At 46.9% G+C, this 538,209-nt stretch overlaps 1 protein-coding gene and 3 long non-coding RNA genes across 5 annotated transcripts; 2 read left to right on the top strand and 2 right to left on the bottom strand.

Moving 5' to 3' along the window:
- Nucleotides 1-39,266: 39,266 nt before the first annotated feature.
- Nucleotides 39,267-168,010, bottom strand: ZFHX3 (zinc finger homeobox 3). The gene is given in 11 exon segments (XM_050311187.1): nucleotides 39,267-42,633; nucleotides 42,636-43,904; nucleotides 46,234-51,681; nucleotides 52,164-52,266; nucleotides 59,573-59,773; nucleotides 59,965-60,098; nucleotides 68,901-69,008; nucleotides 96,945-97,176; nucleotides 120,852-121,348; nucleotides 123,377-126,123; nucleotides 167,817-168,010. Coding segments are annotated over 10 exon segments (10,986 nt in total). The 5' UTR covers nucleotides 126,078-126,123; nucleotides 167,817-168,010; the 3' UTR covers nucleotides 39,267-42,340.
- Nucleotides 168,011-169,143: 1,133 nt separating this feature from the next.
- LOC126637753 (uncharacterized) lies at nucleotides 169,144-173,421 on the top strand. 2 transcript variants are annotated; one of them, XR_007628421.1, is made up of 3 exons: nucleotides 169,144-171,266; nucleotides 172,200-172,464; nucleotides 172,567-172,784. It is a non-coding gene; the product is annotated as an uncharacterized LOC126637753 (long non-coding RNA). The 2 variants fall into 2 exon arrangements; XR_007628422.1 differs by lacking the exon at nucleotides 172,567-172,784 and adding an exon at nucleotides 173,130-173,421 and having other exon boundaries at nucleotides 169,144-172,464.
- Nucleotides 173,422-183,076: 9,655 nt separating this feature from the next.
- LOC126637756 (uncharacterized) lies at nucleotides 183,077-444,927 on the bottom strand. Its single transcript, XR_007628424.1, has 4 exons — nucleotides 444,802-444,927; nucleotides 367,612-367,716; nucleotides 236,897-237,007; nucleotides 183,077-183,234 (listed from the first exon to the last, which is right to left on the bottom strand). It is a non-coding gene; the product is annotated as an uncharacterized LOC126637756 (long non-coding RNA).
- Nucleotides 230,215-233,103, top strand: LOC126637754 (uncharacterized). The gene is made up of 2 exons (XR_007628423.1): nucleotides 230,215-232,124; nucleotides 232,452-233,103. It is a non-coding gene; the product is annotated as an uncharacterized LOC126637754 (long non-coding RNA).
- Nucleotides 444,928-538,209: the final 93,282 nt, after the last annotated feature.

Below are 538,209 nucleotides of genomic sequence, written 5' to 3' on the forward strand. Positions count from 1 at the left end.
AGCAGTTAGACACAGGAACCAGGCAGAGAAGGCAGGATTAATCATGTTATTTAATTACACAGCAGTTGTGGATTTACATAAGGCTAAAATACACCCCAGTGGGTGTGAGGAAGAGTTCGTGCACCTACGTGACAACACAGGGAGCTTCCCAGCAGCATCACACAGGGTTTTTACATTATTCTATGTCTTTATGTCATATTCCCTCTTGAAAGGTTCATATCAGTTTTTAGGATTCAAATTGTGGAAGATCTTTGTGCCATGGCCATCATCCCCATCCTTCTCTGAACATCTAGATCAGCAGTCTCCAAGTCTCCATAAGTAAAAAAATCTTAAGTGTGCATGCCAATGTCTGTATATTTATCTATACGTTATCTTCATGTACTAATCCATTATATACTTTATAAAACATACACAAAAATAGACATTTACAAAGGATAAGGATGAAATAAACATAATATAATTTTTTAAATTATTAACTGTAAAAAATGTTAAATATTAAAATATAAGAAAATATTAAAATTTTAAAAATATTAATTGTGGAAAAAAAAAGATAGTCTTGTACATCTCATTGTGAAGACCACTGATCTAGGTCCACAAGGCATCTACAACCTCTTCTAAAGACTTCTGTGCAGGTACCTCAGATTCCCTGAAGGGAAGATGGCATATTACTGAAGGCTGAGCCTTGGTGATGTGGCACAAGGGAATTGCCAACACTGGCATTTATAAGGAGCTAAGACAGGGCAAAACCTGTCCAACCACCACCATGCAGAATGTCTTCAGGAGCTGAACAGTGCAGTCATGTTCTCAGGTAAGGCTCTAAACAAAATCTGCTGTCACAACAGGAGCACTGACCCCAGAGCCTGTGGTGAAGCCAGCTGTGGAGAGAGGCTCAGTAAACTCCAAGGTTCTTTTGTGCTGAGCATGATATAGGATGTGGAGCAGTGCCAGAGAAACACTTGGTGCTGGATGTCAAACCATCCATCTGCCTCAGCCCTGGCAGCAGCCAACTCCCCAGAAAGCTGCTGAAGGTGAAAAAGAATGGGACCCCTTCCAAGTCTACCACTTAGGCTTATCACCAGACAGCCAGAGCCAGAGTTCTCTGACACAGCGCCAGGCAACCAGAATCAACACTCCCGAAATTCTGAAGTGAACCCTGGAGTCTGGGAGCCCTCCAGGCAGGCACCTGAGAGCTGGACAGTAGAGGGACATCAAGATGTTCTATCCTGTTTCTCAGTGGAACCCTCTGGTTCTAGGGACACTCACGGGGTGAAGGAGCACGTTACCAAACTATTGTTTATGAACACCACCCTTTGCTACAAGATTGGGGTGGAACTTCAGCTGAGAGAAGCAAAAGCTTGATCAAGGCACACTCACAAGGGGACTGCCCACCTGCATCCTCACAGAGCCTGTATCTCTGACATTGAGGGAAAACGCTGAAATACATCTGTGTTGTGCCACCGTCTAACAAGTCTGCAATGTTTGTTGGGCATGTGACAATTTTCTTTTCAGGGCTGAACTGTTCTACATCTTCTAATCCAATTTCAGTTGACTCAGTCAATGGACTTTCCATCATTTCCTTCATACTCCCATCATGATGGGTCTCATAAATCTTGCTAATGGAGGATATTACCTGATATCTGAGATACATTTTCCTTCTTGCATTATGATCACAATACATTTCATTTGCATTCCTTAGGCCCTGTCCAAGGCAATTCTGCTCTGTGGTTTCTGTTTATGCTCTTCATATGCTTGTGGACAAGAACAACACTCTTCATTTATTTTGCCAAGTTAAACACATCTAATTCTTTTCATATTTCTTCATAAATCATTACTTCCAGCCCTTAAATGCAGCTTTACTCAGAAAAATTATTTTAGAAATGACATTGCCTGGTATCCACACTTACTAATCTCCCAGCAACTGTTCCATCATTTTTCCGACTGCCAGTGCTTTGCACTAATTTCACAATTTATTTTTTTTGTCTGGGTGCTCTACAGAACAGCATGGGGGAAATCTTAGATCTGATCACCTTTTCCTTCTCCACATCATTCACTTCCTTTTGAATTCACTTTTGCCATCTCACATGCAGGAATTTATATAAAAATAATTGAGAAATTTACATCCAATTTGATGGAATTCTGCAACATTGTCACTCTTTTCAAATACAATATAATCCTTGATCAGAAGTTATGGATGAAAATATTTTATTTATTTTTGGTGTGGCACCTACAATGTATTAGATGTTTGAAAAAACCCTCTTCCTGTAAGTGCAAACCTCATGTTCTTTAATGCAATGCTGGTACCTGAGACTTCCATCAGGATTTATGTTCCTGTGGCCGAGTAGACATTAATTCTGTTGAAGATTCACCAGCAGAATAAATTCCACCTGGGTGATCCAAACTTACAGAAACAACACACCTTAAACAGGAAGCTATTTTACTTCTTTAGGTACCTAGTCATCCCCACTTACTAAAAAAACCGGAACAAGCATCCAGGCAGCTCTGTCTGCAAGCAGGAGGTACCTCAGCAGAGCTGCCCAGGTGGCAAACACGATTCCAAGAGGAGCAGCTTTTTAGGGAATATGCTTTGCAGATCATGAGCCAGAAAAATTTGGACAATATTTCACCATGTACTGAAATACTGACTTGAATCCCTTTTCTGAGGGGAGGAAAAGGAGTGTCTTGCATGGTTTCTGCAATTCCTTGCTATCTCAGCAGTTTATTATCCTCCAAATTAATTTCCCAAGTTTTTGGGGAAAAAAATTAATTTCTTTAACATGAAGGACACATATTATGGGTAGAACTGGTTTTCTATTTAGATTCTTCCTTTCCAAGTGTTCTATTAGCATCCCGCATTGCAAAATGTCTCCATTACTCACAGATAGCCTTGTGATGCTGTGTTTTCCCCTTTGTCAAGGCCCATTTATGAAATCAGTTCAGGGCTCATCCACTTCAGATTCCTGGTTGACTCTCTGTTTAGTAATGACTTCTTTAATTTCCCCCCTCATACACCATAAGCCATTTCTTATTTTGTTTTACAATTTACTCAGCCTTTTTGCTTATTGTCCCTCTCTCTATATTGTAAATAATCCTCAGTATTCTGATTTTTTGCCCTATTTCCTTTCATCGTTTCAAGTAAAGGCGCCTTTGTACCATCAAATCTTTGAGCTACATCAATCACCTCTTGTGTCTTGTATCTTCCTTTATCAGATGAATTAGTTGTGATGTGCTTATGATATATTTAAATCCTTGCCTGTTTTTCTCTCTACTTATGTTTGTTTTCTTTTTAAATATTTCTTGCACCCATTTCTCTGTCACTAGTTGCTTAGTTCCTTGAAATTTATCAGACTTTTTAACAGTCTCATCTTTCCAGTTTTGTGCAACTTCCTCACAAACAGCAAATTCACAAATTTATTTTGTTCAAGGCTGATGTAGAGCTGCTCTTTCCCTGCTCAGACCCCACTGAGCTCAGACAGAGCTGCAGCTCTGACAGGGAAGTTCTCCCTCTTTTCATTCCCTTTCACAAATCTCCCAGCCAAGGAGATCAGCGATGTTCTATTTCCATGCTATTGTTCTGATCAATTACTCCAAAGATCCTACTGATACAGATTTGAAAGAGCAAGAAAAACAAGAAATTCTCTTTAATTACCAAGGACAAAATGAATACTGACACTTCAGCTGAGGATGAAAAGGATTGTTTCATGTTCCACCTCAAATTCCTCATCAGACATTGAAGTTTCCACTAAATTCTAAGGAAATCAGGGCTGAGAAGGGTCTGCCCTGCTTCTGATCATCTTAAACATGGCTTGTCTGTCACCACGCAGTGAAATGTGTGCCCTGTGCTTCCAGGGATTCCTCGGGTATGTGCTATCATATCTTATCAACACACAGTACTTATCAAGTGTTGATGCAAAAAGCCCGAAGGAACATGTGTAAACTGACTTCAGAAAAAGAAATCATGAGGAAGACCTGAGGGAGTTTAATATAGACACCAGGAGTAAAATTTGGTATTAGAAACACTCCTGTAATGCTGAAGGTATCCCAGTGACCAACAAAAACCCCTGTGCACTTGGAGAGGGACAAAAGAGCATCAAGGCAAAGCAGGGCAGACTCTGAGGAGGACTCTGCCAGAAGACTGAGCAAGTCAGAAAACAGCGTCAGGCAAATTGGTACCTTCGGTTCAGTTTGTCAGAAATAGGGCACCGTGGCACATCGGGGTGGCGAGAGCAGGTGAGGGGAGGGATTGGCAAGATAAACAGAGCTGCAGTGCCACACTCCCTCCTATTCATGCACTCAGGGTGGTGTTTTTATTAGCACATGCATCAGGTATTTTGAGTCACAGACAGACACAGCGTTTATGAGCTGGTTAAAACCAAAACACTTTTGCAAATTTAAATAAATTAGAAAACTTAAAAGAAAAAGAAAGGTTGAAGTTATTTATGATGCCATGTAACCAGCTCTCACCCTGCTCACTGCTGAGTGCTGCCCAGGGCAGATGGCTGTAGGTTTTGGCAGGCTCCTAACTCACACAGGAAGACACCAAAAGCCAGTTAAGGGCTCCTCTGGAACATTCTGGCTGTTTTTTGAAGATTTAAAAAAAAAAAAAAAAGAAAAAGAAAAAGAAAAAGAAAAAAAGAAGAAAACAGAGAACTCTACCAGCTGAAGCTGGTATATATATAGAAAGAGAACAGGACCCTCCAAGAAGTAGGCTATATATTTCCCACAGTAAAATCTGTGCATGGAGAACAAAGCTATAATAAAAATAAGCATCCAAATTGCAGTTTATTGTGCCTCAATGATCTCCAGAGGAAATCTGCTTAGTCTGCAACCCAGAGGAGGATTTTCCCACCTTCTAGCTATGAAAATCTGAAACTAATTCTGTGTTCTCTGGCCACTCATAATACAGGCTCTACAATCAAAACATGATTAACAACACTGCTGCTGCTGCTAATGAATAAGCTAGAAAAGAATCTACCTCACTCTTATCTAATCTTAATTTTCCAAGAAAAGGAGAGAGAAAGGCAAGGATGACAAAGTAATATTTTGAGGTCAAAGCAGGCAATTGCAATTCCATTCCATAATGCCTTCACTTTCTGAGTAGAATGAGCTGTGATTAGCAAAGGAACCTTACCAGGGGGGAAAAAAAGGTCCGTCCACCTTTCAGACCTTCCTGTTTCTGAACTTGACAAACAGATATTACCAACACCTGCATGCTGGCTGAAGAATCTTTCCCAGCTGGATCCATGAACAAATTGTCACAGGCAGCCCAACACATAGAAACACCTTTGAAAATATTCCCTATTCATGCTCAGACCATTTTTCTCTAACTTAATAGTAGTTACAGGAAATTAAAGACTCTTTCCCCATTTTTTCCATGACTTCTTCCTCAGTTCTCTCTACAAATCCAAACTCTCCTGTCTCCCCAAAATCCAAAACAGAAAGCACAATATGTTTCCCTTCTCTCCACCAGATCAGCACAAGCTATTCTCAACATCAGGTCAATAGCAACACAACGAGGAGAAAGCTTTTCAATATTAATTTTTTAAGTTAGTCCAATTAAAGATAACACCTTCAATCTCCCTTATGCTGCATTTTCCAAACATTTTAAAACATTGGATACAAAATGCTGATCTTGGAAGAAGCTGAAAGCTAGCTGCTGAGCTCTGCCAGGAGGAAAAACTTTGTCCCTAGGGAACTGGCCAGCAATCGGCCACGTGATCCAGCAAGTTACACCAACCTCTGTCCTATTCCAAGGGCTTGCTTTAATCCAATTGTTTAGATACAGCTTGACATTATTATCCCAGATCTCATTACCACATTGCAGAGAACAGTCTGTAAATCCTGAACTGAGAATAAAGAACAGGCTGCAAAATACACTGCTTTATTCCTGGCTACACCAAAACCCCTCTGCTAACAGCAACCCATCTTCGCTTGGAGCAAGGGACAGACAAACACGATGGATAAAGCAATGATGATGTAATATTAAGAAACTACCAAAAAAGGAAAGTCCAATGCTCCTCTCTTCCCCTCAACTTTTTTGGTGTAGTTTGGAAACACCCACACTTTCACAGGAAAGACAGGGCAAGTGCCAAACCCTGGTCAGAGACCCACCTGTGCCAGGAAACAACTAACGTGCCCTCCACCTCCAGTGGGCTTTTAAGCAATTATGTGTTGTACACAGGTTATCAAATTACATTTTTCACTCTTGAAGCACTGTCCAGAACTATCTTCCATCTCTTCAGTTTGAGGGACCAGTGCAGTATTCTCTCTTCCTGAATAATTTGAGTTGGAACTAAATTTAGCAGGACAGCAGAAGATGGCACCAAAATCTGAGTGCATTAGTACCTGTGCACACTATTCCTTGGAATTATCATTTCATATGATGATTTCTCACCATCTGATTCTCAGGCCACGGAAATTGTGGCACAAAAATGCATTTATGATTTTGGCCCTTACAACGAATTCCGTAAATTTTACTAGATGTTGTTAAAAAGTATTTCCCTTTCTTTTTGTAAACCAGTTGTCCTTGGTTGGTTCCTGCACCAGAATAAGCAGAAACAGCAGTTACCTGTTCACATTCCTCATGTGCCACAACCTGCTCTCCCTGTGCCACTGACACAGGGACTTTTCCCTGCGCTCAATGTTATTGGCTGGAGTGTGGCAACAACTTCCAGTCCCACTCTGCAAAAACACTGATAAAAACTTGGAACTCTGAGGATGAGGAGAAGAAAAGAAGATAAATATACACACACAAAATAAACAGTGGGTGTAATTGTCTGCAAGGCTGCTATTGCAGCAAATCCCTTGATTTTGAGAGCTGCTATTATGATAAAACTCGGTTATAGTCCTCTGGAAAGTGGCAACAGACTGTCATGATATCCACCATGGAAACTGATGTTATTGCTTGGCATCGAGGCAGCTCCACCAACCCAGGCCAGTATTCCTTCATAGCTGAAACAGTGATTTAGCTCTCAGCACCATACTCAGTCAATTATTTCCACTTCCTCTTTAATACATCAATTTTTTTGTATTTGTTTAAATTCTAGGCAGCAAGAATGAGAAATCTTGTCATCTTCTTCCTGAAGAGCCTCACATACTGAGCACCACTAAATATTTGGCAAGATAAATGACAGAACTGCTCTAAAGGAGTCATGCATTCTAGAAAATAAAAAAACCCCGTACATCTGTTGTCTCTTTTGTCATTGTGAAAGGTGAGCCACGTAAAACATGGAATGGTAAAACACCGAGGAAAGACAGAATACATGCCTATGTCAATTTAGGTGTAAGGTTATCCCATTTCCTCTCATTTCTGAGGATGTGACATGCTTAGTTTTTCAGAAAGTTGTGCAAGAGACCAAAGTAATGGTTATTGGATCATGCTGGCCTGAAATCTAGGAAAAAAAGCTACCAAACTGTTAGCTTTGCAGACAGGTATTGTTGGATTTGACTCTGTTGGGGACTCAGACACAACCTGGAAGGCTCAGATGCCCATCACTGGCCATCAGAACATTCAACCTTTGCAGCCAAGTTTATAGGGATGTGCCACAGCACCACCAGCCCTTTGGCCAGTGAAAAGGGCACAACTTCCAAGTCACGCCCTCCTTGAGACCGTACTCCTGTGCTGCACAGGATCCCACAGGGGCTCAGTAAAGCAATGGAGCAGGAGGGCCAGAACATGGAGTTTTCTGACCCAGAAGCAACGTGAATGGCTGGGTGAAGACTTCTGTATGTAGAGATCAAGTGGGGACACCTCCCTCACCGCCAAAATGGTGCTGCACACCAGAGTATCCCATTAGCTCTCCCAGGCGGGAAAATACTTTTTTTCCCCCTCAATAAAAGAACAAAGACCATTGATTTTTCTGTTTATAGAGAACAGGCAAAAAGAACTCAGGCAAAGTCCTCCTTCTGCGGTACTTGTCTGAGATACAGTGTGTGACTGGGTTTTTATAGCTGAAACAATTGCATCTCAAACTGTGAGGCCTGAGTGTTCTCCAGCTCACACCCACAACAGTGGCAGGGGGGATTCTGAGGGACAGAAACCTCTTTTCTGGAGGAGGAGGAGGATGGCTGGCACCTGACACAACTGGCCTTCAACTGAAAGGAAGAGACTGCAAGGCTTTGACACATTATCTGATTTACACTATTATTGATAATGCCAAAATATTCAAAGTACAAAACAAGTATTATTTCAGCTCTTTCTTGGATGCACTTTGTAGCACATTCAATGACCACCTTAACCCTTTGCAAAGGGTGGCAAAGACATTTCATAAATGTTTACTCCAGGATTAAAATATTTTTGGTTCAGTTTGCATATGACTCACTAGCAGGCTCTCAGGTTCGTCTGGATTATTTGTTGCATTTGTTGAAAAGTACACATGTACACATACTAAATTCACTTTAAAAGGAAGGATACTGGAGGACTGCTGTTCAGTAAACAGGAATGCCAATATCCTCCATGCTAACAGCCCTGACTGAAGCAGTTTACTTAAGAGGAGGAATTAACTCCAGGGCAGTTATTCTGCTGAATGTCAATAGACAGCAGCACTGAGAAAACTTCCTTTTTTTTTTTTTTTCCTGATTTGGGAAAAGGAATCTTTGAAAGTAGAAAACAGCAAATACTAAAACTAAACACAGCAGTCATCAATGGATGAATTCTAACATCAATTACTAAAGATAATTCTAATAATTGTCTCCCAGAATATGGACTTTTCACAGAAGAAACGGAACAGGAACATACCCCAGACCCAGCATACTTTCCCATACCCACTGCAGTCAGTGGGACAGGACACACTCTTCAAGCTGAGCAACTTTCCACTGAGGCATTTTTCTGTCAGCGTATTGTCCAACACGGAAAGGCATGGGGTGGGGGAAGGGCCACAGGCATTTCCCCCTCTCAGATTATCTCAGCCATTTCATTCTGCAGACATATCATAATGAAAGTGTTCAGCCTCAAGACGGGGCCCTCCATGCGGCAGAGCCATGACTGTGACCATGGCCATTCCCGACGGAATCTGCCGTGTGCTCCCTGTATCGCCCTCAGCGCAGGCGAAGGATCTGGAAATGCGGGGAAAGTGCTCCAGGGTTCCCTGGCAGCCATAAGGGACAGCAGAACGGGATCCCAGTGCACATAGACACAATAATCATAAACACAGACATCCAAGTAGTAAAAATATTCTGAACTACTTCAGAAGTAAATATTTTTCAGGTAAATTTCAGTGTAATATTTACAATGCTGTCTGCTGACTTAGAGCTCCTTGGTAGAGTACTCTGCACTTTAATTGTGTATTTCTATATTAACTTAATATTAATTTCCCATTGAGTTTTCAATCAAACTGTGGGACTCCGCTTCTTTACCATCAGTAATATGGTGAAGAGTTTTGAACCCCCTACTGTGTTATTTGGTTCCATCTGTTGATGTTTTTTTCCTTATCACCTTGTCCCTCCAAGCTTGCCAGTATTCCTCCCTTGCCATCCATCCCATGTTAATCAGTCCCTTATCCTCACTGCCACCCCACATCTGTCTACCCTGAAGAAAGGAAGAAATAGGGGGAGGGGCTTATTGAGGCAGCAGGGAGACATGGAAAGAGCCTTCAGATACTGAGGATGCTGTGACAAAGAGTGAAAACCTTGTCCCATATTCATGGAACACAAAAAAAGTAGAAGTAGATATGAAATGCAATAAGGGAGATTTAGATTAAGTAAAGGAAAAACCTAGTCTCAAATAAAAAGTATAATTAAGCACTGGAATACATTTCCATAAGGATATCAACTCTCTCCAGAGATGGAGGAACCTTTCATGGTCCTTTCCAGCCCTAATCCAGTGATAAATCCTTGACATCCCTTTCCCTTACCTTTCAGACTGTTCTTCACTGTTACCTTGCAAGATAACCAAGTTTGATTTTTTCATTTAACAAATGGTGTAGGGTTACTAAATCTTTTGGTATAAGAAATTGCTTGTCTAAGGCACACTAGTGATCCATAAAGGCTGACAGCCTGTCTGCAAGGGCTGCCAGCAGCAGTCTGGGGAGAAGAAACTTTGCCGGAGAGACTTGCAGAATAATCTGTCTCCATGTGCCCTCCTGGTCTCCAGCCACTAGAGTCAGGAGAAACGGCAAACTTCATAAAACTGTTTTAAAGGAAATTATCAGAACTTAAAATTTTCTTTCTACAGCTCTGAATCTTACCATATTCTTCAGCTGCAAAAACTAATCCTAAAGGCTAATTTTAAATTAGGGGAGAAAAAGAGTTCAGTTTATTAGTTTTGGTCTTGAGTTTTGAGTTGTATCAAGAGTTTTTCTACTTGTTGATGCAACAAATACCAAATAAAAGTCTCTTTCATATATTGTATTTTTGTGCACTGACAATCCTTCAGGCAAGCTCCAGTTGTTTTGGCAGCTTACAGAATGATTTATCTGCAAAGGAAATTCTCTCGTTCAATGGGACACAGAGAGGTTCTACTGCAAATTCTTTTAGAGGAATTGCAGGATAAGCAATGGAGATCAGTATCTGATCCAAGATTTCAGCACCGTGGTGGTTAAAACAGTGAGAGAAAAACAATGTTGTTTGGCACTTAGAAACCTGTTTCTAATCAGCTGAGCTACTCCTATGGGGTCAAATAAAAATGATTAGCTTATTAAAAGCATAGCTTTGCTATTTAATAAGCAAAAATGATTGAAAATTCTGTTCCAGATCCTGATAATTTTAGTGTTTCTAGTTAAGCCTACAAAATTGCATTCATTATTAGTGTCTAGATTCATTAACAATTCAATTTATAGATATTAATGCTTATAATGCATGCTTCACTTGCCAAAACTTGAAGAGAAATTGTTTCAATTAGCTTTCATGGATCATGGATCCTACCGGCTGGGTATTTTTAGACAAAAGATACAAACACATCCCCAAGCAATGCTAATGCACAGCTGGAATCCGTATGGAAGGTCAGCTAACGGTTTAAAAGGAAAACCAGTAAATGAATTTTACACAGAACAGTGAGACAGGAACAGAAACAATCAAATATTTGCAGATCACACCTCTCCCCTTAAAAATGCCACAGTTCTCTGGGCTTTGTGCTGGATTTTTAAAAATAAGTGAGCCCATGAAGATATAAGCTGGTGACCGGATTAAGGGATGCTTGCCAGGCTGTGACGACGCGTGCCAGGTATGCACGGGCCCAAGGCAAACTGCTCCCTTCTCATTCAAACTACATGATTAAAGTCAGCAATGAAGCACTGACATAGCCAAGGACAGAACTGTGATCAACATTTTATCTTTATCCTTTAGGTCTATTGGACTCAGGGAGAACAACCCCAAATCTATACAAACAAATTTGCGCTACACCTGCAAACTAAAACCCCACAAGGGGACAGAATGGAACACCCTACTGAGCTGGCCAGGTGCAGGTTCAGGGGCGAAGTGCCCAGTGCTGTCCCTGTGAGAACAGGAGGCCTGGGGGTAGCAAAGCCATCCCCAGTGTCATACGGACACTGCAGCAGCAGGAGCTGAGCCCTGCTAGGCTCTGAGCCATGCACAACCCAGGGGAAACACACGGCCTCAGGACCAGAGAGTTCAGCTGAGCACTGAAAGGACACACAGGATCACTTGGGTCCACACCTGGACCGCATTAGTATAAAAAAGTTACTAAAAGTTAGCCTTTGATATTGCCAGTAATCCATTCCCTTCCTTCTCCTCTGCTGAACATTCAAAACACCAGTTGGACTGTGGTGGGATTTTAATGCAGCTACTACATAGCCAGTATCCTGAGGTACATCAGGTGTCTCTAAAGGCAGTGCAAGTCACCCGCAGTCCAAGTTCCTGCTTCCAGAGCACAGCGTTACCTGGCACAGCAATGTCAGCTGAGCCGAAGCCCTCAGTCCATCTGCTCATAGCACCACAGCTTCTCTCCCATCTGCACATCTGCCTCTGAGATTCAAAGAAAATTGGTGTTTCTGCAAACAAACAACTTCAGTTTGTGGCTCTCCTCGCTGAGAACAAGGTAAACTAAATTCCAGGAATATCAAAGATACTCAGTATTTATCCAAACAGCCTAGCCAACCATTCCTTCATAAGGCTTGTCTTTGTTTCAGAAGTGTCTAGACTATACAGATCAATCAAGTTATTTCTTTTGAGTTGGCTTATTTTCGGAGAGCAGCACTCTGAAGAGTGCTGACCACAGAGGTGTCTCACAGGCATCTCGCTGCTGGGCTTGAGCACATCTCTCTCATGTTTATTTGTAGGGCAGAAGTCAGGCCCACACTAAATTCTTTGCCAGTGACGTGAGAGCATGTGCTCAGCTGGAATTTCTCTGCAGAGAAAAGCAATTAAGAAAAAGATTTAGAGGAGTACCATCAGCCCTGAAGTTGGCTGGAGCCCGCTCTGCAGAGCGGCAGCATTAGCACAGACCCACTGCTGCTCGAGGCGGCTTCGTGGCCAGCAAGCTCAGAGGTACATCTTGCTAAATAAACATTTTTGTGGAGTTAGGACTTCAGTCAGGATAACCTTGTTATAACTCAGTGAAGGCAAACTCAAATGATCCATCTTCCAGTTTGACTTTACCCTAAATTTGGTACCAGAGAACAGATTGGTGCTCCGTTCAGGCTTGTGCTTTGGCAAAGCAGACAGGATGAAGAAGTCCCATGGCCACTTGTACTTACACCCAGCCTATTGTAGGACTGTAGAATTAAAAAAGAAAAGTCATCTAAACAACTATTTTTAATTATGTGATGTGTCTTCACCTGCACGAAGCAATAAGGAATATAAACTCACAGACCTTAACCTGCACTATCCACGTTCCCAAATTCATTAATTCAAGATTACAGCTTGAACACTATTTAAAAAAAATCAACTCATTAAATAAGAAAAATGCCTCACAAACCTATCAGCAATGCAGTGGCAGTGGGAGCCTGACTGCCAGCAGCTGTGGTCAGCAATGAGGTCATTAGCAACACCGCAGTGCTGGTTGAGACCATCATTCATTTGGTTTTGAAAGCCCACAGAGGCCTGACTTGCTCTGCCATGGAAAAGAGACAGCAAACAGATTCCAGTTATGGGAAGATCCTGTTTATCACCTCTCCCACTTCCTGCAAACATGCTTCTAAACCTCTTCTACCAGCCTCCGAACATCCTGGTTATTGCTCTGACTGTGCAGAGTCACAGAACAGCCCAGGCTGGAAGGGACCTTAAAGGACCATTAGTCCGACCTTTCATGGGAAAATGGGCCCAGATGAGATTCTAACATTCTGTTCAGAAGCACTTTGAAACCCTCCAGTGGTAGAGTCTCCACCACATCCCTGGGGATCTATTTCCTGTCCCTACTCCTAAGGACACTCACATCAGAACTCTAAGGATGGGCAGATAAAGACTGAAGCCTGGCACGTTATGAGTAGCTCCCATATTTAGGGTTTGGAACATCAATGACACAACACTGAGCCCAGCCGGAAACTGAGTAAATGGATAAACAGGCTCAGAAAGGAAAAGAACTCTCTACTTCTGGGTTTTGTTTAGGTTCAGCATTTTAGCAGTTTTATAGGTTTTGCATCCACAGGGTGCTGATTTGTGTTCTTTAATCCTGCACTTGGAAATCAGTCTGGAATCTGATACTACTACAGCTCAGTGTGAGACACCATGCAAGCCTCAAGTCCCCTTAATATCAGGATGCAAGTTTCTCCTTGGGATGTCTGCAGATTTATTTGTATTTATCATCTCCAAAGAGATAGCAGTGACAGACAACCTTGGGACACTTGCATCTGTACTCATCTCTAACACAAGACAGTTTAATGGTTAAAAATACAATACATTTGAACAGTCAGAAAGGTCAGATTTCCAATTACAGAGTTAGAAACAATATTAAAAATGATTAAAAATTGCATATATTATGTTTTAAAAAAAATATTTTCTCGTCAGTGTATCTTGGAGAATGCTTTTGTGTTTACTGGCCACAGCAGTTGCAGACTGAGCCCAGATTAACTCCTGTTTTCCATGTGGCCATTTCAGACCCTAAGTGTTTTAGCACTATCTGGGAGGAGAGACATGAATTTCTCTCAGTTCTTATTTTTCTGACTATTTTTTTTTCCTCTAAACACTTGAATGATTCAATAAAGTGAAGTTATTTTTGGCAAAGAGCACTTTTCACCAAGAATTGTTTAAATGCTTTTCTTGAACAGTTTCCTTTTGTCTTTTTTTAATTCAGTGATTTGTTTTACAACCATAAAACTTCTGCAGGTCTAAATGTAGGGTTACATTTTCCTCCCTCCTTTAACAAATCCCACCCATTCAACAATAACTAAGTTAATTTTTGCATTTTATATTTTGCAGGAGGAAACAGGGCAGTGGTTAGAGGCAGGAGGTTGACGTGGTGAGAGGATGAGGGAAAAGGAACAGCAGAGATGGATTAGGCACAAAGGGAACACAGGTGGGACCAACAGAAGGAAATGTTAATGGGCAAGGAAACATAAACACCCCTCTTAATTTTCTCTAGCACCAGACAAGTTTGCTGAGTCTATCTCTCCTTGAACTGATGGACAACGAGGCTCCAGAACATGAGACAAAATAGGTGATGAAAATGAATGGGAAAAGGAGGAGGATGGTTCTGGAAAAGGTCACAAGAGTGTCAGATAAGCTGTTATGAGATAGGAGAGTTATTGTGGTTGGAAGTAACTCATAACTTCATATCTGAGACTCAAGAGAATTCCTGTGGTGAGCTTGGCAGGTCCCATACCCTTATTTTGTGCATTTTGGAAAACAGAGTGGGATGCTCCAAATACCCTTGGGGGAAAAAACCAGAGTGGGGTGCTCCAAATATCACCACAGGAAAGGTTGATTTTGGTTTAAAAAAAAAAAAAAATTGGTTTGCAAGATTTCCATCTTAGCAAAGCTTTGATTCTGACACAGTCAGAAATCCCAAGCTTTACCTTGTCGAAAAGACTGGAAATTTACAGCTTGTAGGGAACAAAAAAAAAAAAAAAGACAGCTATTTGTGGCAGGAATGCCTGCCTGGTTTAACCCCCCTCTGCCCTCCTCTCACCCACCCAGCCCGGCACTTGGGGCAGACTCCATGCTGGTATTTGAACTCAGCCAAAGGAAGCCACTTCCTCATTAAGACATACCCAAGTATGGCAATAACGTGGAGAGCCAAAAGTAGTAACAGATTTATTATTACCACTGTGTGGAAATAAAATGGGTTTTTTTCCCTGTTACTCAATCCAGTTAATTATCCATGCAAAGCAAAGTTATTCCTGGCAGCCACAGAGGCAGAGCTGACTTGGTAATGCTGGGGGTGGAATGGTTGTTATGCAGGAGGAGAAACTAAATAGTTCAGTAAATTAGCCCAAATAGATCCACACTGGTATTGGCCTCTAGAGATTCAAAATACCAAATTCAATGCTTTTAGGCTTATCAGACTTTTTATTTAATAGAAAAATGTCTGATCTGGGACTGCATCATATCCCAAAGACTCTACAAAGAGGTAATTTTTCAGTGTGCCCTGAGGGTAACAGGAAGAATTACAGAAAGCTTCAAACCATCTAGCTCCCACAAGCATCCTGCATCCTGGACTTTCACTGGAGCAACAAAGCACAGCCAGCAAGGAATGTTGGTGGTTCCTGAATACTTGGATGGGTGTTAAAAAGCACAGCACTAAGTACTTCAAGGGCCCAAGTTCTCCTGGAAAAGCACACTGATTTCACTGTGGGGAGGCCCAGGCTGAGACTGCAGCACCATATTTGTGTCACTGGCCCCAGGACAGCTCAGCCTGAAGCACCCTGTGCCCTGGCTCCTGGAGCTTTCTGGAGGCACTCTGCTTACTCTTGAAGCTTATTTGCCCTAAAAAGTGTCCCCGCAGTCACCCACAGTTAGGTTTTACCTTGTGAGAAAAAACAAGCAGCAAGAAAACAAACACCAATCACACAATGCCACATTCCCATTTGACAATTGGAGGGAAGCCATCGAAGTGAAACCACAGAGTGGAAAAAACCCCAAACCTCCAGAAAGCAAGAGCTGAAAGTGAAGAAAACCACAGAATTTATTCAAAGTATTTATTTGAACTGTCCACAGGCACAGTGATTGTACAAACATGGAACAACAGGAACACAAATGAACACTATGGGAAAAGAAACCCCTGACATTTTTACTGCAATAAGGACAGACCACCAAGAACAGCCTGACTCAAACACAAAGCATCAGTTCCCACACCAGAGTTGTTTGTGTTGGCTCCAGCAGCCAGGTCTGACCAGAACAGTAAGAACATGCATTCTGCTGATGTTTGAATAACCCCTGCCAACAGATTGATCCCCCAGCAGCCAGGCTGTAGGATATGGGTTCAAATAAATAAATAAATAAATAAGAGAGAGCAATAAAGTATCAGGAAAAGACACCCAGTGCTCTTCTTCCAGTATCAGTGTTCACTAGGAGCTGAATAACTAGGGTTCAGTAGAATGAATAACTAAAAACATGGTGAATTTGTAATTGTTCATAATTGCTTTAAACTGCCATGCTCCAGTATAGCCTATTTCCTGAAGAGATTTCATCCTTTCACTCTTTTCAGCCCTTTACAGACTCTTAATATTAAATATGACTCTGTACCTTTAATTGTCATTTTCCATCTTGCACAAGAAACCTTTTCCACAGTACAGTCTATTTTTAAGTTGTAAATAAAACACCCAAATATTTTCTTTTTCCCACAGATGAGAACATTAAAACATTGACATTTTAATCTGTTCTATACAAGAGTGAGTTGTGTCAGCACACTGCTTCCAGCTACAACAACAGAAAACCCAAGTTTAATTAAAGACAGAGTGGAGAAGCTGCTCGGTGGTGTCTGAACCAGGAATGCAAGGCAGACCCTCACTCGCTCACGATTTTGGGCTCAGTTTCCTCTTTGGTCAACTACTGAGCAGGAAAAACTACTGATAGAAAAGGAAGGGGAGGAAGGAGAAGAAACAAATATATTTTCTCAGTTAGGAGATGCAAAAGGCGAGACCACATACCTGAGACTTACATACATTACAAATTTTACCCAGAAAACAGTGACAGCATGGCACAAACAGTCCTAACACAAATGTGCAGCAGAGGCCACTCACAGCCACATGGGCTGGGCCTGAAAAGCACACACCTGTAAGACTCACAGCCATGAGTGCTTAGCCTGCACCTGCTAATAAATGGTTCCCAAATAAACTGTTATGGCAGCAGTCCTCACACACTTCTGTTATGCATCTGGCACCTTCCAAGAGCCCTCAGCTGGGTGAGGATTCTCCTTCTAAACTGCAAACGTGGTGATCCCGCAGCTTTCCTTCTCACTGGTAAAGTCCCAAACCCTGAGCAAGCCCGTAGGGTTTTGTTACATCACCCAAACAGAGGGGCTGTGTCATATTATTTGTTTAATAATGAACATGTCAAAAACACTACAAACAGGAAGATCAAGGGAGTAAGAAAAAGCATTTTCTGCAATAGAAGTGAGACATATTTCTAAGGAGTTCACTTTATTAGCATTTCACATCCAAAGTTTCTCTCCAGGTACCTAGAAAGTCTTAGTAATGTGCCTCCTGATTTTCTTTAAATATGTCAGTCCATAACGTTATCACTCACTGGCTGGAGAAGAACGCTGCTGTGTTTGATCCTGCTCTCCGCGGCTTCAGTTCCAGTGTAAAAGGCTAGTTCAGGTTAGCTGATATCCCTAAGGCAGGGGACAAGGCAAAGGGAACAGAGTTGTGTAAATAGGAATGAAATGGAAACTGGAGATGGAAAAAAAAAAAAAGGTAAAAAGTAGAAAAAAAGCACAGTAACACAGTTACCAATTGTAGATCCCAAGCTTTGGAAGATTCAGCTGTGAGTGCTGCATTCCCATCAGACAGCACAATCTTTCCTGTTCACATAGGTACCAACCACCAGCACAGGCGCCTATAGCACCTGATGAACAGGAAGCATTAAATACCTGTTCATGGGGCTCCTTTGTTGACAGCCGGGAGGTGATTTGATACTCCTGCCTTTCTCAGCAGGTGGGCACGTGCCACTGTTTCCATTTCTGGGCATTCCTGTATATGTGTCAGCTCCACAGTTTTTCCTGTGCCATATTCTAAACTCAACACTCGTGAGTGTGAATTATGAAGAAGTTTCCAAGAGTGCTTTCTCCATCTGCTTCCCATAGAGAAAAAAAAAAAAAAAAATCTCCAGAAAGTCTGCAAATGCAAGCAGAGCCTTTGGGAGCCCTTTCAGAGGATCAGCAGCAGGATTTCACCAGGCAGCTGTAGCTCATTAGATCTGCCACAGAGCGTGAAAGCCACTTGCCAATAGTGTCAGAGACTATTCCTCATGTCAGTCTCCAAGAGGACAGCCCTGACAGAGCCCGAGGGGAGCACACTGGGCTGGGCTCCGAGGGAACAGCGGGGCACATGGCCGGGCGCTCCACGCTGAACACCAGGTTGAGCTGCGGGGCAGAGCGATGGCCCAGCTTTCACCCCTGGGCACCAGGGCTTCCTCTACACCACAAATGGAGAAGCTGTCTTGGAAATAAAACCAAGCTGGCCATATGCATGATAAACATACACCTGGCACAAGCTATTTTCTAATAGCAGGTCTGTGCACCCCTTTGAGGGTTGTTAATCTGCAGTTAACAGCAAAATAAAATAATTCTGGGAACAGTCAAATTGAAAGGATCTCTCACAGTTCAGCATTCAGGTTAATCAGGACTACTAAGGTGCTGCTCCAAGATAAATACAAGAATAAAGCAGATAAAGAGGGAGTCTGAGAAAATACTACTTTTGTTCCTTTCATTTAACGTCTGCATAAATAGTAACAAAAATACGGGGTTTTAACCACAGTACATAACTGGATGGGATTAGCCCCCCTGAACACTGGGCTGGCAGATGTTGCAGCTCTGGGCACAGCATCAGGGTTCGAACACAACACTGTCCCCTTTAGCTCATTGCAATAATCTAACACATTCTAATAACTGTTCTCTTCTGCCTTCACTTTCCTCTTCCCTTTTGATGCCTGGAGCAGCACTGTGGACAGTTTAGCGCCAGCCCCAGTCCCAGGCAGTCCGGTCACACAACACGGCACAGCACCATCGCACACGGAACACAAACGTGCCGAGGCCTTCACCACCACATACCATAACCTCTAAGTATCCAGTTCCACCCCAAGTACCCCAGCTCTGATATCCTGCCTGCAACAGTGGCTTGGAAGAGTTGTCAGAAATCCAGGAGATGAACGAGCGATGATTTATCCATTAGTGTGTGTTAATCAAACAAACGTCACCCCACCCAAGCCTCCTGATGTTGGTACAGACTCTGAAGCAATGAAGGAACTTCACAGAAAGCATTCTCTCCACATCTCCGAGAATCAATAATCCACTTGTACAGTTCATTTGGACTCTATTTTTAAAACTGTTTTTACAGATTACCAGAGACAACAGTTTTCCTTCCCAGCATACACCTTACTTAGAGAAGTGCTTGTAGAAAGTTGGAAAAAAGCATGATGAATATACAGCAAATAGCATCAACTAATCAAATTATATACTTAATTCCTTAACATTCTGGAGAAGCAGAGGATTATATTTAACAGAGATGTACTGCAAGAAGAGCAATCTTGTGCTCAGAGCAGAGCTGGCCTTTCTGCAGTGCCTTGCTCTCACTGGGATGTGCTCTATGACAATGGCAGCACAGCCACAGATCTGGTTGTCACAGCCAAGGAGCATCAGTGTCCTCCTGGCACAGGAAAGTATTTTAGAAAAACCTTCAACAATCTGATGTCATGTAAGGTACCCTAAATGACCCTATAGACACTTCATTAAAAAGCCAAACTCTACAGCACAGAAACATGTAGGATTGATGCTCTTGTAAGACTGCATATCAAAGAGAATCCTCTCCAAGCAGGTACCAGAAAAAAGACATTCAATAGCAAATTTTATGAGAGAAGGATAAAAACCAGGTAGTTCAACAGTTCCTGAAATCCCAGTGGTGGTCAATAAATCGACTTGTGCTTCACATTATATGAAGAGGCTGTACTTAGCAAATCACTGTGTAAGCTGCCTCAATAACAGCACTCCTGCTATCAAGTTTACTTGCAATGAGTCCAACAAAGAAATTAATTTCTTAGATGACAAGAAAAGGTTATCTAGAACGGGGAAAACACAGGAGACAAAGATTTCCACTAATAAAACAAATATCAGACTCTGAGCTGAATTTGAAGCTATCTTTTTTTTTTCCTCTGAAAGATTTGAAATCCCTGTAGCCCAAACACTAGAGCTACAAAGAAAACATCCTACAACCTGCCCTGCTAAAAATACAAGGAGAGTAGAATGAGCCAGAGTTCTTTTCTGTACGTGACTTACTCCCTTAGCCACATGCACGCTGCTCCTCGGGCAAGGCCCAGAATGAGGAAATGTACTGCAATCCCAGTTCCAGACTTAAAAGCAAACCTCACTTTGAGCTACTAGTTGATTTACTCTCCAAAAACTTCAGTACAATATAATTCCACAATTCAGGACATGCCCTTTTCACAAGTACAACGGTGTTTATCATGACTCCAGAAAGTAACAAAACACAGACCTTCCTAGTCTGATCTTACTGATTTTACTGATCTGTTTATTCTCAAGAGAGATTCCCATCTTATTTTCCAAGTATCAATTTTTTCATAAATATTTCCACAAACAGGCACCACTTTCCTCTGTGCCCCCCTTTTTTCCTCTCATTATAATACACAGCCCTCAGTTATTGCTCTCATTTCATTCTCTTCACACTTTTCTACACTCATGAAGTGAGCAGACTGGCCTGGTTTATCCACATGGCCACAGGAAGTCAGCCACAAACATGAGACAACACAGAGGTTTGATTTTGAAAGTCATTATAAAAAATAGCAGATTCCCTGTTTCTGCTGCCCAAAGATCTGCTCCTACCAGTTCTTACAGCAATTCAGTCCATTTGACATCCAAGAACTCTATGATCACATCACACAACTGGCTTCTATGCTGAATGGCTTGGCAACAATACTGCACTCACAGGATCAATTTCTATAGATTTGGGGTTAGTTGTAAGAGTTTGGTGAATTTCCCTATTTCATGGCTGCAAAGATTAACATCCAGTTTCAATCAATTATAAGCCAAAACCATGTAGTTCACCTGAAACAATAACCCAAAGAGATTTAGACCCTCAGCTTCTGTCCCACCTCGATCTAACCATGGCTGCCCAAACCAGTGACAAAGGCCTTCGAGGTCACAATCACCCATTTAGTGCCAGCACGAGTAGCTGAGCAGGGGACTTCTATGGACCACCATCCTGAGAAAGGATTCCTGCAAGCTGAAGTCCCACAGGAAGCCAGATGACCCTGCTAAGACATTTATAACTTGAGTGAATGGCTTGAGCTAGGTCAGATGGGAAAGGGTTAACATCTAGGTTTCAATTTCCATGGTGATTAGAAGAAAGAGCTTGTCTGAGGAGCTGTTTGGACCATTAATGCTCATTTTTAGTATCCTTTGGAAAACACAGGCTATCTGAGAGGGCAGAGGGAAACAATAACAGGTTGTTGTGGGTTTTTTTTAAACCTGGCAACTTGAGTAGCTATAATCTTGTCTGTGTGACACTGATCTCAAAGCAACAGAGTAGCCAATACAAGACTCTGGCTAGAACAAAATGGAGAGGATAATATAACATTAATGACACAAGTTTTCAGAAAATATATTCTTGCACTAGCATGATTTTTAATTTAAAGTTTATTGCTAATTAATAGCACAGATATAGCAGGTTTTTGTAAGGCAGTTGACTTGATGCAAAATGACATTTGATTAAGAAACTCAAAATCAACATGACACATCAAGTGGGCTAGAGACTGATAGGCCCCAGAACATAATTGCAGATGAGGCCAAACACTAAATAAATGTTTCCAGCTTATATCAATTAAATATCAACACAAAAGAGAACCGTTTCTTTTATCCCACCCTCAAGAGATGACCTTATGTTATGCAGCAGTTTTCTCTGTGCTCTGGAAAAAAAGCACAAGATGATTACTGAACAAATTTACAGATTAGAGTCATGAAAACAAGGATCAGTGGTAGAAAGCCATTTAGTTTGCCAGGTAAAGAAGAGCAGAGCAAAGATCACTGTTTTTAATATAGCTAAATGTAAGAAAACATGCCTAAGCCCCACTTCCAGGCTGGCAGCCTCTCTTGAAAGCAGGTAATCTGAAAGGTCACTGTAGAAAAACATTTGTAGGGAGCTTCAGGGAGATACTGTGGGTAAATAGGACCATGGAGATAATTTTGCTTTCAAATTTCCTCCAAAGCTAAAACTACACAAGTGAGGCTTTGGAAAACAGTCGACAGCAGCTGGTGACAGAAACTCACGCATTAGAAAAGCAAAACCAACCCCTCCCCTAGGAATCTGCCAAAAGTTTGATTGAAACAGAGGTAAGGAAGCATTTGGGCATCTCATGCGTTCCTTGAAGGTCAAATTGGACAAAACTCAGGTATATGAGAGACAATTAGGAAGGAAATATGATGGATGGCAACTCTACTGACAGGTCTCTGAGCAACATCGTCACGTGCCAATAACAAACACTCAGGCTCTCCTGCTTCTTCCTTTCATACCTTGTCTTTACGGATCACGCAGAACATTAATATTTCCTTTTCCTGAAGGAACTCTCATATCTTGAAAAGCTAAACTTAAAGGGAGCTACTCACACCTGGTGCAACTAAACGTTTTGCTTTCTTCAGCAGTGAAATCCCACTGCTACGTGTCACAGCTTTTTTCTGAGGTGTAGAAATGCCAGGTAATGCTGTGATCTCACTCACCTGTTACAAAACCTTGTAGCAAGCACTCTGAGATCCCCCCAGCCACTGAGAGTCCCACAACAGGACATGGCACATACCAAGTGCACTCAGAACATCTGCTGCTTTGTTCTGGCCATGAACGCATAGAAAGGAGAGGAAGAAAATGAAAAAGCCTGCAGAACAATTTATTCTGGATCTCTTTACATCACAACACCTTGATGCTCCTTCAGGTAATCCTCCCCCTTTATATAAAGTTGTATTTAGATTATCACATGCAGCTGAATGACTCAAAGCCTGAAACACAAAAGTTCAAAGAATGTAAGAAGTGCATGAGGACACGTAAGGAGCAGGACAGAGCTGAGGAATTACAGCCCTCCTTCCTGATTCCCAGCCCAGGGTTCTTGGGTTCCCACCTGAGGGCACCTGTCAGCCACAGCCGTGTGGAACAGCCCAGCTGTGATTCTGGACACGACCAAGCCAGGTACGACACCTCTTCAGCAGCTGTGATTAATCAAGAGCACAAATACAAGCTCTTTTAACCACACTAAGGTGAGATTTCTGCCACAAGAAGTATTATACCACAGAACCAGCTTAGACACCTCCAAGCCAAGTTTCTCCCAGCAGAGTCCACAAGCCAGGACCCAGCTGCAGTGGGGACATTTGTGGTTTCCCTACCTGCCACCTGCCTGCCTCCAGCATCAATGTACAGCTTCCAAGGGACACTCAAAAGAAAGCTGGAGGGACAGAGAGGAATCGATGGCAAAACAAACCCGAAAAGCTTTCAAGTGTTTTGGGACTCTAGAAATGAGGGGGTTGTATTTTCAGCCTGCATACAAGCAGCTCAAGGTGCTCTTTCTTTGTCCCCATGACAGTAGGTAAGTGAATACACCTGCCTCCGCCTCACTCCCTGCTGATGGTAAACACGAGGTCTTGCATTCAGGTTACAACATGGAGTTACTTCAGAGCAGCCCTGTGCCAAAATAGCACATTTCTGAGGGATGCAAAGGTATTCAATAAAAAGCTTTTAAAGGCATATTTTTAAACTTGCAGCAGGAAAGCTTTTCTGTGTCAAGACAGTAATTCTTTTAGCAGCATTGATCAAAATGTCATTCTTTTATGAGTGTACAATACCTTTTAATGGCATACAACAAGCCATTAGGGTTCTACACCTCCGTGCAGCACACAGCTTACTGGAACATCAGGAACACTGGCCAAGAGATAGCCACTGGGTTTTATGCCTGTATAAAGGCAGAGTTTCTTTCAGTCTCCCCAGCTCTGCTACACCCAAATACATACAAGTGAAGTGACCCAAAAATTAAGCCAAACTTCTCATCACTTCTACAGGAGCTATTTTCCCCCACATTTCCCCCAAGAAACACCTCTCATAAACACAACACATATTCTGGCTTTCCAAAGTGGGATTCTATCACCAGGATCTGATCTGGCTCTTTGTTTTCCACACCAGCGATCACACTTACCCCAAATCAGCACTGACTGAGGAATCAGAGGGGGATGAATTGCACAAAATGTGTTTGATTTTCAGAAATGGGAAGAAGTGCCACCTGCCCTTTGCTAACACTGAGGCCTGGTCAGAATCCATCTACAAATCATCCAATTCTTTTCAAGTGCTCCAGCCCTTCAAAGGGTGACAGCACTGGTGATTGCATTTGCTCTGCTTGAATGGAAGACCAGCACGGGCTTTCTGGATGCATTCAGTACTTTACAGCCTGATTTTAGTTACAAATATCAACAGGAAAGGGAATGCTTTCTGTTGACCTACCTTCAAGGCTTTTCCCATCAAGGATAAGAGAATATTTATGGGATTCAATCATTACTGTTAATTGAGCAGTGACAGCAGCAAAAGAGCTTTATTTCACTATCTGAAATTCTTAGGGACAATAGCAAGATCTTCTCAGCTACTTCTGAAAGTGTAAAGCCATCAGTATAAACAGATAAAACAATTCCAATAAAACATAAGGTAAAATTGTAAATCAAAGACAGGAAAACTGACTAGAAAGAGGAGACAGAAAAAAATTGGGGCTCCATAACCAAAAGCTGGAGTGAAATTAATTACAGTTGAGAAAAGTTTAAGGGGCTGCTTATCTCTTACCTGTTCAGAAAAAGCCTTGTCCCTCTGACTTCCAGTTACGAGATGCTGCAGTGAGTCTCCTCAGTCACATCTAGAATTTAAAATAACAGTTAATTTTTTAATATAATTTTTATAAGCATACCTAAATTCAACTCAAACAATACAATTTATGCTCCAGAAGATGCCATTGTCTCAGTTAGAACATCACAAAGCCAACAGTGCTCACATCTTCCCTGCATTCATTATTAAACATACAGTCAGACACAGAGAGGTCACTCCTAAAGACCAGAGCTGTGCCACATGGTCCAGCTGATAACCCAGACCAAAATTCTGACTGGTCAGAGTCAGAATTTCATAGGTATCAGGGGATGATTTCCCACTATCACATACCAGAGTTCAGAATTGCTTCTTCATGGTTGTTGCAGTCAAGAGAGTAAATACACACTCAAGCACATGTTTGGGGATTTTTAAACAAACAGATGATTTCTAGGTTGCCTGAAGTATGACAGCTAAGAAAACCTGGATTTTGTAATAGCAACTAATTACTTGTTGACCTACACTAAATTCTGTGCAATAAACATTGTGGCAGCATAGGAGAGCTGCTCCTGTCTTTCTTTTTCCCCTAGAGCTTGATTCAGTAAAAGCAATTCGCTGTTTCTCTCTCTCATCAGTGATGTAGAAATAAACTAAGGTTTTGAATTAAGGAGGGTGAACAGGACCAACATAAACAGGAACTCGACACATTGAGCACTTCCGATTCTATCAGCTGGATGTTCACTTGAAATCTCCATCCCTGAAGGCTTTTAATAAGGGGTTTGGCATAGTTTGTCAGAAACTTCATAGATGCATTTCACCTCCCTTTTCAGCAAGGAATCAGACCAGATGATGTTTCCTGATGTTTTTGCAGCACAACCTGCCTAGACAAAGTTTTGCACCCAGGTGTTAAACCCATGTCACGAGTGGCCTGCTGAGCTTTGCCTCTCAGCCCAGCACTCTTCCCTACAAAGAGTTCAGGGAACTGCTTGGACATATGGGATCCTCCCGAGCACTAACCTGGTCCGCAGTTTGGCAGATGCCAGGATTTTCCAGGACACTGCAACGCGGAGCCTCTCCCATCGCTTCACCCGGAACGGCAGCGGAGAGGCCGGCGGGAGCGCGGCCTGTCCCGGCTGGGAGGGGGCGGCACGGGAGGGGAGCTCTGCCTCCCCCCGCCCTCCCGGGACAGGAGGATGCCGAGGGCAGCGGGAGGCAGAGCGGGAGCCTGTGCTGCGGGAAGGGCTCTCCGGAGCCAGCAGGCGCGGGAGCGACCGGAGAGCCCGAGCCCGGCCCCGCCCGCCATTCGAACGCGCCCGCCAGCCCGTCCGCCCGCCCCGCCCCGTATTGACAGTGCCCTCGGCCAATCCCGAGGCGTCAGAGACAAAGCCCCGCCCCCGATGGGACCAATCAACACCCGTCACGGGCGGGGGCGGGGCCGCCCGCACACGCGGAAGGCCTCACGAGCCCCGCCGGTCTCCGAAGCCGTTGATGGACGTTAGAATGACCCAATAGAAGCTCAGCCTGCCGCCCGTGCGCGGCGGCGATTGGCCATCCGGCCCAGCGCGGGGGAGGCGCGTTGCCATGGGGACGGGCGAGCACCGCCGGACGGGCCGGGGTCTCCTGGGCCCCGCGGCAGCCCCGGCCCGGCCCGCCCTGCGCTCGGAGCCAGCAGCGCTGCTGCGGCCGGGCAACCCCCCGGAGAAGCCACTCAGTGATTACACAGTGATCTGGGGGGATCGGGTCGAATATCACCAGCCTCGCCAGCGTTCCCGTCACAGCTGTAACCCCGTCAAAGCACCGAGGCTGGACCCTGATTTATGTGTGTTACAAGCCTCTGAAGGAGTTGCTACTGCCTCTGAGCCACACACAGACCTGATTTGAGATAGGGGAAGCCTCCAAACCCAGGAGATGCTGGAGATGGCTCGCTCTCCCATGTAAGGGAAGCAGCCAGTTTGGGAAATGGCTAGGTTGTTGAAAGAGGTGTCATTAGCACAGGTAATAAATAATCCAGCCTTTGGAGCTGGGAAACCTGCATGACTCATACATCTGTTCGTGAGAGAATATAGAAACCAAATTACTGTAGGGAAAAAAAAAAAAAAAAACAGATGAAAAGACAAATGGTAAATCATAGGAGCAAGGAACTTCCTGGCTGCCCTGACACTTGATGGAGAAGCAGGGAGGGCATGGAGCTCACTGAAACCATAAAGATGTAAATGACAGGGAGCTGCCATTTCTCGCAGCCCTCGCTCATCATTGGCAGGATGAAGTTCAGCTTGTCCAGGCCCTGCTCACAGTGACAGACCTGGGAAACAGTGTGAGGCAAAGCTCCAGGCTGTGATCTCCAGGAAGAAAACAGCACTGGAAATTCACTTCTTGTCCCTTCTTATAACTGGAGTGTGACCGCAGAGCGAGAGAATGCTTGGAACTTTGTCTGCTGTTTGAAGAGGATTGAAGTAAAACAAATATTTTTGTAATAAAAATTTAATATCCTTTTTTTGGGCTTTGTAATCAAAGCAGCTTTCTAAGCTATGCGCGCATGGACAGTAATCCTCCGCTAATCTTGCTCGCCTCAGGCATATGAGATGCTTAGGAAATAACAAAGCAGTGCCTACTACAGGAGAAACTTCTAATTTGTTTTTGTCTAGCTCAGCATAAGGCCAAGCCCCAGGTGCAATGGACCATCACATGAAAAATGTAACAGAGCTCAAATGTAAAATACTCTCAGAGCCATGTATATCGATTAAATACCAGATGGCATGGATGGGGTAACTGTGGGATGGTGTTGGGGATGCAAGTCCAGTTCCAGATTCTTTTCCCAGAACAGGGCATCATTTAAATGTGTGAAATTCAGGGAGATAGCAAGAGAGCCAGGGTTTTGTGGGGGGCAGAGCCCAGTTATGGTCACTGCTGGGCACATTACAACCATATTTCCTCAGAATTTCCACTGCAACTCTTTCCCCATCTCTCATAACTTTGTAAAAATTTTCTAACCAGAAACTTTTCTATCTTTAAAAATACATTTAGAACTTTTTTATCATAGTATTCCTTCAGCTGAAATCCACACAGGTCAAAAACTTGAAATTAGGAGCAGCAGTGATCCATACCAACATGTGACTTTACGTAATTTGGCTTTGATTCACCACTCATAGGTGTATGAATTTAGGACTGTTTTTACTGAGTTTACAGTCGAGGATATCTGCTGCTGGTTGATGTAGCTGATGCCTTCATTGGGGAAGATCCCTTTTTTTCCCTTTCAAGGACACATGAATTCCTCCAGTCTGCAGGAATGCATGCCAGGTGTGCCTTGCTCCACTGTGCTGGTGTCAAAGCCCTGGTGTCCGAGCAGGGGTGTGAAGGACCCCGCAGAGGCCAACTCTGAGTTTATTTTATTATGGCTAATAGACTAAGACCCATCCTAGTTTGGAATCAAGCCAAGGCCTGAAACTGAAATTGCTTCCTTGTAAGTTGATTTGCTCCAGTCAGTGAATTGAGGGAAGAGTTCCCATCCTGCTAGACCTGCCGTCTTGGCAATGTTAATAAAATAGACCCCAACCAAGGACACGTGGCAGGATGCCAGGACAATGCATCAAAACGATCTTTCCTGGAGAGAGTCATCCAGCAGATTGTCAGCAGGAGCTGAGCCTCCACCAGCCTGCCAGGGACTCATCTGGAAGAGCCCTGCGGAACTACAGTGAGCTGCCAGATAGACGTGTGAGCCAGAAGCATAAACCCACGTGCCTGCAGCCATCAGTGACACACGGTGCTGGCTCTGTGCCAGGAGGTGCATCACTCACTGCCACAGTGTCCCCTCAGCAGACACAACGATCCTGCAGGTGTGGAGACCAGCTGGTCCAACCTCAAGTAGGGCAGAGGTGGTGCTGACAGGCCTCAAGAGGCACTCCAAGCCCTGCCCATCACTGCTCTGTCAGCCAAGGTGGGAGGCAGAACCTCTTTGTACAGCCCCAGGGCTGTATCCAAGGCGTGTGCTGGGAAATCTTGTTAAACCTGAGCCCACCAAGAGCAGCTCGAGAGCAAAGCTTCCCCTGTTCCAGAGCCAATGGAGCCTCTCCTGCTGTGGCATGGCTGAGCCCAGTGGCCAGGCTGAGTAGCCACAGTGGCATCTGAGGTCAGGAGAGCAGGGAGGAAGGACACACAACTCCTGAGAGTGCTGGAGGAGTTGGAGAGAAAACTCTGGAGCTGTCTGCTCCCTTGTGCACAGTCCGTGAGCCTTCACTCCCCACTAAAGAGTGCTGGGTACACAAACTTGCTGGTGTTATTAATCCAGCTGTGGGAATGTGCCTAGATGTGCTAGAGCTGAGCAGTCCCTTAAGAGATTACATTTATGGCACCTGTGCTCACAGCTATGACAGCTTAGAATCACAGAATTATTAAGGTTGAAAAAGACCTTTAAGGTCACCAAGTCCAGCTGTCAGTCCAGCACCACCACCGTGTTCACCACTAAACCAAGTCCCCAAGTGCCACATCCATATGTTTTTTGAGCACTTCCATGGATGGTGATTCTACAGCTTCCCGGGCAGACTGTGCCAGGGCTTTACAAGCCTTTCTATGAAAAAGAACTCTAATATCCAAGTGAACCTCCTCTGGCTCAACTTGAGGCCACTTCCTCTTACCCTATCACTTGTTAGCTGGGAGAAGAGACCAACCCCCAGCTGGCTCCAACCTTCTGTCAGGTAATTGAAGAGAGCAAGAAGGTGCCCCCTCCAGTGCTCCTGCATTTGGGGTGAGATTGAAATTGTAGTGTCAACTGTTAAAATATTAAAATCATATTTTCATTTTCCTTCTGCTTCCTGGGGAGTGATGGCACACGGGAAGAAAGTTTGCTGTGATTCCTCTGAGGTGCGAGACAGTTACTGATTACTGGAGAAGATGAGATACAGTCCTGTGATTCCCTGAATATCTGCTAAGCCTCAGGACAGTTTGTATATGTTGGAGCCCCTCCTCTACAAAGAAAAGATAAACAGAGTGAAAGATAGAGCTGGAGCAAGCAGCAGCTCTGGATAGTCACTGGTCTCAGAGTTAATCCAGAACCTGGTAAATAAAGCTGCAGACAGTTAATTAATTAGAGGAATAAAGCCCAGAAATAATATTTTGCAGTAGGATTAGTTCATCTAGAGGGTACCTGGTGAACTCATAGGATGTGTGGGGAGAGAGGTAAAGAAGACACTAAATTGCCTTCAGCTCTTTAAATCATTTCTGCAGATCCTATTACAGAAGAGAAAGGGAAATGGCTGCAGAACAAATCATGAGAGTTCCTGTTTCCAGTGGTCTGACAGCCCCTCTAAAAGAGAGAGAGAAAACGCCTGTGTGCACTGGAAGCAATAAAAGACACATTTGTTCCCCATTCATCACCGCGTCATCCTCAGGCGCGCGCAGACACTGCCGAGCCCACTGGGGCGGGGGATTAGCACAGCCCCTGGCTCCGGAGCGTCTGCCCCGCTGCTCCCTGCGGCTATTTTTGGGGTCAGCCCTGCCTCTGCCCCAGCCTGGTGGGACGGACAGGATGGTGTCTGGTAGGCACAGAGCAGGGGAGCAGGCACAGACCATGGCATGGTCTGCCAGGGCATCTCTGATCCTAAACCCAGGCACCACAACTACCCTGCTTGGGCACAAAAAAGGGAAGTCCCAAAGTACAACATGCTCTCATCATCTCTCTGAGGAGCAGCTGTGGCAGCTCAGGTGCACTCAGCCACCAGAGTTGCTGTGTGTCAGTTGACACAGTAACGAAGAGAAGGATTTACAGAATATGCTGAGTCGAAGGGACCCATCAGGATCCCTGAGCCCAACTCCTGGCCCTGTGCAGAACATCTCCAGAATCACATCAAGTGCCTGAGAGTGTTGTCCAAACGCTTACTGAGCTCTGTTAGCCTTGGTGCTGTGACCCCTTCCCTGAGGAGCCTGGTTCAGTGCCCAGTCACTTCCTAAGTGAAGAACCTTTTTCTAATATTCAACCTAACCCTACCCTGCCACAGCTCCATCTGTTCCCTCGCGTCCTGTCATTGGTCACACAGAGCGAGATCAGTGCCTGCTCCTACCCAGGGTCGACTGGGAGTTGACCATTCTCACAGTCATGGCGCTCCAGTGCAGGGCACTGAGACCCCCTTGATCCATCATCTGTGTTGAAGACAGGCAAAGAAAGCATTGAACACCTCTGCCTTGTCTCTGTCCCTGTTTGTGAGATGACCAGCCTCATCCTGTAATGGGCTGATGTTGTTTCTACACTGCTTATTGCCATTAACATATTTGAAAAAAAATCTTTTTATTCTCCCCCATATTTCTGGCAGCTTTGGCCACACAAATTTTCTCCCTGCAGTGGTGAGCAGCATCTTGGTATTCTTCTCATGCCTTTTGACCTTGCTTTCACTGGGTATACACCTTCCTTTTTCACCTTATTTCCAAGAGGAGATCCTTGCTCAGCCAAGTCAGCCTTTGCCTTACCTGCTTGACTTCTGACATTTGGTAATTGCTGCTCCTGTGCCCTTAGGAGGTGATGTTTAAAAAGTAGTAGGAGGAACCAAAGGTTTCACACGAGCTCCTCAGAAGTGATTGCTCCAGCAATGGAGGCAAGTTTGGAGATCGGCCCCATTTCTTCAAGTCCCCACATTGCCAGCCACGATCGCTGAGTATTTCCAGGTGCTGCCAGGGCCTTCCCATAAATTGGTTTATGGGGTTAATTTACAGCACCTGGGAATTTTGTTATTTCTCAATGTCATGTCCTGCTTCACGGGACACTGATGCTCCTGCCCCCTTCCTGCTGTGGTCTCTTCAGTCCTCGGCAGTTGAACTGTATGTCCAGTGCAATAGACAAAGTGATCCACCTTCACCTGCAGTGCTCACACACACTCACACCATCGCCTTTGGAAAATAATTACAGCACGGAGGCCGATCCTGTTAGATTAAGACAAATTAAGAATCTAATATATAGGTTTGCTGTCAGGCTCCCGGGGTCAGGGGTCGATACAGTATATTGCAGGGAGGCTATAGGTTACCCCTGCCCCAATATTTTATCATAATAAACCAAATGGGGATGAAACACCCAAGCAGCAGCCCATAAATCTATTAGCAGTGAACTGTCAATGTCCCACATACCCGGGTAATTTGTTAATTCAGAGCTGGGGCTCTTTTTTCACTAGACCTTGTAAACTCCTTTCTGAAACATCAATAAACCATCTGCTTTGACTTGTTAATCAAACGACTTTATTCAGTCCAAAGCAATTTTTTCCTAATAAAAACAGAGTATTTATCTCCATGGCTATAAAAGAGGATTGTTTTCAACTGTTCACTTATAGTTAAGAAGCACATTTAGTTTGGATTGATTTCCAATGCTTCGGTCATATCTTGTCACTTCCCATTTCTTACACACAGCATCTCAGTTTAGCTCCTTAGCAGGGAAAACACAACCTGCCCCAGTCAGTGCTGGGAGTGGCACTGGGGGAGCAGCAGCCAGCAGTAAAAAGGTCATGGAAATCAAACTTTAAAGAGCTGAACACATCCCTGCCAGCTCTCAGACTGCTCCCAGCTTTTTCACAGTCTCCCCCACGACTGCGCCTCCTCCCAAACCAGGCCAGGATTCTACGTGGGACATCTTCCCCAGGTGCCCTGTTCCCTTACTGTGCATCCTGCCAAGGCTCTCCCAGCAAAACCTCGGTACAGTCCCCTCAAGCCACTTCATCGGTAGCAGGTAGTGGTGAGCAGTGCTGTGGATGGTGGGATGTGTGGCTGTGGTGGGTGGAAATGGGGCTGTGGGCTCTCAGTGCCTACTGCCCCCCAGAACACTGGCCGCCTGGCACGGCCATCGTCACTGACAAGGTGGCACATGCCACGTTCCTTCCTGCTCTACAGAGCACAGGGAGGGGGTTGGGAAGATCCATTAGGACACTATTCCTGAAGGATGCAATTCCGCGGTGCAGCACAGAGGGGGAGATGCCGGGCAGAGGACCTCGGGGATGCATTAGGGAAGGAAAGCCTGTGTTCAGTCAGGCTGGATGTTTTTCTGCAGTGATTCGTCACATTTTCAGCAGGAGGGGATGAGCTGGAGCAGCCCCCGGCACTCCCCAGCATGGCCAGAGCAGCTCACAGAGCTGGATGTGGGCCAGCACCAGCCAAGCCCTGAGCCTGTCCCCTCCAGCCAGGCAGTGCCATTCCCGTGTCCTCCTGGACACCAGCGTGACATAGGCCAGGCTCTGCTGTGCCCACTGGACTCAGGGAGCCATTTGCTGTATCCTCTCGTGTCTGCCTTGGCTTGAGTGGGTGTTCACACAGGCTGGGGCTGGGATCCTTCCAGGGCACCTTGGGATCACGCTGAGGTGGGACAGGCGTGAGGGGCAGCCATGTGCCCACTGTGCATAGGCATTGCAACTATGGACAGCTGGGGGCTGTGCCAGGACACAGGGACGTCTTGGCGATACCCATCACTCAGGCACATTGTGGAGGTTTGCCTCTGCACCACCAAAGTGTGTCAGTGCACATCTGTGCAGAAACACTGTCTGGAGCATGGCCCATCTCTCTGCTGCAGCGGCTTCAAGAAGCCAGTGGGAAACCCACTGCCGACCTGGTCTGATCCTAACCAGACCCCATCCTTGTCAAGCACCTTCCGCTGCAGACTGAGGAATCACAGATCTTCTGCCCAAAACCTCCCTGACAAACACCTTTCCCTGAACACAGCCGGCAGGTCCTGTGAGTGGGGAGCAGAGCCACAGGTCCCCATGGGTGCAGACCCCTGCTGCTGGTGCTCAGCACGCCTGGCTTGGTGGGCTGTGGGCGCTGCTTTGCACAGCGAGGACGCCGGTACGGCCATGGGGGCAGTCCGGGCTGGCCTTTCCCAGGTGTCCTCCTAAGGTGCTGCTGCTGCCCCAGCTCCTGAGTGCCACTTCCCATACAGCCCGGGCTGCAAAGGGCGCTGTTAAGGGATGTGTCACCAAATGCCCGAGGGGCATTCCCTTTGTGCCAGGGCCACCGTGGTCTGATGGCAGCTCCTCCAAAACCGACCAGTGGCAAGGAGGCAGGGGTCAGGCTGGCCCCAGCCTCGGCGAGGCCACCGCGTGTGCTGGGCGTGCTGGGCTCCCCGCAGCCGCCCTGTGCCTCAGTGAAGGCTTCGCGCCCGCCGCCTGCTCTCCCCGGGATGTGGAATCAGCAGCCCCCAGCCCCGTCCGAGCCCCCGTGGGGGGGAAGGGGCAGAGAAACAAAGTCATTTATATAATGTGTCTCCCCGCTGAGCCCCTAATGGCTGGCGCTTTTGTTCTGCAGTGGCTGCCTGGCTGTGATGGGCAGGAAGCCGCAGTCTCCCTTTGTTCCACGGCCTTATTCAGCAATTTAGATCCATCATAAAAATCAAATATGCATGTTGCAATCGCCTTGCGTACAACAGCTTCAATTTTCGCCTTTCTTTAATTGAACTCCATGGGAGAAAGAGGCAGGGCCGGGGAGCAAGGGGCAGCGGGAGAAGCGCTTTGTGTTTTTGTTCAGCGGGCTGTGAAAATGGGGAGTAATGAAAATACAGAATTTTTATCTTTGCCTCATTATTAAAAAAAAAAAAAAAAACCACAACCCGGACAGAAATCCTCGATAAAGCCTCCCTGGTGGAGGACAGCCTGTGGGGGAGCAGCCTTCTTTTCCCCGCATTGTGGGGACGACAGGCTTAGCAGGGCTGGGGACGAGGGGTGGCCCCGAGGGCTGCGGCGCCGTGGCAGGGGCTGGTGACAGAGCTGGCAGCTCCCCGCTGCCACGACACGCGCGGCTGAGCGGACACACCGTGGCTCTGCTCCTTTTATCCTTCCGGAACGCCAAGGTGCTTTTCTGTTGCCGACAGCAAACATGTATCCTTAAAAATTTTGCCCTCACGTCTCTGCGCTGCTCCCCTCGGGACTGCGGGAGCGCAGGTCCCTGGCGCTGGGGGTGGCCCTGTGCCGAGCCCGTCCCGGGGGTGCCGAGGCATCGCCGCAGAGACGAACCGGGGTCGCTTTGCCGCCCCTCACCCCACGCCCTCCCCGCAGCCCCACAGGGTGAGGGGGCCACTGCCAGGGACAGAGCCAGATCCTGCGCTTTGGAGCGCTCCGGTGGCAGCGTGTGGACATCGGTTTCCACCTTGTCTCCACCTCTTTGTGAGAAGGTGACACGCCTCCCTGGGAGCAGAGCCCCGAGGTCTGCTTTGCCTTGCGCAGTCTGGGCAGGAAGACCACCCAGGATATCGGGGCAACCCGCTGGGCATGTGGCAGGGACCTTTCTGTGCCACAGCAAACCTGCCCTGGAATGGAGGACCTTTGCAGATGTCCTTCCACAAATTGCCTGCCTGCCGAGAGCTAAGTCCCAGCCCCACAAAGCCCAGTAAGGATGGAGCAAGGCAATCTATGGTCTTGCTCCTGTGTCTGTCCCCATGGCCTTTCCTGGCCACAGGCATACAGGGGGGACTCCTTCCAGCTGCTGCTCAGTGGTGCATGGCAGGGCCAAAGGACATGTGGCAAGGCTGGTCATGTCCCGTGTCCTCTCCTGCTGCTGTGAGTGCTGATCACAGGTGTTGCTGGAGCAGGAGGGACATAGCATCACACAACAGACACTGAATTGCTGCTTAAAAACGAACAGGTGCTGCTCTGCCAAAACACTCATTATTTCACACCACATCAACCTGATTGTGGGGGGAAGAGGAGCTTTGCCTTCTCTCTGCCCTACTGATAATTTTCTGCCACTTCTGATTTTGCATTGGCCTCCCTTGACCCCCCTGCTCTTCCCAGCTCTGTGCCTTGGCTGCAGCAGGGGCCAACCCCACTGACCCACCACCACAGCCACAAGCCATGCTGGGGTGGCACGGATGGCTCAGAGTAGGGTGGAAGTGCTGGGGCAGGAGGATGTGGGCACTGTGCCTGTGCACGTGTGCATGTATGCACCACGTGTGCACATGTGTGTGTGTACACGTGGGTGTGTGTGCACGTGTGCCCATCCTGGCCAGCAGCGGTTTGGCACAGAGCCCCCCTCCCCCATGCTGAGAAAAGACCCTTTTTCGCTGTGACAATTCAATATAATTGAAAGTTTGCTTAGGAAAGAGAGTCTTTTTAACTGAACATGCTCACAGCTGAATCGATATGAATTATACGGCACAGAAGATGCCTAGGGTATTAAAACATTAATTAAGTAACATCATGCTCCCATCTAACCAACAGCACAATACCATTTATAGGTACCGCTGTCTGTTCTCTGGGGCTCAGTGTGAAGTCTCTCCTCCATCACGGCAGAGGAGGTGGAAGACCCGGAGCTCTGCTGGCTGTGGCTCCTTCACGGCTCGGGTGGGTGCCATCCCTTGGGGTGGGACAGTGGGCAGAGCCAGGTGCCCTCAGCCCTGTGGTCCTGTGTGGAAGGGCCCCTGTGGCCACAGGGCTGTGTCTGTCGTTTCTGTGGTGTTGCCAACCTGTTGCCACTGGTGCCCTGCCAGTGAGTTGGGGACAACCAGCTGGATCCTGCTGGGGATAAGGCACCGGAGCCAGCCCCACATGGCCCTCTGAGGAGCTGCAACCTCAACCCATGGATGCTGCCAGCGCTCAGAGCTGAACTGCCCTGCAGAGCTGAGTGGTGGCTGTGCCCACGCAGTGGCGGCTGGATTAGCTCACATCAGCCCGGGGACTAACACACCGATTCTGCAATACACCAAAATAGAAAGTCATTGGAGTGAAATCAGTGTCTTCACCACATCCCCTCTGGCAGAGCGTTAATTAAAATGACTCTCTAGTGCTTTAGATCATCAGGTGTACCTTGTTAACGAGCTTGGAGAAGAGAACCGCTCCACATTGGAGTTTAAGCGCTGATGGAGTTAACCCTTTGCCACTGCTGGCAGAGCCGGGGCCTGGTGGCAGTTTCCGATCACATCCGTCTGGGTTAGCTCTCAGCAGCCTCCCAGTACTGCTTAGCCAAGGCGTGAGTGTGGGACCCTGCCTGGCTCAGCGGGGACCCATGTGCCAGGGCCGAGCTCCCCAGGACCTTCCGGGCAGAAACGCTGCTCCAAATCCATTGGCAAGGCAGGTCCTGCTCTGGTTGTATAAATATGCATTTTACTGGTCTGTAAGAGTACACTCGTGAGAGCTGAATCGCTTTGAGGTGATGGCAATGAAAGGTCATTAAAAATGACTCCCAGTCTCCTCTCACCAGAATCACAGCATGGAAAAACCTTTTTATTCCTGTCAGAGGTTTGCACAATTCCCACGGATGGGCTGCTCTGAGCAGGAGGCTCACGCAGAGGTTTTTAGTTTGCAGCTTGTGCAGCTACTTGAGGCCATTTACACCTTCCTGAACATTAACGAGGCACTTCCTCAAGCGTGGCTGTTTTACACTGGAATTCAACCCAGGAATAAATAGCAACGTTATATAATAAACTTACAAAACGGCTGGTCTAGGAACAGCAGTGACGTTAACGCAGCGCAGTGCTTAAACACTGGTGGTGGGAGGGTCACACTGGTGACCCCGTTACCACTGCAGTCCCGTCCACCTGTGGAAAAGACAGGATGGAGTTTTCCCATTAAAAAGACCCCCAACCAGCTGAGATACAATCCAGATCCCAGTCTGTTTAGGCTCCTTCCAGAAGAACAGTGCCCAAGCCAGGAACTGGACTGGGCAGCCTGGTCAGAAGCGAGTTTTGGAGTCCTTGAGCCACAACATGTCCAGGTGCACTTGCCTCTGCCACCCTGGTCACCCGCAGCACAGGGTGTTCCTTTTTGAGGCTGCTCTTGGGCAGGGGTGGGTTGGGTATGCCAGAGCATCTGGAGTCATGGGGGGCTGGGCAATTTTGACCCACTTTACTTTGTAATTCATGGTTTGTGGAGCTTGAGTCAGAACGAGTCTTAACCAAAGAACACTGCACCCTTGGGAGCTGCCAGATTTCTTCCCCATGCCCTCTGCTCTGCTGGACACTGTGGAGCTCAGCCCCTACTCCCGTGGAGGGGGAGGAAGGCACTTGCTGTCCTGGTGGCAGCACTGAGGACACCCACACTGGGCAGACACTCACCTCACCTGCAATGGTGGATGTAAATTATTTATTGCTGCACTTATAAATTAGAGATGAGTGGTGGCCCCTGCGACTCCTTTTGGATGGATGTGGTCCCTATTAATGAATTTCAAGCATTTTCTGCTGCAAGGGGCAATTTTTGGCAAGAGAACTGTGTACTGAACACTCAGCAGTTCCTGTGGGTTCCCTTCCTGCTGCAGAGAGAGCACAAGGAGTCACCACTTGCCTACTTACCTGCATCTCCTTTCGGTTTATCAGCAGAAGGAAACAGATGTGATTTTAGTTTACAGGTTTCAGAATGACCATGAAAGCATTGCGCTTTCCCTTGAACCGTTCATTACAGCACCGTGCCAAGAATCCTTTTGCAATCATTTCATAAAATTAACTGCACTTGTCCTTTACACACGCAGAGCATCCCAAAGCCACAGTATGGATGGCGCTGCTTGGCTCATTGCTTCCACTGGAACAGGAATGTGCAACATCAGCCCAGACGCTGTCCCCCGATGAGCACCTGGATGCCCATGTGGGGAGGGACACGGACACGCGTGTGCTGGTGCGTGCACACCAGCGGTGCACGGGGACACGTGTGCAGACACACAGCTCTGTGGCAGTGCCCAGCGGCGTGGGGCAGTGCGTGTGCCCTGCTGAGCCATGCCATGCCATGTCACACCGTGCCGCTTGGCACACACCCACCCGACACGGACCCGGCACCGCACACGCGGGACATTGAGACGAGAGCTTTTGCTCATTTTTTTTTAATGTATCACAATGAGCAGGAAACATACGTGATGAAATAGTTCCAAAGGAGTATATTCAATTACCATCTACAGTCAACTCAACTATGACAACAAAGTCTTTTGTGACAGTTTTTGAAAGTTTTGAAAGTTCCATGTGGTTTGTTTCTGTCAGTCTCATGTATTTTGGTACAGTTCGAGATCAGCATTGTTACAGTAACAAAAAAGCTAACAAGACTACAGTATAGAAAAACACCAAGAACATCATTTTTGGTTTCACTTGCTCTAGTTTTTGTACATTGCAAAGGCTGTTCATAACCCTCTTCACCTCATTTATGCTTTCTGTTCTACCCAAACTTGCCCCCCCAAATAAAAACGAAAAAATAGTCAAAGCTTTGTTTCACAGTGGGCAGTATCAGTGCCGACCAACTGACCGACCAACCAACCAACCAACCGACCAACCAACCAACCAACCAACCAACCAACCCCAATTTCTGCTTCCATTTAAAAGTTTAATTTTTTCTTAAAGCAAAATATATTTCAGCGAGCGTGCCGGCTGTGTCAGCCCCCCTTGCCCCCCGCCAGCCCCGGGCGGCCCCACACACCCCTGACACCTCTCTTTATTCTCAATTGTATGAAACTTTGGCCATCTTCACCACTTAAAAAAGCTTTTTATTAAAAATAAAAAAGAAACCCGCTCAATGCTAAGTTTGAAGTGTTTTCCTCATGCCCAGCCCGGCCCCTCTCTGTCGCTCGCTGGAAAGGCCACGCGTGGGCTGGGGGTCACGCAGGGGCTCCCGCGTGCTGACGTCGCTCCCGCAGCCCCCCGGGGCAGGTGTTGGGGGCTCTGCGGGCGCGAGGCCGGCGCTGGCAGGGCTGGGGGTCCCAGCGGGGCTGTGGGGTCCCCTCTTTGGCCCCAGGCAGGAGGAGGAGGCAACCTCGCACTGAAAAGTCTCTAGAAACATTTAGAAAAAATACAAGAAAATGAATTTATAAAACCTTTTAGTGGGTGGGAAGGAGGAGGGGGAAGGAGGAGAGAGAAATTGCACTATGACCAAGCAATATAATTAAAAAACCGAAACAAGACAAAACAAAAGGATTTCCAAAAGAGACCTTGCGGAACTGGACAGATAAAGCTCATGTTAAACTGGGAACTGGCATCACAGAGAGAATCCGAAACAAAACAAACAAAAAAATTTCTATATGATACAGACAGAGTAACATACAACAGTTAAATGGCAAAAAATATATATATATATATTTCATAGAATTACAAACAAGATAAAATAATGGAAAACAAAAAACTGTACAACTTTAGAATTTAAAAAATGTTCATCTCAAACACGGGGAGAAATACAAGAACTTCTGTTAAAGAAAACAGTTTGTTAAAACAGCAAATGCTCCGTGGGTATGTGGTTCCGGTTTTGACACCTTGTGCTACAGCTGGGTCCTGGGAGGAATATCCGGTGGTTCGCGCTTTAGTATCGACTACTTAAAAAACAATTAAAAAAGGAATATGCACTGTGCATTACCCTAGAAATATGTACAACTGTTCAGGATCTAGTCTTTCATCGAACTAAAACCAAAATTCCATAAAAATATAAGTGTCCCGCTAGAAACCAAACCCGCGCTCTTCTCTCGGATGCTCCAGTCTCTCGTGGAGGCAGCGAGTGGCTTCGGCCCGGGGAGGAGCGGCCGGAGGTGGCGGGAGGAACCTGCATTCACAGTCTTCCAAGTTCCCTTTTGAAGCAGGAGGAGGATGACGATGGTGGGGAGAAGGCTTTTGCGCTTTCGGGGGCAGAGGAAACTGGGGGGAGAAGGAGGTTGTTTCTGTTGGCATTTGGTTACGGAAGGGAACAGCAAAGCATCTACATCTCCAAAATCTACATTTTAGCAGCACAAAGTTTTCCTTTCAAAGTCTGGGCCGAGGTGTGCCCGGGTGCCCAGAGGGGGCCAGGGGGCTCTGGGCATCCCTGAGCCTGGCACCCGCTGCTGCCATGGAGAGAACTTGGAAAGAGAAACCTGCCAGGGGTGCGCTGGGTGCTCGCTAAGAGTTGTCTCTCTGCTTGCAGAAGAAGCACAGATAACAACCTGGGTACTTTTTTTATTCTTTATTTAAACTTAGACTTGTTTGTTTAAATCAGAAACAAATTCTCAAGTAAAAAGAATCCTTTTTGCTCATTCTGCACCAGTGGTGAAGGGTATGTCTTTGGATTTTTATTTAAAGCATGAATTTTCTTTAGAGAAAAAAAATGTAACAAAACCTTTTTTTTCTTTTTCAAAAGAAGGAACAGAGTGCAGCCTAATTACACAAACAGAACCGATGCTCAGAGGTCAGGAACAGAGTCTTTGAAGCATTTACAAAATGAGGAAAGGAAGAGGGGAAGAGAAAAAAAAAAAAAGAGAAATGGAAAATAAGAACAAAATAAGTGCACAAGGGTAACAGACACAGGTAAATCGTATGTATACGCCTTAAAAAGTTTCAAACCCCCAACAAAAAATATTCTGCAAGGGATCCTACTGACCCCCAAAACCCTTTGAACTTCTTTCTTTAGTTTTTATAAAATAATTATGCAACCACCCTCTAAGAAATGAAGGTAGCGACCATAAGTGGAAGATTACAGGATGGGGACGGGGATAAAGGTACAAAGGGGAGAAAAGCTCAGGCGAGTCGATGGATCGCAATCTATCTGGCTAGGAATGAACAAGACAACATCAAATGAGAAGCCGTCAGCTGGACCATACAAAAGCTAAATGTACACAAAAGGGTTTTTTCTTTTAAATCTACCATACTGCTTCAGTTCATTTCCAATGCAACAATCTACTCAACACCAAAAATGGTCATATCTATCATAAATACAGAAAGTCAGTTGTTTTAAAACTTTTTTTTTTTTTTAAGCTCCAAGTCCTCAACACTCTCTGTGTGGGTTTTTTTTTTATTTCTGAAAAGTGGGAGTGCTTAACTTTTCCCCTTGGAATTGGCTTCAGCAGAAAAGCTACCCTTAAAATCCCCGAAAAGCTAAAGCAGTTCACATTGTTTTTCTCTTGAATACTTTCTGCCCATTTTAAATTAACAAAAAAAAAAAGAAAAAAAAAGAAAAAAAAAATCCTTTTCTGGAACAAAAACAAAAACAAAACAAAAACCCCAAAACAAACGAAAGAAATTTTATATATATATATATATATATATAAAACAATGATTCTGAAAACAGAACAAAGTGTGAGCGATTGACCTGAGAATAAAAAGACATTACATTTCTTTTTTCTTTTAGCAAGCCATTGGTATCTGAATGCTAAGATAGCAAGAAATTTAAAACTGTCTCCAGGTGGGCTGCTTTCCCATACAGCGCTGCCGGGCTCTGCTGTGCTATTGACGGGGGATCGGACAGGGGCAATGTACAGGGGCGCGAGCTCCGCAGGCGCGAGGAGGCAGCACGGGCCTTCGTCTCCCAGACCAACAGTACCTTCGAGAGGACAAATGTAACAGATTTTTTTTTTTTTTTTTTTCTTTTTCAAAGTTTTATTTTATTAAAAGGAAAGGAAAAAAGAAATGTAAAACCCACCGGCATCGTTATATGGGAAAACAACCCACGCTTTTTCTTTTTTTCTTTTTCTTTTTTTTTTTTTTGGTTAGAAGCTTTGGAATTGCAGTTAGTCTATTTTTGAAATTGGTTTGTTATTAACTTTTTTTATTTAAATTCATTTTCATTGTTCATCTTCAAAGCTTACAATCTGAAGGTGTCCATTCCTACGCTAGCTAGACCACTGTCCTTAGGGCAGCCGGGGTCCCGGGGCCCCTCCGCCGGGCTCGCCGGTCCATCTGACTTTTGGCTAAGATCCGTGTCAGACTCCTCCGAATAGTCGTCTGTTGGCATCGAGGGCTGAACCCCTGAGGTGCTGCATGAACTTGAGGTAACCGTTGAAGATGAGGAGAGAGGAGGGAAAGGCGGTGGTGGCGGCTTCCCCGGCGGGGCGCGGGGGGCTGCCGGGGGCCAGGGCTTTCTGGAGGCGTGGGGGAAGCCGGGGGGGGCCGGGGGCGGGGGCTGTCGTTTGAGTGAGCGGCCGACTGCGAGGTAGATGCGGTGCTGGGGTCGGGGGGGCAGGCAGAGTGAGGTAATAGACTGGGGTGCTCTTTGGCGTTTCTTGCTGCTCTTGTGATTGTTCGGTGTTTGTGCGGGGCTGACTCGAGATGCTGACTGAGGGCTTCGTCCCCACACACCGTGCTCTCGCACGCCACGCACTGGTACGAGCCGCTGCCCTGGCCGCTGCCGGTGGGCACGTGAAGCACCATCTCATGCAGGTTCGCCACGGACTGGCCGAAGAAGCAGAGGGACTTCAGGTGGTCGCTGGCCGCCTCCTGGTCGCCAAAACACGCCTGGCACTTGCGGCAGACCAGCTTGTACTGCACCTTCGGGACGATGAAAGGGTCGCAGAGGGAGTCCGCGCCCTTGCCTTCTGCTTCGGGCTCTTCTTGGGGTTTGGGCAGGAGGGGGGACACCTCGCGGGGTGCATTCTTCTGCTCTTCTTGCTTGGGGGGTTCTTTGGCAGGGTCTTTGTCCGGGGTGGCAGCCCCCGTGGGGACGGGGGTTTGGCTTCCTTTGGGCTGCTGCGCTTTCTGCTGTTGCTGCTGCTGCTGCTGCTGCTGCCGCTGCTGCTGCTGCAATGCCTCCTGCAGACTCTGCTGGTATTGCTGGTACTGCTGCAGCAGCGAGCCAGGTGACAGCCCCAGCAGCGCCTGCGACAGCGCGGGGCTGTAGGGGAACAGCCCCTCCATCCCGTACATGGGCTGCAGGTACCCGCTCTGCAGGGCGCCAGGGATCTGCGGGGCGTAGTAGGGGGAAAAGCCGGGGACGAAGTAGGGAAGGAACTGGCTCGTCAGCAAGGTGGTGGGGTCTGAATTCAGGGCGGCCTGCAGTGCCTGGAGCTGGGCGGGCTCCACCGCGTACTCCATGGCAGGCAGTGGGGCCGTGAGGGCGCCCGCCGGCGCCTCCCCCTTCTCCTTCTTGGGCCCTGGCAGGGGGTCCCCCTTCCCCTTGGGTGCCTTCTCCTTCTCTTTTGCCTTCTCGCTCTCCTTCTCCTTGCGCTGTGGTGGGGGCGGCTGCTGCGGCTGTGGCTGTGGGGTCGTCGCCGGAGGTTGCTGTGGGGCCACGGCTGCTGTGGCTTGTGCCGGGGTGGGCGAGCTCAGAGCGGCCGGGGGCTGCTTATTTGGTAATCCAGAGGTGGGGAGGCCAGGTGAAGGGACGCTTGTGCTGGGCAGGCCCATCAGGTTGGGTTTGGGAGAAGTTAAAGCTGCAAGAGGGAGAAAGAGAGGTGAGGAGTCACTCAGTGCTGGGCAAGCAGAAAGCATGAGGGTGACCCCAGGCTCTAATGGTGCTACACCAAAGGGTGGTAATGCTCAGTATTGCCACATCCCCACAGACTGGGAAGTTCTGGTCATGGCAACTGGGAACTGAACAGGCTAGACCAGAGTTACTTTGTCCTTATTAGGGTGGTGTTCATGAATCCACAAACCTCTGATGCAACCCCTTCCAATGTCAGAAGCTCTGGGCACTCAGCTTCTGAGCAATTCTAGAGTTTATGTGGTCAGATATTCCTCCTGGGCACGAGTGTTGTGTTTTGGGTGGAATTAAAAGCACTGTGTTGCTCCCTCATTAAGGAGACGGATTAATGGTGGAACGAGAAGCCTGTCCCTCTTCCCAACAGCAAGAATAGCCAGTTACACTGTCCCTGGTGCCTATTTCTGCTCTCACAGCTGACAGTGGTTAGGGGAAAGATGTGTGCAGCTCCCAGAGTCACCTCCATTACTCACGACTGCTGCAGCTGGCAAAGGTGCTCCTAAAGAGGAACGTTTTTTACTTGGAAAGTCCCTCAGTGCTATTCTAGGAAAAAACCCCCAAAGTCCTGCTGGCACAGCCTCACTTGCTCCCATCTCTGGAGAAGGAACCTGCTCCAGGATCCACCTGCTGCAAAACCCACGAGCGAAAACCAACCTTTCCCTGACACACCTGAGTCCCACCGCTGTGGCAGGGGCTGCTCAGGGAACAGCCTGAGCAGGAACAGTGCCAGAGCCTGGAACCAGCCGTGGAGGCACGGCGACTTTTATTTTAGGTTGTACCGCCAAGGAGCCACAGGAGGTCTGGGAGGAGGGTGGCCAGAGCCAGGAGGGTTCAGTCATGTCTGATCCAAACCCTTCTGAAACCTGTGTCTGCTCCTGACGTGGTGCTGAGACTACAGTGATCTGTGATGGCAGGACAGGTACAGAGTGAGGCTCCACAGAGCGGCCCCGGAGATCTTGGATAAGGGCACATTACGGATGGACACCATTGAAATGGATGTTCCCCAGCTGAATGTTCCTCAGAGGTTCAAGTGCAGGAGCAGCAGGTAATTCATAGTGTTCTTGGATGCATGGCCTTATCTGCTCTGACAGGCCCGGAGCTGCTGTGGCCTGACCTTTGGAGCTTTATCTAAAGGCCACAAATAGTCTGTTTGACTTTCTAAACAGCTCAGTCCTGTCTAGGCAGTCACTGACAGCATTTAAGATTCATCAGATGCTGTCCCATCTCCTCAGGACACATCCTGTGCTTCAGAGAAAAACAGAAACAACACCACAGACTGAGGTGCAAAAAAGTAATTTTAGTTGTTGTTATAAATTTAAGGCACTAAAAAAACAGTGCAGAGTGACCTGCAAAAGGGCGACAACATGATTTGCCAAAGAGATGCTTCTGTCCAAGTGCTCTGAAATAAGATCTGTGGTGAGAACAGAAGGGTGGCACGGAAAATCCTTGGCATGTGCAGGGGCCCTTCAGACACGCAGTGAAACAAGGCCTTGGGATCACGTTTTCTAGGTCACTCCTGGTAACTGACCTGCACCTTCCACTGCCAGTTTTTGCTGCATGGCTTACACTTTCCACCTATCCACCAGATACAAGGGAAAGGAGCATCCTCAAAAGATAAAGTCCAGTATCTGAGATTAGGCCACCCAAAGGACTACATGAAATGTCATTTTTATGTAGCAGTGTTACAAAAAATCTTATTAATATACAAACTAGATTTGTCCCACAACTACACTGTTGTTTGTTGAGAAGGTACTTTCAGGTCATGTCCACTCATCACTCAAAACCCATCCTTAGCTGCACTGGGATTTGTCCTGGAGGTCACCACAGGGACACATAAAGATGCTCCACATCTGTCACCAATGCTACCAAGGCACACTGTAGCTGTCCCTAGAAAGAGTTTGGATTTTTGAACACCTAGGATAGGACCATATAAACCTAATTTAATATCAAAAGGAAAGGAATAATGAACATTGTATTCAGCCCATTAGTCCTTCTGTTCCATTGGATAAATCCTTCATTTTCCACTTCCTTGGAGGTGTTTCAGGATTTCTAGTCTGTGGTAACACAGGGAGATATGCAGCATGTCTAGACATTGCTCTAGTTCAGACTTTTGCTAGAAAACCTGAGTTGAGGAATTAAAGATAAAATACCTACTGCTTATTCATAAAGTCAACATGCTGGATTAACGGGCCGGGAATCCTGTTATCAGTCTTTCCGAGGGAACAAATGACTGTGCTAGAGATGTGCCAAGTGTGCCTGAGCAGGATAACACCTGTACCCACCTGTGTTGGATGGAGTGAAGCTGGGTAAGGATGGGCTGTTGAGGCCTGGGAGTAAGACTGGAGGGATGCCCTGGAGCGCTGGGTACGCAGCAGGAAGGTTCAGAGCTTGCAGGGGGGTGTTGTCAAACATGCCCTGCTGTTGAGCTGCCAGACCAAGAACCTCATTGGCTTTTTTGATCCGGTCCAGCTCCTGCTGAGCCATCAACTGACGTACAGTAGCTGGGTCGAAATACTCCTTTTCCTTATCCAACTGGCTTCCAATGGTTTCTTTAACTTTGGAGATATGCTGCTGAGAGAAGATATGGTCACGTACAGACAGCCGAGCGCTGTACTTGATGCCACACAAAGTGCACTCTGTTTTGGGTCCCTCGTAACTTGTTTGGTTTATACCAAAATGCTTGGCCATGCTGAGTTTTGACTTCTTCTCCTTTGCCCTTGCATTCTGGAACCAGACCTGAACAACTCTCTTTGGCAGTCCAATGTCATTGCCCAGGACCTCACACTCCAGCATGGTTGGTGTCCTGTAGTCATTAAAGCATGACTTAAGAACCTTGAGCTGGAGATTAGTCATCTGAGTGCGAAAACGTTTCTGCCCAGGTCGGTCCCCGCTCTCACCAGACTTGCTGGCTGAACCACTTGCGCCAGGGCTGGGTGAGCAGGGGTCTGCAAGGCTGGAGGTTTCGCTGTAGTCCACGGTACCTTCATTGTCGTACTCTTTGCTGTAAAAGCTGGGAGCTGGGCTGACCAGGCCAGAAGACAGACGATCTTCGTATTCAGACATTGCTATCATGGCAGCTTTTGTCAGACCTTCGCTGGGTCCCGATGTGGATTTGGTTTCAGTTGCAATCCCTGTTGCACTATCATTGTCTGCGTTGCCTTCGTCTCCTGTGGTGGTGTCTGTGATCGCGGTGTTGACAGAAGAGCAGTCATCGTTGTCCAACTTTGTCTGGTCAAAGCTCAAATTGACTGAGGACATGGATGGACTCTCGAAGTCTTCAATCCCTTCCACCTTAATGGAGGATGGACTCAGCAGAGTTCGAGGTGACAGTTCCATGCTCTTGTTCACTGGGGAGAGGGGAACACTCTGTCCATCGCTGCTAGTTGGTGGCATGTGGGAAAAGCTGGCTCCATCAAAGATGTCTCCCTTCATCTGGAGTCCCCCATCGCAGTCCAGAAGCATAGCAGACAGCGTCAGGTTGTACCCAGCTCGCTTGGCCTCATGCCAGTGACGGGATCGGATATGAGCTTCCAGAGCTGTCTTTGCTTTAAAGAGAGCTCGGCAGAAGGGACACCTTCTGTGGGCTTGGGCTGGCCCCACAGCTCTGAACTGCCCCTTCCTCTCCCGTGCACGGGTGTTTTGGAACCAAACCTGCACCACGCGCTTCTTCAAGCCCACTTCATGTGCAATGTGATCCAGCATCTTCCGTGTAGGGTTGGAGTCGAGCAAATATTTCTGGTACAGAATTTCCAGCTGCTCGGGGGTAATGGTTGTCCTTAGACGTTTATCCCTTTGGGGTTCTTCTCCCCCAGTCCCACTGTCATTCTCTCCAGGGCTTGCGCTGGCCTTCTCCTCCAGCTTTCTCTTCAGTGTGTTCATGGTGGACGTTGGAGTTGATGGTGAGGTGGCCGAGCTTGCTGGAATCTGTGGTAATGTTCCAGACAGCAGCTGACTTGCCAATAGTGGATTACTGGGATCAAAAAGCATGAATGGCATATCCAGCGTTCTGTCCAGGAATGGGGGGTGGATAAACTGGTTCTGTGCACTCAGGAAATGGAGCTGCTGATGCTCCTGCCAATGCTCGAAGGAAGGAAATGCCAGTTTACACTGGTCACACTGGTACGGGATTAGTTGAGGAGGTAGGTTTGCCAGCTGCTGAGGGGTGGAGGTGTGGATGGGTTTGAGGGAGAGGTGTGAGAGCTGAGATGGACTTGGGCTTGACTGTGACAAGGAGCACTGAGGGGGCTGAGGGGGAGGAGGTGGCTGTTGCAGTGAAGAGGGGGAGGATAACTGTGAAATCTTTTGGTGTGCTGAACTTGTTTTTTGTTCTCCTTGGTCCTGTTGCTGCTGAGACTCTTGCTTTGGTTGCACTTGCTTCTCTTGGGTTTGGTTTTGCTGTGTACTTGGAGGTTCAGACTGCTTTGGTTTCTCATCTGTAGCTTCTACTTTAGAACTAAAGGTGGAGGAATCGTCTGCCTCTGCCGTGAGCTGCAGAAAAGCTGAGGAGGTCGTGTTGGCTGAAGATGTAGGTGTGCTGTAAGCTTGTGAGGGCATTGGTGTGCTGCAGGAGGAACTGGTTGGAGTCAAGAGCTCCATTGCATCCATAGAGTCTTCGTTCTGGCTATCATCCTGTCCATCCTCATCCTCATCTTTGTAACAAAGCTTTTTCTGGTGTTTAATGAGATCAAAAATGCGCTGAAAGACCAGACTGCATTTTTTGCACTGGTAGTTCAAGTTGCTTGTTCTAATGTACCTGTCGTTTGTGAGCTCGCGTCGCTCCCCATCTTTGCCTTCTCCCTGATTTTCATAGTTTTTCCTAGCTTTCTGACGGGCATTCTGGAACCATACCACTATAACACGTGTTGGGAGGTTCAGCAAGTTAGAAAGCTGCTCAAATTCATCGTCCTTTGGGTAAGCATTGGCATCAAAGAAGTCCTGCAGGACTCTGAGCTGGTAGTCAGTAAAGCGTGTTCGAGAAGACCGCTTGCTTCCCCAGTACTCCTGCTTTTGAGGCTCTGGAGAAGGAGGCCGTGAGTCTATCTTTAGCTCTTCCAGGCTGGTAATGGGAGGGTTGCTGAAGTTGTATGGGGAGTCCTTGTTACGCTGGCGCTCCTTGAACAGGGTGTTTCTGAACCAGTGCTTGATCACTTTCTGGGGCAATCCGGATTTGTCTGCCATCTCTTTGATCTGTTCCTCACTTGGGGAATTGTTAATGTCAAAATACTGCCGAAGGACTCTGAGCTGGTCATCGGTGATCCGTGTCCGTGGCCTCTTGTTCTGCTGCTGCTGGAGAAGGCTGGGGTTGAGCTGATGCTGGTACAACTGGGCCAAGTCAGCGGGCAGGGGATCTACAGGGCCCAGCTGGGGCGGCAGCTGCGCGGGTAACGTCTGCAGGGGCATGGTCTGCATCATGAGTGGTGAGAAGATGGGGAGCTCCATGGGCATGGAGAGCTGGGTGAGTGGCACAGACGGCTGGGCTGGTGCAATCGTGGGAGAGGTAATAGGTGGGGCAGAAGTAGGGATGGCAGGAGCAGCAGCCGGCTGAGGAGGAGCTGGAGGGAGCGGAGGGGGAGGCGGTGGAGGCGGGGGTGGTGGCTCGGGGGTCTGAGGCCGCAGTGGGTACAGTTTGTCGTAGTGTTCTCTGTACTGTTTGGCAAATTTCTCTAACTGCTTAAAGGGAAAGTAATGTTGGTGAACATGCTCTTGGTGGCTCTTCAGGATGAGGATGTTTGAGAATAACTTGCCGCATGTATCGCACTCCAGCTTTTCCAAGTTCTCACCTTGGTCTGTCTTCCCATTTTTCTTCTGCACCTTCTGCTTGTTCTCATTGTACTGAATGACGAGCTCAAAGCCAAAGTTTTCCAGCAAGGCTTTGGTGGCGTTGCCCCTTGCGTCAGAGGCAATCCGTGGGGGCAGGATGGAGGGTTCTGAACTACTGCCTGGCACAAAGTCCTTCTTCTCTTTGGGCTTTAAGTTATCAGGCAGAGACTCCTTCAGTGTTACATTATTGTCTCCCCTCTCTGTGCTTTCCCTTTCCCGTGGGGTTTCTTTATCTTTCTCCTTCACTATGGATTTATTCTTCTTCTCTGGGTGCTGGCTCTGCTGTAACAGGACGGAGTGGGGTTGTGATAAGGACAGCTGACCTTGCTGCTGCTGCAAGAGCTGTGGATGGCTCTGCTGAGGGAGCTGAACTTGTGCCTTCAGGTCCTCCAGCAAAGTTGGACCTGTCCCAGTCAATGTCAGTGCACTGCTGGTGACAGGCAAGCTGACTTCTGGATTGAGCTGGAACTCAGCACTGGGGATGTAGAATGGGAACAGGAGATGCTGCTGCTGCTGCAGCTGCAGAAGGGTCTCAGTGGTCATTGGAAAGTGCGGCAAAAGTGCTGGGTTGAAGAGCTGGGACTGCAGGAGAGCAGCTTGCTGCTGCAGCTCCTGCTGCAGGTGGGCCTGGACCTGGGCCTGTGCCTGTGCCAAGGTTTGGGCTTGTTGCTGCTGTTGCTGCTGCTGCTGCTGCTGCTGCTGCTGCCTGGATGCAATCATGTCTGCCAGTTTCTTGCGGTTCACCTCTTTGGGCTCTGAAGGGGAGGAGATGTTAGTGCTTACAGGGTTACCCAACGGAGGAATTCCCACGCTGTCGCTGGACACCTGGTTGAGCAGGCTGGGAATGGGAGTGGTGCCTGAAGTGCTCGTGCTGGTGGTTGCAAAAGCATTGCTGTTGCTGGCACTCACGGGGCTTGGTGTGGACGAACCCAAGGAGAGGCTGCTGCTGCTGCTGTTGCCAGCCCCGTTGCTGCTGCCGCCCGCCGCCTCCAGCTTGGCCGCGCGAGCCTTGGTCTGGTGCAGGACAGACCTCATGTGGATCTCCAGGGTCGAGCTCTGGCTGTAGGCCACATTGCAGGTGTTACACTTGAAAGGCTTGTTGTCTGGGCTGCTGGTGGGCTCAGGTTGCCCAGTAGCAGACTCTTGGAGGGCTCGTTTCAGTTTATGCAGATGAGAAACGGAATTGTAATGGACCAGGAGAATGTTCTTCTGTGTGAAGGATTCCTTGCAGACTGTGCACTTGTATGGGCGAGATGGATCTAGGAATTTCTCCATAGTGAAGTTAGGGCCCTTCCTGAAGGGTAAGGCCCTTTTTGGTTCTGAGCCAGAGTCCTCCTGCACTGAACCAGAATCACTGCCTGTCGGGCTCTGCTTATCTTCCAGGTCGCTCTCCTCCTCCTTATCTTCCTCAACTATTATTGTGTGGTCCTCTGCAAGTGAAGGGTCGCCCATAGCAAGGAGGTCTCCATTGACCAAGAGACCGCCATACAGCTGCTGAATGTCGGCCTCGCTCAGCTCCAGGTGGCTGGTTTCCAGGTGCTTCTTCAGGGCCTGGAAGGTTCGGAAGCTGCGCTGACAGAGGCAGCACATGGTGGCTGCCCGGATGACGTGGTACTGGGAGTGAAGCTGCAGTTTCTCAATGGTTTTGAAGGCCAGGCTGCACTGGTTGCAGCGGTACTTGTAGACGTGGCGGTCAGAGACCGGCAGCTGAGGCCGCTTGGCGTGGACGTCGTTGAAGTGTGTCTGCAGGGCTGCTGAACTCTTGAACACCTGGCTGCAGCCTTTCTTCCAGCACAGGAAGCCAGAGTCCTCCCGGGCAGCACTCGGATCAGCCGGAGCAGGCTTGGGGTCCCCGCTGTGCTCTGCACTGTCCGATGGCAAAAGGTTCTTCCCCGCGTCCTCAGAGATCTCTGTGAAAACAGAGTTAGAGCAAACCCAAAAATTACATCAGCACACCAGGGTGGATCAACACTCCCTTTCAGTCCTGAATATGTCTTTGTTTTTTCTCTCCAAGACAGCAAGTATTTCTAATATTTCTCCTCTATCTTCATTCATTTATTTCAATACCAGCCCATTACCCTCATCATGGCCCATTGCATAAACCTACACAATTTAGTTCCTTGCACACTTTGAATGTCTGGAAATGATTCACACACACACATCCCTTAGTGCATTTATCACCTTCAATTCTCCCTTTCAAGTGAAGGCCACTCTGCCACCTCTGTCTTAACTGTTCCTGCCTATTTTCGAAAAAGAAGGTTCATCAAACTGAACACAGCATTCGAGTCTTGGTCCTACCAAATCTAGAATCAACAGGAATGAAGCTGGTCCCTGACCAGGTGATATAACTGGGGGAGTGGTGGGACCATGGACCTCACTGAACTGCACTCACCAGGCTGCTTCCCCAACTCCTCTGTGCCTGAGTTACCATCCTTCTCTGGAGCGGCTGCCGGGAGGAACATGCTGCTGGGCATCATCACCTCAGGGGTTGTCACCTGGAGACAGGGGGAAAGGACATGGGGAAAAGAAAAACACAGAAAAATATTTTAAACATCTTCAGTGGCAAAACTAGTGACATCGGTATTGTGAAGTCAGAGGTGTCACTTTTCACAGCTCACTGAAGACTCGTATTTATTAGACAAAGCTCACATCAGTCAAAAGTGTTTCTACAGTTACATTTTGGACATAATTAGCAGTGCACACTTGAAGAATAATCTTATTATTAATATTTTTCCTTTATGTAGAATTCAGACTTTGATCACTGACAATGTTTTGTCATGGGCTGTGAAACTTCTTGTGCAACCAATTAGGTAGATAAGTTGAAAGGCCCACCTTAAGCTGCTGAAAACATAATAAGGCCCCTAATTAAATCATACCTCGTAAAGTACACTGTAATCTTGAACCAGGGAGCATTGCAGCACTGTTTTCAAAGTGTATCGATGCAGGGAAAGGAGGGGCATGAGAAAGAAAAGTACAAATACGGAGAGAGGTGACAAAGGAAAGGATGAATAAGGAAGGACTAAAAAGAAAGCAAATTGTGAAATGAAAAGCTTTTGGTAACCCTTTCCTTGCTCTAAATTATGCATTCCCTTTGCCCCTCTTCAAGTCTTTGGCTAGATCCTGCACCAGCAAAACAAGTACAGCACTGGTTTTGGTGTGGGAACACCCACACTTCTAAAGAGCTGGAGAGGCTGCATGGCTCATCTGAAGAGGCCCTCTGGAAGGGCCAAATGCACACACTCATCCTGTTCTGGAAAACCATTTCTTTGGACGTACCTGGTCACACATAGACACACAAACCACCTCAACAGCAGCCTGCACATGGCTGTCATCAGACACAGGACAACAAATGTCCTTCTCAATGTCCAGAGCCAGAGACTTACACCTCTGGAACGCTGCCTCACAGCACCTGGACAGATAGACCTGTGTCCCCATCACCATCCATTTATGTTCCAGCACGTGGCTGCCAGTGCTAGTCAATGCCTGTGGCAAGTGAAGACACCTCTACACCTCTACAGCCTCAAGCAGCTGCCCATGCCACCCCACTGACACCAGGGAGTGCTTGCTCCCCTTTCACCAGGTACTCCTGGTGATGCCTGTGGTGCTTCTGCTCCCAGCTTCCTGCTGCTAGGAAGGTGAGGCACAACTAAACACTTCTGGACAACGGTGTTTCCTGGCAAAACAAGCCAATCTGCTAGATACAGAGAGGGCATCTGAGCCCTGGATTTCAGGAGAGAGAGAGAGTGCATGCAGTGGCTTTTTGCACTGCCAAGGATCACGGGGCCCTGGCTGAATTGCAGGAGATGTGAGCACACCTATGGTGAAGCTGAAGCTGGAAAATCTCAGGATGAAATGGTGGCACAGGAATGGTTGCAGAACCTTGACCTGAGGGACGTGGAGCTCCCTCCCATTCCTGGGACAGCTGGTACATGGAGGTGAGTGCTGGGTCCCATGGATGCCAGCCAAGGAAGGCAGTTGACACATCCCAGGAGGGAAGCTGAGCACACCAAACTCATTCCACCTTTTACTCTAAGCAGAAGTGTCTGATGGCTGCGGGTGGTGGGTTGGGAGACGTGAAAGGTCACTGGTTAATTCCCAGTAGCTGGGCTTGGAGGAGGGGGACAAGCAGGGAGGCCAAGGAGGGAAGGCAAGAAGAAACCGTCCCTCTCAGCTTTAGCAGCAGGGAGAGCGCTTTCCTAGGATCTTTAGGAATTATGAAAAATAAATCATGAGAAATTAAAAAAAACCCCAACAGAGTAGAAAAAGAATAAAATTATCTAACACCTCAGCTGCACATCATTATAGAGCTGTGGCTTTTCATAGGCGTTACAGTACAGCAGCCGTCCCCACCACCATGCTCAGTACGACGGATCAGTAATTGTTTTCATACACTTTAATTAGAAAAACTCAGATGGCTATGAATAATAATGGAAAAGAGAGACTTTTGCACTTGAAAGGTTGAAGTCAATCAAGTGTGAATGACGGCAAAAAAGAAAAAAAAAAGACACCAATTCATCAGGCCTCTGTTGTCTCGCCGCGTCTTTAATCATAATTCCTGATTGGGATTCAAGAAGGCAGTAAGCAGCGGTTCTTTGTCTGCCTTCACCTTCCGTCAATTAACTCTCCCCGAAATATAATCATCAACCTCACATGCTCCTCTGCATCTTAATCTGGGGCTCCAAACCACTAAGTCTTGCCCTATATGTGTTTAAGTAATTACCTTTATCTACCTGCATCTCCACAGCCACCATTCCTTCCCTTCCTTCCACCCTCCCTCCACCACAGGAAAAAAAAAACAAAACAGGAAAAAAAAAAAAAAGGTGGGAAGAAAAAAAAGGCTGTGGTACATTAAATTGCTACAGGCACAAAATCCCAAAGGCAAACAGAAAAAATCTTGGGAAAAAGTGCAAGGCAACTAGAAATTCTGGATATGGATGTGGGGAAGTGCAGCGGTGCAGCCACAGGGGCTGGCCCTGGGGAGCAAACCCCTGGAAACAAGGCACTGACCAGCAACTGGACTCACTCAGGTCCTCTGGATCCATCCAGGCTGCTCCTGCCTTTCCTACACCATTATCCAGGGCAGGACCCTCTGTCCCTTCATCCCCACAGACCAGCCCCGAGCAGGTGGCAAAGACACAAGGAGTGCAAAGGGGCTGCATGTCCCAAATTACTTTGCACTGACATGGAATTCCAGACTGCCCCTTTTGTAGGGTTCATCCTTTTACACTACAAACCTATCTGAGGATACCCCGTATCCTTGGACCTGCAGAACTCGCCTGGCACGCTGTGACTGCTTTTCATATAACCCAAGAGTGGGAGCACAACAGGGCAGGAAGGTGCAGTGCCCCCAGCAGGTGAGGCAGGAGGGGTGCTCTGTGACATGGCATTTTGTACTGCAGATGTATTTCATGGCATTAACTGTTCCAGTGATCAAGAGGACTGTGTTTATCTGGAGCACAGCCTATGTTAGCACATGTGGCTGTCAAATGCTCTCCACCTCCCTCTCACCTGTGCAGGCAATACCTAGCACATCATCTTGGCATCCCTCCTCAACTCAGCAGCCCCCCGCCCCTGATTCCTGCCTCCCTGTTAAAATGTCTCCTCAACACTGTTTCACAACAGCAACACGTCAGTCAGTGTGAGCCGTTACTAAAACACAACCCTACAGCTGTGAGTTCAACAAATGTGGTTTGTCTCCTCCCTTCCCTTCTCCTGCACACAGCTGTTCTTCTCTAACACAAAACCATACGCACTGCATGGTTGCAGCCACCATCTCCTGGCCCACAAGCCACCAGCAAAGCCTCTTCCAGCATGGTACCTGTCTCAGTCACCCCAGATCCACCTCTGTGGACTGCACAGTCTGAGCTCACCATTGCCTGGGGTTCTGACAGCTGAGGTCCCTCTTGGTTCTCCCGCTGTTACCACACAGAGGGTCCTTACAGGATGGAAGTTGTTGGATAAACCTCTCTGCTTCCAAGGACCCTTCCTTTTGGGTAAAATTCAGACCCCTTCAGCAGATGAAATTTCTTTATTTTATTTCTTTAATGAAAATTCTTTAATTAATTTATTTTAATTTCTTTATAAGATCCATGGACAAGCAGGGACACCCCACTTCAGTGGCCATTTCCATGGATGGCCAGGGAGGACTGTTACAGAGCACCCAAGGGCTGATGGGCCACGTCTCCTGCCTCCCTCTCCCTCCAGTATCCTCAGCAGGTGACACATGCCCTGACACCTACAGACCTGTTATCATCCTGGAGAACAACCAGCGGGCCCACTCCTCACCAGAGACAATCCCCAGCAGTGACAAGCGCACCTCCTGCCACCATCGGCTCTACTGGATTTTAACAACTGACTGTAGAACTGCTCATTGGCAGGGCTGGAGGCTCAGAGCCCAAGACCCACCAATATGACACCCATATATTGCTGGAATGTCCGAAAAATTACTCTTGGCCAGCAAGAGCAGGCATCTTCCCTCACACTACACCTGCCTGCGCTGTCTGCAGACCAAGGAACCAAACGCAGGGACAGTTCCTCCAAAAATGCCCCAAAATGCCGAAATCATGTGGCTCTGAAAAGAAAACCTCTGCAAGGAGTCTGAGGAGATACATCACTGTCCCCATGTCCATGCAACCAGGGGAAATACAGACAGGAGGCAAGGTTCCCCACCAGACAAAGGAGGTAATTTCCATTACAAAGAGAGAGAGAGGGTGCTGGAGTGAAAAGCTTCATTAGACTCTGAGAGGCAAAGCGATGGCAGTATACCAAGGTCACTTCTAATTTAGACCATCTAATTGGCAAACATGGCTCCAAATGGCTATCATCTCACAGGGCTCAGAATTAATGAAGCCCGATTATTTTCATTACCTTCATCCGAGATGGAGAATGAGACAGAGAGTGAGAGGGAAAGGGGGGAGAGGGAGGGGGCGAGAAGGAGGGAGAGAGAAAAATTGAATGACAGCAGAAGAGAGAGAGCAATAAGAAAAGACAATGGGAAAGAGGGAAAAAATGTAAAGATAGCAAGAGGGGGAAGTGAGATGGCAAGGATGGGCAGGAATGACTCCTGAAGCAAGGGAGAAAAGAAAAAGATGGAAAGATGGCTGGAACACAGGAAAGACTGAGGAAGAGAAAGCTGACAGCAAAGATGATGGGACAGGAATGTGCAGAAGGATAAAGCAGAGTGTGGGAGGAGGGGCTGTCCTCTCTCCCAGCTCTAGCCCATCAGTCTTGTCAATCGCCTGCACGGGCGAACTGCACTTCACCCTCATTACGGGGCCCTGTGGAGCCGAGCAGGCCCAAGCAGAGGCTGTAATGGGAAAGATGGAGCCTGGCCCCACTCAGAGCGGCTGAGATGCCATGGAGAGCAAACTTGGCCACATTCATGTACCAGCTCTGTGGAAGGGAAGCTGCAGGAGGCGGGGGAATGGTGTGAGCCCCAGCCTCTGTCCCTGTGTGGCAGTGGGGCACGGCGTGCTCTCCACTCCCCTCAGCCAGCCTTGCCAGCCCCCATCCCTGCACCAGGGCCGGTGGGAGGATGCGGGGGTCCTGTGGGACAGCCAGCCCGGCTGCTCGCTGATATGAAAAGGAGGGAGCACGACCAGGCAGCTCCGAGATGCCGAGTGCAAGCAGGAGCCGTTACCATGGCAACAGACATATTAGACACTGCAGGTTCCTGAACGGCGTCTGATAAGGTGTTATTAACTGGAGCCTCCTCCAACGCTGAGCACAGTGACACTGCGTCGAGAGGGACCCAGCTCCCAGTTACAGGGATGCAATTCCCTTGCGGTGACACCAAGACCCGACTCACATGTCAAACCGAGACGGGATCTTCATGAGAATGAGCAAAATTAGGACCCTCTGATGCTGCCATGTTCTGCACAAACTGTACTGATTGCTCAAAATATTTGTCACTGAATACAGAAAGACCCACCTTCTTGACCCTGTGGTGTGAGACCCAGAGCAGGTGAGGCAATCCTCCTCCCCAGATGTGTCTCTGGGTGCCAAAGGAAAGAGCCAGTGGCAATGGAAGGTGGGGAAACCAGAAACAAGCATGAGGATGAGCATCATGGCTGGGCTAGTCTCCGCTGATCCCGGCAGTCCCCCGGCCCTTCTCCAGCACAGTAGCTCTGCTCACCTAAGGGACTGTCCCTGACCTCCTCTGCAGGGTGTCCTGAACTGCTAAACAAGGGACTCCTGCCAGTCCCCCATATCCTGAAGGACACAGACCTGCCTGAGGACGGACCAGCCCAACGCTTCTGCTCCATACCGCGCATCCTGCCCACAGCCTGGCTCAAACCACACCACTCCACACCTGCAGAACAGCTCCCCTGAACAAAGCAGTTATGCACACTGGCCTAAGGAAGGTGCTCAGCTTTTGCTTGCTGCTCTTAAGAAGGTCAAAACATCTGCCATCAATGTAGTTAGAGGTGAGCAAGAGTCGTTCAAGCCTGCAGAAGGTATCTACAGACTTGAGCAGCACCAGTGAAACAGACGCAGGCTGCAGAGGCTGCAGTCTCTGTGATGGGGCAGCTCCGTAGGCCACACAGGTGGCCTGCAGAGCAAAGCCACATCCTGCTGAACCCCGAGGAGACAGGCAGTTGGTAAAGCAAAGCGTGAAGATAAGAAACATAAAGGTATTTATGGAGCAGGAACTGGAATGGGCTGCCCAGAGAGCCTCTGGAATCTCCCTCCCTGGAGATACTCAACTGCTGTCTGGACACAATCCTGAGCAAAGTGCTCAGAGAACTTGCCTGAGCTGGGAGGCTGGACTGGAGGAGCACTGGTGGTCCCTCCCAACATTACCCATCCTGTGATTCCACGACTCTGTCTTTGAGAAAGAGTCACAAGAGGAATCACAGAATCACAGAATTGTTAAAGTTGGAAGAGACCTTTAAGATCATCAAGTCCAACCATCAAACCCAGCACCACCACCAGGTTAAACCGTGTTCACAAGTGCCACATCCACAAGATTTCTGAACACCTCCAGGGATGGTTACCCCACAACTTCCCTAGGTATTTTGTGCCAGAGCTTTACAAACTTTTCTGTGAAAAAATTTTACCTAATATCCAATCTAAACCTCGCCTGGTGCAACCTGAGGCCATTTCCTCGCACCACTTGTTACCTGGCTAAAGAGACTGACCCCACCTGGCTCCAATCTCCTTTCAGGGAGTTGTAGAGAGGAAGAGTGACAGAAAGAGAAGACAAGAGGACTGTAAGAGAACAGCTGGGCCATGCTGTGTGTGCTTGCTCAGAAGATGTCACAGGAGGGAGCTGATAAAGAACATGAGTATTACAACAAACAGTGTTATTCACCTCCACTGCCAGGAATCAGCAAAGAAGGGAGAAAACAAGCAGAAACAGAGTGCAAGAAAAAATCACAAAGAAAAAGAATTGACAAGATAAAAACTTATTCTATATACTTGATGATGACTTCTTAAATGCAGACATGATCTTGTCTCAAAGATTATACCAAACAAAAAAGAGTGTATAATGTGACAATACATCCCATCAGCTGCCCATCTTCCAGAAGCTTCTGTGCAAGCTGCCATCCCATGCAGTGACCTCATCAGGTCAAGGAAATTGTATTTATCCTAACCTCTTCACAGGGAAATCACTCAATGCTTCTGCTCCACAGGGCTCAAACTCAGATACAACATATCAGGATGGGATGAACCTCAACGGCAGAGCCCTGAGAGGTGACGGAGCTGCCCATCCCAGCCACCCCTGCTCCTCACCTTAGCAGGGATGGCAGTGGGCACACTGGGATGGCGGCAGCCACACTTGCCTATGCAGCCACTTACCGTCATGATGAGTTTCTCGACACAGTCAGGTGACACGCTGTGCAGGTGGGTGAGGTGCAGCTGCAGGTGGATCTTGTTATTCAGCATGTCCTGGCAGAGCGGGCAGCGGAGCATGGGCTGCACGGAGTGCTGGGTCATGGCATGCACCCGCAGCCGGTTCACGTCTGCATTGCTGTACTTGCAATACGGACACTGGTACATCTGCAGAGAAGACAAATGAATCACACAGCTGTTCCAGCTGCCGCTTTCCTCTTACAGCCAGGCTTTAATAATTTGATGCCTTATCCGACCACCAGTTATCGCCTTTCATCCTCCTTCTCCCATTTTATTCTTTGCTTTTGGCACATTGGAAACAAATTACCTGCACAGAAAGCTGGGTTCTTCCGCCTTACCTGCTCTGATTTGGTCTCCTCTGAAGTTTTCGACCATTTAAAGGAGAGAGGCGACTCAGAGCTGCTGGGAAACGATATCCGCTTAGAGGATGCTGGAGGCTCCGTCAGCTCCTTCTCTGCCTGGCTGGCTGGTGCTGCAACAAAAAGTGATTTACATCAGGAAAAGAGGTCTAGGTTGGACAGTGCTTCCATTTACTGCTTGACACACACCCCAAGGACCTGGAGGAGGATGAGTACTGACTAAGTCCTACAATGCACACTTGACAAAAACCAGTTAATTCTTGCTGATGATCTCCCACAGCACAGGAACTGTGTGACTGGTGACCAGAAGCAGAGAGATCTCAGCTGGTTCTGGGGGCAGGAGGGCCTGGGCCTGTGGCTATGTCCAACACACTAATTCTTGGCCAGATGTGAAGGCCCATGTGTCACCTTCAGGGGCAGCTGGACTGACTCAGTGAGGCAGAACTCATACCCTTGGCTCACCCAGGACATTTACACTCTGGAATACGTATGCCCTTGTAGCTGTCCCCTGTTTGCTGATGGTTGTAGCTGTCAGCCCAACCAATGGCACTCATGCTGGCAGCAGTGACACTGCTGGGACGGCTCTGGCTGGCTCAGCCCATGCTTCTGGAGGAGTGTGCATCTCTGGTGCTTCCCAGCACGTGGGCCTGCCAAAATCCTGATTTTGGTGGGACCTTGCTATGGGACCCAGACACTCCCACACCTTGACAAGCTGAGGAAAGGCCATTTTATTCCAGCCAAACAGAGAAAAGCAAACGAGTCCTGAAGTCAACAGCAAAACACTCTGTGAGTTGTGGCACTGGGAGAAGCACATCCCTGACCTTTCCCCTCCCCCGAACCCTGGCCGCCTGCAGTACATAAATTTGTGGGACATCTATTATTTAAAAACTGTAAGGACAAGTATATTATACACAGCCCCCGTTTCCTCCTCCCCGAACACACATTCATAACAGTACTTTAATCTGTCTCGAATCGACTTCAAACCCATTTCGCCCTTAATGGGAGTTATTCATTTTCACTTGAAAGGTAATATCTGACAGCTGGATATTTAATATGATGGATCGGCTGCCGATTAACAAGGCACTGTAGCATTCTCAGGCCGGTCCCCCACACTTTTCCCCCCGTCTCCTACTCTCCTTGTGAACCCGCTGGTATCTGCTCCTTGTTTCAGAAGATGCCGTTACAGTCAGATCCCAGGAAACTGCTTCCTTCCCAAAGACCCTTCAGTGCACTGGCATGAGCTGTATTTCCAAAGGTATCACATCACAATGGGGAATACAATCCCCATTTCTAACTGCCTTCCCTGACAGTCCCAACCTCTGCGCATTCAGTTAAACAGAGGCAAAGTAAGTTCCAGGAGAAGGAAAACAGGTATTGCAAACAGGCAACGGTAGTATCAGAGGGAGGCAGTGATTGGAGGAGCTCTGGGATTGCTGAGTTCCTCCTGGTAGGCTTGGAGGTGATCTCATTCCCTGCAGTGCTGCCAGCTGCACACCTGGTGCTTCAGTCCTGGTTGGGCAGCATCCTCCATGCATGGATGTACAGTCCTGGCTGTATCTGAAAGCCAAACCACAGGACTCTGCTGTGCTGCCAAGTCCATGACAATGTCCAAACCAGGCATTTCCTTGTGTAAAACAAGTTTGCAGTGTCAGTGCTGACTGACAGATACCAACACAGATCCTTCTGCCCCTGTGGAATGACAGGTTGCTCTGCTCAGCCCACTGCTTGAACCGAGACCCTCCCTGGGCTTCAGAAGTGGAAAGGGGTTAAAGGTGTCTGCAGAGTCAGAGTTGGCCTTCCTTGCTTCCTATAATAAGCATGCTTGGAGCATTGGGCACATGGCACCACCTCGCTGCTCCTCTGCTGAGGAATGCAATCCCTCCTGGAGGGTTCGGGGAGGCAGAGATCACCACTGACAGCTGGCACTGTGGCAGGCAAAGGACCACCCTGCCTTAAAACACCCTGCCTGAGCCCTGTGTGATGTGAGCAGCCCTGGTCAGGAGCCTGATCACAGCTGACACGGTCCACTCCTCAGTGTGACTTCAGACACTGAAGCGCCAGCCCTGATCAGGCAGTTGGACATTGGGACTGGTTGCTGGAGACCCCAGGTCTGTCAGGACAGTCAGGTGGCCATGTGAGCCCTGCTCCAGCCCTGAGCCAGGCTGGAACAGTGACAGTCATGGCTTCAGGTCCCCTTAGACTTCTCTGCCCCAGGTGGTGACTGGGGCTCCCTGTGTTTCTGCACCAGCTGCTCACCGGTGGGATGTTTTTGGATGCAGTGACCGAACTCAGCTCAACCATCAGCTACCCACAGGCTGCTGAACACCGGCTGCAACCCTGGGAGTCATGACAGGGTATTTTCTCATCTCCTTTCTACTGGGAAGTAGCCTGCTTAGAATTAGTAACAGGTAATTAAAATGTACTTTTCCTCACCAAAGTACCCAATTTTACTAAATGCACTTGATCCAACCCATAACTTTAATCCTTCAAACCCAGAATTATTGATGATTGTCCAGATCCCAGAATAACTGATTTGGTGCAGGGTTCTGAAAAATGCTCATGGAATATTTGTTTTAAGTATTTTGAGTTAACAGCTCAAGTGGGAATTTTAACACTGAGACCAAAGTTTATTGTTGATAAACAGGCAAATGCATGAAGTGACACATTCAGTCCACATCACAGATCAGAGGAATTAAGAACTCTCTGCTGCCTGGAGAAATGAGGACGCAGCTCAACACCTGCCTGCAAAGCTCCCAGCAAGGCGAGGGACCTTCTGTCTGTGCAGAGAGGACAGGACAGAACATCCTGGGCTCAAAATGTACAAAGAGCCACAGCCTCGAAGGGCCGTGAGGCACTGGAGCAAATGGAGACACCACCTGTAGAGTGACCACAGCTCACTGTCTCGCTTCCAGGTCCAGGCCTTGCAGGGCAGAAAAGGGAATTTTGTTTAAAAGTATGACATATGTCTACATATTGGATAGTACTGTTACATACTCTGGTTCTTTAAATGGATTTAGTTCATATTTGACGATTTAGAGGAACGTCTAAATCTAAAATCTAAAAATTTCTAAACTTATGTCCCCTAAAGCCAAGTGTGACTAGACAGTGCTGCCACAGCACTTCTGGAGAGCCACTGATCTTCTCATTCTTCTCAGCAGCTTCTGCTTTTCAGAGGAGGAAGAGAGATCCTCCTTGGCATTATCCAGAGGTGATATGGGCACTTCCTTCAAAGTGGGGACCTTTCCTTTGCTGGTTCCAGAGGAAAAGCCAGCATGGGTCCCCCAAGCTCCTACTCTCCATCCTGGTGGGAAGGGAGTTGCCACCCACCTCTCAGCCATCAGAATCTTTTAGCTAAAGTACCACTGACAGCCCCTTCATCTAAACTTCCATCTCCCAACCCAGCAACATAATGGAAAAGCCAATTAAATGATTATTAATTCATGCTGCTTTCCGTAAGCTAGAGGTTCTCATCTCCCTGCATTCCGTAAACCAGCTTGCCACTTGCCCTAGAAATTTACAGTGGGGTTTCTGCTACTGCCATTGATTTAAACACCACCCTCCCCCCAGCCTCCGAAAAATTCCCTGTTGCAAAGTCCAGCCACTGGCCTGGGAAACTTCTCAGTGGGACCAGGGAACTGTGCTTTCACTGCTCGATGGAAAATAACATTCTGTATTTGGTGGTGCCGCTTGCCCCAAACTGCCTTGATGTGTTCTCAGAGCCATCATCCAGCATCATGAGTCCTCGGACCAGCTGGAGCCACTGCCATGCTGCACAGCCTTCCGCTGGCAATGCCCACGGCCACTGCCCTGGGCCCTTACAGCACCTGCGGCTGTCCCGAAATCCAGAGCTGGTTTATCTGTTTCATCCATTCTCCAGGAACTGCCATGACCCAGGAGCACCCAGAGCTCCCCGGGACCCTCAGGGAAGGGTACAGGGCCCCCAGCGGTGCCACAGCGCTGCCCCCTCCTCAGTAACACGTGGGCCAACGTTTCCTCCTCAAATACCATCTGTTTAATTCCTCGTTCCCTGAACGTACCTTCCGTTCTAATCAGCTGCTGTAGCCACACTACCAGGCCTGTGCACTGCCAGTTGCTCTACAGCATTTCTCAGCTCTGTGTTTGACAACAACACGATCGACAGGTAAACACCCCCCGCGCTCGGCACGCGCACTCTGCACCCGCCCTCGCTGCCGCCTCGCACGGCTCCGGCCCTGAAAATGGCCGAATAATTTGTTTTTCTAATGCTGTGTCATACCTTCCTGCCTGCAGTGAGTACCCACAGCTGAATTGCTATTAAATATTCATATCACAGTACCCAGAAGCCCCGGCTGCCACCAGACTTCCCTGCCTCGCTCCGTACGAACACAGAGCACCCAGCAGACGCTGCGGTGAGACGCCAGGCAGCACCAGGGGCACGTGCAGGCAGTGCTGCTTGTCACCACGGGCACCACAGACCTTCCCTGCGGCCCCATAGCCCAGTTCAGCTCCCCTGGCACCGTGGATGCTGCCTGAGCCCAGTATGCCCCAGGCCCAGCCAGCCAGTGCATGGAGCCACCTGGAGCTACCTCCCAGGAGCCTTTTGTATATCCTTGGAAAAACACAGTTAGAGGCAGCTTCCCATCCCCTCTCCAAGGTTTCCCTGGCGCAGGCGCCAGTGCTGAGAGTGGCTCCATCACGCCCCTCGTCCCCTTCCTCCCAGCCTCTCAAGCCCCCAGAACATCCCAACCATTAAGTGCTCCACAAACGCCAGATATTAAAAAAGCAGCAAAAAGCAGCCGGGGGGAGGGGCAGGAATAGATTTCCGTCAGGATGTGCCTGACCTGTTTTTTTCAATTTCAGTAATTAGAAAGGCAGTCGGCCTGTAGGAATTATTCATAAACTGCAGGAGCTGTGCAGTATACATTTATGTTAAACATGTCAAAGCCGATTGAAATCATGCCTGCCAGCACCATAGTCCATAAACACACTTTTCTGCAACAATTTCCCAGCTCTCGGCAGCCCATTAATACCTCCTTTAATAGCAATCTACCACGGATTTGAATCAGGGACGCTCCATTGCACTAATTGCTCTGTTAGGTGAGCATCATGGATTAAAAAAAAAAAAAAAAATCATTAACAAAAATAAAAGCCCTTCAGGCCAGTCCTCTAGAAAGATTTCATTTCAATCTATATTTTAAGTAGACTTTGTTTCTTGTTTTTGTGGAAAAACCCCTGATATTCTCTGAGTACCCAACAGACAGTGCATTAAGGAGGTCTCTGGTAGCCAGGTCACTGCTGGTGATGGGCTTCTCAATCAGAGACACAGACCAGCACCACCCTGAACCTCAGAGGCCTTGCACTGGTCTGTCCTGGCCTGATCCTGGCTTCAGCTGAGTACCCATCATCTACATCCTGCCTTAAAAATGTAGTCAGGACCAGCCACAATACCTTTTCCCCTTGCTGGTTTGCTTGTGGTAAATCTCACATTAGTCATGACAAGATAATGTCTAATGCTGAGCCATCAGGCACAGAGCATCTCCCTACTCCAGCACAGAGGTGGGCACAGAGCAACTCTCTGTTCCAGCGTGGAGGCACTGCCATCTTCCAGAACCTTCTAGGAGCTACAGAGAATTCTGCGAAAATCAAGATCCAGTGAGTCCTTATTTGGGATGGAGTTTTCCACGTGTATACTCAACTGGAAAATATCACCTTAAGAAATGTTTCTGCTTCACATTATTCCATTTTAAAATAAACACAAAGAACGAATCGATAAATTTATCTTGCAGCTGAAACATTTCAACAAATTTGCAATGAAAACAGAATTTTTCCCCTTGGTGCTGAGACTGACCCCGTGCAGGCTGCACCTGGGCCATATCCACCGTGGTGCAGCCCCTCACCTCTGCAGCAGGGCAGGGAGCTGGGCAAGGGAACTCAGCATCTCCTTACAGATCTCACAAACCTTTAAGAAAGTGGGAGAAATAAACCCCCTGTGCGCAGTGAGGAAACCGAGGCACAAAGGGGAGCAAATTGCTGAGGAACATAATGATCAAATCGAAGGTGATGAGCAGCAAACGGGTCTGTTCCCCTCCCCTTCCACACGCCAGTCACTGGCTTTGAGCCTGCACCTCTCCCGCCCCCATCTCCACCTTCACAGAGTCGCCTGGCTCAGAGGCTCCTCCGAAGGTCAGCCAGTCCATCCAAAGCAGGATAGACTGTGCCTGCCTCATTCCTGACAGCAGCTCCTCTAATCTTCTTGAAAGACCTCTGAGGAACCTTCCCAGAAAACCCACTCCAGTGCTTCACAGGCTATGCAGGATTTTTTTTTTTAAATTTATTATCTAACCTCAATCTTTCTCCCTTCAATTTAAGTCCATTGTGTCTTGTTGTCTGTATCCTCAACATGAAGAACAAATTATTTCCTTCCTTTCAGAAGCATTTAATGCACAAGAAGACTTATCTTGTCCTCCTGTTTGGTCTTTTTTTGGGTCAAATAAGCCTGTTCATTACATTTTCTCCTCCCAGCTGATGTTGCTCTGTTCTGGGTCATGCCTACTGTTTGGGGTTTCTGAAATTGCTCCCCACATTTCCCCACACCCCAGCTCAGGAACGGAGAGCTTTCCCGTGCTGATGAAACCCACCCATGGCACAACATTGTCACCCACACAGTGTCTGTGCTTCTTTCAGCCTGTCTTGAAAAGCGGCATGGAAAGCCTTCCAAGGAGACACTGACTGCAAACAGGACCTTCTTCACACAGAGGGAAATTGGGTCGTGTTGACATGATTTGTTCTTGACAAATCTGTGTCGACTGTTCCTCATCTCATTATCTTCCCATCAGCACTTACAAACAGTTGTTTGGTCAATTCCCAGGAAAATCTGGGGCAAATGGAGCTGGCAGGTGTGTGGTTCCCCAGCCACTCCTTCGGCTGGGGACAAGCCCCATGTCTGTCCCTTGCTGTACCTCCCCTCTCCTCCGCACAGCACAAGACAGAGCAGCTGGCAGGTCTGAGATGCTCCAGGCATTTTCTCCCAACACCCAGGTACGATGCAGAAGGTCAGGGACAATGTTCAGTGTTACCAAGTGCTCTGCAGCCCATTCCCTGGCAGCTGGGGGACTGGCTCTCCCCACCGTGCCACTCTGACATGGGTTGTGCTGCTCTGCTTAGTGAAAGTGAATGCAAAGAAGGCTTCGTGCTCTTCAGTCTTATGACACCATGGTCACAGGCCTTACCCTGCTGCACATCGTCTCAGTGCCAGCAGCCTCCTCCTCCTCCTCCAGCAAGAGCTTCCTGGTACTGCCTGCTCCCCTCTCTGCTCACAGCCCCACTGGTACTGGGGCATTTTCATGCCCCTGTACTTGGCTCTTCTGTTGCTGCCAGGAATAATCTGATCCAGTTTCTATTCCTTCCCATGTCTGAGGTTCAGAAGGACCCGGCAACACAGCCATGTTCCTCGAGGGGGCCTCAAGGTCAGAAAAATGATTGAGGTGTGGTGCCTCCTTCGCACACCTGCCAGACAGCAACACTGGGTAACATTATAATGTTCAGGGTGGTGGTGTTATGTGTTTGCAAGCAAGACTTGAGTTCAGCATCGGCACATCACACACCATGCTGAGGCTGTGCTCCAGACAAGGCTGGTCCCACGCTCTGTGGGTTCACATGTCCATTCTGCATACTCTCCACACACAGCTCCCTTTGCAGACCCTATGGAGCCATCCCATTTCTGATCTGCTCCTTGTCTGACAAACACTGTCGTAGGAATTTCACTAGCATGTTGAAGAACTAAACCCATCCAAATCCAGAGCTTCTGGACAGTAAAGGGTTTAAAAAGAAGGTTCCTCTTTTTTCCTTACATAGTTTGAGATATAAAAATTTTCAAATAGATCAGCCTTTTTAAGCGCTCCAGGTTTGGGCAAATGGCCCTACTTACCCCTGAAGAGGTGTAATCGATAAATAATACTTACCTCTTTCTGTGACACTTCACAAAGTGCTTATGCTCAGGATCACAAAATCCTGCATGAGACTAAAAACCACCTAGAGCCAAACAAAATCCGTATTTCTGGGTTAAGAACGGGTCTGTGACAGGGAGGAACACACAGAGCAATCTTGAGTGCAGCCCATACTGAGAGCACAATCTTCAACAAGCAGTTAGGCCCAGCTTGTTCTCTCTGCCCATCAGGACACACCTTCCACTGACTGAGACCGAGACAGGCTGAGATTAGAACTGTAGACACGAAACACCACATTCCATCCTTGTGAAGACCATGTAAAACAAAGTATTTTTGTCTGGGGCTCACCAAGAGGCAAACATGAAAGCAAAAGAAGAAAGCTGCCTGGAAGAAGGGTCTGTCTCTGTGCAGACTTGAGGCATCACACTGACCAACCCCAAGCCTGCCAACCGAGCAGGCCAGCATGGAGAAATGGGACCCAGGAGTCAGAACTGCTCCGTCCTGGGCCAAGGAAACTGAGTGCCACCTCCAGTGCCTCAGGTCCTGTACCCACGCTGAAGCAGTCAGCAAGGGCCAGCTGAGGGGAGAGATGACCTTCTCCACAGGGGGACAGTCACAGAATCACCAAAAGACATGATTAATCCTACCTTGTGCTGGTTGCTGCCACAAGGGCCACGAGGGCTGTCTCCTTTTCCCTCCTCCTCTCCTAGCTGCCAATCCCCTTGCCCAGGTCCAGTTCTGGAGCACACAATGCCCAGCACCAGTCTGGGGCTGGGAGGGGGGGATGCATGACCCACCATGACTCAAACTATTGGGTATGTCATGAAGCTACACTCAAAGCCTTCACAGAGGACGACGCATCACACTGACACTGACAATGCCATGTTGTGGTTAATTAAGGAAGGGTTTTGCGGACACTGCTCTTCCCATCCCCCGGATTTTAAAAAAAGAGGAACCAAACACCACCTCTGCTGTATCACAGAATCATACCTGTCCATTTACTCTGGTCCTTGTCCCCTCCACTCTCCTGCTCCTTGGCAGGCTCCTCAGCATCACCGGTTGTTTCGTTGGGCCCTTCCACATCTTCACTGGGTTCTTCTGAAACAAGAGAAGCAGAAAGTGTAACACAGACATCAAAGGCAGAACAGAAGAGTAAGTAGCTGCCATTGAGTAAGAGCAACAGCCAAGGCTGTGCACAAGTGTTGTATGGCAGGTATCAACATCACTCAGTGTTCTCCCAACACACCTGCTTGCTGGTCAAGGCATAAATTAGAGGAAAGAAGCAAGAGATGAAGACAAAATGAAGAATCTTGCCCACTGCTACCACCTGGAGATACAGAGGTCCCCTGAAGTGTCGTGTACAGTGACATGATTCTCTCACAAGAAGGGTCTACCCAGCCACATCATGGATGAGAGAAGCATGAGGGACTGGCTGGAGCCTCCAGCACATTCAGCCTCATCCTTCCTTCTCATCCTCATCTCAAGCTCTTCAGCCCCAGTGACACAGCACAGCACTGACACCCTGGTCACTGAGATGCCTGAGTTCACTGCAGACACATCACATCCCTCCTGCTCAAACTGAGCTCGGAGCAACTTTTCTGCTGCAGCCATGGCCTGGACACGAGGCACAGGGGAAACCTGCTCAGGGTTCTGCCTTCATCCCAGTCAGGGGAAGAGTTTGCCATCCCTGGCAGCACCACACAGGTGCAAAAGCACAGAGGAGAGACAATACTCAGTGAAGGCTGAAAGCTCAGAACAAAATGCAGAGCCTGTGACAACAGCACCAATGTGCCAAGGCCAGGCATGGAGCATGTCGACCCAGCACAGTCCAGCTCCAAGCCAAGGCACCTCGTCAGGTGGGACACTGGGAGTGAGAGCGCTGTGGCTGTTATACCAGGGTATAACAGCTACATTATCATCTACTATTTTGGGTATTTATGTACAGTCCCTATAACTGACAGAGATAAGTTATCCCACCACTGGACTAAACAGCACTTCTAGGCCATTATATAATTTTTTAGAAAGCATAGTTTATAATTTTAACTCGCATTATCTGGTCATGGTAAATCACAGGCTATCCTGGGGTTTACCTGAATCACCCTAACCAGTTCAAACATCATCCCTCCCCTTCCCCTTAACAAAGACAGGACTAGAAATTCAGATTAAAAATACGTATTAGGAGCTTGCAGATACTCAGCAGTGCCCTTTGAGGATGTGTCAGCCTAAACTGGGGAGGAACTTGTAAAGGCATCCAAAGATCAGCTGATATGAGGTGATTTATGCTCTATCCCTTTCATTCTTTTAAAAGCTGTGAACTCTTGAGAGCTGTAGGGATCCCATGGGCTTTCCCTGGGAAAATAGTACTCCAGAGTGAGAGGGGTGGCAGTGCTGACAAAGGCACCCAACATGTAGAAAGACACTAATCACTGATGGAGGGGTGAGACGGGCAGTCTGCCACATGAGCCGAGTGCTTGAGTTTGCTGGGAGAAGGGCTGTGAACCAGCAGCTGGGTTCACGTTTCAGAAATTAAAATTCCAATCTTTTTTCCACTCTAGGGAAAAAACCACAACAAATCACCCCCAACACAACCCCACCACCCTGATGCCTTCAAACCACTTCAAGTAGGGCAAGAGCGTCCCATCAGCTGGGGTGGCTGCTGTGGAAGCAGATTTTAGCTGGTTTTATTAAAAACTTTCTTTAATGGGTTTCTACATTTTATTTAAATCATCATTTTAACCTCTCTCTAGACGGAGTGTTGTCTGTTGGCTCAGATGCTCCCTGGCCCCCTTGGACAGGGTGAGGAGATGGCTTCCATCTCCCATGGCCCATAGCCCGCACCCCACTGCACATAACTCATCACCCACGGCCGTCACACGCTGCCCTGGCCCCGGCCCCACCATCGCTCAGCCCTGGCCCCCAGCCCAGAGACCCCCAGGCAGGAGCTCCCGGCCCGGCTGAACAACAAAGGGCACCCGGCGCGGCGGCACTGCCGGCTGCGACCCGGAGGTGTCAGCATCGGCATGGGAGGAAGAGGAAGGGCAAGCCGGGCTCAGCCGCTGTCTGGGCTCTAAACCTGAGCATGTGGAAATAATACACGTCTTCCAGTGCGCTGTCTGGTTCGAGGGGAATAAAATAGGACATTCATAAGCAGTTACACCATCTGTCTTTATACCATCATCATCATCAACAGGGGAAAAAATAGCTCTTTAAAATGGATGAAAGCCCAGGCTGACAGTAACCGGAAAAATGTGAGCTATGAATACCAATAACGGGAGAAAATTATTAAAAAACAAGGCTACAAATGCAAGTCCCCGGCATGGCTGGGGCTGTAGTCCTTTGTGTCCACCCCCCACCAGCCTAGGCTGAGCCTCCACATCCCCAGCACTCCCCAGTGTTCACTCTCCAGCCCCAACCCCAGGAACACTCCTCTCTGAGGACATGACCTGCTCCCAGCTCAACACCCTGTGCTGGGCAGGGGGGCAGGGAGCATATCCAGATCTGAACCCTTCTCTTGCTCCACTCCAAGCTATTTTTTTCGGAAGAGTTATTTTTTAAAAGCAGGATGGGGAGGGAGCAGAGTCCAACACATCTGCCCAGGGAGGCTCTGAACTAGATGGGGAAGGTCCTGGTACCATCCCTGTCCAGCTCTTTGCTCCCAGGGCCTCTGGCATGGAGCCCCAGAGAACAGGAGGCGTTAACTCCAGCTGCCTCGTGATCCCCTTCCAGCAGACTTCTCTGGAAGGCTGAGGCAGCTCTGCTCACCACGCTCTGCCTGGCCTATGTGGCAGCCACTGGTGTTCCTGTTGAGCCCAGGGATGGTGGGGAGAGCAGCCTTTCTGCTGGCTCCAACCCACTGAGAACTCGCCTTCAGTGCATGTGGGGCTCACACCTGTGTCTGACCCAGGTTCTGGCAAGGAGACCTCAACACTGACGATAAAAGCAGCGAAGCTCCTGCTCCTGAAAGGCCTGTGCCCACGCTCTCCGATGACAGCTCTGTGGCTGCTGAGCCGCAGCAGCAGCTCTGCAGCACAGCGCAGGTCTGACAGCAAACACCTGTGTGAAGGCAGCCAACCACCCATCATTCCCACAGGACCCCCACCTGCAGCTGAGTGTGCAGACCATGCCAAGGTCAGCTCCTGAGGCTGAATGAGCCGTGGTCAGGGAGATGTAGGGAATTTACTTCCAAATCACCATGACCCTTTTCTTACCACCTGACACCCCAGCCCTCCAAAGCTGCACACACCGTTGGGACTTCAGAGGTTCAAGAGCTGTTGTGAGATTTGTATGGGGGAATCATGTCCTCCTGAAATCCAAACAACACATGCTGTGCATGCGTCTCCCTGCCAGAGCTCCATCCCCAAGTCCATGATGCTTTATTAATAACTTTTAAAAGGAATTTTCCAACTGCCAGGGCTCAGGTCAATACTAAGAGCGAGCAAGAGCAGCCCCTGGAGCCCAAGGAGCTGCTTTTCCATCACATCCCACCTGCCCCATGCAAAATCCTAGGAAGAGTCTTTGCTTCCTTCATGAATAAATCATTTTAGAAAGCGGTATTTCCTTTTAATTTAAAATTAAACCGTTCACTGCAGGGGAGTGGGGGAAGAGCAGGAGAAGAGTCTGGAAAATCACGAGTATCTGACTTCTGCAGAGGTCAGGGAACCTCTGACTCAGTTACACACTGAAATGTGCCTGAATAGCTGTGCACTGTCGCACAGGACCATGCTCCTGCCATCTGCCCCTGCCCAACACAACAAGTTTGAGGGCTGGAGAAGTCGGCAAATGCTGATGGGATCCAGACTAGCTTGAACAGCCCAAGACCTCTCACCTCTCATTCTCACAGTCAGGTTTTCCTTAACAAACTCAGATCTCTTATCTGAAGGGATAAGGGGCATTTCAGGGGTGGTGGAAATGTAGGGATGGGAGAGAAAGAGCGTGCACTGCCTCTCCACCCTCCGGCAGGCTTGAGAGCTGAGAAACATTAGCTGTCATGAACCACAATCAAATCAGGTTTGAAATATTTAGCAGTGGCTTGGAAAATGCGGCGGTGCAGCTCTGACAGGCGAGATGTGCAGACACCCATTTTCCATTATAATGGAAATATCAAGCCTGTTCTGAATATGTATAACCTAGAAAAATGTATTGATTTTTCATTCGGCATTAAAAAAATGAAATACCCTGCAGCTGTCAAAAGCCTTTTGTTAAAAGCTCATCTTTCCTGGAATGAGGTTTACCAGAAACAAGTTTTAATTGTACACAGGGTCTCTCCTTTGGAACAAAAAGAATCCCTGATGCTCCGGTTTTCAGGATAAGTAGCCGAAAAAGCCCGCAGAGAGACGGGACTGAGGCCTGGCTGACTGCTGCACGCTGTGGCTGTTGGGGAGGTGACGCCGATGGCTGTATGGCACAGACACCATGCTGGCACTGCCATGTGCTGCCAGCTGGCGAGGGGCAGCCCCCGCTGCAGGGTTCCCCCCCACCCGGCCTGTTTCAGAAATTTGACTGCTTTCAAGCAGCTTAAACATGAGTCCTCCTGGGGCCCTGGGAGAGGAGGTGCCAGGGTTTGGGTCCGTATGGAGGAGGAGGGTGGTTTGCAAGGAGTTGATGCCCTTCCAGGCCCTGGAAACCCAGGAGGGGCTCAGCTGTCCCCAAGCTGTGCCAGGGCCACCGTGCAGGATCTGGTGCTGTTGGCTCAGAAAGGGTCACCAAGAGGCACACAGAGGGTGGTCCCACCTCACACCGTGCACACGGGCACAGCGCACTTGGCTGTGGGAACAGAGCAGAGGCAGAGCCTGGGATGGGGGTTTGACCTCAGCTCCCACTCCAGATGCATATATGTGCTCAAATATCCCCCATGCCAGCTCCTAACAGGATTACTCTACATCAACCTGTTTATTCCCACTGTTTTCCTCAAAGGAAAAGCAGAACTCCAAACGGTAGCAAGGCAGCACTAGGCACAGGTTCTGAGAGGAATGCCATGGAGCTGGAGCCTGGGTGCAAAGCTGGGTGCAAAGCTGGTGGGTAAGTCCCACCTGACAAAGGGCTGCAGGAAAAGAATATTATCCTACATGTACCTTGGATTAACTACACTTATTTCCCAGACAGATCCACTCCAGAGCATGGCTGGAGCATCTCTGCTGCTTTCACTGACACACAGAAACGGCTGGCTATGGCTAGATCAGCTGACAGAGCCATCAGAGAGTCATGAAATGCTTGTGTTGGGAGGGACCTAAAGATCATCTTGTTCCAATCCCCTGCCATGGGCAGGGACACCTTCCACTAGACCAGGGTGCTCCAAGCCCCTCCCAGCCTGGCCTTGGACACTCATAGGAATGGGGCACCCATACCAAAGCACCCCTTCCCTGGGACAGCACTGCCTTCTCTGTGTCCCTGGAACAAGATTGTTCATCTTTTATGCAAACTGGGCTAGATTTTAAGCCAATGGAATCCAACAGGGACTTGTCCCCTTGAATTTCAGCAAGACTAGAACGGTTGCTGTTATTTTCACACATGAAATATAAAAAAAAAGGCAAATTCCTTGAGCATGTTTGTAGTGGAGCGTGATGTGATTGTGTTGTCATTTATGGGAAATAATCGCAAGCCCATCTCTCCCTTTCCCCCCATTTTCCAGTCCAAATAACCATGAAAAATTACACTTCAATGTCAGAAGGACAACAAAGGAGGGGCTTTCTCCTGCGGCTTGACGGCTTTTCTGCCTCCCCTTCCTTGGACAAAAACTACCTTCAATTCTGTTTCATTTTAAACGTGATCTAACAAATGCATCTTGACAAGTTCCTTTCTCTTTTTCTTTTAAACAGTATTTTGCACAGTTTAACCTAGCTCCAAACTGGAATCAGCTGGAAAGGAGGCACATGAGAAAACACAAACACAGATCAAACAGCAAAACAAAAGAGCCCATCTCTGGCTCCAGGTCTGCAGGGAGAGGACAAAGAGGTCTCCGCTTGGAGACCTATGGGACAAGGGTCCAGAGACAAAGGGGACCTGCGGGACGAAGAGGACGGAGGAGTTGGGTCGCAGAGGTTACAAGGCAGGAGCACAGCAAAGGTGATCAGGGGATGGGAAGTGCAGTGCCCAGCCCCAGTTTGTGAGGGAAAGCACCAGTGCCAGCCTTGTCCCTCTGCTAAAAACACGCAGTGGAACAGCTTGAGCAGAGAACTGTGGGTTTTACAGAATCATGGAATTATGTGGGTTGGAAATGCCCCCTAAGAGCACAGCCATTCGCCCAGCACTGCCAAGGCCAGCACTAACTCATGTCCCCAGGTGCCACATGCATAAGGCTCTTAAATTCCGCCAGGGATGGGGACTCCACCACTGCCCTGGGCAGCCTGTGCCAGGGCTCGACGAGCCTTTTTCAGGAAGGAATTTTCCCAATATCCAATCTAAACCTCTCCTGGCACAACTTGAGGCTGTTTCTCCTTGTCCTGTAGTTTGTTCCTTGGGAGAAGAGCACTGCAGGCCCTCAGTGGGCTGTGCCAGGAGAGCAAGGTGCTCCAGGTAAGAGGTGCTTTGTGCTCACTGGGAACAGGCTCATTTCCAGAAAAACTTTGGAGATCCACAAATAAAACCAGTGCCGAGGCCAAGCTGAAGTTAAAAGCCAACTTTAACAACTCTGCAACAAGGTACATCTTGAGAACACTGTAACTATAACAAAAATGAGCTATAATTAATTCATGCTTAGCCTTAAGGGCTGGATATGCACAGGAGAGCTCTGAACAACCTTAACCCACCATCATCACAAACCACACTTAAATCAAGCACTAAAATGTTCTCTTTCTGCTTAGTTTTTTTTAAAATATACAACTCCTACGACTCCTACTCTGTTCTTCCTCTCCATGGTATCGCTCCAAGGAAAAGTTAATTAATGTCTTGCTGACCCTCTTTCTCCCCCTACCCAACCATTTCCCAACCTCAGCATGTTTGGAGTTCTTTTAAGCTCAGCTAAAAACTTGGGAAAGCCATAATTGCAGTGCCCTGGTTTAGGGACAACTAAAATATCCCCGTAGCCCGTGGTATCACCAGGTCCCGACACAGACGTGGGGCAGTGGAGGGGAGTGGTGGGGCTGAACAATCCACAGCTGGGCACAGGGTCCATGGCAAATCATCTCTGCTTGTCCCCAGTGAGGAAAGTTTTTTGTTACAAAGAGCGTTGAGAAAAGACCAACAGTTCTAAGCGAATGTCCTTAAGGATGGTTTGTACATGAGGTGAGTTCCAGTGGGTCTGACACACACGGTCTGGTTTGTTTGTTCTTGACTAGATCCCAGTGCTGCATTGCTTTTCCTGGAGCTTGTTTGTAGGAAGTAACAATATCCATGGACATGGGAAATCATAAATAGTCATAAATAATATGTGTAATAAAAAATAAAAGAGGATAATCCTGGGATGTGCTGCTGCCCCAAGGCAGAGTGGGTTGAGGAAACCACTGTATCTGGCATTCAGTGCTCTGGTCTAGTTGACAAGGTTGGTCAAAGGTAGGACTCGATGATTTTAGAGGTCTTTTCCAACCAAAATGATTCTGTGATTCTGAGGAAGGTGGGAGGGAGACAGCAGGGATGCTCGGACCACCAGCACTGGGGAACAAGAGGGGTCACTGTGGTGGTAACCACAGTCATGTCTGCAAAGAGATTTTCAGCTTTTAAGGGGACTTCAGAGTGAGGAGTTGAATGTCCCCAGGAGCCCTGAGAAGGACAGGGCAAATACACCCATCAGTCTGGACAGAGACAAGGCAGAGACTCCAGTCAGCAGAGGGGTTCCTGACACTTCAGTACCAGAAGGGCGATACCTGATCAGGTTCACCAGGCAGAAAAACCAGCCTGATAGAACTGCAATTAAAAGTTCCCAGTGTGAACAGCCATGGTCTCGCTTTGCTGCTGAATGACAGAGGCCATGGTAGTGATGCAGTCCCTTGAACACAGAGCCCCACTTCCAGCCCTGTCAGTCGACAGCCTGCGAGCACATCCCCATGCCATCACCCCTCCACCGACCCCTCTGCCACCCCCCCAGAGCTCTCTGATACCAAAGACCACTTGGGTTGGTGCAGAAGAGTGAGAAGGTAACACAGGTGAGCTCTCACACGCACAGCTAACACCTGCTGAGGAGAACAGGGAAGGGAGACACCCCATGGCTCCGCAATCCTGGAGCTGTCCTTGAGGACATGGTCGAGGTGCCTCACATCACCCCCCACAGCAGGGATGGCCATGGCCCAGGCTGGGCTGTCCCCCCTTCCCCGCCATTTGGGTTAGTGGCACTGGCACAATGTCAGTAATTGCTTTTCCCCTTGTACTAACAAGCTTTCAGCAGCAGCGACTTCAGCTTCCTGGAGCCAACAGCCCCTTTTTCTCCACCTCTCTTGGCTTTGGGTAATTGAAAGCGACTGCAATCTCAGTGCTGGTTCTCCAGCACTCAGCTGCACTGGGAGGTCAGGGAATGTCAAGTGAAGCCTTTCCACTCACTTCCCCACTGCTGCATGCACTGATGGAGGCAGCTCCTCGGCCCCGAGGAACAGGTGAAGTTAAGGGGTAGTGAGCAGCCAAAGAAACCCAAGCACAGCCCCACTGCAGTGGGGAAGGGGCTGCCCGCCATGGCCCTCTGCCACAATAAGTTGCATGGCCCTGCTGACCCTGGGCCTCTCTTTTTAATTTTTAAACAGTAGATAGGTTTCTTTTCAAGGAAACAATACCTTCATCCTTATTTTTTTTGCAGCATCACAAAACCCTTTCCCCTATAATGCCCATGTTCCCTGTCACATATCAGGAAAGGATCTTTTACTCGCCATCAAATCTCAGGTAATGATGAAGGAAGTTGAATGGCTTCTCCACCTCCCAAATGAAACAGAGGATCAAGGAAAAGGGAAGAACACAGCGAAACTCCCGAGGAGATGCAGAGGCCACTCGTGACTCTCAAGTTGCCAGCCTGTGGCCAAGCCTGGAGGTAGCACCACGTGGGCCATGCCAATGGACAGGGTAGACAGAGACTTTTGGCCACTCTGGCATCCTGCTTCGTGCCTGCAGCCCCTGAGCCTGGCTCCTTCCTGCTAACAAGGGCGCACTGGGCGCTCCGGGGACTGGATCTGCTCCTGGAACCTGGGCCAAGGCGCATGCACAGGTGGTGGCTCCAGCAGAGGCCTGTGATAAGAATTTATTTCTCTCAATTATGGGTGCTTGTCCCCAGCCTCAGTTCATCAGCGCAGCACGGCCGAGTCAATGAAAGCCCCGTAACGCGCTAATCAGATGCACAGCGACTTCCCGGAGCTGCCGGCTGCTCCTAAAACAAGCAACATCTCTGGGATGTGGGTTTCCAGCCCTGCCCTCCCTCTGGTCAGAAGTGCCCTTAGTCGGTGGCCGGGTCAGAGGCAGTTTCTCTGCAGGGTCTGAGGCACTGCCTCGCACCACACACTGCATGCGTGTGTGGGGTGGCCAGTAACACAGTGCCTGTCCAAACGCTTTATCTCCCTGCCCGCGCGAGTCCCGCCATGCCAGCAGCTTCCAAGGGTGTGTTAGAGATTTTCAGATTAAGTTTTTGGGGTTTTATTGGAATTTGATCTAAGATATTTATTCCCTTCAGCTCAAGACTCTTCTGAAATAACCCGCCAATGTCCTGAGCAGAGAGAGAAGGATCTAAATACTGTCCTCACAGAGCAAATGTAAGACAAAAATGCCAGGGAAAAATCACTGCTGGGATCCCTTCTGGTGCCCTCAGAAAAACAACACCTCTGCTTTTGGAAACTTCTATTTGACAGGAGCTAATCAGGCTGCACGTGGGAGGAGGGAAGGGAGGGAGAGATGGTGGGATGGGGGGATGGAGGGACGACATCGGGCACTGCTGTGAGGTCCCCCGGCCTGTGTGTCCAGAACATGGTGACACTGCCTGCTCTGTGGGATACTTACAGGCTGCGGTTGTTTGATTTAAAACAAGCAAACGGCCCTTCCCCTTGCTACCCTTCCAAAGGGAGCTACAGGAAAAGGCTGTAAACTCCATGCTGCTACTCTGGTCTGGCACAAACCATCCCTGTCCTGACACTGCTGGCGTCCTGCTACTCCGCTGCCGGCACGGGGCCTTCACTGAACTTCCCTGGCACAAACCTTTGGGGTGTGTGGCGCGGGGACGCTCTCCCTGCAGCCTGCTTGACAGCACTATTGATCCAACACACTTGGTGCCTTCGAAGTTGTTTATGATCAATATGCAAATTGCCCATGGCATTGATCTAGTATTAATTTTCAATTAGGGAATCCACAAGGGGTCTCTCAGGGTCAATATCCAACAATCCAAGGTAACTCCACAGTGGAGCCGTGGGACTGATGCTGCCCAGGGCCTGGGGCTGCTCCCACACCTCCTGCCTCAGTCCCTATGGACAGCCTGGATGCCATGGTGGTGCTGGCACTTGGGGAAAGCCCCTGGCAAGTGGATTTTGGCATCAGCCTTCAACCTACACACTGTGTTACGTGGCCTAATGCTGTTACTGGCATGACGGTGCTGGGAAAGCCCAGAGCAGGGGTGTGCACAGCAGCATCTGTGGCCTGGTGGGGGGTTGGGATGCAGGGAGCTCAGGGTAGGGGGCATGCCAGCAGCTTCCCAGTGGCAGAGCAGGGACCCAAATACTGCCTTCCACCATGGAACACAAGCTGTGGGAATCTGCGCATCCCCAAAACCAGGTCAGAAGTGGGAAAGGTCCTCGTGTGCTACACAAAGATTCCAAAAAGTGAAAGATATCATTGAAACTGCCTTGAAAATCTAGAGGAAAGTGTCCTTTTCCAGCAATGTGACCCATCCCACCAGCCATCCTCCCAGCTCCCTTGCTTTGGGAGGCCTAGAGGGACACAGCTCTTGCTTTGAGCCCCAGAGCTGCACTGGAGAGGTGATGTCCCCTCCACACTGGGGAGGTGACATCCCCTCCGCACCGCCGCCTGTGCCCACCCACGGCTCCGCCACTCGCTGTGCTAACCAGCACATTAGCTACCCAGGCTAATTGGTTTATGGATAACATTAATTACCATGTTGCTCATTAATGGATGAAATCTTTATTGGTTCCATTGATCAGCGGGACTTGTTAGCCGGCCTCCTAACCAATGGCGGATGTAACAAGCTCTCTTATTGGCATATCAATTAATGCAATCAATTTCTGGCCAGCGGCTGCCATTCGCTTCCCTGCTTGTTAGACTGGGGGAGACAGAGTCATGTCAAGTAAGCATTTATTTAAAGGGTTTCTAATTCTTCTTGAGCTGACTTCCCAGCAGGCTTTCTGCCACACAAGGGTTTTCTGCCTTCAGAGACCTTCCCCTTTCCTCTGCTGTAGAATCAGATCTATGACAGTCCCTCCAAACGGAATTAATTTCTGTGAAATTATTTATTGAGTATGGCAAGTAGGATCAGCCACAGCCAGAGGTGTGGGATTGAGAAGTCAGACTGTGCAACTATCCCAATTTAACACACTGGGGAGATGGGCAGGAGCACAAACACGCTCCCCAAGGACAGGCAGGGGCTCACAAGCTGTGCCACAAAGCCTCCCCACACACAGACTAATGTTAATTCCAGGGTCAGTTCCCCAAAGTTTTGTCAGGGAACAACAAGCCCTGGACACTTCTGCCCCACTCCACCTTCAAGTGTGAACCCAGACCATGTCACATAAGGGCTGCATGCACATCCCAGGTGGTGCTTGCAGCCACTTCCTCAGCCTCAGCCTGGAAAAGGAGAGCAGGATGATACTGCTCATGGGCAGAATTAGCTGAGAACAGAGAAATGCCATGGGCTTTCACGAACCTACTAGGCCTGGCAGACCAGTCCTGCTTTCCTGAGGAGGGAGGCACCAGAGATGACCCGACAAAACTGATCATGGTATGATGAAGACTGAGAGATTTTCTGAGCCATTTCTCCCATGAGCAAGAAGAAGGGACTTGCAGATAACTGGACAGGAGGTCAGTGACGTCCACAAGGAGTAAGAGCCTCTGCTCTGACTCACAGAGATTTTGCTCAGTTTTGTTTTGGTCTATTGGCCTGAACACGCTCCCGAAGAGCTCAAACCTCTACCTGGGCTGAGTTTCCTCTGTCAGCAAGAGGCCCTGTGTGCCCACTGCAATCCTTCCCTGCCTGATCCACGCTCCGGATCTTCACCCAGGTGATTGTGTAGGAAGGATCTTCCCCGCCAAACACAATAATAAAACAAACCTTATCAGAGCTGAACTATAAATCTGTGAAGACTACGATAATTTCTAGCCATGGGAATAACACCACAAAAGTACTTCTTAAACTAATTACTCAGATTCCGAAGTGCTGCCCTAATGAGCCTTCCTTCTGCCCAGAACTTGCTAAGAGAAAAAAAAAAATCTACCTTCAGTGCAGTAATTACTGCTTTCCCCTTCAAACTTCTAACTGGAGATCAATGCTGCATTTTAAGACTCATTGATTTACAATTAGCCTGGCTTTCCTGCTAAAGTGTTTTTAAAGCAGAGTTTACTTTTATTTTATTTTGAAATCTCAAAGATCTGGTTCTTGGATTTTACATCCTCATGAGAGGTGTGCTGGGAGCTCACAGGGAGGCAAGCACACGTCGGAATGAGAAAAGAAATGGGGCTTTGTTAGGCTGAGACTAGAAATAAAAGAAACAAAGCTACAGGAAAGGAAGGAAAAGTGGAAAAAAGGAAATGTAAATGCAAAGAGAAATAAAAATGAATTACAGGCTAAGGAAGGAGAGTCACTGCCGGGTGGTTTGGAGCTCTCACTGCTCTGCTGTTCATCAGTATCCTTGGGAAAACCCCATAGCAGCTTTGTGCACCTCTGGCAAAACAAAGCATTGGTTAAAAATAGTGTGTGCAGCAGGGATGGCCCAGGCAGCCCTGGCTGCTGTGCAACCTGTCCCAAGAGGACAGCACGAGGAAGTGAAGCCATCAAGAATTCCATGCTGATCTGTCTGCTCTCTCCTGCCTCCTCCCATCATAACATTGTCTGCTTGGCATCCCCTGCCATGGACTTCCTGGCTCTGGAGCAGCTGGACACTGGGACTCACAGAGGCTGGGGGTTTCCACCCCTGGAGGTGATTCAGACCCCAGCAGAGATGGCCCCAGTAGGCCTGCCTCTAAGCAGGGCCTGGGCTTGGTGGCTTCCAGTGACCCTGCTAACCTCCGCTGATCAGGGAGGCTCTGACCATTCTGGAGTGTTGTAGCACTGCTCAGTTCTGACTCATTTTTGTGTCATTTCTGCAGGAAATGAGCTACAGTGGACAAGCCACTTCAATGGTTCTCAACTCTCCTTTGTCTCCTACTTCTTCCATCAAAACCAACATTAGGAAGGTCTTCCAGGATTAGCATGAGCAATGACCTGACCAGAGCCAGCTAGAGGAGCCAGGAGGCGAAGGGAACCACTGGCAAAGGTTTCAGTTTTGGGGCCGCCATACTGGTCCAGCCTTGCCCTTCATTCTCATAAATTCTGTTCTTTACTACTGTGGGGTCCCAGAAGCCAGTGGCAGATGATGATCCTGGAGTGATGAAAGCAAAGCAGGAAAATAGGGAAGCATTGTGCTGCATTTTACAGAAAGCTGCTTAGCCCCATTTCAAAGACTAATATGAAAAAAGTGCAATTAAATCCTCGAAAAACTGACAGATCAGCAAAACAAAACCACCCGGAGGAGAGCACGATTGAGCCTCATTAAGGAAGAGTTCAGTCTGTTTCTAAAACCTTTCTTAACACTTAGCCGGTACCGCTCAGCAGCCGCCGCTCCCAACGCGCCCAGCGCAATTAGTGTCAGAACGGAAAGGAAAAAAATCAGCCTAGGAAACAGGAATTAAACCACCAGATCCAGGCGAGAGAAAAAGATTTGGTTTTAGTGAAACCACCTGAATTTGGACAATAACCCCTCCTCAGGGTCTGCGGTAGTGCTCGGCCCTACTCCCTGCACACATACACACGACACACATACACACGTGCAAGTTACAGAGCGCAGCTTTAAGGCAAATCTGGGCTGTGCAATTCCTGTCCTCATCCCCTCCCCGTCCCCAAACACTCTGCATGGCAGTCACATCCCCCACGAGGGCAGGTTAATGACAGATGGACAGTAAATTACACTGACCTCGACAGCAATTACAGCCATCGCCTTGGACAATAAGGAAATGGAGACACTGGGACAAATCCTGTGTTGTCCTGGAAGGACCCTTGGGCAGGAGGAGTGTGCTGGTGCTGACCGGCCTCACACACCAATCGCTGGCCCCAAACAGGACCCGACACAGCCAAGATCTATTATTTTGCGGTGGGGGTGGGGACGAAACGCATGGGAGATAGAAAAGATGGCAGAGAGATGAAGCCATTTTATTAAATCAGGCAAATTCTAATTTATTCTGGGTAGATGGAGGAGAGAAAATGGATTCACTCTCAGCATGCACACTCCATATCGTCTGATCCAATCCCCACCGCCTTGCCAGAGGGGGAGGGGGCCTTGGCCGGCTGCAACGCTCCCACAATCAGAGAAAAAGATTAAAAAATAGGATGATTCTTCTTTTGGATTGTGCAGCAGCCATGGGGGAAAAGGCTTTTCTTGGGAATATGAGGTACCAACCCCTGCTGTCAGCTGTGCTGGGATTTGATGGTTTGCCCCTTGGGGATGTGAAACGGGCAGCACAAGGTCCAGGGCTCACCACAGCATGTGCACCACATGGGCAAACATGCAGGCAGAGACACTCGTGGGAGGAACACTTGTGGGAGGAACAGCATGCTGCCATTTTTGCTGTTCACCCCAGCACATACCCTCACAGTTGGCAGGGTTATCACCATCATCCTTCTTCACTGGGTAAGAGACACTGGAATAAAAATGTCATGTGGGCAGTTCTAAGAAGGTTGGTGGGACCTCAGGTACCCCCAGGCTCACACGCTAGTGCAAAGCACCACCTTAACAACCCCCACTGAACACCAACCGTTAACATCACTGGCACGTGTGAGCATGGGCACTCTTCAGCCAGCACTGTGCTTCCACAGCCCCCAGCAGAACCTGGGAGCTGAGCTTCTCCGCAGCTCCAGCCAGCACTTTGGGAGCCAAGGAGCCCACCAGGCGCAGCCAGGCTGGAAGCAGTGGTTTTCAGTGGGACAACTCAGCTTATCTGAAATCACATGGAAGACCCAGGGGACCGCACAGTTCTGAAATAGGGACCAAATTAAAACACAAAGGTTTGGTTAAACAGCACTGACAAAAAGCAACAGAGCTCCTGCTGCAGGGGACAGTGATCTCTCGGACTCATGGGCCAGCCATCATACGAAAAGAACAGACACTCGCAGCCCCTTTGCTGCCCACACCAGACGCTCGGGCACTTTGGGATGGGCAATACCAGTGCACTTGGAGAGAGGAAGGTGAGATTATGTTGCACAAAACTCCACGGCCACCAGGATATCTACCACTTCAGAATTAACCAGAAGGAAATGAGAACAACATGTAATTAATTACCAGTGGCCAAATAAGTCCAGAAAAACAAACAAGGCCTTGGGTGAACAAGAAGAATGCCAAACCTGGCCAGGGCAGAACGCCTCAGTCCTCATTGTCCTGTGCAGAAATCATTTTAGTTATGCTTGCAATGATTAAATCAACATTTTATACAAGATCCTTCTGAAAACATCCCCCTGCAGGAACTCCCCTTCCCTGAAACCATCAACACTTGTCCCAGCTCTGACTGGAGCCTTGGGGGAGTAGCTTTGCAGGAGGGAAAAGGCTGAGAGCCCAGGGAGAGGGGCCAAGATGCAGCACCTGGAGCACAAATTCCTAACAGCAGAAATTCCTGTTTTGCATCCAACTCCAGCGCGGGCAGTGAAGCTGATTTTATGACTTATTTATTTATTTCGTCTTTGATGAACAGAAGGTTAATATAAGAACAACTCCTTGGCAAACCTTTAAGGGTAATTCAAGCGACACTGATGTGAATCAATGTTCCCTTTGTGAACGCATTACTTGGCAGAAACTGGCTTTTTGTAACCCCCTTAAACCTAGCTGGCAAAACAAAAAGAGAAAAAAAAAACGTCCTTCAAACAAAAGGATGAGGTGAAAATAAAGAGAGAGTCGACTGCACTTTATTCTCTTTCATAGAAGCAAATGGATTTGGTGCTTTTTATACATTAATCAATCAATATCACTGACTGTACATCAGCGGTGCAGCCAAGTTATGAATGACCTTTCTGGCAAAGAGGACACTTTTAATGCTCATAAGACTGCTCATAGCTTAGCAACTTTCCGAATTTATGCCTGCATGATTACCCCTCGGAGGCAGGCGCCCGTGAGCGCTGCGCTAGATATGACAAGGTTAGTCCTTGCCAATTTGTGCAGAAGGAAGGGGCTCTGCCCGCGCGCTGCGTGGCTCTGGCCGGCGGGGGACAGGCTCGCTCGGCAATGGGCGGTCACCTCGCCTGACATGGTCCTTCAGAGCGGGAGGAGACCAGTGGGGTCTGAACCTGGCCACGGGCCAGCAGGCGAGAGCCATCCTGTGCAAAGCTCTCAGCCAAGAGCAGCAGAAACAGCTCTCCTGAGGGCCAAAAGCCCAGAGGGAGTGACAAGCACACGTCGCGTGCCGGGGCTGGAGGCCAGGCTGTGAAGAATATCCCCCATTCATTGTGTCGCTGGCCATAGTGAGCTGGAATTGCTGCTAAGGGCAGAGCCAGGGCAGGCACTGCCTCACACCATAACAGGCTGGGAAACTGCTTCCAGCTCCTCTGCTCCTTTTCACATTGTTCAAAAGAAAACAAAAGAGATCCAGTGCTCAGACCACAGCAGGGTCACCGCTCCCCTGCAAGCTGTGCCTCAGCTCTAGCAGAAGCATGGTGGCTGCTGGGACACTGCCACGCACAAGGCTTCACTTCACAGCTCTGACCTTTCCCAATGCACATCCCCAGTCAGCTCTGTAAGAACTCTGCTGAGATGCAAGTTTGGCTCCGCTGGCCCTAGTACCACTCTTCCTCCTCACTGCAGCTCCTGAGCATGCAGTGTTGTCATCCCACCCACAGTAAGGAACAACACAAATAATCCCCTTGCTTGTTTCAGACTATCCTTCCTTTCTGAAAAGCATTGCGCTCTTCCACTTGCTTTTTATCTTGCCATATGTTTCATGAGTCCTCACCTCCAAAACTTTACACCTTTTGGAGCAGCCTGCAATCTGATGGGAGCTCAACATACCTTCTGGGTTAGAATCAGATCTCCCCTGCTCCAGTTCTTGATCCCTCCCCTCTAGTGGCACCCAGATTTTGAGGGCTTACTGCCTTTCCAGCATTTTCCCACTTCTGCCACATTTTAGGATGATCCTGGTGACTGTGAAGAAAGCTCTTTTCCTTCCTTCCCTTTCACCAGTGCTGCTCCCCCATGTGTGAAATGGTCCCAAACCAGCATCATCCCTTGTCCTGCAGCCATGTGGCTGGTGCTGTCACCCAGAGCTCTGAGCTGCCTGAGTGGGATCACTTCCACCAGGGCACCCCCTCTCAAGTGGAAAAGTAAGGGGACCCTCTGTCTCCCCAGGCACGTGGCTGGGAGAATCAGTGGTCCTGGGGATTATCCCCACGTCACTGCCTTCTCTGGACACCACCCAAGGGCCTGGAACAGGGACTGACTGGTGAAGAGGTAAGAGAGGGTCACGACATAACTCTCATCCCCCCGAATCTCATCAGAGCCCCAAGGGACGGGCTCAGGGAATGCGGCTCAGCCGGGAAGCTGTGCTGCACACTGCCCACATGCCTGTGCTCCGCATCCAGGCTGCGGCCTCTGACCCTGCCAGACCAACACAAAACAAACCCCCAGTGACCCTCCACACCACACACACAGAGAAAGAGAACAGGAAGAGCCAAGCGAGTAGGTGACATGGAAAGGAGAGGTGGCTGCACAAGTGAAGTGGAATGGTCCGGCAGTGAGCGTGGCCAGCCCGCGGCCAGCAAAGGCCAAATTAATGCCATTGTTTGGCCACAAAGGAGGCAGCAAAGTAGCAGTGGAGGCCGGGGAACAATCCCAAACACCCATCACCATGAAAGGGGAATGGAAAAGGCCAGAATGCTTCAGCTTAATTGGTAACCAAAAGTGAGAACCGTTCCCAGAGAAGGGGTAGCAGCATCTGCCCTGTGAACACGGGAATCAGAGAGGAATGAGGGGCAGCTACATGCCATGCTCAGGCTGTAGCCCTCCATCCCTGCTAGCCTGGGGAGCAACGGCAGGGGCCATGCAGCCCCACACACACCATCACAGAGAAACGTTGAGATTTAAGGGCTTGGGGCCCCAGGTCAGAGCAGGGAGGGCACTGAGCAGGGATTCCTGGGGTGTTGCTTCTGAGAGGCCAGAACATCCCTGTAGGCCAATGGAAACCTACACCTGACAATGCTGATAGGGGAGAAACCACACGTCAGGATGTGTGGAACAGAACAAAAAAACCAACCCACTGCCGTTTATTTAATGGAGTGGCCACAGACAAATAAAAAGGCTGAAAAGGGACAGGAGGTGGTGCCCACACAGAGGAGAGGGTTCAGGTTCCTTGGGCTGAAGGGGGCCTTGGATGGAGCCTCCAAGTGAAGGTTGGTTCAGTGGAGCTGGACCAACGCTGCTCCTCTCACCCGCCCCTCTTGGGAGGACTGACAAGGAACACAGAAAAAATGCAAACTGAAAGCAAATACGGATAATAATTTCTCATACAGCTCCCAATTAACCTTTGGAACTTGTGGCCTCAATAAATCATTGAGGTCAAAACAAAATATATGGTGAGGGCGATGTGCAACTTAGAGAAGCAAACTGAGTATTTGGAAGAAATAGAAACCCTCTTGCTTAAGGGCATGAACTGAATTTTAGTAGGAATAAGGATGCGACCTTGATTTGAGGTAGGTTATTATTTGTTTATGGGTCCCCAGATTTCACTCTGAAGCAGCCAGAGGAGGACACTGGTGCTGGCAGACACATTATTAGCCAATCTCAGGGTTTTAGTGGAAAAATAAATGCATGTGGTAGCTCCTTCACAGGCAGTTCTGAGGACGTTCAGGTCATCACCAGAGGATCAATAGGCCTCGCAGAAGGGAAAGGAAGCAAGTGCATTTCAGAAGTACAGGCAAACAGGGGACGAGGGGCAGGGACAGAGCAGAGTGCTCTGACGTGCATGCCACAGGTGGGAACGCTGGAGAGGGTCAGGCCAGGGGTCGCTGCCAGCCTATGCCAGTTGCTGTAAACTTTTGTTTCATAAATCATCCCCCTGATAATGTATGGAAGCTCATTTTGCCTATGGCTCTTACAGAAAAACAGAATCTATTTCAGAAACCAAGCTCTGTATCTCTCACCATTAAGTCCATAATCCTGCAGATGAGCGGAGGAGGAGAGCACTTCCCATTCCCATAATGTTTCCTCCGAAAAAATGCCTCAAAGCACTTTTTCGTTTTGGGCAATGCATTGGGTTTGCATGGCAAGGTTTGGGTAGCGGGGGGGCTCTTCTTCCAGTCCTGCCAGTTAAGGACTATCAGACACTCCTGCAGCAGAACGAACTACAACAGAACCATGGCGGAGAAAAGGCAGGAACAACCAGGAAAGGAGTTGATGCCCTGCAGGGATATTCCCTGAAGGGGGGAAGGTGCAGGACAATTCTCTTCCAGTGCTGAGCGTGACCCTGTGGACTTGCATCAGCTTGTATAAGCAAATGGATCTTTTGCACAGGGCAACAGAGCCTATAACCCAAAATGGGCACGTTCAGTGGCAGCAGCCTTCAAACTCACCTTCCAAGCACGTCAGTGTGTCACTACAGGTCTCACTCTACTGCACTGTTTACTTACAAACCAGTCCAACACCCTCACTGCCTATGAACACAAAGTCTGTGTCCAGCTGAACATAACTGACCTTTCCTTTCTGCACTGTGCCCACCCAGGGTGTTACAGGACACGTCAGCAGGGAAGAAGGTACTGAGCTACCATCAATTCTCTGTGCTGGAGCTCCAGCCCCTCTCAGCTCTGGTCAACATCGGAACAAGAGACTCTGAGCTAACATACCAATAGCACAGCAGTGAGGCAACTCTCTAAACTCACTGACCTGGGAACACAGGAGGAGGAATGTTCATTTCAGAGATATTTAATCTGAAGCCCAATAGCACAGAAAGGGAGAAAACAGCAGCGCAGCAATGGTTACAAGAGTCAGATCTTTACAAAGATGGTGCTGGAGATGAGCTGCTGCCACACAGACAAGAGGAATGTCATAAATCAGGGCTGACAGTGGATGAACAGTTGCTGAAGCATGTGCGTCTAAGGTTTTGGAGGGTTTCTTTTTCTCCTTGCCACCAAAACGTCAGGACAGGGGGTTGGTTGGACACAGCACCTGAGCAGGGGTGAGGATGGGACAGAAGCAGCACAGCTGTGCTGATGGGACCTTCACCATGAGCTGAGTTTGCTGCCAGTGTGAATCCAGTGTCACTCACATGGACATCTAACCCTCTCCAACACATCGTGAGACCAGGCTGCAGCACCCACAATGTCTTCAAGGTTCTACTGATTCACCTCACACAGGAGAGCCTTTCAGTCTTGAATTTAACCCACACCACTGCAACAACCACCTCCAAGTCCTCAGGAGATGAGATCCCTACTCTAAACCTGGATGAGAGAGAGGGGAAAAGAGAAACAGGGAAGAGAAGCAGAAGGTGCAGCAGGTACTGTGCACTGGCAGCAGAGTTTCAGGGATGCAGCACCGAGGGCCAGGGATGCCACTCGTCGGTCCCAAAGGAAACGGAGTCCAGGGAGATACTGCGCTCTGACAGCTGGGCTTCAGCCTGGCTCCAGACTTTGTTTGGATGCGGAATAAAAAGCAGAGTAGAAGAGGGACTGGGAGCCTCACAGTGTTGTACTGCAGCATCTGGTGATGTTTCCCCCTTTACTCTTCCTAAGTGGAAAGGGCTTTAAGATGCAGCCAAACAAGAAAAACATTCTGGAACAAGTCAGCCATCAGAGCTTCCTCTCTTTCTGCTTAATGAAAGCCATGAGCTCCGCGGGACAAGTTGCGGCTGGAGCGGGATGGAGTTTATGAGATTCCAGCCACGTCTGGGTGACGCTGCCGCGTGCTGCTGGCCTGCCCTCCCCGGCCCGGCCGTCTGACCGCTTCCTTCCGCAGGCGCCTCCCGGTGCAGTTTCATTAAGCGGATGCTTGAGGGTTTGGGTAGCTTTCTGTTACCCTCCTTTTATAAGGGGCACAGGAAAAAAGTCACAACAAACTTTAATAAAAACAAAATTAAAATGATTGAACCTTTCATATCCTTTCAAGATTATCTCTTTGCTGCTGGTTGGTCAAAGCAAAGCTAAGGCACAACTGCTCTTGACTTTAAACTCAAAACCAACCCCAAAAAATAAGTAACAAAGGAAATCTGCCTCTGCCAGATATTAAAGGCAACCAACTTTATCCCTGCGTTTTAAAGAGCCAGACCTCAACAGCCCCATGGTGTCCCAAACGCACAAGGACAGAGAGATGCTGCTGCAAAGGGAATAGAGTTTTCTAAAATTTGGTGGGGGAAAAGGACGCAAGTAGGGAACAGATAGAAATTATGTTACAGGGTAATACCAGGAAAGAGAAGTCCCCTAAAGCTTTCTCAAAGCATCTGGCTCTCCTCACATCCTCAGGCTCTCCAAAGGAGCCACCTATGTGCAGTCACCCTGACCCACACCTGTGAGAGGCATCTTTGACCATTAAAGCAGTATGAAACGAAAGCAGAATCAAAAGCTTCCCCACACCTAATCTGCCCAGCCTCGGGATGGCCTCCAGGGGAGAGATCCTGCCAGAAGTATCACAGAATATGCTGAGTTGGAATGGACCCACAAGGATCATCGAGTCCAACTCCTGGCCCTGCACAGGACCATCCCCACGAGTCACACCACGTGCCTGAGAGTATCATCCAAATGCTTCTTGAACTCTGTCAGGCTTGGTGCTGTGACCAATTCTCTGAGAAGCCTGTTTACTGCAGCTCCGTCAGGAACTTGCTGGAAAGGTAAAAGGTCCTGAAGCCATTCAATCCACAAAAAAATGAAAAAATTCCAAGGTTCAGCCAACAAAGGGGAAGGCAACAAGCTGTCCTTTAAATGAACACACATGACACGAGATCTTGGAAAACAAAGAGATAATCCTGCATATGGGGTTACTTGGTGGGGTTGGCAGGGAGATCAGAACTGCTGCAGTGAAGGGAACTGCAAGTTCAATCAGCCCAACACACACATCGCCCAGGGCTATTTGCCTCTGCTGCTATTCCACGTATGTTACTGCACCATGGGTGAATGTTTTCTCTAAACAGGACAATCCCTCATCTCACTCCCTTTGTCTGAGGAGATGACAGAAAGGGATTTCCTCCTCAGACAACAGAGCTGCTGCACATCCCCAGCTGCAGGACATGGTCCCCAGTAGAAGCGACAGGGGCCTGACTCCTCCCACGTACCTATAGTGCGCCCAGCACTGCTCTGACCATGCACGTACTGATGGTTTGGTTGGATTTACACGCAACACTTTGGAAACAAAGCCCGAGCAGGCTCCTGCCCTTGGGGGCTACAGATGATATATAGGGAAAAGGCAGTATCAGGTTTTGGAGAGGGAGAAGTAGAAGCCCGAGAGACACAGATGAAGTACTTGGTGTTTGCACACAGGAGCTCAGGCTGTCACCTGGTTTGGCAGATTATTAAATGTGTCAATCAAGGACAAGCCTGGAAACGGTTTCCCTAGCCCTCTGCAATGGCTACACATTCCAGCCAGGTAACTGGCTTGGTCAGCAGAGACGGAGCTGCAGCGTGGTTTTGGCTGACAGATGCCTGTAGTGTGGACTCTGTGTACTCTTCTCCTGCAGGCACTGTACAGGTGATCTGCTTTGGGAAGTTTTTAATTGCTGTGCAATTAAGTCCCATGGAAAAATGGAGAGAGGCTACAAAAGCAACCTAATGATTCCTTTCCGAAACCCTCCATTACCTCCAGCAGATGTTGGAGAGCAACAGGCGTCATTAGCAATGACCACACTGCCTTTAATGGAGGCCAAGTGGAAGACATCACATCCCACTAAATTTGAGTTATTTCAAGTAGGGAGAAATATCACTTGACACTACCAACTTTAATTTCAAAAGTCTTAAAGTTCTACTGGAAGTAGAGAGTCCGCTATCATGAAAAATCCACCCCAAAGTCACATCCCATATCCTTGCTGTAACAACTCCATGAATAATTACTCCAAGAAGAATTACTCCATGCTCAGTGATCGTGAAGGAAAAATGCCTCACGTGGTTGCCCACCTTTAAGATGGGAAAATAACAGGATGGTTCCTTCATGGGAGGTTTTTGTGGAATTTTCCCTTTCCCCTTCTCCACAGTCTGCTTCACTTTACAGATGGGCTGGTCACAATTCCCAATCCAGGACACGGCCACTAAGGGAAGAGAGGAACCGGAGAGCCTGAACAGGAAAGTGGGGAATCAGAGATCAGCACTTTGGTCTCAAGGAAGCAGGTGAAGCATTAGGGCACACTGAGGTCACAAATGGAATGGACAGACGTGGCTGGCTGGTATTGAGCCTCCCTTCTGCTAGAGAGAAACTTCGTGTTTGAGAGAAACCTCACACTGCAAACCACATCCTGGGCACTCCCTGACCAAACCTGCTCCCCAGTACACGGGACCTGCTACTGTTCCCCTGACAGCGATGCCTTCGCACCCCTGAGGCAGCCACAACACTGCTTGTGAGGGAGAGGAACGTGTGTGAAATGTTCCACATCACTCAGTGCACAGAGGTACCAGCACCAAATGAGCACCCTGCTGTCTGCAGGCACCATAAGTAGGGCCAGGCTGAGGTGTGATTTGGTGATTCTGAGGTGGGAACTACTATTTTTAAACCATGTGGGGTTTTCTCATCTGAACACAGCTCCAGCTATACCCTGGTTCTGTTTACATACTTAGTTTCATTAAAGATTCACATCCTGATTTCAGTCTGCAGCTTGCAGCCCTTCAGAAGGTCGAACACTGAAACACAAGGGAGACGTGGACAGACAGTGCACCTCTGCCTGGGGGACAGATGGAGAGGGAAAGTGGGGGCCTGGGGCATCCCTCTGCCTCCAGGGAATCAGCAGCTTTCCAGGGGCTCCCAGGGTAGAGCTTTGCAGAAAGGGTATTCCTCAAAATAATTGTAATCCACATGTTTGGAGCAGGGAGACAGGCCGGTCCCTTGCTGTGGGCTGGCAGAGGGAGGGAGCAACATGGGTGCTCCAGCGAGGTCAGACAGGGGGGCAGAGGTGACCCTCCCAGCCCCCCTTCCTGCCCGGACAAAGGGGCTGTTCATGGTGTTCGGTGTCCAGCAAGGGCTGCCAGAGTGCCAGCCCCGCTCCTCACGCGAGGGCCCCAACAAGGACCCTGTGTTGGAAGGGGATGGCTGCCAAGGATTTGGCAGCAATGAGCAGGACTGCTGTGACAATGTGGCCACCACAGGAACTGTCCTCTGCAGTGAAATGGGCAGAGGGTGGTGCAGGCGAGGAGCGTGGACACCTGATAGACACCTATGGATACCTGTCCTACACAGTGGGAAGAGTGGGCAAAGCCCCTCTGCTCCCCCTGTCACAGGAGGACACTATGGGAAGGGAGAGCAGAGATGGAAAACAGGAGGAGTCAGGAGAAACAGTTAAGGGAGCAAACACATTAACTGTGATCAGTACTTGCCCAGAGGGACACAGGCTAAACAGTGGGTCTGTAACAGGAAAACAAGAGCGCGGGTGGCACGTGGAGAGCGATAGGATGAGTATGGGCACCACGTTCTGAACATGAAGCAGCTGTCCCACTCCGACTGGCAACCCCATGGCAGCTGCCGAAGCTATGGAGCGGGCTGAGGTGCTTGATGCCTTCTGGAAAGAAAGAAACACTTCCAAAGTCAGAATGAAAATTCGGTGCAGGTTGTTTCACTGTTGTTTCTGTCATTATCTAATGAGCTGTAAGTGCATCCATCCGACATCTCAAGAACGTTTTGGTTTTTATTATGGGTTTGGGTTTTTTTTCTTCTCTAAACCCCCATCATTAAAAATCAATTAGCTTATGGGTAACGTTACACAGATGCTGCTGCAGAAAGGGGCTGACATCTGCAGTGGCAGCAGCCCAGATACCACAGCAATAGATGTCCAAAAATACCCGGAGAGGACAACACCCCCTCCCTCAAGCTGTGTGCTCCCTGATCAACAAACCAGCTGAACGTCCATCCACTTCCCCATCTCCTGCATAATGAGCACACTTCTCAGAGCAAGCAGAAAAGTTTAATTGTCTTTAATTATCCAGTTCAAGGAGGATTGAGTTTCCTGCCTGATGTCCATATAATTTCCCTGCCAATGACTTCATCATCCCTTTACTCAAAGTGGAGGTCAGCTCCTAAAGTTCTTCCTTAAAAGACACCCGAGTTTTGGGGAGGGCTGAGCTGCTGGCAAAGGCAGGGACAAAGGTCCCCGTGTCCCCGGAGCGGCTGCTCAGGCTGCCTGAGCTTCTGCGGGGTGGGAGGGAGTGAGTTGCAACTAATGTGCAATCAAGAACCATCACAATTACAAATGTAAATGAACAGGCAATTGGCACTGACCTTTGCAGATTGTTAGAGGACTAATTAAGGTGTGATCAGAGCTCTCTTCCAACAGATTGAGATGCATCTACACAAGCAAATATCTATGCACCACCCCCAGACAGCAGTGCTTTCTCCTACATGCTTGCACACACCAGTGAGTAGGTACACACAGAGTAGATACACACAGACAGAGCCGGCTTTCAACCTCGGCACCTGCGGGAGGGGAACAGGGTGACTCCACCCTGTCACATGAGGCCACAAAAAAGGAGTAAAAAAGTCACTGTCCCTTTGGGCACTGGCAGACACGTGTCACAGACCAGGGAAGTGTCACGGACCTGTGTCTGCTCAAGGTGTCTGAGCCTGTTATCTGATACAACCAGAGACCCCTCATCAAAAGGCAGCAAGGAAAGTCCACCCAGCCCTTAGAAAACAACAATAAAACCCATGATGGGGACACAGAAGGAAGGCCTCACTGCATTACAGAAGAGGAGGAAACACAGACTGCAGACTCACACCATCCCTGTGCATGGCCCTGCCACGCAGCTGAGCATCCCCACACTTGAGTCGATGCTCTGATACCGTAATGGGGCCAGAATGAGGCGAAGATGGAAGTACCTGTTCTCCCATTTGGGGGTATGGTAGCTTCTCACCCAAACATGACCCCCATCCCTGTGAGGATGCCCGGACCAGCACATCAGCAAGGTGCACCCACTTTGTCTGACTCAACAATGGGCTCAAAAGAGTGTTTGAAATTAAATATTTCAGGACAAAACAACCTGCAAAACTGACCCGAGGTTCCCCTGTTTTGCTTTCTGCAGCCTTATTCTTGCTTGTATTCTTAACCTTTGAAATAAAATATGATCAAGAAATTGTCAGTGTCTTGTTCACTGTCAGTTTTTGTTGAAGAACCAACAAGTTTAAAGAAAATTAAAGTAAAATATTTGTAAACCAAAATTTCCTTTCAGTGACTTGTCAAGAGTTTTACTTTAAAAATATTACATTTTTTTAGATGGTCACCCAACCGTTTTCCCTCCCAGCCTGTCAGCTTCTGCCTTCCCAGTACCTGCCATGTCCTAATCTGGGCGGCCAGACGGGAAAGATAAGGCTTATACAGTAAAAGACAAGGTAAACAGAAATTTCTAGAGTAAACAAGATTTTCAAGGTTGTTCTGTCTATCACAAAAGGGCACGGATGGTTTCCCCTCTCTGCTCATTTTGCATTTAAGCAGCTCACAACCCACAGCCCTGCCCAAAGTACCCTTTTGAAATCGGAATGTTTTCCTACGGCGGAGCATCGCAGCGCAGCGGAACGGCTGCCAGAGCTGCTGTTCCCCCCAGGGTGGTGTGGCAGTCACTGCGCGCTCTTGCTGTCACCGTGACCTTTGGGGAAGCATGTTCCATGCCCTCCACTCCACTGGGCCACCGAGGTCATGGATCGGGCACTTTTTTCCGTAAGACTGAATTTAACTCTTAATGAAAGATCTCCCCGTTTCAGTTTTGGGGTGTTTTGGGTGTATTTCAGATCCTCATTACTCCACAGGCGTAGCAGCAATGTGACGCAGCTATGACCTCAAGAGGTCCCCCACATGTTCTCCCTCAGCTGCTACTGCTGTCCTTTTTCAACTCCTTAAGCCAAGACCACCTCCTTTGTCTCCCTGTGTGTTTACTGCACAATGACAGTTCCTCAAGGTGCTTTTCTGTAGGATTTACCCATTTTCACAGCAATCATGGAGGAAAGTCCTGCCTGAAGTCAAGAGGAGGGTTGGGAAGGCTTTTGCTGACACCTCCCAGCTCAAGCCCCTTCATAGCACACGAACCAGCTGACCTAGGCCGTCTCTCCTCCTCCTCCATCCAAAGAGGGCTTCAGGAGACCTTGGTTTTTCAGAAGATTAAGAACTTCTTAGGCCTTTACATGACTAAACAAAGTACCATCCCTGTTCTCTCCAGCCTAACTGCTCCCTTTAGGCACATCTGCTCTCACTGCAATCCCTTTCCTATGATCTGTGTGAGCAAATGCTTCATCCACCCTCATTCGCTCCATCCACCTTGTCAAGAGGAGACGTGGAAAACAGACACGGAACACTTATCCTTTCTGCCCACCCCTTCCAGTCAGCTCCTTCCTCCTCCCAATTCAGTGTGGCCTAAGTACCAGAAATCAGTGCCAAGCTGGTACAGCTTGTGCTGGCACGCAGCGCATCACCTGAGCCACTGCAAAGCACCTACCAGCACACTGGTTTGTCAAGTTGTCCAGATGCGATGGCATCTTTAAATGCTCAAACAAAATTCCAGTGTTTAAGACAGCAACCTGAACTAACACGCACGCTTTTATGTCCCAAACTTCTACATCCCAAATCCCACCTCAGGCAGGAGGGATTACCATAACGTGTTTTTGATAAACCGTGTCATTCCACACCAGGGACGAGAAACAGGAATGTCAATGAGCTTGTCACTGAATAGCACAGTGGGTCCAATGCCACTCACCCACCCCTGTGCCCTGCTTGTGCCAGGATGGCAGCACTCACCAGCCTCGGCAGCTGGACACTTCCGGATGGTGAAGATCTGCCCCAGATCCTCCTCTTCTTCAGGAAGACCTTTCTGTAGGCGCTGCAGCTTCCGGAGGCTTTCGCTCCGCTGGTGTTTCATGGAGCGCACGTGCTGGATGAGGTTGAGCTTGGCCTTGGTGGAGTAATTACAGAGGACACAGTGGTAGTAGCAGCTTTCACCTTCGACCCCGCTCTCGTGGTGCTGCAGGTGCTGTGGAGAACAAAGCAGAGGGATGTGAATGTCCTTTATTAGCCCCTGTCCCCTGAGTTAGTCCACTGTAAATTGCTAAAAGCCTCCTGGGAATTAGTTAAGAAACCACATTTTGACACAGACCCAGTTAGACCAAGCCTATTTGTTCCCAAAGTACCACATGCTCTCCTGCTGAGGAGCAAGAAAACCAAAACATACTGAAATGGGCATAAAGCACAGATAGAGAAAGGCAAGATTATCTCCTTCAGTGAGAGAAAGCACCAGACCCTGCACTAACACCTGCTCATGACCCACACAGGGCTCATTCCTTCACACTCATAGTTTGTTCTGGGAAGGGATCCAACTGCATGTCATACATAAAATTAAATTTGATAAATTCTAATGGAAAACTACAAAGAGTAAAACCAAAGCAATATGAGAACACAACAAACCCATTAGATAGAGAGGTCCTGGACACAGTGTATCGAAGCAGAATGCAGAGCCATCCTGTCTATCACCCAGCGCTCCACTCCCTTGGCTTGGGAAGGAAGCAGTAGCCCGGCTGTAAGATGTTTGTGACAGCAAACCAGGCTGAAGAGCCAACAGCGGGAATGCAGCCGGGTACCACTGTGAGGGCTCAGCACTTGGAAAAACCCTGGTCCCCGTCTGGAGCTGTGCTGTTGCAGCCAATACAGCTAATTCCAGAGTATTACACAGTGATTATTTGACAAAACCTACCAATCCTCTGGCACAGAGGTCTGTGCCGCCAGGGAAACCAACAGCCATTTCATGTCATGGATCCCATGGATGTGGCAATTATTTCTTGGAACCAGAGGGCCATGCTGGCTGCCACGGCATGGCTGCTCTCCCTCTGGGCTGGAAGCAGGAGGTCATAGGAACTTTCCCAATTCCCACAGTAAGAACCTATCACAAGTTGAGGAAAAACGGATACTAAGGTGAAACAACATGAGACACTCGTCAGTGAAGGCCAGTAGTGTTTCCATCCCACACCTACACTTCAGCTGGGCAATAATACCTGCCAGCTCCAACCCTGAGACCTCTTTGTGTCTTTGTGTCATCTCACAGAACTCTTTCCTCACCACACACTTGGCCCAAGGCATGAGTAAGGTGATTTGGACACGATCTTGAGGTTTGTCAATCAAAAATATTGCCTACAAGCAGCCAGGACTTTCTGGTAAAAATTCCGACACGTATTATCTCAGTTACAGCTGAGATAAGATTAAAGACACATATTACCCAGCGCTGTGTGCCTCGCTTACACGGAGGAAGGAGAGCCCTCTGAGTCTAGGAATGATTAAAAATAGGATATGAGCCGATGCTGAGGCTTCTGATTGGAAGGGTAAGGAAAGAGAATAAATGTATTCTAGATCTGGCTAATTAGACTAGCCTCTTTTGGGATCGCGATGTATTTAATTAAATTCACTGTAATATTTGAAGAATCCACGAGGGCACTAATCCCACTGGTGCCCTCAAAAGATTTTTTTGCTGTTTTCTCTCATAAGAACTTCTTCCTCCTCTCATTTCTATTGTTTGCATGCGTTACCCTCTTCCTGAGCCAGAGAAACAGGAATGGCTTAAGGCATAAAAGGTCAGCGGGCTCATCACAAGAGTCACACACCCGGTTTGCACTGCCCAGCCTTGCCAGCTCGGCTCTGTCCCAACCCCTGCCATAACCCTCCCAGCCCCAACTCGCTGCAGGCCAGGCTCTGGCTCCAGGAGCCACACCAGCCCCGTCCTCATCCTCACCAGCCACAAGGCATGCTGGGGAAGTCCTGTCCTACAAACCCTGCACTGGAGCTCAGGAAGTGCCCACGGGCTCAGCGGCAGCTTCTGCATGGAGGCAGAGAAAACCCCTAGTGAGCAATTAAGAGAAAAATCCGGTCACGGGTTCAAGGAAATATTAAGGACATGGTTTCTGTGGAACCAGAGGCACAGTCTGCACTGCCCTCATTTAAAAGGGGATTTTAGGAAAACATTTGTTTAAAACAGTTTAATAAATGTGTCTTATTTTCTGCTCTTCTTCTGCTTCCTCTAAAACCTTGCGCTGGGGTGATCCTCACCTGTGTGTGATCCTGGAGGAATCACAGGGTGAGGGTGCCACCATCCCCAAGCCCAGGCTGGGCACAGCACCACATGCACTGGATCCACCTCATCCTCCAGCTGAGGCAGGGAGCAGCTCAGAGAAAGACAACATGAGGGCCGAGCCTGTCCGAGCTGTGAGCTGCTGGAGGCAATGAAACGCTGGCCAAATACGTGTAGTTATTGCCCATCACACTGTTAAACTTCCCCCTTGTGAGAATTTATCCATATCACAGGAAACAAATTCAAAATATTAAACCAGAACCTTGTTAGAAGACAAATCAACTTGAAAATCAAAAGAATATATTGTTCCAAGGAAACCCAACCAACTTCTGTCAGAGAACATTGATTTCTGTGAGTCCGGGGGGGTGTTCACCCCTCCCTCTCCACGATAGGAAACTTCCAACATCTGGTTCTTCACGCATGGCATGTGAAATATTGATCAGGTTGAGTCAAAGCTCCACTTTAAATCAGAAACAGAGAAAGGAACGCTCTGATGGAAACCATACGGCTCACGAGTGCGGCTTCCCAGGGGACGCGGCTGTTCCTGTACGTACACCAGCCACGGTACAACACTGTGCCGCTCCCAGCACCTATTCCCACACACACCACGCCAAGTCCAGCCTGCCCGCCGTGCAGGGACTGTGCGGGTGTCTGGGCAAGGCTGTTCTCTCACAGCAATCAGTGCAGGAGGGTCCAGCTCAGAGGCCTCATCTCCTCTGTTTGCCCCCAGCCCAGAGCCATCTGCCCCTCACCGTCCCCCAGACCTGACCGGGGACAGTGGGGCGTGGGTGCAGCATGGCCAGGGCGGCACAGGCACCGGTGCCAGACGCGTGGCTGGATTCACCCTGCAGTGCTGAGGGACTGACTGCCCAGCCCTCGCCCTCCAACATCTGGCTCAGAATTGTTTTCTTGTAATAAACAGTAAATGCTCACAGGGTATGACTATGGAAACCTAATTTTTAAACAAAGTAAGGAACAAATGCTACAGTCAGTTCTTGTTTCTCTCCCTCCATCCTTCACATACCCTGAACTCTGTTTATTTTACCATCTCTCCTTTCCTGATCTCACACTGCTTCACCCTCAGTACTTTACAATAATCGTGGAATTTAACGAGACACTGTATCCCCCTGCCTGACTGCAGGCAGCCCCCTTCACCCCATGCCACAGACCACATGTTTCTCGGAGTTCAGACTGTAGCACCCAGGACTGAGGCCCTGTGCTGCTGCTGTTACATGCATAACAAACTCTCCTGAACACTTCTGTAGCTCTTCCTGCAGTTCATGTTCACCACATAATCTGATTTCTAAGAACTTTTCTACACCTTTTAAATTTCAAAAGATAGTAAACTTGTGTCTGCTCAAAAACTTCTTCTGTGCAAAGTTTATTCACCCATGGTGTAACGAGTTCAGTTCTGATGGGGACAGGACAGAAATGCCCTCAAAGCACTGCCAGGGGCATGGGGATTCTCCAATCCCTCTCTGCCATGTTTAGTGGCTCAGCTGCCGTTCTGGGGGACATCTGACCTGTAACCCCGGCTCACCAGGGAGATGCAACAACACTTTGAACTATCTCATGCTTTTGATGTTTATTATTCATTAGAAAAAGGTCCAATTTCTATGCAGTCCTAACCTCATCTTGCACAAAGCTTTCCCTTCAGAGGGCTGTGAAGGCTGCTCAGGACAAGCCCATGCTTACAGCACTGGGAACCTCTCAAGTCCCTGCGCTGTGCTTGCAAGGGGAAACACCCCACCAGAACCCGCAGGAAGTCTCAATGATACAAAAGCAGTAGAACACGTGAGAAAACTCTCTCCAGGCTCAAGGACAGCTCCTTCTTTTTCAGACCTCAACAGCACAACCAGCAGCAGAAATTCTGTCGCTGCCCCAAGGACAGGCAGATAGTGCTCCCCAGCTAGGATCCCCCACACATGTCCAGGTCTCAGTGGGCAGGAAAAGCAGCTGAAGTAACAGCTCTAGGGGTCAGAACCCAAAGTGGGAAAATAACCTCATGAAAGTTAAGCAGCACGAACGAAAGGAATGACTTCCCTCACCTCCAGCTACGACAGGACTACCAGCCACAGCCCCCTGGATCCTCAGCTGACAGCACACCAGGGCTGTGCAAAGCCTGTTGGGGATGACCCCAGCCAGTCCTCCACCCTCCTGCTTGCACAAACATCCTCTTCCTCACCACTCTGACCGCTCCATATGGCCAGGTGGTGTGTGGGTCACTGATAAACAGTCTGGAGAAACCTCCTCCACATCACTTCCGAGCACTCTCACATCACAGGACACCCTGCCATGAAAACAGAGGCCACTCCACTACCCAGATCTTCTTTAAAAAACAGTTGTCAGATTTCAGTTTTTTTGGAGGAGGTGTTTTCCTACCTCTCAACTCACCAATCAGTTCCTTTAGGATGGGTAAAGTTAGTAGTGATTTCAAAGAATTGACAGATGCAGCTGAGGACGAAGGAGCCAAAAATCTGCTGGAGGGTCACAAAAGCCACAGAAAGGTGCAGCACTGCAGACATGCACCATGCTGGCTTCCTCCTGCAAGCACTGATGTCTGTGCAGCACCAGTGACCAGAACTAGCCCCAGTGACCAGAACCAGCATACAGAATCGGGGAGCACCTCAGCAGTCACTCAGAGGCTGACCCAAGCTTGGGAGGTGCTGGAGTCACTCCAACCCCACCAGCACATCCACAGCGCAGGAGGATGCCCATAGACTGACTCTTCCTGGGGGTGACGTCAGACAGGGGTAATTAGTCACAGGCTTGTAGAAAACATTTCAGGTGCCAGTGAGGACCGTGCCTGTGACAACACACCCCCAGGGAGAGGGACAGGACATGACCCTTACAGTGGAGCTGGAGAGGGGCTATGGGTCACCACGGAAAGGGACCCGACCCCAACGCAGACCTCAGAGGCCTCATGAGCATCTCTTGGCCCCCGTGTGCCTCTGATCTGCTGCACAAGATAAATCACACAGCCCTGCAAGAGAAGAATCTGAATTTTTAATGAAAGTCATGTGGATGCAGCTGTCTGATCCTGCTCTGTTCCAAGTACTTCATAAAAGTCAGGGCTAGCCTATCCGTCTTGCTCTCCTTTCACACCTGCAGCCCTGGCTGGAATTTCCTGGAGCCGAGGAGCCGCAGGCGGCCACGGTACACAGCGGGACACACACTGCCTGTGCACGGGGGAGGGCTGGAAAGCCTGCAGTCACCCCTGCCCCCTGAAAGGGGGGAAAATTGATTCTGTATCCAGCAGGTTCAAAAGCTGAACTTCTGCTCTTTTGTATCCACTGACATCCTGAATTGTTCACTGCTTCCAAAGGAGCAGTGTTACAAACCATTCCCTCCCCCAGCCTCCTGGCTCTGTGCATCACAGCTCTGCAGTGCACTGCCAGCAGTAGGATTCAGGTTTATATGCCCCCAAGTTTCTGCACCTCAGCTTGTGGTGACTGGTCTCTGATCCTCATTTTAATTTCCAAGAGGTCAAAAATGTAGCACTCCCTCCTGCCACAGAGGTTGAGGTACTGACCCAAGTCCTCGGGTCACATAGAAAGACCTCGAAAAACAGCCCCAAGTGCCCCCATTAACAGCCCATCCCTACACCTCCCTGGATCTGTATTTTCCAAGCCCTCCAGCCCTGCCTGCTGTTCAGTGAATGCCACAGATGCTCTCCTTGCCAGCCATGAGCCTGGTGCTCGCTGTGCTGTGAGGCTTTTGGGTTCCCCCAAAACACAACCCCAAAAGCCACCCAGCAAACTGGGTTTGCTCCACCAGCCCTTGAAGTCTCATTAAAAGCCAAATATTGCTCAGCCTAAGGATGGAGAGCTCAGCATGGATTTTACTGAACGTTAAATCAACCAGCAAGCGTAGCCAGCAAACTCTGTGGCACTTTAACTTTAAATAATGCAATAATTATTGAATTTCCTTTTTATAACCGAAGTGCTGGAATGTAAACAATGGGGCTGTAATTGCAGGAAGGAGGGATCAATAGAGGCAATCGTTTTCAGCCATGTTAATTGTAAATACAATTGCTCCAAGATGTCAGCCTCGTTCTTCTCGCTCCCAGAATCATCCTAACGGATGACAGAGTCCAACTTTCCCATTACAGCTGTTCGCTCCTTTAAGAGGTTCTCAATCAGGTCTGATCAATCTGTCAAGATAATGCATGGAGTAAGTAAGACTCTTCCAAACACAAGCTCCCAATCAATAGCCCGGACCTGCTTAATGAGGAGGGGCTAAAGCCCAGGGGGAGGCACAGTCCCAGCTCCTGCTTGGTTCCAGCAGCCAACTTCTTCACGGGGTCTTGGAGCAGCTCCTAACGAGGACATTGTTTATGCTGCCTGTGATGAGCAGCATCCCCACACACCCACAGTTCCCCAGGGTCCGTGGGCAGAGAATGACAGAGGTTAACAGAAAGCATAAGCCAAGGAAGGTTGAACTTCTGTTCACATCCCCCACCTTTTTAATTGTGCAACAGACCTGAAGGCACTGATTAATTATTCCTTAGAAGAGATCCCCGAAGATGCAAATCTGTGTGGGACCACTGAAAGCCAAGAGCATCGCTACAACTCCTTCCATGGACTCCGGGAAGTACAAAGTCCATGGTGGAGCTGGCGCTGGCCCAGCTGTGCCTTCCAGCCCTGCGGAAGAACAGTGGGATGCCAGCTGGAAACCTCTCGAGGGAGGGAAGAGATGCCAAGAGAGGTGAGGGAGCGGCCAGATGCCGCTCTTCAGCTGTGGTACCTAACTCTAGTAGCACAGGTATCTCTTGCACACCTGGACACTACACAGTGTGCTCCCTGAACAGCCTAGAGGGGGGAAAAGGGACAGGTCTGACTGCACCTGGGCCCATCCTACAGCATCAAACTTTCTCTTCTTCCATGACTGTGCTACAAGAGCTGCCAGCACAACAGATCCCCTCTTGGGCAACTTCAGAGAATTTTCTGGATCTCTGAAATTTCCCCTGGGAGACACTGGTACAAGTGCTGCTGTACATGGAGATGCACACAGGAGTGCGAGTATCGATCCTGCTAATTATAGTGCTAAAACCAAAGCACGGCGGGAGTACATTTCCTATCAGCTGGCCTGGAAAGTGCTGCCCTCAACCCTGCGTGCTCCCACCCATCTGTGGCTCTGCCATGGGACCCACAACAGCCCTGCAAGGGCATCTGCTGCTCACCTGGGCACCTCTGACCAACAGGAACAAACAAACAAACTTCACACAAAGTGACCTCTCCCACTGCCAGTGAGGATGTGAGGGATGTCACCCAGAGCCAGCCTCACCCAGCAGCTCCTGCGGAGCAGCACGGAGCTTGTGAATGGTGGAGCTCCTCTTGCAGCTTAACCAAGAACCTGAACTGGGGACATTCTGCTCCTCAGGAAAGTGTACAGTTTCATCACTTTGTATTTCCATGGATGCTGTCATCCCTGAAGAAATCCATCAGAAAAGCTGTACTTTTGTCTGCAAGGCACTGTACGGACAGCAACAGGATGGAGCGATAAAAACAGCATGTAAATTTGTGCTACAACGCAGCAACGTCACCAAGGAAGAGGCTCAGGGCTTCCAGCCCACTCCTTTCTCAGTTCTGGGACAGCAAGGAGCTGAGGTATTCAGGGAGCCTCACCTTTTCCAGGGTTAGGAAAAGAAAGAGGGCAAGAACAGCTGAAGGCGAAGACAAGACAGTAACCACAAGCAGAACCCATGATGCCACTGCCCAGACCTTTTTAATGTATTTTGTACATCTACTTGAAAATAATCAGTTCAGTGTGAGTTGTTAAGCTGTGAACACTCAGGTGAACTAGAGGAGCCTGGGAATATGGAAAAGTACCGGATAAAAGGCAAATTATGTAATAAAAAGGTTGGGAGGAACCTGGAAAGACAGTGGGATCAAAATCTGTTGTCCATATTGTAATTATATAGCTGCTGAGTGATTGAAACAGGCTTTCCATAACAAAGATCCTGGCTAGGACTCTCCATAGCAGTGATGTTTTATTTCCTCCAGCAGTGATGGGAATGATCCCTACATTTTGTGTGAGGGCTCTCAAAGGAGACTCTGACTCAACACACATCTGGTCTCGTGTTGGCAATGCAGCTCAGACTTAACCACCCAAAACCCTCTCTGTGTGTGGAGCTGGCTTTAAGAATTTCAACTGAAATGCTACTTTTTCCCCATATTAAGTCTTTTGGAAAAGAACTACTGGTCTCTAAAGGAAAAGCTTGAGGACTGTCTGACACCACCGTGCTCTTCCTCTTGCCCTGAAGCCGAGGTGTGCCAGCTGAGCGCACCCAGGTGTGCCAGTCCCTTTCCATCCTGCCTTGGCTCCAGGTGCCCCAGCAACTGCAGGTAGAACCCCAGCAGCGAGTCAGAGAAGCGCCGTGGAAGTGAGATCCTTCCAGAGGCATGGAAGGACTGGAGGGACAGGAGGGGATCCCCATGCACAGCGAGGGACTGTTGTAATAACGCACCATGAAACCATGTGGGAAACTCACTCTGAGCTCACATTATTTAATAAAACACTACAGACACGGATTAACTCCCTTTGCCCAGGATTTATTGTTTCATCCATCTCTGGAGAAGTTGTGATGGAACAAAGCTTTCCTTGTTTTCATATCACTTCTTTATAACTTCCTACAGCTCTGCGCCACCCTGACTCCCAGTTGATAACCAACAATAACAACAACAATACACAAGACAACTTTTTAATCCTCTCCATAAATCAAAGAATATCAATATCGAAGAGATGGAGGACACAACCTCCTGGCACAGAAACCAACAGAGATGCACGGAAGGACAACAGACCCAGCTCATCCTTTGCCCACAGTCCACAGCAAGGATTTTCAAGAGCAGGGGATATGGGAGGAGGAAGAACCAAAGGAAGGTGCAATAGACTAGTATGACAGAATGGAAGAAGAAAGAGGACATACATACATATAAAATACATATAAAAAACTATTGCTTGAGTCTTGAAGGTGAGATTAAAACCGATAGAGCCAGGGAATGCAACCCCAGTGGAAGGAAGAGCCCTTCTCAAGAGGTGCAGGCTGCAGGGCTGGGCACCAAGCTGGGCAGCCAGAGCACAACTTCTGAGGCAGGTGTTGTGCATCAGCCTACCCTGAACACAGAGACAGGAGCAGCAGCTGATTTCAGACCACACTGTGAAGGTGAGTTCATTAAGCATCTGTGAAACACAAACAGAACACAGAGCACCATGGAAATGCCCATGAGAAAATAAATAATTCTTCATTCAGTGAAAGCTTTGGATTGTATTAGACAAAGCCTGGGGCAATGTAATGAAAGAGGAAGATAAAAAGAAATGGAATAATTACTCACAGAATGAGGCAAGAATCCTGCTGCAAAAATATGTATGGGACTACTTATAATTAAGAACTAAAATAATGTCTGCACACAAAGGGCTGTATTAAGGTAACCTGCTACTTCCTATGTTCTACATGGCACCATGAACCCTCCGGACACTAATGTGTCCTAAAAACTGTGTACAAAAATTCAGGCCATTGCTCCCTGCCCTACATCCCTTAGCAACTACTCTGTAAAGAAACCTCTCTTGGGCACGAGAGGCCTTCAAAACAGAGCCTCCTCCAAATTTAACCGGGAGACCTCTCCAGTCCTTGGGCACGCAATTTTTCCAAGCACACCTGGTTTCCACGAGGAAGGACATGTCAATGGCCCATAGCAATCCACAGCAGCAGAACTGTCTGACTCACGGATTCCCTACGCGGCCTCCAAGCAGTTTGCAGTCTACAAACGGTTGGGTTTGCTGCTCTATATTTTCTGTGTGTATCTAAAACCTAATTCAACTATAGTGTAATTCTGCAGAGGGATCTACAAAAGAGCAGAATGGCTCTGAGCATTAGCTGCAGCTATTCCCTCCAAGACAGACCACAACAATGGAAAACACAGAGTGTGTGGAATAGGAGGCAAACAGAGCAAACTTGAGATGATAAATATCTCTGTGCTTTGGTGCTCTCTTTGTTCACACGTATCTGCATCCACCTGCATTTGCCTACACAGGTATAGAAACTCCTGGGAAAAGCCAGGCACAGTATTTATTGGTTTTAGCAATTCTGGATCTGCAATCCCAGTGGACAGCCTGCAGACACACACACAGGGTAAATGAAAAATACCACAGAGGCAGCTCTGATCAGCATTAGGAGCATGTACTGACCACTCCAATTTAGAAATAAAACAGAAGCAGCAAAACCATTTCTCGGGAGCAGCGTCCACTCAAGTAGAGAAGTGTAAAGAGATGTCAGATTTCTAAACCTTGTTTATGAAACTGCATGTGTAACTGGTTACTTCAGCAGCCCCAAGATTCTGCCAGCCCAGAGTCAGACACTTGGATAGGCCTATCTGGGCACTGCAGTGCATGCACCAGAAAATCCAGGGAGGTCAGAGCCAAGGAGGTGTGAAAAACATAACACCAAGGTTCCTGCTTTGAGGGACCATAAGAAACACACAGAGGCAGCCACACCTGTCCATAACACAGCCCCCATGACATGAAAACACCATCTACAGGACTCCAAAACCCTTAAATCTCTCCCATCTAAGGGCACAGCATGTCCAAGAAGCTGCTCTGGGACAGCCAGTCCCTTCTCCAAAAAGGGAGAAAGGACTTGCAGCATCTGCTCCATTTCCAGCAATGATGCCAGTGGTCAAAAGCCAAAGCTAAGTACTGTCCTTCATCCACGGGTGGGTCCTGGACTCAGGTACCACAGCACCTGCCCTTGCAGCCATCCTCAAAGGTACAACCATAGCTCTAATACCACACACCTGTAGGTAACACCCCAGAATGGGGTTATGGAGCGGTCCCATGAATGCTGTGGGCCCAGTGATGGAAATCAGATTTCTCAAACTGGGACACCTTCTGGCTCTGTGCTGGAGAGGAAGTAAGTCTCATCTGAAGGCATGAAGGCATCTCCCCAGCAGAGTACCCTGCCCTCTGCTGACCCTGCCTAGGGACACTCCTTACACTGGCACATGTGTGAAGGTAACAACAATTTTCTGGACCAGTTCTCAAAAAAACATAACAGAAGGCTGACCCAAACTGTCAGGACCTGCTGAATTAGGAGTTTTTCTGCGGCACAGGCTGGGGGGCGGGAGGGTAGCTGGATGGGGACGGGGCTGTGACGAGACCCAGCAGGAACCAGACAAGGTGACAGACACAGCTCCTGCAGCTGGCCTGGAGACACCAGGAACAAGGAGCAGAGAAGTCCCTCGCAGATGTGGCCAGCTCTTGCCCCACAGAGGAGCAGGGAAGCAGCCGCACGCAGAGGGACCCAGGGGATGCAGCAGGACCCTGTGGGGTCTCTGGGGCTGTCTGACCCTGCAGCCGTGGGTGCTCTGAGGCGGCCGTGGCTGCGCACGCCTCGAGAGCGGTGCCGGAGCTGCGGACCCGTGCCAGGCACGCTCGCTGCTGCCGGGAGACGAGCACTGTGCTCCTTCCCCACCAAAACCCCCGAGGCCTCCCGCGTGCGCGCTAACCACAGCCCTTTGAGAGGCTCGTGTATTTACAAACTGAGGCATGTTGAAATCAAAGGGGATACCATATGACATAATTCACATTAAAATGTCAACAGGCTGACAATTTATAGAGTCAATCCACTGGAGGTGGGGAGAACTAAGACGCGGTAATTGTTTAATTCCCGCTTAAACCAACAGCAGCTTCACCTTCAAAGCGGTGCTGTGTGCAGGGCCTCTGGCTGCTGTCAGCCCCAGTGCCAGCCTGGCCCTTGGCCAGCATGGAGACAGCAGCCTCAACCATTCATTGGCCCTGGGCACAGGAGAGGGATGTGGGATGTTGCTCCGATAAGTGCAGCTCCAGCCCACCCCACAGCAAATATTCACCATCAGCACAAGGACAACTGGTTTTTCAGGAAGTCAGAGTCCCTATGGTCAGGGCACTGGTGGCTGCTACCACACTAGGGCATGGCACACTTTCTCCTCCAGTGGGAACACACTGGGTGAGCACTCCAAGGGCACCAGTGAAAGAACAAACTCACACAGTGCCTGGCACCACACGGCCCTGACCCTGCAGGGACCAGCAAGCACTGTGGCAAGGGAACAAGGAGTGTCCCAGCCTCAAACCCCCTCAGGGCACATGTGAACATTTTACCCCAGGTACATGGCAGCAGCTTTGCCCGTGTCAAAATCAAATTTTGTGAGACACAACACCAGCCCCCTCAGCGTGCTGACATCCCCTGCCCATGAACAGGCTGCTAGCAACATGTCTTGTAGCCTGCAATAAAGTATAAGGAAGGCGGGAGAGGGAAATGTGCACCACTGGGAGAGATGTTACCTGGATAAACCACAGCCAATAAATTTTCTATAAATGCCAGCTAATGCTGTCCCTTGGAGAGCACTGGGCAGGGACCGCCGGGCTCCAGAGCCCTCGGCACAGCCTGGCTGTCTGTACATAAACAGTAACACCTCATTCTCTCTTCTACCTCATTAACTGAAACGCATTAAAACAAGTGTGCACTGGGAGCAGCAAATGAGACTGTTAAACCAAGCTGATATAATCCTCATCAGCTGTGGGAAATGAGCACACATCCATTACGCTGACTCAAGCCGCCAACTGTGATTCACTGAGGATGCTGAGACCCCAAGAAGACACTCTTCCCCTGCCCCCCAGCTGTACCTCTCCTGCTTCCCTAACACCAGGCAGCTCAACCACTGCCTCCAGCACTGTCTCATGGGGTATATCCAGAGCACTGGGGTCGCGTTCCTGTTCCAGCAGCTCCCCCAGGCACAGAGCAGGGGGCCCTGGTCAGCACTGCAGCCAGTGCTGTTTGAGTCCACTGTGCCCAGAAGGAATCTGCTCAGCGAGAAGACTCTGACTCTGCTAGTATCAAAGTGGAATATAAAAGGCCAAGGCAGCAGAGCAAACCCAGAACATAGGACATTTCCCAATCCCAATTTCAAATGGGGACACTGCCACGCAGTGTGACGGTATGTGACAACTGCAGGGTTGGCCTCAGGTGACTGACACATGTTTGCACCCTGCCCGAATAGTACCAGCCTGCGGAACAGCACAAAGGGGGTGAATATACCACAGCACCCACATGTAAAGCTCCCAGTGCTGACACCACTGTGGTGTCACTCCCCCAGGCTGGTGGCCAGATGCAGATGGATTTTGAATTGGAGGAGTCTCAGCAGAGGTGACAAGAGCTGTCACACAGTGACCACTGACTTTCAGCACACAGGACCAGCTCCACAAGAGGATACAGAACTGCTCCCTTCTCCTGGGGGTCCACCAGGACACAACCCTGCCCTCACGAGTTAAGACTCACTCAATATATTGGAGAAATGCTCATTTTGCCTCCCCTAAGAAGGTAGAGCCAGGAGCAGGGAGTCCTCCCAACGCAGCAGGAACCGGACAGACCACATTCACCTCAGACAGACAGACAGCAGCTTCATGCCCTCCACAGCCTTGGGTTTGAACTATTGACCTCACTGGAGCAGCTCAGGTTTCCAAACTCTCTTTTCTTCACACCAAGCACTGATGAGGCAGGACAGGGTTTCTCTGCCTCACTCCTGGCCTTGTGGTGGGACGGGGTCCCCTCTGCCTCGCCCTCATACTCACAGCAAGAACGTAAACAACCCCTTCAACCCTCATAGCTGCTATTTCCGAGTTTTTAACCCAACGCAGATATCGCATGGTGTTGCCCTCTAAGTGCAGCATGTGCACAGCACAGTCCAGACCCGGCTCCCTGGGACTTGCTCTTCCCTACAGAACACGACACCCTGGGGTCTCCCCGGCAGCTCCCAGCAGCCTGCTCAGGCATTTTGAACGGGGTCCATGAAGTCTGTTTAACCAGCATGATGTGTGCAACAGAATCACAAAGAAACAGGCATTTAAAGTGACATCTGTTGGATTAATTAGCTGTGTAATTAGCCTCCCCTCTGTGGAGACAGGCTTTGTTACTGCTGCCTGAAACTTCCCCAGGTGATTCTCTCTGTATCCATCCTCCAAGCATGAGGAGGAGCAAGTGGGTGGGATGGGGCTGTACTGCTTGCCCAGAAAGAGGGGCAGAGGACAGCCCAGGGGCCACAAGGCAGATGAAGGGCAGTAACTGGCCGTGGGTCAGAGAATCCCAACCACCACATCAATGTGGTGGAACCCAAACAGGCACGTGCATCACCCCGACCGCATTCTGCAAGTCTGCCCAGGGGTGAAAGGGATACAAGTCAGGTGTTTACATCCTGCCCGATTAGATCAGAGCACCTTTGCCTCCTGCACCAGCTCCCCACCTCCCCAGCCTGTGAGCCTTGAGCCAGACACAGAGGGGTCACAGCAGGCCCAAACAGCCAGGGGATATGGCACCCATTGCACTTCTACTAGAGCCACGACAGACTCTGTGGGACAGAAAAATGCCAAGGCAGAAAAATCCTGAGGCAATGTCTAGGACAAAGAGGAAACCAGGACTCTGGGGACAGCTGCACTGCACTGATGGTTCGATAGCCAGATGCAGGTACCTCCTCAGGAATCCACCTCCCTGCTTTAAAGCAGAACGAGAGGGATGGTGCCAGGAGGGGATGGAGCATGGGGCTCTGCCCCACAGCCCTGCACTGTGGGCACTCATCTTTGCCTCTCTGCCGAAGTTACCCGGTGCCAAGGATCTCCCAACAGCTGCAGCCAGGCTTACCGGAGCCCATCCAACCGTACCCGAAGGCACAACTTCCAGAGAACCTGTTGCACAAGTGTAACTTATTGCCTAATTTGACTTGCAGAACTTGGCTGCACGCGTCGCAGCGCAGGGGTAGGATTTTTAGGACTGGCAAGAGGGACCAAAAACACATTAAGGTATTAAGTTATGTATCATGCATACATTATTTATTGTAATTTAATGAATTCCCTATGAGACAGCAAACAGAGAACCTCCCATACTGCTTCCATAGCATTTCTGGGGACTTTGTTACAACAGTTTCTTCAGGAACAAGTCAGTTACCTCCAGAGAAGGATGACAGAACACCCCGCAGCCCGGTGCACTTGCACAACCCAACAGAAACCAGCAGTCCGTGCCATGTCACATGGAACAGGTTGGGGAAAGCACCTTGTGGGTTCCTTCAGAGCTGCAACAACCCCTCCCCCTCCTTTGCCCCGCCAGAGATGGATGCTAATGAGTGCCCATCCATTATTTAATGAGCTTGTCGCCAGCAAGCCTGCAGCTGAAGGGCTGGTGCCTGGCCAGAGCTGGTACCTGACCCTGCCCAATCAGGAAAGGAACTAAGAGCATTTCCGAGGTCTTCGAGGCATATCAGCTGTGTTGAGCAATACACCTGGTCCAAGTAGCTGGACTCAAGAGACAGATATGCAGATTGACAAGAGGCCGTGAACTGCCAACCTTTGGCATAACAAAGGGCAAGAAGATGGGTGAGCCAGCCAAGTGAATGGACAGAGAGACACAGCCGGGAATTGCCAACCTTTTTTTGAACAAAGGAGATGAAGTCTGGTGATGCCAGTCTTCATCTCCTTTGTTCGAAGTGGATGGAAAGAGAGAGGCGGGCAGGAGCTGAAGACTTGGGAGGAAGAGTGAGACTTGACACCTAGAATGTGAGGGGATAAAAGCCCAGAGGTCTCTTTGTCGGGGCACCAGCTCGAGCTTTTGCTGTGTTACTGCACTGGGAATAAATGGCTTTATGGAATGAGACATCTGAGACTCTGCTATGGGAAATCTGGGGTGGAACCGTTAAGGAAACCTGGTCTGACTGTGTGAGTAGGATGTGAGGGGAGTCAAGCAGGGCCCCGTTGGGTCACTGGAGCCACAGCTGTACAAGGCTTCAGTCCCAGCAGTGAAAGTCCCTGGCCTTGAGAGTGTGGCTGCCAGAGAGTCTCGGGAATGCCCAGGCTGGGAAGCTTCCTCAACAACCTGCCCAAAGAGAAACACGACCATCCAAGATGGGAGCATGGAATCCTCAGGAGGAACTACTCGAGTACAGCTCTTCAGCAAACAGCGAGGGCTTTAAGCTCTGCACTGCAATGCCACTCACTTGCTTCAGTCTCACACAGAACTGTCCTCCAGCTCCTCTACCTCCTTGCTCCAGCACTCCTACAGCCTAGCTTGTTCCAGTCCTACCTGCTTGTCTTCAGCTGCAAGAAATGAGGGGATAAGACCCCAACAAACATGCTGTGATAAGATCCTGACAAACATATCAGGATAAGAACCCAAAAATCACTTGGACAAGGCCGCAACAAACAGGCCTATTACCCTGGACAAACCTCTCAGCTCTCTTGCCTGGAGTTCCCTGTGCCAGAGCTGAACCTGCAGGCAGGAGAGTAAGTGGATGCCCATCCCTCTGCTCGCAGGGGCTGATCACCCAGAAAACAATGCCAATCTTTCAGATCCAGACCAGCGTCTCTGACACATTCACCCTCCACGCTCTCCTCTGTGCAGCAGTTACTCCCACGTTGGCATGGGAGGGACAGCAGGTCCCCGACAGCTTATGCCACCACGGCAAGGTCTGCCAGGGCTTCTGTCAGCAGTCCTGCACCAGAGACATGGCCAGAACCACCTTGTCCTCACCCTGAAAGTCTCAACAACAACCATCACCTGACATGGGAAAAATTCCTGCTTGGAAATTTAAATATTCATCCACATGGTCCAAAGTTACCAGGATAAAAGAATGAACCACAAACACAGAGAGAACTGGCACCACACATGGGGAAGGGTCAGATGCACACAGACACCTCATCAACATGACAGCTTGTTGTGAGAGGCCACCTGAGGGTCAGGACAGCTTTGCAAGACCCTTCCTATCCCTCTGTGCTGAGCCTCTCCCTGCTGATCCACAGCTCTGGGGGAATGGGGAGAACCAAGACACCCCTATCACTGCAGCTCTGCCCAAGGGCTCCTACAGAAGCTAGGGAAAACTCAGTTTATATGAATTAGAATAAAGCTTGTCAAGGTGTTCTTCTGTTGTTTGTTTTTCTGTTCTTGTGTTTGGTTTGTTTGGTTGGGTTTTTTAACCTATTCTCACAAATACTTTGAATTCTAAACCTTGTTTCACAGAAGGTTTTTAGCTCCCTGTTTTGGGGAGCTCCTGGCTCCTGCTGTGTGATCATGGTTCCTGCTCCAGCTGCACTCTCCCTCCTTTGTTATTCACGTTGCTTTTACAGGGCGGCTTCTTTACTAAGCCCCTGGTTGCACATGGCTCAGCACTTACTGGAAAACTGTTGAAAGAAAAATCTAAGTGACTGAGGCCCATAAATAAAACATAGAGCAAGCACTGCTTGCTCTCAGCAGTTCTGATTCCAGCCCTTTCAAAAAGGAGCATAGAGAAAGAGTAAGTTCTGTGATCCTGTACTAACGCGCTTTGCTATTGAATACCTAAAGGAAGGTAAGAATCTGCTTACAGGAAGGGTGACAGGAAGGAGCAACCCAGCACTCAGAGGCATGTGCAGCCCTAAGAGGGAGGTCTGAAAGGGTTAAACTTATAGTGAGAGCTTTTTACTTTAAAATACTCATCAATCCCAACAGGACGGAGAGTAGGGGACTGTAGGGGTCTGTCCTCCTCACGCTGGCAGTTCATAAGCTCATCTTTCATTACAAGTTTATCTGAGACTAGAGGATGCAGATTTGAACTAAAGGTTTGGAGACTAAAGGTTTGGAGACCAGCTTTAAAAACAACTTTGTGGGGAAACTTAAATGGGTGTTTCCTTTGTGAAGCTGCCATTGGAATGTAGCTTAAAACCTTGTAGGAAATCAGCTCAAAGACCCTCATACACTGTAATTTAAATGGGCTTCAGGCACAACTTGTGTTGCTCAAGAGTGTAATTTGGAACTCTGATGCTGCATCCATATTCCAAGAGATAAACTTGCAAAAATAAACCCAAAACACAGTGAAAGCAGACAGCGAGTAAATCAAAGGTTAACAGCGCTCTAAATCTCCTAAGCAGCAAGACAGACTTGCTGTGGGCAACTTGACCCCAAGAACCCAAAAAGGCAGAGCTGGAAGGAAGTTTGTGATAAAAATCAAAATCCAAACGTGTTTTCTTTTGCCCACGACATCATTTGGGTATTTCAGAGCTGAATCAGCCCAGCTCCTGGCAGCTATGAGTGCAGCTCTCCAGCAGATCTGGGGCCAGACTTTTCCTACACTGAAGTCCTACAGGAAACATCTCCCGTCTGCCAAGTGGTGGGATGAGAGGACTGTCAGCTCGACCCTACTGTAGAATTATGGCAAGACTAACTCACACTAACCCAAAAGGAACAGTATTTTAATGAAACAGCAATTCTCATGAACACTCAAATTTATGAAATTCACAAATTCTCCAGCCCTAGATTCCTGTGTCAAGCCAACTCCACAAAGTCAATGGTTTTTGCCCAAGTCATTTCAGCCAGCTGCCACCCCTGCTACTTTCTCTGGGCATCTACTGATTTGTTTTTTTAAGCCTTCCTAAAATGAGCTAAACTGAGCACAGTACTCAACGATCAGACAAATCGAGGATTTACACAGTTGCCATGTTGTTGACTTGCCTTTCTGCTTCCCACTGATCGCTGCGGCACTATCGTTAAAGAGACTGGCAGTGATTCCACATCTTGCTCACAGGAAGAGCAATTTTAAACCTTTTTTTTTTTTTTTTTAATGGGGGAAATAGGAGGAGAAGCTGAGACCACCCCACTAGGGCTGTCTGCCCTCCATGCCTCTAACACTGTGACACTAAATTCAATCAAACAGTTCCTGTGAAAGCACTTGGTGTTGTGAAGTTCTTCTTCAACTGTCGTAGCTTTACTTCTAAGTGGCCCATACACATATAAGGTATTTTTATATATATAATATTTAAAAAACTGTAAATGTATAAGGTAATATACATATTATATATATTAAATATATTACCTTATATGATTTCTAAGCTTGGTTTTCACGCCATTTTTGCATCATTTACGAACACAGAACCCCCCTGTATCTCTTCAATCTTTTTTCTTCATCGTGGAAAGTTAAGTTTTTATTTCACCTTCTGTTTCTCATCCTTCACCTCATTACCCATGCCCATACCTCTTCCCCAGTGACAATAACAACATATTTGCTAAAGATCTGTTCATGAAGAATCTTGGCAAAGGCCCTGGGAAACCCCCCCCCGCCCGTGCAGCCCAGCCCAGCCCTGCCTGTAGCCTGGCTGGTTCCTTCAAACAACTGGCTGTGCTGCAAGAACCTTCTCTTTGAAAAGTCTGCCTTTCCCCTTCCTAATCCATATGCCTACTAAGACTCTTCTAGTACAGTTTCTATCCATTTGCTGACTTAATGCTTTGCAGTTTCTGGCCCACACTATTGCCAGGAGCCTCTGTCCCTTCCCATGGGTTTCTTCAGAACTCTGCAGAGCAGAGTCTTGCTCACCCCAGCGACTTCTTCCTTCGTGGGTACCTCTACATGAGACCACCCTCTGGGATTTATCCTACATACAGAGGCATCTTTCAGTTCTGCTCTGAAACACACGCGAGAAGGATTCTCTCCTCTTTCCCATATGGTGGGCCCACTTCCCTTTCCCTTCTCCCCATGACATACTTTCCTATTTGATCACCTTGGACTTTCTGTGGACTTTGGCTGGGTTCCCCCCCCAGCTCTGTTTTCTCAGGGGTAGTTACATTTAACACCTAAGGTGGTTTTCAGTAATTCCTCTGTGACCCACACACATCACACCCTTTACTGTCTCCACCAGCAGCTCACCCATTTTCATGTAGTTTTAACCTCAAGTTAGTTACTATTACATTAAATGCTTTTTTGGTCTGTTTCTATTATAGAAGGACATTGAATTTGAATGCATTATCATCATCATTCCATAACTACATCTCATACAATGTTCCATGCATCCTCTGGGATTAAAACTTTCTGGGGATTTTCCAACATGTTTCTTTGAGTTGATGCTTTGAGCATCCTGTGGCCAGTGGAGACAGGAGCTCCTGCAGGAGAGGCAGGATGGGACACACTGCTCCACTGTGAAACTGGGGACCCACTACCTTCTGCTGGGTGTGCAGCTGCACCTCCTCCTTCCCTTTCTACAGATCAGCTTTGCTTCTGCCTGAGTCAGCACAGATCCAGAGTTTCGTCACCGCTAGCACCACGAGCACTGATAATAAGGAGTCGTTTTCCTGCACACTCTGCATCTCTAGCTTACAAAGAGCCCCTATGCAAGGCACCATGTAACCCAAACTCTCTCCTTCAGACTCCCTATTCCCTAAAAAAGTGAATTCAGCACTTGGAAAGACTGAAAAGGAAGACACTGAATGAACTCATTGAAGGCGCTTGCCGGCAGTCTGGCCAGCAGCGTGTTTCTTCAGTAGTTCTTTGTTTAAACTTCTTCTGAGCTGCATGTTTTGAACTAGAGATTTTCAGGAAGTTGTAGGAAATGTCCAAACCTGGCTCTTGCTCAAGGAGATTAATTCCTTCTGGAAATTCCACCTGTGGAATAGACACCAGGAACTCATGCCCGACCTCTTCCAGATGTGGGGAGTGCTGCTCTGCTCCACTCCTAGTCTCACGCTCTGTGGTCACGATAAGACAAGCCTTGGCTGTTGTTCCAGGGAGCTGCACTTGTCTCTGCCTCTGCTCACAGCCACCCCCATCACCCAGCCCTGGCCATTCCATGTCCATTGGGCTGCCCCAGCTACAGGAGGAAGGGTCTTTAAACCCTTCATCTACCTCAAGCCAGAACACCCACCTCAGAAATGTAATGACACATATTGAGAACAGTGCTCTCGCTTCTTCAGGATATAAAACCCTCCTAGCTACCTGAGGAGGTCAGCAGTCATGAGAGAGGCATAGGTGCCCCAGTAAGTGCCAGATAAACAACAGGATTTCCGGTTTAGTTGCAGGATTTTAGGGGTACAGCAAGGAACTGGGAGAACACAGCAATAAAGGAGAGGTTACCAGACCCTTCCAGTATCTTGCCATCCCTGTCCCCTAAACCCACATAGGGAAGAGGCCTGATGGAAGCTATTGCAATGTGCAGGGCAAAGATGGCAGCAGAAGACCAGACCTTCTCCCCTGGCACTGAGAGCGCTGTAGGAGAAGACTAAAAGCTTCACCCGACTACGGGCTGACAGTGTCTCCAGATCACATTTTTTGGCAGCAAGTAACACTGACAGAAGTGGCTCTTGGGCAATGCAAGCAGCCAATAACATGTGATTTAGGAGGAAAATGGCAAAAGCAGCAGAATAAGGAGGATTGTGTGTGATAAGCCCAGTGTGCGCTCTCACCCAGCAGCATCTGGAGAGGATTTTCTCCAGCAGGCAGGGAAGAACTCGATTACATCCAGTTAACTGTGCTCTAAACTGATTATGCATGTGCCAGGCTAATGGATTACATTAGCAAGAGGAAAAATAACATCCAATCAATCTCAATTTACTGCAGACCACACCAAGGCCTGAGAGAAGAGAAACCATTCTGTGAACTCCCCCCACTCCCGCTGCATCCCTTCAGCTATCAGAAGAGACATGGCATTACAGCTGCTCTGAGGACTGGAGAACTGTGCTGGAGCTCGTCTGATCCATGCCTGATCTAGAGAGAGGCTTTCCTATTAAGTCAAACCCTAATTCCAGCTATGCTGGAGCAATCCACCCCTCCACTGTCCTCTGCTCCAGGCTTTATCCAGCCATAGCAGAAGGCCAATATATGGAGCGTCCAAGGGAATCCATTCCTCTGAAACTCAGCTGGTGTTTCACTGCTGTCAAAGGCAGCACAGGGCTGTAGCAGCTATGGAACTGCCCAGCCTTCTCACGAACCTGAAAATTGACAGTTCCTCTTCACTTGCCTGAGGGAAACATTCCAGGAATCTTTATTACAAGCATCTGCACCTGTCCCCCAACTTTGGTAAAATTTTTTTCCCCTTGGCTCTTCTTTTTTCCCTTTTCCTTCCCCTCACAGTGAGAGAATTCTAGTGCCCCAACTGCTTCTTCCCTAATGGAATCCACTGTAGATTAAGGGCCTGGATAAAGAATTTTTAAACCTTTGCAATGCATTTTTAAAAGGGCAATATGATGTATTAAAACACACAATAGAGCTTTCAAACAACTCTGCTGTACCCCAAACTGACCTCCACAGACAGAGGAGATTCAGTTCCTCAGCTGGGTTTTTGAAGTCTCACTGGGACTCTCCTGCCACCAGTTACTAAGGTGTGTAACTCTCTCCTGCACACCGGAGAGCAGAGGTGTAGGTGCAGACCTGACCATTCCTGGAGCTAGACTCTGCTGGGTGAGGCTTGATCCCAGCTCATGATGGAACTGTCACTGTCACAGCAATCCTGGTCTGAAGAGCGAGCTCAGAGAAACACAACCCCGCCTTTGAGCAGTTCCCCACCACCTCCAGGAAGGTTTAACAAGCACAGCTCAAGGCAAACCTTCTATGATGCTCATGGTTTGTCTTTTTCCTTCTGAATCTTCTGGAACTGCTCATTACTAGGAAAAAATCCAGGAGTTTTGAAATCTTATGTGTCTGCGCCGTGATGCGGGTGGGTACTGCACAGCTCAATGTCAAGTCTTAAGTTCCCATTACATAAAGAAAAATTTTCAAAGAAATTAAAAAGCACAAGGTACAGTCTGTGTATATATAAAGAAACCTCATCACATTTGAGGGAAAGCAGGAAGAAAAGGATGAGGACAGAAAGAATATAAAAATACCTGTGAGGAATGAGCAGACAATGAGCGAGAGAGCACGTGTGAACGGAGGGGATGCGGCTGCTGAGATTTATGGCAATTCGTACCTGATTGTTCATACTAAAGCCATTATGGGATGATTAGAGAAAAAGGTGAAGCTTTAAGTCCAGTGAAAATCAATAGAAACGTCTGGAGCAATTCTGCTGCACGAGTGAAAGGACTATTTACTGTATCCGGAGCTCCTCTTGGGTTACAGCCCACAGGGTTCAGGCCAGCAAGGGGAGGGGGTTGGGGACAGGAGGAATGAGGCAGGAAAGAGAAGATGATTATAAAGACACCATGGAATGAGGGGAGGTGGGAGGAAAACTAAAGACAACAAGATGGGAGCGACAGCCCAAATGCCACTGTGGATGAAAACCTGCAATGCCTCCATGTGCACGGCCACGCACGTGCACGCAGCTTCTCTTCCAGACTTCCCCCTTTCCCAGCTTCCAGCAATGCTTTGCTTACAGATCCCAGCACTAATGTACACAGAGCGTAACAGTACAGTGACAGCAGCCCCCTCCATCCCTCCCCTTCCCTGCTCCATCCGCCCAGTGCCGCGACCAACACACTCTGACTGCAGCAAAAGCCTTTGAGTGCCCATGGAGTGACAAACTCCATATGGGAAAGAGCCAACAAACCACCGGCAAATGCTGCCTTGCACAACATTTTCAAGAGTAACTGTTCAATTTCTATTCAGAAGTATCACATCTGCAGTGCTGTAAGACACAGAAGGCCCCTCTGAATCACTGTGATGTGAACACCCAATGGCCTAAGGCTTGGACAATCCCAGTCGCTCCCAGAACACAGGCTGAAGAGCTGTGCCACCACTGAGACAGAGTCCCATTGGAGAGCCCATCTCCAAAGGGTCACAATCCACTGAGGTTCAACACAATTTTCCTTGGAAAATGCAGGAAGATGAAGCAAAGCCAACTCTTACCTTATAGAGCTTCAGGCTGGCCTCATGCCTCGAGTTCACGGTGTGAAGACGCAGCTTCTCCAGACTGTTGGTGTAATAATCGCACGCGTTGCATTTCAGATGGACTGGGTTCCCAATGGCCACACACTTGAGCCTCCACTCGTTGGCTTTGCCCCCCTCCTTGATGTGTGCCACCAGCTGGTACTTCTGCACGTGTTTGTCCGTCTTACAGTGGAGCTGAAAGTTGGCCTTGAGCTGCGTGTTGTAGCGGCAGAGCTTGCACTGGTACGAGTCCCCCATCACCGCCTTCCACTCGTCCTCGGGGAGGCTTCGCTCCACGTTCATGTGGAGGCCCAACATGTCCAAATTATCTGTAGTGAACTTGTTGCACACAGCACACTGGAAGAGCTTCAGTGACGGGTCGTTCGTTTGCGTGAAACTCTCACCCAAGTTCATGAGCTCCTCAGACACCAGCTGTCCACCACCTAACCGCATGTCCAGCGGGATCTCTCCACCCACTGCACAAAGAAGAAAGAGAAAAAGAGGTCAGAAAGGTTGAATTCTTGCCAAAAGAGAAACACAGAGCAGAACGTAAGCTGCTCCCAGTGCAACCTGTGTACCCACAAACACGCAGTGAAACCACATGCAGCTGTCCCTCCACTCACTCCTCTGCGTTGCTGGTCAGCTCCAGAGCTGAAGGGAAGTCATCACAGCCAATGTGGAAGGCTGGGAAAGGACTGCAATGGCCCTTGTTACCCACCTGCTGAAGGATCATCCCGCCCTCTGCCCATCAAAGGTGGCAAAAAAACCCCTGTGGACTTTCAGATGAAGAATTCTGTAGCACCAGACTGGAAGTCTCCATAGCCACTTCAAGAACAGCATTAACACTTTATTCTGTTTTTTCTTGCCTACCTGGAGAAGCAAATCTTACTTCACACAGTGCGTGAGCACAGTCCCTGGCAAGTAAAACAAAGGCCAACAGTCACAAGCCCAGGTGACGGCAGCATCACGGGGAGATCACCGCACTGCCAGCACTAGTCGGCAACAGAGCAGAACGTGGCACGTACAAAAACCTCCTGCAAAGTGCCACTCCTGCACTATTAGATCTCATCTCTTGTCTGAGAGTTCAAAATGGTGAAGAATCTTCTAAAATCAGTGTTGATGAGGTAAAGACAACAATTAATAGCGAGAGTGTGAGATCACATCAAGGAGAGCCAGCAGGACCCTGTGTTTGTCAGATGGACTCTTCAAACCAGAGCTCAACTCTGCTCACTCAGCAACAACTAAGCACAACAAGTTCCTGCTCACACCAGAGCCACCTGGAAGATGCAGAGAAACTTTCTAGTGAGTTTTAATGCCAAAGCACAGAGACCAACCAGGAGCTCTGCTCCACCTTGCTCATTTTTTCCGTTTTTAAGACATTTATCTCCTCCTGCAGATTTTCAGTACTTTATACCTTGATATGATTCACAGCTCAGCTTAACAATCCTATGAAAGGAACCTTCAGGTCAACAGTTCCTCCATCAACCAAAGGAGATGTAATTTCCTTAACTTTTCCTATGTTGCAACCTGTTTGCTGAGAAGGAAATGCTCTTTAAATCACTCTCTCTTGAACTCACCATGCAGGAAAAAAACAAAAGTAGACTTCTTAATTATAAATGTTCTGCTTAAATCCAGTTTTGGACCAAAGTGTAAAAATGGGAAAGTTCTGCTTCACTTCTTGCAGAGCTCATAGTGTATGTATCCGAGTCTAAGGGGCCAAGCTGCTTATTGGTACAGGCAGGGCCTCCCTCCACAACCCTCAGCATGAGATTTGCAACCACCAGGAGCACAGTTCACAAACCACTCTCCAGGCAGCTCCTGGACATCCAAGGCCTTTAGGAGCTTCAGTTAGAACACTTCCAACTTTTCTCTCACAGAGAGTGCTTCAGTAAGGAGGGGTTCTGAGCTCCAAAAGCCTCTGACCCTATCTCTCACACTGGCAGGAGAAGAACACCAGTTCTTCAGCAGAGGAACACCACCCCTTCCACCGAACTCATCCCTCCTCTCAAACCTGCTTACCTTGTCTTCTTAGGGCAATGTAGTGTGGAACAAACCAACCCCACACTTGCCTTTGGGACTGCCAGCAGCTGACTGGAACCTCTCTCAAAGCCACCCAGCAAACTACTCACACTCCTCACCAAACCCAGGAGAAGTCCTCAGGAAATACTGTAGCAAGGATGCTTTCCACAACAAGGAGGAACATTCAATGCATGGCAGAGTAACCCGTATCTGCCATTGCATTAGCTCCCTATGAAAACTCTTGGAAAAGTACTAGGTAAGCCACATGTTTACCCAACATGAGAAGAAAACTGCACTGAGGGAACACAGACGAGAGGTCTGGACTGCACAGCCTCTGTCCTCAACCACCACACAAAGGCAATTCACAGGGCCACAGAGCCAATGAAGGGGTCTGGCACACAGCGCCCTGTCTGTGCACAAGGGGTTTGGAGTAAAGACAATCCCTCCCTCACACATGGACATGGTGGAAAGCCCTTCAGCCTCACCTAGAGATGGAGCCATCGTTGCCATGGGGTTGGTGGGATCAAGCTGGAACCCCCCCATCATGAACTGTGCATCTGAAGAAGTGCTGTCCATCTTCAAGTTGGGAAGGTTCATGTTCTGTGCCAGGTAGTACTGGTAGAGCTCGGCCTCAGCAGGGGACGGCAGGCTGCCGAGGCCCAGGTGCCGGTTGTGTTGGATTTGGGACATATTTTGCTGAAGCAGCATCATATTGTGCATGTGCTTCTCACTGGTCATGTGAATCCGAAGGTTTCTAGCTACGTTGGTCTCATAGTCACACACCTCGCACCGCCACGTAGGTTTGGTTTTTGGTTTGGTGGGGGAGGGGGCCCCACAGGTGCTACCAATGTTGGCGGCCGCAGCCGCTGCGGCTGCTGCAGCTGCTGCTGCCGCCCCCGCGGTGTGGCTGAAGACTTGCTCTCCCCCTCCGTTCTGCAGGTTCTGCATGTTGTTGAGATGCTTGTCGGACTGCATATGAATACTGAGGTTGCCTTTGGTAGTAGTGGAGTAGTTACAGACCTCGCAGCGGAAGGGCTTGTAACCACAGGTGTAGCTCTCGCCCCGCGCCAGCCGCGGGTGCGGCTGCCCGCTCTTGCAGTAGACGCAGGAGCCGCCCGGCTCAGGATGTTTCTCCTTCATGTGCGCCTCGAGCGTCTGCTGGTACTTGTAGTGCCAATTGCACTTGGGACACTTGAGTGTCTTACACGAGTTGCGAGAATGCATCATAGTCATGTGGCCACCCAGCGACCGCGAGGAGCCCAGGACCGTGTCACACTTTGGGCACTCCACGCCGCTCCCCGAAGGGCACTCCCCACCCCCAAGTTCACAGAGGGGGCCAGCATGCTGGTGATGGGAGATGTAGCTCCCGTCCTCGCCCTCCGCGCTCTCATTTGGTTCTGGTGCTGTGGCATTGTCTTTATTGGCACTTTCATCGATAAAGTCCAGCCTCCTGCTGCCCTCGGCCACGCTGGCTCCGCCGCCCTCATTGTTAAAGCTTAAGTGATTCCTCCTGTTTGCACCATCAAAGACAAAGGAAGAAGAAGAATTAGAACTAGTAGAAGCTGTGCCCCGTGACAGGGTCTGGAGCACGTTAGGCATTAAGGGAGAGTTAGAAATGCTTTGGTTTGAGAGAGCAAGGTCCTTTTTGCTGCTGCCGCTGCCTGCCACAGCCCCAGCGTCCTCCTGGGGCCGATCCTCCAGTTCATCCTCCAACTCGCTAGGAAACAGTCCTTTGCAACCCTCATCATCCTCATCTTCTTCCTCTTCCTCCTCCTCCTCTTCCTCCTCCTCCTCCTCTACATCCTCTTCTTCCTCCTCTTCCACCTCCTCGACCGGCTCTGCCTTTTCCGAGAGGTTGTCCTGGTCACCCCCCTCTTGCTTTTCCCCCTCTGTCACCCCAGGGTCCTTTCCCTCCGAGCATTTGGTGGGACTGGAAGCCAGTGGGCCCAGGGGGACTGAGGTAATGGGAGTCTTCAGAGCCGAGCTGGTCAGCCCGCCCAGGTTGAGGAGCGCACCGGGGGCCAGGACGCCCGTTGCCGGCGGCGGCTCCGTTCCGCCAGCTGCCCCAGCCTGGAGGGGCTGCTCGCCTTCCATGCAAATGCCACTGAATTTACCATAAAAACTGTGTCCAGGGCCTATGAGGTTAGCTGTGGAAACGAGAGGGTGCTGAAAGGTTTTGTTTTTTGGTTCCAGAAAGCTGACAAGGGGTTCCTTGTCTTTGCCTATCCCTTGGATGATAGCGGAGATGTTCTTATTGCTAAGAATTTTCCGCTCCTCCTCGCTCAGAGTCATTCGGTGGTCGTGCACGGCATGGGTCACGAACGAGCGGACATACCCAAAGGAAAGCTTGCACAAGAAACACATCAGGATGGGCTTCCTCTTCCCGTAGAGCACAAAGCCATCGAATTTGGACAGGTCCACATTGTTGGGAACATCTTTGGATACGCAGGAGCTTTTGGCAGAACCGTCGCTGTTCAGGTAATCCTTGTTGCTTTTGTGTCGCACATCGAAGACGCGGAAGCTGTGCAGGACGGGGCTGATGCCCGCCAGGGCTGAGGTATTCGGGAAGGTCTGGTCTGAGCCCTCAAACCACTTCCCGAAGGATGAGGCTATGTGGAAGGTGTTGATGATCTGTGGGTAGACGGGAGCGGCGGCGGAGGGCTCTCCCTGCTTGGGCAGAGAGTTCGGGAGCAGCGAGGGGAGAGTCCCGCTGCCACCGGCGCCCCCGCTTTGCACCAGCTGGCTGAGGCTCTCCACGATGTAGGCCGAGCCGTCGGGCTGGTAGACGATCTCGCCGGCCAGGTTCTCCACGTCGCTCTCCTCCTCGCCGTCCTCGCTGCTCTCGCTCCCGCTCTCCCCCCGCAGCGGTGGGGGTGGGCGGGTGCCGGCGCAGCGGTGCTCCATGTAGCTCTGCAGGCCGGCGAAGGACGCGGCGCACTGCCCGCAGCTCACCTCCTTGCCGGTGGGCTCGGCGCCGGGACCCGCCGCCGCGCTGCTCTCGGGGACGCGCTCGGGGAAGGGGACCCTCAGGCTGTCCAGGGGGCCGCGGCTCTCCGCCGCGGGCTGCTCCATGCTGCCGGCCGGGTCGGGGAGGTGGGCGCTGTTGAGATCAGTCCATTGCTGGTGCTGAGGGATGCCGCACCCATTGTCCTTCCCAGGGATGACGGGTGAGTCACAGCCTTCCATGGCAGGGCCGGCACGGAGCGCTCATTGCACCCGGTACAGCTCGGACCTGAGGGCAGGGAGAGAAGGAGAGAGGCAGGTGAGTCAGGGAGGAGAGCCTGTTGCCCTAAAGATCCCACCAGCACAAGGGCTGCCAACCCTGCTCCTCAGGACCAAAGTGGAGTCTGGTGTACCCAGACAGGCGCCAGGGACAGGCAGATGGGCCTTGGGGAATGCACAGCTGGGAACGAGCAATAGAAACACATGGCAGCAGGAAGACAAGAGGTGAACTGAAGGGGTATAAAAGGTGGTGAAAACCTCCCCAACAGCTTCCCCAAAGGGGGGTGGCAGAAAGGCTGTAGGACCTGTACCGCCACCCCCAAAGCCTTGGATCTTCAGAAAACAAACAAAAACATCACAGAAAAGCTTCTGATAGAAACAAAAAAAAGACATGACAACAAAACAGTGCTGGGGCTTTAAAACTTTGTAAAACTCATACTCTCTAGCTTGGCTCCTTAAGCCAGATGCTAGTTTTTTTGGTGATTTCTTTCTGTTAGTGGCTTGGGAAGCACAGTCCCAGCATTACCACATGTGCACCTCTGTGGGAGACTTTGAGACACAGAGCAACTCACAGTGATCTTGGAGTAACAGTGCTTTGTATGCACAGGAGATGTAACTACTCTGCTCTGGACAGAGTTTAAATGGAGAGATGTCAGGAGAGAAACCAAACAGGAAATTCCAGATCTGACAAGGGTCTGTCTTGCGGATCGGAAAGCGGTCAGCCCACCACGCTCCAGGAAGCTCCCGGAGATCCTGCAAGGGGGGACAGTCCCTGCACATGGATGGCTTTCCTCTACCCCCAGAGGAAAACGGCGGGTGTAGGTCCTGGAGGAGGACGAGAAGGAGGAGGACACCCTTCCCACTACTTCCATTCTGCCAAATCAACAAGACTGGAGGACTCCTGCCGACTGCAGGGCAGCCAGTGAGCCTGGGCTACTGGGCATGGCCGACATCCAGGGTTCCCTGTCACTGTGACCCACTTTGCTGCATCTGGCTAACGACTCCAACACTGCAATCCTAATGGAGCCCTGAAATCCTAATGGAGCCCTCTTCGGCTCATACAAAAAGTATGAAGAAAACTGAAAACCTGCCAGAAAAGACATGAGCGGTTGCAAAGCAGGTGACGTACCCATAGCATCGAGTAAACCACCTGAACTACTTCAAGCAAATGAAAACGGAGTGACATTCAGTGTTATCCTTTCTTTTCCTGGTTTTGCTATCTCCCAGTTTATTTTCCTCTACTACATGAAGCCAGACACACTTCCACTAATTTCCCTCACGTTTGTACCTTCCCTTTATATTTCACTTCTGATGAAGCTTGAGGAAAAAGCATTTATAACCACCCCTGAAGACAAAGTAATATTCTCAAAGCCCACGTGCGAGGATGGCTACCAAAGGACACAGAGGTTCAACGAAGCCATCATCCACTGCATTCACACTCAGTGTTACCCTGCAGCACCTCCACTCCCACCCTCCCTGGATGTCATATGAGCTACCTCTGCAGTTGCACTGGTAATAAATAGGGATTTGATCTGCAACAATAGTAAACTGGTGCACTGAGCGGAACAAGAAGGAAGAGCACCAGAATCCTGATGCCAAAAGGCTCCAGCTTCTTCATCAGCCAGTTTTGCTCCCCTGAGCTAAAATACGCTCCAGCCGTGTAACGGCTCCTACTGCACCGGCTCTCTCCCCCAATATTTGTCCTTAGCTCTGTGTTTTCCTTAAACTCATTGCAGATCCTTCTGCATTGAGGCAGCACATTCACCCTCTCACAACACGGCTACTCTCTCCCTCTAACTACTACTTCTGTACTGGTAACTGCAACCCAAATCAAACTAAAACACATTCGTTTGGGGGAAAATGAGGAAAAAGAAATTTCATAAGGCTCATTCTTCTGCCAAGTAAAGTTTTGGGAATACCTACGAAGACTTCAAAACGCGACATGGAACGACAACCCAGCAATGCTTTTAGACATTGTGGAGGTTGCACTGGCCAGCATAGCCAGGTCCTGGGACACACAGCCAGGTGAGACACATAGCCAGGGTCACAGTGGCTCTGCTATCGAGAACTTCTGACTGGCAGGAGATGCCTGACTGACAGCCGGGCCAGAAGGGTTAGCAGGGCTAGAGGGGCGGGAGGGTTAACAGCCTGATTGGAAAATCAATGTAATAAATGCTTGGTAAGTTACAGGAACATGCGGGAAGAGGAGGCCGCGATTGATAAAGGACTGCGGCTTTGATGCTGCACTGGGGACTTGTTTATTGACAGGAAAGCCAATCTCTCTCCCGGCCCGGCCCGGCCAGGCAGACCCGCGTGCTCCAATTAATTGGTGGGCTTTTCTGCCTTGGCTCTCTTTAACAGCTCTCCTCCACTTGCTCCAAGTTAACCAGCTCAGGAGGAGCTGCGCCAAAGGAATCTCCTCTCCCTTTCTGTGATACGGAGGAGGAGCCCTTCCAGGGCAGGTGCAAAAACCCAGAGCCAAAATGGCCAGCCCAAGCCCCGAACACAGGCTGAGCCTCTGCACAAACCCAAGCTCTTCCTGCCTGTTCAGTCACTGCCACAGCTGTTCCTGAAGAGAGATGCTGAGGGAGGATGAGGCATGGAAATATTTGTTTCTATTCACAGAGGAGCTGCAGGAATCATCTCTTTAAACTGAAAACAGCAATTTCCTTGCTAAAGCAAACCAGGCTCTAAGCAGGAGCACAGTGCAGTTATTAGTCTACTATCACGGGCCCTGCATCTTCCTCCACCCCAGAGCACCCCTAAGAGACCTGTGTGAGACATGGAGAGTCTGGGAGGACAGACAGACTGCAGAGTGCTCCACACCTCCTGTTTGTCCCCCCCCCGCCGCCCTCTCTGCTCTGTTTATCAGCCAGTCAATAAGAAAAGGTAGTTCTTACTTAAGGAGGCAGAAGTCAACTCGTCAGGTCGATCAGCACTCTGTCTGTAAACATGGTTTCCCGTAAAATCAATGAACTCCAGTTACAGAGAGAACAGCCTGAGTGCCGGAGACTCCCTGCACTCCCACTGCCCCAGCAGCATGGAAGGGTTCTCCCAGTCCCCTCTCTGGCTTTGTGTCCCACCGCTGCTCCCACTGCTGTGGTCACCTTGCCTCTGGCCCACGGCTCACCTGAGCCCCTGCCCCTTCCTTGCAGGCCCTCTGAGCCGACGTGGGACCGACCTAAAGAGCGCAGGCACCACAGGGCAGGAGTGCCCCGTCAGGCAGCCACGGTGGCCCAGAGCCCAGCTACACCTGGACAGCAGGTGCAGGTGCCAGCACGGCACTGGTGTGTCCCACACTTCCATTCCCACTAACCAGGGCTGGCAGCTGGTAGCCACACTGTGCAGAACATGCAGGGAGTCAATCCCCACATCCCCCCCATCACCACCTTCCAGCCCCTGGCCCCATCCTCACAGGGACAGATTCATCTTCCAGCCACCTTCCAGCAACACTCCCACCAAGGAGTGGCTGGCACTACAGCAACACCCTGCACCCTCTGGCAAGCTGGGGGCTCCTGGGCACCCCTGGCCTGCAGCACCAGGCTGCTTCCTCCCCTGGGGATGCTGGCAGCGGCACAGGCGGCAAGGATGGAGTGGGAGGGAGGAGGGGGCTCCTGCTGTTGCCCAGGCTTCCCGAGAATTAAATATGAACAGCCGTGCTGTGTAATTTTAAATTGTTAATTAGCACAGGGTTAATTAGGCGGCCCTTTCACAAGAGGCTGTTTGGCAGTAAACCAAGACTGGAAGCAATGAGGAAGGAGGAAAACAAAAGGAGAAAGAGACAGTGAGAAACTGTTCCCTGGGCTAATGACCCACATGGCACCAAGGAAAAAAGAGCACCGAGGACAGGGAGAAGATACAAGCAGATGCATTACACCCACGGCCGTTACCCATCCAACACCCTCCGAGGTCGCCCTCCTTCCCTCTGCCTAGCCATGGGGAAGCGCTCCAGCCCTCCATCAGCTCCAGGGTGCTGGTGGCTCAGGGAAGCTGAAAGGGACAGAGGAAGGAGGACAAGGACAGCACAGGACTAAAGGTGGGCTCAGACACTCTGTGCATACCCCTCCTTACATGCTCAGCCTGGCCTTCAGCAGTGTCCTCAGAAGGACAGAGCCTGGAGAGTGCTGGTGTCCAGCTCAGTCAAGAAGCTGCTGTCTCAGCAATGGCACTTGATGACACTTGTTCCAGCCTAAAAACTAGGGATGGACATATCAAAGATGAGCCAGCAGCCCACTCAACTTCATGGTCATAGCAACACAGAATAGCTTGGGAAGGGATGTTGGTGATCCCTGGGACCAGGTATGGTCAAAACTCCCAAGAGCTAGGGATGCACGAGGCAGTCACTGTGTCCCTCTGGAGCGGTGACACAATGAATCAGGAGCATCAAAGCTTTCTGTGTCGCCTCCCTGCACCTGGGGTGCTACACAGCACTCTGGTAACACTTCGGAAATTGCATATGGAAAGACATGATAAAAATAATTGCCTAGGATCAAGAATTCAAAAATTAAGGAAGAACAGAACGTATGTTGCCAAAGCAACTTTAATTTTGCTCTTTATGCATATGTATTACGATACTGCCTGCAATTAGGTGAGCACATGCCGCCTCACTTGGCAAGCAGGACAGTCACAGAAGAGGGTAAAACAAGGTGGCAGGAGCATGTTGTCACTTTACGTGATTTCTGCAGCAGCTGCTATCACACAAATATGTGAAGAGTCACTTCCTAGAATAGAAAGATCTTTTTAGATTTCCTCAGCAACATGGGCTGGGGATTCAAGCTGGGTGGCAATACTGAGTTTCAATTCCCAGTTCTGTAAAACGCTTCTATCTTGTAAGTTAAACAGAAGACGCAGATCCTAACTCTCTCCTATTCATTCAGGTGCCAGAAAGCAGAAAGATACCGGCCAGCCTAAGGGAAGTGCTGAGGATTCTGCAACAGGACTTAATTTAGGATAACATGGTTCTTATAAACCAAAACCTGAGCGTAACAGGGAATGTGGATGCACAACATTAAGAATTAATTTCTAGCTGGGGGTTTCTGTCAACATTTTACATCATCAGTGCTTTGGGAGTCCTCTTATGCAACTCCCAGCCAGAAAAAAAACCCCAAAAATACTGGTATTTATTTGCCAAGTTTAACATTTTAAAGAAGAAATTATAAACTAATTTCCCCCTTTCACATAGCAAGTCACATCTTGCACCTCTCGAAGCAAGACCAAGCCGTGTTTTGGCACACACACCTGAGCACAGTGGAATTGCCTCACCAGCAAACATGGTTTGATGAGTACACAGAGCAAGATATCAGTCTTGCCAAGTCCTGAACAAGCTCTACATCTCATCTGCTTCCTCTTCTGTGGTAAGGTTTTACTAACCAAAAGCCCAAGCTCAGCTCTGACTTCTCACAGAGTTCTGCTCAGTGCCAGCCTGTTTCCAGCTGGACGCGTGGCCACGTTCAACACCTTTGTGCAGGGAACAGAATTAGCAAGCCAGCCCTGCCTGCTGGTGGAAGAAGCATCCAACCAGTGCTGTCCCGTGGGTTCCAAAGACTCCTAGGGTTGCAAGTCCTCGCAAACAAGTTTGTTATCCTGGCAAAGCCAATAATTCCTAGAATCACAGAATCATTTGGGTTGGAAAAGATCCTTAAGATCATCGACTGTTTCCCCAGCACTTCCAAGGCTACCACTAACCCACATCCCCAAATGCCACATCTACATGCATTTTAAATCCCTCAAAGGATTCCACCACTGCCCTGGGGAGGCTGTGCCAGTGCTTGATCACCCTTTCAGTGAACAAATGCTGCCTCTGTGGAAGTCCCTGTGAACGCTGCGAGCTTTCCTGTTCTGAGGGATTCTAGCCCACGGATCCTGAAGGGCCCAAGGCTCCAGAAGGGGATGAGGCAGCCCACAATGGTCTACAGAAAGAAAAGATCCATCAGGCACCTCAAAAGGACCGTACAGTCCTCCCTCAGCAGGAAGACAACCCCATGGAGGAATGGCCTTCTGCAGTGCTCCAGCCCTGGTGTGCTGAGCGGCGCTGCACTGCACACACTCGCTGGAGGGACAGGGACATGAGGGTTGACACAGGACTCACATCCACGGGCACAGCCGGTCCCTCAGATCTTCCCGGCATCATTAGCATAAACAGCTTTTCAAGCAGCAGGAAGCAAAAGAAATGCTGAACAAAACAGGGCTGAAAGTTGCAGGGCTCAAGTACTTGGCATGAAACTGAGAGAAAGGGGCTCCTTGAAAAAGTGAACCTTCCACATTATCCACATTTTCCCTCTGTCCTACACACCAGATAAAACTGAGCCAATGGGAGTAACACAAGTCAGGCAAGCTCTTCAGAAAGCATTTTGTTATGAACTATTATTCCAAGTTTGCTGATCCCTTTGAGCCAGCTACTGCACTACACATGAAAATATTTATCTAATCCTCAACCCACTGCCATTGAGAGCAGAGTGATCCCGAGGAGGGCCAGAAGGCTTTCCATGAGCAGCTGGGGACAAGAGCGTTTATTCTTCCAGAGAGACTCTCTGCACTGAGAGTATTTTGCAGCAAAGGTAAACGAGCTTCAGTCGCATTTCTCTCTACACAGCAAAGAGAAGCACTTGCTTAGCTATTATGTGATGGGGCATTTGCATGCTCCCAGGGCATGGAGCTTGTTCTCAGGTGCTGCAGGAACCTCCCCTCTTGTGTAGGACACCACAGAAGTGCCAGGTTTTGTTTCAAAACATCATGCATCCCACGATTCTGTTGTTGTGCAATTCACCCCTTTGCTCCAAACCCCCAACAGTTCTTGTCAAAGGCTGTTCCCAGCCCATGTTGCTGCATAAATAACTACATTTGCATCTGGTTTGCATTTTCGGTGCACTCTTGTTGACCCAACTCCAAAACTAATCAAAGAGCTGCTGAGGACAAACTGCCTCGCTCCGTCACACAGACCCCACAGTCCCCTGGTCCACCCAAGCCCCAACGCCTTGGAAAGAGGACCATGCTGTCCTGTCTTTTTGCCACAGGCTGCAGCTTGCCCTGTCCCCACAGTGCCTGTCCAGTGGCTCTTACCAGTCCCAGCTGCCACAGCTCCCTTTGGGGCCCCATGTCCCTCCACAGAGGGCAGATACATCCACAAGACCTTGAGTAAGCCCTAGCCCCACCAAACGCCTGGAGATGCTTGTGACGGGAGGAGCACTGAACTGCTCTGAGTTTCCAGCCCTGCCACACGGCTTCAGGAGCAGACACAACCAACCCTCGGCGGCCCAGCCGGAAAAGCCGCCGCTCCGCTGCCAGGGCGTGCTCCACAGCGATGCTCCACACACGCAGGCTTGCACGCCTCGGGAAGAAATCCTGCCAGTGCTCCTTCCTCCTACGGATTTACCCAAACAACATGTGCGCTCCAGACTAGTGTCAAGGGCCAAGCCGAGGGTAAGAGTTAGACTCATAAGTCATGCGGATCTCTTCTGCCAGGGCTCGGATCCAGTCCTTGTTAGGAAGCAGAGTCGCTGCTGCATTCTGGGCTCAGTTGCTCCTTCCCACCCTTTGGGAAAACCGATGCTTTGGATCGGGACAGCAGGCTCAGAGGCATTAGGTCATTCTGTAACCATTCCACTGGCTGCTCAGACAAACACCGCAGATGATACGTCAGCTCTGCATTACACACTGGGCTTGCACAGTCCCATCGCAAAGGTCACTGGGACGTCGGCTCACACAGGCCATTCATTTTTCAGTACGGAGCAAACACTGGTTACAGTCATGTCACTGGAAGATAACCTAAAGAACTCTAAAACAGGCAGAGAAACCTGCTGGTATGGCTGGGAAACTGCCCCATTTAGCACCTTTTAGGCCAACTTTTGGCAGATCCAAGGGTTCCTGTGCTCCTGTGAACAGCATCTACACACTTATCTGCTCCCAAAACAACACCTCAGTCCAGACTTCACATACAGCCTGAGTATTTTCTTTATCTGTCCAAAATAAACCCTCCTGATTGCAGCAACCATCAGGAGTCAACACCTATGCACCGCTTGATGGCTCAAAGTCTCAAGTTCGTGCTCTCCGCGTGCACAGCACGTAGCCACTCCATCAGCTGCTACATCCCTGGTGCACCTCAGAACAAACACCTGTGAACCACTTAACCACCTCACGGGAGAGAGCTGACACGGATCCAGGTAAATGGGGGTTCCAAAGGAAGTGCCCAGTGGATGCACAGGGACTCAGGGCCCAGCGAGGACCGCGGCACAGCGCACTGCAAGGGACGCAGGCACCTCTGGAGACGAGGAAGGAAGTTGCTACGCGCACGTCTCCAGACCTCCAGGACTGAAAGCGTTACTCGGCTGCTTGGCCTCTTGCTAATTGTGGGTTTTATTTTTATTTCCTATTACCCTCTTGCACGCCTGATGAGATTATCTTACCGGAACTGACACAGCTGGAGGCTGCAGCCATACATGGAGCCTCTCAGGAGGCAATGCAATTTTATTTTCATTGATCAGAAATCAGCAGGGCAGTAAATGATGGGAAATTCCATTAGGAGAAATACTGGGCCATGAGACCCAACTAGCTAGGTATACCCAAATCTCAGAAAGTCCCATCCTTCCTCAAAGCCCCATCTGGATGCTGACAGCAAGTCATCTTTCTTCCTCCCAAAATGGAGTCAGCTTCTAACCTGACACTCCTAATCGCCTGTGCTGCCGGAAGCGGAGGTGATGTTGTCAGAGCACCCCCATGGGCTCACTTATTCCAGACAGTGCCTTTGGTAGATGCAGCAACACCTGACTGCCCCAACTCAGCCTGGAAGCTGCTATGGGGCTGGGGCTGTTCCCCAGCATGTGCCCATTCCACAGCAGTTGTTCTCACAGGCTGGGCAGGTGTGTGTGCTGCTGGCACATCAGTGCCTCGGCCGGTTCTCAGGCAGTCCCAGCAGAGCCAGGAGAAGCTGAAGGGATGTCCGCTGCATGCTCCCATCCCAGTCCCAGTAAAGCATTATATAAAGCTGTTGGAGAGAGCAGTCCCTCTCCAAGGGCCACAGTCTGGGGGACGTGCAGGGCTCTTGGGTCATGCAGGGGTCTGGGGACATGCAGGGATCTCAGAGAACCCTAAAAGAGCATCACACACCACATAACACTGTTACAAGTGCAAACTCCTCTGAGCCCAAACCAAGAATCACATGGCAATCCTTCTATTTTAAGCCACCCTATAAACAGGACATGCACTCAATTCCTCTCTTCTGGATCAAAATCCCTCCATCAGGCCTCTGACTTAAAGCTGGGTTTGCCCCATCCCGCTGTCCCTAGCTGCACACTCGTGGGTGACAGGTGGGCCCTGAGCCCGTCAGGATGGTGGGGCCTGCTGGCAGCACACGGGTTAACGGGAGCCGACCGCAGCACAGTTGTTAAGGTGATCAATACCAGTGAGATACTAAAGCAGCATAAGCCACATTATTGATTGCCAAGCAGATGATAAAACTGTTTATTATGATAATTGCAGGGTGCCTGCAAGATGCTCCTAGTGCTGTCTTGAGCTTCTTACCAAAATAAGAATTGCCAGAGCATCACCTTCTATCTGTAGCCACCCTGACTCCAGTGACACCCTCAACACGCTGCTGTGCCCCTGCACTGACTCTGAGCCACCTCCACAGACCAGCTACCATTGGCGTGGAGAGGGTCATAGTATGAGACACAGGCCCCGAACTGTTTATCACCCCCCCCAATATTGGGGCTCACTCCTACACCCTCTGCTCACCTTCCACTGGAGCGCCCATTCCAGGGAAAACAGAGCTCAAACACCAAACCCTGTAACTTCAGTTCTGAATCCTCCTCCTGATTGGTTAAAAATTAAACTCAACTTCCCACTCCAAAACATTTCCTTCAGTATTTTAATTACTTTTACCTCTACTCTAGACTTTGTACAGTTTCCTACATCCTTCTAACAAGATTTGACAGAATTTATGCCTTCAGGACCTAAATTCTTGTGCAATGCATTAAGAATTCTTTTTGAGAAGACTGAACTCCAGATACATTCGGTGTGGGAAATCCATCAGGTATATGTGCACGCAGGCCATACCTCAGAACAGGTGACACACTGCAGCTCGTCCCCTGCCACCGTGTGTCTGCAGGAAGAGCAGTTGATCTGCCAGCACACAGCAAGGCAACAGTTTGGTTCGGAAGTTGCTTCATATACCAAAAAGCTTCTCTTGGGTTAAACTCAGTAACGTGTATCCCCTGGCCTCTAGAAGAGAAGCCAAACAAACTGTCCAGTGAGATCTGCTCTGGCAGAAGCATCTATTGCTCCTCCATCAGTAGGAGGAGAAATAGAGGCTATAACACACCCAGGCTCCATTGCCACCACAGCCAAGTGACAGCTGAAAATGAGTTTAACAAGGGCTGAAGCTCCAGGGTTCTGTCAGCAGCTCCACGGGCAGTAATTATGGAGTATGGGTCCCATTATCTCCCAGTACAGACAAGGCTCTGACAGCTCCATCTCAGTGTTAACCCCAAGGACCATACACTACAGGCTGCAGGCAGGACTTGGTGCCACCTCCAATGCTTTGGCTAGCTGCTCCGGTGCAACTGAGTCACTTTCTCTAAATAATCATAGGCGACATCTGCAAAATAAACTTTACACCAGTCTGAGCAGCCTTACTGTAGGCTGGCCTTGAACCTGGACTAGACCACAGGAGCTGCTTCTGGCTCCTTCCTCCTCTTAAAGCTTTCTCTCATCAGGATCTGAACAACCTCTACACCTCTCCCTCTCATACCCTATTCCTTGGTGCCTCCCACCCCTCTAAAAGGTGCCACTTCTTCCACAAGCATGGTCAGCCAAGGATTCTCAACTCAATTTTTTTCAGGGTGAAAGACAAAACCTTACACACCTCCTCACAACTCCATTCTTTCGTCCTGAACCAAGCCCTCCTTTCTCAGCTGCTCTTTCCCATGCACACCTATACCCCAGGAGATGGTGAGGACAGCTCTCCAGCTCACTCACAGAGCAGTGAAAAGGTTAATGGACAACATGATCAAACCCAGCACTCTGATGAGTGAACATGTCATGTCACACAGCCGCTGCTTTACAGGCTGGAGATCCGGACACGAGCTTTTAAAACTTGTCCCCTCTCAGCCCAAACACTGGTGGATGGGTTGCAGAGCCTCACAGAACTCATCCCAGAGGTCTTGAGAGTTGGGGCTGTTCTTTCAAACTCTCAGTAAATCTAATTATAAACAAGATTAAAACAATCCTTTCTTACTAAAATGTGGACAAGGGAGAAGACCTCCCTCCTTGTCAGCCTTTGAATAAGCCAATTTCCATGGGAATTTATTTCTTTCCCCTCCTGTTCTACAACAATATTCTAAAAAACAATATTCTAGTAGAACTTTATTCTACTCCTCCATACAGTGGGAGAAAACAAAGGACATTGCAACAATGGACAGAGCATCTCAACAGCTCAAGTCAAGGAGGGTCAAATAACAAGCTTGAAGATGTAAATCCTCCAGTCACCTATGGAAAACTCTAGAATACTGGACTGGTTCAGGTCGGAAAGGACCTTAGAGCTCATGTCATTCCACCCCTCTGCAACAGGCGGCAACACCTTCCACTATCTCAGGTTGTTCCAAGCCGCATCCAACCTGGCCTTGAACACTTCCAGGGATGGGGCAGTCACAGCTTCTCTGGGGACCTGCTACTGCTATGTCGTTCATACATCCACACATCCCCACCAAGCCCTGGAAAGGACACTCCTTACAGTCAGCAACACCAGGCAACAGGAGAGACCAATCTTTGAAACAAATCAAAAACACCAACAAGCAGCCAGAGAGAGTCAATGAAGTTTCAGGTGGTCAGCAGCAGCCTCACCCAGGATTAGGGTGGTCCCAGCCTCAGCTCCCCCCTCCTACAACCAGCCCTCCACCTCTGCACAGAAAGGCAATGGGTGCTCCAAGGTGGTGCCAGGTGCAGGGCTGCGCTCCGTGTCTGTGCTTTATCCAGATCATATCCAGTTGTTAATGCAGCAAGAGCAGCCTGCAATCCAGTCCCCTTTCCCAGCTCCCCTGGACCTGCAGCTCTGAGGACACAGCTCACTCTCCTCCCGCAGAGAAGCTAGGGACAGCAGATTGGGGCCCCCATACCACTTACTTTCCTTGAAAACATCTGTTTTCATTATCACTATTACTTTTAATTAGCACTTTACAGCAGCCCTGAGCCCTCCCAGCTGGAGGAGAGCTCTGCTCCTAAATGAACAATTAAAAGGTGCACTAAGGGAATTTTTTTTCTCATCTTCAGAACCCAATTTTTCAGCAGAGCTCAAAGACAAACCACCTGGTTAAAGGAGCTCCCTTGAAGAGGTCTCTTCAGCACGGCTCAAAGCCCGCGGGTCACCCGGGGATCCCCACAGCGTGAGTGGTCGCTGAACTCGGGAACCTGAAACACTGAACTAATTACTAATGACAGGGTCTTAACGCCTCTGCCCTCATTGCTCACTCAACGGCCTCCTCTTCCTCACCTGGCCACAGTAATTGCCCTGAGGAAAATCAAAGACTTTAATGCCCATCTCACTCATGGAAGGCCCCTGCTCAAGAGTTCAGGCCAAGCGCAAGCTGAAAGACAGAGCCCTATTAAACGCATAAGAAAATAGATCCCTATGAAGCGTAATTACTGGAAACATGGACTCCTGATCAAGCACTTCTCTGAAACCCAGCAATGAGAAATGTCCACAAAAAAGCCCCCAGAGACAGCCTCGGCCATTCCAAAGAAAGCAGAAGGACAGGAAGGTGAAGTGTCAGGACGAAAGGGCTGTCCCAGGGCCACTGCCACTTGCCCAGCAGCCCTGCGAGTACAGCACCCACAGACTCCAGCCTTTAATTAGGAATGAGCCGTGAAGCTCCAAAACACTTCAGTCAATACTGATCAAAACCTCATCTCTCATATCCCTTGCTATTCCCTCAGCACTGACAAGCTGCCACCATACTACTCCCAAAGCCCCCAGATCCTGCAGTCCCTGGGGAATCCTCACCCTCAGCATCCCATTTTGCCCCAGGAGGGCAGAACACATATGGAACGGTGACCAAGATTCTTCCCTCTCAGCTTCCCCAAATCCTTGTATCCCACAAAGTCCCACCACAGCCACCCAGCAGCGCTGCCTTTACCACCCCTGGAGTCTGGACTTGGAACACAAGTCTTGTGTTAGAGACAGCATTCCAGAACTACTGTGGAAATCCTAAAGTCACCTGAATGACAAGGTTTAAAATAACACCAATATAATAATTTCTATTAAAATTTGGGATCCTTTAAGTCACTTGAGTTCCCCTGCACCCCTTCACATTTTCCTTCCTCCTCGCCCTTTACAGCCACTTCCCTCTTCCTCTCAGCTCTTTTCCGAACATAGAGTTAAATTCCATGGCAATGAATTTCACGTAAATGTGAAATAAACTTTATTTAATTATTTAATCTTTGTTTACACTTCCTGCCTTGGAAAGTTTACTTAAGCTACCCAGACGGGATATGGCCTGCAGCGTGCCGCCTGCGGTAATGGATGGGAACACCAACACCAGAGGATTCCTTGGTTTGTTCTGGAGCCAGGGGAGTGCAGGAGCCCACACGGCCAGACTGGGAGCCCACGGAGCCAGGCCAGGGCAGCAGAACCCACGCCCACCAGTGCCACGCCAGGTCCTGCACACATACCCGGAGCACTCCAAGTGCCAGCTCCCAGCCCACGCCCTGGACATCTAGATTTGGGAACAGCATTTTTCTGTCCAGCACTTGGAACCCAATAAGGACCGTGAGCCTCTGCTGAGCATTCCAACAGCTGTCTCTGGAGAAGGGGAAGTGAATGCCTCCAGTGCCCAATGAGCCCAGATACTGATCACACCACAAAGCAACACAGGGGAAAAGGACACAAAACAATTAATTCTTGGCTCCTTGTTTTAGCTCTGGGCGAGGGAAGGTGTACTGCAGAGTGAGAGGAGACTGGAACAGACGGAGTCTGGGATGTGCTCCAAGAGCCCCAGGGGCAACGGCGCTGGCTCCCAACCCCACAAACACGGGGCTGCTCTCCAACAGGTGAGGGCTCCAGCAGGCTCCCAGGCAGAGGGAACGGGGAAAGCCTCTTCAGTAAGATTTATTCTGACTATCCCAGGCCAAACGATGAGCAACTCCTCAGAGAGAGAGCAGAGCTGAGCTATCTGATAAATCCATCTTCTGCAACCAGGTCTGAACATAGGTAGAAGAGGAAGAAACTGACTCAGTGACTGATGTGCATGCTGGAGTCGGTAACAGAAGGAGTGGGAAGAGAATGACGAGAGAAATCCTCCACTTCTACACCATAACCCATCTGAACAGGAGACTTGAAAGCCTGTATCACTTCCAAAGGCAGCTTCTTTTTTTCTCTTCATCCAAGTTCCAAATAGCAAAGACATGTGAAACTCTTGCCTAAATCACACTCAACTGCTGGCCATGCCCGCGTGCTCCAGGGACAACACAAGGTGACTATTACATACAGTGACCACGGCCAACACTCCTGAAGGTGGCAGAAGTCAGACAGGTCACCTTTACTAATGGGAGAAAATACAAATATCTCAGTCATAAAATAGTCTGGAACAATGTGCAGCTTGCAACTTCATTATCACACACCAATAAAGATGCATTTACTCTCCAACAGTTTGCTCAGGAAAACCAAGGACTCACTGGTCCAACTTAACCATGTCCTGCCCATGCTGAGAGCAGAATTAGTATTTTACCAGAATATGCACATTTGATTTTATTAAAAAAAAATAAATTAAAAAGGGGCAATATACAGGACAACACGAGCAGAGGTTTAAGAGAAAATTAAATATGGTAAATACCAAGTGATTTAAAAAGAGCCAGAGCAGATGCTAAACGCAAAAGTTGTTCCTTATTTTTCTTTCAAATTCAAACCCCCAAATGCAAAGTGATTTTTCCTTAAAAAGCAAAACTCCAATTGAGAAAAGCTCAAGGCCTTTGAAAGTTTGTAGCAGAGGCACCATGAAAAGATGTGGGACAAGAGTTCGAGCTGCAGGAAGGTATTGCTCTGCACTGGAACAACCCACTCGCAGCCAGTGCCCACCCAGGGCTGGCGGGGGTGATGTTTCACCCTATCACCCAGGCCGGCCCCTCAGACCAATGTTGGTCTGCAGCTCCTTCCTTTCCCCTGCTCCCCTCTGCCCAGCCACGAAGAATGAACCCATTTACACAACAAGACTCTAACACACAATCTACTCCTTCCCCCACACCCCTTCTCCACGGGCGGGGGAGCAGGCACCCTGCTACTGGCTCGCAGGCAAGGTTTTAATTACCTGGGTGAACAAGGAGAAGGAGATGACTCCAGGAAGCCAGGCCTAAAGGAATCATTACTCAGCCAGCCCAGCCTCCTGAGCATCAAAGGCTGAGTGACTGTGGCTCTCCGTCAGCTGATCCAAGGGATCAGTCTGGAAGGGAGGCTGAGAAGTAGTTTGCACACTTTTTCAGAGCCCCATACACTCTGTTTACCAATAAAATTAGGAAATGCATTATTGTCAAGCCACAGGTATTGTCAAGCTCAGTCCCTGAGCTTTCTGAGCATCAGGGTCCTCCTCAATGTCCTTCCCCTCATCTTCAACTGGATTCAGGTCCTTTCTTCTCAGTGACACCGTGAGCCAAACTGTATCAGGAGGAGCTGGAGCCCGGCCAGCTGCAGGTGACCTCCTAGCTCCACAGGGACATAAAACCAGCCATAGGACCTTTGAAGCCTTCCCAGTCCATGACAGCAGCATTTGGTGGGCTACACAGCCCTGCTCTTGCTACAGATAACACCAGAGCCTTTCCCAGGCTCCCTAAAATCTACACCTCCGTATGCATACACACACCATCTCCTTGGAACTCAGCCCCATCTGCTCCTTGACCCCAACTCTTAGAAGGATGTGATAAGCTGAAGACATTTTACAAATAACATTTCCTTAACTCTGCTGCCTAAATCATTTCCTGATGTGAACCACCCATTGTTGTAGACAATCCTATGGATGACTCTCCATCCTATTTAAAACATCTCTGGAAGTCACGGCAAATGCCAGCATTAAAGATACAGTTGGGAACAAGTTGCTCAATTAAAATCCAATTTTAACACACCACAGAAAGTGGGAATGAGAAGGAAGATGAAAACTAACCCTGCATGACTACATTTTTTCCAAGGAGTACAGCTCTGGAAAAGACATCAGCTTGCATTCTGCGTGGAGACGTACATTCTCTGGAAGACATGTGGACACCTGGGACCTCTGGGAATCTCTGAGCAGCCATGTATGGGAGTGAAGCAGCACCCACTCACCCCATGCAGGGGCACCTGCCCTTGGAGATGCCAGGGCTGCAGGAAGGTCCATGGGTTTGCAGAGTGAGAAGGAGCATCACTGGCAGAGCTCTGGTAGCCAGAGAATGGCTACCCTTGGCAGTGGTCACGTGAGATGGAAGTTCAGTGCTCCCAAAGCAGAGCTGGAAACCAGTTCCCTTTTCTAAAGGGGGGAGATGACCTCAGCTGCAGCCTCTGTTCAGCACAAGAACTGTGAGGCTGAAGGCCAGGGCCAGCAGTCCTACCCTGCCTGAAAACTGAAGTGACGGCTTCGACTTCCCTGAGGACATAAGGGAATTTCCAGGGTGTGACCACACAGCAGCAGTTGCGGTTCTAACCCTCTGCTTCTTCTAGAGCCACACACTGAGGCCTGAAGATCCAATCAAAAACTGGAACTAGAAGATCCCCTGGCTCTCCAAGCAGCCTCTTCAGGCAGGGAAATGGTGCGGCTGCCTGTGCTAGTCATGAAATGAGATGAGCTTTCTGGTAGCTGCCTGAGTCAGAGGACAACCCTTGGGGCAGTCCTGAATCTAAGATCCTCTGATCAGGAAGAAGCTGATGCCTCATGGACTGTCAGATCACTGGTGCTGGGGTCCAAGATGACAGTGACTGATTTTCTTTTTAATCACAAGCTGCAGTTGCCAGAATGACCCGTCACAGCCACAGCTCAGACTGCGGATCAAGCACTGCTGGCGCTGGGAGCTCCTTGCAGAAATGAGACCGGGTGCACGTCAGATGCTGGCACGCGGGAGCTGTGAGGGACACAGAGAGCAGCAGCCAGCTTTCACAGATCACAGCAGGTCAGGCACAAGGAAGCTGCTCAGTAACCACCTCAGAATGATGCACAGCACAAGGCACCAGAACACATTGTGGAACAACCACCCCTGACCTTGCACACCAGAACTGCAGACTGTAAATGCAACAAAATTCTAGTCAAGTAGTAACAGAAAGTGAAAACAAAGGTAAAAGGAAGATCAGGACAAACTGTCAGTGCAGACCCAGCACTGCCGGCCATGTTGAGGAGCTCCCACCACCCATCTTTCATTCACATTCATCATTCAGCCAGTGCTGAATGTGCTGAAAGAACCTGAGGTGTAATGTGGGATCAGCTGAGTCCAGACCTCCTGCTGCCTCCCAGCCATCTCCAGCAGCAGGGCTGGGACAGCCCTGCCGAGGGACATCTGCTTTGGGACAATCTGCATTCTTTCAAAGGTTTCAATAGTAATAATCTATTTCATTTCAGTTTCTATTATTAATTGTATGAATTTACTTCTTGTTTAAAGTCCAGATTCAAGTATGGAGAAAATACAAATCATTACTTTCACTCTTAATGCAGGGCACAGCAGAACAGCACTGTCCTCTTCCCACCTCACACCCCAGCTCTCATTCCACTGGCACCCGTGAGCAATGTGAACTAGCCCCCAACAACTTCAGGTTCAACTGTTTTCCCAGCTCTGTCAGTGAAGAATGAGCCTTTCCAAACTAGAACCACCCACGACCAGGATGCCACCACCTTTCCTGAGGGAGAAGGAATGAAAACCATGAGCGCAGCAGCACAAGGACAGATCTTCATCCAAAGCAGAGCAGCACGAAGGAGCCACTCCAAAAGTCACAGCACCCAGAGGCAGGGAGATATAGCTTGGACAACTGCAACCCATCAGCACACACTGAGCTGCTCTACCCACACATGACCACTCACCTCAACTTTCAAGATACCCTCCCCTTCTTTGCATTCTCTCTTAAAGTCTCATGATTTGAGCTAACAATAACAGCTGTCCCAAAATTACAGACTAAGTTGGGTGGGAATGGACCTTAAAGCCCATCTCATTCCACCTCCCTGCCATGGGCAAGGACACCTTCCAGTAGACCAGGCTGCTCCAACCCTGGTCCAACCTGGCCTTCAACGCTTCCAGGGATGGGGCAGCCTCTACGGACAACCCGTGCAAGTGCCTCATATCTAATCTAAATCTATACAATCCCAAACAATTAAAAATAGCCAAGTATATCTTTGGCAGGTTTAACATCAATATTTGTAACCATCCATCAGCTCAGGAACTGCGCTGGGTACAGACAACAAACACCCATATTGAAACAGGGCTGGGGAGGCACTGCTGTGGCATTTATTGGCTTTTTCTCCTAACAGACAGAACTGGAAGTACTGTGATGGGAAGAATAATTAAAGATACAACAATAAATGGAAACCCGGATCAAATATAAGGCAGGTTTATCAAAGACATACTGTAAAAACCAACCCAGTGTCTTCCTTTACTGAGAGAACTGCTCCTTCTTCCACACTGCACCGGGGAATTACGCTAGAGAAGACAGGTACTAGCTATGATTTAAAAAAGGCAGAAAACCAGGCCAGGAGCAGCTGACACCAAGATGACGTAGAGAATACTGCCCTGCATAGAGGTTATTTGGAAAGGCCTCGGGAGCCATCGTGCCATCACTGCTGGCCTTGCTGCCAGTCAGCAGAGAACACCAATCCTTGACGAAATTAAATTGAGAAGCACATCTAACACAGTGGAAGACAAGAATATTACACTGGAGAAAGTTAGGATTTGAGGTCTAGAATACCAAGAAAGGAACTAAATCCAAGGGTATGACAGGAAAACTCTGAGTTTCTGCAGTAAATTCAGGGTTTACAAATTGGGAATTACACAGGAGGAGACAGACTGAGGTGCTGGTCAGGATGAACCAAAGGACGCAGCCAGGCAAGTGGCAAACATGACCTCCAGATGTTTTTCAGAGCGCTTGTGGAAACAAGAAAGCGATAAAGGGGATGTTAATAGCACTGCAAGGCCTCAACTGAAATCACATGTAGGACTGTGACCATGTTACAGAGAACACCTGAGCTGGGAGTGGAGGTAGGTAGAGCAAGTGTCGGGACAGGGGCTCTCCAGCACAAATCAAAGGCTTCAAAGACCCGGCTCTGCTGTGTTGGGCAGCTGGCACGTGCTACACCACAGCACTTGCATACTCAGCCAACCTGTCTGTATAACACGGGAGCACTTCTCTATTTCTTCCAAGTTGAGCTTCTGGGAGGCAAGCCCAGCAGCCCTCATGCAAGCCTCGGGCCTCGCTAACGCCAGCACAGTGGCTGCTCGTTGGCTTATAAGTTAACTTCCCTACTTTTCCCCGTTTATTTCTTTCACTGGAAGATAAGCCAACAGGCCGTTTCTTATGCAACTGTTTGTCAGTTAATATTTGTGTTCCAGCAAGGCAAGGACCAGATAAGTGATGCCTCGGACCTGCATTCCCTGCTGAAAACGCAGCCGAGGGGCTGCCAAGGCACCATGCCCAGCAGGTCATGATGTGGCTGTGATGCCTGTGAAACTCTGCTGGGCTGCCCCAGCCTCACCTGCTGCACATACACTCACTGTTCACACTGGTACCATCTGATCACCATACGCTCCTCTACAGCTACAGAGCAGCACGTGTGAGTGCAGGTTTTCTAAATTTAGCCCTGCTTCTCCCTGCTCCAACCTCTCCTTCCACAGCACAGGAATAATGGTGGCAATCTCTTCTGGCAGCAAGCAGAACTGAAAGGATTAATCTGCTACATCTCTGTAAAGGTGCTCCAATAATTAAGAGGAGCAGCTGCTGAACAAGATTAGCAATAGACTATGATAAACTAGAATAAGCAATAAGGACCTATAAAAAAGCACGTGCTGAGGTGTCACACCTGCCACCCCAGCCATCCGGGCATCCCAAGGCATCCCACCCACCATCCTGGCTATCCAGCATCCCAACGGATGCACCTGCCACTTCACCCTCTGCTGTGCTTCAACAGGCATTGGAAGCTGACATGTCCTCTCCTTTTTATTCCCCTCCATCAAATCTACTTTTGTACTCGTATTGCCACAGTTTTTGAAGTGTCTGAAGGAAGCCAGTATTGCTGAAATGTGGACTGACTGGGTCCCCCGAGGTCTCCACATGGGCTCCTGGTCACACCAGGTCCCAGCCCTGGTTACTGCTCGTGTGGTGGCTGTGAGTTCCAGAAAACACATCTGCTGCTTGTTCTGGCTCTGGACTGCAAACAGGAACACCTGACTCGGGACAAGAGCAGGGCAGGGAGACAGGTACACCGTGCCCAGAGCTTTGTGGCAGGGAAAGCCCACTCACAACCATGGCAGGTTGATACCTGATCAGCCTCCAGCAAAGCCACACGATTCACCCTGCACCAGGCCACCAGCACAGCTGGGGCCCCTGGGGAGACATGGGGCACTCACAGCCCTCACCTGCCCTGCTCTAGCAGGGGTCTGGAAACACTGCAACACGTCCCCATTCGTGTGTCCCTGCTCTCCTCAGTGAGCTGCAGGAGAGTGCAACACTGACTGCTTTGGGCTTGCTCCCTCCTCTCCACACCCCCCACACAGCAACGACACTGCACACTGTCTATGCAACCTGCCAGCATGAAGCAACACAGATATTTAAAACACGACCTGCAAGATGACCTAAATTCTACTTCAGCAAAATGAAGAGTGGCTCCAAGCACCTCCCTTGCACATCATGCTCGCTTTGTTTCCTTTTTGATTTAGGATGCAGGTTTTCTGCTCCTCCCAGAAGGCTGGGACACCTGAGGGAACCGCAAAGGGAACAGTGACCAAAAAGCAATGCCCCAGCTAACAGAACACGTAAAATTGTTTGCCAGGCAATGCAGTGAAACAGCAAGAGCTGCACTTAAAAACCTGTGGGAGCTTCACTGCCCCAGGACACTGGGACTGAGAAAACCATCCACTTTGGGTCTTTAACTCCTCAGGGCTCCTGCAGAACTACAGCACTAGCACCTGACACTGAGCACATCACCGGGACACAGGTTCCCCATGTTCTGCTTCCCACCTCGTTCCAGTAGTCCAGCTCTGCTCTCATCCCATCCTCACTCCTTCATGGCCTAGTTCCTGTTTTAGTGAGTTCAGGCTCAAAGAAATATCCTGGATGTTATTCCTCTCAAAAGTATTTGGCATCAGATGATCTTAAGTTTTTCTTAAAAGGTATATGTGGAAGCCAGAAGGGCTCATTGGGCTCAGCTGTGCTTGTCCCAGGAAAAGCAGGACAGAAGGAATCCAGCTGCTTCGGATGAGTGGCCCCAGGTGCTTCAGGCTGTCAGGATGTGGGATGGAAGGACCAAAGCACCCACATTCCCTCCTCTTCACTGAATATACACATAAAGCTAATCCCATGGGAGAACAGATGCCTGGAGCGCAGGTTTCCCACCGCTCCACTCCTTGGAGCCGGTCCCCACCTGCCTGTCCCAGAAGAGCTCCAGGGGCAGGCACCGGTCCCTCCAGCGGGTGGGCGCATTTGGAGGCATCTCAGCATTGTCACACCTACAGCTCTGAGGCCAAGGGAAGGCGCAGGTGTGAGGGCGAGCCCAGCAGTGGCTTAGCAGGAGCTGTACCTCTGGGAATGGATTCGATGTCAAGTGTCAGCACGTAAATTGCTATTGGCTTCTCAATAAGCAGCAGCAGTGAGCTAAGTGTTTCCCTGTGTCGTGCAGGCTCTCTCCGACTCAATACAGCAGTATTGACAGCACAATCACAGGGTAATCCAGGCTCCACTAATATCTCAGCACTTCCTCATTGAAAATACACTTTCCACTTGGACACCAGCCCATTAGCACAGGCTCCATCACCAGTGTCCCCCTGACCCACCAGGACACAGAGTGGTAAGGCCCCACCACCGCTCCCTGGGGCACAGCCCAGGGCACCACAGAAAAGGGCTCTTTGCCATGAGAAATCACCAATGGAGAAAGGATGAAAGCTAATCAGAAAGTCTTTATGGCTCAAGTCTCTGTAGGTTCTGAAAAAAATTGGTATTTCCTTGCTAGACAAGAGAAGTTCATTCAGGGAATTACCTCTGCTCTTGCCCCTGACCCTGTGCCCATCATCCCTCCTTGCTATCTTATCTCTAAACCTCGACTGCGGGTTCCTCCAGGCAGCAGCTTCTCCTTTCATTCACAGAAAGCAAGAGATCTGCACCTGTACCCACACAGCAGGAACACCCACACTCTACTCCCTACTACAGGGCGTGGATGTTCCAGACGATCCTTAACACTCTCCTGGCACATGCAGAAGAGGGAGGTTTGCTCATTTTCAGGTACCTCATATTACCAATCATTTGAAAACAAGATCAGAAAGCAAGAAGTGATAAAAAACCTGTTGGGGACTGGTGGATCCCCTTGGGCTAGACCTAGCACTCACTGTGCTCCCAGGGCCAGTCCCTGCAGAGCCCCCGAAAGCCACTCATGCCGGCAGCGCTGGGGTCACCCACAACTCCCAGCTCTGCGTTTATCCAGCCGAGGCACGCGGCTCCACACTCCCCACATTCAGAAGTTGCATTCATGTGGAAAGCTGGTGCCTCACCACACGCAGCAGAGAAGCAGGACTGCAGAATGGGCTGATCCACGCAGTTTAGCTTTAATCTATTTTGGTAACAACAGCAAACACAGGAGGGCAGACCCATTGAGGACAGTAGCACATACCACATGCCCAAGGCCTCCTGCTGCCCCACACAACTCTTCCTGAAGACCATCCACACTGATTTCACTGCCATTGCTGCCATAGAGAACTGATTAATCTAAGGATGCCTTTTACAATCACATGCCGAGGCTCCTGGCACAGTGCCAGACCTTTAACCAAGGTGACTAACGCTGTTATGTCCTACCACTGACAAGTAGCATCTTCCCCCTCACCAAGGATGTAACAGCAACAAGTAAGAGAAGAGCAGATAAAACACCAAGGTGGGAAGCAGTTCCAACACCAGTGCATCCCACGACCCTGTTCCCAGCTGGCCCAGTGCCGTGCTCTCCCCACTGGACACGCACGCTGCAGAAAGCCGAGCAGAAGCATTCGAAAGAGAAACCCTCCGGCACAGCCACGCCAATGCACCGCTGCCGGGATTACACAGGCAGGGTCAGGAGCCTTCTGTGGCAGATATAGAAGGTGATTTGGTCTGGAGGCAGATGAGGAGCAGACTCCTGGATAGGAAGAGGTTAACGCTGCTCCAGCCTGCAATCTGATAAATGGTCTGCAGAAAGCAGGTTCTCTCACTTTGAGATATGATGTCACTAACCTTTATTGATCCACAATCAGAGAACTTTGCTTATCTCTCTCCTGTGATATGCTGCCCTCCTGTACTCAAGTAGTGTTTAATACACTGCTGGGCATCTGGCACTCTCTACAGCTCCCACCACACCTCCGCTTGCCCACCAGGGACAATGTCTTACAGGCTGTGCCTCAAAGTTACAGCCCAACTAACTCGAGGGATAAGACCCAGGCATGTACTCCCTACCACCCTGCCCCTCCACCGGGAACCTGAGTTTCAGAGAGTATTATACACCTAAACTGGAATATCTAGTGAGAAGAGGGGGCCAACAGCAGAGATGTTGTCCAACATGGTCTTACAGCCACCACTCCAAAACTAAGGTAAGCACATGCCCTCTGAAGTTACTATTCCTGTGGGAGTGTTCATCTTTACACAACTTTTACTATTTTACAAAAACAATGCTTTACTTTTAGCCTCAACTTCCTTTTTAGTATTTGAGGTGAAACATGAAGTTAGGTGACTAAAACAGGAACTATCAATAAGCCACTTACTCCGACATGGCAGCAATGTATTTGCCACAGACTGTATGTCCCAAGTCCAGTGGGGTTTCTTTCCAATATACTAGTGATGCCAGGAAACAGCTGAACAGCCAGGTAGCAAAATCCGTACCCTAAACAATTAGATCAGCCCTGCCTAGAGATGAGCGGAGAGGAGCTTCACAGAGTCTCAGTGCTGGCAGATAACCCCACGCGCTGTTTTTCTGCTAAATAACACACAAGGGAGTTGCCTATAAACTTGCCTTACACCACCAAAACCACAGCGACACTCACACAGCAAAGCAGCTCTCATCCCTGAAACCAAAAGCTCACAGATTCAAAAGCAAACTGGAGGTACTGGAGAGCTGGAGTAAAACACCTCAAGGTTTGCTTTGAAGGTTACGTGAACCTTTCTGTTTCAATGAGGAATTGGTCTTGTAAAGCTTTTGAAAAGAGAGGACGGTACGTTTTCTAACACACAGATGATAATAATAGCTGCTACCTATTTTACTCACTATCCACCCAAAAAACCACATTCTTGTATCACTGCAGGACAAGTTTTAGGGTAGGAGTTATGTTTTTCTCTCTGTTACCTACAGTGGATGAGGCACAGGCACAGGGTCCCTAGAGCAAGATCCTAAGGAGAGCCATCATTGTCTCAGTAACATCCCTTTTGGTACAGAGTGAGTCCCCTTCCAGTCTGTGCTTCCATGACTATAAATACACTGCTCTGCAGACAGGTCAGAAGAGAAAATTGGGAAGAATTTGTCCACTTTGCAGAGGTCAAATTACCACACGTTACTGTTCTGATCCAGGCTAGTGATTCTTATAGTTTCAGACATACACTGAACTTTCTTTTTTTAATTAAAGGTCTTTTTAACCACATGATTCCTAAAATAGTAAATTACAGCCTTCTCCAATTTGTGGAAATAAATTAGGAACACTGTCCAAATTACCAGCCTTGGCAAAGAGCACAAAAATCCCAAAGTTAGATTTCCTGCAAGTCAAGGGACATTTGAATTAGAGGTTTTGGACTGTAACCCGTTAATATTCCTGCTCAGTCATTAAGTTCACATACAGAGCACTAAATATTTCAGGATGCAAAGAAGGAGAAACGCGAGGGCTGGCGGTCGAGTCGCCTTTGTCTCTGACAGCTGGCGAGAAATCGTCACGGACCCACCAGAAATAGCTTCAGCTGATCCCAATCCTAAAAGCAAACCTGGGCAGACACGGAGATGCTGCTAATGAATGGGTTTCATCCCAGTGATGTTGTTCCCTGTCGAGTGCTGTGCAATATTTATGATGGAAGTCACCTCGGGTGACTCCCTGCTCCATGGAGAGCTGTGGGCAGCAGCTCCAGCCTTGGCCAACAGAAAGGGTGGGAAAACAAGCTGAATCCCTGATCCATTACCTGCTCCAGCTATCCATCTGCCATCCACGAAGTTTCACAAACCCTTTATCCAGCTCTGGACTGTGGGACTCTGAGCGGTGTCAGGAGGGAGTAAAAAGGCCCAAGAAAACCCTGAAAACTTTTTTAGAAACAGTAGAGAAGCCTTGTTCTGACCTGCCCTTGCCTCAGGCATCGGCATCACCAGGCGTGAATAGGATTCAAGTATCTCAATACAGCAAGGACTGAGTCACCCTTTTCAACACCACCTTTACTGAGCATCTGGTCCACACAGGATTTCCCACTGCTCTCTCATCTCTTCTAAGGAGGGGAGGCAACCTGGTACCTGTGCAGCTGCTCCCCTTTGCCTGCCCATCACTGCCAGCACTGTACCAGGAGCTACCAGAAATTTAAAGACATCATTGACCTGTTTAGCTGCTTTTGTTTCCTCCACAAAAAAGCTTTCGGTGTAAATATATCCTGCTGCAGCTCAGCATCTCCACTCCATTACAGACAGATCATGAGACTCAGCAATTCCCTGCCAAAACAGCAGACTTGGAATAGTTACAACTTTTAATGTACATCCTATATGATAACTTCACAACATCAGGGAAAATGCAGCTCAATGCAGCCAGCAGGGAAGTGGCCAGATAAAGAACTTCGTTGCTGGAGGATGCAACTCTTAGACATAAGCATGTTTCAGGGCAGTCTGGAGGAGCTGTCTCGGACCAGTCTCAGCTACTAATTCTTATCAAGGTATTTGTGGAAACTGGATCTGCCTCATATAGCGGGCACTGCCGGATGCCTGGCAGAAGAGATGGCACTGCCCAGAGCGCTCTGCACAAACTTCAGATAAAAAAATGGTAATGCTATGGGCCCATCTTCCATCTGGCAGCACTTTTGTAAGAAAAGGGCCTTCACTCCACTGCATTTAACATAAGGAAAATTTTGTTTTAAATACCTTCACCGTGGCATTGCTCTGCTCCAGCTACAGATGACTCTGGATGTGAATTCCCAGAAACACCCCTACTCCCAGCACTGCAAATCCAGCAACGTGGGCAGTTTTATCCCAGTAAAAGCCAGAACTGTACCAAAGGCGCCAACAGAATTCCCCAACTGAGCACCCCGCTCTGCTCAGGGCGACTCAGTGGTGCTGAGCCAGCAAGAAGGGGAGGGCGGCTGCTGCTTCTCTTTATTTAAAAGGTGCTGCTGGAGGTAGAAACACATGAAAGTCCATGTAGGACAAGGGAAGGAATTATCCCTCCCATTGATTTTCGCTCTGGGGTATTAGAAAGAACACAGCGTTTATCTGGAGATTTCTTCCCAAAGCTAACTATGGACTTTCAAACGTAAATGAGACTTGAAAGGGGCTTATCGGGCGAGAATCCACTGAAACCTCACCACGACATAGGAGCCCCGCAGGAGCTCTCTGATCCATGGCCCCTCGGACAGCTGAAAGCCCCTCTCTGTGTCCAGGCAGCAGAGGGGCAGAGCCCAGGGCAGGTAGCAGAGAAGGAGCTGCAGGGCAGTGGGGTTCCCCACATCTCCCTCCTCCAGCAAGCATCCCTTCTCAGGAGTCCCTTCTGCAGGGCCATGACCCTGATGGCGTCAGGATGTGACAGCACTGGCCACTCTGTGCCAGGGAAGGCAGAGGGCCAGGGGCAGAGTGTCCCAGTTCTGGCTGGTGACATTGGCTCACTGCCCCTCTGAACTGTGTCCATCCCCCAGTCTTTGCCTGGGAGCTGCAGGAGGATCAAGCCTAACCTGGTGAATCCCTTCTGCAGCTTTCCCAACAAGTACCCACCTTGGTGCCACCCGAAAGGCCATTCCTGAGCCCCCCTGCCCCATGCAGGCACTGGCTGTCGTGGCCCAGCTCGCTGGGAAAAACCTCAGCAGCCTCGTCTCTTGTCGCTGTCTTTCCCAGGTAGCTGGGAGGGTGTAATTGGTGAGGCAGGAGATTAGAAATATCGGCAGCCTCTAAGTAAGACTTTAATTTACTGGCAGATCAATAGCGCTGGGGTTATATTGGCAAAGTGTCTACAACTCTATTGACTCACGCAATTCCTCTTATCAATTTATCAGAAATCTGGAAGCCAGAAGATATTGTTTGAAGAAAAAAGGCAGCAGGAGTTTGAACACTTAGCATGGGCTGCCCAATCAGGTGCTCAGCACTAAGCGTTTTACAGCAGATGTATCTGCCGCAAAGGAGGCCAATATGATATGATTAAGAGCTAACTTGCTTCCTCACACGCCACACAGCCTTTTCAAGCTGCTTCTCACCTCAAACATTTACACTGAGACAGCCAGTAGGAAAGACAGGGTACCACCAGCCCAAATGGAACAAGAAAAATCTGTATTTCACATTGCAAGATCCTAAATTCAGCCCCTCCTGCCTGGACCCTACCCAGGCTGACCCGGGTTTCCTAGAGTTAAAAGCCCACTGCAGCACTGGGAATCTGCTCACAAGGATTGCCGAAGAATCCCCATTTCTGTACTTCCTCAGAAAAAAAACTTGGTGCAGCAGCAGGACAGGTGTGTGGTGCCACATGTCTTTGCCTTGCAGAGTGTGAAATGGAAGAACAGAAGTAACAGCAAGCAAAAAATACACCTCCCAGGTCAAAAATCCAATGGTGACAAACATTGCCAGGTACCAGAAGAATTTTTTTCAAATCAGAGGGGCACTGGAGCAGGAAACCAATATAAAACAGTTCAAACCCCCTCCCTTTTACTGTCTCTCAGACGACAGCAGAAACATGCAGCAACTGGGGCTCGAAGATCCAGAAAAGCCTCTTGACCAGCAAGCTGCTGCTCCTGGCAGCTTTCTTTGGCAGGATACTGACGGGTACATCTCCTCTTCCAGCGGGATGCAATGCTGCACAAGTTACCATTTCCACCTCAACTTCACTCCTCCACCATCATGCAATAGGGCACCAAGGCTTCAAAAATGAGCAAGGTGGTAACAAAGCATCAACCCACGGGCAAAAGGTCACCATATTCCAGCTGGGATTTGCCACTCCCTGGCCTCAGGCTGGAGGCTATCGCCCCTGCCACAGAGAAGCCACAGCGCTGCCTTCCAGGGGAAAAACAAAGGCTTAAAAACAAAACAGAAGTTCTAACTCAGTAACTGTGGAAGAGCCTTGGCTGGAGGGCAGAAAGACCCAGGGTGGGACAAGCAGAACTGCCCAGCTCCTGACACCGGCTGGGAGCCACAGCCCGGGTATCACTGCGGCCCCCGGAGCAGCTCCTGCCCAGCAGTGCCCAGGGTCTCCTGCTGCTGACCCCACCTGCCCCAGAGCACACAGGGAACCGATCCAACCTGTGACCCAGGCAGACGCCAACGCCTGCAGGGCCCACAGAGAATCAGACTGAATGAAAGATCAAAATGAGTAAAATCCTCATGCCCAACCAAGGACATGAAGACACCATTCCTGAGAGGGGTAAAAATGCCTGCCTTCCCCTCCACCAGAGCAAAAAGGCAACTCCCAGCTGATGTTAAAGGCCAGCAATTCCCACTCCATCCTTGTCACGTCCAGGTCACCAGACAGGCGCTTGGAGCCTCTCATCTGGTGAGAATCATCCATCCCATTGCATCTAATATGCTCAATCCTGACATTACAAAGCAGTGGGTATCTCCAGGAATAGGGAGTTGGCCTGGTTCTGCTCCTCCACAAAGCAGCAACTACCAAAGCCAGGAAGCAAATGCTTATCCAGACACCCAGGGCATCCAGCTACAGTGACCACCTCAACCCCTCAGCACACAGCTGTGTCCTGAGGTCCACGAGGGTTTGCAGCCAATTCATGCAACTGGGTCAGAACTCCCCAAAGGAGATGCAGGTCCTCAGCACACCCTCGGCACAGGCAGCAGGATGCTGGTGTGGGGGAGAGGGTGGAGTAGGTCAGACCACCGAAATGGGGAGAATAAAGACCTTTTGCTCCAGGAACCTTAAGCTCCAGGAAGTAAAGAGAAAAAACACTAATTAACTCAGCGGCAAGTTGTTAGTATTTGCATATAAATGCAGCCACAAATCATGACAAACAAGGCAGGACAAGGCAGGCCCATTAGCACACAGGGATCCAGGCTGGCTCCTGTGGGTCAGGCGAGGCAGGCTGCCAGCCACTCCCAGGGGAGTGCGGGAACCGGCCCTTATCTCCGCCAGCACTCCTACAACCAGCAGCAACAGAAGCCGCAGGGATAAGGTTTCTTTCCATATAAAACAAAGGAATGGGATAAATTCTTCAATCCCACTCGAGTAAAGAGCTGCTAGAGAAAAGCCAAAGCAGAGGTTCCTCACCACAGCAGCCTCACCTGAAATCAGGGCAGAGCGGGCTCCCCATGCTGCTCTCCCCCAGAGGGGATGCACAAGGCATCCTGCATCACAAAGAACAAATCACACACCTCATGAAGCAAAAGAATGTGCCCAAAAGCCCGAAATGGCAAACATGACCTGAACAGAACAAAATCCAGCTACTGCTGCAGTTCAACAAGTTTACCCTTCCAAAAGCCACTACAGCACCTGGCTGTATCCCACTGCATTTCACCTGAGCTCGCCTCCTTGCTCCTGCAGAGGCTGCAGGTGTGCTTGGCCCAGCTCTGGTGGGCCAGACCCCTCCCCACACGCTGCCCAGCACCTGGATAGACGCAGAGCTCCCTGCGTTTCCACACAGTTGCATTTGCTTAGTGAGTCACTTACTACCACTGAGGACTCAGTATTACACAAAATTTACTATTTTTCCTCTTGCAAAATGCCAAAACCCACAATTCTACCATTCTGGGGCTCTGCTTGTTTGTGTGTTTCTTTTGCCCCAACTCCCCCTGACTGGCATCCCAGGATTTAAAAGAAAACTCCAGCAACTGCCAGTTTACATCAAGGCTTAACAAAAAGAAAAAAAATCCTATTTCTAATTTTAAACAGGAAACTCTCCCTGGCAAGATCCCAAGAACCCTTCCACGGTGACTTTTATTAAATGCAAGTTTCTCGTCACTGCAGCTCTGAGCACAGACCGTCAGCTCGGGCAGAGAGCGAAGTGGTGTGGCCTGGCCCTGCCATGGGGTATATGGAGCCCTCTGCACAGGTGGAACCGGCAGCGAGTGCAGCCAGGCGTTCTCAGAACAGTGTTGGAAACCATCACCTCCGTATCTGCAGTCAGCAAGCAGCCGGGGTGCTCGGAGCGGCCGCAGGATGACACATCCAAACAGGAGCCAAGTCTGAACCATCAGGCAGGATGAACGGATGAGCTTCCCACCACAACAGATAACACACAACTGAACCGTTCTGAAAGAGCATTACAGTAGAAATATTCCAGACTAGATTTTTTCCCCCTAAATGCAAAGTTTCAAAACAGACTTTATCAAAGAAATCACAGCAGCTCTAACAGCAATTTCCACTCTCATGTGCTGCACTGTCCGATTTAGAAACCATCCTTCTTGTTCTGGCTTTTGTTCTCGTGTTTGCACGGGAAATCACTTCTGCTTGTCCTCACTTGGAAGCCAGTTAAGATCACAGTTTCACTGTAGGGTATGAAGTTTTGCTTTGCTAATGACTTTGTACAAAATAAACCACTAAGAAATCATTAGTCTATAGAAACAGTCAGAATCCAGGGGTTTATATAGGAATTGCTCCGTAATGATCAGGAAAAGGGGAATCTGTAGAATGATGGCCCCAAGAGAGCCCTTACTGCTCTGGACACAGATGGACAGATGGACCTTGCCACGGAGTCTAAACACACCTGACCCACAAGCACGCCAAGAACACTACACACAGAGCTGAGATCCAGGAGCTCATCCAGCCCCAGCACAACCTGCACCAGGGTAGGGCACAGTGTGTGCCTGGGCACCCGTCCCCGCTGTGGGTGGCTGGCACAGCCTCTGCCAGACCCTCCACTGCCACCAGTTACATCCCAGATCTCTGCAATGTTAGAGCAACACGAAAGAGACTCCTTGGACATGGTAAAGGCAATTGGTTAAATCAGTTTCAAAACCTGCAGTAAATATTTGTTTTAGAACTGCAAAGAGCACTGGTCAGGGGCAGGAGGGAGGAGTTGGAGCTACTTGGGGCACCTATGGACCCTTCAGAGAACAGGAGCCAGATCCTTCAGAAACACTGGCCAGTGCTGCTGCAGAGGAACTGGGAGCAAAGAGATTGTTTATTTGTTTAAGCAGGTGAAACTACAAACAGAAGCCACCCAGGCTGCCAGTTGCTCCAGGTGCTGTCCCCGCAGGGCGGGAGGAACGGTGCAGAACGCACGGGGCACGAAGCCCGTGGCAGCGACTGGAGCAGGGCCAGGGCTGCACATGGCAGCACTCGGGACAAGGCCTGGCTGCCAGCGGCCCCAGCTGCTCACCCACAGCACAGCACAGCAAGTCCCACCCAGCTCCCCATGCCGGGGCTCCTGAAAGGAGAACATTCAGAAGGAGCCAGGGCACTGTGGGGATGAGCTCGTCCTTCTACGGCAGGAGGAGATGCCCCTTAAGCTAAGCCTATGCCTCAGCCTTAGGTGGAAACGCTACCCAGGGATACTCTTTAAGTTTAACCAAGCTGTACTTCTGAAAGGACAAAACAGTAATAAAATAAAGATGACTAAAAGCAGTGCCTTGCTCCCTAGCAGCCCTACACCAAACATACACTTAGGACTCCAGACCCATGAATGATTCTGGCCGGTGCAGTAGCAGAGTGAGGGTTCCTCTGCCACTGTTCCTCTAGGAAGGGCTCTTGGTCCTGCCTGCCAACTCCTCTCTGCTCCAGCACAGCCATTTCTACAGCAACAACCTGTATCACACGATTATTTCAAATTAAAGGGAAGCTGGTTAAACAACCAAATACAAAAATAGTTTGAGGAAGCTTTTTCCCCCCATTCTTTCGCAGTTTTTCTAAGCCAGGTCCCTTCCCTAAACTACTTCCCTGTGCCACTCTGTGTCAGCAAAAGGAAAAAGCATCCAGGGCAAGGCTGGCCTTGGCAGTAGCATCAGTGTCACACAGGGACAGGACACCAGCCCCTGCAGCCCCTCCTGCTCCTGCCTCTTGCCCTGGCACCACCAAGCCCTTGCAGTGATTTCCTTGCCAGGAGTTCCTACACACGGGTAAACAACAGGAATCCAGCACACAGTGTGTGAACACAGCGGTGTAAACCTGCTCGTGGACACTCCTGTTTTGGTTCGAAATCCAGCCGCTTTGGTACAGCTCGTAACTGTTTCCAATTCAATTAAGCCAAACTAAAATAAACCCTCCTTGAACTGAAAATAATGTCCATGGGGCATTCTAATGTGCAAGTAAATCCTTTGAAAAAATAATAATAAATCAATGTAAACTTTCCTAAGCAAGAAGGGTGCTGGTAAGCGGAGTGTATTTGTTCTTAAAACCTTTGAAACAGTCAGAATGAGGAGCCGAGCACAGCTTTCACCAGACACTTCTTGGAGCCCAATCGCAGTGTTTACCTAAGACAGTTAAAAGGGTATCAGCAGCGTGAAATGCAGTCAGCTTCAAAGTCACACAGTCTCGAATCCTAAACATGCCACAGCAACCTCATTTTAGGCAAACACAGGCTCTATTTTTGTTAAGTGTTTCTCTTCCTCTGCTGTGCAAGAGGTTCATACAAGGAAGAAGGAACCTTCAAAAAAACAACAAAAACCCCAAACAAACAAAAAAAAATTTACACTCAAGATACCATGAGAACATTAAAGAACCACTTCTCTGTCCTCTCTGCTGCAGTACCCACAGTAGCTGCTTCTACCAAAAGAAGCCTTATTTCATCGTCACCTTCCCTTTGTGTAAATGATCTGCACCCTAAGACTCCCAGTCCTTTTATTTCCAGCCACCAGGAAGGCAGGAGCCATCCCCACAGCAGTCGCCAGCATCATCTCGGGGGCTCAGAACTCCAGTGGTGGAGAACTTCAGAGCTCCAGAGGACAGCCAGTGCTTCTTAAGGAACCTCATCAAAAGCATCTTGCTGACCGTTACTATTTCGAGTGCTTTGCACCCATAAGCAAGAAGGGACTGAGAAAAAGATTGCTGGAGGGATCAAAACCAGAGTCGTGACACCCAGCTCCTGCCTGAAGTAACCAGACAACTACATAGCCCAGTGGTCATGCAGACTAGAGGAAGGAAATCTCCAACCCAAGAGAGCACCTATCACTCCAGAGACACAAAGGGATGCTATGAGGCTGGTGGAGTGGCTGGTTGGACACTTCCAGTCTCACTGCCAACAGCAGGAGGACCTTGCAAGGGGCTTCTGGCAACCAGGTCTGCAGCCTGGGCACAGCTGGGTGGTTTCAAGAAAAGAGAAGCCAGTTATGCTGTGAGGCTGACCCCAGCCCTCCTCCTCCTCCACGTGCTCCGAGCAATCCCCTGGGTGCTTCCAGAGCTTGGCTCCATTGCTCAAACATCTGCAGTTCCAGGTGAAACCGCTGCAAGCCTGCTGTGAAGGCGGCTTTTCACGCAGGGCTGCGCTGGCAGCTGACCCACCACCTGGGGAATTTCCAGGATCTCATGCAAACCTCCAAGACTTCCACACCCCTCAAAATAAAGAGGAAACAGCAGAGAGGCTGGTTAAAATAAGGCAACCAAGGAAAAAATCTGTGGCAGTTCCTTCAGACAGGCACTGCTATTCACCAAGTTTCTGAAATAGCAGAGGGGCAGGCAGTGCTGGCTGCCCTCCCCGAGGCCGGGCGTCCCACGCCAGCACGCAGCACACGTCCTGCTCCACTGCGAGAAAAGGGCACAGGCTGGCAGCAACGCCTGGCACACCACCTGCTCTCCCCTCTGCCGGTCACGAAGCACTGCCACAAAAACCAGCCTGCCGGCCCTCCTCCAGCACCAGCCTGTCATGGGACAGCACATGCTTTTTGTCCACCATCCTCACTCCTTGGCCAGTAACACAACTATCCCAACTGGCATGTTCTGCCACACTGCCTCTTCCTCCAGCTGTGCTGCAGGCCCAATGCCATGCCAATAGGAGCTCATGCTGAGGAACAGGAGCTCAGAACATAAACCTGCCTACAACCTTCACATGTGGCTCTGCTTAGACTTGGACTTTCCCAGATGACAAATCCTGGCCAACATGACCAGTCCTCTGCCCCAGTGCTCTGTGCTCCAGAAAGCAGCAACATCAGGAGACATAAAAAGGTGTTACAAAACAAAGACCAACCAGCTTCGGTTTCTCCAGTACCAGAACACAGGCCTCCAAAATGACCACCCTGCCGGGAGGTGCCAATCCGCTCTGAATGACCCCCATGCTCTGCACTTGCCCACAGCAGGTACCCCCATTTAAAATTTAAGGATGCAACAACGCTCTGGGGATTTAAGACACATCATGATTTTTCACAATTAACCCCCACTTACAGTCCCCGCATGTGAACTACGCATCAGCCTGTTTCATCCTCCAGCTGAGGCAAACACTTGGTGTCTTGCCCAAAGTCAGCGTCAGAGCTGAAACAGATCTTCTGACTTCCAAACAAGCTCACGGTGTTAAGCTGCTTTTAACTGTCTCTATGGTAGATGAAAAACAGCAAGAAGAAAGGAACTGGGGAATGAAGTATGTAAGACTAAAAGGGACAAAATTAACAGGAGAAAATTAAAGAGGAGAAATTTAGGCTCTGACATCTGAAATAGCTGTGGAGGAGCACACACCTGGGTGCTGCAGACCTGATTCCCAGAGGAAAGGCCAGAGCACTCATTCCTCAAAGCTGGACACGAGAGCACCGACTGCAGCACCCTGGGGACACAGTGAGCTCTGCCAGCCCCTGGGACCCACTGGGTGTCTTCACTTCCAGTGCCTGGGCTCAACACTGCCCCTGGCACCTGCTGTCCCTCGCCCCCAGCACCTTCGGGGAGGGATGCCCTGCTGCTGGCCCCACTGCTCCACGTAGCTGCGTGTGAACGATGGTGGGCGCGTGACCCGCGCTGTGCCGGGGGCTGAGGCGCCTCGCTCCGACACCAACAAAGCAGAAGGTTAATTTGAACCTCGCAGTCCTGCTGCTGCGCGCTTGTGTCTCCTCCTCGCCCTCCCTCCCCGCTCTCCTTTCTGTGCAAAGCCTGACATCTACAGTTCTGTCTGGCACAGTCAGGGGCTGTGATGGGAACCACGCAAGGACATGGGGACGCGGTGGCCCGCCAGAGGGGACGTGGTGGCCATCCGTCCTCTGCTCCCTGGGCTTCGCTCGCTCACACACCAGCAGCACAAAGCCACCTCAGCCCAGCCAGGGGACATGCACCGGGAGCAGGGACCACCCGGCAGTACCACTCCAGCGGCCATGGGCACACTGCTACTGCTCATCCGAGACCAGCTGCTGTGCTGGCACTGACACCCAGCACTGCCCAACAGCGCACACCCAAGGAACCACGGCCTGGCAGAATCGCCTCCGCAGCCGTCCTGTGGGAACCTCCCACACCCTGACACAGCTGCTAGGGTAGCCCCTGCTCTGCTTCTGAAGTATCCAAGGGCCTGGGCACCAGCCTCTGCAACACCAGACGTACAGGTGAAACACACAAGCTGCTGTACAAAGCCTGAATCAAGAACACCTCCGTGCTGCAGGAGCAGTGCTGGTTTACAGACTCTGCAGCTCTCAAACCTGTGCCTCAGACACCAAGCAGCTCCGCGCACTCCCCCTGCTCAGTCTTCTGAACCAATCTCCAGGCCTGTCAGCACACTTTCCCACCACACCATACCTCAGCAAACACACCTTGGGAGAGAACCCCCAAATTCTGCATCATCCCAAACAACATGCACCTGTACTGCATCTCAGCCCAAACAACCTGCACCTGATTGCAGCTCAGCCAGCTGTGCCTTCACAACCTTCTCAACTCCATTATAACAAGAAGATCAAAACCCTCAGAGCCTATTACCAGACGTCACTGCTGCTCAGGAAACCCAGCACCCAACTCAGCAGGACCAAGCGCATCATCGCCATGTTACTATCGGCATTTCTGTACGTGCACTGAATTCCACAGCGAGCACCAGAGTGTTTGCACAAGCCAGCCAGTGGTAGCGTGGCAAAAATAAGGTTAAACCCCTGCGACCGAACTAGGCCAACCAGCCATTTTGGAGCCAGGCCACCACCAGCCAGGGAATCGCAACTGGCGATTTAAAGTACGAAGTAAACACAAGGTGGGACACAGGATGCTCTGCTGCCTGGACCTGAAAACTTGGGAGCAGCTCTCAGAGCATGCCTGCTCACATCCTCCCCAAACAGGGACTGGTGCTCCAGCGGGTATGCTTGGGCCATGAAAATATACACTTACTGAGACCTAATGTGTTAGAGGCCCCACAGGCTGCACTTTCCCAGATACCAGGGTGGGGTGAGGACAGGAGAAAACCTTTTACCAGAGCTGCCATGCACATCATCTGCTCCAGCATCCCCCTCAAGCAGAGGAACCCACATGGCTCAGCCCTCACCAGGTTTAATACCTGAAAGCCTGGTTACCATAGGGCCATCACCCTCCTGCTCCACAGCAACGTGCACCACACAATTCACAGCACTGCAAAATGTTTGTTTTCCAGAGGGAAAATAGAAAAATACTGCTGCTCCCCTTGGCCTTTTCTTAGTGAGAGGCATGTTTGGCACTTGTGACATAATGAAATTACAATCAACAGCCAAGTGTCTTTCTCCCAGCAGCAAACTCAAGGGCAAAGCCGGGTGGCCACAGCCTGCCAGCAGCACCCGCCATCATCCTGCAGTCCCTCCACCTCAGCAGCGCCTGGGATGTGCTGGGAGCGACGGCTAGCTGCGGCCTGTACAGAGCTCCCTTCCTGACATCCCCATCTGAAAAGTAATTTCAGGTGGGAATGAACCTGGACTGTGCTCACGGCCAGTTCTGAGACACACCGTGCACACCTGGTGCGCGTACCTCCGCGCACAGCCAGAGCTGCTGGGACGATGAGCATCCACCTCCCGCACTGACAGATGGACACGTCTGTCCGGTGCAGCTGATGAGGAAGGGCTGGGAAATGCTGGCTCCTTGCTGGCGCAATGGGACCTGAGCAAGACCTGCAACATCTCCAAGGGAAAGGAGGAATGCCAAGGCAGGCAGCTGGGACAGCCAGGGCTGTTGGGATCCCCGACCCAGCGGCAGGACGGCTGCTGGCAGCGAGGGAAGCCCGACTCATCCACCCTTTTGTTGATTTTTTTTTCTTTTTTTTTAAACTAGCTGGAATTTATCTATTTCTCCAATCCCTGCCTACACACAAACCCAACCTCGGGAGCAAACAAAAATGCCTGAATCGCAGATCAGAGACAAAGCAGGAGGCGGGCGGGCGGGCGGCCTGCTCCCGCTGCCCTCACCTCACCCCTCGGCGCGAGGCGGTTATATTTAGGTACCGCCACGGTCTGCGGTGCCGCGGCCCCCTCGGGCACGGCGCAGAATGCAGATTTTCCAGACAACAGACCACAACAGCTCCGTCAAAACCATTAGAGGCTGCGGCGCCCAGGCCTGCGCACAGATGTTTTGATTCCCACTCTCCTGCCACGACAGCCCTCGACAGCCCCATCACCGCCGCCATGCGCTGGACACCCGGCCCGAATTTCAGCTGGTGAGGAAGGAGGGAGGAGGGAAGGGGAGCCCCACTCGCCAGGGAGGAGCTCTTCTCTCCAGTCCTCTCCTGCACTGCCACAGGGATAGTGGAGCCAGCCCCCCTGGGGCTCCCAGAGGGCATGGAGGACGACCCACCATGAGTAATCAGGAGCAGTGCAAGGGGGACAGCCCCCACAGGCACCTGCTGCAGCCCTGGGGGCCTCTCCCAGACCAAAGCCCCTGTGGTCGTTGGTTGCAAGATCCCGTGAGCGGCACAGGGATCCGGCATGTGGCCAGGTCAGGGGGACCTGGCAGGACCCAGCTTTGTTCACAGCACACCTCTCCCGCTGGCCGGCCGTGCCCACTGCCACGCGGCCCCTGGAGCCGCACAAAGGGCAAACCTTGGCTGTGCTCTGGTGAAGGGACACAAGAGCCATGAAACGCTCGGCCTCTCTCCAGCCCATCCGTCCCAAACCGACCTTCTCTGCAGTGCAAACACACCTCCAGCCCTGGCACCGCGGCAAGGCCAGCACGCACCGCCGGCAGCACCCACAGAAGATGGTTGCCGAAAACTCTCCCACCACATACGAGCAACTGACACCAGCATGGAAACAAGAGATCAAGCCCCCACAGAACAGAACATAGCGTGTGAATAAAGTCGATTTAAAAGCCCACTAATCATATTTCTACTTCTCCGTGCAACATCTTTTTTTTTGATTATTATTGCTATTACTGTTATTTTGGAAAGCAGAAGGAGGTGTTAACAGGGACGCTGATACAGCCAGCCATGTGTCCATCACTTTAGGATTCAGCGATCCCTACTGAAGCTGTTCAATTGCTGGCCAGGCCCAAAGGAAATGTGCTGCCCCAGGCTGCTCCCAGCCTCCAGCATGACACTGACAGCAACTGGGGCAGGGGGGGTCAAAGCAGAGACATAAAAGAGGGACACAAGCCTTCGCTTTTGTCAGAGCGGCCAGCACCGGGCTCTGGTGTGACAGTGGCCACGACAAGGCCAGGCGACGGTGCTGGGCACGCAGAGCCGCCCGCGCTGCCTCGGCCCACCAAGCAGAACCTTGGCTCGGTCCTGTGGGAACAAAAGGCAGCATCAGGGCGGGAGGAAGGGTCCAGGGGCTCTGCAGTTGAGGGCCAGCACTGCTGCAGCCGGCACTGCCGTGCGGGAGAGGAGCTGAAGCCAACTTCCTGCTGCCCTCTGCTCCCAAAATAACCGCGTTAAAAAGAAAAGAGTGGGGGGAAAAAATACAAATACAGCAAAGCAACTTCTCTGGCCAGACACGGAGCTTCTCTCCCCTCTAATGTGCCTTTTCTTTGCTTTTGTTCCAGTCAAGGCTGCCTGCGGAGGGGGACCGGGCGGGAGGCAGCTCGGGCAGCCGTGCAGGGAAAAAGCCTTCAGCAGCCGGCAGAGCAGGAGCCCGGAGAGCCCTGGGCCTGGCCGCAGGGCCGCTGCTGCACAGCGGCGGGGAGCCCAGCATGATCCTGCTGCCAGGGGCCTGGGACACCCCGCTCGGCAGCCGCCCCCCTCCCGGCTGCTCCCCGGCCTCCACCGCTGCAGCAGCCGAAAAGCCACACTCTGTCTTCGCTCAGCGCCGGACCAGACAGTGCTCCCTAATGAGGGAGCATTACAATCAGCTTGTAATGCTGAATTTTTAATGCTGCCGAGGGCTCTGTTACATAATAAAGGGGGAAACGGGAGCAGAGGGCAGCCGGCGGGGCTGCCCGCTCCCCCCGGCCACGCAGGTGGCGGCCCCGGCCCACCGGCCGCCCCTCGCGCCCCCTGACCCGCTGCTTACCGCCAGCGCCGCGGGACGGGGCGCGCACGACGCCCATCGGAGCTCCTGCCCTGCCGGGAGGGTTGCACAAACTTTCCTCAAGTGCGTGGAGGGGTGATGCCAAAACGCTGGCTCCGTGCTCCGCCGCGGCTCGGCCGGGAAATGATTTAAAAGCAAAGTTCACGAGCATGTTAACGGCATGCTCTCGTATGTCCCCGCACACACGGGCTGCGCTGCGCCGCTCGGTAATACCCTAAGACTGTAAATCTATAACCACTGCAATGATTTAGTGATTAAAAACATGATAACATATTGTGTAACTGCAAACCACAGAATCCCTGCCAACTCTCCTCCGAGATACAGGAACAAAAATACAGAAAATGTGTTGCTCGCAGCGGTCTTCCTAAACTCGATGGAAAGATTTTAATAATAATAATAATAATGCAAAAAAACCCAACAAGCCAGACATCAGAAAAAAGCTGGATAGAACGCAAGGCTGAAAAAAAAATTTAAAAGACAGAATTTTAAATACGAATCTTGCTCTAACAAATTACAATCTAAACATGCCTCGCTTTTTTCTCTTTTTAAGTTTGTCGTAACTGGAATAACTGGTCTTGTGTGATGTCTTGCATATTCAAAGTGCTTTGTAATAGGATACGGAGACCAAACCTTATTTGCCTAAACTCAATGGGTTTTATTTTTTCCCCTGCCCCCCCCCCCCCATTTCTTTTCCTTTTATTTTCTCTCCTCCCCCCACTTCTCCCCTAACGGGGGTGTGGAGGGGGGGGAGGCAAAAGGAAGCAAGGGCTTTAGGCTGTAAGGAAAATACCTGAAAGAGGAAGCTGCAATCCGTAATACGGTAAGGAAAGCCAAATATACATATATTTTTAAAGGCAGCTATAGGAGCTTTGGCCTCTAAGCAGCCAACTTGACCCCATTCTCTCTATTCTCTTATTTCCCCCGTTGCAGGATTCCTGCACCTTCAGTCGGATTCGAACTCAATGTGACCCTAAGGAGGGAGTCACCGAGCCACCAGAAAATTACTCCATATTAAATAGGAGCGAGAAAAAGAGAAAGACAGCAGGCACGGAGGGAACTCTGCGTTACAAGGTCCAGGACACACCGAGAGCAGCCCTGAGCACAGCGAGAGGGAGAAACAGACCTTGCTCGGAATCAATTTTTTTTTTTCTGTTTGGATGTTTTTTTAAAAAAGGTGGGGAGAGTTTAACAATTAAAAAAAAAAAACCCAAACAACCAAAGACACAAACAAACACAACCCAAATTATAAATAATTCACAGTACGAATCCCCCGTGTGCGTGGTACCCCCGCACGCCGTGCACAGCCAGGGCACACACACACGCTCCCCGCGGAGGGTGCGTGTGGGAGCGGGAGCCCGGGCGCGGCGGGTCCCAGTGACCGGCGGGGACCGACAGGGACCCGCGTTTCACGTAACTGCGATAAGCGCCGGGCGATGCAGCCCCGAGTCATTAACCCCGGCCCCGAGCGGGCTCGGCCTGCGGTGCCGCCCGCCCCCGCCGCGCTCCCGCGCCGAGCTGCCCGCGGGGAACAAGAACCGCCGTTACTGTGCGTGGCCAGGCCGTGCGGGCCGCGGGGTGCGGGGCTCTGCGGGGCCGGGCCCGCCGCCGCCGGGGCAGTTTTCGGCACTTTCTTCGCCCCTTTGTTTTCCAGCGCGTCCCCGGCGCGGAGCGGCAGCGGGGACCGAGGGCCGCCCGAGCGACCGCGGCCCGGCGGGGTCCCGGGGGCGCGGGCTCCGCGCGGGGCCGGGGCCGGGCCCCCGCCGCCCCCGCCGCCGGCCCCGCCGCGCACAAAGCGGCCGGGCGGGCGCCGCGCCCGCTCCTCTCCGCGCCCGCTGCGCGCCCCGCGGCCATGGCCGGCGGGCGGGGCGGGGGTCCGCGGGCGCTCAGCGGCCCCCGCGGCGCCGGCACCTGCGCGTCCCCGGCGGCGGCGGCAGGGCTCCGGGACGGCGAGCGGCACAAAGTTTGCTGGGGGATCCGGGGCGGTGGGTGGGAGCGGGCGGGAGGGGGCCGGACCAGCCCCATGCAAAGCAGCCCGGGCGCCCCGAGCAGGAGGAGCCCGAGCGGGGGACAGGGCAGAAAAGTTGCCACTTACGCGGTCGCTGCTCCGGCGGCGGCGGCGCTTTTAATCCCGGGCGGCGGCGCGGGGGCTACAGATCCCATGCAGGCTGCGGCGGCTGCGGCGGCAGGAGCGCGGAGCTCCGCGGAGGGGCCCGGGGCAGCAGCAGCGGGAGCCGGGGGCAGCAGCCGGAGCCGAGCGAGAGCCGCCGCCGCCGCCGCCGCTGCCCAGCAGCAGCATCGTTGTCGGGGAGTTTGCAGCCCCCCGGAGAGAGGGGGCCGCGGGCGGCGGCAGCAGCAGCGGCGGCGGCGGCGGCGGGTCGGGGCGGAGCGGCGGGCGCGGAGCGGAGCGGGCGGCGGGCGCGGAGCGGAGCGGGCGGCGGGGCTGGCGGTCGCCGGAGCAGGAAGCGCCCGGACTCAGATCTGATGATTGGGAAGAAAAAAAACTCTTTGGATCTTTATTCTGCTAATTAGTTTCCTGCAAAAAATGGCTGATTAGTGCAGTGCGCATGTGCCTCATTACCCAGGCACGACGGGAAGGGCTAATTAGCCACCTTCTGGATCAATAAGATTCAGCCCAGGCGGCGGGGGAGGGAGCGAGCGCGCAGGAGCGGGCGGGGGGAGCGCGGCGGCGGCGGCGGCGCCGCACCGAAACTTGGGGCAAGCGGCCGGCCCCCAGCCCGCGGCGGGGGGGCCCGGCCCGGCCCCGCTCCGCGCCCTGCCCGCGCAGCGCCGTGCCGGGCAGGGCAGGGGGCGCGGGGCCGGCCGGCGGCTCCGCACCGCTCCGCAGCGGCGGGACCTCCGCGGGGCCACCTGCCCCCGTACCCCGGGTGGGGCCCGCGCCGCCCCGACCAGGGCCGGCCCGGGCTGGGACGGGACGACCCCCGCCGCCGCCGAAGTTTCCCCGGGGAGCAACCGGGAAAGTTGCGGCCGGCACTGAGCGCAACTTTGCGCGCCGGCCCCGCAGCCGCCGCCCGCAGCATCCCCGCGGCGCGGCCCGGCCCCGTTCAAACTTGGCGGCCGCCGCTCCGAGCGGGCCGGCGGATCAATGCGGCCGCGGCCAGCCGCGCTGGGAGCCGGGCTACAGGTTTCACCAGCCATCGCTGGCAACAGCTTTGTCATTTTCTAAAAATAAGAAGCTAAAAGTTATTGTAGAAGAAGGGGCTTTTTTTGTCCCCCGCACAATGTGCCTTTTGTGAGTTTAATGCCATTCTGGGGCTCTCTATAGCCCCGGACAATGGGGAACTCCAGGAGGCGGCTGTGCCTCTGCCTTTTTTCTTTCTTGCTTTCTCTTTTCTCCCCCCACCCCCTCCTCTTTTTTCCCCTTTTTTCTTTTTTTTTCCCTTTTTTTCTCCCCCTTTTTTTTTTTTTTTTTTTTTAAGGAAAGGATGCAACATTCCTCCAGTCCCACCAGAACCTCTGCTTTGATTAAATAAATATTTCTCTAGCCTTACGGTAATGCTTTTCACTTTCTGTTCGGGTCCATCTGCGATTATTATTTAAAATTTTTATTTCCAGCAGCTTTTCCCTCCCCATTCCAGCCCTAGCGAAAAATGTAGATGATTGCTGGGAACGTGGGATTTGAATTTTAGGAGGAGGTGAACCAGTAACAAGCCTCTATCCAGGCTTCAGGAATATGTTTTTTTTTTCTCCTTCTGTAAGAGGCTATTTTATTACTAGCAGAAACGCAGCTGAATTAAATCATCTGTCTTGAAAATCTAAAGAAGCTTTTTCTTTTTTTTTTCTTTTTCTTTTTTTTTTTAATTTTTTTTTCTTTATTTTCATAACACAAATAATTAACTTCCCAGTTTGTTTCATAGCTCTGAACAAGGAATGCAGTTGCGGTCAGTTTTTCCATTTTGGAGAACCTTAATGTAGATGTATTTTATACTGCAAGGTAATAAACTGCATGTTTGTTAGTAAGTATTTTAATGAAATGTCTTGAGCTATCCCTATTTCTTAATGTGGGGGTTGTCATTTGGAATCCCTTTAAGTGGCATGGGGGTGAAGAAAGAGGATGGGTGATTAGGAATTTGGCTGTACTGTTGATGCATTGAGGAAAGTGTCTTGCTTTTGAGAGACAGTCACAGGTTTTTAAGACTTAGGGTTTGATAGGTGACACAGTTCTGTGGATGTTGTACCTGCAGCCCTGGTGTGCCCGGTGATCCCGGTGTGCTGTGTGTGAGTCCTGGTGGTTGGATTGACTCCAATAGGAGACCAGTTTGCCTTTAAAAGCTACCCTTAAAAATCTGTCAGTCCCTGCTCAATATATGTCTGGCTTTATGGAAGAATAATTGTTAATGTACTTGCCCTTAAAAAAACCAAAAAAAAACAAACAAAAAAAACCCTAAACCCAAACCCTAACAAAAACAATACCAAGCAAAAAAAAAAAAAAAAAAAGAAAAGAAAAAAAAAAAAGAAAACCAAAAACCAACCAACCCCCAAACCACGGAGCCCTGGGGGAAGCGGAATTTTTCAGGGCTGCTCACAGTGCGCTGTCTGGGAAGGTGCGTGTAATTTGTAACTGTTTGCTGAACATGAACCAAACGTGGGTTGAGGATGAAGTTGAGGCGAGAATAAAGTAACCCTTGTCTTTAGCACTTGGGATAACTTAGAAGTGCCTCTTTTCTCCAGAAAACAGCGTGGATCCAGTGGCCCGGGCTGCGAGTGGGTGCTGCCTGCGGCCAAATTTTTTGCAGAGCAAAGCAAAAGGAAACGTGTGGGGAAGTTGGGGAGCAAAGGAGCAACTGTGGATGCTCCAGAAATAGGCACCTCCGCAGGGACGTGTGCGGGCGCGGGCTGGAGCCATGGATGTTGTCTCTGTGCTTGCATCGTGAATTCTGGCTGTGTGCTGCTGTCCTCTAATTTCCCATGACAACATATGGATCCCATAAAGGCAAACATGCCGGAGTGCATCTGTCTGGGTAGTTAACACAAACCAAACATCCCCCTGCTCGGCGATCCCGCTGCTCCTCTGGCCGCGCCGCGCGGAGCCCTCCTGCGACAGCCCCTCGCTGCTCCGGCATTCCCCGTCACGCTCCCGGGGTGAGCCCGACTGCCCCGGGAGGGAGGAGGGCAGCAGGCGCCAGCTCAGGGGAGCGGAGGGGTTAAGCGGGGAGAGGGGCGCGCGCCCTGCGGCCCCCCACCCTCCTGGGAGCTGGTCCAGCCTGAGCAGGCTCTGCCCTGGGGTCAAGTCCTAGGACATCTTCCCTCCACTCCTGGCAAGGCAAGAGCTGAAACTGGGAAGGGAAACAGCCAGATGAGCGGATGGCAGAGATTCGCCCCTCTTCCTGGATGCAGCCGTCCGGGGGCTGGGGAATAGGAGAGTTCCCAGTTTTCCAAGGTGCAAAAAGAGGTGGTGAGGGGAGGCTGTGTGTGAAAAGAAGGGAAGGAGCAAGTGACGGCCGCAGGACCAGCGGATAAACCACCACGCAAACACCGAAATGCAGCCAAGGAATTAAGGGATAATTCGTACAGAAATTGTTAGGTATGATTACATGTATGTGCATGCGTGTCTCCTCTAGAAAATTTGCTTTCCATAAGATTTCTTTGTTCTAGGCAAAAAGACAATCTGGTTGCTAAAATATAAGAAGGGGCTTCCCTTGCTTTAATTAGAAATCTTGATACAGCCTCATCTGCAATTGTGCGGGTGCCTCTCGTTTCTATACGTGTATCTCTGCACACGCATAGATGGGATTTTGGGTTCAAATAGCTTTTAATGTGCTTAGCAGAAAGAAGCTCTCAGTATTAGATCTGCAGGGAAAGTAAGACTGATTTTTCCCATAGGAAACTTGTTAAAGACACAGTTGAATTATTAGATCAACCCGTTTTTTTGTCTCACGGTACATCTGATGTATTTGTGCATAGAATCGTATAGTTTCATTTCTGTTATTTTGAACAGATGGAACGAATAGCGGCGCTTTAAAGTTATTGTTTGTAAAAATGTACACAAATTAAGAGGAACAACTTTGAAGCAAAATGTTCCTCCGAGGCAGCGCGTATGGCTTTCTGGACAGGACTCTCGGCAAAGATGGTTGTTATCTCTCACATGTAAAACAGGGGTGGGCAGCTCCAGTTTCCTGGGTTCTCCCCTGGAGACACGACCTGGCTGCCAGGGGCTCGGGAGCAGCTCCCTGAGGCTGGGATGGGTCAGATTTGCGTGGGGCTGTGGTGACAGCACTTGGGTGAATTTTTAGGGAGCCACAAGCATATTCCGTTGCTCGCCGCCTGACATGGGGGGACCGGGCCAAGGCTCTGCGATGCCAGAGGCCGATGGTGCACAAGGGGCTGATGTATGGGCATAGCCTGGAATATTTTTTTTTTTTACTATCTTTTTAAATTCAAGCTTTAAAAATTATTGGTGGGAGAGGGGAGATCTAGCTTAGAAAAAAAATCTCCATAATATCATCCACTTCCACAGCTCTGTGCTTCTTGGAAATGTGTCTGAAGAATCAGAACAAAGCATGGAAGGCCAGAGTCCTTGAAGGAGCTCCAAATGATAAAGTCTGCCATTCATTTTAAACACAGCGTGCATTGTGGAAACACAGGTCAATTTGAAGGCATTTGTCAGATTTCCAGTTCCCTCTGCTCCTTTGCAATGGAAATTTGCAATCAAATCCCTGTGCTGGAGTTGGGATGTCTGCCTTGATCAGTTTGTATGACTTTATGCCCAAAGCACTGGCCAGGTAAGCTATCTTTTCCTTTGGAAAGTTTGTTTGTGTGGAGTTGAGCGGGAGAAGGGGGAAAGGCTGAGGGGAATCGAGCTGGAGCAGATGCGTTTATTCCAGGTTTGGAAAAGGGGAAAGGGCAGGCGATCGGCAGTGACGGATTGCACGGGGCTGGCTGAGCTGCAGGAGTGAGCTGATACCATTTAGAGACGCCCAGCAAGAGGCATGGAAAGGGATATTCCAACAGCAGCGTGGTCATTGTTGGGATGCAGAAATGCAGCAGGGCTGAAGAGCCACATTGCTGAGCGATTCTGGCCAGACAGCAGGAATTTCTTCTGGAGGCATGTTCTCCTTGGTTAAATGGTGGGGCTGCCACCCTTATTGCTGAGACAAGTGGGGATGCTGGAGGGGGGAGTGCATTTCTCTAGAAGAAATGCTGTAGGATTTGGGGAGGTTTGGGCTGGAGGGGATGTTCAAAGGAATTTTGTTCTTTTGTCTTCAATTTATTTCTGGGGGTTTACCCGATTATTAAAAGACATCATGCTCTAGGCAGTGGGATTGACGGGACCTCTGTGGGCTATTCCAGCTGTCCCCAAACCTCTGGCGAGGCTGCTGCAGCCAGGCTGAGTAAACACTCCTTAGTCAGCCAGCAGGCTTATAATGTGCATTTGCTTGTTTTGCAGGCCATAACACAAGAGGAGTGGATGTGTTTGCCATGGAAATAAACACTTGGAATACATCTATATGTTTCTTGGCTTTTTGAGAGAAATGAAGAAAAAAGTCTTGGCATTTAATTAGGAGTCACTAACCTGATAAATATTGAACATCATTTCTTTGTGAGCTGCTCCCTGTGCTCGGAGTACTCCATGGATGTATTCCACAATTGCACTTGTTTAATGCCTGTATCACCTCATGCCTATTGTATTTATGTTGTCATCAATGTCAGATTTTAATTAAACAATTAAATCACTGTCACAGTAATTTCCCTAGAAAACTATTTTAAATGAAAAATCCCACAATAAATGTTTGGGAACCATCTTAAAGGGAAAAAAAGAGGGGAAATAAGTTACAAAATAAAATTACAGTTCCCACAGAATTAGAAAGAAAAAAAAATGTTTTCAGCACTGAGAGGAATTCTGGATTACATTCTGATTCCACAGCACTCAAAGTGTGTCAGGAGGGAGACTAAGACAACCTGGCTTGTTTGGGGGCCAGTCTGGGTCTGTCAGCAGAGCCGATGCTGCAGGGACCCCAGTCCAGGGCTGGCACATCCTGTGCTAACCCCCCACTGTGGGCCAGGAGCAGTGACAGCACAGCAAACCTCTCATCTCAGCACAAACCAGGTACCAAGCGCTCCTTGGAAAATAGTCCATCCACCTTCTTCCCCTCCAAATTATTTCAGAATTAAGCTGGAGATTTGCAGGAAAGCCTGCATCAAATTATTCACTAAGTTAAGCACCAGCACCAGCTGTACTTACTATATATTAACTACATTCTCCAACCCTGAGTTGTAACCAGTGAGCAATCAGATCAGACATGGCATCTTTGCTGCAGTTAATCAAACAGTTCATCGTTATCTCTTTGTAAATATCTGCTCTTATTCCTCTAAATCTGTACTTCTTCGCACAGAAAAATCACAAACATGAGATGCAAAATTCATCAGACAAGATATCTGCAGGAATCACGCTCTCAGCCACACGCCACGATATTACCTGTATTTAACATAAGCACATCTGACATTTGTGGCGACGCGAGCTGTGCTTATTGAAACTGGGGGCCCGGCTGTGATTGCAGCGCGACGCACCCCACGGCTGCTCCCGGCCCTGCCGGCCAGCGCCGCAGCCACTTCGATTTGTGCCCTGCGAGGGCTGTGCTGGGGGCTGTGGCAGGAGCTAGGGAGGCTCCACTGTCCCCCTGCCCACAGCAGCACCCAGCTGGGGCTGAGGGGTCGCCCCCACCCCAGCCCCCAGCCCAGCAGGAATCCTGGGTGCTGTTTCTTTTAGGTCCGTGCTGCATTTTTTATTGGAATGCAGCTTTGCAGATTGGGTTATGGCTGGGCTGCGTGTGGTTTCTATCAGCCCTGAAGTGTTTTACAGCTGGAGATGATTTGGGGGGGTAGGGGCACATCCAGCCTGTCCACAGCCAGGTCTGATGTTTGTCTGCTGCTAATTTTTTTCTATGTGCTTCCATCAAAAGGTGAGGTTAGCGCTGGGGGGGCAATGATGACGACGAGGACACCATCAGGCCCATCCCTCCCCCCTCCTCATTTCAGTTCGGTTCTCCCAAAAGCAGTTTGCCAGTAGATCCCCTTTCCTCCTGCGGCCACGACAAGCGGAAGGTACCTGGTGCAGCTGTGCCCGAGCTGGGCAGCCTGAGGCCTGGGCACAGGCTGGCTGTAGGCAGCACCCTGGCAGGGACCCTCCGCCCCAGCCAGCACCACTTGTGAGTCCGGGGCACAAAATCTATAACCTAAATTCAGCCAGTGAACCCCAAAGCACACGATTCCATCAGGCCAGAGCCACGGCAGAGCCTCCACAGTCCCCTTGACCAGCGCAGACCCTCACCTGGACCTGTCCAGGGCCACCTGCACTGAGCACAGAGGCTTTGCCACCAGAAGGGACTTGGCTGAGCGTATGCAGCCAGAAATACATATTTTTATACTCGGGAAAGGGGAAAATGGATGAGGTTGCACAGAACCCTCCTCCAGGCAGGAGAGGCTGTGCTGGAGGAAAGTATTGCTCATAATGACACTTAAGCCCAGACACTTGAATGCTAAAGGTTAAACTTACATTCTTCAAGAAAGGGCTCCTTGCCAGCTTGAACTGTGTTGTGTGTTCACTATTGCCTCCTCCTCCTCTTCATCCACTCTCAATCCACTTTTGGTATTTGTTGAAATAACTAAGGTTCTGGGGTGGGTTTTTTCCTCCCTTAATTTGTGTTCCTTGTGCCAGTTCTCAGCCCTGTGTCTGTCACAGGGTTAAAAAAAAAAAGCAGTCCAATGCCAGTATGAAAGTGAAGGGTTTTTTTCTTAGCTGCATACTACTTTAGCTTCAATTCATCAAAGACCAGCTTCAGCACATGTTCTGTCCTCCAGTGACACACAGTCCATAGAATGCCGTCCTCCACCTCCTGTCCTCAGCTGAATAACCAGAATGTACATTTTGACAATATGGCTAAAAATAGAACTGAAAAACAAATTGAAAGCCCGATATATATATATATACAGTAACAACAGGGTGGAGAGATAATTTTGGAGGCAATCCTCACCAGGGCTGGAGATGAAACTGGTGGCAATGTTTCCAAATGCTCAAGTCAGGGAAGGAGAAACAGGAAATGCCCACCCAGGAGCAGCACTTTATGATGAATTTCAGCATAATATGAAGAAACAGACATGCAGTTTGGATGCTGCATTTAGATCTTAATGATCAAAGAGCACCTTCTCCATATACTTTCATGCTTCTCCCCAGAGATATTTCCCATTAAAAAAGAATGGAAATAACATTACATTGTGCACGCCTTCTAAAGCAGCCCCTTTACACAGGCTCATGCAGGCTTTTCGTGGAAATCAGTCTTAGGTGAAAGCACAGAACATGGATCCCTACATCTCAGCAGCAGCAGATAGAGGAGACCCAGACAGGAAGGCTGGATCAAAGGCTTTGAGGAGGAGCATGGAAAAGAGCCAGAGTGAGCTTCAGAAGTCAAACGCAATTTTTATTTGGGTTCAGAGATGATAAAAGGCCAGTGATGTTCATTTTCCTACTTCCTGCAGCAAGGGACTTGGGGGGCTGCAGCGCTCCGCATCCCTTTCAACAGCAGCTTGCTGCAGTGTATTTCTTGGCACAGCCCTAATTGTATCTCCTGGTCCCAGTGGAAGTTCACACTTTTTAATATGTCTTATTGCTTCTGCAACTGCTGCCACCAGTCAGCAATCACAAACAGGAAGCTGTGAGTCAGCAGAGCCATAACCTGCGGGCTGACAGCGGCCAGAGGAGAGGGACGATCCTGGAAAACACCAAGAAGGGCTGAGCCGGCCAAGCCCTGCTGTGGGAATGGTGCCCGGCCTGGCCCGGGGATGTGTCTGGAGCCTCAGTTCCTAATTCAGCCCTTCAGCTTACACCAAAACCTGGTATAAAGGCCCAGGTGTCGCTCTGGGCCTGAGTGCCATCAGAGAGGTTTCCCAAAGCTGGTCCCCAAAGCTCAGGGCTGTCACAGCAGGGCAAGAGCAGACAGGGACACCACTACCAGCCCTGGGTTCAGTTGCTCATCCATGCTCCAAAAAGCAGGTTTTTACCCCAGTAGGGAGAGGCATGGCAGAGGTGACCCCTTGGCCAGGAGACGCCGGCAGCACCAAGAGCTTGGCTACACCACGGCTCACATAGCGCAGGGAGTGGATGATCTATTCCCAGCTTGGTTTTGTCTGTTTTCTAACTGTATTTAGCAGCGAGTTTACTCCAGACTGAGCCTGCGTGAGTAAGTGTGCATGTAAGGGTTGAGGATTGGCTGCGGCAGGCAGAGGGTTTGCTGAAAGGCTTGTTAAGGAAGCACTACTGACCATGCAATCCAATTACATAATGCTTCAAAAAATAACCGAGCTGGGAGTCGGGTCTGGGCAGCGCGTTTCAGCAGCAGAAAGAGGTATCAAATGTCCATCTTCCAACCCAAAGGCTGACAGTGTATTTGTGCCACAATCTGACACTGCACCTCGGCCGTAAACTGCTCTAAAGAGGAAACTTGCTTCCAGGGGAAATGTCTGCTGTTCCCTTTCAAGGCAGTGCTGCACCCTGCAGACCGACGTTATTTGAGTCCTTGTAAAATTACCACTAATCTCTGCACTCAGGATGCCTCGCGTTTTATGGGCACTCATATGACGGCAGCTTTGTTTTCTGGGGGGAAAGTGGAGTGCTGAGCAGGGAGAAGCAGGCACCTGGCCATCAGCAATGGCTCTCAGGGGGTTTTCCTCAGCTCCCTGCAGTTCCTCTTTGCTGCTCCAGACAGGACAGACATAGAGATGATGCATAGTATTATACAGGGCAATGTCTGAAAAAACTACCCTGTCCTGCCTGGGAAAGATCCAGATGCAGTCCCGTTCCTGGGCAGAGCTTGCACAGAGATGCACATGCCTTCTGTCGAGATGGATGCTGAGGGAGGGGACCGAAGGGCCAAGCTCCAGGGTGGCTCTATCCACACGTTGTTTGGGATGATTGGGGATTTAGAAACCTCATCTCCAAGCACCACTGGTAGGTTTTATAGGAGTTACTAATTTAACTGCTGGGCTGCTCCAACGGCGTCACAGAGAAGGCGCACTTCTGGTGAATGAGAGAACAACAAACTATGGATATTCTTGGCCTCTGCTGAGCTCCGTGTACCTGAGCTGTGGGGCTCAGCTGCTAGGGATGCTGCATGAGATCCTGTGCGGGCCACCAGCACCCGGCTCTGGTCTTGTCCCAGCCTGGGGAGTGGTGGGCTCCCTTGACCGGGGAGCACCCTCTGCTCCCCGGGGCTCCCCTGGGCACTGCCCACGCCGGGAGCCCCCCGGTGCCACGGACGAGCCCCGGCCCTGCGCCACCGCAGGACGAGGGGCACCGGCGCGGCGGCCGCGGGCGCGAAGGGGTTACGGGCGGCTCGTCCGGCCCGGCCCGCCCCGCCGCCTTCCCCGGCTGTTCCCGGCTGTTTACCTGGAACGCCCGGCCGGAGGCAGCGCTGACATCACCGCCGCGCCCCCTCCCTCCCTCGCTCCCTCCCGCCGGCCCAGCCTCGCCCGCCGCGGGGCCGCAGCTCCCGGGGCAGCTCCCGAACCTGTCCGCCCGGCCCGGGCCCGCCGAGCGGATGGTGGCCCCGTCACGGGGGTGGTGGCCTTGCCATGGCAATGGTGGCCCCACCATTGCCATGGTGGCCCCACACCGTGACGACTCTGCCCGTTTTCACCCTGTGCCCAGGCTGGGTGCAGCACACGCCTACGGTGCCCAGGCTCAGCCCCGCGGCTGTTCTGCCCTCCTCGCCCGGCAGCTCCTGCCCCTGCCATCCGCAGCTCGGCCCCCTCACCCACGGCCCTGGCACACACGGTGCCACGGCGCTGCCTGCCCACCCACCTGGCTCCCGCGTCGCAGCCCGATGCTCGGGGGCCACCGTGCTGCCCGCTCCTCACTGCCTGCACCCTCCTCCCCAGGGCTGCTCTTGGGCGCTGGCGGTGCCCAAGCCCGGCTGGTCACATCGGGCTCTCTGGCAGGCTCGGGTGGCCCGTGGCCCCGGGCACACGGTGGCCAGAGCCAGCGGTGCAGGTGCTCGCCCCTCCGGGGGTTGCTCACCCCAGCCGCCCGCGGCAGAGCTGCTCTGTGGACGCTTTCTTCGTGCATTTGGGCAGGGAGCCAAAGTATGCAGCTTAAAGGAAATGTTTAATAAAGACACAGGAGCCCCAAACTGTTTATTTTTCCTTGCAGAAAGGTGGAGAGACGATGTCCCTGGAAATGCTGCCGGGCCAGGCGCAGGCTGGGGGCCGGAGGCCGAGCTGGGGCTGACACAGCCTCTCACCTCTCCCTCCCCTGACAGCCCCGGCCGCGGGGTCATAAACCGTGGGGGGAAAAGGCAGCCTATTAGTAACTCTATTAAGTCTCCATTAGTTAGGTGTGAACTCATTACTCTAATATACCTGGAGGTGGGATCCCACTCGCAGGACATTAGCGCTGCAATAAGCACGTTTACCACCCCAGCCGGACGGAGCAAGGGAGAGGACGGAGCAAGGGAGAGGAGCCCCGCAACACCTGGAGCAGGCCTGTGTCCGCTGCAGCACCACCACAGAGAGCCCCTTCTAACCATGCTCACCCCGCGGGGACTGCACTCCTCCCACACAGAGTCCCTGTCCCCCATGGTGGTGGCCCCTGTGACCAGTCCTCCAAATCCCCCTCTAGACCCGTTCCTGCAGTAGCAACAACAGAGGAGTCACTGAAAAACACTCTCCTCATCTGCTCACCCAAGAGTGGCTGTGCCATGGGGAGCTGCTCTCCCACCCTGTAGAACCAGAGTCATTCAGTTTGGAAAAGCCCTCTAAGATCGAGTCCAGCTGTTCTTCCAGCACTGCTGAGGCCACCACTAACCCATGTCCCCAGATGCCACATTCACACGTCTGTTAAATCCTGCCAGGGCTGGTGACTCCACCACTGCCCTAGCCAGCCTGTGCCAGTGCCTGACCACCCATTCAATGAAAAAGTTTTTCCTAATCAATGAATTGTGAATATCCTGAGTATGAAGGGACCCACAAGGAATATCAAGTGCAACTCCTGGCCCTGCACAGGACACTCCCAAGAATCCCACCACGTGCCTGAGAGCTTTGTCCAACACTTCCTGAATGCCCAGTCTCAACCTCCCCTTTGCCTGACCCAGCCTTTTTGATGTGTTGGTGCTTTGTGACAGCAACTGCTCCGCTGTCTGCAGAGCTGAGCACGCTATGAGAGACTCACAGAGAACTAAATAATGAGCTTATAGGAAATCAATTAATTAATAATAGATAGGATGCAGGAGCAGGACTTAACTGGGTTTGCCGAGTTAGCACAATGAAAAATATGATTGTATGGAGAAACCTGTAGGTGTGGAAATTTTTTTCCACCTCTTCGATTAGCTTTAACATGCTTGCCCAAGCCCTCTCTGCCCTCTGCCAAAGCCCCTCACAGACAGATACCATTTGCCCTGCAGAACACAAAGACTCTGCACCGTTCCCTCTCCATCCTTATTCACACTTCGAGGCTGCACAAAAGCACAGTCCATGCAGAACTCTTCCCAAAACTAATTTTTAAGCCCATTTATTCCTAAATAGGGCTAAACTGTACACAATCCCTGAAAAAAGCTGTTCAAGAGCACACAAGTAGGATTTCAAAAATTATTTCAGGAGGAAGCATGATCTTATTTCTAAGATCCTTGGTCAAAAAGAATATAAAATTAACGGCATTAAGTGCCTAAAAATACTCTTGAGGATCTGGGAGTTGGAACAGGGGCCTGGATTCTGTTCCTAGCTCTGCCATAGACTCACTGTCTGTGCCGAAGGACCAGCCCAAGAGGGACATGGGGTGCACTGTGAGATCGGATGTTGGTGTAATTCCTCCTGGTGTGTTTCCAGAACACCATGAAACCATGTCCTTTCACAGTGCCCCACTGATCACCGGCACCTGCCCTTCTCTTCCTTCCCTATTTCTCTGGAATTAACTCTCACAATTCAAAACATCAGCAGGTCCAAACAATTATGATTAAAAAAGAAATTAACTGCTAGAAAAGTACTTTCTCCCTTCCAGCAAATGCAACATCTCCTTGTGCTGTCCTCCTGGTCAGTGGCAACTTATCTACTGTAAGGATGGTAAAGTCCAGTATCCTGCAAAATTCAGTATTAAATGTGTTTATGTCACTGAACATGAGAGATAGGCATCCTTAAAATGCAACACTTGCTTTTAACCCTGGAAAATACTGAAATTTTCACCTTTTGATATGCAATATTAAATTTAGGGAAATGATTTTGTCATGTAAAAGTGATTTTATGGGTTTTTCTCACTCTGTTTTTACTGTTACCCTGTTAACTAAGGTACCTGTTTCTACATGAAATCTCATACAAAACCAGGAAAAAATAACTGTGTGAGTGTCTAAAATGTGAACGTCTTTTGCTAGTGGCAGGATGCCCAATGACAAAACAAGGGTCCATCAGCAAAGCCTGAGTTGAACTCACTGGTGGCATCTCTCATTACAAAAAAAAAAGGGACATCCCAATGCTCTTTTGACAAGATCTCAAATCCCTGTAATTCCCTGTGCATCTCAGCTATGAAACCACTTTTGGTATAGTAATTTAAACTGCTAACAGAAGATTCAAAATAGTACACTTCAGTGACAAATGGGAAAGTTTATGCCCCATAGTGGCTTTCGCACCAGCATGGGGCACTGAGATGGGACAGAATCCTGCAGAATGTGTTCTGTATGGATCCCAGACCCTGCCAGGCTTTGCCATCAGTAAAAGTATTCCAAGAGAAATGAAAACCCAGGCAGGGAAAACCTCCGCTCACCCCACAAAAGGGAGAGAAAGAGACCGGTGTTTCTATGGGTGACTCCATCTGATAAAATCAAGTATTTAAATGACTTCTGTTTACACAGGATTTTGAGAAATAATGCTAATTTGCGGAATTGGCATCTGGGGTACGAGTATAGGTACCCTGGGAGAGCACTTATGGAGCCTTTGTGAAGCTAAGTAATAAACGCTTTGTCTTCACCACACTATTTATGGGTTGCTTGGGGGCATCCTGCTCTCCTCCTGCCCCTACCTGGGCATAAAATTATTGCCCAACTAGGTTTTAATCAGAGCAACAGTAAATCTGAATGACCACACATGCACAGCCATTCCTGCTCCCCGATCTCCAGCATTAATTATGAAGTGGGAGTGTTTACACAGTACATACCACTTTCCTGACTTCTTTCTTGTTTATGTCTAAACCTTTATGGACATAAAACTTTGGAATTTGCTTTTGGAATAAAATTGCAATTGAAGTGGCAATAACTGTGTCAGAAAACAACTCTGCTCTTGCTCCCCCAGTTCCGCGGTCACGGCAGGTTTGCACTGGAACCTCTCCCATTGGAGCGTGTTGGTTCAGGTCATCTCCTTGCTGTCCTGGCTGGATGGCTCCTTAGAAACTCCAGCTTGATGTGGCTCAGAGCAAACAGTCCGGCTTTCCCTCCTGAGTCCTTTCCTTTGCTCTCCCCATGTCTGGGCCCACCACACGCATCCCCACGCTCCCGGTCAGGGTTTTGTGGTGCTCTTCCCATGCCAGGCTGGGGGTCAGGTCCTCACTCCTTCCCTCCCAGTGTACTGACCTGGCAGCCTCTTTGCTCCTCCAGGTACAAACCTGGCCTGTGCCCTCAGACACCCCCTCACTCAGATTTCCACTGAAAGGGAAACTTTTCTTCCACAATAAGTTATTACAAACCCAAGGGACATCCATTGAATGCCATGCACATGCAAGGATACCAATAGTAAAGTTACTCATGCTCCACAAGCACTAAATTATTCCTTGTCACATTGGCCTGGCTGCTCGTTTCGTTAGGCTGTCACACAGTAAATTAATATGTTGGCTGTTTGGGGCTGAGAACTCTTTTTTCTATTTGTTCAGTAAAACAGATACTGTACACCCTGGGCACCATATAAAAATAATAAATTACCATAGCACACAGGCAAGGTATTACTCGTGTCTCTCTTTGTCTTTACTTTATCCCCTCCATCCTCTGCCTTTCCCCTGATCAATTCATCTTCCATTTGCTTTCTATTTCTGTCTGTAGGTTTCACTCTAATACGTATTGCTCCGATATTCCAACCATGCCACCTGCTCCAGAAGTACAAGTACAGAGGTTTTACTGACACGGAGAAGAGGGAATCAGCAAAAGCTCAAGGGGAGAAGAAGAAATAATGTATATACTGCAAATTGTAAGAATATCAGGAAAAAGGAATTGAGCCTCTACCTGGTGCTGTCTCTTACGCTTAGATGTCTCCTGATTCTGGCCGGACTCTTTCTTTACTCTTCACATCCAACACAGAAACGTGGAGACTTGGTAGCCAGAGGAATCAAATGGCCTTCTCTGTGTAGGTAGGTTGGGAAGTGTCTGACCCAATCTCCCTGGCAGGTTAAAATGCCTTTTAATTCTGGTGGGCTGTGTCGGGATGGGAATGAATAAACTCTCTCTTCATTTCAGAGTCCAGCTCATGGAAGCTGCACAGGCTGGATATTAAGTCTGTCCAAATTCCTTTCCTCCTGGGCAAAGTTATCCTACCTACAAAAAGAATTAAAAATACGTCTGTGTTTGGCCCTTTACAACTTTGGTTCTTGCCCCTTGTTTGTACTTTCCAGGGTATGGTTCTGACCCGGATTTTAGGACACAGCCCCCCAAGAGCATCCTCGCAGTCATGGGGAGTAATCACTTATGGCAATACTTAGTGCATCATGTTTCCAAAGCATCATGTCATCTTAACTAATAAAAAATCAACAGAATTTACTGTTTGTTCTTTAAAAAAAATAAATAAGCAAAGAAGCAAAATTTAAATATTTATTGAAAAGCTAAATATTGTAGCCTTGTGCAGTTATTGGCAGGAGATGCTGTGCAAATAAAACCACGGCCGGCTGTTGCTGCCCACATCCCTGAGCGCTGGCTGGCGGCTGCCGCTCTGCCGGAGCCTCCCTCCACTGCTGCCAGGACCACGGACCCTCCCCAGAGAAACACCTCTATTTCTGGCACTTCCATGGCTCAGGTGCGTGCTGGGCCCTCACCCATCTCCCTTCTCCTCTCAGGGGAGGGTCCAGGGTGTAACCAGAATGCAATCTCCTGAGAAGTTACAGACATCACTGCAGTGCTCTGGCAGGTAACTGGCCCCAAGGGCTGGGGAGGAAGCCAGCTGTGTTCTCCTGGTGTGTCCATGTGCTTTGTGCAGCAGGAAGTGCCAGACCATCGGAACTGAGCGTGTGGACAAGCCTTGGGCCCTGCTCAGGGCTTCTGAGCTCCACAGGTGAGCTGGGCTGACCAGCAGGGGAAGGTCACCTGCTGCTGGTGTCCTGCTCCCACCCCTCCCATCCCACGTGGCCATGCATTAGTGATGGGCAGTGCTTGCAGATGGCAAAGTTCAAGCCGGGCTAATTAAACATACCAAGCTAATAACCTTCCATTTTGGGACTGGTATAATTCATAATTTAATGTATTGCTGCTGAGACATTAACCTTTCAACAACTGGCACAGTGCCCACAGCAGCCTGAGTGCTGACCATCTTTCAGGAAAATGAGTATTATTGTTAAAACAGGTATAAATCATTCATGGCTGCAGCTTTTGTGTCAAACTGCACATGAAAATAAGTAGTAGGCTGGGTAATTTATTTACCTTTTGGTGGTTATTCTTGTGATTTCATGATCATATTCTGTGATTCATAAACACTGGCCAGTTGCCATTCTGTTCTCATTTTACCTTTTCAATATTGCAGTGGTTATTCTGATTTCCATCTTTAAGGAGTTCAAGACTGGTGCAGAGTTGCTTGATCCAGGCACAAACATAATCTCATTTCAAGAAGGAAAAAATTATTTTAAGCTAATTCTGCAGTATTCAATGCAATTATTAAGGTTACCAACTTGTTACAATTTTGCATTTTGCTAAAAGAAATATTTCTTTGAAAACTGGTGTATAAATAAACACACAGATTCAAAGACTTTTCTAAGTTCTCCTTCAGAGGCAGTCAGGAAGAAGCTCATACGTTACTAAAGAGTTTAATAAAGATCACCTCCTATCTCTTCCAATCAAATGCTGAACAAAGACAGCCCCTCAGTCAAAAGGGGAAACTATCTGTGTCTGTGAAGACACATTAAAGATGAGTCTAAAAAAAACCCTAAATGGATGCTGAATAACTAATCCACCTGCAAAATTGCTATTTTTGAAGAAATTAACTAAGAAACCAGCAAAAAACTGTTTGTGAACGTGTCTGTCACATTTAGTGCTCAAGATAATGCCAAGACCAGGACATTTTGGAGGCACAAGAGAACAAGGGAACAACACCAGTACTCTTGGTTTTAGGCTTCTCCTTAGGACTTTACATGGCCTCTCTCAGGACCACGTGAGCAGTGTCAGAACAACCAAACATTAAGTGTTTGAACCTGCTCAAGGGGACAGCACTCAGACCCTCTCAGAACAGGAATTATTGGAGAGGTTGAGGTTCCTCTGGATACTTTCTTCATACTGGAAACATACAGTGTTAGCCCCAAGACCATTTATTTTTCCATTGGTAATGATGCAGGAGACAACCCCTCACTCCTACAAGTGATAACCTGCCTTTGTTAATCCATATCAGTGTTACCTGTGGCCCGGGGCTGAGCTGGTGCACCCACACTTTGGGTTCTGAGATGTGTTGTTTGATCCAGCTGCACCTGGATCAAAGCCCAGCAGCTCCTTTTTCCATGGACACTACGGTGTCCCTGCATTTCACTCCCTCTGCTGGCTCCAGTTATACATCAAATGAAGCTTTTGAGACCCGAAATTTCTTAAGGCAGGGATATCTTAAGTTAACCTCGATCTTCAGGCTCCTGGGCCTGCCTTGCTCTGCTCTGCTCTCCTTACAGGCATCACAGCTGGCAGTGACGTAGCCCTTCCTCCTCCCATCCCGGGCTCAGGACAGGACCGTGGTGGCACCACCAGCACTCCCAGTTGGAAGTCTGAGTGGAAAGTGTGTGGCTCCAACTCTAACAGAGGGAAAGACCTCACCTCACCAGGCCATACCTGTGGGTGCAAGAGCCGTGTGTAGCCCCAGGGAACTGCAGTCATGGCCATGCCAGCCAAGTGCCTGCTGCCAGTGCCTGCTGATCTGATGTAACTTCCTCAGGGAACTGGAGCATGGACTTCAAATATTTGGTATTTAGGGAAGAAAAAAAAGAAAAGTAACACTTTTGAGGAATGCCCCTCCTAAGTCTGAAGGACCAGGAGGATCCTGGCCGTGGGTGTGCGCCGGCGCTGCCACAGCTCCGTGGGAAGTCAAATGCTCCCTCCCTGCTCCAGGAAGGCCGGCGGAGCACGAGCCCTCTTGGCCAACACTCCCTGACACAGCCGCGTTTCGCGGACAGGCTCTTATGCAATTTTTTTGCTTTCCAGTAGCCACGTGACTTTCTATGGCAAGAATTACTCAATGTGCAGTTCCTGTCTGAAGTGGCCCGTCCGAAGTATTCAAAACAAGTTCTGAGCAAACCCACATCTCAAGGGCTGGTGTTGCCTTCAGGCAGATATTGTTATTTCACAAGCGGGAAAACTGAGGTGATTTTTTTTTCTTTAAGGGGGGCAGATGCTGCATGTGTACAGGCACTGAATACCCTCAGTGCTTGCCTAAAGCTGGGAAAAAGCATTGAAAACACACAGATGTGACAAATACTGCATTTTTGGGCACAGATTCCTCCCAAACCATTATGCTTTTTGCCAGGCACATACTTACCTGCCACAGAAATGGACCTTGTACCTCATTGTTCAAATACTTGGCTGAAGTTATTCTGGATTTCAGGTTTTTGATACTTCCCCCTTGCTCACATACCAGGCTGCAAGCCCCAAACCAGAGCAGAAGTCGCTTCCTGCACCGTGGTTATAAGGGAGTTAAAGTTCAGGTTTCTAATTGCTCTCTCGAGGCCTTATTACTTGTTGATTAGGGCCTTTTGGGAATGGCATCAAACCTATAATAATAAACACTCATTTCACTGGGAAGTTTGTAGCTGCTGTGGCAGCCCTGTGGCCCTTCTGTAACAGCACAGCTACAAACCAACCAGGAAAGGCCTCTGTAACCTTTCCAGAGGCTTTCCAGGCTGGACAGGTCTGATCCATTGGCATTTTCCTGTCGAGCTGGAGCTGGGGCTGCACTTCTGGCAGAGGCGCTTGTGTCTCTGTGTGACCCTCTGCCCTCTTGCAGCCCAAGGACCAGCGCTGTGAGTGGGGTCTGGGGCAGGAGCCTGCGGGGAGTACATCTGTGTGCTCTCTGACATCTGTTAATTCCTAGTTCCCTAAATGCTGGCAGATTTGGGGACAGCAGCAAGTAAGAAGTATGACTGCCAGCACATTGCTGCTGGCCATTCAGTTTTGCAGAGATTCCTCCTGGCGATGTTCATAGTCCGTTCTCTTCTGTTCTGTTAGGGCACCTGAACAGCACAGATGTCCTGAAGGTGCCATCCTGAAAACCAGGTACTTTATGATTCAGCAAAAGACTCTGATATGTGAGGATGCTGCTGTATGAAAAGTTTCTCAGCAGTACCCCTGGCACAATGAGCCTTCTCCTGCAGGTGCCCATGGCCTGACCAGCCCCGCAGGAGCTGCAGACGGTGCCCAGTGCCAGCTCAGGGCTGTTTCTGCTGAAGGTCAGGGATGCTGCATTCCCACAGGGCTTATGGGGACACAGTCCCCAGACCCCCAACTGCGACAGAGGAGGTCCCCCAGTGAGGAGCTGTGGTGGGACAGTCACAAATGCCCAGCTGGTCATCCCCACTCCGTGGCTTATCAGTGCACATATTCTTATTGACAAAACCACTGATTTCTCGTAACGCAAGCAATCCAAGGTGTCATTCCCAGGTTAGGTGCTTCTGAAGTGCTTGTAAGGTATAGTCTGGGTGTCAGAAGGGGTGGGATGGGTCACAGATCATCTTGAGCAGGAGAGAAGTTGCTGTGAGTCTGCTCTCAGCAAATCTCTGGAGAAGGGCACTGGGTCTCCTTGAAACACCCAGAATGAATGAGCCTGAAGTAAAAGTAGGTGTTTATCTCAAGTCACTGCCTCAAATAGCTGGGTACCTGTTGGAAGGGGCTGATCGATGCAAACCAAGGCAGCCATGCGTGAGCTGTTACACAGTGGTTAGTATTGATCAGAGCTAACGGCTGCCGATAGGAATGCGGAGTGCACTGACAGGCCGAGAAGAGGGAAGGAGGAAACAGCCTTCGCTGGTGGCAGACGTACAGAGGGAAGCCGATAAAAAGTCAATTCCACTTAACTGAATGGTTGCTAACTAAATATTTTTGGGGCCAGAGCCTTCCCAGATAGCAGCTGGAGCGTCTCTGCTCCGGAACTGAGACATCAAGTGAGCGTGGCATCGACGGCTGAGATAAGAGGTGCTGTGATGGCCGGTGGAACAGGAGAACCTGATGAGCCAGCCCTGCACGGTCGTACACTGGATCAGAACAGAGCAATCCAGAACTGCTTTTCCCAGGCCCAATGCTCAGATTGTGGGCAATGTTTCAGGCCAACTTTTAGTGGACTGGATCAGTGCTTAAGGCACCGCATATAAAGTAATTCTCCAGCAGTTTGATTAATAGTGTCACAGTCATAGCTTCAGTTCAGGTTCAACCTTTTTAACGTTTTATTATTTTACAGCGTAATAAATCAGGGCAGCAGGAAAAGACAGATGTAGGAATGTCCCTGTCTCCCGTCTGCTTGTGCAGACAATGGGTCACAGGATAACGGCTTCCAGGGCTGAGGCAGCTGATATTAGAAAATCTACTGGAGAGGAGCCTGTAACAGAGCCAGAGGTGCCCTGAGGAAGGAAGAGGCAGCTGGAAGGCGGTCAGCATGTCCTGCAGAGCTGCAGCACTGACCAGGGAAGGAGCAGGCCAGCGGTCCCAGCGAGCTAACTGGAATGAGATGTCTCCTTGCCAACTCCAAGAGGAAAGGCAGCTGTGCCACAGCACCAACTGTCCTGGAGCAGAGTGGGATGCTGCCTTTTCTCATGGAGCAAATGAACCCCTTCCTGCCTTTCCAGCACCAGCAGTGGTTGAATCAAGCTCACCACACTGGTCCTTACTGGGCTTGGTGATGCAGGGTTGGACACAGCCTCAGGATCATCATGGGAAGCTACAGCTTGGGGAAAGAAAAGCCCGGTCACGTAAGGCCAGTGCAGGTTGCAGACAGGAGAAGGCAGAAGCTTTGCAGCTCAGCTCATGGACAATAATATAGATGACACAGATGGAAGAAAGAACATAGATGTTTTTATGAGATCAAAAAAATGAGAGAAGTAAGTGTAGAGGTTCATCTCTGATGGAACTGACGGAGAGACTGCGGGAACATGAACCTAAAACAGGCAGGGGAAGGGACAGAGGTGGTGAATGTGAAGCTTGACTTGTTAGGAAGGAGGGGTGAAGGAGGAACAAGGGATCTGAAGGGATAAAACGGATAAATCAAATGCTAAGAAAAACTCTTAAGGTGTAATTTTTGTGGACTGAAATGTGTGTAACAGCAAAAAGAAGTCACTTTGGCCATCAGAGGAAGTGATGACAGAGCCTTGGAAAAGAGGTTTTGCCATTAGAATGAAGAATGATCCAATAATTCAGAAATTGGGAAGAGTAAGGGAAAAACTAGAATTCTGGTTGGGTCATAGTAAGTTAAAAATTTCATGGAAAAGTAACAAAAATCTAATGAATGTACTTTGCTTCTCATATCACCTGCTTTGTTCTGTGCAATGCAAATTTCAGGAGAGCACATAGAGATGCAAATAAATTCATGTGTAACGTGGCAAGAACAAGTCAGACTAATGCTTGAAATTTCTGCCCTGTATTTATAGCCTGCTGCTTACATTGCAGAGCAAAGCAAGTTGTATATCGAACAAACACTGTACTGTTTTCCATCATCCTTTAACAGGACTTAATTTTGCTTTTAAATTTTAATTAGTTCCACGCAGGGGCCTGGCAGTCCCAATGCAGAGGCACCACAACTTACAGGTTATTTGTCATTACAACTTCTGAACTGTTAAAAGAGGTGTAAGTTACAACCCAGGGACCTGATGACCAAAACATTGTCACCAGCTGGACTCTGCACACAAACATTTGTATTTGCGTATGTTGATAGTTCAGGTGTTTAAAAAACAAGGGTATTTGCGTGTGCTGATCGTTCAGGTGTTTATAAAACAGGGTCTTCTTGCTGTCACTGCCTGTCTGACACTGATACGAGTGTGTGGTTGCCATGCAGGTGTTGCAGGCTGAACCACCCTGGCCACAGACAGGGACAGACAAACTGACATCCAGAAATCCCACAGCTTTTATACATGTGCTTTTAAAGACAGTGCTCTGAAACCTTATATTTACTTTTATTCTAATTTAAATAAAGGTTAACTGTGAGATTTAAGCCACTTTCTGCCAATGAACTTTTAATTACACAGTGAAGGCATCAGCACAGCTGGAAAACTTCAGCCTGCATGTACCATGACTGGACAGTCAGCGGGATGGTTTAGGGGAGAAAACAGTTCAATATTCCAGTATGTTTTCTGCTAAATACTGTGCAATTCCAAACTGGACTGAAATCCAGCCTGTTTTATTCTGCTTTCCTACCAGCTTACATCCCTGCACTTCACTACATTGGAATGTTTTAAAGCTGACACAGTACAGGAAAAACTAATGAAATCTATTTGACTTCCAGTACAAAAGAGGAGAAATTTCTAAGAAATACTGCACAAAAAAAGTGCAGATTAAAAAAATGGAAGCAGTGGAGAACAGTAACTATGTGCCACAAAAAGATAAACACAAAAAGCTCAGCTCTCTCTTATAAGACACCCACAGACTCCATCTGTCATCCCAACCCTTCCTCTCCCAACTGTTCTTAAATTAAATGAATGCTTCTAATGGGAGATTGTCTCATGAAAGCTTATGAGAATTCATCCACAGACAAATTAAAACAATGCTGTGGAATCAAGCAATTCACCTCTCTCACAGGTTGCCTGGCTTCAATGGTTGCTTTTACAATAGAAAAAAACAACAATAAAACACCCAAATAAAGAACAACTAGCGAAAGAGCAAACCTTACACTGACCAATGCTGATGCAGGTTGCTCTCTGCAACTGTTCTCACAGTCCTACAGCTGAGATAAAGGTTATTTTACTCTGTATGAAAGACTCCTGTACACATCACATTTACTGGTTCTGTCCTTTACAGGCCCTGCAGTCTGAACACCTCCCAAGGGATCAACAATCTTAAACTATGTATCATCTTTTTCTTCATGTAAAAAGACCTAGCCTGGGCTACTGAGTCTGAAGTGGCTTTAAAATATATTTTCCTACTCACCACTTATCATTTTATTTGCTTTTAGCATCCTACTCAGCATCCCATCCATACTGGACATGAATAACCTGTCCAGACTTTTCATTCTCACTTTTCTTTCTCTTCATCTGAGTTTTGGAGTTGCTGTTTTGTAACAGAATTCTTTTGTGTTTGGGTCGAATGCCTTTAATTTCTGTCACTCGTAGCCTAGATGGACATATTAGCAAAACTGTAGCGCAGTGTTTCTATTAAACCCAGGTCTGAAGGAGGACACTTGAAAAGGAAAGAGATCTTAAATTCAGACCCCATCAGTTGTCAGTGTCTCCTTCATAACAGGTCTCAGTTGCCTCTGTATTTCACCATTTGCTCTTTGCTTTCACACCAGGCAGTCTGATACCAAATGGTTTGAGTATTTTAGTTTTCTTAGCTAATAGTCCCACTAAATTTAGATCTAGCAGCACAAAGGAACTTAAAAGGAGACAAGCCACCCCTGGGGCCCCAGAGAAGTTCCCAGTGCCAGGACAGGCTGAGGCTGGAAGCAACTGGGATGGGGGCCGTGTGGCGGGGCACTGCTCCTGGTGGCTGTGGGGCCCGTGGCCACTGGTGTAAGTAGGGCCAGGGCCAGGGCCAGGGCCACACTCAGGAGTGTCCCTCTGCCAGGGAGGGCAGGGGCAGCTGGAACGCTGCCTGTGTAAACCAGGGGCTCTGCCTTCAGCACCCTCTGGTCTACACTGTTCTGCTGCTGCAGGTGCTTCATTTCTCTCTCTGGGTCTCAGCACTGGATTGCAGTGCTCACATTGCCAGTCCCCTTGGATTTTCTCCTCCAATTGCTTTAATCTGTTGTACTTCCTCCCTGCTCTCTTGGTCTCTTTGCATGATTCCTGCCCTCACCCTCTTCATTACTAAAGTCACTGGGACTTTTGGAGCTCGCAGCGGAAGGTAACTGACCCCCCAGCTTCCCTGCTCTCTGTGATTTCTGCATGTGCTCTTTCACAGTTTCTCTTACTGAAGTCCCTCACTGTTGTACTTAACCACCATGAGTGACAGAAATCCAATGCTGACCACTTCATTATCTGCCGACCTTGTCCCCTGGCCTCCTGCCCCTCCATCTCTCTTGGGCAGTTTGCCCTGTGTCGCAAGTCCTTGTTAAAGGTCAGGACCCCAAACCATCAGCATTGGTCGTGTTGTTTTACTGTATCACCAGAGAAATCAGGGCTGTCGGATCTCATTAGAGCCCTATTTACGGGTGGAACGCCGCTCCTGGCGCGGGATGAGCCGCTACCTTTGAAACGCAATCTTCCCCAGATCAAACCAGCAGCACGCAGGGATTATATTCCACCAGTCAATCTCTCATAATCGCTCCTACCCTTATTGGCATGGCTACTGTGGTCCCTGCATGAGAAAGGAAATCCTCTTAAACAAATACTCTCCTCGGGAGTAGGACTCCACTTCCCGATGAAGGGGCATGGGCCGTGGCCGCAGGGAGGACGGGACAGGCGGCCACCCAGACTCACACAGGGCAGCCCGGTCAGCAACCCCCATGCACTGCCTGGTTCTTCCTGCTCAGCAAACCAGAGACACGTCACACTCGATGCAGCGCCAGTGATGGAGAAGTGTGAACTGATCCTCTCAACACGCCTCTGAAATGAGCCGGGAACTGTCACCACCGCGCGGGAGCGGGGAAATGACGCCGCTTCCTGCGTGTGACATCGCAAACCAGCGGCAGCACTGGAAGGTTAATTATTCCCAGCCTTAGAAAAACTTCTTTAAATCCTGACTCTTATCAGCTTCTTCTCTGACATGAGCATTAAAACAGAGACACCCCTTCCCTCTCAGATTACACCACCGTTTTCAGTCACAGTCATGGCAATGCTGGCGTCGCACTAAGGGATTTCTAGAGGATGTTGTCAGGTAAATAACATTGTGCTCCACATGTCGATTGAGCCTTTTAAAGAAAGTTTCAGCGCGGCTGTGTGCTGAATTGGTAATTTCCCCAGTGCACAATGCAGAAAATGATGCAAACCCATTACATGAATTCTGAAGACAAAGAGAAATCTCAGCTGCCTAAATGAGAATAAATCAAAAAGTAAACATGGAGGCTAACAAGAACCATAGGAATAACCTGGAAAACCAAATCATATCTAAGAAGAATGCCTGTACAACATGGCAGGATGGAGGAGGCAGCATGTTAAACTCACAAAATATAGATGTTTCACCGAAATGAGAGATTTGTAACGATTGCCACATGAGCTCCAAGTTGTGCACTACAGGGTCACACCTCATGATTTTTCTAGAAGCATTTAAAATATTTCAGCTTTCCTTGCCTGAAACATTCCACCTTGTTGTCAGCTGATGTTCCTCCTGCTCAGGATGGTTGAGCTGATGTGCACAGGGAAGTGCTGCTAAATCCAACAGCCCACGGATGAAAAGGGAGTGATCATGTGAGGAAAGAGGGGCTAAAGGAACCATAAGGGCAACCAAGCCTGGAGGCAAGGTTTGGATGAGTTTTTATACCACCTTCTTGGGGGTTTTGTTACTAAATTTAATGCCTAGAAAGAGGATAAAGTTAGATGTTGTACGGTGAGAGGATTATCTTTGTATGGCACTCTGGGAAAGGCACGGCTCACATGCAGTCCACGGCGGAATTTTGAAAAATCCTTCTTCAAAAAAAGTATAAAAAGAGGAAAAACTATGAAATCCTCAACTAGATGGAAAAAAGAGAAGATCTTAAGAAGTCTAACAGACAACCCTAAAACCAAAGCATGTAGACTTGATATAATTTATTACAGGGGCTGGAAAAGGCAGTATCTACAGTGGAACAGTGAAGTTATCCAAGAGGGGATTTACCAGGAGCTCAAAACCTGTGAATATGGTCCAAATTAAGGGAACTCAACACCTGCTTTGCCCCGTTCAGAGCCAGGCAGGTGCAGCTGCATTTTTAAGAGTGTGTAAAAAAGGACCATGCCATACATGAGAGGTGCGATAGCAAAGAGCCTTAACCAAAAGCAGAGACATTTCACTCCAGATTCTCAAGCAACTGGGAACTGAGAGGATGAGGTTACCACACGTGTAAAAAAGCCAGATCTGCTTTCTTTTAGGTCACTAATTCTGATATTTTTGCATCCATTTGGGTCAGCAGGGTCATAAAATATAACCTTTCCATTTTGCAAAGTTTCTTCGAAGTCATTCTCTAAGAGCTCCTTTAATGTGTCCGTACCCGGAGCAGTGGGGCTGGCTCAGCTGGGCTCCTTTCCATTCCATGCACAGTTACAGACTCTGTACTGCATGGGCCTGTGATGTTCAATAGGGGAAGAAGAGCTAAATTAGGCTAAAGTGTATTTTAATTTAATACAATTTGTGCTAATACTGAAAAGACACATCTATTATATCTGACATTGTTTAACATTTCAGTATTTGCTTAATTAGCGATGCCCTATGAGAATGAGTGACTCCTGGTAAGTGGTTTCCTTTGGGGCTCTAGAAGGGGTCTCTGCCCCAGAGCAGCTGTTCCTACAGCTTGTTCTCTGTGCGGCCGCAGTGGATTTGCTGCTTGGCTGCAGCACTGAAACTATCTGTCAAGTCCAAAGCAGAAAAAGAGTTTGAAAGGCAAACATGATCTGTGATCAATATCCTAACAAATCCAAAGGAAGCCCCAGATCCCAAAGGGTTAATCCGGAGAAGAAAAGGCATCCACATGTTTAGCGAGCTAATGTGTTTATTGACTGGGAGGCCTTTAAATCTTCAACAGGGAAAGGCCTTGATAAGTGACTGGAAGTTCAAGTCAGACAACCTAGTTTTGGTGAAACTTGGGTGGAAGGGGGGGTTACCTTTTCCAGCTGATTGACTTTTTGGACTCCTAAGGGGTCATCCCTGGGGTGTCCTTTGGCAGGGGGTCTACAACCTGCCCAGAGCGAAGCCCACTATGGAACAGGGATGTTCCCAGAACGAGGAGCATCCAGGCTGGCCGGTGTGGACACAACACACACACCTTGTCCCAGAGAAAAATGATGGGCCAGTGTCCCTCCAGCGTGCCCCAGTGCCTTTCAGCATGTTTGAGTCTGGAACTGAAGTGTGTTGTAACCCTCTGACAAACCTGTCACCTGGACACTCCTGAGTTCTGTAGGGACATTCCAAAATCTACAACTCCCTGCTGAGACCACAACTCTACTTGGTGCCTCCACTTCCCAACCTGGAGCTGACTCCCTGCTTCCAGGCCAGCACTGGGACAGTTGCCCACCAGGCTGGTGGACACCCCTGCCCGGTGCTGCCCTGAGAACTGCACTGGACCACCTTAACCGCCCGTGTCCACCCCCCACGGCCACGGGCACTGCCAGGGTCAGGGGTCGGTGCTCGCCTCCTGACACAGTGCGAGCCAACATTGTCCTCAGATTGCTGCAGGAAGAGACAATGCCCCCCTCCTGCTGCCAGCCGCACTTTGGGGCAGGGGTATCTGCTCTCCTGGAAAACTGCCAGCCTGGGAGGTGATGGAAGTGTCTGAGAGCAGCTGGAAAGTCAGGAACCTCTGACAGGCAGCTCAGTGACCTGACCAGCCCCACGGAGCTGCATGGCACTGGCTGGGCTTTTCCCCTGGATGAATCCCCTGGGATGAATCCTCAGCTCTGTGGATTCAGCCCTCTGTGCCAGCCAGGAGTTGCTGGTTGGGGACACGTTTGGGCTGCCCTTCCCAGCCAGATCAGAAACAGCCGGTGACCTGGCCTCATCTCCCCACACCCGACGGCTGGACCCTGTGCCCTGGCACGAGCACCCCACTGTCAGACCGAGGGCAAGGGAACCCTGGGCTACACGTGGTGCCTTTTGCCACGGCACTGTTGGAAATGACTTTACAATCCAAATAACAAAACCAGGAGGTGAGAGACATTACCAGGGTTCAGGATAACAGAAACACCAGAATTTTGGTAAATGTACAGGTTTTGATCTGTCCCACACCATAGCATGCACTTAATTCAAGACCAGTCTGCCCTTTTGGTGCCAAAACCCCCTGGTTCAGGTACCATGGCAGCAACTACAAAAGTGTAATGACAGGATATTCCTGACAGATTTCTGTTGTACTGGGAAAGGACTGTAACTGAACCAGGTACATCCCATTTCTACATTAGTTGAGAGATTATAAGAAGATAAATTAAATTAATGGTCCATCTAGCCAATATCCTGTCATCAACAGGGACCGGTAACAGCCCTGCAGGCAGGAGTGTGGAATCAGTGAGCAGACACCGCTGCTGCCCCAGAAACCACCAACAACTTGGGATTAAAGGACTTTCTGCACTACAAGTATGTCCCACTTTTCAGCAATCCTCAATGGATTTTACTCCCAGGAAACTGTTCAGTTGCTCCTGCACAGAGAGACGATCAAGAGATGCCAGTATCCCAAGTGCCTATTCAGGAAACAAGTAAATACCCTGGAAAATTGTTCCCTGTGGGCCTGGCAATCTGGTAGGGAATAGCCATGAGGAGGTGGGTGGGGAGTAACAACACTGCGGCCTCGGAGAGAATGGGCATAATGTATCCTGGCACTGCTCCCAGTGAAAGGCCTAAATTGGAAGTTTAGGGTGGGTGCTGCCCACCACGCAACACAGATCCCGCAGGAATACTCCCTTTCTGCAGAATCCCAGCCTTGTTGACAGGGTGGAGACGCAGCCTGAGCGGTGAGATCTGCAGGCAGACTGAGCACAAGGGCTGAGCTGAGGTTGGAGCCTCAGTAGCTCGAGATCCAGAATCTTCATGGGTTGGGATGTTTGATTGACCGGGCCATCAAAGGAGACACCACGGTCGTTCTTGCTCTCAGGCTTCTCCTCGCCTCGATTTGCATATTCAAGGATCTCCGGTGTCTGGCTGTCAGAGATGGTGACAGTTGGGGGGTTTTTAGCTTTATCAAGGGGGATTATTTTTAACCCAAATTATTTTGCATTGTAAATGTTTAAATCCACATCAAATCCAGATTAATGCATAAAATAGTCCAAGAGGGTATTTACTAGGGAAAAAAAATAACAATAAATCAAATTATTATGGCTAGCTCCCATCTGAAGCGTTTTAAAAAGGGGAAAGTTTGAGATTTTGGCTAAAATATCACTTCAAGGAGAAGATTGAAATAAACCTCTCTGCAAAACGGCCCAAGTTTACATACAAACTGGAACCCTTGGTACTTTTTCACAACATGACTGGAATTAATAATGCAGATAAATCCTAAATAAATCAGGATTAGTGTTAACTACGTCTTGAGGTTTAATACGCTGTACGAAAATGAAAGGGGGCTGGCGGGGGAGGAAGGAGCTTTGCCTTAAACCCCGCCGGAGCAGAGCCCGGAGGAGGGCTGGGAGCCCCTGGACCAGCCGAGCTGGGCAATCAAAGAGCCTCTAATCGCCCCGCTCCGGGATGTGTTCAAAGGATCCGGGCTGGCCACGGGCTGCCTGAGGTCACCAGGGAAATGCAGTCGCAGGGCAGGGGGAGGGGTGTCTCGGATTTTTGGACAGCCCGGCTGTTTGGATCTGGTTTCAGGAGGTCAGCCGGATTGCAGTATTTTACCATCTTATCAGCAAAAAGATTAAATTTCCCTTCGTGGTTAAAGAGCTCAGCCCCACTCTGAAGGAAAATATAAATAAAACTGCCAACACAATAGCCCGAGTAGAACCTGTGGCAGCGTGTCGGTGGCTCAGCCTGGGAAGCCGCTGCCCAGTAACCCGACAGCCACACTGGGGGACGTCCCCAACATCCTCCTCTCTTCCTCCTTGGGGTTTAAAGCACCCTCCGGGTCAGGAGAGGGGTGAAAGGGAGGGAGGGAAAGCCGAGGGAGGGCAGTTGGCTTCGCTGCCTGCTGAGGTGACGGTGGTTCCAACAGTGTCCCTGCAGGGGTGGCTCCTGTTCCTCCCCAGGGCTACTGCCCAGCCAGAAAGGACTGTCCTGTCCCATCCTCCTCCTCCCTATGCTGGACAGAGCCAGGGCTGATGAACCCCTCACTCTCTGATACAAAAAGACTGTCAAAGTTTTTACATCTTTTTCAAAGCCAGAGAGTAGAAAAATGCTTCTCGTATTCACTTCATTACTTGGGAATTCACTGCCCCTTTCTGTTCTGGCTCTCTCCTTGTGTAAGGACAACGCTCGCTCGGGGCTGCCCTGCCTCTCCCAGGTGTGAGACGGGGTTGGAAACTCTGAGAAATTTGCAGTATTCTAAGAAATCTCATCTCCCATCTGTTTCCTGTTCCTCTTTCAGCACTTTCTCAGCACTCACACCAGCTCTGGGGTTCGGAAGAGCTGAGGGCCAGATTCTCACCCATCTTATGCCACAGCTCATCTCTGACATCTGAGCCAATGGTGGTAAATCCATCAGAATGATCCCATGGGACACGTGCCACTTCTGCTGTCCCAGGTCCCTTGGCCCGGATGTGTATGTCACAAATCCGAACAAGATCCCAGCTCTTTCCCTAAAGCAGCCCGTTGGCTAACCTGTTGTTTGGATGTGGAATATTTACTTATGATTAAACATTGACCAGTAAGCAAACAGAGGAGGTTTTCAATAATTTTTAAATATTTAAGAGCTAGAAATGACCCTATTTTATCTCATACACAGCAAAGTGCCAGCAGTCAGTGGTGCTGGTGCTGATGTTAGTTGTTGGGGTTCTGAAACACACCACCTCCTGAAAGAGTGAGTCTGTGTCTCCAGTCTCTACAAGAACAAGCCTGCAGGTCTGTGTCCAGACTGACAGACCCAAAATGGTCCTGGTGACACCTCCTGGGAAGGTCCCTCTGCACGACTCAGCACATTCACCTCGGCGCCATTGGAAACTTAAAGAAAAGTTAAAGAAAATAAACCCTAAGTCTGTCCTTTCTTTAAGGGAACTTAAGCGTAGATCTGGGGAGATAAAGATGAGATGCACAGGTGTAAGAAGACCTGAGATACCTCTGATTGCTCTAACTCCTGCAGAGAGCACAGTGCTCACCGCGGGTTCTCCTCTCGCAGGAGCAGTCGAACTGAGCACGAGCCACCCCAGACTGTGCGTGACCTTCGGGTCGGTTCAGATGAACCCAACCCAAAGGATGCTCTCCAGCAGCTGCAGCACCTGCATGGCCCCAAGGCAGGATGAGCCCTGGGCTGAGCTCACAGTGGCTCAAGTTGCTCATCCCTGGGTACCTGGTACCGCCGTGTAAGGCTGAGACCGCCCTGTTCCACACAGCCCCAGCACACCCATGCAGCCAAAATCCCTTCTTTGGGCTGACATGGATAGTTCAGCGAACACCTGCAGGCACTGGGCTGTGTGGGAGCAACGAACCAACTCTCTCACTGCCCAGTTGCAAGCAAATATGTGTTGGAGTGGTGGGACCTGGGGTACGGCTCTGGCACCGCTGGCTCTGACCAAGGCAGATGGGTCCTGTCCCAGCCCCCTGCCCCATGTCATGGCATATTCATAGAGAACAGGAGCTGTTTTATTTATACTGTGATGTTTAAATGTTTAGGTTTTGCCTCCAGCCATTTCCAGTAGAAGAAAAAGGGGCAAAAAAAAAGGGAGAGGGTGGGAGATCACTGAGAAATGGATGTGATGTGTGCTTTGTCCACTGCCATGATGGGGCCATGTAGCATTAGACTCTCACCCTAGTGGGCAAACCCTGAGTGGACTGAATGCACAAACAGCCAAACCTTGTTATATTTCTTAAAAACCCCACACAGTGCTATTCCTGTGTGTTTGAAAGGAGTAAATCTCCCAACCCTAACAACACCTGTGTGGAACAGAACAAATAACCTGAAAATTCCCTGTGAAAACCAGCCAAGATCTAAGGACGAATTCATTTGGTGCCCCAAAAGCTGCAAATTTCTCTTCACAAGGAAGTTTATACATCTCTGCTAAAAGAGGATATGAAAGCAGCTATAAAAAACAGGAATCAAAGTACAACAAATTAAACAAGGAAACATCTGTGACGATCAGTATGAGCCAAAGCTGATGGGTGTGAACAACTTGTAAGAAGAGTCAGCTGTGTCGAGCACTACCCACAGAACCCTCACAAACAATAAACCGAGAGTTCTGAAGTTCACCTTTGATACGATAAATTCAAATAATTGATTATTATGTGCAATAATTAACCGTTACTAAACAGAGAGAGGAAAAATGTCAATAACTGTGGAGTAAAACACTCCTGGTGCACATTTGTAATCAAAGTAGTTGATGTAAATATATAATCAAGGCCATGCAATAGTAAAGGTGTAGGTTAAATAGCATCTGTTAAATATAAAGATTTTTAAATTACCAAGTCTGAACACTTGTATCTAATAATTTTAAAGGAATTATTTGGAAACTCTTAAACGCTTCTGGCTAATCCTTAATATGTTTTTGAGAAATGGGGAAGTCTCCGGAAGGCCTGGGAGGAAGTTTGGTTGCAGGTCTTTAAAAAGTGCACATGATTGACCTGAGTGTGTAATAGAAGGTAACACTTGCCATGTGTCAGCAGAGAGATGAAGGATGGAGACACGCTTCACGCTAACATTATTGCACTGGAAGTAATTATTGGTTTTAATTTTCTCAGCAGTTTTCATTGTGGACTCTTGGATCACCAAGTCTAACTTATGGCGACGTTGCAAACCCGTGTCAAGCCCTGATTTCCCAAAGGAGAGCTATCAGAAAAGCTTCCAGCCCTCCACTCTGGAGAACCCAACACTTCACGTGACAATCTTCATCCATGACATGTGAAGTAAGTGGGTCCTTGTCTAAGGCACAGCAGTTACAGCCTCCAGGTAACATGGACTGCCTGAACATCAAGTCCCTTTGCAGCATTTCAAGCTGGACACACAAAATTATGAATAACTTTGCTCTGCTGACCAAAAGGTCAGTTTCTATACAAAGAAGTACAGGTTGTTTGTTACACCAGAAGGCAGAATTCAGGAACTGAAATGACAGCAAAGCAGCTGAAATATAGAGAATTGGGAAAATAAACAAATAAATAAATAAATAATTATTCAATAAAGCAATACAGATATAACAACTGACTCTAGGGCCACCTTTCATAGGAAAGGAGGAACTTGTAAAGAAACATGGAAAGTTGGTTTTCTTATGGCATTTACAATGCAGTATTGAACTTGAAACGATCATTTCCTGTGCCCACTGATCATGAGGATGTGATCTTCCTCTTCCTCACCTTCTTACCTCCGTGTTTTTTCTATCACCATTTTCATTTGGCCTTAAACTAGACAGCAGTATTTATGGAATAAATGTCACATTTTCTCATAAGTTTAGTGGTAAGCACCCTGACAACCATGTTCTGGTTTAGATGCTATTGACATTAAAGTAGGATGCAATAATAATAATAATAATAATAATAATGTAAAGGCCCTCAACTGAGGTCTCTTTATCACTGTAAACCATAACTTACAAGAAGTGTACACCAGTGTTACACCACTGCAAGGCACAGTGTTCTTACAGGGTTGGACAATTAAAATCAATCTCTGGTCAATCTCAGGAAAAACTTCACTGACAACTCACAAATAATCTATTATTATCCAATATATGCTGTCCCTAGCATATGAGTGTACACATATGTGTAAATACACATGTATTTCATAGGGAGTTCATAGAGAAAGCCAGGGCAATGCTCGGTGTTACCTTCCTCCTCAAGTGGTTAAACCAACACCAAAGTTCTTGGTACCAGCTGATGAACCTGAACAATTTTAATAAAAGAGACAACACCGAATAAGAAAACAAAGAGTAAAGAATCCTTTCCCTACACCTTAAATCATGTGGCTGCATCCTCCATATGGCCAGAAGGAAAAGCCATCTCCCATTTGCACACCAAACCACATATTTAATCCATGTGCTTATGTCAAACTTAATTACAGCACATTTGGCATAAAATAACAATCCACATCCTTGGAGAGGGGAACTTAAGTAGTTAATATGTGTGATTGAACGAAAGTGCTTTGCTGAATGTTTATGAGAAACCCAAGACAGCCAAATGTGGTGATATTTTAACTGTTTAAACACCAGCTCCCCGCCCTGCGCCAGAGCCCCTTCGTGCTCCCGCTCCCAGCCCCGCACCAAGAGAAGGGCCCTGTCCACACACCTGGCCAAGCCTCACCCAGCGAACTCACCACCTCTAATCACCCACTTACAGCTTTGAGAGACAAGATGCATCTTCCTGCCCTTTTCTCTCATTCTGTGCTTAAAAAATATCTTGGTGCTTCTTTATTACTCTCATGCCAGTTTGTGGAACCCACAGATCTCCAAAATGCAACTTTCCTCTCTCTGTATCCCCCAGAACCTCTAAAGAACCAGCTCTAAAACCCGACAAGAGGTTCTGTATTTATGCTCAGACACAGATTTACCGGGGAGATAAGGACAGAGTAAAGAAGATGTAGAGGTGCTTCAGGTCGCACAGGGGAATCAGCTGTCACGGCTGTCCAGGTGAGCTGGCTTTGGGATCACTCCGAGAAAGGGTCTGAGAACTCCTGGCAGCAGCCAGAGCCCTTGGACTATGAGACACGCTCAGCTGGTCTCGGGAATCCTGCTCATGGGGACTGTGGGGTGCAGGACAAGGCACCTGCTGGCCCCAGCTGGCTCCCTGGCCCTTGAGGTGAGACCGGGAGATGGAGCCCATGGACATTCAGAGCAAGCTTCAGAATGAATCCGAATTCACTGCAGCCCCTGGAGCGCAAGGCAGGTTGGAGTTGATAAGAGGGACCGCCTGGGAAACGGGGGCTGTGCACGAAGGGCACAAGGGGATGGAGCCAGGTCCTGGTGGGGTGTGCGGTGAGGGATGACACGTGAACAAATGCTTCATGAAATCAGTCAAGAAGTGGGACACGGGTCCAGGGAGGCTACTGAGGTTTTAATGCCTGACTGGAGAGGGCCTTTGGCAGCTTGATTTCTGTTGGCCTTGCTTTCAGCAGGGCTTTGGACAAAGTGACCTCCAAAGGTCTCTTCTCACCCAAATTACACCCCAATAACCAGGAAGGACAGAAATAGGGGGGTCGCCGCAGTGATGCCCCCGAGATCACAGAGCGCCGAGTGAAGTTCCTGTGTGAGAAATGGTTTCTGTGGATAGAGCAGGGGAAGAATAAAAAGTGTTCAGCAATGACCTTGCTACAAGAAGCAGGAACAAAGAGGAAACAGCTGAATGTGGCGCAGGGGTGACGAGCCCTGGTAATGGCCTGCTCCTGCTCGCAGACAATGCGCATGGAAAATCTCCCATTAACTTCGGTGACACGGGACCAGGCTCTAAAAGAGCAGACACTAAAGTGGATGACAGTGTCAGAAAAGAGAGGAGGAAAGAAGGAAAAATTTAAGTTTCGCTTTCATCATGGTGAGGACGAGTTCACTGCTGAAATTCTGCTGTTCTCTCTTTCAAAAATGAACATAAATATTTTGCACCAAACACAGTGCTGCTGCTGGAGTTAACTGGCTCAGGTGTCTTTAAAACGATGGCATGGCTTTCTTCTTGCCAGAGATTAATTCCTGATGATTTATCGGACTTAGTGTGAGTCCTTCACCCTGCCCTGGATATAAAAAAGGTGGGAATAGCCTAAGAATTGTCACATTGGGTGCAAAGTCCTACAGAACACCCTCTATACACTTATGTAACTGAGCACCATGTGCTGAATTTTACATCACCATCGTTACCCTGCCTTTGCTAGTACAAAATAAGGTTAGTTTGCATGCTGAGAATATTTATATAAAAAAGATACATATACAGGGGACAAGCACGTTATGGAGCCTTCGATACCTAAACATATATAATACAACTATATATTCCTACGTCTAGAAAAAAGCACACGTTGAAGAAGTTGCAGAGTTTCTAAAAACCAGTGTTTTTACCCAGGGTGGACAAAAGAGTGCCCAGACTAACACATAAATTGTGTTTTTCAGTACAGGGAAGGTTATGAGAAGATAATACTGAGATTCATCGAACACCTGTGGGGCAGAGCTGATCTGCAGCCCGGCACTGTCACTCTCTGCTGCCACTTGTTCTGTTTGCTGTGGCATTCTGGGTTGTTTGTGCCTTGTGAGGAAGCAGCAGCCTTTTCTTTTGATGCAGGGGACACGGTCCCCCACGCCAACACAAAGCAAATACCTACGTGTCAGGATCCAACAGTGCCTGAGCCCTGTGAGGCGAGGGCAGCCCTCACCCTCCAGCTCCATCGTATGCTCCCAATCAGTAGTGCTCCAAGCAGCGGGATCCAGGCACAACCCGAACACTCCCAGGTGCACTCCCTGTCCCACAGAAGCCAGTGGCTGCCCTGGGCCCCTGCAGAACGCCCTCCCTGTTCGTATCCACCATCACACTGATTATGGCAGCAAACAAACCGCCCTGGCAGTGCCCGGCCTGGCCAGTGACGTCCCGCGTCTGCCAAGCACGGTGCCCTCTGCCCCCCAGGGCTGGAGCGAGTTCCCCTTCCCACGTCTGCTGGACAGCCCTGTCTGCTCAGAGGGACCCAGGATTCCAGGCAGAGCTTTCCCATGCCATCGTCCCTCAGAATAGCTCTGCTCTCCGTATTTTTAGCAAGGCTCTAATGGGCCAATATGTTTGATTTTCCACTGTTTCCACCCAGCTCGAGTCCCGCTCCATGGCAGTCTCCCCGCGTTTCTGCCGGCGTGTCTGGCCAGAGGCGCAGGGCCGGGGACACGGGTGGAGGAGCTGGGAGATGGTAGCTCTGGCAGCAAGAGCTGCTTTGCATACTTGGAGTTGTACAAAGCTGATTTTCTGAGAGAGAGAAAGACGGAGAAAGGGGTTTCTGTAAGTAGCGGAGACAATGAGAACAAGGCAGGCACTATGCCAAGCACGGGAGGGCTGCCAAAACACATATCATTAGCTTGGGCCAGCTATAAGCAAGGAAATGAGAAACATATGTTGGAGAGCAAGGTTAGGAGCGAGGGACTATGGGTCAGTGACAGTCGTCCGAAAACTTTTCCCTTGTTCTTCAGCTGTGGCCCGCCGGTGTCAGATGTCACTCTGACAGCCTTCATTTCTCATGACGGCCGGGCTTATTTTGGCCTGCTTGTTTTTTGTTGTGTTTTTTTTTTTCCCTCCCCTAATGGGAGTTATTGAGAGGAAGAAGAGAACAGACAAGAAAGCCTTTGCCACTTTTTTTCCCACAGTTATGGGAAAATAACCTTGTTTTCTGTGATGTTCTCTGAAATCTCACCCTTTATAAAATAACGGTGTCTCAGGACTGGGATTCTGCCTGGCGCTGGTGAAAAGAAAAGGGTGGGTAGTGTATTCTTAAGTAGTTCTTGCTGTTCTTTCTTAAATATAATTAGATGCACCTCATTACCTCAAACTAAAGGCCTTTTGTACCTCTTCGGGGCTGTGCTTCCTGAAAGCCATGGCATGCCACAGCTTGCAGCACCCACTCTTATTTTATCACATTAGCAGTGTATTTTTAACTTTTTTACCCTCTATCCAAGCTGTTTGCAGATAATTTCATTTTTCCACTCAGGCTATACCTGGATGATACGTTACTTACTGACATTTAAGGAAGTGTTTGAAGTTCCCGCTCCCTGTCCCAGCACGGCTGTGTCTGTTTTTCCCTTGTGGAGCTCGCACTAGAGAGCGCCTCAAAGACCATTGCTGCTTCCCTCCCAGGGCTGAAATATTCCCAAATAGAGAAGAGCCTAATAGGGATCTTAGACACCATCCCAAGAGACTTCTGTTTGACCACCATTCCACAGAAGACTGAATGGAACTGATGGGCCTCTCCACTTCACAAGGACCATGATGGGGGCCAAACACCTCATAAAACCCCAGGTATCCTCAGGTTGGAAATGTAGAAGAGGTTCCTTTCGCTTTGGGGCTTGGAAATGTGTCTGGAGTGGGAAGAAAGGCAAGGATGCAAGGAGGAAATTCATCTACAGAAAGGCAAGCACCATTTCATCCTCATGGATGACCCTTGCATTGTCAGAGGATGCAGGATCAGGGTTGGGCACGGTGGGGTTGGGCCCCCTCTGTGTGATAGCATCTATCATGCCTAAAAGTTTGCAAGAAATAATTTCGTTCTAAAGACTTCTAATCGCTTTCCATGCCCTAAAGCCTGCTCCGAGAGCCAGGCAATGCTGCTGGGGGAAGCTGGACTATCATGTTTCTAGGGAAGTAGGTGAGGTCCAAGACCAGTTTTGAAAGGAAAAGAGAGGTGAAGCAAAGGTCTGACAGGGACTCAGTGCAGGTAGAGACCAAGGTCAGAGGAGCAGTGATGAGGACAGGCTCGGGCTGGGGATGGCTGTTACTGCACTTAACTCGTCACCTGCACCGGCTCCAGCCAGGGATGAGGGGTGACAGACCTATCATTTCCAAGCACTTTAACTCCCCGACTTTGAGGAAGGGCTGGCACAGCACACAGCCACTCACACTCATTTTCTCTCAGGCAGCAAGTTAAAATGCCTGGAAATAATATTCCTCCCGCCCCGTTTTTAGAGCCTCGACTGGGCAGCAGCGACAGCAACAGCCCTTACAGGGTCCTCCCCGTCCGTCTTGCTCTGACACACCTGCAGCAGAATTCTTAAGGATTTGCTAAATTAATATACTCTGTAAATCCAATATCTTTGATTTTTAAAATGCCATTGGAAACACTTGCTGGCAATTTTCTTTTTTAACTAAAGGGAGGAAGCTGTGCTGGCTGTCAGCTTTCAAACACCTCTGCTTTTCACACAGCCTTGACTTGTAATGTAAGATGACCTAAAGATGAAATGCAAGGTTTAAATAGAAATTGATGACCTATGGTGCTTCAACTCAGCCACCTTCACCAGTACAGACCCTGTCACTCCCAGTCATCATGGCCCAAAAGAAATTGCTCACTTCTAATTACATGCAATGTTCTAGGGGCCTAAAAGCAATATAGATCATAATTGTGATACCCAGGATTATTGGAAGTATGTGTATCCTTGACTTCAGTAGGTGAAGTCAACCAACAGGGAATTTGGCTGAAGAGCCCAGGATCTTCAAAATAAACAAACAATTATAATTTAAAAATAAACAAACAAAATAAAGAAAAATAAACAATACTCTAACTCTACTCAGAATTAGAGGAATCCTTAGGAAAGAAGATATTAACCTTGAAGTTAAGGATAAGTTGAATTCAAAGCTGTTGCTACACAGTATCCCCAAGACACTGCTGGGTTTTGGAGGGTTTGTTCGATGTGAAGCCCAATTCAGCTCCTGTTTTATCCCCCAGGAATACCCTTTGGGGCAAGCAGTGGGTATTTTCAAAAGCTTAATTTTCTTCTCTAAATTTAAAATCACATTAATGTGTTTAATTCAGATTTACAAAGCAGCAGGTCACACAGATCCAATCATACAGATTTATCAACAATTTTGGACTGGAAATTACACAGTTCTAGATAACCCTTAATTATGTTTTGCAGCAATGACCTCAGCATAGCTTCTTCCCAGCTCAGAACCACTATGGAGATGTAATTCCATCTGCTCTGCTGCTAAGGTGAGCTCATGAAGATCCAGCTGTTTCCATGCACCCCTTTATTTTTGGAGCTGGAAGGGAAGGCTTTGTCTGACTGGGATTTTTTAAACCTTGGTCGTTTCCCTTTGCGTTTTTCAGTGTAGCTCAGAACCAGCTGTATCAGCAGAGCCACAGGGATGGCAAACCCCTGCCCAGGAATGGGCTCTGTGTGGAGAGCTGGGGGCCTGGAAGCACCAAGGCCAACCTTCAGCCTCGGTGTGCGACACAGGGAAGGGATGAGCCACATGGGCTCGTGTGGCTGCGGCCCCGGACACGACTTGATGTCCCTTGTTTTCTTAAAAAGAGCTTCCTCAGAGATTCAAGTGGTTCCTCAGGGGCTGGTTATCTGCCCCAGGTAGGAGGTTGGTGAAAAGGTCTTTTCTCTCACCTCTTTAGAGAGTCAGTCCCTCGTGTGTGGGAGCTCACCGACCTGTCACCCCACTCGCCCAAATGGACAACAAGGGACAGAGGGTGAACGCAGCTGGGAAAACCAAACAGGAACCAGCCAGAGCAGGGAGGCACAAATCCAGAGAACTCCTGTCTTTGAGTGTCTAAATTACAATGATGCCAATGCAAGAAAATATCTCAAAACAGATATAGCTTGATTAAAATTATAGACTGCAGGTAGAAAATATCTGAGCAGAACCGGGAAATGTGGACTAAGGAGAACAAGAGAAAGTGTTTGGCAATAATTGCAGTTAATTTCCATCTTTACTCTGAGGAAGGGTTACACAGAATTCCAGCAGCCTCAGCAAGCGTAAAGGATGCACAAGGACTTTCATGTCTCTTTGCACTTGTCCATAGAGCTGGAGCCACACAAAGCAGATAATTTCTTTTCACCTGCATTTTGTTATTTTCCCTTTATGGTTACATGCACTTATTTCTGTAATTAATATGGATGTGTGGTAATATTTCATGTATCTTATGTTTATTTATATCTATTTAATTGGCTTCCCCCAGGCAGAGTTGTGGCACATCTGAGGTGAGAGCGAAGATGTTTTACTTGGTGCTTGCCATCAGCAGATAAAGTTTCTTGCTATCGTCCATATCAAACACCACGGAAGCACAGAGATAGGGAAGGGTTCATTTTAGTCTGTGCTTGCACTGAGCAGAAACTCCACTGGAGAAGTCCTTGAGCAACTCCATCTATTTGTAATTGCCTTGAGCAGGGGCCTGGCCCAGATGATCCCCAGAGGGCCCTTCCAGCCTAAATTATTCTATGATTCCTTGGCTGTATTTTCTGCCTTTACACCGCATGTTCCCGTAGCAAATCAAACCACTCTGAAACGCCCATGTGAGAGCCGGTGCTCAGGTGACGTTATTTAACACACACCTACAGTGGATGGATCACTGCGAGGCTGGGGGTGGGTGTGTGCACACGTACAGACCTCAGTGCCTACGCTGGCGGCATTATCTGGATGAAGCACTAAACCCAGTATGAATAATATGATTAGTTTTCTCTCCAAATCTATCAAATTTATAATAAGGGCATGGAAACTCGAAAAAACCCCAAATCATTCCTAGCACAGTGATTATTTTATAAAGCAGGTATTTAATTTGTATTCAGAGGTCATCACACTTCAAAAAATATTTTCACCTAAACACTTGGTTTTCAGCCTGTTCTAAGCCTGAGAATTCAGACTAAGCTGGTAACTCCGAGAGTGTATGGATACTTTTGAAAGTGGAAACTATTTTCGTGCTTATAAGTAATTCTGTGGGAGTGAATGTATTTGCAGCTTCCAGGCCAGGCGGGATGACCTTTCCAGAACTTGTAAAATCAAATCAAATAAAAATAGATTCAGACTTTCTTAAAATGAAACCACTTGGAAAAGAAGCCCACGGACTGAAGCGCTGGAAGAAAACAGAACGTGCACTCGCAAATATACTTAAAAATGAAATTTTAAACTTACAATGGCAGTATTTGTGTCTCTGCTCCTCTGTGTCTCTTCACTCCCTGCCATTTCTATCTCATTCTTATCAGAGCTCTGTCAGCCCCTAAAGTGACATTTTCCCATCCTGATCATTCCCAGGATAGAGGAGACGGAATATTTTTCCCTTGGCTGATGCAAACAGCAGATCATCCTACAGAGAAACGTCAAGGACAGTTCGGAGTCCTAATCCCTGACCCGCCTGCCCTTTCCTAACTCGCTATTGACATTGAACTTAGAAAGCTGCAATGCTGAGATGAGATAATGAATTCTGTTTGCTCGGAATGTGCAAGAGGAAGAGGGGAGATAGGGAGGAGGAAGGGCTCTGGCTGTAAGGGCTCTGTTACGGTGACAGTCCAACTCATGCCTGAAACTTGGTTAAGAAAAATATCTGGAGAAATAACAACTCTTTTTTCCCCTCATTCATTTTATTGCTTCACAGGCACATCCAGGGAAGATGGGAATTACTCATCAACCAAGACTCCAAAGTCTTCTCTGTTTCTTTCTAGGATCAAGTGCTGTGTGCTGCAGCTCTGATTTATGTCTTTTATACTTTTAAACAATTACTTGTTGGTTTGGGAAAATTTAGGAGAGCCTACTTATTGTACCTATAATTCCTAGAGTAGCTCATCTCCACAGATGCTGCTGCCCCAGTATCACTCACTCCCACCCAACTCCATTAGAGTCTAAAGTGGAAATCAATTAAGTGTTGCCATCATGAACCCAGGAACACTCAACTTTGAATGCTGCCATCCACAGTTTTAGCATGTTGAGTCAGAAAACCTGTAAATCCTAATGTAAGTCATAAGATTTATAATTTTTAAATAGCATTTGCTGCTTGTTCTTATACTGTATATTGATATTTTTACTGAGTTTTCAATTAAGGACTCATTAATCACACCCTGAGGATAATGAGTCCAACTTCTGGAAGATTAACTGGTTTGCTATTTTGTATTTCTACCACTAAATATTCACCTTTAATAATGCAATTATCCTAATATGCTGAGAGAAAACAACACAATTACTGCTACTGAAATACAAAAAAAATAGGTATTTCTAAATCAGTGTTAAAATGTTGAGAATGCCGTGAAGATACAGCTCTTCCTGAGAAAAATAATGTCCGTTCTGGAATGACTCATTAAGAAGAGTGAACAGTGGCACCAAATGATGTTGCCTTGTGTGAATTTGTTTACTTTCTTCCAAAGCACACAGGACACAGAGTAGAAAAAAACACACTAAAGTGACTAGTTCTTTCTGCCTACTTAAGCACTTTTGATCAGGAGATATTACTGGCATGGAAAAGGAAATCAGAAAAAAAAAAAAAAGAGAGTTGGAGAAACCAAATTACTTTTGCCTGTACTTGTAGGACTAGTTCACCAGTTTTTAAAAGTCAATACCACTATTAACTGACATTTGTTAGCTACTTCTACTAATTCCTGCCATAGGAAGCCAGGTATTGTCTCACTTTTTCTGAGCCGTGGTAATACAGAGCCAGCAACTGGGTATGACATGGCAGCTCTTACAAAGTCAGCTGGACTTGACTACAGCTTAAAATTCATCCTAAAAATTTAAATTCTTGGGTTCTACTAATTCTGCCTGTGTAGGAATCCGGATCAGGTAAGTATTACCCTCTTGTACAGAGGGATTGACTATAAAGGGTTATCTAAGAGTCTACAAGTGCATAAACCATCTGAAAACCTGACACAAATTTTGAGATGCAGCACTTTATCCCATCTGCAACCAACCCTCCTCAATGAGAAAAACTAAGAGTTAGGCTGATGAGTGGTTTGAAATGGTTATTTGTCCATTTTCCTCACTGGTGGCTTTGGTTGCCCATTCTTTGCAAAACAGAGCAAACGAAGCCAAACTCCAGCTGCTGGAACAGAGCTTTTCCTCTCATCTCTTCCCAGCCATGCTAATCAACATAATTCATGGTAAGAAGGGAGGAAAATGAACATCCTCGCATGGGTATTTCATCAAGATTCTGGAGAGCTTCATAAAGCAGCCTCTTTTAGAAACCATAAAATGAAACAAGACATATTTCTGGGGTTGTCAGCAGGTAGATCCACTGGTTTTGTGGTAAGTAATCTCTTTGGGAGGAAGTCTTTGCTCTGATGTCTGCGTTGGATGTTCTGTGGCTCCCCGCAGCCGCCCCAGCGCAGGTCTGTTCACTGGAAGAGGAGGCAGTGATGATATTGCTTCTAACAACCAGACTGAAGTATAGCCCCAGGCCATCTTCCAAAGCCCCCTCCAAACAGCCTCTAATTAATTTTAATCCTGCCACTCCAATGAGTCCCAAGAGTGCAGCAACCAAAACAAAAAAAACCTTCATCAAGTCATTCAGAGGAGCTCTGACGGCATCGCGTCACAATTTTAGGGCTCCAAGCAGAAAGTGCTATAGAAAGCTTTTAAATGCTGTTTTCCTTCAGTTTCTTTATTTTCTGTCCTCAAAACCAGAAAGAACCTATTTCTGATGAAAATGTAGTTCCCATCGCTCTCCAGGCCCCTCCAGTTCACTCTACGAGGTGGGTGGCAGGGCTCAGGGAGACCCACCACCGTCATCGGCAGAATGGCTCTCCCCTGCCTGGGTTAAGCACGGCAGAGACATCCCCTCGGCTGCTCCTGCAGCCCTTGACCTCCACAGAAAGCCTGTCTGCAAACATGGGAACCAACCCAGTATGCCCAACAGCATCCTGACACTGGACACCCAACATAGGAACCGCTGTCCCCAGAGCTGCCGCTGGCTTCAGCACCCAAAACCAGCCGCCTGGAGCAGGGGGAGTTGCTCCCTAAGCTGCTCATTTTGTCATATTCCTTGGTATGAAAGTAGAAATGCTCACTCTATTTTTGTCTAGCTGATTTATTGCTCACACAGCCCCCTAAATATGAAATTTTGGGGATGCTCTCAAATTTAGTAGTAAAAGTGCTCTGTGTGGTGAGCTTCTCCACATTTACCTTTCCAAAAGGTTTTATGTGATTTTATTAGCAGAAACACTCACAGAAAACAAATTTCTAAAATGTCATAGAAGATCTCCCAAACTGAATTTTAGATCTGCGTTGTGTAAGAGTATCAGTAATGGAAGGTGTGCATAAATAGAACAGAGGTGCTCATGGAGAGGGAAGCTCACGAAGACAAGAATGAGCAATTACACTGTGATGTGAATCAGTCGTGAAGATTTCCTTGTGAATCACCTTTGCAAAAAAAAAAAGTTGTTTATCCTGTTGGTTTATTCCATTTTAAATGTGCATGAAAGGAATTAAGTTTTAAGGGTTTCCTGGGAAAAGGACTTTGGCTGGAGATGTTGTGTGAGGAGACAGAGACACTTACAACAGGTTGTTAATGACAGATCAGAGAAAGGGACACGAAAAGGACCAGATTAGAAATGCAGAGATCCCCTCCTCCATCATACAGGTATAAAATGGGGGCCACACTATTTCCCCCCCCCATTTCCACCGTTCTGATACATTATGTAGAACAGACATACATATTTTCCCTTCGTTGCTCAATGCATGGCTCCCTTTATTTACTTTATACAATTCAAATGCTGCTCTGACGTCCAAGTTATTAAATTCCTTGTAAGCTTTTCCTCAAATCCCTTGTGATCCAAGGTGCTATTATTACCTCTATTGCACTGACTGTGGAGCTGAGATCTATAGTGATTAAAGGAAATGTATCTTCTAACTGCGGATGCCTAATTAAGAGAGGTCTACAAACTGTTTTCTCAGATCACTCCTTATGTGTCCAAAATGGTCTTCAGCAGCAGTTGAGTACAAATTCAGAGCCCTGCATCTCAAATGAACCATGAAGAAATTGAAGAATACCCAATTAGTAACAGTCTGTGAAAAGTTAGGTTGAAGTGAATCAACCAGCACCACAAAGGAGAAAAGGTGGTAAAGGAAGGGAAAACAATCAGTTTTCCAAGGCAGCATTCAACCATCTTAACCATCAAATAATCCTTTCTTCTCCTTTTCTTAGGCTGATTTGCTACTTCCAACTTCTGGAGCAGACAAAAGAGGGGTCCTGCAGCCAGCAGCGTCCTCCACCTCAACCCCTGCTCCTTCCTGCTCCTTCCTCCTCCTCCCTCATGCTGGCCCCAGCAGGGGTCACTCAGAGCCCAGGAACCACGGGCTGCCCAATGCCGGCTCAGATGGGCAACCTATGGATCATGCTGACACCATCATGGTGTGTCACCACACAGTGCCAACATGATTTGCCATTTTTGTCGTCCCTTTATTTCCAATATCACCACTGTGCCCAGTGAATGCTGTGCCATGAGCCTGGCTGTGGATCTGCACCAGCTACACCTCCTCCTACATCAGATGGTCTGAGCCTCCTCCTGCTCCCATCAGCCTCCAATCCTGGAGAAAGGCGGTGCTGCCACATCATCTGGCTCTTTCAATGCCGAGTCAGATATGGATGATCCTGTCTTGTCCCCTCCCCTCCACTGGTGATGATTCTCTCTCTCCCCAGCAAAGCACCAGAGGACAGACCCTATGTGCTGTCCTGGAGCCCATGTTATATGGACAGTGGAGGCTCCTCCTTCCCACAGAAAAGGGACAAGAAGTGCCAAAACCAATGTTATTCTGTAGCTTCTACCATGGAGCCGAACAGGAACCATCAAACACACAGAAATTCTCAAGAGCATCACACATCCCTAACACAAGCACCTCAGTGAGACACGGCAACAGCTCTGACCTGAAACTGAGGGACAACCTCAACATCTGGCTGAAGTGTGCCTACCATGCATGGAGTCTCCTGAACACCTGTTTGATCTAACCCCATCTCCCTGCACATCTCAGAAGTGCAGGATTTGGAACTTTCTTTAAAGCTTATGATGTGGGTAAACAACAGATAAATCCCTGGTGCCAAATCCACTGTCTGCCAAATGTATTTGAAATCTGGGCTGGAGATTTCTGAGGAAAACTTGGTAGAATTCCTTAATATAAACAAACTATTGTATCCCTAACTAATTTTTTCTTTAAAGGATTCAACAATTTCCCTGTTGGGAATAAAAAAGACAGCCTATAGAAGAAATGGAGGATTTCCAGTTGAAGTGGGTTATTCCAGACAAAGGCAGAAGCGGCTGCAAACAGCATTTCAGAATGGGAGTGTAAACTACCAGGTGTCTCTGCTGTGGAACACCAGCACAGAATGTCTCAGAATGTGTCCCCAGGACAGGAGTACTGGTCAGACTTTACTGGAGTTTGCAGTGGCAGCAGATGACTTGTCAGGGTGATGGGAAAAGGCAGGGAAGCTCTGCATCCCAACTGGATGGAGAGTCTCCTGGAAACACGGGGTCTCTGCACTGCACACTGTGTCTGACAGTGCAGGAAGGCCAAAGGGCTGCCCTGTGTCACTGGCTTGTAAATGTTTCCTCCCAGTTTTTGTCATGAATGCACTATGGAACATTCTAGATTTACACCAATAGGATGCTCCCACGAAAGAAATGCCTTCTGCTTCCAAGGTGTACCTATTCTGCTCCACTGAATTCCTTGAGATCTTCTTAGTATTTACGTGCTCCTTCCTTGCAAACAGTCCTGCAGTATCTGGAACACTCCAAAGTGTCCGTGCCAAATACAGTGATTCATTGCACTGCATTAATAATGGACAAGAAAAGAGGCTTTTGAGTTCTGTAACCCATAACAACTTTGAAAAGAACAAAGGGCCCTCTCCAAAGTCACTGAAGTTAATGGGCTCTTTTCACTCAAGCCCAACCTGGTTTTCCTGAATGCCTGAACACGAGCTCCTGCCATCTCCCTCCAGACACTCTTGCTGGGGCAATAGCAGCTGTTCATTACCTGCTTCCCCATAATGAAACAAAATCAGGGAAGAGTAAAGAAAGGCACCGATGGTCCATGGAGGTGACTGGAGCCAGTGACATGGAGGCAGCATCCCCCAATGTCCCTGCTCCCCAAGCAGCACACCCAGGCTCCCCGCAGGATGTTTCAATCCTGTGCCTGTTTACCCAGTGAGCATTAATCCTTATCAAAGAGATCATCTGTGCACAGTAAGGAAACCATTTACCCTCCTCCTTTCCCAAGGACTACATTTCTCTGGCTGCCTCTGGCAGAGTCTCCCCCAGAAGCTGACACAGAACCCACCTTTCCAGGCAGCACACAGAAAGCACAGGCAAAAGCATCCAGAGAAAATCTGTACAGGACCATTATCCAACCTGGCTTTTCGGTTTCCTGGGATCAAAGAGCAGCTCAGTGTCTTTTAAAACCGATTCCTTTCACAGATCTACAGAGAGGATAATAGGCTGATTAGCCAGAAAGCCTGAAGTGGGGGGACTCTCTCTTCACAAAAAATGTTGGTTTATCTTTCACAAGACACATTTGATTTAGTGGTATTTCAGTCATTCATTTTGTTTAAATACATTTTAACTATCTTACATATCCATGTGGAAAAAACTCATCAACTCTAAGAACTCATTTGAGAGAAGCTCATAGTTTATGGATTTAAATGAAAGACTCTCATGGCAACACCCGGCTTGGGAAAATTTGTTTCAGTTCAATATTTTTCTTCTCCTTTTGGAGCCAACTACTCTTTTTGAACCTGATTTCTAAGCACTCCTTCAGGAAGAGAGACTGCCCCTGCCTGGTCATTCCCACCTCACACCCAGTTTGGCCAATTTCAGCTAAAATGAAAGAAGAGGAGAAGTCTCAAAGACATTCTGTGTGACCACAGATGTTGAGGAAGGGGTTGCCACCTGGAGGAAGCAGCGTTCCCAGGGAGAGGAGCCCAGCTGCAGCACAGCCCATGTGGCCAGCACGGCTCTTGGCTGCCCTGGTCCCAACACACAGTCCCAACATGACAGAGAAATGCAAAGAGCTGTAGGTGCTGCCATGGGATGAAGAGAGCACATTGAGGGCATGGCCTTCATGGAAAACCAAGCCTACAGATTCACCTACAGAAAAATTCATTTTACTGTATTGTATTTCAGAAATGTGCAGTCTCAGGCTAAGAAGGACAATTCAAAGCTGACATAAACCTGTGACCAGTTCCCTTCAGAGCACTGGGAAAGGCAGTGGTGAGTGCTGGGTTTCCAGGGCAAATGTTCTGCTGCTGTTTCCCAGCTTGCCCATATGAGATAACTTGGGATGGGTAGATGTGAGATTACTGGGAATTAGAAGGCGGCTTAAGCGACACTTGATGTGAGCTGACATTAGTCCACAGCATGCAGAGGCAGAGGAGCCATTCCCAGCTTCATCAGGAGGGTGAGTGCCTGCCCAGACCCCTGCCAGTGCAGGGAGGGAGACGCAGGATCCAGGAGGAAGCGTACCCGCACCTCCGCACTGCTCTTTTGTATTTCAATTTTCTTTGGCCAGTGGGGATGATTTTATAGCATCACAGCAGAACATTATCTTTTATACTTTGACAAAATGAAACCGAGTCCTTGGGATTTTTTCACCCATTGCTCTCTTGGCTACTTCACTGCAGTACTATTTCATTACTTATTGATTTTTCAACGTGCTGTCTGCATCGCTGTAATTTACACAAGTTCTGATAGCCCTCAGCGATTCTTAACACCTCAGGGTGAGATCATGGAGTTCACCTGAGATACCAAAGGCAGGCAACAAGTTCTTCAGGAAAGACGACAAATTGACAAACTTGATAGTCAAGACGGAAATTTGAGCAGCTGCAGGTGTATCATACCCGAAATTATCGAGATGTTTTTCTTAGCCAAACTGAATTAGAGCAAATTTGCACCCCCAAAATTAGTACAGCCAATAAGGGACTGCAAAGTGTACGGTAAAACCCCAAGAAATTAATAATGCATGTCCCTCATATGGCAGCTGAACTAATGCTATTTTTGCTGTAGCTGAAGATAACCACTGGTCTCAGATAGGCGGGTGAGAGAGAAGGCAGCCTTGTCGTGAGAAAGGACTGGGAACTACAGAGAGCTTCTCTTCCACTGAGGCAAGCAGCTGCTGCTTCTTCAAGGCCTTTTCCATATTTCTGCCATTCTGAGCAGCTCAGAGCTGTCACCTGTGGCAGAGCTGTGCTCACCGTGACCAGACAAGCCCGATGTCCCTGACATGATGTGGTGCTCTAAGGTCCCATGTGCCTTCCGCTCCTCAGAGCTCCCACACTGGGATGTTTCTACAGGAAATCAGTCAGTGCATAGTGAAATGAGCACTAATCCTGTCACAGGGTCTGATCCTGATGGTACCACATGCACTGACCCTCCAATCACTTCAGGAAATCTGAGTCCATATGGACTGGCCTTTCCTTCCTTCCACATAAACCACAAAATCACAGAATCACAGAATATCCTGAGAAGACACAGGTACCTATAAGATTCAGGTATTTTATTATGGTCTGTGTCAGGGAGAATGAATTCCACTACCGCCCCCAAAAAAGAGCTTTTTTTTTTCTTTTTCTTTTTTTTTTAAATGATGAATAATTTGGAGTATATAATTCTTAAATGTCAACTATTTGCTTTTTTAGCAATGGAAAGAGATCTCAGCAGCTCCCTGATGTTCCTGCAGATGACAGAAGGGTAGGAGGGGTGACTGGAGACTGGTGACCTGGAGACTGTTTCTGCAGCTCCAACGTGCTCCTTGCACACTCCAGACACACATCTTTAACTGAGGGCCACAGCCAATAAAAAGCAACCTGATTCCAAGGTGACTAAACAGAGATGGCTTTTTCTCCTTTTCTTTGGGGAATCTTACTATTAAATTAAAGATGGAAAAACATTTAGAACCTCTGGAATCAGAAAGGTCTCCAGTTCCTCCAGTGGCCAGACTGGCTTTGCTTTGCACGAGCAAGTCTGGGTTTATTTTTTATTGGTTTGAATCAAACTAGTACCTTAAACTACTGTTTTTAAAAACTGTCAAGTATTTACATAATCCTTTATCTGCTAATGAGGTCAAGTTAATGATACTAACTAATGATAACAATATGTTTTATTCTGTAGCTCTAAAGGAAAACACAAATGACCTTACAAGAACATAAACTGCATCGACTCCTGACTTTGTTTTTTATAATCCCCACAGTACATGAAAGGCCTTTTTCCATCCCACAACCTGCACTTTTGTGCACACTCACCCTCTGTGCAGGAACACCCACCCTGTGCGTGTGCACACTCATCCTTATTTACAGTCCTGACTGCATGAAACTGTTCATCAATGCTGTGTGAATAATGCCAGGAAAAGACACTCCAACAAAATCGATACTCTGAAAGTGCTGGTTTAGGGTTGCAGTAGTTTTTGGTTGTGTTTCTGAGTTATTCCTATTGACCTGAGTTCAAAAACAAGGTATTGATTTATAAAGCACCTTCAGTAAATACATGTGCATTCCCTGCTGCCCCCAATAACCTGGAGCACCTGGAGCAGGGTGCCAGCACAGCTCGGGGACCCATGTGGTGGGTCAGGGGGTTTCCAAAAGCTGCCAGACTTTTCTGACAGAAAGGGCAATGAAGGAAACATTCCAAAAGCTCTGTGAGTGCCTAGGCTGGGAGCTGGAACTAAGATGAGGGAGAAATCAGGAGGGGGAGGACTCATAAAGGAAGTCCTGGGAATAATGAGGTTTGCTGTGTGTTTTCAAGTGGCACACAGGAGAAATTCAGCCTGTGTTGCCTGATGGTGCCCAGAGATCTGCCTCCACCTGGGAACTGTTGGGATGTATCATTAACTTCCAGAGTAAATGCATACTTCTCTGCCTGAAGGATAAAGTCCATACTGATTTGTCCACGTGGGTTTTAATTAAAAAACCTAAACCATCGAGGACGTTTTAGAATAGTGCTGCTTCATCTGAATTGGCAACAGCTCACAGGGCTGAGAGAGCAGTACCTGCAGCCTGAGCTCACTGAGCAGAGCCAGCACAGGGCCCATCCCAATCCATCCATGGGGATCACATGCAGGGACTGCTGCTGCAGCACAGCACCTTGGCACAAAACCCCTGCACCCAGTGACCAGCATTAAAGTCTGCTACAGCTGCTCTCTCTAATTTGAGATGGTCACCACAAATATGTCTGTCACCAACACATATTTTATCAGAACCCAAGCTTTTGAGAGAAAAATATCCCATATTTTCCCTTGAACTTACAATGTCACATGAAACCAGCCTTATGGGAAATAAGACAAATAGAAATGCCAGTAAACACCCCCCTCAAAATATGTAAAACATATTCATGCAAGGTGCCAGTGCCTGTCTTGCTAGACCCTGCTTTAAGTTTCTCATTATATTTACTGCTCACAGAGTCAAAATACAAATATGGGTCACTCATTAAGAGAATCTGACTATCCTGTAGTTACAGATTTCTGTTACATGTGCACTTGTGGGATGAAATCCCTTTGCTCCTCAGTCTGGGCACCACCTCACTTGAGTATCCCTGGGGACAGCCAGCACCAGAGTGCAGGGAAAACAGCCCCAAACTGCCAAACCAGAGTGGAGACTGAAAGGACAGAGACTTTTAGGTTGTATACAAAGCATATGTTTGGATCGAAAAGGAAATATTTCTGCTGTCACTGTTTTCCAAATGAAGCATTTATCCTGAGAGGGTCTTTTCTTCTAACCATGAGACCAAAAATAAGGTGGGATGCCCCACAAGGCTGAGTTTCCATTGCCAGTGAACTGACCGTGGGACAACCAGAAACAAGATGGTCAGTAAAATAAGAGAAGTGAATTATCTGTGAAGCTCTGTAAGCTCTTCCATAGTACCTTTCATCTTGTTTCCCACTACAGACCCGGACAAATTGGACAGGTCAGTGAGGGCAGCAGTCAGAGCACAGCCCAACGCTCCATGCTGGTGCTCCTGCCTGGTGTGACTTCAAAATCAAGTGGTTTAGAAAGTACAAAAAGGCATCTGAATTTTCATGCATTCAGAAAGATTATAACACTTTTACTGACATGGAAGGAAACTGGCAACAAGCAATGGCCTTTCCTTCCCAGCCCTCCCCTGTTGGCAGCGTGATGCGTACCTGCTCCCAGCACACAGTCCTGAGCTGGGGTTGTACATCCACTGGAGCTCTTCCAGTGCAGCATTTTCTCATGAGATCTGTCAGCCATGAAATGCTTCATGGGAATGTCTTGGTCTAAGCCCATCTTGTGAGGAGTCCCAGCAGGTTTTTGACAGACACCTGCCCACCCTCTCCACCCTCATACAGCCCTGCAGTGTCTTGGCAGTCCCCACCTGAAAGCAACGTCCTACATCCTGTATGGACAATACACATCTCAGGTATTGACACTGTTTGAGAGAGTCCATCAATTTAGCTCATTATGAAGGGAAAGACAAATGCATCCAAAATTAATGAAATTTTCCAGACAATAAAATTTTTAGAAGTACTGCATGTTCATTTTAATAGTTTATGAATTTGAAGTGGCTGATCTCTCCCTATTTTTACTATCATAAACCATTCAGACAACAACTGCTACACATATTTCCATAACACTGTTCTAACTTTAGCTCATTTCATAGTTTTATTTCATACTCCTCAACGGCTGTACTTCAAAACTTACAGTCTCGCTACAAAGGTCACATACGACCACGTTAAGTTCTCTAAAATCTGTGATTCCGAAACGCTAAGCTGATGTTGGTTTAATTGATTCTGTGGAAGCAGCGATGCCTGTAACTCCTGAGAATTAGGCCTTCCACAAACTGGCAAACTTTCAGTGGGTAAAATAAATATCCTCATATCCCTGTGATGGAAGGTATATGCACAGCACTCAGTTGTATCAACACACCTCTCTAATTACGCACTTTAGTTTAAATACAGTGTCCAAAAGAGCCAAAGGATCACAGCTTGTGGAGGACAAGCCCCAAACAAACAACGGTAACAAGTCCCAGCCGTTCCCTTTTTCGGGTGCTGCTGCACCAAAGCCCAAAGATTCCAATGGCCTGGAGGGTTCCAGGAGCCCCAGATGACCTCACTGCACTGATAAACACCCAAATGAGCCCATCCACCAGCACAGCCTCCCTGAGGTCCCCCCTAGCCTCCCCCATCCCAGGCCATGTGCTGCATGCCCTGACACAATCCCATGGAGTGTCAGACACACCTGCTTTGGGATCTCTGAGCCTGGCCTGCACACTTCCCAGGACAGATGTAATAAAAGTAATTTATTGCCCCTTTTCCCCAACAGGATTATAGAAACATAAACAAAGAAATGTTGAGTTCTTCAAGGAAAGGCCCCTTGAACTCACGGATGAGACTGGGAGATTTAAAACTGCTCTTGCCAGACCGAGGCTCAGAGCAAAACTTTCCTCATCCTATTTCTGCAGGGGTCTGGAGAAGGTACAGCAGTTGGGGTATGAGGATTGTTTCACTTTGAGAGAGCAAAGCTTTAGCTGCAGGACTGGGGTGTCGACATCCTCCACGTGAGGAGGCAGCTTGGGGGCTGTCCAGGAGCATGGGCTCAGAAAGCTTAGACCACGCTGCAGATGAAGGGTATGAAACTAATTACAGGAACCTCATAAAGTGTTACAGAGCAGATCAGCAGCCCCAGCTGATGACAGCACATACACGACGGGAGGAGCACCAACAGCTTGTCAGAACCTTCTGCTCGCCCCCACTTCCCTCCTGGCCCCATTCCCTGTGCTTGCTCTGCAGGATGGGATCCTGCTCCCCGGCTCCAGCCAGGCAGATGTGAACCCGAATCCCACAGCTGCACTGCAGGCGAGCCCTAAACTGAACCAGATGGGCAGGGCCCAGTGCCTGCCAGCCATCACTGTGGCACACGCAGCGGAGCCGGGGAATGGGACTGGGACACTCCCAGGATACTTCTGCACGCTCCTTCCCTGCTCTCCGGGCCAGAGCTGCTGGTGGAAGGACGGAAATAGAGTGCCCAGAGCGCTGCTTTCCCAGTAGCTTTTCTCCGAATTTTGCTGATAACATTATGGTTTTCCCTGCACTGGCAGTCGGATGAGAGGAGCCTGCAGCCTTCGGAGGGATCGATCCGATCGATCCCAGAGGCTCCATGTCATTTCCAGGGGATTTGCTAAAGAAGCTACTTATGTCCCTTTTTCATTTTCACCAACTCATTACCAGCTGCTGCTGCTCCCTGCACTTCAGCAGCACCTGCAGGAATGAATCCTGCTGCTCCCAGCCCTGGATCCAAATGCAGAGGCCTCTCCCACGACTGAATGCCGCAGATCGGAGCCCAGGGCTGAAGGTGGGCGACGCCAGCGCGCGAGCGTCGCTCCCCACCTCTCCCTCTGCGCAGGCACGCACACACACTCTCCGTTCTTTTTTCTTTTTTTAAAGGGCAGCCCAGCAGCAGACTAAGCAACTGATCCCCTGGCTTAACTTTTAAATTAAGACCATTGTAAATTTGGGAACTTGAGAAGAGATGGAGAGGACACCCATAATCCTTTGCAAATGTCAAGTGGCTCTCGATATTGGTTACTTTTCAAAGGTAGCTAGGCTACAGCGTGCGCAGTAATGAAAAAGCCCTGCCAGGCCCACTCCATAGGGCTTCAGTCAATATACATAATATTATTGGGCTTTGAAAGGATTAAAGATTGTTTCTTTTGCTTCCTTGTAATATGGTGATCTATTGCGCTTAAAACTCGGAGCGCGCCTTCTCCCGCGGGGGAGATGCTGGAGGCCCTGGGATGCTCCAGCACTGGGCCTGCGCCCGTCCCGGCAGCACCGGCACCCTTGGCATGAGCCCCACAGACTCACCCAGTCCAATCAGTCATTCCTGCTGACACAGGCATCCCACCACTCTCCCACGGGGAAGAGGAACCAAGAATTTTTAAAAAATAAAAGTTAAACGGCACTGAAAGTCTTCAGCTACTAATGGGGCCAGAGAGCACACTTGAAAGTGTTGAAACGTCTGGGAAAATACCGTTTTTTGCTACATTCTACTCAGAAAAGACTGCAAGAACGTGGTTCCTCACAAACACCCTTTAAGTACAAGAAATCTGAATAATCAGCACCGATTTGAAGCTCCCAGGACTCCTTTGAGCCGTCACGGCAGCTCTGGACAAGGAGGTGCTGCAGGATGAGGCCCCAAAACAATGCGACTCCTGACGTCAGGTCCCCATGTTGAGTCTGGGGTTTCTGGAAACACCATCTTGCAAAAGCCACGTGCAAACCTTGATTTGAGGGGTCTCAGACAGAGCACCTTGTGGCTGAATTACTGACAAAAATATTTTTTTATCTTTTCACATCTACATTTTCTTGTCCTGATGTTTAATGAATATTATTTCACTCAATATGGGGAATTTTTCTTCTCACCGACCTTCTATATACGATTATAGCAGGATCACCTCTGACTCTCCTTTTACAAAGCCAAATGTGCAATGTTGGCAAGACTCTCGGTTATACTCAAGAGAAAAGCAGCACTTGAGATTCCTGAGTAGGAGAGAGCAGGATGTGGCATCCTGGACACCAGCAGAGCACAGCAGCCCCTGAGCTCCCTCTGCTCTGGAGTGAAGCTCCTGTGACTTAATGACAAAGACAAGGGTGAACAACATCTGAGCCAGTACGTTGATCCCTCCCCACTGGATCTTTACTGAAGTCACTAATTCTGAAAAAAGTAGTTGAACAAAGTAGTTTTCCCACAATATTGTGATCTTCAACAGGTGAGATGGAGATCAGAACCTGCAGAATTCCCATTTCAGCAGATGGGAAACAGGGAAAAAGGAATCAAAGGCAATGTTATAAGGTTTTTAAAAGTATCTCAAAAACCTTAATCTCAGGAAGAATTTAAACTTAAAACCTAACGAAAGGGCTGCTGCAGTTTCAAGCCATTAATCCTGACCAAGGCTTCTCTGCTTTAGGAATGATCCAATGTTCACTGAATTCAAGAGAAACGGTGTTGCTCCACCAGCAAATACAGTCTTTGATTTCAGATTGATTTAAAAAAAAAAAAAATTCTATATTAAACCAGCAATAAATAACAGGGAGCATTTACAGACTGGGTTACACATTAGTTCAGTTGTTGAAAATAGTTTTCCTGAGGTCAGGTGGAATAACCAGAAGAGCGACTTCCAAAATGGACATACCCAAAATGGAACAACCAAAAGGTTCTAGTGCTTCTGTTTTGTCTGATGCTTGTGGGGACTGTCACAAAGACAACAATGACAGTTTAGTTGCTGATTTCTTTCATGAGATATTGAGATACCAAAAACACTCTGAATATCTTGTAAGTACTTTCTAAATGTCACAAAAATCCCCCTCAGTCTTCAAAGGGTCTGTAAAACTCTGCTGCAGAGATCTGCAGGTGAGGAATCCCATGTGAAATCAGGGAGAAAAAAGAAAGAGAGCCAAGAGGGCAGAACAGGCCCAATCCAGAGGCTAGAAGCATGGACATTACACCAGGATAATGGAGAGAAAGGGAATAAAGACTGAAAAGAAATCTGTGTAATGACCAGATGATCCTTGCTCAAATAAACTCTCTTTACAGGCATCGCACTGTCACTTTCATCTTCTGTGATCACAGAAATCCCAGACTCGTGTGGTGCTTCTTGTCTGGTGATGGAGAGAAAGGAGACCTAACCCTGCTCTGCCTGCAGGTGTTGCACCCACCTCTGCCAGCAAAAGGGTCTGCAACGTGTTTTTAAAGACTGTAGCACAAATAGCCCAAATCCATTACAGCAAGGGAACTAAAAAAAATAAAATCAAAAGACTCCAGCCTGTTGGGTGATAAATCAGAGGTTAAATACCCAACACTCATTCAGGTATCACTTGGGGGATTTACTTTTCCTTTTCATGGTAATTTTAATTTGAATTTTCAGGCTGACAGTTGTATTTCTTGAGAAATCTATACCATTCTCCTAGCAGTTTCCTTGAAATAACTGACGGATCTTCAGCAACTAAATTCCAATTTAAAAGATTTGTCAGGAAGAAAATCCCAATCTCAATAAAAGGTAAATGCAGTCGGAGGTCTCCGAGCCAGGCTGACGGCAATAAAGGAGCAGGGAGTTTCTATTAGCTCAAATAAGTTAACAGATTCCAGGTAATCCTTCCTATTACCACTAAACACCTGCATACAGATGCCATATCGTAAGCGAGGATGGATTTTTAATTTCTGGAAAAGTAAAATCCCAGGAACACCTTGTGCTGGGAAGGCAACTGAGGAGGAAGTGATTTCGGGGAGACCTTTGCCAAGAAGAGGTTTCCCATTGCAGAAGTCCACGGGTTGCTGCAGAATGGTAAAGTCATTCATCACATGTATTTAAAGTTGAATTTGCTGATATTTTATGGTATTGGATTTTATTTCTATTAACATTTTATGCTGAAATTACAGAATGATTCGTGAGTACTGAATTTTTGATTGCTTTTATACTTGCTGGGACACTATTAACGTTGATTTACGTTAATAGCACTGTAAGAAGATATTAACAATGAAATTTCCAAAAGCACTTAGCATCCCATAATTGGAGTTAAATGACAAAAAAAATGAGGGGATAATAAAGTAGAGAGAGAGACAGAATTTTTGACAATACTCCCTCTAAACTGTATTTTTCAGGAAGAATTGGAGCAGGACAATTTTATAAAAGACTTAAGTCACCCATCAGGATGGAGAACACACTAAGCCACGCAACAGTGAATGGAGCAGCAGGTCCAGCACAACCTCCCACGGCGCCAGAGCCAGGCAGGGCATCCCAGGGAACGACACAGAGTCCCCCCCTCACACCAGCCAGGGCTGACAGCTCCCAGTCTGGACTGAAATCTGGGAGGCTGGCACAGGAGGGACGTCGAAGAGGACAGAAATTAGCCAAGTTTCACCTCTGGAGGCTGAGAGGATGAGGTTTCCTGAGGGAAGAACACAAACCAAATGGGACACTGGGGAAGGTGCTGCAGAATCAGCCACTTGACAGGTGCCAGAGGTGAAACTGGCCCAGACAGCCAAACCTCACTCCACACACCCCTACGATTTCCTCTGATCGCAAATCAGGCTAAACCAAATTTAATTTATTTTTTTCAAGCAGAATTTCCACAAACTCTACTTTGTCATCACTTGTATACTGCTTTTAAAATTCTCTTCCCATTAAAAAAGCATCGAAGTGCTTTCTGTGGTTAAAAGTTGCTGCAGTGTTTCATTGTTCTCATCACCCAGAGTTAAATAGCTCATTTAGTCAGTCAGGGAACACACTGGACAATGTGACAAATCATATGAAAACATGGAACAGAGAAGTAAACTGGAAACAAAAATCTTAAACCAGACAAGATAAAGAAACAAAACACCTTGACTGGCTTTGAGTAGCTCTGGAAAAAAATGCCACAAGGGTTTGTAGGGATGTGTTTTAAGGGTTTGGTTTAAATGACGTTTTTGTGGGGGTAAGAAGGAGGATTTGACAAAACATTTTCAGGCAGTTTTAATCAAGACAGTAACTACAAAATTATTACGCTGGAAGAAGATTTGTCATTTCACTCAGACCAAGAAGGAAGCCCATGTCAGAATTTTGTTAAAAAGAAATCTTTTCAGTGGCATTTTATGGTCCACTAAAATGTGGAAGAAAGTTCTCACAGAAGTCAAATTACAGAGTAGTGAATGAAAACTCCTGGCTGTACATAGAAAAATAAATGTGTAGCAACAAGTCTCATCAAAGAGATGACACATCAGGTGTGGGATTCAAAAATGAGAAAAGCCAAGGAAATCTGAGACAGGACCAAACCCAGCTCTGTGTGAGATCCACAGACTGATCAGAGGGCACACTGGGATCTCACAGCCTGGTCACCTCATCCCCAAATTCAGACATGAAGCTGCTGTTATAGCTTTTAAAATGTAAAAATATATATAAAGAAAAGCAACCTGGTCTAGTGGAAGGTGTCCCTGCCCATGGCAGGGGGCTGAAACTGGATGAACTTCAAGGTCCCTTCCAACCCAAACCATTCTGGGACTCTGGGATAAATATTAACATACAGAGTTCAGCTGAGCAGGCACCTGCGAGATGGTTTGTTGGAGGCTCATGACCTGTCGTTTACCACATACAACCCTTCTCGAGTCTGGAGTTGTCCAGCTGCAGTCACGGCAGAGATCAGCTGGGGAAGGGAGTTCTTTTGTCTGACCACAAACAACGATTGTACTGGTCAGGAAATGCAAGATTTATTATTATACAAAAGCAAAAAGATTTCTTGTTTTGAAAGATCAGCCAATATTTCCTTTCTATGGGAGAACAACTGTTCCTAAGGCAGAGCTGTATTTTGGGCACCACCACCTTCACCGAGTTAAAAACCAAACAAACAAACCCCAATCCAACCCCTTTTATCAGCAGGAACCACATTTGCTTACAAAGAAGATCTGTCAGCAGCCCAGAGTAAATAGATCAAATGGAGCTGACATGCTACTAAATTTAATATGCATCCTCGTGTCTTTAAAATTCCCACCTACCCATGCATTTAAAAGGTAAGTTTGTGGACTTCTTAAGTAATTATATTTCAATAACAGGCGAGAGAGAAATGCCTGGAAACTTAACAACAAAACCACTGACTGCTGCATAAATTAAAAACTGACTGATGGATGGAGAACTTAGATGAATTGTTAAATTGGCACATGATTGGAAAAACCAACAGATCCAAGACTTGTAGGGCCCAGCTCAGCAGGCTGTGTCAGATACGGACTCAAAGAAACAGCCCCGCAGGCATAACGAGTGGGTGAGGGCTCACTGGGTCAGTAGCCGGTACTCAAAGGCAGAGTCAGGTGCTGGGTGGGCATCACCACATGGAGGAGAAACACAGAGCTGCAGAGCCAGGTAACGGCACGCAGCTGTAGCAGGACACAGCTGTCCCCCACCCTGTCACCCTCCTGCATGTTCTCCCACAACCTGTTTCCAACCTGCTCCTGCACTGCTGTAGAAAATCCCACCCTGATGGGGCTGACGTGGCAGACGGAGGGGCCCGAGGCTGAGCCCTGCTCGAGGAGAGAAGGGCTGACACCAGGGTGCCAGAAAATGAGTATTTCTGGAGCAGAAATATAAGAAAGAGGTGGATTGTACGTGGGGGGAGAGGAGGTGGCTGTGCTCCTGAGAGCAACACTGATCTCTGCGCCGCCGAATCCTCCTGAGGGCCCAGCGCCACGCTCGCCTCTCCAAGTTGTGCCACTGGCCAGCGCCTGCAACATCTCAAGTGGGAAAATGTAATTTTATTAAGGCTCTTGGAGCTTCCCTCTGAGCATCTGCACTGCAGCAGAGCATACAAAGGGAGGTTATGAAGAATTTCTCATTATGGCCACGGGCGCAGATTCATAACGTCCCCTGGCCAACCTCGGTTAATAAAGCTTGTGCTTGGCCCACCTGCCCCCGGCCCCTCACCCACAGGTGCCCCAGCCCTAGGCCACGCAGCACATCACCCCCTCAGCCTCCACAGACAGGAAACTCCTGCTTTGCCTTCCCTAAATTCTTATTTCATGGGCACCTTCATTTGCAAACCTGCTCTTGGAGGCCCAGAGCTGTAATTAATCCATGTCACAGGAAAGATGTAGTGTCGGGAGAATTTATGACTGGCTCTGAGCTGCTGTGATGAGCAGGGGCACCTCAGCCCCTTGTGATATAAATGCCTCTACTAATTGGATTGCGGGAGCTAATCAGGAGCTGGAGAGAGAATGAAGGCGCTCGGCCTCCCCGCTGCTGGCGTGGGCTGATAAAGCCGGCAGCTGCGCTCGGGGAGAGGCGCAGGAATTGCATCCATGGGAATTGCATCCCAGCACAGAGCCTGGCCTGAGATGGCTATCGCAGGGTGCCCAGGGCTGCTGGTCATGCAGCAGAGAAGAGAAGGCTGCCATTGACCCAGGCCAGCCACGGGCAGACATGGAGGGCTGTGCACACTGCAGGGGTGTCCAGGGGGGCCCACGAGCACTGGGAGACTGGTGAGAGCACTGGGAAGCTGGTGAACAGCCTGCATGGCCCTGGCAGGCTGTATCTGGCCAGGAGCTGTCCAAGAAGCTGTGAGCATCCCGCCTGGTTGCTCTGACCGGCAGCACCTCAGGCAACCCTGGGCCAGGGTATGGTAGTGGCACCGCATGACCGCCCGGCATGGTTGGTGTTCAGACACCCCACGGCCCTTCAGCACTCCTTGGTGACCTCATCTCTATTGGTGACCTCAACCATTAGAAAAAGGGCTGAATGCTCAATGATCCCAATACCGTGTCTACTGACACCTTCGGTATGTGCCTTTCCCCAGCAAGACAAAAATCTAGAGGGATGGAGGTGGAAGTCACGCAACAAGGACACTCCTGCAGTGGGAGTGAGGTTGACCACACCGGGAGCAAACTGTGTGAATGTCACCTGCTATACATGTGCTCCACACAGCATATGGGCCATCAGATGGTGGTGAGTGGGCAGGCAAGAGGTGGCTTCTGAGGATGGGCTCAGGAGGCTCTTGAGATGCTCCCACTCCAACCTTCATGGAATCTTCAAGCTCCTTGATCATCCCCAGCTCCTGACAGGGTGGACCTGTCCACAGGGAGATGGGAAGAGCCCTGGCTGGAGAGGTCTGACCCAACTCCACATGTGCACAAACCGGACACACACAGGGCCTGGCTGGAGACCAAGGGTTTCTGTGCAATACAACGATCTCCCACTTTCAGACAGCTTTTCTGTCTTCTCCACGTCCTTCTTATTGCCCTTTATTTTGCTCTCTGCCTCCCTTTCTTGCAAATACATGGGTTTGAAAGTAAGTCCTGAAAATGATGACTAAACCCAGCCATCCCTCCTTACAGAAACACTTTCCCACCTTCTTAAACCTTTTTGGAGGCGCGAGGGAAAATAACCCTTGTATTTATGCAAATTTCAAAGTGGCGTGTGATGATGGAAACAAAACAGTGCTGGAGCGCAGCCAAGACATGGCACCGACGGGGCCTCTCAGCTGCTCGCCTCCCGATTCTTCAGGGGAAGCAGCTGTAGAGAAATGAACATACAGAAGCCCCCGCGCTCACCCGCCACCGCCCGCGCACACATTCCAGCACCCGTCACCTCGGAGGCGGCAGGATGCGGGCTCTGGCCAGGCACTGCCTGCAGCCCGGAGCACCCTGTCGTCCCCCACAAGCCTCCCTGTCCCGCTGTTCCCGATTCCCCTTTCAGGAATTTACAAACATTTTCCGCAGATCAATATCTGTATTGATTATTCATTGTGAGCGAGTCGTGTGTCTTTGGTGATCCAACCTGGCAGAGTGAGCAGCCAAAGGCTGCAGCAGATACGGGGGGGGAAAAAAAGGAGAAAAAAAACCCCACAGAAGGCGAGAAGGACCCAGATCTTGCTGGGTTTGCCACTGCCAGCAACGGAGATGGATGGAGAGGAAGGAAGGAAGAAAATGGGGACGGCATGAAAAGGAATGAAGAGACGAGGGAGCTGAGGAGAGAAAGCGAGAGCAGGAAAAACAAAGTCACCACTGGAGAACTGGTGCCGGGGCATGCCGGCAGCCTGGAGAGATTCCAGCCTCGCGCTCGCCCTTCTGCACACGGATGTGATGGACTTATTGCTCCGGGAGCGAAAAGTGACTCACGGTTTTGGTATCTGCTACGTAAGAGCTTTGGGGGGATTCCTTGGCTGGCTGACAGAAAGGGAAGAAAGCAGCAGCAGTGAGGTAAAACGCGATCCCTTCCTCCTGCCTTCCTGGGAATACGCGTCGCCCGGGCTGGCTGGAGCAGCTCGCTGCTCGCTTATGATATGCAAAAGGAGAATAATTAAAAGCGCCAGCATCACTTGCAAAGTGAGTAAACACAAAGCCTTTCAAAACATGCTCTTCAGCTAATGAGAAGCTGTAATTTCTTATACTTAAAGGCAAAAAAGACCCTGATGAGGCTCGGTGGAGGGTGCGCGCGCGCCTGCGTGTGTGTGCATGTGTTTGTAGATATGAGAGAATCAGTTAATTGTTGATGATGTTTAGAAAAGGGATTATGAGAAAAGACACTGAAATGATGACAGGGAACATCTTGGATCAGAGCCAGAGAAATAAAATAATCAAGGACAATCAAGCCTGCAGCTCCGGAGAAAGCGCCGACTGTTCTGCCAGGGACTTGGAAGGAATTTCCCCGCGCTGCCGAGCTGCAGCTGGAATACGTGTTTGGCACCAGGAGGGAGAACTGCAAGGAGCAGTTTGCTTGAAGCATGAGACAAGAGAAGAGAGAACTATGGAGCTGTGCTATAATTCAGAGGTTAAACAGCTTTGTCTGCTTATGTGTCAGGTGGAGACTCGGTTTTGTCCACATCTGACCTGCCCTGAAAATGCAACTTCTGAAATCCCCTGGCTGAAGGGGATTTCAACCTCAGTCGGAGCTGAGGATTCTCCAGACGCCTCTCCAGAACTGCTGTGACGTTACAAAAACAAAGGAAAGGGAGCTCGAGGAATTAAGTTCTCCTGTGGCTGCAGGACCTGATGGACCTGACCATGGGAACTGGCTCTGGAATTGATTCCTTCCTTAATTCTGGAAATCAGAACCACCTTGCTCTGGCTGGGGGTTGCAGCTCACTGCCTCCAAGCACACAGGAAAGGTGACAGTCATCGGGAATACCAGGAGCAAGCTTTCCTTCCCACCTGGGCACCTGCCTGCTGTCCTGAACGGATGGATTTTAATAAATGTTGGCTTTCTCTTGGGCTGAGGTTGGGTGGGGAGAGAGAATAAAGGGAAATTTAAACCATCCTGTGACTGCTGTGTTGTCAGTGAGCTACAGAAATGCCGTCCCTTTGTTTTGGATGTTAAACTCCGTCTGACTTCATTGTTGCTGAATTTTGGCACGTTACACTCTGGGCTTCTCCAGCAGCAGAAACACATGGTCTATTAAAGTGGGAATCTTTGGGGACGCGGAGGCAGAGGAACGAGCCAATCATACATGGCTTTTCCACATTCCGTGTTTTTCAGCATTTGCAGGAAGCTTTCCGGATGGTATGTATGTGTGTGCCCAGGGAGGGGAGCGGGGTGGGCGAGGGGAGCGAGCGCGTGGCAGCGCAGGCACGATGCCGGGATGTGTGTCATGGACGCGGCGCGGTCGGTGCTGCCGGGCAGACACCCCTTCCCCACGCCGGGCTCGCCGAGCTGCGCAGACCTGAGCGGAATCTTAAACGCCGAGGAGCAGATTAGCATACTAACCAGTGGTGTCAACCCCGCAGCAGCCATGGCCATCGCCCCGCTCCCACAGCCTGCCAGACGCTCAACCGGCTCCTTTGTCACAGCCCTTTTTATGTTTGTGTTTGGCTTTTGTTTCCCAATCAGACCTTAGAAATTCATTAACAGCAATGAAAGGCAGAGATGCAAAAACCTATAATGAAAACAAATGATCTATTTAAACGGTGCTGGGGCTGAAAGGAGGGGGCTCGCGGCGCTGGGACCAGAGGAGAAGGAAATCCTGCCACCTGGAAAATGCCTGGACATGCATGTCCTTCCCCGTGCCAAGGCTCCAAGGAGACCGTTACTACAAAGCCGGTGGTGTGTGTAAGGATGTTGTAGCATTGTCTTTACAGACTCTCAAACAAATACCAGCAACCAGCCAGAAGGAGAGGTTGGTCCTCATTGTCCCTGCTCCGGCTGTTGGTAATGCAGGAATTACTCTCTGCTACTCGACAGGCTTAGAGAAAACTTTCAGTGCCTGCAAACACAGACTTTTAAAATCACTCAAGTTCATTCACACCAGTCTTCTGCTCTGGCCTAGCAGCACAGGCAGCCTCAACGGGAAGGCACGGTGGCCACAGGGGACAGCATGGACGAGCCATTGCCCCTGTGCCCAGAGCCTGCAGGATGCTGGACATGGCACCAGGCTCTTCGGGTGTTTTCCTCTCCTGTATTATCCCTTAAATGGATTATTTCACAAATGTTACTGTCCTCTAAAGTATCATGTGGTTGTGAAGAATAAAAAGATTTAATCCAAGCATGGCCTTTTTATCAGGATCGATCAAATACGGGAAAAACTGAAATAATCTATGTTGTATGATTTTTGTTTGTAAATGGTGTACGTGGGGCTTTAAATGGCACAGAGGCACAGTTTATGTACTTGTCATAGGATTTTTAAGCAAATCTGGATGTTCTCAGCCCCAGAGCTCTGTGGCCAGGCTGAGTGTGCAGGTCCGAGGGGCTGGAGTCCAGCAGCGTGGCCAGGGACACCTTCCCACCGCCCTCGGCTCGGAGAGAGCCCGGCACAGCATCCTGGAAAATGTGTCACTGGCACAGTTCTCTGAGCTCTGAGAGTCTGTGTAATCTGTACCTTTGGGAAATAGGCATGGTAGCAGGGAAAAGGGAAATGGGCTTCAGTCCCTTTTATCATTCTGTACCCAGCTCTTACTGCAGGCTGGGTCACACGGGCAAAGGCTCCTGTGCTCTGTGTGTGTCTAGAGAGGTATCCCGCTAATTCCAGCTGATTTCACTGGTTAAGAATCTATAGTTTAAATGTTTTAAAGACAGACAATGTAAAGACTTTATCTTTCGGAGAAATTAGAAGAAAATCTCTCAACACCTGCCACATGTCCACATTTTCCAGTGAGGAAAACAACAACCAGCTCATGTCTGAGGAAACCTCTCTAATCTGTACATGGTAAGGACATGCTGGATAATCTTACTCAGTGTAGTTTAATCTACCTTCACAATTAGATAAACAAACTAAAGCCCTTAAGAACCTTCAAAATTTATCCTAAACTACCACCAGTCCCCATCATTACACTTTTAATTGCAAACATGGCAAAACAGCGGTGAAATCAGAATCACAAACTGGTTTGGGTGGCAAGGGACCTTAAAGCTCATCTCTCTCCACCCCCTGCCACGGGCAGGGACACCTTCCACTAGCCCAGGTTGATCCAAGTCCCATCCAACCTGGCCTTGAACACTTCCAGGGATGGGGCAGTCACAGCTTCTCTGGGCAACCTGTGCCAGTGCCAAATGTTTTCTGCTTGCTCAGGGTTCTTACTGACCATGGCTGGACTGATGATGTGGGGCCAAAGTGTTTTGGAGCCACTGAAATAAAACCACATTTCCACAGCAGCTTCTGAAAGAGCCTTGTGCCAGTTAAAATGAAAAAGTATTTTAGGAAATCACATGAGAACTGTCTCTCATATGTCAGCATATCACCCAGGTGATGAGCTACAAACACATTCCCACTCTTTTTGTTTAGTATTGAAATAAAGTAGAGGAAAGTTACTAAAAATATGTTATATTCTTATGCCAGAATATCCAGACACGTATTAAAAGACATTAACAAATACCCCTCTTTTACTCTGCAATACAGCCTTGGTCCCATATTCTACATTTCCTTCACACTTACAGAGGAGTAATTAGCCACTAAAAAGGTAATTATCATAATACCCCATAACAAAATCCATGCAACTATAGCAGAGTATGAACAATGGTCTTTTCCTCACCAGGTTGAAATCAAAGCCTTCCATCTAATGACCAAGCCTATTCTAGATCCAAAAAGAACACTACAAATAGCATGGAGAAGAAAGTTCCTTTTTTATAGGGGAAGGGAACAGAGTGTGTTCTACTGACACAGAACCAGTATTGTTGATTTTCCTCCCTGCAGTTGGTTAAGGCTTTGGGCCTCTTCTGGAGGCACATGAGCCTCACGCTATCCTGCCCTCCGGCAAAATGAAACCGTACCTGCTTGTACCAGCTGTATACAAATTTAAAAGTTACAATTCTGAGAAACAAAAGCCCATTTTCCTGTGGACATTTAGAAGAATTATTCTCCTCTGGAGGCTTTCTTCTTGGCTTCTTCCCACTTGTGTGAGGTCCTTCCCTACTCACCCCATACTTGCTTTTCACCACCTGTGTTTGTTTCTTCAACACCATCAAACCTGCAGTTTTAACTGACTAAGATGCTCAAACCAATCGCCCACAAAGCTCCCCGAGGTGTTCACTGCCCATCTTCACTGCTTCCCCAGTACCAGTTTGGGTTTGAGCTTGTTTCACTTCCTCACAGCACCATCACCCCCCTCAGTCTGATGAAGCTCTGAGGCTGGGAGGGATTCCCTCAGCATAATCCCACTTTTCCTGCTCCAGTCATTAATGGAAGCAGCACACAGATTGATCCCAAAATGGAGTCCTCTGGTAGGTGCTGCATGTTTTTAAAGAAAACTTGCAATTTCCAATACAACAAAATCAGTCATGACATAACAGTGTGAGAAAGTCACAAGTGACCACGTGTGCGCCCTCTCCAAAATGTTTCCAAATGTCCTGATGCCACTCCCCTTACCCCTCTCTTACCTTCTCTGTGCTTTTCTGTCCTTTCTGTGTTCCATCTTTTTTCCCTCTCATTCTCATATCAAAGTCAAGAACACTGACCACAGGGAAGGTGGGATTTCAGCATTCCTCCCCCAGATCTCTGGATTCAGTTTACAACACCTTAAGAACACCATACACCCACCCCACAAAGGACACTAAGGCCTGCAAAGTTTCTAAACTAAATGGAAAAAGTAGAAGCTCTGCTCAGGATCCTCTGAGATATTGAGAGCACAAAGCGAATGAGTGTCTGCCCATCACACGATTTCCCAAAGCTTCCATTTAATTTATAAGTCTGATGATTCTCAAGAAATTGAAGTGTGCACTTGTGTTGTAAACAAAATACTTCAGATAAAAACGTAGGAAGAAAGCAGGAGAGAAGCTTTCCTTAAAGGATAAAAATACCCCAAAAAGTAAATACAAGAAAAAAATCCAACTCCAAATTACATTTCTCAGTTTTCCATCGAGACAGAGAACTCTGATGAGTATTTTTTGAAGCCTGCCATTAATCCTTCCACTGCTATCGGTATCACACAAGGTAAGTTTGATTTTACCAAGTATCCCAGAGATTATGAAGGACCTTATAATAACTCAGAATATACAGATACATTAAAACCAGGTACTTAACAGTGACTCACTGATTTCTAGTAACACATAAAATAATTCTGAATGAAATTACTATACTTGGACTACTGGTATAGAGCTTTCCAGTGTCAAATCTCATGGTGGAGTGATCGGTAGGAAAGGAAGGGATACTTTTCCCACATTCAGGAAGATGTGCTTTCTGCCCGCACATCATTTACCACAGTTTTAGGGAACTGAATATTTAAGAATTAAGACAGGCCATCCAAATATGATTTACTTTCACCAATTCACATGAAAAATGAACAGGGTCAGGAATCTTGTCCTTTTCTCATCCCTCCTTATGCCCGTTTGAGTTGGACAGACATTCAAGGGACAGTTTTCCTGCTAAGAAGATTAAGCCAGGGGCACTAATCATTTGGCCTGCTCTTAATGACAGAAACTAACAGTTAGGGTCAACATAAATAATTAAATACAGAGCCCCAGTGGTTCGCCACTGGCCCACACAGAACTACAGCTTGGCAAGGTATCAGCTTCGTAGACATGTAGGAAAAAAAAAATCCAAGGATGGCCTTGTTCAAAAAACACCTTTTCATTGAAAATAAGAGGATCCAAAGCAACTGACCAGTGAGTCAGGTGCTCAGAAACACTTCACACAGATGGCATTTAAATAAAACCACAAAACCGTGAAAAGGAAGAGCGAGCAAATCCTGTGGCTCCCCGAGAACACAAAGAACTCCCAACCCTGCCAGAGAACAGCATGATTCTGTTACATGTACCTCCCTTAATCCAGGTGATTTACTTACACATCCCAGGAGGGCAACCACACCAAAATCACCTCTCCAAGGCTTACAAAATTTAGGTCTTCCTACCTCAATGTGGAAATGCAGAGATGTCGCAGGATCCGGCGCCAGTGAGTGGAGCAGAGGAGATGGTTCCTATTCAGACTGGAAAAAGTCAGTATAAACTCTCCAGATCAGAGCCTGCAAATGAAAGAAGTACATAAAATGTCCTGAAGGATTTGGAATAATGCACCAGAAGCAACAGAAGTTTGGGTATAGCATGGAGTTGTTAATATTTTTTGTGTTCAGTTCCAACTCAGACAACATTCCCAACGGTTCCACCTCTCCTGACACTGAAGGCTGACCTGTAGCACCTTTATGACAGGTATATTTTGCCTCCTACAAACCAGACAGCTCCACCTTCCAGCTTTCTGGCTTCATAGGGATAAGACTGTACCAGTTAAGTTTACATGGCTTTGCCAATGGAAAGCCCACGTTTATCTGTACCATGGACCTGGCTCAGCCATCAGCAAACACAGAAGCTCTGTGGGCTGTTCTGTTCTATCCCGGGCAGCCCAGTCTGGCTGCTCACACACCCAGCAGGGGAGCAGAGACATGAGGAAGGAAAACAAACACAATGAAGAGTCAGGGAAAACAGCTGGATTCATGAGAAGCCACCTGCTTCCCAAGGAAAACCATCCCTGTGGGTGCACAGCTTGGCACCTGTGTGGGCAGCTGACCAGGAGGTGTCATGCAACTGATGCCATGAGATTTTTGGGATGGGAACTCTCCCATGCTGATGGTGGTTCTTGTTGCAGTCACATGTCTGAAGCTGTCAGGAAATTATCACCAGGAATTACAAAAGCCTTGTGAAATACGGTTTGCCTCTGCCCAGTTTGTTATTCCTCTGTCTACCCTCTACCCCTGAAGTTGTGGCTGCCCCATGCCTGGGAGTGCTCAAGGCCAGGCTGGATGGGGTTTGGAGCAGCCTGATCTAGTGGAACGTGTCCCTGCCCATGGCAGGGGGTGGAATGAGGTGAGTTTTAAGGTCCTTCCAACCCTAACCATGATTCTATGACGCGCTTTGGGACAGGAGTGCATGTGAGACACACCAGGTGAAAGGCTCAACCACCACACATTGAAAGCTTGGTTTAAACCAACAGAACAAGGAAGCTATCCAGAATAAAAAAGGTACTTTCAGGGAAATGGAAGTTGTTTCCAAACAATGAAAATAGAAAAAGGACATAAATCCAGCATGCTAAGTGCAAACCCACGATAAGGCAAGGCAAAACGGGGCCTGGAGAACAATCACCAGAGTTCAGGGAGCTAATAAAAACTTCTCCAACACAAAAGCAGGAAGCCTGTCCGTCACCCAGTGCTGCTGATGGATGAGCAAGGCGTAAAGGGGGGGAATTAAGAAAGATAAGGGCACAGTAGCAAAATTAAATTAATTCCTTGCACTGCTGTTCACTATGGAGGGGTCAGGAGGGTTCATATGCCAGAGCAACAAATCACCAGAGGCAGACAGGGCTCCCTCCAGAGTCCTCAAGGAGCCCAAATATGAAATTGCTGAACCTTCTTCCTTTGCATCTGAGGACCGGAAGGTGATAAATTTTTACAATAGGCTGTAGGAGTGACCATGGGAATCACAGACCACAAAGTCTGACTTCCAGTAGAGGCAAAAGGATAGAAAACTGTGGGACTGGTTGGAATTAGCAGTGGTGAGTAAACACATGTCTGGGGAGGAGCCTGAATGCCAAGAGAAGAGTTTATATGTACAGATCCGAGTTGTCTGACAAGGAACCAGCCCTGCTAATACGGGAGATTTGGGCTGATACAGTGGAATCAGATTTTCTAAAAGCTTTTCTAGAACATCCCTCACTAAAGGTTCTTAAGGAAACTAAACTGTCATGGAGAAAGGAGGATTAATCTTCCTGCGAATTCCTGATGGAAAGATAGGGAAAAAAGGGCACGAACATAACGTTAGCAAGGGAGGGAGCAGAAATTTTGCACTACCTCAGCTTAGTTATAAATAACCTGGCAAGAGGAGACAGCAAAGTGACATGCAGGTAATGAAGGTAACACAGAATTTTTCAGGAAAGTCAAGTTTAAGACTAACAGAGAAGAGTTCCTACCAAACCTCCCAGAGTTCAGACTGGAGACAGGACGCTGATGCATCCTATGAATGGCACTGTGGCTCGTGGCCCTGCTCCTGGTGCCACAGCAGTGGCACAGCCCACGTCCCCTGGGGCACCTTCCTGCACCAGGGCACGGCCCCTGCTCACCTCCCACAGTTGGTGGGATGGGACGACAGAGACAAATGGCTCTGAACCTGTCACAAAAGGATTGTTTTCTAGAAAGGGAGCTCTGGTGAAAGGAGGCTTGTCCCTCTGCCCAGCCTCACTGGCTCCTCTCCTGGGGCTCCTGATTAACGTGGGAATCCTCCCTGCGTGGCTGTGACTGGCAGGGAGCTTTCCCCATCAGCAGCTGCCCTGATTCTAAAGCAGCTGAGTTACTGTACGGCAAAGAAAGAGCATCTGACAAAGCCCACGCTGAACAACCGGAGCCCTCCTCGCCAGTATGGAGACAAAGCCCACGGGGAGCCGGGGGCGGCCCCGAGCCTGCCTGGGGCAGCAGCGATCGGGCAGCCCCTGCCCCCCTCGTGCAGGGCCAGGGGCACACGCGGGCTCGGGGCGCTTGCTTTGTCCCACCACGTGCCCACACACGGAGGCCACTTGTTCCCGTCTGATCGCAATTAGCACCGTGCCAAATTCCACTGCCCCACGCTAATTCAGGAGGATGGGCATGTCACACCCTGCCAAGAACTACAGCCACCACCGAGCCAGGGCCTGCCGACCCTTTCATTAGGCTTTTGTTTCAGAAGTGAGGGCTCGTGGACTCCCCTTCTTTGTCAGAAACACCGGTGGAGGTACTGGAAGAGGCAACAACCTCAGGTCTGGCCTGAAGGATGCTGTGTGTGTCACTGAGCAGGGAAAGAGTCGGCTGCCACACCCCCTGTTCCATCATAGATGACCTGCAAATTTAGAAAAATCAACTGTCTCTAAGATGCTGAAAACCCGAAGCTGCATCATTGTTTGCAGAGCTGGGGCAGGCGCTGTGGGAATGAAGCAGGGAGCACATCCCTCCCACCCCTCACCCCAAACCAGCCACTGAGTGCCCAGCCAGGACACAGTACACACTGCACCCACTGTCCCACTCCTCCCCAACTCTGGACAGCTACAACCAAACTAAATGCTGTCAGGACAGGGCTGTACCCTTACCACACTGGTCTGGTCACATCATTCTGAAAACCTGACATGAAAACAGAGAAAATATGATTGTTTTCACTAATGTCCTGTATCAGATGCACTGTGCTGTGCAGCAGCTGCTCAGTTCCCAGGCAGCTCCCAGAGGAGCCATCATCACCCCACACAAGGGAGTGGGGAGGCTCCTCCAGTGACCTGCTCAGGCCCCATGCCCGGGGGCTGTGGCTCCCTGCAGACCAAGCCATGAGGGGTGATGAAAACATGCTCCTTGCTGCCTTCTTGTCTCCAGTTGCCATTTGAACATCACTCCTGACGTGATCTGGGGATGCCATGATGACAGCCGTAATGCCATCCACAAATTCTGACCGCTAAGCTGGTGTGGTGGTGATTCCCACCTGCCTGACAATGGCCAGAACAAAATCACATTTGGGTGGGAAAAGGCCTCCAAGCTCACTGAGTCCAAGTGTTCCCCCAGCACTGCCGAGGCCAGCAGTTAACCAATGTCCCCAGGTGCCACATCCACACGGCTTTTAAATCCCTCCAGGGATGGGGACTCAACCTCTGCCCTGGGCAGCTGTGAGAGTGCTGGAGAACCCTTTCCATGAAGGAATTTCTCCCAGTATCCAACATTACACAGACTCAGTAGTCTGGCTTCTGAAGGGCGCTCTGCTCTCTTGAAACCGGTACTGTCTGCAGTACCCAAGGCTGTTGTAAAACCTCAGTAATTCCCACTGATTCTGAGGAGACTGCTGTGAATTACCAGATTTGCCAGGTTAGCAGCACAAGAGCAAACTGTTCAAACAGACAGAACAATGCTTCACAAAATGCAATTTAACTTATTTTCTTAACTGTGGGCTGATTCCTATTTATGCTAATTCATAACAGATTATGAACTCTATTATGTAATTGGAAAAATGACCATAAAACTTTCACAGTCCTAGAGAGGTTTTGGTTGTCTGTTTTCTTACACTCCATCGCTTACAAGGGCTGGCACACACATGGCTGGAGTCGTGTCCCCATGTCACCCCCACACACAGAGCCACCATCGATTGTAGGGCATAGCCCGCTCCACGCAGCAAATGAAGCCATTTATCGAGCCCTGGGGTTGCTCTGTGAGGGACTGTGGGAGGGACATGGATCTTTGTAGAGGCTGAGGCACACCAGGATGTGGCCATCTCTGACAGTGTTCAAGGCCAGGCTGGACAGGGCTTGGAAAAACCTGGGATAGGGGAAGGTGTCCCTGCCCATAGCAGGGGGTGGGATGAGATGGGCTTTCAGGTCCCCTGCAACCCAAACCGTTCTGGGATTCTGCAATGAGGACACTGCTCTGCTCACTGGAGTGCGCCCACAAACATCTGCCTCGGATCAGGGAGGCTCCTCTGGGTCACATCCTGCTCTGCCTCCTTGCTTGGGAACAGGACAGACAGACAGTGACTTACTGCAGAAGGGAAAGATACACCATCAGCACCTCAGGGAGGAAATGCCCCAGCAGAGCACTGCAGCAGGACATGGAGTTGTTACATTTTAAATTCTGGTTTTGTGGGTTTTTTGCCCCTGGGTGTGCATTGCTGGCAGGGCCTGAGCCTGAGCGAGGGGCAGGGTGTGCAGTCACCACCCAGAACTGGGTGTTTGAGCTGTAATTGGTTTGCAATGATTGTATCTTTTCCTGTGTTATTGCTGTACATGGCCGGGTTTTGTACAATACTGAAAATCAATAATAATGCATGAAAAAATGTTCTCCCACCCCCCTTAAAAGTTAAATAATCTTGTTAGGATTCTGGCACTGCTATTTTAAATCAGTTAGTCTATGTTTTTAATCCGGAGCTCAAGACACACCGGGGGCTACCCACAGGACCTCCCGACCACGGAGCCAGTGCTGGTTCCTGATGGGGTTGAGGGGCAGGTATGGCCAGGGCAGCCTCTGCCCCGTCTGATGTGCACAGGGATGTGCCTGGGCAAGGCCATGGCGGTGTCACCTCTGTCACCAAACACTCTGGAAGAATCAGACCCAGGAGGGACGCTGACTCTGCCCCAGTCATGGGGAAACCCATAGTAGGAGGAGCCAGAGCTTCCTGCCAGGACAGCCCACCTCGTGCTGCTCTGACGTCCCTCTGCACCTCCCTCAGCACCGAGGCAGGCAAACACACTCCTGAAGTTACAGAGTACCCCAACACTGATGGGTTTGTGTTTGCCAACGTATCCGACAAACCACAGAACTGTAGAATGGTTTGGGTGGGAAGGGACCATCAAGATATCACATTCCACCCCCCTGCCATAGGCAGGGACACCTTCCACTAGCCCAGGTTGCTCCAAACCCCGTCCTTGGACACTTCCAGGGATGGGGCAGCCACAGCTTCTCTGAGCAACCTGTGCCAGGGCCTCACCACCCTCACAGACAAGAATTCCTTCCCAATATCCCATCTAACCCTGCCCTCGGGCAGTGGGAAGCCGTTCCCCCTTGTCCTGGTACTCCCGGCCCTTGTCCAAAGACCCTCTCCAGCTCTCTTGGAGCCCCTTTAGGCCCTGGAAAGGTCTCTAATGTCTCCCCGCAGCCTTCTCTTCTGCAGCTAAACCCAAGGAGAATAAAAGCAGAACCCCCCCCCCAACAGCCTATTTACTCTCCACTCCAGATTAGGATTGGGATAGAGATGCTACAGGAGGTAATGAGCATGATGAGATGAGAACAGGGGAGCTACTTAAAGAGATTAAGGGATTCAGGGCAGAGTAATTGAAAGGGCCGATGGCCTCACCGTGGCCTTTAACAGCTCCAGGAAAAGGAACCCGACCTGCTGCAGCAGCCGGCAGCAAAACTGGGCAGCTGGGAATGGCACAGCTGGACAAGGGGCAGGACACTCGCAGACAACCACAGCACCCCAGCACAGGGTCATCCTGACCCCTGGGAGCCCTGGTACAGTCTCATCCCTTTCTGATACGAATCCACTGCTTTGTTCTGGTTTGGCAACTGACCACCAAACCCAGAGCCTGAAAGAAGTGTTTCATGTTAAATGGAAACATTTATATTTCTGAAGCAAAACCAAAAATATTTTGAGTTTGATAAGAGTATTTTGTTTGATGCAAGCAAAACCTTTCCCTTGGACTGTGGAGTTTTTAAAATGTTCTGTTTCAAGAGAAAACCTTGTTAACAAAACAGAGACATTTTCTCTTTTTTTCCTAATTTTTCTAAAATTTCTTCACTTTTGTTCAACCTTTTCAATTTAATGCAGTTTTGCAAACTTAAAAACTGTTTTTCTGAAAACAAATTACTTCCCTGTATGTGCTGGGTCACTGTAGGAGCCTTTACCCCACGACAAACACACGTGTCTCCCGAGTTAAGGGTGTTTTGTTACGTTATCCTGGCCCCACAGTTTGGAATTCCTCAGGAATTAAAGCCTTACATAAACACAGCATTTAACTGCATTACAGTATAATAATGGTTTTTAAACAACTTTGTAATAGGTTCTATAATCTTTTTTTAAAGTGCGTATTATTGTACTGTCACAGTTTCCTTCGCTCCATAACAGCCCAGTCAAAGCAACAGATATGAAGGTAAACACAACTGGGAAGGTACCGAGTGCTACGTGGCCCCTTTCCCAGGTTCAGAACTTGCTTTTCCCAAGTGCCAGCTGCTCCACAGACAGGCCGTACTAATTGTGGGACAATTTGTGTATTCTTAAACTAAAATATTTTTCAGTTAAAGCAATGCATAAATTATTTATTCGTTTGTATTTGCATTTAAATAGTTGAAAAATGTCCAAATTAACTGCTTTGAAAATTGTTCCAAAATTTCCCCCTAGGCTGTGACCTTGTGGCCAAGTTTAATCTCAAAGCAAATTGAAAGAAGGGTTTGTAATGAACACGTCCAACGGCTCTGAACGTGCTTTGCTCCAGAGAACCAACGCAGCCATTTGCAAACTCGGCCAAGGGCTGCATTTGAGGCCCCCACTTGGGGTTCAGACATGGGCTTTCCACCAAGTTACCCAACTCCAGAGTTGACAACCCAAGACTTTGTTGGGGAGGTTTTATTCATCCTACTTCGTGGCTTCCTGTAAAGCTGCTGCTTGCGGCAGAACACAGCTCAGCCTTCCATTAAAAGCCTTCCCAATACCCGTGGTTGTGGTGGAAAACACTGAGTGCTAGAAAACAGAATTCCAAGGAAAATAGGAACTACATCAGTTCTAATATTCTATACATATTTGTGTCAAATCTGAGCTTTAGGGAGCTCAGTTCACGGCCCTGAGAGCAGTTTTGTTCCCATCACCTCTAACCCTGCACATACCTACAACCAGTTCTGCACCTCACGGCCCCAGGGCTGATGGCCCAGCCTGACCATGGATCTCCAAAGCCAAACACCGTTTGGTTATGGTCTCCATGGCAAGTTTAGCTGCAGGGAAACAGCCTGTCCTTCTTTGTCATAAATTTGGTTCCTGCAAACGGCAGAAACTACAGCAGATTAATTCCTTACACCACCCCTCGCAAGGAGAACTGCTGAGAGGGAAGGGAGAAGAACAGGCACTGCTCTAAGATCTCAGCCAGCAGAAAAATGTCAGGAACCAGCAAGAGAGGTGGTTTCCTGACAACATGTGTCCTGATACCAGTTCCCCCAGATGAGGGGGAGCTCCCATGCTGACAACTATGCTCATTTCAGGAACAGAACGAAGAAAACAGTTATAAAAGAGAACTCCTAAGTATGTGGAAGAGGACAAAAGCCAAAAGACTTTGTCAAATCTTCAGTGGAATAGTCACGTAACTAAAGAAGTAGTCAAGAGGTTTATTTTATTTAATATTTAAAATTAATAGTAAAATTCTGAGATAGTAAAAGTCTAAGTCAAGAAAGCAGGATGGACTGGGTTTGGGGCTCCTAACTTAGCAACCAACTTGGTACCTCACCTGTGAGCATCGGCTCTGCTGGAACAGGGGTGAAAAGGAGCTGTCATGCTCTGCATGGTGCAATTGCTATTTCTTTTATACCATTTTATAAGAGCATGTGATTCCTTAATAAAACCTTAGAGAAAACATCCCAAGTCCTCCCCTTCCCCAAATACTCACGCCTCAATTTATAGAAAACAAAACCACTTATCAAAAGAAGCAAAATTATTAAAACAGACATCTAAAAAGCACAGGAGGCATTTCAGCTCCCTGTAAATAAGTTTAAAACTTGAAGGAAGAAAAAAATATTAAATGCCAATCAAGAGCATATGGACTTGGCTGGTAATTTCTCTGGCATGGCTTGCTTGCTTTCCACCAACCTTCTGAGGTACTGGACAATCCTGAAAGACATTTACCCAGAGAAGCTGTGGCTGCCCCATCCCTGGAAGTGTCCAAGGCCAGGTTGAACAGGGCCTTCAGCAACTGTTCTAGTAGAAGGTATCCCTGCCCATGGCAAGGGGGTGGAATGAGATGAGCTTTAAGGTCCCTTGCCACCCAAACCAGTCTGGAATTCTGAGATGCCAAGATGAAGAGACTATCAAAGCCTCCACTGCTACTTCAGCCCCTTCTCACTTCAGGGTCTCTGGGTTAGAGCCCTCTGAGCACCACAATCTCTGCTTCTGTCCCTTTCCTGGCTTAGAGGCAGCTTAGGCTGAAACACAGAAAATACAAAGCTTTTGTCAGGGAATGGTTCCAGGTTGGGACAGAGGCCGGGGCGCCAGAGGGGAGCAGCTCCCCACCCCTTCAGTACACACGTATCAATTATAAGGTTGCCCCACCTTCCCCTCCACTCCTTCCTAGAGCAGCACTAACAGCTTCCCCTCCTTCCCTCGGAACCCATTTACTGCTCTCATTTTAACATCCTCCAATTCTGGTGCCCACAACTCCAGTCCCTGCACGGCAGCGAGGATCGGCTGCCGGCCCGCCCGTGTCCTCGCACCAGCGGCAGCAGGAGCAGCACCCCGGCACAAAGGCAGGCGCTGAGAGCCGAGACGATGCTCGGTGCCTCGCTGGCTCATGCAGCTCGTATATATCTTCTGTAAATAACCCTCAGTTTTCACATGGATTATTTAGACTTTCTGATGAAACTGCAGAAATGCCACTGCGGTGGCCGCGCACCCAATCAGGCGGCGGCTCCCTGACCCCGGCACCGCTGCCATTAGCTTCAAGGGGAAAAACCCTCCTCGTCTCTCGTTATCCCTTTTTTTATGATCTAGGATTCTGTTAATAATGACTCCGTGTTACATAAAACAGATACATTAATGTCACCAAGTCCCAAAAGTACTGAATCAAGCTGACTCCTTCAGAAAGGAAGAAAGTAATAGATATGAGCCTTAATAAGAGCGCGGATCCGAAGGACGGGAAGGGCTCCACCAGATCGCTTTCTCCTTCCTATTTGAAACAGGGGATTTAAAGGGCCATGCAGCTAGAGAAGATCAGAGTCGTGGCAAGATGACTGTGAACACGCTATCAAAGGGAGCAAATCAAACGTGATTTTAGGTGGTGCTGCAAAGGCACGCTCAGGCTGCTCCACCTGCCCGCTCCGCTCCCAGGTGCTAATGGGGAATGGAGATGGAGAGGCTCGGCAGCCCCACAACCTGGCACTCACCTTTCATCTCCAGAATGAAAGAGCTGGCTTAGACCAACAGCTCTGGAGAAATAAGTTGCCTCGACTCAGTTTAGAGGAAAAAGTGGCCAAGTCTTTGGCCTATGCACATGGCTGAGACTACTTCTATTCTTCTACAGCTGGAGCAGATATTATCATTAAAAGCAACACCCAGTGATAATGCTGGACAAATATTAAAACAGAACGGAACCTCTAATCAGAGCAACGAAGATATTTAGTGGCAAAACTAACTATGTCTGAAAGCTTCACTAAAGAAAACCCAGGACAGTCTGGTCAAGTCATCCGTGACAGAACAAGATGCAGAAAAGTGCCATGGTCAGAATCAAACATCTGGTGGTCTCACACAGATACAGGGTGCAGACCCTGGTGTCAAAGTCCCTGTGAATTATGGCCAGGGAACACGAAAATGGATTAATAAATTTGTAAGTATTCACAAGTATTTTAAGGAAAGAAAAATGACATGAAAACCAAAGTCATGTTTGTGGGGGGTTTTCCACCAGCTGCAGAGAGAGCAGGTATTTTGATTCCCACCTCAGTGAATTTAGGAAGGGGTAAAATCCTAAGGCCAAGTTGGACATAAAAACAGGTGCAGTGTATTTTGCAGACTGGTACCAACATCTTCTTCAGGCTCCACCACCACATCCATGGTTCCTGGTCTGTACCAGAAGCACCTCTCCCAGTAGACAGAGCCTGGGAACAGCTCTGTACCAGCGTTAAATTTAGACTCATCTGTACAAACAAATCCAAATTCAACTCCCCTGACAGAGATACTCCAGAGGATTAGGTCTATTAAAATTTGTATTTTGCAATTACTTCAGTTTGCTTTGCTTCTTTTTGAGGTTTTATGCTAAATTACATGGATGGAAGATCAAGCTTTGCTTAAAAGATCTGTTTTTTCTGAGTTGTGCTACTGTTAGAACAAATTTTAAATCATGTGATACAATCACCATTTTGATTGATAGGCTCACATTTTAACCAGCCTGTGCATGTTTAATACAGAAAAATCTGACTTAATCTAGTAATTTCTAATTTAACATAGATAAAGAACATGACACATTAGCCATTTTTCATTTAATTCCCTACTGTAAGATGCTCAAACTGGGATGAGGTTTCTGTTTATGCAGCACACAGTGACCACCATCACCTTTAGGGAGAAAAGCTACCATCTCTGCGTCTGTTCCGAATTCACAGAGTGGCCGTACCGGTTCTGATCTCAGACTGGTTGGAGGATTAACTTGTGAACAACCAAAAGTATGATGTAACTGGTAGGTGCAATCATTTTAAGTGCTAACTATCTCCCGACGATGGCAGATAGGAGTTGGACAGCAATGAGACTAAACTTGTGGTTATTTCATTATTGCATAGACAATGCCAGCCCTCAAAGCATGCCAGGCATTTTCCAGATCAGAGGAAAATGTGATCCCTGCTCTGAGAGCCCCTAATCTAAAAAGTCAAAGATGAAAAGAGGGAAAGGAACTCAGGATACAAAGGAATCTATGTAGTGACAGGTCCCAGCTTGTTATTTTAATTAAAAATATGCTAAATCCTTCTTTTTGCCTCTTTCAGCCCTCTCATCCCAGCTCTAAGCTTCAATTTCAGTGTCCACATAACCTTCCTAATCATTCACTGCTCCCTCCACATAAAGGAGCTCTTTGGAGTCGGAGTCAGTCTGGGAACAGGGTACATGGCAGAGGGTGACACTGGGTAGGATAACAGACCCCAAAGACTGGAAATCCAACAGGTCCAGCCCAAATGTGCTTCCAGAGAGCCATGTATGTCCTGCCAACAGGGGCCCTGGAATTTGGAGGCTTCTCACAACTTACAGGGGGTAAATTGAAGGAAAAGTCCACAGCAGTGGCTCCCCTGCCCTGCTTCTGTGTTCAGCTTGGGAAGTGCATCTTCTTCCCAAACACTATCTCCTTCCTCAGAGGCCCCCTGGCTGTCCCCAGATGGACCATCAAATCCTCTGGGCCTAACACATAAAAACCTGCTTTATCAATGATTAGAGTGAGCCAGCAGTGTCGTGCTCGTTTAAATCTTCCAGGTTCTACCAGAGCTCAGGGATCCCACTGCTCCCTTCCTGTTGTGTCCCAAACTCGAGGCAAATGACTGCCAGCACCGCTGCCTGTGCTCCGCTCCCTGCCTGCCCCTGGAGCCCACTGGATATTCCTTCAGATGTCTAACATGCACTGAACACAACTGAGGTTTAGAGAGAGACAGAAATCAATACCACAGCTTCCACCAGGCACGCTGAGGGATTATCTGTCCCACGGAACAGCACAGACGGCTGAATGGGAGAGTCATGACTCCGAATAACACATGAGGTTTATGAGGCTGGAGAGCAGTCTCTGGCCTTGATAACCTCCAGCTGGCCGTGAGGAAAAGCCAGCAGTGGGAACACGCACGGCAGGGCCGGCACGATGAGGTGGCGGCAGGGGACCTGCGGGGCCGCGAGGTCACACTGAACATGGCACGGCCATCAGCATTTTCCACACCTCCACCACAGCTGGGTGATGTATTTCAGCTCTGGAGATGGAAAAGGAACAACCCAGAGTTGTGGACACCCCACCTCTGGAAGTGTCCAAGGCCACCTTGGACGGGGCTTGGAGCAACCTGCTCTAGCGGAAAGTGTCCCTGCCCATGGAAGGGGGTGGAAGGAGATAAGCTTTAAGGTCCAACCCAAACCATTCCATGATCCTATGATTCTAAACCAAGAGCAGCAAATGGCAGGCAAGGCAGGTGGCACAGGTGAGATGTGAAGGCAAGGAGATGAATCCTGGGAAACTGATGGAAAAACCATGGAAAACTGTTTGGCTCACAGAGTCATCAAAGAGACCCCACAAACCTCTAATAACAAGATACAGAATCCTGTGTCACTGCTGATAACTTCCTCTGTCTTCAGAAATCCGATCTTCTTTGATCTGGGAGCTCTGCAAAAAGCATCCATGTCTGATGGGCAGAGGCAGAGTTAGGACAAGCCTCTGGAGAGCAAAGTTGCTTTTAGCTTAGCTAACATCATCTGACTTTGTGTGGTTTTATGAGCTGAGGACTTGTTGCTCTCTATTGCTCTCGTGCCTATTGTGGTCACTCTGTTGGGGCTCCAAAATCTGCAGACAAGATTTTATCTTTGTCTTTAAAGTGTCAAAAATCATGAGAAAACAGGGATTCCAAGAGGAGAGAAAGAGGGAAGCAATGTCCAGAGGCCTCCAAGGTTTAATGAGGCATCAGTACTGCATTTACGTAGTTTGAGAGAGGTCTTCTTCAATGACCTCTGAGGTTTCCAGTATGTCTGAAGTTTACCACCCTGTGGAAGGTTTCTGAGAACCCTGACTGGAAAAATGCTCTGCAACTCCCTCCCAGAGCCTGCACAATCCCAGTCACAGTTTCCTTCACTGCTCAGGAAGCATCATTGATTGTCCACGGGACTCACAATGTCATCCTGTGAAAGCACATGAATCCTTTACAATCCACATTTCTCCCACAGTGAGAGAAGAGCAATGAGACAACAGAGGTGTAGGAGAGCAGACAAAGATCAAGTAATATGCAGAAAAATGCCTCAAGGTAATTTTCGGTCACAAGCCTCTATAAAGGATTATTTCTTTTTATTTAGCTTTCTGATTTTTCTCAAGTGAATTAACATGGGGGGGGGGAGGAAGGCATCAATACTTTTCAGTACAGCACCTGAACAGCTACAGTACAACAGAAAATTAGCAAGATGCCCTTTTATATGTATCTTCCACAAAATCAGCCCCATTTATGACCTGAATATTGCTATTATTTCACTTCCCCCAACTTGTTGGATTCATCTCTCCTGATGTCCAACAACTACAGCTAAAGATGATGAGGAAGCCCACGCTGCCAAAGATACTCAAACAACTTCCCTCTGCATTGCAGAATTGTGTCTAGTCCAAGAGATGCTGTAGGGTGTTTACCATGACCGAAATTTGAATCCAGGACCAGAACAGGTCTGTGCCTGCTGCCTGGATACGCAGGACCAGTGGAGCCCTGAACTTCATCTCCAGCCTTCAGAGCTGCTTTGGACTTAGAATCATAGAATCACAGATTTTTTAAGGTTGGAAAAGACCTTAAGATCACCAAGTCCAACAGCCAGCCCAGCACCACCCTGTTCACCACTAAACCGTGTCTTCAGCTGTCACATCCACAAGTTTTTTGAACATTTCCAGGGATGGGGACTCCATGGCTTCCCTGGGCAGCCCTTTCCAGTGCTTAACAACCCTCTCCATGGAAATATTTTCCCTAATATCTATTCTAAACTTCCCCTGGAGCAACTTGAGAGAACTTGCTCCATTTTAGGAAAAGCCAGTAATTTTGAATGTGCTAACCAATTATTTGCAGAAAAGGATGCAAGAGCTGACAGGGTGGAAGCGGATCAGGAGCGTGCCTGCCCTAGCTGTGACTGCTGACGTGACCCGTGAGGGAGGGGACTGCCTGGGGCAGGGGTCAGAGCGGTACAGCTGCACACACGTGAGCACTGCACACCATTAACCGCCAGGCTGACCACCAGGAGCCAGCTCTTTTGCCCCAGAACCAGCGGTGGAAGCCCTGCCACGGGCCTGTTGGTCCCAGGCTGGCCGGTGGGGCAGCCGGAGGGACCGCGGGGTTTTGCGTGGCCGTGTCCAGCCCGCTGCCCCCGCCCGGGGCTGTGAGGGGCACAGCCTCTGCCCTCTCTGGCTGGCACGGAGCGAGGTCAGACGGGCGCGTCGCCGTGGGTGAGATCAGCCTCCAGCTCAGGGAGCACACCGCTCCTCAGGACATCATCAATCCGTCCCACCCCCGCCCCGCGCCCCTGCTCCGCATTAACCTAAGATACGAGCGCTGTGCTCGCCCCCAGAGCTGCTGCTCCCGGAGCCTCCCCGTGCCCTCCGCCCGCACTGCTTGTCCAAGGCAGCGAGTCACGGGGAGTTTATGGTCAGCGCTGCTGGCTCCAGCCCCGCTCGCAGCCCATGGCCCTGTGCCGCATCCGCTCGGAGCCCAGCCAGGCTCCCCGCCCCGAGCGGCTCCCGCGCCGCGCTGACCCCCTCCGCGCCCGCCGCCATAAATCTGCTGCACCTGATGGGAGATGGGCTTTTTAGGATCTCTCCGGGTGCTTTGAGGTAGCACTTCTATGAACTCCGTGCCACAATAAATAACGCTACCTGCAATATGTCTTGGGGAACGTGGCAGCAGCCGCTGTCCTGCCATGAATTTTTATTCTTTTGCCGTCTGGAAGATAGATTCCAGATACAGCATTTCCCCGCACTTAGTGTCAAATCTCTTTACCCCTTTGCCCCGGCAGAATGACAGGGACCACAAATAAAATAAAAGAATAAAAAAGAAGCGTAGGAAAAATGGCCTAAGAGCAGAGAGAAAGCACTAAACTCCCCTCTCTCTGCAGCTGAGCAGCTCCAGAGCTGAGAGCAGTGACTAAGGCAGGGGCAGTTGGAATGGGAAAAGGCAATTTTCGTAGGCTGCTGCTGAGATTTCCACAGGAGGACTCCACAGAAAGGAGTATAGAGATAAAATTGCTATAAAGAGCATAATGTACGTAGGAATGGAGGACATGGGAAGGTGGGTTTGTGTGCCAGCCCAAACTGCTGTGCCAGGGGTGGGGAAACAAAGTATTGACCCAATAAAGGGGGTTTTTAAAGAAAAAACCTTCCTCACTACAAAGAAAAGGGTCACACACAATGAGTAATGAAATGGTCAAAACATTTGCAAACCTTGCCCTGCAGGTCTGATACCAAGGTGAGAGTGCAAAGCAGGAATGCTATAACAATTACCAACAGGAATTCTAGGAGGAAAGGCATTGAATTGGCACAAGAATCCTGTCAGGTTCATTGGGACTGCTGAGAGCCAGTGTGTGGGACACCCTGGGGGTGAGGGGTGCAGAGCCTCATTAACCAGCTGGACAGGCTCAGAGCTCATCTCCAGCCTGGCCCAGGGCGGTACCGAAGCAGCAGGAGCAGGAGATACACCAAAGCATTGTGCTGCCCTTCAGGGGCACCTCAACACGGCCAAGAGGAACCGTGGAATTCAGGAGAGGGCAAAGCCCAGACCTGCATGCAGGGAGCAGAGTGCCCAGCACCAGCACACTGGGGTAACCTGCAGAGGAGGGCCTGGGGCCCCGGGGCCATCGGGCTGACCACGAGCCAGCAGCGTGCCCTGATGGCAAAGGCAGCCAGAACATCGTGGATGTGCTGGCAGGAACACGGCCGGTGGCTGGAGGGAGGTGATACCACCCTTCCCCTCTGCTCTGCACTGCAGAGGCCATGCCTGGAGCACCAGGCCCAGTTCTGGGGTCCCCAGTGCAAGACCAGCATGGATGTACCGGCTTCATGGGGCAACCTCCATGGGTGTCTTCCAGCCTCAGCAACCCTGGGACCTGTCAGAAGGCCAGGCTTTACTTTCTGGTTGCCATATATAAGCAGCTGAGTAGACTACCAATAGGACTCCAAAACACTTAAAAAACCCCCAAACACAGGCAGGTAAAACAGTATTAGTTTGTACAATTCCATTGGGACTATGAGAAATATCTGCTCAAACAACAGGATAACACCTGCAAAAACTCTTTAAATGTCAACAGCTCTGACTAACTAGGAGTTCACAGTGCACAGGGTTTTTTTCCTCTTAGTTTCCCTGTACTAGCTCAGTGTCTTATAGAAAACCAAAATAATGACTTTTCCACTTCTGAATATCTGGGCTGCAGTACCTTCTTATCTGAATTTGAAGACACTATTTTACTTTCTTCTTTGATGAAATTACAAAGTTTCAAGTCCATGACATCTAAAAGATATTAGGACCAGCACTCCTGTATCCTCCCATTAACACACACATCCAGTTATAACACAGAGCAGGGTGAAAACCTCCTTCTGCCATCAAGTCACCATGGTCCAGCCTTTGAGTGCAGCCAGAATCCATCCATGCCATGTGAAATGTCCCCTTCAGCAGGTGTGAGCCAAATTCACAACAAAAATGATCACCCTGTGGTTAGAACACAGCTACAGAGCTGCCTTAACATCTGTCCTCTTCCTATTTGCACCTCTGAAATCGAACTTTATAAACACTGGGACCGAGACTTTGCCAAATATGTATTTTACTGAGCAACAGCCGTACGAAACCAGCCCCCCGAAGATGCCGAACGGCGCTTTTGCCACGCGGCAGAGTTAAAGTGGAGGAGATTTACAAGGTCATTGACAAATGCAAGTATTGATTGAGTATTAAAGTGTCTTGTGATTAATACAGCCTTCGAAGTAATTAGTGCAGAAGATCTCTTATATCTCCCCATGTCTAAATAATGTATCTGTGAACACGCAGACCCCCTGTCAATCACTCTGGCTGAGGCCAAACATCATCTCACCTGATAACTCATTTGGAAACTGGGCTTCCTGCCTGCTGAATCTTTCAAAACCAGCAACTCTTCCCTAATTGCCTGGGGTGACCTATATTTAGAGCCTTGCAGTTCACTAGGTGGGTAGAGGGCAAAGAGAGAGCTAAGAAAAATGCTAAAGCATGTTATTCCTACAACAGCAACCAAACCCAGGAGAAATTCAGAGGCACTGAACGGAACTGGCCAAGGGACCCACGGCAGGAACATGCAAACAGCATTTGCTCAACCCAGCACCCCATCCCCACATGCCATGGAGCCACAGAACTGCCTCCCATTCACACAGGTAGGAGTTTAGGTATTTTCACACAATAGTCAATGTTAAAACTGGGAATTATGGAATTGTTTTTTTGATTCTGAGAGGCAAGTATGCCAAGATGGACACAATTTCTCCCAGTCTCCTATGGTTTTACTTGGGAAAGAGGTGTTCCACTTAGACTTTTTAAGCACTGTCTGCATCTGTCTCACTAACGGATCCCAGCAATCTATAGTTAGAATTTCTACAATTAGAATGATAGAAAACGGGACTGGAAAGAACCTCAGGAAGTCACTAAATTGATCTTTCTCCCCAGAGGCAGAGTCAATGACACAATCCTTATGTCCTGGCACCCTGGACTGAAAGGCTGGGGCATGTTAATCTAACAACAAACTGCTTGTGAGCTCTTGATCCACTTGGGGGTCATTGGCATCCTCTCCAATTTTATCACTCCCTGAGACTTGGGACCAACAGGTTCATAGCAAAGTCTACTCCTGAGGCACAGGAGCGTAGGAGGAAAAAAACCTTAAATTTTAAAAGGAAAATTTGCTCCAAAAGAAGAAAAACTTCAGAACAAAGTAGATAATGGAAAAACAGAGGGTGGAAAAAGTGCCCACAGTTTGTAGGAGGTACAGAACCATCAAGGGAAGGAGTCCAAAGGCAAAGAATATGCACAATTCAACTTGAAAAAGTCTGTGTTTTGGAAACATTATTGCTCATTCATTTCCCATTTTTGGCAGTTATTTAAGCAATACTACTTTTTTTCATTATTATATAGTGGAGATAAAAATTATAGGCAAGAATGTGCTGAGAGGAAGATTTTAAAGACCCTAAAAAGTCACTCTGCTCTTCCCACATTCTCAGTGACATAACAAACACACTGTGGAAGGGAGCTCACATTCCTCATAGGAAGGACTCGGGCTCTGTGAGGGGCTCCACACTCTGCATTTGAACAGTCTCCAAGCCCCTCCTGGTTAGTCCTTGGAGTAACTTCTGCAGAGGAAGAAACCCCAGCTGGTGCCAAGGACCCAGCCTGGGGCTGGCAGTCCTGGTGTCCCTGTCTCAGCTCTCGGTCCCCACCAGAACGGCCTGAATCCAACAGAACTGAGGTCACCGGTGGGGAGATCAGGCTGCCAGCAGCTCCTACGACTGCACGTGAGCTTTCCCAGAGTGAGCCGGTGCTTATGGGTCACCTGGATCCCGGAGGGAAACGTTCTGCTCCAAGTGCCACTTCAGCAAAATAAGTAGCTTGACACCTTCTGGGGACTTTTTGGAGCCCACGAAGCACCAGGAACTCACACAGTGTCTTCTCAATCTCTTTTGTACCATTCCCTTTAAACAACTGCAATCACTTAGTTCCTCTGAAGCACACTTCAAGGTTGTTAAACATTTACTGCTCATTGGGTAAACAAGACTATGGGAACTCATTTCCTTCCAACGTATCCATTTCTGAGCTCCTGTTTTATTCCAGGCTGGAAAAAGCCAAGGGCTGAATTGCAACCCCACCATTTCACTCTCTTATACTTTCCTCCAACAGAGACCAAGGGCTGTTGTAAAACATACAAATATTCTGGAATTCTGCAAACATCACATACTCTTCCTTCACTCACCTTCCACTATCCCAAGCCCCTTCCAACCTGGTCTTGGACACTTCCAGGGATGGGGTATCCACAGCTTCTCTGGGCAACCTGTGCCAGGGCCTCAACTCCCCAGAGGAATTTCTTCCCAACATCCCATCTAACTCTGCCCTCTGTCAGTTTAAAGCCATTAAAACTGGGACTTTTGGCCTTTTCTTTAGAAGAAGCACCAGAAATATTCATCTGCCTTTAATTTCACTCTCTTTTTTCTTGACCTGCTAATGTCCCATAACTCACAAGCCCCTCTCCCTTCTCCTCTTTCAAGTTTATTTATTACGACTATTTTACCAGCTATTGGTTCAACACACTCCTCTCAAATATTCATCATTTAGTTCTCTGGGTAAATCATATTTAATCAGCACAGCACAGAAAACAGTGTAATTATAGATCCGGATGCCATTACACTCAGAAGAAATTAAACCTCATCTTAAGCTGTCCAGTGGTGCCCTGAAGAGAACAGGAGGGGGGGAGGTGACCCAGAGGTGAGTGCCAGATGTGCTTTCAGGGTCTCTGAACCCAAGCAATAGGGAGGGTGGAGAAGCACAGAGGGAGAAGGAAAGAATCCACTATGGACAAACCAAGAACACCAGAATGTCTTGTGAGGAAGCCAGTAAATGCATCTTTTTTCGTTTTTCCTTTTTTGAGCCTGTTCTACTTTGTGCCAATTACAGCACTTCTAATGAGGCTTCTTTTTTTTAGGTAAATAATTCTATTTTAGTAATACTAATGGACAAAGCCTTTACTGATCGATAAAGTCCAAGAAGTCATTACAGTAACAAAGATGCAAATAGACTCTCCAAGTTGCTCAGAAGAAGCAGTGGGGCACACTCCTCCAGCTGGCACCGAACCACTTAAAACACAACATTACCCTTGGATAAAGTGTCACAGTTTACCCAGGCTGTGGCATAAAATGCCAGGGGAGACATTTCACCTGCAGACACTTGGTATCCATCACCTGCCATCAGCACATGGCAGCGACAGCCCCGGTTCAGCCCCAACAATGGCCAGAGAGGCCCAGCAGGGGAAGCTTTTTTTTTTTTTTTTTCTAATAATACATCTGAGGTTTAGATAAGTAACTAAGAGGAAGGAGAGCTCCTTCTAGTCCATCCTGCTGCCGACAATTAAGAAACCTCAAAGTAATTTTTGAAAATGTCAGCGTCTCATTTAGCAAAGGGATAAATAATGAATGAAGCATAATCACTGTCCTGCGCTGGTGGTACAGCTTCGCGGTGTCATTAGTAAACTAACGGTATAATATCTTCGTGTCACAGTTTAATTATATCTTGTAATTAGTTTCAGCAATGGATTGCACAGAGTCAGGCCCCCTGAGCTAAACAAAAGGTAATAGAACTTTCAGAGTCCTCGCATAAATCAATTATGAAAGTGTCCTGTGTTATTTGAGGCTTGTTTGCTGTAATTTTATGCACAAAGAAGAGATGATCCCTGCTGCCTACGGAGGGCGATTCACCTCTCCAATTGCCTGCCTAAATGAGCCTGAGTGCTGCAGGGGCAGGGTCAGTGCCCGCCCGCCCGGGGGTGAGGAGTGTGTGAAAGCATCCCCGGCCTGGCTGAGAGCACCACAAACACAGGAGCATCACGTGCAGACACAGGATAACAGGAAGAAATCCTTCCTGTGAGGGTGGTGGGGCCCTGCCACAGCTTGCCCAGAGAAGCTGTGGCTGCCTCATCCCTGAAGTGTCCAAGGCCGGGTTGGATGGGGCTTGGAGCAACTTGGGATAGTGGAAACATCCTTGCCCATGGCAGGGGGTGGATCTAGATGGTCTTCAAGGTCCCTTCCAACCCAAACCATTCTGTGGTTCGATGACATGCAGACATGGTAAGATGGCACCACGATTTTCCTGTTGTTAGTGCTGATGTGTTGCAGGCCAGCACTGGTGGTGGGCACTGTAACCCTGCATCCAAGGCTGCACGCTGTTGTTGCACTTCAGTTCACTACCCCAAGGACCACAGCTCCACCCAAACAGCACCTCCACCTTCCTTCTCCCTCTTCTTCACCCAGAGTGAAACATTCCCCGCATGAAACACCTGATCTCTAGTTCGCATCAGCACATCCAGGCAGATGAGATATTAGAAGAAACTTTTTCCCTGAAGGAGTGGTCAGGTATTGGAGTAAGTTGCCCAGGGAGGTGGTAGAGTCGCTGTCTCTGAAGTGTTCAAGAGGTGCCTGGATGTGGCACTTGGGGACATGATTTAAGGGTGATTATGGTAGTGCTGGGTTGATGGTTGGATTTGATGATCTTCAAAGTCTCTCCCAGACATGATGATTTTGTGAAGACCAGCTACCAGCACTGGTTCATGGCCCAGTGACTGTCTTCAACCTTTTCGGGGTTGTTCTTTCTCCTGTTTCATTCCTGATCTCACTCATCTGCTGCCACGGGAGAGAACCACACAGGACAGCCCTGCTGGACATGGATCAAGGCAAACTGAGGGGCCCGTTGAGGTTACAGAGCTGTAATTGCAGCTGATCAGAATCTGCTGCCATCCCACAGGCTCCTATCTGAGCTCTGGAAATTCTACAGGAGACACTCTTTTCCTAAGAGCTCTTTTTACTATCCCAGAATTGTGGATAAACAACCCACACCCTTGAAGTGGCTGGGAATGACCCCCACCATCCCAGCCTACACACTGTCACATAGTTTCAGGGAAAAAAAGGGGTCAAATTATTGGAATTAGACGTATAAAGTAACGTTTCACATGTCAGGCTTAAGAGATGCATTTTATTTGTATATTTTTTAAGTCCTACATATTCCACTGCTGTTCCTCTGTGTAGGGATGCACACACAAGGCTCTCGCTGCTCTGGTGTCTGAGTGTCTGAATCATTTATCTTTTCATGCTGCTCCTCTGCCCCCACTGCTTGGTGCTGGAAGCTGCCTATGTGACGTGGGATGGAGAAGGTGGAAAAAAACCCTAAATAAAATGAAATCTCTCAATGTGTCTGACTTTGGCCTACTGAGACCTCCAAAAGCAAAAAAGGCTCACAGGAGCAGCAAAGGGCTGTCCGGGGGTCACCCAATCCAGGGCTGAGTGTCTGGGATCCCCACTGTGGACAGCAGAGACGAGTGTGGAGAGGAGTCTGAAAGGTGCCAAGACATGTAATTGTCTCAGTCCTGATCAAGCTGCAGAACACACCGGGGTCCTGGTTCAAAGCCCTCCTCAAGTCTGCCTTGAAAGTGAATCCTGTGGCACGTTGGCCTTGCTGTTTATACAACAACTTCCAGGTTTAAATGAAAAGCCGCTCGCTAAAGCAGCCGAATCCTCCCATTGTGAGCCCTTCAGCAAATTTAACAAAAGGAAAAGCACCGAGTGAAAAAAAAAAAAGGGAAAAAGAAAAGTCCAGTCCTCAGAGCGGTGCTGCAATCCGGCTGGTTGCCATGGAGACATGATGACTTGTTCACATGGCAACATACCTTCAGTCCACTATTAAAATGATGAGAGTAAACTGGGTTGCACTAAGTATAGTGTGTGTGTGTGTATGTATGTATGTGTATATATATATATGTATGTATCTCCTGTGTGCTGGAGCAGCCACTGCGGGAGTTGGGACGATGCCGGCACAGGAAGAGGGACCAGGAGAACAAAGCTGGAGATGGCAGTTTTGGGGGGCAGGGGAAAAACAAGGGGGAAAACCCCAGTTCTAGATGTGCATCAGAGATAAATGACAGCTACCCAGATGACAAATTAAATTTCACTTGGATATAAAATCTGCCTTTAGAAGCCCAAAGGACTGTGTTCCAGAGGGCACTGAACTTCTTTAGGAAGTGACCTCGAGGAGACATGGCAAAAAAATGAACTGGGATAGGGTGGAATCACTGGAGACCCCATCAACACAAAACTAATTGTGGTAAAGATAAAACTTAAGAAATAGCTGCCGCAGCAGTGAAATGCAATCACCTAGTTTGTCATTTACATTAAAATCCCAAACAACTAGCAAGTGGGAAATTGTGCAACATCTATTTAGTCACAATGAATACCCAAGATTGCCAAAAATATATCCCCATTGTCATGTTATTGGTGGATTTTCTGCAATTCTTTTAATTTTAACAGATTTAAACACCTCCTCCTGATAGCACAGAAAATTGTGATACCGCTGGGGAACTCATCATCCACTTGTCCCTCGTTTAGATGAAGGACAGGATGAATCTCTTTGGTTTATGAAGCATGTACATCATACAACAGACATGAGAAAGTCTCTTAAAATATAAAACATGAGAAAAAAATACCCTTAATACAGTTTCTATTTTAATTTAACTCACAGAACGAGGGTGCAGTGAGGCTCACCACGGGTGAGGAGGTGGCTTTGGAGGCTGTGCTGAGAGCCCCCAGCATGGAGGGCATGGAGGCTCCAGATTTTAGCAGATGTGACAGCAGAGAAGGATTCATTTCATCTCTATCACTGATGAAACAACAGCTTTGTCCTACTCCCCGAAACACAGTGAATGATAATGGCCTCGCAAGGATGGTAAACTGCACATGGAAAAAAAGAAAAGCAACCTTCTGGTGTCTATCAAGCCATCACGACAGACACACTCATCTTCCCTCCTGAGGACCAAAACAGCTACAAAGTGCCTGAAATCATTAAGCAGATGAAAATCCCAGAGGTGGGCTTGCGCTAAACCTCATGATTTCCCAACCAAAAGGCATCAAAGACCAACCCCTCACCGTTCATTTGCTGTTTCCTTTTGTCTGCACACACCTGTACCCAGGAAGTTTGCCTCTGCTTGGGAAGCACAGAGCCCTTTCCACATGGAGAGAGGTTCCCTGCCCGTCGTGGGCCGTAGAGAGAAGGGAACAGCCATGGGCAGACAGGCAGGAGAGAGGATGGCAGCACCTGGAAAGGCCATGCTGCAACAAAAAGCCTTTCAAGTGCATCTGTACATCTCACAGCCACATCTGCACACTGCACTTGTAGGGGCCTTTCAAACAATAAGGGGAATCTGTCGGTTTAAGGTAAATATCATATTTTGCATGAGTCAACAGGACAGTCCTTGCAGGAACACAGGGGTAAGGGCTGGTCTGGAAGCAGTCTGGGAATCTAACTCCATGTGCTGGAGAAGAGGTCCCATTTTTATTCATAACAATGTTTAGTCGATAAACTAAACAGTTCAAATGAACTTGGGATCTTTCAGCATGACTCACTGCTTTAACCAGACCTGCAATTTGATGTCCAGTACAGAAGGTAAGACTATAACTGACCAGAAAAATCTGAAAGTAAAGAACAGGCTTCACAGTTCCATTTTGTAAAGACTGACACGAACCGTAGGAAATATACCCACAGTATTTATTTCAATTGGTCTAAGTCACGACTTTCAAAGCAGGCACAGAAAGTCTTTTGCAGTGCTCTTCTCTCACAACTCCTCCTGCTCCCCTCTGGCATATTCAGAGATGTTTTGCTACTTTCCACTTCCCAGTGGTTCCACACACACCTGCCCAATCCCTCCTTAGAACAGCTGCTTCTACAAATTGCAATGATCTTACATTTTAAAAAAATAACAATTTCTATAAAGAGAAGAGAAATGGAACCCAGTTCTCTGATTCCTACACTTCTGAGGATAAATCTAATTTTAGAAATAAGATTTATCTGAAGGATACATCAGGAAGGAATTTCAGCCACTTGAAGGAACTTCATTAATGAAACAGGAACCTGCAGGTTCACCAGTGAGCCAACAGGTGTTTAAACAATTCCTGCTACCTACACTCTCACGTCGACTTTATTTTCAAGTTTCACTCAATGATGGAGTTGTTCCTTAGCTCCTTGTGTGCTTAGCCATTTAATTAAAGCAATCCATATTGAATTCATGTCCAGATGCCTTGACCAGCAGATCCAGATCCTCATTGGCATGCCAGCTGCTCAAAGAAGAGCACAGCCCCTCGCATACTAATCAGAGGGGAAGGCAGTGATTCATCAGCCCGCGATACTGTTTCAGCATCTACAAGCACTTATGACATGTAATTGCTGGTGCATAAGCAAGCCAGGCCACATTAAAAAGCCCACAGATAGTCAGAGATAAAAATTAATGACTTTTGCTTTGTGTAATCCTGCCTGTGTTGGGGGAGGGGAGGGAGACTGGGATTAATGGACAAATGTAAGGAGGCACAAAGGAACAAAGAGTTTCTTGGCCTTGTTTACATATTGAACAATAATAATAAAAGAAAAGTGACAAGTTATGGGAAAGGCAAGTGTGAATTTTCGGCACGAGTGAGTTGGAAGACTGCTTGCAGTTCATTATGGATGCAGAATTTCCATACTCATTATTCTGAAACAAACCTCCTCGGAAGGCCCTTCTGGGACCAATGGCAGCAGCTTTTATTATTCATCTTTTCCTGGTATTGAGGATGTCATTAGAAGAGCTGCACGGCACGCAGGCAGAGAGGGGATCACTATCTGGGGAGGAATAGCTTATCGCTCCTGAGGCCAGAGCAGCCACGGAGCCAGGGTCACAGTGGGCCACGGCTGCAAAACCAGGGAAGGAGAGGGAGGTAAATCAAGGACAGCAGACAAAGACATGATGTAATGCACCCACAACAGCAGCTTCTGCAGACCAAGTGCTCATCAAAATATTCATGCACCAACACTGTTGTCTGAATCTCCACCTCCCTGTCCCAAGTCCCCTTTCTTCCCCAATGAGAGGTACGATGATGATGATGTTTCACCCTCCTCGGAACAGTTTTGAAGGAAAATGGAACTTTTCTGTTTTATTTTTTCTTTAAGATTTGCTTTTTGAAGCCTTGGTGAGATATGTCCAAGGAGAACAGTGAAACTGAAGTTACCTGAGCCAGCTTCCTACTCGGAGGGAACAACCATGATTACGTGTGATCGCACACGTAATCAGACACTTGGTCTCACCCAGTGTCCACCTCCAGCCCACTAGGCAGTAGAAGCTACCTCAGCAGCTTCTAGGGGTCTATTGATCTCAGTAGAAACCTGCCCAGGTACAGTAGCAGAGACCTGGGAGCAGAGTTCCTTGGCATGAAGATTCCCAGTTATGCATCCAGCTGCGCGTTCTCCAGCACAGAAGGAGGTACCTCTAGTTTCACTTCTAAATGCCGGCTCCACTTTTGACTCTGATTTCAGTCCACTTCAGCCACTACACTCATCCAAGAAAGGCAGTTTACTACCTGTTGAATGGAAGTTTCTTCTCTGTAGTGGGGAGAGTTATTTTAGGACCTACTGAGCTATCCTAATTGCATTTATCCTGGCACTATGGAAAACTGCCATTGCCATGACAATAGTGCTAAAAAAAAGATGAAAAAAGACTATTCTCTAGTCAAGCATGTTGTTAATTTTAATACATAAATAAACTTTTCCCATAGAGGTCAGCTATGACCACTGCACGACTTGGAGGTGATGGCACAGACCCGGAATGTGGTTCGGCATCTAACCCGGACACAGCGGGATGGGCGTTATACAGATGCTGTCCTTTATGCAGCAGAAATTAATTCACCTTCCATTTGACCCCATCTCCCAACTGGTAACATCTGTAAATGTTACTCTGGAGGAGTCCTGTGCCTTCCCATCCTTTCACGGCCCCGTAGAGCACTGGGACTCAGGGAAACAGAAAATCATTGCTATCGGCAGGTGGCTGAGCAACCACTCAGAGCCATCACTTGTGTTTAAGGTCTGCTGCTGCATTCAGCCCTCCCCTCTGCACACCTCGCTCTTTATTTGTCACTGACACCACCTACTTTCTTCTGTTTTGCAGAAATATTTACCATGTACAGGTGAGGAAGTAGAAGCTGCAGCTGCATCCGCAGTCATCATATGATTTATTTACAACTGGGGCTTTGTGGTGCAGCCAGATAAAAGAGGATTAAATTACGCTCTGTAGATTAAGAGTCTGAACACTATAAAACTCCTAAGCTTTTGTATGCTAAGCAAGAACTTTGACTCCCACAGGAGCTGCAATAGAGATTCTGCATACACAGGGAAGACCTGGATTTTTTGCTACCTCAGTGCATCTTTACCAATCAGAGATATTTTCAAACTGGTTTGGAAACATTTTGTCAGCACCAAAAAAGTTAAACTGAGTCATGATGTCCAGTTCATTTTCATCTCAGTTCCTCCACATACTGTTCAAACAGACTTTCCCATTCTAAAGATGTTATTCCCAGTTATCCAGTGTCCATATATCCATCCCACTGCTCCCTGCCCACTGGAAGAACACTGTTCTGGATCTTTGCTTATGGCAAAATGCACTAACACAACACACACCCCCCAACGCCTTTCCCACCCCTCTCTTCTCCTTCTCCTCTCAGATATAATTTACAAAATGCAGGCAAAAAAATTCTTCTTTCAAACAAATTGCTTCTCCCTCAGTCTTACTGTCCATTTTTCCCTTCACGCTTCCAGGAAAAAAGCAAGAGAACGTTTCCATTTGATGTACACACACATACAGCATCTTCTGCACTGGAAGATAGAACGCGATGATAGCCTGCTCCACGTGGAGAGGTTTGGGGTTAATCACTTCAGAGTCCACTAGCAGCTGCTCCTGGAGTTCAAAACACCAAATGAAAGTTTCCCATGTAAACCTGTTCAAGAATGCTGGGATTTCCTGTGTACGTTAAATGGTTGGGCACTTTAAGTTAAGGTGACTTGTCATATCACCCTTTATTTCCTTTACTCACAGGGTGGTGAGCCCTGGTACAGGTTGCCCAGAGAAGCTTTGGCTGCCCTATCCCTGGAAGTGTTCAAGGCCAGGTTGGACGGGGCTTGGAGCAATCTGGGATAGCAGAAGGTGTCCCTGCCCATGGCAGGGGGTGGGACAAGATGACCTTTATGGTCCCTTCCAACCCAAACCATTCTGTGATTCTATGAAGAGACTGTTGCTGGAGAAGTGTTGAAGTGCTCCCCAATCCAAGCCAGCCCCAGCTGCAGGGCAATATCAGATGGAAACAGCCTGGAAATGGCTAAGGAGGGGATGTTAATGGTAATCACAGGTAACTGTCTCAGACAGACAGAAAGAGAAGGGGGAAAAAACCTGAAGTAGCTATCTTTAAAGAGAACAAGCAGATCTGAGTAATCCAATTTAGGGGAGATAAGAGTCTGCTGGTAGCACTGTCCTTTAGCTGGACAAACGCCTTCGTTCAAGTGTCAACCCCAATCCTGGGGAGGTCAGCGCGCGGGGCCTGCAGCCTAATGGACTCCTCAATTGCCTGAGTGGATTTCCCAACAAACACGCTGGCCCAACAGAATTGATTTTCAGCCAGTGAACGGGTCCCTAACGCAATTACCCTGCAGCGAGCGGCCCAGGGCCGCGGTCAGCGCCGGGAGGTGCCTCGGCCCTGCACCAGCACAGCTCCACTTGTAATTGTTTAAACAGCTCTGGAATTCCTTTTGCTCTTTCTCAACAGAGAATCATTATATCCCTGTTTAAAGAGGTCTGGAGGGACCTCAGAAGAAACTTTCCCTTCCAGCTTTGTGTGCTAATGAAAAAAATCAAGTCTTAGCTCTCTAATAGGCGAATTCAATTTATAACAAGCAAATACAATCATCTCGACACCGGCACTGCAACAACACTCGCCCGGCTGCCGCTGCACATGGACTCCTGCCAAGGACAGCCCAGCACAGGGACACCTGTCACCTCTGGGCCCTGTCCCCCACAGGTCCCACCACACTGCCTGGCTCAGGTGGAGAACAGGCTCTGCCTCCAACCCAACACAGAACTCATTTCCAGGCACGTGAATACACAGGTTAATTCCTTAATGAAGCTCCCACAGTGCCTTTTCTGGATGTGCTGACAGGAATCAAACCACATCTAGGGACTCTTTTGATACCGAAGAGTCAAATCTCTCCATGATACAGAGCCATCAGATTTCTGTACCAAACCAGATGGAGCAAGAACAGCTTTACAATGTTTCTTCTAATTTATTTTTTTCCCCTTTTTTCCTCAGGGAAGGTATCATCTCACTCTGAGAGGTAGGAGGTGAACCCAGAAGGTCTGGGATTCTGAGAGATGTACAAAAAATCCCTAAAAACCAGAAGTCATATGCACATGACTGCCCAGTGCTACCTCCTGCCCTGGCAATGCAGGGCTCCATAAACCACTGGATGGGGACTAAGAACCACCACGGTGGGTCCAACTGGAAGCCAGGGTCCTCTCTTCAGCTATGGCCAGAAAACATGGGGACAAGGGCAGTGCAGCTGCTCAGGGACTCTCCAGATGGCATTTCATCTAGGCTCCCATGTCCAGTACCCACCAATGAACACCTTCTCCACAAACTTCACTTAGTTTGAACTCATTTATTCTTTTGTCCTCCACAATATCATGTGCAATCAATTCCATGAGTTATTCTGTGCTCTGAGAAAAGGTACTGACTCAGCTTTGGTTTAAACATCCCCCTTTGGTGAATACCCCACTTTCCTCTTCTAATTGTTCCCCAATCCTTTCTCCTGAGCCACTCACAGTTTATAAACTGCTACTGCATTTCTCCACCCCATTTATTATCATGGATTATGAATTCCAGTCTTTCCAGTCCCTCTGCTCGTGGAAGATACCCCGTATCCATAAACAGCCTGGTGGCCTGATAACTCAGTTGGCCACTCGGACACTTTCAGGAAAGGCCCAGCACCCTGATCATCCTTCTGAGGCTGCAGCACTGATGAACAGAGAGCCCCCTCCCATATCTCCACTCCAGAGTGCCAAAGGACGTTCCACCCCTCAGCTTTTCACAAGGATCCGATTCCATCCATGGTGCTAAAAAATTCTTGGCAAACTAAAGCTGCAGCCGTACAAAGCTGCCTGATTTTGGATTGAGGGAAGCAGTGCAGATGCAACTAGCCCGAAGCTGCACCTTAGCAGCCAGAATCATTCCTCGACACAACATCTACCTGGATGGTGGATTCACTGCAGCCCAACTCCGTGCTGGCTCAATCCATGTTCCCTCCAGTCAGTCGGACGCCGCTCTAACTGCACTCTGCTCTCCCCGCTGCTGTTGCACAAAGCCATCTGTCAGGTTCTCAGCCTGATTTCCCTTTTCCTGTCTTTCCCCAAAGTAGGAGCAAACGGGGCCAGATTCCAGCTGTATTTTTCATCCTCCAATTAGCAGGCTCCAATTCATCACTCTGAGTATCTCCTGGCATCAGTGCTGAGATTCCCTCCTCACGCCTGGTAAATCGGTCTTCATTTAAAACCCTCTCTCTTAGCCCTAAATGGAAATCAATTCTGCAAGTTTAGCAAATAGTTAATTACTCCACAAAGAGGATTGATTGGCCTTTGATCACCAGAAAGCTCTGTAGTGCTATTAGTCTCTTTCATCTGTGATTAAACCACAGAGAAAAAGAAACAAAAACTAAATTAGGCTTCTCCTGTTATCCTACAAATATTTAATGACGGGATAATCTCCTAAAGGTGCGATCAGGGGATATACATTCCGCCAGGAAACGTCTCCAGCTCAACCTTGAACCCAAATTCTCTCCCTGCAAAGAGCCTGGCAACGAACTTTACGGAGGCGCAGAGCTGAGCTCAAAGGGATGCTTTGTAGTACACCCTCTTCTTGGCCTTTTCTTCTTTCCTCTTCTTATGTACGTTTTAATGCAGATAAAGATTTTCCCAACGGAGCCCTGACATGAATAATAATAATAATAATAATAAAGGCTTCCTTTAAATTCAGTTTTGGCTCTGCTGACTTTCTCAGCAGGACAAGCCTGTGTCCCGTTGATTTGCAGCATTGTACAGAGCTGTTTTCCCAAATGATGGGATCCTCCCACTTCAGACAAATTTCAAATATCGCAGTCCCCCACTGCTAAGCCACTCTAAAATTCAGTCCCAGGAAAGCATAAAGCTTTCCAAACAGCCACTGAGCCACACTGCAGCAGAAGGGAAGGTCAGACGGGAAGGTCAGAGGATGGAGAACATGGTTGGAGCTGCATTTCTCACATTCCAGGCAAATCTAAGATCTAGGAATGTTCCTCTCACAACACTAATGCAAAGGTCATTAGGGGTGGCTGGCATCGGCTCTGTGCCCATTGCTGTCCCTCACAGCCACAGGTGCATCCCAAGCCTCTCCAGAGCCCTTGGCAGCCAGGGTCAGGGCCAGGGCCATGCTGTTCCATGCTGCATCAACACTACTCACAAATTGCTTCTTTCCCAGTACCACCAGAATTTTTGGAAAACCATGGAAACATCCCTCCAATTTGCTCTTCTCCAGCAAATTTTCCTCAGCTGCAAAGGCTGCTGTTCCCAGCACACACTCCCGAATGCAGTGAGGAGGGCTGAACTCAGCACCAGGCACTGAGAGCCCCAAATTTCTACAGCCTTTGCCTCCCTGGAGAAGGTAACACCCATGGCATTTGGCCACCAGCTGGTTGTGGAAGCCAGTCCCCAAAAAGTCAGTGACACTTCCACAGCCAGTGGTGCCAAAGGGCAGTTTGAAAGGATCGTTTCTGCCATCAGCATGGAAAGCAAAGACCCTGCTCTGCAGGTCCATAGGGAAGCACAGCACACAGCCATGTGTACAGGAGAGGGGCAGACAGATACTCAGGAGAAGGTCAGACTTCAGGAGATGTATCTTGCCAGGTGACCTGATTGGACACAAGACTGTGAGGGAGGGGATGGAGCTGCTAAGGTTGAAATTCTTGAAGTTTCACAACTTGCTATGAAAACTGAGAAAGTTATCATAACTTTTTTTAGCACTAAAATGTCATAATATTCTTCATGCAAGAGAAGAGAGGAGCCTCCTGACATGTTTTCAACTCTCGAATGGCAAAGAGTCCTTGAGGGGCCGTGCCACGCATCAGGCAACAGCAGGCGTTAATTAGCCCAGATTTCCCATTGAATTGTTGTGTGCGGGTGTGCGGGTGCGCGTGTGTTTTTCTTTCCCTGGGTGTCTCATTTGCAGAATGTTCAATCATCCCCTCTCTCCTCCTGATTCCGCAGCCGTGTGTGCTCCTGTGCGACTGCCGAGTCCTGACACCTGTCAAACAGTGCCACCGCAAATTGGACGTGTCAGCCCCAGCGTGCTGGTGCCAAGGTGTGAATTAGATGGAGTCTCTCACCGCTGTTCTCCTGACCTCTCTGCTCCATTACTAGGACATCCCAAGCCTCGGGGTATCAGAAACCAAAATACAAGAACCCCACACACCCACTGCAACCATCGTGGGTGTGTAAGGATTTAAAGGAACACTTTCTTCTCTAAATGAGGGGAGGATTTAAATGACCAGAATTTGTGAACATGCTGATTGCATCTGCAAAACATCTAGAAATGGGCTTTGCCTCCTGGTTTATGCCATACCATGAGCCATGAGGCTCTAGTGGCCAGAAAGAAAACGGGAAGTGAGTAGTTAGTGGAGCTTTCAGACAAAAAGACTCACAAGTCATTCTGCACAAAGGAAAACAAGTGTTTCTGTCCTGCCCATCGATGTGGTTGTGGTCACCAGCAAACTGCGCCAACAACTCCCCAAACAATGCACGTGGCTGAGATCGCCCCCCTTCCTGGCCCTCACCTTGCGGAGGTTGGGGGATTGTTTTGCTTTTTAAAACAACGGCTCCCAGAACAAAAGGCTGATTTGTGCAGCAGGCAGAGCTGGGGACCACCTAGAGCACGGGGCTGCAGCCCCATATGGTGCCGCACAATAACAAATAAGAACAACAATCAGGAAAGCTGCACCCACTTTGCTCGGTACGGTGTTCTCAAAGTTACACAGTACGAAGCAATTATCCCAAAGTGGCAATTTTATTTGAAAATAACATTTAAATTAAAATGGGCATTTCAGGGCCTCCTGCTGAAGAGTGACATGGGCTGTTCAGGGGCCCACTGTCACTTTGTCAGCTGTCACATGCTGCCTCCTGCTAAATGGGCGCAGTTTGCCTTTACCCTTTATCCAGACTCTTAAAAATGCCGCATGCATTTTATGAAGACCAACTAAGTGGGATTGCATCTCTGACAGCTGTTCCAGCTTGGATTCGGCAAAAGCGCTTTGCATACATCTCTCCTTCCTGCTAACAATTTGGATAGATAACAAAGCTGAGGGGAGAGGGGTGTGCCACGGGGACAGCCATGGAACAAAGAGCTTGCTCGCCCCGGTCACCTGTGAGCCTCCAGCCTGGGTAACACCAACCACAGGGCATCTTCCATGAGAACTCAGCTCTATGGCTTTGGTTAACTGGCTTTTACGTCGCCTGACTCCTTGCAGCAGGCAGCTGCACCTCCTGCAAACCCCACCTCAGCCAAGTGTCCCTGCAGAGCTGGGAAGAAGTGATGCTGTTCTGGCCTAGGTCACCAAAAACGAGGGACCAGCAGCACAAAGCTGACTGCACTGTCCAGGACAGTCTGGATTCCAGGATTGTCTGGATTCCTTTACACTTGGTAAATTCTGAACTGCTCCTTAACATTTGGCAGTTTTCTCGGCAGTTTTCCTTATTGTCTCCCCTCCTCCTTTTACCAACACATTTGACTATTAAGACTTGACATGTAACAAATGCTGTCTTCACCCAACACATCGCCACACTGAACGTTTGTGCTATAAGTTACCACCTGCACAGCTCTCACCACAACCTTCTCTTGAGTTCAGTGTTCCCCAAACCTAAAACACCTTTTAAATCCCAATGCTAGTTCTCCAATGGACACCGCCATAAATTCCTCACCACACGAAGACACATTCAACAGCAGACCTAGATTCTCTCTAGTGTTCCTTTTGCTGCTGCAACACCTGTACCACACAATCACTGAGGCTGGAAAAGATCTCCTGGATCATCGAGTCCAACCTGTGCCCGATCCCCACCTTGTCACCCAGCCCAGAGCACTGAGTGCCACGTCCAGTCGTTCCTTCGACACCTCCAGGGATGGGAACTCCACCACCTCCCTGGGCAGCCCCTTCCAATGCCTGACAATCCTTTCCAGGAAGAAATTCCTCCTAAAGTTTAACCTGACCCTCCCCTGGCACAGCTTGAGGCTGTTTCCTCTCATCCTGTCCCTTGTTCTCTGGGAGCAGAGCCCGACCCCCACCTGGCTCCACCCTCCAGAATCACTAGATACTCGTGCTGGGGACTCTGTAGTTATACAGAGCTAAATCAGTAAATATTTTAAAACAAAACCTTCTTCATAAAAAGTCCCCCACTCAACAGAGCTGAAGCGTCTAGTGGTCACCACAGCTCTTTTTTTTTTGAGGCTCAAGATGGTGGTTTCCCATCAGGAAGGCCAGTCTTGATCAGTGTTTCTAGTAAGAAGGCCAGTCTTTGGTCAAAAGTTTCCTGCTCTGTTAGTGTTCCTGTGCCTCCATTTCTTTCCACAACATGAAGGTGTTTTCATGCTGGATTATGTAACAAAGATTTTCAGAGCTCAGATTTTCACATCTATGGTAATGAGGACCACTTAGATAGATGGAACACGTGCAGGAAATCTACTGATGGGAAGTAAATTCTAATTTCTTCCTGCTTTTATTGCTGATTAAAGTGAAGAAATGTCTGTAGTTTGCTCCATTTTGTGTTGTGAGATCTCACATAATCACTGACAATAGTTTAAGGTATTATCTGATCTATGGAAGTGCATGTATTTAAAAAGAGGTAAAAGTCTTAAACCCAACATATTAAACATGAAAGGGGTGTCTGGTTTACTTGTTCAAAGTAAGGGATTTGCTCCCAGGAGTGACACATCTATTACTAATTAAACAATTAATTTATTATGCAGCACTTGCAGAAAACAACATATTTGAAGTCTGAAAACGTCTGCTAAAGAATGGAAAATAATTTGGATACAAGTAATTATCTTCAGGATCTTTCTTCACACTGGAAGATGCTAAACACAATTCAAATGTTGTTTTCGCTGAGCTAAGTAACAGTCACGGTGTCACTGGCAGTGCTGAGGCAAAGTAGAGCAGGAACAGGGAGTCATTTTCCAAAACATGCCCATTTCTGACTCATTTTAGAGCATGTGCAGAGAGACAGACAGACAGGTCCCTACAGCTTCGAACCGTCAGTCTGCAGGATGGGCCTCAACACGAGAGATTCTCTGTCAGAAGGTCACACAACAAGCTGTCACTTGGCTTCCCAAAATCTGGTACCGGGGAGAAGGTGAGCTCCTCCATCCCTTTCCCAGTCATCAAACATCAAGAGCGGTCAGTTTTTCTGTTCTCCATAATCGAAAATTCTTTGGAAGAAAACCCACTACATCTTATATAGCTATAGGTATAGTATATATACATATATAGAAATACATATATATATATATGTTGTTGAATGGGAGGAGATGGACGTTCTACACCACCAAGGGAAACGCAGTTGCCTCTCTACGAGGATTCAAAAGCTATCCCTCTATCTAAAGGTATAATCCAAAATCTTGTCTATCACATCAAGAACCCCACTCAGCTGGAGCAGAGGTCCTAATCTGCCCTGCAGAGTCTCTTTCACTCCAGCTTTCTCAAACACTTTAACACTGAAGTCCCTATCTCAGCCATCAGCTTTCACTCCAGCTTTTCTCTGTCATCATACTGAGATTTTTGTCTACCTTTGGCTTTCTTTCTCTAAAAATCTTTTACTAAACATCTTCATTGCTAAAATACTTGCCTGGACACCCACTGCTTGTCACACATAAAATGGAAACATCCTTCCTCTACTCTTAACAGCTTCATATTCCTCCGAGAGCTGGGGCAAAGATAATCTTCCAGGTTTATCACTGTGACACTGCAACTGTCTACAGGTGCTTCCTTTTTACTGCATACATAATATATTTATCTCCCTCCTTTATAGTCCCTTATGATCCGTTCTCTATCACTTCTCCATTGGTATCCAGCAGCTAATTCTGCCTTTGTACTTTCCTTTCCGTCGGCCTCCATCACAACTTCTTTCTATCTTCATGTTCTCTCCTGTGCTGCTCTTTTTACTGGGCCTTCTCTAAGGTTCCTAAAACAGACCCACTATTTTTAAATTGTTTATAGAAGCTCTCCTTTTCTGTGCTGGCTGCAGTTCTGCCGACTGTGTATGGAGCCCAGTGCTCATCACCCCACCCCATGTCCCCCCAGTTCTTGCGTGTGTCACCTCTTTTGATTTCGGCAACATTTGTCACTCAGCTCAGACTTTACAAGGAAACCCCTCGGGCAGAGATTGGTTTTTGTTTTCATCAAAACAACTTTCCCTGTGAACTAAAGCCTCTTCCTCCACAGCACATCCAGCCTGAGAAACAGCAAATCCATGAGGGCTGGAGAGGCACCAACAGGACACAATGGTCCGATGGCCAAGCAGGTTCACCAGGAAAACAATCAGCGTGACAGAACCCGTGTTAACGCTGGAGATGTGCACAACAGACAGGAAACGGAGATACTGACACCAACTGGAGTTTTCCTTCCGACCCACCAAAATCCCATCCCAAATGATCTACTTTAGTAAACCAAGCTGTGTGAGGTTTAATGAGCAAATGTGACAGTGCTCAGGAGTTTCATCTTGCAAAAAAAGAAGGCTGGAGAAGGAGAATAGAATCAAGCAATAAAACTAACTGTGAACTCATCACATTCCTTCCAGCTTTCTAAAGATTTGGCGTCTGCTTTAAGAGAAATGGAACTCAGGGTCTGGTGATGACCAAAAGCAAAAGGACCTCAAGGTAAACACGTGCAGCTTATTGAGCTCATCAGAGCTCCCTGAAGGTGTGGACAAAGCACGGCAGAGATTGTGCAGAACTCGGTGAAAACATGAAGGAATCAAGGAACAGATAAATAAATACCAGCAAGTGCGAGGATGAGAAGCAGAGCTACATAAACCCACAGAGGTGTTCAGGGAGCAGGCCAGTCCAACTGTCAAGTGATTTGAGGAGGGCAGCAAAACAGGCAGAATGCCGTAAAATCAAGATACACGTGGAGAAAGAAGGAGAACAAATCTGTTTCTTCCCTTGAAGATATCTGTCCTACTGGTACCTAGCACAGTGCTGACAGTTTGATGCCAACAGCTCTGCACAGAAGGGCAGCAGCCAGACTGTGCATGGGGAGGGTGGGACACACAAATGTGCCACATGTCCAGAAATGCTCCAGATCTGGAAATGACAGTGGCCAGCGGCCCCTGGGAAGGGTCGGGGTGCAGGGGCACCCAGCTGGTCTCACACACAGCTCCATCCCCACTGCAGAGCTGCCTCAGTGCAGCTCTCACAGGAGGAGCCTCAGCACTTCTGAATGTGATTAGAGAAAAGACTGGAAAATGGGATCTTCACGTTCATTATGAGAAAAGTAGTGCTTGAAATAAAGTCCCAAATATGTTTTGTAGCTGCCTTAGATATCACCATTATTAGCGGCCTTAAGAGGCGCAAGAAATTTCTATAACTAAAAACGTAACAAAGGACCAGAGTACTCGGGGAGAACAGTAGAAAAATCAAGCCTTTTTTTTAATATATTTTAAAGGTACATGGTTCTTGCGATTTAAATTTACCACCAAACCTCCCAGCTTCTCCCCCAGTGTACCAATTCAGAGCTACTTAGAAGGAAAAAAAGGAGAGAAAAAGGAAAATCATTAAACAACCCCCCAAAAAGAGGGCTCAATGAGGTCTCATTTCGTCGTAATGAGCTCCAATTTAACATGATCATTATTTCTGACATTAAAGGCCTGTGAATAGTGTCACATGCCCAGAAGCTATTTTTTTTTACCCTCTAATGCCAGAAATAACAAGCTGCAGTTAAGGGACAGTGAATCAGGGTCTGTAAAATTACATTAAAATAGGAATTTCACTACTGATAGAACGACTCTTATCTAGGCAGCCCATTCTGAAGGAGGTTTTTGGAGCGTGTGGTTACTGGAGATGGGGCTGGTACCTGCCAGCCCTCACACAGCAACAGACCCTCTCTGCACCACGGAGAAGGAAACCAGGAGAAGGCACAGAATCACAGACTGGGTTGGGTGGGAAGGGACATTAAAACTTATCTGGTTCCACCCCCTGCCATGGGTAGGGACACCTTCCACTATTCCAGGTTGCTCCAAGCCCCATCAAACCTGGCCTTGGACACTTCTAGGGATGGGGCATGTAATCCACTCTACCATTTGACCACTTCACACCCATGAGCTTATCAGTTTCTTTAAAGCAGTGCAACAGCTTTGCACTGAGAAACTTCCATTTACCAAAGCTCTGCTGATTCTTCTCCATCATGTCAAGACTCCTTGTGTTCCTGCAAATTCCAGTTTTGAGATTCCTATTTTTCCACAACAGAAATAAAGTTTCCTGCTCTGAAGATCCTCACGTCACTCTGGAGCCTTTCTAAAGACCTGTAATCACAATTCCCTCACTGCTGGGCCAGTGTCATGTACAGGTTACACCACACAGTAATTTGGCTGGTTTGAATTTGAGTTCATTAACTGTTGGCATCTTGTCCTGACAATTTGCTGCAGTTGTTTTTATTGATTCAGTTTAAAACCTTCTCCTGACATTTTAATTTGAGAGCTTTTCATACCTATTCCCACTGAAAAGAAAAGCTTCTGATGCGGAAACCTCTCAAAGCTCTCCCACATCCCCCACCAGTGCTGGGATCACCAGCAGCTGCTCTCACTGCTTTAGTCCTGGTAACTGCTCAGCTCAGAATTCAGGCGTAGTCATCCGGCCTCACTTTCGACTTCCCAGCTGCCTTGAGAATTCTGAAGGATTTGAGCAAGTTTTTAGTGTTACCTTTGATGTTTTCAGCAATTTGTTCCTCAAACATGTTGTTTTTGGAGGGACATGACAACACATGACAACATAGTACTTGTGGTACTATGATTTTATGTGTTTGGTGTTATGATTCTATGAAGGCTGGACTTGATCATCTTGGAGGTCTTTTCCAACTCCAATAATTCCATGATTCTATATTTAATTGCCAAAGCCTATGTTTTTCCCTTTTCCCTCTTTTTCTTTACATACAACTCTTGCTTTTGTTTGTTGGGATTTTTTTAACAATTTCCTTGGCTCTGATTCTGAGAATTTGAAATGCCACCATCCCACTTAAAGCATTTTAACCTTCTGGATGTTTTCTTTTCAAAAACAAAAGATGAAATACCCCCCCTCATTTTCATGTAGTTTTCACAGTTAGACTTCACTGCAGTCAGCTTTTCTGGCCTTTTTCTTACAAAACTGCTCTGAACAGTTCTCACCTAAACCATGTCCTCTGCACTGCGAGAAACCAAAAAATACCACAGAATCACAGAACCATAAAGGTTGGAAAAGACCTTTAAGATCACTAAATCCAACCATCAGCCTGGCACCACCACCGTGTTCACCACTACACCGTGTCCCCAAGTGCCACATCCACACTTTTTTGATCCCTTCTGTCCTTCCTGGGGCTCTCTCTGAAATGCTGTGTCAAACAAAAGCCATTTAGAGTATTTACAGAATCTGATCTCCAACAGTCTGTGTCTCCCTGACACCAGAGGTCCAGAACTCAACCTTGGCTAGTCTGGCACAAGCAGGGATGCTCCATAACTGCACTTACCAGGAGTCATAAGTCTACATTAATTAACTCCACTATTTCATCTATGCAAAGCTTTGTCATGTGCCTTACTCCATTGCTCCTGCTTAATTTATACCCCTGGAAAAAACCATGTGTTCATTCATTATCTTCCTCTGATCCAGTTTCCAAGACCTGTTCTGCCCATGATCTGAAAGAGACACTGCAGAACACTCCCTCCATGTCTGGGTGTCCCTGTCGCTATTTTATAACTTGTAAAAGGAGCTGGGAAAGATTCTGTGGAGTTCACCTCATCTCCTTGGAGTCTTTTTAAACCTGAATGATGGGGGTGAGAAAAGGAGGGCACTGGTGGTCCCAACACCGCCCGCCCGCCAGTCCCTTCCAGCAGCACAAGCTCAGCCTTCCCTGTACGTGGGAACCATGGATTGAGAAGGCCCTCACAGAGATGCCCTGCAGTGGGAGCGAGGGATGAATCAGCACCACAGGCCAAAAGCAGCTTTCCTCAAAGGAAGAGAAATGAGCTTGGAAACACAGTTTTCCTGAGGGCAGGAATAAACTCCTCATAGCAGGGGTGTGAGGCCTTGGACTGGGACACAGCCCCAGGAGCAAAGGGGGGAGAGATGCCAGTGCCACAGGAGCATTTGGAGCACACGCCACGAGGTCAGGGCTGGAAGCACTTCTCCTCCAAACATTCTATACCTTGACAACCCCCTGCACAGTTTAAAGCCCTTTCTTTTGGCTTTTTGTTTTAGGCAGGTTATTGGTTTGCTGCAGGTACCTCCCCCTTTTGCCATCTAACACTCTCCGAGATGATTTCACAGACTCGGAACGGTGCCAGGTTGATCAGTTTGTTGGTGTCTGGACAAAAGCTGGAATATTAGGAGGTGGTCAGTGTGAGGTAAAGGGAAGCTTAACTACAGATGTACTTTGGGAAGATGTGATCAATTTTTCTTCCTTATATTAAATACATGTGATGCCAAATTTCCACACACAAAGTATAGATCCATCAGGGCATGGCTCCAGAGCTGGGCAAAGACTCCAGATGATCAGAGCTGTCATCTCACACTCCGTGTGAAACATCAGTGTTACAAGAAGACAGAGACACATATGCATCTTCAGAAAACACACTTGCCTGCACACACCACACACAAACCAGCCATGTGCAGTGGTATTAGTCTCATTTCATGGTACGTGAAAGCCTTGCTGATGTAAATTGGGGATGAACAGATCATTTTGGGTGGTATTTTTGTCTGAGACGTGCAGGTAAGGTCACCTCCAATGGAAGGAAAGAAATTCTCCAATTAATGAATGACCCCAGCTCTCTGTCATGGGTTTGTGTAAGAGCCCACACACACAAGCACATGCCTGTGGATACTGATTTCTTCTGCACAAGTCAATACCAGGTCTGGATGCGGAGGTGTGTAATTTGGAACAGGTAATTTGGCACGTGTAAGACAGACAGAGAAGGGGCAGAAGGAAACACAGGTTGATGTGTGCCTGTGAAACCTGGGTAAGTGCAAAGCTGAAGGAGTTTTCAAGGAAAAAGGCCTCAATTTGTATCTCCATCAATAATTGGTTTGTTTGTGTGGAGCGAGCAGGCGGAAAAGGCGGCGGAAGAGAGTGATGGAGTGAAACAGCACGGGCTGTGCTTCCCTGCCTGCCGAGTGGAGAGAAATTGTTAGTAACTGAGGTAGGTCCCAGAGGGGTTCATTAAGTGACTGGCCCTTCACAGTCCCCTGCCAGAGCTGACCTGGAAACATTAACATGACGCCAGAGTTACAACACACGCTCGAGTGAGGGGAGCGAGGAGCACGCGGCAGTGAGGGAGCGTGGGCTGCACACCGGTGTGGGCGAGTCCTGGGACACGGCTCACGTGCCTGTCCTGCTGGGAGAACACCCCCTGTGCTCCGGGGGGCTGCAGCCTGACTGTGGGCTGGCACACCTGTCCTGCTGCTGCAGCAGGAACTGTCCCAGCACTTACAGCAGCACTGTGGAACCGGGACAGGAGAACAGCCACAGGACACGGGACCACGGGAGAACAATGTTAGAGCCCATAGTCAGGGCAGGCAGGACAGAAATGACCTGCTGCAAGAGATGACAAGTAATTCCCAGGAAATAAGGCAGCCACTGGGACCAACAAAGGCAGATAGAGGAGGAATAGGGAAAACCAAAGGAAAGCCTAGGGAATTGTCCCTTTTTTTTTTCTGTCCTTTGAAATCTGAGGATTTAGAGAACATGGAACACAGAGTTTAGAAATAGAGCTGAAAGGTATCATATCATCCACCTAACAGAGCTATCCCAAAGCAACACACATTCAAGGCTGGAGAATCCGAGTTGGCAGAGATCAGCATTTGCACTGGTCAGCGAGGGGAGGGAAGAGCATCAGGGGAATCCAAATACCTGCCTTAATCCCAGGTCACATTACACTTGAGAAGGGAACAAAGAACACATCCCCAGAGGAGTCAGTTTAACCTGCATAATGGAATGATTCCAACATAAGAGTCACCTGTGTTCACACCACCCTTATGCACGTTACTAACTCAGCCCTTCTAAGACCTGAGTCTCCTCCCATCCTTCGTGTGCCTCCACTGGAATATAATCACAGGATTTTAATCATTAGCATTCAATCAAGATGTATTTTAAAAGGCTTAAAAGAAACTTTAAAGGCAAAAGTAAAAATAAGCCAAAATGACTGACATAAGAGGGAAGGGAAACAGGGACTTTCTTGTTATGAAACAGAACAGAGTCAACCACATTAAAAAGTGAATTGAAATAAGACACAAAAATGGCACAAAGGAAATGTGTCTGTCCTTCTCCGAAGGTACTTATCAGGGTGTTGTCAATTCTTGGTAGCCAGGGCAAAGAAAGCATGAGGGTTTACACACAGGGAGGCAGCCCCAACGCTCTGAGAACTTGTGAACAGGTGTGTACAGAAAAGCATTTTCCTTGGCCTTACTGCAGCTTTTGCACATTTTCTCTGCAGGGCACAACCCCAGCTACCTCTGTGTTTGCCCAAGGCACGGACAACACGGAGCTCTGCATCCATCGGGTCCCACAGGCACTGCAGGGTCTGCTGCCATCCCCACACCCAGATGGAGAACTCTGCACTACTTTACTGATCATCTCTTTGTTCACAACATCAGTCATACAGGGGATTTTGACTGTAGCAGGGTCTTTCACCTGTTTGGGTTTTTTAAGAGGGGTGAAAAACCCCAAAACCCCAAGGAAACCTGCCCATACATGAGATCTGTCCACAAGGCCGTGGATAAATGGCCCCAACCTGCACAACCTGAAGCCACTGAGTCCTCCCTCAGTGTGCAGGTGTGGCTGCAATAACATCCCCTCTGAATTCTGTGGGAGCAAAACACTCCTATGTGCAGAACCCACCTATTCTGGTCTCAGGCCAAGAGTCTTCCCATTTAAGTATATGCCAGGTCTAATATTGTTTTCCTGCATTAACTTGCTTTTCCCATGCAGAAATCAAAAAGCAGCAAACTCTGCTTCAGGAAAAGGCTCTGAACAAACAGCCTTTCCTGTTCCTGTGACCTCTGACCCTCTCTGAGCTCTGTGAGCACTGTCACCAACTGCTCCTACAACAGACAATGTACTGAGAGATACAGATCAGGAGAAGTAGGACTTGGTAATCATATATTAGTATTTTTTAAAATAAAAACTGACTCCAAGTTTTTTAGTCAATTAAACGCATCCGGCACATCATGTATGTGATGTAATGACAGCTCGAGACTCAAAATGCTTTTGATGCATTATTAACCATAAAAAAGGCATTAAATACCGAGCTCAAATGCCATAGGGATGCATATTTCAATAGAAATTATTTTTCAATATATGCTTAAAGTTTATTTTGGTAAACAGATGACTGGGGGCTGTCAGGGCTGGAGACAGATTTATGTTTAGCTGGAGTCTTTCTGAAATGAAGGGAAATAGCTGGACTTGTTGAGCACACGGAAGGGACATAATTCTTTCTGCCAGCTCAGAGAAGGGTGAGCAGTAGACTGAAAGCTGCCCCAGTTTGGAATATTAATTTCAGGGTGACAGTTGGGAATTTTGCCAGGTAAATACAATCTTAAAAATAAAATAAATAAAAAAAAAAAAGAAACATGACATTTCACTACCCGATTGAAAGGTGTCACATTTGTTTTCTGCACCTGCAAACAGAAGCCACAGTTCAAAGTGCCAAAAGGGAAACCAATCCTGGTGCTCCAACATCCAATAATCCCTGGCAGAAACAGAATTTTTCATCCACTGGTGTATTACCAACATAAACCCACCTATTATCTTGTATTACAAAAAACACAAACCAAGCCAAGCCTTCCACCCCTCACACGCCCCAACAACAACAGCCCTTAGGGGAAGCCTAACAGCACATTTCTCCTCTTGGTTCGGGTGGATTCTGAACTCATAGGTGCAGAATCAGAGCAGTTAAAGAAAGCAGAACCCACATAGCCCCTCCACTGCTGGGATCACTCTTCCCTCACTGCCCAGGGAGCTTTGCAGATCAAGCACCCAGGCTGAAGGACTTGATATCTTCCATTTCAGGAGAAATCTAAAATTCCAGCATATCAGTGCTGGAAATTTCTTGCTGATGTTCACATTACTTCCCCAGCTTCCCTGTATACATATGTATACATAAATATATCTATTATCATGACCAATTTTGATTTGGGGTTGGGGTCCAGGCCTACAAATGTTACACCCAAGGCCCAATGATTTTGCAGGGCCATTATGAAGTGAGGTCTGCAGGACCTTCATGTTTAGATCTTCAAACATTTGTAGGCCGTTATCAAGCCGCCTTGAACTCCTCTCTCTGCTAAGCTACACATATTCAGCTCCTTTAATCTTTCCTCAGAGATCAATCCCTCAGCCCCTTAATCCTTTTTGTTGCTCTTCTCTAATCTCCTCCTGCTCTGTCGATACCTTTCAGAGCTGCGGTGCCCAGGACGCGACACTCTGAGGTTCCGCCGCTCCACGGATGGGGAGCCCGGTGTCCAGAGTCAACACAAAAGCTTCCAGAACACGTTCTTCTGCTGGGAAACAGCTTCCTCCATAATGACACGCTGACTCCATTGCTTTGTCACTGTAGTACAAATGATGTTTTTCTCACTGCACCCCAAGAAAGTGCCTCTGCTTTCATTTCTCCCTTGTGGATGAACACAGAATCACAGAATACAGGTAGCCCCTCCCAAATGCTGATTTTTAATGTAAAATGTGGAAAATTGATTTATTTAGGTGCAAAGGGCACCTGAGGTGTGCCCATGCGCTCTGTGACGGAGTCAGAGCTGCCCAGCCCTGCAGGTCACGTCTGGCCACGGCCCCTGCTCTGCCAGACGTCCACTCCCCATGCAAACCCCTGAGCACGACAAACCACCAATGGGTGTGTGAGAAAGGGAGCCCTGACTAAATCCTAATAATTTGTCTGGGCCTCCAAGGCCTTCCCCCAGTGCCTGGACACGGTGAGACAGCAGCTCTGGGCTGGGGGGTGGGAAACTGCCAGGGGTTTTCCCCGCCTGCTCACACCCACCCCCCTTGTTTGATCTGAAACGCCGCTTCACCATTTCACTACCAAAGAATGCTGCAAAAAAAAGAAAAATACAGGTTAAGTTGCCTTTAATCTCTAATTCCTGTACAAGAACGGGTTGCATGTGGCAAAGGATAAAGGCAGATCCGAAGTCAGCGGGTTACGCAGACTGCGCCAGACCTTCGCTTTCAGAGAGACACAGCCTGGGGAATTACACAAATGGCCTTCCATTGCCCTCTTCGGTTCTTTTTATGGCAAAATGCTTTGCTTTTATCAATTCCTCCCCCTTCCCCGAGTCCCAGAGGCTCAGGCCAACAAAAGGCAGATGCGCAAAGTGCACCCTTCTCCCCTGAATGGAGCGGGAGCCTCGCTCCGCAGGGAAGCCACGGCCGGATAGAAAATGCTCTCAAAAAGTAAAAGCCAGTAAGAGGGGCTGATCTTTCTGCCTGGGTGAAGGAATTTGGCCTCAGCCAAAAAAAAAAAAGGGGGGGGGGGAAAAGGGCAGGGGGGGTGCTGCTCTTTTCAAGGCCCCGTAGGCGCCGCAGCATTGAACTGTGTCAGGCTGGAACAGACAGAGGAGGAACATGAGTCTATTGTTGGAGATACCATCAAAAATAGAAGCAGAGAGAAAACGATCCTGAGCATGAGTCTTGCAGGGAGAGGACACTCACTGGCTTCAGCCTCTGGAAACCAGGGGTTTTCAGATGGGTTCAGAGCAGGGGCCCGAAGGCCAGAGAGCACCCACAGGCTCCCAACAACAACAGCAGAACAACCCCACTATCCACCCACAGGGAAGGGGCTGGAGCCCAGCCTGGCACAGAGACCGAAGGCAGGGTCGCAAGTGTTGGACTGATTTCAGGTGAAGTTCTTTTGGAATCAAACAAAATCCAACTGTTGCAAAATGAAATTAAGATTGATTTTAGGAGTGCCATTTTAGACTGCTGATGCTCAACACATATAATTTTGGATGGCAGAGAATGAAGAATCTGTAATTGGCAGAGAAAGACATACAAACCGATGAAGAATCAACCAACCTTTTCCTGCCACCTTTCAATCTTAACATGTCACTGACTCACACAAAGACCTGAATAAAGATTAAATCTGTAATAATTTACTCTAAATCAGATGCTTGCACAGTAGGACTAAAGTACTACCTACATGCTAATTGAGATTGAAACAACTAAACCCACAGTGTTGGCTCATGGTTAACAACTGATGTGTTGAGTTTGCTGTGAGGAGGAAATGTTTAGACACTGGATTAAATCTGCACACAAACCCCGACAGCCTCCTTGGTGTACAAGTTCACATTCAACACATCAATCTGTTGGGCAGACTAAGTCTCAATGTGAAATCTCAGCTGCCATTAGCTGTTGTGCTAGACCATCACTCTTTGGAAGCCTTTTTGTACCAATATATGCTTCCTGAAATCCTGGAATACCAGGCCCAAGGATCTAACCTCCTGTCTGAAGCAAGGGGAAGCACTAGGCATCTCACTGCAGCCTTCTTCACGTGAAGGAAGTTGCTAAACCATGGGAAATGTCTATTTTAAATTTTGGTTTCTCCTTTTTACAAACATAACCCATGGTCGCCAGTCAGCACATACCCTACACACTGACATCTATCTGCAAATGGACCAGGTCCAGAGTGTAAGTCACACAGGGGAGATGTACATAACTCATCACACTGCGGCTCTAGCACTGATCCTTCAGGCCCAGCACAGGAAAGCAGCCAGACAAAAGTCTAAACTCAGGTTGGATTTGCACATACACTAAAGTCACCTTGATCAGGCCAAAGGGAAGCACGTAATTAAGAGCCATCTGCTTTCCTGAGCTGGTCCTGCACTCCCCCCCAGCACTGAGCAAACACCTCTGTTGAGCCCACTACTCTCTCCTGCAGCCAGGACCGACTCTGTGTTTGTCCTGGACACAAGGTAACTTGGGCCATGAATAAAAGCTCTGTTTTAGGTCCAGTTGTGGCTGCCCCATCCCTGGGAATGTTCAAGACCAGGTTGGAAGGGGCTTGGAGCAACCTGGTCTAACAGAAGGTGTCCCTGCCCATGGCAGGGGGTGGAACGAGAGGAGCTTTAAGGTCCCTTGAACCTGAACCATTCTGGGATTCTATGATTCACTGCACTAGTGCAGCATCTCGTGCAGCTCCGCTGTCCTCCTCCATTGCTCTTTAAACTGTGAGCATCATCCTGACCCAAACTCCTCACAGTAGACCCTTGAAAACAAGCCAGCACACCCCCCCCACTAATTTAGCTAAAGTAACAATAATGTAAACACTTTTCATTAAAAAAAAGTATCTGTGGCACCAATGCAAGACGGAACAGAGCAGGGAACAGCTTGTACCCAGCAAGCAAGGTCAGAGTGTGGATGACGCTGGGAAGCATCCCTCTGGCACACCCTGACCTGTTCCTGAAGTCAGCTTTGTAGAGCAAATGCACATTTTGACATGCTTTAGCTTAAAAAAGATTTTAAACTGCTACTTGTATTTACAAACATGAGATATTGAAGGTTTGCCAATGCATGTACAATTAATAAAACATCAGGTGCTGCCTCTTGCTTTAAACGTTTGCGTTTCTGGAAGCTGGAGAGCAGCTCGTTTAAACAGTGTGTGTATTCCGGGTAACATTCCTTTGCAAATGTTCCCTCTTTCACTACGATACCCTTTATAAAGTGTAAAACATTCCATGCTAATAAGAATCAACAGGGGGAAAAAAAATTCTAAGCACAAGCGCTTAAATAAATTATCATCTTTGTAACTCTGCCACGTCCCCTGCTTGGGATACGATGATTTAGCACTTGCTGCTCTGGCACAAATCCAAATCCTTGAGTTTCTTAATGGATAAAATATTGCCTTTTCACCTTTCTGACCTCACTTCAACTTCAGTCTGAGGTGACACGAGCCTCCTGATCTCTCTGCAGTCCATGATGAACTGTGGCATTCAGAACACCAGGGCCTTTCCTGCAGGGCTGTGAGCAGGGGGATGCCTGGGCAGAAAGGGGAGATGCCTCCTGCCAGCCCTGGGATCCCATGGGAGAACACTTTCCTCTCTTTTCAGGCAAACAGAAAAGATGCCAACAGATTCCCTGGAATCTGTAAGGAGAAAACCCTAAGTCCTAAAACAGAAAATTTAAAAAAAAAACCAACCACCAAAAATTTGAACAGGAGGGGTCACATGTGAGCCAGTGCTTGGCTCTTCTTGTGGGAAAGAAGCATTTGCTACTGACTTCAGAGTCCACTGCGCTCTCAAGGTGAACGCTTACACAGATTATTCTGATCCAAAATGCAAACAACATTTGCTTTATTCATTCAGGGTTATCACCACGGGGAAGAGGAGGAGCAGGGATGGAGCAGCTCCAAGCCCAAGTCCTCCATGCCTGAGCTGAGGGACTGGAGCAGTGTCACCTCTTTGGTGCCACTTGTGGGGCGGAATCTGAACCACTTCCAGACCTGGGCGTTGTTTTTTTGGTGTTAAGGAGTCTCTTCCGGTCATTAAACACAGAGGACAACACTTTCCTCCAAGAGTTTCCCAAGCTGCTTTCCAAGAACACTGCTCCAGGTACATGAACACCTTGGCCACCCCACTCACTGCTTTTTCTTCACCATTTCAAATCTCACCTGGCTTTTCAAAAGGTGATTCCAAGGCCACTGAAGTGAGGAAATCAATTCCTCAGCTAACCCATTTTTATTAGAGCATTTAAGGAGTGAAGCCTGTAGCATGTGTATTTATCTGGTGTATCAAGCTTCTAGGGAAATTTCATTTTAGGGGTTTGGTTGGCTTCTCTCCCAGCTAAAATGACAAGTTTCAATGTCTTTATAAACCAGACCACTAACTCCAGACCCCTTCACCAGGCAGCACCCAGGTTCTACTTTCCAACAGAACCAGGAAGATCAAATTAAGGAAACCTGCTCCACTGCTCCTGAGCATAACATCAGGTACCCACATCATGCTGCCAAGTGAACATATTGGAGGTTTGTGGGTACACAACATGCCAAAAAAATTGGTGAGGAATAAGCGTTCTGAACAAACATTATTCCACTTATACAGAGAATTAGCACAGCACCTTCCAGCTCAGCACCTCAGTCCTGCACAAACTCCTCACCAACAGCGACACACAGGACCACTGGAGCCACAAAGGGAACATGAATGCAACTATGAGAGATACTTCATCTTCTCTCCACCTTAACTCAAAATAGTGTGTTCTTGCTCACCTCTCCCTTACCTTGGATGCTCTCTTAATTCTGCCTGTGTCCCGACCTACAGCCAAACAGGGGGTCCAAAGAACCTACAGACACACAGGTCTCTATGGCAGTGGTCACCATGACCACACAGAGGTTTTGGGTCTGTGGCTTCTGCACGGTGCTCAGCAGAGACACTGTTCTTCCTGGTGGGAATACGGAAGCCCTGCTCTCCTCCGGTCTTGGCTTTGCTGAGGTGACCCAATGGGCACCAGCACAGCCAACACACACTGAGAGAGAATCCACCCTGAGGCCGCGCTGAGAGGAGCAAAGGAAGTTGTTCCTTAGAACACAAAACCACCCAAACCAGGGAAGGCTGGTCAGGCTTCAGCCAGAAGGACCCTGTGGCTGGTGGTGCAGGGCTGGGGGACACAGTCAGCACTCCATCCCTCCCACGGGGACAGGCTTTGTCTCCTGCTGCCTCTGCCCCCCCAGCACTGACCCCGGGTCGGGGGCACACACACTGGCCTTGAACTCTCCGTCTGTCTCTCTGCTGTCTCCCTGCCATATTAATTACAATTCCCCTCTGCCAGGGCCAGAAAACAACCTTCACTGCATTAGTGCTAATTAAGAAGAGTGAGTTTCCTATTCTGGTTGCTTAAATCACCCACTTTCCTCACCCAGAGCAGAAAGGAGTGCTGACAATCTTATTAAAAGCAGAAGGAAACACCTCGGTCAAGCTTTGAGCTGGCAAATAGGGCCAGCTCTGTCCTTCTGTGGGGACAAGGCTGGACAGGACAGCAGCAGAATAGGAGGGGAGGGAGAGAGAAATGACACATTCCCTGGGCCTTGGAGATCTGTACCTCAGGGAGAGGTGGGGAGAGCACCCTGCTTTGGAAACATCTACATTTGAAAGCAGAACACCCAAAATGAGCACATTTCCAGCACAGCCCAGTTGGCAGAGTGACAGCGCGTGTCTCCATCAGAACGTGAACCTGGACTAGCCTGCAGGATGGTTTAATGGAGCCACAAGTATTTGGAAAATACCGATTCTGATCTCTCAATATTCAGGAAGATTTCCATTTGCTTGAGCCAGGTGAACAGGTAATAAAGTCCATAACAAGGTACCATCACTTCCCAATGAGCTCCAGCCTGGGAAGGAAAGTCTTCCTCTTGGACACTGATGATCACCCTACTCATGTCCTTTCACCTGCATGAACTCACCTGTGCATTGTTCAGTCCAACACACACAGACTGCTTCCTCTCTTGAAAAGTGATCCCCTTGGTAATTAGAGTGTAATAACAGAGAAGATTAAATTACAAAGCAGGGATTTATGAAGGCAAGTGTCCAATCCTGCAGATAAACTGATTTTTAATATAATAAGTATTATTCCTCAGAATACCATTAGCTATCCCTTTGGATACACAAGATCTAATGCAACACAGACATTCTCCTAAGCCATCCAGGCTTGAGGCCTGGAAGCCATTGTGACTTTGCGCAGCTGGGATGAGAAAGGATCTGGATTCAGCCCTCCTAAAGAGCTCTGTACTGCCTCTCTCCCAAAACACGCTTGCCAAACCAAAATTCCCAAGATTTCATCTTCTTTAACTATCAGAAAGTAGACAGATCCAGCAAAATAGTTTGTCTTATTCTTCTCCCATGGCTAGTCCATAAAACGGGAGATCAATAACTCCGTGTATCCCACATTCTGTTACTGTGAGCAGCAGCAGCTCAGGTGGGAACTGGAAGGTTCCTGCTCAGTCTGTCAGAACACATACATGAGACTCCTGGATCTGAGTGTACATTTGTGTTTCTAAAAGGGCTAGGAAAATTCATAGAGAACAATATCTATTAAAAGAACATTCTTCATATTGCCAAGCAAGGAAAAGAAAGAAAGCCTCCTTGTTGCAGATGCATTCAGATATTTTTTTATCTCCTGGCACTATTTTCCCACAGACCCAAACCCTGCTCATGGCACAAGGGTGACTTGCTGTTGTCCCTTCCTGCTGACACCACCAGCAGCTCCAGCAGATCTGGAGAGCACACCTTGACACCCACCCTGGCTGTTACTTCCCAAGGAAGCACAGCTTCTGTGAGACAGGACATGTCCCTACTTCAAGTACATGTTATACATGACTGGGGAGGCCTGGAGCCACCAGGAGTTTCCACAGTATCTGAGCCTTCAGTGTTTGGTTTACAGTCCCCTGGGAACAGCAGATGTGTGCTAAGCATGTGCTGTTATTTTAATTTTTATTGCTGGCCAACATTCAGAATCAGTGGAAGGCAAAGTCTTGCTCTGTACAGGAGGCAGGTTCAGAGACCTGTGGTGCGAAGTGCCCGGTGCCCAAAGCCAGACTGGAGCAGCACCCAGCACCGGATGGGGGGGATTTCTCCTTGCACCAAGGGCTAAATCTCATTAAGTCATCCACAGAAGCATTAAAGAGTTTCCTGATATTACATTTCTGTGTAAGCAGTTAGAGCTGTTGCCATAGGAATGCTAACAAATATAGGGATGGGTATAATTGCGAATAAAAGGGATAGGGGAAAAGGAAGAAGATGGCCTATGCTATGGAAAAAGTTTGGACTCTGCTCTGCTCGTCTGAGTAATGAGACCCAGAGACACCTCTGGCACCCACAGAAGGGACACTGGGCTGGGGAGCCTCTGGCAGCCCCTGCACTGGGACACCTGAGGAACAGGGGTCCAGAGAGCAACTCCCAGGCTGGGCACTGTCCTCGTCCCCCATCCCTCTGCCACAGGCTTTGCTGCAGAGAGTCCTCTGGAGAGAGGCGGAGATTCAACCCCGTGGGGTCCGGCCTCCTTCCCTTCATCCCCCCCACTTTACAAAAATAGAAAGAACACATGTTCCCATTAGTCACTTGCTAGAGGGAAGCTGGGGGGTATGTGCTGACAGTCACAAGGCTGAGCTCTAATTTGAATGTTATTTGCATATTCCAGGTAGACAAAGTGCAGCCGTATGAAAAACGGGCACGTGAGGACGCACAAAGTGAGGCAGCAGAGATGACACTTGCCAGAAATCCAGCCTTTTTCCCAGTGTGTTCCCAAACACACGTGCCAGGGCCCCTCGCGGCTACTAACGCCCAGCCTGGCTGGTCTCAGGGAGGCTCTTAATTAAACTCTGCTTGCTAAGAACGCTTTGTATTTGCAGGAGTAAGGACACAGCTGTCCTCATGGGAACATCACACAGAGGGCTCTTCCCTCTGGATAATGCCATTTGCCAGCCCCAACGAGCAGGAGCCATCCCAAGGCAATCCGAACGCAATCAGTGTCTTTCACTGCTGTTGACTAAGCTGAAATTCGTTATTTTCAGGCATTCAGTGGGGACTAATGAGTGTCTGAAGCTCATCGCAGGGCTGAACGTCCCTCCTCACTGACATCCTCTTGATCTCTAAAAGCTCAGTGATCTTTGGCTTGAGCGTAACCCCTGGGAGTTCAGAGGTTAAGTTTTGGGGATGCAATCAGTGTCTGAGCCAGGCAGGACAAAACTGCACCAAGGTTATGTCAAAGCACTGCTGGGTGAGGAAGAAAACCCTGACTCGTACAGGTGGCTGTTATTTATTTACCCACCAATTCACAGACGTTGCATCAAGAGCAGGATGTCTGACCAGTGCCTCACCAAGCCTCTGCAACCCCAGCAGGACCAGAGGCCTTCTCCCGGTCTCCCAATAAGAAGGAGCTTCCTCCCTTTGTGGCTTTGTTCTACATCCATCAAAGATACTATCTGACGTTTTTCCCACCCTAAGGATTTTTTCCTGCATGAGTTTCACTGAACACCATTCTTCCCCTCCTGCTTGGCGACCCACTGGGAGCTCTGAGCAGAGCCAGGGCCGAGGTTTGGGTAGACCGTGTTCCCAGTGTACTGATTACAATATATATAAAATAATACTTTGTACAAGTTCAGAGGGAATAATTAAACATTGCTCTCAGCTCTTGGCACTGACTTTTACAACACTGAGTAATGAGTTATCACATTTTGACCTTTACGTCTAACTCACCTTGGTGATTTTTGCTGAAAAAACTTTGACCACTCTATAACAAAAACAAGAGGAAAAGGAGAAGGCAGCCACGGGTGCTGCTCCAGCTGGCAGGTAAATGATCACAAACACCAGGTATCTGTCCAAGAAGCCACTGAACTACTTCCTAGTGTTGGATTTAATAGCAAATTACCAAAGAGACACTCCACATTACTACAATCTGCACATCAAACCAGGCAGAAAGCAACCTGCAATTATACAATTAGATTGATACACAAGCTTCCCGCTCGTGTTTGTTCCTGCTGCCAATCACGCTGCTTACTGGAAAACAAGGGCTCCGAGCTTCCAGCCTGCCTCACGCTTCTTCTCCTCTGTGTTTGTCCATTTTGAGAAGCTTTACTGATCACACCTCATTCTTTAACACCCTGATGAATCCAGCTTTAAGACTGCACCTTGCCCAGGTACCTTTCAGCTGTACCAAAATCCACCTTTATACGTGGGGCATAGTCTATCCCAGTAGCAACTCACTGTGTGGAACGTGAGAGTAGCAAAGAAGAGACAAATAAGTGTTTATTATTAGCTGACAAAGGCAGCTGATTGAAACCTAACCAAACCCTTGATTTCAAATGAAAATTATGAAAGGAAAATCACTTCACTATGCTGTGCCCTGACAGAAACCATGAAAGGGGAATGCAGCCAGCAGAAACCTTTGCGTTTGAGCTTGGTCTCCTCATAATACAGTGCCTCTAAATGACTGAACATTGAGCACATCTCAGGTACTTCAGAAAGGTCTGCTCGCTCTGGTTCAATGCACTGGTGACCTCTCAGGTCCCCGTGATAATTCATTTTTCCCACCCTGTCTTTAACCACACCTGTTCCAACAGTCACACTTTGTGTCTCTCAAGCATCGTTCCCTTACAAGTACCTCCTCCAGCCTGAATGTTGAGCCTTCCAGAGAGCCTGTGCACCACACTGATGAGCTAAGTGTGTACAGAGATGCTGTTTATCCAGCACTGCGTGTCTGCAGAGCCCAGACACAGACAGACATGGATCTGCCCGGGCACAGAGCAATCCTGAGGAGCTGTGGGATCACACTCTGGTTGGACAAGATGGGAGTTTCTCATCCCATCCAGCCTGTGTGAACAGCAGCAAGAAAATAAATGAGGGTGTCCAGGCAGTTGTGAGAGCACAGCTTTGAGGAGGGAAGGTAGAGGATGCAGAACCTCCCAGCAAAGCTGGACAAACACAGTCTGGCCTTGAGCCAGCACCAAAGTTGCGGCTCACTGGGATCACAGTTCCCAGTTCCAACAGTCAGAAACACACCTACCACAGAGACACCTTGACACATTTTGTACAAATATGGAAACAAAATGTCTGATAATAATTCTTTTTTCAACTAATTACATTGTTTAGATCTCTGGGTTTTGTTAAGCTTTCCTGTCAAACCTTACCAAAAGGAAACCCTCATTTACCAGTAAATGTTGAGAGACCCTGTACCACTCATGAGCTCAGATCTCAGTGACTCACACATGTTTTCTGCAGCCCACATCTCACGCTGGTGGTAAATGATTCAGGTGGTGGAGGCACAACAGCTCAGAGACATGGAGTGGCACCTGCAGGGACTCACGTGGCATCACCTCAACTGTGAGCACCCACGGGACACACCGAAGTGCAAGTTACAAACTGATTCACTGACTTGCCATGGATGCGAGACTGTCTGCTCTGATTCCCTCCTTTTCCCCTCATAGGATCAGCTCTCTAACTCTTCCCTGTCACACACTTTACTCTGTGGGTTATCTCACTGGGCTGTGCAATTCACCATCTCCTACATCCACTCGCAGACCTCCTATGAGCAAATTAGCAATTTCTTCTGCCAAGATACAGAACAGAAGGGAGTAGAAATTCTTTTATAATGCCACGTAACATTTGGATTTACAAAGGCAGTGACATTATAGACCAGTCTGGGATTCAGATGAGGCCTTTTCCCTCAGGGTCAGGAGGCCAGCAAGACGTCCATCTACATTTTCAAACTACACAGGGATTCAGCTGTGGCTTTTGCTTGTCATAATAAATATGGGATTAAAATTAAATTCCATGTCATGAAAATGCAGGTGAAGCTGCGATAACTCCAACACCAGGTCACAAAGTGGTTGGGGCACTGGGTGCCACTGCCAGCCCCACCCACATCCGTCCTTCCCTGGGTCCTGCCCAGACCGTGCGGCTCTGCGACTCACAGCTCCTGCCTTTCCAACCCTTCACCTGCTACTGCATCTTCTCACTGGGCAAAGAAAATATTCTGTAAGTAAGAGACATTTAGGAGCTGCAAACAACTGGATCAGATCGTACTCTTCTGTTTTTGACATCCTCTAAGGAGAAAGCACTTCCTGCCAGCGCACAAAGAGCTCAGCCATGCCGGGGAGGAACAGCACAGCACTAAGAGCAAAGGTAGAAAATGGAGGATGCAGATTATAAAATTCAGTCACATTTTAAAATTTTCTGCTACAATAATTCACTTTATGTAGAATTAATGTGGCTGATTGAACGTTTGTGCTGTAATTTACTTATAATTAACATTTTATGGTGAACAGATTTCACCATCTCCTTCATGCTGTGAACCCCAAGCCATAGGTCAAAAATAGAGATGAAACAGATAAGCACAAAATATTCTCACTGAAATATTAATGAGATTTTAATTTACTACTTTAAAAATACATCTTTCATCAATGCCTGTATTTCAAATCATTATTTTAATTTTTTTTTTACATTGTATTAAAAATATAATGAACTTTCCTAACTGGCTGAAAGACCCTGAAATATCTTCTGTGAAGAGACAGCTCGGGGGAAGAAAAAGGACCAAACACTCACAGTTCTCAGAAATCTCACAAGGGGGTTGGCTGAGAGTCACCTCAAATCAAACACAACACCTTTACCCTTAACCAGCTAAAACTGGGGCTCTCCACTCTCAGGCCCTGTGGTCCAGCACAGAGATCCTGTTCTTGCCACCAAGACCTTGTTTAAAAACATAAGGTCAGTCTCTAAAAGAAATGCAACTGCCACAAACTTCTTCCTGTGCTTCAACAGGAGTTGTTGCATTTGCTGCTGAGATATAACACAGACAAGGTGCTGCTCTGATCAGGCATTCCCATCTTTTCAGCCTGTTCTGGCTAAATTTGAAACCTCCAGGACAAGGCTCTGCTATTAAGGAAGACACCACAAGGCAGAGGAAAAACACTCTGGGAAGAAAGTCAGAAAAAAGCTTGCATAAAACCTCCCACCCACCCGCCACGTGCATTTCAAGCCGCCTTTCCTGCTGCCCAGAGATGACAGACCACATCTGAATAAATTATTGAGTCATCTGCAATTCATCCCGTTTCCTATATTCCAAGGCGCTATCAGACAGGCAACCGAGGACATTCCCGGAACGCTCTGATGACAGAGAATGAAGATATGGGATGACAATGAAAAAGTCAGCAGAAAATCATAAGTCAATGGGACTATTTTATGCTCTTTACTTCCTAGCCTGCACCAGGCCATTCAAACGGCTCATTGGAATTTCAAATGAAAAGCTGAATAATACAGGATTATAAATCTGTTACAAACAAACCTAAAACGTAACAAGAAAAATATACATGGAATTTTCCTTCTTAAACTGCTTGGGTTTTTCTTACAGGTTTGTTTGCTGGGAACCAGCAGCTATTTGATTTTAGGGTAAAGCTGCCTCTTCTTTACTATTTTTTAAAATGTACTTTACTTGTTTACATCGAAGGCCAGTGCCTGCAGTGGACCCCTTGGTCCCTCCAGAGTTTAAAGAATGAGATCCAGACCCTTTCAGATTTCCCTACACAGCCATAGGCTTGCTCTTTTTTCCTTTAAAGATATTACGAGGCAAAAAATAATATTATTTACCTGTAGGAGAAATTTCAAGAGAAACCAGAGCCTGAGCTTGCTGCAGCATCCCACCACAGAGTGACTCTGAATGGGAAGTTAAATTCTCATCTGCAGAAAGCAGGACCTTTTGGAGGCACAGTAACAGGATTTCAGATGGGTCTGGAGCCCCCACCCTCCTGCGACATGGGGGAAGTACATGGGGTTCTTTCTGAAGTTGTTCCGGGAGACCAGGGGATTATTCATACAAGTATCTCTGCTCATGATTACGACAACCCATTAGAAGTCCTTTAAAAAGAAAATAAAGCCTGAGTGTTTCCTCTGAAGTAAACAATTCAAGAGCATTTGTAACCAACAACCTACCACCCAAATCTGAGGGGGGTGAGTGCACTGCTTCTGGGAAGAGCAAGCAAGAAAACACCAAGTTACAAGAAAATACATGATACTGTATTAATTTTCATCGGGTTTTGGTTTTTAAACATTTTTCATTGCCAGAATGAAAAAAAAACCCAAACAATTCAAACCCAGAAGAACAGGGCAGGAAAAAATCCTGAAACACAGTAACCAAATACTGAACCAGGAATTCCCAAATAAATTGTGTAATATGATATTACAGCGTATCATCCACAGAATTCCCAGAAAAACTGCCGGACTTCTCAGACACTGCCAAGCAGTAGGAGCACGTGCACTGAGCCAGAAGACCACGTTGTGCTTTGGGAAGCCAGAGTGGGGGCAGGAAGAGAGGCCGATGGGGTTGAGGGTCCACCCTCCTCCAAGAGCATAGTGTTGCTCCAGATGCTGGACCCAACAGGGATGAATCAGGACAATCCAGCTGCCCTGGGGCTGGAGAGGGAGTTGTCAGAGCAGGCAAAGCCATGAGTTGTGTAGCAAATAAAATCTAAAAAACTGCCATGAGGTCGAAGTCTTCAGCCCTTTGATCCCCTCCTTGGTGCCCAGACACCGCTGGAACTACATGGACTCCTCTTTAAATGGCATATGAATGATGAGAAGCTGCTCTAACAGATGGTATCCTCTCACTTTCTCATTCCCAGGACCTCTGATAACCATCCTTTAATACACAAGGTGTTTTTTTTCCAAAACACCAACAAGGTTTCTACTCAAATATCGGGCCGAACCTTGAGAGACCGGTTCCCACAGGCACCTGCTTGAAGAAAATCTTAGTGCAAAATCTGAACAAGAACCTTGAACTCTAAGCACAGAAATCACAGAAACACTATTTACGACACACCAAGTTCACGTGGAAGAGACACTAATCATGGCTGCAACCCCAGGGCTCCCTGATGGAAAGGACCAACCGACACTGAGTCCCTCAGACACAGCCCTGACATCGCCGGCTCAGCCGCGTGTGGGGACGCGGGATTCCTGCTCGGGGGAGCAGGGAAAGACATCCTATGGATGCAATAAACCAGCTTTCTGCGTCTTAAGGAAACAGAAACGAAATAAATAGACAAATAAACAAACACTTCAAAGATAACAAGGAAATCTCACCAGTTGCAGAACATGTCCACTCAGTTTCTCTTTTTTTTTTTCCTGAGTGCCTTTTCCTCAGTAAAAGCCATCAAAGATCATTGTGAATTAGTAATAATTTTTTTTTAGCAGCATCGAAGAATTAAAGCAAGAGAGAAAGGGAAGGCATGCGAGGGAGAAAAGGAGGGAGAGAAAGAGAGAGGTTAAGCTCAAAGGCAGAGAGAGCGAAATGGACCAGATTATACAAAATTAAAAAGCAAATACGCACAGACAATTTGTGCCGAGTGATTGCAAGCAATTACAGTCCGGCTTTTCTGGAGGGAAAATTGGGGAGGGGGGGGGAGGTTATTTCAGCTTAAAAGGAGACTTTATTCATTCCTGATCAGCTTCTCCTACTATTCTCTCTTTTATTCTCGGATATCAATTTTAAAAAAAATCACCCTTCAGATGTTACATGTCTAACCCTGGGAATCCCACCCCTGGGCAGAGAGGGAGGATTTCAGCTTCCAATCGGTTCTTTCTATAGCCCTGAAAAAGCAATTTGCTCATAAAGGATAAAAAAAAGAGGGGGGGGCAGGAAGAAAGAAAAGGAGGGCAAAAAAGGGAAACCACAACAAGGGCACACGTTCCTCTTGGAGGAGAGCTTCAATTTTACTGTAATTGTCTGAAGAAGAGCTGCTTTGATCTGCAGAATTATTATTATGCTCCAAATGCCGAGCTGCTGATGTCCCAGCTGGGCTGGGCATGGCCATGCCAAAGGTCCCTCTCCCCCCCCTTCCTCTGGAGCTCTGGACTTGATTTGGGGAGCACCTGAAGCAGCCCCTTGGTTGCCCTGGGCTGGGGTCGGTGCCCTCCCAGCCACGCTCAACCCTCAGCTCAGCAGGGCAAGGGATTAACACGGGCATGGCCTCATGTGCGGATCAGGAGAAGGCTTAAGGAAGTATTTCCTGGTGTTTTGGTCTCCTTCAATCCCTCACTGAAGCAGTGGGAAGAGGCTTCAAGGCCTGTAGTAGAATTCCTGTCTTACATCACTACCTGTTACTGTTGGGAATTGTTTAATTTTTAAATTACAACTAAATAACCTACAGTGTTTGAAATGCATCTCCCTGCCTGTGCCCTAAGTTAGGTGAAATTTGTAGAGAAAAGGACCAGGTTCAGCCCCACTCTCAGCAGCAGGAGCCCAAGAGGGTGGGCACCAGCTCCAGGCACCAGATCCACTAGACCAGGACACTGAGTGCCACGTCCAGAGATGGGGAGGCCACCACCTCCCTGGGCAGCCCTTCCAATGCCTGACCACCCCTTCCATGAAGAAATTCCTCCTGATGTCCAACCTGAAAGGACACAGAGTAGGGAACATCAAACACACGTCCGAATGTCGATTACTTTTAAGTTCAGCTCTTCATGAACTACGCACTCTGAAAGGAAGGTCAGCACCCCAAAAATTTAAGATTTTCTCTCATCAGTTAATGCTGGCTGACACACAGTGTAATGCTTTCCATGCCACCAACCAAGTCCTGAGCACCAGGAGCTGCCATCAGAGGGGCTGCTGTGCAGATGCTCATGTGTGGACACAGCACTCATTGCACCCTCACCCTCCTCCATCCCCAAACACCCCAAACTTCTGCTAAAATTTCATCCACAAAGCCCAGTTCTGAGGTGAGGTACAGAAAAGCATCCAGGCACTGGTGATGGGTTTTTGGCCACCAAGTATTTTTGCAACTCATTAAGGACAGAACAAGGACATTAAGATTTTACAGAATGAGTAAAGCACTCTATGGATAGGGAGTTTGAGACAGGTATGATCTTAAAATCTCCCCATTACTATATACACAAAAATTATACTCTGTATAAGTGAAGGTTTCTAAAATCATCTCTGTACAACTCAGAGCCCCGGTAACTGCCAGTCTGCCTTCACATGGAGAAATCTATGAAAAACGGTACAAACCATTTCTTAAAAAGTCTCCAATATCTTTCTGAAATAGTTTGACTGTAAAATATGCAGCATGCCCAAAATACACCGAGACGTGGCATGACACAAACAATTTATTGGCATTAGTCTGGGATGAGCCCCGTAAGTCACGCAGGGCCTCGCTCCTCGTAAGTATTGCCTCATCCCAAACTCATCAATAACACCTTCACTCCACTCCAGCCGAGCATGAACTGTGTATCTATCTCAACTATAAACATACACAATTTTTCAGTCAAAGAGTAATAGGCAAATAGCTGGATTTCACTCATTTCATGTTCTCCAGGTAGTAAAATAGACACATATTTAATGTACATACCCAAAAGTGCAGTGCCAATAAGTAGAGAGAGTCATATATCCCAGTTAGTTTATGGATGGCAGTATTTTATGGCTGTACTGCTCAAGCCATATTTGCATGCATCTAAATATAGATAAATATCTCTAAAGTCAGAATCTGCAGACATGAAATAGAAAACTACTAGATAAATGCAAGGCAACACATAATAAAAATAATCCTAATTTCTAGATACAATTATGAACTCTTGCCTAAAATTAGTACTTAGGAATGGAATGCTGAGGATATTCAGTGTCCTCTCGTGCTGATCCTGGAGGTTGCTGTCAGAGCTATCACTCTTTTGCTTCATAATTTTGCTAATTGGTCATTAAGAAGTCTGTAATTCTAATTCTGCCTTTGCCGGCAACACACTGTGGGTCAGCAAGGAAATTAATCTGCCTCTACACCTCAGTTTCTCCAACTGCAATACAGGGAAATGCAGATCCATCACCAGGTCCTGCAGGAGTTAATCTGTTAATGTTTGTATCAATCAAGTTGTCAAGTGCTATTTAAGTGCTTATTATTACTCATACAATAATTCTCTCCTTCCGGGCTCCGTAGGTTTGTAAATACCTCTTTCATCACACACATGAGGTTCTGTTGGGGCACAAGAGATAACCTGGACCTTGGCCTGACCAAACCTGTCTTTGTGGGTGGTTTGAGCTCACCAGATGCTCCAGAGCAGGGTTGACCACGCATTCCTGATCTCTGCTCCCCTGCTACAGAACACTTGGCCCTGTTTGTGTCACCACAACACTTCTGCCAGCTGCCCTCTGCACTGGGTCAGGGGACTGGTGGAGCTTAGGGACACGTTTGTATCCTACACCCAAGTACCACTACAGATATAAGCTTGAGGGAGCATCTTTCCCAGAAGGCAATCCTTGGGCAAGGGCCTTCCCCTCCCTTCAGCCTGTTCCTCCTCCTCCTGTGCTCCTCCTTTCTGGCCTGGAGGCACAAACTTGAAGGAGATGTTCTGTTTATCCAGAGCATCATTTGCTCTGAGTTCCAGGGAGAAATTCAGTTTACTCGGGGCGCCTGGCTCTGAGACACCTCAGAGTGAGACCCCGCTCTGGGTCACGCGCTGTGCCTCGCTCCTGCTCCACGAGGAGGGATGGACCTTTAGTCCATGTGGAATTCGTACTCTTTGTAACACCTGTCTACACCAAAGGCATGCAGCATTCCAGGCACGTGCCAGCCCGGATTCCTGGAGCCTGCCTGCACTGGGAGCTTCTTTAAAAATATAGCGGCTCCTCGTGTAGTCTGCTCCCAAAATGAATTCTCTCTCTACTGGCACCAGTGAAGCTAAATACAACTTATAAAATATTGAGCAGATCTTCATAAGGAATGCAACTAAAAAAAGTGACACTTTAATTATTATCTTTATGCTCCAGAAATATCCCATCAATATGAGGAGCAGATAATTCACAGCCACTGTTCCAACTGCTCTGCAGCATCAGGAGATGCTGGTGCCTCATCCATACCGGGCGCACAGGCATCAGTGTATCTGTGTACGCAGCCTGTAGTTATTTATCAATTGTTTATGCATGCACTTAGTTATGAATGTATTTAATTTATAAACATTTATATTGCAGAGCATGAGATGATAAATTCAGAAGAAAAATACCAACTCATAGAGCACGACCCTCCCGCCTCGTTTAGCCAGGAGCTCTGTCCCTTGTCCAGGTGCCCTGACCTGGATCTTCCTGCCAGCAAACCCAAAGAATTGAGACTTTGGGAAGAGCAAATCCTTTCCACTCCTTGTATCCACAGTGGTCCTGAGCAAGCCAGCTCTGCCAAGCTATAGAGTTTAGCTTATCCAGTGCTCTGCCCACGACTGATCCTTGCGGAGTCCATGCGGTTCTGCAGCTGCTACCATGTTAGCAAATTACAGAACTTCCAAATTATTTTTGTGTTTTCAAAATATGCTGTCCTGCGTGCAAAACTGTTAATCTCTCAATCACGTAATAATAGATAAATAAATGTCTCTATATAATTCCTAGTTGAAGAGCTCATTCTCTTACACCTCCAGCATTGACAGCCACCTAAACTCAAAGTTTATCGCTTTTGATGCAAGACATTTAAGGGTCAGCAGGAGAAGAAATCTAGGGTAGAAAAGCCTCCTGATAAGAGTGTTTTCGCAGAAGCAGCACAGACCAAGCCAAGGATGAGCCAACTTCTGTCGTTTATCCTCCTTATCTTTCCTTAAGACTAAATATGCATTTTAAATAGCATCTTGATTTGAAATCAACATTTTTAATAATTTTGATCTCTTCTTCATCCTCTTAAATAGTCTAGACCCAAATCGCCCTTTGGTTTCAGTCTGAGCTTTCTACCCTCAAGGTTATAAAATTATTTGAGTTATTTCTTCTCTGCTAGCAGCTCTGCCAGCTCAGTGTTTGTGCTTCACTTTCAAGGGTATTTTATTTATTTTCTTCACTTTCAGCTATTGAAATCGGCAAGAACAAATTTATATAATGAGCCTTAATAACAGTTTCTCCCATAAAGTTCCCTATTTATCTCCCATTGTAGTGGCTTAGAAAGCACAAAAATGATGGAAAAATATAGGTGTAGTGATAAATCTCTGGGACTGATAGCGAATAATTTAAAACAGTCTTTATCCGTGGGGTGATGCTTGGAACCCACCTGGTCTGCATGAACCTTTCCCAGTCACTTCGAATCCTCCTTCTATAACACTCACAGTAGTATCCTCTCCACATACACAAATAAAACCCTGTTTATTCCCAATCTATGCAATCTCTTGGCCTGTAACACTCACCCCACATCTCCCACCTTGATCTTAATGTTTTTACTGTCCTGGATCAGTCTGGATAAGCTGAGGTGCTGGGGAGCACACACACATAGTGTGCCACGGAAAAACTTGAGTGCTTCCCAGGAAAAGGAGTTTGAAGTTATCAGCAAAGATTTTTCTGTTGCTATTTCCCTCATAAACATTATTTAAGGAAATTAGAGGCAGTGGAAGAGCAAACTGTGGGGTTTTCTCCCTAATCAGCAGGAAAACCACTATTTTGAGCCCTCCTCTTAATCCTGCAGGCGGAATGATCAGCACCAGGACCCCCCTTGGACACACACACCCCCCCCTGGGGTACACCACTCCAAGCATCACAAAACTCACCCTCCAAGCTCCTTGGGAAGCAGCTACAGAGTGAGTTTGTGTTTTGTACAGCACCAGGTACACTGCACACCAACAAAAGCCATGTCAGCATTTTGTTCTTAACTATTTATCCATTTTTAATGGTGGTAAAGAACCAATATCACAAGTGCTGCCTTTGCAGAGAGGATGGAGTCCACCATTTATTCCCCCCATTTTTTTATTTGCAGACCCATCCTCAGGCAGGTCAGAGTCCAGTAGAGCCCTGGCTCTATCCCCTTTTCCCTCCAGCACTAATTAGCAATGCAATCCCACAAAGAGTGAAGTTGCCCGAAACCTCCCCTCACTCACAATGATTTATGTTCAATTTGTACAAATGGAGAAAATGAGATTTCAAATTTCAATGCCATTTCTGCAATGAGGTGATTAAAAGAGAGAGAGGTATTGCGTTCTACTGTATAGAATATTGATCCCAGTGCTATTTTCCTTAGCAATAACCATTAGCTCAGTATTATTTGCAAACCTCTAATGTGAACCTGGAGATGTAATTTACATTTGTGCTTTACTTATTTGCTTTAACAAAACAACACAAAAGCTTTGGGTCTTTCAATCTATCCTTATTGTCAATAAAATTAGCAGTTCATAAAAAAATTAATGTATATGCAAAACCATCACTTCCTTGTAAACTGCACCGAGACTGTAAACGTTGCCCAGAACAAAAGGGAGATAAAGTATTAAAAGGCTACAGCCATTAACAAATTGAATCCCAACCAAATTACGAGGAGCTCCCTTTTGTCCCATTCCTTAATTTCTGGGCCCCTGGGAGCCCGCAGAAGTTTAGGAAGTGTGGGAAGGTGTCCCCGAGGAGCAGGGTGTTGACAGGGGGTGTCTGACGGGGATGGACGTGCCCAACCGGCTGTGCCACCACCAGAGCTGCCCGTGGCAGCCGGGACAGGGCACAGGGCACTCCCGTCCTGCAAACGCTCCTGGGGAGGAGGCAACACAACAGAAACGAGAAGAAAGAGCACAATCCCTGCTGAGGGTGGCGGGGGCTCGTGGCCGTTTGTCAGCACCAGCCCCTGAATGGGACCAGGCAGCTCCTCGTCCTGCTGCTGCTCCCTCCAAACCCATCAGCTGCTTCTGCTGCCTGGCAGAGTTTAGAAGATGAGAACAAGGAAAGAAGAGGGAGAAAGGGAGGAAAAAAGAAAAAGCTAATGACCCATAATTGCCATGATAGTGGAATAGGGCCCGGGCAGCTGTTTTACATTCCCGGTATGTATAGTATGCAAATATCTACAAAGGGCCGACACAGTTTCTCTATTGTGGATCCTGAGGGTAACCAAATTAGCCTTTGGCAACCATGGTAATTGGGAGGTGCTGTTCCCATTAGGAGTCCTGCAAATTATGAAGAAAAATGGACCAAAGGCTTTGTCACAAATAATAATGCCGAGAAGAAAAGAGCAGGCGGCCGGCTTTGCTTTCTTTCTTTTTTTTTTTTTTTTTTTATTCCTACATTGTGTTGTTAATATCTTTCTGTTTAGTAATAAGAAAACAGTCCTCAGTGCCCTGCTGGACCCTCCTGGGCTTTCCATGGCAATATTGAGTTCTGGGAATACTAAATATGGGACAGAAACATCAGTTGTGAATTCCCCAAGGAGAAGCCCCCGACCAGCCCCCATGTTCAGTCAGACAACACTGACACTGCTCCATGCCAGGTTTAGCTTTGGGAATCAGACCTGAGATGAAAATCCGGAGCTGGTTCTCTTATTTACGCAGGCCACAGAGCACCAGCCCCTTTCCCTCCCTAACTCAGATTCACGCAGTTAAACACAGATTTGTTCTCTGAATTGCCCAACTTTGCTGCACAAGAGACTCCATTTCCCACTAATGATTTGAATTTGTCTTTCACTCTCCCCACCTTCTTTGATCATCCCATAGTTCTCAATCCCAGCATGCAGAATCCTGTTTGATTGTTATGATCTACTAAAAAATTCACAACTGCCAACTTTTTGAGTGGAGCTCTCAGCTGTGACACCACAAGTCAGTGCCAAACACATTAAATGCTTTTGTCTCTAACACCCAAGAGCAAAGCTCAGCATCCCCACAAACTCTCCTGGCTGAGATCCTGCTGAGCTCCCCACACTGTGACATGGCCACAAGATGAACCCACATGTGCCACCAGCCAGAGTCAGCCCCAGCCTCTGTTCTGGGAAAAAAACCTGTCCTGCAAAGTCAAATGCTTTTAGAGAACACAACACTGACAAGGAAAATTAGGAAAATTAGGTCTCAGTTGCTTTTATGTATCTTCCCTAGTCCGATGTTTTGCCCAACTGGCAGCAGGAATAGTCCCTGATGAGTGACTGCAAATTCCAGGAGAGCATCCAGGCCTTTTAACATACAGAAGATTCAGAACAAGAATCCACACTCACTGCGGTGGCTGTAAAACCCAAATCAGGGAGTTTTATAGAAAAAAAACAATTACAAACCAAGTTTCACAAAGAGCAGTTGTGTTTTAATTTTTCATGCTAGGTCTAACTCTTCGTCTTAAAACCGCTGCAGCACAAGTCTTAACCCCAGATCTTTATTTTTTCATGGTTTACCCTCAGGGCCTCTTTAAAGAGCCGGCAGAAGAGTCACTTCCCCGCCGGTGCAGTTGGCACGACTGCAAGTGTACTTAAAGTTTGCGTCTGATCAGGTTATGTGTATTGGATCTGAAACCAGTTAGTCAATTCCTGCCGGTCCCTAAGTGGCGATTTGTGGTAATGTCTACATCAATACTCACAGAGCTGCGAGCTGCTTTACGTAAAGCAAATGTCTGCAGGATGGAGGGGCTGCTCCGAGGGCTCCTCGCTTAATGGAGATGTGGCTGGAAACACAAACACGCGGATACAACACAAGTGCTGCTGTTAAAAGGCCCATCCTTCACCCAAACACACCCAGAGGGGATGGGCCGGCACCACTCAGGCACACGTTCCCTGTTCCCGGCCATCTCCCGGGCAGCCCTTGGAGCCTCGGCATCTGTGACCCACCCGGCTGCCCCGGGCTCAGCACCCACCAGACCCACCTCTGCCAAATTCACTACAATGATGGTTTCTCCCTTTTCTTTTCAGCACCAGTCCTGATCCTTCCCTCCTGCATTTCCTTCCTCCCTAGATTCCAAATGGTGGATACAGGGCACAAATGAGAAACAGCAGAAGGTCAAGGAAACAAACCAACCAACCAAAAACTTCACACTAAGGCAAAGTGTAACAGAAAATTAGAAGAAGGTAAAAGATATCATAGCACAAAAAAATTATGATTAATGTAAAAGCAGGAGGGGCTACTGCTCAAGCCACAAATAACAGAGGATAACTCTGAGCAATAAACAATATCGGGTTAAGCTTCTACTTTCCAAAACCAGCTTTTTTCTTTAATATTTTTCTTTTTGGTCCCAAACAGAACACAGACTCTTCAGAGCAAGGATTATCTCCTGAGTTTGCAAAGTGCACACAACACAGGCTGACCTCAGCAAGGCCCTGGGGCAGCACTACATCTACAGGTGTGTGTCCTGGACACAACTTCCTTACACGTCACTTCTCTGTGAGGTGCCCACAGCTCTTGTCATACCCCACAGATCCTCCTGCATGTTGCTGCTTCTGCTTTAGAGTGAAAACCCACGACTTCCACAGCAGCTACACAGCAATTTACACCTTGTAAGTCATTTAAATACACAGCCTGAAGTGTAAAATCTGGGAACTGTCAGCAAACCTCAACTTGGCAAAGAATTGTTGCTATTTATTACAGTAAAGTGCTTTCTGTATACCAAAAGCCGGTTCTGATAGATCACATCTTATCTCAGACAAAAATACGGAATAAATGATCTCCCAAGGTCTCTTCCAACTTGTTTTCCATGACTTTACAAAGAAAAAGAGCAGAGCACAAATCCTATGGGCCAGCCCTGCCATTCCAGCCCTTCAGAGCACAGAAATTCCTCTTCTGCACCAGCATTGCAACAAGCTCCTGTGCTCTAAGTCTCCAAGCTGCTCCAGGATTGAAGATGCTACTTCAGACCCTCATTTACACCATCTAAGACTTAAGGGTGTCAAATGAACGATAAAATCAGCAGAAAAAAACCAAACCTGATTTGCCAAACCACAGCAAAGAAAACGTTCCCAAATCTATCCAATCTCTGCACCCTCAGTTCCTCTGTGCAGGCAAAGAGGGTTTCAGCAGCATTGTTCAATACAACTTCACTTTCTCTTAACTATAAGAGAGGGATCCTGCCCAACCACTGCAGGTTGAGGAGTCAGTTACTTTTAGAGGAAAGGGAAGGTCAGAAGCATTATTAATTTATTCAAATAGTTTTCCTTAAAAAGGAACACTGACTGACCCTCCTTCTTTGGAAGCTCCCATGGATCTCAGGGGAGAGAAGTCAGGTTGAGCAGGATCAGACTCTCCGAAGGCTCAGAGAAGACCACAGGTGAGAAGCAGAGTTGTTTGTCTGGGAGCAGGTACTGGGAGTATCTGTTCATGGTCAATACATTTTAACCAATGACTGTTGCAGGTTCTGTGCCATGGAGGGAACAGCAGTTTTGTTATCACTTTGGGGGTTCACTTCAGTTTTATAGTCACATTTGTTGTTCTGTTTAGATCAAACAGCAAACGATCGGCAGCAATTCTGTAAATCTGAAAGGATGCTCATTTATTTCCCACATTTTTTCCCTACATTTTCAGAGATTAGTGCATGTAATATTTTAAAGCCCTGACATAAATATGCCTGTGAGGGAGAGCTCATATTTATACACTTGTAGAGTGTGTGATCGTGATATCCACGTGATTGGATACAAGGACATGTGGTAAAATGCATTTAACACAAGCTTGTTTGGGGCTCAGGGCCAGTTCTACCCAGTGAGATGAAACAGTTACATCTCTCACAGTAGCTGAGAGCTGAACTTTTCACCAGAAAAGAGAGAAAACGTCTGTATTTCCAACTGAAAAAATAACATGAATATTGGGGATGTTTTAGTATCAGAAAATACTAATTTTAGAGACTCTTTAAACTAAAAAATTTCAATTTCTAATTTTTCATCCGAGTTGCATTCATGGCAAGTTATGTAGTAGATTCATCAGATAGAAAGCTTCTTTAGAAAACACATCAAATACATATTAAAAGAAGAAAAATCATTGAACTATAATAGTCAAAATAAGGTGAAATCAAATCTAAAACTCCATCTCAATAATTGTCTTAATGAAGCCTATGCAGGCATCAGTACTTCTACTAACAACACAGAAAGGCAGAAGATGGAAGAAAAAGTAGGATACATGGAATATTCTGGAACAAAGGAAATTGAGATGTAGTAACTGCAAAGGTTACTATCACTAGGTTATTATTCAATCAAGTCTGGAGTCCATTGTTAGGAAACCCTGAACTAAGCTGCAGCCTCCCTGGGCTCTGATGGTCCCCACAATGTCCTGTTTCCCCATTCCCTCTTGGGGAGAACTGATCAGTTTTCCTAACTCACGCCTTCTTTCCACTCCAAAACACGGGCAGGATTTATTCCAGGAGATGAAACGACCAAAGAGTGTCCTGAAGAAGAACTGTAGGACAGGCCACACATGAAAGGCAAGTGTATTACCCAACCAAGCAGTTGAGTACTTTCGACAAACATGGGAGAGGACCAATATTTTGTCTTGTTTGGTTTTTTTGTTTGTTTTTTTGGTTTTTTGTTTTGTTTTGGGTTTTTTGGTGGAGTTTTTTGTTTGTTTTTTTTTGTTTTGTTTTTTTTGTTTGGTTTTCGTTTGTTTTTTTGTTTTGTTTTTAAATTATACAGAATCATACAATTGTTAAGGTGGGAAAACATCTTTAAGATTCAAACCCATCCACCATTAAACCACATCCTTGATTATAGGCAATCACATCAATTTGGGCCATCCTTAGTGCAGTTGTTGGGTTTTGGTACTGCCAGGTTAACACCTGTTCCCAGCAGTGTGGTTGAACCAGTCATGCTCCTGCGCTTCCAGAGAAGTGATGGACACGCTTCAGAAAGGGGCAGGGACACCACATCCTCACAGCAACCACTGCCTGCCACCAAGTATTTTGGCCAATCCCTGGTTCAGCTCTGGGCTGACAGGATGAACTTCAGTTCCTTCCCAACTTTAGCCCTTCCAGCCACCACTCAACACCTGGGCAAGAACCAAGTCACAACAACATCTTTGTTTTGACAAATGACAGTGCACAAGCAGAGTGAAAACTCTGCCACGACCCTGACAGGCTCTCTTGGTCCTTGTGCCCACAGAAACGGTGTTGGAGGCAATGAAAGAGCACACAAGCTCATTCCCTGGAGTGGGAAAAGAAAAGGTCCTTCATTTACCCATTCTGCGGTCACAACCATTCTATCTCCCAAATACCACATCAGAAAAGAGAAAAAGAAAAAAAAATTCTTTAATGAAATTCATGGATGGGTTAAAACATAAACTGACTAACAAAATAACAGGAAGAATTTTCACTATGGATATTTCAAGGGTCTCTCCATCCTGATGTCCTTTCCACCTCTGGAATAATGACTCTCTAATCCCTGATAACGTTCCTCTCTTTCCATTAGAGATGTGTACATGGGGCAGCTGGGAAAAGGAGAGCACCAGCCTGACCTGCACCAGGGCAGTCCCCCTGGTCACTGGGCAATTCAAAAATGGCTTTGAGCAAGAAAATGCTCTTTTTTTCCTTTTTTTTCCCTTTTTTTTTTAATTTTTTTTTATTTTAAATAGTATGACTAAGTCTGTCTGGAAGCACGTATACAGTTCATCTTCCCCAAAACCAACCCGAATGCAACAGTGTTCACTGTGAAAAGCGGCAGCGATGGTTTAAAACCAACCAAACAAAACAAATCAAGGCAAAAGAGCAAAATGAAATTCCTAAAGGGGGATGTGGGCCAAGCAAAGACAAAGCAATGGACTGAACCCACCTGGAGAGCAAAGCCAGTCGGCCGGGTTTTGGGGCGGGAGGAACATCCGCTCTGGCGCATGTGGCTGAGGAGCATCTGGGGCCGCGCCGGAGCCGCACCGAGCGCTCCGCGACTGCCCACGGCCCCGGAGATTGGCTGCTGGAGCCTGCTGGGGAGGGGGGACCAACTGGGAGGTGGTGGGGGAATCTGGTAGGTTGGGGAGGGGGCCTTCAGATATTTTATTTTACTTTCTATTTTATAAGCTACATACATGTATTGCAAAACCTCCATTTATTCCTTCTGGGTCATATGAGGGAGCCACTGGCAAAGATAATAATATATGAAGCAAGAGAACGAGAGGGAGAAAAAGGGAGGGAGGGGAGGGAAGGAGGGAGGAAGGCAGAGAGAAGCAAAAGGCTTTCTATTATTCGGGACACTGGTGATGCACACTGAGGCAGTTGGAAGATTAAATTAAGTATTATATCTGCTGACCCCATTGCCATGGTTACCGGACAGCGGAAAATATTAATCAAGCCAAGCCTTTTCAGCTGAACATACCAGAAAAAAATGCTAAATATAAATATATATGTACATATTTGCTGCTCTGCCATGCTAATGTGGGCTGCCAGCAACCAAACCACCTGATATCACCGAGATAAACAAATTTAAAATATCCTTGCCGCACAAGAAGGCTGACGTCAGCGTGGGGAGCGCAGTGTGGGGACGGGCTGCAGCACTCGCCCTTCAGCCGATCAGAAAAGGAATTTGAATAAGGAAGGGCGACATCTTGCTGGGTGCCTGAGCTGGGGAGGCACTTAGGGCTCTCTTCCTACCAGGAAGAAAGGGACCAGCCTGTTGTCCAGGGTGAGTCCTGGCCGCAAGCTGGTTCTCCCATGCAGAGCCGTGGAGTCACATCCAGACCACACGTCTCCTGCGGGAAATTAAAACGATTCCCACCAAGTTGGTCTTCACCTTCAAACCAGAATCAGTGCTCGGAGGAGCCCCAGCTGCACCTCGGGGAGGGTTCTTTGTGTGTATGTTCTGTGTACGTGACCTGCAGGTCTCTGCCCTCCTGCAGGTGTGTGACAGACCCAGCGTGCGGGGGATGGACACAACATCCCTGCACTGACGCACAACACTCGGGGACCTGAGGCGGCACAACAGACACGGCTGGGCTGGAAGGAGAACACTGCCATGAAATTGGAGTGCATCTAATGCAAATAAACACAAGTCAGGCTGCACCTGCAGCCAAGGCTCTCCTGTCTCACCTGGGATGGGGCCAAGTCCGTTCACAAGAAGCCCTTAAGCTTTTGGAAAGGACAAAATAAAACCAACCCGAACACAGGTCAGTAATAACACTGATAGTGAACTATTATCATCCTTTTAACTCTGATCTTAAACACAGAAATGGGAATAACAGCACAAATTAATCTCTCCTTTTCCACAGAGTCAATCACTGTCATAACTAAACCCTCATTCTCTGCTCTGACCACATACTAAAAACAGGACATCCATATGAAGGTAGTATTTCCTCCCCGTCACCATCTTCACTTTGCCTTGTTGCCTGGTTTTGTCTGTATTTTACAGGTAAGTTTTATGCAGCTGCTGCTGACTTGTTTAATTTTCCCCGAGGTTTTCAAACCAGCAGAACACTGAGGTGACAACTGCACATCCTTAGCTGCGACCTACCCGCACATGGAGGTCTAGAGAAGAGAAACAGAAACACACTGAAAAATAAAGAATGAGCCACTAGATCCAATGAGAAAGCCAAGTATTTTAGAGGAATTTGAGATGGAAGCAATCAATATTTTCTCAGAGAAGCTGTGGCTGCCCCATCCCTGGAAGTGTTCCAGGCCAGGTTGGATGGGGCTTAGAGCAAACTGGGTTAGTGGAAGGTGTCCCTGCCCATGGCAGGGAATAGATGAGCTTTAAGGTCCCTTCCCACCCAAACCATTCCATGATTATATGAATACATTAATAAAAGTAATTTATAACTGTTCTATGGAGCTGGATACATCCCAGCCTTCCCAAAATCCAGCAGCCTGAGCTCACCAATACAAATATACATATAAAATATTGTATAGATTATACAAAACAAATGTTCTGGTTCATTTACAGTTCTATAAAAGCAGAGCCAAATTTACTGAAGGCATAAACAAGTACATCTATTTCATTTTTAAAATGTTAATGAAGAATGAGATTGTTATTTGTTCTTAGTCTATTTTGTGATTTTAGCCAATAGTTCTAGTGATAATTATCAACTGTTTATATTTAGATAAAAGCAGCCCATATGGCAATAGCAGAACAATCTGATGTTTAGATCCTCAGCTACATGTTTTCCATAAATAATATGATTGAAGAACTGTAACAAATTATTTTATCAGTCTAAAAGCAGATACCAATATATAACAACTAAGAAAGCCATTTACTCATTATCTGCAAATAATAAATACCTTCCCAAGTACATTTAACACTTAGTAAAAGACAAAAATATAAAAATACAGATATTAACCCATAAATGCTTACATTAATGTATCTTAAAATTTACTTCTTAATTTCCATGGATGCACACACAATATCAGATGGGTTCTTATGGTAATTAAAGGACCTGCCTAATTTTGCACACATAAACACACACTCTTATTTGATATGTTTGTACCTGAATCCTACCCCAATCTCATCCCTATTCAAGCTGTCCTTCCCATTTCTCAGATTCCAAACCTTACAAACGCCCTTCCTCAAAGAGACCTCGATCCTCCACCTGGGAATCCTCCTCAGGTTGGAAAATATTTGCAACAATCGAACTAACGTCATTCCCAACATTACAGCAACGTTGCACGCACCCGGAGAGAAAGGCTGCAGCAAAGCCTTCCCGGGATTTTCGGTGTCAGTCCCTCAGTCAGGATTTCCAGGTTGCACACCCTCCTGCTCCTCACACAAAGGAGCAGCCCCAGCCCGGTGCCGGCCCAGCCACCCCTTCCCGGTGGGAAAATGATTGCGGCACAATGGCCGGCACGGCCAGCTCAGGGCAGCTGTGTCATATAAATTGTCAGCAATGACCATAAGCACTCAGAGAAACAATTTAATTCCTCACTCCCGCCATCATGGGCTGATATATTCTTTCAAGGTCATTACCCAAGGCTAGGAGGGTCGCATGATTAACGAGTGACACGTCCAATGAGGGCGGCTGTGCCTGAGCAGGCCTTATATTAATTAGACAGAAGCGCTGAAAAATAAACGGTGCCTGGCAAGGAGGGGCCAAACCTGCACCTCGATGGTGCTGCACCTCCCCAAACGCACTGCCACCGCCCTGCCCCTTCAGCCACCACATTCCAGCATTCACTATTAGGATACACAAAAGGTGCTTCTTTCCTGGTTTAAATGACCTGGGCTCTCACCCGAAGTTTCCCAAGTCTTTGTTTTATGCTTTTCTTCCTCCTTGCCATAACTCACTGACTTACACCACATGGAAGCACCAGACACTGCTGTTCACAATTAACTGTGCATCTCCAGAGCAAATTTAAAACAAAAAGTCCCAAGGTTTGCAGGTTCCAGAGCAAACACTGGCCCATCACTGACACCTTTAGCAATCTAGGCCCATGTCCCCCCAAACCCCTTTATAACAGTTTTGCAAGCTAAATGTTTTTCTAAAACCAAAAGCTACCCCTCTGCCCCTGGAGACACCAGGCATTCCTGACCACGTCTCCTGCCTCACCACAAAGGAGAAAACTGAAAATCCCCTTGATGAACCCCAGCTGATTTCCAGACACTAACATAAGTCAGTGATGAGAGGAGACTCCATATGACCAGTCATCAGAATGGGGATTGCTTTTCAATAGCAAAGGCAACCAAAAAAAGCCCCAAAGCCTGAAGCTGCTGCTGACACCACCACAGAGGAGATTCTGTGATCCCAAACCCCTTGTTCATGTCCTCAGCAGACAAAATCCACCTCCCTCCCTCCCTCCCTCACGGCCTCTCTAAGGGATACAGGAGGATTATCCATGGCTATTAATTGCAGTTCTAGCAAACACCAAAATGGTTAATGTGCATTTTCAGGCACTCTGAACAGTGACCACACAGGCAAACCCGAGTCTGAAGCACAACAACCAAATACAAATAGGAATCCCTTCCAAAATTCCATTTGGCTGTTTTTCCTGCATTCATGATGACCAGCACTAAGGCAACCTGCCCAGGAATACACCTTGGCACAGCTCTCACCATCTCAGCTGGAGTGACCTGGTTGGGGGAATTTCTTTTTCTGTCTCCAGCTGGCCCTGGAGAGGCCCTACATGATTCCATCTGCCCATGCTGCCAGGCTATTTGGGAACATCCTCTCCCTTAGCTCTGCTGTTGGACACTTATGCCCCCTCCTAGCTGGAAGCTCCAAAGTGCAGGTGAACTCACACCCCATGGGGCTGAGGCCCTGCTGAAGGAGCATGCCAGTTGGAATGCAAGAAGAAAGTACTAGAGCACTATGCCATCTCGCTTCTTGGCACTTATATGTTTTCTGTAACAACAGAAATAAACCCATTTTGAACATTTATTGCCCTTCTCGCAGGTTTTTAGACAGTCCATAAAGACAAACAAATATTGTGCCCTATGACAGAAGGAGAAACAGCTACCCAAGATTAACAGGCTTGCAACGATAAGCAAATAACAAACAATGGGAACAACAATAAATAAGGGCACACAGCTAGCCAGCTTTAAAAACTTCATATTTAAGGAATAAAGGCCTCTCTGACGGCTGCAGCCACTACCCAACTGTTCTACCATGATGCCCCTCCAAGGAACTGCTGTAAATAGCACAGCTCCAGCCCAGCCCACAACCCCCCCCATGCCATTCCTTCAGCCACCAGCCAGGGTTCATAATCCTGCTTATTTTGAGAGCAAACCAGATTAATTCTCCCATTCTGCCTCCCTGGTGCTGTGTCCCACCAGTGCAGAGGTTTCACTCCTCCCAACGCTGGGCCCTGTGCATGTTTACAGTGCTGCTGCCTCTGCCCCTGTTTGTGAGCGATAACTGAGCTCCCACGACCGGAGGGGAGGTCAGGCTTTCCCAAGCAGTAATGCAAGCTCTGACTAATGCACCCACAACACCCAGCTCTGTCCGCACCGCTCTCCGTGGGTCTGGGGCAGTGAGCCTGCTGTGCCAAACTCACGTGATGCTACTAAACCAGGAGAGATGCACTGATAGCAGAGATACACTCAGGACTAATCTACACTTATTATTTGGAGAAGATGTCTTTGGACACCACCTCAATCTCAGATCTCCCCCCCCAAAACCTGGCAATCAGCCTGCTCACTAAAGCCCATAGCACACATTGGTTTATCTGTTCAAGCAGAAAAAGGGAAAACCACTTCATTTTCACCACGTTTGGGTGCTGCCAACAGGTCTGTCTGAAGTTTATGAGTCAGTACAAAAGTACCTTAAACAAAGACAGTGTACTCAGGATCTGCCTGAGCAAGAAGGACCCAATTTTCCAAGACACTCAGCATTCACAGCTTCAACTGACCTAAATGAAGTCACCTCAACAGCTCTGCAAAATTGTGTTCAAGTGTTCTTGATATCAACTATTCCACCCACAACACCGCGATGCCTCCCAGCTGCTCAGGTGATGCTCTGGAAACCAGGACACCTCCTGGTATTTTATCTTACAATGGTCACTAAACAGGACCCTCTCCTCAGTCACAGCCAGATTTCTGGAGATGCAAACCACTCACCCCTCACAGCAGAGCCCAGGTACCAGGACCTCAAATCTCTACATCTTTCAGACTGGAATCCTCCAGCATTCCTGAGGCAGAGAAACTGTCCCTACTCCATCCCAGGCGGCAGGTTTCCAGCCCCTGGTGTGAAGAGCAGCCAGACCACCCCCTCCCGCAGGTGACCCTGCTCTCTGCTAATCACCACCAATTAACTCGTTAACACTCCTAAGCTGATTTCTTCAGAACCCCCATTTTCTACTTCCAATACATTATGACAAAAAGGAATCACAGAGAAGAATAAAAGTTGAGTCTGAGCAGCATCTTTTTTAGGGTGTCACTGGCCTAATGACACCCAGTGACTCTCCTTTATTCTCACTTCACAGACTCAAAGGACAGAAGAATAAAAAGCAAAGTTCTGCCCTAACTACAAACTTTTGATCATCATCTGCTTCTTATAAGCCACCATCAAGGGTTCCAAGACAATTCCCTGGGTACACCTCTTGGGCACTTAGAAAATAACCAAAAGCTGGAAGAGGGAATTGAGACCAACAGCCAAACACCAGTGGTTGCGTTGTTAATTAGACTCAAGAATAATTTATTTTTTAATCAAACCCAAACTTTCTAGCAGCATAATTCGGATTGATCCCTTTCTTCCTTCTGAAAAATACATTAACAAGAAATTCCCCCAATTTCCCCGTGGCCCCATGGTTGTATGAACCCCAGGTGCAAGGGCAGACACACAGGTGGGACATGCAAACCATCCCTGGGTGTGGAGCCAGCAGCTGCTCGGTTCCAGGGGCACCTCTGGAACATGAGCAGGATCAAAGCGAAAGACAAGCCAGTGTTACTGCAAATGAAATCTAGCATAAAAATAATTATACAGGATATATATTGGGAATAAATAATAACCATCAATAAATCTATTTTATTACAAAAATGAAAACTGGCCATTCCCACTGCCCCCTTCCCCCAGGGTCCCGGGCTCTGCTGCTCATCACCTGAGGCAAACGCTCCCTCCCTTCCCTCTGTGTTCCTTTAACACTCCAAAGCACAGGGGAGGGAGCATGGGAGCAACCCCACAGGTCATGGTATCAAAGGTGGGAGCTGCCACACGTGTACCCAATCACATAGGCCAGGAAAGGCAGCGGCCCTGGGGCCTGATGCTGTGCAGGGAAGGCACATGTACACACACACGGACACACACACACACTCTCACCACACAAGACCCTTTGCACACACAGTCAGGAGCCAAACTCCATGTTACCCTTGGGCCTGGTAGCCTTTCCCACCTCAAGGGGTGCCCACAGTTTTGGCAAGTACAAAGACCCACTCTGGCCCTTCAAAATGGTCTCTTCCTCCTCCCAGAGAAGGACCACTAGGGACTGGACTTTAAATATTCTTGGCATTTTCTTTACTTAATTTTGGTTTACCCAGAAACATGAAAAATGAAAAGGAAGAAAACATGAAAAGGCACCACTACCCTCCTTATGACACGGGGTTATGACTTGACCTGGTAACACGGTTTGATACTTCCCTACTCTTAGACTGCTGCATTTTTGGCCCTTTCTCGTAATATTCCTCTTCATGTCCATAAATTGCACCAGTTTGGAAATCTGTTGGAAGAACTGAGGTTAAATCTCACACTCTCCTCCACTGCCAACATCAGGTTGGGTCCAGGATGAGTTGAGGTGGAGGCAGCGCAGTCTGCACCATTTCACAGACCTGCACACCCTGAGCAGTGTGTGCTCTGTGTGGGGGGGCACAGATGAGACCTGCAGACGTGGTGCAGGTCCCACCTCCTCACTGGACAGTCCCAGCACACCCTGCAAGCAGAGCTCACACAGACAGAGCGATGCCACATGCTCAGACACGATCCTGCATCTCAACAATCAGAAGGGTTTGGATTCATTTCCCAGGCACCTGCACGCTGAAGCTCTGCAGATGCATTCCCTGCAAAGCTCGGGACAGCCATTTGAGCAGGGGCTCTTCAGCACCAGCATCATCACTACGAGCAACATTCCCTGGTCTGACACCACACAAAGGCCAACATTAATCAGAGAGGCCAGAAAGGAAAGATATCTCCCTACCCGTTCCAGTCCCTCCCTCCCAGTAACAGTCCATTCCTGCACATCTGGGAAATGGGAACAGCGCTGGGCTCTGCCAGGTGGGCAGTTTAGGTGAAAAGCTGACTTGGGCTATTTTTAATGTCTTCCCTGTGTAACCATTTACGTTACATCTATTTAAGTGCGTGTGAGTTTATGTGTTAATGCCTGCTCACATCCAGGATAAAAATACACAGCACAGTTAGGCAAATACATGGAAATACAGACAGAATCCAATTCCTCTGGCAGACCACACAAAGGCTAAGAAATGAAAAATGCACTCACGCCCTCTGACACCGTGGCCGAGTGCACGCGCGAGAGCTCTCGTGGTGGGACTGAAGGCTGCTGCTGCTCCCTCTCTCCCTCTCCCTTCTCTGCTAAGGAGACACTTTGAGCGCCGGGATTGCTCACAATCTGGCTCTGTGATCCACATGCAGGACTGGTAATATGCCTGCTATTTCCCTCTCTCCCCCCCATCAAACCTCCCCCCCCCACCCCTCTTGTTCTCATGTTCAGTGGTTATTTTAGCTTAATGTGGTGACATCACAGCTCGCTCGGTAAAGCCCTTGCTGTGAATACAGAGCGCAGCTCCACTGATCACTTCCAAACGATGGGATTTACTGAGGTTTGATATTTAGTGCTCGTCCCCACGGCAGAAAATGCTGCGTCCTGTGCAGCTCTGTGTGGGTTTTGTTGTGGTTTGCAAAGCCCTGCTGCAGCAGGGGGAATGGTGATGTGTTTCATTCCCTAAATTGGGAGTGAGATCTGGGAGGGACACTTTTATAAGTTCCCTCATTTTTTGCTAGCAAAGAGAGCAGCTGGACACCTGTCTGTTGCAGTCCCCTGAATTTGGGGGGGGCTGTATGCACAGGCTGGAAGGAGATGGTTCTTAAGTGGGGGAGAGATGGAGCGCTGGAAGGCATCTTATTTCTCAGCATCACTGAGGAGCCAAACCCCCACCTTGTATTAAAACAAAAATACTCTGTGAATTTTTAAAGCTGCACCCCTCTACAACTCTTCATCTATCAGTAATTCCTCCACCCCGTTATATCAGATCTGCAACAGCCTCAACAGCTTTCATGATTTTGTTCCATGTTCTTCTAAAATGGGAAACAAAGAAACAGCACATGATATTAGAAAAACTTCACAGCAGAACAGATAAGAGATGCAGGAGGAGAATAATGCAGTCAAATAAGCTTTCCATTATTAACAACCGTGCCCCGAGGTCTACGGGCATAGTCCCAAAACCTAAATTATCTTAAATCATGAGGTTACCAATAAAGACAGCTTGGGACAGCAGAAGGGGTCTGTGATTTCAGGGGGTTTGCAGACCACATATATATGATTAACATTTCTGTGGTACAGTTTATTACTTCATTATAATATTTTCCATCACAAATGAATAGGTAAAACACCTGGCTATTAAATATAAACCTATCCCTCAGGATGATCAGATTATCACTTGAATTTAAAATCTTTCTGAATTTTTAATAATGCATAACAAATAAGATTATTTATGCACTTTCTTGGCTCTGCTTGCAGGCCCACAGTGATGTGCAGCCGTCTCTCCTGAAATCCAGGTCTGCGGGGGGGACACACTCCCTGCTCCCCACCTCTGCTCCCTCACCCAGTGATGGCCCAGATCCCCGCAGTTTTGAGGATGAGGGATTTTTGGGGGATTGGGCCCCAGCCAGGCCGTCAGAGAGCAGTAATGAGCCCTGCAGAGCCGTCGGCCACGGCCGTGTGGAGGCAGCATCTGAGGAATCAGGGCAGGCTGATGGAAAGTCAAGTGGAGGCCTGGCTGTCTGAAACCTCTTCAATAGATCTGTAGTCTGGACTTGAACCCTGCCCTCTCACCTTGGGGTCCCATATTTCTTCCCCCACCCCCCGCACTCCCTCCGTGGCCGGCGAGGGCCCGCGAGTGACCCCGGCCCTGCCGCCGGCGAGGGAGGGGGAGCGCGAGGGGGGAGCAGCACCCCCGACTTCCTCACAGGTAATTAAGGGACTGTTTTCAAGGTTGCATGGGCAAAAGACAATTCGGCCTAATGAAGCATCGATCGGCCAGCACGGGCAAACAGGCACTGACATTCACTCCGGCCCCTCCGCCGGTGGAGCCATCCCGCCATCGGCGCTGCCCAGGACCCGCCTGCAGACACGGGCTGGCACAGCTCCTCATCCCACCGTCACCCCAACCTGCACGCTGAGCGGCATAAAAATATTAACAAGAGGGGCAAAGTGGTTTTGTGGTGGGTTTTGTTTGTTTGTTTTTCTTTGGGATGAACGTTGCTCGTTCCCACTCTAACCCCGCCAATCAGCGCCAGCGGGGCTGGATGCATGAGGTCAGTTATGGAGATGCAGGAAATTACTGGGGATTGGCAGGGCTGGTTTTGTCAATTTGTAAGCAAAACCCTGTGTTATTGCCAGGTTTTCATCTTTTCATCACTGTCAGCCTGTGCCGGCACACAAGAGCTAAAAGCAAAAATGCCTCAGAGACTGCTGGAAAATTAACAGGGAGGATTAAAAATATTTCTGTGTAAAATAGAAATAGGAAACAGGTACTTACATTAAAAAAATAAAGCCAATTAAGCCCCCTGGAAGTGCTGACACATCCAGCTCGCTGCTCACCCTACCCAGGCATCTGCTCCCTGGCTTGGGAGCCAAGCGGCTCGGCAGCATCGCGCTCCTGGGCTCCCAACCTGCCCTCGCCTCACCCAGCCCCTTTCTTCTGGCCCAAATGTTTGCATTTGTAGGACGTCTGAATGGTAATAAAAGAGCCAGGAAATGATAGTTGTGCCAAGTAAATTGGGGTGAATGCTGGGGGAGGGGAGGCCGGATCGATTGTGAAACAACTTGTGCATTATCCAGGAAGGATTTGCTCACGGTCCTGCGCTGCTCCACCGTATGAGAGGCCCCGCACTCAACAATAGCGTGTCCCCTCGGAGCAGGAAACACAAAGGGAATTTGCTCTGATTCAATCCACACAGTGAGGCCCCTCTGGGGCTAAAGAGGGTCACTTTTACCCTGGCTAAAAATAAAGAAAAAAGATTTTTTTTTTCCCTTCTTACACACACTCACACACACACACACACATACACACACGATCTGGCTGGGGAAAGCAGCCTGCCTCCACTCAACCAGATGCTTAAAAATCATGAACGTCCTCTCTCATTTTTTCCATTTAGACTTTAGAATTTTTCAGAATTTACTTGAAAAAAAATTTAAACAAGTAGAACGTGATCAAAGAGCAGCAAAACGGCCTCTTTCTTTTATTCCATTTCCTTGTCTAACAAGTGCTTTACTCGGGGACTGCTGCAGCACCGGCCCCTAATAACAAAGGAGGTGACACTGCGAGGGCACAGAACTGTAAACTGAATTTTAAAAGCCACGTGAGAGCCCGGATATCAAGGGTCTACTGTATTCAGATATATTTGTTTTCTAATACTTTGCCTTTTTAGTTCAGAGTAGCAGTTTGTGTTCTGCTTCTAATCCCAAATTCTTCCATCGCGCACAGGTCAGGAACGACAGAGCAATTGTGTGCCACATCTGCTGAAATTACACACAAGAGCAAGTTTTGCCTAAAAATCACTAAAATGTAGCTCAGCAGATTCTATCTGCATTCATTTGGTGGAACAACAAGATATTGCTGGGGACAAACTCAGCATAAAGCGGCCCCGAGCCCCTCGAGTTGGCGGAGCTCAGCCCAAACAATGGCCGCTTCCCATTCACCTTTTCCCAGCTTTTCAAAAGAACATCCCAGAAACACAAAGCAGCAGCGGGAAATGGCAATTTTATGAATCCTAATCAATCAAAGGGCTTATTAACTCAATGTGAAGCCAGATTAAAATCTTTAATTATAAATCGTGCTAAAAGGAAAAACAAAATGTACTTATGGTACATTGAAAATTCCGGATATTAACATAGTTGCCATTATCTCTCGCAATATTAAATTTCCCCTCCCTGCCCTGCAACATGCTCACCTTTTTCTGTTCCTAAAGAACAGAACCGCGGAGCAAACTCATTTTTCTCCTTCCCAGCCTTATTAAAATGTATTCCTGCTCCCCACAGCCGGGGCTCCGCGGCAGCGGGGCAGTGGGAAGCCCCATTCCAGGGGGAGCGGGTGTTTATTAAGTGGGCCGGGTCAGAGTTCCAGATGATGTTTTTTGGGCCACAACCCAATGTGAAGCATTTCTGGCAATGGAAGCGGCTCGTGTGTCCGCACGGGCGGTCGCAGGACTGCAGAATGAGAGCCACAGGAAGGGCCTCGGCGCGCGAGGGGCCACGGGTGCTTTTTTATCGGGCAGACGTTGGGAAATGACCACAGCAAATGTAATCCCGGCTGGATGGGAGGGGGAGGGAGAGCAAGGAATGAGCCGCATGTTTTATTTATTTGTTCAAAGTCACGGTCATCCCATTGTGTCCCTGTCCGTGCCTGTCCCCTGGCCCCAGTGCCGCGGTCAGACCCGCGGCAGAAGGCGCACACCCAACTTCTGCAACACACGGCATTTGGCTGGGAAAAGGTTCCTTTTCCATTTGGAATATCAGCATTGTCACACCAGGCTCTAACTGTTGTTGAGTGTGATGTTCCCTGTGCTGCCTCTGCAGCAGGTTCCCTCTGCGCCCCCGCCTCATGCCCGTCCCTTCTGCGGTGCCGCATCTGGAACTAAAGATCCTTTTCTTTTTTTGCACCAAATTTTTCAAAAGAGAGTGAAATTTCCTTTGGAAAAAGATCCTACAGGACACACTCAGATTGTGATTCTAGGTCATGTTTTGCATAAAATTTCTATTTTACTTTCTCTCAATGAAACACTTCCCTGGGATTTATTCCTCGAGTACTCCCCAAAGGAAGAGCACCTTTGCTGAATTGGGATTTTTCAGATTTGCTGTCATTTTTGCAGCTGTAATTGAAACCCCAAATCGTGTTTCCCTTCCGTAAAACTTAAGGAAAACACAGCCAGTGAATCTGAAATACAAGTTTAGATTGAAAAAAATGGAAACTTAATTCTGTATTTCACAAACAACTGCTTGGTTCCAAAATGCTCACAAATGGGGATTTCACACCTTAGGGAAGGGAATCACCTTCTCTGCTTTGTAATTGCTGCCTGACAGTTCTGCAACCTGTCCTGAATTTCTTCTCCCACCCCCAGTGCTGGGATTCCCTGCCCGGCTATTCCCAAACCCTCCCAGCCTGGGCAGGGGCCATGTCTCACTGAGCTCCTTGGGCAGGTAAATCATTCCTAATGCTGCCTTCCAAAACAGGAACACACCTGTCTGCAAACTCTGCCCAGCAACACAAATGGAAGAGTTTGGGGACATGGAATAGAGAATTTTAAATCTGTAATCCATCTGGGACCAAACCTTTCTGTGCTCAACATGCATTGCTCTGATTTGGTTTTTTTTACCCCCAAATGCACCCTCGCACGTGCACTGTGCACATCTGTTCTTGCACTGAATATTGCTGCTGTGGCCTGTGCCCGGAGCACGGAGCTGCACACTGGGATTACCCTGATTAACACACTATGGGCTGAACACCCCAACACTCCCAGAGCCCCTCCACGCCCTGAGCGCGGCATCGCAGCGACGCTGCTCCGAGGACGTTCATCACCAGTGACCAGGCACCGGAGCCCCGGATCCTCTCCAGCTCCTGCCTTTCAGAAAAGATCCTTTGTGCCCAACTCGGGTTTCATTTCATTGCTTTTAAATTTGTTCAGCTTGACTTTTGACACTTCAGAGGCTTAAGCCTTCTTTAAGTACAACAATATAATAAATATTTGTGTTGCCAAAGGAAAAGTGGATCCGTTGTTAGTGTTAGGGAAAGCAGGATCTCTTTTTCATTCGTTTGGTATAAATAATTCACACAACTATGTGCATTTTATAAACATCATCTTTAGGAAACTGATACTATCAAACATTTTCGAGACAACACTCAGCAGCATATAAATATGCACAAAGTATTTACTACAGCGGATCTGAAACTAAACAAAAAAATTGTTAATGAAAGCAGAAAAATAACGATATTTTATGTAAATAATTATGTTAATACAAAGTGTTTTCAGACTTATTTATACAAATTAGTCATCTGAATGACAAAAAGCTTTGACAAACTACAAACACCTATCAAAAATCATATTATTTGGTTCATTTTCCCTTGCAATTTCCATCTTTAGCTTGCCTTAAAAAAGCAGATTCAGAACCTCCCCTGCTCTCTGTCAGTACAGCAGGAACAAGCCCAGTCAAAGGCATTTTCTTTACTTATATATTTTAAAAAATTGGTTTTGCAATTTTCTCTTCAAAATATTTGAAGAAATTGTGTGGTTTTTTTTTTTTAAATCAAAAATCAAACAAGATAAATCCATTTTAAGACACAATTATTTTCCCTAAAATATTTGTGTGAAGCATGTTTGGTTCAATCAGAAAAAAAATAATAATTGTATTTTCAAGTAAAAATTCGATATGGAGCAAATATCTTTTTATTTTCCAACAGAAAACACTTTAAAATCATCCAAGAAAGAAACACTATATTGGTGTGCATGAAATACCCAGAGCTCCACTGCTGCATTTTTTGCACTTTTTGCTATCGATCTAATTTTAGGATTTAAGTGTTCCTGGCTTTTTGATGGAATGGGATTTTCTTCTTTCCAAATTACAATTTGGAATAAAACTTCACGTTATTTATAAATTCGAACCATAAAATCCCGAACAAACTGTTTTAGAGGCTCTTTTAGCTGTCTGGGACTGCCGCGCTGTTCAGCGTTGCGGTCCCACAGTGCCCGTCCGAATTCCATTATTCCCGAGAACAACAACCCCGTTTCTCTAACAGATGCTTCCACAGGCAGTGCCGTGGCCGGGGACAAAAAGGCTCTGCGGTGTGAGCAGTTCCAAATCATTTAATCTGGATTAATCTCGCTCCGCGTTTGCCCACGGACCCGCCCTCGTGGGGGGTGACGAGCGGCACCCCGGGGCTCCAGATGCCCAATTAGCCCCGGCCCGGCACGGGCTCGGCCTCTTGTTGGGGTAGATCCATTTATCTTCCCCGCTCCCGGGCGGGGGGGCCGGGGGCCTCGCTCGCCTGTTGTCAGCGGGCATTGATCGGCCCTTCCCGGCTGGTGCCGGGGTGAGGGCAGGTCCCCCCGGAGCCCTTTGGGGGGAAGCTCTATTGAGTCATGATCCGAGCGACTGCTCATTGAGGAAAACGGGTATTGGCGTCCCCATCAGCACAGACACCCTGGGTAAGCTTAAACAAGTCCACTCTGTTAATGTCAGGCCACGGGGGACACGCTCAGCCCCTCTGCTGACCATTAGACCCCTTGATGGAGTGGACAATAAACTTGACAGGACAGGCTGGACACTGCTGGGGAGCGTAGCTGTGCTGACAGCGCACCGGGGGCTGTCCTCCACTGCCTGCCCACGGTCCATCCACACCCTGCCTGTGCCCTGTGCATCCTCCACTGCCTGCCCACGGTCCATCCACACCCTGCCTGTGCCCTGTGCATCCTCCACTGCCTGCCCACGGTCCATCCACACCCTGCCTGTGCCCTGTGCATCCTCCACTGCCTGCCCATGGTCCATCCATACCCTGCCCGTGCCCTGTGCATCCTCCACTGCCTGCCCATGGTCCATCCATACCCTGCCCACGGTCCATCCTCCACAGCCCTCCACATCCTGCCCGTGCTCTCCCCAGGCCCAGGTGGGCACTGCCTGAACCTGTGGCAGGTAAACTGGACACCACATCTGCCCCAACCAGCACCAGAGGAGAAGAACCCTGGGGACCATTTCCTAAAAACACTGCAGCCAACATGCCATACCCCAGACAGGGAAGGGAAATTCGGCACGTTTCAAGTTTTTTAGTTAATGTTTTCCCTCCAATTTCTACTGACCGGATATTTTGGAACCTGTTTCTTAACTGAACTTCTATGAGGAAAAAACCCTGCTCTGCCACTAGGAAGAAGGAACTGTATGCAATTAACTGCACCTTGGTTACACCACCTCAAAGGCAGACTAAGAGCGGGTTATTTCATGCCAAGTTCTTGGAAAAGAAAATAATCAAAATGGGAAAATAACAAAATCCACCACGCTTCTCCATCCAGAGAACAATTCTTGGGGGAAAAAATCAAGTTTCAAAGTATTGATTCTGCATTTATCAATCAAAACCAAAAAATTATTAGGAAATTCAACCTTAGCTGTTTTCAGATAAAGTATTGATAACTGCATTTATATTATTTAAAGAAATTATTTTTTTTTTTGTTACATGTGAGCTTATTAGTATTTACTTTCTTAAGTTTCTGCCAGTAAAAAAGGCCTTGGGTTTGACAGAGCAAATTTTCCAGCATTTGGAAGCTTTTATCCCAATTTTAACACCTTATCTCTTTTCCTCTAGAGAATTAAATGATATTGCATTAAAACAGAAAACGATATAGAATTTTAAACAGTCCGCACAATTGGGGAACTGACAGGTCATTAAACAGCTCGACTGGAAAGAAACTTCCTCCTAAAAATTTAGGGGTTTACATATAATATAGGAGCATATATATATATATATATATATTTACACATATACATGTGCTAACATATGCAGCAATTTTTCCATAACTAATTTGTCTAAAATTAATTTAAATAAAATCTACCTCTTAATATTAAGTACTTTATCAATAAAAAATATTAAACCTGGAGATTTTCTTTTAACCTAATAGTCAACAAAAAGCAACACAGCTAAAGAAAATGTAAGTATAATCCAGATTACTCCGATCTGATTTGTATTTTCAGTTAAACCTTAATAGCTTTTAACAAAAGAAACATCCTTTTTGGCACTAATGCATTGTCTAAGCTGCAGAACACGCTCAAATTTCAAGATATTTTTTAAAAGCCATTGAAAAAGCCACAACAGTGACACGTTTCTGACTAACTCAGTTAATGTTGCGTTCAGATGAATCCAACAACAAGAGGGTTTTTTCCTGCCCCCCGGGTGACAGCACTTGCTCAGTGAGTGAAATATTTTATTTTTTTATATATATAAAATAATAATTTTTCATTGTGATTAAAATAATACATAAAAATTAAAAGAATGCCAACTCTTATTTTTCCCTGGAGGACCTGTTACTTTAAGATTCTACAAACAGTCAGGAATTCTCCGGGAGTGCATGATCCCAGGGCACGGGGGCACGCGGGTTCTAGATAAGGAATAATTTAGTTTATCAGAAGGTGAAAAGAAAAAGCAGAGTAGGAAAAAAAAGTCCTATTTGTGCAGAAAGCCTTCTCCAACAATTAAGTCTGAGGGCTCTTGTTTATCCCACTGGAAGGCCATGGTTTTCCCTGGGCCTGCGGATGCAGATCCCGGTGTCAAAGGGGAGCCGGCACCGCTGCCCGGAGCCTCACCCACGGCTCCTCTTTGTGCTCCGCTCCCCTCACATCTTCCCTCCTGCATTTCCATTTCAAGCAGCTGCACAGGCATCGCAGCACGATCAATTTCCACATTGAATATTTAGGAATACAACCAATGTATATTTTATATAAATATTTTCATTTATTAGGAGAAGAACAGGCCTCTCAAAATGAGGGACACAGAAGCTCCTCACTGACTTGCCTTCCCCCCTGGATCCCCAAAGCTTTTGTGGAAATTCCTGATTCTGCGTCATTCCCACCGTTCACTGCCTCCTTTATGAAGCAGCTCTCGCCCTGCCAGTGATCCGTGGGCACCTAGAGGTGTGCCAGTGCCTGAAATGCACCTTTGTGCTCAGGTACCACCCGCGCAGGGCCCTCTCTGTCCCCTCAGTCCAACCCTGCTGACGCTGCCCATGCAGAGCCCCACAATGGCACAGAGCACCTGAGCCATGGAGGAGGTTGGAAAACTGGCAGGAAAAACTCTGAACCCAGCACCCACTGCCAACCATGAAATCTGTGAAAGAATTTTGTGTAATTAGGAAAATGTCAGGGGCAGAATCGTCCCCTCCTTGGGCACACGGGGATTGCGGAGATGCTCAAGCCTTTGGAAAAGTGAGTGCGCTCCCAGTGCCTGCCTGGCACGCTGCACAGCAGGGCCCCGTGTCCAGAGTGGAGCCCAGACCTGCTGTGCAGCACCAACTGCAGTATTTACACACTTTCAGAGCTCAGCCTCAGAAGGTCTGGAATGCCACCGAGCCAAAAGCCAGTGTTGTGTGGGCATAACCACCTGCCCTATGGGGTCTCCGTCATTCTGCCACAGTGTGAGGAAAGGGAAACTTCCAAACTTAACTGAACTTTCACTTTTGAATCGACAGCAATTATAATTATGTCCCAACAATCATTAAGGTCTCCCTGTGATAGCCAGTTTATGCATTATAGAACATCTACAACCGTGGGAAAAGAAAAAAGCAGAACTAAAAACCAAAAATCTCCAACCACTTTACTTAGAAGGAGCACAAAGGAAAAATGGTTTTAAATATAAATAAAACCCTAAATGTTGCATCCACACAGTCTCTGTTTTCATGTCCACCAGACTGTAGTGCCACTCCCAGTACAGCACAGCTCAGCCTGTGGATCCCTCTCCTTCCAGTTCTTCCCGTGCACCAGCCCCACACTTGTGCTACCTGTGTGCTGCACCTGGGGTGCGTCTCACCAGGATTCTCTACTGAAATGGAAGTCTCTACACTGCTCATGCCTCAAAGGATTCTTTTTTCCCCCCTTTCTTATCTTTTCATGTGGTGTCTAAAGTCCTATGTGACCACTCCATTGTTTGTAATTGCAAATTTTCTTGAATACCCTAAACCTGCTTGTTCCTTTTCCATTTTATCTTTCGCAAATCACCTGCGTGTTCCTCTTTGCCAGACACTTCCGTGCTAACCAGCAAGGTCACTGCAGACCCTGTATTGATTTTCCTCCTAAATATCCGACCGTACAAATACAGATTTTACCAAGGGTTCAGAAGTCGTCCCCGAGAGCGAATGTAAACACAAACCGATACAGCTGCGGAAACCTCCGAACGTGGAGTCAGAGATGGACTCGTGCAGGTTCCCTGGAACAGACAGGGCTGGTTAACCCTTCTCTGGCTCAGTGGGAACCACGGCTGGGACCAAGCACTGGGGCAGAGTGGGAGCACGGCCCCGGCACCACAGCCACATTTATCCCTCAGGGGTGTGCAAATACAGAGTATTTCGCTTGACTGACTGACTTCAACATTCAAACACACCTTCCGCTATTTCAACCCACAGGGATTCGCTGTCCTTACTTTGAAGTATATCACATGTAAATTTTCCAAACTTAGCAACCCCAACTGGAATCTTCTGGCAGCCACGACAAATGCCTGCAATCTCCCTCCATGGTTGGGGAGCCCGTGGGGCTCAGCCAGGCTGATTCCGCTTCTGTTCCCCACAGAGTTTAAACGCCAGGCCTGGCACTCACCAGGAGAATGCCCAGCTCAGTCAATGATTTAACACTGTTAATTTTTTTATTCCCCCTCCCCCCCGCCCAATGACTGAGTCCTCCTTTTTTGCAGCCAAGTAAGAACCAGCTCTTCCCAACAGAAATTTTCAGATAAAAACAGGTTTTGTTTTTTCTTAGCTTGGTCACCTCTAGGTACTAAAACATTTAAATTGGGATTACTAGAAAAAAACCCAAACATCAAGCGTGGATGGCAAGAGAACGGGATCAATGTGGGACTGTGCCTCAGATACACATTTGTAAGAAACCAACTTTGCATTGTTGTACCAGATGCAGTCCCGGGGAAAAACGTATGCAGGCAACAGGGAGTTAAGTAAATAATTTTTTTCTTTTCTTTGTCGATGTGTTTAGTTCTCTTCCTGCCAAGACTCATTTCACTCTGCTATCTTGTGAGAGACACATATGGTGCAGTGAAATTGCCATCCAAGAAAGCATGTCCCAGCCTGTTGAGACATCATCAAATAAGATTAAAGCAAAGTAAAAATAAAAAGATAGAACGATTTTTTTTTCTTTTTCTTGTACAGGGAACATCTGATGAAAGTCACTGAGGTACTTGAATGCTTCTAAAGGTTTTGCAACCATTTCTTTACTTTGCCTGGTTAAGAAAAAGGCAGAAATAACAAGCCACTATCTCCTTTTTCTTCTTCAAGTTAGCGAAAAAATGTGTTTCATAATCAACCTGATGTATGTGAATGAAATACAATAATGCCTTCTCTGCTTCCGAGAAAACAACACTTAAATGCACAAAAATACCCCAGACTCTGCACTGGTGGCCTCTCCACCAGCATCTTGGAGTTGTACATGCAAAAAAGGGGTCATGGCAAAGTAATCGGGCTACTAATGCACCAGTCAGGAGCTGAGCTTCATAACCCTTGGGGTCCCTTCCAACCCAGGATATTCTGTATTCTATGATTCCAGTCCACAGAAGGGTCCAGTGTATTCAGGTGTCTCTGGCTACCACCTGCTGTGTTAAATTAAAATTCATCACCTGACAAATCTAGAAGTCCGAGCTGCAGGATTTAAATACATGTGGAACTGCTGCCTGTTTTCCTTATACAGGAAAAGGCCTCAGGACACTGAGTAGGATGAAGATGACTTCACAGGTTCTTTCCCTTATGAGGTCCTTTCAGTTTCCACATTAAACAAAAAGGATTGGGTACAGAAATCCCAGCACATCAACACTTGCTCTTTCCCGTGGTCCTTCAGGACAAGCTGGAGGACCAGGGTAGAATTGTTGTAGCAACAGGAATCAGTGAGAAGCAACTTGGCAGCTCCTCTCTACCACTTTGAAATCAGGCTCTAGGAATATTCCACCTCCCACCAGGAAAGCACAGGCAAACACAACACAAACGGTATGTTCTGTTCTCTAAGTAAATAAACAGGGGTCTGCTCAAGGCCAAAAAGAAATCCCAGACGGCAGGAGGAAGCACAAATCAAATTCGCATTGTTGATCATCAGAGAAGTTCAGGGGGAGCTTCTGATCCCCACAGAATAATCTGCAAAATGGGTCCAGTTTGAGAAAAAGGAACATATTTTGGGCACTTCTCTGCCAACCTCCCCAGTTCGAGCTGCATGTCCAGGTCTTGCTTCCACCGCTGTCACTGGACTGCAGGAAAGCAACAATGCATCAGTAGCAGAGATTATCCCTGGCCTTAATAAGCTGTTGTTGGCTTTCATAACAACTGCAGCCTAGGCCGAGTCACACCGAGCTCAAAGACAATCTTACCAATAGCCTGGAGCAAGGATTATAGAAACAAGAATCCAAGGGGGGGTGGGAGGGAGCAAAAATCCCAAGGAACAGGGGCTAATGTAAAATCGTTTACATATTAACCTTCTTCCCTTCTGACAGTGGTCAAGTTCTGATTCAAAATACAAATTATCTCCAATTACTTCAAAAGAGGCAGTCACAGAGCTGTCACTTAACCTTCACCATCTGTTTGGCTCAAAAGCAAGCTGTACAGCCTGCCACTTTGACCTCATCTTTCTCTTTCCACACTGGACAGGCACCAAAAGAAGAGAAGATGGTTTATTGTTCTCCAGAGAAAACTCCAGCCCGTGGGGAGCAGGGCTCAGGGTGCCGGAGGGGAGGGGAGGGCAAGCTCTGGAGGTGACTTCATTTAACTCTTCAGGGGGATTTCTTTGGGAAGGATGAGTTTGCAAACCTTCCTCGTTCCTGCCAGCCCGTCCCAGAGATGGGGTTTGTTTAAAGTGAAGCCTCTCTGCAAAGAGAGCTGTGAAACAACAGGGTGGGGGAAAGTCAGGCACTGATTCACAACGGAGTCTGGCTGAGGCAGTTCTGTGAATCCAGTAGCCAGATGTACACAGGAAAATACCAGCTATTTAAGATGTCAAAGGGAAAATAAATCCTGGAAATGAAACAGCTTTCTAGCAAAGACGGTAACACAAAATGTTTGGGGAAAAAAAACAAAACCCAAAAAAAACCCAAACAAACCAACAGGAACCCCAAAGAGCAGAATACGAAAAGGTCTGGGAAAGCACAGCTTAAAAGTCATAAATATGACCTCACTGTAAGATAAATCAGAGTTACCACTACTTTCAGCTGCACAGATCTGACCAAGGCTGCTCCCAAGCTGCTCATTAACCGTTGCATATTCCAGCCCCTCTCCTGGCTCTGGGGGAAGGCAGGAGCTGAGCTCAAACTCACCCTCGAGCGGTGGCAGCACGAAGGACCCAGGACAAATCCCCCCGTGGGGTGTCAGCAGCTCAGGGTGCAGAAGCACAGCCTGCAGTGCAGAGGTGTTGGGAATAAAACAAATCTGTTGGAGAAAAGAGATTCCAGAGGGGCTGGAGGGCACAGTAATAGGGTGCAAATTTCTGAATGCCTCATGGTTTATGGGCAGCTTCTAATGCTTCTGCCGAGAAACATTACAGCATTTCCACTGGCTCTGATCTTTATTTTTAGTTTTATTACCCACTGCATAGCAGGTTTCTTCAAGAGAGAAAGAAAGAAAGCAGATCCCTCTGTAAACAGGAGCAACTCCTGAACGTTTCACATCACAGTGGTTTAGCATGAGGATAATTCCACACGTGAAAGCAGCTCCGAGAACAAACATCTCTGTAGCTGTGGAGCTGCATGACCCTCCTGGCATCATTTGGCATGGGGAGGGAAGCCCCTTTTCTTGTCACACAGTATTTAACCCAAGAAACACACGCCACAGTGCACATGAGCTGCAAAGTTCCCGTTTCCAGAGCAGATGGTAACAAGTCAATTAAACACGCAGCACTCGGGCACCGCTAATAGCAGCGAGAAGCTCTGAGCATTCCCGTCGGTGGGGGAAAGGAAAGGGCTGCAAAAGGTGCCGAACCAAATAATGATCTCAAGCAAACAGCTCTGACTTCCTAGAATCCAAATTCCTTTGCTACCTTTTTATGAAGGCAAACAGAATATTGAACTCGATTTGCAGTTCAGAGGGGGCAGAAACGTCCCCGTGTTCCCGTGCTGGAACCGCCTGACACCCGCCATAGCCACGCTGAAATGTTTAATTTTACTTAAAACATTCTCTCAGGCCTATGTATTATTTGAAGTATAATGTACAGAATTATCTAATGAATTCTCAAATCAAATACTCTCATTTTGCTGCAGGCCATTTCCCGAGAACAAACTAAAGGCACACAGGCTGCTCTGTGTGCCTGGCTGTTGAATTTAAACAGATGTCCAGTGGACATCAGCCTCGCTCAGATTACCTCTCCCATTCACTCCTCTCTATCTCTGGCCAGTGCAAACCCTCTTAAATTAAAAACAAACAGAGAATCGAGATAACAAAAAAATACAGCAAGGCTTGCAGGCCCAGAAAGGCCCGTGGTGGATCGTGGCCGTGCCCTTGCTGTGCTGAGGGCCTGGTGACACTGAGAGCGTCGCCGGGGAGCAGCATCTGGCTCTGATTAGGTAACAAGCTGTAGCATCTGCAAACTTGTCACTCCTCGGCCCACAACAAAGCCCAGCCAGCAGATCTGTGTTTAAAAAGGGAACTGGCTGTTGGGTTTTATAAGACAAACATTATCTGTTCCCGTTGCAGGGTGCCGTTTTATTAAACGCCGGCTAGAAGAGGAGAAATTAAATGTGCTTGTTACATTTTACTTTTCATCTCAAGGAAAAAAAAACATTTGGTTTTGTCTGTCAGAAACCTTTTTACTTGTCTTTCCCCTGTGGAAGGGCTGAGATACCAGCAGAGTATTCACATCCCTCAGTGAGCAGCCGCTGTGACCCTGGGGTGCTCCTACAGCATTTCAGTTTTCTCTAAACAAGAAAAATAAAATATAAAGTGCAACTTCCATTCAGCAAATCCAGGAGTGGTGAGGAAACAGCTGAATTAAAATTCACTCATCTCTGTGTTTTTCCTTAGACACTTCAGCAGTGTATTTGACTACGAAAGCTTCTATATTTCAACTTTTTTTTTCTTTCACTTTTTTCTTGGTATGTTGGAGTTGGCCTTTTTCTCTGCTTCTGCCTCACTGAATGACAGCTACAGTCCTCAGCGCCTCTTCTGTACCCTGAAATGTATTTATACTTCTCTTTTGAAAAATGAAAAGAGAATACTCTGTGCCCCATATAAGACCGAAGTTCAACATAACTGAGGAAGAACTGAGGAATATTAAACCTGAAAAGTCAAATTTCTGTCCAACCTCACAGTTATTTTTGAACATCTAAGGGAAACCACCTATGAGCACCTCCACAAAAGAGGGACCTGTAAAACTAAGCATTAGGCAAATCAGTAGAAGAGACTTAGCACAGATCTCTCTACATAGTTCAGGGAATCAGTCAGAAATCCATGGAATTTAAGAATTCCTCAGTTTGAGTAGTTTGCTTCTGGCAGCACTTCCTGTGGTGCCCCAGTCCCTCTGGAGCCCAACCTATGTGGATGTCAAACCTGGCTCCAGGTCTGCTGCTACTTGGCACAGCACACACAAAAATACACCAATAGGCAGAAGTGACAAAACCCAGGACAGCCTCACCACAAAATACCAGTAGAAGAAGAAAACACTGTTTTTCCCGTATCCAAAGTAAAGCAGAACTCCAAAATAGGACTCTGAGGGGGAAAATTTGGGCGTTCCAAGAACTTGGGTGCAGGGCCTTTGGTTGGCTTTTTTCAAAACCTCACTAAGAGATGTGGCCTATTTATTAGTTGTGAAATACAAACCACGTTATCAACCATCTTAAGGAAATGGATTGATGTTAAGTGATACTTGAGAATCTGCCCCGTAGCAAAGCTCCTGCACCAGCACAGACAGATAAGCAGAAAATCCTTCCTGCAAACACAGCCCCGATACAACATAAACCGGGCAGCAGAGCTTGGAAAGGCACTGACAGGACTTATGGGCCTGGAACACTTTGGTACACATCAGACTGATGAGAAAAGAACAATTCCTAATTAAGGTAATTATCCCAAATGCTGTTACATAAGCTGCAACTTGAACTCTTTCTGTTAATAACCCAAATCAATCTCCAGGTCACCTGAGCCAGAGGATATATAGAATAAAATCTCCTTCTTGCAAAATCAGGAATTGGTTTCTTCTGAAAAACGGTATGTGATATAAAAAGTAATTGATGTGTTTGGTGTTTTAGCAATCCTTGCTGCTGTGGGATCACTGAAACGGCGCGATGAGAACTGGAATGTGCTGCAGAAACCCCTGGGAACAGTCTGATGGGACACAGGGCCGCTCATGGAGCGTGGCTCCATCACCACCACCCCCACCAGGCACTGCCTGCCATGGAGACAGCCCTTCTCACCCTGCACAAGGAACCTCACAGCTCTGCAGTTGCTCTTTTCCTTCTGGTTTCAGAGCTTTTCGAACGCTGACAATCCTCGGGTCAGAGTGCCCCGAGTCCCATCACACCCCGCTGCTGGTGCCTCCTCCGTTACAGGGGACCTGGGGGTACAACTCAAGTACTGAATTTTGCTTCTATCCCGCTTCTCTATTCAAAGCAAAACAGTGTCTCCCAAATGCCTCAGTTCTCTCAGTGTTACAGCCTTTTTCCCAAACTGCTGTGATTGCCATTACGGAACTGACGGAGCTGGTGTTCCCCGACAACCATTTTAAGTGCTCAGCACAAGGCCGTGCATTCCAACAGCAACATGGTTTGTCCATTATTATGATTTATTATTTTTTGCACTACAGTGGTACCCAGAGGCCCCTGCCAGGGTTCCTGTGTTGGGCATGTACAGAACACATAACACACTGATCAGAAAAACTTGATTTCAGCCTAAAGAGTCCCAAACCCGTCTCTCTTGGTATTGCCTTACTCACTGCATCCTAACAATAACAATTAGAATTTTTTTCACAGTACTAAAGATTTAGAAGTTTCCCAGCACTTCAATCACCTGTGAAATCTTACAGCCAGGATTCAAAAAGTCCTTTGGATCCAAGGACATGGAAGGTACTTGTAAGCATCAAGATGACACTAACCGGCCGGCAACAAATAAAATAATCAAGCAAAGACATGATTTGATGTGATTCTTTAGCTGAAAAAGAAAGCCCAAAGCAGCTGCTCTAAATGAGAAAAAGTATTCAGAAGCACAGCAAACAAAAAGAGCAACACGGCCGTGGATGCACAATGTTGCAGGGAAACAAAGGAAAGGTGAGGAGATGGCATATATCACCCTGGGAAGCAGGACTGGAAAAGCCTCTCCTATCTCTACAAGCAGCTGGGGATGATTCACAGTAGATTTTTCTGTAATAAAATTCCCTCACGTTTCTTTACTTGGAAAACTCAGTTTATAGGTCAGTTAACAAGTATTAAAACCACAAGAGAACATGAAACGCACCACCTTTTCCTTTTGATCCTTTTCCCTTTTGGATGAAAGTTTTGAAGTTGGGAATATAAAATCCCTGAATTTTTGTTATGTTTTATGCCTCCACGAAGGCATTAAAACACCAGTTTGTGGGCTGAAGAAATATCCCCTAACTCGGGGGGAATTAAAGCAAGCTGTCCTCAGCACAGCCCTGGTCGCCAGGTGTGCTTGCTCCCCAAATGGAACACCTCATTTACAAAACAAATCTGCCTCCAAAATTACCTGCCCCTCTTGATTGCTGCAAATGTTTTTCATCAACCTGCACTGGTCTCTCCAAATTTACAGCATCGGCTACAAGAGTCGTTGTAGGAGGAAGAGGAACAGCAGCAATGTTTAAAAGCCATTAAACAAGCCGAGGGTCCCCACTGAGAGTGGCCGGGCCTTGGGTGTCCCTTCGTTAAGGCCGCGTCCCGCTGGGCACACGACACAACCCACCACCAGCACGGAATTGCCTTGGCTTAAAGGTTTTAAAGGCCCCGTTCTCTTGCAGGATGCTTCGGTTTTGAAATCTATCAAAGGAATCTCAAAACAAATTACATGGTAAATTATTATCTGTGTTCTGGCCTCCTCTCTACACCCCACTGTTCGGCATGAATGGCGATGGGAGAGCCCTTGTGAAAGCCGGCCAGATAAGCAGATTACAGAGTGTCAGGTGCCTCGGGCTACTTGGAATTTCACAGCCAAACTTCCCGGCCGAATCCGTTCATCTCCCGAACGTGGGTCACAGGCTATTTCAATTAATGCACCTCTAATGACCGGCGTTTGTTCCTTAATGGGAAGGGAATAAATACGGAACACACAAAACAGCCACAGAGAGCAGAACGCTCTCCCCTCGCTCTCACCGGCGTCACTGCCTTTGGCTTCCCAACCAACTCAGAGAGGGGAACGGGCTTGTGAGGAATAGAGAATTTCTATCAGAAAGAAACCTTTTATGTAGCTTTCCTATCATTACCCATGCCTTTCTGGCAGCTCTCAGTGTCCTCTAGATCCCAGTGCGCTGCCTAACAAGACCTGCTATGAAAACAGAATGCAGAAAACAAATTAGCATTTTGGAAATAAAAAGCCTGGCTTTTAATCCTATTAAGATCATGGCTTTTTTTTTTTTTTTTTTTTTTTTTAAGTTCTCTGAAAGATATACTGATGTTTCCATTACCATAACTGCTGAAATCAGCATTTCCTTTGAAAGAAGTTGTTAATATTTGGAAATGGTCGGATTTCCGATCCCGGATTCGATTGTTATTCTGTGCTACCCCGCGAGTGCCAAGGTCACGGGGAGATTCACCTGCACACCGAGCGAAATGAATGCGCTCGGCCACAATCCATGTATAATTTAACATTCTCCTCTCCAGTACCACCATGCATTCCGAAAAATATTTTATTACAATAACAAATTGGTTTCAAAATCATGCATTATGTATCCTGAAATTAGGTCTGCCAATGAAACCTGGATATACAAACACACCAGCAGCCACGCAGGGCAGCGTGAACACAGGAATTATGGGTTCTAGAGGGGCTGAAAGGAACAATTAATTCTTCCCCTAACTCTAAAAAGTCCTTTTTTATTACTTTAATCTGCATAGCTAAAAAGAACAAAACAATCAATTGCTGCGAAATGCGTTTAGGAATCCAATAGCATGTCTTTTTCTAGATGTCTTTATAGAAAGGAAATGTTTAAGTGCAAAGTGCCCAGTATATCAAAACATCCACTGGGGACTTCAGTTCTCAAGGGCAGGGCTGGGAAAAATAATACAAAGCTCCTCAAATATTTAAAAGAGTGTTAGTTATTTTTCAAACTTTACCATTATAACATTTTAAATGTGGGGTTTTTTTGTAGATCAAGCTCCTCCAAATATTTCAGATCAATTTATCAAAAAATTCCTGCTAAATTCTTGATAAATAGAAAGAGTCCTTTACCATTTCCTTTTAGTTAGTTAAAGTAAAAATTTCATAATATTGCTGAATTTTCAGCAGCAAACACTGTAACGTTAATGCACTTTCATGATAGATGGTCGGTTCTGATTTGCAGGTTTCATTTTAAGTTAAATTTACATTGATAAATTCTCCTTTTACAGCCCAAATATCCTTTTTTCTCATGCAAAATAAGCATGTTTCTTGGTCAACTGACATTTTGTTCAAATGGACTTGAGGTAGCTATTTATGAATAATTAAGATTAAAATGTTTCTGTGATTCCCTCAATGCTTTTTTATTTTAAAACATTTATATCATGTCAAAATGGACTTATTCTTCCAAAGGTAACTTTCCATTAAAATAATGGAGAAAATGACATTTCTAATTTTGATAATAGCCCTGAGTTCAGAACGAAAGTCAGAGCTTCCTGCTGCAGAGCATGAGGGGGTTTAGGATTGAAACCATGATGGGAATTCTCTGTAATGGTGTTAAAATCCTGGATTTGAACTATTTACAACATGACAAATAAAATCAACTACATTTCCATTTTAAAACAGCAGCCCTGACAAAACCTTTATTTTGGACTCTGTTTCACTCGGTTAAAATGATTTGTCTTTCTGTTCTTTATGGTAAGAGAGTCTGGCAGATATTGCTATTAATTAGACTTTGTTCAATTTCAAACTTTAGGAACTATTTTCATTAATAGCTTACAAACATCTATTCAACCTGGATGTTTGTAATTTTATTTTTATTTCAAGAAGCAAAAATGAAAAATACCTTAAACCCAGTGTTTTGCCACAGGAAAGGCAGAAGAGATCGAAGCCCTTACATTTGTAAGATATTTTAAATCAGTAAATATTGCATAAAACAAGACCCTTTACTCTGCCCTGTTTGAATCCAAGTGCAATCGTTGCCCTCAGCCGCTGTTTGTCTGTAATTTCGTTGAGCTGCTCTGATCTGACCAGACACAGCTCGCTCGGGAGCAAAATCAGGAGAAATAATTTAATCTAATCAGGATATCTGAGAATGGGAAACATTTGCAGCTTAATTTGGGATCTCTTAAAAAGCCTTTTGTAGTGCTATTTACCGACACGCTGAAGCTTCGCTCTTAAAGCAATAATTAACAAATTGTTGACAGAAATTAAATGTCCCTATTTTAAACAATTTTGCTGTTCTTCCCCCTTTCTTTCCCGAGGGTGAGCCTGACAAACAGGGAAATCAAGCCCACCATTAACAGGGGAACGCCACTTTCCGGGGTGGTTTTTGCAGTAAAGAGACGTGATTCATATAAGTAATAAGCAAACCCCACGCTCTGGATTTTTAAACGTCCTGGCTCGTAATCCCGAGGTTAAATGATTAAACCCATCCCTGCCTCTTCGCTCTGGCTGCAGATACGTTCCCTTGAATTTAGCTGTGGGCAATTCGAAGCTGAATGGGAACTGCTCTTTTATTTGTTATTAAAGTCCCTTGCTATCTTTCAGAACTGTTTGCTACACAGATCTGAGCACATCCATGTATTAAGAAAATATACCGAATAAAGACAAGGTTATAAAAACCGGATGAAAATCACTCGCTGTTCATTTTCACGTGGCAATTTGCTTAACGAAAATGATCAACGGCAATACCTTGAATCAGTAAATACCACCATTATCTGTCTTGTACAAATTTAAGTACAAAACAAAACTATTTCCTAAACACTGCATGTAATTCTGAGGGGAAAGGATGTGCAGAGGCAGCGACTGGGGGGGCCTGGGCTCTGGCCAGGGACATCACCACTGGGCTCTGCTCGCTAGGGAGGGTTTGCTGCTGAATCCATCATGTAGGTTAAAGGCAGCAGCCACTGCAGACCCTCTGCACAGCTCTGACTGGCAACAAACACATCTGGAAGCTAAAATGGAAGCAGGTTTCTCCATATTTTTCCCACTCAGGATGCTGGAACTGACTGGCGAGTGGCACAACACCGGAGAAGCACAGGCTCCTAACAGGATTAGAGGCAGAGGGAGAAAACCCAGCCCCAAAGCACAGTGGTGTTTGCCAGTGCAGTTGTGTTTTGTTCATGAAATAACCCCGGTATGATTTAGTGCTGTGAGCACAAAGAGCTGAGTGCAGCTCAGGGGGGGGCTCGGGCTGCCTGGGAGGGAGCAGCCCTTGCTCCATGTCCTGGTGTGACACTGCCCAAGTGGCTTTAGTGTGGACATCAGTCTGGGGTTGGATCCATTCCTCAGTTTCTCCTTTAAAATAGCTTTCTGTTAAATGCAGCTATATTAATTAATGATTCCTTTGGGGTGTTGGAGGTCAACTGATGAATAGTTGTGAATTCAATGGAAAAGTTACAAACCCCAAGAACTTTATTTTACCATGATTATCTACTCGGCAGAGACTTCCAAAACTGGTTTATTTCACATCAGTGAAGTTCTAGGAAGACTTCACCCTATGTTCAAAACAGAGTTCTTAATTTCCTTGAAAAGTAAATCAAATGTAAATCCTTCTCCCTCTCATTCCTGCCTTACCTTTCCCCCTCCCCTACTACGAGAAAACAACCTTTTCTTTGACTTCACTATATAAGTCTTCACTTCTTCCATACTTTAATATTCATTCACTTCTATGCTTTTTGTAAAAGTTTTCTTTCCACAAATGTTCTTCCAACAAGCAGAACCAGAAAATGAGATTTACTGTTTGTTTACCAACAGTCATGAGCATTCAGGAAGGTTTCTTCCAATACACTACTTTTACACCCAAGTTTATACAATGACATTTAGGCAAAACTAAACCTGGATGCTGCTGGAGTCTCTCCCAGTCCAGCAGAAATTTTCTGTCACTTGCTGTGTTTTTTATCTCCAGATCATCTCTGAAAACTTCTTTCTCAGGATAACAGTTGAGGAAAGTTTGTTACCTCTCTTCACTTCCAAATCACCAGCTCTTGTGTGTGATGAATTTGGGGTGAGAAGTCAGGCAATGACGGTGATGGAGTCACCTTTATCTTACACCTCTTGCCTTGGAGGTTTTAACCTCCCATGTCCCTCTGTCCCCACAGGTGCTGTGTGGGCACAGCCCAATGCCCTCTGCTCCCACAGACACTCCCTGGCTGCAGCAAATCCAAAGAGAGGGATTCAGGAAGTGACTATCTGCATTTTAAGCAGCAGTTCCGAGTGTCCTGCCACATTCCCCAGCAGGGCCCAGGCCAAGCGACTTTCATTTTCCTGGTTCTGTGTTTATTGGGGTTGATCAGCCACAGAGTCGATAGGAAGGAGCCATTTTTCAGCATAACAGGTTTACAGTAAAATGAGATTATAGCTTTCTAAATCCCTCAGATAACCCTACATCCCATATGTGCAGAAGGGGACATTGCCTGCAGTGTCCCCATTTAAGGAATAGCTACTCTGCATCTCCCCCTTCTCTAACAGTTAAAGGGCTTTTTGCCATCAAACTATTGGCATGTGATTGTCACTCCATCTCCCTCCTCAGCGCATTTATTGAGTCCCCTGAGGTCCCTTCCCCTTCCATAAAGGAAGGTCTAAGAGACTGGGTAGATATTCCTGCTATTGTCCACAAGAACCCAGAGGCCAGCAGTAGATGCTCCAGCAAGTTGTGATCTGGGTTCCCTCTGAGCCTGGCACCCAGACACCCCTTTCCCAGGAGCAGGGAGTAGGACAGCAGAGCTGGAGCAGAAGGGAAGCACGGGTCTAGCCTGAAAAGATTATTTTTAGATTGAATGAAATACACCGCCCACAAAGACAGGGAGAGCAAGACCTTGGGAAACCATGGGACTGCTTTCTTTCTCTGATTTAAAGGAAAACACTGTTTCCTCTTGGCGTTGTTAAAAAACAATTCCCATTTAAGCAGTGACAGGCAGGACTCTGTAATCTGTACATACAATTTAATCCTTTCAAGAATCAGCAGAACCCACATCAATCAAGCCTTCATCAACTTGTAAAAACAATATTTTGATTCAATCAGATTCAAAGCCCCGAAATTCCCAACTAATTAATGCAGGGTCACTCGGAGGCAGCGAGGCAATGGCGAGCAGAGTGGTCAAATATTTACCCCTCAACACAGTAGACATTAGGACAACCAAAGGACCTGGAGAGTGGGCAGGAATAGATAATGTGAATCTCGTTGCAGCAGGTTTCATTCACCGAGAGTATTTGGATAAAGAATTATTACAAAGGAGAGGAAAAAAGCAACTGAAGCCTCTGCCGTGAGCAGCGTTCTCACATCCTGCTCAGGGGCTGTGAAATGGGCAGTGACCCAGGCAACATCCTTCCCATTTTTGGATTTTTAACATGCATGTCTCCAGACAGTTGAGTTGCTTTGGTTCTAGTCCTGCCTTATAACATTCACAATAAATTATAATGTAAGAATGTAGGCAGCAAGAAATTACAGAAGAGTGCAAAGCACTGAGACCTTCTGCCCTGTCTGAATTCCTAGAAATTATACTGGACTTCAGCTTTTTCCTTTAAATATCTTTAAAATCCACGCCCAGTATGCAGGATATTCTCTGCATAGAGTGTGTTTCCCCAGCGTGGAGGTGCCTGTGTGTGCTGCCGACACTGCCAAGCCTCCTGTCTCCATGTGATTAGGGGCAGTTCACTTAGGCAGCTTTAAACTTTGCCTCGGGAGGACATATTTTGTGTATGTTCCCTTCCAAAGCTAAAATATTTTAAAATGCAGTCAGTAAAGAGTCAGAGCTGGTTACTGCAGAATATGAAATCCTATACACATGTCCATGGGGCCTGTGTGCAGCTGAGGGAGTTCTTTGACCTCACGTGTATGGAACAGGATGCCCAGAGAAGCTGTGGCTGCCCAATCCCTGGAAGTGCCCAAGGCCAGGTTGGACGGGGCTTGGAGCAACCTGAGATAGTGGAACATGTCCCTGCCCAGGTGGGAAAAGATCCCTCCAACCTAAACCATTCTGTGATTCCATGATGCTCTGGATAAAGACACTTTAGATTAATGATGACACATATTAATTTAATATGTGCTCTTCCGTGCACAACAAAGTTTTCAAAAAGTTTAAGAGCAACCATTTAATAATTCCCAATTTTTACACTACCTGTCTTCTGAGACAACTTGGGAAGGAATTATATGCCCAGAGGAATTTTTAAAAAGCCATTTTCTAGAGCCTGTGCTGTTGGTATTTCACTGCAACGACAGTCAGTGCCTGGTTACACCAAATGGGTTTCAGAAGGATGCCCTGATCACACACCTGTGGAAATGGCAAAAACCTGGATGAAAGCATCTCCTCTTTAACTTACATTACTGCCACTACTCAGCATCACAAAACAATACATGGAATCCTATTTGCTTTCCCAGACTCCTGGGATTTCCTTGTGTTTGCACTTCACAACCGCCCATCAAAGAAGCTGCCTGGGTCGATTTTGGGACAGTTTCCCAATCCTACTCCAAGTGCTGGTACAGTCCTGAAGTGTGGGGGATCCTAAAATTATTCCAGACTTAAAAACCACAATCACAAATGTCATTTGGGCCCTGGGTTGACCTTTCCAGCAGATTCTGACATATAAAGGGAAAAGCAGCCGAGGCACTGGGGCCGTGTGAGGGCTGCTGCAGTTGCTGAAATGACGGGTAAATGAACTCACGGTACAAAACCACGCCCTTTCCAGCCTCCTCTACACTCCAGCTACTACAGACAGAAAAATTCTGGCATGGAGGTGCTATCCCTTCCATTTTTTAAGACAGACAAGTCCCCTCTGGAATGCTTCCTGGTCCCAGTGGTGGCACCAATGGGTGTTCCCAGGCTGGGGGTCCCTTGGCAGCTCCCAAGCAGGGCACAGCTTTTACTTCTGTCCCTGACTGGAGGAAGGGACATCAGAGGAACTGACATCAGAGGAGATGCCAGTGGTTGAAAGGCAAGCACAGGATGAACATTCTTTCCTTATATCCATCTTTCCAATGTATATCCTCCAGGTTTCCATTCAGCCAGGATATCAACACTCATAGTAGCAAATTTCCATGTTGAAATTACATCTCTTTTTGAAAGTGTCAGTGTTTCAGTTTCACCTTAGACATTAATCCAGCATTTAATCCCTAACTGTTGGTAAATATGCACATTTGGGGAGTTACTCTAACCCTGACCCAAAGATCTTCCCCTTGGTAGCATTCCTTCCATGACTCTGCAAACCAGCCTGAACTTCTCCCTGAAGCAGCACAGTGGGATGAGGCTGGTTTTAAGTTCTAAAATATAACAGAAACATTTTAACAATAAACCATGGATCAATGGGCTAAGTGCCCTGGATATTAACAGAAATGTACCTCACACACAGGAGTTCTAACACTTTTGCCACTGATATTTCAGCATAGTAAGGAACAGAAATTAAGGAAGTCTGGAACCTCAACTGGCAATAGATATTCCCAGGAGGAAATGCTTTTTACATCATACTTCAATGCAAAGTGTGCTCCTAGTATCAAACCCTTCCCATTTTTTTCCCCAGAACTTCTCACAAAGAACAGGATGACTGATTCAGCACCAGAACAATCTCTCATCATGATGCCTCTGAACCATTTTGGTTTCTGATCCTTCTGTGCCTGTGTCCCTCCTCAGCCACCAGAACTGTCCCCTGGCCTTGGGGCTCTCCAGTTACTCCATTTTCTCCCCCTGGATCCTGCAGGCCACCAAATCCATCCTCCCCCCTGCATTTGGACATGAAGGCATTACCCTGGCACACTGCCCTGCTTCCCCGAGTCAGCAGACCTGTCAGCTGGCACTGTTACCGTCTGTCACCTGGTGCCACTGCTACGACAGGTGCCACCTTGCCCTCCGAGCCCTCCACACGGCGCCTCTCACTTCACCCAGCCTCTGCAACCAGCACTCCCCTTCGTCTCTACTCCACTGACATCCACCGTGGCGTCAGGATCAGAAATTCTTCTGGAAATTAATTTTTCTCTCACTGTCTAAAAGAATTGATTTAATTTTTTCCCCACCAGAAATAAGGAGCTTAAATAACAGCAAGATGGGTACATGCCAAGAGCAAGCAACTGTCACTGCTCCATGGGCTGCCTCGTTTTTCTCTCCACGATCCTCACTATATATCTCAAATCAGACCATAAGCTCTCAGAAGTAGGGCTTGGTTTTTCTATATGCTCCAGTAAAACAAATTACATAATAAAAATAACTGATGTTTGAAATGTAATTGGTCACTAGAATTTGCAAATCAGTAAGATAAAAGTAGAACAGCTCTGTAAATCAGGGGGTGATGAATTGGCCCAGAGTGAAATAAGCTGAGCAGCCCCTGTCAGTGTCCCCCATGCATGTATTTACAGTCCAGAGGCACTTGCCTTCGGAGGAGAATTTGCGGATTCTGGATTCTAATCTCCAAAAGCAAAAGACTCCACATGGAACAGATGGATCATCAGCACAGGGTGTGTAGGCAGTGCAGAATCACAGAAGGGGCTGGGTTGAGAGGCACCTCATTCACCTCATTCCACCCCTGCTGTGGGCAGGGACACCTTTCACTAGGTCAGGTTGCTCCAAACCCTGTCCAACCTGGACTTGCGCACTCGCAGGGATTTCTCTATTGTATGGTCAGCTTTGACTGCAGGAATTGATACATGACATTAATTCCTAGTTCTCAATGTTACCTTTACAGGTGCAGCTACAAAAAGTAATTAATTGTTCAAAGCAAGTAAGAAACAAGCTAAAGACTACTACCATGATTAAAATTAGAAAGCAAAATCAAATAACTGCAGCAAAATAATTCTATCAAAGTAAAATAACTCTATCAACTGGTACTGAGGAATGCAAAAGGACAGAAGGTGTCCCTGCCCATAGCAGAGGGTGGAACGAGATGAGCTTTAAGGTCCCTTTCGACCCAAACCACTCTGTGATTCTGTGATCACTAATACCAACTTCTGTCCAACTCAAGGCCATCAGACCCTCGAGAGCCACAGACTTGCACTGTCCCAGCCACGTGTCATGTCCCATATCACAGGTTTTCCAGGACTTTCAGCAATGGGGGTTCCTGTGTGCTGGGACAGTGCTCCACGAAGACAGATATATAAAGGCTGCTGCAGAGAAGAAAGCCCCTGGCACTGCTGTTGCTGTGCAGCCCACAGGCTTCCATGGAGCTAAACAGAAGCTGTTTTCTCTCTTTACATCTCATCTCTTTGTACAAAGTAAGTGAGAAATCTATAAAGGATTAATTAAGACAAAATGTTTTAAATCAAACCTGTCCTTCCACAGTTGAGGATTATATCCCAGCATTTTGTCACAGCACGAGGAAGGGCAGATTCACATGGTGGGGAGGGCAGAGGTAGGGTTGAGGTGGCTCTAGCCCTTGTGTGGCTGTCACTGCATGGCAGGGCTGCCCTCCCATCTCTGCCCAGCCCTGCTGCCAGCTGGGCTCTGGAGAGGAGGAAAAGCATTTTCCCCAGCCCCACAGCCCGATCCCAGCTGCAGCCCTGTCTGCTGTGCCAAGAGCAGCTTATTTACCTAATAGACTCTAAAAGGTATCGAGGGAGTCATTCCCTTCAATTGGGTCAATCTGACATATGTAAATATGTATTTAAATTTGGTAAATATGTACAGTATTTAGAGTATGCTGAGAATGACTCTTCTGTGGAATGGGGCACCTCTTTCCAAAGGCTTTGTGCTACTCCAGGTAAATTAAACTCCATACCATGCCAATCTTGAGAGCTGGAATCTACTGGAGAAGGGATGCTCTCCTTGTGAGCTGGTGCGAGCAAGCCCTGTGGAATCCGGCAGCATCCTGACTGCAGTTGGGAATTAAATGTACTGCAATAAATGAACCAAGTGCATTTGATATGATATCTCATTTTAAGGGTAGAAATAACCATTCAGTTACACATGGGAAATGACTCATTCATGAAAACAATTCCACTATTTATGGACTGACTGTATATATGTATGTGTGTGTATATATATATATGTATATATGGCAGCTGGTGACATGGTTTAGGGGTGATTGTGGTGGAGCTGGGTTGACAGCTGGACTCGATGATCCTGAAGGTGTCTCTTCCAACCTTGATGATTCTGTGACTCACAGAATCCACAGTGTTTGCCTACGAGCATGAACCCCAGCTACGGAAAAAGCCTCACAGACGTGTTTGTGTTTCTCTTCTCTGCATTAAAAATGCAAAAATTTCCCCAAAATAATTTCCTCATCATCCTTCTGGCTGGAATCCCTCATAGGAGAATAAATCTGTGGATTCTATACCACTATTCCCACTGCTCTGCAACCTTGAGGTTTTTTGGACTAAGCAGCCCTGTGCTAGAGAAAGAGTTTACTGAAGAATGTCTAAGTAAAACCATCAGCCAGTTTCAGGCATATGGGTTGGGACTCTTAACAGTTCTGAAATAAATACATATTTGAGGTACTTATGTCAGGACTCATTTTTGTAGGAGAAGTTTGTCCATCATTCCAATGGCTTGTTAAGGAATACTGGAGGGTGGGAGGGAGAGGGACAGGAAATCAGAATATTTCAAGGTTTAGAGAGAAGAGGTTTTGAGCCACAGCAAAAGCTCTGGAGGTTTCATTTCACAGAAAATTCCTCTTTAGTCCAAGCTCACACCTCACATAGCCGGTATTGAATGAGAAACACATTAGACCACACTTATTTATATTACACCCCAAACAGCAAGTCTAAATAATTTAGGATTTCTACAGCTTGAAGGGAAAAAACAAAACAAAACAAAACAAAACAAAACAAAAAAAAAAAACAACAACAAAAAAAAAAAAACAAAAACAAACAAAAAAAAAAAAACAAAAACAAACAAACAAAAAAAAAACACAAACACACAAAAACACACAAACCAACCAAAAAAAAAATCACCAAACAAACCAGTTCCCATTTTGAAATGGTAATTCCCTTTTTGGAGTTTCTGGATACAGCTTTTCAGACATGGAGTATTTATGTATTTGTGTATATTATATATACACAGTGTATATCTGTGCACAGCCAGTCATTGATAAAAGGAGGTATAAAAACAGGCAAAAACCCAATAACATGTTTACAATTTGTTAAATGTAAACAGTGCTGACACATTTCTAAATATAGTCATTGAAATATCTTAATTTCTGTCTTCAGAAAGGCTTGTGAAAACTAATCTAACCTGCATTTCCATATGCCCCAACGAAACAACTACATCCCTGCAATATTCGGGGAACTGATGGGTGACGAAGGGAAATGCAGGGAAGGTCAGATGGCCCATAGGAATTACAGAATTGACCTAACAACCAAAACTGTCCAAAAGGAGGAATAATTTTCATAACTGTAATAAAATCAGCTTTTGCAACCAGTGCCGACACCTTCGGCTGACGGCTGTTTGCCATTAAAGCCTTCCCTTAGATCAAGTTATACAATGAAATTCAGCTTTCTGCCGCCTCCATTTTCAGCAGATTATAATGAACAACATCTTAGGTGTGCATAAATACCTTTAGTAGTGTGTCAGAAAAGAAGAAAGTGCTCTTTCCAACACAAGCCTGGTTAGGGTAGGAGACACAGAGAAATCACGCAAAAAACCTCTTATGAACTAGTGTTGAATTTCAACATTCTACTTGCTTATCATATAGTATAAATAATTCACACTTGAAAATCTTCTTTTCAGAACTGTTTACTGACACAGCAAAAATCCATGTGAGGGGTTACTGACATGGCATGTAAATGCACACCTGAAGAGACTGGAGTGATCACCAAAAGGAGGAGAGAAGAATTAATCTAAGAAGAATGCCAGCCAAGAAAATACATCCTGAGTAAATCATAATTAAAAGCTCAGGCCCCCAGGTCTCCTTTGGCTCAGATCTGGCCAATGGTACATGAGCTCCAAAGCACCATCTTGCAGTACAGACTTCTTCTGCCCAGGTGTGTGTCCTGGGCTGTCCTTCCCACCCACTGTGGCCACCTCCACAGCCTCAGTGACCATCACACCTTTCCCAGGGAGAAAAGCGTCAAGGGAGAAAAAAGGTTTGCTACTTAACACACAAAAAAAAATAGTTCAGGGAAAGGTAGAAAAGCTACACAAAATTTTAACTGCAATTATCTTAGATTAGAATATTTGGTTTGAAAGATCTGGAGGGTATTGTTTTTGATAAGGCAGAGCCATTTGACAAGGCCTGTCACCACTCCAGGTCTCTCTGTTGTCAACTCAAGATGAAAGGACATCACAAAGAATTAACTTCAGCTTTTAAACATTTTGAAAATGTCAAAGAGGTCATAGCTGATCTATTTCCTTATACAGCATATTCACTTGATGAAATTTGTGGTAACAATGTGTTTTTACTTTTCATTCAAATTGGTCTCAAATCCTGGTAATTGATCCCAGACTAATGAGAGCTGACAGGGCCCCGGTGCGATTGGCTGAGCTTTGTATCAATCACAGCTGCTGCCGGGCCACGCTGGGCACATTAGACTTTGTAATGGCACTAATTGGGGACTACAGAAAAACCTGCTCAAGCTCCTCCTGGAGTTTCCAGCACCATTTATTTGGTTTCCAGTTACACTAAAGCCAATTTAAGCCCTTTTATAACCAACACCTTCCTGCATGTCGGACCTATTGTTCCTGCCTTCCCACAAGCCATCTAAATAGTCCTTAAAATATTCAGTGAGATGACTCTAAATTAAATATGGGTCCAATCTGTGAAACAGCACAAGTAAAAGTAGAAGCTAAATATTTATATTGACCTTTTAGGAGTATTAGCCAAGTCAGTAAAATATCTTAAAGGTATCTTGTTATGCATAAAGAGGTGAAATTTTTAAATCTCATTTAAACGAACATGTGACCACATTTGCTAGAAAGTGATTTTATATTTCCAGAACAGATCAGAGTCTCTAAATACGAAAGTTATCCATTAAAACCAGTTGAAATGCGGTTGGACAGTGCTAATTCTGCCCCCACCCCCGTACGGTTTGGAGAGAAAGGTCAAGGCTGCTGTCACGTCCCTCCCAGTGATGCTCAGAGCCCGTGTGCACCGAGCATGAGACGCTCAGAGAGCCCAAGAATCCGGCCATTTTCTGCATCAACTGGATTAATCATAACCCTCCATCTTGAGCTAAAACAAGGGATAAACACACATGTGTGTTCGTATACAGAGAGAGAGAGAGAATACCTGACATAGGAACACAAGGGACACAATGTGGCACTAACAATCTGAAACACTTTGTATTTCAAGCCATAATCTAAAAAAACACAAAAGAACAAGACAGAGACAGAGGTAAAGTTTAGAACAAGCAAGCACTAAGGTTTAGAACAAACAGACCTAATTATGCTGTTTGTTCTCCAACCTGAGATAAAAATAATCCTTAACACATTAACAGGACTCTTCAGTGATACTTCAGATATTCCTCTTAGTGATTTGTATTTGCTTAGTGCGAGTAGCTGAGGAGCGACACCTCTCACGCAGGTTTCCTCATACATTTAAATGGAGAGGACACACAGGAAAACATATTTTAAGAAACTTCCATCTGCATTTGCAATTATACTCCAAAAAAAGGAAATAATTTACTGTAATTTTTTAAAAATATATTTCCTTACAATATTTAGCAGACAGCATGAGGTCACATCTCCTGGACAAGCACGGCTGGCTGAAGGTTTAATAAGTGACCTGTCCTGCGAAGGTGAGCCAGGTTCTGAATGGGAACGGGAACAATTCCCAGCAGGATCTACAGACGTCACCCAAGGTGACTGTTCCAAAGTCTTTCCATTCAGAATTGTCTCGCTTGTATTTTGAAGTGTTTCACTTTCGTGAGCCACTGCTCTGCCACGGGTGAGTGTGAACCCAATTCAATTAGTCACTGGCAGCAGCAGCACTTCAGCACGTAATTACCCCGAGTGTCATCTCTCCTTTCCCAAACATGGGGATCCAGCCACGTCTCATCCCTGGGCTCACCCTGCTCACCAACAAGCCCCTTTGAAAACAGGCTGTCCAAAACATGAAGAGAAACGCATAAATGAAATACTGATCTTAAAGATACCCATGTTTACTAAAAAATACTGCAAAAGCCTTAATTTGCCAATTTCTGTACAGAGAGCTCAGCAGGACGGGCCATGGAGCAGTCCCTGCCCTCCAATGCTCAACTGCTGGAGAGCCATAGCAGACACAACAGGGAGATGCTCCACCCTTCTCTCTCAGCAGGTCTGTAAGAAGCAAAGATCACCAAGTCCAACTGTCCCACCACCATCACCACATTCACCACTAAACCCTGTCCAACGTGCACGTGTCTGCAGAAAGGAGAGGAGCCCTTTCCCCAGAGAGTCTCACAGGGGAGTGAGGAGCTCTTCACAAATCTTATCAGAAACAGTTTTAAGTGATCCTTCCAAAATTCTCTACCAGGCTCTCAAAAGAAAAAGAAGTAAAACCCTTTTAAAACTCAATGCATATGAAAAAACCTACAGGAAACAGCAAGGTCCCCTTTGCTTCCTCACCTTCTTTTTAGGTCAAAACATATTGCACTGACATTGAATTTTGGCACAGCAGCATCTGAAAATGGAGGAGGAAAGTCCTTGAAGAATATAATTTCCTCATCAAATTATATTTGATGGCAATAATACACATTTTCTATTTTCAGTCCTAGGATAAAAAATCAGCAAACTAACATAAAGGCGTTTCACATCCCCTGAACTCTGCAACCCCCACTTTCTTATTAAGAGGGTTTGAGGTTAATCAGTTTAAAATTGCATTGATTTATATAATCATTTTGATTTGGTGAGGGAATAAATTGAAATGAATTATGAGGTACATCTTAAGTATATGCTCCATTTTGCTGCTTGTTCAAGATTTGGATACAATACAAGGGAAAGCAACACTCATCCCATAGAATTCTCATGGATCTATGGGAGTCCCAGAGCCAAAGAGGCCAAGGAGAGCCTCTGAAATAATATTTTAAGCAAGGGAAGATGTGATAGAAAAATTTAGTTTATCATCAGTTAATAAACAGAAATTAAAGAGATTAAGAATTAATATAATTTCTGATTGTACATTTCTTAGTCCTGTTGTATTCACAACTGAAACTGAATTACTCTGGCACTAACATCATCTTTCTCCTACAGTCTTTCTACTCAGACATCCTCGTTCTCTCTTAGAGCACAAGTTATTCTGAGGTAACTGAAGTCCCATTTAAAAGCTGATCTTGATCAACTGCTTTGCTAAACTGAGAGGAATTTGATTATAGCTTTCTAACCTACTCCACACTGGTAACTCCACAACCCATTTTCACCTCCTCAAGCTTTCTGGACAGAACAACTCCCAGAAATGTGATGCTCCAGTACTAGAAATCCCAACTGCTGGAAGCTTGACACTGAATTTATGACTACCAACATGACCCTTCCTTGTTCACGATGAGACTCGCAAAGGGTTGTGACAGAACCTGGTCCATGAGGCAGTCCATGATACACAAAGAAATGAAGCCACAGGGCAGATCATTTGCTGCTGCACAGCACTGTTGGCTCTTTGGCTTCAGGAGACCTGTTTTACCAGTTTGCTGGCCCAGAATTTCTCCCAGAACACCACCACAGTAACGACTGTGTTTGTCCAGCTCTGTCCATGTAAATCTTCATGCACATTTTCGAGGCATTCGTTAATTACAACTCTTAAAACTCTCAGTCAGTGACATCCTGTCGTGTCCAGTAAAAGGCAGATGGCTCCAATACTAGCGATCAGTATTTTAGGAAACAAAATACTGGACTATTCTACAGGAGTATTATTTGCTGTAGCACCAAAGTATTCCCCAGAAACCTCTGACCAAACTGAACTAGAATCTCATTCCTTTTGAGGATTGGAGCCAATTCCAACAGAAGGTGGGACAGTGCTGCTCATCCCTCAGCTGTGCCAGGTGATTACAGCACCCAGAGCCCCTTCCCTACGGGAACTCTGCATTCCTGCACTCCATGGGAATAAAGTCCCATCCCGGGAAGCACCAAAGACCAGGATGGATTGGGCTTGGAGCAACCTGCTCTAGTGGAAGGTGTCCCTGACAGGCAGCAAGTGACTGGGACTGCTTGAAAAAGCCCCAATCATTTCCCATATGCCTCATAGTGGAATCTCTTAAGCAATCAGAAGACATTTGAATTTTGTTGAATTTAGATCTCAGTCTGACTTTTTTTTCCATCTGCTTTTATTTTGGCATCAGGCTGGATTCTTGAACAGAACACAAACACAAGCAAAATCTGGTAATTTCCCCAACCCCAGACGCACCAGACCAGGGATGTTTAAGTCGCTCCCAGTGAAAATCTCTTTGCGCTGCCAAACCAGCATCTCCTCTGCCCTTCTGACTGACCTCGCTCTCAAAAAAGAGCCAGCAGACACTAAAAGGACTTCTTGGAGAAGCAGATTATATTTTGAAAGTGCAACTTACTTTTTTCCCTAATTCAAAACAGCGAATGTAAAACTTAAAGACTCTTCCTAGTGCATGTTAGTGACAGGCAAAGCTCCCAGAGGGGTGACTGCCTTCAAAGACAGGTAAATGAGGGCCCATATAAAACAGCCAAGTATTGATGTTGTAGTAAAATTCAAGAAAAACACATTGGCAGACAAGTAAATTTGTCACTAATAATTTAATGTAATTTCCCTAAAATGGAGGTAATAGGTACTCAGGGAATACACCTCCAGGGTTTACATCAAATGTGCCTGTGGAAAATTGTGAAATAATATTTTTTTAAAATGTAGATGCTTGGGCTGATATGTTGGTTTATGATGAAAATCACTCTCCTGAAATGATAAAGGGGAGGGAAAAATATCAGCTCCCAAACATACCCACCTTGTATCTTCCCAAACTGTCCCCAAAATGCCAGTGCTGAGATCACTTGTCTGGGGTTTGGTTCCCCTTCTGTGCACAGTTGGGCTGCATAGTGAATTAGTATCTAAAATTACAAATTATTTTAATGAAAGTTAAAATATAAGTGGATATTTAACTTCTGAACTTAGGGTTTGGTAGAAAATGAAATAACAACAATTATGTTCCCAGCTACTTGGTAATGTTTGGATCTTATTTCCCACCTTGCGAAACAGCAATTGAGCTGAAGCTTTTCCTAACTAAACAGCAATATTTGATTCTAAATTTTGGAAAAAGTAGAAAAAAGCAATGGAAAAGATAAGGGGGGACATGTCTTGGTGTTTGTAAGGACACAAGAATTAGGCTGCCAATTGCTTAGACTGTTTTTTCCCCAGTTTTATTATTGAGTGAAGAAGGGTTCAAATTTTGAAGTAAAATCTGTGAATACAATTATAAAGAATAGATTTATAGTTGTAGAAAATGATAAGAAAAACAAGCAAAAAACCTAAGTTTCCCCACAAACTGCACCTTTTTCTCAGCATTACGAAGAGCACAGAAAAGGTCCCAAACTATCCCCCAGCAGCGCCGTCCCTGGGCAATAACAATCCCCCTGGAATGGGGAGCAGAGGCTCTTCTGTCCTCGCCAAGCTCCGAGGACAGGGATCTGCTCCCTGACTTCCCAGACAGCAAACACAGCACAGAGAGAATCAGTGCCATGGAAATCAATGGCTGTTTAAATCTTTCTCTCCCATTTGTTGTCACTGACTGTGTTTGTTGTGTTGGTCTGGGCACGTGTTTTAGGCACACAGGGAACTCGGGCACCTCTCAAACAAAAAAAAAACACAAATCTTTAAACAGCCAGAAAAAACCCCATCTTTTTCCTCTTCTCCATTTCTGTTTATCTTTGCAGTATTAAAACAACAAACAGGATAGAGAAAACTCCCAGCTCCTTTGGTGAGAGCAGGGAGGCCAGACATCCAGATTCAAGGATTTTTCTTCTTCTGTGAGAAAACGTCTCTTTAAAATTGCATTACTGGCATTTATGATTCATTCTGCAAATAGTGAGACTTCCCTGTATAAATCTGAAATTCATTTCAGATATTTTGAGTTTAATAAGAATAAAGGCGCCCCATTTTTCACAGCAATAAAGAAAGATGCACCTGCCAGGAGCCTGACCACAGAACAGACCGGGAAGATACTCACTTGGTGAAGGTAAAAGCAGAAAAATGTAAGAACTGATACAAAAAACCCAGAGCTCATCTATCACTTCGTACTGAAAGATGCATGTAATACGATGAATTTAAAACAATAAAAAAAAGCTGCTGTTTTTCCTCTTCTCCAGATTGGGAGAATCGGTGGGGCAGCAACAGAGAAGGGACTCTGCAGGCTGTGACTGGCACCGAGGCGCAGCTCAGGGGGGAACGGGCCCTACCAAGGCCAACAACCTTTATCTAGTCAGAAAGCGAAGCTTAAGTGTTTCCTAAGCGTTCACAAAATATTTAATTACACTTTTGCAGCAACGTAATAATTAGTCTTAAATCCGACCTGTGCTTTGTGCTTTTTCCCTGCTAATTTTCTCTACTGTTTCTCTGCTCTCCTAAACAGTCTCTCTGTTCAGGAGCTCCCTGGAGCATATCTCTGGCACTGACATCCTTCCCAGCATGAGGAATCGCTGGGAATCTCTCTACTGTCAACCCCCCTGCCCTGTCAGGGCCAGTTGAGCACTGCAAGTTCAGGATATGTCAGTTCTGCTGCTCAAGGAGGCTGAGAGGGGAACGCACCATGATGATACAACTCCTTAACTACACAAAGGCAAAGCCATCAAGGTAGAAGAAATTACAAGCTCTAATTTTAAGTAATCCCTTTGTAAGTGATGAGCATTTTACTAATAACACTTTAGGATCTAAATTTTGTCACTTACTCAACAAAACATTGAGGTAATTTAATATGAACCCTTACAGAATGTTTCATTTCTCCTGTGGCTATTCTCTAGTTTTCCATAATATTTTGTGTATGAATCCTTCCCAGACATGAAGATTGTGTAACAGTGGCGTTTGATACACACGGACATCAGCCAGGAAATTGTAAGTCCAGGCTGAGCTTCATCCTTCATTTACACCCCTGCTGAGGAGGGGAAAGCAGAGACATCAAGGTACGGACAGGGAAGGGCTTAACTTTTAATTTCCTGGATGTTATCATTTTAAATAGAAACCTTGCTGTTATTTAAATCTGTCAGAGGGAGGCAAAGGGAGGGAAGAAAATGGAAATAATATGATTTCTTTGAGCAACAGGAGCTGGATGGTCCAAGTCATTTGCTCCAGAAGAAAAAAAACAACCCCCAACCCAACAACCTCCAAAGCAAAGCAGCCAAAGGGCACTGGCTTTCTGGAGTTTTGCTGGATAATGGCAGATGGTGTCAAACAGCAGCTGCAGCCTCTCAGGAGTGAACCCACGAGCCAGGTTACACACACACACAGACTGGAATGCTCAGGCCCTGCTCTCATGGAACCAGGAGCTGGATTCTGAGTCCTGCCCAGACAGGTGACAGCCCCTGGTCCTGGAATCAGCACATGGAACACCTCCAGTTCAGGTTCTCAAGCAATGAAAAGCTAAATACTATGCAAACATCACAGATGGCACCCGGACCTTCGGAACAACAAAGTTTTGCCATGACCCAGTAGATCTTCATGCCTTGTAAGAAAAACACAGAAATGCTGATGTTTGCTTGGCAGGTCACCCCCAGCTAAGATGCTCTGGTATCTGTACATCAAAAAGTCACTCAATGCCCAGCAACTTCTGGTGTTCTGGTTTGGACCAGAGCTGGAGGCTCTCACATGCAAACATCAGCGACAGAAGTTGTATTTCAAAACTCTGAACAGTCGCTACTCATTGTTTCAATACCCAGATCTCATGTGAGAATGAATGATGTTCATTTGCACACTAAACAGCTACAAAAATTGGTTCTGAAAAAAGTATAAAAGATTTTAAAGGGACAGTTTTGCACTTTATCACTTTACTTACGAAGTTACATAATAAAAGTAAGAAAAAGTAGAAGGAAGCCCTGACAAAAGAAGGAAGCTTTAACAGTTTTTCATGGACTTCAGAGTAGCTGCAGCAGCTAAAATGGGACATCGAAGTGCCAACACAGGGAGGTAGTTCAGGCTTGGCTCTGATTTATTTCCCTCTCCTGCACAAAAGTGCTGACATACATCTCGAAGCACATTTTGACATATGAATGTACACTAGACCATTTACTCCATAGGTAATTGTACAATTTCCACTAGAAGACAATTCTCAGGTCTTGGTGAAAGAATACTTTTAGTAATGGATGACACCTGAATAATTAATTATCCCTCCCCATTCTACCCATCTCGAATCGAGGAGTCAGTTCCTCCAAGTACTGCCTGGTATTTCTCAGAGCTCATCTTTGTTATTAACTTGAATTTCTGGGTCCAAAAGCTTATGTTTTGTATCTTTCAAAGGCCAGGAATGTTTTCTATCCTGAATCCTATGAATATGGAATAGTCTGAAGTTCCTGTTCAATTAAATGGATAAGGAGGATGCCAGAATCTTATGGCAATAAAAGCTCATAAGCACAGCTCTGAACTGACCACGCTACCTCAGTCAAAGGAGAAGTTTATCAGGAAGATTTATATCGAGAAAATTAACAAAGAAATCATCATCTCACTTTGCCACATGGTTCTTGATATTGTATTTTATTCTTTGTCTATCAGCAGCAATGGGCTTATATAAAAATCGACTGTGGAAAGAAAGGCAGCGTGTTATGTTAGGAAAACATGTAGGGACTGTGGTGACACCATTGTGGTGTCACTATTGCTGACAAAATTCACAAGGAGATATAGGAAAAATGTCCTTCCTTGCTTTGTATGTACAGAGGAAAGACAGGGACAGAAGGGATGAGAACAGATAACAGGCAGATACGTGGGAGCATCTGACAGAACATATGCCAAGAGCACTGATCACTTTAGGACTCCAGTGAGTTAAAATCTCTCAGTATCCATGTTGTAAACCAAAGCTCCCAAAGCTCTCCTACCACTCTCTTGCTGAATACAGAACAAATTGTTTCCTTTTCAGCTACAAGGAGGATGGTGCCATCAAACCCTTCTGTGCCACTTCCCAAACCCCCCTGGTGCTCCTGGGTCTTCAGCAGAGCTGGCTGGTGATTAAACAATAACTAAAGGACCGTTTGTTGAAAGCGAGGACAATGTAGGATGGACAGAAAGAGAGCCCAAGGACAAGGGCCAAGGATGGGGCAATGGAAGAGTCACTGGATGGACCAGCAGGCAACACCAGCAGGAGACCCACATGACAGACATGACATGACATGAAGCCCTGGGAGCTCCTCTGGTGACAGTCTCCAGGCAGCTGTTGCACAAGCACATTGGCCCCCATCCATGCTGCCACCTGCACCAGCTCTTCCCAGTGCTCTACACACTCCCAGGACACTGACATTAATGTTCTATTAATGAGCTCTTATGATCCAGAGCAAGCAGAACCAGCAGCAGGATTTGTGAATGAGCACGATGACAAGTATGGGAACGTTGGTCCCTGACAGAAGGCAAACGCCCCCACACATGATTAATTCTACCAAGGTAATTTTAACTGGCATTTCAAGTGGCACTGGCATATTTAGTTCCTGGCTTTGCACTGAGAAATGTACTGTACAGAGGAATCACCTTCTACATTCACCAGAGAACAAAGACAAACCATGGAATACATTTGGAAGACCTACACTTGGGAGCAGAGGCCAGAGACTCCACAGCCTGAGAGCTCAGAAGGATCCCGAGGTGCTCGGCCTTGTGGAGAAGGTTTCTCTAGTCAGGCACAATCTATTAAATCAGTACTTTTTCTTTTTTAAAAAGTCCAGTATATTTTTCAGCACCAATTTTACAATAAACATCTATATATTATTTGCAAAGAGATATTCTTTGCACTTACTAGGAAGCCCAACTGCTGTTGGTGACACTCCTAGAAATTCAGGGGGGTTTGTATTCTGAGGCTCTCCACCAGCACCAACCCCATGTTCATCAGTAGCATTTTCCCTGTTCTCTGCTTTCACTTTAAAAGACACAAGACATTAAAGACTGCTGGCACCTAGGAAAAGAATCAACCCTTACAATATTGTCTTCCACAGAATTCTGAACAAAGAAACTCATGTAATAATCTCTGCACCAAACCCATATTTCTACTTCAGCTGTTACAGTTACAGGAGGAAAAGCTTTAAAAACATCCAGCCCTGAAATTCCAAGAATTCAGTGACAGGGATCACACGATCCCCAGTGATGCTGTTTTAGCAGACGAGGACACTTGCTGCTAAAAACACACATCTTTTATTTATTTACATTACACACAGATCAGGCTCCTGCTCTTCCCCTACTTTCCTATTTTCACAACCTACAGTTCCCCTATTCTTTATTTTTTTTAAAAAAGGCACACCTTTGCATTATCCAATACTAAAATGTACATTAATGATAAAAGATGGCCTTAAAGATTATTTGGGTTTGTCACTAAAATGGACCTGCACCCATCAATACTTATACAATATGATTCTTTTTCTAATTACCTGCACATTTGCCCAACTGTTTTACACCTTTATGATTAATGTGTTGCCTGTTGTGATCCCAACCAGACCACAAGCGTGTGTTATGGTTCCTTTTTTTTCCGAGCTATTTGTGCTTCCTATGTCCTCTGTGAATTTAAGAAGCAAAGAATTGGTTCCAAAATTAAAACTAAGAAGTTAGAGTTTACCAAGAAAAATAATCCCATTTGAAGAATGAAGAAATAAAGGAAAGACCATAAGGTAAAATACCGATCCTATCGAAATGGGTGACAAAACTTGTATTCACTCCATCAAGGTGACAGAATCACCCCAGAATTCCTCCCCGCCGTGCCCTTGGCAGAGCTCAAAGGCAGGACAGGCACTCAAACCCTTTGCTGAGATCTGCTCACGTTTAACCCTGACAGTTATAGTGATTTTCCATTCTTTAATTCAAATATTTCCATTTTTTTCTCCCACATCAACCAAATAAATTACTTCTCCCTCAGGACTCTGTACAAGCCAAGTCTCAAGTGGGAAAGTTCAGCTCCTTCTGTCTGCACCAGTCCTTTAAACTGACTTTTTAGACTTTAATGAAAAAACTCCCTCCCCATGTTCGTTCCTGGATGAGGGTTTGGCTCCGACATGAAAGGAGCAGCCTCGTGCACCCAGTAAGGTGTCACCCTCGGAGGGAAACTCTGGACAAGGAACAGAAAACCTTTTTATGTACCAGCAATCTGCAAAAACATCACAAAGAAGATTCTTGAGCACCTGTAAATTCACAGGTAACTCAAAAGAACTGTGTTCATTTTCTCAGCTTATCTGTGGGCAAAATAAGACCTCTTTATGAAATAATAAATTCTCCAGATGGTTCTTGCACACTGGTTTGCAGCACAGGAAATACTGGAATATGCACATCCTCAGTGCAGGTCGCTGACAAATTCTGAAGAGACTTCACCGGGTTTGCCAGCAATGATAAATAGACGTGATTTTTATAGGAATTTTTATATTTCTATATGTATGTGTATCACAGAGCACGCCCACCTACCAGTGTTCTCTCCATGGATAAAAGCAAGACTGCTTAAAAAAAAAAAAAAAAAGCTGTTTTTTCTTCCTGACAAACGGGCATGAAATAAGAGGCCGACATCTGCCTCTGCAGGTCATTCCAGTCAGGCTGCTGCGTGTCAGAATTCCAACTGCTCCATCCATCAATGGCAGCCCAAAAATTAACGTAGCTTGGAAACTCTGCAGCAAGACAGTAACAGCCCAATTGAAAGGCTGACCTTCGGAGAACGGCGGGGTAAGATGGAAAAATTATTTCATGCCCTGTACCAAAGCCAACACCACAGTTCAGAGGGATTTGCAGTTAATTTTTTTAGATATAAAATGAGGTTTGCTGGTCTACAGCGGTGAAACTGCAGTGACAGGGAAACTGTTATAAAGGCTTTTCATTTCTAAGGCATTATTAATGACAACTACAGAGATACATTTTTATGGCATTTAGGATTTTGATTTCTCTGAATTACTGATTAAAATATTTTTCTAAAGTATAATCTATTCAGTGTTACAAACAATGCTATTTTCTTAGTGATCGACTCAGTAAAAACTAGTGTTGATCAGCCTGAAAAATCTGATTGACTCAGCTGTGATTTTTAGCAAATACACATTTCAGGTCCAATAAAGAAACAGGACAATCTGTTTTAAAATAAACTCTCAAAATTCCAGTATTAAGTTATTTTATAAGGGAGTCAATCACAGAGTTATTTAATCACCAGACAAACACGTCACCCCTGTGCACAGCCCAGAGCAGAGGTGCCTTCACCCTCCCAGGCTCTACACCAGCCGAGAGCAGTGATTAATCCCTTTGTTAAATCACCTGCTGACACCCTGCTAATAGCTCCATAAGCTAATTGAAGTGGAAGCTTAATAACACACAAATAGCAGAAATACCATATAGCTTAAAACTTCAAGTAGTTCAATAAAATTGAACCAATTAAAAAGAAAATTCAAATAATCCAATAAATTGCCAGATCATGTTTTACATGTGCATCCCAAACTTGAGAAAGTAATTTATTTTTCCCAGGTCTCTCTCTGGAGATCATTGAAAAAGCTCACTGAGTGTTTTCTTCCCTCACACATTTTTTCCAAAGTTACAAAACATTTCCCTTTTTACACAGGGAGTTAACTCAGTAACAGAATCAAAGACACCAAGAAATCTGGAAGATGTAATTAAATAATTAGGAGAGAAGAGAGAACCTCAGTGTCAGAGTTTGCCAAAACAATAACATGTGGATATTTACTCATTGGATTTTATACAAAACCAGAAATAAATATGACCCTGTTCAGACCTAAATATGTTTAATGGCAAACTTAAAGCTCCAAAGAAGTAAGAGATCGTTTCTTTCACCAATGATACAGAGAGGAGCAGCAAAATCCCAGGCTTTTGAGAGACAACAACTACCCAGATTTTATTCTTGATGAGACGAGAAGTTCGACTGATAGCGCTGCGAAAGGTAAAAGTTCTCTCTCATCTTTTAGTATAATAAAAGTGGTAATTTACACATCTGCACAATAAACTACCAATAAGCCATGGGAAGAATCAACCCAGAACTTTGCCCAGAGAAGCTGTGGCTGCCCCATCCCTGCAAGTGTCCAAGGCCAGGTTGGACAGGGCTTGGAGCAACCAGGATAGTGGGAGGTGTCCCTGCCAATGAGCTGGGCTTTAAGGTCCCTTCCAACCCAAACCAGTCTGGGGTTCTGTGAGAATGAGCCGACTGACAAGTCTGAGCAGGTCTTGGCCTAAGAAGATTGTCCTGCCTGGAAATATCAACACAAGTTGAACCAGCACAATACAGACTCTATTCAAAGCCAAGTTTAAGGCTTAATGCAGAATTAACTGGGCTCATTTGAATGGTACATGTTATCTAGGATGTCAGATCAGATGATTTAACACTCCCTTCTGGCCTTAAAATCTATAATCAATGAAATAGTCCATTAGCTGCACTTTAGAGAGTTTCTTTCATGTTCTTGTGAATGATCTGGGGTGGCCAAAGCTTCACTCCCAGACTCTGCTCCCTGCCTGGCTGGAGTAGGGAACTGGGACACTCCCACCCTAATTACCACTGAGAGCACAGAGCGGGCAGCTGAGCTGAACTGTAGGAGTTTCATGACCAAACACACACATCAGCAAAGCTGCTGCACAACAGTAAGAAATTGGAAAAGTTATTCCCAGACATCTGACCGGGATAAGCAATTATTTTCCACATTTTCTCTTCAGCTGCAAATTATTGGTTTAAGATTAAAAAAAAAAAAAAAGTGTCTCATGCAAGAGTTTTAACACTTTCTGGTGACTATTTAGACCTGAAAAAAAAATTACTGTAATAAACATGATTGTTTACAGTAGTAGTAACCATATGGAGTTCTTTATAGTATCCTAGTATTTCATTCTTCAAATAAACTATGCAATTATAACACACCAGAGAAACTGTGCCATTATCTCATTATTTCCATTAAACTAATGGAAATTATTTATTCTTTTTTTGTTTGTTTTCCACAGAATTACCACCTGATGAATTATTTTTAACTAGTCCCGAGACTTAACAGTTTGCAGTCAGTTCACAGACTTCTTGCCAATGAATTGGACTTACTGAATCCCAGTTATTTCAAGAGGAAAAAAAGTCTTTCTTAACAATAATCCTTACACCAAGCGAGGGTATGAGGAATATTCCCCACTTATTGTGAAGTAACGAAAGCTGCAGTCAGTGTCCTTTAAAGGACCTTTAAAGGAAACTCTCCCAAGATTAATCTGTAACTGAGTAGGACTACTCTGAAAAAGTAAGTTTTCACTCCTGCCTGCTGGACTCTCCCAAAAGGGTCCCGTGGGAGAAGCTGTTTAACTGAGAGAAGCGGCACTGATTCCCAGACAAGGGAAAGCCATAAATTTGCTCTATGATCAACATTTCTTTGATTCAGGGTAAAGCAGGATGTTGACCTACTACACAGATATGGGAGATGTAACTAAGGGTGACCTTCAGGAGAGGTTATTTCCAGATACGAAGATGAACTGATTTATTTTCAAGGAGAGCAACAGAGCCCCTGTTTGCTTCTCTCTCCCAGTCACAACCTCTATGATGCAACAAATCCCTGCAACAGCAAACGGAGCCACCCAAGCCTTTAACAGCAACTCCACTTCTGCACTCCTGTAACAGATCTTATTGTTCACTTCCCACCTCTCCCCATCACACCTTTATTTCACTCTGTAAGAGAGGGAGTAGCCTACCTATTGACTTGGCAAATTACTTTAACACTATCGGGCAACAATTACTCTTACACTAAAATGGCTCAGAACAGGATTTGATGCTACTTGGAGAAGAGTCAAAGAACACGAGTCCAGGATGGATGGGGTTAGGAGAACCCAGCCCAGCCCAGTTACAGGAGGAAGCTCCGTTCTCCCTAGAGCACTCTGCGAGGAACTCCAACCAATGTCCCAATGGAAAACCCACCCCGCGGCACTGGATCCTCCTACGGCCCTGTAGAGAGCTGGGAAAGTGCTGTCGTTCCATTGGGCCCTGTGGACATGAGGAGACACCCAAAGCTAAGGGGAAGTTGATCCATTTGCTCTGTCCAGGAGTGTTCCCAGTTGGAAGCCTGCACACCTGTGGAGTGACCGGAGTGTTGGTGGCTGTGGGGACAGAGCAGCCGGGCCTGAGCCATGGGATGTGCAAACTGGATTTACACCCACTGAAATATTGCAGCGTTTGATTCTTCTTCTTGACAGAGAGCAGGGCTTCCACTGAAAGCTCATTTAATAAAAATAATGCAATGCAAATGAACCTGAATCAGAAAAATTAGATTGATGGAAGTAGCTCGGTCGCTGTAATTACACAAGGTGTATTATTTCCTAAATTCTCTTTGCATTAAATATATACCATACATTTATCAAACATAATTAGCAGTTTAGGTGACAAGGATTTGATTTTTCTCCTGCAATAAAAAATCCCTCTACACGGGTATGTACATGTAAAATGTAATATGAACATTTTCATACTATCATTGTTTACTCCTTGAAGAAAAATTCTGTAAGATCAAAGAATCAGAGGGGAAATACCATGTGAGACTTACAAAGCAGAAGATGAGGCAGGCAGACAGGTCAGCCTTCTGTGGATTTCATGAGCATAAAATAAAATTAAATCAGTCCAAGCTTTTAAGGTTGTTAGTCAAATAAATCGTATTTGAAAGCAAAATAATTGATGATACCTCAGACTTCCCTTATAATCAACCTTTCGTTTTTTCAAGCACAGAAATAAATTGATGAACAAACACCAAGAGAAACAGAAGATACAAAAGAAAGTTGACAAAGTTGAATGGGGTCAACAGGCATTCTGCTAAAAGAAATGGGGTCTCAGATAAAGACAAAGTAGTCAATTTTCATTTTAACTTCCTATTATTGTTTCCTGTTTTCTAAGTGATCCTTGTATTTTAAAAGAGAGGTTGCTCCCTTTTTTTGCCCAGGATTGCAACAGTCAATACTGTGGGGTAGACCTTCAAAAACATTCCAAAGATGAGTTAAACATTCAAGACATCGTGTACAACCTGTGTTTGTTTTTTGTGGGAGATCTCAGGGCCTTTCTAGTCTCACAGCCCTCCCTCCCAGAGCCAGGATTTACAGGTTGTGATGCAATTCACCAAACACAGGGACATTAAAAGCTATTAGACAGGTTTAAAAAATTTGATTAGCACACACAGACAATTATGAAGCCAAAATTCTCCCAGATGCAACGTCATCAGACTCACCAACCTCCTCCCAATGGAACGAGAACATTTCCAACACAACTAAGTTAATCAAGTTTTTTCTTCTCAGTGGGGTTTCTGGACTCATGGGGGGGGGGGGTGTTTAGGTTTTGTGTGGTGTGGGTTTTTTTGTTGGTTTTTTTTCTTTTTTTGAAACAGTTTCACAGAAAATAACTATATCAAAATAATGGCAGAAAGCACTTTCATTTTTTCTCTTCAAATCCCCATGGACTATGTGGGGACCTCAAGTCAAAAACCTTCACTTTAGAACAATAAATAAATAAACTCGCTAAAGCCTTCCCAAGGCTGGCCAACTGTAGCATAAGTAATGCAAGAGGCTGAGAGATGCCAGATAAATTTGATTACTATAAAAGATGGGAATATGTTTCTTTCCTTGGAGAATTCACAAAAAGGGGTCAAAAACAAAGCAGCACTGAAAGCCAACAACTTCATTTCGCCGGCAACTCAAGGCGAAAATACAATACAATTCCATGGGAACGTTTTATCACATCGGTGCAGACACCTCCTAATCTTCTATTTCTGAAAGAGGAAAATAGCAAAGATAGAGTCCAGGCAAAATGGGGCTCTTCTTTCTTTTCTGGAAAAGGCACTCTGATTAGTATATCAATTTAGCAAAGAGTTCAAGAACTGTTTTCTTCTTCCACCTGCTACCAGTGTCACAGTGGCTCTAAAACATTTCAGTAGGGAAAAAAAAGTAATCTTACACTTCATGTTATTGTTCCTATTTGTCAGATTACCAAATCATTTATCTCAAATGCATTCAGGAGCATCATTAGGAGAAATGACCCATAGTCCTTTCCTTGTTAAAGAAAAACAAAGTCCTGACTCGGTGTTAATTGTTCCAGCCCTGAGTAATGATGGGATCTAGAGATCCCCCGTGCACTGTTCCCCAACAGACAGTCCTGATTTCACATTTTTCCTCTGTAAATAGATGAGCTCCTGCCAGTTACTGTTACAACAGCAAACCTCTCTGGAATTACTTTCCCTTTGCATGTCCGAGGGCTGCACTTGGCTTTTCCTCGAGCACATGGTGTTGGTGTCAGCCCGTGCCCCCTCCCCCGATCAGAAAACACTACACTTGCAGCAGCAGCAGCAGCAGCAGCAGCAGCAGAGCTGTTCTTACCAGCACCTTATTTTCATCACTCCTTCAAAGCCATCCAATTCTCCCTGTTTAACATCCCGAACTCTCTCTCCATTAAGAGCACGTCTCAGTACTGGGTCTTCAGCCCCATTTCAGTAAACCATGGGTGACATTTATAGAAGAGTTACAAATACGATGTGTAAAAAAAGGTTGAACTTTAAGGAACGAGTAACTTCCAGACAGCCTGATAAATACATTTTCAGCACACAAACACTCTTTTATTTGCACAACAGTTCTTATAAACAGTCTGCTGCAAACACTATTTTCCACGGGCTGACGGTGCCAGTGTCTCTGCAGGACTCAGGAAAGGATTGAGCTTGCAGCACTTTTTAATGAGAATTCTTTTTCAGAGATTAATATCCACACACAAATTTGGTCAAAAGCACTTCAGATTCAGTAGTAAATGCTTTTCAGTAACCAAGCAGAACCCTCTTTTGTGTCAAACAATTTTAGTAAAAAAGTAGTTGATTACCTGGTTAATTCATGCCATTGGTTCTTATTTTATCACAACTATCTCAACTATCACTGTATCCCTTATTCTCTTTTTTTCCAGAGTATATGCATTGTAACCATCCATTTCCAGTAAGGCAAAGTCTAATAATATTACAATATTATATAATAATATTATAATATTTAATCTTGTAATATTAAATAGTTGTACTAACACATTAAAAATATTACCTACAGTAGATGACCTTAAAGGCAACACCCTCATTTTCAACTTCAAGGCCAAAAGACAACTATAACCTGGAATGAAGAGCAGTTTCCTCAGAAGAACAAAACACCTTTTAGCACATTAACAAACACCTGAAACACTAATCAATACTTTTAAAAGAGTGATTTCTCTCTACAGATTTCAAAACATTTTAAGACAAAGAGTGAAACCAAGACAAAAAGACATTCAGTAATTTGACCCAAGACAACTTGAAAAATAGAGAATGAAAGAGAAAACCAGAAAGAAATGTTCTCTGGCTGCAGTCCTGGTTTATCCCACTGTACCACCAGGTTTACTGAGAAGCTGAGGTGACTGCGGTGGCTTCCGACTCATGTGAGGGCTCCCTGCAGGACTCTGGGAACAAGAACTCCTTCAGGGGATGACCCAAGGAGCTGGGGAAGAGGCAGGTCAGAGCAGAAGAGCGTTATCACACCGGGAGTTGTAAAGCACTGCACCAGGAAGGAGGGGAAAAGCTGGAGAGATGGAAGGAATCAAGCTCAGGAAGGAGCAGCTCTTGCTCCCCCATCACTAAACCACGAGCAGTGGCCACTTCTGCGAGTGCTCCCTCTGAGCCAAGGACAGAGCAGACACTGGAACCAGCTCCCAGGCACTGCCACACCCCAGCCAAACGTGGGCTGGGACACCATGGACACAGACTGTGATCCTGGGCTGGGAGACCTGGAGACAGCAGGGCACAAAGAGCTCGGGTAATGCTGGTCCAAGCCACCATGAGGGAATTTAGGGGTCTGTTCACTCCATTGCTTTTGCACTTCTGCCTTGGCAGGATGGCTCAGAAGCTGGGAAATTCCAGCAGATGGATCAGACAGGCAATTCAGAAGCCCCACATACTGAATGAAGGAAACAATATTGAGGAACTAAGAAAAGGGCAATACTGACTATCATGACAACAAACAAATCAGCTGCTGGCTTTAAAAGCCATCTATACACTGTTCTCTTATCATCTTTTTTCTTACTGAGCACTGAAAAGCTTGCTTGGATCAGCACAGCAGAGCTGGAAGGAAGTACATGCTTTTAGAAAGCAGAAACACAGCATGAAAATACTAAAAAAATAAAATAAATAATGAAGTAGGATTTATGAGTGTTCTCAATTTCTTCAGACACGATTTTCTCTTTTCTAAGAAATCTGATAGCACAATATAAAAATTATTTCCCTTCCATTATTGTTTTCCATAGTAATGTAAAAAAATCCTGACCACCAGCAATTTAAAAACACAACAGAATCCTATGATAAGAGACTTGGAGAATCATATATGCAAAGCACTATGCAGAAAGGGTGCTGAAAGGTGATTCCTGTACTTGAGAGATCCCTGCTAGGACATCTATAACTAAAATACAAAAGTCTTCCAGAGAGTCAGTAATCTGTGTACTTCAGTGGTGCAATTACTTGGTTTTTTTACACCAAGGAATAACTGAAAAAACAGCTGAAACTTGCTGAATGATGCTGCATAATTCTGTATATTTTACAGGTATGCAGTTAGCTATGCACACATTCCTTAAATAAACTTTCAGAACTACATTTTCAGACTGACACAGAAGTATTGGATTCGATTGCTAGGAAATGCAGATGTTCAACTAACCAGGATAATGTTTTCACTGAAATAATTTAATTTTTCCCCACAGGAGCCACATCATCAAATGCAAGAAAACAGTCTGGGTGACCAAGATGGAAAACTGGAGCATGTCCTGCCTCTGGAGTTCCTGCTCTGCGTCAACCATCCATCCCTGTACCACAAAGCCTGTACTCTTGGTTCTCTCTCACCTCCACTCCAGTTCCTAAAATCACTCTGCCTCTCAAACCATGGAACTCCTGAACTTGAATCCCATCATTCAGCCTTTAAAATTCTCACTTTAGAACGGTTCAAAGCATTCTCACCACCACCGTCACACCCACACAGTGTTCTGTAAAGTAAAGCTGCCCAGGGCTCAAAAACACACACAAACCCAGAAAACTGCCTTAGGATATTTATTGATGCAGCATCTTGAAAGATTTTTCTAATGAATTTTTGTTGCTGTGAAAGAGTTCAGTCTTTCACATACAGCAGAGGAGTTTTATAAAAAATTAAAAGTTGGCATTTCTGAAATAGTATTAGAAGAACTTGAGTAACCTGGTCTAGCAGAAGGTGTCCCTGTCCATGGCAGGGGGGTGGAATGAGATGGTTCTTAAGGTCCCTCTAACCCAACCATCCTGTGATTCTCTGAAATAGCCTCTTGCAGCAGCGATTTCACAGACATCAATGGCCCTGCTCGCCCTGTGCATCAGACAGGTATTTTTCATTTCATACATCATTTAAAACTTGCTGCAGTGATTCCACAAACCTGTCTACAAGCACCTTCTTCTTTCCCACCCCTGCTGCAATTCAAGTTATTTTGGCCGAAATTCAAGGCGCAAGCAAAGCACTGATGACAGAGGAGCAAAGCACACTTAGCACTGGATAATGCAGGAAAAAAATCTGATACTCTCAAATAATATTGCACCATGGTTCTGAATACACCAGAATAAAATTACACCAGCGACATCATCAGCAAACTTACCCTGGAAACAACACCTCACAGCAAGGAACCAGCATTAGCACACAGGTGTTTCAATATTTCTAAACACAGAGTTGCATTTATATCCTATTTTCAGAAATTTCTCTCCCAGGACAGTGTGAAAGTGTGGCACAAAGCTTGTCCTTGCAAAAACATGTTCAGACAGAGATCACCTTTGTATTCTGGGGCCATTCACACAGGCACATCACTGACTGCTGCAACTGCTGCGGATCAAACTGTAAAGATCTTATTTATTGCTACATTAATTATTGCTGGAATAGCCCCTAAATGCTCAAATAGAGAGCTAAGTTCTGAAAATACAGGATTCCTATCCTGTGAGCAAAGACTTCAACTCATAGTGCAGCCACAACTCACACACTTCCAGACTGAGAGCTGGAAAACCCACAGCTTCGACCTGAACCTCACTGAAATAATACTAAAAATTCAGCGAGGAAATCCAAAGCAAGAGGTTTACTCACCATTTATGAAGGACTTCTGGACAGCAGCATGTAACACAGGACACTCCCTTCCTGGGCATTAATTCAGTAATTCCCCTTCTCATTCAGGATAAATCCAGAAAGTAGCTGGCACAAAGAAGTGAAAACCACAGATTTAGCTGGGGCTGGATGTGAACAAACAGAATTTCTTCCTGTCCATATGACTAACAAAAAGTCTTCCCTAACTGCTGAGCCTCTATACTGATACAATCTTCTTTTCAGTCAACACCAAAACATTTCTGTATGTGTTGTGACCCCGAAAAACTTTGATTTTAGGTAAATTAAAGGACAAGGTACAATGATAACTTGGAAAATTCCTGTTATTTTTAACACATTGGACACAGGTAAGTATCAAAATGTGGCAAGTCATATGAATCAAATGGGTTTGAGTCATGAGAATACTTGTGAGTAGCACAGTACTGGAAAACAAGGAGGTTATAAAACCAAAGGCCACTCAATGACAGCTTCCAGAAAGCTTCCCAAATTACTTGTCCACATGCCATGGAACAACCAGCCACACAATGAAAGATTCTACGTGAAATAAATACAAATGGTTATCTAGTTCCATTTATGCAGCAAGTATGTGAATGTGCTTGTCTATGTTCACAGCTCAGGACCTGGAACACACCAGTCTCAGGCACAAGCCAGTGCCACCACAGGAACAGCAGCTGGAAACTCCAAGGGAACTCCATGTACTGACTAATGCTGGAATTAAAAGAGGTGAGGGACAGAAAACAGGAGACAGTTATTGCTGCAGATTCCTCTGTTAGAGGTTGCCCAGGTCCTCCTGCATCCACGAGCCAAAGGCTCTGCTCCCCACAACGTCCTGTGTCACAAAGTAGAGATCTGTAGCTCTAAACTGTTCCACCTCCATCGTGAACTTCTCAACTCACAAATCAATAGAATACTGAGCAATAATGAGCCAGAAATATTCTTGAACAAAAAAACTAAACCCACCTTTATTCAGAATTGTGAATCGTGCGGCTCACACATTTTCCAACATAAGTTCAGGAAATAAAAATCTCATTAAAGCTTTAGCCAAAATTTCTAATTCATCAAAGGGGCATGCTCTGAATACCAATGAATTTCATGAAAAAGAAGCGCTTTTTTTTCTTGTCTGCGTGTCTGTAAAATCTCTCTCAGGTTACAAAACCAAATCTGATGACACTGAAAAGTCTTTCAGGAACAAAGACAGATGAGTAAAACAACCACCAGATCTCTTTAATTCCATGCAAAAGTGTCAACAGCAAAATCACTGCATCTCTGCCACAGCAGAATATTAAATAGTTCATTAATATCCATTTTCCCTTCTTCTCTTTTCAGAGGCTACTAAAATTGTTTCTGTTTGATTTTACATGAGTGAAACTCCTCCCAAATGAAACAGGTACAAGGATCTTGAAAGAACACTCAAGTGCACATCACTCAAGCCCTTGGCAGGCCCTATCTCCGCGAAATAACAATAGCATCCCACCAATAACAATGACTTGCTTAACTATTCATTTTGGTAAATAATGGAACTGAAAATTATCTAGTGATGGATTTACACTTTTACAATGCATCTCAGGGATGAAAATGAATAGGGACGGAGAAATTATGTGTGTTACAATGGGTGACGCACAGAACTTCAGATCCTGCCTCGCTCCATGGAAGAGCATGAGCTGGAAAATGTGGCACTACAATTTTTAGCATTTTACCTTTGTCTGATTCTCCTGAGAGACATCCTATATGTATTATTTGTCTTACAGAAGCACTTAAAGATGCCAATTAAAACTCAAACACCGCTATATTAGTCAGATATTGTATGAAAATTACAATAGGTGTCATAGCCATTTTAATTCCAAACCACCACAATAAATTACCTGTTTCTCAGATATTCCTTCCTTTGTCTTGCAATCACCCACAGAGTTTAACATATTCGGGTTTATATTTGGGGGAGCAATAACAGAAGTGCCTGGGCAGTCCTTGCAGCCTTTTTTAATTTGGAAACCATATTAATATTTCCAGAGGAGGCACAGGGCCCAGAGAGCCAAAGCCTAAGGACACAAGGCTCGCTCTCCTACACCACTTTCCTTGAGTGGCCCATGAAGCCCCAAGACCATGTGGACCACGAAGTGAAAAGTCAGATTACTTGGAGGCAGGAAGCTGGCAAAGGTGACAACTTTTCTGGTAGCAATGGAAAACACTAAGCTTCTATTTCAAAAGTGAGAGATTGCTTTGTGTTTAAGTAACAAATGGTAAGTGTTTACCTGTGACTTTAGTTCTCTCATAGGGAGTTTATTATAAACAGTATTTCAAACACAGGACTTTAAGAGACAAAGTATAAATATTTTAAATGGTAAAATATAGGTGTTGGCTTTTTTTTGTACTGTGTCCAGAAAATTTGCACAAACACATCAAATTCTCCACCTAGGGAATTTACTTTATTGTTAAGTTTGCATTTAAAACAAATGTACATGACCTATTTTGGGGCTAATATAACTAAAAGGAACCTATTTGTTGTTTATTATTTATAGAAGATTCACTTCAGATTAGGCCTTTTGCAGACGTGTGTATCTGTGTGGCATCACAAAGCATCTCCAGATCTCCCCCAGCACTAAAACACACGAGGAAATGACAAGTTAGGATGTATCCAGTACACACAGTGTTTTATAAAAGCCAAGATTAAAAGCTGTTTTTTCCCTCCTCAGAAAGGCCACATGAAAGAGCCGCTACCCTGGGTAATGCATTGACCTTCTGGGGCTGATAATGACAAGTTCAAGTTCCTGGAGTTGGGGAAGATGTGGAACTAAAGTAAGTGCACTCAAGCAACGAGTCCTTCTGCTCTGTTAGAATCCCACTCACAAAACCAGACCCATAGAAAGAAAGAGGAAAACAGTTTAATTTTTTTTATATATAACCCGGGAGTTTTTCTACGCCATCAGCATGGCTCAAAACTGCTTTCTCAGAGGCTTCAATCTAAGGCACTGGTGGTTTCTTTCAATTTTAACAGAAAACTTGAAATTATTTCATATGAAAGGTGTCAAATCTATGAATACAGAGATGCAAAATTGCTGCTTGTGTCTAAAATTTTGCATTTTCAGCTTTTTTTCTCGTAAAGAGAGAAAGAGTAAAAAACATGCTAAAATGGTATCCACCGTGTAAGAGAGAAAACATTTCTTTCCAAATTTCTGGGAAATCAGAAATGCATTTTTATACAACAACTAAGAAAAACTAGGGTTGACCCAAAGCCTTCATTCCTATCAGTCATTAGTTCTGTACAGTTTTGCAAGTCATGGTGTCTGGAGCTCTTCAGGGGCAGAGTAAAGCTCCTTCAGGATGCTGCTGGCAGGACTGAGGCACAGAAAAGAAAGCTAAAAGGCTGAAGTAACCACATTACTAATACTACTAATAGTACATATTAGGATGTACTACTACTACTACATACATATGACTGTGTGGTAGCACATTTTGCGTTTTCAAATATTTATATTTCAAATTACACAGTGATATCATAACCTTTACATCTTTGTTTAAGTTAGAGAAGACAAAAAAATAAAGGCTAAAAAAAAAAAGCTCCAACTCCAGTTGGTGTAAATCAACATGTAGATCATCAGGTTTTAATCATCAGCTCATACCCAATGGTTTACACTGAAAGATTCTTGCCAGGACAGGCTGTGATCACAAAGGGAATAAAATAATTCAAAAAAAAAATTCCCTTTTAAGTTTGGCTCTAGAACAGTATTTCTAATTTCCTTCTCCTTGCCCCCAATGTGAGCTCATCTCAGAAACAATAATTTATTTAGGAATTAATCTGGGGCATCTCCAAAGTCCTGGGTTATTCCACTCCAGTCAATTTTTGTAGATTTCTGCTTTTCCTTAGAAAACACAGTGATATTAAATACAAAACCCCACACATTCAACGAACACTAACATTTCTAAAACCAGAGCTTGAGCTGAAGTTAAGAAATTGCTATAATTAAACTTGTCCAGGAAGACAGATTAAGGTCAAATATGTCTATTAATTTTGGGTATCCACTCTAAGCCACCTAAGACTTGATTTTTTTTCTTCGAAGCACAGCATTTCACAGCATTTAATACGTTCCTAGAATGGTTTTCACGGCAGTGATTTTTCACCCCCGCTCACAGGCTGTGCCCAGACAGTGGGAGCAGCTCAGCACCAGGGCTCAGTGACCTGCCCAGCACCGCCTGCAGCCGGTGGCACAGGCAGGAAAAATCCTGGGTTCTGGAGAGGCATTTACGTGATTCATCATGGAGCACACGCTCCTCTTCCTCAGCACTATCTCAGTCCCAGCCTCTCCCACTCACACGGGAGCCCTCACAGCAGTGAACGCCCCCTTTGCTACACCAAACACCCCTGTGGCTCTGTCCCTGCACACCCTGGGGCTCTGCTGTTCCCCCTGTTCTCCATGAGGATGGACCTGCCTTCCCACGGCCCCCAGAGACACCCAGCACCAGGACTGCTCCTCGTGCTCCTTTGTCCCCAACCTTCCTGAGGGCTCTGACAGAGCCAGGCTGGTCCCCCTCGGAGCCGGGGCCCAGGTAGAGCCCACAATGGCACAGATTCACCTGTCCCACGTTCATGTGCTCTTAATTAACGTCATGGTTGGGGCTGAGGGGACAAAAGTAGCTGGAAAGTGCCATCAGAATGGCCTCATGTGGTGGTGGGAGTCATGGGAGTTAAAATACAAATCATAGAATCCCAGATTGTTTGGGTTGGAAGGGACCTTAAAGCTCATCTCATTCCACCCCCTGCCACGGGCAGGGACACCTTCCACTGTCCCACGCTGCTCCAAGCCCTGTCGAACCTGACCTTGGACACTTCCAAGGGATGGGGCGGCCACAGTTTCTCTGGGCAACCTGTGCCAGGGGGGCCCCACCACCCTCACAGGGAAGCATTTCTTCCCCAATATCTTATCTAAACCTACTCTCAGTTTAAAGCAATTTCCCCTCATCCTGTCACTTCAGCCCCTTGTAAGCAGTGGCAGCAGGTAAAAAATAAAATGTAAAAAGTACAGTTGTAAATAGTAAAGTGAAGGGCAACAGCGTCTGGCTGAGGTGCCCAGGGAAGGGAAGCACAAACTGACACAGGAGCCCTCAGGCTGTCAGGGACCCTCACGGCCCCTCACAGCCCCTCACGGCCCCTGGTCAGCGTGGGGCTGGGCACAGACTCACCCGGGGCTTTGCCGTGAAGGAAATGACACTCTGTAAATAAAAGACGCGTTTGCACCTTGTAACACATTTTCTGGGGTGTTTGTTACACCCCTCACTATTTCTAATTACCAAAGTGACTTTCCCTAAACAAAGGGGCCGTTCCTTCGTGCTGTGGTCACTGAGGGCGATCGCGGCGCTGCCACACAAAGAGGTCAGTCCTGGACTCCGGGAGCGCTGCAGGGACAGGAACAGGGACAGGGACCAGGGCAGGAGGGACAGAGGAGAAAGCTGGGACTTCAAACAAATGTTTCCATAATCAACAGTTACTGAGAGCAATGTTCACAAAATTACACGGGAAAAAAAAAAATTTCTGCAAATAAATTGTTTTCCTCTTTAGGGTGAAATATCCCTTTTTTTCAGGTATCATTCTTAAACTTTTTTTTTAGGTTAGTTTGGAAAAAGAAAAGAAAAAAAGGCTATCCTGCATTTTATTTTTAATTTGACATAGTGAAACAAGAAATAGTTTTATGGAAATTCTAGAGCCTGTGACATAACTTCTTTATTTAGATAAATTCTGAAATATCCGTTATTTACACAGAAGCCACAGAATAATTCAGTGCTATTAAGACTTTTGTTTTTTTCCCAACATACAACATTATTTGTTAACATTCCTAAATATTAATTGTGGGAACACAAAGTCTTTAAAAGGCTGATTGTTTTCTCATTAAATTTGGATATTTGGGAGGATTCTGTGCACTGTGTTAAATAAACAGATATTTGGATAATTTTCAAGTGAATGTTTAAAATACAAGTATTATCAATGGTTAGAAAAGCAGTTACTGCCCATCTCAGCTCCTCTGCCTCTTCAGCCCCTCAGGGTTTGTGTCCCCCACGTCACCCACCTGTCCCTTTACAGCCCCTTGTGGCACATGCAGTGAGTTCCTGTGACCCCCCTGGTAGGGGGAACACGAGAGAATTTCGTTCATTCAGGATCCTTCTCTTCTTCCCTTTTCACATTCCATACATAGTATTTTTAAGCCACATCCTCCTTCCCATCTTTCTGTGACGTGGAGAATGTTACGCTTTGTCCAGACACAATTTCAACAGTTTCATTTATTTCAGAAAGTGCTTAAGTACCTTTATTTTAATCAGGTTCTTCCTTGCATTCAAAGTTAATACAAAAAAAGGAAGTATCAGAAGGCTTGATACAGTGCCTTAATCTGAGTGTAGTAAAACCCAGGAGGAGATCTTGAAACCCACACACTAAACTTGCCCACTGACTTTCTACAGCTTCACACAAAATTCAAGTATTTGCAGGGAAAAGAAAAAGGATATTTTTATAACTTGGACCAGCGAATAAACAATTTGTCGGAACAACTGCTGAGTTTGCAAAAGCAAATGGTGTTTAGAAAGCAATGTCTGAACCTAGATCCTTTTCTTAAAGTCATTTTTAATGAAAATTAGTCCTTCCTAGCCTCAGTGTTGGCCACCGTGCAAACCAGTCCAGCAGAGTTTTACTGCCCGACGAGTCGGGTCAGAGATGGCTCCTGGGGTCAGAGCAGGCACTCACTGCCTCAATGGCCTTTGGCAAATCACTTAACCTTTCTGTATTAATGCTTTCCTGCCAGTAGAATCGTTCTTCATCATGGTAGGGAGGAGTTTAGCCTGTTAATTTTAAAAATTACTATAAAAATGCTGCTTCTTTAATTCTGCTCTACAGAGTGATACTGAACTCCAAACCACTCTGTACATTAGGTAGAAATTAGCTATTTCTAGATAAGTGGGTGCTATTTCTGAGCAGGTTTCCAGCATCCACACTCTAATGGACTTTACACATTATGAAGAAGAACAAGGCTTACAGTTTTCTTGCATCTCATGACTAACAACAACAAAAAGAACCAGCGTTGTGTCCTGAACTGACACCTTGTACAGTTTAGAACACTTCCCTAAGTTTTAATGAGCTAAACGAGTTAAAAATATGTATATATTGTGAAAATCACCTTGATCTGAAACCCTCCATGCCATGTGTCAGCCTAAACCACACTTTACTGCCTAGAAATAAGCTCCTTGGAAAAGAGGGTTTCTAAGGGAAGCAGTGACAGCACAGCAGCTCCACTGCAGCATCCGAACGGGGACCACTGCAATACAGTCTACTCCAGAATCATTTTTCTTTTTATTATTTCATTAAGTTGTATCTCACTAAAGTTCCTCCTAGGATCTCTCTCCAGCACCAAATTTTTCATTGAGAAAACTATAAATCATAGGCCTAAATTACAATTTAATTATAAACGCCTTCCCTTCTAATGCTGCCTGGGACCTTTTACCCTCCTACATAATTCTAAAAAATGACCCCTGTCATAATTTCCTTCACTAGAATAATATGCAGAGATCTAATCCTGAATCCTGCTGTCTTATAATTTAATATAAGAGGTAATTATTATTCAAAAGATAATGTTGCAGATATTGAAAATATTCTGAAGTTTAAGTCTAAAAAAACCTTCCCTTGGTGTGTAAAAGCCTCTTACTTGACTCTTGCAGGAAAGGAAATAAATAAAAAGGTTTTAAGACTTTATGCAAAATGCTAGAAGTGTTATTTGTAGCTGGGATTTGTCGACTATAATTTCTATAACCCTTGAACTGCAGAGAAAACACTCACACACACGGCAAAACCAGGAAGGCAGCGGATCATTTATTATTGATTTCTGCTTTTTGCCACAGGTTAGACAGACAGTTCTAGATTGCTGTTATCTACATGAAAAATATGTTTTAGGTGGCTCATATTTCGGAATACAAGGGAGTCTGAGGTGAGCCAAAGTCAAAAGAAAAACAAACCAAACCCCTGTCATGAAACCTTCTTACACCTCTAATTTTATTTTAAATTGATCACATCAAAGACACAGTTATGTGTTTATCCAAAACACTCCTGCAAAGAAGTTAAATTGTAATAAAACTTTAGGGAATTAGTACATTTTTCCCTAAGTCAGGAAAGCAAGGAATAGCACCATTATGTCAATTCATCCTGCACAAGAGACGGTGGGTTTATCTCAGCCCAGGAACACAGCTATTACTGCCTGGCTATTCCCTCTACAAAGGAAGGCTTTGACCTTAAAGCCCTTTTTTCTAAAACTGGGATTCATCAATTAAAGCCTGTTTTCTTTTTAGTTAACTCTTACAGAATGCAGTAATATCTGCCAAAGAAGGGAACTGATAGTGCAGCTGGAGCAGGAGAAGGTGACGATGAACATCAGGAGAGAGAATTAACTGAAAGAATTGCAGAAGCACAGCAGAGTAAAACCCATAGAACAGGAATGCTTTTTCTGTTTCAAACTCAGGGAGCAAGCCCCATTTTTTCAGGTAAATGAGATATCAAATGAGCTTCATTGCTTCTAACCACATCCAGCTCCATCAGTGAGAACAAATAAAATCCCCTAACTGACAGATTCAACACCCTGAAGAGGGAGAGGCCAGGGAGGTTATCAGAAAATGGGGTTCACAAGAGGTAATTATAGCCCATGCTCACCCTGCTTAGGTGAGGCACAACATCACAATACAGCTCCATAAAAATCAAACTATATAGTGCAGAGGCACCAGTTTACTGCCCTCTTTGTTTTTGCTTTGGGAGCAGTTCATTTAAGATGTAATAAATCGAAGTTTTTTTCCCTATCCCTCCATAAATTCAGGGACAGTGCAAATGAGGAGCTCCTCATTATGGACAAAGGAAAGGGGCTCCCCAGACAGTGACATGAGCTGGGAGCATTAAGGCTCTCATTAAAGGGAGCCCTGTGCTTTTTGTAATAAGGAATATTACTTAATAACACTCCGAGCATGGTTCAGTTCATACTGCTGAAGTGAGCTTTTGGGGGGCAGTGAAGGGGAAAAGAGGGAACGTCCACAGTACCACAAACATCATAAAAACAGAGATGGAATTTTGCCTGTAACAAATTAATAATAAGGAAGTGTTGTTGACTGTCTCTAACTGAATGGCTTCATGCAACACACGGATTTAAGGATCTCGAGGGGATTTGTGGAAGATGTTAGACTTTACTCTTAAATGAACAAACAAAACTAGACTGGAGGGACAGAGGTAGAAATAATTTCAGTTCTTACAGCAGAAGGATGACATGAGATTTGAATCCACCGTCAGGGCAGGTGGCCAAGAAACTATTACTATTAACACATTACATTTTTTGTGCAAATCCCAAACTTTCCCTTAGAAGATCTTGGCGTTGTCCCCGCAGAATTTAATTCATTTTTTGCCAAGCCATCACCCCCACCTGTCAGATTGCTTTGAGTTGTGCTCCTATCACTGAATGTACTCACTAGCTCAGCTTTCTGATGTCTGAAAGTTCGGTAAATATATTTCCTACTTTGTGATTCAGCTCATTAAAGCAAACACTGCAGTGAGCCAGGGTCAGGCAGACCCCAGCCAAGCCTCAGGTCATACCTCCTTCCATTCTGACAGTGATAAGTTTGTCCTAAAAATGATCCTTCAGCCCATTGAACACCTACACTCATCTCAACCAAACTCCCTCAACTTGCTTAGGCCTAAAGTCATGTGAGGCATGTCAAAACTCTCCCTAAATTCACGATCCATGGCAGAGATTGCTCCCTCCCTGCCCACACCTGTTATGCTGCTCTACAAGTTGTTGTGTTGCCAACAAAATATTTTTTCTGCAAGTCCATGTTTGTTGTTCATTCCCTTGTCATCTTCCAAGTGCTCACAGATAGTTTGGTTATTTTTTCCAGAGTTTTTGTAGAAACTGGAGGCTACCTGACTGGTCTACAATTCCTGTCTAAACTTCGGACACTGCACTGTCTTCCAGGATTTCACCTTCCCTGCACAAGTTTTCAAAACAAACCACTGCTAGGTCTGAGTTTACTTTGGCTCTGAATGTTCTTTTAATGAGTTTTGAAAGCAATGGTTCTGACAGCAGGTGTCTTGGACACCTTAACCTGCTTCTCTCTTCAGGACTCAGATCTCACCCGTTTGGCAATGGCATTAATTAATAATTGCTGTCCTATGGGCCACCTTCAGGAGAAGAGGATACAGAAAATTTGGTTGTCTCAAAATGCTCTTTGCTCTCCACTGAATGGTGAACCTACACAGTTTTTATTTCCCCATTCCTACTGTTCTCTAGTAAAGTTATTTTTGCTATTTTAATACATCTTGTTTCTTACTTGATCACTTGGCCTCTCTGATTTTATCACAACATGCTCTGCTGTATTTTTATACTCATTCATGGCAATCTGCAGGTGGTCTCTTACATCTGACACCCACCTTCTGCACTAGGATAGTTTGCACTTGATAAAAAGATTCCATTTATATAATTATCCATGTTTCAGGTCTGAATAATTCCCAATAATTGTCACAAGACTTTCACTGTCACTGATTATTCTTAGCTTTCAACTGCTCACTGAGCTCAAACCTCGCAGCTCTTCTGGCCTGTGATGGCCCAAGCAGTTTTGGCTTGGCCTTCTGTGTTCCTTTCACAGCCTCGCTCTGTATGGTAGCAAGGATTGGAGTTTTTTACACTACTGCGATGTGGGGGACTGACAATGTTTTCACTTCGCTCCTGTCTGCAAGCAGAGGCCACAACAAGGAGAGAAAAACCAAGCCCAAGCTTGCACGCTTTGCTGGTGGCAGTGCTTACTTATGGGTCCAAGAACATCTCTCCTTCCAACTTTGCAAAAACACTTTTGCAGAGGGAGCCCAGCCCGGCACGCTTCCTTTAAGAGCCCCTTCACTTAGTCCTCATCAAACCCAGGGAATTGACAGCTTTCCACCCCCAGCATCCCCACTCCGAGAAGGCCTTTCCCCAGGAGCCGCCTCGTACAACCTCAAACACTTTATTACTGGTCAATTTGGGTTTCCTGCCCACTGTAAGTGGCAGTGCTGAGGGTCTCTAACTCTCTCTTGTCTTGCTAATCAATATAAGCAGTCACTTCCACGGCATTTCCCTGCTACTCAGCAAGAAGGACGAGAGACAGCCACGGGCTGTAAATAACGGTACAGCTTCAGTGGTACCTCAGAAAGGTAAACTTCAGAAACAGGAGGCTGCTTTCATTCTGGACTTTTGAGCTTCTTTTGATATTTCCCCTGTTTTAATTCTTTCCAGGCAGAGCAGAGCACTGCAGCTGGTCGATGCCATTCCCACTGAGAGCCTCCTCAGGGGCAGGGGGACGGTCCCCCTGCGTGGGGGCACAAAACATCCCTGTGAGCAGCACGTGGCACCACGTCCACTGCAGAGAGCACAGGGAAATTCTATAAAGCGCCAACCACAGCTTTACAGTCACCGTGTTACGGGGATGAGAAAGTCGGGATTAAACAATTATTGCCTGGAACTAAGGCAGTAAAATTTGTTTACGAGGTAAATTTTAACAAGAAACAAACAGTTAGTGTTGTTTATAAGCAAACTCGAGCTGTAAAATCCAGGGAATGCTTTGTAAATGCCCGTCCATGGGCCAGGTGAGGTCCTGGAGGGAAGCTCCCTGCTGCTTGCAGCTGGCTCACACACACAGTGTGACCAGCTCCAGCTGCCAGGTGACATCAGAGCCGGTGGCTGTGCCCAAGGATGGCAGCGGCAAAACCTTCATTTGGTTGTAAAGGTATTTATTCTCAAAGGGTTTCTCCTCCAATGCATGAAACAACCTCCTTGTTCTGTCCATACCAGAAATGGCCACAATCATAAAATCTACTAATCATAAAATAGTTCATTTAGGTTAGAAAAGGCTTCCAAGCTCCTCAAGTCCAACCAGTAATGCAGCAGCGCCAAGGCCACCACTAAGCCATGGCCCAAAGTGCCACATCCACTTCTACAAGGTGCAAAGACATAGAAGATAAGTCTCTGATCTAAGAGTAAGTCAAAAAGACTCTGCCAAACACACCTCCAATGCACAGCAGAGTGGTGTGATCCGAACACTCCTAAATTAAAATAAGGTTTAGTTTCCCACTGCTATCTTGTTTAATAGGAATTGCCCATATTCTTACTCAGCACTGCAACATACTCTCTCTTTTTATGAAATTAATTCATTAGGTTGAGCCCCAGGAAACTTGAGGTGTCCCTACAGTGCAGTGGGATCACACCATTAACACCAGCACAACAACAACAACTCAAAGTTGATTCCCACGAGAGTGGTGTGAGATGGACCCTCTACCCTTCCACACCCTGAGGACAGAATAACCCAGGGATGCTGCAGATGTCGAGACTGAAGACCAAGCTCTGAAAAGCCAGAGTCAAAGGCAGATGTGTAGTAGAGGGCACACACTAGAACATCAGGGATGTGGGGCCAAGCCAGTCCCTGCCTGGCACGGTGCCAGCTGTCCCTGTCTCTGCAGGACAGGCCATCCTTCCACCTTCATGATCACCCAATGTGCACACTACTTGAGGAGGACCCATTAAAATCCCTGCATTAAAATCACTTGGCATTCCGTTAGGAAGGGAATCCACCCTCACTGATCCCGCTTCACTCATCCATAACAACAAAGAAATAAAAAACCTCTAGGAAAAAATGTAACATTATTCTTTTTACTGCACATACACACACACAAAAACCCGCTTAAAAGTGAGTATCTGCCTACTGCAAAGTACTGAGGTGAAAAGGGAGGTGTTATCATCCCCGTTCCCCCAGGATCTCTTAGAGCGTGTGTGTTTCTGTGGTGGTTGGCTTGTGGTTTCGTTGTTCACTACAGTTTCCCAGAGCCCTATATTTTACTGAAACATAAGTACAGGCCCACCAATTTGCTGACAAGCTGATCTATTGGCTCTAGGACACTGAGGGGAATTATGCTCCTGCCGCCCTGATGCTCTCCTTTGTTTAGAAAAAGAAGAGAGAAAGAGAGAGAGTGAAAAAAAAAATCCTCAATCGTTTAGTACAAGTCATTTTACATGCTGGGATAATGAAGTATAAAAATGCCTTCAAAGGACTGATTTCCTACTTTTAACTCACTACCAGCCGAGCTCTTTGTGAGGCCCTCTGGAACATGCATTCCCAGCCCCACTCAAACAAAAGAGCTGCGAATTCATTAAACTATTTAATTATGCCTTTTTATTTTTCTCCATTAGCAAGCCCTGCCAGTACAAAGTAAATAAAGCCACCATGGTCTTTCCCCAGCAGACACACTGACTGTTTTTATTCTTTATTCAGTTTACAATATAAAGGGCTATTTTTCCCCCCTCCTCCTATTCTTGGCGAGTTTCCTAATACAAGCCCTACAAACAGAAGCATCCAACTGTACATGCGACGCATGGAAGCAGTGGGAGCGGGGAGCAGCACTCAGCATTGCGAGCACATACCCCAGACAGCTTTCAAAGTACCAGCAGCCAACGGCAGCCAAACAGCACTTTACAGCCAGCACGGAAAAGATATTAGCTTTTTTTTTTTTATACTCTAGTAAATTTGCTTTTTACATCTATTTCTTTTCAGAAGGGCTTGTTATTGAGCTTACTGTCCACAAATTCCATTGATCTCAGGCTGTGACTCAATCCATATGCTCACGCTTTGACACCAGCACAGCAAGCAAGCGATACAAATCCTGTTCAGGCTACAAACTTATTGATTTTATAGATTTCCCCCAAAGTTGTGATAATGATATATCATTGTTAAATTTGGTAGAACAAACTGCTTTCCCAATCTGTCAATGCGAGCATGAAAACCAATTCACAGCCTTGTTTAGAAGGCTTTCCCTCCAGAAGAATAAGTACTGCTAGCGGAGGCAGATCCCCGGCACCCGCCGCTGGCAGCGGGTGATGGATGTCACCTTTCCAGTTGCCCTTTCCTGACCTGTAGCCCGCTGCGTTCCCAGACTTGCCTCCTGGTTATGAGAACCACCCTTCTTTTCCAGGAGCATTTCTCAAATTCATTATTTAAAACTTGCAGTAGATGTAAACCGTAATAATAGCTTTTAAACATATTTCCTTTAAATATTTTAGATGCATTAAGATGACATGAGAATTATTGATTTTAGCAAATCATTTTTGCTTGTTCTGTTCCTGTGCTCACACAAATGGCAAAGCCATGCTATTCCCTTCCATGAGAGGGAGACAGAACACTTGCTTAAAGAGGAGTGGCCTCACTCCCTGCTTCCATCACAGTTCCTCAACCTTCCAACAGTGGGAACAACAGAACGTGTCCCTTCACAGCGACTGGCTGCCCCGCCAAACCCACTTGGGCATTTTCCTCATGGCTTTTCTCTGCCAAGGCAGAAACCTGATCCGACACATCTCCCAACCAGCAAACACGAGTCCATGCCAGAGGTATTAGGAAGAAGAAACCCAAGCTGTTTCTCAGGTTCTGAGAATACGACATGAGAAGCTCATCAGTCCTTCTGTGCTGATCACAGGACAGAAAGGCTCCCACCAACACCACGTCTGTGGGGTGCAGGAGATGCACACAAACTGTAAACAGCTGTTGTGTTTTTAACAAACCATGAAATAGCTCCAACAAGACCGTTTGCTGGAATGACAATGTCGGCTTTCATTCCCACATTCTCCTCCAGCTCTGAAGCAACTATTAGCCCTCTAAAGACAGACTTAGAAATCATGAACGTAACACTTGCCAAAGAAACTGAAATTAATAAAAAGGAAAGACTTACAGATTTAGAAAACTAAATTTAGGAAATCCACATGAATAAATAATTTCTCTCTTGAAAGCCTCCTTTTTTCCATCACGGCCTTTCTGCCTGCTCTTTATCCATCTTCACTCAACATCCACCTCCTTAGCACTGGAAAAGCAGCTTAACTCCTCCGACATGATGTCACTAGTTCAACATACCCCACACAGTGAGAGTTTTGCTGTGCTCTCCCAAGTCCTGCTGTTGATAACTCCTCACATCTGGCAACACATCCCTGAGCATTTGACTGTGTTCCTGGGACAACAGCTCTGAGACACATTTTGAAGGGCTGAACATCTCCCACCAGCGCCTCTGCTTTCACTCCTGAGTTAATTCAAGGTGATAGGTGCTGAACTCTGTTACCTACCGTGGCTTTTTTTGAACTTGCTGAATGCCCTTTCTGAATATGTTTTTGTGAAAAGTCTTTCTGAACTTCAGGGCACTTGAAATTCGAGCACCTGCCTGCAGTCTCACTTCTGTATCTTCCACCTCTGTTAAAAAACAACAACTCTGATACACTCCTCATTCATCTGTGCTGTTTTCACTGTTTTTCTCACTGAAACAGCAATGTCAGCCTAAGAGGAAGGTGATAAAACAGTATAAATTCTAATTTTTATTGTCACGTTGCTGAGGAGCTTCTCTTTCAGAGGCAGGAAGGGTCTCAGCTTGTCCTCACAAGAGGTGGTCTGTTTGGCAGAGGGGGTTCTGTCTAACAGAATCAGCACTCAACTCGTCTGGTTTGAAGAAGTGAAGACCTTATCACGGACAAGTATTCTGAACTAGCTTCTGTGATGGGAGAGCTGAGACTTGGGGAAACTGCAGGACTTGCCAAAGGCCTCACAGGACACCAATGATAATGTAATGCCTCAGGGATGAAGACCCTCACCCCCAGTGTATATTGTATCCATTCTGGATAACCTCAGCTTGTGTCTTCTTTAAGAAAAGATGTTCACAATGGGAATGTCCTCTCATGTTCCCTGTTATTCCTTGTTTACTGGACAAATAATGACTTTACCCCAGCCAGTCCTTCCAGCAGCAAAGGCATCACATGCTCCTCTACTGGGATCCTGAGGACCTTTTATACCCCTTGATATAGAATTTATATGACTCCAAAAGAGGAAAAATCTGTTCTTGGTGTTCTGCAGAATTCCCACTCAGGGTAACAGAACGTGGGTGAGGATTAACAGAACCTCTTGGTTCCAGATGATGAGAAAAGAGAACTGCTGTCTCAGGAAAACTGAAGTCTGAATGCATTACAGGAAGGTAAAGACATCCCAAGAGTACAAGTACTTCCAAAAATTATCGGACTTCCTTCCTTGCCCCACAAAGCAATCTGCTTGGACAAGCCACAGAACCCCTGCCTTCAATTTACACTTCTGGAAAAATAAGTCTTTCCTTTCTCGCATCCCACTCTTTCTCACTTTCCACCTCCCCCCCCCAAAAAAAAAGAGAGAGAAAAGGGGAAAAAAAAGCCCTTCCTGATAATTGCACTGGTCCAAATGTGCAGGGCTTTCATACAGAATGATGGCTTCCCTTGTCTCCTGCATTTGTTCATCTCCTTTGGGAGGAGCAATTTACAGAAAGCATTATCGATTTTTGCCATAATAGGTACAGAGATGCCTCACTGTCCCCGCTCAGCCAGCTCACTCTCTGCATCACAACTGTCAGGCCAGTTTGTGAAGCCCGTCATTATTTTTTTTCAAGTAAATCCATCACAGGAGTGGGGGAAAAGTGATGAAAATAAAATTATTTTCACCTTGCCATAAAAAAGAATGGCCGTGTTCCCTAACAGAAATAAGTGCAAATGCTGTCAACTAAAAGAGCGGAAGGGAAATTCAAAGCAAATAAAAGTGTGCTGGGGGGGGGAGGACGGAAAGGGGGGTGCAGGAGGCATGGCAGGAGCTAATTTACTTTGAACACATTCTGGAATTTTCCTGTTAAAGCCGCTATTTACAACTCCTCCAGTTGTTCTCAACGTTCTCATTTCCCAGGAAGCACTGAAATCTATACCTTATACAGATATTTGCTTTGGCTTTTAGGGTGTAGAGGAGATTGCGGGTTCTGGGCTGCAATTACTAAATATTCTTGGCCTGCAGGATGAAATGTGCCGTCCAGGCTGCCCCTGAGCGCAGACCACCCACCAGCACCCCAGGATTACTGACCCACTCCCTCCTTTGTGCGCAGAGCCCATTCGGGGGCTTCTCCCGCTCCCCTCCACCGGGGCAGGCTGAGGCCACCAAACTCATTCTGCCCCTGATCAGCATGTGAATGTTGAGGGACACTTACTTCAAATATTTCTGAAACTCAAAAAAGCCTTTTAGAAATCACATCTAAAAACAAACAATTCCCCCCTGCCCCTCGCCTGCACTGCTGACTCTCCAACAAGCCCTTTGGTATTCAGCCCTCCTCCTTGATTAGTTTTTGCTGTACCCTTCATGTTGGTCACTTATCTCACATCTTGAAGGTCACACTCTGTAGTGCCCTATTCCGGCGGCCCTGCCTTGTTTTTTATTCCTGAAGACAGCCTTGTTTTGGGCTCAGAAGGTTTAATCCAAGAATTGGCTCTGGATCTAATTCCCAGATCCTCAGTTCATTAGCCATGAAAAGTGATAGCTGCTTAAGATTTTTATGAGCCATTGTTCCAAAGCGGGCCACAGAAACGGCACAATTACCCAGCGCAGAGCACAAAGCCCGGCTGCCTCTGGCACTGACACGAGGAGCTCGATAGCAATCAAACAGCTTAATGAAAAGCAGCAAGTTTGCTCTTGGTAAGAAGAGAGGGATCTGTGAAGTTTGTTTCCAAGTGGTACTTTCTGTAAGGACACTTGTTAGGACAAAATTTAAATCAGCGCACCCGTCCTTCAGGAGCACTGGCACTAAAGGAGATACAACTTGGCTTTTTGACCCTCCACACAAGCACTCGTGAACATCACAGAATCCTTTGGGTTGGAAAAGGCCTTTAAAATCATCAAGTCCAGCTGTTCCCCCAGCACTGCCAAGGCCACCACTAACTCATGTCCTCAAGGGCCACACTGACATGGCTGTTAAACTCCCAGGGATGGGGACTCCATCACTGCCCTGGGCAGTTGTGCCAATGCCTGGGTACCCTTTCCATTAAGAAATTTTCCTGATATCCAATCTAAACCTCCCCTGGCACAACTTGAGGCCATTTCCTCTCATCCTGTCCCTTGTTGCCTGGGAGCAGAGCCAGATCCCCCACCTGGCTCCACCCTCCTGTCAGGGAGCTGGAAAGAGCAAGAAGGTCCCCCCTGAGTCTTCTTTTCTTCAGGCTGAGCCCTCCCAGCTCCCTCAGCTGCTCCTGGTGCTCCAGACCCTTTCCCAGTTCTGTTCTTTTCCCTGGACATGCTCTAGTCCCTGGATGTCTGTCTTGGAGTGAGAGGCCCAGAACTGACTCCAGGATTGGAGGTGCCTCACCAGTGCCCAGCACAGGGGATGGCACTGCCCTGGTCCTGTGCCCACACCATGGTTGGTATAATCCAGGTGCCATCGGCCTCCTTGCCCACCTGGGCTCATCTTCAGCTGCTGTCACCAGCATCCCCAGGGCCCTTCCCACTGGGCATCTTCTCATGGAGGAGATCAGGTTGGTCAAGCAGGACTTGTGTTTCACAAACCCATGTTGTCTGGCCCTGACCACCTGGCTGTCCTGCATGTGCCATGTGATGGAACTCCAGATAATCTACTCCATGACCTTTCCTGGTACTGAGGTCAGGCTGACAGGCCTGGAATGCCCTGGATCCTCCTTCTGACCCTTCTGGTAGATGAGCATCACATTTGCTCACCTCCAGTCACCTGCAACCTCTCCAGTGAGCCAGGACTTCTGGTAAAATATGGGAAGTGGCTTTGTGAGCACTCTCACCAGCTCCCTCAGTATCCTTGGGTGTATCCATCCAGCCCCATGGACTTGTGTGTGTCTGAGTGGCACAGCAGGTCACTGACCATTTCTGCTTGGATTATGGGGCTTCACTCTGCTCCCCATTCCTGTCTCCCAGTTCAGGCGGCCGGGAATTCCAAGAACAATCAGTCTTACTATTACATCCAGCATTTAAAGCTCATCTGTCCCGTCCCTCTGGACTCTCAAGCAGCTCTAGACATCAATGTTGAAGCTGGAATCCACTGCACTTAGGCCAGGCAAATTGTGAGAAAACCAGCAAGGCGGCTGGATAGAAACATCACAGCATTGCTCTCAGGCAAGCGCAGCAAAACCACAGGAACAGTCCCATGTCCAAGTAATTACAAGGATGTGATGCAGGCCAGCAAAATCTAAGAGGTTTAGAAGTAAAGTGGATACTCTACTGAGCGGTGGATTAAGAATAAATGGAGCCAGATCCAGTGCAGCTCAAGTGCTTTCAACAGCTCTTGGGCTCCAACCGCCACCGATCCGACAGAAATTCCACCTGCCCATGCTCCCACTGCCACACCAACACAAGCTGGGCTAATGGGGGCCCTCCAGGATCAGGTCCCAGGTTTTTAAGTCCTTCCTAAATCCACCTCTTGGTCTGTCCCATAGCTGGCTGCCCTGTGTGAGCTCTGCAGCATGTCCTGGAACAAACCGATGTCCCTGTGCCTGGATCCACTGCCTCAGGGCCCCAAGGACAGCCCCGGGGCATTCAGCACATCCAGCATCTCGCTGGGAACTGGAGGGAGCTGCCTCTCACAGAGAATGTCCCTGCCCCGAGACTGTCCACACAGAGCGTCAGCACCGAGCCAGCTGAGACCCACACCTCAAATTACTCCACAGCAATTGTCCCACGTGAGTTTTTTGGAACAAAGCAGCAGAGCTTTGGTTCCATGTGCCTGTTGTGTGTCCCTGGACCCACAGCCATCGCAGTGACAACTCAGTGTTCTGCAAATATTTCCAATCTGTTCCTCACTGAACATATTTATATAAAAAACTGTGTGCTAAAAAGAAAAGCAGGCACAAAGCAATAGCTGGGTCTTTCTGGGTACACGAATGAGAACATGAGGTAACACTGCTGCTCGCAGTAAAGAGCCAGCACTTTCATGGTGCAGCAGGGCAGATAGTGGGAGCTGGGAGTGAGGGCAGCAGTGATGAGGGCAGCAGTGATGGGGTCAGCAGGCACAGAGCAGCAGTGCTGCACCCACCCCTTGGTGCTCCCAGACTGCCTCCAGACACTCTGACTGACAACCCACCCACGAGTTTTGTGTGCCTCAGGTATCCACAAAAAGCAAAGACATCCTGGTTTCTCACTAGAAAGCAAAGAATAAACTTTGTCATATAAATCAAACATATCAGGAAAATTTTGCTAGTTTATTAATTATATAGAATTACTATTAAAGCTATTTATCTCACACACTCTGCTGCGCAAACAGGGCAGTCCTGCCAATGCATTCCCATCCCAAGGGAAGAATTAGCTGAAATTACTTCAGTTTGTTCTTTTGCTCTACCAAGTCCATGTGAGAGGGTAACTGTTTTCCAGTCTCTCCTCCTCGACCCGTACAAACCAAGCATCGTGTCAGAGCAGGTGGCCCCCTCATGGCTCCCTCACCTCGCCCCTATGGAACTGCACTTCATTCCTACACGTGTTCAGACACTGCATCCCCACCCAGAACAGATGTACACATGCACACACACACACACACACACACACACACACACGTGGCTGCTGGTTAATAGAACAAGCACAGTAAAAACAGGAGGACTGGCAAAATTTGGAAAACAGCCGGCAGAAAAACAGCTTTCATTTAACTTTTTAATTTTAAACTATATTAAATTAGCCATGATCACAAGAGGAGAATGTGCTGAAACCAGACGAGTTCAAGGGTTTGACGCCTCAGTGTTTACATTTGGGAACAAACGGGATTTCATTCTGGATGTGCAACACGTGCAGACCACCCCTCTGCCTTCCAGTCTGAGCTTTTAAATGTGGCTTCACTCTGAAAAATCACTACAGAAATGGCAACTTCATACTCAAAGATTCTCTCCCTGTGTGTAAACAGGGTCAAGTGCGTTGACTTTAGTGACAAAACAGCTATTTACCAAATTTCTGTGGTCCTGTGTCAGTGCAGATAACAGTAAGTGTGTGGTATTGCTTCCCATCAAATACTCCAGAGTTTACTGAGCTTTGTCAGTCCTAACTGAAGGGAGTAAAGAAAAGGGGGAAAAGAGCAGGGGGGAAGGGTAAGGGAGAAACAGAAAAGTCCAATTTAAGAACACGTTTCCATGAGCTGACCTGAATCTTACCAGAGGTGATTCACCCACACACCAATGCTCTGCTTTGGCCAGACAGTATTTGCTGTCTGGATCTCACAAGGCTTTACTTCCTTTTTTTTTTTTTTTTTTTTTTAAGAGACAGTAAGACCCATTTCTCGCACGTCCCTCCTACACTCCTTGGGCTTGTCACTGCTGGGAATCCAACTGTTGTCAAACCTGTATTTTAACAACCTCGTTTCTTTTTGTGTTTGTTGAAGCCTGACAATGTCATGCCACAGTTCTTACACTTCAAGCACACTGTTGCCATTAAACAAATAAAATATAAAGAGAAATTAAGAGAACTGCTCATCTTAGAAGAGATAAATAGAGCTGGAAGTGTAATTTAAATGGATATTTAAATGGGCAAATGGGGTGAGTGATGCATCCTCCTCACAGATAAAAACCCGTGTATTGAATTTCCATGGTTTTGGTGACAGACAGAGTAAAAGTTGGAGGAAAGAAACATCTCTATTTTTTGGGTGGAATTAAACTAGGAAGGGAGTATATGAGAAAGTGGGTTATTTGTGGAAAAACACTCTGGCTGAACACTAGGGCAGAAATTGAGTCTGCTGTGCTGCTTTGTGCTCAGCCTCTGGCTGTCCAGCTGGTAACCAGATCATGTGGAACACAGGCCTCCAAAGGGTGGAAAAAGATCTGAAATATGAAGCACTGCTGTTTTACTGCTAATTCAATAGGGAAAAAACCCTATAAAATATTAAAGAAAGTATTTAAAAATATATTAAACACAATTTGTACCATAATAGCTTAACCTGACATCAAAACGCAGCTTACAGCTTGTTTGTCCCGAGTTTCAGAGTGTGGCTTAACGGAATCACGGGCAGAATGTTCCACACAGCCTCCAGCGTTCAGCAAAATAGGATTTGGGCTTCGTTAAAACAAATTCCAGGTGGAAAATTGGGCATGCTGATAAAAGCAGTGCAGGAAAGAGTGTTAGCTCTGATAGGGTAGGATGGGTATTGAATTCACTCTTAACATTACAAGACTTAATTAAAGAGGTTGACCTGAGGACCCCAAGCGGCGCCGAGCTGAGAGAGCCATTCCTGCTCCAACGTGGTGTTACCAAAGTTAATTCTCTTTAATAGGACTCAAACTGGAATGTACAGAGAGCATCCTAATTCAGGGGCAAAGCACAGGGTGCTTACCAGGTGAAATGAAGAACACACAAATGTAGATAATGCAGAAACATCAGAGTATTCAAATGTAGCTCTCATCCAATGAAGACTAATTTTTATTTATGGATCAGAATGGTTTTAAGTAATTTCCTATGGACAAGCACAACACTGTTTCTCCAATAACCCTTCTTAGTCAGAAGGGGCCAAAAGGACAAGGGCTTAAGAACACCCCTAGTCCTTGAATCTGTGCTCCCATTGGGCTGGGGTTTGGTGCTGTCAACTCCCAGTCAGCTACACTTGCAACCACAGCTTTAATATTATTCTTAAACAGAAAAAAGCTTAATTAATGGATATTTTTAAGACAAATTCTTCTGTGATTGGTTTTTTGGCCTGAATTTCAGTCATGCCGACAGTGATGCCTGTGCTCAATGTCAGTACCTGCTGTCCCTCCCCTGCTATTGCCGACCGCAGCTCTCAGGTGAACCACCAAGAAGCTGCAAAGTCATCTCTGTCAGCTCTAAATTACAGATGGAACGTTCCTTCAGTAAGATATATGGAGAGGGAGAGACCTGTGTGAGGGGGGAAAATCCTGATGACAGGAGGGCACCCTGCCAGTGCCCGAGCTCCATCCCCAGGGAAGATGAACAGTCACAGCTCCGTGTTTGAAGGCCAGCAGTGTTGGACTGCACCAGTTCCTAATTCACTCCCAAACAGGATGTTTTGCCCTTGGTTGCAAAACACTTGCCTGGAGTTGGGACGGGAGGAGATGGGATCAGAGCACACCTGTAGCTGTGTCTCAACCCCTCTCCCCCATGGATGGACCTACAGCTATGGATGAGGTTTCCTACCAGGCAGGAGATGTTCGGCCGAGAACATTCAGCTTGCCCCCCTTCACCTCTGCAGACTCAGGATATTTTATTTCACCAAACTAAAGCAAAGACGTGCTGAAAATGTTGGAAATCATAGAACTTACAACATCTGCAAAAGTTAAGGTGCAACAAAAAATAAAAAAATTATTTCCCCCTTTGATAGGTTCCTCATTCACCAAACCAGGCCCCTGTCAAAATCTACAAAAAGAATTTTTGAACAAAACCACAGTGAGCCTAAACAACATCTGGCCAATCAAATTTACAACAATAGAAAAAGCGCAATAAAAGTTTACTTCTTTTGAAGAAGAAAGATGTATTTTTAAAAGCCTTATATACAACCCTGAAATTAAGGTTTCTAAACTAAACCTCCCTTCAGCTGCAGGACTGAATGGAGACAAGGAGCAGATGAGAATCAGCCTCTAACTCTGCAATGCCCTCAGCATTAAAATGTTCCTCTACTAATCCTTGGAAGGACCAACATGAAGAACAGTGTGAGCAAATTCAAGGCCATTTCTTGTCACGTGCTCATCACTAGTACTGCTCCAGGAGCCTCCTGGATGTCCTACAACCACCATTCTGATGGGCCACCCCAACACCTGGCTGGGCTGGAGCCTAAGGACATATGAGTTTAACAGCCTGGCCAGATCTCTCCATGGCTGTTCCCACCCACAACACAAACCCCACTGAACTGCAGCTCTGCTCTCTCTGAATTACTGCAGAAAATGAGAACACACAAACAGCTGTGCTGGGTCCCACCAAATGTCCACTTAGTCCTGTGTTCTGCATCCAAGAGCCATCAAAAGCAGGTGCCCAGGGAGGAGTGTACAACACTCCAGCAGTGAGCGCTCAGGGCCTGCCTGAGGGCACGGCCGCATTTAATGTCTCGTGATGGATTTCTCTTTCCATGCACTTGCTCAGTCTCCCCTTGCATCTACACAAACCTACAGTATCCATCACACTGGAGGGGCGTAAAGAGGATACCTTGATCACACTTCCCACACTCGCCCCTCATTCTCAGCACCACTGAACAGGCTTTGCTTCCACAGGACAGAGCAGGTCATGCTGACGGTGACTCATCAATGCTCTCCCTCCACGTGCCAGCAGATCGTAAATCCTCATCCACACAGTCAGTGCAGTGAGAATCACTCTCCTGCAAGACATTTGGGTGCTGTTGAAGTGACTGTCCTTTGTGGTCTCTTTCTAAGGGCTTGTCCTCTGTTTAGTGAATTTTGTGCATAGTTTAGATTTTATGAGTTTTCCAGTGCCTCTCCTCAGGAAGCCTGTGTGACTGCAGTCACAGGCCCAGATTAACTCTATGGTTTCCCCTTTTTGCTCTTAGAGAAATTACTGGAAACTTGTTTTTTGAAAAAGCTGGAATAAATAGCAAGGAGACAAGGTAAGGGTTGTCAATGTCTTCCCATGTGTGATTCCCACAAAAAAGGAAACCTAGTCTATTGTCTCCATCAGTTTCCAGTTCCCCACTGCTTCATCACACTAAAAATGAAATGAAGGGCTCTTCTGGGCTAAAGAATCCAGAGCGATCCATGTACTTGCCTCCCCTAACAATGGATAGAACCAATGACTCTGATTATGCAAAGATTACTAAAAACCATAAAAACTGTTTAAAACCCAACAAACCTGCAATCTATGTAGGTTGACCACTGCTGGCAAGGACAGAAGCACTTTTTGGAACTACAGAGAGTGAATTCTGTTCCTCTCCAACACTTACTACTCAAACTTCTCCTGTTTGATACTGAACCTTTATTGTTATTCTATATTTATACTGTGGTATAATCTTCAAGTTCTGTACCAATGGAAGAAACGACAGCAACTGCCTTAGAGCTACCAAGTAAAATGTCAAGCTGTAGAAGTGGATAAAATTCTGAAGGGGGCTGGACAGGTGATGGGAGACTGTGGGCAATCCAAATATGAGCAACTCCCAGCAAAGGAGCCATGTGCTCCCGGCTCACTGGGGCCTCGGCCACGCCCCACCTCAGGCTTTAGGGGGTACAGATGGATTCAGATGTGAAAGAAGCGAAGGCGGTGGCTTCGGGGACTCTGAGTGCTTTTCTCACTCTTTAGTGACAGTATGGGAAAAAGTGCAAAAATACTCATCAGAAAAGCAAGTAATTGGAGAGGATGAGGAGGAGGGGGAGCATCCACCCTGAACTGTGACAGGGAAGTGAGCCCCTGGCAGAGCTGTAGAGGGGATTGAAAGGAGCACAGAGGTTTTGCTGGGCCAGCAAAGGGCCTTGAACAGAGCAGTGAAACATCTGATTGAGGGTATTTGCAGCAGATGCAGGAGGTCAGGACAGGGGCTGTGGGGCAGGGGATCCCTGTCGGGATGGAGCTGGTGCTGCACGGCAGGCACCGGTGACACTGAGTGTACAGCCCTGGCACAAACCAGAGCAGGCTCCATGTCACAGGTAGAGCCAGCATTAAGATAAAGCCTGTGGGTGTTTTGAGAGCAGAAACAACAAAAGAACAGTAACAGTGCACAAAGAGCCATTTGGTGTAAAGTTACGACCTCGGCTTTATGAAAAACGTGTCCTCTCCCCACCTCTTGTGCCAATCACCTGATAGTTTCCATTTGTCCCCGGGTCTAAAGGTATGGGAATTTTCTGCCCAGAGTCCTTGATCCCTTTGTTATCTGTAGAAACACGGCTATTAACCACACACATCAACCAAGGCATCAGATCACACATTTTCCATACAGATTTGGATCTTCTTTTGTGGCTTGGATGCACACATGTGTTCTGGGAGCAAGACTGCTCCAAAAAAAATTCAGTAGCAGCTTAATTCTGAAATGTGACTCCCACTATAAAGATGTTAAATTTTGTTCTTAAGTTCAGTTGGTTTTACAGAAGGTTCAACACCATAAATTCCCTAATCCACAGTTTCAGTCTCCTGTTTCTTCTGTCAATCCTCTCTGCTGCTACTGACTGCCCGTCCAGCATTTCCCAAACAATACAGGTGATTGTCTGATCATCCTTCTCCCAAACCTGTGTGAATATGTCTACACACCCCAGATTCCATCATGGAACCTCACGACACACTGTGCATCAGCCCCCTTCTTGCAGCACCCTGAACCGCCTGCCTTGGGGCATTAGAGATTACCCAAAATCCTGAGACAGGTACAAAAGACACATCAGGTTGTTCACTCTTTCCAGTGTACTGAGTGGTGCAAGGAGAAGGACTGAACCAGAACACTGCTGGTTCACCCACTGCCAGCCTTCACTCCTGTGCTTCGAACAGATGGGATGAGGTTAAGAACAGGTTCTTTCCTGTCTCTTGCCTCTCTGATGTTCAGACCCCTGAAGTTCAAGAGTATAAACTTCAATTTAATGCTACTTTGAAACCAATTCCTTTTCCAGAAATGCTGCCACTACCCCAGAAGCACCAACCTTCCACAGGCAAGGGGCAGCCAACATACCCTATGGGTACAGATAGATATTTATACAATTGCTTCAGGAAGTAACTAGGAAAATACTGAACAATGTGGGCTTTTCAGCCTTGGATACTCAAATCAAGATGAACTTCCAAGTTCTCCAAAGAGCCTCGTGCAGGTTTGTGTTGGAAGGAACCTTGAAGTTCATCTTGTTCCACAGTTTGCCATGGGCAGGGGCACCTTCCACTATCCCAGGTTGCTCCAAGCCCCATCTAACTGGGCCTTGGACACTTCCAGGGATGGGGAGTTCACAAACTCTTCACATCCAGCTTCACAACCCCAAGGGAAAGCAGATCCGATAGGATCTCGCCATGAGACCACTGGATTGCCTTTCTCCTCAAAAAGAAGCCCCAAATCAGTGCCCCAAAAAGCCCCCAGGAAAGAGGACGAGCAGGTCTCACCTGTGAGCCAACCCAGGCCCCCCATGGGACCAGCCCAGGTGCGGTGCAGCTCTCGCTATAGGTGTCGCTGTGGACCCATCCAGCACACCTGGAACACGCACATCCGTGTGCCACGGGAGCCAGGGAAGAAGAATGAACACTTGAAAATTAATGATGTCAGCCTGTCTTCGTATATCAAGCTAATTTGAAAGGGCTTTAATTTTCTTAAAGGATAAAAAAAGGTTTCTTTGCTAGATTAAACTTGCAATTGTCATTCATATATTGTTTATAAGGTACTCATCTCCTCACTCGCTATTTTTTTGTTTTTGATTTTGTATACTAGTTAGCAGTGAAGACTTGTCTGCGTGTATCAGAAGGAATAAAGAGAGAAATGTCCTTAACTGTCAGTTTTAATAAGAGGAGTCAACATGCCTCTATTCAGGTTAAATATTGCCCTGTCACATTTCAATAGAGTCAACAGATTTTTTAAAGAAAAGTCAAAAGCACTGTGTTTGCAAAAAATAATAATAAAAAACCCTACCCCCCACCTCCTTGTCATAGAGTGTCAAAGCCCTTCTTTATTTGGGGGGGCGTGGAGGCAGGACAGAAAATTCTTTTGTAAAATGTGAAAAATTACTACTCATAATTGGCACTGACATGAAAAAGGTTGGGTTTTTTTTTGTTCAAAAAACAAAGAAAATCTCTAATTTAATAATCACCTGCAAAGTGTTATTGTGATGGGAACAAAAAACACACAATCAAAGTCATCTCTTTTAAGTAACTATAGTGTTTTTAAGCAATCACTGCGCTTTGCTGCAGCTCACACACATAAACCGATGATGTGCAAAGTATAACACGACACTCCAAATTCCTCAAGTAAAGTTTCTCAAATAACAAGTGACAAGCTACATAGAGGAAGAGCAAGAAAGGATCTGTCAGGTAAAAGGCAATCACCAAAAAGGATGTAAAAGGAGGAGATTCCACAGCGATTGATTCCATAAGAAAATTTGCAAGAGTTGACTCAATCCCCTGGGCAGAGCCTGCAGCCTGCGGGGAGGGTCTTCGTGACCTTCAGATGCAAACTCACGTGGGCTCATCCTGCCTAGTCGAGACTGGCCTAACTCTGTGGAGGAAGATGAGACACAAAGCAGGTGTCTTGCAGAACAAAACACAATTTCAGAGTTCCTAATTTACTTCCAGTGACAGTGTTTGAAGATCAAGATCATTATTCAGAGTTACTTGTGCTTTATTTCCTTTGTTGAGAAGAAACAATGTTTAGAAACCAGTTCTTGGTCGATTTTCAATCGCTATCTAATAACATTTAATAAATCGGACCTGGGGAGCCCAAACACAGCCCCAGAACTGCACCAGGAGAGGGTGAGCACGAAACCACTTCTCAGGAGAGGAGTGTGAATCAATTCATAATCTAGCATCTGTCTTTGTGCTCATCCTGGGTCCAGGGGCTGTGGAGGGATGGATGGTTGCCGTTCCAAGCACCCTGTTCCCCCCGCCTCAGCCCCCCGTGGTCGTGACCAGGACAGCTGTTTGGATGAGCTATGAGAGTTCCATAAATCTTCAAGCAAGATGTGAGGCTCCTTTTTCACAGGGCAATCACTGGGGTGACACTACTCTTGCGTTTGGGGAACATGCGGTATTTCACAGAAATCGCATCTGTAAAACTGGTTTCATGTGAGAAGCAAAGCTCACACAGGTCAGTGATGCCAGAAAACCTCCTCTCAGTTCAGGTAACCCACATCCCTAAAACCCAGGTGGTTCCCAAGATTTTGTTTTACAAGCCATCTGCCAGATGCTTACATTTCATTTCACAGACTGTCTAATTTTCATGAAACAGCCCTAAGATTTATTCAGTGAAACCAAATCCTGCTGCATGTAGAGCCGGGAGAGGCTGAGCTGAAAAGCAGAGCTCCACTGCTCCGTGTGCTCCTGCACAGGCTGGGGACCTGCCCGGGATGGCTTTTCCATCCTCTCGGAGAGCCCTTCCTTTGGTGCCTGCTCCCTTGTTTACAAATCCCGTAACCAGCATGCTCCCCTCCAACTCCTGCCAAGAGAGACCTTGCAGGGACCCAGCCAGCTACCACGGCTGGGACAAAAGGCTCATCCATCCCATCCCATCCCTCCCGCTGGATCCCAGCCCCACATGGCCTTGGCAACAGTGGGACAATGGTCCCGTGTCCTCCTGGACCCCAGGAGCGCAGGGCACTTGGAAATACCCATCCTGGCCACCAAAATCTAAACATGACAGGGCAAACTGCAGTTGTAACACACTTCTGCAAGACAATCCCAAATACTGGTCCAAAGAAGTATTTCATTTAAAAGAAATAAAATTTAAAAATGAGTGGAAACTGATCTACCAAATGTCACGCAAAAAGATCATCAATGGAAAACCCTCCACCAGATTGCTGAATGACAGAATTGTTTTCCCAAGAAAATGACTTTTTTTTAGCTGTCCCTAAACTTACAGAAACACACTAAAAAAGCACTGGAATTTTCTTTGAAAACAGCAGCTTACTTGAAAATGGGGTACAGTTCAAATAAAGTCATTGGCAAGTCAACAGATCCATCTATTGACATCCAGAGTTATGATGAGGTTGGTGGCCCCAGAGTTCAAAACAAGTTCTTCATTAGAACACTCACTGAAATTAGATTTGCTTGCTTTACAGCAACTTGTGGAGAAACCAAACCCATCTCTGTTTATCCCAGAATCACAGAGTGGTTTGTGTTTGGAAGGGACCATAAATCTCACCTCATTCCACCCCCTGCCATGGGCAGGGACACCTTCTGCTAAACCAGGTTGCTCCAAGCCCCATCCAACCTGTCCTTGGACACTTCCAGGGATGGGGTAGCCACAACTTTTATTTTGTATTGTTTATTTACAAATTCTACTCACTGCCAAGCTCCTCCTATATGCTGCTTTCAGCTTTATATTTCCTGTAAATGAAGTAAATTTGGTAGAGCTGGCAAGGGTTTCATCCTCCTGCTCGTTATTTAACGTCTCCCAGCAGTGGAGGATGTTTCACGTCGGAACGTTTCCCATTCCTGCAGGATGCTCTGTCATTCCTGCAACCATGAGCTGATGTCACAGGAAGTTAATTTTCCTTGGCGTTCCACGTTTAAATTCAGCCATCCACACACACACTGTGCTCGAGCAGATAGTGCCAGTGTGACTTCATAGAAACAGACAACAAATATTTCATAAATTAATCTTTGCAAGACAGGGTTCATTAATCTGTAAAAGACTCTGGTTGTGTGTGAACCCAAAGGGCATAACACTGGAATTCTGTGATGCCTTCTGACGTACAAAAGTAGTTCCAAATTTGCAGTCATTATCCAAATAAGCCTCTTGATAAGTCACAGCAATCAGACACTCGGTTTGGGAAAAAAATGCAAGAAATGCCATTAAATCCTTACCTTCAGAGGTTACACACATTTAATTGTACAGCTCATAAAGTGGGGTTTAATCACAGTTTGGGGTATTTTTGTTCAGTGTATACGGGCATTCCAATGTCTCTGGCAAAGCCCAGAGTGACGGCTGCAGGACCTAAAAATATGGAGTACCTGGTTCGGAAAATCTTCCAAAACTATGGCTTCAACAATTCAGAGAAGACACAAAGCATATCCAAGTCCTTCTGCTTATCTGGGGGAGTTTGTTGGGGTTTTTCTTTGTTTGGTTTGGTTTGCTGGTTTGGTTTTGTTTCTTTTGGTTGACTGGGTTTTTTTCCGGGGGTTTTTTGTTTGTTTTTTAATTTAGGCAATTTGTATCTTTCTCCCCCAGTACACACAAGGAACTTTCTGGAGTTTGCACAGAGATGAGTTGTCGGGGGGGTTGAGGCTGTTTTTTCACTACTAAAATGAAAAATGGCAGAAAACAGCCCAGAATTTATCTAAATATTGATTAAACCCCTTCTTTCAGAGGCACAGAGTTGAGCTTGCCCACAGATAAGTTTGGTAGCCAGGGGATGTGTGTCAGCAGTTTCCTCTTTGCCTCTGTGGCCACACGTGTGGGGATGGAGGGGAGCACGGATGTTCTTTCTCCAGGTGCCCTTAGGAACTCCCATGAAAATCTGGACCTATATACCTAAAACTTCTCCATCTCACAAAGCCCGGGACCTTTCCCTTCCCGTGCCAGTGCTGTTTTCATCAACATCACCATTTTTCCCTTTTTCTTCCCCACAAATACAATATTTCCAGCTCTGGAGCAGTACTTGGGACTCTAGTTGGAACCTAAAATGCTTTAGCAGGAACAAAACTCTTCAGCGATTGCTGCCCTGCACAGCCCGGATTAAATCTCACAATTAGGAACCCAATTTGCATTCTAAAAGTGAAATCCATTGTTACAACCACAACAGCAGTTGACACAGTAGAATAAGCCATTGTTGAAGTAATTCCTGCAAAAGGTCAGATACTTAAAGCCCTCAATTTTTCTTGACAACCTCTCAGAAAAGAACAGCACAGCTGCCCTGTGTCCAAATGAGCCACACTGACCACCCTGCTTCCTTTGGCATGGGCTGTTCTCACCCATCACAGACATTCCTGGCTGTGAAATGTGCTTTGGGATATTTGGGACACCCCAGCATCTATGAATCTGGGAAGATTTCATTCTCTCAAGGACCAGCATAGAGCAGTCCTGCCTCTACACTGCTGAGAGCTGGGGAAGGGGTGCAGAGTTCCCACCTCTGTGTCAGAGCATGCTTGGACTTGATGACTTTAGAGGCCCTTTCCAACCTAAACCACTCTAGGATCTTCTCAGTGAAAAAATAAAAGGTTTCTTGTCCAAATCAGGAATTTTGCCAGGTTGGGTATGTGTTGCAACCTGTATTATGTTGGTTGTCTGCTTCACGTGGTGAGGCCCTGGCACAGGTTGCCCAGACAAGTTGTGGTTGCCCCATCCCTGGAAGTGTCCAAAGCCGGGTTGGACAAGGCTTGGAGCAACTTGGGATAGTGGAAGGTGTCCCTGCTCACGGCAGGGAGTAGAACTATATGAGCTTTAAGGTCCCTTCCCACCCAAACCACCCTGTGATTCTGTGATATTTATGAGTTAATTCCTGTTTGAGGAGTTTCCCTTGAACACATCCTTGTATCCCATCTCCATGTGGAAGGGGTGATCCATCTGCAGTGAGGACTCCCAACACTGTCCTGCAGCAGATGTGTGATCAGACATCCTCCCTCCAGAGTGACTGTGTACTTTCATTACCCCAAGCTGCTGCTGTCCTTGCACACCCTGACAAACTCCAGGAGTGCAGTTGCTCAGCTGAACCCTCTGTCAGTGCTCCACTGTCCAGGGTGGGATTGGCACATTCATCCATTATCTCACTGAACAGTGAGAGAGGGGAACCTCCTAGTTATCATTTTACTATAAATATCTCTGATGGAGAAGATGCAACCTCAACAGAATTCAGCTCCTAAATTCAGAATTCAGCTCCCAAGAATCCCCTACAGTTCTCCCCCCACGGTTTAACCCCACCGAGCCCGCCCTGCAGGAGCAGGGAGCGCGCAGCAGTCCTGCCTGCTCCACTGGGCCTCGTGCCACAGGGAAGGTGTGTAATGTCTTACTGATGAGCTCACACTAAACAATTTTTACAGTGTCAGAACACAGGAATTCCTTCCCAGGGACATTTCTGGGCAATTTTGTCCGAGAAAATCTCCCTCTGAGGGGGAGCTCACCGTGTGACATGGGTCACTACGAGGACGGTGGGGATGCACAACAGGCTGGCCGTGCATGGAGCACTCAGGGACTGTGGCTGAATTCCTCCAAAAACAAGAAATAGCTGTATGTGCTGGACACTTGTCCTTAATCCCCCACCCCAAGCCCATATCTCAGTAAAAGGTTTACTTCTTAACAGTTTTTAAACTATATATACTGCATTTTATGCCCATTTTAAACCACCATTCCCGATTGCTTGGTTGGGTTTGGTTGATGGGATCATTTAAAACTCCCTTCGGGGACAAATGCCAATATATTTGTGGGTATCCTTGTGATTCACACAACTAATCTTCTTATTTAGAGTAGTTGCCTTAGTGAACAGAGCAGAGTAGAATTTAGTAGAGCATCTTTAGTGTTGTTACCATGAGTAAATCATCATATCTCAATATCTTGGAATTCAAAGGTATTTTTTTGTAACAAATATTCCCTCACCCTCCCCAAAAAATTTTGGCTAAGCAAATCAGAAACTAGAAAAAAGGTTTAAGAACAGAAGGCAGCCAAACCTGGCTGGTGTGAGCCAGTTTGTGATGGAGTTAAATTTGGGGATGGGGCGGTCGCAAGAGACAAAGCTCCCTGAAGGCTCCAGGAACTATAATCCACCCAACTAATGCAGCTTTAATTATATCAATAAGCACATGAGGGACCAGACTAGTTTTCAGGATAGAATATAATCTATGTATAATTTTTCATGCTATTTCTAGTCTCCTTTTAAAGAACATCCAGAAATTATCGGTGTGAGCAAATCTACGAGGAAAAATTTTAATAATGTAGCAGCATCGTATAAGATTTAATGTTTCTGTTTCCTCAGCAAGAAGAACAGTGGCCAAGCATTGGGTGTTTTCTTCAAAACAATTTCCCAGTTGTGAAAAATTGCCCCATTTGGATTTTACATATGTTTCTAGGTACAAAATTCCCAGAATGTTTAAATTAAATGCTATCATGGTTTTTAAAGTGTGCAGAAATCCACAAAACAAGTTCAATTAAAACACAGATAGTAAAACCAATAGGTCCAAGTTAGGTATGTAATTATAAATAAATTCTAATTAATTTCCTACTGCATCTTGGTTATTATTCCTTGTTTCCCGTGAACCCATTTATGTTCATTTGCAAACAAGAACAGGAAAACAGATGATACTCTACACGTGTGTTTGTTTAATTGTCTCGGTGGCTCTGCCTCTGCTCAGCCTCTGTTCCTCTGCTCTGGTACCTCCCAGGAACCTGCACTCAGGAAGTGGAGGGGCCAATATCTGGTACCAAAATCCACTTTCTCTGCCAAAAAGAAAAGAACAAACCAACCAAAGAGCAGCTCAGCTCCCTCAGCCACAGATTTTCTCACTGGTCTTGCTCTGAGTTGTCCTAAAAATTCAGTGCAAACTTTCTTTGGCAGCTCTGCCCCATGTGTCTCATTTTTAACATAATTAGCTGTATAAACAGCTCTGCCTGTAAGACTCGCAGCAACTAAAACCCTCCTGAACACTCAGATGTGACATACACCACGTACCAACAAAAACTTGGCTGCTTCTCCAGAGAAAAGAGCAAGAGTCACAGGGACCTACAGGCTGGAGAGACTCAGGGAGCACCAGGTGAGGTACCTGGCACCTCAGGGAGATACCCAGAGATAGAGATGTTCCTCACACTCTGAAGAAAAATACAGATGCAACCTCTGGGGTAGCCACACTGTGACCAGCCTTGCAGCCTCCACAAGTTCTAGGAATTCGCTCACTTCTGTTTATTACACCGAAAACAGATTTATTTTTTTAAAGCCTCGGTGGATGAGCACACAGGATTTATTTTCATTTATCTTCTCAGGTGATCAAAAAGTAACAGATTATTCACTCAGTGCACATGGGGAATATATTTTCTAACGGATTAAATGAAACCATAAAATTTATTAACCACTTCTTAGCTGCCCCTGTTTCAGACAGTTGAAGCCAAGTGCACATCCCTCTCAGGGTAGCAGAAGTGCTCCTGCCCCACCGTGGGTCTGGCCTGAGCATCTCCAAGTGGGAGGGGAACCCCAGCCTCTTTCCCTCTCCCAAGGCAGCTCAGCCCTTCCCAGAGTTCCCAGAGACAGGGAAAAGGCTCTCATGAACCATCTCACACTTGGGAATTTCTCCACACACTCCCTGACAGGAGTTGGACAGAAGTACAACCCAGTATATTCACATAAGAAAAAACTATTGACACTTGGATTGCAGCGGGAGGGTTTGAATGAAACACACAACATGTCCTGTTCTCACTCAGTCTCCTTCAGTCTTTACTTCAGCCTTGTGCTGCTTCTCCATCTGTCCAGGTTTGAGGCCATATTGCTCTGGGCTGAACATCACTTTTGTACCTGAAATACGTAACTCTCATTTCTCCGGGTTCCTAAAGCCAGCTCCCGTCCCACTAGCATTTGCTATTTCTGATTTTGAGGTCAATCTCAATTAGCCCCATTTGATTTTGTACCTTTTACTAGAATCTCAGAATGGTTTGGGTGGGGAGGAACCTTAAAGATCATCTGGTTCTACCCCCTGCCATGGGCAGGGACACCTTCCACTATCCCAGGTTGCTCCAAGCCCAGCTGGGGTTACCCACCTGGTAACTCCAAAGGAGAGCAAAAGTGGGTTTTGGTGTTCCTTGATTTTTATTTGTCTTGTCCCCTGCACTTTTATCAACAGACCCAGCTGCTGTGAGAGCTGCTTAAGTTGTTCTTCACCAGCAGACCAACCCCTGCGCCAGCTCCTGGACGAGCTGTGAACTCATCTCTTTTCACCCCTGATACTCAGAACAGGGAAAAAAATAAAAATCAGGACGGAACAGTCTGTCTCCAGTATTAACAACAACATGAGAGTTTATCAGCTATTTACATTTTAGCTTATTCCATTTTCCTTCCACACCAGGAAACCCCAAACCCAGTTGTCTCACATCCCCTCTCGGTCCTGCTGCACCTGCTGCTCCCGTTCTACAGGAGCAGAGTGGATTTACCTCAGGACGTGCAAACTGATCCCGTTTCTCATCTCAGGAAAATCAGATCCTCTGCCTCCAAACAAAATAAATAATTGCACTGCAAACGGCACGACCGTTCCTGTGCAACCAGGAGGGTTAAGATAAAAGCACTCAGCTGAAAAAAAACACAAACCCAAAGCGGTAAATAAAAGGCATCGCTCCCAAAGACACCCGAACCCAGCCCCATCTTTGGGGGGAAATAAAAATCTATAAGTACAACTGAGGCTTCTTTATTGTTGTCAAGAGGCAGGAGGAGGCTTTTCAGACTGGAATATCATCAAGATAAAGAGCAGCCTAGAACAAAAGCTCTCTGCAGCAAAGGGCAGCTCGCTCTCCAGGCTGAGCCCACGCTGTCTGAGGCCATCGCCCCTCACACATCAACACATCTGTGCACCCCAGAAAGGTGTTTCTAAGGACACTGAAGCCCAGCTGCCCTCTCTCCGCTCTGTTGGACACGTGGGTGCCGCTGGGATGAGCAGGATAAGCTAAGGGGCAGGATAAGGTCATACCCCTAGTTCTTGTTTCACCCATATTCACTCTTTGTCTTTTTTACCCAGATAAAACAAGAAATGCTCTGCAGAAGTCCCAGATCCACATTCTGCCAAGACAACAGGGCCCTTTCTGCCCAGGCCAGGGACCCTCAGGAGCTCCAGTGTGGAGCTGGGCTCACTGGAGATGCTGTCGCTGCCTCAGCTACCTGGGCTGAGCCCATGCTAAGCCCCCATTGTGTTCAGGCAGCAGAGGAGAAAAACAGGGATATTAACCTCTAACACTGATGAAAATAATAGCCACAATAAAACCAGGATGAAAACCACGGTAGCTGTAATTATTCTGCTCTCATTTACCCAGGAGCAAGCAGAGCCCGTAGGAATTCCGGTCCCTCCGGTCAGTCCGTGGGGCAGAGCAGGGCCAGGGAATGTCGGGGCAGTGGGACCCCTCTCTGCCCCCCACGGGGTCAACACCTCCAGCCAACCCGTCTGGCAAGAGCCCACAGTGCAAAATCTCCTGGGCTGGATGTGGGAAAACCAACCAACCAAGGGGCCGAGTGCACTGAATTCCTGCTTTTGAGTCTGGCTCTTAAATTCCTACAGACCCGACTTACAGAGGAGGGGGGCCATAAAAGCCAACCTGTGAAACCAGAATAGACCTTTGGGGATTTCTCGTGTGCACACGGTGGGGAAACCAAAACTCCTTTTATTTGTTCACTCCCTATTCCTTGGTATTCCCGGCGTTCCCGCATCCTGCTGCTGGCTAAGGGTACAGAACCAAACACCAGGGCTAAATCACCCAGGGTTTTGTGTGGGGAGAGCAATGATCGTTGCTATTTAAAAAGAAACTGTTTCTTCTCCTCCCCTCCCTTTTTTTTTTTTTTTTGAGATTCTCCATGTCTGTAATTAATTTTTGACATAAATAGCACAATTCCCTTCCATGAGTGATCTTAGTTCTTCTCAGGTTTAAATGTCACTCTTCTTTGAAATCTTCTCATTCAATAATCAAGTTGGAGCTAATAAAAAATTCAAAGGTGCATCTAATAATAATGAAAGAATAGCAGCAAAAAACATGCACCTGCATTTATGCCAAAGAACAAGGGATAGAAGAGACAAAAATGTAGGGAAAAAAGAAATTAGAGGGAAAATCATGATATTGCTGAAGTGCTGCTCTCACACTAAGACCAGGGGGATTGGGATAAGGCTAAAGTTAATTGCATTTCCAGATGACAAACCTCTCACCTCTGAACTGAATGGCTCTTTATAAAAGCTATCAGTAATAAACTGTAAATCTCAGCTATGATTGCAAATAAAGGTCATCCCTTTCATGCTGCCACTTTCCTGGGCCTTATTATATTCCTGTCTGAACCTTTCTTACTTCTTAAGGTGTGCTGGCTGCCCATATAAGCAATCAGGGAGGCTTTTTGATTTTATTTTGAAAGACACAAGGCGATGGGATTTACATTCTGGCACTGCGCTGATCCAAAATGGAAAATCACTGAATTCTGACAAGCAGACAGAATCCTGCCAGCAGAATTAATCTTCATCTTATATTAATGCAAAGAAAGGCAATCCCTTCTCTCCACTCCTGAAATCTGTATTTCCTTCTTCACCAGTACAAATGGGCATCTCCAATTTTCTTTTAGGCAAATGTGAAGGTGATTGTGATGCTACTCAAGGGCTGCTGAAGCTCCCAGGCACTCCATCAGCTCACACCACCCAGATGTTCTCAGGGTTGCCTTCCCAGACTCTGCAGGGGACACGTGGGATGCTGGGACCTGACCGTCTATTCAGAAAGAAAATTCTCCATCAGAGAAAAAATTCACCTCAGCTCAAATTCTCCTGAGTGATTTTTCTCTGCAGAATATTTCATATTTGTGAATGCCAAGATTTCTGACACAAAGAATCCAGCCCTCACACCTGACGCTGTGAGAAAACAGACTGTTCATTACAGAGGCTCCAATCCGAGTAAGCAGAACAGTAAACAAAATGAAGAGTCCATTTGGGGACCATCCCATTCCCACTGCTGCACCACCAGGAGTCCTCTGCAGTGGGTTGGTGCTGGCCAGTCCAAACCAAGGGATGTCAGGAAGGAGGGAGGGGAGGCCCACGGGACGGTGCAGTCCTGGGTCTATTTTCAGTACCAAGAAGGACCCCAGAATGGAAACACAGGACTCAATCCAGACACTGACTTTAAACCCCTGGGGGAGGTATTGGGGGTGTGGGAGCTGTTGGAGCTGCACAACACCAGAGCACATGTGGACCAGGGTCCTGAGAGCTGGGACGAACCCACATCCTTCTCATCCTGCCCATCCCTCCGAGCCACAACAGATCCAAACTGAGCAGCACCTGTCTGGATCAGGTGTGACCAAACTTAAGAGACATTTTCCATGTCTGTCAAGCAGGAAGGGAGCCCAGAGATGCCACAGAACCAGCACAATGGGCTTATCTGCAGACCTACAAGGTGACTGGGGACATGGGGAATCCAGGCAAACTTAACTTCAAAAAATGTTTATGTTTGCAGCATATGCAAACAGGGAATCTAAGGAAAGCATCCTGGTGAGTCTGTTGGACCCTTTCTGTAAGAAGAAAAAAAGATAAATACTGAAATTGCACAGCAACTGGTGTAAGGAACAAGTAGATGGGATGGGATAATTATCTTCTACATCTTCAAGCTCTTGGAAAATGTGACAATAGCATCCCTGAATGAGAATTCTGACAAGTCCCAGATGCAGCCAGGTTTCTTTCAGTTCAGTGTTTAATTTCAGCTTCTCATTTTGCAGTGATACACTGATACTCTGGTTAAGAGGCAGGAAGGAGGCACTTTGGTTCAGTGCTTCATCGTTCCTCACTCACAAATACGTTGGCCCCAATACATCATTCCTCCAGCCCTGTGTAATCCTGCCAAGGTACCACACCCCTCATCCTTTCCATCCCCAAATTCCAGTCTTGGAAAGACTAAAGAGAGACCTGTGATCAAAGGAATGCTGCAGCGTATACTGATTTTCCAGGGGCTTTGTTTCCTTGGCCATTGTTACTTACACTCAGGTGATCTGTCTAGAAAGAAGCAGCTCTTAGTGAACACCTGGCCCCAGCTGCAGCCCAGGGTGGGCACAGCCCCCCCAATGCCAGGCAAGCAGGACTGACTCCTGGGGCATGAGTTGGAGACAGAACCTTGTGTGTCCTTCCAACTCAGAATATTCTGTGACTCTTCATTCTGCTGCTGGGGGACTCAGTGCTGTTCATTGTTTTCACTTTTTCTTTGATCTGGAAGACAAAGCCCTCGATTTTCATAGAGGACGGTAAGTGGGGAACCTTGAAGCCTTACTGTGTGATACAACAGGCCTCGTGCAGCTGGAGGCAAATGCCTTCCCCTTATCTCTGCAGACCCCGAGCGCCTTCATCTGCATTTCACCTCCTGTGCCTTCTCACAGCCGGGAAGTCACATCTTGTTCCACACTTCCCCCTCAACCTTCTGCTTAGATGCCCAGAAAAATCAAGCAAACCTTGTGAAAATTATTCCAGGCATTAACTGTCTGTAGCACATGATAATTACCAGCCTTCCCCGTGTGGAGCATCCCTACTCCGGGTGTGCTCACCAGATGTAACCCTGCGACAGCGACCAGGGTTTTACAGAACACATTCATTAGTTGCTCTTTCAGCAGTGGGGCTGTGTTTGCAGGACATCTCATTTAGCACTTGCACAGGTATTTGTTTGACCCTGGGGAAATGAGAGGAGTATAGTCTGGGTATTCCCACATCGATATCGGGAGGGATTAGAGTTTCATCAAGATTTTAGGGGAACTGCTCATCTCCTGGACACATCCTGCCCATGCTGACTGACCCTGCTTTGTATTCCTGCTCCCCTTTCCACTCTGCCCCAGTACATGTCCTGTGCCCAGGGTTGCCCACTGGGAGCATCCATGGGCAGAGAGAGCAGCAGCACCGGCTGAGATCAGCCCTGTGGGCTCCAGGGAGCACCCAGTGAGAGCAAGAGAGGGTTCATTTCTGCTCTGTGCAGAGTTGCCTGAGGTTCTTCTACGGAGGACGATGGAATGAGCACCTGGGCAAATAGGCTTTGAAACCTGACTTCACAATGAAATGTGATTGTCTCTGTTGTGTCTAAGGCCAAATGCTCTTGACATGGAGGAGAATTAATTTGAGGTCTTGCTGCAACAGCCACAGCCTGAGAGGTTTCTCCTGACAATCCCTGTCCTTCTGTGTGTTTGCATCCCAGGGATTAGAACAGCTCCCAGGCAACACATGAGCTGCAGGACCTCAGTGCCGGGCTGGGATGGGTCTGTGGTCACCACACAGTGCACAGAGCCTGCCATGGTGTAGTTTAATTGTGGGAGTCAAGTCCATGAGTCTCTTAATGAGAAGAGCACGACATTTTACCCTGGACTGCACCAACATTCACAGCACACGCGGCAAAGAAAAACTGCTGCACGTGACAAGAATTAGGTTTGACTCCAGCAAAAGCCTCTGAGAAGAACCTGCCTGCCAGGTCCACCCTCACCCCTCTCCTTCGAGCCTCACCTGGATGAGGACCACAGAGACAGGAGAAGGTCTGGCACAGGCAGCACACCTGGCTCCATACTTCCCTCGGCACCAACAAAGGAGTTGCAACCCCGAGGGCTGACAAAGCCCTGCTGGGCACAGAGGGCCCCAAGGCAGCCCCAAGGACGCTCCCTGAGCAGGAGTGGGGCAGATGGTCCTGCCCCAGGGTCTGCAGGAGCTGGAGACACTCAGCCTGTCACCTCACGTCAGTCACAGGGACCAAAGGGCGCCTCTGACACGGCGCATTGAGGGGACACATCCCACACGCACACGTGCAACCGGATTTATTTGTGTTATTAAAAACAAGTACAGCCAGCACACACCAACCATATGAAACTAAACTAATTGCTGGAAATGGAATAAAAATTATATTGTATGTATAACACACAAGTTACTGAACCTTCCGAATTCACAGGATCCCAAAGAATTATTTTTAAATCGCTCTATAATAAGTATAGATCAAGGCAGCAGCATCCAACTCAAATGCTGAAATGTAATCAGTCAGCAGAATATTTTTTTAAGCTTAAAAATACTCCCTTTCTTGAAAATGGACACTAAAGCCCTAGGCAACGTAACCACTGAGGTTTTATTATAAAATACATTTCAAAAGAATGGCTGAAAGTCTTGGGAGCACAGGAGATGAAAAAGAAGAAGTAAACAAGCCTTATTCTACCATTAAATGATAAATTAAAAGCAGTATTTTGCTGTTCTACCTCATTTTTAATCACACTGCTCTGGCTATGGTGGTGTGGGTTTTCCCATCAAAAAGCACCTATTATTAAAGGTTTACAATTTGACGTAGCCATCATCTGTCCCAGACAACAGCCAGGTAAAAACCTCATTCCAAGTCCAAATTTTCATTACATTTTCAGAAAAAGCACTGCCTGCTTGACATTGCAGGCAGAGCCACAAAGAAATACGCCCCTCACACATGCCCTTTAAAAATTTGAGTAATTTCAGAATGGAGGCTTTCGGGATTTTCAGAATAATAGTGGAGATACTGGATGTGCTGTTGTTGCCATCAGATAAAGAGCTAAATCTTAATCCTCCCTGCTATCTTGCCTGGGTGCAGATTACGTCGCAGCACATCTCTGTAAAATGCTGGAACAAATACCAAGGAAATACTTGCCTGGGAAAAGGGAGATTTACAGAGAGGGAAATGGGTCGGGGTTTATAGTCTCTTGCTCACTAAAATTTTTACTAATTAATACTCAATTTGGTTTTGTTCCTACTGGAAATCTGTAATAGAGCAAGACTGGCGAAAATACTTTCAGCTGTTAATCCACTACTAAATTTTTCTAGACAGATTTAATTTGGGTGACCCAAAGGCATTTCCAGCCCCCAGCAGCCTGGCACAGTGTGACAGAACACTCATGTAATCACAGTTCTGCCCAGACTCACTGGTCTAAACACTGTTTGAAGCCAGGGAACCCTAATAAAGACATCTGCTATAAACACCTCTGCACTGTGTTTCATGTAGTCTATGAAATCTTAATTCTTTATTGTGACACTCGTTCATATAAGAAATTGCATCTTTAATCAGGAGCCAAACTCACCCCAACATAACCCTGACCACAAAGAGCCTTTTTGGCTCTTACTTCACCTGAAAGAAATCATGGAATCCCAGGTTTGGGTTGGAAGGAACCTGAAAGATCAGGAGGATTCCAAGCCCCCTGCATGGGCAGGGACACCTTCCACTATCCCAGTTGCTCCAAGCCCCATCCAACCTGGCCTTGGACACTTCCAGGGATGGGGCAGCTACAGCTGCTCAGAGCAAATCAGCAATATTAAATCAACAGAATAATGTGAGGTGGAAAAGGAAAGAGACAACCGTGGACAAAATAAAAAGGAAAGTTTTATTAATGCTAAACACACTTTCCCTGTTGGGTTTACACCACTGATCCTGTAACTGTTTCCAGATGGTTCGGCAACCGTCCGAGCAGTGAGCCAGGAACGACACGGCAGCCGGTGTCTCCTCGACACCAAGGGGGCAAAGTCCTGGGCATAAACATTAATTATGGGTTTGATAAGCTCAAAACAAAGGTAGAGATACACTGAGAGGAGTAGGAAGCAAAATTAAAAATGAATTTAAAAAAAAAAAAAACAACCAACTGGCAGCTGAAGAGTTAAGCACAACCTTCTCCCTTTGAACAGAGCCTTCTGTAGTAGCTAATGAAGGTAATGAAATATGACATGTAGTTTGGCCCTTGACCACAGCGAGCACCTCCCTCCCCTCTGCCTGGCGAACAAAGCCAAAACAGATGTAGCTGCCGCGGCCGGGTTTGGGGTTGACGGCTGTTACACAGCGCAGGGCAGCGGGCGCGTTCCCAGGGGCACGGCCAGGCCCTGGGCAAGAGGAGCCAAAGCCACCCTACCTGTGCCACCGAGACCTGCACTGCTTCCAGCCCCTGACAGACCTCATTCCATACGACCACATTCCTTCCATAAAAGTAATCATGAATATGGAATTCTAGTGCACAGTGTCTCTGCCCACGAGATGAGCTCTAAGGTCCCTTCCAACCCAAACCAGCCTGTAATTCTATGAATACAAGTTTTATACGCCCAACTAGTTTCTCCACTCTTAGTCTAAATACAATTTAACAAAAAGTCTTACCAAAAAAACCAACAACAACAACAAAAAAAAAACCACACACACACACAAAAACCCAAACAAACAAACAAAAAACCCACCACAAAAAACAAACAAACAAACAAAAAACCAAACAGACAAGGTATCGTTTGTCCAGGGAGAGCTTCCCATCACAAATTCTCATCCTCCTACCTCAGGGAAGTGACCTACCAGGAACATGGCAGCCAGCATTTTACTAGTACAGAGCCAGGGATGGAAAAAGTTTTCTTAAAATACACTCTTTTTCTTAAAAAATATTTCAAATTCACAAAATATCACAGAATTTATTAACCTTTTTAAGTTCTTTCAAAAGTTCCTCACTCATTCCTTGCTCTACGGCAACAGACTCGCCTTTGCCGCAGTCTGGGCAGATGCAGCTGCCAGCTGATAACCTTGAGCAGGTACCAGGTGAGAATGTGTGCCAAGAAGTACCAGGCAGACACTTCATCATCTAAGGACAGGGAAGCTCCACCACAGCTGCTGGTTAATACCAAATATGTGGATAATGATCCCTGCTGGACCGGTGACATTAGCTCTGTCCCTCCCTTGGTTGAGTAACAGCTGCACAAGGGGATGTCTCATTTCTCAGGGTTGAGGTCACCCATCCATCTCCCCTGAACACCCGCTGGGTTTGCAGGGACAGAGGGGTGCAGGCAGTCCTGGGCAGCAGAGGAGCTCTAGAGTGGAGTTTGTTGCCACCACTGGGACGTGCAGCTCGTCAGGAAGTCTGACCTAAGCAGGCCGTGCTCCCCTCACAGCCAGGACAAAGGGCACTCTGGGGAGGAGCAGGCAGGACCCCGACCTGCCAAGCTGCTCTCAGAGGGTTTGTCTGTCTCCACCACTCCACAGGGGCTGTTCAAATGGCTGCTCCTGCCTCCAAGGGCACACGGACACCACCCTGGGTGACATCTGCATCCTGCCAACACCCTCCTTCATGGGAAGGACCAGTGACCCCCCCAGTCGCTCAAACTGACAAAGTTCTGAGACAACAAAACTCAACACTTGGAGTAAGCCTAGAAAACAAAGTGATCTCTGCAGATCGTTAAACTTACAGATGTAGCAAATGAGCAAAGAGAGTTCTCCAGTCTCACAGCTGATGGGAGCCATTTGGCCAAGCCAGTAAAGTTACCCACCCTCCCAGTGTCCACACGTGCTTCATGGAAGCCACTGGCTTTTGTGGCTGCCCTCTCTGAAGAACACATGGGGTATCTATAAAAAAAACAATGTACAAAATGCTAAAGTTGCAAAAAGCTAGAAAACTCTATCATTAAATTTACCTATTCAACCTTAATTTGTCCCTCTGTTGCATATGCATTATCACACATGCCTGAATTATATGCTAATTTGCTATCGTTCTACAGGAGCCTGACCTCATTTAGTGAGCACAGCAGGGCATGCTCTGGGGTGGTGCTGAATAACCAAGTCCTGTTCTGGCTGTAGACACACGGCCTTTCCTCAACCAAATTTGGGTACCTGACTCATGCACGTGACCTCAGTCACAGTGACTCCGTTGCCTGTGTCTAAAAAGGGGTTAATAGTGAGTTATTTTGCTTTATGCCATATGATAACATGGTATTTCACAAGGAAGTGTTGAGGGTATTTTCCCAACTGTTTACTAAGACCCAATGCTCTTAATAGATTTTGAATTGAGAAGGAAAGGATGAATTTTGGAGCCAGCACTCCTGATCCCTGAGCCCACAACAGCCAAGGCTTCTCCCAGAGAAGTCCTACAAGCTGATGGGATTTCAGGTTGGGTCAGACACATCCACTCAGGGATGGTGAGCTGGGGTTGTGCAAACTTATGCACTTCCAAAATTTTTTGGCTCACTGCTTGATTTTACAACCTTAATGACCTACGGGCACATAAAGCTTTGAACACTTAAATGTGTGAAATCAGCCACTCCAAATGACTTTGCTGGGCCAAGGGCAGAGACACTCACAGGTTCCATTCACTCAGAGACCGGACCATGCTGGGAGAGACCTTATGGGGTCTGAGAGGTGGCCAGAACAAGAGCCAGCACAGCCTAAACTGCAGGACCAGACCTGGAGCCACAGTGGGATCTGTTCTGGAGCCACGGCAGGAGCAGGATCCGCTCCCTCGCAGGACCAGGCCCTCAGCAAAGTTCGGTGTGGCAGAAAGGGGAGGCAGGCCCTGGGAAATTGATAGCCTGTTCCAAGTGTTATTTATCATTCCCAGCACAGACACTGACATGTGCCTTTTGAAAGGGGATACTGTACCTTTAACCTTGACTCTGAGCGCGTTGGTAATTTGGGATGCGAGCCCGGGTTCAAGCGGGGTGACCTTTCGGGGGGAGGGGTGGGACTGCATTTATTTATGAGGCAGTTGGAAATTTTTGACATCACATGCTAGTCCCATTATTCACATGTTACATGACACAAGATTGGCCCTTTTAATGCAACAACATCACATCAAAAAATCTGATTTTCTGCTCTGACAGCAGGCTTGTCCTCTGCAGCTCCCCAAAATGTAATCTGTGGGGGTTAAAGGCCACAGGAAAGTGATTTAAAAATCGCACAGAACGTGAAAAAACAGGTCCTAGACCCTGAGTGAGAGCAGGGATGCTCAGGGGCTGGAAAGAAATGATCTGTTAAGTGCAAAAGCCCAGCTGTATCCCAGGGAGGGGAATCCCTCTGCATGATCCCTGGGATGTGGTGCCTGGGGGTCCCCACCACCCATGCCCAGCCATGGGGGCTCCAGCATCACTCCCACCCACCAGATTTCCCACAGCAGGGATGGATCCCACCTTTCCTCACTCTGGCCCCTGCTCCTGAGACTCACCCTGAGCAATATCCCCCCCAACACACACACATAACACACCCAACCCCCCCAAGAGCAGGAAAGGCTTTCTTTGCAGCACAGAACACCATGAACCTGCCTGCATTCAGCAGGGGAAAATGGGGTTTTCCCTACATAAAAAACAAACAAACAAACAAAAAAACACCACCAAACTCATTCATTAGGTTTACCCTGATAATTCAGTCCAGCAATAATAGTGTTTTCTATGTACAAACTTCAGAACTTCCCTTCCAGGGCCATGCTATATGTACCTCAAAGTGAGGTGTTTGCTAATCCAGCTCCCTAAGAACATGCCCACACTGTGTAAAGAGCTCGAGCACAGAACTACACTCTCATTTTCATAGAATTTAAAATATCAGCTAATGCACTTAAAGCTAATGAAATATATTTCACAATAATGCACCACAAAGCACATATATTAAATTACTCATCAGCTAATTCCACAGGGAGAAGAAAAGAGTTTATATGTTTAATTTTTCTAAATATCCTTGGTTGTGGGCAGGCAAAGGAGGAATTTTGATTTATATCTGGAAAAGCGTTTCTAAGATTGCTATAATTTCTTTACAGAAATATCACATGCTGTTGATGATGAGGTTGATACTAAAATAACATTACAAGTAAATAAAACAAGCTAATTTTATCAATATTTTTATCAATTTAAACACAGTTCTTTTCTACTGTGTACATGCAATGAGAGAAACAAAACCCCCAAAAAACATTCAGGTCAGACAGGACTTGGAACAAGCTGGTCTGCTGGAAGGTATCCCTGTCCATGGCAGGCAGTGGAACAAGATGAGCTTTAAGGTCCCTTCCAGAACTATTCCATGACTTTATGATATTAAGAGTGAATAAATTTCTCTTATGGGTCCAAAGGATGTCCACTGTGCTCTTGCAGCAGAATTTTAGGTGTGTTATTTACTCCAAGGGAATCCAACTGAGGGCAGGACAGGGGATCATTGGCCAAACAAATGGGACAGGAAGGCGAAGGTGGGTGAGAGCATCCAGGTTAATGAGCCAAAGCTCAAACACCTCCAGGAAAACCACCCTCCAAGAGCAGGAGGAAGAGGCTCCTAAGGCACTAATACATTTTTACAGATTTATTCAGGGTTTGAAGCCAAGTCCCAAGACTGGCAGAGCACAGAGGGGGAATTATTTTCTTCTTATTAAAAGAATGAAAAGACCCACCATTGATTTTGTCCTTCATCACCACACAAAAAACCTCCCAAGCACGGCAAGGATGACGGTCCGGATTATCACAACGCCGTAAATCAAAGTGAATGTATTTATTAGGGCGCCTCTCTTTGTTGCACATGTGTGTGCTGTTTGTTGGCCCATACTGTTATTATTTTAATTTATGGTTTGCTTTTTCCACTCTTTCCTCCTCCTCACAACACTGGAGCCTGTCCACAAGTTCTCCTCATGCCAGTTAAAATCAGCATAATGAAATGTCACGGCCAGATCCCATCGCTCCGAAGGACGTGTCTGTGGAATCCTGCAAAACTTCACTGCTGGGGGTTCACCAGCGGGGTCGGGGCTCGAACACGGCTGGGTAACAAAGCCCACAGCCTTCCTCAGGTGCTTAAAGCTCTAGTTATAATTAAGTGCAGTAATTTTAAGCAATTTGCAGATCACACCTCACCTCTCAATGCAACGCCAATGTTGTTGGGAGTGAGGTGTGTTCGGTGCTGTGCTGGGTGAGGCCAGCAGGGAGCTGTGCAGAGGAGTCCAGCTCAACTCCCCATCTGCCCCAGCTTCATTCAAACCAGACCTGACAAGCTCATCTGGGGCAGCCAATGGCAGCACCCGCTCCCAGGGTTCACCGGGCACAGACACAGTCCCAGGCATGCAAATCCACCCTTGGGTGCTCAGGAAGCACAGCGTTTCCCCCGGAACACCCACTGCGGGGTTTGCTATTTGCTCTCTGCTTTCTGAGCTTTTGGGGTGACTTGTTTTAATCTCCTCTTAGAAACCATGAAATTTTAGGGATTTTTTTTTCTCTTTTAAAGAGTCTCTGTAGAATCACAGGAGGGGACACACCAGAGACTGAGCCCCTTCCAGCTGTACAAGCCAGGGCAGCGCCACTGAGGGGCTGGATGCGAAGGAAGACCCCCTCCCTTTCCAGTGACTTTCCTGAAGACTCTGCAACTGTAATATCCAGACAAATCATACAATCATAAAATCATTAACCTCTAGATAATCATGTCCAACCATCAGCCCAGCACCTCCACCACGTTCACCACTAAACCATGTCCTCAACTGCTACCTCCACATGGGTTTTGAACACTTACAGGGATGGAGACTCCATCACTGCCCTGGGCAGCTGTGCCAGGGGTGGACATTTCCATGAAGAAGTTTTCCCCAATATCAAACCTAAACCTCCCCTGGTGTAACCTGAGGCTGCTTCCTCTTGTCCTGTCACTTGTTACCTGGGAAATACCAAGTTCAGGAACTGCTGCCTCTGCCAAGGCCTCACTCCAGCTTTTCTCATTTAGAAACTAGAGATTGTGTCAGTTCATGTGAACTGAAAGATTTGCCCCATCCCTGCACTCCACCCACACTGAGGACAAGCTGAGCAAAGAGGGAGCTGGGTATGAATAAAAAACAACACCTTTGAGGAAGGGAGAATTTCATCAAAACATCAGATTCAAAACCAAACTGAAAGAACAACATGGAGTTTCATTTCCAGTATTACTGAGGTTAATTCCTTGCTGGTTTTGTCTTTGGTGCTTTGTTGGGTTTTTCCCAGAGAAGAAGAGGAGAGATCATGGGTTGGAGTTTGTGAGGCTCCTCCGCCTGCCCCCGCCTGCAGCAGGGCCGCTCCTGGAGCTGCTAATCCACTCGGATGCTCAACAGCAGAGCCTCGAGTTTTCACGGATTTATGCCCTGCACTGCTCACAGCTCCATCTGTTTCACGGTTATTGTTCTCACCGACTCGACTTCATCATTTAAATTATTAACAGCAGAATTACACTGACTGAGATCTACAATGGGCAGCTTTCAAATAGAAAGGCTTCTATCGATACACATTGACTGGAACAGAGAAATTGGGAGAAATTTAGATTTAAGGGTCATTGCTTCGTTTCAGTGCTGATCGGGGGTTTGGAAATGAGAATAACAGGGGGAAAAGCTGGAAAAGCTCCTTTAGATGGTCACCTGCAGATTGACACTCACGTTCAAGTCCCTTCACTGAGTAGCCTGGAGCTGCCCCACTGAGATGCCACACATCAGAGCAGGTGGCACCTTCATCGCTTCTTGGACCTACCCCAGGCCCATGTCCACGGCCAGGGAGGTGCCCCAGAGACCCCAGAGCAGCACACACTCCCCACGAGCCTCACTGGGAAGAGCCTCCAGCTCGGGAGGAACGTGGGCTCCTCCACCACATATGTTTGCAGAGTACACACCTCGTACAGCTACACTGGTGTAAATCAAAGCCATTAGAAGAACACTGTAACTGAACAGGGTGGAGGAAAAAAAGCAGGACAGGAGCACTGAGAACCTCCTGGGTTCCAACTCATTCATGTCTTCTCTGTCATCTTCTCATTAAGAAGACGAAATAATTACCTACCTGTTATACCCCTACTGCTGTCACTAACTATTCAGAAAAGAAAAATCAAGTGTCATAACTATGAAGTCTCAGTAAAGCACAAAATCCCAAGCAAATTCACTACCCTCCTTTAACTACATTTTTCCAAATGTAGCACTTGAGAAATGGTGATGGTGAAAAGCCACTTATGTTCCAAACTCCCAACTCCACCTGCTGCCTGCCCCAGCCCCTCGGCCACCCGACTGTGCATTCAGGGGCAACTCCAAACTGATCCCAACCTCAACAATATCCATTAATAACAGACCAGACAGTGCCCACATTCAGCCCACGCATATGGTTTGAATCCAGGGCATTTGCTGTTCCCATGCACTGCGTTACACATTTATACCGAAATAAAAGCTTTTTCCCCCCTCCCCACTTCTGGGGTAATTGGCAGATGGATCTGATTCCGAGAAAGGTAATCAATGCATTCAAAGAGCCTCGACCATGCTGCTGTGCCCAGGCTTCAAATGCTCTATTACACAGGGTTCTGTGGACATTTTTTTAAAATTAGTCAAAGTTCCTGCAGCTTTTCATGGGAGATTTTCTTTTAAAAAACTCCATCCTGCTGCAGCAAGTTTCCCTGCAATCAAGTCAAAAACCCAACACAGCTTTCACCAGACTAATAATGAAAGTCTTATGTGCACAGACAAGTTCCTTTCAAGTAAAAATCAAGTGTATTTTCATTACCTCATATATCCCAACTCACAATACTCCATTAGACACCCAGGCAGGAGCTGCCCCAGTTACAAGCTGGTTCCAGCAGGTTTCACAGCCACCAGGTGCAACCAACACCTGAGCACACAAACTGCATTTCAGAGAGTAACAGTGAAAATAATACCAGGAAAAAAATCCTACTTGTATGGTGAGGAAGAAGAGACAAAGCAGGAGTTTGAGGGGGAGTCAGCATCAAGATTTGCCAGAATATGCTCAGAATATTTGTTAGAAAAGGCTCAAGAAATGTTAAGTCAAAGCTGCCCTCAGCCCCAGCACACAGATCTACCAAAGCTTCCTCGAAACAGTGACCACAAAACAACATTTCAACCCTGAAAACCACAGGGCCCAGGGACAGGCTGGCTGAGAACAGACATTCCAGCAGAACCTCCACAGCTGAAGTTACTCACATTGCACAGGGGCATTTCATCGGAGACAAGTGCAATTAAAGTCATCCTCCGATTCCTACAACTGCACAGAAGCTGAACCAGCAAACCACAAACAAAAATCCAAACATACCTTGACTCTTCTCAAAACAGATGCTTCTCTCTGCCTTCACCTCCTTCACCCTTACTTATATTCTCTCCCTCCTACCCACAAGACACCTACCTCAGCTCCCATTCCTGCAGCATTTGGTAAGGATGCCCCACAAGCTGAGCTCCAGCAGGTGATGCTCGTATGAGCTGATGCACTCACAGGGTTCAGGTGTAGCCCACTGCCCCCACACCTGAAGCAGCCCTTTGCAACAAGAAACCTCCAAGGAGAATTAGCAATAAAACCAGAGGAATCCTTACAGCCCAGAAGTACAAAATTAGTTCCTTTATGCAATGGGATCCCACAGAAGAAGTGCACCAGAGAGACTTAAAGCATGATTCTTACAGAAAAGGAGCAACCTATTCCTGTCTCTACCACTCCCCTCTTTCCTCATTATTCATAGACACCATTATTCACCTGACACCAACGGCCCCCAACCCTCCATACGCAGATCTAGCAGAGATGGGCTGCTGTGTTTGGAAAAGGTTCTGCAGATGTTGGTAAGCAGCCACACAAGTGCTGGCCGAGTGTCCAACCAGTGTCCTCGTGAGGGCTACAGTGCACAACAAGAACTCGTTGTGAAAATATTCTGAAGTTTATCTGTGCACTGCTCTCTTTCAGATCATTTTTCCCCCAACAACACCTAATATCAGAGGGGTGCTAATTAGTCCATATACTAGTCCAGTTAATGTTCCCTATACTCCCACAACTGTGAGTTCACAACAAAAACTGTGCCTGAGCCGTGGAGAGGAAATCACCCAAATAGACGGGTACGGCCACCTCCCTCCTGCCACGGCCACCTCCCTCCTGCCTCGCGGGCTCTTCCAGCCGGGCGTGAGCGCGGGATCACCACAGACAGCATTAGACATGCTCTGGAAACCCTTTGCCCAGCTGCTCATTAGGACTGCATTAGTCTGTAAACTCGAGCGCAGAACGCCTAGTTCAAGTTGCTCTTTCTTGATGTACTTGAAAGGTCCTGGGAATTTATGGCAGGATAATGCGGAGCACAGCACCTATTTATGAGTTGATCATTTGTACAAAACCCCCCTCAAAGCACCGAAGGTTACCATTCGACCAAGAGCTGCACTTAGCTGCTCAGAGGGCAAGAAAGCCAAGTATATGAAAGTTAAAAGCATTAATAAAAGTGTGACTTATAAATTACTTCATCTTTGTCACCCTTTTTGAAATGGGGTGAGAGAGGCCAGGGTAAATTTATTTTTTAAGTGCTTTCTGAGACCTGCAAGGGTCAGCCCTGAAATGCTGTACTCTATAAATCATTCCATGCGTATCTGAGAGATGCAAGTGCATCATAACATTAACAAATATTGATTTGTTTATCATTTGCAACTGTTTATAGCTAAACAGCCGCCTCTATACCGTTTGTAGGGAGAAGAAACTTTAATCCCTTAGAATGCAGAAGAGAAGCTGCCTCAGCTGCAGGAGGAAACAGCAATCCCCCTTATCCTGTCACCCAACTGCTGGCTCAGGGTACGTGTTACCGGCGGATTATGAAACCACTTATTTCACCAAATGACTAAAATTTCCAGGCGTTCCATGGAACAGCTCCTGTCGCTGCTGAGAGCCAAGTGAAACCCCACATTACAGGGCTCGGTTGAGCCACGGCACGAGGAGAGAAGGCAGAGCCGTGCAGGAAAGGCTGAATGAACACAGTGCTGTCAGAGAACCGGAGGATGGGTGTTCTCCCTGTCCTGGCACAGCTCCAGTCTGCTGTGCCACATGGAGCCCAGCAGGAGAATGGGCACACCACCCTTCCCAGACTGCCAGCAACACCCAGCCCCAGGTTTCTGCTGGAATCAATGACACAGGAGCAGGAATCGGTCCCTGGAGCCCTCCGGGCTGCCCAGCAGGCACGGAGCATCCTCACTGCCACCAGAACATGACCTCTCACCGGAGCACAGCAAGCCCCACGGCAGGGCTTGGAACAAGATGAGCTTTGAAGTCCCTTTCCACCCAAACCATTCTGCGACTCTGATTCTCTGAACTGACCTCACACCATCAACCCTGCCCAGTTCCAGACCTGACAAAACAGGGCAACATCAACTGGTCTGAGTTCTCCTCGTTTTAATATTGTACAGCAGGTCATAAATGCAGGGAAGATACCTGGAGCAACAAGAGGAGGCTGGAAAAAAAAACTACAATAAAAATCTCATTACCCTAATGAGGGAGACAAACTATCTGGCAAACCCCTTCCCGATGCTTTAAATCATGACATATTAGGGTACAAACCAAACTGTTTCATTAAGCAATAATACAATAAAAAAGGGTTCTCTCCTCTCCTTCTTTTTTTAAAATCACACAACTCTGCTTTTATTTCTTTTTGGACCTAAACAGGCTCAATAACCAATTTCTCTTCAGAACCACCCACCAACAAACTTTGTTCAATTGCAACTCACGGTGCTATCAGTGTGCACACACCCTCACCAAAGTTTCAGGGAAGTGATTCGGGATTTGGTGACTTCCCTGAGAGAAGGTTGTGCTGTATTTGTAGCAGTTCTTATCTACAAGTAAACACTGTTAAATCTGTGAAATCCAGGTGTTTTAGCAGTCTATTCTTCAAGCTTAGTAGAACTGAGCCCTCAAACCCCAAACCATTCTTGTAGTAAAGCTGCAAAATCAAGTACTTCAGAACCAGAACAAAATTCGGAGGTGCCATAAAGCAGAAGTAGCATCAATTCCCTCTCTGGCTGGTGTCTCTGGAGAGAGCATCCATGGGCTTCCGAGGAGCAGAAGTACAGCCTGGGTTATAACTGAATAGCAAAGTTAGATCATCTGGAGATGATCTACCTCAGGTTGTATCTGCTCATGGAAAGAGCTCACTCTTCTTGGGGAAAAATGGCAGCACGAAGTGACAGCTCCGTGTCTGAGCTGAATCCCCGGCAAAGCTGAAATCAGCCTGTTCCTTGGAGGCACGGGGATAATTAATGGCATGGCCTGTGCTGGTGGGGAAGGGGTTGGGAGCTGCCCCTGGGGTGGATGGAGCTGGGCTGGGCTGGGCAGGGCTCAGCCTCGAGGCCGCACACGGAGCATCACTCCAGCACGGGAGAGAACACTCAGCAAGCCCCTCTCTTACCAATTACAGGTCGTCAATATTGACTATCTGAGGGATTTCCATGCTCAGGAAGCAAATTAGAAACTCAATACCTGAACTATTCCTAAATGCAGTTATCAACTTCAGAGTTTTATCTCATAAAACCAATTCAGCTTAGAGTTTAATTCTATTAAATTAGGGCTTAGAAATAAGATTTGCTTGGAGAATGAATGCATCATTAGTTTTAAAATGCAATATAGTGAAACCCAAAATGTGCAGCATTACAGTTTGAAGAATGGGTAAAGATGGCACCCACATGTGCTTCTCCCTAAATATATTTACCAGAAAAACCCATTGGCTTATTAGGACAGTGAGTGTTTTGGTGTGCGGGACGTCCACCTTCCTTCAGGAATCATAATCCTCTTGTGTCTCCCCTTGGCACAAGTTTTTCCTTTGTTCTTAAAACCTTCTTATTTCAGCAGCTGACAGAGAAAAAAGAATCAGCATCCTCTTTCTTAATAAAAATGCCACAATGAGACCCTGTCGGGCTTGTGCCAGGCATGTCAAAGGAGCAGGGACTAATACAGGAAACCTCAAGAACTCCCGGTTTTGTGCAAGTTACAGTATAGGGAAGAGTCACGTAGGGCTGGGTTTTAAATCAGGCTTCCAATAGATGAAAAGCACCCTTCCATGGGGTGCATGTAATCTCTGAATAGGGCCCTTAGTTTCCTGTGGTATTGTATTAGAAGTGATGTTTGATACAATAATGTGGGGATAGAATATGCTCAAAGCGGGCGCGGGGCCGGCGGGGCCTGTCCCCCCCCATTACAAACCGCGGCGGCTCTTTCATCCTGCACCGAGTCCAACCCTTCCTGCAGCACCAGGATTACAGACTGGAACTTAGGGGAAAAGAGCAGGAGAAAGGCAAACACCACAGCAGAGACACGACAAGTCTGGAACAGAAATGAGCCATTCCGGGGACTCGCGTTTCCCTGCCGGCCTCTGTTCCAGATGTGCCGATTCAGATGGTCCGGTGAGAACAGCAGGCGGCTCTCCAGGCCTGGCCACACACCCTGCATTTTAAAAAGCTCCTTTTTCAAAAGAAAACAACACTGTCCCCAAACAGGATTGCAGAGTGAGTTACAAACTGTGCGGTGCTGCCACAGCATCACAGAATAATTGGCAGCCCATCGTCTCTCGCGCTGGGTTAAAGCTTTAGAGATGCATTAGAATATGTGTTAATTTGCTATTTTTACTTGAGTAGACTATAACAGTTTTGTTCTTATTAGAAGTACAAAATTAAAACCAACTCAAATGATCTCATTATAATTTTTGGTAGCAGAAGAGTCATATGGAACAGCACAATTGACTGTATCAAGCCTAAAATACTCACCAGTACACATTTTAATGTACCAATTCCCATGAAAATGCACAGAAAGCTGTGAGAGAGAAAAGGCTGAAATGATATATGTGATATATGTCCATCTCATTACTGTGCAGCAACTCAGGGGGTGCTGCCCACACCACCACCCCCTCCTCCATCAGTGTCTGGTTTTACAATATTGAGTGAATTCTCATATTCAAAAAGGAGCCAGAGAAGCACAACACAGTCAGATGTTTGTGGTTTGCCATATGATCTTCCTCTTCCTTAATTTTATATTATATTGAGATCAAAACAGTTCTTGTATTTTACATGAACACAAGCTCAAACTTTCCCTTTTATATTCCACCTTCAAAAGCAGCAAGAGGCCGCCCCGTGTGCCAGGCCACGACTACAAAATGTTGTAGTTTTGCTCCAATTCATGTTTGCTTTTGGTTTTCATTGAGTAGAATGACTTTATCTGTTCCAAAGAGTGGAGCAGAACAGCTCAGCCGAGATGCTACGGGGCTACTGACATTTGGAATGCTATTTTCAGTCCTATTTTACATATGCTTTCAAAATGTATCCTATGAAAAATAAAAATCAGATAGAAGAGGGGCTTATCAGTGTCTCTGGCAAAGCAGATGACCTACTTCCAGCCCCAAAGATGGGGAAAATCCGTGGATATTGGCCGTGAAGTGAAGGGAAGACTCAATACCAAAACCTGTGCAAATGCCCGAGGAAGGAAAACCCAGCCTGGAACGGGAAACTGGGAAGGGAGGAGGTGTCACAGTCAGGCCAAGGGATGGACACACGGCACTGAATCCAGCAAACTGCCTTCTCCTGACTGCTGGTAACGTGCAAAAACAGCTGGGAAACAAAATGGTTTAGCAAGTGCAGCCTAAGAGGGAACACTGCCATGCACACCTTTTAATGGAGTGCTTCCCAACATTCCAGAGTGGGGGAAAAGGAAGCACATGGGGGAAGAGAACCCCAAATTCTTCAAAAACAGGAACAGATTCTTTGTAGAAATTCAAATGAATAAAGGCATCACCTGAGCAGAGAGATTAAAGGGAAAACTAAAATAAGAAGCTATTAAGTTTATTAAAAGTGCCTCTATTTGTGGCCAGAGCAGCAGCTCTGAACTCCTCCCTGATCCTTCCCGTCCGTGTGGCTCTTTCTGCCTATAAACAAATTGTAAAAGATGGCAACAGCTAATTTAAAAAATAAAACGCGAAGTGTTGCGGCAGAGTCCAAATTGAGTCTGACAACCAAGGTCACATAACTTTTCACTTTTATTTAAAGGCATTGCCTTGATTACTGAAAAATATTGCGAGATACATAAACACAAATCCAGGGGCAGGACACGCAGCCTCCGAGGACTCCAGCCCTGCCTCCTTGTCCTTTGCTTTAAAAAGAAAAACAGCAATAATTCTTTAAATTGCCAAATGTTGTGTAATTATCAAATTATAGAAAATAGTCAGAAATCATCGCTGTAATTTTTTGAATTATTGTTTTCAGTGTAAGCAGTATGTCCTGACCAGTCCTGTTACGCCTAAATAAATTTCAGTTATTTCTAGAAATTTTAAGAAATGTTTCTGCTTTAATTCCCATAAATGCAAAAGCAGTTCTTGTTTTACCTTTGATTTCTTTTAATTGTATTTATATCGTTCAGGCCTTTTACTGCAGCCTTTGGGAAAAGCTGATCAGTCTGGCTCTGGAAGCCCCCATGAGCGTGGGGAAGGCACAGGGGCTGCAGCCCAAGGTGGCACTGATGGAGCAGACACGATCTCACGTCTGACGCTCCTGCTCTCCTGGGCCCATTAGAGCCTTCGGAGGTGGATCTCACTTACAGCTTTGTTTAAAAGGAAAAAACCACGGTTTCTGAGGAGAACCAGAGCCTGTTTGATGTTCAGCCTCTATTGTCTCGCAGGCAGACCTGAATGAAAGCTCAGAATTAAACAGCCTTTGAATATAGTTTTCATTGCAAGTGGTCTAAAATAAAACAGCCTGGTTCCCACTTCCAAGTTTCCAGAGCCAGCTGCCACATTCCCCCTCACTCATACACTTTCAAAGTTTATAAAATTAGGATATAATTTTGTCACAGATTTTTTATAAATTAAAGGCAGTAATCAGCCATTTTCTTTTCATTCGTAAAAATTCCTTTCCAGGACCTGGAGCTTTCCTTGTCTTCCCTCACTGTAGTGCCTGAACACACTCAAATGTTCACACTTGCCCTGGACTGTGAGAAATTCCTGATGGAGTCACTAATATAGCCTTTAATTAGGAAATAAATATAAGGTAACCTTATAAGCATACAGGTAACCTGAACTGGACTTAGACCAGTTAAGGACTGGAGCCCCAAAAATAAGAAGGACCTGGATCTGTTGATGTGGGTCCAGAGGAGGCCACAGAGATGCTCCGAGGGCTGGAGCCCCTCTGCTCTAGACAGACTGGGAGAGCTGGGGAAGAGAAGGTTCTGGGAAGACCTTAAAGCACCTTCCAGGGCCTAAAGGGGCTCCAAGAGAGCTGGAGAGGGACTTTGGACAAGGGCCTGAAGGGACAGGACAAGGGGCAATGGCTTCCCACTGCCAGAGGGCAGAGTTAGATGGGATATTGGGAAGGAATTCTCTGTAAGGCCCAGGTTGCCCAGAGAAGCTGTGGCTGCCCCATCCCTGGAAGTGTCCAAGGTCAGGTTGGACAGGGCTTGGAGCAACCTGGTCAGGTGGAAGGTGTCGCTGCCCATGGCAGTGGGTGGAATGGGATGATCTTGATGGTCCCTTCCCACCAAAATCATTCTGGGGTTCTACAAATTAGCTTTTTTTTGTAACTGTATTTGGATAATGCTTTTGGCACCTGAAGATTCTTTTAAAACATAATAATGAAAAACACACCCAGGCGAGGTCACTCCCCAGCCTGGCTCGTTACACTCAAACATTGCCCAGCACTGGTATTTTAACTCAGCTGGTTTTGTACCAAGGTGCACCAGCTCATTCTTTCTCGATGGCATTTCCATGCTAAGATAAAATGAATTGCAGTAAATTTCAGAAGCCAATTCTATTATCTGTGGAGTAAGAACCTTTAGAGCCAACCTGGGCACAGGAGATGAAGGTGAGGAAGTGGAGGGAAGACAAGCTGCCCCAGCAGCCCCCTGAGAGCAGAAGGGCTCTGGGTTGAAGCCACAACTCACTCTGGTGTCTCCATGCCCCCAGCCAGACCCTGTTTTTCTGTGGTTTTGGGCAGGCACATGGTCCCCATATCCACAGGGGCCATGGCCAGTGCCACATGCCCTTGCACCGTCGGCACCAGCACCGCAGGGCACCAGTGCAGCATCACCCTGCACACTCACCTACTCAGCCTCGGAGGGAATGGCAACAGCTTTCCCTATTCCGGCAGTTTACCTTAATCCCCTGTTTCATCAGGAAATGCCTAAAAGCCCACAGAAATATTGCAAAAACTGAGGTGAAGCCACTTCACCTGCAACAGCGACTGATTTGTTCTCAACGGCCACCTGAAGCACAGCCCTGTGCGTACAGGGTGAAACACGGGGGTGACATCCCCAGGAACTCTGAACGGCCGCGTGCAGAGCATCCTGGATGTGCAGGAGCTCCAGAGTGTCCCTGGCCCACGGGCATGGGAGCAGTGACACGGAGGGACCGGCAGAGCTGCCTGGAGACAGCCCCAGAGCCATCGGAGCAGCGCCGCACCACCCTCCTGCATGCAGCAAGAGGGAGGAATGAAAGAGGAAGGGAGTCGGGTTATTAAAAGAAAAGGGAGAAATCAGACATTAAAACAGAGGTAAAAAGCTCCGCTGAACATTTTTTCCCTGGGACAAGTAATAGCAGGGGAAGCATTGAGCCTTGTGCTGTTTCTTCATCTAATGACACAGAAAAAAAAAGGATTTTCTGCAAATAATTCAAGGAAACAATCTCCAGGAAGCATGAACAACAGGACCAAATTTCTTGAAATTAGCCAAGCTCCCGGAATCCAGAGGCTGTTGGTGCTGTGGGAGCCTTCGGATCCTAAAAGGGGAGGGGGAACTCAGAAGGGCAGAAAACCCAGCCACTTCTTCCTCCTTTAGCAGTTATCTGGAATTTAGTTCCCTCTAAATTTCATTTCAAAGGCAAAAAAACCTTATGCCAAACTCACCTTGACTAAATATCGTTTACTGGTTTCTAACAAAGATCTGATGCACTTTTGCTTGCGAAACACTTTGTCACTGGTTTATATGCACCACTTCCAAAGAAGGGAGAGAGAAAGGAGAGATTTTTAGGTCAAATGATTAAGGAGAAAAGGGATTTAAACCAACAATTTTTTTTAAAGTTCTAATTGTTTGCTTATTGACACCAATTTACATGGAGCCACTTAGTGAATAAAGGTTTTCACAGTACATGGCACTTCTTTATGTCAGTTTTTAGCCATCATGTCACAGCCTGGCTTGAAAAGAAGAAATGCTGAAAACTCGTAGGCCAGAAATGAACAGCCTATTAAGATCTGAAAAGCTGTCATCCCCGCTGAAAAGACTTGCGTCAGCCACTGAGGATATATTTTAAACCGCCTGTCCGCAAGAAAACTTTAATAATGCAGCCTTGCTCTAATGTCTTGTGAGAGGAGAGGCAATTTTACTTCTTCTATTAACCCAACGTGATTACAATGGCTTATTTCATGGAATATTAAGTTCAAATTCTGCTCCCTGGGAGGACAATAAAAAAAAAAGAGTGTGCTTATGACATTGCCCGAAATAGCCACAAGGACCGCAACTCCTTGGTGCTTTTAATGCATCCGAGCCGTAATCCACCTTAATTTGCTAATGGTTAAGTAAATTAGCAACAAAATAATAAACCACAAAAAGGTATCGACACAGGAGCAAAACGCTTTCCTCTCAAAAATATTAAAATAACAAACCAATGTTTTCCTAAGGATTGTCGTGGCCTTTCAGTCCTCTCCCTCCCCCTCCAGCCACCCCCTCCAGCCAATTCCAGAGAAAAATAAACTCCTTGTGTCGGCCGGGCTTTGGCCATGAGGCAAATCAGAGGCGAAGGGGTGTGTGCCGAGCCCACAGCTGGGATGGCTTTGTGCAAATGGAGCCGTTCGTAACTGCCTGGGAGCCACGAGCACCCCCACACCAACTGAACAGCCCTGCGATCCCACACTGGCACAGTGGGATCCCCAAGACGTGGGTGCTTGGCCGGGGGTCATGAAGCTGCTGGCACACGGTGCCAGGCTGGGCTGGACCAGGCCAGACCATGGGATTCCTGTGCCACGGGGCACCCCTGTGCCACAAGGCTTGTGGATGCCAGAGCACTGTGCCAGAGGAGCCCTTGCCCTCGCCCATCCCTGCTTCCAGGTCAGAGTATTTGGAAAGTGTTGGGTTCGAACACCACTTGCAGGTCAATCCAGCAATGTCCCCTCCTCCACGGGGAGCCCCCCGAAATCCCAAAGCCAGGGACACGCATGTCCCCCGGTAGCTATTCTGTCCCAGGGCAGACCAGGAGGGATGTTCATCCCCAGACCCAGGGGGCAGAAACCTGCCCCCTTCTTCAACATTCAGACAGGCCTGATCCTGATCTTAAAATCTGAATTAAAAATATAAATTAAAAATCAGAATTAAGAACGAGAATCATGTCGCTGGTCTCAGCGATGCCAGTCCTGATCATGTGAGGACTCCTGAGGCCAGCACAGACCCGGCACCTGCTCTGCTGCTGGCCCAGGCAGTGACACACTGTCCTACAGCACAAGGAATTCTGGTCTTGGCTCTGGGGGTTGCAGCCAAACTCCTGTTCCATGGGAAAAGGGGGGAAACAGCCCAAAACCCTGGTAGGAGAAACATAAAACACAACGTTCTGTTTTCAAACTGATACGGGATGCATAGTACTCCCTTACCCCCACCCCACTCCCCCTTTCTGGCACAGCCTTCCCCCAACTTTTTTATTTTTTATTTTTCCAATGCAGAAAAAAAAGAGGAATATTTTTTTCATTTAAAAAAAATTAATGTATGTAAATAGCTGGTGAAATTATAAATAGCCACCATTAATTTCTTCTCCCTAGTTCCACAATTCCAAAGCAAAAAAAGGCAAAAACTTAAATAAATACATTTAAATCTCCTGCTGTGTAATAGTAAAGAGTCTCCATAAAACCAGAACAATATTTATTTTTCCTTTTCGGAGCAGCTCCCTGGTTTATTAGGCCCGTGCTCCACAGTGATCTGATAAGCAGGAGCGAGGCTAAATGGCAAATGGCAAACATCCCAAATCCCAACCTGATGTATTTCCACAGCCCTGACCTTCAGATAAAAATCGCGCAGAAATCTGCAAACCCACCAAATATGCAGCACCACACGCTCGTGTTCAGACACAACAGTCAGGGGCAAAAAAAAAGGAGCAGAGAGAAGGGCGTTGCTGTTTCAAGCCCTGAGCTTTCCCCTCCCTTCAAATTTCAGGATCCTGCTCCGATGGGGGGCACATGGACACAACCCGTCAAACCTAAAGGTTCCTCAGGCACCCAGGGCTCAGAGTTGCCCAGCTGTGACCATCAGGGAAACACCAGAGAGAAGGAATAATCCCACTGCCACATTCTGTGGATATTTAGGAAAATACTTCAAACAGAAAAAAAATTTTTTGCACTGTGAAATTAGCTACAATTATGACAACTGCGAGAAAAAAATTATACGGGCAAAATTTGGGGCTGGTGGAAGAATTCTTTGATGTCTGGATTCCAATTTAACCCCGACTGAGTTCTGAGAATCAAATGAACAAAGTCTATCACACACCCCAAGTCTGCCTGTCGGTGCGAGGCATCATTCCTATTTTATTCTTCCCAGCCACTCGGATTTCCAAGCCCCTGTGCCGACATTTCCTCCCTCTGAGCCGCAGAGGCCACTTGCCCAACACATCTGTGCCACAGCCCAACTCTGTATTTATTTATTCATTAAAACACAGGCATTAGTACCAATAAATATGGATAACAATATTTTCTCCCCATTGTCCATAGCCACGCTCGGCTTGGGGGCTGTGTGGAGAACGTACAGAAATAGATCATATTTCAGAGAAATATTTGTAGGCAAAAGACTGTCACAAACCCCGTCTCTGTACCTTTACACTCTGTGGCTGGGGAGAACAGGAGTTTATTAAATAAGACTATAGGTGAATAATAAAGCCCTGACAAATGCCCAGGAATATGTGGAGTAGCAGAGCAGGGAGGTGCTGCCTGTCGCTGGCTCCAGGAACGTCACCTCTATTTTCTACCGGGGCGTCAGCGCGGAGCCTTCGCAGCCACCCGGAGCCCAGGCTGAATAAATAACATAATCCCCATCATTGGGGTGCTTTGCATATAAAAATCACTTTTTTCTTCAGGTACTGAACCATTTTATCCTCTAAACTTGAACCGAGATGCCGGATTTTTGAAGCAGTTGTAAAACATTAATAATATATCTGGGTTGTTTAAAGAATATTTCCAAATAACATGAAATATTTAGTCTGTTCCCCCCCGGCCCCACCCTCAGCGCTACCACCACCATAAAAAGATAAGATTTATCATGAAATGTTTGAGGGGTAATCACCCATTTTTGGCCAATATATTTTAATATTTATATACCTGACATAGTTGAATATAAATGATACATCATGATTTTCCATAGTGCATGGAATTTATACAATTAACGGAGGGATCCAATGGCTTTAGGGCACACAAGGTGCAAACAGTGTTACAGCCAGTTGCTGATTATTGTTATAAATCTCACAAACCATAAAGACATTAAGGTGCATTTTGTTTACCCCATTTGTTTTCAAATATTATATACAACAATATTACTTATCATTAAAAGAGTTACACTTTCCCAGTGTATTTATTTCACGAGATACATTTATAGAACTATTTAAAAAATACAGCTGGCAAAATGCATGGCTGAGACCGACAGGAAAATGGGATTATTTCCAAGTTTTTTCTAAAGATGGTGTTTTCTTCATTCTGAAACCAAAAAGGCATTAAGCATTACCTATCCCTGAAATGTCTCATTTTAAAAGACACTGAGATGCAAAGGTGTGCCTGGTTTGGGTGGCCCCTGCACCCCCAGCACCGTGTGCTCCCGAGGACGAGCTCCCTCCGGAGCTCCCGCCGCGGCTGCTCCCCCGCCGGACGCTGCTGTGACATTGCCTCTCACCCAGAGCTTAAAAACCCAAATCACCGAGTTAGAAAAGCCCAATCTACAATTTCAGAGAGAAAAACATTTACAAATGTGCAGCCCTGCATTTCACTACATAAGCCTGTATTTTTCCTGGGAAGAGCCACATCCCTGCTCCCTGTAGATGCAGCAGAACTGAGCGAATATACTCACAAATACAAATCCCCCCAAATGTTCCCAAGTGGCCACAATGTCGCGGGATTGTTTCAATTATTGCCCTTTGGGTTTGCGGGGTTTGAAGCGCCGGAGCCCCGAGTGTGAAACGTGAGCCGGGCAGCGCCGGGGTGTCCCCGGCAGCAAAGGGACCGAGCGCTGCAGCTGCTCATCAAATCAGGGTTATGTGCCTGAAATGAGTTCCTGCTGCTGAGCCTCAATTCACAGACAGTCGGGGAAAAAAGAGATGGATAGAGCCCCAACCAGCCCCCCTGGAAGCACGTCCAGGGGGTGGCTCTTTGTGCCCCTGCAGAGGCAGCCAGCGGATCTGTTTTATACCTACAGAAACACGGCGTGCCGGTTCCGTGTGTGTGTGTGTGTCTGGTCCAGAAAATCCCTGAAAAATACATGTTATAAAGGCATTGCTGGAGTTTTATTTGCTTTGCCAGAGGTAAACCGGCCCTTTCCCTTTTTCCAGCCCTTCTGCAGCACTTACAAACAGGTTTCTTCAGATGTTTTGCCATCTGGGAGGTGCAGCATCATTTACTGAACATAAGCCCGTTTTTCCTTAAATTTACATTATTTCAGCTAAACCAATCAGAGAAATAAAAAGGCACAATTTTGCTGTTTGCTGCCCTTTTCCAGCACAAACAAAAGCCCAGCCCAGTGAGTTGCCCACAATTTGCTTTTCTTTTTGGGCCTGCTCAAAGGTTTCCAACACACATAAAATACAGAAATCAGGACAGAAATGTGGGAATGCTCCGAACTGGCTGTTGACTTCAGGCACGGGAAGTGTTTTGTTGCGAATACAGCAGGTGCTAAAACCTCATCAATGAGTGGGAAATGGTGCTAAATACGAGCTCTGCGAACTTTATTTTTAATGATGACTTTAAAACCCGGGGATCAGCGAGGTGAATGTAAAAACTGTTAATCTTAAATTTCTACAAACCCGAGTGTCAGGGCAAGCATGTCTGGTGCATCAAGCATAACAAGATGAAAACGAGGAGGTGTGGGTGAGGAGGGGGTCCGAGACACTTGCTTTTCTTGAATCCCTCTGAATACATTTCACAATTCATCAGTTTTTGTCTTCCCTGCCACGAGTGAGGACAATCAGACCAGACACCCATTAGATTTTTCATGCAATTTTTTTTTTTCTTGTTCATGACATGTTGGCAGGGAGGATGGCAATTCTGAAATCTTACCAAATGAGAAAAATGTCAGAAACTGAACTGACAGCTGGTGGTTACTATGGTGATAGGTGATATTGAAAAAAAAATAAAATAAGACTCAGTTAATTCAAAAGGAATCAAGTTCAGTATTTTTAAGCCAGTTGATAGAGATGAAAACTTAATCCTTATACTGGGGTGTTTTCCTGTTTTTGCAAGAGCCAAAGAAACCATTTGCTTGATTAGATAATTAACTAGATATAGCCAAATATGCAATGAAAATTATAGTGAAACCAAAAATAATAATAAAAAATAATAACATGCTTTTAAAAAAAGAAACTGCCATATTAGGAAAAGGAAAAAAAAAAAAAGGCATATTAGGGAAAATCTTCTGTCTGTGTGAGCAATCCAGAATTGTCCTCTCCATAATCACAATTACCGACACGGGTCTGGTTCTTTGCCATCGGTTTGAGGCAGAAAGAGTAGTTTCGCTCAGTGACAAAGACAAATCAGCTGGAAGGGAGGGAAAGCTGCTGACTGATGGCTTCAATCGAGGGAAGGCTGCGCAGGCAACTTCGCCAGGAACCTGGATATCTCCATATTTGTGTTTATGTATTTTATGGGCTTTTTAAAAATTCCCAAGGGAGCTATTTCTGGGGCCCAAATACCGCGAGATCTGGTGTTCTCCTGGCATTTCCATCGAGGAATTGAAATACTAAAATACCATGAGAACATCAGATCTCCTGTTATTTCGGTTGCATTAATGGTTCCCTCAGGTATTAACAAAGCCCCTGAAAAACAAACACAAATATTTGAGGCAGAAATAGAAGTGCTGGAATATCCACCGCCCCCCCAACAACGCAGCGCACCCGCACAAAAAACGCCTCGGTTTTGTGATCTCACGTCTTGAGGTACAAATTGTATAACTGTACACATCTAAAATTAATAATATATGGAAATTATGTGACCACCACGTCTGTCTTTGCGGTAGGAATTGAGTTTGTTCCCCAACAGCCCTGAGGAGGACGATCTCCATGTAAATGCAGGTGGGGTTTAGGGATATTGTTGTGGAAAACAACATCTGAATGCAAAAATCTCCAAATGATGCTGAGTTTTGCGTGCGCTCGCTGGGCGGGGATGGGGTGCGATGGGGCCGGGGGGCCCCGCGGTGCCGATCCGTGTCCGTGTGCCGGACCGTGTCCGTGTGCCGGACCGTGTCCGTGTGCCGGTCCGTGTCCGTGTGCCGGAGCCGTGTCCGTGTGCCGGGGCTCGAGGGGCCCGGGCCGGGTCGCGGCTCCTCCCGCCGCGCGCGGGCCCCGCGGGAGCGGCCGGGGGGGCCCGAAGCGGCGGCGCGGGCGGCACCGCCCCCTGCCGGGCACGGCGGGCAGCGCGGGCCGCGCATTCCCGGCACCGGGAATCGCCTCGGCCCGGGGCTCCCCTCGGCCCCGCCGCCCCGAGTCACCCCCGAGCGCAGGGCAGGGCACTGGGCCCCGCGACCTCGGAGGGCTTTTCCAACCGAAATGATCCTGGTTCTGGTAACATCGCGGGAAAACCAGCCATCATTATTTCACCTTCGGGGTCTCGGCTTCTCCCAGCTCCCGGGGCCCCCGGGCAGTGCCCGTCCCTGCTCTGCAAGGCCGGGAGGCTGCAAGGCCGGGGACAAGGAGCCCAGAGTCACCAGACGGAGTGCCAGCCCTGCCCCGAGCCTTGGGACCTTCTTCCCCACCTGCTCCGCCTGGTCATTCCCAATACCAGGGCAGGAGGGCAGGAAAGGGGTCGGAGGGAGGCGGGAAAGGACACCACCTGCATCCCAGAGGGGACACCTCCAGCCCAGCCCAGGCCATCCCACCTCCAGCCTCATGAGCCCACTTGCAGCTCCTCACGTGTCTCATGAGGCTGGAGGTGGGATGGCCTGGGCTGGGCTGGAGGTGTCCCCTCTGGGATGCAGGTGTTCTCCCTGGGAAGCAGGTGGGATGGAGGTGGATTCCCTGGGCCGCTCCATCCGTGCCAACAGCACTGAAGAAGGTCCCTTGTTCCTGCAGGTGAAGGCAGGTCAGGCAACTGAGAGAGCCCCCATGGGCAGGGCAGGTGACAGCAGCAAGGTAAAGATGAACAGAAACTGGCTGTGCTACCATTACCCCACACAGTATTCCATGCGTTATCCCAAGGTGGGAATGGGGCCCTGTTCTACCCAGCACAGCCCAGACTCTGTGACTACATCTCTAGTACAGCAAACCTGCTTTCCCTGCAAAAACACAGGAAAATGTCCAGAAAAGTGCTGGCTTGTAAACAGAAATTGCTTCTGTTTCAACCCAGATCCATGACACCAAACCTCACTACTCTTTACAAGAACGCAGACAATGCTAGCTTGCTCCCATCCTGAGAATGGGAAAAACTTGGGAATCTTCCCTGTTTGACAGCACATATTCCTGCACTGAGCTGCTCCAGGGAGAGCAGCAAAACAAGTTCGTTAATACTAACAAGAAAAAAACTCTTCTCTAAACAGCACAATTATAGTAAAAGTAAAAAATACCATTTTAACTAAATGCAATTGCAAAAAAGGCTCTGGGTGCTAAGGGAATGATGAGGTAAATAAACTAAAATCAAAAGACAGAAGAAACCTCATTTCAAGATAAAAACCACTATAAATAGTTGGTTTAGACTATTTAAATATTATTATAAATTATACGTTCATTATGCATGAAAAGTAGAGACTGTTTAAAATTGAAACCTATAGAAAAAATGTAAAATTACTTCAAAATCTACATACTTAGAGTATGTTAAATTCAGTGAAATGCTGAATTTCAAAAGGTTTAAAAGGTTTGTCTTCCAGCCACCACACCGGGAAATCTGTAAAATGCCCATATGTAAATACATGCAGATACTGAATAACTTTTATATATATATTTCAATAAAAATCAAAAGTGCCTTTTTTTTTTTTTAATGTGGTTTATAGTGTCCTTTGCACGGAGCACGGGAGTGGGGATCAGCAGACAGCTGATGTTAACTAATAATAAAGAAAATTAAGAATAACACACTTCATTCTTGTCCTCTTTTTCCCTTTAAAAATGTTGATAATTGTGATAAAATTTCCAGTGGTTTATGGGATTATTGTTTCTCCCTGAATATTTTCATTTGAAAGCCAAACAGAGCCTTTTTGGAACAGCACAAACCAGGACTCAGAATTCTGGAGAAAGCAAAGCAGCCTCAATCTCTTATTTTGTGTGTCCATGTGCACAGCCCCGGGATGTCCTGCAGGTACCTTTCTTTCACCTCACATCCCCCTTCAAATACAGGTTTGTTTTTCAACAGAGTCACACTTATTCCCTCATTCAGAATAAATCCGCACGAATCAGCCCCGGCAATTTTCAGCAACGCTGCCTAGGGGGTCTGTGGGTCCCCCAAAGAAACAAGAAACTCTTTCACATCTCACTCTCACAACAGACGAGCTGCGGAGCAGGGAATGCTCTGGGAACTGTTCAGTCTGTCACACCGACAGGGAAATTCCCGGTACTTCCACACCAGCCTTTCAAGGCTGAGCTGCTTTGCCGGGCTACTTGTGCACATCAGGAACCACGGTGGGCACGGAAGGGCTTTTTTTCTTTTTAATGGAGAAAAGCAGCTGTAAATAATCCCTAACTCCAGCCCGTGGAGCTGCCCGTTGCTTTTTCAGAACTCGGCAGTTCTGCAGCAGCATTTCCAACGCAAAAACCCGGCGCTAGCAGGAGCCTGGTGGCTCTTGGCACCCGGTCAGAGAGGATCTCAGGTCAGGATACCTTTAGTTCCTTCTCTTTATCCACAGGTGAGGTCAAATACCTCCCCAGAAATGCCCCATTGGGGTCCAGCTCCTGCCTTTATCCCATTTTAATACGGGTGAGTTCAGTGAAATTAAACCTGACTTAAGCAAGCCAAGTACCGGTTTGAGTGGTCGGCCCTTCCACCAGCCCCCAGTGCCAGAGTCCCCAGCTGGTCACACTGTCACATCGACTCTCTGCATTTCTTTCAGGCACACTCTACTTCCCATTTCTGCTCAAAATTCCACTCTGCAGGACTCCTGCGTGAGGAGCGAGGCCGGCTGTGGCAGCAGCCACCGACCCGCTGCAGTCGCCAGCAGGGAGGGGTCCCGTGCCAGGGGCACATGGGCAGGTTTGATTGATACCAATATCAAAAATCAAGGCACAGCTCTCTGTCTGTTCTGGAGCTGTTTGGGACCACAGTCACTGCAAACAGGGTCTTGACACGGGGCAAGGCAGGGACAGCACCGGGGAAAAGACGGTGCTCGTGTCACAGTCGCATCCTTGTCTTGGAAAAGTTGTTTAAACAAAACGAAGTAAAATGTGCAACAACAAAAGTACTAGAGAAACACGATCGCTGAACTTTACATTTAGGAAGAATTAAGCTTTTAAAGAATTTTTTCCACTGAAAAAAAAAGCCTTTAATGGGAGTTATCCAGGTGGCCCCTGGATTTATTGTTGGATTTTGCTTTGACTGCTCTGGGGTTCCCAAGGGGACTATTACGTCAGTAATTTCTAAGGCAACATTTTATTCCAGGTAACTGAAATTCTTTAGAAGATGAGAGCTTTGGCTTGGAGATTCTGGGATCCCATTTGAAATCACTCACACTGACTACAGAAGAATTTTTAAAATAAATTACTGTTTTGTCATCTGCTTTTCAGTTATATCTATAATCTCTCTATATATATTTATAAACATTCTTTATAAAACAATTCCAAACTTAATTCCCCCTGAAGCTATTAAAACTCTATATTTAATTACATTCATAAAAAGTTGCCTGGGATACAGTCAAAACCGACCACTAATTCAAGGTGTATTCTATATTAACACACTTGGTTATTCTGAAAAATTAGTGATAGGGGCCGTTCTGTGCATGGAACTCCCATCAGAGTCAGTCCAGAGTCTTTATTTATGAAGTCTGGGGGCTTATGAAGTCTCTAATGACTATTTTTGGTCAAGTTTGAAAGAAAAAGACAAGACATGAAGGTCTCCCAGTTTCCAATGTACAAAGCATCTATGGCCAGTAGGAAAAGCAGAGTAGGCCTTCGATCCAGACTAAACAAATTTCAGCATCAAATGATAAATGAATAGAGGAACTTGCACTCTCAGATGCTAAATTATATTAAGTCACTGATTTTATGAAGCCAGAAAAAGGTCATTGCACGATACTTACAAACTATGGTAAATAACTAAAATTTATGCAGTAGGATGATTTTAATCGTTGGTATCCTTAAAACCCTGGAAATAGATACAACTCGTAACAAATCAGAAAAGTTAAAGGGAAAATATAATTGTTCCTTTTAAGATCTATTATGTTTAATATCCATTGGCTGTATTTGTTGCACAGGTCATGTATAAAAATAAATTTACTGTATTTCTTGCATTTGATTAACAGAAAGAGCCTAATGATACGTGTCCACATTCCTGTCTCTGTGCTACTGTCTATCTGGGCTTTCTTGCCTAAACTGAAAACCATCTGTCATAAATACATAATGGCTTTTAAATCCACCCCACCCAGTCCTCCTGCTCCCCAAAAAGGGGCACATCAAGCATGAGCTGCTCCTGAAATATTCCTTGCAAGTTGCTAAGTGGATATAAAAGAACACAGACCTAAAATAATCTGCAAATAACTGTAACATAAGCCCTGAGAAATGCTTTTGGAGATGGCGTGAGGGGGGAGAGATGCGTCCACCGAGCCCAGGCCAACGGCGGGTCCGGGTGACCCGAGCGGGAGGGACAGGGCTTGTCCCTGGGTTACTTTGGAAACGTGAAAGATTATTACAAAGCTTATTTAAATCGAGTTTCCCCTCGAATATTTTGGTCTAATTGGACAAGTGCTGAGCTGCACCGGGCTGTCACAGCTGTTACAGGACATGAACCACGCTTACAGTAACAGCTTTCGTTCCACATTTTTGTGGAGCAGTTTCCATAGCACTGCCATCAGGGTTTGCATATTTTTATACCACTTGCATATTGAAAATAAACTCTGATGTTTAGCTTGCTTTCTCCAAGTGCATCTGGTACTTAAATTTCCTGAAAAACAAGCTGGCAACTCTGACTGAAGCCCAAGCAGGCAGGGTGGGACACCTCGGTTTACTTTTATAAAGTTTTTTTAGCCTTCCTTTCCCCTTAAAGTGTAACTTCATAGAAGATGGGATGAGAGAGCTGGGAAATTGGCATTTATCTTAATTGCCATCCCTGAATTAAACATTAGGGCAAACTTTTTTATTCACAACAATATCCAAGATAACCAGGTACTCTGCATGTGACAACGCGCTGTGTAATTCCCCGTGCCTCGATGAAGTGTTTTATACGTTCTGACCACATGAAAAGCAAAGTGCCTGGGAGCTGGAAGGACATGGTGGTTCTGGTGCCAGGCACCTGTGCCCAGGCAGCCTCAGGGACCCTCCTCTCCCACCCCAGAGGGTGTTGGGACAGTGAGGCACAGCCTGAGCCCCGCCGTGCAGAGCACGGACCCTGTCGGGAAGTTTATTTTTCGTAAATGAGTCACTGTTTAATTAGAAAAATAAACACAATGTTCTAATTTCGGATTACAAGTCCTGTGAGTAAAAGCCCTCTTGCTGTGCCCAGTGCCTGCCCTCCCCTGTGCCAGGGATGTGTCACAGGTGAGGTCTGTCCCCCACGTCCCCGTGTCCCCTCGCCTCCTAAGCCCTTCCCAATTAGCACATTGAAAATTAGCAAAATACAGCCCTGCTTTGCACTTTAAATTTTAATAAGAAACAGAGACATCTTTTCTCTCTTTCTTCTGCTGTTCCTCCCTCTCCTCCAAGAACAGAAGGCTGCTGGTGAAAGGAATGAAAATCTGGAAAGAATTTGGGGTGGACTGGCCAACCCCCTTTCATTTCCTTCAGATGTTTACAATCTAGCACCTTTCTGAAGACAAAGATGGGAAAAAAGCTATTTTTTCTTTTGACTGAAGGGTGAGACAGGGGGGTATTAAAAACTGATCAATGTAATTTTTTTCACAGAAGTATTTGCACATCTGTGAAATAATGTAATTTATGAAAAAAATCTTTCTATATGACATCCATGATTATAGCCTGATCTGGAGAATTATTCAAATATAAAATTAAATACTCAAAAACTCGCTGCGCTGTGGATGACTGAGCTTTTACCAGCTGTGCATCACACTTCTCTAATTCTATTAAAAGTATAGAAGTGAGGCTTCCCAAGGATGTCTGAATCCCTTGTAAAAAAGAATGTTACATTTCTAAATGCTTTATGATCAGTTGCTTTTTGTTTTTTCTTGATTATCATCCCAGTTGTTGGATGTTTTATCTGACTGTACCGAAAAAAAAGCAGAGAGGAGGAATGCATACCCGTGGAGAGCGCTCTATAAATTATATTGTATTTTATTATCGCAGGGCTTAAGGAAAAATTGGCTCTTAAGAAAGGTTAAAAACCTTTAAAGTGAATTCTTCTGTTTGGTTAAAAGTACTTTTGATTTAATATGATCCATGTGCAATGTGGGCCTGGCCTCCTCCCCCTCGGGGAACGGGGAGATCGATGCCCACGGGACAGACAGGCAGCGATTTCTGCCCCAACAGGACAAGTCTGGGGCGCCCTGTGCCAACTTCCCTCCCATCAGGAGACCTACTCACTTTGTCCTCAGACAGCAATTCCCAGATTTTCAGACAATTAATGCAGGGGAGATGAGCGGGCACACGCTCCTGAGGTTGTTTCCCAGCCCAGAGGAGCAGCCACTTGTAGCGGGCAGGGCTGTGCGGACACACCGGCTCCTTTCCTCAGGAGCAGCCTTCCAAGGGAAAGTTCAATCCTATTTTCCAAGCTTACACAGAAGCTTTGGGACAGATCCTGCGCGGTCTGGATATTATCTACAGGTTACAGATGGAATCACTGGGAATGCGCTGTGCCTTCCCATGCCACGAGCCAGCATTTAACTCAAAATACAACCCTAAGCCCACCGAACGCCGTGGTACAAACCAGCCATGAAAAGAGTCCCAAAACAGGCCACATTAGTAAAAGCCAGTTGGAGTTTAGCAAAGAGAGAGGCAAAATAAGGGCTAAGCCATTGTTTCTGCTGCCGAAGACAGACGGACTTTAATAACACTTAACAGAATGATGCACATTAACGATCTCAGAAAGCACTTCTTATGCCTCATCCATCATGCGGAGGAGAAAATGAAGCCTTCGACAGCATTAGGAATTATTCTAGATCTTGTCAGTAATTCGCAGCTTCTCGGTAGTATCGTAACACAAATTTGTGTGGATGAGACACTGACCATTAATCTAAGGGGCTTTTTTCCCCTCGCCACGGCGTGCAGAGAATGTATCAATTGTTTCATGGAGAAATTTCACAGCTGAAACCTTACTAAATAAAACAGGGGAGAGGAAAGAGATATAGACAGAAACATAAACAACTGCAACACGGAGACAAATCATTATCTTTAAAACAAAACCCACCATAAAATCTCCATATGTGTGTTTTGTGAATGGGCAGCAAGCAGCCTGCCGCTCTGAAAATCCTCAGAATACGCTGATTATAAAGTTATGTTCCTACATACAAACACACTTAGATTTCATTTTCTGGGAAGCTTTTTTCCCTCTTTTTTTTTTTTTTTTTTTTTTTAAGGAGTATAGGCAAAAAGTCCCGATTTCTCCTCCCAGGAGAGCAGTGTATTTTAACAAATAGTAGCAAAACAAATTTCAAGACAAAATGCCAGGCGACTAAATAAACAACAGCTTTTGGCAACCTCTTCCCTAAGTCGCAGGCTGCTGTTCATCGTGTGATAGCTGTTGCCACTGGAATCTCTACTACAAAGGGAAAGGTCCATAAATATTTGTACAGCAAACTCCGCGGAAAAAAAGGCTCCCCAAGTGCGCTCCGCGCTCATTTCTCCCCGTGCGATGTAAAGATGAAAGCTAATGAGTTCTATGGAGTTTATGATAAATTAAAAGTCGGCGCTCCCCGCCCCGGCCGCGTGTTTACACGGATCTGATCTGCTGCTCCCCAACAAAACACTTGTCAGACAGAATGAGGCGAATTCGCCTCCGGATGTGGAGGAGCTGGATTGTCTCAGGGACAAAACAACAGATAGGATTTGATCAAATACTAATCAGGCAGCAATAATGCAGTATCCTAAAACACACCCTATTTTATCTCCATTGAAATAATGACATCTATCCAAAAAGTCCTCAAAGAAACTTGGGTTTAGGTAATATATTGTGATTGCAGCAGATAGGCAGGATTAAAATCAGGCTTGATCTTCAAAGAGAATAAGAATGTATAGTTCTGTTTACTGCACACATATTTGTATATAAAAGATATGACAAATATTTTGGGTTCTTTAGAAACCTGCATTTCTGTATTTTGAAATTTTACAGAGCAAGTGCTGGGAAAGGGATTTGACAGTCCCAGGTAATAGAGGTAAATTAGAGATTAAACTCATTAGAAATTATAAACACTCATATAGTCTGTTAAACCCCCTGACAAAACCTGGAAATTAGAAATCCAATAACGCAGCATCAATAGGGTCTTTAACGGCTGGACAGATGTTTAAACTGCGCGATGTTCGTGTCAGGAGTGAGATGGAACAGCCGGAATCGAGGTTTGCATTAAATAACACGGCATTGATGTCGGATCAGAGCATTCGTGTGAACTGGTTTGATCCTTTTTTTGCCATTAATTTCCATTCTCCTGTTATGGTCTAAATTTGTTGTTCATTTTGCATAGTATTAAACATTTTTTTCATTTGCAAATATGCAGATGAGGGAGGCAGCTCTGAGAGGCAGAGCAGGGCTGGGTCCGAGGGGCTGCTGACCCCCAGGGCTGCCGTTCCACAACACAAATGTAAAAACACTTTCAAATAAAATATTATCTGCAAGCTTTAATTTTTTGGCTTAATTAATTAAATCACAGAGGGAACTATTGTGAGAACAATCACTTCACTAAGAGCATCTCAATAAATTCTGAGGAACAGGCACTGGGATAGCAAAAGCAAAATTGTTTGCGTTCCTAATGTTGGGTCTGACCTGGAAAGGATAACAAAAGAATCTGGCATGAATATGTATTTTTAGAGGGAGTGCTGCTGGTAAACAGACCGAATAAAAGAGAGGGGATTATTTTAAAATAGTTTCTCCTTAACTTTCAATATGTTTAATCTGATGATATGAAAAACCATCCGTAAAGTAAAAACACATTCAACCCCTACAAAATTCTGTACAGAGCAGTGAAGAGGCAGCCGGGTTTCAGCAGAAGAAAACAAACAAACAGCAGAAATCCTGCAAAGCCCTGGCGTCTCCCGCACCCGCTGCTCTCCAGCGCCGAGATAAAGACCCAATCTGCTCATCAAACACCTCCGGGCTCGGCCATCTAATAGGAACAAATTGGCAATGACTGCCCAAGCAAGTAACACAGGCCCACTGATTTGTAGATTGATACTGATGCCTAATGATCCCCTTGGGCAGATCAATAGCAACAATCCTCATCCCTGCCTTTCTTCTTTATTGGCACGGCGGAGCAGGCGGGAGGCCGTGTGTGCACACACAGGGACAGGTGTGCAGGGCCGGGGCACCAACGCCCGAGACAGCCCCGCCCGGGCCTGTGCCGAGCGCTCCCGGCTGCCCCTCACAGCCACACTGCCCCGGGTGTGGGGCCCTGGCACGAGGCCGTGCTGGGTGTCCCCCAGTGTGCAGCCAGGCACACGCGGGCACCCGGGACCAGCCCACGGCATAATGGGAGAAAACCCAACGCTGCCAAACTGGGCTGTCTGAGAGCTGAAGGCCAGCGTGGCGCTGGGCGGCACAGCCACAGGGAGGTGGGACACCAGGCACGGTTTGGCAGAGCAGGGCACAGGGGAGGGTGGTTTATCCTGCTGTAACGGGGTTATGCTGTGCCCCTCCTCCAGAGGGTTTCACCTGTTCCTTCCTCTGTCTCTCAGTGCACCACAGTGGGATCAATCAGGCAATTTCAGTGCAGGGGTTTGATTCACTTACCCACGAGTCACTTTCATCTGCTTCCTCCAGCCCCACCCCTCACGAGAATTAGGGATTTTCTATTTATTTATCAATCTAGTGAATACAGTTATCCCATTAGTAAATCCTTTTAAAGTCCCTGGTAATACCTAAGAAAAACTAATGGAGTTGCTTTGCATTTATTTTTTTTTCCCACTGAATTAAAGCCAGTGATGTTGTGCAGACCCACATGTGGTCATTCCCACCTCAGGGTGCTGGCAGAATCCCCAGCAGTGCTCCACTCCCCTGGAAATCACTCCCTCTGCCTGGAATAACCAAGTATAAACCTAAGACTTGATCAGGTGTACACAAATCACCAGGCAGGCAAACACAGGGGAAGAAAAATGTACTACAAAGTTTGTCCTACTAAATATGAAATCTTAGCCTCACGTTGCCATGTGTGCCCTGTCACGGGCAGTGTCCTCAGCCCTGGTGCACAGCCGGGGGTGCTGCCTTGGCCCCGCGAGGCGCGGGGAGCGCAGGCACCGGTTTTAAATCCTATTCACACTCAAGATCTGCTTTGTTCAGCAATCACCCGGCTACTCTTATTCTTCATGGTTCTTTTATTAAAATGTGGATAAAGCAAAAGGCAAAGGATAAAATTAAATTCCATTGACTGTAAATTTCTAAACCATCCCTCCAATAAAGGATTTTCCTTTAATAACAAAAACGTCTTTCCCATCTTTTTGCCGATCTCGGCGTATACTTGCAATAAAAACGGGGCCGTGTGGAAACCTTTGTAACTTGACCCCTCCAGTGCATAAATTAATCATTTTCCAAATCCTGTCTTTTCTTTCCTTAAGTTCCAGGGCGCAGGGGTCGTGCCCCTGCCCAGCCCTGACCATTGCAAAATTCAAATTCCCACTAATGATGAGAGTAATCATCGCAATCACCATCACCATCATCATCATCGCCAGAAAGCGGGGTCCTGTTGGCCCCTGACATCAATCAGCAGCACGGGGGGTACCAGCCCCCACCCCGGTCCATTCCCTGTGTGTTCATGTACACCCTGCTCCAATCCCGGCCTCGCACCTCCGCTGTTCCCACTGCGGGACAGGACAGGCAGGACAGGACGGACGGGACGGGGTCCGTGCCCCCCATGTCCCCACGTCCCCCCGCGCTCCCCGAGCCCCGCGTGGGGAGGGAGAGAGAGTGGAGGGGAGGGAGGGGAGGGGGAGCAGCCGCACGTGTGACGCGCCCGGCCGCCCATTTGCATATTCACATCAGCGCCGCGCCCACTTAAGCAGCGCGAGTCGAAGGTGTCTCCTCCACCCACCCACCCACCACCCACCTCCCACCACCCAGCTCACCTTCCCTCCCGCTCCCCACAGCCGCTCTCCCACCCAAAAGCAAGGGCGCAGGGGGCTGGGAGGAGGGTGGGCGCAGGCTGCCTTACCTCCTCTCCTGCGCTCCCAGGGATTCCCCGTGGTTCCACCAGGAATTTTGGAGAGCCATCCTTCAAGGGTTTTTAGTTCTGTCTTTCTCTCTCTTCCTCCTCCTCCTCCTCCTCTTCCCGTGTTGTGACTGGGTTTATAAAAAAAATAAAAAAGACAACTCCATGTAAGCTCGCAGCCAGGGCACGGCGAAGTCTGGGGCTCCGGGGGGAGGGAGCAGCGGAGGGAGGGTCACAGCTCCATGCCTTACAAAAGGCAACCCAAAGCCTGGATATTTTTTTAATATCCTACACAAAACGCCGTGCACACATCCACGTAAGGCGGGCGCCGGACCTGGCACTAATTAGGTTTTTGCCAAAAACTGTCGAGGTTCAGCCTGTGACGAGAATAAATGCAATGGGGCTGGGAGTTCTGAGCCCTCACCTGCCCCGAGTGTCCCCAGCGCTCAGCCCTCACCTGCCCTGAGTGTCCCCAGCCCAGGAGCACGAGGTTTTATGGGGTGCGCCGAGAGCGCCGTGACACTGGGGACCAAGGGTCAGCCATAACCACACGGCACCGACCTGGACTAGTTCATCGCAACACGAGTGGTATTCGAGGGGTATTTTTTGCACAAATTAATGTTACTATTTCACAGCTCCAGTCACAGTGGGGAAAAACAAAAAAGATAAATAATCAGGGTTGCGTATCCCCTTGCCAACATCACAGAAATGGCGTTGCAGTGTGCCGGGACAGGGCTCCAGGAGCACAGGCCTATTGTTCCAAGGACACGGCTTTTGTGAGCGGGGCAGCACAGCCAGGCTGGAGCAGCCTGCTCTGAGGAGAAGGAGGAGGAGGAGGAGGAGAGAAGCCCTTACACAAGCACACCGTGCACCGCAGCCACTGCTTCACACCCTCGCATTAGATGTTTGCTGAAAATACACGGTGCACACATGTGGCACTTTTTTCCAAACATGTCATTACTGGGAATGATTAAGGGCTTCGTTGCTTCCCAGTGCAAGGTCTTGGCTCCTATTGCTGACTGATGGTTGAATTCCCCCATACACCACCATGATTTTAGCACGAGGATCGGGGGAAAAAATGTACTTTATTAAATGTTTTTCGCATGCGGAATATTTAGGAAGGGTCAAATTTATTTTTGCAATTGGCAAAAGCAAATTTGCTCCTAAGCTGAACCGTCGCGAGTCGTGTTTCATCCCGGAGTACATTTTTATGGAGAAGTTATAAAGCCCTGAAATATGTGTTGTCTCTCAGAAATGCTGGGATGCTCCATCACAGGGAGCCGAGTGGAGGGTCCGGGCGGTCCCTCCGTGTGCGTGGGGAACAAGGGAGCGGCGGGGCCGAGGCAGACAATGGGAGCTGGAGGCAAGGAAGGAGGTAGAGGGGGGTCTGCCCGAGCCCCCCCGTCCAGGAAAGCAGGTCACTCCTTATCAACTGGGTAAGCAAACGCCAAAACAAAGCGTGGGGCTGTATTTTGACGAGCCAGACAAGCTTTCTTATAAAAAATAATTTCCCTGCCTTTGTTTCTCCTGTTCTCCTTCAAAGTGAGGGGGAGAGCAGGCTGCTGTGTTCATACCAGCTTTACGAGGGAAAAAAGGTGATTTTTAAGAATTTGCCCCCCAAGAACAACTTACTTGTCCTTCCCCCCACTCAAAAAAAAAGAAAAAAAAAATCTTTGCAAGACTCAAAGGGTCCCTGAAATAAAGAAGAAAGAAAAACATCCAAAACATTAGACACAGAAACATTATATTTCAATATTATCATATGAATTAAATGTAATCCTTGAAGCGACTCGTCCCAGGGGTCACATATTAGGCCATTTTTTTCTTTTTTTTTTTATTTAATAGAGGTCACCCAGGCTGAAAAGCAGAACCCAAATGAAAAGCATCTTCAATGTGGTTATAACATGAGCTGGACGAGGTCAGGCAGTGTCTTGTATGGCCTCATAAAAAATACATAACCAGACAGCCTAATAGTATTTCTTTGCATTCATTTTTGGATGGGAACTGGCGGGTGGGGGAGGGGGCTGGGAGAGGGCCACAACCACGGGTGCATTTCCATAATGGGCAGCTTCTCCTACGTTCCAGTTAGGAAAAAAATGAACATTCATCTTAACACATCCCTGGGTTAGCTCGCTTTAAAAAACCATCCTACAGACAATTCCTATGGCCCCTAAAAGGTTTAGGGAGGGAGGGGTTTAGCATCGCCCCGCACACACACACAACACACACGTGTTCATTTTGGACACGTTACCGTCATGTTTAATTGGGAGTGCAATCACCTTGGTCTTGCCTTCATCAACAATGGCTTATGGATGTTGTTGTTTGTCCATACATACACCCAGGCTGAATAATTTGAATTATTTCCCTCCTGAAGAGAAGCAGAGGAACCCCCCATTCTGAGGTGTCCCTTTATCTGGGCTTGCCGGGGAGGGGTTCACCCAGCACCAGGATTTACACAGGTCTTGGGTGGGAGAGGGGGCAAGAGAAAAGCAAAGCATAAAAGGGGAGGAGGGGTGTGTATGTAAATAAAAATAACCAGTGCTAAAAATGCCGGGTAAGAAGAGAATCTCTAAATCTCAGCTCCCTTCCCCCTCCCGAAATGCCGCCTGGAGCCGGGTGACCCTGCGGGGAGCGGAGCCGCAGAGGTGACCCGATGCTAACCAGCCTGTTAGAACTAATAAGGTGTGCGCCTAAGCCAGGGGCTGACACTGGGGCATTGTGGAAATAACTCTCCTTGTTATTGCCCATCCTCAGCTTGAAATTTACTGCTCCTTTGCATTATTAAAGAGACAGCTTGCGTGCGCGATGGGGGAGAGGCTGGGCAGGAGGAAGAGCCGCGCACGCTTTTTTAATGGTATGTTTGTGCTCTCTCTAGTCTTTAGATTCAGATTCGGAGCATTAAAGCATGCTGGGTTAATAGGTTGTTATTTATTATTTGAATAAAATCTGGTTCATAAAAACAAAAAAATTTCCTTTTTCCCTCCATGGCAAATGGTCAGAAAATGGGAAACGTGTGAGATGTCTCGGAGAAGGTCAGGCTGAGGCCTTGTGGGACAAACCCAGCCCCAAACGTTTCCAGTAGCACTGCTCTGCATTTACATCACATGTGAGCAGAGCTGAAAACACCCCAAACATGGTGGATAACAGGGACTGCAAGATGGAAACACAAAGGCACCCACTGCAGCATGGGTCCATCCCCAGCAGGGCCATGGGAAGGATGTCGGAACATGCGGAACCATTGGGGGATTCCGCACTCTGTAAATAAAGAGCTGTTTGGCATCGCAGAGTTTTGCTTTTTCAGCAGCTGTAGAGAAAGGCAGAACTCAAAGATGGGTGTGGGAGGAAGAATCTAGTGTTTGTCTCCATCCCTGCTCCCACAACTCCCCTTTCCCCTCCTCCAGCACCCACATGCCACCCGCTGAGTTGATTCCCACAACGTTCCCAGGATAACGGGTGGAATTCCCCAGAGTGGTTCCCACTAGGTTCCTGCCGAGGGAGCTGAACACCAACCCCACCACGTACATTTGAACCCGAGAGATCAGATTTTATAGAAACTGAGCTGAGCTACTCTTTCAGATGCTTTTGCCATCTCTGAGCCAGCTTTTATGGACAGGCATTTTCAACTTGATCCTTGAGGGGCTGGAGAGCCTGTTTGGTGCCGGCTGGGGGCACAGGCAGAACACGCAGCTGCTGCTGCCAAGGGAGCCCCCCCAAGATTTAGGACTCAAGTATTATTAATTTTCTGCAGCAAAGCAGCTGAGTGCACGTGGGAGACATCACTGAGAACGGGGATCAATGATAAATAACATCCTCAAGGTAAATACAGAACAGGATTGAGCCGTTTGTGGCAACTGCCCGAGCCAAGGGCAGCTTCCGACAGGGCTGAGCCAAAGGGGTGGGTGGGTGGTTTATTGTCAGGGATTCCATGGAATCAGCTACTGGAGGGATTTGAGAGAATTCTTAAGAGCACATGAGAGCCACAGCAATTCTTGAGCTGTCCAAGGCAACCAGTTTTCCTGCATGTTCAGAGACAACTTGTTCTTCTGAAAGGTTAATGTGGGGAGCTGCTGGGAAGACCTGGGATGACAGCAGGAATCAATGATGGAAATGTGATGAAATACATATAACTGCCATCACACACTGAAAGAGTGTAAATATATATGTATATAAGTATTTTAAAAGAGTGTAAATTTTATATATATATATATATATGGTTCTGAACATTCAGGGACCAGAGAGCAGCTCTGAAAGCAGGTGGGGTTCGAAATGAGACCCAGAGCAAACATGAACATGTGGTGGAGACAGGTCAGGCAGGGGAAGGAAGGAAGACGCAGCATCTTCCTCAGCTGGTGCTCTTGGAGATCTTGTGTGTCCCACAGCACCTCTGAACAGGTCCCAGTCTGAACATGTCCAGCCCTTCTGTTCCAAACCACTCTCCCCCAAGCACAGAGCCCGTGAGAGTCAATGTGACACCAGTGCACGGAGGAGGCTGAAACACTAAACGTCGCCATACATTTGTGGGAAGAATAAATTACAAACAAAAAGCTCAGGGGCAAGGGGTAACTGCCAGCTAAGGCAAGGAAATGAAATCCAGGCTGATAGTGCCAAATACAAACAAGGAATTAAAACTGATACCTGGAGAACAGGCAAACCAGAAGCCTTGCTGCCCCCTCTCAGTTATTCCCTTTCTGGCATCCTGGTTTTGTGAGTCAACAAAAGCAGCCAAATGAGTCCTATCAGCATCTGAACGTACAGATATTCCCAAATCCTCTGTGCCCAAAGGATAAAGTAACTTTTATCAATACACTGTTAAATGGTTGGACTTGCCTACATTGTATTTGATCATTTTTGCGTATGTGCATTTTTAATCCTATCCCCTCTAAAAGGAATAATAACAGGAAGAAACGTGATGCTCCATATTTTAGCCAGAATATCCAAACATTTTAGAGTAAAATCAAAAGTGTGAAGACTCAGAGGACTGTGTTAAGCAGCTCTTTTGCTCAGCCTTCAGGTGGTAAAGCTTAAGTAACGAGTGTATTAGAACCGTGACAACACTCTACTGGATTTAAAAATACAATTTTCAGAACTGATTGCCAGACTCTGATCTCAGGAGCATGCCCATTTTTTTCAGCCCTACCAGCTGATCCCACAGAAAGTACTATTTCTCCTTATAAAACCAGGCAAAGTCAGGCAGCCAGAGAGGAGTGGTTTGATTGGAGGGTTTCTAATCCTCTGCAGCTCTCACAGTAATATCGCCCTGAACGGACATCAAAACCACAATTATAAAACAACAGCCCAAATTATTCTTTACATAATGGGCTGTATCAGTTCCCCCATAAAGCCCAGAAGTGTTTACCTGCCTCACATTTCACCTCTTCTTTAAACTTTTGAAGGATTCTCTTGCCATTTTGGCTTCTCTGAGTAACACAGGATCACAGAATGGTTTGGGTTGGAAAGATCATTAAAGCTCATCCAGTCCCACCCCCTGCCATGGGCAGGGACACCTTCCACTAGCCCAGGTTGCTCCAAGCCCCGTGCAACCTGACCTTGGACACTTCCAGGGATGGGGCAGCCACAGCTTCTCTGGGCAACCTGTGCCAGGACCTCACCACCCTCACAGGGAAGGATTCCTTCCCAATATCTAATCTAAATCTACCCTCCTGCAGCTTAAAGCCATTCCCTTCACATGTTATCAATCTAAATTCTGCTTTTCCTACCTTTCTGGTCTCTTAACACGCAGTTGTTGGCTGAGAGGCCATGTTGTCTGTGTGGATTTGTACCGGACAGGGAGAAGGTGGAAAACGCTGGTTATCACCTGCCACTGAATTCTGTTCAGGGTATCAGCACATTCAGAATAAGCACGTTCTCATTCTTAAATGTCCAATTCCATGGATGTGCCCACCTACAGAGCACAGTCAGGCCAGGACCACACCAAACAGGAGGCAGTGACCCCACACCCCTGTGCTGCCCTGCACTCCCACAGCGCTTCTGCCAGAACCCTGTTCTGCCCTTCCCTGCTCCCCAAACATCCCACAACCACTTAAAACAGCTTCCAAGTAACAGAAAATCCTGTAACTTTGTTATATCCATAACAAACATACAGGTGCATTTTAAGGCATTCTTCTGGGAATCAGAATAGCCGAATGTTTGTACAGAACAGGAGTCACCTGTTCCATTTTCCAAGCAGTATCATTCTCAGTTATTAAAAAACAGTTCGCAAAGCTTTTAGCACCCAAAACCTAATACCTAAATATATGAAGCCTCTGCATGTGTCCTGTGAAAAGTTCTGAAGGGGCTTTAGGTTTTTGTTCGTTCTGTTTTTAGTGCAGAACTGTTACAGCAGGCCAAGGTCCCCATGGTGAAGGTGTGGTCCTGCCCCTGAACACGCCACCAGCTGCCCCCCGGGCTGTGGATGGTTCCTCAATCCTTCTGCAGTGTGAGGACAGTAATTCTCCTCTTCCCTAACTCATCTGCTTTAGCTATTTGAACTAAAACTCCACAAGATAGGGAGTGAAATTTTAGCTCCTCACACCCTGGTGAGTTTGGCTCACTCCTCAGTCAACACAAACGGGCGGTTAAACGAGTTCAGGTGTCTGTGTGGTGAAACCCTGATCTGGGCTGTGGTCTCTCAATGCTTTTAGAGTGCTAAGAATAAGAATGTGGCGGCAGATCCAAGACTACACTGCAGCCACAGAAATGTAAGGGCTCCGTTTTCAGTCATCTGAACGCTGCCAAAACCAGCTACCCAGAAAAACACACCCTGGCAGCATTCCAGGTTGGGGGATCGGGCAACGCTTCCTCCTCTCCACTTACAGCCAGAGGTTCTGCACTGGTGTGGAGACCACAGAGCAGGAAAGCAGAGAGCACACCTGGGATTTCAACCTGCAGAGAGCTGAGCTGGAAGTGAGAGCTGCAGAGAAGAGGAGTCCAAATGCAGCTGCCCCAGAGGGAAGCCGTGGTCTGTAACTGCGGGAGGTGGGAACCGGCAAGCCCGGGGGTATTTCAGTGTGGGCACAGCCCAGGCAGGGAGGATCCTCCAGCTCACAAGAGGCTCCCTACAGGAGCAGCTGGTAGTTCTCCATGGAATGGAGAAGTCCTGGAGAAGACCTAGGTCCCACCAAGGAAGCCTACAGATCACTAAATAAATCACCAAATCTGGCTACAACTGACAGGGATGTGGGAGAACACACTGAAATTCACTGATACGAGATTTGCTCCTTTTTAGGCTTTTTCCAGAAGATGTTAATTTGTTAGGGGAAAATGAAAAATATTCTTTTTTTTTTTCCTAAGGGGATCCTACAACTCTGAGCTGCCATAAGCACAAAAATCCGGTTTCTGAACCTTAAGAAAATTAAAATTTCAACCCCCATAAATGGGTCAGTTAATGCAGAATAACAGTACTGATTTTTTTGTTGCTGTTGCTTAAGAATTTAGGAATCATATTGCAATTTAACTACTAAAAGATGGAGTGAGTATGCTTATGTTTTAAAATCACTTTAAGATCTAAAATATTCTACATCATCTTAATATTAGTGTTATTCCATTTTCTTAAAGGATGGGGGTGTGGCTCTGCACTGTAAAAGGTGCAGAATAATTCTCATTGGATTTCCTTAACAAGTTGGGGCTACATTAATAAAAACAAAGGCATGAACTTAAAACATACCCAGTTGTAACTCCCCAAATGCCTTTAATTTGGAATAAGGACATCTTTATTTTATTTAGTTTAGTGGTTCTTAAAGTTAGGACCAAGAAACCGCTGCCCAGTGATGGAATTCCTTTGAGTCACCTTGCACAACCACACAGAGCTGACTCATTCATAAATTTTACTGTTTAATGGAATTCTAGAGACTAAAGTTTAAGGAGCCAGTGGTTTGGAGAAGTTAAACTAAGCCAAAAAAGCCAATTATTCCAGATGGAGTGATTCAGGAGTAGAACTGTACTGGTACAGGAGGTGTAACCTTCCTGTGTAAACAGGTCCTGAACACCTCAAGTCCTCCTGAAGCTCAATGGCACTTGTGTTCCTAAACCAGATGCTTTTGGAACATCCATCCATTTTAAAGATTTAAAAATATATATATATATGAGAGATAAAAGATTGTAAAAATATCTGAATGAAAATTTGGAGTCTGAAGCCACAAAACTGAACCTACATCCTTCTGTCTCCAGCTTGCTCCCCGCCTCCCCCTGCCTGCCCACAGACTGCACATATATCACACAGGGAATAAACAAAATCTCTCCCAGGGGGATCAAGAGGGGCATTGTGAGAACAGACAGTCCATTAAATATTATCTGCAACTCTTGTTCCCCATCTTTAAACCAGAGAGCACAAACCTCATTCCCTTTACCAGCAGCTCACTCGTGTAGGTGCCAGCTGACAAGTCTCATGCACTATGAAACAGATATTCCTACAGACTCCAGGACTATTCCTGGAATTGTAAATACAGAGGGGTGTTGGCACTGTGACTTTAACAAAAACACAAACTGTACACACAGCACAGACATTCTGCTGCACAGTTTAGATTTAAGCTACAAACTGGTGGCATAAGGCGAAGGCAGTTTTTATACAGACACATGAAAACGTATACAAAGAACATGTGCTCCAAAATAAGCCAGCACTGGGCCCAGCCCATCCATGGCCAGTGGTTTGTGTTCATTAAGTGAAACGGGATCAGCCCAGCTCAGCTGCTCCTCACTGAACTCCCCTGCCGTGGATCTGAGAACTGGGGCAGCTCACACGGGTGCCACCCCTCGATCCACATCCACAACTTCAGCATGAAAGTGGGGATCTTGGAGGACGAACAGCTCAACTGGCTCCAGTTAATTATAATTTAAGAGATGTTTTTCTTTCAGAAGGATTCAAAACCTCCGCTGGTTTTCAGTGGAACTGTGGGTTTTGCCAGGTGAGCTGAACTCATCTCTCTGTTGATCACAACCCTGTTTGTGATTCCAACCCCACCACCACCACCAGCTTTGCTCTCTGCAATGCCCCTGGGAAGGAATTATCCCAAATGTCACCGCTGCTCTACTTGATATTGCCAGCTCAGTGTCTCTGCAGGCAGCAAAAACAGCTGGACTCTCAAATAAGATTTTGAATTAACAAAATTTAATTATTTGAATTAAAATTATTCTCTTCACATTTTTATATTCTGTGTTTCATTGTTAAATTCAGATTGGAAAATACAGTTTCCTTTGCTAGTTTTATATCCTCCTTTTCTACCCTAAATTTGGGATAGGTCATTCAGAAAGGAGAATGAGATTTTACAGAAAGCACAAAGAGTAAAGGGAATATGGGTTTAGCACCAAATAACTCCCATCTGGAAGTCTGAAGCCAAGGCTTCAGGAACTTCCATCTTTTATTGAACCTGCTTATGCTGATTACAGTTCCAAAGTACACGGACATAGTACTTCCTAAGCTACAAAAAGCACTGAAAACTGATCATAAGAAAGGATTTAGGGGTTCTCTCCTCACTTCAGGCCCTTGCCCAAAGTCCCTCTCTGGCTTGTTCTTTACTGTGGGAAAACAAAGATCTGGTGGTGAAGCAAAGCCAGAAGATGGCTCAAATGAGAATCCAAGGACACATTTCTTATCACAAAGGTGATTAATCTCTGGGAAATGTTAGGGGAGGAGGGCTTGATTCCTCATGTGACAATTTTAGTCCCAAATTCAGGCCATTCTTGAGCAGAAGCCTCTGTAAATATCTACTTTTGGACTAGAAAAATCAGTTATTAAGAAAAACTCAAAGGATAGAGAGTTCATGTAGCCCAAGACCTCTCTGGCTTTAAATTTTAGGGGGGGGGGGAAAGAAAAGATAAAGAAAAATAATAAAAACAATTCCAAAAAGACCATCAGAGCAGCCTCATCAAGTCAAAATCAAGCGTTCCAGTGACCACATGCTCTGCAGCGCTCAGGGTACTTCTTTTCCCTTTTTTTGGCATTCAAGTACTACTGGCCAGAAATGCAGGGTCTGGGCACCTGCCATCTGAAGGGCGGAGCAAGACTTATAAATGTTTTTTTTTGAAGCACAATTTACAGTGAGGATTTGGGCTTGAAACCGCATCCATATGCTGAAGGGGGGATGAAAGGCCAGCAGGGAAGAAAGCCACAGAAACATCATTGTAATATCCCAAACTCAATAATCAGCTGTCTCTGAACAGAGCAGGGTGTTGGCACAAGGAGCTCCCACCCCAAGGCTTGTTAAGAAAATCAGGGACACAACACAGAATGAGGAGCTCACTGCAGGCGTTCTGCCTTCCCAGAAGACCCAGCTCAGCCTGGGGGTTGTCCCTGCCCGTGTCCCCAGTGGTGCCCTGCAGCAGCCCATGGCACCAGCACCATTCCCACCAAATCCGATGGCCTTGGCATTGCCAGCCCTCAGCAGTGGGACAGCCCCTCGCCCAGTGAGCAACTGCTACCAGGCAGCTTTTCCGTCCCCAGCACCCCGGAACGCCAGGAATGAAAGCGCACAGGTTTGAATTCATTTTCATCCTTATCAGCTCAGAAGGAAGCAGAGAAAAGAGCCTCGCTGAGGAGCTTTGTGCTCGCAGCCACCGCGCGGGTTGGGTGAGGACACGCTGGGAACGTCTGCTGAAATATCTCTTTTTAAATGAGGAAAAAAAGGTGGGGGGCTTTGAAAACAGGTTTAGTGTCCCAATGAAAGCATGACAGCAACAATTTATAATTTCCTGCTGCCCAGTGCCTTCCATATTTCTCCCTCGCTGCTCATCCCTCCTCTCCCTCTCCCCCCACGTCCATCCTCCATTTCCCGATAACTCCATCCCGCCTCCCGTGAAATGGTGGCGAGCGGAGGGAAGGGAGGAAGAGAGGGAGGAAGGAAGGGGCTCCGATGGGGAGGGCAGGGGAAAGAGAGAGATTGAGAGAGCCAGAGAGAATGTCAAAGCTCAAGTCTGGCATTTGCCTATTTAAATTCAATCACGCAGCCCTCGCCGGGCTGGAAATGGATGGCCTGCGTTATGAATTTCTGATCAGACGGCTGATAGGTTATGAGCGGGGACGTAATCCCATTGAGGAAGGCTTTTTTCCCAAGCAAGGGCAAGCAATAACTGCCCTTCCGAGATGGCTCTTTGCTTTGCCCTTTTTATAATTTTTTTTTTCCTTTTCTTAAAAAAAAAAAAAAAGTCCAAATAAGCATTTTTATGATGATAAATGTGTAATAATGATTCATTCTGCCTGCCTCTGAAATGGGAGATGCCTTGGTGGAGCAGACATGCGCTCAAAATAAACTGCCATATTTTTTCTTTTTTAAACCTAATTAGAATTCTCTCCTTCGCTCAGCTCATTTTGTACCAACACTAGTGATCTAAAAAGAAAGTGAAAGGAATGAACACATGCATTGAGACCGGTATTTTTAATACCCTGCAGGGTTTTTAATGTTTTATACTTTGCCTTTTTTAACATGATGTGTTTACATAAAAGGATACAAAAAATTTTTTTCTTCAAATGGCAAGAACCGCTGGCACACAGTGGGACAAGCCAGAAATTAGTGTAGAAGCTGATGTTTTCTTACATCTACCATGTGACATCATCGTGTTATAGCGAGTTAATCAGCAGAGCTGAGGGCAGCGGTGGGTTTGCAGTACCACACTCGGCAGTGAGGGAGAGCACGTGGTGCTGTGGTGGTGCCGGCCCAGGGCCTCTGAGGCTTCACACAACCTTTGTACTCTCCAAAAGCACAAAACAAGGTGTTTGCTGCTTAAAATCAGGATCTATGTGCTGAAACAAGATGCATCCCAGTTTGCAAGGACTGGAACCAGTCCTGGGGAGAAGGACCTTGGACCAGTCCTGAGCTACAAGGGATCACACTGAGGGCTGAAGCTTCTGGAAATAATCCAGAGGTAAAAAGTACTGTCTGGTGGCACCAGAATGGGAGGGAAGAGCAGGGAAACATCTCAGTGTTGGTGCCAAGTAGGAAATTTTGGAGCTGCATTTCTATACGAATTTTAAAGTGCAAGGAATGTGGAATCATGGAATGATTTGGGTAGGAAGGGACCTTAAAGCCCATCTAATTCCACCCCCTGCCATGGGCAGGGACACCTTCCACTGGACGAAGTTCCTCCAAGCACCATCCCACCTGGCCTGGAACACTTCAACGGATGGGGCAGCCACAGCTTCTCTGGGCAGAAAGAGTCCCTTGACAGCTGGGATTTAGGAACCACCTCCCACCAGGCAGAAGCTGCAGACAACTTTAGTCTCACAAATGCAACCCCTTCAGCAGAGCCAGGCTACCGAAGTACAGACTTTTCATGTTTTTTCTCATTGTGCTCCAATGCTGCATCATCAGCTAAGAAAAGGAGCGTTGTGGGGAATGTCTCAGGTGTGCTGGGCCAAAGCACCACGTCCTGCCACGAGCCAACAGCCCACGGTGCCGCCTGGCAAGGACAGCCTCGGGCCAAGGCGGGAGAGGCTCTGACAGCTCCTGACACAACAGTCTGCTTTTCTCTTTTACATCAGTACATTAAATTAACTTAAATTCGCCTGTGCTGAATTGCCAAAGCTCTATGCACAAAGGGAAAGTTGTAAAAAACATATAAAATTATTTTCCTCCCTTCTGAAAACATCATAACTGAAGAATTTCTGAATTTCCACATACCCAAAAGGAAGGTCCCAGGAAACACCTGCACTGTAAAGGGATATTTTTCATGAGGAACACAAAAAGCTGATGAACCAAGCCGTTTCCTGCTCTCATATGCCTCAAATAGTTAATTTTGCTCAGTATCCTCACACAAATGGGCCAGAAACCTACAGCTGATAATTATGAAATACTGTGGCCACAGGGGAGTTCCCTCCCCATCACCATTGGTTAGGGATCATCTTATGTCCTGGAGCACTCAAATTTTGATTATTTAATTGAAATTACATATATTAGCATGGGTGTTCTCATTAGCCATAAAATAAAACATCTAATATTTTCCATCTTGTTGCATCAACATCTGGTGGTGATGAACTCCAAGGGCTGCAAGCCCAGAATGTGAAAATATCACTGTTTAAATTTGTCACCCCTCAGTGTCACTGCCTGGATTCTTACATTAGGAAAAGGAAAACAAAAAGGAAGGGGTGGGAATGAAGAACTGCTTATTTGCCTTATCTCCTTTTATATCATATGCAGAGTAAAACATTTGCCTTAACTGAGGTGGAATTGTCAATTATCCAGCATATCGCAGAATTTATTTTCAATTCAAGTTTCTAACTATCTTCCTCTACCAGATCTTAAACCCCAGTGTTGATATTCTCCTTTAGTTCCCAGGACTGATGAGTTCCCAACAACCAAGTAAAACTCCAGAAAGATTATTTTTTTTTATTATCTGTGTTCTAATCAAATATGGGAATTCCTAAGACAGTGATTACAGCAGTGCCACTTGTATTTGCAATCTCTGCTTTACATGTTTATTTGAAAAATCAAAAATAGAGCATAGCTAAAGAAGGAACCTACAATAATAAAGCATCTTCTTGCAAAAAGCTTTGAGTGGTTTCTCTAACTTATCACTAAATTTAAACTCATTTTTCCTGGATTTCACTTCTGCAGTTAATAACTTTTATATAGCCATCCTATAATTACATTAACAAAAAAGTAAATTTCCCCTATTTCTCACCACATTACCGGTATCAGAGCGTTAATGGCAAATTAACCAGTAAACCTGCAAATTAAGTCAACTCATCTTCCACTGATAGGGCAGGAATTTGCAATTTAGGCGGGTTGGGAGTTTTCAGTGGTTTTTTAACTATTAGCCAGCTTCTGCTTTTCCCAGCGTACCAGTAAAACCCACACAGGAGCCATTCCCACATTCTAATCACCATTCAGCCCTTTTTATTTGTTTCCTGGAGAACAGCAAACAAGGAAGTGCTCCGGGGCAGAGCAGACCAAGACACTGTGGACACTGGGATTGTCGGGGCGAGGTGGTGACACCCCAAGGACAGCTGGCGACCATGACCAGAGCCAGCGCAGCACATGCTGCTCCAGACAGGACGGCTGGAAAGTGATTTTCTCTTACACTGTTCTAGGCAGTGCACACCCTCAGTGTCTCAGTCATGTCCATCCCACGTTATCCTCAAACACAGGTGCCATGGAACATATCCATGGAAGCACCACCTCCACCAGAACTCTTCAGTCCCGGGTAACCACGTCAAAGCCAATAGGGCAGGAGAGCTTGTGCAGCACCTATTTCATAGAATCATGGAATGGTTTGGGTGGAAAGGGACCTTAAAAATCATCTGCTTCCACCTCCTGCCATGGGCAGGGACACCTTCCACTAGATGAAGTTTCTCCAAGCCCTCTCCAACCTGGTCTTAGACACTTTCAGGGATGGGGCAGCCACAGATTCTCTGGGCAACCTGTGCCAGGCCTCACCACCCTCACAGGGAAGAATTCCTTCCCAGTATCCCATCTAACCCTGCCCTCTGGCAGTGGGAAGCCATTCCCCTTGTCCTGGCACTCCAGGCCCTTGACACATGCCCTGTATTTCAGCCCCACCTATGGGGTGGTAGGATCCTCACCCAACCTTCAGTGCTCTGGGGCCAAGGAGGGGAGGGGCAACACAAACTCGGCATAAAATGAACGGAATTTCAATAGCAACAGTCAAAGACATATCTTTGGAATATTAGATTTATGCAGTGGGAAGGAACCATCAAAACCATTCCATTTCAGAAATATAAAGGCTTCCTGAGCTAGTGAAGCACAACAGAAACACTCAGTGATAAAGGACATCACAGCTCTTTATAAACTGAACCGGTGGTTTCCCAAATTTAATATGCATGAACAGTGTATGTGAGTCCTCTTAAATCCAAGTACCAAACCCTGCCTGTTTAATAAATCTCACCAGTCCTCCACTATTAGACAGGGGATTAAAACTAATCTATCAATCCCAAAACCAAGCACAGAGTGGATTAAAATGCAAAACACATGAGAGTATGAAGATGCTTAATGCTAAATAACAAACATTTCAATCACAGAAATCATTTTTATCTTCTTGTTTATGCTAAGTAGATACTATTAGGCTTAATATCTGTATTAACACAAGTGGGGGAAGAAACAGTTTTAAGGAGACCTAAATACTTGAATGCTGCTGGATTGCCTGCGAGCAGAAGCTCTTGTGGTGGGAGTGAGCACAGCCTGGTGTTTAAAATCCTGTTTACTCTCTCAGGCCAGCTCAGTGGTGCTTGACCTTTTTCCTGTGTTTTTAACCGAAAGCAGAACACCCAGAGGGTCCTGACAAAGCCAGAACTTAAACGTGTTATTTGCATGGTAACATCTGAATATCCCATTTCCCCAGCTCTGGTGTTGCCACGATGTCGGTCTCACACCGATGGAGCTGTGTGTGCTCCAGAGATGGAGCTCTGTGTGCCTGCCTGAAAAGGGAATGACCAAACGTTGACTCACACAAGGGCTCCCACTTCTGCCAATAACTGACTTTGTCATTCTGAATTCCTGGCAATGGGATGATCCCCCTTTCTGGCAGGAAGCTATCCATCTACATCTGTGTTTGTCCATCTGCCTGGTGGAGATAAGGATTTGGGATGGCTGCACCCAGCTGTGGTAGGAGAAGGCACTCGGCATGTTCCGTCAGCACTTTGAGTGTGGGAAATGCCCAGTGTTTGCCAGGATTCACCCGAGAGCATCCCAGACCTGCAGAGCTGGGCCTCATTCCTGGGTATCCGAGCAAAAACTACCCACCGAATCAGAGGAGTCGTAAGATTTGAGATGAACTAAAATCCACCAAGGATCTGTGTGAGGTCAGCATCACCCACACCTCGCTCGTGGGCACACCAGGCTGTGAGGTGGGGCTGGAGCATGAATCCCAGTACTGTCCCCAGCAGAAGGGCTACTGAGGAATGAGAGTGCAGCCTGGGAGGGGAAGAATGGCACACAAGTCCAGGCCATCCAATTGGAGAGGGAAATCTGGCAACAGGAAAAAAGAAGGGAACAGACAACCTCAGCCCTCTCCTCAACAGCACTGACTTACGATGATGGTTATCTGCCCATGGGGCCTTGGTTTTGGTGTGGCAAGAGGCTACAGTGCCATTTCAGCTGGAAAACTCTGGGAAGTTGCATTTTTGGTGTTTAGCTTTGCCTGGATGGCAAAACACTGTTTCTGACGTGTCGTCATTCACTATGACTAAGTCCTTCACTCCCTTAGGGAAGCTTAAAATACAGAAGCAATACAGAGGCACACAATTTTTTCTAGGGTTGAGACAGTTAAATAACAGGTTTCTGCTGTCCTAATCTTTTAATGTTAGCAGAAATCACAAATTCAGGAAAAGAAAAGCGAAGGATGCAGCAGTTTGAGTTTCTCCATGAACTGGAAGGAGGTGTATTTTGTTTCAGAGGAAGGGAAGGAACCCAAGGCAGCACCTGCCCCTCAGCCCCTCTCCAACAGGGATGGTGCATTCCTGACCATAGCCCAGACCTTCCCTGCTCATCCTCCCTGTGTCTGTGCCACCTCCACACCAGCAACATCTCAGATGTGTAGCAACACCAGAACAGCAAAAAGCTCCCCATGGAGGGATGTACAAGGCAACACTTCTCCATGTCCCTCTGTGCCACTCCCCAGGCTTGGGAGCTGAGCCTATGGACACGGCGATGCTCTGGGTCCTCCCTGTCCACTCCAGACACCTCCAACCTTTCCTCTGCCCCTTTTCCCATTGGTGGTCAGCGTCGTTCCCCAGTGACTGGTAACCCCCAAGTGCCCAGAGCCGTTCCATTCTGGTCTTCAAAGGCATTCTCATTTTCCCCACTTCATCTAACACTCAGTGCCCACGATGCCGAAGAGGAGGTGAGAAGTGAGGATCATCACACCCAAACAGCTCACGAGTGTTGGTAAAAGCTGTGCAAAGTAAATGAATGACTTTATCATCAGTAATTGTGGAAGAACTCATTACACTGCCATTTGGAGTGAGGAAATACCTTGGACAATGGCAAAATACCTGCATTAAAAATTAGTCCATGGCAGCATAGGGAGCAAAGAAACCCATGGGCAGGAGGAGGAGAAAGAAAATGGTGCAGAAATTGTTTGAACCTACACAGCAGCTCCGTGTCAACAGGAGGTGTGTAAAGCCCCACCCAGCTTCTTCCACTTTGTTCCCAGTGGTACGGGGGGAAGGGGCAGAGGAAGAGGAAGTAGAAAGGATAAGGACTTACAACACTCATCTAGTCTGAGCCAGCAGACACAGGCTGAATGACCGGGGCAGATCTGCCCCTGTGCAAATCAGGTCCAGACTAAACTTCATCTACAAGAGAACCAGGGTCTGGAGCGCAAGTATTTGTGTCTGTAGATCAGCCATATTCCCCTCTCAGTCTCCAATTTCCATCTTCCCATCCCTGTGCATGTGTTTCGGGCCCAGCTGCCGCACATGTGTGGTTTGGGTACCGCTGTCAGTAAATCACATCACTGCTCAGAAATCATCCCCAGCCCTCCCAGGACCCGGAGCAGCCCTCCCTGAACTGGGTTCGCTCTCCCAGCCAGGGCTGCCCTGGAACAAAGAGGGGCTGTTCGGCGGATCAGAGCCCTGGAAGTGTGGAGAGGTTTATAAGATTAATTCTTATCTCTCTGGGCAGTGGGTCAAGTCAGAACCGTCATTCAACAAACTCTACGGATAATCTCCCTTTATTACTTTCAATCAAACTAAGTGTCTGCAATCTGCAGCACGGTTACTAATTTAGTGAAAGAAATTACCTGTAGAGCTCGGTTATATAATAGACAAAATATAAAATAGTCTGGGTAAGCAGCCATTCAGCTTTTACATCTCTCCCTGCAGAGCAAAGCTGCTCCAGCCTGGTTGTGGCTGCACTCACAGCTGCTCTGGGGGAAACTGCCCAGAAGAGAGTGGACAGTGTGTTTGTCCACTGCCTAATTAGAGAAAAAGAAACTTGTGGTTTGGGCTACAGTTGGTATCAAATCTAAAAATTTGCTGTTTGCGAATATTTAACAAATGTGTTTTGTGAGAAATCAGATTTCCAGTGTATTCCAGTTAATGGAATTCTGCTGCAGCCCCTGGACAAAACAATGTAAAGCTGCCTGGCTTGTGGAAATCATTCTCCTCCAGTGATGGATAATATAGCATGAGGTTTGCCTTGGTTTGATTAATTTCAGAATATTGCAGAGAAGCTGCATAATCCCTAAGATAGCAGAGAGAAGGAGGAAGACACGACGGAGTGGGATAAAAGCGCGTGGTAACGAGCACAGGCAGTTTCATACATACATTAGATAGATATTATATAGATATTATGGCAAGGCTCACAAACTCGGGGGGGTGGCCAGTAGCCACCACAATAAAGGGCAACACTGAAAGCAAAAACCCACTGAACATTTCCACGGCTACAACCAGAGACAGAACACAAACAGAAAATTCCCATTTCCTTTTGCTGTTCACAACAGCCATTATTTATACAAGCCCTGAATATGGAAAAGGCTCTGACAAATTTACAGTGGGGTTTGGATGGATGAGGATGACGAATGATGGATGAGGGAGGCAGAGGATTCCCTTATTAAAGCATCAAATCTTTCCCTAAATATCAAACAGACATCTCAGCCACTTGGCTCATATCAAAGGAAGCAAAATAAAACAAGGAAACAAACCAAGAAAGTAAAATTTTGCCTACTGATAAAACCTGGAAATTTGTCTTCCATTATACACAATTTCCACTACATAACTTAGTCACTTTTATTCTGTGTTTTACACCTATTTGAAAGATTCATTTATTTAAACAAAAAAAGACAAATATGACAACAAAACATCCCAAAACCTCAGTAAATTTCCGTACAAATCAGGCAACTGGCATAATGACAAAACTGCCCTGTTTAGCCATCTGGGGAAACAGCTGCAGCATCCAGGTACCCACAGCACTTCCCAGTATCCCCAGCAGAGCCACCACCACAGGAGAGGCTGGTGGGAATCCAGTGGGATCCTGGTGGGTGCTGAGCAGACAGAGCCCAGGCGATGCCTGAGCCTGCAGCCCCATCACATCAACACGTGGTGGGAATTTATTAACTTCAGCCTGTCTCTGTGCTGCCTTAAAACCCACCCCTTCCCCTTTCCCACTACACATGAGACAAAAAAAGGAGCTGCACATGCCCCTGGTGCAGCAAAAATAAAGAAACACAGTGGTGTAAACGAGGAAAATCCCACCCAGGGCTCTGGTTCTCCAGAGCACCAACAGCTGACTCCCCTTTTGACCATCACGGATGCTGGTGGCCACGTCCCCCTGGAGCAGCTCAGACTGGGAGCAGTACGGGGGAAAAGCATTGCTCTAAATCCTCCCCTCCCTGTACGTGTGCAGCCCGTGGGTGGGCAGTGGCTGCTCTGATTTCCAGGCATGTTGCTGGTGCGCACTCAGGAGGCACAGCTTCTGGAAGGTACAAGGGAGCAGGGGTGGTGGATGCACTGTGGCTTGAAGGCAAGAAGTTACCAGGATGGAAAGGTAGGATCGATAAGGCTGGAATATCCTGGTCAGAAAAGCCAGAACAAGAGGATAATGGGTAATATGGGAAAATAACATGGAATACATGGGAATTGAGCGTTCTCAGGTGCAATGTACGGTAGTGACCATCCTACTGCCAAACTAATAGTGCCCAGTTAGAGCTGGGGCATAGCAAACTGCCAGGAATGACCAGGGATATGGAAAATCTCTTGTATGACCAGAGTGAAAGACCTTTTTATCTGACCTTAACTAGGCAATAAATAAGAGGAGACATAACAACAGCAATAAGATAATGAACGACCCGCAGGGGGTAGATCAGCTGCTTCTGGACCATCTTGTACCACAAGTACCTGGGCATCCTCCATGAAATTAAAAGGTGATGCATATGAAACTAATCAGGGGAATTTCTTTCCACAAATGCAAATTAAACTTGGGGACTCCCTGACACAGAACACAGCGAGCAAAGGAGCAGAGACAGATGCAAAATGGAGGGAACGTTTCTGCTAACATTAAAAAAATCCAGAATTATAGTAGTTAATGGTAACAATTAAAAAACCCAAAAAAACTCCCTCATAGAAGTTGTGGTTTAATTCCCTTTCTAACTGTAGGCAATCAAGAGGGAAACAGTACATGGGCAGGTGGTTGCACACGTGGAACTCGATGTTTCTTTTCCGGAGCACATGGTCTGTGAGGCAGGACAGTGCTGGGTTAGGGGAAGCAGCAGGCGCTGTCAACTCCCCAGGAGGGGTTTTCTCAACTGCAGAGCACACACCAAATAAACAGAATTCAAAATCCAAATCAGTGAAGCAGCGCTCCGTGCCCAGCTCCCTGTGGATCTCCCTGCCCCTGCCTGGCACCCTCGAGGCTGAGCCTGCAGCTCTGTCACACATTCATTATTCCAACTGTTGATGGGTTATTTTTCACCAACACCCTCGCACGATGATTTCCGAGCCTTGTTTCCAGATAAAACTCAGCGTTTGCTCCACACTCTCCCATCAAAGCCCCAAATGCTCCATCTATAACATCCGTGCTCCTTCCTCTCCCCAGCCCTGCCAGCTCTCCAGGAAGGTTCACAGTGCACCCACTGAGCTGCTGGGAGATTTTACCCTTCAAAATGCTCCAGCATTTCCCTCTTAGCCAGTGAGCAAAGGCTCTGGATGGAAACCCAGACAGCCCAGGTTCTGGTCTCAGCATCCCAGGAAATGGAATCCACATGACAAAACATCCCCTTAACTGCCTTTTGATTAAAGCTTGTCACAAAGCGTTTTCTCTATTTTTTATGTGCGAAATAAACCCAACCCAGCCCATTTACACAAATAATTGCTGGGCTCAGTCTTATCAAAAATGCAAAGAAAAAAAAATCTGCTTTCAAAAATTAGCTGTTCTTTTTCATATTAAAGGTCAAAGATTTTTCAATCAAGGCAGATATTTAGGTGAAAAATTCCATTTCCTCACTACACTATTTTTAGCTGGGAAAAAAGGGCAAGTGAAGCTTTTTTCTAAACATCTCTTGTTCCTCAGCACAATCATGGAATCACCAAATGGTTTGAGTGGGAAGGGACCTTAAAGTTCATCTGGTTCCATCCCCTGCCATAGGTAGGGACACCTTCACTATTCCAGGTTGCTCCAAGCCCTGTCCAACCTGGTCTTGGACACTTCCAGGGATAGGGCAGTCACAGCTTCTTGGAGCAATTAATTAGCTTCAAGTGCTTTCTTCACATCTCCAGAACACAGTGTGGGACCATGGTAGCCTCTCCCATGATCCCAGAGGCAATTCCAGCACCATGGTCACTGGACACTGGGAAGGGGAACAACATGCAGTGATGGGGATGGGAAACTCCTCGAAGCGTCTTCGCACTGGGAGTCACTCCCAGTTTTACTATGAAATATATACAAAAAGCTAGGTCAGAGGTAAAACCTACTCCCATCAGTTGCTTGATGGTCTGCAGTTCCAGCTTTGTATGGGAATCAGTAGAATTCCATGCAGTGTCTGTTTGTTTCCAGTGGATGCAATTTTTTACTCCAAAAAAAGTGATAAATAAATGAGTAGTTGGGTAAAGCTGCATTTGTGCTTAAAGGAGAAGAGGATCAAAGTGAGGCAGCATCAGAGAAGGCAACATCTACAACCAGATTAGGCTGCAAACACCTCTAACTCTTCTTTTATTACTGCACCTGTTAGATTCATTTTTAATGATTTTTAACCTTATAATTTTATATTTTAAGTCTCTAATAAATCACGTTTACGTCCCTTGGGTGATGTGTTTTGATATCTGGTTATTTATTCACTTTAGTACCTGAGCGGTTGTGATGGAAAAATCTTTCCACAGCATGTTTAACATGCCATAGTCTGGAAGGAGACCTGCAGGTCTGACAGTATTGCTGAAAATAAAACAAAATATCTCCTCTTTTCTTTGTTTGAAGCAGTCAGGAGCTGCGGCTGTTTGGGTCCTGCTGGGCCCCTTCCACCGCAGCCTGGGGAGTGGATCTTGTCCACCTGGGAGAACCTGAGCGGGACCACCAATGACCCAGTCTTGAAATCACAGCGACATTTTGGTTGGAAAAGCCTCTAAGACCATCAAGTCTCCAGCATTGCCAAGGCCATCACTAATCTACACGACCACAGAGTGAAAATCACAGGCTGATGTCATGTTTAGGGTCTGGGGGAAACTCATAGCTCACTGCACTGCCCCAAAAACAGAGCATATGTCAGCGCCAGCTCCTCGGGACAGCAAACCTCGGCTGCAGGCACACACTGGATGCTGGATGAGCTCCGAGGACACAGCACACCAATCCACCACAAGTACCATTGTTTTCCAATAGACAACCCATCCAAAAAGGCTCCTAAATGCAGGAAAACAAGTCTGTAATTACATAATTAAGCAGATGCACTGCAAGTTTTCTTTTCTGTTACTCTTTAGATTTTTAGAAGGCAGCGGGACAGCGCTGCACTAAAAAGCAATAAAGCACGGGTAATTTAATACGAAATTACATCCATATTGAAAAGTTTACATGAAGTTGAGAGCAGGCAGAGGTCAGATTTGCAGCAGGACTGTCTTTAATTGTGGCCATCAGGTTTAGCAATCCAGATCTCTGGATCAAAGACAAATAGGAGGCGTTTCCTCACCACTGACTAGTGAAAGCAGACAGTGAGCACAGCCCTATCTTGCACCAAAAGGTCATAAAAACGATTATCCGAGGGGGAATACGCCTTGCTGTTCCACACACACCTTCACAGAGGCATTGTGAATTTTTCAAGCAGATTTTTCAGTCATTAGAAACATAAATTAAAAATTTTACCCTCAGTTTTCAGATGGAAAGGGGTTTTCTTGTCCTTTAAAAAATGTGTCATCTTTGTGTAGGTCTTTTTTAATTTTTTTCAGTTGCTTTCAATCATCCTCTCAGCCCAGGGAAACAATTCCTCCCTCCTTAGGGAAGAGATGTGAGCTGAGACAGTGTTTCCTTTCTAAGGAGGATTGGGGGGGGGGAGAAAAGGAAAAAAAAAAATCAAATGAGGAGTAAATTATCAGCAAATCAGATAGAAACAAGCTCCCCAGATCTGCAGATCCATTGTACAAATGAAGCAATTTCATCTCAGCTCGCTCTGGGGGTGGGATTTTAAGTGGCCAAGGGGGACTGGAGCGGGATGCTGGCAGCCGAAGCATCACAACATTTGCATGCACAGACCACTCAAATCTGCACCAGGAGACTACTTGTGAGAATCCATCTTTTTTCACTTAACAAGATACAAAATATAAAACACATTTGCCTCTTATTAAGCCTCTCTTGTAAGTGGTTCCAGGTCCACCATTTTTAAAGAGGGGGAGAGGGGAGCCTGGATGCTCTCTTGGGAATTTCACGGGAGTGACTGGAGATGAGGTACAGGCTGGAAGCCTTTATTACTTTTTTTTTTTTTTTTAAACTTTTTTTTTCCTTCTCTCTAAAAGCACAGAAGGAATAACATTTTAAATCATTAGCATTTACTTTAAGTAGCACTTTCTCCAACTCAGCTTCCCTTCCTGGCCCTCACCCTGCCCGCATGGAGGAGCTGCCCCCATGGAATTGCCTTCTGGTTTTGGAAGGCAGAAGGTGCTTTTTTAAAACTCTGGCCTCCAAACTGGCAGCTGTGAAAGAAACTCTAATCTTGTTTTTCTTTAAAGTGTACTGAGAACAGGGTTCTTGTGTTTACTAGCACCCAGACCTGCAAAGCATTTCGCCTCTTAAAGTTTCTTTAGTGCTCTTGGAGTGGTTTCTGGTTTGATTTAAAAAAAAACAATACAAAAGCACCACCAATCTCTGCGAAAAACAAGGATTTTTAGCAGCCTCAACCCAAATCACAGTCACACATTCCACAGCATTTTCATCATTTCTATGCTTGTTAAATATTAGATGCAATATTAAAATATTGAAGAGAAAAAAGGAGGCTGGTGGCAACTGCTTGAATTTACAACCCAGACAAAGCGATCGGCGTGGTGAGTTATGAAAGGAGTTGTGGATCCTGCAGGTTTGAGAACGTTACAGAAAACAGTAATGAAACGCCCCTCATTCAGTGTTCAGAGAAGAAGGAAAAACAAGTGGCTCCTTTACCTGGAAATCAGGTGTTAATGAGATCTCTGCAAAAATAAAAATAGTTTAATTTTCACTGCAAAACACACTGTGCATTCTCCCTTTCCATTTCTAAAAAAAAAAAACCTGGGGCACAGGTGCTTAGCCCTGAAAATTGTGGGTTTCTAAGAAAAGGGTCGCATTTCGGGGACAGGGCAAGTACTGTCCTTCATTTCCACATAAAGAAAGAGGCAGAAGAAATTCTTTTGGAAAACAGCAAAAGGGATGGAAAACAGAGCATCTGTTGGAGGAGAAAAACCACCCAAAACCTCGTTTTTACTGCGTTTGGCATCAAACCTATTTGGATATTTCCAACGCAGCTTTCCCAAGTCCGGCAGTTGCCACATTTCCCCTAAATCTCCTGTATTTGCTACTAAAGCATGTCTTGAACAAGCCCTTGTGCAGTGTAATAAGTTCAGCAAGAAGGCTCAGTCCCTGGAGGAGCTGTGCAGGAGGTTAACGCGGCACCCACCAGTCGTTTGTCGGAGCCCGGAGGTGAGAGGTGTGTCCAGCTGGATGCACAGCTCAGGGCAGGAGGGACCTGCCAGGGCTCTCGCTCACTCCTGAGCCCCCTCAGCAGGGTGGTGGCACCCCCAGCCCAGCCACAGCGACGCAGAGTCACGGACTGCGACTGCCTCAAGCAAAGCACAACATGTTTGCCACCACTGACAGCAGGGAGGACCTGGTCACACAGGGTCTCTCACCACCTCAGAACACACATTCACCACCTCACTGCCCAACACTTGGCTGCCTTGGCCACCCTGCAGCCAGAGGGACACCCGCTTTTGGACTCTACACCTCGCAAACACACTCTCCACCATTGCCTGCCACCACCAATCCTCTTCCAACAGCTGTCCCTGGGCTGATGCTTTGGGGTAGGATGGAAGAAAAGCCCAGCTCTGACCTTCTGAGCAGCAGCTACAGCTCAAGAGGTCCCTGCTGAAAGGTGGCAACTGCACCTTCTGCTCAGTGCAGGGACCTCCCAGGTGCTGCCAAGGAAGATTTCCTTCAACAGTTACACCAGGTCTCAAGAATTAAGAAAGTGCCACGTGTAAAACACCATGTATAAAACACCATTACCCTGGAGCACTCCCCACTCCACATGCACTATGAAGGAGAGCAGCAGCAATGGGATTATTGCTGATTCTTAACCAAGTCTTCAGCTCTGTCATTATTTTATGAAGAAGTACACTCTGCCTGTCAAATGGTCTCAGTGTTGCAGCAAAGACTCACAAACACCACGTTATCTCCTCCTTTCTCCTTCCAGTATCTTTGGAACATCATGACCCTGTTAACTATGACCTGAAACTGGGATTGGCTGACACTGTCCTGAGAAATGGGGTTGAAACAGGTGAAGGTGCTAACAAAAGGGATAAAGGAGCAGATTCCAAAGAGCCCAGCTGCCAAACAATCCTCTCCCATGTGTCATCCTCCAAAGTGCTCAGCACCTGCTCTCCTGATTTCACAGCATGATCAAGGTTAGAAGACACCTTCAGGATCATTCAGTCCTACACTTGTTGGTGCTGGCACGTCCACGGGTGTACGAGGGTTTGGGGCAGGATGAGCCCTGACCTGGGAGAAAGGTACAGGGCTGAGGATTTAATCCCCTTGTTCCTCAGTCACCCAATCCATAAAACAGGGATAATAACACTCGCTAATCTCAGAAAGCTTTAATTGATTATTTGTTAAGATCATCAAGAACTTAGCAGGAAGGCTTTAAAGACCTGCAAAGTCTATTAGTTGTTTTATCATTATCATTGCTGACAAATTGTATGACTTTCCTCTGTTTCCTTTGTGCCCTCTAGATCAGGAAGGTTTGAGGTGGACTTTGTGTCTTCCTGCTTGATCACCCTGAAGACACAACCAGCTTGGGATATTATTACAATAAACAAGCAGAGCTTTAAAGAGTAAATTCTTCAGCCCAAGGTTTCTGTCTTTCTGTTTATCTCACTGTTATGGAGAAAAAATGAAAACAACCTGGCAGAGCCCCACACTGTGGCTCATGAGGAGAAGTGAGGAGGTGCTGCACTGAAATGAGTACGGCGAGGGGAACGCAAAGTCCAGCAGTGGAGATCCAACCACGGCCCCCAGAGAATCTTAATGAGGCATCGCCATAAAAACCCATGGCTGTTTATCACTGCTAACACCACGACAATTGCATGTTTATTAATGTAATATATGGAATCATATTCAAACCATATGTTTGTCTACACATGGGTTCCCTGATTTGTTTTCTTTAAATCACTTGACCCAAACTTCAGTGTAACCACACTGTAATAATTTTCATCCTTTAAGCTCAAAGACTCGTTAAAGCACCGACCAGGCAAGTTGCCTATCCAAGTTATGGACAGTCTGAGAAAGGAGTTTACCAGCTTTTCTGGGAACTTCTTCCAGGGACTAACTGGTATCGTTAACACAGCTGTGTCACACTGCCCATTGGGGTCTTGGTGATTAGAAGCTGAGCCCACTGCCCCCAAGAAGGGCTGACTTCTCTAAAATGCTTTAGGTGGCTCCATGCATTCCTAATTTTTGCATTTTTTAGACCCAAAAGATGAGCAACTGTTGCAACTGAAGCAGGACTATTTTGATGCTCTAGAGATTTTTGATGGAATCATAGAATCATGGAATGGTTTGGGTGAGAAGGGACCTTAAAGTTCTTCTGGTTCCACCCTCTGCCATGGGCAGGGACACCTTCCACTATCCCAGGTTGCTCCACGTACCATCCAGCCTGACCTTGGACACTTCCAGGAATGGGGCAGCCACAGCTTCTCTGAGTAACCTGTGCCAGGGCCTCAACACCCTCACAGAGCAGAATTTTTGCATGATTCCAGCAGTATTTGGTCACACCTGAAAGATTAACTTGTCTAACATGAGTAAAGGAAGATATTTCACAGCTGGTGTATTAGGAGGAACTACCTTGATTCCCATGTCTCTGTTCACCTCGGGGATCCCAAGCTCCCCAGGCCGTGGGCAGCCAGCCGGGTGCATCAGCAGGGCCGTGCCGGGGCGGGCGGCATTTGCACATACCCGGATAGACACGGACGGACACGGGCAGGGAACAGCTCATTTCATTATGGCCTCAGGACACTGAGCTGCAATCACTCAAACAGGAAGGGGAAAGTTATTGAGCCACAAGCCTTCTCTCAGATGGTTTTCTCTTCAGAAGTTTACTTTACCTCCCAAATTAAATTTTTTGGTAATATTCAATACCTTTTTTTAAAAAAAACCATTAAGTTGTAGCAGTGTGTCCACAGTTATTTATTACCTGCCTTGTGGTCTGAACAAATATGATTTTGTTATTCCATGTTGTCAATAGAAAAAGCACATATGGTTTTGGTTGACAAAATTATGATAAAATTCACTGTATCCTAAAAAATGATTGAAAAGTTTGCAGATGGTTTCTGGGCATACTAGGGAGGGGGAGGATTGAATTTCAACAAAAGACGTGCCAAATTTTTTTCTCTTCTTACTGTTCACCCTGTTTCCACATCCCAGCTTTTTCCTTATTAGATACGAGGGCAGAGCAGGTATCTAGCCCAGAACTCATCTGTTTCTCTTTAGCTTTTGGCATTCCATCACACTTGGTCATGTTCACATGATGTTATACCCAGGTTCCTTCACAGATAAACACGAAATGACATCATAAGTCTCAAGTCACAAACAGCAAAACCCAATTAATGGTAATCTAAAGAGTTTTGCACAACAAAAAATTCATGTTTGCTGAATACTCCTTATCTGAAGGTTTTTAGTTAATCTAAATCTTCTTTTTCGTTTGTTTAAAAACTAAGTTCTGTTCTTCTCAGTTCCTTGACTTCCCAAGGAACAAAAAAATTTGGGAGAGAGCCAGAACTGCCAGTCCAGATCAGAGATTATCTCATTTGGCTTGAACTGATAACACCCTTTTCCTCAGTGCTGCTCACACAGTCAAGGCAAGACCTTCCTTGGCTTTGCTGCAGCTGCTCGCAAAGCTTTTGTACGTTCTGTAAAACCAAAGACCCGGCTGAGCTCCGCTTTGCGCATTTCATCTCCTGACCATCTGTACAAAAAGATTTCACCTGTCATTGGGGAAACACATTTTTCTTCTACTTTGTCTTTCTGGGGAAAATATTTATTTAACTTTCTGCTCATTCCCTGAAGGCTGTGGTGAGTGGTGCCCCGTGAACGCTCTGGTTGGGTGGGCTGGCAGTGGGACAGACCCCCGGTGCTGATGGGAGCTGGGGCTGAAAGCTGCAGGATGGAGATTTTGAACTAACCCCTGTGCACTGAGACCAACCTGCTTAGCTAAAACAACTGCTGGGGAGCACCTCTCACCTTCTCACGCTTTCCAGTAATTTGGGAACAGACTTCGACTTGTCATGGACATTTTTCTCTCCATGACGCTCATAGTAGTTGATGATCTGTTACATCAACACCTCTAACAGCTGTTCATACCGTGCTGTGCACACTCCACATGGTGACCAGCATGGGCTGGAACAACAGAAACCTGGGCAGCAGAGTCTGCTTTCCCTGGGAGAGGGTGGAAGGACGGTGTCCTTGCTTTGTCTGAACAAGAGGTATGCTCTGAACTCTGTCCCTGCTCTTTCATTTGAGCCACATTAGTGATGGATAACCCAGAATACTCAGAATTTATACCACTTGCCAGAATATTCCCACCTCTGCCAAGCCTGTCAGTGCCCTTCAGCAGCTGTCATCCAGCCTGCCCGGCATGTCCAGGGGGCACCCAGGCGGCCTGGAGCAGATGGATAATTATTGAGGGGAGAACATCTGGAAGGTGTCACTGGAGTGTTAGTAGCTCTCCCTGTCTATGAGCTATGCCCAAACATGTCGATAAATTTCCCAACATGGAATTCATTTTTTCTAACAGGATACATGTGGAAGTTCATGTTTCAGCAGTGGCCAGAAGTGGCTCTTTTCTTCTTCATAAAAGTCTGTGACCTCATCTCCAGGCTACTGTAATGTGATTTACTTGGGACTCCCTTCAGAGAGCACTACAGACCCACAGGGGGACAGAGCACAGGAGCACAGGCTCTCAGCTCTGAGTTAGTGGGAGCTCTGCTCCATGACCTGCACCCTCTGCCTGTGAGCCCAGAGCACAGGGAACACCGGCACAGGGTTGCTCCACGCCGGGGTCCACGTGTCCTGTGGGCCACGTGTCCTGTGGTCCATGTGTCCTTTTCCGCCAGGACAGGCAGCACAGGCCAGGCTGGGCAAGGATGGCAAAACTCCAGGTGCAGAGCGAGGTGGGAGTGCAGGACACAATGGAGGGATGTTTCCGATCCCACATCTGCACCCGGCAGCAGCAGCCAGCTCTGAGCACTCTCTGTGCTCCATAAACATCTGGGACATGAAGGAGAGCGGGATGTGTGCCTGGTGTGGAATCAGTCACAGAAACACGAGTAAAACAGTGCCTGTGCCTCCTCCCTAGAGCTGCTTCCATCCTGGAGGGGATCTCCAGGACATGGAGGGTTACAGGCCAACTCAAACACCTCTGGGACCTTTGACACGAACTCAAAAATGTCCAAAGGTCATCCAGCTGTGCCTGTTCAGTCAAAGGATCCCTGTCCTATGGCACAGATAAATCTTCTGTAGGCAACTATTGCACTGGGGAAAGGAAAAATTTTGCAAAGCCCTGAGCACCGACCGAGGAGCGAGATGCTCTCCATCTATGCCTGCCTCCAGCAGAGAACCGAGTTTTATCTACAACTATTTCTCACTCAAGATCTCTCCAAGCACGTATTAAAATCATCAGTTTAACGATCACAGTGACCCCACTCAAATGCAGCAGATGGAAGATCCCCAGCAACAACTCAACCAAGATCCCTGCAGAACACAGCACGTCACGTGTATCCCAACACCACAACTCCAAAGGTACCTTCTCAGAGGGACCAAGAGAACAGCTTGGACAGACAGCAGCGTGCTCTGATGCCTTGTCTGAGCCACCACCCTCCGTCCAAGGCCCTGAGGGGCAGGGTCAGCACTGCATCACTGCAGGTCCTTGATAGAACACTTAAACTTCTAACCCACCAGTGCAGAGGGACGAATTCTACCCAATAAACCTTCCTGACATGCAATAAAGTAACACATTTATTTACTTGCTTGAACCCACCAATGTGCTGTTCATTTCGGTGATTGATAGAATTGGGTTATAATAAGTATACTTTATTATTGAAAAATTTAATTTAAGGTTTAAACATAAAACAAATGGTATTTTCAAATCTATTTTAATGGAGACTATCAAAACCATTCCATTGCCATAAGGGAAAAATTCTGTCTCCATATCTGTTATGTATATATGCATAAAATCTTCAGCCTACAAGTTGGAGTCGCCTGTCCTTCTATCAATCCATCATTCTGAAAATAGAACACAGAAAGCCTTATTTTTTCACTTAATTTTCATTAGATTCTTGAGGGAATTAAAATAACACAATAATGGGCAAATGCTGCCACTACAAATCCAAATGACAGCAATGAATCTACTTACGGACAGAATTCGGCCAAAACTCCAGCTTAGAGTGCCAAGTACAGAGCAGACACCCATAAAAGTACACTTGAAGCGTGAGTTTGTCAGGTAGGTAAACAATATACTTTAACTCCAGAGAGGAATATACATTCCTTTAATGATACAGGGGTTGTGGGCATGGTCTTCCAGCCCCATCCTCTCAGCTGAGGGGTTGGAAGACATCTCTACCCTGCCTGCATCTCTTGAAACGTTCACCTGACAGGCTCCCCTGACAGGCAGCCCCAGCTGTGGCCACACCTTGAGCTAAAAGCACTCAGAGCACCATTGACTCAGTAAAGCCCCGTCCCCGCAGCCGGTCGAGAAAACAATCTGCCCACAGCTGGCCCCACTCTCCTCAAACCCCTGCTCTAGTCTTGTCCCACTGCTGTTTATTTGTGGACACAGGCAAAACATGTTTTGAATTTGAATACATTTACATAAAACACCGTGCGGCTGCTGCCTTGCTGTCGAGGAGCGTGTAAGTTCAGCTTCAGCCACGCACTCAAGTTCGGGGAATGTTCTCATTCACATTTCCCTTACATTTTCTTACACCACCTCAAACGGCAGCAGCACATGAAAAGCACAAGGTGTTAGCTGGATTCTTATTGGATAATTTTTAAATTATTTAAATTATGCTCTATATTTTAATGGGGTTTGCCCACTGCCCTGGTAAGTCCACAGGTCCATCTCCTCGGCGGGTCAAACCCTTGGCACATTTTGCACTGTTGCAGAAAAGAGATTTCTCTTTTGCAATGACTTATTCTTTCCCTGGATGTTCCTTTGCTGCAGGTCTATTGTTTCAGGGGAAAGCAAATGTATTCCTTCAGCAGGTTTGTGCCTTCAGTGGAATTTGTGTAAGGAGGTTCCACTGCACAAACACAAAAAGCCCTAATAGATGCAGGCTGGGGCTGCCGCACGCCGGCACATGTCAGGTTTGATGACTGATGGTACTTACACAGATTTACACAACAAAAAGTACATTAAAAGGACGTTAAGATTGTGAGCCAATGTCACAAAAGCATGGAAATTCACATTTCAGGATTTAAACTTCCAATATTGACATGGAATGCTGAATACTAAAACAGGCTTCCATTAGAGTGAAGGCACTGAATAATTTTTAATCTGGACTATTAATTTCCTGAAATTTGTTGTTCTCTCTGCCTCTTAAGGCTTTCACATTTTTAATTAACTTTTTGTTGTGTCCTTGTCTTGTAATTTCTGAGTTGCTCCTCCAGTATAATTACATAATATATGCAGCACGTGTGATAGCTTAATTGGAAACGTTAACCACAATATGAACAGAAATCATAAAAAGCTTCACGAAACTTTGAGAGTAAATGTTTCTACAGCGTTACTGACTTTATAAATGGTTGTTTCCAGTATTATTCTCTTAATAAAAACAATTACACCTAATGCCAGCCCAGCCTGGAGTAAAATTAGGGATAAGGAGAGGAATAATTAGTACCTACAGAATCCCTATCACAGCAGTGTTATTAGTTTCAGGTGGAAAAACAGATTTAGGCTCAGGCAGCAACATTAACCCCCCTCTCTTTGATCCTCTGACCCCCTCCCCTGGGTCTGGCGTTATTCCTACAAACCCCTTTTGGACCCAAACCTTTCAGATGTTGAATTGCTCTTAGGAGATGGGGAGCACTAAAATAAATGGGAGCCGAAGGTGCTTAGAAACGTGCACAGCCCGAAGGATGTAAACTTAAAAATAGGACAGTAAATTGTATTTTGATATTTTTTATAGCATTCAAAAAGATTATTCCCAAGTTTATGCCAGGCCTTTATCCTGCTGTCAGTTCTTCCAGGTTATTTTACAAGCTTTCCAAGGAAAAGCATGAGCAAACCCAACGTGCTGTAACCTTAACTCACAGCCTCACTGCAGGAATATGCAAGTTAAACCAGTGGATAAAAAAATCTCCCCCGACTATTTGCTCCATTGTGGAAAGGGGCTGGGACAGAGGGAGGGAGAGGAGGACTGGGAGGAAGGCACAGTGCAATGAGACAAAGCAGAAACTGCTATTTTGAATACAATTCATGTTTGCTAATTCAATTTCTATCTCTCCAGAAGTGAGGCTCCATCTTACAGCACACTGCAGCCATTTTCCCTTCACCAAGAACAAACAGAAAATAGGATTCTTCCTCGAATAAACCAGAATATTGGTTCGGGTGCTGATGGGAGCTAAGCAATGGCTAATGGATGATTAAGGCCAATATCGGCTTAAAAAGAGTAATTTTCTTAATATCTCAAGACAGGTCTGTAATTCCAGGGCCAAAGGAGCTGCCTGTATCCAGAAACACTCCCACATTTTCTTGTTAAATCGGGATGGCAATACACCAGCTCTGGATAGGCCTGTTATTGCAAAATACATTTGTCGGGTTTCATGTTTGCTGAATTTGCTTTCCTGCCTGCAGTCACTTCACTAAGGATGAGCACAAAAAATATCTCCTATTCCCTTCCAAAGGCAGTGCTTGTCATGTCCCTGGATCAAAGGCCACTGTTCCTTATCAGACACTCCTAAAAAGGGTTTGAGAGTCAAGGAGAAGCCAATTTCTACTTCGGGAAGTTGTCTAAGGGTTATATCCAGTGGTTGAGCATTTTTCTCCCTACTAGAGAGCAAAAAGAACATGAGTTGGTGAAAGAAATTGGTTTTCTCCTCATAGTCAAAACCACACACGCTGAAATTTGGATACGAGGCAATCCAAAATGGGACAGAAGAGAGCCAGACTCTCCAGCTAGACTATCTCACCACCGTACAGCCCCATTTACCTGCAGGGTTCCTGGGAACCCCGTGCCCTGAGCAGCTCTCAGAGCTAAAACAATTAAGGGGGTTGAAATTTAGGGTTATACTGAGAAATCTGTTTCAGCCTCTGTTCTGACTAAAGATGGCCTTACTGGAACAGTGGCAGGTGCTCATCATGCTGAACTCCAGCAAAAGACCACTAAAAAGCCATAGCTTAGCTCCCAGACTGTTATGGCAGGACACAAGGGTGTCTCCTCACTGCCCAGCCCCAAGCCCGGCTCCTTTCCCGCACCTCCTCCGAGTAGCGGCGGCAGACACCGAGTCGTCCTCCCCTGCGAGGCTGAGAAGGGCACTTTATTCCTTCCAGGTGTCCTGCCCTGCTTTATTTATGGCCTCACTTTCTCCCCTAGTGCGAGAAACCCAAGCTTTTAGCCAGCTGGGAAGGATTGGCAAGACACATTTGGAAGGGGAAAAAAAATTAGCAATGCTTTTTTCTCCCCAACCTTTGCTCACCTTATCAGCGGGGAATTTTCCAGAGTACTTAAATAAGCCTCGGCATCTGCCCCCCGAGCAGTGATGCACGAGGGTTTAGGAAAAACTTCCCATGAGGAATGAGAAGGAAGCCAGACTGGTATTTCAGTTCTCCAGGGCTTTGGTAAAATCACAGTGAGCCCAGGGGCCATCATGTCTCTCACAGGCCTGATAAAGTCACTCCTCCTGTTCCCAAGCCGGTGTGGCAGGGACAGAGAGGAGAGGATCCTGTGCAGCACCACATCAACCCAAAAGGGCATCCAGCAGCTCCCACTTCGTCTCTGATGCCCAGCGACCCTCCAGCTGGATGCATCTTGTTTTTCACATGGAAATGACACATCAGAAAGAACCAGCTGTGCATCACCAGCAGCTCCTCCAGCTGTAAACTCACACACCCAGCAGCAAGGGATCATGTTTTTGCTGGAAAAGCAAACTCGGGCACAGAGAATGTGTTGCAGCAGCTTCATGAAGCCCAGGACCAAACCCAGGCAAAGTTCAGCGGTGTGGGACGGAGCCCACAGGGCCTGTCCCCACTGAGCTCCTGCCCTTGGGCTCTCAGTCACTGCAAAGGTGACATGGCAAACGTGCCAGGAGCTCAGTTTTAAAACACACAAGCATGAAGACCCTGGAAAAGCTGTTTCTTGACAGAAAATTAATCTTGGGTTTATCAAAATGAAGTGTCAGATACCTTTACACAGATGTGAGAGAGATCCTACCCTGCTCGGCTAATGGCAGGTTATTCCTTTTCTTACGCTGTCAACTATTGTTACTGATTGTTAATAGCATTAATATTTCCATCACTTAATTTATTTTATTAATCCCATTCAGGTTTACCATTGCCAGCATATGAACTGTAAATAGCAATAATAATGCCATCAAGGTTAATATCAGTGATGCTGAAGGGTATTATGTAAAACACAGGCTGTGAGCGGCAGCGAGACAGGCGCCTATAAAACCTGCCCGCGCTGGCGGGGGGTGGGTTAAACAAAGGTCTCGCGCAGATTTACGGAATTGCGTTATCTTCTGGAAGAGGTGAAGATTTAATACCCAAAGCCTCCTTTAAATTTCCTGTAATGTTCCTTTCTATCCCCCAACTGTAAAAATACAGCCAGAGACATCCGTAAGGAACGGCGTTTTTAGCTTAAATTATTAAAAGTCTAACAGTGGTTTCAGTTTGCTTCTAAAAGCAAAGGCGGTGGCAACAGACAGTTTGTCGCCTTTTAAATCCTGACGTGCAGGTGGTTGGGGTGACTCCATCCAGTGCAAGGGAAAGGTCTGTAAGACAGCACAGGACAAAATCATGGATGTCTCCTGAAAGCCAGATGCCAGGTGGGAAGGGGGAGGCGGCCGACCAGGGGACTGGGAGGAGTGAGACACCCCATGTGCAGTCGTCGGGAGGTTTCTGGACACTGTTCCCAAACAATTCCAGGACATTTCAAACCTAGGGTGGCCCTGCACCATCAGGTGTTTGTGCACGGCACGTGGTTTATCAAGAGGAGCAGTGATCCCATCAGCATTACCATACCTGCAGGATTTATTCCCTCAGAAATAAAAATAAATCTGCTACCTAAGGGCTTATCAGCAATTAAAGGCCAAAATACCTTTATGCAGATTAGCACTCTGACAACTGGAAGGCCCACGGCCCCTCGAGGATCCTCCATTATATATATATGATATGTTCATCACCATTATATCCAGGTAACTCTTTTCCCACGGGTGAGTTCGGGGACGAGGCAGGGACAGCAGAGGGGAATCTCCAGGGACAATCCCTGTTACAAACCTGGCAACTCCAGGAAATATTTGGTAATGTTGCTTTGGAAAAAAGGGGGTTAAAAGATATTCAAGAATGAGAACTTGAATCCCATAGGAATTCCACAAGAGTACAGGAGACACTGGTGAAGAGACCACTGAAAACAGGAGCTCAGGGAAATGTGGGGAAAGGGCTCTGTGACGGCTTTCTGGAGATAAAGAACACGTCGGCTTCCTGCGCTCAGCCAGTGGGATAGAGTACTCACACCACTGCATCTGGGAGGAATGTGTAAAGGAGTCAGAGCTGTAAAATACATTTCTGCTCCTTTTTCAGGGATGCTGCTGCAGAGGGTGCAGACTCTGCCAGAGCAGGGAACGGAAAAGGACGTTTGCCATGCAGGAAGGCTTCATCCTGCGGTGGAAAGTGGCCCGTCCACACAGACCCTCCTTTCTTTGTTACATCTGCCTTGCCTTGAAGAATTAAATTAGATATACAAGGGGGAAAGAGAGAGGGAGAGGGGGAGAGAAGGAGAGAGGGAGGGCAAGAGAGGGAGGGAGGGAGAGAGCAGAAAAAAGGCTCAGGCAGGAATATATTTCCTATGTCTGGATAAGGGGAAGGATTCGAGGTAATTGCTTGCTTTTCTCATTGTTCTCAGCTGCCAAGCAGAGATTCATAGAGTGTCTGCAAAGATCTCTCTCTTTTTTCTTTTGCTTCTAATTCTTCACCCCCCCGAACCCCCATCTGCCCCGATCCCTATCCCTCCCCTTCCTCCTGCTTATTCCACCCTAGGAGGAAAAAAAAAAAAAAGTAATTTGTCTGTTTTATTTATGATGCAATGAAGGTATGCTGAACGCATCGGGATAACCTGACACTGGTCAAACTATCTGTCAGCAAAGAAGAACTGCCTTCATACTCCAGCGAGTGCATAATTTAACCATTTCTCTCCCGGAGGCCAACGCCAGCCCATCCATTCCCAACACGAGGGTTTGTCACTGCTCCCTCCACAATCAAACCTGGGGTTGTTGGCAAAAACCAGCATTTGACATGTTTTCAATCAACCCTTTATCTTCTCATTTTCGCTAGTCATATACAGATTGTCTGCATGTAATAAAACTTCTCCTTGGAAAAATAGAAAATGATTTGAGATATTCAGATGAAAGCCAGGTCCCAAAACAAGATGGAACACACAAATCTGCCAGCTAGGAAACCAATTCAGGATGGATTTAGGACCCAGATAGAGCCAGACAATTGGATGCTGAGTATGGGGGAGAAATAGTAATGCCTCAGGTCTGAGAGAAGTACATCTAATCCCTTCCTCCTTGATGCACGGGGAGCAACGGCGTCAGCTCGGGGAGAAAATGCAACCCAACCACTGAGCAGAGCAGGACAAGAGGGAAAAGGGAGCTAAAGGAGGGAGAAAGCCAGAGGGAAAAGAAGAAAATGTTAGCAAATAATATTCCAAAATATCTGAAATATGAACCAGAAATAAAAAATAAAAAATAAATAAGATTAACTGCATAAGATTTTGGTTTTTTAATTTAAAATAACCCAACAAACAAAAATAATCCACACAAGTGCTGTTGAAGTGGGATTGAGCAGAGGGAAAAGAATTACTAGTTTGGATCCTACCATTTTAAATTAGTCCCAATATTTTGTATCACTCCCGACAGGCACATGAGAACCATGTGTGTGACCACACTGGCCAAGCCAGGAGCCGAAGGGCCATTTTCCAGCACGGACTATGCTGGTGGTTCCCATCCCACCAAGGGGACGGGGGGATTCCCAGGCAGCTCCCTGTGTCCCTGCAGCTGTGCTGTGAGCGAGGGCAGCTCCTGGTAGGAGACAGGAAAAGCCATGGCGAGTTTGACCAGATTTTTGATATCACCACAGAACACAACCCACAGGATCCAGCCCCGGAGCGCGGTCCCCGCAGCGGGAAGCCCTGCCAGGCGCGAGAGTCCGGGGGCTGAGCACACCGACAGCATCCTGATGGTTAATAAACGACAGGAGAAAGTATAAAATAAATAAGAGGAGATTTTGCCCTCTAATGCGATGCGTGCAACAGGGATCAGGGCAGGACTCCAGGAAATGAGGGGTTTGACGAATAGCTGCTGCTCAGGATCTTATTTATTCCCGATACACCCCAGCCCTTGCCGTCGCAATAAGGAAAAGATTTTATGAATGGGAATATCTACAGCAAGAGGGAATGTGAAATGGAAGGGAGATAATAGGAAGGGTCGGGTCAAAGCCAAGAGGCGTTTCCCAGGCCAGGCAGTGACAGCGGCCACCGCAGGACACCCAGGGGCCACCGTCCGGGGCCACTGTCCAGGGCCACCCGGCCGCGCTGCTCACACAGATCCGTTTGGGAAGCAGGGGTTGCAGAACTAAATTCTGGGTTTATTCTGCAACCCTGAGAAACCAGCAACTGGAATTCACATATATTTTCCTTTGTGAGATTATTTAGGAGTCAATTGTTACAGCTATTTGTGCACTTACCCATAAATATACAAGTATGAAACACACATTAGGATAAAAACAAATATATTTGGCAAAACATAAAAATAAAGACGTAATTTGGATATGGGGAATCAATTTATAAAAGAAGAGATTCTGTAGCAGATCTATCAAAAACAGGCATATGGTGCTATTTCTCCTATCATTCAGGAAATTCCAAATCCACACAAAAATAATGCACATTCATGTTTTGCACACAAAAATTGCTCCCTAGTAATTAGTATATTTGGGAATAAAAAGGAAGTTCTTTTTACTTCCTTGTTCATCTTTATTTTTTCACTAGGGAATGAAGAAATACGATGAAATTACAACAAGCAGCTACACTCCTTTTCATTCACAACCATTTTAAATATTAAAATACAAGTAGAGATCAATCCAGCAGGCTCACACTTTATTGTCAAATTACAACTAAAACCAAAATTAGTTAGAACAATTTAATTTTGTTAAGAAAAAGCTACAACAAGACTGAAATATTCTGTGCCTGCTTTTAAGTTGAACGAGTTTTTAAGGCTGAGTCACAAACCTGTGAACAGGACACTCATACCTGGAACAGTCGCGTTATTTTAAAGGCAGGAGCCCCAAAAACATCGTCCTAATTCCAAACAGGGTCATCTCCTCAAATCCACAGCTAAAACCTGCTACAATAAAATTGTGAGTCTTTTCGACAGGCAGGAGCTGCACAGCTCTGAACCCTGATTTCTGCTCGGGATTTGGAGTGTTCATAATTTGTGTTTGCCAAACCAGCCGGGTTATTCCAGCGGGGAGATGGGATCGGTTTTCTGCCTGCCCAAGGTTCCTACAGAAACCTGACAACGTTCCTCCACGAGCCCCTCATTAAGGAATTGCTCTGCCATTTTGGGGTTGCTTCTTTTTCACCTGACTCGGCCCCACAGAGCCCAAACCACACATTTTGAAATGGACTGAAATGTCCCAAACAAAATTTGTTATTAACAATAATTCTCCCATCCTTCCTCCCCAAAATGCTGAGCATGGATGTGCTCATAGGAGGGAATTTACTCAAATCAGTAATATTTTAATCAGGGACTTAGAGTAAATGAAAATCATACTTTGTAAAAATCACACTCTGTAACTGTAAATTATGTTTGTAAAAACGTATTTTGTAAAAAATCCTACTGGGTAAAATAAAAGAACTCCCATTCCATTTTAAAATTCTCAAATTTTAAAAGAAAAGTAGAAAACATTTGCAAACAAAAAAACCCATACCACAAATTTAAAAGACTAAAACAGGTCTAAGCCAAAATAAACTTTAAAAATAAATTCACAGTGCTCATCAACAACGTAAAAATTCTCTGGATTATGGACTTCTGTGATATCCAGACCTACATTTTCAGAGCTGGCTCTGAGGATATTTTTGTTTACGTGCTCCTTTGGTGTAATAAAAGCAAATAATAAAATGCAAGTGCTATTAACTGGAACGCATCCGTGAGGGTTTTTCCACCTCGGATGAGTGACGGGCATAGACGGTGCCTGACCATTTCTACCCGGGTTTAAAATAACCCTAAACAATTTCTATAATCTGTTTTCAAGGGTAGCTTGTTGGTAATATGAGATTTTTTTTCCACAAACTCCAGAATACTTAATTCCTAAACTGTTTTATCATTTGGTTGCTGAGTATTTATTTCTCAGAGATGCTCTTCATTTTATTTCCTTTGCTGAGCTCTTTGTAAGTCTGTCCCTTTCCCATATATAAGCGTGGAAGCAGCACATGGAATAAATGCTGCTTCCCAAGGCTGTGACAGCCCATGCTTGGGGCTGCAGACCAACAATAATTCCCTGCATTTTCCCCACTCTGGCAGCCTTTCCCTTTCTGGGACGGTGGTTTAATTAAGGATTTTGTCTCTCTCAGCCCCACTGCTATTAGATTTTAACCCAGCCATGCAGCCTTTCCTTTTTCCACTCTTTTTTGATTCCTGTGAATTGTGACCACAGCCCCCGACCCCCCGCGTCCCTCCAGCCGCTCGCTCCCCACATTGGATTTTTTCCTCCTTAAATCTCGGGCTCTTCCCGCTGGCCTCATGCACTACCAGGGAATCATTTGCTTTCATAATTTACATTTTTTTCTCTCCATCTCTCCGGGTTTGGCAGGGGATGCTGCGGACGCAGCCTCGCTGCGGGTGCTGTTCATGGATGGCGAGTGCCCTCTGCAGGAAAACACCACCAGCCAGGAAAAACCCTTGGAAAGCAGGGAAAACAGGAGCAAAGAACTCCTGCTTGATTATGGTTTTCACTCATTTAATTCTTACACAGCCCATCAGCACTGCCAGGCCCTGAGCTGAATTCTCCCAAGCTCTCTATCCCTCCCAGCCCCACAGTCCCACCCCAGCCCATTCCATACGGTAGATCCAAGAAGAATTTTTCTTTACCAGGTAACATTTTCTGTCGGGCTCTAAAATCCCTGCCACGTATTTCAGAGTGCAGACACACAAGATTCCTGCTTCTCCTGCAGCAGAGCTGCGCAGGATGGAATTTTTATTAGTTTTTCCCCAAAATAAGCTCTTCAGGAAATTCCAAATCAAGTCCTGCTCAGACACCTGTCCGGGAACAACGGCCCTCACTGCGTGTGCCCTGAGCACTGTGCTTTTTAAAGAGTAAATTCTGATTAGGTTTTATACATATCTTGATAAAATCAATGCAAAACGCTGACCACGAGAAAGTTCAAGCGGCAGATTTAAATAAAATAAAAAATAAAAGTAATAACAATAATAATTATTATTATTTAAAAAACCCAACAAAGAGAACACTTTTAAGGCAGGTCTCTAACCAGGGAAACCTTTAGACCAAGGAAATCTGAGGCCTCCTAAAAGCCTTTTAATTAAAGGCCAGGTCCCACACTGGGACCCATTGGCCCTGCCCAGCCATGATTCCATCCCCAGCCATGATTCCCAGCCATGAGTCCCATACCCAGCCATGATTTCTATCCCCAAATGCAGCTGTGTGTCTTGTGGAAGAGGGGGGGATTAGGAAAAACACCCTTCTCTAAAGGGAAAGCATTTTGAAAGACGTCACGAAATGTGAATTTCCTTGTCCTTTCAAGAGATAATACAGCCTGTGCAGCACAACAGGCATCGCTCACCGTGCCATGGGCAGACTCCCAGGCTCCTTTCCCTGTCTCCCCCTTTTTTAAGGACATCACTTATGCAAACCTCACCCAGCCTCTGCCTCGAGATTGTATATCAGAGCAGCAGGGGGGCTGATGAAGTGCTCATTTTTTTACATCAGTCTTATAAATTGCTCTCCCCATTAATTGTTTCCATGGAAACAATGCATTTGGCTTGGATGGGGATCCTGAAAAATTTTTAATGGGATTCTTAAAAATGTGCAGGAGGTGGGTGGGGGGTAGAGGAGGTGCTCTCAAACACCCTCAAAAGAGATCCAGCCCAAGTTCTACCAACACGTGCCATTAATTGCTTGTGGCCCAAAGCTGCTGAGCCCGGAGTCAGTGCAGGAGCTGAAAACATTATTCAAATGACCAGGGAAAAAAAAAGCCCCAAAAGGGCAAGTACAGATTACGTGACAGCAGAGACGAGAATTTCCAAACACCTCCTGGCAAAACACAGCCATGAGACCATGACCAAATAACAATTCTTTAATGTCACAGCCTTAACTAATAATTTAAGCATGAGCAGTCCTTGATAACCCATCAGATCCTCCAGCAGCCACGGTGCTCGCGCCGAGCCACGTGCTGACAGGGACAGCAGTAGCGACATGGCCCTGCACACCCACCTTCCCCTTCTCCACTCTTCCTACGCCTGAGAGGATTTTTCTTCTAATTTTTTTTTCCCCAGCAGGGAAAGTATTTGTATTACAGGGTATGAAACTAGTCCAACATGCAAGCTTATTTAATTTGGAAAATGTGTGGCTAAATGCCACTTGTTATGGGATTAGTTAACAGCTGCAAGTCTGCTACTGTGGAAAGAATTTTTTCACAAAAAAAAAAAAAAAAAAAAAAGGAAAGAAAAGGATTTAACTGAGAGCTGCTATGTGCTGTCTCCCAACTTTCTGTGTGGATTTTCATGTTCCATGGGGTGTCTGTGAGGCTGTCCTCACTGCCCTGTCAGCTGCAGCCATCCACACAAACATTAACTCCTCCTGAGTAGCTCCGAGTGCGAGCAGTGAGCCTGGAGCCCAGGCCTGGAGCTGCCCGGCGTGCCCAGAGCAGCCAGCCCAGCCCCACAGAAGGACCAGCAGCAGTTCCCGCCATCCCTTGGCTCCAGTCACAGACACCCACAAGCATCGGGTTACTGGCAGCTCTCAGGTTATACCTCCAGCTAATCCCGCAGTGCAGACAGGCTCTAAATTACTTGTTAAAAATCCTGTCCTCGTCCTGACTGTCCTCTGGTGTCCTCCACCACTAAGTGCTGCTAATGAAGGAAGAGATCATCTTTAACACATCAGTCACACAAGCCAAACCCACCAGTCACTCTATTTTCCATGACCTTCCTTCCTGACCTCTAAGAGATATTTCCATGAAGATGCCAAGAAGCAGGTTCCTAGACCATAACTTGCTCCCCCCTTCCCAAAGTGCTTCTCATTAGTACCCTGTTGCTGTTCTCTTTCCTGCTCAGGAACATCTTATCTTAGTATAGTGGAATAGTTTGGGTTGGAAGGGACCTTAAACTGATTCCAGTCCACCCCGAGCCATCGGCAGGGACACCTTCCACTAGACCAGGTTGCTCAGAGCCCCATTCAACCTGACCTTGAACATTTCCAAGGATGGAGCAGCCACAGCTTCTCTGGAGCCAAAGCCCTTTGTCAGTTGGATATTAATCATGAAATGGGCATTTGGTCCCAGGCTCAAGGAAGGACATGGAAGCACTTTGGGAGCCAAGAGGAGCAGCCACATCCCGGAAAGAATCCACCAAAAATCCTCACCTGGGGGAGGTGTGAGGATGAGGATGGGGAGGAAGTGTGCTGCCAAGCACAGTAGAGGCTGCTCAGTGGTGTCACTTCCCATTCCAGGCTCTGCATCTCTCTGCTGTTCAACCTCCAGCACATCAGTCTGAAATGTTTTCACAGCAAAGGCTGTAAGGAGGAGATCGAATCCATTTGTCACACCCTATGACAGGTGTGTCTCAAACTGTCTCTGTGAAAGATGTATCTTAGTGGATCTACTGCTCTGGAGGGCAGGAGGACCTCACGCCAGGCTCTGGGCACAAGATGCTCAGGTACCCTGGGGACCCACGGCAGGGTGAGAGACAAGGGGGTCAGCACCAAACCCCTGAAAAACTGCCTGTGCCTGTAGCTGTCCCAGACCACTCGCATCTGAGCAGAAGGCAATGTGTACCTGCTTCACTCAAGCCTTTGGGGGCTTTTCCCAGCTCCAGGACCTCTAAAAGTCCATCTCTACACCTCAGAGCCTCTAAGAGAAATCACAAACCGTGGGTTCTTCAGGAACAACTCAAAGAAAGTGCTTTGCAGTCTGTCCCTAAAGCAGAGGAGAGCCTGCCCAACGGCTACCCCCACAGAACTCAGTGTATCGGCTCCAGCCAGTCTCTGCAGAACTGGTGCTAACTATTCCAGCTGAAATTTGGTTTTAATCCTGCATTTGTTCCCATAATTTAGAAGCAATACAAAGATAGTCACTTCACATGGCAGGAAATTCTCTCTGGTTGTTTCTTTTGGACACCGTAACCCGAGTGCTCTCATGTCACACGCACACACATGATCACGCTGTGCCGACACACACCCCGCAATTACGTGGACGCAGATGGATGCGACGTGGCATTTTTCTGCTGGAAGTGATACCCTGAAAGGAGGAGGAGGGAGGTAATCGGGAGCAAGTTTCTTAAAATCACATTTCTGTTATACCAGTGCCAATTGCTTGACCCCAGCCTGAGTCAATGTGCATCTGCTTGGCTCAACCGAGACCTGAGTGCACAGAAGGAGCTTTTCCTTCTTGCAGATCAGCAAAGCTGATGTCACAGCCAGGTTCCTCTGTGGCTGCACTCCTGGAAAGGGAGCGAGTGCAGGGTGATGGGGATGGGGGGGGGCTCCAGCACAGCCCCCTGGTCTCAGCAGCGCCTGCAGGCAGAGGCTGCACCTACAGTTTTATGTTGAACGGTCCCAAAGGACTTGCAATGCTGGTACTTGGTGTGTGGCTTGTGCTGAGACAAGATACCAGCAGAGGGGCTGGGAAGACCTTGAAAAGATCTTTAAAAAGCACTGGAGATAAAAGCTACAAATACCCTTTTTAAGTGTATCAATATCTCACTCGCAGCGATGAGCAGCAAACCAGCAGAGGGTTCCTGCTTTTTTACAGGGCTGTGTAAGCTGAATTTGCCATTTCGGTGAACAAACATAACCCCCCTCAAAAAATTTAAAGTACGTGGGGCCATCCGAACACCTTTGAGCAAGTGAGGCTCTGCCAGTTCGGTGGGAGTTTGCTCAGGTGAGCACTCCCACCCTCTGCTCTGGGTACATCTCCACACAGCACAGACACCGAGACACACAGTCCCTGCCCTGCAAAGAGCATCAGCACATCGAAACTTCAGGCACCTCCACTGGGACCTGCAGATGCTCCAAGTGGAAAGCAGCATGCACAAGAAAGCTATCATTTCCTCATTTCCTTTATCTTAAAAGGGCCGAGACTGGATAAATTCTGTTTTTCACGACGCTACAGCAAAATTTTCCTTTTCTGCTATTCCCTTTTAAAAGTAACAGAATGAAAATGCTTGTTTCCAAAGCTGGAGGTTTGCAGCCTCCCTCCCCAGGGTGGCTGGGGAAGGTTTTTTCCATTCGTTCACATTTAAAGCCGGGTCCACTTTAAGAGAAACAAGCAAGAATTGGATTTTACCATTTCAGAAATGAAAGGTATTTACCCTCAAGACAGTGAAAGATCTTTTAAACCTTGCTGATGCAAGGGAGGAAATGGGAAGTTTACAAAAGTAAAGCTCCAGCTCTGCACACACAGCCCTGCTCCTCCCCGTGTGTGGAGTTCCCTGAAGTCAATATGATTTCTCCCGAGCGCAGCTGCACATAAATGCTTCCATATTTGAATCTTTTATCAATGCTAAATTTGCTTTCGAGAAAAAAAACATTCTTCACAGCAAATTCAAAGTTTGCACAGTTTAAAAATTATTTTCATAGAATCCTGGAATGGTTTAGGCTGGAGAAACCTTAAAGCTAACCTCATTTCACCCCCTGCCATGGGCAGGGACACCTTTCATTAGACCAGGCTGCTCCAAGCCCCATCCTACCTTACTTGGACACTTCCAGGGATGGGGCAGCCACAGATTCTCTGGGCAACCTGTGCCAGGGCCTCACCACCCTCACAGGAAGAATTTCTCCCCAGTATCCCATCTAACCCTGCCCTCTGGCAGTGGGAAGACATTGCCCCTTGTCCTGGCACTCCAGCCTTTGTAAATAGTCTCTCTCCATCTTTCCTTTTACCTTCAGGTACTGGAAGGTCACAGTTAGGTCTCCCCAAAACTTCTCTTCTCCAGGATGAACAATCCCAATTCTCTCAGTCTTTCTTCATAGGAAAGGAGAGATGCTCCATTCCTGTAATCATTTCGGTGACCCTCTTTTCTCCTACCTCATGAAGCCACACAAAGCAAATCCCCTCACCAGAAAAAATGAGAGCTATTTGCTAGAGCCCTGATAATGTTTAAAAATATATAGTCAAACATCATGCTAAGTGGAGGCCTGATAAACTAAAGTCCATCTCTTACGCTAACCTTCAAGGTAAAATTAATAATTAATTAGTAAAGCCAGGACATGGAATGATTGCTATCAATATTTTAATACTTTTACTGCTAATTTCATTCTCCCTCCATAATCTGCTGCTGAAAAATCAAGGAGAGCTGCTTGTGTGCTTTCAGTGCAGTGCCTGGCTTGGGGGTCAACACTGGAGGAGCAATGTCTCCCACCAGTGTGTCCCAAATTCCCTGCTGCAAGAAACCAAACCCAACCTCCATGCTTTGCCACATGCATCCAGCACGCTCCAGCCTTCCACAGCATCAGCTCCAAGCCAGGGCTGCCCCCCAGCAGTCAAAACCAGGAGGGTTTTATGAAGATAAGCAAAATGAAACTGAAAATTTCCCCAAGCATTAGAAATATCTATTCCCTCTCCTGAGTCTGAGCAAGGGAAACTTTGGCCCAAGAGGAGAAGTGCTGGGAAAGTTGTGAGGTGATAAATCCAGGCGGTGCCGGGGCCCAGGAGTGGGGAGCCTAGGCGAGTGGGCAAAGGAGGGGAGGTGAGCGCTGCCCTCGCTACTGGAAACCGAAGTGTGTCCTGCCTGTTTTATTTACTCTTTATTAGTCTAATGAGGCTGTTTCCTGGGAGTTTAATTACCATAATAGAGACAATTCCTTTCTTAACCCTCTTTACAGCCTGGAAGAGAAAGAGCCTCTGACAGAGGAGTGTGGAACACATGAGCCGCCCGCAGCAATGTCTGTGTTTGGATCAGCCCCAGCAGAGCCCCAACACCTCGGGCACGTGGCCACAAAGCTTCCCCGGGGGGAGTCCCAGCCATGGGGGGGTCCCTGCCAGGCTCCACTGCCCACCCTCGCCCACTGCCCCATGAACTGCTGGGTGGGAACACAGAGCTCTGCCGCAGAAAAATTAGGAGCACATGATTAATGCTACATAAAATGTGTGGGTTCCCAGCCCTTTGAAATCATACCTCTTCATCATTTCCATTTACAGTTTACTAATGAAATTAGATATGGTAAAGGGTTCCTTTCTTTCTTTTTTTTTTCTTTAAATTGACTGTACATTTTTTTAGAGTTAAATCAACATATTTTCCATTCTATATTCAGCAAGAAATCAGAAAATTAAATGTGGGGGTTTTTTCTGGTGCTGCTAAGAGATATTTCCCTGGTGTTGCCATAATACATACAGTGATTTACTGTATTAGACTTACACGTCTGTTACTCTGCACATCAGATACAACAGATCTGACTAGAACAAGGTAAAGAGGCAGCAAGGATGAAAAGCATCAGATCTAAGAGGAGAAAACCCAGGCTCTGAAAGCCACAGCAGAGCTGTGCTAACCCAACCACAAGGCTCTCGCAGCCCACTTCATCCGCTCCTACACAATCCAGACAACACCCTGAAAAAGCAATTGCTAAACCCAGAATAAACTCGTGCCAGAGTCCAAAATCCAAAACAACACAAAATCCTCATCCAATTTTCTTCTAATCCAGCCTCAGTGGCCCCCTCACAGGAGGGATAAGGCACCAAGTTCGTCAGAAATCCTGTTTCCGGGGCACTAGGGTACTGACAACACAAAGCTCATTAAATCATCACTGTGAGGCCAGAGATGACGGTCCCATTGGTGTGACACAAGCACTGTGTCCAGGTGTGTTACACACACACACACACAAAGTGCCCCATGTGTACATGTACACTGTTCATGTGAATTAACACATGCACTGTGTCCAGGTGTGTTACACACACACCCCATGCCCAGCTGGGTTACACACGCCTTGTACCCCCTGCAGCCCCAGCTCGCCCCCTTCCAGGAGCAGCTCTCCTGCCGGCCTCTGGGACCACTCCCTGAGCATCATCCAGGGACCACTGGGAGGGAATTCTCCACTCTTTAAAAATGCAGGTTTTTGTGTTTACACAGCTGACTTCTCAACTAACATTGGAACTGTAAAATGCAGGTGAAATGAACTAACTAAAGGCATTTCCCCGAGGTTCTGATCACAGAGTTGACCCAGGAGTAAAGGGATTTGGGAGCCTCATGTTCCAGTGCCACATGTTTAGATGAATGCTCTTTCCTGTGGAACAGTTTGAAGATCCGGGCTTGGCAGCAAGAAACTGCACTCTCACTAAAATTCATCCATGGATATCCCCTTTGAACGCTTCCCGGATGGTTATTTTCACTAACATTGTGTTTATTAGCAGAACAGAGGGAGGACTGTAAAGCAGGAGCACGGGCGAGTTTGATTTCCAGGCAGTGATGAATGGCAGGGGAGGCCAGGTCACCCGGCTGCAACATCAAAGGGGCGACTGAACCAGCAGCACACTTGAAGTTAGTTAAAATGCCATCACCATTTTCTGAGTTTTGCTTTTTTCTTACATTTAAAGAAATTATATTCCCTAGTGCTGGCCTCAGCCATTATTTCCCGGGCTCTGATGATACCCAGGACTCCATAAAGGCATTACCTGCTGGCACACCATGGACCAGCATTCAAACACACGTCTGAATTGTGATACAACGCGCTCCTGTCCTCTCCATGTCATTGAAAGAGCTCCAACACTGTGCTTTGTGTACTCTCCCACAGGCCTGCCCCACCCTAAGGCACCAGGATTAAACTACCAAGGAATTCCTGTGGGTCTGGGTCCTTTTGGGCTAAAACTGGCTATGCTCTTTCAGAGCTCTGCAGGGCCAGCCTTGCCCCTGCCCCTCTTTTCTGTCAACAGGGAGAGTAAGGAACCAGATGCTCTTGGGGTGGCACATGGCAAGAGGGGCAAGTTCTAAAGCCTTGGAGCTGAACTAGATACAAGTTGAGAAAATGAAGTTGTGTGCTAAGTGCAAACTTACAGTTACCAAAGGTAAATGCAGACTCAAACTAACTCGTAAGAGCAAGACATCCCAGACTACTTTGGGTTGGAAGGGATATTAAAGATCAGGAGGGTTCCAAACCCTCTGCCATGGGCAGGGACACCTTCCACTATCCCTGGTTGCTCCAAGCCTCATCCAACCTGGCCTTGGACACTTCCACGGATGGAACAGCCACAGCTTCTCTGGGCAACCTGTGCCAGGGCCTCACCACCCTCACAGGGAAGGATTTCTCCCCAACATCCCATCTAACCCTGCCGTATCAATACATGCATTCAATACAGTTATTCAGTAATTAATTTAAGTATGGAATGAACCAGATCCTCAACCAAGCCTTAATACAGGAGAACAGAAAACAGCAGAACCTGTAGTAAGTCACACACACCTACCAGCAGCCGCTCCTGCGGGCCAGGCCCGCCACCTGCTCCTCAATCAGCAACCGCTCAGCACGTCTTGGGCTGCTCCCGCGCTGTCCTTCCAGGAGGAATTCGCCTTACCTGAAGAAACGGCCCCGTCCCTGACCTGCCCATCCCGTATTTCATTCCTTTCAGGCAGGCAGTGTCGGTGGCACCCGTACCTAACGAGGTCACGGCGGGGCCGCGCTCCCTCCACACCGAGCCCGCTCCGGCACCGCCCGGTTCGGGCCGCTCGGAGCCTGCGCGCGACCCCCCGCGCCCAGCCCTGCGCGTGCACGTGCGCGGGGGCACCGCGGGGCAACCTCGGCCCGGGAAGGGCGGGGCCGGGCCGGGGACACCCGGCTGGAGCGACGCCACATAAGAAAAGGCACAGCAACAGCCGCCAGGCCCGCGGCGGGAGGGCAGCATCGCCCCGGGCTGTCACTGTGCACACGGCCCGGCCGAGCCTGGGCACGGCTGGCCTGGGGACTGCAGGGACACGTGCGACCCACGTGTGACACCGCGGGAACGAGGGCAGCGGGCCCCTGGCAGAGGGGCAGGGCAGGAAGAGACTCAACTCTCTCCCCAATAAATGCGACCTGCTTTTCACACATAGAAATAAAGAAATAAACAAGTTTGTAAAAACCCATCCTCCCCTAAAATTGCTTTGGGTGTCAGAGAATCCCAGAGTGGTTTGGGTGGGAAGGGCCCTCAAAGAGCATCTCATTCCACCGCCTGCCATGGGCAGGGACACTTTCCAGTGTCCCCAGCTGCTCCAAGCCCCATCCTACCTTACTTGGACACTTCCAGGGATGGGGCAGCCACAGCTGCTCTGGGCAACCTGTGCCAGGGCCTCACCACCCTCACAGGAAGAATTCCTTCCCAATATTCAATCTAACCCTTCCCTCTGCAGTGGGAAGCCATCCCCCCTTGTCCTGGCACTCCAGGCCTTGTCCAAAGTCTCTCTCTAGTTCTCTTGGAGCCCCTCTAGGCACTGGAAGGGGCTCTAAGGTCTCCCCAGAGCCCACCCCAAAACCAGGTTAGGTTCCCCCCGAGCACTCCGCTTCACAGCAGGTTTTGGAGCATGGCAGGTACAACATGGGGATGTTGATTCCCTATGGATCACCAGCTTCCACGGATCACAAGGAGAGCACACCAAGTCTAGAAGACACGCCCAGGCCATGGCGTGACGCTGAGCAAGACATTCCTGCATGTCAGGCTTTCCTAAATTATCTCTGGGTAAACAACCTAAAACTGGCCTCTCCACACTGACGTACACCGGCCTGTTTCCATGGGCATTTTGCCTGGGCAAAGAACCCAGGCCTTTGTCCCAGATTTTTATCCGTGCAATTACATATATTTATCCCGGCTGGTCCAGCCTGACCCAGGACTGCCAGGGCCTGGCCCTGCCCACACAGCAGCACTTTCCCCCCTTCTCCTCCCTCTCTGCAGAAACAACAATTCCATCGCCACTGTGTTCATCCAGCATTGTCTTATCAAACAGAGGGGGGCACGATATTGATCCTTTTCTCTGATTTTAAAAAGAGAGTGAGGGGGAAAAAAGAAAAAAAAAAAAACAAGAAGGGGAAAGTGGACAAAGAGAGGTGAAATCAAACCCCAGAGCAACAAAGGAGAAAAACCAGGTGGAAGACGGGAATTGTTTTCTGAAGGCCAGCTAAGTGGAGAATTGAAACGAGGGAGGCTCCGAGAGAGGACCGTGGATGAAAGGGAGCGAGGGTAAGAAACACAAGGGCTAGATAAGTCTGAAAACGGCTAGAAAGAACAAGGGAGAGAGGAGACAAGAATGGAAACCTCTGATGTTGGCAGGAAATGTTGTGATTCTAAAGATGAAACAACTTGTGGGGAAAGAAATTGGGAACAAAATCCCCCTGTGTATTTCCTGGGGTGAAGTGGAGCAGCAAATGAAGCGCGGCAGGGACGGCTCCCGGACAGCACCGGGCAGGAATGAGGCAGCACAGCGTCCTCTGAAGGGAACTCGGTGTTAGGAAATGACAACCTTGCACAAGGCCAGGAGCTTCCCAAGCCTGCTCCAGCTGCAGATGTGGCTCAAACCCCCGAGCAGGAGGCCCATGGCAGGACTGTATATTCTATGGCTGTAAGGATATTGCCATAAAGGGAATAAGGAGAGATGAGGCAGGAGAGATCATTAAAACTTCCAAACTAATTTGAGACAAGTAATAAGGGACATACATGGGGTTCAGGAAGAGAAACCCGACGGCTTTCTTACTTATCGAGGAAATGATTACAGAAATGTTTATGGTGCGTATTTTCACTGTCCCCTGCATGTTGGGGGCTCCAGTTCCTCTGGACAGACGCCAGCATGTTAGGAAAAAAATGCTGGGGAGAGGGAAGGAATAGATTTACTAGAAAAAACCTGCATTCCTTCCAACCTTTCTGCAGCTTCTTAAAAACATACAAAAAGCCTCCTTCAAGCTGCTCAGTGCCATACCAATTTCCTGTGTAGACCTGGATATTAGTATATGTTTTTCTGTGTCTCCGAAGTTTCCCAAGTTACCTAATGCATGCTCAGCATGGAGCATTTTTAAATGAGTTAGTCTTTATTGAATTATGATTTCCAGCAGTCACTAATAACAAAATTCAAATTGCTCCAGCAGACGAGGATTTGAAGAATGCTGAGAAGAAACTGAGTTTTTAAGAGACTCTAGAAGAGCCACCCACTGCTTGTGTATAGTAACCGTGAGCCTCTCGATGGAATACTTCAAATAGTTAATTAGATTTGCTAAAAAAATAATTTAAAAAATCAGTCATTAGGCATTCCCACTCTGGAGACACTGGATAAAAGCTGTTCCTGGCGCACCTACAGCTCCAGCAAAAGTGGAGCTAAAAAAATTTTTTTTTTTTCCAATAAGGTTTCAGGTTTTCCTCACACTGTCCCTGCAGTGGGCACGATGCAATTAGCAACACATCTAAAGGGGAAAAAGGAACTTTTATTCCATTAGGACTTCTTTTTTGCCTCGGGAATTTCTTCAGGCTGCTAAAGAGGTGTTTTTCAAGCAAGGAATAATAGGGAGGCTCAGAGTCCATCCACAGCACATGGGGCTGGGAGCTGCAGCTCACCTGCAAACTGAATTTGCTCTATTTTGTTAACCATTTATTTTGTCTTTACTGGCTGTTCAAAGGGAAGTGTGATAATCCCACTGTTCCTCACTCGCTCAGCAGGGAGGTTAATCTAATAAAGCTATTACAGCCGAATGGATTAAAGCAACGTGAAGCATTAGTAATTTGAGGAGCAGTTAAAGAATGTTAACGCTGAGACTCTGCGCGGATTCTTCTCCAAACACGATCCCAAAGATGAAAGCAGAGCTCCTACTCAATATGTCATTTTTCAGGCACAAAATTTAATTCTTTCAGCCTCCTCATCCAGATGTTTATAGCGAGGAGCAAGAGGCTGCCCATTACTGAACAACTGCCGAAACCAGAGGCTGCCCTGAACAGGCAGGCTTTTGCTCACCCCAATTTTGATTAATCCCTCTGTTACAATAATATCTTTTTTAGAAAGAGAGATACGTGACCAAAGACATCTGATACGGTGTATTAGGATGGCTGCAGTATTAAAAGCTGGGGGACTAATAATGTTTCTTTTCTGACCCCCTTGGTGCAGCAGATGTGGAGCATCACTGCCAGGAGGGCTGAGAGCCACAGCAGGATGGATGGAGAAGGACTGTGGACCCACAGCATGGTCTGACAGGTATGGGATGGATGGAGAAGGACTGCGGACCCACAGAAAGGTCTGTCTGGTATAGGATGGATGGCACAGGTGCTCTTAAACATCAGTGACCACATCCCAGCAAACTTGTGTCGCACCAGCCCAGTAACATGTGCAATGGTCTCCTTCAGACATCTGACAGCTGAAATAGAGAGGATGGTCATTATTTTAAAAGCTGGGAAGTGAGAGAGTCGATAAACAAGAATGCCCCATCCAGCACAACCAAGTGGCATCAGGTTTGGGAGGTGCTGCCCACAGTCATCCACAAAGACTTGTCCCAAGCTACCACAGCTGTCCTCAGGAACATCACTGAATCAGTAGATCTGTACATTCAGAATTCCTCTTCTGATCTTGTTTACCGTATTTCCTATTAAAAACCAAGCTCCATGCTGACATATGTATCAATACATAACAGCAAGATTATTTCTAGGAAATTCCGGGGAAAGTTGGAAACTGGACTTGAAGCACGAAAGTAACTGGCAGCTTAACTATGAAAAAATCTATTGCCTCTACATGATGCAAGTTCCTCCACTTAATTCAGTCACTGGTTAATTTGTTTCTTTGTTTAATATGATAGAAACCCCAGGGATCGAATCATTCATAATAAAATTATATTAGTACTTTATTTTTGTCATTTCTGATTGCTCTGAGCAAGCATTATTGAATAGTTTGATCATGGGATACAGAAAGTTACCATTTAATTAATATCAAAGGTGCCTAAATTTTGAATAATATTGAAGAAAAAAGCCTTAGGACATGGCAGGAGACTCGGTGTGTTATTAACTCTCTTGCTGTCAGCTTTGGGTGCACTTCAAGATGTGAGATTTAATCTATAAAGCCTGAAGTTGCTCAGAATGTTGTGGTCAGAACTATGTGGTTTTCACTATTGTATTGACACAAGGGAGAAGAAGACAATGGGTGTGGGGTGCAGGTGGGTGCTGAGGGCTGGCTGTGCCCCTTTGGGTTCTTGGGTTTAGGTGTCACTCATCAGTGACAACCAACTAATCAACCAGAGGAGCTCAGGAACCATGAAGTTGTTATTGGCAGTTTGAGAATAACTACCAACAGTGGTGCCATGTATTCACACACAAAGAGGCACACAAAAAATGGGGATAAATATTTCTTTAAATGAAAGTGGCAAAGTCCATCTGCCTGACACTGCAAAACTGTTGGGCATCGTAATGGTGCATTTCAGCCAGGCTCTGTGGAAGCACACAGAAAGCAAACACTAGGGGTAGTAAACCCAGGTTTTTTTAAGAGAAATGTAAAGCCCGAAAATAGAAATCTGATAGGTCTGTGATTTAACTGCTGCTTTACAACTCCATCACTGCTAAACACAGCCCCTGCCCCTCCCAGGGATGACCTGAAGACAACCCTGGCCATTCACTGACAGCACATGGACCTCTCAGGTGGTGCATGGTCAACCCACAAACCATTCTCCAACCTGTGAGCCACCTCCTGCCTCACCTGCAATAGCAATAAATAACAACAATCATAATAAACTACCATAAGGCAAAAAGAAAGTTCAGAAATTAAAAGGGCTCTGGGAGCTCCCTAAGCAAAAAAAACTTGTATGAAAGCAGGAACAAAACCTGCTCTATAAAACCTTCAACTAGGGTGTTTCACAGCATCCCTAGATCTGTGCCCACCTTTTAGCACTCCAATAGTTGGAAGCTTTGTGTGACACCCTGGCCAAGTCATCCTTGGCACCAAGGTCAGTTTATGCTCTTTAATATGGTTGCTTGAAAAGATAAGTTAATTAGCACAGAAGAGGGTAGTGAGGAAAGAGAGGAATCAGCAACACAGCTGGCAAAGAAAATCAATGTTAATAAGTAGAAGGAAATGTATACTAGAGGCAAAAACTAGTGTACTTATAGAGTCGACGATAATTCAGATGAACAGGGCCAAAACAAAACATGATTTTGTAACACATCCTCTTGGACTGTCCCAAAGGAAGTCACTGAGGGCACCAACACAACCAGGTTAAACCAACAAGCTTTCCTAATGAACTCTAATAACTTTAGAAGGATATTAAACCTTGTACACCAGGGTTTCTGTCAATCTTCAACTACAGGAGCTAAGTTAAGAGATTAATTTTGGGATGGGGTTGTGTAGCACCAGTGTCCTCTAAGGTTCTTGGGTTTCCACAAGAAGATGCAAGAACTACTACAGGGATGGGGCTCAACCAGCAGAGCAAACCAGAGTCTGCTTTACCTCAGCAGAAAGTCCCATTAGTTTGAAATCCCAGAGTCTCTGATTCAATTTGGGAGCTGCAGTGGCGTCCCCAGCAACGCAGCTCATCCATCTTGTGCTGTTTATGCTGCTGAGCCTCTTTGTGGCTTACGAACCACCCAGCCCAGCTCTGCAGCTTTCATCTCACTGTGCACACTGCCCAGGATTACACCACACAGGAATTTTTAAGGAACCTATGTCTTTCTATTCATATGTCTTTAAAAACTGAGGCTTTACACACACATGTCAAGAAATTCCAAGTTGACTTTCCCAGAGCAAACTCAATTTTCTCCCCACAGGAACAGACCACTGAATATATTTATAAAGGCATTTGAGCTGGTTCTGCTGGCTTCTGTAAACACTGCACATATTCCTGTTTAGTATAATAATTTTAAATGCAAATTAACTGGTCTTTGTTGATACGGCCACAGAGTGGGAGCTGGGATGGGGAGCAGCCCAGGAAGTTCACCCAGATTTCTCCCTGTCATCACTATTTCCAATATACAAAGGCTTTTTAATTGCTGGGACTAACTGAATAAATGTGCAGGTTATAGCTAATCAACTCAGTCCTTATTTGCAGGTCCCCACTACATTGGCCAGCAAACATATGACGTTGCCATTTTCCAAATTTCCTACCAGATCCAGAAATGCCGATTGTTACCAATCCGCTCCCTAAAGAGTCCAGGGTCACAACAGTTTTCATTTCCAAATCCAGCTGAAGCATTTCAGAAGTCCCTGAGCTCATTACCCATCCCTGCCCAATGGACATCGGTGTCTGCTCTTCCCAGACCTTCTTTAACCCTGATTTGCACTTGGAATAGCACCATGATAAAATGCAGGACAAATTGGCTCATTTAATATTTGTCTTGGGACAGATTATCCAGTACTCCCAGTTGCTTAAACAGGGCCAACACCAAAGGGAAGTCTCCGTTTGGCTGCAGGACGCTGAGCTCCTTTGCTGACACCAGGATTCCTGCAGCTCCCTGCAGCACCCTCATGCCATCAACGTTGGGCCCTCCACAGAAAGCCTCGACAGAGCCCACACCAGCACTGGATAGCTTACCAAGGCACATTTTCTGCCAGTTCCTAGCACTTGATAGCTTGGTTACTTCCTGAAGCATGAGATTTGGATGCCTTGGGATGTTTATTTAATGTAATCAGGAGTGTTTCAGTTATTCTTCCCAACACCTCAGTTTTCTTGTTTGGCTCCAAAGCACTTCAGGGCATGTCGTCCCTCGGCAAAGAGGGGAGGTGAGAAAACAGCTGGGGCTGGTTCCCTCCCCCCCCTCATCCCAGCCCTGCTATTCCTGTGAGACCTCCAGCCTCATCCAGCAGAGAGTGGACTCAGCCATGTGCTAATTCTGCACTTACTGCTGGTTCATTTAATTGCTCCATTTCCAGCTCCATAACCAGAAGAAAGGGTTTCTCTCCACTAGAATAACCTTCCGCTCGGCCTGGCTCCGGCATGAGCTCCACAGAGACTTGCACAGGGGTGTCCCTGAGCCGGCACACGGCCAGGGGGGCCCATTGCAGCATTTCCATCAGTCCAGCACTAATACCTGTGCCTCTCTTTGGCTCTGGAGGGGGCAGAACAGCTCGACCTTCCAGCTCCAGCAGTAGCAGGAGATTTGCCTTTGGGTTCTGCTCTGCAGGACCCACCTCACTGCAGCAGAACAGGCCCCAGGAACAAACCTGCCAAGTGTCACCAGGTGCCTTTGCACCCTCTCCTGCTCCAGCAGTACCTGCGATCCTCCAACAGGGAGCAAATGCCTTGATCTTATCTAAACATTTCTTTTTTTCATCACATTCTGCAGATATGTATTACTTGTTTGGCAAGTCCCTGCTGCAGCTTGAACAAGTGCTAAACCAAAACCAACCAAGAAGTACCTGTTAGGAAAATAAACAGAAATTGATTCTGGTTTTAAAACTTTTCTCTTTTGTTTCCTAAGATATTCACAAATGGGGATCTAATTATCCTCCTCATACATTCAGTGTGAATAGTTCTTTTCGTTAAAATTAAAATAATTAATGTTTTTAATGCCTTTCAAGGCTTTGGAAGTAAAAAATGCCAGAGGCTACACAGGACAAAAAATAAGGCTACAGCTAAAAACATATATTATAACCGGTCCCTTACACTATGGCGTGGGATCCTTTTATCATTCCTTCATGCCGAGGTTAGTAGGTTATTAACCTGTATCCTGAGGGAGAAAAGATGCACATCAATTATATCAATTGAATAGACAAATGAAAATCAAATTAAAAATTTAACACGCGCCACCATAATTACAATACAGAGCTTCCACGAGGAATTTCAGCCAAGGAATGGAACAGAGAAATGCTTCTCAACTGCAATTTACAGAAACAGGAAAAGTAGCTGGAGACAGGGAACCTACTGAAACTGAAGCCTGTACAGGAGAAGAATTGTTTTCTAAATCTGCCACCCACTGAGAACTTTTGATTGCAATTTTAGATTGAGACACAAAAATACTTAGTTCATTTAAGTAATTAACTGTGTTTATAGTGTGTAATTATATGTATTAAGATTGGCATATTGAAACAATTAAATAAACAATCACAACACTTCTGCCTTCCCTGGTATTTACATATCTCACCAAGTTCCAACTCCATGAAGCTTCCAGCTGCTAAAGTCCTGCTGGGAACACGGGAAGCAGGAGGGGTCCCTGGCCCAGCCAGGTGTCACCTTCCATGGCTGCACGTGACAAGTGTGGAAAAGGCAATGGCACAGTCAGCTCATTCCAGTATCTCCTAGGGATGGCATAGGAGAGATGCTGGACAAGATAAAACACCTGGAGGACAGGCAGGAGTTGAGGGTGGTACAGGGAGACAAAACATGTGTGTTTACAACACATGTCAAAAAAAAAGCCTTTACCCAAAATTCCCAGGGCCTAGTAACAACTGGACACTACGGGCAGGTTCAACAGCTGGTTTAAAATCGTAAAAGAGCCAGTTTGAGGCTGTAGAAAAACTCTGCAGAAGCTGCACCAGTGAAGTTCCCCAGGCCTCCCATGGGGGCAGCCAGACCCCTCCCTTTTGGGGTAAAGGCCTAGCCTGAGTTCCCCTGAGCCGCTGCTGTCTCAGCCCTCGCCAGCAGGTGGGGGGACACGTCCCCTCCTTCCCTGTGCACCCAGAAATGCCTTCCCAGCAACGGCTCCCAGACATCCAAACACCAGAGCTGGGAAGAAGCAGGAGGCTCCACTTCGCTCTGCAGATCTGACTGTACCTTCAGCACTCCATCACTTGTAGCTGAGGCCAATTCCTCAGAAACAAACAGGGAACAAAGGTGGTGCCGCACCGGAGCGGTGCCATTTTAATGCTATTTCTGTCTGTATAAAATCTTCTGTAATTTGTTTACGACTGCCAGATTCAACAATAGTGTGCAAATGCAAACCCACTTATGTTAATGTCCTCTCTCGCTCCCTTTCTCAGATCAGATTCTGAATAAAAATTAGGTAAATACTCTGTTTGAAAATATATAAGATGAGAACTAGTTGAGGAGGGAGCAAGAGAACCTCCAAATGCACGGTCCTATCAACCACATTATTTTTTTTTTTTTACTTAATAACTTAAGTGTACTGTTAGTGAAATTACAACCTGCTTGTGACACAATAAATTTACAACAAAACTCATTCCATAAATTATTCAATTCGCTGACTCCAACTACGCTGAGAAATATCACCATGAGCAGATGATTAGCATGTGAAAGGAAAGCCATCTCCAGCCTGAAACAATCACTGTCACACCTCCATTTGAAGATGCCTGGTGGAGTTTTGTAAAATTACCATTAAGAATACACATTTAAGGCTTTGTAGTTTCTATAAAAGCATTAAGTATTTGATTTACATTAGATTCATTTGTTCTTTCTTCAACTGTCTCTTTTTCCTACACACCATAACCGTTTGGATAAATGCTGGCTCAATCAAGTGTGCATTAAAACAAAAGAATTTAAGTTCAATAAAAGTGATGAATCAGAACTAGAAGCCAACCTTCCCCCTCCCTCCCCTTCCCGGGCCATGGGATTGCTGCAGCAGGAGAAACAGGCTGGTTTGGGAGCTGAGAGGACACAGGGACATACAGTCCTGGAGGGATAACCCAGGGCCTGGACCACTGTTGTTGAGCTGTTGGATTAAACATCAAGTCCTTCTCACCAGCAGGAAGAAGGGAAGGTTGGGGGTGGAGAAGCAATTCTTTGCAGCACCTCTTCTTCCCTCAGGTAAACAATGAAAAACCTGGCATCTCCCAGTCTAACCTGAACCACAGCATTTTAGGAGCCACCAAAGGAACATTTTAGCTAAAGTTCAGCATTCAGGTGGGCACATTCCCAGCTACAGAGGATGAGTCTGCTCAGTGTAACCAATGCCCAAGTGTCATCGGCAGGTACCACAGGCATGGGCAAAACCAATGGAAGTGTTCCGCCACCATCCCTTAAACCTGTTCTGGTAGGGCAAGGAAAAGATTAAACTCTCCCTCTGTGCTCTCCTTCTAGCCTAATTGTTTGAAGCATTTCTTTTACTCCAGGCTGTAGGAGTTACCTCGCTGATGGACAACCCATCCAGCCACTGCCACGCTCCACCCCCAGAGAACAAGCTGATGGATGAACTTCAGGCACATTTTCTCAGGTGACGTAGATGAATTTATACAAATGCCTCCAACACAACACACCCTTCTGATCCAGGCCCACGAAATGTAAACATCTTACCCATTAGAAGCATTGAAATGGCTTCCAGAATCTTTGCCACCTGCTGGATTTCCCAGGTGCAGAAATTCAAGGGATGTAACGTAAAGAATTTATTTCCCTGGAAAGGAGGAGGAAGGATTCTTCTTGTTCTGGGAAGAAAAATGGTAAACTTTTACAAAATATTTAAAAAAAATAAGAAGTCCAACAGCAGCATCCAAGTGATTCAAGACACTGCCATGAGAAAATCCACTTTCACAGACATAAGTGTTTCGAAAGAAAAGCTACTGGTTTTAAGCTGCATAATGACACCACTGTGAGTTCTTCCTCGCCATTCCTGCCAATTGTATTGAACAAATAAAAAAGAGGATTGTTCTAGAAGTGGCGACTGCAAGAAAAAAGAATTTTTGCTCCTTTACCCGGAAACTTTATTGGCTCTGCGTGAGACTGCACTGCTCCATCCGGTGAGAAACTGCTGGGTGCCGAGGTCATTACCAGCACTCAGACACATTCCCTAACTCCTTCCCGAAGCCTTTCCCATCTGAAAGCAGAGTTTACATTATTCATAAGGATAATCACAAATATGCAGAGAGTTGTAGACATGTAATGGAGAGGCTGGCTTGTATCCCATCCAAATTCCAGGCGCTTCATGGAGCTTACAACTTTCCCATAAATTTTTGCAGCATGGGACGTACCTCCATTCTCAGCCACTCCAACAGTCCCAAAGCAGGGACAGCTTTGGAAAAGTTCTCATGCTCCCCCGTGGAGTTTTATTACTTTTGAAGAAAGGAAATCAAGTGGAAATGCTGTGCCACCTTCCCACGGGTTCTCCAGGTGGAAGTGTTTGCTTCCACACACCATCTCCTGACTGCATATGGAAGGCACAAACAGTGTTAATGTCTGAAACGGCGTCTTGGAAATTCAGTGAAAATCAACATTTCCAAGACCATAAGAACTGCAAAATCAAGTTACTGTTGTTTCCATGGCTCCATGGAAGAGCCAGGAAGGGTCAGTGCCCTGCTTAGCACCAGCTGCTGGCAGCCACCAACAGGGCAGGTTTTAAAGCACCTTCTTTAGGGTTCATGTTGTAGACAGATTTCCATTTCATCTCCCTGCAAGAAGCACCTGAGGCAGCCACAGTCCTGTGGCAATGGCTGTGTGAAAAAGAAGGGAGGAGAAAAAGTCCAGTCTGCCAAGAAGAGGAGAATTAGATAGGTCTAACTCCAGGAGCTGGAATGACATTTGCAGGATGGATTATGAAACAAGGACAGACAGAAAAGGTGAGGATCCTCACAGCATGTGTTACTGGAAACATCCCAACTCCTTTTGGACAAGATTAATAAATAACAGTAATAAAGTAATAGATTAAGAAAATTGAGGTATTTCTAAATCCCTCAAATCTTTCCCTTGAGCCTCAAACCCATCCTGAGTAGATCCATGTCATCAGATGCAGACCAGTAGGGAAGCAAGAGACAAGGCATTCACAGCCACATTAACAGTAATTAAGTGTAACTTCAGCAGAAGACAGAATCATGGAGACATTAATAAGTGATGAGATCACAAAACATCTGGAGAAACATGAGCTGATATTAAAGTCGCCAGCAGAGTCTTATAAAGGGCAAATCTTGTTTGACAAATCTGCTGGAATTTTTTTAAGAGGTAACACAGACTCCAGACAGGAAGAAAACATGAGCCATAATCTGTTTGGATTTTCAAAGGTTATTTGACACATCACATCCCGTAGGCTGGTGTGTTAAAGTACGGCAAGTCAAAAAGTGCACCACCTTTGCATGGACAGGGGAGGCCAAGGATGCTCAGTGTGGCAGTGTCATCAGCAAAAACCAGAGGGACCAAAGGGAGCCTGTTTTGTTCAGGGCATGTACAATGGAGAAGAGAACATCATTAACACAAGCATCCATCCAGATGGATCACACTGAACCATGACATGGAGGACATCAAGTAATCACTGGATAATGGCCATGGTATTCATCTGAACTGGAAAACAAGCATTTTTCATATTAGAAGCCTTACGTATAATGATGCCTTCGGAAGATGCATAACCAAAGAAACTGGGAGGGTTTCACGATGGGCAGGAGGCAACTGAGGCCAATGGAGCACAACAGGAAAAAGAGTCTGAGCCCTCCATGAACAGCAGTGGACACAGAACAACCACGAGGAGCATGGACAGACAAGCCAAGGGCTGACCTAAGAAATAGTCCACATTTAGGTTCTTCTGAAGTAGATCCCTGGCAGGAGGGGAGATCTTCTCCAAACTCTCCGTAAGCTGCAAGTCAACAGCAATGAACAGCCCCCTTCCACAACAGGTTCCACATTTATCCTGGGAAAACTTGATGGGAAGTCTTTCTCTTGAAATAAAGCACATAGATTAGAAGGATCACTAGACTGAAATCCTGGAAAGCAAAATGCCCACTCAGAGCTGTTCAGAGTAAAGACAAAGGCAGCAACAGAACATGTCTCCAAAGAAAACTTTGTTCAGCATTTGCCAAGGTTGGGAATTTGAAACTTAAATAATCTCCTTTTCAACTTTTAAGAAAAAAAAAATAGGCCTGGAGGATTTTCTCAAACCCAGCCTGCAGCACACAGGCTGCTGAGGCAGCAGTGCAGTCTGGTAGTATAATTTTTATTTATCATTTTGGTTTGTTCCCTAAATTTTTCTTATAGCACAGAGAAGGAAAAAGACAATTTTTGGAAGTTTATACAATGGCACAGGTTGCCCAGAGAAGCTGTGGCTGCCCCATCCCTGGAAGTGTCCAAGGCCAGGTTGCAGGGAGCTTGGAGCAACCTGGGATAGTGGAAGATGTCCCTGCCCATGGCAGGGTCTGGGATGAGATGACCTTTAAGATCCTTCCAACCCAAACCATTTTGGGATTCTATAACTCAACTCTACAAAATGAGATGTTATGTGGGCAACAGAAAAGTGCATAAAGGACATTTATTGCAAATCTCCACTGCCAGAGCTTTTTCTTGCCTCTTTACGAACACCTGCAGAAAACTCCAGCAGAATTAAGACTTGCAGGAAAAAAACCACCCAGCTGCTCCAGTGGAAGGTTACGTGATCCCAGCACTGCCTGTTCATTGTTCTTTAAGTGTTCACAGACAGATACACTCCTACCATGTGCCTGTGTGTTCTCCAAGGGCAGGATGGGTTTGGGATGGGGAGCACTGGGGGCAGGTGTTCCCCACTCACAACCATGCCAGTACCACATGCATTTGTCATAAATTTTCCTGGAATTTACTTTGGAAGGATTCTAGTGAGCACTTGTACGTATATTTAGGGAGACTTACTGTGTTATTCTGCTTCTAAAACTTTAACTGCTTTGCGTTTAATTAACATAAACCTCAGAAGGAAAGAGTAAAAAAAAAAAGACAAGAAAGCCAAGGCCCCGGGTGCCTCCTCATCTCTGGGGGCTCAGGGCTCAGCAGAGATTCCCTTTAGCTTTGGGAACACTCACCTGCACGAAACCAATTACTGGAATTAATTCAAATAATTTCTTCTCCCAAAACTTGTAACTTTAAGTCAACTCCTGCAAACCTGGAAAGGAAAGGGCTATACCTACAGAAATACAGGGACTGTAGAGGGAGCTCAGGTGATCAAATCTTTGTGCTGCTGAAATAAAGCCCAAATTGTGACTGAGGGCAAGGAAGGTGGGCAGGGATGTGCCAGTCATGGTTTGAGGGTATTAGAAGGAGTGTCCTTTCAGACAGATAAACAGAGAACAAAGCCCAGATCCACAGCTCATCCCCAATGACTGGACACCCAAATCTCAAGCCTGACTCAGGAGATCAAACTCCAGGAACACAGAGCACCTGTACCTAAACACCTTGGAGTATTTGAGCCCTGTTCCTAGAACTGACTCCAGACTCTCTCCCAATCCTGAGAAGCAATTCTCCCAAATCTGGGGGGAACCATTCCCTACAGCACAGGTTCTGGGACAAAGTTGATGGTGATTTCATAGAAATCATAGAATTCCAGACTGCTTTGAATGGGAAGGAACCTTAAAGCTCATCCAGTTCCACCCCTGCCATGGGCAGGGACACCTTCCACTATCCCTGGTTGCTCCAAGCCCCATCCAACCTGGCCTTGGACACTTCCAGAGATGAGGCAGCCACAGCTTCTCTGGGCAACCTGTGCCAGGGCCTTGCCATCCTCACAGGGAAGAATTCCTTCCCAGTATCCCATCTAACCCTGCCCTCTGGCAGTGGGAAACCATTCGCCTTTGTCCTGTCACTCCAAAATCCCTCTCCAGCTCTCCTGGAGCCGTTTTAAGTACTGGAAGGATTTCATCAAACTGGCTCAAAAGTATGATAAGATACAGTGTAAAGCAGGAGGAAGCCACAACAGTAAGAACGTGCCCACTGGCACAGGAGGCAGGAGCTTTTTGTCAAGTATTAAATGTTTTCTAACTGCAATATGGAGACTTAAAATAATTTCTACGTAGGCTTTCTAAGTAAAAAGCACAGTCAGGGAAAAGTTACACTAATTTAAACAAAATTAATAAAGAAATGTTCTGCTTCTTTTTATCATCTTTCTACCTCTCATCATTTATCATGCAAATTAAATTGCAGTAATAGAAAATGTAAAGAAAACAAACTCTGCAATATATTGAAACCTCTATCCAGCAAGAGATAAGGTTGAGTATTAGAAGGAAAGGTGCAGAAAATTAGCTGTCCAGACAATAACTGGGAGGGAAACTGGTTTATTTAGCCTGGAGGGATTTTTTGTTGCAAACTGACTAAATTAAAATCCAGACTATTATACCCAGTATCACACCAGAAAACGCCTTTTCCTTGCACTTTTAGATAAATTTTCATTGATCTCATTTTATGCATGATTACATTTTTAATGAGATGTACAGTATTTCGAAGCTAATTTTAAATGCCTTCTCCCTCTCCCTCCTCCGCTCCCCTCCCTCCTCCCAGCCCATACACACTAACGCTTGTTGGATTAACATTTCTGATAAATTGCTGGGCCAGGAAGGAGCATTACCAAGAGGAAATAAATTACTTCCATCTTTCGCAGCTCTGGCGTAGTAAAGTAACCTTTCAAATGGCCACTGTCTAATTCTGCCACCTTGCAATTCCCTCCAAAGGCGACCATTTTATTTCATGGAATGATTGTGTTTGTTGTTGGTCACTCTGCACAACACACGGAGCGGGGGAAGAAGTCGCCTTCCTCCACCAAAAGTTCTGGCCAGAAGAACCAGCAACGCCTTGAAACTCAAAACTCTCTCGAAATATAAAATTTTATCATCAGGATCTTTGACTCTTGTGAATAAAGTACAAAGCAGGTGAAGGTGGGTGAACTGGCCTAATGCCAGAGCACGGGGATCTCGCCTTGAAAATATTAGGCAATAATTGATTTTCAGCATGGAAAACTTGGCTTGTTCCCAGAAGTTTTCAACTTTATTTTCTTCCTTTGCCTATTTTTGGTAAAGTCATACCCTGTAAAACAAAGGGGGAAATTGCAGGGACAAAGTAAGAAATAAAATACTGCCTCCAGCCCATCATTAAAGACCCAGCAGTTTATTTCCCTCTTTGATTTGAGGCTGCTTTTTGGTGAAGAGGGGCTAGTTTGTCCAGTTTCTCCTCAGTTCATGCTCAGGAAAGGAAAATAAATGAATAAGAATGGAGGTTTGGGTGTCTCTTAATTGAATTTCAACTCCATAATTTCCAACAACCTTTCAAACTTTCCAAGACAGTGCTGAGTTGCTGCCTTGCCCTCCAGAGGGAGAACAGCCACTCTGCTCCTCCCCTGTGCTAGCCTCAAGTGCACATCCACTGCTTCACTGCTCCCAGAGACAGACCCATGGAACAGCTCCTGTCCAAGGAAAACCATCTCAGCTCTCTTCTTGATTTGCCTGCTCAGGTTAAGAACAAAGTATTGATTAGGGCACTTTGGGAAAAATTCCTTTTCCCAGCAAATGTGCAGTCATCCCAGAAGGTGCCAGTGAGGCTGTGTGGGGCTGTGTCAGAGCATCACTGAACAGAAAATCATGGAATCACAGAACAGTTTGGGTGGGAAGGAACCTTAAAGGTCATCCAGTTCCACTCCTGCCATGGGCAGGGGTACCTTCCACTATCCCAGGTTGCCCCAAGCCCCCCAGGGATGGGGAGTCCACAGCCTCAGTGCACCACAGATCCAGCCTCTTAGGGTCAGGGGTGGAATGCTCCTGGGAATTGGGTTGAGTGAGCAGAATCTGCATTTACCAGTGTGCCTTTCTGAGTTTTCCCTTGTGGCTGGTCCATACCAAGGGCCAGGAGCCTCTGGCACTGGCTCTACAGTGGGAGCTGGTCTGGTGATGAGAAGGGATGGGTTGGGAGGAGGGGAAAAGGGGACTGCAAAATGGAACAGCCCAGTAAAGCAGCAGTGGAGAATACGAGAAAGCTGGCAAGGATTCCAGGAGAAGGGTAGGGGGCTGAGATGAAGCCTGGGCTCTGAAAACCACGGAAATGAAGGAGTAACAGAGGAGTATCAGCTCAAGCTGAAGCATCAGGAGAGGGGATTAGGAGTTTAGACTTGGGGCAGTGGAAATGAAGCCGAGTAAAATGTCCCACAGACAATGGAAGCAGGAAAGAATCTTAAATGCAAATCCACGTTTCACAAAGGATTTATCATTATCCAGCACTGCTTTGAGAATTAAGTGTTTCCATCAGAAGTCTTGTCCCAGTGCACTAACAGGACAGACAGCATGAGCCTTTCCAGATGTGGAAGAGCAGATGGGCTTAGGGGTCTGCAAAGAAAATCCTTTCCTACTCTCCCCAAATGAATGAATGGGACTGTTCCTCAACCTGTGAGGAATTAGCACTGCCGAGACAGCAGCGTTACAGGAACAGGCAGCGGGATCCCGAGATCAGAATCCGTGTGTGAAAACACACAAAACAGTTCTAGAGAGGTACACAGCTGAAGAGAGGGAATACAGATCATGGAGCAAAATCCTGCCCTCAGGATGCACCCCCAGTGTGCAGTATCATAGAATCAGAGAATCCTGGAGTGCTTTGGGTTGGAAGAAATATTAAAGCTCATCCAGTGCCACCCCCTGCCATGGGCAGGGACATCTTCCACTATCCCTGGTTGATCCAAACCCTGCCCAACCTGGCCTTGGACATTTCCAGGGATGGGTCAGCCACAGCTTCTCTGGGCAACCTGTGCCAGGGCCCCACCACCCTCTGGGGTGGTTAAATTGGGCTATTATTAAATTGTGGCTGTGAAGGATGAACAATATCAGAGCTTTTTGGGAAAAAATGACAAGTTTTTAAGGCGAAATTAAAAAATTGTAACATTCCCACAGCTAAAGGACAGCAAAGGATCGTTACCCCAGGTCAGCAGGTGCCTCAGGGGAGCACAAACCCCTCCCTGCACACAATAAGCATTTTAGCATCTCCCCCACCAAAAAGGCTCTTCTCTCCCCAGAGCTCTTCTGGCTGCATCCACACCCCAGTGTTTTACCCCATTTGTGGGCATCTCGGCCTGGGGCTGCTTTCAACAAGAGCACGTTTTCCAAATAATCCCAGACATTTGGCAGGGAAATTGCCAAAGCTGCTGGTAGGCTGGATGTAACTTTTAACACACAAAAGCAATTATTGCCTTCGTTTCACTGGCTCTGCGAATGGATCCCGGCCGTGTGCTGGCAAGTGGGAGAGCCTGCCCAGAGCCAGCATTCAGGAATGTGACTCCTGGGCAGTTCTGAATGGTGGGCTCGTTCTTGGCTCCCCCCACACAGAGGGCAGCCCTGTGCTGGGGACAGGGGCAATATCGCACAGAGAAAGTCTTTCTTTGGACCAGGCACAACCAACTCCCCCCTGGTATTGCTGCTACTGCTTTATTAAAATGCATAAAGCAGCCAGAAGCAAAGACACCAATAAATTCTTCTGTAAAAGCAGAAATGTTTTTTTCAAATGGCTCCCCTAACACTAATAATCACAGCTCTCTTATGTGTACTTGACTCTGGTTAACCTTTTTCTGGCACTTTTTAACTTCTCCAAGTCAGGTACTAATATGGAACTAATGTGGGGTTTATTTTCCCTATAGGAATAGCAGAAAGAGCACTGCACATTAGCGTAATCACGCCGGCTCCTTCCAGAAACTGCAGGACTTTACATCAAAGCAGCCGCATTATGGCACAGGAAAAGAATTTAATAACAATTGGGGGACTAAGCATTTTTTTAATGTTAAGGGGGTTTTATTGAATATTAATCCTATAAAATGCTCCTGAAAGTTGGCAGAAGGAAAACTGATGTCCCAAATAGTTACCGCGGCCTTCCACAGTGCCGGGATGCAACTGCAGAGTAATCAGAATTCATCATGCCATTAGCAGAAGGACAACACGAAAGGAGACACTTCCTCCCACATCCCGCTGCTCGGAACAACCAGAGCTGTAAGAACAGGCTCATCACTGGCAGCCTCAGCAAAGCTCTCAAAGTTTGCATTATTTGGGGTTCAGAGCTTGCTTTCTTTCAATACAAGTCAATATTTGCACTCTCAGTTTTACCTTTCTGTTAAAAATTTGCATTGTATTTTCCTGAGGGGGTTGGAGATGCTGGGAACAGGTCTGCTGTGAAAAGGAACAAGAGGCACACAGAGTTTTTCCTCCCTATTTCTAACTGCTGGATACTTTCCTTTCTCTTCTTGTTTTCTTTTTCCAGGACGTCACTCCACTGCCCAACACGGCTGCGGCCGTGCTCCAGCCGTATTAATCTCCGCCCTGCTGAGCTGCTGGAGAAACAGGAATTCATCTGGCACCAGCAGGGTAAAGACAGAAGGAAAAATGAAGGGGGAAAAATGAATAAATAAATAATTCAAGCAAAGGATGAATACTTGAACAAAGCAGGGCCTGTGCACGAGGGACTGTCAGGCTGCTCCGGAATAGGGAAGAGTACCAGCCCCCAAAGGTGCACGTTTTCAAAGCAAAGTCACCTGCCAGGGTGCAGAGCAGAGCTGTCCCCAGGCACCACCTGGACACACACTCAGTGCCTGGGAGAACCTGCTGCCCGACAGCAGCAGGACCCACCCTGCAGCGCCTGGCACAGCCCCTAGCACTGGCATGTGCCCAGGTTTGTGCCAGTCAGGTCAGCTGCTCCTACATAGAGACACTCGGCACAACTCCTCCTTTTCTAAGTGTCCCTTGGCCCCTGAACCACGCCTTAGGATGTTCAGGGTAATTTCTGAGGGCCATCGCTGAGGGCTGGGTAAAAGATCCACATGTGGAAAAGGCCCTGTGCTTTAACCCCCATCTCAAATATTCCTTCCCTCTCTCATTCCCAAGCTCAGCTCTCAATGGGCGGTGTCATCCATTGCACATGCCAGAACAAGGTTAGGGACACAGAAGCCACTTGTGTAGAGCCTGATGCTGCAGAGCAGGGCAGCACAGAGTCCCTGCACCCCACAGGAGCTTCCTACACTGAGACAGTGTCTTAAGACAGACTTGGTATTACTTCTTTGTTCTAGGATGCCTCTGGCTTCTCCTTTACTGGAAAAGGAAACTCGTTCATTATGTATCACAGCACTGTGTTAACAGCTCACAGCCTGAAATGAAGCAAGTGCAGAAAACACTTTCATCACCATTTCCGTCTCATCACTTGGGAGTTTGCTGCACTCCCTGGAGACATTTTCCCACCTGTTTATCATAGAGATACTCCAAAACAATAAGTGGAAAAGTGATGGACCAGGTCCCACACCAGAGTCTGTGCTGTGAACGCTGTTGTCACCCATGAGCCGCTGCAGTGGTGCCCCAGAGCAGCCCCGGCCCTGCTGTGCCTGATTTACCTGTCAGGAGCATCAAGGGCAGGGCTGAGCAAAAAACACATTAATAAATCTTGGTATCAGTGTTTTATCAATGCAGGCTTGTAAGTTTACGAGCATTTGGCTTTATTTTACACCAGACAACTCCAGGCCAGCCCAGAGCAGGCTGCCAGATGTGCAGCATTTACCTCTGCAGCCTCATTGCCTGTGACGGGTCAAGTCCAACAGAAACCCCCTGGGAAGGAAAGTCCAACAGAAACCTCCCTGGCTGCCCCACAGCAACACCCTCCCAACAGGCTGACCACATTCGTGACCTCTCTGGGAGTTACTGCACAGACAGGGTGGTGACACTGCCCAGCATCTGGCCCTGGGATGCAAAATTACAGTCAAAACATCTTAAGGAGCATGGAGGCAGGTGCTGCAGTGGAGAGTGAAGGCATGACCTCCATCCCGACCCTGAGAGCTCCAGAGGAAGTTTTCATCCGTATCCACATACAGATTTCTCAGGATAAAAATGCTAACTTTGCACCTATATAATACCTAAGAATCTGTGTGCTGTGAGGTGCCTTGAGGAATCTCTGCACTTTTGGCATTTGGGAATGGTGAGGACATCAAATGGTTGTGGACATCTCAGCAACATCCAGCATTTCAGTGTACTCTGCACTCTGCTGTTTTAAAACTCCCTAAAACCTTAGTTTCCTCCTGTCTTTGAGAGACTTTTGCATAGCTTTAAAGATTTCATTATTGGTTGTTTTTTTCCTACCATTGTTTAAAACTGTCTCTTGTTAAATTCAGCCCCTCACCTTGGGTTGGTACAGTGGGCATCCTGTTGGATCCCAGACCTTTCCATGGCTGTTTACAGCCAAGGGCAACCTTGCATGCTTATGTGACTGCTTAGTCACTGTGGAGCCAGGCTGCAACAATTGACCTCTCTTAATCTCTTCTCATAAATCAATTCTTCCAGGTCCCCAGTTCTCTTTGTTGCTTTTCTGTGAACTTGTTCCAGTTTGTGAGCAGAGAGCCACTGACGTGTTGCCAGGACAGAGCACGATTTTCCCAGATGCAGCCACGGGGCATTGTGGGGGTCACTATGATTTTCCTGCTCTTTGCCATGATGGTTTAGTGCAGGCAAACCCAAACTGTTCATTTTTCCTATATGACACCACAAACTCCTGTCTCACTCGGTGTCTGTTGTTACCCTGAAACGTCTCTGAGCATCGCTGCCACTCTGGTCCTTTCCCCTGGAACATGCCTGTGATAGATTAGTACTTTCACACGCAGGCAGCTACATCATCTGTATTTTTCAAGGCTGAATTTAATTTTTCCCCTTTCCTAACTTCTATAAATAACCTAGTATTGTACCTGTATAAAACCCCGCACGACTCTTCATTCTCCAGAGTTAGTCTGATGAGGTTTCCTTCATCTCTCCAGTTATTAGAAGTTATTAAGAAGGTGTTGTCCAGAGAAGCTGTGGCTGCCCCATCCCTGGAAGTGTTCAAGGTTAGGTTGGATGGAGCTTGGAGCAACGTGGTCCAGTGGAAGGTGTCTCTGCCCATGGTAGAGAGTGGAATGAGATGGGAACAGTCCAGTCAGTCTTTAGAAGGTGGCCCAGGCACTGATAATTGTCCCTGTGCTGGGGACACTGTTCCTGTTGGGAATTGTTTGAAGATTGGGAAGGCAAATGAAGCAAACATGACTTTTCCTGCCATATCTCCTGCAATCACCTAGTGAATTCTGTATCAGTCTCATAAAAAATGTTGGGATAGGACTCAGATGAGGTCACAGCCCTTTGCTACAACCCCCGCATCTATGGGGCTGCTTTGAACCTTCCTCTTAGTTTTATCACAGCAGTATCTTTTCCCCACCAAAGAGCACTCAGATAACTCTGAGGTGCTGGTGGAAAGCCAGTCAAGTCCCCAGTTTGCAGCTAAGGCCAGCAATCCTCCCCGTGCAGGAAATACAGGCACCCTGCCCGGAGCCGTGCCCATGGGCTTCGTCGGATCTGAAGGAAGCGAGCATGTTGAACCCTCCGATTTCAGGCTCTGATAGTTCTGTATTATCTTATCTTTTAAACATTCAAAGAGAAAACTTCAGAGCAATATAAAGGTGGGCATTTTATTGTAGTGGGGAAAAATCCTCCAAAGGGAAATGGTCATCTTGACAATCCATTCCAGAACTCACTCCCAGGGATAGCCCATGCCTGTGTCGCTGTTCAATGTGCTGCACAGCCCAGCTGAGTTACAGAAACAACACATCCTCAAAACCTGTCAACAGCTGAGGATTTTTAACTTGCTATAAGGCCATTTTTTGGCAAGTGGTCCTATATTTGTTCTGGAGACTCTGCATTGACTGCAGGAGTAGTGAACACAAGACTGTAGGAGTTTTGCTTGAACATGGAGAAGGAAGTGAATGCTCTCTGTTTCCAGCAATCTGTCCCAGCTTGGGCTAAACCACAAGAAATCTCTATTTGCAGAAATAAACTTTAGTCGTATGGCAGGTGGTTTAAGGGAAGAGGACATGTCTATTGCCCTTTTCATAAAACCTTCAGAGATGTCCAATCTCAGGCTACCTTGAGGAGAGTGAGAAGACCATGGAGGGGGGCAGCCTCCACAGATACCTACTCTATGGAATGCCAGCATCTCAAAAGTGCCTTTTCCAGTGAGAGTTCCAGACCAACTTAGTGTTACAAAAGGAAGAAGAAACAGGAATTAATGCAGTTGATGTTTTGAGGTGCTGGTCACTGATAGAAGACGACAGATGTAAAAGTCAGGGCTGCCCAGACTCTGGACAGAAAGAAGGAGTGTGTTCAGCAAAGAAGGACCAAAAGAAATTCCAAGAACTGGTTTATTATTGGATGGAGATGATTATATTATTAGTAAAGGAGCAGACAGGGCAGGAGTGGTCATTTTGTTAGGAAACATTTTGTTAGGAAAGACTCAACCAGCACACTCAAATCAGATGAAGACAACAAACCAACAAACTCTGAGGATTTCTAGGCAGAGGGAGTAATAAACAATCTAAAATCTAACAGCCTCTGTGCTCCTACATCGTAAGAGAGTTGCCAGGAGAGATCCCTAACCTGTCAATAGGAACAGAGAAGTTACCAGAGCAAGGAAATCACAGAACACCGGAAAAGTTGCAGATTATCTCCCCACTCACCCAGAGCAAGCGAGACTTGTAACTACAGGTTACTTAACCTGACATCAATCCTCAGTAGAAAGTCATGGAAGTTAATACAGGATTTGATCAATAAAATATTAGAGGATGGGAATAAAATTAACTCAAGTCACAAATGTTTTCTACAGAGTCTTGTTGAGCAAACATTGATTTTTTTTTAGGTTTCGTAGTGTTGTTTCAATTGACTGACTGTGAGTCAGAGCCTTTGGGCAAACAGGGCTGCCCCATGTGGCAAAGCCCTCCTGGGGCTTTCCACGCCCTGGCACCAGGTGACCAGTGACAGCAGGTCACTGTCAATAGTGCAGGGGCTGAGATATGGCCATCAGGCAGCACACAGGTTATCACAGCCCAACCAGACCCTTGCTACCGCAGCCAGCTACTTCCCATTGGTTTAAGGGCAACAAATCCTATCCTTGACTTAAGCTGACCCTCTCACAGAATCATAGGATGGGTCAGGTTGGAAGGGACCACAGTGGGTAATCTGGTCCAACCTCCCTGCTCTAGCAAGGTCACCCAGAGCCCATGGCACAGAGTTGTGTCTAGACATCTCTGGAATATCTCCAATGAGGGAGACTCCACATCCTCGCTGGGCAACCTGTTCCAGTCTCAAGTAGACCCTGGAGAACTGGGTCACACCACTGACAGAAAAACATGGCAAAGTCCATGAAATTCAAGTATTATCACCTAATGGCAGTAGGAAAGCCCCCCCCCCCAAGAACACACGATGGTGGAGACACTCTTACAGCCACCACTACCGTCTCAGCCGCCCCTTGGACAGAAACACCACCGCAGCCAATTCTGCGGAGAAAACAAGAAAGCCAAACGGAAGTTTGGCCTCGATCCACTGAAAGCAGGGGCTCATCTGTAAGTGTTACAAGGTGTTCCCATCCCACGTTATGGCTGGACTCCAAATTGTGCAGAAGCTGAAATAATGGCTTTTATTAAAGGGGCTGAGGCCAGTCCTTGGCTTACTCCTGCGCCAGCTTCCGGAGGAGCAGCGGCTTTACGCTCGCTCAGAGGAGACTGGAGCTGATGTATCCTCCCAGTTGCTCAGGTAAACCCAACTTGAGGCTAATTTTTATTAGTTAAATAAGTTCTCCTTGCACAGATTTACAACACATGTGACCGACTCAAAACTTTAATTACAAGCAGAGAATGATTAAGCTGCTTATTTGGAAGGAAAGACAGAGCGAGTCTGGTGGCCCTCTGCTAGCACTCCATAATGGTGTGGAGAGGCCTGGGCCGGCACCCGGCTCTGCAGCCTCGCCAGTGGGGCAGCACGGGAAGGATAAGCAGCTCCTGGAAGGGCTCCAATACTCGTCTGGGCCTCCAAAGCCGTTACTGCCGGGAACACAGGGAAAGCTGGGAGGAAGCCAGGGTCCCTGCACACACCGAGAGCAGGTACCACACTCTTCCCAAAGGGAGAGAAGAGTCGGCAAGGGCTGAGTTTTGGGTGGATTTTCTTATTTAAGAGCATTTTCTGATGCTGCAAGGTCATAAAGTCATTTCAACCATGGCAGTTTCATTGCACTCACTATTGCCAGTCTATTTGTAAATTACTTAATAATAATTAAAAAAAAACCAGCAACCTGCCTCTGCAAACTCCACCACTTCACCCACCCCCTCTACTGCCAGCCTGACACAGGACACCCACCCCCAAACAGGCACAAACCCCCCAGATAACGAGATCCAGCAACTGTAAGATTCAACTTCAAAGACATTAAAAGACATAACATTTTATTTGCCTTCTGCTTTTTAACTTTTGGGGTCCACTCAGGTAATGCTTTTGAATTTTTAATTAAAAATAAAAGCAAGGCTGCTTCTGCTGTCATTTCTCTTTGAAGTTGGACATTTAAGTATAAAATCTGTTACCTGAAGACTTTGCTAAAGCTACGAGTTTAGGAAAACTCTGCCCAAAACATATGTCTCAGCAGATCTGGACACTTATTTTGGTTTGAGCTAGTTTTATTTTGCCTAAAACTCTTCCCATACATTCTTTCAGCAATTTTAAAGTAATTTTGAATGCCGTGCACTTTATCTTTTTGCATTTTAAATTTAAATTAGAATCATGGAATGGTTTGGGTTGGAAGGGACCTTAAAGCTCATTCTGTTCCAGTCCCTGCCATGGGAAGCGACACATTCCATGAGACCAGGTTGCTCCAGCATGGCCATGAGCACTTACAGGGAGGGGGCAGCCACAGCTTCTTGGGGCAACCTCTGCCAGGGCCTCACCACCCTCACTGGAAAGAATTTCTTCCCAGTATCTAAATTTACTGCACATTTTTGGTATCATCACAACAAATTGCCTCAATTTCCACACAGTCCCAAGCCCTTCCCACTGTCACTCTGACAGTTCACATGTCCAGAGAGACCACGCGAGGAGACGGTTCCACTGACGCCTGGGAGAAGAGCAGGGCCAGGGGCTCTGCCTTCATAACACCTTTTCTTCCAGGTGGGATCAGTGCCCAACTTAACAAAGCCCCTGCAATTCACACAGAGCCTTCTCCAGGCGAGAGCAGCGAGAGAGCAGCACAGGCCTCCGGTCTTTGGTTCCCTCCTAACCACAAAAGCACACCAACATCCGACAGCACCCGCTGTAATGGGATCCAGCATCAAAATACTCTTTCTACTGGCGGACTGTTATATTTCACTGCTGAAAGAACTGGAACTTTTGAAGCCTCTCCTTAATTTTCAATGAAAAGCATTTGGTTCCAGGGTGACAGACGAGGCTCTTAAGAGCTGTTACCACCTCGGGTAATTATAAAATGACGGAAGGAAAGAAAAAAAAGTGAGGGAGCGCCAGATTAACACTCAGTGTGTTTGTGCAGGGCTACAAAGGCGCTTCCACGGCTGCCTGCGCTGAGAGCTCAGCTACAACAGCTTCCAGTTGGAAAGAAAATTGAAGGAGGATGGAAGTGAGGGAAGAAAAAATTACAATTAAAAACTGAAATGAATTCCAAAATAACATATGAACTGGAATGCTACAAAATACTTTCAGGAAAAAAAAAAAAGGAAAAAAAGAAAAAAGAGGCTTTTGTTGCAAACCAAACCCAGCCCAGATTGGAAAGAAGAGTCAAAAAACTCTTGTGCAAGCTTGGGGCTGGCTCATGCCCCAGGAGCTGGAGGAGGGCTGTCCTCTCCCTGGGAAGCAGGTAAATCTCAGCAAATTGGAATTTCATTTTGACACTTCACTTAATGTAGTCTAAGTATACTGCAGGAAAAAAAAGCCAAAGCAAAACAAAAACAGGCAAACAGGCTGAGCAAAGCCCTATGAAATGAAATGGTTCCAGTAGTAAATTAGTTCTTTAATCCCAGAATGGTTTGGGTTGGCAGGGACCTTAAAGCCCACCTCATTCCACCCCCTGCCATGGCAGGGGCATCTTCCACTATCCCAGGTTGCTCCAAGCCCCATCCAACCTGGCCTTGAACATTTCCAGGGATGGGGCAATATGGTGAAACTCAGATGTGTAACAACACACAGACCATACAAGAAACACAGGACTAGAGACACAGTCCCTTGGAATTGGATAAACACAGTAGCTCTCAGTGAGCAGAGCTGAGCCCCGAGGTGCAACCACGCACTGTGTAACTGAGCAAGGCAAAAGTAGGAGACAAGGGGTGTCACCAAGGTTCAGTAGCCTTCAATGTCTGATACCCTGCCCCTAAATCTAAATTAAACCAGACTAAAATGCAGGATCACTAGCCTATAGGTCCACATAATAAATTCCTCTCGAATTTTGCCTCCTCCCAGCAAAGCGTTTATAGCCCTACATGGGGAAAAGCTCAGAAAATGTGTCTTTGGAGTGGCCGCGCTCGGTGCCAGCCGCCAGTGCCACGGACACAGCTGTGCCCACCCATTCCAGCTCGGACTGGCGCGCAAAGGGGTTGATGGCAAAGAAAGGGCCTTTAATAAACCAGCAGCATAATCCAGGACTCTGTCCTCTTTATTTTTTAATAGAAGCCTTTCACGATATGGAACTAATTATCGCCATCTGCCGTCCCCGGTCTTATATTTCCTCTCTCACAGCTCATTCTTCAAAAACTCAGTAGCTTCCTCCCTTTACATTTGTAAATGCTGTTGACTATGGATAAAATCCATGTTTACTTTGTATTCAAGGCCCATAGGAAAGCTTGTTTTAATCATCAACAGATGTTACATTCTGCTCTGCTGTGCTTGGCACACAACTTCAGAGGGAAATAAAAGAAAAATCTTTATTTTAAATTTAAATTGTAGATTGTTACAGACTAAATAAAATGCCAAATTGTTATTGGAAACAACATGGCCACTGTAATAACTGTAACTGACATTTACTTTTTACAATTAGGTTTTTTTTTCTGGTGCTGTTTAACACAAGATGGTTTCCACATTTTGCAAAGGACTTTCTTTCCCTTTGCTCTGAAATGATTTGCAATCAAGCCACAGACATTTGTAATTTATTTTTATTTAATACTTTCCTACGAGTTTATGAAATACTGGGATTATTATGCCATATACAGTAGATAGTTTTTGAATACGTACTCTCCCTCTGGACTCATATTTCAATACACATTATCCCCTTGAACTCATTTATAAACACCCATTATTCCCCCAGACCCTGCTATAAACATGGAATATCTCCGTGGACTGTTCCAGCCTTATGGTCCTTTTTATCTCTGGCTTCTTTCCTATTTATATCCATCTTTGATGTCTGATCCCGCTCCCCTGCCGTGCCGGGGGTGCGTGTGCCCTCCTGCACCGGTGGCAGCGGGACCCTGCAGGTACAGCCGCTGTTTCTCTCTTTCTCCTTCCCCAGCTGCTGGAAAAACTGAGCTGGAGACAGGGCTGGCTTGGGCACCTGCTGCACGCGTGGGGATTGCGGTATCCCGACATTCCCTGCTCGTGGCATCCACTGGTTCTTTTCCAGGCACTGTGCAAGCAATGAGAATACGACCCTCAAGCCTCCAGCGCCCAAGCGTTCACCCCCCACCCTCACCAGGTACCAAACTGGTGCTTTCTTTGAGTGCTAATTGCTCATTTCAGTTTGATTTCCACACCACTGCAGAACCTAATTGTGAAATTATTTAGAGGTTTAGTATTGCTCAGAAGCAAAATAGAATAAAATATTTTGCCAGTCTTTGCTCAGTATTGAACATTTGAACATAATATTTGTGCACTTTACTCCTACGGTAACAAATACAGGAAAAAAAAATCACAGAATCGCGGAATGGTTTGGGTTGGAAGAGACATTAAAGTTCATCCCGTTCCACCCCATTCCATGGGGCACAGCCACCTTCCACTAGACAAGATTGCTTCAAGCCCTGTCCAACGTGGCCTGGAACACTTCTGGGAACAGGGAGGATGGATTCCTCCAAAAGATGGTTTAGACATAAGTTTCACAGTTTTGTACATCAGAGCGTCCAGGAGTTTTTTGAGCAAATCCATAAGGGAGTTGAAAGAGTTGTGCTGGACCTGAAGGGCGTGTGACACCACTGTACCTTTGAAGGATGAAGATGTGGGATTTTAGTTGTAAGATAATTCGTTTATAAAATGCAGCAATGCACACCAAATTACTTACAGTCAGATGCTGCACACGTTTGGGCAAATATTAACCACAAACAAGTTAAAAATTTTCTTCTTAGGAAATTTTGAGATCTAAAAAGGAAATCTCAGAAGGAAATAAATCCTTTTCCTTTAAAAATTGCAAACTCCAGCACAATGCAAACCAGCTTGGAAAGCAGCAGACAGCTATTTTACATCACTGCTGAATACTGTTATGAATTAACAGCTCATTAAGCAAAAAAACTTTGCAAACCATGAATCTCAAAAGAAAGTCAGAGAAACTGTCATCTGCAATTTCCAGTGTGTGAATAAATCTAAAAGCCGTCAGGGGACAGAGTTCTGCTGAGAGCCAAACAAACAGGTGTACCCTGGCCTCCCGACCCCGACATCAGCAGCGCAATAAAACTCTTCCCATTGCAGGACCAAACCATTTGGTGCCAGCACATGGGATAATACCTGCTCCTTAAAACACGGAAACATGAATAACAAATGCCTCTGAAGTCCCAGAAGAAACAGAGACGTGCACTGTGAAGTATCCCCCCAGGAATCCTGTAAATCATAACGAAATTTCACTTGTCCTGGAACAGGTTTGAAAATCTGTTTGTGGTTTCTCCTACATATTTTAAACTCTATCTGGTCAGGTCAGAAATGAAAGAGTCCTTCAAACTCCAGTGGAAAGATCTCTGTATGTGTTATTTTAAAATAGCCTTAAACTGCAGACAAACTTGCTCTGAAAACTCAATTATTTTTATAGTTTTAAAAAATTTTTACTCTTTTTTTATTGTATTTGATTGATCAGTAAAGTGTCATTACTTCATCCATTCATTCCTCCCTGTCAGATTTGGCTGCACTGGCACCACAAGGGCAGAGCTACCACAGTCCTGGGTTATTTTAATTCAACTTATATAAATGTGTTCATGTAGGAGGACCTGTGCAGTTTACACACAGAAGACACAAAGGAGCAGAACATGGGTTGTCATCTACACAGGTCAGTATCTGGGCAGAAGAAAACAGAATATGAAAGGAAAAATAGCTGAACAAAATATAAATAGATCCTCTGCCACAAAAAACACATGCTCAGTTACATGGGTTGGTTTGTGTGCTTCAAATATAATCATGTATGGAAGGGAAGGAACTGGAAAGTAAATGGGAAAATCTGAAAGAGAAGAGGAAATAAATATAAGCAAGGGGAAAGAAAATAAATACAAGCAAGCAAAGTGATGAGAGTATCTGAATAAATTGTTTTCATGTTATATATAGCAGAGATACAGTAAACACTACCGCAATGGTTGTAGGCATTAAAGAGAACTAGCAGTGTCTTGGTCTTCAGATGTCGTGAAGAAAGGACATGTGTGTGAGGGGCATGGCGGGAGCAAGTCAAGAGGGGCAGTGAGGACGGTCCCACCGCGGCAGCCGCACACAGACCCCCATCAGCACGGCATCACCCCCGACCTCGGGAGCTGCACGCCTGGATTACAGCCAGCAACACACACGGCACAGCTCGGAGAACGCCTGGACTGAAATGTCCCATCCACATGTTGGCCAGGATGGTTAGTGCCATGTAGATGCTTTCAAATGGAAGTGTCTCCTAGAGCAAAGGTACTTTGGCAAGACCTCCCTGTGGAAAGTAAGCATGCTGAAGGTCAGAGCACGCGACTCATTTCCCCTCATGAATACCAGAATCTGCATTGCTGGAATCAGTACCCTGAAGGAGGTTTGCATCCTGAGTTCTGAGCACCTCTGAAAATACATCTCATGTATCAATTTCCCAGCAGGTGAATCTTGTTTACAGGCCCAGACTGATGGAGATCTCCTTTGAAACAGACAAAGATCTAGGGTGTTTTATCATGATTACAGAACTCTGGGCACAACATATGACTTGATGATACAAATAATTAGGTCAGGTGTTCTCCTGTACAAAAACATGTACATCTGTTCATGCAGATGGTACCCCATACTTAATTTCTATGACTACCTCTCCATCCATCGATTCTTCTGCATTGAAATGTAAAGTCAACTTGGAAAGCTATTCCAAGATAACCTTCAAAGTCACTCCCAAAAGGCCCCCTCTGACTGTGGGTGACAGTCCAGTCCCTCTCTGGGGTCCCATCTTTGTGACCATAAGTGACTCACTGGACTCACTTGGCACTGCAGCACAGTTTGGCAAGAGGAGGATTTTTACCAGCACATGTTAGTGAGCAGTTTATTGACATGGAACCCTTTATCTCCACTGTCACTTCTCCAGGTTCCTTGCGGTTTATCCCATCAGTGCTTGTTCACACACAGGTATTGTAAGCATCATATAATAAACCAGACAAGCCAATGTTGTGACATGCACAGGAGGCAACAGAATTAGAGCTGGGAGTGTCACTCCAGCCCTGCATAACACCACGTGTGACATGGGGTGCCACTACCGCATTAAGCACAGGAGAGTTAAGAGAAGAACAGATACGGATACACAAAAAGGCAGAAACATCGAGGATTTTTTTTTAATGGTATTTTTCTGACAGCTCATCACATTATCATTTATTTTCTGTACTTTGGTTCACCACTGAAGAAATCCCTGCTCAGGCAATTCATAGTGATGGAATAAAACGTCATGAAGAACCTGGGCTGGGAGGACTGATGAATTATTCAAGAAACAGGAAATTATTAGAGGTCGTGTTTATTCAGAAACAAAAGTGCCTTGTTAATTCACAGGACTCGAGGTAATGTGATGGTTTGATCTGACACTTTGCATAAACAGACCACTGGAATTTTCTGTATTACTTCCAGTTTAAAGCTCAATACCTGCACTTGAACTGCAGGTTTGGAAAATCATCCGCTCTCGATGTTAAACTATCCAGCATAACGGCCATTAAGTTGTTCCAGTGATTAATCACTTTCCCTGATTAACACGTACATTATATCTAGTCAAATTTTTGTCTACCTTTAATTCAACTCACTAAATCTCATTATACTTTTTTCTGCTACTTTTAAGAGCTCTCTATTCACTCATTCCTTTTGTCTGTGTAGGCACTTACTGACCACATTCAACCACCCCTTTAGTGCCTTTCTGATAACAAAAGAGGCTTGATTTTTTTATTTTTTTTATCTGTCACCACAAGATAAATTTTCCACTTATTTAGTCACCTTCGTGGATTTTCACTGCACCCGTTTCAGTGCCCTTCTCCAAGTGTCAGGCCAAGAAATGAACAGCACGTGAAGGCACCAGAGGAGCTGTGGGGACTCCCAGGATTAACTAAAGGGAAACTATCAGCATACAAAAACCTTTCAGCAATTATTTTTAATTTTTCAAAAGAGCCGCATACTTTTAAAGTGCATTTCAAAAAACGGCAGTATCTTTTGTTTTTTATAAACAGACAACTTTGAAATGTATTCTCTTTAAAAATTATACCACTTCTTCACATCTTAATTAATGCCAAAACTTGAATTTCTTTTTTAGTAGTGTATTAGAAAACTGCTATTAATGTAATTTAATTTTTGTGAGGAGTAGCATTTGTTTTCTATTTAAAAAATAAATAGGTGGTTCTGAAATCCTGGTCTGTCAACATCGCTTAAAACATTCCCATTCCATGCCTCTATGTAATAAATTAAATCAGTGTTTTAATTGTGCCCATGCTTTGTGGTTCCTGGCAGTACAAAAAGATCTTCTGTGAACGCACGTCCCAAAAAATCCTACTGAGTGATTAATTACTGGTCTGGAAGATATAAATATGCTTTTCAGGGAAGCCAGTATGGACTGCTGGAAGCTTTGGCCTTATATATGGCTGTAGGTGTCTCTCGCCCAGCAGACATCATCCTAATTCAAACAAGATCCCAGTTTCAATATTTACTGGCAGTACAAACCCCTCCCCTGCCCACTTGCCCTATTTAATTAATACAAGGTATATAGACTTGAAATTGAGGAACACGAGATATGCTTATTCATATTTTCGATTTCTCAAAGTTCTCCTCACGCTTAAATAAGCCATCAGCACAGTGTCTTCAGTGCTGCATGTTCTGGACAGCAGAACTCCTCCAGAAGAAGGTTTTTATCAGCATGAGAGTAAAGCCCAGCCCAACTGTCAATCCCAACTTTCCTCCCCACGACTCTGGGGTGTCACAGCCGGTGGCTTTGCTCTCTCCTCAAACTCTTTTCCTGCCCCAAATCAATTCTCGGAGAACCCGTTGGTATTTGCAGTCTGCTCCCAGCATGTCATACAACAAACACACAATGAGAGGAGCTTTATTTCCTTTCCCACCAGAACACCATCAAAATTAAAATCAAAACTCTCCGCATCTGTAGCAAGTCAGTGCTACCCCAGCCGGGTGAGGGGGACCAGCCGGAGCTTCCACCACCCCTGGGGAGCATCTCCCAGCGGGGTGAGGAGCAGCAGGCAGGGGATCATTCAACAGAAGGAGAACTAATCAAAAACTGCAGCAAGTTGAAAGGGCCTGGAAGCAGCAAGGCGATACTGAACTTCTCACAGGCCAAAGTAACCCCAGTGGAGATTACTGCCTAATGGCCTGACAGGGGGACTGAGGGATCACAGTCCAGCTCCGCATCGTAAGGAACATGATTTATGTCACTACAAGCAAGAACATGACAAACAAAGACAAACAAAGACTAACTCCATCCTTACTCTTTGAAAAGGTCTGTCCATAGTCAAGGAACAGACTGAGATGTGAAAGAGAAACATGTGCCTGTTTGGAGCATAGAAGACGAGAGTTTTGCAATCCTCTGAGCACCAAAATTCTCTGAAATCACTGGGGCCATTGTGATTGCTCATTAACAATACACATCTTCCAACAGACATTTTTCATTTGGACCTTGTGAAAACCACAAATCAAACATACATAAGAAGGTAGCCAACTTCAACCGAGGAAAGGTCTTTAAAAAAACAAGAAAAAAAATAAACCTTTGATAAAATAATTGCTTCTACTGTTATTTTTTTTGCTATTGCTTCAAAAACAATTTCTCTTTCTTTCTTGTTCATCTATCTGGTGTCCTGCTGGTGAGCAGATGAAAGGTCCAGTCTCTTTAAAATTTCATGCAGGGCTCTTTAGAACATCTCAGTTTTAAATGCCCATGGCAAAGACAACAAAATGTGCCAGTAAATGGACAGCAGATGAAAGCCCTGTTTATACACTCCATAAAGGTAGTGCGTGTGACAGAGGGGCTGTTTTCACACCCAAGCAGAGTGGCAAGAACCATTCTTAAAATCACTGAAGCACATCACTTACATTCACCAAGTACTGACCACAACTCAGCATCCCAAAAACTACCCATGACTTAGCAAACCCAAGTGGGTACAATTATATCACCTGGTAAGGAAAATTTTTTTTCTCCTTCTACCCTTAGAGTGTCTGAAGGGAGTCTACAAGAAAAATGAAGGCTATTTACAAGGGCCTGGAGCGCCAGGGCAACGTAGAATGGCTTCCCACTGCCAGAGGGCAGGGTTAGAGAGAATATTGGGAAGAATATGAGGGTGGTGAGGTCCTGGTAAAGGCTGCCCAGAGAAGCCATGGCTGTTCCACTTGGAAGTGTCCAAGGCAAGGTTGGACAGGGCTTGGAGCAACCTGGGATAGTGGAAGATGTCCCTGCCCATAGCAGGGGCTGGAATGGGATGAGCTTTAAGGTCCCTTTCAAATCAATCCACGATTCTCTGATATCACTGTCATTTCCTTCATGTGATTTTGCCACTCACAAAGAGCACATTTTGACCAAATTCGAGATAACAGAGTCTCACAACCTACTTCAAGTTTGTACAGCTTGTGAGCCAGCAATGGCAGCCACCATAATCTAAGGCAGCAACGTCCAAGTCTGACAGGTTTGTGTGGGTTTGTAGCACCTTTTTGTATCTAATAAGTCCTAAGTATTTTGCCAGAACGGTCACTAAATTTCCAGCCGGAAGCCACAACATCTGTTTTGTATATCTCTGCTGTTGCTGCTCTCATTTACAGTGTTCACAACTCTGAGCACTCTCAAGAAGATATTTCTCAGTTCACTGTGGATTTGAAGCACACAAGTCACATCTGTGGTGCTGAAGCACCTTGGGAGGGAGCAGTGGAATCCCTGCCTGAAAGTGGGAACAAGTATAATTAAAAAAAAACAGAACCAAACACACACAAAAACCATCAGAGGAACCAGCTGTCAAACCCTGAGACACTTGAAGGACAAAAATTTATAGGCTACTTTTCAGAGAACTGTTCTGATATCTAACGGAAATCTAAATTCCCTTTAGGAACAGAGTAGTTTTAGCTGCATAAACTCATTATGAGTGGAGTTATGTTTTGTACTCTAACAATGAAAAGAACAAACAACTGAATCAAAGAGGGCGAGATGGGAGGTTTGGACTCTCAGCATCCTGCCACAGAAAATGTTACCCTGAGGTAGTCACTTGCATTAATCAAAATACTCTGGTAGCGAATCCCACACTGAGAACAAGGCCCAACCACACAAGGGGATCAGGTGTGTGATGGGGATGTCTCAAAATGAAGATGATTCAACCATGAAATCTCTGCCACAGTCTAAAGGTCGAGTTTGGAGAGCACTGTGCAACAACACCCACAACAAGGAAACTTTTCGTCTCCAAAAGAGCTGCTGATCAATAGGCTCATCCTGGATAACCTTGTGCCAAGGCAGTTCCAAGGAGAGAAATCAAAATCATCAGATGTTCAACAGAGCAGACTTGCAGATGAAGGATGCACGAGTGAGTCATGGGCTACTCGATACACAGAAGTGAGTCATGGCTCAGTAAATGTGCTTCTCTGGCCACATCCCTTCGTCATATAGTGCTAATAAGACCAAAAAGCCCTAATTGCATCAGTCATGGCAGAGGAAACGATAAACTCTTTCAGTGAAGCCTGAGCTCATGCATCCACAACAACATCCCCCAAGGGATTTTGCAGCCAAGTTTTGTGAGGTTATCAACAGGAATACGAAGCACAAACCATTTTCTCTATTATCAAGTAAGGTGAAGAAGCCCAGAGAGCTCCAGCTGGGAGAAAGTCCATCATGATTTGCTCCACAGGATTTGATCCACGAGTCCTCCAGAACCACTGTCAGGTGTCTCTGTCCCAGCTGGGGTGGACACACTTGGTTTTGGGTTTTTAAGGCTAAAAATAACATGGGTGATTTAGCACAATAATCTGACCAGTGCAATATCTCCACCCAAAATCGCATCTGTAGGACCTTAATGGAATGTGTAAGTAAAAGGAAATCTCTGTTACTCATCCTAGAATTTAATCAAATGAGAAGGATAAACAGTGTTTTCTTTGAAAATCACGTCTGTGGTACATAATGTGCTGTCACACCAGAACAGCCTTAATACAAAATGAAAAACTCTGGGCTATTTTCTGTAAGCAGAGGAGTAACTTGGGGTTGTCCTTTTAGCTTACTCATGCATTATGGGTTCAATAGCTCAGTCTGGTTTTTTTAATATGTTACTCTTAATTAGAAATGGCATAGCCAGAGGCAGAAAGCAATCAGAAGAACCAGCAAAGATCCAGACTCAACACATCCCACTCCACAGGACCCTGTCACTGCCCAGCTGGACCCTCACTGCCTCTGACTGCCCAGGAGACACCTCTGGGCACTCTCTTTCTCAGTCGTAAAATAAAAGATAAAACTGTAACAATATCAAACAAGAAACTCAGCTATTCTCTAAAAAAAGTTCTGAAAAACGGAATGTGGAAAAATAAGCACAAAATTAATACAAAACCTGTGACAAATTTGAGCCAGAACCTCATTGGCTGTAAAGCTGGTGACCTCTCTCTGCCCACGAGGGATCTGTGACAGTGGCTGTGCCTCCATCCTCCCACACCTGCTGTTCTCATCTGCGTGTCCCAAACCCCTTGCAGGGCTTATGGATGGATCACCAGTGACTGCATCTCCCAAAGCTTTAAAAACTTACACTGAAAAAAAATGAAGAACCAAAGCAGGCTTTTCTCCTCCCTTTCTAGCACAGCAAGGCACGATAAGCATCCCAGCCGGATGCACTGGGTGAGTGGTGCTCAGTCCCCAGAGCCACCTGGTTTCAGTGCTAGAGTGGCCCAGGTTTGCAGAGAGGGACCAGCCCTGGCCTCAGGACAACCCATCTGTTGCTGGCTCTGGAAGGGACCACAATAAAATAATAAGTATTAAAACACCATGAGCTCCATCCCGTGAGCCTGAGCTGTTCCACAGTTCCCAGCCAGACTGCGGCGCTGAGACCCCGGCTTTCAGCTTCATGGGCAAAAAAGCTACAACAATAACTCTGATGCACTTCTCCAAACACATCCTGAGTTATCTGCACATTGATTATCATCCTGTACCAACCCCCTGATGGGGCACTGCTGAGGGAACCTTTCACAAACGCTTTACAGGACCAGCTGAGCAGGTGACACTTCCCATGTGCAACCTCTGGGAGCATCCCACCCTGCTCCAGTGATGTCCCATTCCTAATCCCTGTGCCCACCAGCTTACCAGCATCTCACAGCACAGCCCAGCCCATGGACACAGGGCTGGTAGCACAGCAAGGCAAGAGAACCATCCCACCTGGGTTCAACCACCTGGGCACGACCCAGGAGAGTCCTCATTAACATCCTCATCAGCCATTCCATGCAATCAACTCCAGGCAGTTGAAAGCACAACTTTCTACAAACCTTTCTACATCTGTGTTTTCCTCAAAGTCTTGACTACCTGGTTTACTGCTCAAACACTAAATCTCAGCTCTCCTTCCATAAAGTATTTTAATCTAAAAATAATTCAAACCATGTTTATTTTTAAGAACTTTTACCTTCCCAAAAACAGTGTTTAAAAAAAACCAACTTTAACCATGAATACAGAGTAAATAATTGCTGTTGCTTTCCTTGCAGATAAATCACTTTTACGCTGAATTCTTTTTCAAAAAAAGATCAAAAGTAATATTAATCATGCTGGCCAGGGAGCAAAAGGACATTCCCAGACATTAACTGCTTTCCAAATATGAAAAACATATTAAATATCTCTCTAAAACAAGATGTTTTCCTCATGTTTCCTTTGGGGGAAATCTGCTGGGCACATTCCTGCCTGGATGAGGCCGGGGGGGGTACCTGCTGTGTGCTGGTACCATCCCCCCACCACACCTGCCCACAGCCTGGCATCTGGCAGGCTCCAGCACCAGGATGGCGATGCTCCAGTGGCACATCCACACAATGTGCCCACGCCACCTCACCTCCCCCTGCCCATCACCGGCACAGTGCCAATGATCCATGGTGCCAGGTTTACACAGGAATTCTGCACTGGGAGTCATCATGATTCTGCAAATGGGTTTTTCCCAAACTTTTACAGGAAAGCACACATGCGGAAACTCCCACCCTATCCGGCTGTTGCCACAGCACACGTGGCTCAAACACCTCAGATTTTGCTTTTATTTAATGGAGACCTGTGATTCCTTTTGCCGTAGGATTGGAGGCAGGCGGGAGAGAAACCTGCTTTGACAGCACAAGGAAATACAATTAGGGTCAGTCCCAAGTAAGATCCAGAAAAACTGTTTTTCACTCAGCTTGAGCTGCCCAGGCTGGCACAGAATCCCAGCACACCCTCAGTCTTCATCACCTCCACACATTAGGAGCGGAAAACCCTGACTCAGAGGGAAGGTGCTGCCTCGGACCCACGTGTACAGTAGCAAAGCAGCCTTAATCCCACAGTGTGGGTTTGTTATTAGCACAAAAGAAGGGGGGTGATGCTTGGCGCTGGGTACTAGCCACAGAGCAAAAGCCATCAAAAGCATCACTTCTCCAGAGAGGCTTTTCCTTTCCCCTTCCCACCCACAAAGACTTTTTCATGATTTAAAGACACATCAAGAAAATGCAGATGCTTTCTTCCCTTTCTGGAGCTGGGGAATTGTGTGGCCCCCTCTGCCCCACAGTGGGACGCACCAGGTGCCAGCCACAGGGATGGACTTACATGTGATGCCACCAGCAGCTGGTCCAGCACTCCAGTGACATTCCATACCATAGTGCCCAGTCTCCAGAATGCCCCTTGCAATGATCCTTAGGAACTGATACATGTTAAACCACACAGCTCCAGCCTGGTGCCTGCTGCCCCACCATACCTCCACGTTCCTGCTTCAAGAGAGAGAGCTCTGCCTAAAAAGAGAGGGATGAGTTTGTTTTCCCAGCACTAAAGGCTGCTCAGCACCAGCAGCGACTCCTCTTCCCCTTCATTTACCCCACTCCCCCAAGGGCAGGAGGGACCCACAGCCAGGGAAGGCTGTGGAGCAAAGGCTGTGTGTCCTTTTGGATTTGCTGTATGTATTTATTTGTTCCTGAAGTCCTCCTAATTACTTTGAAAGCCTGTGAATTCTGGTCACAGGAATGAGAGGTTTCTGTCAAAGTAATTTTCCAGAAAAAGCTGTTTCTCTGGAATAAGCTCTCATCTACTAATCCACCAGTGCTGCAGCCGCTGGCCAGCCCAAACAAAGGAATACGGTTTTCCTCCCAGATACCCCGAGGAAGAATTTTATTAGCAGTGTACGTGTATGATTAGAATAACAGAAAGAGTTTATTTGTGAAAGAACTGACATCAAACCAATACCCACATCCTCTGAGGACTTCGGAGGACAGGGGAGATGCCTTTGAGCAAGAAGCTTTAAAAAAACTAACAGAAAGCACCCCAGTCCCTCACTTTTTCAACCTAGTTTGTTCTCTCTACCTCACTAGAATCTCTTTTTAAAAGGACTAGTAGTTGAACTTGTACTGACTCCTAAAAATTAGGATTTTACATCCTTATCATTCCTTGTAAGAAAAAATTCCCACATACCCAAGTGGTAAACAGCACACAAAGCAAAGTGATAAAACTTGGTGAAAAGTTTCTAACTACAAATCTTTCACATTTCAAGTAGATGATAATGCAAAAGCAAATGGAGCGAGCATCCTAGGATTTGTAACATAAAGCTGTCTGGTACCTCCCATCCAGACGTCACAGATACCAGGAGAGCAGGAATTAGCTGTCCCTAACTTACCTGCCAAGGCCAAGCTCTGCTGGCCCCGTGTCACTGCAGGGCAGGCACATGCAGAGGGGGCTGCAGCTGAAGGGTCTTATGGCATCAGGGGTGGTAGAGAGGCTCCCTCTGCATCCTCCACATGTCCTGGCTGGAAACTGACGGGACCAATGGAGTTTGGGAGGTGTCTGGGATCACAGCAGGACAACCTGACAACGCCTGTCCCTGGCTGTGGTGAGAGGACAGTCCTGAGGGTACCGGCGGCTGTGCCCAGGCTGTTGGAATGTGTGCCCTTGGCCGAATTAAAACACCAAAAAAGGAGCCTACGGGAATTATTATTGTTTTCTGATTCACTCTTAGATTAGTACTCAAAGATACACAGTCTCGAGTTATTTTCCAAACATTAGGAGAAGAAAAAACAAATATTTAATATATCAATTTAAACTTCTGTTAGGCAAAATACTTAAGAACATACCCTGAGCTGTGGGTGTGTCTGTGCCACCAACAACACTGCCAAGAGACGCAGTGCAGAATTGCTACAGTAAAAAACAAACAAAAAGAGAAAATACAAATAAGTGAGGCTTCTCCCCAACCTGTTTTCCTTTCCTACAAAAGAGACAGTTATCCCTCCTCCAGCAGGACGGAGATAAGCACACACAGAATGCCCACAGGCTACAGTTTTTCATTTTCCTCTTGGCCGATCTACAACTAAGCTGCCAAAATAAACAAACTTCCCCTTCCAGTCAGGCTCAAAATGAACGAAACTGAATTTTTATGTCATAAAAGGAAGCAAAAAAATAAGCAGGAATGGTTAAAATGCTTAAAATATCAATGTTTTTTTTCCAGAAGGAAAAATAACTTTATGAAGACAAGCTATTAAGTGCCGATTTCAGACACTAATTACGTAGTCCCCAACACATCCAATGCAGTATCACCATCACAGTTGTCTTCCTGAAGTCAGTGAGGAGAGAAAGTTTGGCCTCACAACATCAGGGACCAAAAAATAGACTTTTTAGGTCAGAATAACACCAAGTACATATTTTGACAGCTACCTCATCTGACTGATTCTTTGAAGAGCAATAACTTCACTAAACAAGGGCTTTGAGTGACATTTTTGCTACCCAGTGAAAGCTGCAGAAAGAACCTGGAGAGGAACTGAAGTCTCCTCACTGACTCAGAGCTGCAGGGATGCCCCAGGGTCACCTGGGCAACCAAGAGCCAGTATGGCTTTAAAGACCTGGTATTGATATTGTCTGGAGTCACTGAGATTTCTCTGGAGGATCCAGACTACTTTCATTTTCAGACCTAATATGAACTTTAAATGATTAATTGTTTCATTGTGCATTAAGACCTGATGGATGAACTTTTAGAAAATGCTGAAAACACAACAAGCAAGATGAAGACATAGACACGGAGACTACAAGGATGCCCTCCCACGGTGCCAGTCAGCAGATTTCAGCAGGGCTTGGCACAGCTCTGCCTCTGGCAGACCAGGAACCACAAGGAGAGCTCAGCCCAGGCTTCACAGGCTCCCCCGGCCAGCACCAACATAGCAGCTCACACGTCCTGCATGGCCAACACTGCTCAAGAGCTTCCCTGAGCTGCTGTGCCATGCTCTGACTCTCGCAAGAGATCTCTCCAAGCATTTGGCTCATTACAAACTGCTCCCTTTAACTGCATCATGCAAATGACTTGCTCTTCAGCACTGGGAGGAGCATTCACCAGGAGGTCACGCTCACACTGACCACTCCAGCAGGAATGTGCAGCCCATGGAGTGCGTTAGCCACAGTGGGGGGAGAGCACTAAAGATTACTCCAGCACCACTCATGCCAGCCCAAAAAGCATTAATAACAGGGGCAGACAAACATCCAGCCCAAACACAGAGCACAACATCGATCACATTCAGTTCCTCTTGTATTTCATGAGGATGTTGCATTCCCAGGACAACAAGGCAAGACTGTTTTTACTGGAAACAGGCTCACTTGGACATACAGCTCAAGGTTTCAGTGAGAACAGGACTGAACAGTGAGCAGATACTCCCAAAAAGCAGGGACTGTCCATCCTTGTCCCTGCCCAGAGGAAGATCTGGGTCTCCTGGTGAACACAGGCATTACGGAGCTCCGTAGTGGGACCACGGCCAGGGCTGGTCGTCCCTCAAACACGGGTGCTCAGTGTTTGAGCCACACAGCTGAGATAATTCTCTATTTAATCTCGTGGACATTCCAACTGACCCCTGCCTCTGACATTCCCATAATTAGAAGTGTTTGACATTACACTTTACCAACACTCTTCTTAGTTGGCATTTTTGTGTGCAATTAATAACCTTGACTAAAAATAAAATTTATGTATATATACACTGTGCTGTGAAACCCAAGATATTTTAAGACAGTATTTCATCTGAATACTTTCTTGAGGTCATGTGGAGCATCTCTCTCTTTATATGGATAACTAGAAGCAAAGAGGAATCCGCCGTGATAACATGCAAATAAGTACGGTGCATTCATACGAGACCAAACACTGAAGTAATAAAAAGGAAGGAAAACTACACAGCAGGACAGATATTTCCAGCATTAATGTAGCATTTTCACCTGCTGTGCAGACACGAATTCTGTGTACATGAATTAACACTTGCTCTTATTTGTTTTCTCACCTTCTTTATAGACTACAAGCCTTGTGTGTGACTTTACTTTCAACTAATATTAAGAAGCATCCATGGCTGAAAAGATTATTTCCATTTATTCATGTGAAAAATGGTGGTGTTCTGTGCACTTCCTGAGGGAAAAAATTTAAAGAGCTATGCCAAAAAACTAAGAAGAAATGCCTGTTAGACTTTCAGCATTTTATCACCAAGATACCTTTAAAAAAATAAATCTTACATCTTCAAAATAGTCACCCAAATGCCAATAATAAGGGCTAAATCAGTTTAATCACAGAACTTCTGTACTTGCACAGCTCAGCAGGAGCTCCTGGGCTTCATGGAGGTGGAGACTAGCCTCTGATTTCTTATCCTAATGTTTTATATTAACATTCTTTTAATATTAACACAAGCCTGAAAACAACCCTGCATGTGCAGCTGGGTCACGTGCTTATTTCCATCAGCATTCCTCTCGCAACTAGTTGCTTGTAGATAAGATTTCTAAAATAATTGATCTTTTCACGGAGCCAGCTATGTTTTAACATTGAAACCACACAAGGAGATGGCTCTGAGAAAAAAAATCATTACCTAAACAGGTAATTTTTACTGAATCCTTGAGGGGCTCCAGCACAGGAATTCCCTTAGCTGTACTGTACATTTGCTATCAGAACATACGTGCATTGTACCTCACTCAGCCTGGTACATAAAATCCAAGCCTGTTCAAGTCTCTGGTGACAGAACAGTCCTGATTGCCTTTGTTCTGCTAATTAGCAGGGAAAAAACCCTTGGAATAAGTTTTTCCCAGTGAGTGCGTTAGCGAACACACAGTGCAATAACACAGCACCATAAGAAACTTCTGTAACAGAGAATTCTGGCTTCCTGCTTTCTTAAGCCTGACACAAAGCTGGAATAATTAGGGTGATAAAGCCAAAGCAGCCCGAGTAAATTCAGCTAAATCTGGTATCACCACAGTTGGGACGCTTATTTGCATGTTTAAATTACTCAAGTGACTCATTTTCTAATTTCCTTTTCAATTGCTGAATGCCCTACGTCTCAAACGAGTCCCCGGAGAGCAGAGGCTCAGCGCACGGTGTGTTAAACTTACAAACTTGTTATACTGCACAAGATTAGCATAATATTGCATATGCTATTCCTTATTTAATAAAAATTTAATTGTGCATATAATTTGATAATTCAATACCACTAATTTGTTGTACAAATCTAGAATGCACTCATTTGCTTTTTTCTTGGAATAAAGTTACCTGTGAGGTTTCTGTGACTAAACATTCTCACCAGAACTCCCAATTTTGCCATATTTTACCTGCAGCTTTCCAAAGCAAGACAAAGCTCAGACCCAGGGAAATGAAAGCCTTCTGTTGGCACTCAAATGTCCATGACTCCAGCCTCCTGGTCTTTGTGGGGAAGATGCAGAACACTGAGGTTACAGCTTTTAATTAATGATGTTCTGATGATGCTCCTTGGGTGCATCTTGCACACAAAGCCAAGGAATGACCACGGAACATCCCGACCAGGCCACTTTTTGGCCACTGGAGACCAAGTTCTCCAATACACACCGATGTTATGTGAGGATTTCAGTAACACACTGCAAACAGCCACTGAAAACATCTTGAAAAGCATTTGGAAAATCCCCTGTCATTACATCATTGCCAATTAG

The sequence above is a fragment of the Myiozetetes cayanensis genome, unplaced genomic scaffold (assembly GCF_022539395.1).
Source record: "Myiozetetes cayanensis isolate MyiCay16 unplaced genomic scaffold, myiCay2020 scf16, whole genome shotgun sequence".
In the NCBI taxonomy this organism is placed as follows: Eukaryota; Metazoa; Chordata; class Aves; order Passeriformes; family Tyrannidae; genus Myiozetetes; species Myiozetetes cayanensis.